The sequence below is a fragment of the Rhinoderma darwinii genome, chromosome 1, assembly GCF_050947455.1.
Source record: "Rhinoderma darwinii isolate aRhiDar2 chromosome 1, aRhiDar2.hap1, whole genome shotgun sequence".
NCBI lineage: Eukaryota > Metazoa > Chordata > Amphibia > Anura > Rhinodermatidae > Rhinoderma > Rhinoderma darwinii.
This window is the reverse complement of record NC_134687.1, coordinates 42344068-42843743: the sequence shown is the minus strand read 5'-3', so window position 1 is coordinate 42843743 and position 499676 is coordinate 42344068. Positions and strand designations below refer to the sequence as shown.

Here is a 499676-nt window from a genome sequence, read left to right as displayed (position 1 = left end):
CCCCCTGTCCGAACCACAACAAAATCTCCGGCAACTATTTCCCCTACGTGTGTCCCAGACCCCCCTATGGAAATCTCTGTCAGCTTTCTCTTTATGTGCAACTCCCCCGAGGAAATTTCTGTCTGTTCCCTCTTTTATATGCTCCCCTCCCCCAAGCTGGTGTTCAGTTGCCGTGGTCTCTCCTATGTCCACCCCCTCCCCTAATCTGATGTAACGGCTGCCGCGCCGTTCCCCGCCATTCCCACGGCCTCTGCTCCGGTTCCGGCGCCCTCCCTCATCAGCTGCTCGTCCCGAGCTCCACTTACCCGGTCCGGACGCTCTGCTGGCCCCGGACGGCGTTAGGTGAGTGCAGCTATTACCTCCTTCCGCGGTCCAGCATCCTCGATGTGCGGCTGCAGTCACTAGAGGGCACGCACGCTGACTCGTCCTGCCTTAAAGGGCCAGCTCGCGCCTTAATTCCCAGAACTTCCTATTTAAGGTTACTCCTCCCTTCCATCCCTGCTTGTTCAACCAAGTTCCCCATGAGTTCCCTGTGCCATAGTTCCCTGTATCCGCTCCTTCTGCCTTTTGTCTGGATTTCCCGTTACTGACCTCTGCTTGAACTTGACTATTCTTGTCTGCCGCCTGCCTTGACCTATTGCTGCCATACCCATTACGACGGGAGTTGGAGCTATTCTGTCCCAAAAGACTTGTAGAGGGAGACTGGTGGCCTGCGTTTTTTTCTCCAAATCGTTCACATCCGCTGAAAAAAATTATGGAATTGGAGATAAAGAACTTTTAGCTATTAAATTGGCCCTGGAGGAATGGAGACATCTGCTTGAGGGTGCACGGCACCCTATCATCATTTACACAGACCATAAAAACCTCCTATACTTACAAACTGCTCAACGCCTAAACTCTCGTCAAGCTCGGTGGGCATTATTCTTCTCCAGATTCAATTTTCAGCTTCATTACAGACCTGCTGGAAAGAATACCAAGGCTGACACCTTATCTCGCTGTTTTGACCCCACAGACCAAGAGCCCAGCCCCCAGTTCATTATAGATCTGAAACGTATCGTGATCGCTGCTCCTTCTGAAGTGGTACACATTCCCGAGGAAAGACCTACGTACCCCAGAAACAAAGGGATTGTGTTCTGCGTTGGGGTCATGCCTCCAGGGTTTCTGGGCACCCTGGCATCAAAAGGACTCTCGATTTGATTGGTCGTCAGTACTGGTGGCCTTCCATGTCCCAAGACACTAAAGACTTTGTTTCTGCCTGCTCCACTTGTTCTCAAAATAAAGTCTCCCATTCAAGACCTGCTGGCCTTCTGCACCCCCTGCCTGTGCCTGACCCTCCCTGGTCGCACATTGCCATGGACTTCATCACCGATCTGCCTAATTCTGCTGGGTGTACCGTAATCTGGGTTGTGGTGGATCGCTTTTCCAAGATGGAGCACTTCGTACCTCTCTCAGGCCTTCCGTCATCTTCCCGACTGGCAACGCTGTTTGTTGAGCACATCTTTCGCCTGCATGGTCTTCCTAAGCACATTGTTTCTGACAGAGGAGTTCAGTTCACATCCAAGTTCTCGAGAGCCTTGTGCAAACTGCTGGAGGTCAAACTAGACTTCTCTTCCGCGTACCATCCCCAATCCAATGGTCAAGTAGAGCCGATAGACCAAATACTTGAAGGTTTCCTCAGGAATTTTGTGTCTTCGAGACAAGACAACTGGGCAGGTCTGCTTCCATGGGCCGAATTTTCCTACAACAACCATACGGGGGAATCTACCCTCTCTTCTCCCTTCTTCTTGGTGTACGGCCAGCAAGCACCCAGGAATTCCCCTACCAGTCTCTGTGCCTTCTGAGATTCCAGCTGCTAACACGGTCCACCGCTACTTTCTACGGATTTGGCAGACGGCCAAGGACTCCATCCACAGAGCCGTAGCCAGGTTTAAAAGAGACGCGGATAAAAGACACAGGATACCACCGCGGCTCCTTCCTGGGGATAAAGTCTGGCTATCCACCCGGTACATACGTCTGAAGACCCCTTGTTACAAGCTAGCTCCTCGCTTTCTGGATCCCTATGAAATAACGAAACAAATTTATCCAGTAACTTTCAGACTTCGCCTTCCTCAGTCCCTAAAAATCTCTAATTCCTTCCACATTTCTCTGCTGAAACCCACCATACTCAACCGATTTTCTAAGAAAATTCCGGTCCATCCTGTACCAGTGGCTGATGCCGAATTTGAAATTCAAGAGATCCTGGATGTCAAACGATCACGGGGGAGATTATGGTACCTAGTGGACTGGAGAGATTATGGTCCTGAGGAGAGATCATGGGAGCCTGTGGAGAATATCAACGCCCCAGCTCTCATCAAGTACTTTGAGCGAAGGTTTCCAAGCAAGCCTAAAAAGAGGGGGAGTAAAGGGGGAGGTACTGTAACGGCTGCCGCGCCGTTCCCATGGCCTCTGCTCCGGTTCCGGCGCCCTCCCTCATCAGCTGCTCGTCCCGAGCTCCACTTACCCGGTCTGGATGCTCTGCTGGCCCTGGACGGTGTTAGGTGAGTGCAGCCATTACCTCCTTCCGCGGTCGGGGCATCCTCTATGTGCGGCTGCAGTCACTAGAGGGCACGCGCGCTTACTCGTCCTGCCTTAAAGGGCCAGCGCGCGCCTTCATTCCCAGAACTTCCTATTTAAGGTTCCTCCTCCCTTCCATCTCTGCTTGTTCAACCAAGTTCCCCGTGAGTTCCCTGTGCCCTGTTTCCGTTCCTTCTGCCTTTTGTCTGGATTTCCCGTTACTGACCTGGTCTGCCGCCTGCCTTGACCTATTGCTGCCATACACATTACGACGTCTGCTGCCTGTCCTGACTTCTGCCTATCCATCCGAATGCTTCTACCCGCTGTGCCAAGCGTTGCCTGGGTTCCACGCACCATCTCCCAGACGACAACGAGGATCCACGAACAAACCGGTGAGAACCGTTATAGCTGATGTCCAGTAGTCAGGGATTCTCACATGTGAACCCCCTCCCCTAAGCTGATGTTCAGTACTCTCGGCCTCTCCTATGTGCACCCCCTCCCCCAAGGTGGTATTCAGTAGTCGCGGTCTTTCCTGTGTGCACCCCCTCCCTTAAACTGGTGTTCAGTAGCCGATCTCAGTATATTTACTGAATGTAAATTTAATTAACTTATAGGTTTATGTCACATACATAGTAACAGTTTGTGTTCTATGACTTTCAAGTTTGCGTGGCACACTGGGAACTTCATCTCGGTTTTTTTTAACGGAACGCCTAACAAAAAAGTTTGCCTACCCCTGGTGTAAAATGTGTGGTGAAAACTGTATCTGAGGTGACAAAATAGTCAGTTCTGACCTAAATAAGGTAATGCAAATGACAGAGCCTTTAGGACTTCGGGTATGTTCACACGGTATCGTCCGTAACGGCTGAAATTACGGGGCTGTTTTCAGGAGAAGACAGCACCGTAATTTCAGCCGTAATGGCATGTTGAGGCGCTTTTTCGCTGCGTCTATTACGGACGTAAATGGAGCTGTTTATCCATGGAGTCCATGGAAAACGGCTCCATTTACGTCTGAAGAAGTGACATGCACTTCTTTGACGCGGGCGTCTTTTTTACGCCCCGCATTTTGACAGCGGGGCGTAAAAAAAAAAAAGACCGTCTGAACAGAACAACGTAAGACCCATTCAAATGAATGGGCAGATGTTTGCCGACGCTAACGCGCTGCATTTTCGGACGTAATTCGGGGGTTAAAACGCCCGAATTACGTCCGTAAATAGGCCGTGTGAACATACCCTGAATGTTCTGCCATTTAGGGTGACCTATGTTGGAAATATTCTGCATTAGAAGTAATGCTTCTAGGGAGGAATAGCTCTGTAATACAGCATCCGATGGAGCATTTTTTTTTTTTGTCAGATTCATAGAGTAGTGTCCTATAGAAGTCAATCGGTGTCCTATTAAGGCTCCATACAACTTTGCCATGTTAAGGCTCCATACAACTTTGATGTTGCACAGAGCAGTAATAGAAGCCCTAAGGCTAGGATCACACAGAGTAGCCTCACCTTAATCTAACACTTTTTTTCATATTTCAGCTGAGTGCCTTCTTTGCAGCAAAAATCACTTTATTCAATATATGCAAATTAAGTTTTTGGAGCAATGAGGGCGTCACCGTTGCTCCAAACCGCTCTGGCTTCTACCTACAGGCCATCCCTCTGTCACGTTGTGTTCGTGGACCCACTGGGCCGTACCGCCTTGGCAGCTGGCCAACAGGGTACAGCTTACAGTCTATAGCTCATATAGGGTACCTGTGGCAGCTCAGACAGTAGCAAGGCAGGCTCGGCTGGGACTAGGCAGCAGGTAGACGTCAGGTGTCATGTAGCAGGACAGGCATGGTATACAGCACAGCATGACTCCAGCTCAGCACGGCACTTGACCAGGATAGCACGGGATACAGGTAACAGGATACAGGAACAGGGAACACTGGGAACTGGGAAACACTAGGAGACCATTTGCATAGACAAACATAGGGTACGACAACAACGCTCAGCCGTGGGAGGAAGGGGCTGGCCCCTTCTTATAGTCCAGGGTGCTATGGGCTAATTAAACATAAAAGTCTACGAGACCCGGCCGAGGTGAGCGAAAGTGAGCCCTGGCATCTCCTGAGGAGGAGACTGGGGCCAGCGTTCGCAGATCCATGGCTGCGGGCATCAGGATGTGAGTGAGCCTGACGGCCCGCGGCCATGGGCATGACAGTATCCCCCCTCTTATGCCCCCTCTTCTTGGGACCAGAGCAAGAGAGAAACTTCTTCAGAAGGGTTCTCCTCTGGCTCTCAGGACCTCTCTTCAGGACCAAACCCCCTCCAATCCACCAAGTCTTTGCTCTTACTCTCTTGGTGTCCAAGATCTCCTTAACTTCGAAGGTGTCTGAAGGACAGCTGGAGGCAACCGCAGGGCTAGGAGTCTTGGTAAAGCGGTTCAGAACCACCAGTTTCAGGAGGGAGACATGGAAGGAGTTGGGAATCTTGAGGGTAGGAGGCAGCCGAAGCTTGTAGGCGACAGGGTTTGATCTGCTGCAGGATCACAAAGGGTCTGAGGAACCTGGGAGCAAATTTGTAAGATGGCACCCTCAGTCGGATATTCCTGGAGGACAGTCAGACCTTCGTTCCAGGGAGAAACTGAGGGGGTTCTCTTCTCCTTGTGTCCGCCTTCCGTTTCATGTGGTCGACCGCCAGCAGGATGGAGGATTGAGTCTGCTGCCAGATCTGCAAAAAGTCCCTATAAGCAGTGTCAGTAGCTGGTACCTCGGACGTATCAGGCACCAGGAGAGGAATTCGTGGGTGTTGTCCATAGACAATAAGGAACGGTGTATTCCTTGTGGACACGCTGGTGTGATTATTGTAAGAAAATTCAGCCCAAGGGAGCAACTGCACCCAGTCATCATGCTGCTTGGAGATGAAATGGCGTAGGTAGTTCTCCAAGATCTGATTGATCCTCTCGACCTGACCATTGGACTGAGGATGGTAGGCTGAGGAAAAGTTCAACTTTACACTTAGGAGTCCGCAGAGGACTCTCCAGAACTTCGAGGTGAACTGAACCCCCCGAACAGACACAATATGCTGAGACAAGCCGTGCAGGCGGAAGATGTGTTGGATGAAAAGCTTAGCCAGTTGAGGAGCAGAAGGTCCGGTCCGTAAAAATTAGGATAGGTTGAGCTGCGCCCTCTAGTAGATGTCTCCACTCCTCCAGAGCCAATTTGATGGCCAGTAGCTCCCGATCCCCAATCGAGTAGTTGCGTTCTGCGGAAGAGGAGAGCTTAGAGAAATATCCACATACCATTGACTTGCTCTTGGAACCTCTCTGGAACAGGAGTGCACTAGCACCGACAGAGGAGGCGTCCACCTCCAATGAGAACTGTAGGGAAACATCGGGATGATGGAGGATAGAGGCTGACGTGAAGGCACTCTTCAGGCTATTGAATGCGGACTCTGCCTCAGGAGTCCACACCTTGGCGTTCATGGCCGTTTTGGTGAGGTTAGAGATAGGAGTAGTCAGTGAGACGTTTGGGATGAACTGTCTGTAAAAATTGGCGAATCCCAGAAAGCGCTGTATGGCCCTCAAGCCTTGAGGGCGTCGCCATTCCAGGATGGACTTTACCTTTTCAGGATCCGTCTCGAGACCTCGATTCGAGACGATGTAGCCCAGGAAGGGTAGAGCATCTTTCTCAAACACGCACTTCTCCAACTTAGCATACAGACGATTCTCCATGAACCGCAGCAAAACTTGATGGACATGTCTCTGATGAGTCATAGGATCTGGAGAAAAAAATCAAGATGTCATCAAGATAGACCACAACACAAACATAGAGGAGGTCATGGAAGATGTCATTAACAAACTCCTGGAAGACGCGTGAGCATTACACAGACTAAAGGGCATTACTAGATATTCATAGTGTCCATCACGGGTGTTAAATGCAGTATTCCATTCATCACCCTGGTGAGCGGAAGTGAGCGCTGGCGTCTCCTGAGGAGGAGAAGTGGCAGTGCTCGCAGATCCATGGATGCGGGCGTCAGGAGGTGAGTGAGCCTGATGGCCCGCGGCCATGGCCATGGGCATGACCCCCTCACTCTCTCACTTCCTTCTTTGATTGACAGGGACCAGGCAGTATAAAAGCCGTGTTCACGTCTGACCCCGTATTCTCCTGAGCGTGCCTGTGCCTTTGCTTCCGAATCGGCACATGCGCACTACATCCCTGAAATTTCACGGTCTAACTGGCTGTACTGTGCATGCGCCAATTACGTCACACTATACATGGAAGAAAAAGGCCTCGGTATCGCAGAGTAGAAGAGGGAGTAGCTGCCAGAACTGAACCATCTTCTGCTCTGCCATGCCGAGGTCCGTCTCTTCCGAGTGTAGTGTGACGTAATCGGTGCATGCACAGTACAGCCGATTAGACCGGGAAGTCTATGGGTACTTTCACAATTGCAGATGGCTATGTATGTGTATCCATAGCTATCAGATCCATATTTACGAACAGTAAAAACTCTTACGGTCATGTGCATGAGGCCTAAAATGTCAGAAATAAATCTTATGTGTGCGAATGAGGCATAATGCTCTCTCTCAGCTATGAGAAATATTAGGGCTTTGCATATAAACAAAAATGTTCCCATTTTTAGCATCAGTAATTTTGAAAATTATGACAAATTAAAATTTAAAGAGATTGTACAGGAAAAAGAAAACACAGATCAAGAGGGGAAATAGCATAAAATAATAAAAGAAGAATTACTTACCTTTTAAATAGCCTGAAAGGCTTCCTACCTATCCTTGTTTGCATAGCTGCATCGATGACGTCAAGTCAACACACGTGACTACTGCAGCCAATCACTGGCCTTAGTGGTGATGTGTGTCGATATGATGTAATCGCTGCAGCTCAGTAAACAACGACCGACAGAAAGCACGGGAGCGGCGGTGCTGGAAATGCAGGGGATTTAGAAAGTAATTTTTTTTAAATTATTATTTCATGCCCCCCCCCCCCGGTTGGTCTGTTTTTTTTGTTGATCCCGACAACCCCTTTAAAATAGGAAGAGAAATGGGATGAGAAATATTATACTAGATATATTGAGTCATAAAAGTATTGTATTGTCGTGGAAGTCAATGGCTCAAAATATATTAGACTTAAATTCAGATGAGTGTCCAACAGACACTCACGCCAGGAACTTTATCCATCATCCTAATAAGGAGATTTCATACCGATATATATAGAGAGAGGAGAAATAACACACAGACGCTGCTGATATGCTCAAAATACTCCTCTGGGAGTTTATTGCCAAACTCAATTACAATAATATCATTCAAAAGGGGTGTAGGCTTGAGGTTAACCAATCAGAGGCAATGTGACAATATTTCTTATTTTGCCAATAGCAGACCATAAGAATATTTCAGGTACATAATTATAATTCTTCATTCTTTAAAATGCTGACATCAGGTAACACCTGGAGACAAACATACAATGGGGTGTTGTTAACTGTTCATTCCCATGAGGGAGTTTGTTGCGATAATGAGAAACAGTTGCATTTTATGTCTAGGTGTTCAGCCAACCTGCTAGCATAGATGTATGAAGACCACACGTGGAACATATAAAGATAACACATTTCTTTGAGACTCAAGCAGAACTATGTAGAGGAAAGGTCATTAAAATAATGGAGAATACGTATCTTAGTAAGTCGGCCTGCTTGATAATTTATAATGTAATTTAATACAGAGAATATAAGCAAATAAACCATCCTTCATAGTATTCATGACAGTTATTGTAGATCTGAAAAGTTCTTACGGTACATAGTTACTCCCATTGTGGAGCATTTTTATTATATGGGCAGAAGCAGAGCTGAATGTTGCACAACCTTTGATATTAAAAGTATAAAAGCTCCTTCAGACGAACGATTACTACGTCTGTTTCAGTGTAGAAGGGACAGCACCCGGACTAAACGCTGACACATTGCAGTTAGTGGGGCAATTCAGCAGTCAGGTTTTTTTCACAGGCAATCCGTTCGTAAAAAACTAAATTGCAGCATGCTCTATCTTTGTCCGTTTATCATGGATTGTATTTTATGTAAAGTTATTTATGGAAAAGTTATTTAGGAGAATTTTTGTTAATAAATATGGCTGCTATGGCCTTACACCATAACGACAGTTGAGTCTTTATTGGAGGGAAAGGTGGGGCCATGGTTGAGACGGGTGTCAATCTTCTGTCCTGAAAGTCAAGAAAGGAGACGTATCAGTCGTTTCTTTATACCTTTCCTTCCCTTTGGATCCACTTCTGGCTTTGGTTAAAAAATCTGAGCCAAGAACTGCAATACAAATGTGTGTGTGATCCTGGTGTAATGGTCTTTGTCCATGCGGCTGTGTCTTGTGCTGTAAATTAGGTGCCGTACCATTCGAAGCCACACACCGTTAAATAGAAAAAAATATATGTCCATCAAGTTCAGCCACTGAACCATTGATTTCAGTACTGCAGTGAAGTTTATTCTGTTTATTAGTAGGAGTTCCAGTGTCGGACCCCCACCTATCAAACATTAATGCCTATCTTTAGGGGCATATGGACAAGGGTTGTCTTGATGATACATCATCTTCAAAGCCCACATGCGGCAAAAAAGTGTCAGGAATTAGCTACAGTTCTTTATACATTAGCATTAATTTCAATTGTCCCATTTTTTGCCAATTGTCCTGCAAAATGGGTATTAAAAGTAGTAGTTGTTATGCAAATGTACCTCAAAATTGGTGGTTTTAGGAGGCTTCTTGGGGGGATGGGGTGGTGCTTAAATGTCTCGCAAATAGGGATTCCAATGTTGGGATGTATGTGTTAGGGAATATAATTCAGCGGGTGAACCTCCAAACTAAAGGTATATTTTAAGATTTACAGATATTATTGCATTAATTCTTAGTTTCTGCAGTTTCATAATTATTCACATATGTATACTTAGCATTTCAATTATTCATCATTTTAAAAGATGTATGTTTGTTGTCAGTGAATGGAAACCTTCTTGTTTAGTTCCAGAGGCTTTAACCCCTTAATGACCAGCCTATTTTGGACCTTAATGACCAGGCTATTTTTTACGTTTTTCAATCGTCGCATTCCAAGAGCTATAACGTTTTTATTTTTGCATCAACAGAGCTGTATAAGGTCTTGTTTTTTGCGGGACGAGTTGTATTTTTTAATAGCACCATTTTGGGGGACATATTATTTATTGATTAACTTTTATTAACTTTTTTTGGGGTAGGAATAGAAAAAAATCTGAAATTTCGCCACTCTTTTTTGCGTCCTAAATCTACGCCGTTTACCGCGTGGTATAAATAACACAATAACTTTATTCAGCGGGTTGTTACGATTGCAACGATACCAAATGTGTATCGTTTTTGTATGTTTTACTTCTTTTACACAGTAAAAACACTTTTTTTTCTAAATGATTTGTTTTTGTGTCTCCATATTTGAAGAGCCGTAACGTTTTAAATTTTTTTTGCGGGACGACTTGTAGTTTTTATTTGTACCATTTTGGAGTAGATGCGACTTTTTGATCACTTTTTATCACATTTTTTTAAAGTTAGTATTCACAGAAAACAGCAATTTTTCCATAGTTTTTTATAAAAAAATTTACGCCGTTCACCGCGCGGGTTAAATAATGTCATAGATTTATAGTCGGGGTCGTTACGGACGCGGCGATACCAAATATGTGAAACTTTTTAACTTTATTTTGTTTTTTTAATAGTAAAGCAGTTTGTAAGCATTTTTTTCACATTTTTTTTTAAATTAACTTTATTAAACTTTTTTTTCACTTTTTTACTAGTCCCATTTGGGGACTATATTATGCGATTCTGCGATCGCTATTATAATACACTGCAATCCTTTTGTATTGCAGTGTATTACTGCCTGGCCGTTTAACACGGACAGGCATCTGCTAGGTCATGCCTGCGGCATGATCTAGCAGGCATTCACTCCAGGCAGACCTGGGGGCCTTTATTAGAACCCCGGCTGCCATTAGAGACACAGACTCCCTCTCTCCAAAACCACTCAGATGTGGTGCTCGCTATTGTGCACCGCATCTGAGGGGTTAAACGGGTGAGATCGATACTAATATCGATCTCACACGGCAGAGCAGGGACGCTCCCAGCCCTCAGCTGCCTCTAGCAGCCGAGAGCAGGGAGATTTGACAGTTCCCTGCTCTGTTTACTTATTCCGATGCCGCAACGTAAAAAGTCTATGGCATCGGAATAAGGCCCGTTAGTGACCGATGTAGAAACACGATGGGCCGGTCACTAACGGGTTAATCTTATCTGACATCTGACACAGGTGGACAACAAGTGTCACTGTATCAGAGATAACCTTTTGTACCTGCATCTGATTCAGGTGTACATGACAAGGACAGATTTCCAGCCTCCTGATGTAAACAGAAATGTGTCCACTCACTGACAGCAAGCAGACATCTTGAATACAACGAGGAATTAAAACGCACAGTACATTATAATTTTTTATTAACTTTCATTATCCAGAAAACCCCCCAAGGGTGTCTTTATGTGAGTTGTTTTTTGACTGAATCCCTGCAAAACCGCACAATTTTTGTAAAAACTTAAAGTGTAGCTAAACGTTCGACAAACTTCTGACATGTCATAGAGATGTGTCAGAAGTTTGGATTGGTGGAGGACCGAGCACTGAGACCCCCATCAATCTCTAGAACGAAGTAGCTGAAGTGCTCGTGTTAGCGCTCAGCTGCTTAGTTTCTGTTCGTTTTTTTCTGGAAAGCCGATGTATCGGTTTACGGGCTCATAGACTTTGTATGTCATGTCAGAAGTTTGTTGAACGTTTAGCTACACTTTAAAACAAAAACAACTGATGTAAGGACAACCTAAATGAAAAGAAGGTACCATTTGAGGCCAATGTTACCATGATCCATAGATTAACCAATGACTGGTAAATATTCTGGCAGCAGATCCACCATTTAGCACAAAGCTCCAGAGGGCTCGGATGAAAGGAAAAGGTATTGGCCATTAGCAAGTGACTGAAACATCAAGACCCCGGGGTTTGACGATAGAATTACATTTGCTCTTTTTAACTTGGCCTTATAAACATGTATCTCAAAGTGGTAAAACAACAATTATCCAGAACTAATGCAGAAACCAACACGGTCCTATGTTCCCTTTAAGAAGACTATTATAAATCCACATCAAGCATTATGAGCTGTGAATAATGAGGGCTGGAAGCCGCGTCATACGTAACAAATGATCAGTATTCAGCCTCAGTCAAAATGACTCTTTGAGGCTGCTGTTGTACAGCGTTCTGGAAAATAAGGGGTTGGGAAAATAACATAGGAGCAGATTTACTAAGACTGGTGTTTTATAAGCAAGTCTTAGCTTAAAACCTGCCGGTGTAAGATGCAACATTTTATTAAGAGCTGTGGTAGATTTGCTCTATAGTTTCTGGCGTAAATTATAGTAAATGCAACGGGCCAAGGGTGACCCCGCCCTTGCTACTTAGCTCCACCCACTTTTTAGGAAAGTTCTGTGAGCGGCAGAAGCGCCACAAAAGTTGTAACAGAAAACTGGCGTAGAAAAGTTGACAGCTTCCCCCATAATGATTTCAATCAACTGAAAGAAAGGATGAGATGGATCGAGGTCAAAGACTTTGAAAAGAAAGCTACACAAGAAAAAGGACACTCGATTGGCCATTGTCAGGCTAATGGAGTCCTATGGAAATGTTTAGCGTGTATATCGTGAGCTTTTCCGACGTGAACACCAAACGTACGGCATAAATACGAAGTGAATGAGGCCTTATAATAGTCCCATGTAGAGATAATTCCATCGCCATTGTGGATCTTTGGAACTCCTTCAGCATAACTCCCAACTTTCAAGTATCACAAAGAGAGAAAACCGATGCGGTGCACGTAGCCTAATTTTTTTAATTTTAAGCCACACCTCTAATCCCACCAAATCTCCGCCCATACAGCCCTGGTTCAGCCCACACAGCATAATGCTCCCATAGTGCCTCCCACACAGTATAACACCCTCTAGCTGCCACCATACAGTATAATGCCCTCATAGATACACCCATACAGTATATAGTCAACACAGATGCCCCCATACAGTATAATGCCCACACAGATTCTCCCATGGAGTATAATGCCCACACAGATGCCCCCATACAGTATAATCCCCACACAAATGCCCCCAGGCAGTATAATGCCCAAACAAACTCCCCCATACACCATAATGCCCCATAGCTGCCCCATGCAGCATAATTCCCCCATTGCCACCCCATACTGTATAATGCCCCTATACAGTATAATGCCCACACAGATGCCCCATACAGTATAATGCCCCATACAGTATAATGCCCCATAGCTGCCCCATACAGTTTAATGCCCCCATACAGCATAATGCCCCCATAGCTGCCCTTATACAGTATAATGCCCTCAAAGTTGCCCCTAGTGCCGGTGCCCACATATAAAGTGCCTGTGCCCTTGTAGATAGTGCCACAGTGTCCATGATGATAGTGCCACACTCCCTTGAAGATAGCACCACCCCCCATGTAGATAGCGCTGCCTCCATTTACATAGTGCCATTGGGACTCCCTCTAAGAGCGGAATCCCCAGCCAGATCGGAGGCCGGGGATTCCGCTCCTAGGTTCCTAGAGAGAAGCCTTGAAGTCACTATCCATATATGGACAGTGACGTCAGTGGCTACTCCTTGAGCGAAATCCCTGTTGCCGACTCTTGCGGGCGATTCCGCTCCAGGAGGAGCCCCTGACGTCAATGTCCATATATGGACAGTGACCTCAGGGGTTTCCTCTAGGAGCAGAATCCCCAGCTAGATCATCGGCAACGGGGATTCCGCTCAATTAGTAGCCACTGACGTCACTGCCCATATATGGACAGTGATGTCAAGGGCTTCCCCGGGCACATCGCTTAAAGTAGCGCTGTGCCCGGGGAGTTCTTGGCGAGCAGAGTAGCTCCCTCTGCTCCTCCGCTCTGAACTAATGCTGAAGCAGGGAGCTGACGGTTCCTTGCTTCAGTATTGGGTTCAACTGTATCTGCGTCCTAAGGACGCAGATACAGTTAACAGCGGAACATACCCCCGGCAGCCCGGGACAGCGGGACAACACCTGGAATCCGTGACTGTCCCACTGAATCTGGAACGGTTGGGAGGTATGCCTTCAGTGTTATTGTTGGAGTCTTTGTTGAATCTCGGATTAATTCCCTCCTTGCCCGGTCTGTGAGTTTTGGTAGGCAGCCTTCTCTTGTCAGGTTTGTATTTGTGCCATATTCGTTCCATTTTGTTATAATGGATGTCATGGTGTTCTGTGAGATGTTTAAAGTTTTGGATATTTTTTTTATAACCCAACCCTGATCTATACTTCTCCACAACTTTGTCTCTGACCTGTTTGGAGAGATCCCTGGTCTTCATGTTGCTTAGTGGTGTTGTAGACTCCGGGGTCTTTCAGAACAGGTGTATTTATACTCACATCATGTGACCGTCATATGAAACTTTGATTGCACACAGGACGACCTTATACAACTAGTTATATGACTTCTGAAGTTTGGTTTGATCAGATCTCATTTATGGGTTTCATAGGAAAGGGGGTAAATACATACAGTATGCAGTCACATCTTTTCAGTTTTTTTTATCAAGGTATTTTTCATTCCACTGTAATTATTTGGATTATTTTGTTAGGTCCATTACCTAAAATCAAATTTAAAATCCATTTAAATTCCAAGTTGCAATGCAACAAAACAGGAAAACATCAAGAGGGTGAATAGTTTTGTAAGCACTGTAATGGCTAGAATTATAGTGAGTTATATAGGGTGGTTGTGTTTGGTAAAATTTAGTGAATATTATTTTTTTTTTAATGTGTATATAAATCAACTCGACCCACGCCATATTTCAGTTTAAATAGATCCTTAGATTAAATAAGAAATATTATTTTTATGACTTCGCTATAGTTGTCACCTAAATTGTTTTAACACTGTAAATTGGAATAATAACTGGTAATTACAGTCCTGTTGCACAATAAAATATATGTATATTTCATCTATATAGCAAAATTCTAAAGCTGTGTTGATTTCAATAGGGAAAAGAAAATGAAAAAATGGACAAACCCATAAATATCAAAGACAAAAAGTCTAAGAAGGTAAGTGATCATTAGTACTTAAAGAGGCTCTGTCACCAGATTTTGCAACCCCTATCTGCTATTGCAGCAGATAGGCGCTGCAATGTAGATTACAGTAACGTTTTTATTTTAAAAAAACGAGCATTTTTGGCCAAGTTATGACCATTTTTGTAGTTATGCAAATGAGGCTTGCAAAAGTCCAAGTGGGTGTGTTTAAAAGTACAAGTCCAAGTGGGTGTGTATTATGTGCGTACATCGGGGCGTTTTTAATACTTTCACTAGCTGGGCGCTCTGATGAGAAGTAACATCCTCTTCTCTTCAGAACGCCCAGCTTGTGACAGTGCAGATCTGTGACGTCACTCACAGGTCCTGCATCGTGACGGCCACATCGGCACCAGAGGCTACAGCTGATTCTGCAGCAGCATCAGCGTTTGCAGGTAAGTCGATCTTACCTGCAAACGCTGATGCTGCTGCAGAATCAACTGTAGCCTCTGGTGCCGATGTGGCCGTCACGATGCAGGACCTGTGAGTGACGTCACAGGTCTGCACTGTCAGAAGCTGGGCGTTCTGAAGAGAAGAGGATGTTACTTCTCTTCACAGCGCCCAGCTAGTACAAGTATTAAAAACGCCCCGATGTACGCACATAATACACACCCACTTGGACTTGTACTTTTAAACACACCCACTTGGACTTTTGCAAGCCTCATTTGCATAACTACAAAAATGGTCATAACTTGGCCAAAAATGCTCGTTTTTTAAAAATAAAAACGTTACTGTAATCTACATTGCAGCGCCTATCTGCTGCAATAGCAGATAGGGGTTGCAAAATCTGGTGACAGAGCCTCTTTAATAGAGTCAAACTTTACATAAAGCATTAACTTGTCATGTCTAATGGCTTCGCCCTGTTCCAAAAGCTTAATGGGAATGTGTCGCTAGAAAAATATTATAATTTTTTTGTTAAACTGTTAGTATATAAATGATTACACATTGTTCTACTTTGTTTAATTTTTTCACAAGTCAGGAAATATTATAAATTAGATTCTAATTTATAACATTTCCATGTGCTGGTCACTAGAGGGAGCAATTCCCAAATTGCAGCATTGGCATATGGTAAAGCAACCTCATTGCTTTATGCTGCAAAATTGGAGAAGACACACTCGCTCTAGTGTCCTCAAACAATCCCCCCTCCTTTATCCTGGCTAGTGCCAGGAGAAAGGAGGGGGTTGAATGTTCAAACCTCCTACACTGTGTGCCGTCATTTTTTGAGCAAATGCACAGTGTAGGAGGATTAGATACAGTGGTAATCACACAGTATAACACGAACATACACACACACACACACAAAGAAGTAGTCATCTTACTGTCCGGCCACGGCTTCCGGTTCACATGAAAATGGCGCTGGATGTCGCTCTTCCGAAGACCTTCCTTTTGGATTGTGTGGGAGCGGCGCATGCGCTGTTGCCACACAGATGGCATACGCTATAGTTACATAGTTACATAGTACATAGTTACATAGTTAGTACGGCTGAAAAAAGACACATGTCCATCAAGTTCAACCAAGGGAAGGGAAAAGGGAAGGAAAAATTTCTACACATAGGAGCTAATATTTTTTTGTTCTAGGAAATTATCTAACCCTTTTTTAAAGCCATCTACTGTCCCTGCTGTGACCAGCTCCTGCGGTAGGCTATTCCATAAATTCACAGTTCTCACTGTAAAGAAGCCTTGTCGCCTCTGCAGCTTGAACCTTTTTTTCTCCAGACGGAGGGAGTGCCCCCTTGTTTTTTGAGGGGGTTTTACAAGGAACAGGATTTCACCATATTTTTTGTATGTGCCATTAATATATTTATATAAGTTAATCATGTCCCCCCTTAGTCTTCTTTTTTCAAGGCTAAATAGGTTTAATTCTTTTAATCTTTCCTCATAACTTAAATTCTCCATGCCCCTTATTAGCTTCGTTGCTCTTCTTTGTATTTTTTTCCAACTCCAGGGCATCCTTTCTATGAACTGGAGCCCAGAACTGAACTGCATATTCTAGATGAGGCCTCACTAATGCTTTGTAAAGTGGCATTATTACATCCCTGTCCCGCGAGTCCATGCCTCTTTTAATACACGACAATATCCTGCTGGCCTTTGAAGCAGCTGATTGACACTGCATGCTGTTATTGAGTTTATGATTTACAAGTACACCCAGATCCTTCTCAACAAGTGAATCCGCCAGTGTAGCGCCCCCTAGGACATATGATGCATGCAGGTTGTTGGTACCAAGATGCATAACTTTACATTTATCTACATTAAACTTCATTTGCCAAGTGGACGCCCAAACACTTAGTTTGTTTAAATCTGCCTGTAATTCATGAACATCTTCCATAGTCTGAACTATATTACATAGCTTGGTGTCATCTGCAAAAATAGAAATAGTGCTATTAATCCCTTCCTCTATATCATTAATAAATAAGTTGAATAATAGTGGTCCCAGCACTGAACCCTGGGGTACACCACTTATAACCGGGGACCATTCAGAGAAGGAATCATTGACCACAACCCTCTGGATACGGTCCTTGAGCCAATTCTCAATCCAATTACAAACTATATTTTCTAAACCTATAGTCCTTAATTTACCCATTAGGCGTCTATGGGGGACAGTGTCAAATGCCTTTGCAAAGTCCAAAAACACTAAATCCACAGCGGCCCCTCTGTCTAGACTTCTGCTCACCTCTTCATAAAAACAGATTAGGTTAGTTTGACAACTTCTGTCCTTAGTAAAACCGTGCTGGCTGTCACTTATAATGCTATTTATTGTCACATAATCCTGTATATAGTCCCTCAATAGCCCCTCAAACATTTTCCCCACGATGGATGTTAAGCTTACTGGTCTATAATTACCCGGGGAAGACCTAGAGCCCTTTTTGAAAATAGGCACCACATTTGCCCTGCGCCAGTCCCTTGGCACTATACCAGTCACTAGAGATTCTCTGAATATTATGAAAAGGGGGACAGAAATAACTGAACTAAGCTCTTTAAGAATTCTAGGGTGTAACCCATCTGGTCCCGGAGCCTTGTGCACATTTATTTTATTTAATTTAGCTTGGACCATCTCTACATTCATCCAATTCAGTATATCAACTGATATATTAACAGCACTGGCACCGGCTACATCAGCTGCTCTTTCTTCTGTTGTATATACAGAGCTAAAGAACCCATTTAGTAACTCTGCCTTCTCTTGATCCCCTGTGATCAACTCCCCATTACCATTATCTAGGGGTCCTACATGTTCAGACCTTGGCTTTTTTGCATTTATATGCTTGAAGAATTTTTTAGGATTTGTTTTACTATCCTTGGCCACCTGCCTTTCATTTTGTATTTTTGCTAATTTTATTACATTTTTACAGATTTTATTAAGCTCTTTATATTTTACAAAGGCTACAGCTGTACCCTCAGATTTGGATTTTTTAAATGCCCTTTTTTTGTCATGTATTGCCCCTTTCACAGAAGGTGTAAGCCATGTGGGGTTTAATTTGAGTCGTTTATACTTATTACCTGTAGGAATAAATTTTGCACTATAATAACTCAAAGTAGATTTGAAAATCTCCCATTTATCATTTGTTCCATTATTTGACATTAGTTCTTCCCAGTCTATATCCTGAATTGCAGCCCTCATCCTGGGGAAATTGGCTTTCTTAAAATTAAATGTTTTTGCCCTCCCAGCCTGCGTTTGTTTTTTACAGTATAGGTAAAATGTAACTATATTATGATCACTGTTACCGAGGTTTTCACGAACATTGACATTCCCAACAAGATCTGCATTATTAGAAATGACCAGATCCAACAGAGCTTCACCTCTAGTCGGGTCTTCCACAAACTGGCCCATAAAATTTTCCTGCAACAGGTTGAGGAAATGTCTCCCCTTTGCAGTTGAAGCCGAACCATGACACCAATTAATATCCCGGAAATTAAAATCTCCCATTATCACTACAGTACCCGCCTGTGCAGCCCGCTCCATCTGTTTATATATCTGACCTTCCATCTCCTCAGTTATATTGGGGGGTCTATAGATTACACCAAAAGTAATTTTTTCAGTGTTTACCTCCCTTTCTAGTTCCACCCACAATGTTTCAACCTCCTCACAGTCTTCACCCACTATTGTCTCTTTCACACTCGCCTTCATATCACTTCTCACATACAGACATACACCACCACCTTTCCTATTTGTCCTGTCTTTACGAAAAAGTGTAAAACCCTGTAGATTTACAGCCCAGTCATGTGAAGAGTCCAGCCATGTTTCAGCAACACCAACTATATCTATATTTTCTTCCAGTATCAAGGCCTCCAGCTCCCCCATTTTGCTTGCTAGACTTCTGGCATTTGTGAACATACACTTTAACTTGCCTGTCAGTTTTTCACTTTTATTATCAGAAATGTGATTTGACATTAATCGGTCCTTTTTATTTACACTGATGTTTTGTAACGAAAGGATCTCCTTATCTTGTTGTCTAGTCCTCTCCCCACATTCTGTTTCTCCCCCCACCAATATAGTCTGACCCCTCTCTAACCTGGCTACCCCTTTTTTTTCTACATTGACCTCCCTCCTCAGCCCTAGTTTAAATACTCCGCCACCCCAGCTAGAATTCTCTCCCCCAGCACAGCGGACCCCCTTCCATTTAGGTGCAAATCATCTGCAGAATACAGTTTGTACCCCAATGAAAAGTCAGCCCAGTGCTCTAGGAACCCAAATCCTTCTCCTCTACACCAAGACTTCAGCCATGCATTTAACTCCCTAAGCTCCCGCTGTCTTTCCTGTGATGCGCATGGCACAGGCAGTATTCCTGAGAATACAACCTTGGAGGTCCTTCCCTTCAGCTTGTAGCCTAGTTCTTTAAAATTATTCTTAAGGCTCCTCCACCTACCATTTATTCTGTCGTTGGTACCGACATGGACCACGACAGCTGGATCATCACCAGCCCCTCCCAGCAATTTGTCCACCCGTTCCACCACATGCCGAACCCTGGCACCAGGGAGACAGCAAACCATTCGGAACGGCTCCCGTTCGCATTCTCTATGGGGATGTATGTGCCGTATTCCATCTCTGTATTTGTCGTTAATCGACACATACAGAGATGAAAAAAAAATGGCAGCCCCCATAGAGAAGTAAAAGAAAGAAAAAAGAAAAAAGTACAACACAAAAACACAAATAAATAAAATGTATTTTAATGACATACTAAAAGCAATAACATATAAAATAGTTTTTTTTTTCGTGACACCTTCCCTTTAAAAAACACACATTTCCTAGGTAGTGAGAGGAGCAGACAGCCAGGAAAACACTCTCAAGTTTTCCTTAAATCTATTTCAAATAGTTTATTAGTAAAATGTATATACATTTGTTACATTTTTCTGGTCTAAGTTGCTCATCCCTAATCCAAGTACAATCCTTCATGGCATCGGTATTCCCTCATGGCAGTGTCCTCTTTCAGCAGGATAATGTGACCTGCCACACTGCAAAAATTGTGCAGGAATAGTTTGAGGAACATGACAAAATGTTCAAGGTGTTGCCCTCCAAATTCCCCAGATTTCAATCTGATCATCTGCGGGATGTGCTGGAAGAACAAGTACGATACGTGGAGGCCACACCTTGCAACTAACAGGACTTAAAGTGGTATTGCCACATTACGGTTAGTGGGGCAATTCAGAAGTCAGTTTTTATTCCTGGGCAATCCGTCAGTAAAAAAAACAATTGCAGCATGCTCTATCTTTGTTCGTTTATCATGCAGGAATGGCCCATAGAACTCAATGGGTCTGTCTGAAAAACAGAGGCAACTCGAATGTCATCAGCTCCATTCCATTTTTCACAGATAGTTGCCTGGAGACATTTGAGAAGTGAAACCAGAAAGTAAAGCCAGAGCAGCGTGGTCCTTAACCCTTAAGGACGCAGCCTAGTTTTGGCCTTAAGGCTCAGAGACCATTTTTCAAATCTGACGCCTCACTTTATGTGGTAATAACTCTGGAACGCTTATACCTATCCAAGCGATTCTGAGATTGTTTTCTCATGAGACATTGGGCTTTATGTTAGTGGTAAAATTTGGTCGATATATGACTGATAAGGGAAAGGACTGTCCTGATAAGGGAAAAAGGGGAATTTTTACTTTCTTTACGTTAAGGGCGTATTTACACGAGCGTGTGCGTTTTGCGCACCCAAAAAATGCGGAGTTTTGCGTGCGCAAAAGGCACTTAACAGCTCCGTGTGTCATGATCATATGGTGCGCGGCTGCGTGCTTTTCGCGCAGCTGCAATCATTATGACACTGTTTGGATGTTTGTAAACAGAAAAACACGTGGTGCTTTTCTGTTTGCAATCATAGTTTGCCTGCTGTTGCGCGAATCACGCAGGTGCCACGGAGGTGCCTCCGTGTGACATGAGTGATTTTCACGCACCCATTGATATCAATCGGTGCGTGATGCGCGAAAAACGCAGAAATATAGGACCTGACGTGAGTTTTACGCAGTGGACTCACCCTGCGCAAAAATCACTGACAGTCTGCACTGCCCCATAGACTAGCATAGGTCCGTGCAATGCATGTGAAAATCACACGCGTTGCACAGACGTATATCCTGTTTGTGTTAATCCGCCCTTAAACTTTTTTATTTTTTTATTTTTACACAACTTTTTTTTAACTTTTTTATTTTGTCCCACTAGGGGACTTGAAGGCAGGAGGCCCTGATCGCAATTCTAATACAATGCACTACATGCATAGTGCAGTGTATTAGAGCCGTCAGCTACTCGCTGACAGCAAGCATAGTGGGTCCTGACTTTGGCCTTGAGGGTGTAGCCATTCCAGGACAATGTAGACCAGCAAGTGTAGAGTATCTTTTTCTGTTTCAATATGTCTTTATTAAACAGTTGAGACATCAGAAAATATATGTGAACAGTTCTACTTGCAGGTAGAAGAAAATAGTTAAAGTCTCAAATAATAATTAAATTTAATTCCTATAAGTTTTTTTACATTTTGAGAAAATGAGATTAAAAATAATATGGATAATAAAAGAAAGGTAAATAAAATAAATGTTGTGAAGAACGTATACAGGTCATCGTAAAGAAAAAATAAAATGTATACAACAGACAACGTATGAGCTCCCACTAGAAAGGGAGAGGTACGGCATATACAGAATTATTCCAACAGATCCAATCTCTACAGAATCGGTCATGTCTTTGTATGCTACAGGCATAAATATATTCATATTGATAGTTTGTATTTACTTTTTTAATGATGTCTGTGATGGTCGGGATGTTACATGTTATCCATCTGAACGCTACAGCTGATGTGGCAGATATTAAATTATGACATATTACAATTTGGAATTGTTTGGGAATAAGATCAATTCCAAGCCGTAGTAACCCAAGTTCCGGCGTGAGGTTAATATTTTGAGTTGTAATCTCATTTAGTAGTGCACTAATAGATTGCCAAAAGGTTAATAATAAAGGACATTCCCAAAATATGTGAAGTATGGATCCCAAATGGTTACAACCTCTCCAACATTGGGGCGATGCATCACTATATATTCTGGAAAGTTTATACGGAGTGAGATACCATCTATAGAATATTTTATAGTATAATTCTTGATGATTAGTACAGGAAGATGGAGAACGCTCTTAACCACTGGTCTCTTGAAAATTGGCCGTTCAGATCTCTATGCCATTTAGATATATGTGTTTGATTTTCAAAGGTAAGTGATTGGGAACCAATCTGCTAAAACGTGTGAATACCTTTAATTGTTTTTAATTGGTTATTTAAGTACGTAGAAGCCGGCATAGGTAGGGAGAGTAATGGATATGGAATTTCTCTCATAATCGTTCTTATCTGCAGAAATTTGTAGAATTGAGTTTTATCTAGTTTGTATCTGAATGATAAGTCAGAGAAGCAACAGAGATTATTTTCCACATATAGATCATCTATATATGTTAAGCCTGCGTTTATCCAGCTGTTTATGTCTAGATCTGGAAGAAAGTCATTTCTAGATTTGAAATGGGATTTTCTCTATTCTGGTAGGCATATCAAGATGTTTATTTTTAGTAAAATTGATCCAAATTTGTAAAGTAGCGCGTACTGTAGATGTGGAGCCGTGTTCTGGCCTATATTTAATGGCTTTTAAGTACAATATATTTTTTAAGTTATCTACTCCTAGGGAAGCTTTTTCTATGTCTACGCATTTCTTATCAGAATGAGGGAGCCACCATTCTTTGAGTTGGTCTAGTATGGATGGCAGCATGGTGATATAACTTCAGATTCGGAACACTAAAACCTCCATCAGATTTATGTTGTGACATCGTTTTTAAAGCTATCCTTGGTTTTTTGCCCGACCAGATAAAGTTAGACATTTGTTTATGTAGTTGGTTTATTATATGGAGGGGGATAAGAATGGGAATTGTTCGTAATTTATATAGTATAACAGGTAAGGTCATCATTTTATATAACGCAATTCTACCACACCAGGATGGTTCAGATTTACTCATATGATCTAAATCTTTCTGAAGTTGAACAATTAGAGGCTTAAAGTTCTTATCAATCAAGGCCTTGATTGACGAGGTTAGTTCTATACCTAGATATGGGATAGATTGATCGTGCCATTTAAATGGAAAGGAATGGGTTATAATGTCCTTCATTTGCGGTTGTATGTTTAAACCTAGAAGTAATGATTTATTATCATTGACTTTGTAGTAAGAGATGGAGTTAAATATCTTGATTGTTTCTGATACAGTTTGGAGGGAAGATAATATTATAATGTCATCTGCAAATAAGCCAATTTTATGAGTAGAATTATTAATTTGTACACCTTGTATTTGAGTGTGTGATCTTATGAGTTCTGCAAAGGGTTCAATTACTAATACAAATATTAAAGGGGAAAGAGGACATCCTTGTCTTGTGCCAATGGATATGTCAAATGGTTTGGATAACATTCCATTTGTGAGTACCCTCGCTGAGGGGTTAGAGTATAGTGCTTTGATTGCTTGTAAGATCAGGCCATGAAACCCAAACCTTTCTAGAGTCTGAAAAGTATATGTCCAGTTTATTCTATCAAACGCCTTCTCTGCATCTAAAGATAAGAGCAGAGAGGGCGTTCCATTCCTCTCCACCCAATCTATTATGTCAATAAATCGCCTTGTAGCATCAGAGGCTTGTCTGTTTTTAATGAAGTTTACTTTGTCTGGGTTTATCAGACCAGGCAGTATAGTTTCCAATCTATGTGATAGAATTTTTGCATAGAGTTTAATGTCTCCATTTAGCAGAGAGATTGGTCTATAATTGGTGGTTAAAGTTGGGTCTTTATTAGGTTTAGGTTTAGGTATGGTTGTAATTGTAGCTAAAAGCATTTCTTTAGGAAATGATCCTAACTGCATTGCTTCATTAAACAAGGTTTCCATGTGAGGGGAAAGTGTGTCTTTGAAGGTCGTATAGTATTCATTTGTATAGCCATCGGGGCCTGGGGCTTTAGATCTTTTGAGTGTTGTGACAGCTCTAAGAATTTCTACGTTTGTGATTGGTTTGTTTAGGTTATTCAGTTGATCGTTGGGAAGATTGACTTTGTCAAGAAATTTTTTAATATTTTCAGTAGTTGTGGAATTGTAGGGTCAGATTTAAAGTTATATAATGATGAGTAATACTCTCCAAAATTATCTGCTATTTCTTTTGGATTAAGAATTTTCTTAGATGTGGTTGGTGAGATCAGATAGGCAATTTTATTTTTCATCTGTATATTTTTAACTCTTTTGGCCATGAAAGCATTGGCTTTATTGTTTAGGCTATAGTATTTCATACGGAGTTTAGTTAAGTTATGTTCATATTTGTATAGTAGTAAGGATCTGAGTTTGTCTCTGGTATGAGTTAATTTTTGGTGGGTAAGAAATGATGGGTTATATTTTTGTTGTGTGTCTAGACTTCTCAGTTCTGTGGTAATGTCATCCAATAGTTTTTTCCTCTTTTTATTGTGGAATGCTGATATTTTAATAAAAATACCTCGTATGTACGCCTTATGAGCGTTCCAGAGAGTAAATACACTGATATCAGGTGTGGCATTGAGTTCGAAGTAGTCCTCGATCTCTTGATGAATGAGTTTCTGGGTTTCGGTATGTACTAGTAGAAAGTTGTTTAGTCTCCATACATTCTCTATTTGTGGAATATGAGGTTCATTCATTTTTATAACTAAAGGTGAATGATCAGACCAAGTTATGTCACCTATTTTGACCTCAGCACATAGCTGCAGAGAATTTTTATCTGTGAGACAATAGTCTATTCTTGTGTATGTTCTATGTGGAGAAGAATAATATGTGTAGTCCTTTTCGTTGGCATGAAGACATCGCCAAGTATCATGCAAGTCGTTACTATGTAACCATGACAATAATGTTGAGGGCGGTCTCTTGTGCTTAGCTGTTGTATCCATTAATGGATCTGAAATTAGATTTAAATCACCGCATAGAATTAAACTGCCTTTTTGTATTTTTTTAATTTTCCTAAGTACTTTATTAAGAAAATTGATTTGCTTGCTGTTAGGAGCATATGCATTACAAATTGTGTATATTCTGTTATTTAGTTTGCATACCAGCACAAGGAACCTCCCTTTTGGGTCAGTTAATACATTTAATTCTTCAAATATTAAAGTACGTTTAAAAGCAATCAATACTCCTGCCTTTTTCTGTGTGGTATGGGCATGGTATATATGTGGGAAATTGATATGTTTGATTCTGTGGGCATCTGCTTCTAAAAGATGAGTCTCTTGAGCGCATATAATGTCAACATTTTCTAACTTGCTTTCAGACCAAAGCGAGGATCTTTTGAAGGGGTGATTAAGACCCTTCGTGTTGAGTGATAAGATTTTAATAAATTTGTTTTGGAATACTTGACAGCTTTGTGTAGTGTAATATACTTGCAGTTTAGAGGAGTCTGCATCGGATTTGACCAATAGGATTTCATGGTGTATTGAGATGTGATGTTTGATTGATAGTTGGATGGAATATTACGTTCTGTTTTCCTGTGGTGTTCTTGTAGTATGGTGACCTGTTGAAAATAATCAAAACAACAAAAATAAAGAACATAGAACATCTTTTCAAACATGCACTTCTCCAACTTGGCGTACAGACTATTCTCCATTAACCGCAGCAAAACTTGACGGACATGTCTCTGATGCGTCATAGGATCTGGAGAAAAAAATCAAGATGTCATCAACATAGACCACAACACAAACATAGAGGAGATCACGGATAATGTCATTAACAAACTCCTGGAAGACCACGGGAGCATTACACAGGCCGAAGGGCATTACTAGATATTCATAGTGTCCATCACGGGTGTTAAATGCAGTCTTCCATTCATCACCCCGGCGAATCCAGGTTAGGTTGTAAGCCCCACGCAGGTCTAGTTTGGAAAAAATCTTGGCACCACGTATACAACCGAACAATTCAGAGATCAGTGGCAACGGATACTTTTTTTTCACAGTTGAAATGGTTCACATTTTTCTGGTTGAGACCCCGGTAGTCGATACGGGGACGTAGAGAACCATCCTTTTTCTTGACGAAGAAGAACCTGGCTACTGCTGTAGAGGAAGATTTCCGTATGAAGCCCCTCTCCAAGTTCTGTTTAACATAGGCGGACATGGACAGAGTCTCAGGCAAGGAGAGAGGATATAGCCAACCACGGGGAAGGGATGCACCAGGAATCAGCTCGATACGACAGTCATACGCTTGGTGTGGGGGCAGTGTCTCCGCCTCCCTTTTGCTGAAGATGTCCGAAAATGCAGCACAATGACCAGGCAATCCTGCCAATGACCGAGGCAGAGGAGGCTGAGCCAAACGAATCTGTACCAGGCATCAGCTGTGACATTCAGGGCCCCACTGGAGAACCTCTCCAGAGTTCCAGTCCAAGACTGGGGCATGTAGTCGGAGCCAAGGCAGGCACAGCAGCACGGGGTTAACGGCCTTGGATAGGATATAGAACGATAGAAGTTCGGAGTGGAGAGCCCCTACTTGGAGCCTCAGCGGCTTGGTCACAGCTATAACTGGGTCTTGCAGAGGTAAATGAAAATATATGCAAGAGTGGGAAAAAGATCTTAAATCCAAATTTTCGATGGCTCAGTGGGAAAAGGAAATAAAATGGCCTTTGGAACACTCATCCTGTATAAATCAGGTGGAGGTTGCTAAGAAAATACAGCTGAGGCTACAATTCCATCCAGCAAAGATAGCAAAATTTGATCCCCGGAACATAAATCATTGTTGGAGAGGATGTGGTGAGGTGGGGGATCTGCTCCACATGTGGTGGAAGTGTGACAGACTTAACCAATTCTGAGCAGAGGTCTTTGATCTGATACAGATGGCTACATCACAGTTGATAACTCCGAGCCCCGAAACTGCCTTGTTGAATTTAAATTTGGAAAAGGTGAATAAGGAGGCCAGATGGGTGATCTCCCGAATCTTAGATGCTGCTCGAAGCTTAATCTTATATGGTTGGAAATCCCCTAATATCCCAAAAATGATGGAAGTCAGAGATAAAGTGAATATATACCTGAGATATGAGTATGGAATTGGGATCGAAAACTAAACTAAAAAGGAAACCTTCCACCAGAGATGGGGCACATGGGTGACAGACCCAAATCTATTTAGGGGACATGCTCTATGGTTGTCCATGGGATGGGCTGAGAGGAGGTTTTTGAGGGTTGTGAGAGGGAGGAATATCTACTCTTTATTCTCTCCGGGGGTTTTTTTTTTTTGTATTTATTTACTTTCTCTCCTCTATGTTTTCTTTTTTTTCTTTTTCTTTTATTTATTTTTTCTTTTTGGTTGAGTTGTTTGGGTGTGAGACATGCCGACAAAGGGTAGGTCTGTTTGTGGATGCCTGCTACAGATATGTTGATGTCCTCGAGTGTTACCTTTTTGGATTGTTTGTTTTTGTAAAAGAATAAAAGAGAAGATAAAATAGCCTGGAACAAAAATTACTTTCTCCTAACAAAACTAGATTTTATCTTTTAAATAACTTACAACCATTTACCTTTAAAACATCATACATTCTCAAAAATGACATTTAGGCAGTACTATAGCACTTGTCTGCATGTGTAAAAAAAACGAAAACAAAACAATTGTAATTATTTATCCAATAAAACAGAAAATAATATATCTGCTAATATTAATTACTGCAAACCAATAAACTATATGTAGGGAACAGTAGGGGTACATACATTTTCAAGACCCCGTGTCTTACAATATCTGTATTTTAATTAATTTGAATTAACTTCAAAACATTACAACATTAAATCTTATCACATCATAACACATAAATATGCAACGTAACTTTTATCTTTTTGCAGACAAATTCAGCCGGCTGTAATATTTTTCTCACTTGGTACTTATGGTCAACAGCGCAAGCGCAGAGATAAGAAACATTACTTTACACGGAGGAGAGGAACGGATTTTAACCCCATACACAAGACACTAAAATTTTTTAGACAGTACTGCTGTTAAAAATAAGAGCATACAATATAGATCTGCTATATTGTAGTCACTAGTTTGAAACTTCACACATGTTACATAACACACGTCTCACACATCACACAGATGTCACATCACACCCGTTCACATTACACTCCCCCCGTTCTGACCCACATTAGTCACTGCAATGTACCTGGCTACTCCGTTTTCTTCAATTTACACCTGTATTCAAATTGTTCTTTCTCACATCAACTTACTTGTAACCACCTGTACTCACTCACTTTGTCATTTTAACTTATGCCTTGTCAACAGTGTTTAACTCTTGGCCATCCACCATCCCTTATTCAACATTCCACAAACCATTCTATTTATCACATGCAAACAACCATCTTACCGCTGCCAGCCTGTTCAACAATTTTTTTTTACAGTGTGTTATTTTGTCTTCACATTCTTCCAGCATCACAAGATCCAACTCCCATCACTCTTTAACATTCTTTCAATATAAGGACTTACCAGGTTAGGTAAAGAGTTAGGCGCCACAAACAAGTATCCAGTGCGCCCCGCTAAATGTAAGTAACACAGCAAAACTTCATATAATCATAAAAAACTGAGAGAAAAAGAAGTCATATCGCCACAAAATAGGATATAAAAATAGCAAGATTTTATTAGGACATACAATACAAAAATATTACAGATAAAATTCAAAGATGGATCCGAATAAAAGAAGGGAAGAGCAGTGCGGTGGCTTCAAAGATATTGAAGATTGGGATATAAAGCCCACTATGGATACACAAAATCTGGTACAAAAACACTTCCTAGTGTGAATCACACGTGACAGCGTCTAGCTAATATATTATCTGCACATATAATAGACTAGTAATGACGAGCAGCGGAATTTAGGGATTGATCATAACACCAAGTCGGTACAAATAGCCCTAATGCTTGTAACATTACTAGTAGATAGTGTTTAGGTGTCTATATTTGATTTGCACTTGGCAGAGGTAGGTGAAAAAGATCTGAACCAAGGTGCCAAAGTAAGAATGGAACTATCAGAGACGCAGTCCAGTGTATTTGGTCCGTGTGAAATCACATTAAGTCAGGTGTGGAAAATATGGTAGTGGGCTTACCCATAAAGATGAATGTAGTGGAGTCCCGCACTGCAGCCTGAAAGATGTTGCGCCCCAACTCCCATCACTCTTTAACATTCTGTACAATTACAGCCCCAGCACCTTTCGCTCATTCTACTATAATGATGGCCGGGACCCATGCCTCAAGGCTGTCCCGCATTTTTTTCTCACTTTCTCCTGACCCCATGGTCGGAGAGCAGTAGGGGTCTGCGGTAAATCCCCCACCTCCAGGAAAACTGGCCACATCTGCTGACAGATATCTCAGACCAGTCTATCTCCTAGACTGTCTTACCAATACGATATCAAAAGCCGTTCCTCCAGACATTCTAGAAGTAGGGTATCCTTTCCACTGATCCCTCACTGCTTTGAACATCAAGAACAGACAAAATACTGCCAATCAAGAATTGCAAGAGCAAATTCTTCAACACAATCGACATTCGTGAACCTCCATTGAATCAAGCAGGAGTTGGTCACATTCATTTCAAACATCTACAAACCCCTCACTGCCAGGGTATAGATTTTGGTTCATACAGCCTGTGATGTATTTTGGTGATAATTTCTTTAGGGGCCCTGGGTGTGAGCTAATACCAATGTCTTTCACTGTAAGTTGTGTAGGTAGTTATACTACTACGACACAGATGGCAATTGGGGTAAGTGTCAGGGTCATTCATTGAATACAGGATGTTATTTTAAAACTGTATTCAAGCCGGTGGTCAGATTTTATATTAACACAGACATACTAACTGACTTTGGATGTTATACTACAGCAAAAGTCCATGCCGGATTATCGAATGCATGCTAGAAATCAGTTTGTACTGATTCCCACCTTATGCCAGTTTGATAACGCATATAACTGGTGGTTTTTAAGGACCCTTACACACAGTATTACAAGCTGGCAGTGTGTGCTAAAAGTGTATCAATGATTATTCAAAACAACATTAAAATTTTTCTTATTGCACTGGATGGATTCTCCATTATCAGGACTTAAAGAGGCTCTGTCACCAGATTTTGCAACCCCTATCTCCTATTGCAGCAGATCGGCGCTGCAATGTAGATAAGAGTAACGTTTTTTTTTTTTTAAAAACGAGCATTTTTGGCCATGTTATGACCATTTTTATATTTATGCAAATGAGGCTTTCTAAAGTACAACTGGGCGTGTTTAAAGTTATGTACAAGTGGGCGTGTATTGTGTATGTACATCTGGGCGTTTTTACTTCTTTTACTAGCTGGGCGTTGTGACTAGGAGTGTATGATGCTGACGAATCAGCATCATCCACTTCTCTTCGTTAACACCCAGCTTCTGACGAGGACACATCGGCACCAGAGGCTACATTTGATTCTGCAGCAGCATCGGCGTTTGCAGGTAAGTCGATGTAGCTACTTACCTGCAAACGCTGATGCTGCTGCAGAATCAACTGTAGCCTCTGGTGCCGATGTGTCCTCGCTCGTCCGACACGATGCAGAACCTGTGGAAGTGACGTCACAGCGTGATCTCTCGAGAACACGCTGTGTCTGTGCACTGCCAGAAGCTGGGTGTTAACGAAGAGAAGTGGATGATGCTGATTCGTCAGCATCATACACTCCTAGTCACAACGCCCAGCTAGTAAAAGAAGTAAAAACGCCCAGATGTACATACACAATACACGCCCACTTGTACATAACTTTAAACACGCCCAGTTGTACTTTAGAAAGCCTCATTTGCATAAATATAAAAATGGTCATAACTTGGCCAAAAATGCTCGTTTAAAAAAAAACCAAAACGTTACTCTTATCTACATTGCAGCGCCGATCTGCTGCAATAGGAGATAGAGGTTGCAAAATCTGGTGACAGAGCCTCTTTAACCATTGAAGCCCTTGCGGTACTATAGGATATTACTTTACAAATATCCAACTTTTCTGTCACCTACAGACAGTCAGTATCTCGCCAGACACTATTTTAGAGCTAATAGGCAACAGGATAACTATTAATCCTTAACGATTTTACACAACAACTAAATAACAAATGACACACTACAACAGAGCAGCACAAGTTTTTTCCTCACTGTCCAAACTACAATCCTTTAATTTCAAAAACTTCACATGTGAGTTACAACTTCTCTCAACCATGAGCTACGTCACCGCATTCCAAAGGGGGAGGTCATCACTTCTCACAACTTTTTCTGGTTAACAATCTAATTGGCGGCAAAAATTTTCTCATGTCTTTCATATCAACAGTTGAAGATTACGTACGCACCTGCAATCTTTCATCACACAAAAAGTTTCAACATACCTTTTTGGATCCATCCTTTCATACCATTACTATGAAGGATTAGCCTGACACAGCTTCTGTGTCGACGCCGTGGTTAATCAGCCTGCATCTGTTCCTAGGTCTGCTAGTGTGACTTGATCTGCTACCACTCAGGCTGGTAGGCTGAGGAGTGGGAGAGCCTATCGCAGCCTGGAGAGACGCTTCTAGCTCCCACCCTTGGTCCACTTATACCTTCATTTGCTGCTTGTCCTTTGCCTGTGATTCTCCTGTTTCCTGGCTCTGCTGTTCCTGCTGTTACTATTGACCTCTGCTTCATATTGACCCTGGCTTGACTGACTATTCTCCTGCTCTGCATTTGTTACCACGTACTCTCCTGGTTTGACTCGGCTCGTCCATTACTCTGTTGCTCACGGTGTTGCCGTGGGAAACTGCCCCACATTCCTTTGCTTTTGTGTTCCCTTGTCTTGTTTGTCTATCGTGCACATATTGAGAGTAGGGACCGTCGCCTAGGACGGGCTGTGCAAGTAGACAGGGACTGAGTGGCGGGTAGATTAGGGCTCATCTGTCTGTCTCCCTATCCTGACATTACATAATCACAGGCCCATTGTAAAGGATCTGCCAGACACAGCTTCTGTGTCGACGCCCGTGGTTAGTCAGTCTGCAACTGCTCCTAAGTCTGATCGAGTGACCCCTCCTTCTACCAATCAGGCTGGGAGGCTGAGGAGTGGGAGAGCCTATCACAGCCTGGCCAGACGGAGCTAGCTCCCGCCCTCTGTCTATTTATACCTTCACTTCCTGCTTCTCCTTTGCCTGTGATTCTGTCGGTTTCCTGGCTCTGCTGCTGCTGCTTGTACTTTTGTCCTCTGCTCCATATAGACCCTGGCTTACTGACTACTCTCCTGCTCTGCGTTTGGTACCTCGTACACTCCTGGTTTGACTCGGCTCGTTCACTTCTCTTGTTGCTCACGGTGTTGCCGTGGGCAACTGCCCCGTTCCCCTAGCTTCTTTGTACCCCTGTCTGTTTGTCTGTCGTGCACATAGTGAGCGTAGGGACCGTCGCCCAGTTGTACGCCGTCGCCTAGGATGGGCCGTTGCAAGTAGGCAGGGACTGAGTGGCGGGTAGATTAGGGCTCACCTGTCTGTCTCCCTACCCCGGCATTACATAATCACAGGCCCATATACCTTTTCTACCCTGGTCCCTGACGCAACTATGGAGCCCCTTGAGACCCTGGCTCAGCAAATGCAGGGCCTCTCCCTACAGGTCCAAGCCCTGGCTCAGAGGGGCGACCAGCATGATGCTACCCTGGTAGTGCCCCCCCACCTCACCTCTTGAACCCCACCTCAAGTTGCCTGACCAGTTCTCAGGGAACCGGAAGACCTTTTTCTCCTTTCGGGAAAGTGGTAAGCTCTATTTTCGTCTAAAGCCCCACTCCTCAGGTTCTGAGAGCCAGCGAGTGGGTATAATTATGTCCCGGCTCCAGGACGGGCCCCAAGAATGGGCCTTCTCCTTGGCTCCCGACGCCCCTGAACTTTCCTCTGTTGACCTTTTTTTTCTGCTCTCGGGCTCATATATGACGAGACTGACAAGACTGCGTTTGCCGAGAGTCAGCTGGTGACCTTACGTCAGGGTAAGAGACCCGTTGACGAGTATTGTTCGGACTTTAGGAAGTGGTGTGTAGCTTCTCGGTGGAATGACCCTGCCTTGAGGTGCCAGTTTAGATTGGGTCTGTCGAATGCCCTGAAGGTCCTGTTAGTTAACTATCCCTCTTCTGACTCTCTAGATCAGGTTATGGCTTTAGCGGTACGTCTTGACCGACGTCTCAGGGAACGAGAACTTGAACGTTTTTGTGCCTCCTCCTCTGGCTCCCCCATAATAGCTCCCAAGGTTCCGTTGCTTTGTTCTTCCACGGAAAACTCGGATGAACCTATGCAACTCGGGCCTCCGTGTCTCCCCAACAACGTAGAGAGTTCCGCAGGAAGAATGGTCTCTGCTTCTACTGTGGGGACGGCAAGCATCAAGTGAACAACTGTCCTAGGCGTAAGAATAAGCAGCCGGAAAACTTCCGCGCCTAAGTGACCATCGGGGAGGTCACTTGGGCGCACAGGTATTCCCCGTGAATATGAAACCTAATAAGATCTTGCTTCCCTTTCAGGTCTCTTTTGGTGGTAGGTCTGCTACCGGCAGTGCCTTCGTGGATTCAGGGTCTTCTGCTAATATTATGTCTGTGGAATTTGCTATGTCTCTAGCTATGCCATTGATTGATTTGCCTAAACCTGTCCCGGTAGTGGGTATCGACTCCACTCCTCTTGCTAATGGTTATTTTAGTGTTACCTCCTCATAGAGAATACGATTGCGCTATCGATTTGGTACCAGGAGCTAAGCTCCCTAAGGGTAGGATATTTAATCTCTCTTGTCCCGAACGTGAAGCCATGAGAGAGTATATCCAGGAATGCCTGGCCAAGGGTTACATTCGCACCTCTACTTCTCCGGTAGGTGCTGGCTTCTTCTTCGCAGGGAAGAAGGATGGTGGTCTTAGGCCGTGCATCGATTACCAAAACTTGAATAAGGTCACTGTAAGGAACCAGTATCCCCTTCCTTTGATTCCTGATCTCTTCAATCAGGTTCAGGGGGCCCAATGGTTCTCTAAGTTTGATCTACGGGGGGCTTATAAACTTATCCGCATCAAAGAGGGGGATGAGTGGAAGACTGCGTTTAACACGCCCGAAGGCCATTTCGAATACCTCGTCATGCCCTTTGGGTTGTGTAATGCTCCCGCGGTCTTCCAGAATTTCATAAATGAGATCTTAAGAGACTACCTAGGGGTATTTCTTGTAGTGTACCTTGAAGACATACTTGTGTTTTCCAAGGACTGGTCCTCCCACATTGAGCATGTCAGGAAGGTGCTCCAGGCCCTTCAGGAAAATAAACTCTTTGCTAAAACAAAAAAATGTGTGTTTGGGGTGCAGGAGATACCATTTTTGGGTCAAATCCTCACTCCTCATGAATTCCGCATGGACCCTGCCAAGGTTCAGGCTGTGGCTGAATGGGTCCAACCTGCCTCCCTGAAGGCGTTACAGTGCTTCCTGGGGTTTGCTAATTATTACAGGAGATTTATTGCTAACTTCTCGGTCATCGCTAAGCCTCTTACGGATCTCACACGCTAAGGTGCTGATCTCCTCCACTGGCCTCCTGAGGCGGTCCAGGCTTTTAAGGTCCTTAAGAAGTGATTTATCTCAGCCCCAGTGCTGATTCAGCCTAACCAAATGGAACCATTCATCGTGGAGGTTGACGCCTCCGAGGTGGGAGTAGGTGCTGTCTTGTCCCAGGGTACCAGGTCCCTCACCAATCTCCGTCCCTGTGCCTACTTCTCCAGGAAGTTCTCACCCACTGAGAGTAACTATGACATTGGCAACCGCAAACTCTTAGCCATTAAATGGGCATTTGAAGAGTGGCGCCACTTACTGGAGGGGGCTAGGCACCAGGTTACGGTCCTTACCGACCACAAGAATCTGGTTTTCCTAGAATCTGCCCGGAGGCTAAACCCGAGACAAGCTCGATGGGCGTTATTTTTTACTAGATTCAACTTTTTGGTCACCTAGAGGGCTGGGTCTAAAAATATTAAAGCTGATGCACTGTCGCGTAGCCTCATGGCCAGCCCTACTGCGGAGGAAGATCCTGCTTGTGTTTTGCCCCCAGGTATAATCATTTCCTCTGTTGATTCTGACTTAGTCTCCGAAATTGCGGCTGATCAAGGTTCAGCTCCCGGGAACCTTCCTGAGAACAAACGGTTTGTTCCCCTGCAATTCCGGCTAAGGGTACTCAGGGAGAATCATGACTCTGCACTATCTGGCCATCCAGGCATCCTGGGTACCAAGCACCTCATTGGCAGAAACTATTGGTGGCCTGGGTTGCTTAAAGACGTTAAGGCCTACGTCGCCGCTTGTGAAATTTGTGCTAGGTCCAAGACTCCCAGGTCCCGACCAGTGGTCTTACTATGTTCTTTGCCCATTCCCCAGAGACCTTGGACCCACATCTCCATGGATTTCATCACCGATCTGCCTCCATCTCAAGGCAAGTCGGTGGTGTGGGTTGTAGTGGACCGCTTCAGTAAGATGTGCCACTTTGCACCCCTCAAGAAACGACCCAATGCTAAGACGTTAGCTACCTTGTTTGTCAAACACATCCTGCGTCTCCATGGGGTTCCTGTCAATATTGTTTCTGACAGAGGGGTACAATTTGTTTCATTGTTTTGGAGAGCCTTCTGTAAAAAGTTGGAGATTGATCTGTCCTTCTCCTCGGCCTTCCATCCTGAAACTAATTGCCAAACCGAGAGGACAAATCAGTCTCTAGAACAATATTTAAGGTGTTTTATCTCTGACTGTCAATATGATTGGGTCTCCTTCATTTCCCTCGCTGAATTTTCCCTTAATAACCGGGTCAGTAACTCGTCAGGGGTCTCCCCCTTTTTCTGTAATTTTGGGTTTAATCCACGGCTCTCCTCCGTTTCACCTGGTGGTTCCAACAATCCTGAGGTAGATGTCGTTCAGCGGGAACTGTGCACAGTCTGGGCCCAGGTTCAGAAGAACCTAGAGGCGTCCCAGAGCATACAAAAGACTCAAGCAGATAGAAGACGTTCTGCTAACCCCTTGTTTGTGGTCGGGGATCTGGTGTGGCTGTCTTCAAAGAATTTGCGCCTTAAAGTCCCGTCCAAAAAGTTTGCTCCCCGGTATATAGGGCCGTACAAGGTCATTGAAGTCCTTAACCATGTCTCCTTCCGACTGGAGTTACCCCTGTCTTTTCGAATACACAACGTGTTTCATGCCTCTCTCCTCAAACGCTGCTCCACGTCCTTGGCTCCCTCGAGGATACCTCCGGTCTCTGTTCTTTCCCCCGAAGGGGTAGAATTCGAGGTGGCCAAGATTGTGGACAGCAGGATGGTCCAAGGCTCTCTCCAGTACCTGGTCCATTGGAGAGGATAGGGGCCTGAGGAGAGGACTTGGGTACCCGCCCGGGATGTTCATGTTGCAGTATTGCTCAGGAGGTTCCATCTTCGGTTCCCCAATAAGCCAGGTCCACCTAGAAAGGGTCCAGTGGCCCCTCATAAAAGGGGGGGTACTGTAAAGGATCTGCCAGACACCGCTTCTGTGTCGACGCCCGTGGTTAATCAGTCTGCACCTGCTCCTAAGTCTGATCGACTGACCCCTCCTTCTACCAATCAGACTGGGACGCTGAGGAGTGGGAGAGCCTATCGCAGCCTTGCTAGACGGAGCTAGCTCCCGCCCTCTGTCTATTTATACCTTCTCTTCCTGCTTCTCCTTTGTCTGTGATTCTGTCGGTTTCCTGGCTCTGCTACTGCTGCTTGTACTTTTGTCCTCTGCTCCATATAGACCCTGGCTTACTGACTACTCTCCTGCTCTGCGTTTGGTACCTCGTACACTCCTGGTTTGACTCGGCTCGTTCACTACTCTCCTGCTCTGCGTTTGGTACCTCGTACACTCCTGGTTTGAGTCGGATCGTTCACTACTCTCCTGCTCTGCGTTTGGTACCTCGTACACTCCTGGTTTGACTCGGCTCGTTCACTTCTCTCCTGCTCTGCGTTTGGTACCTCGTATACTCCTGGTTTGACTCGGCGCGTTCACTTCTCGTGTTGCTCATGGTGTTGCCGTGGGCAACTGCCCCGTTCCCCTAGCTTCTGTGTACCCCTGTCTGTTTGTCTGTCGTGCACATAGTGAGCGTAGGGACCGTCGCCCAGTTGTACGCCGTTGCCTAGTATGGGCCGTTGCAAGCAGGCAGGGACTGAGTGGCAGGTAGATTAGGGCTCACCTGTATGTCTCCCTACCCCGGCATTACACCCATATACCTTTTCTACCCCGGTCCCTGACACACTATGGACCCCCTTGAGGCCCTGGCTCAGCAAATGCAGGGTCTCTCCCTACAGGTCCAAGATCTGGTTTAGAGTTGCAACCTGCGTGATGCTACCCAGGTAGTGCCCTCCACCCCACCTCTGGAACCCAACCTCAAGTTGCCTGACCGGTTCTCAAAGGACCGGAAGACTTTTCTCTCCTTTCGGGAAAGTTGTAGGCTCTATTTCCGTTTAAGGCCCCACTCCTCAGGTTCTGAGAGCCAGCGAGTGGGTATAATTATGTCCCGGCTCCAGGACGGCCCCCAGGAATGTGCCTTCTCCTTGGCCCCTGATTCCCCTGACCTCTCTTCTGTTGACCTTTTTTTTTCCGACTCTCGGACTCATCTATGACGAGACTGACAAGACTGCCTTTGCCGAGAGTCAGCTGGTGACCTTACATCAGGGTAAGAGAACCGTTGAGGAGTACTGTTCTGACTTTAGGAAGTGGTGTGTAGCTTCTCGGTGGAATGACCCTGCCTTGAGGTGCCAGTTTAGATTGGGTCTGTCGAACGCTCTGAAAGACCTGTTAGTTAGTTATCTTTCTTCTGACTCTCTAGATCAGGTTATGGATTTAGCGGTACGTCTTGACCGACATTTCAGGGAACGACGACTTGAAAGTTTTTGTGCATTCTCCCCTGGCTCCCCTATGATGGCCCCCGAGGCTCCGTTGCTTCGTTCTTCCATGGAAAACTCAGATGAACCGATGCAACTCGGGGCCTCCGTGTCTCCCCAACAACGTAGAGAGTTCCGCAGGAAGAATGGTCTCTGCTTCTCCTGTGGGGATGGCAAGCATCAAGTGAACAACTGTCCTAATCGTAGGAATAAGCAGCCGATAAACTTCCGCGCCTAAGTGACCATCGGGGAGGTCGCTTGGGCGCACAGGTATTTCCTGTATACATGAAACCTAATAAGATCTTGCTTCCCTTTCAGGACTCTTTTTACGCTAGGTCTGCCACCGTCAGTGCCTTTGTGGATTCAGGGTCTTCTGCTAATATTATGTCTGTGGAATTTGCTATGTCTCTAGCCATGCCATTGATTTATTTGCCTAAACCTGTCCCGGTAGTGGGTATCGAATCCACCCCACTTGCTAATGGTTATTTTACGCAGCATACCCCTGTTTTGAACTCTTTGTGGGCTCCATTCATTCGGAGCAGTGTTCGGTGTTGGTGATACAGGGATTATCGTCAGATTTGGTTTTAGGCCTTCCTTGGTTGCAGATGCATAATCCCACGTTTAACTGGAATACCGGGGATCTTACTAAATGGGGTAAGGAATGCATGACGTCCTGTTTTTCAATTAATTTGGTTTCTCTCGTTGAGGAGGTGAACACTATCTGAGTTTATTCAGGATTTCGCTGATGTTTTTTCTAAAAAAGCTTCCGAAGAGTTACCTCCTCATAGAGAGTACGATTGCGCTATCGATTTGGTACCAGGAGCTAAGGTCCCTAAAGGTAGGATATTCAATCTCTCTTGTCCCGAACGTGAAGCCATGAGAGAATATATCCAGGAAAGCCTGGCCAAGGGTTACATTCGTCCCTCTACTTCTCCGGTAGTTTGCTGGCTTCTTCTTCGTAGAGAAGAAGGGTAGTGGTCTTAGGCCGTGCATCGATTACTGTAACTTGAATAAGGTCACTGTAAGGAAACAATATCCCCTTCCTCTGATTCCTGATCTCTTCAATCAGGTTCAGGGGGCCCAGTGGTTCTCTAAGTTTGATCTTCGGGGGGTTTACAACCTTATCCGAATCAGAGAAGGGGATGAGTGGAAGACTGCGTTTAACACGCCCGAAGGTCATTTAGAATACCATGCCCTTTGGGTTGTGCAATGTTGTGTTTTCCAAGGACTGGTACTCCCACATTGTGCATGTCAGGAAGGTGCTCCAGGCCTTTCGGGAAAACAAACTCTTTGCTAAAACCGAAAAGTGTGTGTTTGGGGTGCAGGAGATACCATTTTTGTGTCAAATCCTCACTCCTAACGAATTCCGCATGGACCCTGCCAAGGTTCAGGCTGTGGCTGAATGGGTCCGACCTGCCTCCCTGAAGGCTTTACAGTGCTTCCTGGGGTTTGCTAATTATTATAGGAGATTTATTGCTAACTTCTCGGTCATCGCTAAGCCTCTTATGGACCTTACTCACAAAGGTGCCGATCTCCTCCACTGGCCTCCGGAGGCGGTCCAGGCTTTTGAGGTCCTTATGAGGTGCTTTATCTCTGTCCCAGTGCTGATTCAGCCTAACCAGATGGAGCCATTCATCATGGAGGTTGACGCCTCTGAGGTGGGACTGGATGCTGTCTTGTCCCAGGGTACTAGGTCTCTCACCCATCTCCGTCCCTGTGCCTACTTCTCCAGGAAGTTCTCCCCCACTGAGAGTAACTACGATGTTGGCAATCTCGAACTCTTAGCCATTAAATGGGCATTTGAAGAGTGGCGCCACTTCATGGAGGGGGCTAGGCACCAGGTAACGGTCCTTACCGACCATTGAATCTGTATTTTCTAGAATCTGCCCAGAGGTTAAACCCGAGATAAGCTCGATGGGCGTTGTTTTTTACTAGATTCAACTTTGTGGTCACCTATAGGGCTGGGTCTAAAAATATTAAAGCTGATGCGCTGTGGCGTAGCTTCATGGCCAGCCCTCATCCGGAGGAGGATCCTCCTTGTGTTTTGCCCCCAGGTATAATCATATCCTCTATTGATTCTGACTTAGTCTCCGAAATTGCGGCTGATCAAGGTTCAGCTCCCGAGAACCTTCCTGAGAACAAGCTGTTTGTTCCCCTGCAATTCCGGCTAAGGGTACTCAGGGAGAATCATGACTCTGCACTATTTGGCCATCCAGGCATCCTGGGTACCAAGCACCTAATTTCTAGAACCTATTGGTGGCCTGGGTTGCTTAAAGACGTTAGGGCCTACGTCGCCGCTTGTGAAATTTGTGCTAGGTCCAAGACTCCAAGGTCCCGACCAGTGGGTTTACTATGTTCTTTGCCCATTCTCCAGAGACCTTGGACCCATATCTCCATGGATTTTATCACCGATCTGCCTCCATCCCAAGGCAAGTCGGTGGTGTGGGTTGTAGTAGACTGCTTCAGTAATATGTGCCACTTTGTGCCCCTCAAGAAACTACCCAATGCCAAGACGTTAGCTACCTTGTTTGTCAAACACATCCTGCGTCTCCATGGGGTTCCTGTCAATATTTTTTCTGACAGAGGGGTACAGTTTGTTTCATTGTTTTGGAGGGCTTTCTGTAAGAAGTTGGAGATTGATCTGTCCTTCTCCTCGACCTTCCATCTTGAAACTAATGGCCAAAACAAGAGGACTAATCAGTCTGTAGAACAATATTTAAGGTGTTTTATCTCTGACTGCCAAGATGATTGGGTCTCCTTCATTCACCTCGCTGAATTTTCCCTTAATAACCGGGTCAGTAACTCGTCAGGGGTCTCCCCCTTTTTCTGTAATTTTGTTTTTAATTCACGGTTCTCCTCCGTTTCACCTGGTGGTTCCAACAATCCCAAGGTAGATGTCGTTCATCGGGAACTGTGCACAGTCTGGGCCCAGGTTCAGAAGAACCTAGAGGCGTCCCAGAGCATACAAAAGACCCAAGCAGATAGAAGACATTCTGCTAACCCCTTGTTTGTGGTCAGGGATCGGGTATGGCTGTCTTAAAAAAATTTGCGCCTTAAAGTTCTGTCCAAAAAATTTGCTCCCCGGTATATAGGGCCGTACAAGGTCATTGAGGTCATTAACCCTGTCTCCTTCCGGCAGGAGTTACCCCCGTCTTTTCAAATACACAACGTGTTCCATGCCTCCCTCCTGAAACGCTGCTCCCCATCCTTGGCTACCTCAAGGAAACCTCCGGTCCCTGTTCTTACCCCTGAAGGGGGAAAATTCGAGGTGGCCAAGATTGTGGACAGCAGGATGGTCCAAGGCTCCCTCCAGTACCTGGTCCATTGGAGAGGATACGAGCCTGAGGAGAGGACTTGGGTACCCGTCCGGGATGTTCACGCCGGGTTATTACTCAGGAAGTTCCATCTTCGGTTCCCCAACAAGCCAGGTCCACCTAGAAAGGGTCCAGTGGCCTCTCATAACAGGGGGGGGGGGTACTGTAAAGGATTTGCATGACACAGCTTCTGTGTCGACGCCCGTGGTTAATCAGCCTGCATCTGTTCCTAGATCTGCTAGAGTGACTCGATCTGCTACCACTCAGGCTGGTAGGCTGAGGAGTGGGAGAGCCTATAGCAGCCTGGCCAGATGGTTCTAGCTCCCGCCCTTGGTCCACTTATACCTTCATTTGCTGCTTATCCTTTGCCTGTGATTCTCCTGTTTCCTGGCTCTGCTGTTCCTGCTGTTACTATTGACCTCTGCTTTATATTGACCCTGGCTTGACTGACTATTCTCCTGCTCTGCATTTGTTACCACGTACTCTCCTGGTTTGACTCGGCTCGTCCACTACTCTGTTGCTCACGGTGTTGCTATGGGAAACTGCCCCACATTCCTTTGCTTTTGTGTTCCCTTGTCTTGTTTGTCTGTCGTGCACATATTGAGCATAGGGACCGTCGCCCAGTTGTACGCCATCGCCTGGGACGGGCTTTTCAAGTAGGCAGAGACTGAGTGGCGGGTATATTAGGGCTCACCTGTCTGTCTCCCTATCCTGACATTACAATTACTGGATAAAGTGCCCTGTCCAGAAGAAGATGTGACATCATGACAGCTAAATTCCGAGGCTCACGCAATAGATGTGTGAATGGTGTAAGATCAAGCTCCTTACCTGCCGCGATTTTTTGTAATTCACAGATGTAAAGCCAGACCTTTCTAGCGACAGCTATCAGACGAGCAATCTCCCGGATTATTTCGGCACCATTACGGTCGTGGAAGTCAATGGCTCCAAATATATTAGATTGAAATTTAGACGAGTGTTTCAACAGACACTCACGCCAGGAAATTTATCCTGCATCCTAATCAGGAGATTTCATACTGATATATATCGAGAGAGGAGAAAAAAACACACAGACGCTGCTGGTATGCTAAAAATACACCTCTGGGAGTTTATTGCCAAACTCCATTACAATAATATCATTCAAAAGGGATGTAGGCTTGAGATTAACCAATCAAAGGCAATGTGACAATATTTCTTATTCAGCCAATAGCAAACCATAAGAATATTTCAAGCACATAATTATAATTCTTCATTAAAATGCTGACATCAGGTAACACCTGGAGACAAACATATAATGGGGTGCTGTTAACTGTTCTTTCCCGTGAGGGAGTCTGTTGCGATAAACAGTTGCATTTTATGTCTGGGTGTTCAGCCAACCTTGTTCGACACTCCCTGAGGAAGCAGCTAACGGCGAAACGCGCGTTGGGGTCCCTGTGGTTAAGCCAACACAGATCTGCAAACATCTTCAGTACACATAATGGGTAAGATTGCATGCTTTACAGCCTACGACTGTTACTGTTTACTCCCTCTGCCTCCCCCCACCTTCATTAGATGTTTACATATAGGGGCTTTGGAGGATATTAGGGTGTTTCAGTTTTTTGAACCCAGTGTGGCTAAGATAATCTACATACTCTTGATAGGCAGTCTGTGAGGTCTGCAGTCTATCCATTTCCGTTTTTACTAAGCATTTTCTGTGTTGTGCTCTTCAATACCGCAGTGTGTTTACTAGGGTCCCAATTTCTTTTAAATGTATGTTATACTTGTGTAATAAAACTATTATATTTTTGTATATATTCTGACTACGAGCTCTAATTCTTCGGTATGATTCTAAGTGTTATGGAGCAGTCTTTATGCTAATTATGGGGGGAAGTCGGTTGTCCTTACTTTACCCAGCCTATAATCATAATTTGCTTGGAGCCTATGTATTCATCACTGCTAGCATAGATGTATGAAGACCACACGTGGAACATTTAAAGATGACACATTTCTTCGAGACTCGAGCAGAACTATCTAGAGGAAAGGTCATTAAAATATTGGAGAATACGTATCTTAGTAATTCGGCCTGCTTGATAATTTATAATGTAATTTAATACAGAGAATATAAGCAAATAAACCATCCTTCATAGTATTCATGACAGTTATTGTAGATCTGAAAAGTACTTACGGTACATAGTTACTCCCATTGTGGAGCATTTTTATTATATGGGCAGAAGCAGAGCTGAATGTTGCACAACCTTTGATATTAAAAGTATAAAAGCTCCTTCAGTCGAACTATTACTATGTCTGTTTCGGTGTAGAAGGGACAGCACCCTGTAAATTAGGTGCCGTACCATTCGAAGCCACACACAGTTAAATAGAAAAAAAATATATGTCCATCAAAAATATATGTCCATCAAGTTCACCATGTAAATGGACAGATTGGGTACGGATTGATTAAAAGTATAAAAGCTCCTTCAGACGAACGATTACTACGTCTGGTTCAGTGTAGAAGGGACAGCACCCGGACTAAACGCTGACACATTGCTGAATTGCCCCACTAACTGTAGTCAGGTTTTTTTCACAGGCAATCCGTTCGTAAAAAGAAATTGCAGCATGCTCTATCTTTGTCCGTTTATCCTGGATTGTATTTTATGTAAAGTTATTTATGGAAAAGTTATTTATGAGAATTTTTGTTAATAAATATGGCTGCTATGGCCTTACACCATAACGGTAGTTTAGTCTTTATTTGAGGGAAAGGTGGGACCATGGTTGAGACGGGTGTCAATCTTCTGTCCTGAAAGTCAAGAAAGGAGACGTATCAGTCGTTTCTTTATACCTTTCCTTCCCTTTGGATCCACTTCTGGCTTTGGTTAAAAAATCTGAGCCAAGAACTGCAATACAAATGTGTGTGTGATCCTGGTGTAATGGTCTTTGTCCATGCGGCTGTGTCTTGTGCTGTAAATTAGGTGCCGTACCATTCGAAGCCACACACAGTTAAATAGAAAAAATATATATGTCCATCAAGTTCAGCCAGGGCAGGGGGTCCATGTAAATGGACAGATTGGGTACGGATTGATTTCAGTACTGCAGTGAAGTTTACTATGTTTATTAGTAGGAGTTCCACTTTCGGACCCCCACCTATCAAACATTAATGCCTATCTTTAGGGGCATATGGACAAGGGTTGTCTTGATGATACATCATCTTCAAAGCCCACATGCGGCAAAGAAGTGGCAGGAATTAGCTACAGTTGTTTATACATTAGCATTAATTTCAACTGTCCCATTTTTTGCCAATTGTCCTGCAAAATGGGTATTAAAAGTAGTAGTTGTTATGCAAATGTACCTCAAAATTGGCGGTTTTAGGAGGCTTCTTGGGGGGATGGGGTGGTGCTTAAATGTCTCGCAAATAGGGATTCCAATGTTGGGATGTATGTGTTAGGGAATATAATTCAGCGGGTGAAGCTCCAAAGTAAAGGTATATTTTAAGATTTACAGATCTTATTGCATTAATTCTTAGTTTCTGCAGTTTCATAATTATTCACATATGTATACTTAGCATTTCAATTATTCATCATTTTAAAAGATCTATGTTTGTTGTCAGTGAATGGAAACCTTCTTGTTTAGTTCCAGAGGCTTTAATCTTATCTGACATCTGACACAGGTGGACAACAAGTGTCACTGTATCAGAGATAACCTTTTGTACCTGCATCTGATTCAGGTGTACATGACAAGGACAGATTTCCAGCTTCCTGATATAAACAGAAATGTGTCCACTCACTGACAGCAAGCAGACATCTTGAATACAGCGAGGAATTAAAACGCACAGTACATTATAATTTTTTATTAACTTTCATTATCCAGAAAACCCCCCAAGGGTGTCTTTATGTGAGTTGTTTTTTGACTGAATCGCTGCAAAACCGCACAATTTTTGTAAAAACTTAAAGTGTAGCTAAACGTTCGACAAACTTCTGACATGTCATAGAGATGTGTCAGAAGTTTGGATTGGTGGAGGACCGAGCACTGAGACCCCCACCAATCGCTAGAACGAAGCAGCTGAAGTGCTCGTGTTAGCGCTCAGCTGCTTAGTTTCTGTTCGTTTTTTTCTGGAAAGCCGATGTATCGGTGTACGGGCTCATAGACTTTGTATTGAGTCCTTACACCGATACATTTATTTCCGGAAATAGCCGAAAGAAAACACAAATCGGCTGAGCGCTCACACGAGCACTTCAGCTGCTTCGTTCTAGAGATTGGTGGGGGTCTCCGTGCTCGGACCCCCACCAATCCAAACTTCTGACATGTCACTATGACATGTCAGAAGTTTGTCGAACGTTTAGCTACACTTTAAAACGAAAACAGCTGATGTGAGGTCAACCTAAATGAAAAGAAGGTACCATTTGAGGCCAATGTTACCATGATCCATATATTAACCAATGACTGGTAAATATTCTGGCAGCAGATCCACCATTTAGCACAAAGCTCCAGAGGGCTCGGATGAAAGGAAAAGGTATTGGCCATTAGCAATTGACTGAAACATAAAGACCCCAGTGTTTGATGATAGAATTACATTTGCTCTTTTAACTTGGCCTTGTAAACATGTATCTCAAAGTGGTAAAACAACAATTATCCAGAACTAATGCATAAACCAACACGGTCCTATGTTCCCTTTAAAAAGACGATTATAAATCCACATCAAGCATTATGAGCTGTGAATAATGAGGGCTGGAAGCCGCGTCATACGTAACAAATGATCAGTATTCAGCCTCAGTCAAAATGACTCTTTGAGGCTGCTGTTGTACAGCGTTCTGGAAAATAAGGGGTTGGGAAAATAACATAGGAGCAGATTTACTAAGACTGGTGTTTTATAAGCCAGTCTTAGCTTAAAACCTGCCGGTGTAAGATGCAACTGATTTATTAAGAGCTGTGGTAGATTTGCTCTATAGTTTCTGGTGTAAATTATAGTAAATGCAACGCCCTTGCTACTTAGCTCCACCCACTTTTTATGAAAGTTCTATGAGCGGCAGAAGCGCCACAAAAGTTGCAACAGAAAACTGGCGTAGAAAAGTTAATAGCTTCCCCCATAGTGATTTCAATCAACTGAAAGAAAGGATGAGATGGATCGAGGTCAAAGACTTTGAAAAGAAAGCTACACAAGAAAAAGGACACTCGATTGGCCATTGTTAGTCTAATGGAGTCCTATGGAAATGTTTAGCGTGTATATCGTGAGCTTTTCCGACATGCACACTAAACGTACGGCATAAATACGAAGTGGATGAGGCCTTATAATAGTCCCATGTAGAGATAATTCCATCGCCATTGTGGATCTTTGGAACTTCTTCGGCATAACTTCGAACTTTCAAGTATCACAAAGAGAGACAACTGATGCGGTGCGCGTTGCCTATTTTTTTTAATTTTAAGCCACGCTTCTAATCCCACCCAATCTCCGCCCATACACCCCTGGTTCAGCCCACACAGTATCATGCTCCCATAGTGACTCCCACACAGTATAACACCCTCTAGCTGCCACCATACAGTATAATGCCCCCATAGATACACCCATACAGTATAAAGCCAACACAGATGCCCCCATACAGTATAATGCCCACACAGATTCTCCCATGGAGTATAATGCCCACACAGATGCCCCCATACAGTATAATTCCCACACAAATGCCCCCAGACAGTATAATGCCCAAACAAACTCCCCCATACACCATAATGCCCCATAGCTGCCCCATGCAGCATAATTCCCCCATTGCCGCCCCATACTGTATAATGCCCCTATACAGAATAATGCCCACACAGATGCCCCCATACAGTAGAATGCCCCATAGCTGCCCCATACAGCTTAATGCCCCCATACAGCATAATGCCCCCATAGCTGCCCTTATACAGTATAATGTCCTCAATGTTGCCCCTAGTGCCGGTGCCCGCATATAAAGTGCCCTTGTAGATAGTGCCACAGTGCCCATGTAGATAGTGCCCATGTAGATAGTGCACCTATATAGTGCCACAGTGTCCATGATGATAGGGCCACACCCCCTTGAAGATAGCACCACCCCCCATGTAGATAGCGCTGCCCCCCTTTACATAGTGCCATTGGGACTCCCTCTAAGAGCGGAATTTCCAGCCAGATCAGAGGCCGGGGATTCCGCTCCTAGGTTCCTAGAGAGAAGCCCTGATGTCACTATCCATATATGGCCAGTGACGTCAGTGGCTACTCTTTGAGCGAAATCCCTGTTGCCGACTCTTGCCGGGGATTCCGCTCCAGGAGGAGCCCCTGACGTCAATGTCCATATATGGACAGTGACCTCAGGGGTTTCCTCTAGGAGCAGAATCCCCAGCTAGATCATCGGCAATGGGGATTCCGCTCAATTAGTAGCCACTGACGTCACTGCCCATATATGGACAGTGAATTCAAGGGCTTCTCCGGGCACAACGCTTCAGTATTGGGTTCAACTGTATCTGCATCCTGAGGACGCAGATACAGTTAACAGCGGAACATACTCCTGGCAGCCCGGGACAGCACCTGGAATCCGGGACAGTCCCGCTGAATCCGGAACGGTTGGGAGGTATGCCTTCAGTGTTATTGTTGGAGTCTTTGTTGAATCTCGCATTAATTCCCTCCTTGCCCGGTCTGTGAGTTTTGGTAGGCAGCCTTCTCTTGTCAGGTTTGTATTTGTGCCATATTCATTCCATTTTGTTATAATGGATGTCATGGTGCTCTGTGAGATGTTTGAAGTTTTGGATATTTTTTTTATAACCCAACCCTGATCTATGCTTCTCCACAACTTTGTCTCTGACTTGTTTGGAGAGATCCCTGGTCTTCATGTTGCTTAGTGGTGTTGTAGACTCCGGGGTCTTTCAGAACAGGTGTATTTATACTCACATCATGTGACCGTCATATGAAACTTTGATTGCACACAGGACGACCTTATACAACTAGTTATATGACTTCTGAAGTTTGGTTTGATCAGATCACATTTATGAGTTTCATAGGAAAGGGGGTAAATACATACAGTATGCAGTCACATCTTTTCAGTTTTTTTTATCAAGGTATTTTTCATTCCACTGTAATTATTTGGATTATTTTGTCAGGTCCATTACCTAAAATCAAATTTAAAATCCATTTAAATTCCAAGTTGCAATGCAACAAAACAGGAAAACATCAAGAGGGTGAATAGTTTTGTAAGCACTGTAATGGCTAGAATTATAGTGAGTTATATAGGGTGGTTGTGTTTGGTAAAATTGAGTGAATATTTTTTTTTTTTTAATGAGTATATAAATCAACTCGACCCACGCCATATTTCAGTTTAAATAGATCCTTAGATTAAATAAGAAATATTATTTTTATGACTTCGCTATAGTTGTCACCTAAATTGTTTTAACACTGTAAATTGGAATAATAAATGGTAATTACAGTCCTGTTGCACAATAAAATATATGTATATTTCATCTATATAGCAAAATTCTAAAGCTGTGTTGATTTCAATAGGGAAAAGAAAACGAAAAAATGGACAAACCCATAAATATCAAAGACAAAAAGTCTAAGAAGGTAAGTGATCATTAGTACTTAATAGAGTCAAACTTTACATAAAGCATTAACTTGTCATGTCCAATGGGTTCGCCCTGTTCTAAAAGCTTAAAGGGAATGTGTCGCTAGAAAAATATATATTTTTTTTAGGTAAACTGTTAGTATATAAATGATTACACATTGTTCTAATTTTTTCACAAGTCAGGAAATATTATAAATTAGATTCTAATTTATAACATTTCCATGTGCTGGTCACTAGAGGGAGCAATTCCCAAAATTGCAGTATTGGCATGTGGTAAAGCAACCTCATTGCTTTATGCTGCAAAATTGTAGAAGACACACTCGCTCTAGTGTCCTCAAACAATCCCCCCTCCTTTATCCTGGCTAGTGCCAGGAGAAAGGAGGGGGTTGAATGTTCAAACCTCCTACACTGTGTGCCGCCATTTTTTGAGCGAATGTGTAGGAGTGTAGGAGGATTAGATACAGTGGTAATCACACAGTATAACACGAACATACACACACACAAACATAACTTACCTGCTCCTGCCGCCGCCGATGCCGCTGCCGCCGCTCCCTCCGCTCCTAGTCCTTGCTTGTGAACATATGGACGGAAGCCGCGACCAGAAGTAGTCATCTTACTGTCCGGCCGCGGCTTCCGGTCTACATGAAAATGGTGCCAGATGTCGCTCTGCCGAAGACCTTCCTTTTGGACTGTGTGAGAGTGGCGCCTGCTCCATTCCCACACAGACGGCGTACGCTATAGTGAATGGAACGGCTCCCGTTCGCATTCTCTTTGGGGATGTATGTGCCGTATTCCATCTCTGTATGTGTCGTTAATCGACACATACAGAAATGAAAAATAAAATGGCAGCCCCCATAGAGAAGTAAAAGAAGGAAAAAAGAAAAAAGTACAACACAAGAACACAAATAAATAAAATTTATTTTAATGACATACTAAAAGCAATAACATATAAAAAAAAAAATGTTTTCATGACACCTTCCCTTTAAAAAACACACATTTCCTAGGTAGTGAGAGGAGCAGACAGCCAGGAAAACACTCTCAAGTTTTCCTTAAATCTATTTCATATAGTTTATTAGTAAAATGTATATACATTTGTTACATTTTTCTGGTCTAAGTTGCTCATCCCTAATCCAAGTACAATCCTTCATGGCATCGGTATTCCCTCATGGCAGTGTCCTCTTTCAGCAGGACAATTAAGACGTCAGTTTTTTTTCACGGGCAATCCGTCAGTAAAAAAAACAATTGCAGCATGCTCTATCTTTGTACGTTTATCATGCAGGAATGGCCCATAGAACTCAATGGGTCTGTCTTAAAAACAGAGGCAACTCGAATGTCATCCGCTCCATTCCATTTTTCACAGATAGTTGCCTGGAGACATTTGAGAAGTGAAACCAGAAAGTAAAGCCAGAGCAGCGTGGTCCTTAACCCCTTAAGGACGCAGCCTAGTTTTGGCCTTAAGGCTCAGAGACCATTTTTCAAATCTGACATGTCTCACTTTATGTGATAATAACACTGGTACGCTTATACCTATCCAAGCGATTCTGAGAATGTTTTCTCATGAGACATTGGGCTTTATGTTAGTGGTAAAATTTGGTCGATATAGAACTGATAAGGGAAAGGACTGTCCTGATAAGGGAAAAAGGAGAATTTTTACTTTCATTACTTTAAGGGCGGATTTACACGAGCGTGTGCATTTTGTGCACGCAAAAAACGTGGCGTTTTGCGTGCGCAATAAGCACTTAACAGCTCCGTGTGTCATGATCATATGGTGCGCGGCTGTGTGCTTTTCGCGCAGCCGCCATCATTATGACACTCTGTTTGGATGTGTGTAAACAGAAAAGCATGTGGTGCTTTTCTGTTTGCAATCATAGTTTGCCTGCTGTTGCGCGAATCACGCACGTCCCACGGAGGTGTCTCCGTGTGGCATGCGTGATTTTCATGCACCCATTGACATCAATGGGTGCGTGATGCGTGAAAAACGCAGAAATATAGGACCTGCCGTGAGTTTTACACAGCGGACTCACTGCCCCATAGACTAGCATAGGTCCGTGCGATGCGCGTGAAAATCACACGCGTTGCACGGATGTATATCCCGATTGTGTAAATCCGCCCTTAAACTTTTATTTTTACACAACTTTTTTTTAACTTTGTTATTTTGTCCCACTAGGGGACTTGAGGGCAGGAGGCCCTGATCACAATTCTAATACACTGCACTACTTGCGTAGTGCAGTGTATTAGAGCCGTCAGCTACTCGCTGACAGCAAGCATAGTGGGTCCTGAATTTGGCCTTGAGGGTGTAGCATTCCAGGACAATGTAGCCCAGCAAGGGTAGAGTATCTTTTTCAAACATGCACTTCTCCAACTTGGCATACAGACTATTCTCCTATAACCGCAGCAAAACTTGACGGACATGTCTTTGATGCGTCATAGGATCTGGAGAAAAAAATCAAGATGTCATCAAGATAGACCACAACACAAACATAGAGGAGGTCACGGAAAATGTCATTAACAAACTCCTCGAAGACCGTGGGAGCATTACACAGGCCGAAGGGCATTACTAGATATTCATAGTGTCCATCACGGGTGTTAAATGCAGTCTTCCATTCATCACCCCGGCGAATCCAGATTAGATTGTAAGCCCCACGCAGGTCTAGTTTGGAAAAAATCTTTGCACCACGTGTAGGACCGAACAATTCAGAGATCAGTGGCAACGGATACTTATTTTTCACAGTGATCTGGTTGAGACCCCGGTAGTCGATACGGGGACAAAGAGAACCATCCTTTTTCTTGACGAAGAAGAACCCGGCTCCTGCTGGAGAGGAAGATTTCCGTATGAAGCCCCTCTCGAAGTTCTGTTTAACATAGGCGGACATGGACAGAGTCTCTGGCAAGGAGAGAGGATATATCCTACCATGGGGAAGGGATGCACCAGGAAACAGCTCGATACAAAAGTCATACGCCCGGTGTGGGGACAGTGTCTCCGCCTCCCTTTTGCTGAAGATGTCCGAAAATGCAGCACAATGACCAGGCAATCCTGCCAATGACCGAGGCAGAGGAGGCTGAGCCAAACGAATCTGTACCAGGCATCAGCTGTGACATTCAGGGCCCCACTGCAGAACCTCTCCAGAGTTCCAGTCCAAGACTGGGGCATGTAGTCGGAGCCAAGGCAGGCCCAGCATCACTGGATTAATGGCCTTGGATAAGACATAGAACGATAGAAGTTCGGAGTGGAGAGCCCCTACTTGGAGCCTCAGCGGCTTGGTCACAGCTATAACTGGGTCTTGCAGAGGTAGTACATATACCGATGCAACCATCAACGGTCTCTCCAGTGGGGTATTGGGTAATTGAAGAAGGTCCACCAGATCTCTACAAATGAAATTAGCAGCGGATCCAGAGTCCAGATACGTAGAGACCTGATGCGTTTTCCCACCAGACACTATGGTTACGGGTATGGACAATTTAGACGGGAGTCCTTCTTTGACCAAGGTTGTCTTTCCTACCAACCCTAGGCTTTGGGGCTTTTGGGGACACAGACGCACAAGATGGCCTCTGAGGCCGCAATAAAGACAGAGTCCCAAAGTGCATCTGAGTTGTCTCTCCTTGGTAGATAGCTTTCATTGGTCCATCCTCACAGACTCCTTAGGAGGATCGGCAGCTGAAGACGGCAGGGGTTTCTGCAAGGTAGGGACCAGACTAGGAAGAGCTCCCTCCCGACGAACCTCTTAGAGCCGTTCCCAGAGCCTTCTATCAATCCGGCCAGCCAGAAGGATGAGGTCATCCAGGGTAGATGGCAGGTCTCGAGTGGCAAGTTCGTCCTTAATTTTAGGGGACAGTCCCTGCCAGAATGTAGCCACCAGGGCCTCTGTTAGGGATCTGCCAGGTACTACGTCTAGGTATACTCCTGGGATTAATCAATCCACACCTGAGGCCAGACCTCTTAGACTGACACCGGCTCCCACCAACCAGGGTGGCAGGCTCAGGAGTGGGAGAGCCTATCGCGGCCTGGTCAGTCGGAGTTAGCTCCGCCCCCTGTCCATTATTACCTGCCGTGTTCTCTTCCTCAGTGCTTGTAATTCTTCTGGATTCCTGGCCCCACTGCTGCTTGCTCCAGCCTGCTTCTGCCGTGCTTCTGCCTTGCTGCAGTTCCGCTTAACCTGCTTCGCTTTGCCCCTGGCTTGCTTCCTTCTCCGTGCTCACATTGGTATACTCCACTTCATCCTGGTCCTGACTACTCATTCACCGCTCCGTTTCCTCGCGGCGTTCCGTGGGCTACTGCCCCTTCCCTTGCGTGTTCCCTGTTTGTTCTCCCGTGCACTTAGACAGCGTAGGGACCGCCGCCCAGTTGTACCCCGTCGCCTAGGGCGGGTCGATGCAAGTAGGCAGGGACAGGGCGGTGGGTAGATTAGGGCTCACTTTCCCTTCACCTCCTTCCTGCCATTACAGCCTCATTGTTCCACAACAGTTCTCCCACCAGGGTGCAGAGGTGGATGGCGTACTCACCCACAGAGATGTCTCCGTGACGTAGGTTCAGCAAGGAAGCCGCTGCAAAGGAGACTCGTCCAGGCTCCTCAAACACCATGCGAAATGTCCGGAGGAACCCCTGGAAGTCACGGGTCTCTGGTCCTTGTCTCTCCCAGATAGGGTTCGCCCATGTAAGGGCCTTGCCAGTAAGAAGAGAGCTGATAAAAGCGACCCTTGCGCCATCAGACGAAAATGCACTAGGATACAGGCTGAAGCGGATCTGGCACTGGTTCAAATATCCACGACCGGTACCTGCGTCTCCATCATAGCGGTCAGGAAGTGGCAAAGAAAAACGAGGATCAACATTGCCAGGAGGTGTTGTCTGAGGATCAGTACTGCCAGGAGGTGTAGTAGAAGGAACGACAGCTCGTGCTTCCTGCCGACGTGCGAGAATGTTCAAGGCCTGGAGGAGTTGGTCCTGTCGAGACCGGAGGTCTAGCACATCCGTCCACATCTCTTGTGACGTCATCTTGGTCTTGGATCGACCAGCGGGGTCCATGGCCTGAACGTACTATCACATAGGATTCCTGGACCGACTGGGCCATACCGCCTTGGCAGTATGGCAGCTGGCCAACAGGGCGCTGGTCAAAGTCTATAGTTCGTATATGGTACCTGTGGCAGCTCGGACAGTAGCAAGGCAGGCTCGGCTCGGACTAGGCAGTGAGTAGACGTCAGGCGTGGAGTAGCAGGACAGGCGTAGATACAATACAGTACGACTACAGCACAGCACGGCACTTGACTAAGATAGCGCGGGATACTGAATACAGGATACACTGGATACACTGGAAAACACTGGGAGACCATTTGCTTAGACTAGACTAGACTTAATCTAGGATACGACAAACATCACTGCAGGAAAGGGCTGGGCCCTTCTTATAGTCCAGGGTGCTTATGGGTTAATTTAACATTAAAGTCTGGTGCGCGCGCTGCCCCTTTACTTTGTGTGTGTGTGTGTGTGTGTGTGTGTGTGCGCGCACACGCGCGTGTGTGTACACAGTCCCTGGTAAGGACCCCGGGGTACGTCATTCCCCCGGTTTTTAATGACTCCAAACCCTCTCTGCGCTGTGTGTGTTGTCCGGTCAACCAAAGTAAGAACAAAGACATGTATTATGTGTATTAGTACAAACATAACAATTACTGCATTAAATCAAATGTTCGAACTGATGTCCTTCAACAACTTGACAGTTTCCTAAGTGAACGTAAAACGTGTCGATAAAGTTATTTATAACATCTGGTGTGATTGAATTAGAAATGTTCACTATTCTTTCCCGCAGCTCGTCTAACTTTGCGATCCTAGTCTCATAGACTTTACTTTTTAAATACCCCCTGTAAAAAAAAGTCTAATGGGGTCAGATCTGGTGATCTCGGTGGCCATTCTATCAGGAAGATTTCGAGCTCGCAGAGAAAAATGAGCCGGAGCTCCATCCTGCTGATACCAAACATTGCGAAAAGCTTCTCCAGCAATATTTTAAATAGCCGGTATCACTTGGTTTCTTAGCAAATTGCAGTTATTTTCTGCATTTATGTTTCCTTCAATGAAAAACAGTCCTACAATATGATTGAGCAATATGCTGGCCCAAACGTTAACCATCTGAGGCTACTGGGTATGTGTAATGACAGGGTAGGAAGACAGACCGGTGAGCCCTAATCTACCCGCCACTCAGTCTCTGCCTACTTGCAACGACCCGTCCTTAGCGACGGGGTACAACTGGGCGACGGTCCCTACGCTCAGTAAGTGCCAGACAGACAAAACAGACAGGGGTACACAGAAGCTAGGGAAACGGGGCAGCTGCCCACGGAGACACCGTGAGCAACAAGAGTGGTGAACGAGCCGAGTCAAACCAGGAGAGAGCGAGGTACAAAATGCTGAGCAGGAGAGTGGTCAGAAAGCCAAGGTCAATAACAAGCAGAGGATCAGTAGTACAAGCAGCAGCAGCAAGCCAGGTAACAAGCATAGAAGAATCACAGGCAAAGGAGGAACAGGAAAGGCAGGTATACATAGACAGTGGGCGGGAACTAGCTCCGTCTGGCCAGGCTGTGATAGGCTCTCCCACTCCTAAGCCTGCCATCCTGAGTGGTGGAAGATGGAGTCAGTCTCACAGACATAGGAGCAGGTGCAGACTGATTGCCCACGGGCGTCGACACAGAACCTGTGTCTGGCAAATCCTTTACAGTATGACTGTCTCTCATCCAATGTGGATTTTCATCTGCCCAATACCTCATGTACTGTCGATTTACAGAACCGTTTAGTTCAAACGTAGCTTCATCCGAGAAACAGGTCCAATTGAAAATCAGATGATTATCATCAAATCGTGTCATCATTGTTTCGTAAATTCCACTCGTCTGTCATAATCATCTTCGGATAGCTCCTGAATTTTATAAGGATGATAATGATGCCTCTTCAAAATTAGATGCACTGATGTGGCGCTGATATCATTTTGTTGTGCTCCACTCGAGACAGATGTATGAGGATTATCATGTACAGTGAGCAGAACATCTAAAGGTTTTTCATCATTACTAGTATGTTTGGGTCTTCCAGATCTTGGTGCGTCCTTAATTGAACCAGTTATCTCGAAACGATGAACAGTTCTTTTAACAGTTGACAATGAAATTGGATCATGGATAGGATAAGTGGCATTGAATAAAGCCGGTACTTCTCGATAGGATCTTTTTTTTTCTTCGCCATACCCTCTCATCATCAATAAAGTGATCCTTTCCGTTTCGGTCAAATGCATTTTGTGATATGACAATAGAAATGTACAAAAATGAAAATTACTCTCCGAATTAGCGCTCTCTGAAATTCACAAGCGACTACAGAAATGTGTACACATGAAATCATGTTACAATTGTAGACCAGGTCCATTTTGTATCGCCGAGGCCGATTGTAATAATACGTAATTTAAAGTCACCTTGATGTGACATTCCCAAGCTCACACACACACACGCACACGTGCCCACGCACATTTAGGATTTTACCCGCGTGGTACATTTTGGGTGATGCTAACACCAGCGGTAGCCGATAATGAAGATGATAACTTTAAAGTTAAATATCTCAGCGAAAAAAAATCTAAAAATTGATTGCGCCATTGTTTTCGTATATTGAAAAGAGCTTTCAAATGAGCCCCCACTCGAACCTCGTGCCATTTAAGATCTTGCTGCCCCCGGGGGTGGGGGTGTTCTTTTTTTTGGCGGTAACTGGTAGATTTTATGACCCCATTAAATCCCACCAAATTTCAACCCTCCACCTCGAGCCGTTCAAAAGTTATGTGGGTGTTCTGGAACTTTTGGTGGGCACTGTATAGGGTGGCTGTGTTTGGTAAAATTTAGTGAATATGCTTTATTTGTGACCTGAATTACTAATGTTTTAACTTTCTTTTTTATTGATTATATAAATCAACTCGACCCACACCATATTTCAGTTTAAATAGATCCTTAGATTAAATAAGAAATATTATTTTTATGACTTCCCTTTAGCAGATAACCGTTATGAAAATTATAAAGTGGACTAACAGTTGAATAGAGATTGCAGACACAATTGATATTAATAAAAATTAAATTAAAGGGTAATTATTTATTTTTTTATTCTGAAAACCTTTCCTGCCAGTAACATACTAGCCATAGAAGCATACTATGCAACTGCTATGGGGCCAGTGGGAAGAGCGGGCCTGGCACTTAACTGTTACCATTTCTTTCCCTCTCACGGTCAATAAGTGAAATGATAAAATTATATTTACTTACAGCAGCCACTAGGGGGAGCTCACTGCATACAGATTTGTACAGCTTTTAATTACTTGAATTGGAGCTGTATAAATCCATATACAGTGAGCTCCCCCTAGTGATAGCAGCATGCAGTCAGAATTTATCATTTAAACAGTCAGAAAAAGGCAGCTGCAAATTTTTTACATTCACATTCCTTTAACCATGTGAAGTCTTGTTTGCTCAAAATTGCCCACTGCTGAGTAATGCGATTTTTATGACTTGCCATGAGAAGTAAAGCCATGGAAATTACTGCTGTTATGAACATATTTCTGGCTCAAAAAAGGTGGATGACATCTTGAAGACCTTTCAACTCTTGGCCTGACAAACAGATAAAGCTGAAGATTCATATTATTTCGCCAGGCCCTATAATACTGCCACCTATGGAGAAAAATGTGGATCTGAAAAAGTAGGAAAACTTTTATACCCAACTGGATTGATCTTAAAATCATATGATATAGAAAGCTCTCTTTATGCAATTTCCTTAAGCTGCTTGCCACCAACCCTCTTATTCACTCTCCCCATAGTTGTGACCTAAAAAAAAATTTCCACTCTAAATTTGAGTAACTGGTAATTACATTCCTGTTGCACAATAAAATATATGTATATTTCAACTATATAACAAAATTCTAAAGCAGTGTTGATTTCAATAGGGAAAAGAGAATGAAAAAATGGACAAACCTATAAATGTCAAAGACGAAAGGTCTAAGAAGGTAAGTAATCATTAGTACTTAATTAGTGCCAGCGTTTTCCCGCTCTCAAGTTTTCCTTAAATTAAATTTATTAAAATGTATATACATTTGTTACATTTTTCAGGTCGAAGTTTTTCATCCCTAATCCATGTACACTCCTTCATGGCATTGGTATTCCCTCATGCCAGTGTCCCCTTTCAGCACGATAATATGATCTGCCACACTGCAAAAATTGTTCAGGAATAGTTTGAGGAACATGACAAAAAGTTTAAGGTGTTGACCTCCAAATTCCCCAGATTTCAATCCGATCATCTGTGGGATCTGCTGGAAGAACAATTCCGATCCCTGGTTGCCCCACCTTGCAACTAACAGGACTTAAAGTGGTATTCCCATCTTGGACATTTATGACATATCCACAAAATTTGCCTTAAATGCCCGATAGTTGTGGGTCTCATCTCCAGGTTTCACACCTATCTTTGGAATGGGGCCCCTAACTTTTGCTGCTGTTGCTGGGCTCCTGCCACTGATATATGAGGTAGCCGGGATTTTCTGAAAAATTTGAGCGCCTTTTGCTATGCTGTTTCCGGAAGTCAAATAGAAGTGAATGGAAGTAACGGAAACAGCATAGCACATCAAGCTATTCTGCTTCCAAAGCTCCCAAGTTCTGCAACCAACATGCTCTGGAACCCACATCTAAGGGAGATTAATGGCATATCACCCTATTCTGGGCCTGAGCCTTCAGTATAGGCTTGGCGAAGGCAGGAACCAGTTTTAAATCCTAGGGCAGAATGGGAGGAGTGCAAGATCAAAAATGGAGGCAATCACTACCCCCACATATATATAATACACAAGAAAGTTTGATCAGCACATTCCAGTAAAATGAAAAGAACTTGTACAGCTGCATGTACGCCTGTGACTGCAAAACAATACACAAGAATATGGCGACAGCACTCTGCGAACATATATATATATATATATATATATATACACACATACATATATACGTATATATATATATATATATATATATATATGTATTTATGTATATATATATATATATATATATATATATATATATATACACACAGTATATAGCAAAAAAATTAGGCAGCACTCCAAAGCAGTGTGAAAAAGGTAGGGTTTTTTTTATTGCCCCAGTAGCAACGTTTCAATCCATCTCTATGGGATCTTTGTCAAGCAACAGATGGACTGAAACGTTGATACTGGGGCAATGAAAAAAAACACTACTTTTTTCACACTTTTTTGAGTGCTGCCTCATTTTTTTTGCTATTTGGAACTTCTTTGGACTCTTAGCTTGGGTCTGGGAGGACTGTTTGCACCCGACTACTGAAGCTGTGCTGCTTTCTTTTTCTGTTTTTATATATATATATATATATATATCTCAGATGATTCTACGATATTTACTCCAACGACACAAATACAAAAACAAACCCTGTATGCTCTGATTTGTCAATCATACCTCCTTCCATTTCTTCCCTACATTGTACTACATACATTTGGTAGATTATCAAGACGTAAAGAACAGATAGAATAGAGTATAGCTGTTAGGGATCTGCCAGGTACTTCATCTAGGTATACTCCTGGGATTAATCAATCCACACCTGAGGCCAGACCTGTTCGACTGACACCATCTCCCACCAACCAGGGTGGCAGGCTCAGGAGTGGGAGAGCCTATCGCGGCCTGGTCTGTCGGAGTTAGCTCCGCCCCCTGTCCTTTATTACCTGCCCTGTTCTCTCCCTCAGTGCTTGTAATTCTTTTGGATTCCTGGCCCCACTGCTGCTTGCTCCAGCCTGCTTCTGCCGTGCTTCTGCCTTGCTGCAGTTCTGCTTGACCTGCTTTGCTTTGCCCCTGGCTTGCTTCTGTCTCCGTGCCCGCTCGGGTGTACTCACTTCGTCCTGGTGCTGACTGTTCGTTCGCCGCTCCGTTTCCTCGTGGCGTTCCTTGGCTACTGCCCCTTCCCTTGCGTGTTCCCTGTTTGTTTTCCTGTGCACTTAGACAGCGTAGGGACCGCCGCCCAGTTGTACCTCGTCGCCTAGGGCGGGTCGTTGCAAGTAGGCAGGGACAGGGCGGTGGGTAGATTAGGGCTCACTTTCCCTTCACCTCCTTCCTGCCATTACATAATTACAAGCCCTTACCTAGTCTACCATTTCTCCTACGCTGACGCTATCATGGACCCCCTTGAGACCCTGACCCAGCAGATGCAGGGCCTCTCCCTACAGGTCCAGGCCCTGGCCCAAAGGGTCAACCAGGGTGACGCTGCTTTAGTAGTACCCCTCACCTCACCTCTAGAACCCGACCTCAAGTTACCTGACCGGTTCTCAGGGGACCGTAAGACGTTTCTCTCCTTCCGGGAGAGTTGAAGACTGTATTTCCGCCTAAAGCCCCACTCCTCAGGTTCCGAGAACCAGCGGGTGGGTATCATCATATCCCGACTCCAGGAAGGGCCCCAAGAGTGGGCCTTCTCCTTGGCTCCTGACGCCCCTGAACTTTCCTCTGTTGATCGTTTTTTCTCTGCCCTCGGACTCATTTACGACGAGACTGACAGGACTGCTTTAGCCGAGAGTCAGCTGGTGACCTTACGTCAGGGTAGGAGACCGGTTGAGGAATACTGTTCTGATTTTAGGAAGTGGTGCGTAGCTTCTCAGTGGAACGATCCGGCCCTAAGGTGCCAGTTTAGGTTAGGATTATCTGACGCCCTGAAGGATCTGCTGGTTAGCTACCCCTCGTCTGACTCCCTTGACCAGGTTATGGCCCTAGCAGTACGACTTGACCGACGTCTCAGGGAACGTCAGCTAGAACGCTTCAGTGTGCTCCCCTCTGACTTTTCTGCGATCCCCCCCGAGGTCCCGTCTCCTCGCCCCTCCACGGAGGACTCGGAGGTACCTATGCAACTCGGGGCCTCCATGTCCCCTCGACAACGTAGGGAGTTTCGCAGAATGAATGGTCTCTGCTTCTACTGTGGGGACGACAAGCATCTACTGAACACCTGTCCCAGGCGCAAGAATAAGAAGCCGGAAAACTTCCGCGCCTAAGTGATCATCGGGGAGGTCACTTGGGCGCACAGGTATTTCCCGTTAATGTGAAACGCAATAAAATTTTGCTTCCCTTTCAGGTCTCGTTTGCTGGCCGGTCTGCCACGGGCAGTGCTTTCGTGGATTCTGGCTCATCTGCTAATATCATGTCTGTGAAATTTGCTATGTCTCTAAAGATGCCTTGTATTGATTTACCTTATCCTATCCCTGTAGTAGGAATCGACTCAACTCCCCTTGCTAATGGTTATTTTACTCAGCATACTCCTGTTTTTGAACTCCTGGTTGGCTCCATGCATGTGGAGCAGTGCTCTGTACTGGTGATGCAGGGATTATCGTCTGATCTGGTTTTAGGCCTTCCCTGGTTGCAGTTGCATAATCCCACGTTTGATTGGAATACTGGGGATCTCACCAAATGGGGTAATGAATGTCTTATGTCATGTCTTTCTGTTAACTCTATTTCTCCCCGGGAGGAGGTAAACACGCTTCCTGAGTTTGTTCAGGACTTCGCCGATGTGTTTTCTAAGGAGGCCTCCGAGGTGTTGCCCCCCCATAGAGATTACGATTGCGCTATCGATTTGGTGCCTGGTGCCAAGCTTCCTAAGGGTAGGATATTTAATCTTTCATGTCCTGAACGTGAAGCTATGAGGGTGTATATCCAAGAATGCCTGGCCAAGGGTTTCATTCGCCCCTCGACTTCTCCTGTAGGTGCTGGCTTCTTCTTCGTGGGGAAGAAGGATGGTGGTCTTAGGCCGTGCATTGATTATCGTAACCTGAATAAGGTCACCGTAAGGAACCAGTACCCACTTCCTTTGATTCCGGATCTTTTTAATCAGGTTCAGGGAGCCCAATGGTTTTCTAAGTTCGATCTACGGGGGGCATATAACCTTATCCGCATCAAAGAGGGGGATGAGTGGAAAACTGCGTTCAACACACCCGAGGGTCATTTCGAATACCTGGTCATGCCCTTTGGGTTGTGTAATGCCCCTGCTGTCTTCCAGAATTTTATTAATGAAATCCTGAGAGAGTACCTGGGTAATTTTCTTGTTGTGTACCTTGATGACATACTGGTGTTTTCCAAGGACTGGTCCTCCCACGTGGAGCATGTCAGGAAGGTGCTCCAGGTCCTTCGGGAGAATAATCTGTTTGCTAAGACTGAAAAATGTGTCTTTGGGGTACAGGAGATACCATTTTTAGGGCAAATCCTCACTCCTCATGAATTCCGCATGGACCCTGCCAAGGTTCAGGCTGTGGCGGAATGGGTCCAACCGGCCTCCCTTAAGGCGTTACAGTGTTTTTTAGGGTTCGCCAACTATTACAGGAGATTTATTGCCAACTTCTCGGTCGTCGCTAAGCCTCTTACGGACCTTACCCGCAAGGGTGCTGATGTCCTCCATTGGCCCCCTGAGGCCGTCCAGGCCTTTGAGACTCTCAAGAAGTGCTTTATCTTGGCCCCCGTGCTGATTCAGCCCAACCAAGAGGAGCCATTTATTGTGGAGGTTGACGCTTCCGAGGTGGGAGTGGGGGCCGTCTTGTCCCAGGGTACCAGCTCCCTCACCCATCTCCGCCCCTGTGCTTACTTCTCTAGGAAGTTTTCGCCCACGGAGAGTAACTATGATATTGGCAACCGCGAACTTCTAGCCATTAAATGGGCTTTTGAGGAGTGGCGGCACTTCCTGGAGGGGGCCAGACACCAGGTAACGGTCCTTACGGATCACAAGAATCTGGTTTTCCTAGAATCGGCCCGGAGGCTTAATCCTAGACAAGCTCGGTGGGCACTATTCTTTACCAGATTTAATTTCTTGGTTACCTATAGGGCTGGGTCCAAGAATATTAAGGCTGATGCTCTGTCACGTAGTTTCATGGCCAATCCTCCTTCCGAGAAGGATCCTGCTTGTATTTTACCCCCTGGTATAATCGTCTCTGCCACGGATTCTGATTTAGCTTCTGATATCGCGGCTGATCAGGGTGCAGCCCCCGGGAACGTCCCTGGGGACAAACTGTTTGTTCCCCTGCAATACCGGCTGAGGGTACTCAGGGAAAACCATGACTCCGCTCTATCTGGTCATCCTGGCATCTTGGGCACCAAACACCTCATTACCAGAAACTATTGGTGGCCTGGGTTGCCTAAAGACGTTAGGGCTTACGTCGCCGCTTGTGAGGTTTGCGCTAGGTCCAAAACCCCTAGGTCCCGACCTGCGGGCCTACTACGTTCCTTGCCCATTCCCCAGAGACCTTGGACCCATATCTCCATGGATTTTATCACCGATTTGCCTCCATCTCAGGGCAAGTCGGTGGTGTGGGTGGTAGTCGACCGCTTCAGCAAGATGTGCCACTTTGTGCCCCTTAAGAAGCTACCTAACGCCAAGACGTTAGCTTCTTTGTTTGTGAAACACATCCTGCGTCTCCATGGGGCCCCAGTCAATATCGTTTCTGACAGAGGGGTACAATTTGTTTCCTTATTTTGGAGAGCTTTTTGTAAAAAGTTGGAGATTGATCTGTCCTTCTCCTCCGCCTTCCATCCCGAAACTAATGGCCAAACGGAAAGGACCAACCAATCCCTGGAACAATATTTAAGGTGTTTCATCTCTGACTGTCAATTCGATTGGGTCTCATTCCTTCCCCTTGCTGAATTTTCCCTGAATAACCAGGTCAGTAACTCGTCAGGGGTCTCCCCGTTTTTCTGTAATTTCGGGTTTAACCCAAGGTTCTCCTCCGTCTCCCCTGGTTGTTCCAATAATCCTGAGGTAGAGGATGTTCATCGGGAACTGTGCACTGTCTGGGCCCAGGTTCAGAAGAACCTAGAGGCGTCCCAGAGCGCACAAAAGATTCAGGCGGATAGTAGACGTTCTGCTAACCCCCTGTTTGTCGTCGGGGATTTGGTCTGGTTGTCGTCCAGGAACTTGCGCCTTAAGGTCCCGTCCAGGAAGTTTGCTCCCCGATTTATTGGACCTTATAAGATCATTGAAGTCCTCAACCCTGTATCCTTCCGTCTGGAGCTCCCCCCATCCTTTCGCATACATGACGTCTTCTATGCCTCCCTCCTTAAACGCTGCTCCCCGTCCTGGTCCCCCTCGAGGATACCTCCTGTTCCCGTTCTCACCCCTGAGGGGGTGGAATTCGAGGTGGCCAAGATTATGGACAGTAGGATGGTCCAGGGCTCCCTCCAGTACCTGGTCCATTGGAGAGGATACGGGCCGGAGGAGAGGACTTGGGTACCTGCCCGTGATGTTCATGCTGGGGTATTGATCAGGAGGTTCCACCTTCTCTTCCCCACTAAACCGGGTCCCCTTAGTAAGGGTCCGGTGGCCCCTCATAAAAGGGGGAGTACTGTTAGGGATCTGCCAGGTACTTCATCTAGGTATACTCCTGGGATTAATCAATCCACACCTGAGGCCAGACCTGTTCGACTGACACCATCTCCCACCAACCAGGGTGGCAGGCTCAGGAGTGGGAGAGCCTATCGCGGCCTGGTCTGTCGGAGTTAGCTCCGCCCCCTGTCCTTTATTACCTGCCCTGTTCTCTCCCTCAGTGCTTGTAATTCTTTTGGATTCCTGGCCCCACTGCTGCTTGCTCCAGCCTGCTTCTGCCGTGCTTCTGCCTTGCTGCAGTTCTGCTTGACCTGCTTTGCTTTGCCCCTGGCTTGCTTCTGTCTCCGTGCCCGCTCGGGTGTACTCACTTCGTCCTGGTGCTGACTGTTCGTTCGCCGCTCCGTTTCCTCGTGGCGTTCCGTGGCTACTGCCCCTTCCCTTGCGTGTTCCCTGTTTGTTTTCCTGTGCACTTAGACAGCGTAGGGACCGCCGCCCAGTTGTACCTCGTCGCCTAGGGCGGGTCGTTGCAAGTAGGCAGGGACAGGGCGGTGGGTAGATTAGGGCTCACTTTCCCTTCACCTCCTTCCTGCCATTACAATAGCTTGTCATGGTGGGTGTGTGGACCCACTGGGCCGTACTGCCGTAGCGGTATAGCCGCTTGCCAACAGGATACCAAGTCAATGTCTGTAGTTCGAATAAGGGTACCTGTGGTATTTCAGACAGTAGCAATGGTTTGGCTCGGCTGGGACCTTGGCAGCAGGCAGACACCAGGCGCGGTGTAACACAGCAGGCATAGTATACGGCACAGCACGACTAACACGGCTCTAACTCTCTATGGCACAGGAACAAGGTACCACGGGATACAGGTAGCAGGTACGGGAACACCAGGAACTGGAAAACACTAAAGGGACCATTTGCAAAGACTAACACGGGTAAACACAACAACGCTCAGGCAATAATGGAAGGGGCAGGGCCCTTCTTATAGTCCAGGATGATCATGGGCTAATTTGACATACTTCGTGCGTGCTGGCCCTCTAAGGCCGGGCATGAGCTTGCGTGCGCACCCTACAGGACACAACATAGTGAAGCGGAAGTGAGTGACCCATCGCTGTGGCCTCGAGGGGTGAGTAATCCCGATGTTCCATGGCCACACGGTCCCCACTGTAGATAGTGTCACACAGTCTTCCCTGTAGATAGCGTCACACACAGTTCCCCTGAAGATAATGCCACACACAGTGCCCCCTGTAGATAATTGCAAACACAGTGTCCACTGTAGATAGTGCCACACACTGTGTCCCCTGTGGATAGTGCCACACACAGAGCCCCTGTAGATAGTGTCGCCTACAGTGTCCCCTGTAGGTAGTGTTACAGACAGTCCCCATTGTAGACAGTGTCACACAAAGTCCCCTCTGTATAATGTCACATACAGTCCACTCTGTATTGTGTCACCCACCCCCTGTAGATAGTGTCACCAGCCTGTAGATCATGCCACACAGTCCCCCATCTATAGTGTCACACAAAGTCGCCCCTGTATGGTGTAACACACTCTCCTCTGTATAGTGCCACACACACCTTGGAGATAGTTTTACCTTCCCTGTGCCACACTTCCCCTTGGAGATAGTGTCACCTTCCTTAGATAGTGTCACACACAGTCCCCCCTGTATATTGTTATACACAGTCCCCCCTGTATATTGTTATACACAGTCTCCCCTGTAGATAGTGTCACACACAGTCCCCTTTTAATTAGTGCCACACCACCCACTGTAGTTAGTATCACACCCTCCTGTAAATAGTGCCCCCTGTAGAAAGTGCCCCAGAAGCCCAGTGCTAGCAATGCCACTGGCCCTATAAACATTTAATTGATTCCACTGAATGGGGGTTTCGGTCTTTTATCTATGGACTGCTGAACACCTGAGAGAGGGAAATATCTCCCCAACAAGTTGGGGGTTGGATATATTAAATATGTATAAACTTTGCTATGGAAGTCATAAAAGGTTACATAGACAGCAAGTGGGTTTTTGAACCCCTAGACAGCAAGTAGGATTTTGTAGGAAGAGTATTTCCTACTGACTCTCACAATGCCTTGAGTGTATGTGGTTATAACTGCAAAACAATCAAATAAGGGTAAACATAATATAATATTAAAAATAAGGTATGCTCTATTCCATATTGTTAGAATTATATGCAAACAGTCTTTTAGGTGTTATTTAGGATTTATTTTTATGGTGATATTTCATTTATCTTTTTGTGACATTTACAAAGCAATTCTATTTATATCTAGGAGTTCACATGGAAGCTGATAATGGCGGCTATTGTTGGTGCTTTGGGATCATCCTTCCTATATGGTTATAATTTATCTGTTGTGAACGCACCTGCATCAGTAAGTGCTCTAAATTTATTACAGCGGCTATAATGACTAGACTAAATGTGGTTGATAAGCGTGTAGAGAATAATTTTCTTTCTAACAAACAGACAGAATAATTATGTGTTATTATCACAAAAGCCATATTTTATTTGCTGAACTTCAGTGATTTAAATGTAGATTTTTTTGAATTTTTTTTTACTTAACAAATAAGAAATTGTCAATTTTTAACAAACCTTTTTACTTAAAAGGGTCTTCCCAAAATAGGCTAATCTCAGAATTTTCCACTGCTGGAACCCTCAGTGATCAGCTGTAATCTGTGGTAAAAGCTGTCAATAAGTATTTTGTTTCTCTGCAGCGCCAACACAAGAAAAATTAAGTATTACATGGTGCTCAATGAAATTAGTGAGCTGTCTTTGTAACGCATGGACAAGCTGTGTCTTACAAAAAAACAGACACCTTTTAAAGGCTAAGTCCACCTCTGAACTCAATTTTTAATTAATAAAACAATGTTTGAGCTGATTTTAAGTAACGTTTAAATTATTTTTAATTAAAATATATATTCCATCATCATCTACACCGATTCCAAGAATCTTATGTATTTACAGTCTGCACAACGACTGAACCCTCGTCAAGCCAGATGGTCACTGTTCTTTGCCAGATCCCAGTCCCTTCTTTACTTCTGCCCTGCAGATAAAATTCTAAGGGTATGTGCACACACACTAATTACGTCCGTAATTGACGGACGTATTTCGGCCGCAAGTCCCGGACCGAACTCAGTGCAGGGAGCCGGGCTCCTAGCATCATACATATGTACGATGCTAGGAGCCCCTGCCTCTCCGTGGAACTACTGTCCCGTACTGAAAACATGATTACAGTACGGGACAGTTATCCTGCAGAGAGGCAGGGACTCCTAGCATCGTATATAACTATGATGCTAGGAGCCCGGCTCCCTGCACTATGTTCGGTCCGGTACTTGCGGCCGAAATACGTCCGTAAACTACGGACGTAATTAGTGTGTGTGCACATACCCTAAGGCTGATGCCCTGTCTCAGTCGTTTGAAACTGATGACTCTGAAGAGGACCCTCAACATATCATTGATCCCTCTAGGATTATTTCTGTTAACCCTCCACAGCCTAAAGACATTCCTCCTGGAAAAGTTTTTGTTCGTCCTGCTGACAGAAAAAATTCTCATCTGGGGACATAATTCCAACCTGGCTGAGCACTCTGGTGTCCGTAAGCGTCATGACTTTATTTATCGTCACTACTGGTGGCCCACGCTGCCTAAAGATGTTGTGGACTATGTCTCTTCTTGTACCAATTGTGCCCAAAACAAGGTTACCCATTCCAAGCCTGCAGGTCTTCTCCAACCTCTGCCTGTTCCGGATGGTTCCTGGCAACACATTGCCATGTGTTTTATTACCGACCTTCCTCCTTCTGCTGGATGTACCACTGTCTGGGTCGTGGTGGATCACTTTTCTAAAATGGCAGATTTCGTCCCTCTGTCTGGTCTTCCCTCAGCTCCGCGTCTGGCAAATTTGTTTGTTCAGCATATCTTTCGTCTGCACGGACTACCCCTCCATATCGTGTCTGATCGGGGTGTACAATTTGCATCAAAATTCTGGAGAAACCTGTGTAAACTTTTGGATGTGAAATTGGACTTTTCCTCTGCGTACCACCCACACTCTAATGGTTAGGTTAAGAGAATTAATCAAGTGCTAGAGAATTATCTTCGTCATTTTGTATCTGGTCAACACGACAATTGGGTACATCTTCTGCCATGGGCCGAATTCTCTTATAATAATCACACGAGTGAGGCTACTGCCTCTTCTACATTCTTCATTGTGAACAACCAACATCCACGTGTCCCTCTTCCTGTACTGGCTACATTTCAAGTGCAACGAGTGTGTGCAACGACTTCACCATCTGTGTCCAGTCCCTGTGCCAAACCGAGTGTTCGAGGTGACTTCACCATATGTGTCTGGTGCCCGTGCCAAGTCCAGTGTCTGAGATGACTACACTACTCCAGTCCGGTGTCCTAGCCAAGTCCAGTGTCTGAGACTACTGCCCTACTCCAGTCCGGTGTCCTAGCCAAGTCCAGTGTCCGAGATGACTGCACTACTCCAGCCCGGTGTTCTGGCCAAGTCCAGTGTCCGAGATGACTGCACTACTCCAGTCTGGTGTCCTAGCCAAGTCCAGTGTCCGAGACGACTGCACTACATCAGTCCGGTGTCCTAGCGAAGTTCAGTGTCCGAGACGACTGCACTATTCCAGTCCGGTGTCCTAGCCAAACTCCATTATCCTGCACAGGCCTGCTTCCCACTGACTGTTTGGCATTTACCCACTCCTGACCTCCCAGATACTTTATCATTGCTGACTCTCACAGACTCTGATGATCAGCACCTGTTCCGTTACGGCGGAGTGGCCTAGTGGGTCCACATACCTACCAGTTGTTACAGCTTCTATGTATTCTACATACATAGAAGCTATATCTTGCATCAAAGCCGGTTCTGTCAGGTCAGCTACACTGTCAGCTTGGCTGAGTAGATGTGATCATTATTATATGGATTCTGCTTGTCAGAGACACGCAGGACCAGCATTAACCCGAGCCGTCTGTCCAGCTGACATAACGGAATTGGCTTTGACGGCAAGGTACAGCTTCTATGTATACAGGATACATAGAAGCTGTATCTCAAAAAGTAAAACAATTTTTCAAAATTAAAGTTTAAAAGTTTCTTAAAATCACCTCAAACATTGTTTAGGGTTTTTTTTTAAAAAAAGAAAAGAAAAAAAAAATTTGTTGAAAAGTGTACATAGCCTTTAAAGCTGCTCTCTGCTCCCACTAATTAATGGAGGTCACGATTAAGAGAATTCAGAACTTCTAACAACACAACTCCTTTAATTTAAATTTAGGAAGGCATGCAAACTTTTCCTGTTTGCCCTTGAACCCATGTGAACAAAAGTATATTTTATGGTCTCCTTAGGCCTAAGGCCTCATGCCCACTTCAGTTTTTTTTGTTAGGGTGCTATCCATTGCTTTAACTGATAGCACCCTGACACATTCATTTCAATGGGGCCATGCACACTTCCGTTGTTTTAACGGAACCGTGCGACCGTTTAATCAAAAATAGGGCAGGTCCTACTCCTGCCCGTTTTTGACGGAACAGCCTCGACCTTTTCATTGAATTTGGTTTGTGAAACAACAGACTGCACACGGAAGCCATCTGTGTGCGGCCCGGGTTTGACGGAACCGTTATTAGCGGGTGTTCAACGGCTGACGGAAGTGTGCATGAGGCCTTAGAATATGTCATAATGAAGGTGTTTGTGTACTTCAATGTTCATCTTTTTGTAGATACCTTTCGATTACAAATACTGTACATTTTAAAACATTTTTAATTCAGCTCAACATTTTTCGAAGTTTATTGTTCTCTACATATGGGACTATATCAATGTTCAAGGTGTATGGAGGTACTTGTGAGTGCATGTATGAATACCTGCATAGCTTCACCTCTATATTCCCCTATGGAGATTTCCTGATGAGTACCTATGTATTCTAACAAGTCTAGTTAGTTAAACCTGAGCTGTGTGAACAGAAGAGCGCATGATGTACAGGTATAAGAGCATCTGTCTCTCTAGACGGACATCTTTAGAGGCAACCTATAATTTTTGCCTGATTAATTGTTTCATTATTTTTTTAAACCTATTTTTATTAATAATTTGTCAGTACTTTATATAATTTCTCATGTCCCTATATACATACAGAAAAAAAAAATCCTGAAATATTGCAGTTTTCACACTGGCCACTGAGCCACACAATAGCAAACAGTGCCAGGCAGCTACAGCCAAGACAAATAAAATCATGGGATGCATTAAAAGAGGCATAGATGCTTATGAAAGGAACATAGTTTTGCCTCTATACAAATCATTAGTCAGACAATCACACATGGAATATTTTGTACAATTTTGGGCCACCTGTGTATAAGAAGGACAAACACTATAAGGACAAGAACACCCACACATTACACCACAGATATTAATATGGAGTTGATTCCCCCTTTGCATCTAAAACAGCTTTCACTCTTCTGGGAAGGCTTTGTCTGTGGGAATTTTTGTCCATTCATCCAGAAGAGCATTTGTGAGGCCAGACACTGATGTTGGACAAGAGGGCCTGGCTCCCAATCTCCGTTCTAGTTCATCCCAAAGGTGTTGGATGGGGTTGAGGTCATGCTGGAACAGAAAAGGGCCGAACCCCAAACTGTTCCCACAAAGTTGGAAACAATTGTCCAAAATGTCCCGGTATGTTGAAGCATTAAGATTTCCCTTCACTGGAACTAAGTTACCTAGGCCAACCACTGAATAACAACCCCATAGAATTATCCCTCCTCCACCAAAACTTTACAGTTGGCACAATGCAGTCAGGCGGGTAACGTTCTTCTAGAATTAGCCAAACCCGGACTCATCCATTTGTCTGCCGGATAGAGAAGCGTGATTCATCAGTCCACAGAACACGTTTCCACTGCTCCAGAGTCCAGTGGCGACGTGCTTTACACCACTTCTTCCGACGCTTGGCATTGTGCCTGGGATGTAAGGCTGGCATTCAGCTGCTCACCATGGAAACCCATGCCATGAAGATCCTGGCGCACAGTCTTTGTGTGGATCTCAATGCAGGAGGAGGTTTGGAGGCCAGCAGTTATGGAGTCAGCAGAGCGTTGGAGATTTTTATGCATTATGCGCCTCAGCCCTCAACGACTACACTCTGTAACTTTACGTGGTCTGCACTGTGTGGCTGAGTTGCTGTGGTTTCTAAACGCTTCCATCTTGCAATAATTTCACTCACAATTGATCTTGGAAATTTTGTGAGGGAAGAAATTTCAGGAACTGACTTGTTGCAACAGTGGCATTCTATTACAGGACTACGCTTGAATTCAGTGACCTCTTTCGAACAACTCATTTTTTTCCCAAATGTGTGTAAAGGCGACTACATGGCTAGGTGCTGGATATTATAAACCTGTGGCATTAGGACTGAATGAAACAGCTAGATTCAATGATTAAGAGGCGTGTCCCAATACTTTTGTGCAAATAGTGTAGATGAACTAGAGCGGGTGCAGAGGAGGCCGACCAGGGTAATTAAGGGAATGGGTGAATTGCAGTACCAAGAAAGGTTATCAAACTTATTTGGGTTATTTAGTTTAGAAAAACCGGGCATTTAGGGGCGACCTAATTACAATGTACAAGTATATGAATGGACAGCCAAGAGATCTTTGTAATGATCTTTTTATACCTAGGCCTGTAACCATGACAAGGAGGCATCCTCTACGTCTAGAGGAAAAAAAAAATTCGACATCAGCATATATGGGAATTCTTTACTGTAAGAGCAGTGTGACCATGGAACTCTCTACTACAGGACGTTGTGATGGCTGACTTTTTGAGCAAGTTACCTCTCCTCTTCCATAGACATGAAAAGGTTGTTCTCTGACCCTTAAAGAGGCTCTGTCACCAGATTTTGCAACCCCTATCTGCTATTGCAGCAGATAGGCGCTGCAATGTAGATTACAGTAACGTTTTTATTTTTAAAAAACGAGCATTTTTGGCCAAGTTATGACCATTTTCGTATTTATGCAAATGAGGCTTGCAAAAGTACAACTGGGCGTGTTGAAAAGTATCTCACTCTGTATAAACTTTCCAGAATATATAGTGATGCATCGCCCCAATGTTGGAGAGGTTGTAACCATTTGGGATCCATACTTCACATATTTTGGGAATGTCCTTTATTATTAACCTTTTGGCAATCTATTAGTGCACTACTAAATGAGATTACAACTCAAAATATCAACCTCACGCCGGAACTTGGGTTACTATGGCTTGGAATTGATGTTATTCCCAAACAATTCCAAATTGTAATATGTCATATATTAATATCTGCCACATCAGCTGTAGCGTTCAGATGGAAAACATGTAACGTCCCGACCATCACAGACATCATTAAAAAAGTCAATACAAACTATCAATATGAATATATTTATGCCCGTAGTATACAAAGACATGACCGGTTCTGTAGAGATTGGATCTGTTGGAATAATTCTGTATATGCCGTACCTCTCCCTTTCTAGTGGGATCTCATACGTTGTCTGTTGTATACATTTTATTTTTTCTTTATGATGACCTGTATACGTTCTTCACAACATTTATTTTATTTACCTTTGTTTTATTATCCATATTATTTTGAATCCCATTTTCTCAAAATGTTAAAACTTATAGGTTAATTATTATTTGAGACTAACTATTTACTTCTACCTGCGAGTAGAACTATTATACACATATATTTTCTGATGTCTCAACTGTTTAATAAAGACATATTGAAACAGAAAAGTAAAAGTACAACTGGGCGTGTATTATGTGCGTACATCGGGGCGTGTTTACTACTTTTACTAGCTGGGCGTTCTGATGAGAAGTATCATCCACTTCTCTTCAGAACGCCCAGCTTCTGGCAGTGCAGATCTGTGACGTCACTCACAGGTCCTGCATCGTGTCGGCACCAGAGGCTACAGTTGATTCTGCAGCAGCATCAGCAGGTAAGTAGCTACATCGACTTACCTGCAAACGCCGATGCTGCTGCAGAATCATCTGTAGCCTCTGGTGCCGATGTGTCCTCGCTCGTCTGACACGATGCAGGACCTGTGAGTGACGACACAGCGTGATCTCTGGAGAACACGGCTGTGTCTGCACTGCCAGAAGCTGGGCGTTGTGAAGAGAAGTGGATGATACTTCTCGTCAGAACGCCCAGCTAGTAAAAGTAGTAAACACGCCCCGATGTACGCACACAATACACGCCCACTTGTACTTTTACTTTTCAACACGCCCAGTTGTACTTTTGCAAGCCTCATTTGCATAAATACGAAAATGGTCATAACTTGGCCAAAAATGCTCGTTTTTTAAAAATAAAAACGTTACTGTAATCTACATTGCAGCGCCGATCTGCTGCAATAGCAGATAGGGGTTGCAAAATCTGGTGACAGAGCCTCTTTAAGGTGGTTTCACATGAGCAGATATCACCTGTGCTTACCACTTTTAAAATGATCGCTAATCAGCAATACAGCTTGTCAATCGGCGCTCGTTGCTCCCTTTAAACAGAGCAATGACCGTTAAGTATGGTGACGAATGATCGTTACTATGATCACTTGTCTCCATACATCTACACAGGGAGATGTGTTGCCGACAACGATGATATTTTGTGCTGCATAAAAGATGCGTTCAGCCAATGAATAAGCGTTTGCTCGTTGATTGGCTGATTTTTGCCCTGTTTACACTTGTTCACCCTAACATTGGTTTGTGTAAAAGGGCTTTTAGTTTTCTTCCAAACAGGTACCTGTAGCTATTATGGTAATGGCTCAGGCAATATGCTCCCATAATCATGTAAAGAAAATTGAATAATTAAAAAATAATAAACGATTAGAAAAAATATTTATATTCCTAATTATAAAAAAAAAATATTTTTTATTTAAAATGTTTTTAACTGGTTGCCGACACGGGACGAGTATGCTCGTCCTGAGCGGTGAGTACTTTGCGCATTAGGACGAGCATTCTCGTCCTGTGTGACAGCCGTCTGTGCGCGCGATTGAGATTGGGGCAACGGCTGTAATTACCGATGTAATACTCCGGCTGCACCGCTCCCACACAGTCCAAAAGGAAGGTCTTCGGCCGAGCGACATCCTGCGCCATTTTCTTGTGGACCGGAAGCCGCGGCCGGACGGTAAGATGACTACTTCCGGTCGCGGCTTCCGGACATGTGTTCAGAAGCAAGAACTAGGAGCGGAGGGAGCGGACAGAGCGGAGGGAGCGGCGGCAGCGGTGGCGGCAGGATCAGGTAAGTTATGTTTGTGTATGTTCGTGTTTTACTGTGTGATTACCATTGTATGTAAGCCTACTACACTGTGCATTTGCTCAAAAAATGGCGGCACACAGTATAGGAGGTTTGAACATTCAACCCCCTCCTTTCTCCTGGCACTAGCCAGGATAAAGGAGAGGGAATAATTGAGCACACTAGAGCGAGTGTGTCTTCTCCAATTTTGCAGCATAAAGCAATGAGGTTGCTTTACCACATGCAAATGCTGCAATTTTGGGAATTGCTCCCTCTAGTGACCAGCACATGGAAATATTATAAATTAGAATCTAATTTATAATATATCCTGACTTGTGAAAAAATTAGAACAATGTCTAATCATGTATATACTAACTGGGCTTAATAGAAGCCTGTCAGAATCACGATATACTGCAATACATTAGTATTGCAGTATATCGTGCAAGCGATCTAACGATCACTGGTTGAAGTCCCCTAGGGGGACTAATAAAAAAAAGTAAAAATGAGTTACGTTTTTTTTTTATGTAAAAGTAATATTAAAAGTAAAAAAAACAAACCTTTTTCCCATTTTCCCCCTAGAGAATAGTAAAAAAATAAACATAATTGGTATCGCCATGTCCGTTAAAGTCTGAACTATTACAATACATCATTATTTAAACCGCACGATGAACGCCGTAAAAAAAAATTGTAAACGCCAGAATCTCTATTTTTTGGTCACCTAATCTCTCACAAAAAATAAAATAAAAAATAAAATAAAAAGTGATCAAAACATTGTATGTACACCAAAATGGTATTATTAAAAACTACCGCAAAAAATAAGCCCTCATACCACTTAATCGACGGAAAAATAAAAAAGTTATGGCTCTCGGAATTTGGCGACACAAAATTAATTTTCTTTTTTACACTTAGGTTTTTACTTGTAAAAGTAGTAAAATATAGAAAAAACTATATATATTTTGTATTGCCGTAATTGTATTGACCCAGAAAATAAAGTTATCATGTTGTTTTAATTGCACAGTGAATTCCGTAAAAACGGAGCGCAAAAAACCATCAAGAAATAGCTGTTTTTTTCATTTTCTACCCCACAAATATTTTTTTTTCCTGTTTCCTAGTACATTATATAGCAAAATAAATGGTGCTACGAAAAACTACAACTCGTCCCGCAAAAATCAAGCCCTCATAGTAATATATAGACGGAAAAATAAAGACGTTATGGCTTTTGGAAGGTGGGGAGGAAAAAACGAAAATGAAAATCTGAAAAAGGGCTGCGGCGGGAAGGGGTTAATGTTAACAGATGCCTTCATTTCAAGAGTTTGTGAGAACTATAGAATTAAGTTTGCATGCTACCCCGTCTAGTGATATGACTTTATAGATTATTTTTCCTCCTGTGCACATAAAATATAGGCATATAACACAACGAACAGCTCCAGCGAATGGATCCTTCATTGTTGCATCTGCTGAAACTCTAAGCAATAAGCAAAAAAACTATTTTGTACTCAATCTAAAAATGAGAATCACATTTTACAACATGTTATCTAATTGTATCTATGAAGAGAGCAACGCCCATGCCTATTATTACTCCAAACAGTTGATCAATATTGTTCTCAGTAGACTATTGTGAACTAAATCATATATAGATAGAGCACACAAGGATTATTTGGCGTGAAAGACCTTTGAAATAGGGTTTAAAAAAATATATATTTTTTTTATTCAGTAAGCTTTTTTATTTTCTTTATTTTCATTTAACAAATCCAATGTGGACGATATTTGAGTCACTAGACCATTCTATTCCCATAATCCTTATGCTTTTAGAACAAGATAATACCCTTTATAACACTGACTCTATTCAAGCTGCTCTCTGCTTTTACGGGAGCCTCTTTTATTCTGATACTGCATGTAAGACCGCTATTATAGTGGATGCTACTGGTATAAAAAAAAGCTTCATTCTGTTGAAGTCAGTTTTTAAAGCAGCTCTGTCAGGTGTCCTATGTTTTCCTATATAGAGGGGGAGACACTGAGCTCGGGGATATATAGATTGCTGATTTGATTCAGTATTTTCATATAAAAAGCTGTTTCAATGCTGCCAGGGATCATATGGGAAGCCTGTGAGTCCTGCTCCCCCCGCCCACACACCGTGATTGACAGCTCTAACTGTATACAAACATACAGGAGAAGTTGTCAAAAACTGTGTGAGTGGGGGGAGCAGGACTCACAGGCTTTTGCATTTAAAAAACTTTTTACATGATAATACTGAAACAAATCCTAAAAATCTATGTAGCACCAAGCTCAGAATTTCCTCTTCTATCATATTCTACCATTACATAGGAAACAGAGCCTCTTTATGCTAGTATATTAGGGATGTGTACTTACAATAGCTCCATCATTTCTAAATATTACTGAAATTCGTCAGTGTATGAGGAGATGCGTTCTGGAAATAGAACATGGTAGAAGTAGAGAAATTAAATACTTGTCATTGCCAGTTCGCAGCAGACACAGGATGCCATAAAACAGCGCTAATGGGTTGCAGGACAGGAAAATGCCAATGGCTTCCCAATGAGCTTATATGTGCTGTGTGGAGGCTCAACACAAGCAGTGATAACATCACACGCTCATAAGAGCTCCTGAACGGCTTAAAGGCTATGTACACTATTGAACTCATTTCTTTTTTACTAAAACAAAGTATTAGGTGATTTTAATACATTTTCGTTTGTATTTTTTCAAAAATGTTTTTACTTTTTGAGATACAGATTCTACGCATCCTGTTTACATAGAAGCTGTATCTTGCAGGATCCATTAACAGTTTCTATGTTAAAAGGATTCATAGAAGCTGTATCTCAAAAAGTAAAACATTTTATTTTATATAAAAAAAAGACCATTTAAAAGTTGGTTAAAATCACCTGAAATATTGTTTTATTAAAAAAAATGAGTTAAAAAATGCAAATAGCCTTTAATAACACATGTGAGTCATTGATGGGTTATTTAGCAGATAGGGTAATTTATCTCTCCTACAGCTATACTCTCCTCCTCCTTTACTATTCCATATTCATCTGTGGAGTGTCCTGAAAGAGTGAGGATGCAGAACAATATACACTTCAGGTTTTTTTTGTGTTGGTATTGATATTAGATCACCAGGCCCCACAGAAGAGGGAAAATGAGCTGGCGTGGGTCTGGCAAACAACTTGACAGCTAAAGCACACTCCTGGGCTCATGCACGCGGCCGTTGTTTTCTTCAGTGTCCTATCCTTTTTTTTAGCGGATAGCTTACTGAACCATTCATTTCTATGCGGCCATGCACACATCCGTTTTTGTTGCGGATCCTGGCATGTCTGTACCGCAAATTATAGAACAGGTCCTATTTTTGTCCGTGTTTGCAGACCGTCTCACTAATTCTAGCGTAAGGGTTAAAAAAACGTACAGCACACAGAAGCCACTAGGATCTGTGTTTTGCGGTCCGCAAAACGGAAATGGTCATGTGCATAATGCCTAACAGAGAGCAGGACAGAGTGGAGTAACAACATGGTCATGTATGAAGATGGCATGGCTGTGGAGCAAGTTCAATAAGTAACTGCAGTTATCACTATGATAGGGGGCACTGGGGCATCTAAAAAAAGTGCCAGGCAAATATATGCAGCAATGTCCTCCAAGCACCTCATGTACCTATGCCGGTCTCCTGGTGAATCAGCTAACTCCTCCACAAAAAAATATATCCCATAGTGAAAAAGTTTGGCCACTCCAGATATACATTGTGTATACATGCAGTTTGATTGGCATCAGTACATAGATAATAATCTTCTAGTAGTTATAGAATAGACTACGAGGCACAATATTCCATTATTTTCTCAGTATTATCTTGTGAGCTACAACAGATTTGATCTTTTACTTTGAAGGTTTCCCTTGTCTGTTCAGATTTTCTTCTTTGTTGCTGTTATGACAATGGATCTTTTATGTTGGAATTTAAAGTAGATCTTAGCAATGAAATTGGAAGGTAGTTGTGATATATTTTTCTGCAAACTAAAAGCAATACTGGGTTTTAAGAGCCTGTTGATGCAATTTTCCAGCCTACTCACATATACAGAAGGTATACGTATACATATACACTCCACAACATTGAAATTGCAACACCAAGAGGGAAAAGTTTTAGAATTGTGGACATCACAGGGTCGATAGACATTTTCATGATATGCAAATAAGAAAAAATGGAAACAAAATATTCCAAACATCTTGATTTATTCTGTATTGAGTATGAGTGCCACGGGTAGGAATACACGCACTTACACGCCTCGGCATGCGATCAATGAGGTTATTAATTGTTGTCTGAATGTTATGCCACGATGAATGCACTTGGAAACGCAAATCATCAAGATTGGCTGCTGGCAGCTCCCTTTGCAATTGCCGACCAATGACGTCCGAGATGTGCTTGACGGGAGGCAAGTCCGGAGACGCTGCAGGCCATGGTAGCACGTTTAGGGCATGAATGCTGCTCACAGTAGCACGAGCAACATTCAGCCTGGCGTTGTCCTCTTGAAAAACAGCTTCTGGGACACTGGAGAAAGGGCCGTACCACTGGTTCCACGGCCAAATCAATGTAACACCGAGCTGAAAAAAAGATTACCTTGACCGTGCATTATGCCACCCAAGACCATAATCCCCGGAGTATGACTGGTATGACGTTCCCTTGTGAAGGCCTCTTCATGGCGTTGGTCACATGGTCTTCAGATCAATCTCCAGCTATCATTGCGTCCGAGACAAAAGTGGGACTTATCGCTGAAGAGAATAGGCCTCCAATCCAACCTCCATTGCCGTCTTGCTGTGCACCATGATAGCCTTTGAGAGCGGTGGCATGTGGTCAATGGAACACCTGTAGCTGGACGTCTGGCTCGTAGCCCAATGTCGTACAAGCGCCTTCTGATGGTTTTTGTTGACACTGGTTGCCGCCCTTGGCTTGGGATATGATGTCCAATTTCACTTGCAGTACAGAATGGATCACGACGCACCATTCTTCAAATCAGACGATTCGTCCGTGCAGAGATTCGCTTCTGCACACCTCTTTCTGTCATTCCTGTTCGTTGTTGTTCACCCAAACTCTGGGACACGCAACATTGAACAGTACTAACATCTCGGCCTAAGCGCGTAGCGATTTTGTCCCTCTCAGTTTGCAACAAGTGGCGATAACTGGCACAGCCACGAACAGGAGGCATTGCACAATCATCCAACACAACTTGATGTGATTTTTGAGGTGTCATGTGGCTAAAAAAACGTTGCTTTCAATCTGGCTTTTATGCCCCGACATGCCACAGATTGGAGCTAGGTGCTTGAAAATTTGATCATTTGCAGATTTTAGAGACACCTGCTACTTCCTCGATTTGCCTAACCTCACGGCTTGTTCTTCTTGGTATTGCAATTTTAATGTTGAGGAGTATAAATATAATAATATAATTTTTTTCCATGGCTAGAAATATTTGTTTAACCCCTTCCTGACATTTGACGTATCCACAAGCCAAAGTCGGGTAGGGGAAGTATGGAGCGGGCTCACGGAGTGAACCCGCTCCATACGATGCCGATGTCAGCTGTATGTTACAGCCGACACTTCAGAGTAACGAGCGGGATCGCGCTCGATCTCGATTCCGCTCGTTTAACTTGTTAAATGCCGTTGTAAATGGCAACCGTGGCATTTAAATTGGGGGCGACACCCTCTAACAGCTTATCGCGCCCCCCGCAATGCAATCGCAGGGGGGGGCGATGGTTGCTATGGCTGCCTGAGGTCCTAAGGAAGGCCCCCAGGTCCGCCATCTTTGCACGCCTGTTAAGCGCTGCATCTAGCAGGGCTTAATAGAAGCCTGTCAAAATCACGATATACTGCAATACATTGGTATTGCAGTATATAGTGCAAGCGAAAGTTAATGAAAAAAAACAAAAAAAATTAAAAGTTAAAAAAAAAAAACCTTTTCCCATTTTCCCCCTAGAGCAGGGGTCAGGAACCTTTTTGGCTAAGAGAGCCGTAAACGCCACATATTTTGAAATATAATTCCGCGAGAGCCGTACAATATGTTTAAAGGGCCATTGACAGATCAATCGCTCCAATGTTCACTTAGTACAGCAAGGAATGCTCCTCCCTGCTGTATAAAGCCACAACTGGACTGAAACAATGGTAATTAGCAGTAAAAAAATTAAATAAATAACTTACATTGTGAGCTTGCGATGCATGACATCAGTCCAGCAGTCTGGCTTCTTCTTTTTCCTGCGCATGACTGGAAGCTGGCATTCTTCCCACCTGATGTTGAGAGAATGCCAGCTTTGAGGCATTCACAGAAGAAAGAAGCTGGAATGTTGGACATGTCACACAACGCATTGTCAGTTATGTCAATTATCTATTTTATTATTTTACAGCGAATTATTGTTTAGGTCCAGCGGTGGCTTAGTGCAGCAGAGAGGAACACTCCTTTGTGTACTAAGTGACCGCTGGAGCAATTGTATCTGTCAGTGGCCCTTTTAAAAGTGTTGGTCTTACAGAAAATGAACAAAAAAGAGAGGCTCAGACCCATAGGGAACTAAAGCATTTACTACTTAAAGTGGTACATACAAGCAGGCACACCCAGCGTAATAAATAATTGAACTTTATTAAATAGTCTCACTGTACATAAAGTGCACACATTGACTTGTATTTAATTTTAAAGAACAACAAATCTCCGAACTCTTTTTTTTATAACATAATAACGTTTTAATGCTGTTGCTAACCAACGACGAATAGAATACTTCCTACCGTTAACGTCCAAGGGAGACACAAGGGAGGAGGCAGATGCCGCTTCACTAGGGGACGCAGGTGCGTGCTTGCAGACGGCGCGGCTATGCAGGGAGTTATGGGAAATGTAGTCCATGCTCCCTGCCGCTCACCACTGCCGCCAATGCTTATCAGGCCATCAAAGAACTACCAATATCAGCGTGCACCGCGGCCTGATGGAGCGCGGTGCACGGGCTGATGGAGCGCGGTGCATGCATCCTTCCCATAGACAGGTAGGAGCAGTGGCGGATTAAGAAGACCATGGGCCCTGGGCTGTTACCCAAACTTGGGCCCCCCTTCTCCACCACCACCCTGCCGCGCCGTAACTATTGCTAACACTACCTAAACACTAGTACACAAAGTAGGCACATTATGCACAAAGTACACACAGTACGCACATTATGCACAAAGTACGCACATTATGCACAAAGTACGCACATTATGCACAAAGTACACACAGTACACAAAGTAGGCACATTATGCACAAAGTACGCACATTATGCACATTATGCACAAAGTACGCACAGTACACAAAGTACCACATTATGCACAAAGTACACAAAGTAGGCACATTATGCACAAAGTACGCACAGTACACAAAGTACCACATTATGCACAAAGTACGCAAATTATGCACAAAGTACGCACATTATGCACAAAGTACGCACATTATGCACATTATGCACAAAGTACGCACATTATGCACAAAGTACACAAAGTAGGCACATTATGCACAAAGTACGCACATTATGCACAAAGTACACAAAGTACCACATTATGCACAAAGTACACAAAGTAGGCACATTATGCACAAAGTACGCACAGTACACAAAGTACCATATTATGCACAAAGTACGCACATTATGCACAAAGTAAGGACATTATGCACAAAGTACGCACATTATGCACAAAGTACACAAAGTATGCACATTATGCACAAAGTACGCACATTATGCACAAAGTACGCACATTATGCACAAAGTAGGCACATTATGCACAAAGTATGCACAGTACACAAAGTACCACATTATGCACAAAGTACGCACATTATGCACAAAGTACGCACAGTACACAAAGTACACACATTATGCACAAAGTACACAAAGTAGGCACATTATACACAAAGTATGCATAGTACACAAAGTACACACGAGTATGCACATTATACACTAAGTAGGCACATTATACACGAGTATGCACATTATACACTAAGTAGGCACATTATACACGAGTATGCACATTATACACTAAGTAGGCACATTATACACGAGTATGCACATTATACACAAAGTACACCTTGTAAACACATGAATATGGACATTAAACATACATGAATATGGACATTAAACATACATGAATATGGACATTAAACATACATGAATATGGACATTAAACACACATGAATATGGATATTAAACACACATGCACTTACCTTTTATGTCTTCACTGCAGCTCTTCTCCTGCTCACAGCACAGAGCCCGCCGACAGTCTCCCCTCCCCCATGTCCCGACAGCTAGCAGCAGAGATGTTTAGAGCAGGGAAGGGGGGCTGGAGGGGGAGCTTCTAAAGCAGCACAGACCACGGCTGCTAAGTAGAAGCAAAGCTCCCCTCGCCTGACAGGTGCGGTCCTGGCACCGGGGCTCCCTCCGGTGCTAGCGACGCCACTGGGCATGAGGGGGTTCGGGCGGTCATAGGCTCCTTGGGCCCCCTGGCAGTCTTGGGCCCCGGGCGACCGCCCGAAACGCCCTAATGATAATCCGCCACTGGGTAGGAGCCCTGTCTGCGAGCCAGATACGGCCATCAAAAGAGCCATATCTGGCTCGCGAGCCATAGGTTCCCGACCCCTGCCCTAGAGCATAGTAAAAAAATAAATAAATAAACATAATTGGTATCGCCGCATCCGTAAGTCTGAACTTTTACAATATATCATTATTTAACCCGCACGGTGAACGGCGTAAAAAAAAAAATGTAGACGCCAGAATCTCTATTTTTTTTGGTCAACTCACATCCCAAAAAAAAGTGAAATAAAAAGTGATCAAAACTTTGCATGCACCCCAAAATGGTATCATTAAAAACTACAGCTTATCCCGCAAAAAATAAGGCCTCATACCACTTAATCGACAGAAAAATAAAAAAGTTATGGCTCTCGGAATTTGGCGACACAAAGTTAATTGAATTTTTTACACTTAGGTTTTTGCTTGTAAAAGTAGTAAAATATATGAAAAAACTATATATATTTGGTATCGCCGTAATCATATTGACCCACAGAATAAAGTTAACATGTTGTTTTAATTGCACAGTGAATTCCGTAAAAACGAAGCACAAAAAACTATGGAGGAATCGCTGTTTTTTTCATTTTCTACCCCACAAATAATTTTTTTCCCGTTTCCTAGTACATTCTATGGCACAATGAATGGTGCGACGAAAAACTACAACTCATCCCACAAAAATCAAGCCCTCATATGACTATATCGACGGAAAAATAAAAAAAAGTTATGGCTTTTGGAAGTTGGGGAGGAAAAAACGAAAATGAAAATCTGAAAAATGGCTGCGGCGGGAAGGGGTTAAACATCACATTCTGATCTCAGAACCTGATGATTATACAGAGATACTGCAGCAGAAATCTGTCAATGATTACTTCCGTGGGACGTTCCTTCTCCTATGCCAATCACTGATTGACCAACATTTATGGCTCCCTTTTATTTAGGAGGTCTTCAGCAGCTGCAGTGTGTATTATACAGTACTGTGTCCCAGCTCCTGCAGACCTTCTATAAACAATATTAGGCATCACCTTAGAGTTAACCCCTTCCCGACATTTGTCGTAAGTATACGTCATGGAAAGCTAGTACTTCCCGCAATTTGTCGTATACTTATGACAAATGGATGGTACAGGCTCAGAAGCTGAGTCCGTGCCGTCAGCCACGGTTGTCAGCTGTATGTTACAACTGACACCCTGTTGTAATGGTGGGGACCGAAGTTAGCTCCAATCCCCACCATTAACCCCTTAAATGCAGCGGTCAAAAGCAACCACTGTATTTAAGGTGTTTGTAGCTAATAGGGAAACATGGTGACGAGATTGCCGGGGTGCCGCTGACCGCAATGGAAACCAGAGGCCTTTCAGTGGCCTCCCGGTCTGCTGAGCACAGAATCCTCCTACAGCTGACACTCTGCTGTAACAGAAGGGACCGGAGCTAGTTCCAGTCCTTGCCATTAACCCCTTAGATGCAGCAATCAAAAGCAGGGGTCCCAACGGCTGCTGTGGCGACAGGAAACCTAACAATGGCCTCCTGGTTTGCCAATTACGGAAGCCTATTAGGCCACGCATAATCGACTTGCTCTTAGTGAATGACTGACAGCGCTAATACATTGCACTACATAGGAGTAAAAAAAAAGTGTAAAAAAAGTTGTAAAAAAATAAAATAAAAGTTTTAAGTAATAAAATAGAACGCAATCACCATTTTCCCCTTATTAAGTCCTTTATTATTGAAAAAAATAAATAAACCATACATATTTGGTATCCCTGTGTCCATAACAGCATGAACTATAAAAATATTATGTAATTTATCCTGCACGGTCAACGGCAAAAAAAAACCTCACAATACAATGCCAGAAGTGCTGTTTTTTGGTCACCTTGCCTTCCAAAAATTGGAATAAAAAGTGATCATAAAGTCGCATGTATCTAAAAATGGCACCAATAAAAACTATAGCTCATCTTTCAAAAAACAAGCCCTCATACAGATCCGTCGACAAAAAAATGCAAGCGTTATGGTTCTCACAACATGGCGGCTGTAAGAATACATTCTTTTTGCAGAACTAATTTTATTGAGCAAAAAGTTGTAAAACATAAAAAAGTGCTATAAATTTGTTATCAGCGGAATCGTACTGACCCGCAGAATAAAGTTAAAATATAATTTATAATGCATGGTAAGCGGTGTATAAGAAAAAACTATGCCAGAACTGCTGTTTCTTGGTCACCTGGCCTCCCAAAAAATAGGATAAAAAGGTGATCAAAATGTACCCCAAAATGGTACCAATAAAAACAACAGCTCGTCCCGCAAAAAAACAGCCCTCATACTGCTACGTCTATGAAAAAAATAAAATTAATTAAGGCTCCAATACGTCAGGAAAGAAAGAATATGCAGTTGTGCAGGCCCGAGGGGAACATTTCTTTCGTTTCAAGAGGCGATTTATCAAGAGCCTAAAGTTAGGGAACCAGGAAGGGGAGGGACCCAAACATATCTGCTGGAAGCGCCGGTGCCCGTATTATACCAGGACAACACTTCCCAGCAAAATTCTCCAAACTGCAAACGTGCAGAGTGTGGGCCAAAAGGGGGATAAGTAAGGACACCGTTTATCAGTGCGACACCGGCCTGTGCAGAAAGGATTGCTTCACAACATCATTCAGGAGAAGGCAGAAAAATTGTGCAGCATTCTGGTCACGGCACCTGGCACGTAAGTATTCAAAACTATGTCTTTTTCATTTGGTATTTTTTTTTGTAATGCGGTACTAAGCGTTTCAGGACCAGACAGGTCCCTTCATCAGGTTTATCCTGATGAAGAGTCCTGTTCGGCCCTGAACCTGCCTTCTCCTGAATGACTTGTCTTCCCTGGGAGCAAAGGATCCTATCCACCTCAGGGATAGCAGTGGGTGGCAGCCGGCATCCAGACTAACATTCCGACTCATAGACATCAAGCAGTAGCGTTGTGCCTATACTCGCACAACCTTACTAGGTGAGTCTAACTAGCCAATTATTTTTTACGGAGTCAATGAAAAACGGCTCCAAAAACATCCCAACAAGTGACATGCACTTCTTTTTCGCGGGCGCCTTCTTACGCGCCGTATTTTGACAGCGACGCGTAAAAAATTACACCTCGTGGGAACAGAGCACCGTAAAACCCATTGCAAGCAATGGGCAGATGTTTGTAGGCGTATTAGGGGCGTTTTTTCAGGCGTAATTCGAGGCATAAAATGCCCAAATTACGTCTGAAAACACTGCATGTGAACATATCCTAAGAAACCAATCCAGCAAAATCTGCGCTCCAAAAGTCACATGGTGTTCCTTCCCTTCTGAGCTCTGCCGTGTGCCCAAACAGCAGTTTATGACCACATATGTGGTATTTACATACTCTGGAGAAGTTACTTTACAAATGTTGGGCGGCTTTTCTCCTTTATGCCTTGTGGATTTTTATTTATTTTTTTAGCTAAAACGACATCTTATTGTAAAATTCTAATAAAATCATGGAACACCTGTGGAGTCAAAATGCTCATACACCCCTAGATGAATTCCTTGTGGGCTGTAATTTCCAAAATGGGGTCTTTTTTGGGGTGTTTCCTTTGTTTTGGCCCCACAAGACCGCTTCAAACCTGACATGGTGCCATAGATATAATCTGGTTTAAAAAGTAGAAGATTTGTGTTTAGGACTGGCCAAGTCAGATCCTGACCTAAACCGTATTGAAATGTTGTGGCATGATGTGAAGAGGACTGTGCATACAAGGCATCCCAAAAATATTGATGAACTGAAACACATTTGCAAGGAGGAATGGTCCAAAATTCCTCCTCAATAATGTGCAAATGTTATTTGAAGCAACAGGAAACATTTGGTGAAGGTAATTGCTGCTTAAAGGGAATCTACAGGATTAAATGCAAGGGTTTACTTACTTTTTATCCCTGCACTGTGGATGTTTATTCAATGTGCTCAATAAAAGACATGAACAGTACAACAGTTTGTGTGTTGATAGTTTAGTTACATTGTGTTTGTCTATAATTGTAACATAGATAATAATCAGACCACATTCTATTAGCAATCAATGTAGAAATCCAGGTCTTTCCAAAGGGTTCACTTACTTTTTCTTGCAACTGTAGAGCAACTGTAGCTAGACATGAGAAAGATAGATAGACAGAGATTTGATTTTTATTGTTATATATTTTTATTTTTGCACATACCTTGTCTATCATTGTAACCTTAAAATCTTTTTTGTTATGGAAACTTTTGACATTTTCGATATAGTATTACCGGGATAAGATAAATGAGTTTGTTCTTTTGTTTGCACTGATATTTAAAAAGACAGCTAAATATTTGCTTTGTTGCTGTTTGATGTGGCTAAAAACAATTTCAGCGAGAAATGCTAAAAAACATCACCTGTAACCTAAACTTTGGGGCACAAAATAGAGTTTACCTGAATACTCAGGGGCTTGGAACAATGGGTTTGTCAGTATCTCAACATGATTGATTATCAACATTAGACTGCAAATGAACTGTATAAGGGCAGGTTACACGCATGGAAAATTTGAGCCGCTGCAAATACTAATAATAGACATATAAATTAGAGAAAATGACTCACCATAGCTTGAGAGGCTTTCAGTGGCATTTTCTGAATTGCCACAGCTTAAATCACTGATACCGCTGAGGGTCAAACATGCAACAATTACATTATATAGAGGGGTTTGGGTCAACATTTCTCCACCAGCATGAAACATTAAAGGGGCTGTCCACTTGGAAACAATTTCTACTCGGTAGATGGTCTCTTGGTTTTAAGAAGATCAGTTTCGTAATCGGTGGGGAAACATGGTAGTAAGTGTTTGGTTTCCCTGCGGCACCAACACGGGGGGGGGGGGGACGAAGAATTACATAGCATTATTCATATCAATAGGTTGTCAGTGTAATGCAGGACAGGTTATATAGAGCGGGAGTTGATATCATTGTTTGCCATGTTACAGATACGGTGGAGCTGCAACCCAAACCCAGTCACTGCATCTACAGTAAAAGCCTGATAACTCACATTACACTTGCTGCCCCTCTACCTCCCCTCATTCCTCTCAGAGACTGCCTATTTGAGTAGGTTGTCCAAAAAAATAAATAATTACTTACTTTCATGAGACTTAGTTATGTCCGAATATCTGAAAAAAATATTTGGGATTGGATTAACCATTTATAATATATTATACTATTTTGTTTTGTTTTATTTACAGTACATAAGACAACTATATAATGAGAGCTGGTCATCAAGGTACAATCAAACCATAAGCAGCAATGTAATATCCATAATGTGGTCTGTTACTGTATCAATCTTTGCTATTGGAGGTCTTGCAGGGGCTCTGATTGTTAAACCAATGGTGAATTCCTTAGGAAGGTAAGTGAATTTTTAAAATATATATATAGAAAATATATATATTGAATATTTAGAGTCCCCCACATAGACTTTGGAACACAAGGGAGTCATAACCACCACGTATGGAGGTGTTTGTATGTTTGGTGATAAATATTCAGCATTTTGAGCATTCATAACCCCATATAAGTGAAATTCAGGTAAGCAATAATATATACCATAAATCATATTTGTTATTAAAATACAAAATGACTGCATTGAATACATAGTTTACATTATAAGTTATGATCATTTCCATAAGCTAGTAAACCATGGCACCTACAGATAACTGTTCGTCTATCATGAAATTCATAAGATAATTTCAAAGTTCATCCATCTATTACATTTCTCAGTCAAGGTTTGGTAAGCGTAAAAGAAGAGATTTCATTCTCAATTCAGAGATATAGGAATTCTTCGTAAGATTCTTTACTCACGGATCATTGAGCATCCCACGCGGTGACGCATTCTGGTATAAGTAGAAGGCATACTTGGCATCCCATTTGTTGATAGAGTATTCTGCTTATACTGTATGTCTGTCTCCTGAGTGCAGGAGGAACTAACCAAAAGAAATGTCAAGCTTTGAGGACAATGAGTATGAGTAGCCTGAAAGTGATTCTGGAAGTGTATGTATCTGATAGCTAAATCATAAATGGTATGTACTCTTTTGCAACCAATTGAGCAACTTTGCAAATCAACTGGATTACAAATCTCCTACCATTTTGTGTATACAGCTCCTATGCTGACCCATGTGTTTCCATGGTTACAGACTACAAACAAATCTTGTGTAGTTTGATCCTGCAGTCATACTCCCTTCCACCTGTCTCCTACTTCTTGCTAACCTACCAAATGTAGATTAACAGGAAGTAGAGGGCAGTTGTAAAAAAGGATCGCTGCAGTATCAGACTACACAGAGTTTATTTGTAGTCTGTAACCACGGAGACCCATAGATCCCCATATTCCTAGGATTTTATAAAAAATCGTTTACTAGATTGTAATAAATTCATATAGATCACATAGATTCAAATCAATACATTGTTGTAAAACATATACAAAATTATACAAATACAATGAGAACTCTCAAAAAGATCAGCCCTTTCCAAAGGCCAGATTTTTCTGTGATTTTCAATTAGGTTGTAACCGTTATATGAATATTTATTGTTGCTCATTGAAGTTTGGAGTGTTCATGTCAAATAAGTTTTGCTGTACATACGTTTTTTATTTAAAAAATAATTAAAATATTGTATAGATGATATGGAAATATTTAATGGATGCTTACTAGTGTCTCTATAGCAAAATCTGCAGCTGAGCTGACATATCTTAGCTTGATATGCATTATATATGTACTGATTAATTTTTTAATATACAGTATCTCTATAGAGGTCAGAGCTCCATTTTTCTGATACTGAGTGCAAAATCCCCTTCATAGACATGGAGGTGAATGATAGTTTAGGATGCCTTAAACTCCCACTAGGGGGAGCTAAGGAGTTTATTGCATACTATTTTATTATTTAGTTTGATGTATAACAGTATACAGTAAGCTCCTAAGTCCCTCCAAAAACCATCAAAAAGCAAAATGGTGGTTGGACATTCACTTTACGTAAATAAGCTAACAGATGACCTTTTGCCATCACTAGTGCGAGCTAAAGAACTTACTGCGTACTGTTTATAGACATCCATCCGAGGAAAGTACTGTTTCAGAATTTTTTCTCCTTTCCAGTACAGGGTAGAGTGTAATTGGTTGCATGAGATGCCACGTGAACAGCCTTATGAAGGGTATAGATTCTCCAGAAATTGTGGAGATCCAGCTAAGAGCATGTTCAGACGCGGGTGAAATTTTTTGCTGCAATTACGTAACGAATCTGCAGCAAAATTTGCATATTTCACAGTTTGTTCAGATGTGGCAGAATTTGCAGCAGACTTGCTGCAGATTTAAGCCTTTGCATTGCAAAGACTGAAATCCGCAGTGAAAATCCTCTGCTTCTTTGCAATAGACTGTGCATGCTGCGGAAATGTAAATTCCGCAGCGCAAGCTAATTTCCAAACTGTTATTCTTTGCAACGTTTGCACTAAGTTACCTATAAAGCAACAGAAACTAAATAAAAAAAAAGTCTGGTGCGGATTTCCACTCTGGCCTTTCAGCAGCGGAATTCCGCAGCAAATCCACCCCGTCTGGACGTGCCCTAAATGCAAGAATTCTTTACCCTTTCCCGCTACCTACGCTTCAGGTTTTCATCACAACTTACACGCTGCTCTAAGGGGCAGGAACAGCGCGATTGCTAGTTAAATGCAGCGGTCAATAGTGACCACGGCATTTAAACTGTTAGGAGGAAGGCACCCCCCCTCTGACAGCTCAACAGCCCCCCCACGCAACACAATCGAGGGGTTGTCATGGCAGCTTGGGGGCCTAATGAAGGCCCCCAGGTCTGCCTTCTGTCTGCCTCTGCTAAGCCATGCCTCTGGCATTTGTATTTCAGTATATTGTACCAGCGAAAGTAAAATAAATTTTTCAGAAGTGTTAAAAGTTAAAAAAATTCACATTTTTCCCCAAGCACAATGTCAAAAATAAACAAAATTTGTATCGCCACATCCGTAAAAGTCTGAACTATTACAATATACCATTATTTAACTCGCATGGTGAACGGCGTAAATTTTTTTTTAAAACACCAGAATTTTTCTTTTTTGGTCACCTTAGCGCTAATTTTTTTTTAATAAAAAGTGATACAAAAATCGTATGTAACAAAAAATAGTATCAATAAAAGCTACAGCTCATCCTGCCACAGAAAATAAGCCCTAATACCGCTCAATCGACCAAAAAATTAAAATGTTGTGGCTCTCAGAATGTAGTGAAACCGAACAATTATTTTTCAACAAATAGTTTTTTCTTTGTAGAAGTAGTTATATAAATTTGGTAGCACCGTAATTGTATTGAGCTGCAGAATAAAGTGAAGTTGTCACTTTTACTGCACTGTGAAAGCTGCAAAAACAAAACGGAAAAAACAATTCCTGAATTAAGTTTTTTTTCCAATTGCACCACACAAATATTTTTTTACATTTCACAGTACATAATATAATACTTTAAATGGTGCCAATTGAAACTACAACCCCCCCCCCTCACAAATAATCCCTCACACCACTCTATTGACGGAAAAATAAAAAAGTTATAGCCCTTGGAAGGCGGGGAGTGAAAAACTAAAACGTAAAGATGAAAAATGTCTGGGTTTTTAAAGGGTTAAGGCCATGCCCCCTGGGAAAAGAAGGACAAATATCGCCCCCTGAAATATCAATAAAATGTACTAACGTTTTATATTTGTTTATGTGTTGCAGGAAAAAAACACTGCTTATCAACAACCTGTTTGCACTTATAGCAGCATTATTGATGTCATTAGCGGATCTAGCGGGGGTCCCGGAAATGGTCATTCTTGGCCGCTTTATAATGGGATTTCATGGAGGTATATTATTAGTCCTGTCATCTATTTTTATATTGTATTGTTATCAATAGGTGATTATCATAAACTGAAACGCATGGACACCTAGAGCTCTGTTCACAACACGCTTGTGGACTACGTTCCGCATATCCATAGTGGCCCATTCATCTGGCGTCTGCCAAATGCAAGAGTATTGCATTTGGTCATTTCTGACATATCACAAAATACCTAAAGTCTGTCTATACCTGCTGGGTCTCCTCCAGTGCACATACAGCACACAATATACAATCTTTCTTGTTCTGGCCCGGGGATCTAGAAAGGACCTTAGGACTGCCCGTTCTATAAGCATGTTGTTAGGGCACACTATGTGGTGTCCTAACAGCAACATGTGTCATAGTGACACAGTATAATGGACTATGCTAATACATAAAAAAATCAAGTTGTTAAAAAGTTATCCCTTCATGGGATGAAAGAAAAAGTAACAAACCAAATAATAAAGAAATGTCCAAAAAAAAAAAGGCATTATTTAGCATAAAATATATTTTATCGCCCATACATTACATAAAAGCAAAAAACGTACACTTATTAGGTATCTCCACAACCGTAATAACCTGTTGAATTAAAGGGTAACTAAACTTTCAAAAATCTTCTCGCATGTCATAGTGAGGTTTTGATCAGTGGAGTCTGAGCACTGAGACCCCCACCGATCGCTAAAACGAAGCCGCAGAAGCGCCCGAGTGAGCGCTGAGCCACTTCATTTCTAAATGACTTTTCTCAGAAAGACGAGCAATTGATGTGCGGGCTCAATAGAAATATACCAAAGATGATGGTATATATTTTGTCATAATGCAGGCAATATATATATATTTTTTTTCAGCTCCTAAAAAATTATTACTGTCCGATATGACTTGGTGTGTGATGACTACTATATTCTTTGGTTGGGCTCAATAGAAAATCTGTGAGCCTGTACACCAATTGTTCGGCTTTCCTAGAAAAGCCGGTTAGAAACGTAGCAGCTCAACGCCCACCTGAGCGCTTCTGCCGCTTTTTATTTTAGCGATCGGTGGAGGTCTCAGTTCTCTGACCCACGCCGATCAAAACTTCTGACATATCCCTATGATGTGTCAGAAGTTTTTTGAACATTTAGTTACCCTTTAATTTAATAGGTTATTTAGCATAAAATCATGAATGGAATAAAAAATAATCAAAAAAAATACAATTTCTCCCGCATAAAACAAGCCACATCAATGAATAAAAAAAAGAGTTATGGCTGCTGCTGTCTTAGCTTACTGACCACTTGGAGTTGGGACCTGCCGTTCTTTTATTGAGCCGTCATCTTAGGGTATGTTCACACGTGGGCGTCCGTAATGTCTGAAATTACGGGGATGTTTCAGCCTGAAAACATCCCCGTATTTTCAGCCGTACCGGCATGTGCAGGCGCTTGAATGCCGCATCAATTACGGGCGTAATTGGCGCTGCTATTCATTGGAGTCAATGAATAACGCCTCCAATTACGGCCAAAGAAGTGACAGGTCACTTCTTTGACGCGGGCGTCTATTTACGCGCCGTCATTTGACAGCGGTGCGCATATTACGCCTCGTGTGAACAGACAAACGTCTGCCCATTGCTTTCAATGCGCAGATGTTTGTCAGCGCTATTGAGGCGCTATTTTTGGACGTAATTCGGGGCAAAAACGCCCGAATTACGTCCGTAATTAGTGCGTGTGAACATACCCTAAGTCTAAAACTGACGAAAGCAGAGTGCTTTGACTTGATCAGAACGGAGCTTAGAAGAACACTCAGGAGCACATAGGAGCCGCTGCAGAACGAGATGTCAGTGCAGCTTACTGACGGATTTGGCTTAGAACGGTTTTCTACAGCTTCTATGTACTGTGATATTTAAATGCTGCAGAAGTCAACCAGTGTTATATATATATATATATATATATATATATATATATATATATAAGTCAATTACAAAAGTAACTTCAAATGTGTCCATAGTCTTTAAATAATGATATGCCTTATTGTTATATCACTTTGTTCCGAAACCGCACTTCGCAACTTCTCTTGTTCTATTGTTTGTCAAGTAGAATCCTTGAAATATTTCCAACTGTGCATAAAAAGAACCTTAATAGTCAACTTAACCTAAAGTACATACTTGGCTGTATGCTATTAATATGTGCGTGAAAAGATTCAAAAACCAAGTTTCTCAGACCTAGATATATTTGTGATGGTGTGGAGAGATATTTCATATTCTTACCATGCCTCCTCTAGGTGAATCTCGTAGATTGGATTGAATGATAACCATGATTATTATTATTAAAGCGCCATCAAGTTGGATTTACCTCCTGACAAGCAAATGGTGTGTTCCTCCAGAACTTCATTTTAGGTCAGGTGGTGCCAGCCCATATAATGCATTGCTGTCTGGCGACAAACATCAAAATGTAGCAGCATACTGCGGGCGCTATGATATATACAAACATTAAAACATTCGGGTAACTTTAACCCCTTAATGAGCAGGCCTGAAAAGACCTTATTGACCAGCTATATTTTTTTCATCAGCCAGAACTTTTTTATTTTTTCATTGATGTGGCTGTATGTTTTATGAGGGAGAATTTTATTTTTTACTGTGCTTTTAGGGGTACAAATGAATTATTGTGTAATGCATGTAATTTTTTTTGCGACGTGAATATACAAAAAAGTGTTTTTTTTGGTTTATTTTTATACCGTTCACATTTTGCACTAAATAACCTGTTAAATTCATTTTTTAGGTTATAACGGTCGTGTAGATACCTAATGTGTTTTGGTTTATTTTGTTTTTATGTAAAGTATGGGTAATAAAATATATTATCAAAATAATGCATTTTTTTGTCGACATTTCTTTATGATTGTTTTTTTGTTACATTTTAATTTATTAATCCCATAAATGAATAATTGTTTAACAACCTTATTTTAAACATATAATTTATCTTCATACTCTTGCATGCTAATTCATTGTACTGTGTCACTATAACACAGGACGCCTTTAGGGCAACACATAGTGTGCCCTAAACGCTGGCTAACAGAGCAGACAGCCCTGTGGTCCTTTCTAGGCCCCCAGGACTGACTGCATTGGGTTCACCATCTCCAATCGCGTCACCAGGTTTCTGGTGATGCGATTGTAGAGGGGTGTCCCCTTTGATTATGCTGAGGTCACGGATTGCGGGATCAAAAGGGTTAAACTACCTGGAACGGAGGTTCCTCTGATCCCAGCCATATTCAGGAGGCTTTTCTAAGTACAGGAGCTGTTAGTAATGGTTCTTACTTAGACCATGATCGCTCACTGGTGCGCTTATAAACCTTTTCTACAGCGTAGACTAGGGACCTGCACTGCCCGCCGTCAAAGGACAGTGGGTGGTTGGGAAGGGGTTAAATTGCATTACTGCTATATTTATTATACTTTAAATGTGAGGTTTTGTATGAGCCCACCTCCCACAACAAGGCAGCCTCATTCCGATTGGTCCTTAAACTAACATGAGACTCACCTCTCCCTAGATCTATCACTGCGGTGACATAAACTCCAGCATTGTGCTGTATATTCTAAGCAGAGATCTCGAAAACTGAGAGGAATTGATACAGAAAGTATAAGAGAAAATTATGTTATGAACAAAACTATACATAACAAGAAAGTGGATTTTGTACAAATATACTGTAAATCAAATACCTGTATCTTTGTACTTCTTACTATAGTATAAATTTAGACAAACATATTTACTAAAAAACAAGAAGTTAGACAAAATCTGAATGCAAGCTGCAAAGAACGCAAAGTGATGTGAATTTTGCCTATATATATATATATATATATATATAAAGATAATCTATATTCATTATCTCTATTAATCACCAACACTAGGGGTATGGTCCCATGTTAAGGCATCCACATGTGGCTAAAACCATGTTCACTTGCTGTGGACAATGGCCGCATAATTCAGCCAGGAAAAAATTGTGCAGCCATTGGCCACCGCAAGTGAGCGGGGTTTCTGCCGCATGCGGACACCGCAATGTGGGACCGTACCCTAATATTGGTAAATAACATAATAGAGAACCTTCATGAGCAAATCTTAATTGTTATTTCAGGTATAGCACTCAGCACGCTGCCAATGTATCTGAATGAAATATCACCAAAGAGAATCCGTGGGTCACTGGGTCAGGTCACTGCAATATTGATCTGTGTGGGAGTATTCACCGGGCAAGTCTTGAGTTTGCCAGAAATACTTGGGCGGGTAAGTAATATGTTATTATTATGACCTAAAAGTGGTTTGACTACACGTTTCTAAAATAATCACATATGGTCTATATATTACTGGGTGGGCTCTTCCAAGGCTCTCTGTCTTGAAGAAGGGTTAATAAAGCAAGAAATGACAAACATTAAGTTATCCTAATTGTATATTTATGCCTGGATACTTTGCTGAGAATATAATTAAACATACAGCAACATACTTTTAACTGGACTAAATAATTTATCTTATCTGAGAACTGGTCTGATCTTATAATATGCCGTCCTAGTTATAGGATATGTTCACTTTCGCAACCATTTATTTTTTTGCTCCAATGCACCAAAAAGGAAAAATGAAGCAACTTTGCCAATAGTCTTGACTAATAATTTCCTATCGTTTTGTATCTGCTGCTCTAATGCAGACCTAAGCATCTCCATGGTTACAGACTACAAACAAACTATGTAGTCTGATCCTACAGTGACACTGCCTTTCATCTGTCTCACACTTTTTGTTAACCTACCGAATGTAAGAGTAGGAGACAAGTGAGGTAGTATTTTGATGAGACTACACAAGTTTGTTAGAATGGAAAAAGATAGGAGCTGTAGACACAAAACGATAGGACATTTTTAATCAAAACTATTTGCAAAGTTGCTTGAGTTCTCATTTCAGATGCATTGCGGCAATGAAATACAATGGTTGCAAAGGTTTACATAGCCTTTAACCAGTTCATGACCAGGCTACTTTACCCCATTAATGACCAGCATCATGATGTAGAGCGTGGGCTGTTTTGGAGCAGAGGCAGGGCGGTACTACAGCAACTAGGATCAGTCTATAGACAGGAGGCGTTTCCTTCCACATGGGGGATCAGGTAGTGGAGAGTGGGTATGATTGAGACATAGACTGGGAGGTAGTGTATTACCCCAGATCAGCCTCCCTGAAGTGTATGGAAAGGAGGCATCCCCTTCCACATAAAGGGATGGATCATAGGTGGGCCACCCAGTTTTGTCAGACGTTGAATATATCCGCTAAAGTGGCGGACAGAAAAGGAGATTGACATCAAGTAATGTATTAAAGAGGATGCTGAGTCAGCCGTGAGTGCCATTACTGTTTGTCAGTTCACCCCTGATGATGCCGCTTTCATTGGTGAAACATGTTGGGAAGCTAATGGCATTGCATTTTTCATTACCTGAATTAAATAGTAACTGGGGAGTGTGTTGGCATCAAGATATCACGTATTGGAGGAAGGCAGGAGCGAGTTTGAGCTCAGCTTGTCTCCTGTCCTTAAATATTTGAGTGAAAGTTTCAGTCCATTGTACTATTAGGCGGAATTGCTGTGGAATTTCGCTGTGGACAGTCCGCAGTGAAACACTGCAGCAGCCGTTTTTTACATTTGTTTCTATACATTTTTAGGAAACTTAGTTCAGACATTGCGGAAAATAACTGTGCAGAATTTAGGCTGCGGTGCAGAATTTCCCTTCCGCAGCATGCTCATTATGTTGTGGAGAAGAAGCGGAATTTCATTGCAGATTTCATCCTTTGCAAAGCAAAAACTGAAATCTGTAGCAAGTCCGCTGTGATATCTGCAACATCTGAATTACCTGTCAAATATGCAAATGTTGGGGAAGATTTGTTGCTATTTGCCCCGAATCTGCACCAACATTTGCAGCGGAAAAATTCTGCCACGTCTGACATGGCCTTAAAGTCTTTCAAACAATAAATATATTGTTTACAATAATAAACTATTCAGCTGGTCTAGACTTACTGCTCCTTACCTTTGGTTCAATTTGGTCAAGAACTCAAATTTTTCATGAAACAAATTCAATACAATATCGCGACATATAGGCAAAACCCTCCACAGGCTGCAGCACACATCAAAACCACTGGGTGGCCACACAAGACATATATAGAATAGACATCCCGTGACAGAGTATCGTGAAATCATGTTTTTTTTTTTTTTTTTTTCCAAGCTGGTCATCTCGCGCCACACATCTCAGGATATGTTGAGATAAGAGGAAAATTAAGGAAGGAAATATCCCTATACAATGATCAGGAAGGCAGAGACTGTAATAAACTGGCTCTACCTTTTCTATGTGGAGTCTGGCTGTTTCTGACAGCGGCACTCCTCTCTAGCAGCAGCACAGTTTCAGTTCAGCCGCAGGCTCGCAGAGATGTTTTGAAAAATATCTGCAATGGCGTATGTGGAGCAGCCCGATGTCTAAAGATGTTGGGTAGTCCACAAGCAGTTAAGGTTCGCTATGTGCCGGGAAAAAAAATGCTTTGTTTGCATCAAACCAGAGTATTTCCATTAGTACAATTTTGCTTGTAATCAATGCAAAAAATTATCAACTACTTTCAAGCAATGTTCATTAACATTAACTTTAATATAGACAGGGAATTTTTTTTGGGAGTGGAGAAATACTCAGTAAGTATACTGGTCACGTTGTCCAATAGTAGATGCAGAACATAACAAATGAACCTCTAAGATTCCTTACTGTTAGTCATTAAGAGTTATTAACACCAGGCAAATGTGAAAACACATAACCATCAATCCGATATCAATCCCTACGCTGTCAAACATGTCCTAGATTGGTCCAGCTAATTGCTGATTGTTGCTTTTACCTAATCCACCAGTGCAACTGAGTACTTATTAATTGCTATTTTCATCATACCCAAAAGTGAACGATTCTTATATTCTTGCTACATGCTGGGGACTATCACTTAAAACCAATAAGCCGCTTCACTAACAACCTGCCCCATTAAATAATATGGTGCATCTACCAGTAAAGTGCTATAAAATTTAGCTGATATCAGTCTGAAGGTGGTCATGCACATTGGCTGACAGCAAAATCTCCTGACTCCCCCATAAACATGCAGGCTTGTATTATACAAGAAAATGTCAGGACGTGTAAGCTGTGAGGGTATGTTCACACGGCCGTTTTTCGGGCCGTTATTTCGCGCGGCTGTTTTGAAAAAATGGCCACGTAAAAGAAGTGCAGGACACTTCTTGAGACGTTTTTGGAGCTGTTTTTCATAGACTATGGAAAAAAGCTCCAAAAATGGCCGTGAAAATCGCGAGTTGCTTAAAAAAGTCTGAAAATCAGGAGCTGTTTTCCCTTAAAAACAGCTCCGTATTTTCAGACGTTTTTGACTCAGCGTGTGAACATACCCTTAGGGTATGTTCACACGTAGTGACCAAAAACTTCTGAAAATATGGAGCTGTTTTCAGGCGAAAACAGCTCCTGATTTTCAGACGTTTTTTTTAACATTTCGCGTTTTTCGCTGCGTTTTTCATGGCCGTTTTTGGAGCTGTTTTTCAATGGAGTCAATGAAAAAACGTCCCAAGAAGTGTCCTGCACTTCTTTTGACGAGCCGCCATTTTACGCGCCGTATTTTGACAGTGACGCGTAAAATAAAGGCTCGTGGGAACAGAACATCATAATTCCCATTGAAAGCAATGGGCAGATGTTTGTAGGCGTATTAGGGGCGTTTTATCAGGCGTAATTCGAGGCGTAAAACGGCCGAATTATGTCTGAAACCACTGCGTGTGAACATACCCTCATTGGGTGTCCAATTTGGACACCTTATCCCTATTTAGACACGGGAAGAGTGGTCTCTTTGAGTCCTGTAATGGTAAGGGTCTGTTCACACGCAGTAGCAAAATACGTCTGAAATTACAAAGCTGTTTTCAGGCGAAAACAGCTCCTGAATTTCAGACGTTTTTGCAAGTACTCGCGTTTTTCGCGCCATCTTTTACGGAAGTTATTGGAGCTGTTTTTCAATGGAGTCAATGAAAAACATGCACTTCTTTGACGCGGGCGTAATTTTACACGCCGTCTTTTGACAGCGATGCTTAAAATTACACCTCGTCTGAACAGAACATCGTAAAACCCATTGCAAGCAATGGGCAGATGTTTGCAGATGTAATGGAGCCGTCTTTTCAGGCGTAATTTGAGGCGTAAAACGCCCGAATTACGTCTGAAAATAGGCCGTGTGAACATACACTAACACTCATGATGGTAGAAATAGATGCCAGTGACATCATCACTGAGATTTCCTGCATAAGGCAGAGGATCTGGAAGAATGAACACCAAAGAGTTACCTTATATAATACCCCATCGTCGAAGAGCATATATATTACATGATCTACCATTAAACACTACCATCTAGGTCAGGGGTCTCAAGCACGTGGGCTGCGGGCCGCATGCGGCCCCTGGGGCTGTCATCTGCGGCCCGCGGGACACTGAGCCGCTAGTATAGGCTCTAGTCCGAGACTCTGGAATTCCCTGACATCGCTGTCCACATGTGAACAGCGATGTCTGGGGCTTCCCCAGAGCCGGGGTCCCGTGCAGAGCGCTAGTATAGGCTCTTCTCCGGGACTCGGTGGAATTCCCTGACATCCCTGTCCATTGATGGTCATTTTACTGTGAGTGGTGGGCTGATGCTCACTTTACTTGGGACTTATGGTCATTTTACTGTGAGTGGGGGGCTGATGGTCATTTTACTGGTGGGGGCTGATGCTCACTTTACTGGGGAGCTGCTGGTCATTTTACTGTGAGTGGGGGCTGATGGTCATTATACTGTGAGGGGGGGGGGCTGATGGTCACTTTACTCTGGGGGGGCTGATGGTCATTTTACTGTGAGTGGGGGGCTGATGGTCATTATACTGTGAGTGGGGGCTGATGGTCATTATACTGTGAGTGGGGGCTGATGGTCATAATACTGTGAGGGGGGGCTGATGGTCATTTTACTGGAGGGGGCTGATGGTAATTTTACTGTGAATGGAGGGCTCGATGGTCATTTTACTGTGAGTGGGGGGCTGATGGTCATTTTACTGTGAGTGGGGGGCTGGTGGTCATTATACTGTGAGTGACGGGCTGATGGTCACTTTACTGGAGGGGCTGATCGTAATTTTACTGTGAGTGGGGGGCTGATGGTAATTTTACTGTGAGTGGGGGGCTGATGGTCATTTTACTGCTGTGAGTGGTGGGCTGATGGTCACTTTACTGGGGGGCTGATGGTCACTATAAAGGGGTGCTGATGGACATTTTACGGGGGGGGGGGGGGCTGATGGTTATTTTACTGTGAGTGGTGGGCTGATGGTCACTTTACTGGGGGGGGGCTGATGGTCATTTTACTGTGACTGGGGGACTGATGGTCACTATACTGGAGGGGGCTGATGGTCATTTTACTGTGATTCGGGGGCTGATGGTCACTTTACTGGAGGGGGCTGATGGTCATTTTACTGTGAGTGGGGGGGCTTATGGTCATTAAACTGTGAGTGGGGGGCTCATGGTTATTTTACCGTAAGTGGGAGACTCATGGTCATTTTACTGTGAGTGGGGGGCTGATGGTCATTTTACTGTGAGTGGGGGCGGATGGTCATTACTGTGAGTGGGGGCTGATGGTCATTTTACTGGAGGGGGCTGATGGTCATTTTACTGTGAGTTGGGGGCTGATGGTCATTTTACTGTGAGTGGGGGGCTGATGATCATTTTACTGTGAGTGGGGGCTGATGGTCATTTTACTGCTGTGAGTGGTGGGCTGATGGCACTTTACTGGGGGGCTGATGGTCACTATAAAGGGGTGCTGATGGACACTTTACTGGGGGGGGGGCTGATGGTTATTTTACTGTGGGTGGTGGGCTGATGGTCACTTTACTGGGGGGGGGGGCTGATGGTCATTTTACTGTGACTGGGGGACTGATGTTCACTATACTGGAGGGGGCTGATGGTCATTTTACTGTGATTCGGGGGCTGATGGTCACTTTACTGGAGGGGGCTGATGGTCATTTTACTGTGAGTTGGGGGGCTTATGGTCATTAAACTGTGAGCGGGGGGCTTATGGTCATTAAACTGTGAGTGGGGGGCTGATGATTATTTTACTGTGAGTGGGGGGCTGATGGTCATACTGTGAGTGGCGGGCTGATGATTATTTTACTGTGAGTGGGGGGCTGATGGTCATACTGTGAGTGGCGGGCTGATGGTCACTTTACTGGAGGGACTGATGATAATTTTACTGTGAGTGGGGGGCTGATTGTCATTTTACTGTGAGTGGGGGGCTGATGGTCATTTTACTGTGAGTGGGAGGCTGATGGTCATTTTATTGCTGTGAGTGGTGGGCTGATGGTCATTTTACTGGAGGGGGCTGATGGTCATTTTACTGTGAGTTGGGGGCTGATGGTCATTTTACTGTGAGTGGGGGGGCTGATGGTCATTTTACTGTGAGTGGGGGGCTGATGATCATTTTACTGTGAGTGGGGGCTGATGGTCATTTTACTGCTGTGAGTGGTGGGCTGATGGCACTTTACTGGAGGGCTGATGGTCACTATAAAGGGGTGCTGATGGAGACTTTACTGGGGGGGGCTGATGGTTATTTTACTGTGGGTGGTGGGCTGATGGTCACTTTACTGGGGGGGGCTGATGGTCATTTTACTGTGACTGGGGGACTGATGTTCACTATACTGGAGGGGGCTGATGGTCATTTTACTGTGATTCGGGGGCTGATGGTCATTTTATTGCTGTGAGTGGTGGGCTGATGGTCACTTTACTGTGAGTGGGGGCTGATGGTCATTTTACTGCTGTGAGTGGTGGGCTGATGGTCATTTTACTGCTGTGAGTGGTGGGCTGATGGTCACTTTACTGGGGGGGGCTGATGGTCACTATACAGGGGGGCTGATGGTCACTATACAGGGGGGCTGATGGTCATTTTACTGGGGGGGGGGCTGATGGTCATTTTACTGTGAGTGGTGGGCTGATGGTCACTTTACTAGGGGGGGGGGGCTGATGGTAATTTTACTGTGAGTGGGGGGCTGATGGTCACTTTACTGGAGGGGGTTGATGGTCATTTTACTGTGAGTTGGGGGCTGATGGTCAATTTACTGGAGTGCGCTGATGGTCATTTTACTGTGACTGGGGGGCTTATGGTCATTTTACTGTGACTGGGGGGCTGATGGTCATTATGCTGTGAGTGGGGGCTGATGGTCATTTTACTGGAGGGGCTGATGGTCATTTTACTGTGAGTGGGGGGCTGATGGTAATTTTACTGTGAGTGGGGGCGGATGATCATTATACTGTGAGTGGAGGCTGATGATCATTATACTGTGAGTGGGGGCTGATGGTCATTATACTGTGAGTGGGGGGCTGATGATCATTTTACTGTGAGTGGGGCCTGATGGTCTTTGAGTGGTTTCTGCCTCTGATCTCCCATTGAAATTAATAGGAGGGAGAAAAATTTGCAGTGCTCGTTTGTTACTTTTTTTAATGCAGTTTTTGCATTAGCTTCAACGGCTTAAAAAAATTGTGGGCAAAAAACACAGCGAAAAAAAAAAAAGCGTCAAATAACGCTGTGAATTCAAAATATGCCTCAAAATTCCTCAAGGCATTTTGAGGCACATTTTTTTTCTGGCTTACAAAAAAACGCCTTGTGAACATACACTAAGAGTGTAGTGCTTGTTTTTAGCCATTTTTTTGTCGTTTTGTAAACATTTTTTGATAGGGGTGCCCTGAGGAATTTTTTTTTCCCAGGGGTGCCGCGAGCCTGAAAAGGTTGGGAAACTCTGCTATAAGGGATCTGTGATAACGCATCCCGCACGGGTGCATCTCGGACGTGAAAAATGTCAGTTTTTCATGTCCTAGGTTGCACACGCTCGTCTGAATGTAGCTTTAGTGTATGCACATAAGACTAGTAATACGACAGCTCTCTGCACTTTTAGGTAATTGTCTCTGCTTTCTGGTACAAATGCAGGAAGAAGCCACCAAAATAATGAGGAGAGCGCTCAGTAGTATCAGTGTTATGTGCAGAGTGACGGGCAGGGGACGGGCAGAGCAGAAGTCTGTGAGGTGCAACTTCAGACAACGGCTACAGAGCGAGAAGTGATGCCAAAGAGGATTCATTTTGTCAATACAGCTTTGTAATACGCAGCCATTTTGCTATTTTCTGTGGTGTTAAGAACCTATAGTGTACAGAGCTCCTTGAAACTTACATTTGAGGAATGAGAGTGAAAGAATTAATGGCCCTGGTATGTTACATAACTCTAGTAGAACCATTTTGGTAATAATAAAAATATTCCTGGAGTTTCACTTTAAATGTTAAAATAAAAAAATATATAATTAGATAAAAATATATGTATATATATATATATAAACCATAGAACAGAGAAACGGCACCAGGACTTCAGAGTAGATGAAACAGGGTGAATTTATTCACCTCAAGTGAGCGACGCCATTTGCCTTTGGACTGATATATATAAATATATATATATATATATGTGTATGTATATATATATATATATATATATATATATATATATCCAAAAAAGATAACGTGAAGCAGCACACAAATAAAGTGAATTTATTCATACAACATGGGACCACAAGGTGTCACCTCCTCTATGAAGTCATTTTCAAGGGGCTCCAATCAAGCGCTGTCCACAGGGTATGGCATGGCGTTGCATAATGGAGTGATAGCCTTCCTTATTCAAAATCCCTTTTACCTTGTACAAATCTCCCACTTTACTAGCAGCAAATCAACCCCAGACCATCACATTACCTCCACCATGCTTGACAGATGGCGTCAGGCACTCTTCCAGCATCTTTTCAGTTGTTCTGCGTCTCACAAATGTTCTTCTGTGTGATCCAAACACCTCAAACTTCGATTCGTCTGTCCATAACACTTTTTTCCAATCTTCCTCTGTCCAATGTCTGTGTGCTTTTGCCCAAATTAATCTTTTCCTTTTATTAGCCAGTCTCAGATATGGCTTTTTCTTTGCCACTCTGCCCTGAAGGCCAGCATCCCGGAGTCGCCTCTTCACTGTAGACGTTGACACTGGCGTTTTGCCGGTACTATTTAATGAAGCTGCCCGTTGAGGACCTGTGAGGCGTCTATTTCTCAAACTAGAGACTCTAATGTACTTGTCTTGTTGCTCAGTTGTGCAGCGGGGCCTCCCACTTCTCTCTCTACTCTGGTTAGAGCCTGTGTGTGCTGTCCTCTGAAGGGAGTAGTACACACCGTTGTAGGAAATCTTCAGTTTCTTGGCAATTTCTCACATGGAATAGCCTTCATTTCTAAGAACAAGAATAGACTGTCGAGTTTCACATGAAAGCTCTCTTTTTCTAGCCATTTTGAGAGTTTAATTGAACCCACAAATGTACAAATGTAATGCTCCAGATTCTCAACTAGCTCAAAGGAAGGTCAGTTTTATAGCTCCTCTAAACAGCAAAACTGTTTACAGCGGTGCTAACATAATTGCACAAGGGTTTTCAAGTGTTTTCTAATCATCCATTAGCCTTCTAACACAGTTAGCAAACACAATGTACCATTAGAACACTGGAGTGATGGTTGCTGGAAATGGGCCTCTATACACCTATGTAGATATTGCATTAAAAAACAGACGTTTGCAGCTAGAATAGTCATTTAGCACATTAACATAATGTATAGAGTGTATTTCTGATTAATTTAATGTTATCTTCATTGAAAAAAACTGTGCTTTTCTTTCAAAAATAAGGAAATTTCTAAGTGACCCTAAACTTTTGAACGGTAGTATATATATATATATATATATATATATATATATATATATATATATGTATATGTATATACACATAGTTTGTGTGGGTAGAAAAAAAAAGAAACATGTTCCATGTAGTAGAGGCACTCAGTTTGCCCCAATGTATGACAGCAAAAGGGTTAAATTGGCCCGTCTGTTTGACAATCCACAGTTTGTAAACATGTTTCCCTCTGTGATGAGGGTCTGAAGCTGATGGGGACATAATAGAGTAATCTAGGAAATGACAGATCCAGATATGTGTTTGTCAGCTACACAGAATAGAGTGGGAGAGATTTGTCAAACTATGTGAAAGGTTAATTCATCCATTCTGACAATAATTTTTTAGAGTGGAATATGTCACCCTCGCATCTCATTACAATGTGCCATAATTCACTTCATGTCAGTGACTTGAGTGGCGCGTTCTAGCTGAGACATGAAATCAAACAATTTAACAAATAAAAAAATGCTAATACAGTGAGATCTAGCCACCCCCAGGCAGTAAATACATCCACAACAAAGGCTGGTGACAGGCCGCTGTTTTTTTGTAACTACTGATAGTATAGAGTGTAAATCATATCTAAGTAGTTTATGGATGGTAAAAAAAGGAAAGCGTGCGGGGGGGGGGGGGGGGGGGCTCATAACAAAAAATCTAAATTAATAGCCTTCCTTGTGCTGGTCCAGGGGAATAGATATAGGGGGTAAAGAGGTAGCAGTCACAACCGGGCCTACAAAGGCCCCTCCGCCAGATAAGAAGACACCAGTATTATAAATGGCGCATGGTATCTTGGGGCCTGTTACATATTTAGCATTGGGACTCAGGTGATTAAAGTTACACCTCTGTGCTAGTTCCTGCCACCGTCACGTATAGCATTAATCTCAGGCTAGTTTCCTCCTTTTGTTTGCTACGCTTGCCTCTGGAGTAGGGGAGTGCTGTAGTTGTTACTGGTAAACATCTGAGCTGGGGCCTCCCATTTCCATAGGCCCCATAGCAGCTATATTGTTTACATAGTTGCCAACATGTCAAGATTTTTCAGCGACACTTTGGTTATGGAGACAGATTGGGGCACAGCATATGCGGTGGGTGTGTTTTATGGGCTTGGCTAATCTGGTCGGTGTGGCTAATGGGCCGTGGATTTCTTAACAAAATTTCTGTGTACAAATAAACGAACAAAAAGTTCTGCACTAGTTTCGCTGACAACTACTATGGTGGCCAGTATCTCTCTCTGGTTATCTGGTTGTTTACAGGCAGGTGATGTCTCACTTTATCGCTATGGTCTGGGAAAAGTTTGTGACATCCTCTATGGGAGCTTAGTGGCGGCCAAATTAGCTGTCACTCAACTTTCCAAAAAACTGATATAACTGGGCAAAGGTTGAAAAGAACTTGAAAGAAGTTTTCATCTTAAGTTCTTATAATTAAAGTCATATCTTCCATAAATATAACCCATCTTTACCTGCAACTCGGCTGCTACAATTTCCCTATACTGTAGGCCGGAAATACAGGTTTGATAGAATACGGCCAAGGATAAAAAAAGTAATAAATAGGAAGAAATACGAATTACTAGTTATGACTTGAACGACAGATCCCATCTGTGAGGAGACACATAATTCACAGCATTTCTCACAATTACCACACAGCAAGAAGGACACTGCTTGGAGGCGGTAAATAAGTCAATATCGTTAAATTTACTCGTCGGTATATCGCGGGGACTTTCGCACCTCCATATTGTCCTCTGCTGTTTCCTTTCAGGCGGCAGACTGTACACCGGTAAACGCAGCGGTCTATTTTAACGTAGGTTATGCCCCACCCCCGAGCGGCTGTTACGCTGTAAGACTTGTCACTCTAGTCTGCCCTAGAAACTATATAGCTTATAAAAGCTGCAGTAGTCACATGTGATGAAACGTCAACCCAGGAGGCCAGCCTGGACGTAGAACAGAGGGATGTCTCGCCATGACTACGAACAACGGGGTAAGTATAAGCTTTAATTTTGTTTAGTTGCGATTTATGCGGCAGAATCACATCTTTTCCACCGCAAAAATGGCAACATTTGCTATTTATTGCAGGTTTTACCACCCCATTGAATTCAATGGGGAAAACCCGCAGCAAAAAAGCAGCGATTTCGAAGCTTAAATTGACATGCTGCAGATTAAAAAACTGCACCGCAGTTAAATTTATGAATGTTTTTTTCTGCAGATTTTTTCTGCAGCGTATGGATACGAATTGTTCAAAACACTCTGCTGCTACTGGATTACGCTGCGGATTTTCCAAAATGAAATTTGTTGCGGAAAATCCACAGTGTTTACTCTACGTGTGGACATACCCTTACATGTCTGTTTGCCTGCACAAGTCTAAAAATCCTCCGCTCAATTAGAGTATCCAATAGCCATTAACCAGTCTATGGTACAGTGTTTAATTTGTCTTTTTTCTATTGCTTCAAATTGTTACAGTTTCACCCATCATCCCTTATTAACGGTCAATGAGATCATCTTGCTCACCCATTATGTCCTGTACGAAACACTCAGCGATATCTGTTTGATGAACACTTTACATAAAAAGTTCTACTGGTCTGGTCATAATAAATTGGCCAATAAGTATATACCAATTATCATGTATTTAATGAGTAGTGAAATGTATAGTGTCAAGTGTGACATTTCCTGAAATAATAAAGACTAGTCTCATATTGTGCTTAGGCTATCCCTGCTGTTCCAATAATTACATCAAGTATTTCTTGTATATTTTTTCAATATGAACATTTCTGAGGAATGTATTACCATTGCTTCTGCTTGACTCCGTAATGAAGAAGATCAAAGATGAAAGAAAATAGCCTATGCAGATCTACGCCACGCACAGGGAGATGTATATGTTTAACATCATTTCATGTTATCCCGAGCAAGATTCATCATTAGGCAGAGAAAACCAGTATGTTATGTTGACATAGGCTGAGAGGCATTCAAATCAGAAATACCTGTAGATTTGTATTTTTCGGAAATGGAAATGAATAAAAAAAATGGGAATATATAATATATACACAGTGATTGATGGATAGCTGCTATATAGGCATACACAGAAGCCCGATAATTACTGTGAGATGGGGGCAGGGAGAGGCAGGGTAGCGCTATCCTCTTGAATACACTGGACTCAGAATTATAAATTCTGTATCTTCTTTGATCACTCCTATTAGCCAAACGGCACAATCATATTTTTTGGGCTAATAGGAGAATGGACCTCTCCCTGTAATTTTCTGTTTTTTAAAAGCCATAACAAGGATACTTTTATATAGTCATCTATATAAGACAAATAGCGTCAATGTAGAGTAAGTGCCTTTGTAATAAACTATTTTGCTTTGGATGTAATCTCTGGTTTGAGAGCTGGTCTTAGATCTATTACTTATCTGATTAATTATAGTTGACAAAAGCTAGAAAATCCTATCAAATATTGTTGAAGGACAGAGCAGAAACAATTAGATAATTGAAGACTACATAAGTAGGCACAGCACTTAGAGCAAACTTTGCATAAATCAATTGTATAAGCGAATATAAGAAACTTTGTTAGGCCTCATAAGCACAACCGTTGTTTCGTCAGTGTGGTATCCGTTTTTTTTAACAGATAGCACACTGACCCATTTATTTCTACGGCTCTATGCACAAGACTGTGCTTTTCATGAACCGCAGAACTCAGAGCAGGTCCTATTCCTGTCTATGCTCGCGGCTCAGTCTCACCTATTCAAGTGCATGGCAACGTGAAAACCACGGACGCTACACAAATGCCATCTGTGTCCTGTCCGTGGTTCGCAGATCCGTTGTTTACAGACCACAAAATACAAACGGTCATGTTCATATAGCCTAATATATCTTATTTTTAAATAAGGCCTTTTTTTCTCTACTTATCAGACTACTTCACCGCCCCCCTCCCTCCTAAACTGTTCACTCACTCTGAATTTACTTGTTTTCCGTCTTGTCTTAGACAAGACATGCTCTCAGCTCATTGAGGATTATGTTACAGCTGCCCATAGAAGTCTATAGAGAGGGGGAACAGAAGCTGAGTGATAGAGAGGAGAAAGACGTAGACAGATATGCTGCAGATGCTCATAATAAGATTTATATCTAACCCTAGTGCTGGATTCTCAGCTACCCTGCTCATTACTGCTGTATATTGTCCTCCATGCTGCTGCAGCGTCTATATATATGGCATACTTTCAGTACTCTATGTGCACCTCAAATAATCTATTTGTGATAGATAGAGGTTGGTTAGCAGATCTCCTCTCTGTGTGCAGTGTATAGAAGACATGACAGCAGTTAGGCTCTGCCTATTAGCTCAGAGAGAACTGAGAATTAGAGATAAAGCCTGCAGAGGGGAAAACGGCTAAATAATGCAGAATACAAGTCATATAATGGACAGAAAAATTGTTAGTCCTCATGTGCACGCATATGACCGGTTATTCTGAAAAGTCATTTAAAAGTGTAGGTATGCGTTAATAATATGTGTTGGATACTGAAGAAAGCCAAATATTAGCCAACAAAATCAACATTCCTTTGTTCACACATCTGGTATTCTTTGCAGAAGAGATACAGTGTGTGTGGGGGGGGGGGGGGGATTTATTAATATCACCAAACCATATGCCAGTTTCCTCTCCAGTGCAGCATGGAGCCAGCTAAAGAAAATGGGACTTCAGAAATTTGGATTTTGGAATACCAGAATGCTGGCGTAAATTCATTGATAAATCTGCCTACTTGATCCTAAAATTACAGCTTTTGACTTTACTAAGGTCAACACAGTGTAATGATTCCCTACCGATCCCCGGATCTTCTGCGCTACTATTGTACTGAACTAAGATCACCATAGAGTTGTATTATCACTTTTCAAAGACATAATAAAAAGCCATGATCCTATTCTATCCTTTAAGTCATGTACAGGTAGACTAATTCTAGATGTGAATTTTGCTTTATTGATTGCTATACTATTGATATTTTTATATCATTAAATTATTGTAGAAAATTACTGAGTTATAAATTTGGAAAACTTATGTAGTATAGTGACTTGCTGCAGAATCAGTATAGTGATAAGTAATTACTTTCAGCAGTGGAAGAACTATTCAAGTCAAGGAAAAGTATTATTCTCGGCTCCATTTCTTGTCATTCGTCTTCTGCCTATATATTGAACACCTAATAAGCAGAGCAGGACTGATGCATTTGGAAATAGAACAGAGAATTATAGGTTAAGTAATCTATAATCTCACATACTGTATAATGATGACAGCACAGTGACTGCCGAAAGAACTGAAAAAACTCATCATGAAGGTCATAACAGAGAAAACACATATTGCTAAAACTAAACAGAAGTGAAGACTGAGATTATTTCAAATAGGCTGACCAATAAAATAGTATTTTATAATGAATAAATATAAACTGCAATGGATTTCATATTCCTCTGCTTATGGTGCGAAAATAGGTGTTGCTGTGCAAATCAGTAGCCGTGGCGATAATGAAAAAAAAAAATAACAGGTCTATAGAAAGTAATATGACATAAAAATGAAAAATGATAGCTTTCGCCAATAAAATACTCTTGGTTAGTGTATACGTAATAGCAATACTTTTGACTATTGAAAATGCAGGTGAAAAGACTTGTACAGGAAGCACAGCCATTTTTTTTTTTTTAAGAACATGTAGTCAGTCCCTTGCATGGACTACTGTTAAATGTTATAATTCTTCATTTGGTGTATAATTCTTCTGATTGTGAGATGATAGTAGGCACTGTTTTTCCTTCTTTGTTTCCTATGACATACTTTTAGTACTCTGTGCACTTCATATAATCTTTTTCATCAATGTCCTTCCTTCTTTTGTATATATTCCATTCTATTTGTTATGTCTATGACTAGATTATTCTCACAGCTCTTCTCCTGGTATACTTCTCAACCTCCACCCCTTTGTACCCCAAGCGCTGTACATAACATTATTTACTTCTTGCATAGCCTCACTTGTCTTTCATGCTGCATCAGCTAATCCTAGTGCAGCTGAAGAAGGGTCTGTTACAGTACCCCTCACACTTGGTCCCTGAAGTTTAGCATGAAAGCTGTCATATAGGCAGAGGCGTAGCTAGCAGGGTGCAGGTGGCCCCGGGCCCACTGAGATGGTGGGGCCCAGCCGCCCAGGGACGGGCTGAGCAGCAGGGGCATGTCTCTGTGTCAACTATATAAGCGTCCTCAGAAAGAAGATACAGTTGAATACAATGCTGTCAGCTCCCTGCTTCAGCATTCACTATGTAACGCTGGCCGTGAGAAGCTTGGCACCGTGATGCAGTGACGTCATCGCGCCTCTGATTTCAGCCACTCATAGCACATACTGGAGGAGCAGAGGAATCTCCGTGGGAACAGGGATGGGTGAGTAATATTTTTTTTTATTAGGCACTGTGGGGGCAGCTATAAGGGCAATATACTGGATATGGGGGCAGTTATAGGGGCATTATACTGTATGGGAGCAGCTATAGGGGCATTACACTGTAATGGAGCAGCTATGGGGGCATTATACTGTGTGGGGGCAGCTATAGGGGCATTATACTGTGTGGGGGCAGCTTTGGGGGCATTATACTGTATAGGGGCAGCTATAGAGGCATTATTCTGTGTGGGGGCAGATGTGGGGACCACTATAGGGGCATTATACTGTATTGGGGCAGATATGGGGGCATTATACTGTGTGGGGGCATTATGGAGTAATATACTGTGTGTCGGGTAGTTATAGGAACAAAATACTCTGTGGGGGACACTATAGGGCCATTATACTGTGTGTGGGGTAGCTATTGGGGTATTATACTGTGTGTGGACACTATAGGGCCATTATACTATGTGGGGAGGTACTATAGGGGCATTATACTGTGTGGGGAGTCACTATATGGGCATTATACTGTGCAGGGCAGCTATGACGGCATTATACTGTAGGGGCAGCTAAAGGGGCATTATACTGTGTGGGGGCAGCTATAGGGACATTATCCTGTGTGGGGGAAGCTATATGGGCATTATCCTGTGTGGGGGCAGCTATGCGGATATTATACTGTGTGGAGAGGCACTATACTGTGAATGATAGTTACATAAACAGTGATAGCTCTTTGTCCTACGCGGTTTCTGTAACACCCACTCACTTCAGTGGAAGTTTACAGAAACAAAGTAACACAGCAAACTACGCTGCTTACGTAAGTCTGACCCCACCAGATGCAGCTCTGCAGTTACAAACATGCATTGGGAGGCCCACTGTGTTGGGGCCCACTCACATGTGTTACACCCCCCCCCATGCCAAGCCCCTAGCTACGCCTGACACACCTTTCCCTACCAATCTCTAGTGTTGTTATATATACAGGGAAACACTGATTGGTAAAAGTTTAAAGGCATTGTTTCTTTTAAACATTGCTTTTTTTAAATCCCTTATTTGTTCTACCCCATGTTACAACCACCTACCCCATCAGTCCCCGTCCCGTCATAATCTAAGTTTCCTATCTGGGATACAAACACTTTCATAGGAAGCCAGTTAACCTATCAGTATGTTTTGAGGTTAATTATCCTGTAAACAATTAGAGATAGGCAGACAAGCAAGCTGACCCTCCCACAGGCTGAGAAAAGCAGCTGCAGTTTTTAGGCTAAAAGAACCTGTAACATGCCACAGAAAATTGCTGCAAATATAAATAAATGCAGTAATAACTTTTTGGGGATGACATACCTAACTGTGCAAATGTATGCTATTGTTGTCATATGAACTCATTGAAAGAAATGTGGAGGGTTTAGGTGAATTATTTTTTTTTTGCACCAAGCCCAGTAAGTTATAGCGATGCTTCTGACCACAGGAACATGATGCCATCTGGTACAGGGCCAAATTCACACAGAAAAAACATTGTACACCATATATAATATGTCAAACAAAACAGTTCAGCTAATAACAAATCATTGGCACATTGTTGGACACAGATCTGTCTTTCAACAATTTGCCCACATCCACCAAAATTATTAGCGCCAGTAAAGCACCTCATAATAAATGCAGCCGTCTTACATACTGTAGTTATATAGTTACATAGGTTGAAAAAAGACACATGTCTATCAAGTTCATCCATTCTCGACTTATTATACATCATTAATTGCTAGATTAGTTATAACCTTCTGTCACGGAGCCCGTCGAATTAATTGTCACTAGGCCAGCAAAGGGCGGTGTGAACCCACCTTGTCACCAAGGGATTTGACTTGGGCCACTCCAGTGAGCGAAGTCTAAGGGAACCCCTGGTCTTCACCCTTAAACCCCTGTACAGGTATCTGAACTTCGCTGCAGGGAACCCCAGGTCGCTGAGTAGTCTCCCTTGGTGAGGGATGATGTAACAGGTGTTGCATGGTCTGACATAGCAAAAGGTCAGGACAGACGGCTAGATTCGTCACGGATGTGGTAGCAAATGGTGAGGGCAAGCGGCACAGGTTTGTCACATGTAACGTAGAAAATGGTTAGGGCAGGCGGCAGAGGTTCATCACAGGCAACGTAGCAAATGGTATGGGCTGGCGGCAGAGGTTCGTCATAGGTGATGTAGCAAATGTTCAGGGCAGGCAGCATACACATATGGTCAGGAAACAAGCAGAGGTCAATACAAGGGTATCCATTAATGAGATAGCAGAGATACACTAGCGACACTAAGGAAAAATAGGGAACCAAATTACTCTGACAATGAGTCCAGAGAGCTAGGGCTTTTTATAACAGGGACAGGTGAGAGAATACAATTTTGGTGCATTTTGGCCCTTTAATAACCCCTTCCCGCAGCAGCCATTTTTCAGATTTTCATTTTAGTTTTTTCCTCCCCACCTTCCAAAAGCCATAACTTTTTTTATTTTTCTGTCGATATAGTCCTATGAGGGCTTGACTTTTGCGGGACGAGTTGTAGATTTTTGTAGCACCATTTATTGTGCCATATTATGTACTAGGAAACAGAAAAAAAAATATTTGTGGGGTGGAAAATGAAATAAATAGCGATTCCTCCATTGTTTTTTGCGCTTAGTTTTTACGGAATTCACTGTGTAATTAAAACAACATGTTAACTTTATTCTGTGGGTCAATACGATTACGGCGATACCAAATATATATAGTTTTTTCTATATTTTACTACTTTTACAAGTAAAAACCTAAGTGTAAGAAAGAAAATGTATTTTGTGTCGCCAAATTCCAAGAGCCATAACTTTTTTATTTTTCCATCGATTAAGTAGTGTGAGGGCTTATTTTTTGCAGGATAAGCTGTCGTTTTTAATAATACCATTTTGGTGTACATGCAATGGTTTGATCACTTTTTATTTCATTTTTTGTGGTAGATTAGGTGACCAAAAAATAGAGTTTCTGGCGTTTACAATTTTTATTTTCACGGCGTTCACCGTGCGGGTTAAATAATGATATATTGTAATAGTTCAGACTTTTACGGACGCGGTGATACCAATTATGTTTATTTATTTATTTTTTTACTATGTTCTAGGGGGAAAATGGGAAAAGGGTTTTTTTTTGAACTTTTGATTTTTAATAATTTTTTTTTACACAAAAAAACAACTTTATTAAACTCATTTTTACTTTTTTTATTAGTCCCCCTAGGGGACTTCAACCAGTGATCGTTAGATCACTTGCACTATATACTGCAATATATCGTGATTCTGACAGGCAACTATTAAGCCCTGCCGGAGGCAGTTGCACAAAGATGGCGGACCTGGGGGCCTTCATTAGGCCCCCAGGCAGCCATAGCAACCATTGCCCCCCCGCGATTGCGTTGTGGGGGGCGCGATGGGCTGTTAGAGGGGGTCGCCACCTCTTTCTAACGATTTAAATACTGCGGTCGCTATTGACCGCAGCATTTAACGAGTTAAACGCGCGGGATCGCGGTCGAGTTTGATGCCGCTCGTTACTCTGAAGTGTCGGCTGTAACATACAGCCGACACTGGCATCGTAAGGAGCGGGTTCACTCCGTGAGCACGTTCCATACTTCCCCTACCCGACTTTGGCGTATGGATACGTCAAATGTCGGGAAGGGGTTAATGCGGCCTAAATGCATCACTTTACGTTTATCAACATTAAAATTAATTTGACATGTTTTTGCCCATGCTGCTAGCTTATCTATGTATTTCTGTAATATTTTAGAATCCAAGCTATGTTTTAAGTATCCTACAAAGTTTTGTATCATCAGCAATAAACTGACATTTTACTGGATTAAAAGGATTAAAAAGATTTGGGCCTAACACCGATCCTTGTGGTACCCCACTTTTGACATCAGCCCATTTTTAGTACAGTATACAGTGGCGTAACTACAGCTGTAGCAGCCGTAGCGGCTGCTACGGGGCCCGCGGATTGAGGGGGCCCATGCCGCCCGTCGACACGCCCCCCCTCATATGCCCGGTGGCGCCGCTAGCAGCCGTTATGGCTGCTACAGCTGGAGAGATACTACTACAGGGCCTGCGCCGCCGAGCCACTAACATTTATGGGCCAAGCGGCACAGGCCCTCTCTAATTGTACCTGTGTCTATATTACGCAGGTACAAATACATGTATTAGCACTGAATGACCGGGCCCGACCATTCAGCGCCTTACAATGACGCTGATTGCGGGGCAAAATGACTTGCCCCGCCAATCAGCGCCTTTCAACGACGCTAGCGGCGCGATTATGTCATCACGCCGCTTCCGTACTTGAAAGGTGCTGATTGACGGGTAACCCAGGGGTGGGTTACCTGTGGGGCACTATCCACAGGGGGGGTTATATATAGGGCACTATCTACAGGGGTGGGCTATGTGTGGGACTCTATATACAGAGGGAGCTACATGTGAGGTACTATCTACAGGTGTGGGCTATATGTGGGACACTATATACAGGGGTGGGTTACTATATACAGCTGGGCTATGTGTAGGGCACTGTCTACAGGGGTGGGCTATATGTGAGGCACTATCTACAGAGGTGGGCTATATATAGAGCTCTAGCTATAGGGGAAGCTATATGTAGGGCAGCACGTTGGCTCAGTGGTTAGCACTATTGACTTGCTGCTCTGGAGTCCATATGTGGGCACTATCTACAGAGGACTGTATGTGGGGCACTATCTACAGGGGCTTGTATGTAGGGCACTATATACAGAGGCTCTATGGTGGTCACTATCTACAGGGGGCTATGGGGGCACTATCTACAGGGGGCAAAGTGTGCGTGTGTGTGTGTGTGTGTGTGCGTGCGCGTGTGTGTGTGTGTGTGTGTGTGTGTGTGACACAGTGTATGGTACTATTATAATCAGGGACACAGTGTATGGTGCTATTATAGTTAGTGGAGCAGTGTATGGCACTTTAGTATATTTAGAGTGTTGAGAATTTTATCTTCGTTTATAGGTGCAGAAATGTTTTAAAAGTGAGAAGCTGAAGACATCTGAGCGGAAAACTGCAGAAATGGGTCGTGGCCGGGAGAAATCCATCATAGAGGACTGGACCAGATATAGAAGAAAAGAGAAGATGCACTAGAATCTGAGACGTCACCGGTGAGTCACTTAGTGTAAATGTTTATTCCGCGAGATGGAGGGTGGTATGATTTTTTTGTGAAACAGCATCTCCCAGCATATCCTTACCATTGTTCGGGCTATGCTCGGAGCTGTAGTTTTACGCCGTATAAACCTATACGGCAGGGGTTGGACTAAATTGAGCTGTATTTGTAATTTCTGGTGTTGTATATATGTACTGAGCTTGCTTCTAGTGCTGTATTTATGTACTGAGGTTGGTTCTAGTGCTGTATATATGTATTGAGCTTGGTTGTGGTATATATGTACACTACCGTTCAAAAGTTTGGGGTCACCCAGACAATTTTGTGTTTTCCATGAAAACTCACACTTATATTTATCAAATGAGTTGCAAAGTGACTAGAAAATATAGTCAAGACATTGACAAGGTTAGAAATAATGATTTTTATTTGAAATAATAATTTTCTCCTTCAAACTTTGCTTTGGTCTTGGAATGCTCCATTTGCAGCAATTACAGCATTGCAGACCTTTGGCATTCTAGCTGTTAATTTGCTGAGGTAATCCGGAGAAATTTCACCCCATGCTTCCAGAAGCCCCTCCCACAAGTTGGATTGGCTTAATGGGCACTTCTTGCGTACCATACGGTCAAGCTGCTCCCACAACAGCTCTATGGGGTTGAGATCTGGTGACTGCGCTGGCCACTCAATTACAGATAGAATACCAGCTGCCTGCTTCTTCCTTAAATAGTTCTTGCATAATTTGGAGGTGTGCTTTGGGTCATTGTCCTGTTGTAGGATGAAATTGGCTCCAATCAAGCGCTGTCCACAGGGTATGGCATGGCGTTGCAAAATGGAGTGATAGCCTTCCTTATTCAAAATCCCTTTTACCTTGTACAAATCTCCCACTTTACTAGCACCAAAGCAACCCCAGACCATCACATTACCTCCACCATGCTTGACAGATGGCGTCAGGCACTCTTCCAGCATCTTTTCAGTTGATCTGCGTCTCACAAATGTTCTTCTGTGTGATCCAAACACCTCAAACTTCGATTCGTCTGTCCATAACACTTTTTTCCAATCTTCCTCTGTCCAATGTCTGTGTGCTTTTGCCCATATTAATCTTTTCCTTTTATTAGCCAGTCTCAGATATGGCTTTTTCTTTGCCACTCTGCCCTGAAGGCCAGCATCCCGGCGTCGCCTCTTCACTGTAGACCAGTGGTTCTTAACCTTATTGGAGGTACTGAACCCCACCAGTTTCATATGTGCATTCACCGAACCCTTCTTAATTGGAAAAATAAAATATGATTTTTTTCAAATTCAAAACATAGTGATGTTGATGCACTGTTCATTTTGTGCACCAGTAAAATATATACCTGTGTTCAAAGAACAAAAACATAATAATGAATCTTTACTGCAAATCAGTGTGACTTCTGCTGTTGCCTTTCAGAGATCAGTTCAGAAATGCGTGGCTTCACCTTGGCAAGTGCCACTCTGTCATTTTCGCAACAAAGTCTATTCCTTTTCTTCGTTTTTATGTCCAGCATCCTCGAAAAGGATTGCTCGCAAAGATATGTTGTAACAAACGGTATGAAAATCTCCAGAGCTTTCTTAGCAATAACAGAGTACGTTACCATTTGTTGCGTTGAGAGCGTTGTTGTTCTGAAGAGTTGCTGTTGAACCTGGCTCTGCTGAATTTCAATGATTTCATCAAGGTATTCATCATTGACTAAACGTGAACGGCTCTCACACCCATGCTGGATATGACTCTCTTTGCAAGCTCATCTAAGTGCGTGGCAATTGCTTGCTTCAGTTCCGCAGGGAACAGAAATGTCTTCGATTCCAGATACATCTTTGATCTTACTTACATAGTCGTCCAGCGGGGGAAAGTTTGCGAAGTTATCGTTCTCAGTTCGTCGTTTCCATAACGGTAGCTTTTTTTGAAAAGCCTTCAGGTTTTCTTTCGCTTCGATGATGTTGACTCCACCGCCCTGCATCTGTTGATTGAGGTGATTGAGAGCTGCGAAGATATCAGCCATGTACGCTAAAATGAGAATGAACTCAGAATTTTTTAAGCAATCTGCATGACAATGTTGGTGCTCTTGCAAAAACAGGGCTAATTCCACACGCACGGCAAAAACACCCTGGGATAACCACCGAATGTTAGAATGGTACAGAAGTACCTCGAATTCAGAGCCCATTTCTTTACACAGCTCACTGAAGATGCGGTGCCTCAGAGCACTATTTCGCACATAGTTCACGCATTCCACTACAATTTTTAATACTTCAGCCAGTTTTGAAGGCAAGGTTTTTGTTGCCAACGCATGCCTGTGCAGAATACAATGCGTAACAATGATGTGTGGTGCATCGTCTTTCACTAGCGCACCAAAACCAGACTTTCTTCTGCAGAAACCATATCCCACGAAAGATTGTGGTCTTTGAAAAAAGTCATCCACAAGTTTCTTCACATCGGCTGCTTTAGTTGTTATTGTAAGAGGCTTACAAAATAAAAAAAAATCTTCCTTCATCACGTCGTCTTTCACATAGCGCACGAATACAGCAAGCTGGCTTAGATTGGAAACGTCTGTGGTCTCGTCGAGTTGAAGGCTGAATTTTGCCGGGCTTGAAATCAGATATGCAACTACTTGAGTCAAGATATCTTTGCTCATGTCCTCTATTCTGTCGCTGATGGTGTCATTTGAAAGAGGAATTTTGGGATAACTTAACTTCAGCATCTTTTCCCAGCATGATATTCGCCATCTTCAACACAGCTGGTTTTATGAGTGTTTCACCAATGGTGTGTGGTTTGCCCTGCTTTGCGATCAGGTAAGCAACTTCGTACGATGCTGTGAGGATCGGTTTGTTGATGGGTACAAAGCCAAGAACATGCAGAGTAGCCTTTTCATCGACTCGGGCTCTCTTCACCTTGAATTCAGCGAGCGTTGTATTCTTGTATTTTCCATCTCCATGCAGCTTAAGGAAGTGTTCTCTTAGTTTTGCCGGTGCTAGACTAAAATTGCTCAACTTGGCATTGCAAATCATGCAGTTAGGACGCTGACTCCCATCACGTTCTGTTATACATGTGAATCCATATTGTACATATTCGTCCGACCGCTATTTTTTTGCTTGACATCGTTAGTATGAGGGGATTAAAATATTAAGAAAGAAATCACATGACGTACCATCACGACAGTCACAAGTCGACTGCTGAGAGCACCAAATTCCCTGCAGCACAGATAGGCCAAGCGACGTAGCGTTATCACCTGCAGCCAATGATGGCCAAGCGGGGCGTGTCATCACAAATCATATGAGTCGGATGTGTGTCTTGACCTCCACCGAACCCCTGAAGCTGACTCACCGAACCCTTGGGGTTCAATCGAACCCAGGTTAAGAACCACTGCTGTAGACGTTGACACTGGCATTTTGCGGGTACTATTTAATGAAGCTGCCAGTTGAGGACCTGTGAGGCGTCTATTTCTCAAACTAGAGACTCTAATGTACTTGACTTGTTGCTCAGTTGTGCAGCGGGGCCTCCCACTTCTCTTTCTACTCTGGTTAGAGCCTGTGTGTGCTGTCCTCTGAAAGGAGTAGTACACACCGTTGTAGGAAATCTTCAGTTTCTTGGCAATTTCTCGCATGTAATAGTCTTCATTTCTAAGAACAAGAATAGACTGTCGAGTTTCACATGAAAGCTCTCTTTTTCTAGCCATTTTGAGAGTTTAATCGAACCCACAAATGTAATGCTCCAGATTCTCAACTAGCTCAAAGGAAGGTCAGTTTTATAGCTCCTCTAAATGGGTCTCTATACACCTATGTAGATATTGCATTAAAAACCGGACGTTTGCAGCTAGAATAGTCATTTAGCACACTAACAATGTATAGAGTGTATTTCTGATTCATTTAATGTTATCCTCATTGAAAAAAACTGTGCTTCTCTTTCAAAAATAAGGAAATTTCTAAGTGACCCTAAACTTTTGAACGGTAGTGTGTATATATATATATATATATATATATATATAAAAGTATGTACTGAAGTTGGTTCTAGTGTATATATGTACTGAGCTTGGTTGTGGTACTGTACATATGTATGAGCTTGGTTCTGGATCTGTAGTTATATAGGATATATTTATAATAACAAAATTGCAGGGCAGATGGAATTGTTCTCAATTCATTGTATATTTAATGGGAATCTGTCAGGTAGTTTTAATTCCCTGAACCACCACCATGCGGTGATATATGACCTGACAATATTTCCAAACATTCCCTTGTATGTTTTTTTCAGATGCAGCAAAATCCTTATAATCCACTTTTAAAACGGCACACACTATATGCTACTTACTCATTAAAGGGTCATGGGGCGGTGCCGCTATGCTGAAGAGTCAGATAGTCCTGCCTCCAAACCCACCTTTCCATGTTTGAGTGACATCTCCCCGGCTGATACAACTTTCTCGGATGCGCCATTGCCTTGTGGCACTATACACAATGGGGGGCTGTGTGGCACTATACACAAGGGGGAGCTGTGTGGCACTATACACAAGGGGGAGCTGTGTGGCACTATACACAAGGGGGAGCTGTGTGGCACTATACACAAGGGGGAGCTTTGTGGCACTATACACATGGGGGAACTGTATGGCACTATTTAAAAGGGGAGGGCTGTGGCGCAATCTACAGGGGCCTGTGTGTGGCACTTTCTACTAAGGGGGGGGGGGGCTGTGTGGCACTATATACAGTGGGAACTGTATAGCGCTATATACAGTGGGGGCTGTATGGCACTATCTACAAGGGGGAGGTGGGGGCTCTATCTACAAATGGGGTGTGACACTGTCTATAGGTGGGGCTATATAGCACTGTCTACAGGGGGGCTGTGTGTCACATTTTACAGGGGGCACTATTTATAAGGGGGGCTGTTTGTGGAACCCGGGGTGGGCCCCGGTCAAGAGTTTGCTATGGGGCCCAGTCTTTCCTAGTTACGCCCCTGCCCTGACGGTGTACACTGCTTACAGTGACTCTTCATTTTCTGTCCGATGACTATTTCTTTACCCATGTGCATATATTGTCCCTCTGTCCCTACATCTGTAGCTTAAGTACAAGGCTTTTGTGTGGTACAGTATCAAATGCTCTTTCAAAATCCAAATATATCACATCTTTTATGGTTAAAAACAAACCTACACAAGGAACCAGTAGAACTAGGAACCTTTATTAGCAATAATGGAAGCATCTATGTGAAAATGGGATATTATTGTATTTACTGAGGTCCATGTGTTCTCTACAGTGCCAACTGAATTGTCCATTGTGCATTGTACAGGTTTAGTGCAGAAATTATATTTATAGAAAGCATATTGAGGCAGACCATAGGTAATGAAGATGAATGAGAATATTATCAGATGACTACCGTAAAATACTATTAAATGTAATATGTACTGTATGTGTATATAATGTATGATTTGTCTTCTGAAAGTTTTCCATACGGGTTCAGATATAAAACAAAACCTTTATTTTTCATTCTCAAAAGCTCTTTCCGACAGAAAGTAATTATCCTTGTTCTCAAATTATTTTATATTTTTTCTTTAAAGGGAATCTGTCAGCAGATTTGAACCAAACTCTTGACATCATTAAGGCCCTGTTCACACTGAGTTTTTTTTACAAGGTTTTTGACACAGAAACCGAGTTGTAAAGCGCGCCAAAAAACGTCCGAAAATGCCTTTCATTGATTTCAATTGGAGGCAGAGGCGATTTTTTTCCCCGCGAGTGGTAAGAAGCGCTGGCGGGAAAAAGAAGCGACATGGCCTATCTTCGGGCGTTTACTTCTCTGACCTCCCATTGGCATCAATGGGAGGCAAAGAAAGCGTATCTGGCTGCGTTTTTGCCCGTGGAGTTTAATGGGCGCGAGCGAAAACTGCCGCAAAAAAACATGGCAAACGGCATGCAGGCAGATCAAAATCTGACTCAAAATTCCAAACAGAATTTTGAGGCAGAATTTTCTGCCAGCAAAAAACTCTGTGTGAACATACCCTAAGTAGGTGCAGGGGAAACAAGTTCAAACATCCCCATGTTTACTCTCATAAACCAAGTATACTGCAGGAAATCATCTTTTATTCATTCACGCTCAGTATGCTAATGAATCATTAAGTGTCCCCTGGGAGTTCTTTCATCTGTGAAGTGTCCTAAGATATCGGCGGCAATCCCTTCCAAACCTCTCGCCTCGGCACTTGATTGACGTCCACTGCCTTATCCGCCATCCTTGCCAGGAGACACGTTTTGGTTTCAAAACACATTTAAAAAACTTTATAACGTTTCTAGTTTTTCATGATGTTTTCTACATTGATTTTTGGTAACATTTAGTGTAAATTTTGTATATGCGTTTTTGAAGCCATATTGAGAAGCCTGTGGAAAAAATGACAGAAAAAATGCCATACCTAGAGCAAGGTCAGTGACCATAGCCGGCCTTGGATACGTTTGACCAGTGCGGTCGCACAGGGCGCCAGCCACCACACTGCAAGAAGGGTGCCATCGGGTGTGTGTTTTCCTGCACCGTTACAACTACCAGCGGGGATACACACACTAACTGCAGTCGCCTTTCCGCCCGGGCGCTTCTTAACTTAGTGGCCGTCACTACCGCTGTATCAGACATAGCGGCTGCTAGCGGCGACGCCGGGCATGAGGGCGGTGGCGCCGCTAGCAGCTGCTGCGGCTGCTATAGCGGTAGCGATGGCACTATAGCAGAGCAGTGAGGTATCTCCCTGCTCTGCTATCTACTAGCGCCACTGTAGCTCCCTGAAGGGGCGGAATCCCCATGTGGCCGGGGATTCCGTTCCTGGAGCGCTGCTTGGTGTCTCTGTCCATATATGGACAGTGACATCAGGGAAACTCCTGAAGCGGAATCCCCGGTCACAGCATTGCAGACGCTATGACCAGGGATTCCACTCCAGGAGAAGCCAATGACGTCATGGATACAGACGACAGGAGCTTCTCCTGGAGACATCCCCTGATGTCACTGTCCATATATGGACAGAGACATCAAGCAGCGCTCCAGGAGCAGAATCCCCGGCCACATGGGGTTTCCGCTCCTTCAGGGAGCTACAGTGGCGCTATCTATACTGGAAGGGGGGGTGCTATCTACAAGGGGGCTGTGGGCTGTGTGGCACTACCTACAAAAAAGCCAAACACAGAAAAACAAGGGGACATCTACACAAAAACACAGAAAGAAGGCCATACTTACAAATGGACACAGACAGGTCAGAAACGCTGATGGAGGAGAGTGAACAGGTGCATTAAATAATAATAGCCACTCCCACTAGTCTTGAGGGGAGTGGCGTGTAGTGCATGTGATGTGTAGTAAAAAATAAATGAATGGTGTATGTGCAAGTGATAATAATGTGAAATACAGGGGGCAGTAATGAGTAAAGTGCCTAAACTAAAAATAAATGAATAATGGGGTGCAAGTGTGTGAAACATGGAGGGATAGTGTGTAAGTAATTTATTTTTTACTACACATCACATGCACTACACGCCACTCCCCTCAAGACTAGTGGGAGTGGCTATTATTATTTAATGCACCTGTTCACTCTCCTTCATCAGCGTTTCTGACCTGTCTGTGTGCATTTGTAGTATGGCCTTCTTTCGGTTTTACCTACAAAAAAGGACAACTGTGCAGGAGCACACAAAATACCCAGCTTTCCCGGCTATCAAATAAATGTGTGGAAATAAACTAAGATATAACTTTTATTTAATCTAGCTAAAAGGATTAAAAACTAGTAGGTAGTGCCACACAGCCCACTGGTTGGTACTGCCACACAGCCCACAGCCCCCTGGTTGGTAGTGCCACACAGCCCACAGCCCCCTGGTAGGTAGTGCCACACTGCCCACAGCCCCTTGTAGGTAGTGCAAGGACTACGAAATGACCGATAGCTGGCGGACAATAGACATTCAAAAAAGGACAACTGTGCAGGAGCACACAAAATACCCAGCTTTCCCAGCTATCAAATAAATGTGTGGAAATAAACTAAGTTATAACTTTTATTTAGTCTGAGTAAAGGATTAATCCTTTTAGCTAGATTAAATAAAAGTTATATCTTGGTTTATTTCCACACATTTATTTGATAGCTGGGAAAGCTGGGTATTTTGTGTGCTCCTGCACAGTTGTCCTTTTTTGAATGTCTATTGACCGCCAGCTATCAAGGTCATTTCGTAGTCCTTGCACTACAAGGGGGCTGTGGGCAGTGTGGCACTAACAACCAGGGGGCTGTGGGCTGTGTGGCACTACCAACCAAGGGGCTGTGGGCTGCGTGGCACTACCAACCGGGGGGCTATGGGCTGTGTATCACTACCAACCAGGGGGCTGTGGGCTGTGTGGCACTACCAACCAGGGGGCTGTGGGCTGTGTGGCACTACCAACCAGAGGGCTGTGGGCTGTGTGCCACTACCAATCAGGGAGCTGTGGGCTGTGTGGCACTACCAACCAGGGGGCTGTGGGCAGTGTGGCACTACCTACCAGGGGGCTGTGGGCTGTGTGGCATTACCAACCAGGGGGCTGTGGGGCACTACCAACCAGGGGGCTGTGTGGCACTCCCTACCAGGGAGCTGTGGGCTGTGTGGCACTCCCTACCAGGGGTCTTTTCGGCACTCCTTACCAGGGGGCTGTGTGGCACTCCCTACCAGGGAGCTGTGGGCTGTGTGGCACTCCCTACCAGGGGTCTTTGCGGCACTCCTTACCAGGGGTCTGCGTGGAACTCCCTACCAGGGGGCTGTGCGGCACTCCATAGCAGGGGGCTGTGCAGCACTTCCTACCAGGGGGCTGTGTTGCACTCCTTACATGGGGCTGTGTGGCGCACTCTACAGGGGGCTGTGTGGCGCACTCTACAGGGGGCTGTGTGGCGCTCTTTACAGGGGGCTGTGTGGCGCTATCTACAAGGGGGCTGTCTGGCGTTACCTACAAGGGGGCTGTCTGGCGCTACCTACAAGGTGGCTGTGTGGCACTACCTACAAGGGGGCTGTGTGGTGCTACCCACAAGGGGGATGTGTGGCGCTACCCACAAGGAGCTGTGTGGTGCTACCTACAAGAGGCTGTGTGGCGCTACCTACAGGGGGAAACTGTGAGTGGTGGGCTGATGGTCATTTTACTGTGAGCGGGGGGCTGATGGTCATTTTACTGTGAGTGGGGGGCTGATGGTCTTCAAGGGGTTTCCGCCTCTGACCTCCAATTGAAATTAATAAGAGGCAGAAAATATCTGCGGCGCTCGTTTGGAGCTTTTTTTCCTGCGTCTTTTGCATTCGCTTCAACAGCTTAAGAAAAAACACAAAAAAAAGGTCACACAACGCTGTCAGTTGCTGAAGGAATTTAGAGGCAGATTTTTTTTGCCTTACAAAAAACGTTTGTGAACATACCCTACGAGTGTAGTGCTTGTTCTTAGCCATTTTCTGTCTTTCTAGAAAAAAAATTTGGTAGGGGGGCCTTGAGGAAATTTTATTTTTCCAGTGCTGCCTCGAGTCTGAAAAGGTTGGGAAACTCTGTACTAGGCTACAGGATCCCATCATGGTGCAGCTCAGTTCGTCATGGGAACAGGGCCTAGGTGAGTACAATTTTTGTTTTTGTTTGGGGGCACTGTCTACAAGGGGGAGGTGGGAGACTGTATGGCACTGTCTACAAGGGGGAGGTGGGGGACTGTATGGCACTGTCTACAACGGGGAGGTGGGGTGGCTGTATGGCACGATCTACAAAAAGGAGGTGGGGGATTATTGCACTGTCTACAGGGAGGCTATATGGCAAAATCTACAGGGGGCACTATACTGTGTGGGGGCCACTAAGCAGACATTATACTGTGTAGGGGTACTACAGGTGGCATAATAGTGTGGGCACAATTAGAGGACAAAATACTGTGTCCTTGAAGGGGTTGAAATATATTATTAAATATTATTATTATACTGTATGGGGGCACTAAAGGGGCATTATAATTCTTTTATGGGGCATTTTTTTTTAATGATGGGCTGGGCCGTCGAAAGATCGTTTCGCACAGGGCGCCATCTATCCTAGGGCCGTCCCTGTCAGTGACCCCAAAAATTCAACAAAAACAGCACAAACCAAAATGCTGTGTATATAGACATTTCAATATTTTACTATAGACTTTAAAGTAACAACTGGCATTTTTAATTAAAGTATTAGTTAAACTTCCAAAACAAACTGGAAAAGAATTTGTCATAAAAAAAATTCTTACGAGATACAACTAAGTGCTAACAACTGGAAGAGAAGACAGTGGCATGTTACAGAATGTGAAGAATCCTAGGAAGGGGTGCCATGTGTGCTAATCTACAATTCAGGTAGAAAGACACGAAAACTCAATTATTGTATCAAAAGCTTTTACATGTTAAAAATGCAAAAAACTTGTAAACCACATCTTAAAAGCGGAGGCTAAGACCAGACTAGCACAGAGAAGTACTGTACTAACTGTACCCACCATAACTGCTAGCTCAACACATGGTAGAAATCAATAGGTTAGCCGGCCGATTAAATACAAAATTACCTTAAAAGAAATGTTGCTGTTTCTTGCTAAAATACCTGGCCCGTAGTGAATTTTTGAGCCGGAACAGATTCATTTTAGGAGCTTGCAGTCATTATAGAAAATAATTTATTTTGAAGCAACTATGCAACTAATGGAAAAAAGATGGAAGAAATGTTTTCTCTACAGCTACCAAATGATTTACTGATGATTGTTAACAGTGGATACTATTTTACTTTATCACCACAGGCAACCACTTTAAACCCTTAACAACTTTTTAACTATTTTAGCCTTAAAGCATACCTAACTTTTCAGGGGACTTTTTAGAATAAGCTGTCATACGTGTGTAGATGAAGAATAACACTATTACTGGCCATTATATGACCTGTATGCTGCATTGTTTAGAAGTTATCCCCTCTGCATACTGCTTCTGTAATTTTCAGTTGTCTCTAAAATAGTGGGTAAAGCCTAAATGCTATCATGTTTTCTATACAGTGCACACATAGACGAGGAGAATCATGCTCTCCTATCTCTATCTATCACACATACATATATATATATACATATATATATATATATATATATATATATATATATATATATATATATATATATATATATATATATATATATATATACATATTTAAGCTGCAGCAGCATGGAGGACATTATGCAGTGGTAATTAGCAGTGCGGATGAGAATCCAGGACTTGGATGATATAGAAATCTTACCAGGAAACTGCAGCATCTCTGCATCTTTCTTACTCCGCTTCTGATTTTTCTTCCTGCTTCCTCCTCCTGCTCCCCCTCCCCTCTACATAGGTTTGTTTGTAGCGTTTCTGTATTTCTTTCTCTCCCTGTTTCCTCCTTCTGCTCCCCCCCTTTCCTCTCCATAGACTTGTATGGACAGACAGTGAAGAGACACACCACCACTTTCTGCAGTCCGTCAATTCTGCTCTATAACCAGGAATAGATTTTGCTTGACAACAGGGGGTGGAGAGCAGATTACAGGAAGGGAGATGCCTAGTGGCAGTAACGTCACACAGAATTTGCAACATTCCCGACACATACAGGAGCTGTCACAGCTCCTACAGCGGGGACCGATCGCTGTGTCCCCGCTGATTAACCCCTTAAAAGCCGCGTTCAATAGAGATCGCAGCTTTTTAGGGGTTAAGCTGCCATCGCTACACGATAGCGGCCGGCAATGGTGACTATGGCAACCGGACACCAAACAATGGCGTCCGGCTATGCCATCGACGGAAGCCTAGTGGGTCCTGACAAAGTCAGGACCCACTATGCTTGCTGTCAGTGAGTAGCTGACAGTTCTAATACACTGCACTACGCATGTAGTGCAGTGTATTAGAATAGCGATCAGGGCCTCCTGCCCTCAAGTCCCCTAATGGGACAAAGTAATAAAGTAAAAAAAAAGTAAAAAAAAGATGTGTAAAAATAAGAAAATAAAAGTTTTAAAAGTGTTAAAAGTAAAAATCCCCCTTTTTACCTTATCAGTCCTTTATTATTAATAAAAATATATGTACAAACAAATAAACGATACATAATTGGTATCGCCGTATCCGTAACGGCCTGAACGAAAAAAATATTTCGTTATTTATCCCGCACGGTGAACGCCGTAAAAGAAAATAATAATAAACCGTACCACAATCACAATTGTTTGGTCACTTCAACTCCCAAAAAATGGAATAAAAAGAGATCAAAAAGTCGCATGTGCCTAAAAATGGTACTGATCGAAACTACAGTTCATTACGCAAAAAATAAGTCCTCGCACGGCTTTATTGATGGAAAAATAAAAAAGTTCTGGCTCTTAGAATAAGGTAACACAAAAAGTGAATGATTTTTTACAAAACTTATTTTATTGTGCAAACGCCATAAAGACATAAAAAAAACTCTCTAAACATATGGTATTGCCGTAATCGTATCGCCCCGCAGAATAAAGTGAATATGTCATTTATAGCGCACCGTGAACGCTGTAAAAAAAATAGAATAAAAAAATAATAGTAGAATTGCTGTTTTTTAGTCACCACGCCACCTCAAAATAGAATAAAAACTGATCAAAAAGCCGCAAGAAAACTACAATGAATTCCTCAAGGGGTCTAGTTTCCAAAATGGGGTCACTTTTGGGGGTTTCCACTGTTTTGGCACCATAAGACCTCTTCAAACCGGACATGGTGCCTAATAAAAAAGAGGCCTCAAAATCCACTGGGTGCTCCTTTGCTTCGGAGGCCGGTGCTTCAGTCCATTACCACACTAGGGTCACATGTGGGATATTTCTCAAAACTACAGAATCTGGGCAATACGTATTAAGTTGTGTTTCTCTGATAAAACCTCTTGTGTTATAAAAATAATTGACAAATCTCAAAGGATGGGCAATCTGCCAACTCAAAATGGGTATAAGAGGAGGCAACCTAGATGAAGCTCTTTTAAAAAGGGAAAGTCAGTGGATATTTCAGATGAACTCAGTTAGTCCAAATGGCCTAAATGAGAGTTTTAATTTTGGTTGTTTTCTGTGAATACAAACTTTACATCAAAGGAGACACCCTAAAAATTGCTATAAATTTATAATAAAAAAGAAAAATCTTTGTGGCCCATAACCTAGAATAATTGATCCTATCTGGCATTCCAGCACAAGCACGTGAGGAATAAAAAACGCAATAATTTAATATGATAAATAATTAGCCTCTAACTCTCCTTTCCTCTAAATAATTTCAACTATTTGAATACTACTTATGAAAGTCACTCTAGTACAAAAATAAAAACATAAAACAACAGACAGTCTATAATTGGAAAAACAATTTAAAGTGGAGAATAAAATTGGGGATATGTATGTGAACATGTATCAATATATATACTTCAGACATTAAAATAAATATAAATTAGATAGGGAGTGATGAGTATGATCAATCTATTATTCATGTATTTATTATTTGATAATAATATAAAAATTCTTTTCTTTTCACTTTATCTGATCAGGCATGGTGCAAAACAAAAACAAAAATCTAACATTTCAAAGATTCACATATGTATAAGCAACTTATTAATTAAAACAAATATAAGAAACTATGAGTAATACTTAATATCAAATTAAAACTCTTCTAGGAATTGATCTTTCTGTAAATAAATAATACTGAGCCTTTTGACAGATACTTGGAAATTAATCCACCTGTCATCCACACACTGTAAGGGTATGTACACACGAGGGCGTCCGAAACGGCTGAAATTACGGGGATGTTTCAGCCTGAAAACATCCCCGTAATTTCAGCCGTAACGGCATGTGCAGGCGCTTGAACGCCGCGTCCATTACAGACGTAATTGGCGCTGCTATTCATTGGAGTCAATGAATAACGGCTCCAATTACGGCCAAAGAAGTGACAGGTCACTTCTTTGACGCGGGTGTCTATTTACGCGCCGTCATTTGACAGCGGTGAGTAAATATACGCCTCGTGTGAACAGACAAACGTCTGCCCATTGCTTTCAATGGGCAGATGTTTGTCAGCGCTATTGAGGCGCTATTTTCGGACGTAATTCGGGGCAAAAACGCACGAATTACGTCCGTAATTAGTGCGTGTGAACATACCCTAATACTTAAAACAACCTCATTGGCCCCCTTAGCTGTCAATCAGCACTTACCATATATAAGGGCGTCAGAACCGGCGGGTTACACCCCAAGAGGAAGCCGGAATGCCGGCGAAACGCGCGTCGGGTGTTTAGTCCAAATTTAGCAACCAATGTTTAAGGTCCTAACTCTACCTAATGCTACCTATAACATTAATCAATAGTCGGCAACGACTTGTATGTATAAACGCTGCTCCCTGGAAGAGAGCGGTGCCTGCATTTTGTCATACGCTGCTGGGTTGAATCCCTGACAGCGTTCTCTGAATTAGCAAATCGATACATACAGGCTGTTCAGCCACTTTATTACACCACGCTGCTGGGTTGAATCCCTGACAGCGTTCTCTGAATCAGCAAATCGATATATACAGGCTGTTCAGCCACTTTATTACACCACGCTGCTATTCACTGTTTCTTCCGTGATGACGGTGAGAACAGACAGCAAGCACCTAATTAATAGGGCACCTTACATAGTGCACTGCCATCTTCAAATAGACGAGCTGCATCGCTGCTGATCCTATTTGCGAGGATCAGCGTTGTATGCCATTCACACTGCTGCTGCTGACGGTCTCCCACATACTACGGTGGTAACTGACAGCAAGCACCTAAGAATCAGGGCTTTCAGTAGTGCTTATTTCACATAAGTCACTACATCGCTGTTTAAACAACCAAAAATTCCAGCACGACAATTACAACGCTGCTGACCCCAATAGTGAGGATTATAGGTGTGCTCCATCTATAAAGGTGGAACACACAGGCTATCTAGCCAAAATACCTTAATGTGCTGCTGCCTACGACTTCCCACGAACACAAGGTGAAAACTGACAGCAAGCACTTAAGAATTGGGGCATTTTTTGTGGCGCTTATTCATACAGGTTACCGCATCACTGTTCAGCAACTACAATTTAAATGCTCAAACTCTAGCACAATATCCTATCGTGCTTCTGCCTATTATATTTGGTATTTATACCAAAAAATCTTGAGACGCTGCAATAGTGTTTATTGATTAACAATTAATGCTGATATATTCAGTATATACAAGAGAACCTCAACAAATAGATACAATGCCTATTAACTAACATTGAATGCTGATACACTCAGTGCATTCATGAGAATCTCAAGAAATTGATACAATGTTTACTAACTGACAACATTTATGATACACTCGGTGCACATAAGAGAATTTTAAGAAACTGATACAGTGTCCACTGACTAGCAGCAAATGCTGATTTATTCAGTGCACACAATATTGCACACTTGGAATAAAGATCATTATACTACTGTTATCAGATGTCTACTCAGCCCATCACAGAGCACAATTCAAAATAATTAATTTATCAATTTCAGCAAAAGATCTGAATATGGTTTTTGTATGACAATAGCATTGGATGGTTAACTATTAATAGGCAAATTTTGCTCTCATAGTGCAGGATAAGGGGTCACCTGCATTGCAATTTATTCTGACCTACATTGGACATTTGTAAAAATTTTAATAATTTTAAAACTAATTAGTCAATAAAGTTTATTATTTTTATTATTCTCAATTTCACATAGGAACCACAACTCTTTCCCTTTCTCCCTACTTCCTAAATAAAATCAGTATAAATTGGTGATATACATCTTTGTGGTTCCCAAAACTCACTTTATATAAAATTAAAAAAAGTGAGGGTATTTGCAAAATCCCTATTTTTGACTAATAAAAAAGAGGCCTCAAAATCCACTAGGTGCTCCTTTGATTCGGAGGCCGGTGCTTCAGTCCATTACCGCACTAGGGCCACATGTGGGATATTTCTCAAAACTGCAGAATCTGGGCAATACGTATTAAGTTGCGTTTCTCTGATAAAACCTCTTGTGTTATAAAAAAAATGGTATAAAGAGGATTTTCTGAGAAAAAAAAAATGTAAATTTCACCTCTACTTTGCTCTAAATTTCTGTGAAACACCTAAAGGGTTCATAAACTTTCTAAATGCTGTTGTGAATACTTTGAGGGGTCTAGTTTCTAAAATGGGGTGTTTGATAGGGGTTTCTAATATATGGGCCCCTCAAAGCAACTTCAGAACTGAACTAGAACCTAAAAAAATAAATAAATTAGGCAATACTTCGCTTCTTACATTATACTGATAATGAGCCGTGCCCACCCAGAGATGACCCCAGTTTTGACCGTTTGTATAAACGGAGACCCCTATTAGACTTTTTCAGTGCCCGGTTTTCCCAAGCATACACCCCCGAGAATTGTATTTCTCTTGATGAGTCCTTGGTACATTTTAAAGGGAGGGTTCAATTCCGCGAGTACCTGCCGGGTAAGAGGGCAAGGTATGGCGTGAAGATATATAAGCTGTGTGAGAGTGCATCAGGGTATACCTACAAATTTGGGATATATGAAGGGAAGGACACCGGTGCTCAGTCCCCAGAATGCCCCCCCCCTTACTGGGAGTTAATGCAAAAATTGCGTGGGATTTGGTGCACCCACTGCTGGACCAGGGTCACCACCTCTACCTGGATAATTTTTATACCAGCGTCCCACTCTTCAACTGCCTCGCTTCCAAAAGTCCTGCGGCATGCGGCACTGCTAGAAGAAATCTGAGAGGCTTCCCTAAGACTCTGCTTGGGCAAACACTCAGAAGGGGTGAGAGCAGGGCAAAATCTAGCAGCAACATATTGTGTGTCAAGTACAAGGACAAGAGAGATGTCACACCAGTACCCATGTACCAATACGAGGTACCAGTACAGAGACGCCCAAAACAGACTGCATCCTGGACTACAATAGGTACATGGGAGGGGTGGACTTGTCAGATCAAGTCCTGAAGCCCTGCAGCGCCATGCGGTGTGGTATAAGAAGCTGGCCGTGCACATCATACTTATGGCTTTGTACAATGTGTACGTGCTACGTCGATGTGCAGGCCAGAGGGGAACTTTCCTGGAATTTCAAGAGGTGATTATCAAGAACCTAATCTTTAGGGACCAAGAAGGGGGGGGGGGGCACCCAGTACTTCTGGAAGCGAGGCCACACGCATCGTACCAGGGCAACACTTTCCAGGAGAAGTTCCCCAAACTGGCAAGAAGGGAAAAAGTCAAAAGAGGTGCAAAGTCTGATATAAGAGCGGGATAAGGGAGGACACAATATATCAATGTGACACATGTCCCGAAAAGCCAGAGCTCTGTATGAAAGAGTGTTTTCAAATTTATCATACATCCCTTGGTTTATAATTTACCCCAATTTTACTTACCCTGATGCACTCCGCACAGCTTATCCCCCCTCGTCTTTCCCCTCTGGGCCCTGCTGTGTGCCCAGGCAGCTGATAACAGCCACATGTAGGGTATTGCCGTACCCAGTTGAACCCACATTACAGTTTATGGGGTGTATGTCTCCGGTCAAAATGCTCACTACACCTCTAGATGAATGCCTTAAGGGTGTCGTTTTTAAAACGGGGTCACTTCTTGCGGGTTTCAACTGTACTGGTACCTCAGGGGCTTCTGCATACATGACTTCGCACCAGAAAATCCCCAGTAGGCCAAATGGTGGTCCTTTCCTTCTGAGCCCTCCTATGGGCCCAAACCGCAGTTTATCACCACAAATGGGGTATTGCGGCACTCAGAACAAATTGCGCAACAGAATGGGGTATTTTGTTTCTTGCGAAAATAAGAAATTTTCAGCCAAAACGACATATTATTGTAAAACATTAATTTTGTTTTAATTCCCAGCCCAATTCAAATAAGTTCTGTGAAAAAACTATGGGGTCAAAATGGTCACAACACCCATAAATGAATTCCTTGAGGGGTGTAGTTTCCAAAATGGGGTCACTTCTGGTGGGTTTCCAGTGCTTTGATACCTCTGGGGCTCTGCAAATGCGACATGGCACCTGAAAACCAAACCAGCAAAATCTGCACTCCAAAGAACACACAGCACTCCTTCCCTTCTGAGGCCTCACATGGGCCCAAACGGCATTTTATCGCCACAAATAGGGTATTGCTGCACTCAGGACAAATTGGGCAACAAAATGGAGTATTTTGTTCCCTGTGAAAATAAGAAATTTTGATAAAAAATGACATCTTATTGGAAAAAATGAAATTTTTTTCATTTCACAGCCCAATTCAAATCGGTGCTGTGAAAAAACTGTGCAGTCAAAATTGTAACAACAACAATATTTGAATTCCTTGAGGGGTGCAGTTTCCAAAATGGGGTCACATATGGTGGGTTTCCTTTGCTTTGATACCTCTGGGGCTCTGCAAATGCGACATGGCACCCGAAAACCAATCCATCTAATCTGGACTCCAACAAACACATAGCGCTCCCTTCCTTCTGAGCCCTCCTATGGGCCCAAACGGCAGTTTATCACCACAAATGGGGTATTGCCGCATTTTGTTCCCTGTGAAAATAAGAAATTTTGATCACAAATTACATTTTATTGGAAAAAATGACATTTTTTTAATTTCACAGCCCAATTCAAATAGGTGCTGTGAAAAAACTGTGCGGTCAAAATGGTAACAACAACCATAAATTAATTCCTTGAGGGGTGTAGTTTCCAAAATGGGGTCACTATTGGGGGATTCCTACTGTTTTGGCACCTCAACACCTTTTCAAACCTGGCATGCTGCCTAAAATATATTCTAATAAAAAAGAGGCCTCAAAATGCACTAGGTGCTTCTTTGCTTCTGGGGCTTGTGTTTTATTCCACGAGCGCAGTAGGGCCACATGTGGGACATTTCTAAAAACTGCAGAATCTGGACAATACATATTTAGCAGTGTTTCTCTGGTAAAACCTTCTCTGTTACAGAAAAAAAATTGAATAAAATGTAAATTCAGCAAGAAAAATGAAATTTGCAAATTTCACCTCCACTTAGCTTTAATTCCTGTGAAATGCCTGAAGGGTTAAAAAACTTTCTAAATGCTGTTTTAAATACTTTGAGGGGTCTAGTTTTTAAAATGGGGTGTTTTATCAGGGTTTCTAATACATAGGCCTCTCAAAGCCACTTCAGAACTGAAGAGGTACCTTAAAAAAAAGGCTTTTGAAGTTTTCTTAAAAATATGAGAAATTGCTGTGTATGTTCTAAGCATTGTAACATCCAAGAAAAATAAAAGAATGTTCAAAAAACGATGCCAATCTAAAGTAGACATATGGGAACTAGTAACTATTTTGGGTGGTATAACCGTCTGTTTTACAAGCAGATGCATTTAAATTCTGAAAAATGCTATTTTTTCTAAATTTTCCCTAAATTTTGCAATTTTTCACCAATAAACACTGAATATATCGACCAAATTTTACCATGAACATGAAGCCCAATGTGTCACAAGAAAACAATTTCAGAATCGCTTGGATAGGTTTAAGCAGTCCGACGTTATTACCACATAAAGTGAAATATGTCAGATTTGAAAAATGGGCTCTGAGCCTTAAGGCCAAAACTAGGCTGCGTCCTTAAGGGGTTAAAGCCCAAGGGGCGTGTTTTTACTTTAGACCAAGTGGGCATAGTACAGAGGAGTGTATGATGCTGACCAATCAGCGTCATGCACTCCTCTCCGTTCATTTAGACAGCGCATAGGGATCCTTTTAGATCAGTATGTGCTGTCTTATACTAACACATTATCAATACCAAAGTGTTTAGACAGTGAATAGACATTCCACGGGATGTCTATTCACAATCTCTGCACTTCGTTACTGTTTCTATGGTAGTTACAGCAGAGGAAGCGTAATCTCGCGAGATTACGCTGTAGATGACAGGTTACAACGAGATTACGCTTCCTCTGCTGTAACTACCACAGACAGAGTAACGAAGTGCAGAGATTGTGAATAAAATTGGAATGTCTATTCACCGTCTAAACACTTCAGTATCGTTATATAGTATAAGACAGCACATAGCGATCTAAAAGGATCCCTATGCGCTGTGTAAATGAATGGAGAGGAGTGCATGACGCTGATTGGTCACTGATTGGTCAGCGTCATACACTCCCCTGTACAACGCCCACTTGGTCTAAAGTAAATTAGATTTTTTTCAGTTTAAAAACACAAGTATTTTTTTATGTTGCCGCATTCCAAGAGCCATAACTTTTTTCAGCTGTATGTGGGATTTTTTTTTTTATGCAGGATGAAATGTAGTTTTCATTTGTACTATTTTTGGGTTCCTGGGACTTATCGGTTAACTATTTTTTGGGTGAATAGCATGCCCTAACAGCAGGCCTACAGAACAGACAGCCTTGGGGTCCATTCTAGGTCCCCAGGACTGACTTCCACCAGTCTCCAATAGCATCACCAGGATTTCAGTGACGCGATCAAAGAGAGGTGTCCCCGTTGAGCATGCCACGGTCACAGACCGATCAAAAGTTTTAAACAGATCCCAGCCTATTCAAAGGGTTTCTCGATCCCAGCCATATTCAGGAGGCTGCTCTAAGTACAGGAACTTTTAGTAACAGCTCCGGCTTAGAAAATAAGCGCTCATTGGAGTGCTCATAAACCTTTCCTACACCAATGCCAAAAGACGTCACTGAACACACAAGACCTGCACCGCCCATCATCAAAAGACAGTAGGCGGTCGGGAAAGGGTTAATTCCCAGGCAGTCATTGGGCATAATTGTGTTTGCCCAAATAAGCAGGGGTCATTTAATGGATCCTGAACTGTCTATTCATATACAATATGGGCAATGGCTCAGGCTATGTTCACACCTGGGCTATGATATTCTCTTGGGGTTTCCGGCAGTGGCGTAGCTATAGGGTTCGCAACTGTCGCAGTTGCCACACAGCACTGACATCAGGATGCAAATACAGTTCAATTTAATGCTGGAGCCTTGCTCCAACATTCACTGTGCCGCGAGCGGCTCGGCGCAGGCAGGCGCGATATAGTGACGTCATCACACCTGTCTGCGCCGAGTCACTCACAGCACAGTGTAGAGGAGGAGAAGGATCCTCCATCCGTCATGGGAATGGGGATAGGTATGTAATTATGTTAATGTTTTTCTATTAAGTACGTACATATGAGGGCATTATACTGGGTATGGGAGGGGGGGCATTATACTGGGTATGGGAGGGGGGCTCATATGGTAGCTGCTGAGTGGGCATTATGCTATATGGGGGCATTATACTGTATAGGACAGCTAAGAAGAGCATTATACTGTATGGGACAGCTATAGGGGGCATTATACTGTATGGACAGCTATAGGGGGCATTATAATGTATGGGGCATTATTCTATATGGGGGCATTATACGGTGTGGGGCAGCTTTAGGGGGCATTATACTGTATGGGGCATTATACTGTATGGGGGCATTATACTGTATGTGGCAGCTATGGAGGGCATTATACTGTATGGTGGGTATTATACTGTATGGGGCAGCTATGGGGGCATTATACTGTGTGGGTGGCATTATATTGTATGGGACAGCTATGGGGGGCTTTATACTGTATGGGGGAATTATACTGTATGTTGTAGCTATGGGGGCACTATACTGTATGGGGGTATTATACTGTATGTGGCAGCTATGGAGAGCATTATACTGTATGGCTGGCTTTATACTGTATGGGACAGCTATGGGGGGCATTATACTGTATGGGACAGCTATGGGGGCATTATACTGTATGAGGGCATTATACTGTATGTGGCAGCTATGGGGGGCATTATACTGTATGGGACATTATAGTGTATGGGGCAGCTATGGGAGCATTATACTGTATGGGACATTATAGTGTATGGCGCAGCTATCACAGCTATGGGGGGTATGGGGGCATTATAATGTATGGTGGCATTATACTGTATAGGGGCATTATATTGTATGGAGTGCATTATACTGTATGGGGCAGCTATGGGTGGCAATATACTGTGGGGCAGCTATGGGGGGCATTATACTGTGGGGGCAGCTCTGGGGGGGCATTATACTGTTTGGGAGCATCTATGTGGGCATTATACTGTGTGGGGGCAGCTATGGGGGGCATTATACTGTGTGTGGGCAGCTATGGAGGGCATTATACTGTGTGGGGGCAGCTATGGGGCATTATACTGTTGGGTCAGCTATGGGGAGTATTATACTGTGGAGGCATTCATGGGGTCTGTCGGGTAAGGCGGCTGGGCATAGCTGTGCGGCAGGGGTCTGGTGATGGGGAGGGGTAGGGGGCCCAAGCTGAATTTTTGTACCAGGGCCCATGGTAAAATGGAAGCTCTGATGTAAGTTTGAGCAAAGCCAAGTTCTCTCGCACCCGTTCTTCTCTCCAGTGTACATCACAATCAATATTGATAATGCCGTACAAGAGCTAAGGGTGAGAATCAGAATACTTTTCTTTGAGCATTTTAAAATCTAGAAAATTTGATAATTCGCACTGGTCAGGTCTCGTTAATGGTGTGACTATTATAAATATGTGTGACATGTTAGGACTAGTATCATGCAGACTGATCTATAATTGTTTGTACTATGCATTTACTACAAGCAGTTAACTAATGCAATAAATCCTTTTATTTTTCTCTATTTTGTTTTAAAGTTTCCCTCCTGCTGCTGTGGAAAGATTAATTTAATCCACATTGTATCTATAGAGATGACCATTTCTGCTTTAAATGTTCCTTTGTTAGACTGCTTTACTTATAAATGACTATTACAGAGAGAGTAACAGAAAAATCTGCGGTATTCAGGATTGTAGTACTGGATGAAATTAGTTTTCATTCTACATTTAGTGTGGGTTCACATCGGTTGGCGGTTGGTAGTGTGCCGCGCGGTCAAAAACTGCACACGTTTTTCCATGAACTGCCACGATTTTGCGACGCAGTTATTAACCACATAATTTATACAGGTGAAGAACATATTTTTAACATGTTTACATAGACTCAAGAAAAGTTGCAAATTTGCACTTCAGTTGTGCTACAGTTTTAGGGCTTACTCACATGAACGTGGGGAAACGGCCGTTTTCACGTCCAAGTTTCACCCGTGCGGGTTCCATTTTCCCGGATCCCCATAGACTTGAGTCTACGGAGGATCCGTGAAAACAGAAGATAATAGGACATGTTCTATTTTTCAACGGACCCTTCACACGGTCCGTTGGAACAACGGCTGTGTGAACGGCCCCATTGAAATACATGCATCCGTGTGCTGTCCGTCGTTTTAATGGCCGTCACATGCATGTATTCAACGTTCATGTGAATAAGCCCTTATTGTGTGACTCGTACTGCACAACTCTCTTAGGTCTGTCTGTAGATCGCAGTATGGTAGTGTATATTCTCCAGTTATATTAGTCTATAGGGGCACAATAAATTGCTGATGCTCCCTCTAAATATTGGTTTTGTCAAACTATACACAGTATTTCAGCAATAATAAATGTAATAAATTGTTCTTCTGAATAATCCTCCCTTTTCCATGTTTTAGGAATCCCTGTGGCCCTGTTTGTTTGGGTTTATCCTGATTCCTGCAGCAATACAAGTTGTGACTTTGCCATTTTTTCCAGAAAGTCCACGATACCTTTTACTAGAAAAGCAAGATACGAAGAAAGCTGAAAAAGGTACGTCACCGAAAGATATAGTGCTAATGTGATGTTTCAGAGACATGTAGATACGTAGGATTTATCTACTTGTGCTGTCATGGAAACTGTTTTTAGAAGTAACAAGTACACGTTATTTTTCACTTCACAATCAAAATGCACAAAAACTTAAAGGGGTAGCCCTGGATCAAAAAAATACAGGTCAAATGGCATTAAATAATAACAGTCTTTACCTTTTAATTTCCCTGCTTGTTTGACCACTGGCCTCAGTGGTGGCTGTAGCGGTCATGTGTATTGACATGACATCATCGCTATAGCTCAGTACGTAAACAACAATGAGGAGCAGCAGCACTGGAGTAGCAGGGAATTTAAAAGGCTAGTAATGCTTCTTTTTACATTTTATGTCATTTACCCCTCCTTGGCCTGTTTTTCTTGATCCCGGACAACCCCTTTAAATTGTATCATTTTCAAAAACTTTGGAGGCAACATCACAATGGATTCCTCTTATCCTAACCATGAATAGAGCCATTTCTTGGACTTCCTCTTGTCTATGGTAAAAAGGTGTGAAATTAAAATGGTTTTCCGGGAGTAAAACATTGATGACCTATGTTTTGGATAGTCTATTATCGCTTGATTAGAAGGGGTCTGACATCTGGTGCTTGAATGGGGCTAAGCTGCAATACCACACGTGTACAAGTGATGATCACAGTATCAGACCCTGATCGTACATTGATGGCCTACCCTGGAAAAACCCCTTTAAGGGGAATGTATCATCAAAAAATTTCATATTGTATAAATCATGTTTTATTACACAGTTACATAGGTTGAAAAAAAGTCACAGGTCCATCAATTTCAGTCTCGATCAATTCCATGATACCTTTCTAAACCTTTTTTATTTTTTGGTTGTGTTATTTAAAAAATGTCTTGAAATATTCCAATATTTTATACTGGCCACTAGAGCATACAAAATAAGCTGACACTTCTTGTTTTCTGCAGTTCACTTGTCAGCTTTGCCGCGTAGACTGTGACAGGGTCAGCAGAGGGAGAAGGATTTCATGACAGCACTATTGTACTGCTGGAGGCCTAGATAAGAGAGGATAGCAACACTATACACTATATATATACAACTCATGTACTTTATATAACATGTAATTGTTGCTACAGGGATTCTCCCTAGTACAATCAGCAGAATACAGACGCTGTCAATTGAAAGAGAAGAGGGCTCTTGCACAACTGCCATCCCAATAACCCAACTGCTTTCTACAGAACACCGTAAATAGTGAATGTTAGCGGATGAAAAACTGTATGTGCAACCTGTGCCGCTGGCCAGGGGCTCTGCAGGCAGAGGAGCCACTGCTGCCTTAATAAAATAATAGTGCTCCCTACTGCTACCCTAAAAAATAAAATAGTACTCCCTACTGTCTTTTAGATCACATGTAAGGGATTACGCTCATTTCCATCTATGCCTCACAATCACTAGTGGACTCGCACGACAGTGAGGACTTTTCTGGAGAGCTATGAATATGGTAGACTACGGCCAGCAACTGTTGTCATCAAGGGCTCCATGTACTCTTGCACAGAGGCCCTGTGTTGACGATGTATGTCTGCCGCCGGTGACTGTAAACTGCTGACAGCAACTAACACAGAAGATAAAAGTTATCTTTTTCCCCCATGGGAGTTCTCCCCTTATTGGTTGAAGCAACATTATGTGACTATTTTTTCTTGCTAAACTACACAAGATTCTCGTCACTCCAAGAAACGGTATAATTAATCATTCTGTTGTGGATGAGGGAGCTAATAAGAAATGTTTAGAAATGATACATGCCCAACCAACACACTGTAAGACAGGCACATGTATCCTCACTGGCTTTCATTCATCTTCTGTCCATTAGAAGTTTAGAACATTTTAAATGCTTATAGAGAGGAAGTAAAAATTTATGATAATAACAAATTAAACAGCAACACAGAGGTTCACTCTGCTCATCTGATGAAAAATAGAGAAGCACTTTCTCCTAATCTATAACAAAAGCCTTTCCCTTCAAAGCTCAGTCATTTGTACTGTAGACCTCTCCTTCCTAATTCGCTAACAGACAGTTGTTATTATTGTCTGCCATGTTACAGATACAGTGGAGCTGCAGCCCAGTCATGGTCACTGTTTCTACAAGCCTGTTAGCTCACATTACACTTGCAACTTGGAGCAGAGAGAACAGACATATACAGGAGCAGTGTGCTTTTGGTTCTCTGTCAGAAACAACAGGACAACCAGCTAGGTCTAGTGTTACGCCAGCAGTGGGTTCCGCTCCTGTCGGCGGTCCCTGGCACCAGGTCTCATACCTTTCCTGCCGGTGGCCCGGTCCTGCTGGCCGCTAGCGTCTGCTGTCTTCCCCTGCTTGCAACTGTATAACTCCTAGTGCACACGTGCTCCAACCGTCTCCTAAAAGGCCAGCGTGCACAATTAAAAAACTCATCAACTAATCCCTATTTGTTCTTGGACTATTTAAGGCACCTCCACAATCCACCTGGTGCCTCAGCAACATTGGAGCAATCTAGTTGTGTCCTGCAAAGGTTCCCGTTTACATCTGATTCCAGTCCGCTACCAGCCTGTATTCAGCTATCCACTACCAGCCTGTATCCAGCTCTCTGTTATCAGCCTGTATCCAGCTATCCGCTACCAGCCTGTATCTAGCTCTCTGTTATTAGCCTGTATCCGGCTATCCACTAGCAGCCTGCATCCAGCTACTTGCTACTGTCTGTGTCTGGTTATATCCTGCCAGCCGCTACACTCAGCGGTGAAATAGCCCAGTGGTCCATAACCCGTTGGTCGTAACATGAAGGAGTTACTTTTAGAAAGTTGCTTATTTTTGCTTTCAGGAAGCAAATGAACAATAAAAAAAAAAGTCAGTGCAAAAGTGTTCACAGCCTTACAAGTCTGAAACTATATGGATACTCATGGAATTTAGCTTGCCAGTCTAAAGAGTGTGTATCCTTCCTGATTTATGGTGCCTACTGCAATCTCCATCTGTCATTTCTACCAACCTCACTGATAATTTGCATTGTAGGACTCTCTCTCTCTCTATGATTGATGAAACCAAAACCATTTGTCTTCTCTTCTCTTTCACTTGACATTGATAAGCAGATAAAGTAAAAAAAAAAGCCATACTTGGGAAGCCATATTTTTGATTAAGAATACGTTTTGACAAGGATTAATATGGCCCTTGGCTTTCTCATCTGCTGGAAGTAGTGCAATTATTTCTGTAATTACTAACTCCGAACAGATATCTCCTTTAGGTAAATGTACTTTTTTTTTTCAGGATCTTTGTGGTTTTTGCCCTGTGTTATTCATGTTTTGCAATTATTTACATGTCATTCATATGTTTACATAATGTTTTCTTAATGAATGTTTTTTTGTGTATTTGCATAGATTAATATAGTTTATGATGTGCACATTTGCTCGATTGTCTGTGTAATTAGTCTTCTATATAGCTGTAAATGATCTTGAGGTCTATAAAACAAATAGCCAGAAGTTTACAGTCTTAGATTGGATAGAGTTGTGTTGTCTGAGGGCTGCAGGTTTTGATTGAGCAACATTATTCTCGATAAATGGGTTTAGCAGTAAAGTCAGACTGCGGTTGTATTATTAATACATCTGATCTTGGCATTTTCTGATATAAGGCTCTATGAGTTTTCATTAAGCCCCAGCATAAGCCTGTGTCCCAACATGGGAGAATTAACATTGAAACCCAGGACTCGGTGGTCATCTACTCTTTAAAGAAAAGGAATATTCTTGAAGATAACAAAGACCAAATTTTGGTCAGCGCTTATAAAAATTGGAAGGTAGGTACTGGGGCCCGGGGGACGAGAGTTTGTTCCTCTTACAGTGTTCAGGACATTTCAGGAGGGAGGAGAAAGCAATGTGTGAGCAGCCAAACTCTGAACAAGCGTGACGGTGCTAAAATGATTATAGCGGTTAGCATTGAGTTGGGGAAAGCAGGCACAGTACAAGGGGAAAACAAAGAGAGTTAGGCTTCGTTCACATCTGCGTCAGGGCTCCTTTCGTGGGTTCTATTGGAGCTTTCAGTCAGGGGAACCCATGAACGGAATCCAAACTGAAACAAAAGGAAACCATAGGTTATATATATACTTAAACACACACTTTATGCTTATTATGTATTTCTATTATTTTAATTGCAGTACTGCTATAGTTATGTTAATAAATGTAAGGTTCTTAATGCTCAGTTTGATCAAATTGGGCAAGCCCACATGCCACAACAAGGTGACCTCAAACACTGAACATTATATCCCTATTTTGGAGACTTTCCTCTCTTGGGACTGAGCCCACAATGAGCTTAGGATAGGTAGGAACCAAATATATTCGGTTTTATTTAAAAACAGCCCGGGACAGGTGGAAGGAGAGCATGACCAAGATGGAGGCATTCACCGCCCCCCATAAAAATACTACAAACAGAGAGAGTTAGTCAGCTCCGCCTAAAACATGAAACGCATACGCAGGTGCTAATCTGCCGTGACTTTTGTATTACCAGTAACAAGAGGATGCAGATGCACATCACAGGCGCTAAGATATATATATATATATATATATATATATATATATATATACACATTTATTTTTTTATATATTTTTGTTATGGGGGGATTTGACTTCTGGTATGGGGCCCAGTAATTTCACATCTTCAGTCTTGTAACTTGATCCATTTTCTTACTTTAGTCAAAGCTCCCCTGCTTATAAAACTTTTGAGTGGCAGTAGAAGTAAGTAGTTATGTGGGAGCATGATAAATACTTCTCATCTTGTTTTTCTATGTAATCTCACAAATTACGAAATAGAACGACAATGTAAAACTAAATCTTTACACTTAAGACATAGAAAAAGTGTTTCATAAAAAAAAAGTGACAGGACCTGTTAAGGCAGTTTCCGGCAGTAAAAAATAAAATCATTCAGTTCTATTACATTTCTTACTTTGAAGTATATTAGGACAAACATTCACTACTTGTATACTGCAGCACTGTAGCCTCAGGCATGGTAGACTTTCTTCTGATACAAACTTATATTTTCAGTGCATGATCCCAATTTCTAGAGTCACAAGGCGCTTTTATTCCCTCATGAAAGATAAATGTCAGGTGTCTTGTCTCTTCCTCTTTGATCTTGCTGCTAAGGATAATGAATAAAACATCAGCTTCACGCTCACTAGCTGATATGCTCCGTTCACTTCTCGCATCAAATAACAGAACCAAAAAGTGATCATGATTTATGGTAACATTACTATACAATTTTGTTTTAATACCTGAATTTTCTTTTTCAGTGCTAATCCCTAGTCTTTTCTGATGACAATACAATACATTTTGGCACACCTGTTCTTGCTGTCTCAAGTTCCGTAGTCTTCAACTAAGCATAAAAGTCTGTAAATAAGACTCGGCAAAATGGCACAGTTTTGACGCGAAATGTAAACACACCCTAAAAGACTCCCCCGGCTTTTTTTTTTTTTTTGCACTCCCCGTTTGCAAAAGTGATGTAGTGCAATGTAGTCATGTGTATTGGCTTGCCTGGTACTGTATTTCATGGGACGCAGCTCCATTCTGAGCCATCTTAGGGTCACATGATCTGTACCCTGACAACTCAAATCCTACAGCGTCTACTGTAGAAATCAGAGTTCAGTCTCTCAGTGCAAGTCTATGATACTCACATCGAGGTTCTCTTAGACTTGTATTGAGAGATTGATTTTCGATCCCTACAGCAGGCACTGTAGAATACAGGAAATTAGACCGAAGATCACGTGATCCAATGGCGGCCCGGATTGAAGCGGCTAACCATGAAACACAGCACTTCATAACGTTTTCAAATGGGGGGGGGGGGGAGGACGACGACAAAAACAGCCAAAGTGCTTCTTTATTATAATAGGGTGTTAATTTTTTTGTTCTGGTCTCCAAATGCAACTATGCCCTAGACAAAAACTACCAAAACTATGCCCCAACTCTCTGACATCATTATTGGCTAAAGCTGCACCTCACAGACTTCCTGCTATTTTCGCCCCCTGCATGCATTCTGTATAGTAACGATAAAAGCTCACTCCTCCTGTATTTTGACCAGAAAGCAAAGTGAATTACCCAAAAGGTAGCCAAGCTCTCAGTATTATGTGCAGAGTTCATGCAGGGGAAAGAACAGCAGGAAGTCTGTCAGGTGAAGCTTCAGCCAATAGCTGCAGAGCACTTTATAAATAAAAAAAGATGCCCTGGATTTGAAAACCATATAATGAATAGCAAAAATACTGATAAGAGACAAGGAGATACCTCAATTTTTATTACTCCCCTCACCTCTCCCCAGCGTCTCCCTCCTCGACTCTGCCCCACCCTTTCCATCTGCCATATATATATATGGCATATATATATATAACGTGACGAATACTGATTACTTCATCAAAACCTATATATACTACTTCCAGGTTCCTTCCCTATTGCCTGTCTGTTAACATGTTTCTGTCTGTAGCATTCTTGGGACTTAAAGTTATACTCTGGTTAACACTTTGTCTCTGTTTCTGTTTATGCTCCTGGTTCTTCCCTGATTCCTCTGGTTCATCTCATGGTTCAACTCCTTGGCTTTGTTTACAGACTCTGATTACCGTATGATCCTCCAGTATTGTTTCTGATTGCAATCCTGACTAAGTACATTTGCTCCGTCCTGACTACTGCAGCAAAGTCAAAACCGCAGGGGGTCAAGGTTGAAGATCAGTATGAATCAATCTGATCATGGTATAGATGGTTCACCTGTCTGTTATGTGACAGTGCCCTCAGGCAATAGACCCCGCTGATGCTCTACTTCCTGATCATATGCAAGATCTTGTCCATCGGGTCGTACAGCAAGGCTGAAAGCAGGATAGTTCAGGCTCTCCAGAACCCCTTATCTCACGGCTTTGCAGGTCAGGACTTCTTCCTATGGCCGTTTCAGCAACCACTCTACCGGCTCCATAATGTTACATCCCTGCATTTGCCTCTACCTTCTCGATTCATTGGGGACCCAATTGCATGTCGTGGATACGGTGTATTCATCAATCTGTGTATTACACAGTTTGAACTTCAATATCAGCAATTCTTGTCTGACTGCTCTAAAGTTGCTTACATAGTATCCCTACTGTCTCATGAAGTTTTAGCCAGGACTCTCCTCTTTGGGACTGGAGGGATCCTATTATGTCGGACATCTTGGTTTTCTTAGAAGCCTTCAAAAAAGTATTTGGCGAAAGCGGCCAAGCCTCATCTGCCCCCCTCTGCCCTTCTGCATCTGTAGCAGCGATCTGCCACAATTGGACAGTATGCCATCCACTTCCGGATCTTAGTCTCAGTACTGGCCTGGAATAATGAGGCTTTATCTGCTACCTTTTGGGAAGAGCTGTCTCCAAATATTGAGAATGACCTGGCTGGATGTGATTTATCCACCTTGCTACCCAGGTGAATATTTAGTTTCAAAAACATTCTTGAACGTCGGTACCATTATTTAGCGTCTACCTTCCAGTACCCTCCAGTACCAGCATTGAAGGAGCCTATGCAGTTATGACAGGCTGGTTTATCCCCTGAAGAACGTTCCCATTGCATCAGATTGGGCCTCTACCTATATTGTGGAGTAAAGGGGCATCTTTGTGGTGTATGTTCAATTAGGCCCGCTAAGCCAAGAAACGTCCAGAATTAGGCCCGCTAAGCCAAGACACTACCAGGCCTAAATGATTATCAGGATGTCATATTAGGCCTGACCTGCTGTTCCCCAAAATCTAGTCTTCTCCCACCTGCTGGTATTATGGTGTGTGTGTGTGTGCGTATTTATATAAAAAAAAAAACAAGGCCAGACTCCATTAGTCAGTATCCTAATTAGGATATTTCACCGATATATATCGAGAGAGGAGAAGAAAACACACAGACACACTGAAATGTTCAAAATGCTCCTCTGAAGGATTTATTACCAAACTCAAACTGTTAAACTGAAATTCAGAAGGGGTGTAAGCTTGAGGTAAACCAATCAGAGACAATGTAACAATATTTGTTATTCAGTAAAAAGCATACAATAAAATACATCCCAGATACATCATTATAATTCTTCACACATTATGTTTACAGGTTTCTTATCTCTCTTTTGGACAGAATGTCCTCGTGGAGATGGGGGAGACCTTTCTTCACGCATACTTGCCATCCTCCCATCTCCCTCCCATCTCCAACTTCGCATGGGAACCAAGGTCAAAGATAAAACATACGAAATCAACATTACTTGTATTAAAGGAACTATGACTTTCCTATTCACTACAATAAAACCAAAATGGGAACTCCAGACAAGATGGCTGCTGCACGAAACTAAATCATTTACACATTATCATCACTTTCACATATTACATATCTTAGTAATTCGGCCTCCTGCTTGATAATTCACAATTTAATTTCATACAGAGAATATAAGCAAATAAATCATCCTTCACATAAGGGTGGGGAACAAAAGTAATAACCACCCACTTTATTGAAGATAAAGACTCCAAAATATAAGTATATAAACAAGAGAAACAATGAGTCCATAGATATCAAAAGAAAGTTGGAAATAGAAAATCTTTATTACAAATCAAAAAACATGAGAATCTAAAACAGGTCTTTATAACTGGATCACAGTATGACACAATATGTCACAGATATAGGTAAATAAAATAAAGTATATCAAAAGACACATCTATCTTTAATCCTAAACTAGCAAGGTATGCACATATAGAGAGTTTGTGTCAGGTGAAACAGGCAGTAAAGTTAGAGTCTACACCTAATGAGCGTAAACAGTGTAAATAGAGTATAAATGACCTAACATAACCTCCTTATTATGCTTACCCATATTTCCGTAGTGTAGTGGTATGACCCAGTGGATAAGGTAGCGCCCCGACGCGCGTTCCGCGTGTAGCTTTCTCAAGGCTTTCATAATATGGAGGTTATGTTAGGTTATTTCTCTGTGCACAATGCAAATAAATATATATAATTTTGACTTTCTGGATTTTCTGTTTTTTTTTTTTTCTATAATCTATCTCTCACTGGTAAAATTAACCTAGCCTAAAAATTCTAGAATGTTCATGTCTTTGACAGTGGGCAAACTTACAAAATAAGCAAGGGATCAAGTACTTATTTCCTTTACTGTATATATATATATATATATATATATATATACACACACTCACACACACATTATATGCTCCATCCATTACATTTGTGGGTTCGATTAAACTCTCCAAATGGCTCGAAAAAGAGAGCTTTCATGTGAAACTCGACAGTCTATTCTTGTTCTTAGAAATGAAGGCTAGTCCATGCGAGAAATTGCCAAGAAACGGAAGATTTCCTACAACGGTGTGTACTACTCCCTTCAGAGGACAGCACAAACAGGCTCTAACCAGAGTAGAAAGAGAAGTGGGAGGACCCGCTGCACAACTGAGCAACAAGACAAGTACATTAGAGTCTCTAGTTTGAGAAATAGACGCCTCACAGGTCCTCAACTGGCAGCTTCATTAAATAGTACCCGCAAAACGCCAGTCTCAACGTCTACAGTGAAGAGGCGACTCCGGGATGCTGGCCTTCAGGGCAGAGTGGCAAAGAAAAAGCCATATCTGAGACTGGCTAATAAAAGGAAAAGATTAATATGGGCAAAAGCACACAGACATTGGACAGAGGAAGATTGGAAAAAAGTGTTATGGACAGACGAATCGAAGTTTGAGGTGTTTGGATCACACAGAAGAACATTTGTGAGACGCAGAACAACTGAAAAGATGCTGGAAGAGTGCCTGACGCCATCTGTCAAGCATGGTGGAGGTAATGTGATGGTCTGGGGTTGCTTTGGTGCTGGTAAAGTGGGAGATTTGTACAAGGTAAAAGGGATTTTGAATAAGGAAGGCCATCACTCCATTTTGCAATGCCATGCTATACCCTGTGGACAGCGCTTGATTGGAGCCAATTTCATCCTACAACAGGACAATGACTCAAAGCACACCTCCAAATTATGCAAGAACTATTTAGGGAAGAAGCAGGCAGCTGGTATTCTATCTGTAATGGAGTGGCCAGCGCAGTCACCAGATCTCAACCCCATAGAGCTGTTGTGGGAGCAGCTTGACCGTATGGTACGCAAATAGTGCCCATCAAGCCAATCCAACTTGTGGTAGGGGCTTCTGGAAGCATGGGGTGAAATTTCTCCCGATTACCTCAGCAAATTAACAGCTAGAATGCCAAAGGTCTGCAATGCTGTAATTGCTGCAAATGGAGCATTCTCTGACGAAAGCAAAGTTTGAAGGAGAACATTATTATTTCAAATAAAAATCATATATATATATATATATATATATATATATATATATATATATATATATATATATATATATATATATATATATCCCCTCCATCCATGGTGGTGTAACATAAGAACAATTCATGAACTGGAGTGAGCAGCCATGGTTTGTAATGGTAAAACTATATTAAACATTAATATAACTCTAAAAACTTAAATCACGAGTAAAAGATTATTTATTTTATTTTACATATTGAGCCTCTAAAATAATTGCATACTACAAATTGTTGCAGAATCTTTAATATGCATAAGTATTAACGTCATTTAAACTTGAATATTCTTTAATATTTCTGCTATGAAAAATGATATTTGCTTTGTGTGTTGGAGAAAATATGAAATTAAGAATATACGTTATCCAATGCGTGGGATGTGGCTTTGCCCACTGTACGCCAGAGCGCGTAGCGTAATGTAATTAGGTGGAACATATGCTGGTGATATATTGGAAGCTGTACAGTGATTTTAAACAATCAAATCTGATTTTAATGTTGTTGTACTTTTTGTTTGTTTGTTTATCCAGTCATAAAGTTTGAAGTTGCATCAACGTCAACTCTATCAATCATATTGTCTTGCGGGGGAACATTAATGTTAACCTGTTAACGCTGAAGGATGGATATATCCGTCCTCTGCAGATGCTAGTTCGCGCAGGAGGACGGATATATCCGTCCTGTGATCGCGCGGGTACTGACAGTGTACACACGCGATCAGCGGCAGGAGCACGGCTGTTATACACAGCCTGGCTCCTGCTGCAACTGCCGGAATTGAAGCGCACTCCGATTCCGGCAGTTTAACCCATTAAATGCCACTGTCAATAGCGACAGAGACATCTAATGTGTTTGACGGAGGGAGCTCCCTCTATCACCCCATCGACGCCCCCGCAAAGAAATTACGGGTCGCCGTCGGGTTTCCATGGCAGCCGGGGGCCTAACCAAGACCCCCAGGTCTGTCTTCAGCAAATGCCTGTTAGGCCATGCCGGAGGCATGACCTAATATATTGGCTGTCAGTTTTACACTGACAGGCAATAATGCTTTTGTATACTAAGTATATCAAAGCATTATATATGCGATCAGCAGATCGCATAGTGAAGTCCCCTGGTGGAACTAAAAATAATAATGTAAAGCAGTTAAATAAAGTTTGTGAAAAAAATAAATAATAATTTACAGTCAAAATCAAATAAAACTAGTTTTAGTTAGTAAAAGTGCAAAAAAAAAACAACACATACAGATATATGGTATCCCTGCGATGGTAACAACTTGAAAAATAAAATGAACACATTAATTAAACCTCCGGATGAACGGCGTCCAAAAAAACGCAAAAAACAACGGCAAAATTCTCTCTTTTCTCCCATTCCCCCCATAAAAAATTAAATAAAAGTTAATCTATAAGTCCTATGTACCCCAAAATAGAACTAATGAGAACTACACATTGGCCCGCAAAAATCAAGCTCACATACGGCCACATTGACGGAAAAATAAAAAAATTACGTCTCTTGGAATGCGGCGATGCAAAAACAAGTAATTTTTTTCTAAAAGGGTTTTTTATTGTGCAAACGTAGAAAAACATATAAAACCTTTACATATTTGATATCCCTTTAATCGTGCCGACCCATAGAATAAAGTGAACATGTTATTTACGCTGCATAGTAAACGGCGTAAATTTATAACGTGAAAATCAATGCTGGAATAGCTGCTTATTTTCAATTCTCTCCTAAAATAAAGTTAATAAAAGTTAATCGATATATTATAAGCATTTAAAAATGGTAGAATTATAAAGTACAACTCGTCCCGCAAAAAACAAGCCCTTATACGGCTATGTCGACGGAATAAAAAAAAAGTTACGACTCTTGGAATGCGACCGTGAAACAACAAAAAATAAATTGGTCATTAACGTGCAAAATGGCCTGGTCATTAAGGGGTTAAGTGCAATGCTGTATTTATTGTTAAATACCCTACAAAATGTAACACACTTTTAGTTTATAACGCACCAACAGACTCAATTGACTTCTAATTTTTTTTAGCTGTTTCCACCAAGGTCTTTGTAGTTTTGAAGGGAAAAATAGCACTGCATGCAGCAGTATTTTTATTGCTAAAAACTTTATGTAGATATGAACAGGGTCTAACTTGTGGAGCTTCACTAATATTTGCGTTGGAGGCTGTCATGTCCGTGGCCGCGGGCTGTCAGCTCCGTTCTCCTCCTGATAGCCGCAGTCACGAGTCAGCAAGCGCTGGCCTCAGCTTCCTCCTCAGGAGAAGCCAGTGCTCGCGTCTACTCACCACTGCTGGATCCCGTAGTTCATTACTGAACTTTGACCCGTGAGTACTCTGGACTATAAGGGGGGGTCCAGCCCCCTAGTTCTATGCCTGAACTTTGTTGTTGTATTCCTAGTCTGTCTTGCAAATGGCCCCCTAGTGTTTCCTGCTCCCAGTGTTTCCTGTTCCTGTAACCTGTATCCTGATCTAGTGCCCTGCTTGCTGTAGCTGTGCTGTGCTGTATTCTACGCCTGACCTGCTTCTTCACACCTCACGTTCACCTGCTGCCAAGTTCCTGCCTAGCCTGCCTTGCTACTGTCCGAGCTGCCACAGGTACCCTATGCGAACTATAGACTTTGACCTGCGTCCTGTTGGCCAGCTGCCTTACCGCCAAGACAGTACGGCCCAGTGTGTCCATGAACCCTTCGTGACAGAGGCTCTTTTATGCCAGAGAAAATAGTGCAGCAATATTTTTTACCCTAAAATGACAGACACCATGACGCAAACCCGACAGAACCCATTAAAGTCAATAGGGTTTGTCGGATGCCGTTGGTGTTTGACATATGACGGATCTGACACTAAGGTTATTTTCGATTTTTTGTTGCTATAACGGAACAAAAAAGCAGAAATTAGAACGCAGATGTGAATTCAGCCTAAGTCAATCTGGGGAAAAATAAGTAAATTTTAGTTCATTGTCGAATGTTGAAATATTGAAGGATATTTTCTGTATGTCAGTTACAAGATGAAACAAAGTAGAACTGTATTTAAGTGAATGATATGGTCACTATGGTGGCCTGGGCCTGCAGGCAATAACAATTATGGGCCCCTTACCAACCATCATAGTCACGATGCATACAAGCTGGGCTAGTACATTGCATTTCAGAAACAGTTTTTAACTTGCTTTGTTTTGTTTTCTCGTATTTACAGGCCGCACATCTATACTGTAATCAGTTCTATCTTTAACGGAAGGGGATATTAGTCCCTTCTAGTCTTGGTTCCTCAGGCACTGTCCTAATACCCAAATAATCAGTCCAGCCCTTTATGGAGAGTAGTCTCTTGTAAAATAAAACATTCTCTGCAGCTTACTGAAGATGTTCCATAAGAACATATTATTTAGTCTTGTATACTGTGGAATAAGCAACATACTGAGACCAAGGGTAGGGTGACGCGGTATTACGGGCCTATTGGCACTCTGTGTGATGCCATATTATTCCTCCATAGGGCACCATAGTCTACCAAGAAGCAATGCCTCTAGGAGAGATTAGTTCCGTAATACAGCATGATGCCCTATTTTTGAGAGGTCTGTCTCTATGACAGATCCTCTTTAATGGTAAATAGAGCAGTTCATGAGTGGTGCATTTAATTATCTTTCATATTCTTTTAGTAAAGCTCAAAGATTATGGACACTTTTGTGGTTTTTATTTTATTTCTTAATTAAATTAATGTATTTTGACATAAAATGACTGGTCTGTCCGCTCGTTCTACAGCAGTTCCGGCCTTCCCCTAAACAATCATATAAGCTCATTTCTAAATAAGTCAAGTTGAACAAGTTGATGAGCCGCTGTAAAACGAGCCAGATCTAAGTCTGATTTGGCTGAGAACGAGATTCTGCAGCTTGCTACCTACAATTACATAAGTCATTTTTTTATGTCAAAATACATGCATATCATTGACAATTTTAAAAAAGCCCACAATGGTGTCCATTAAAGCGTATGTTCATTAACAACTTAGGCTTTAATGTACACTTATCAGATACAAAACGCCATATAACATGACTGCAGTAATTTTCCTGTGTGATGCCCCAAGTGATGTCCTTCTGCCTGAATCTTTCAAGTAAATGACATCACTTCCTGTCTCCGTGAGTACAGAGTCTAAGCTCTTTACAGGCCCAACTGTGGTGGTCACAGAAAATAATTCAAATAGGGGCCTCGAAGAGAGCAGTGCAGGAGAGGTCCTAAAATAAAGCCAGAAGCAGTTATGGAAGATTAGTCCCACTCTTTGGCTAAGTTTGTGAGGGAATTAAGCTTTAAAAGAGGTCCCTGAGACTTATACATTGATGGCCTATTCATAGGAGGTTGGAACTCCACCGATTATCACAGTGAAGGGGGAATGAATGGGACTGACGTGCAGTACCAGGGGCAGCTGTCTGTACAGACAAGCCTATGTAAATAATGAAGGGAAAGCAATGCTGCCTCTTTATTGTGTTGATCGGCAGGAATTCCTGGAGGTCAGATCCACACCAATCAAATATTGATGGCCTATCTTAAAGGCTATGGACACCTTTGAAAGGCAGTTTTTTTTTTGTTTTTTTTTTCTAAAAAGGTGTACCAGTGTGTTTGGTGCAACTTTACAAATGCTTTTTATTAAAAATTAGTTTTACTTTTTTAGATACAGCTGCTCTGTATTCTCTATACACATCTCTATACACAAACTATCACATTTATGTTCATAACCTATATGTGATAGTTTACAGGTGGATCCTGCGTGTCAGAAACACCCAGAACCCGCTGTCACTGAACCTGTCAGATACAGCTGCTCTGTATAGAGAAGAAAAGGCATTTGTGTAAAGGATCTGCCAGACACAGCTTCTGTGTCGACAGTGGCGTAGCTATAAGGGTCGCAGCGGTCGCAGTTGCGACCGGGCCCCTAAGCCTGGGGGGCCCACGGGCCCCCCGTTGCCATACAGCAAGCTTCCTAAATAATCTTCTGTGCCAAGCCGGCACTTCCTGGTTACTTAGTGTACCATGTCACCGTGTTCTCACATGACATGTCTTCCAGACAGTGGAGTGGAAGAGTCGGTTCGGAGGACTCCAGGTAAGCTGCAGTCTGTAATGTAATGTATTGTGTGGTGTTGTAATGTGATGTAATGTCTTGTAATGTATTGTGTTGTATTGTGCTGTTTGCGGTGGAGAGGGGGGGGGGGCGTTAAATCACAGCCCCCCTCCTCTCTCCACCGCAAACTGCACAATCCAACACAATACAGTATAGTACACATGACTGTATGAGAGCGGGGCTGCGTCTGTGTAATACAGCCACTGCCCCGCTCCTGAGTCCTGACATGTGCGTGCAGTCAGGATGATGTGATTCGGCCGGCGCTGCACTAATGATCTGCGGCACTGAAGACAGAACATGGCGGGTGCACTACAAAACACCCCCATGTTCTGTCTTCAGTGCCTGAACCGCCGCTCATTAGTGCAGCGCCGGCCGCATCTCCTCATGCTGATCGCGCGCGCACTTACTGTCAGGAGCGGGGAAATGGCTGTATTACACAGCCGCAGCCCCGCTCTATAACAGCGGAGATCAGAGAAACCTCTCCTCTCCGCCGCTATTCTCCTGAATGCTGCGATCACATCTGACTGCAGCATTCAGGGGAGAATGAGAAGGGGGATGCCCCTGGATCGCGTCACAGGGAATTTCTGTGACGCGATTGAGGGACATACCATATATGGGCAGACAGCCCAGGGTCCATTGAAGGACCCCAGTGCTGTCTGACCGTATTTCCTGTTGTTGGGGCATACTGAGGTCTTTCCTAACAACAGCCTATGTACTATCTGTACACAGGCTAATGTACTGTAATATAGATATATACCAGTACATTACTATCAGTATATAGATATATACCGTACATTACTATCAGTATATAGATATATACCGTACATTACTATCAGTATATAGATATATACCGTACATTACTATCAGTATATAGATATATACCGTACATTACTATCAGTATATAGATATATACCGTACATTACTATCAGTATATAGATATATACCGGTACATTACTATCAGTGTATAGATATATACCGGTACATTACTATCAGTATATAGCTATATACCGGTACATTACTATCAGTGTATAGATATATACAGTACATTACTATCAGTATATAGATATATGCCAGTACATTAAAATTTAAAAAATAAAGTAAAAACAAAGTAATGTTAAATAAAAAAAATACACATACACCTTTTTTACAATAAACTTTAAAATAAGTCTCAATACATAAAATATACATATAATCGGTAAACTGCTTTCTATCACTTATTGTGAGGCACGAGGTGCGATGATGAATTTAACCTCCATGTGCCTCACATTAAGGGCTCATTTACACGAGCGTGTGCGTTTTGCACACGCAAAAGCTGCAGCGTTTTGCGTGCGCAAAAGGCACCTAACAGCTCCGTGTGTCAGCCCTGTATGAAGCGCAGCTGCGTGCTTTTTCGCGCAGCCGCGATCATGATGACACTCCGTTTGAATGTTTGTCAACAGAAAAGCACGTGGTGCTTTTCTGTTTGCAAACATACTTTTGACTGCTGTTGCACGAATCACGCGCGTCCCACGGAAGTGCTTCCGTGTGGTGCGCGTGATTTTCACGCAGCCATTGTCTTCAATGGGTGCGCGATGCGTGAACAGCGCACAAAGATAGGACATGTCGTGAGTTTTTTTCAGCGGACTCCCGCTGAGCAAAGCTCACGGACTGTCTGCATGCCCCCATAGACTAATATAGGTGCGTACGACACGCGTGAAAAGCACGCGCGTCCCAGGCACGTATATCACGCTCGTGTAAACGAGCCCTAACAGTAATTAACTCCATGATGTACCTTACACATTAACCCATTATGACTGAGAAACATGATGGGGTTAATTGATATTAATGTGAGGCACATTCAAAATTCATCATCACACCTCGTGCCTCACATCAGAAAACGAAATAACTTTTTTTATTACTGTTGGCAAAGTAAACAAAGTATCGGTATCGTAGTGCAAATTTTGGTATTGTGACATCCCTACACTGTGGGTCGCGTCCCCCTGGGGGTTCGTGTGAAGACATCCGGGGGTTCGCGACTCACTCACCGAGGTCCCGGTTCCATTCAATGCTGGAGCAAGGAGCTGACATCTCCTTGATCCAGCATTCACTGTGCCCTGAGCGGCTCGACACAGGCAGGCGGGATGTAGCGACATCATCACGTCTGCCTGCGCTGAGTCACTCATAGCACACACCGGAAGAGGCGAAGGATCCTCCACCCGACGTGGGAACGGGGATAGGTAAGTAATTATGTTATTTTTCTATTATGCACATATGGGGGCATTATACTGTATAAGGGCTGATATTGCGGGGGGGGGGGGCATTATACTGTATGGGGGCTGATATTGCGGGGAAGGCATTATACTGTATGGGGGCTGATAAGATAGGGGGCATTATACTGTATGGGGAGCATACGGTATGGGGCTGTTATGGGGGGGCATTATAGTGTATGCGGGCTGATATTGCGGGGGGGAGGCATTATACTGCATGGGGGCTGATAAGATGGGGGGCATTATACTGCATGGGGGCTGATATGGGGGAATCATACTGTATGGGGGGCTGATGTGGTGAGCATTATACGGTATGGGGCTGTTATGGGGGGCATTATAAGTTATGGGGCATTATACGGTGTGGGGGCAGCTATGGGAGCATTATACTGTGTGGGGGCATTATACTATGGGGGCTGTTGGGCAAGGCGTCTGGGCATAGGTGCGCGCAGGGGTCTGATGATGATGGTGATGGTGGTGTTGGGGAGTAGTAGGGGGGCCCAAGCTGAATTCTTGCACCTGGGCCCATGAGCTTTTAGCTACGCCCCTGTGTGTCGACGCCCGTGGGTAATCAGTCTGCACCTGCTCCTAAGTCTGAGAGAGTGACACGATCTTCTACCAGTCAGGCTGGGAGGCTGAGGAGTGGGAGAGCCTATCACAGCCTGGCCAGACGGAGCTAGCTCCCGCCATCTGTCTATTTATACCTGCATTTCCTACTCCTCCTTTGCCTGTTCTTCTTTTCTGTTTCCTGGCTCTGCTGCTCCTGCTATGATTATTGACCTTGCTTCATTTTTGACCCTGGCTTTACTGACTATGCTCCTGCTCTGCGATTGGCTGGGTCTAAAAATATTAAGGCTGATGCACTGTCGCGTAGCTTCATGGCTAGTCCTCCTTCGGAGGAAGATCCTGCATGTGTTTTGCCTCCAGGTATAATAATTTCCTCTGTTGATTCTGACTTAGTCTCCGAAATTGTGGCTGATCAAGGTTCAGCCCCCGGGAACCTTCCTGAGAACAAGCTGTTTGTTCCCCTGCAATTCCGGCTAAGGGTACTCAGGGAAAATCATGACTCTGCACTATCTGGCCATCCAGGCATCCTGGGTACCAAACATCTCATTGCCAGAAACTATTAGTGGCCTGGGTTGCCTAAAGACGTTAAGGCCTACGTCGCCGCTTGTGAAATTTGTGCTAGGTCCAAGACTCCCAGGTCCCGACCAGTGGGCTTACTATGTTCTTTGCCCATTCCCCAGAGACCTTGGACCCATATCTCCATGGATTTTATCACCGATTTGCCTCCATCTCACGGCAAGTCGGTGGTGTGGGTTGTAGTAGACCGTTTCAGTAAGATGTGCCACTTTGTGCCCCTCAAGAAACTACCCAATGCTAAGACGTTAGCTACCTTGTTTGTCAAAAACATCCTGCGTCTCCATGGGGTTCCTGTCAATATTGTTTCTGACAGAGGGGGTACAATTTTTTCATTGTTTTGGAGAGCCTTCTGTAAAAAGTTGGAGATTGATCTGTCCTTCTCCTCGGCCTTCGATCCTGAAACTAATGGCCAAACTGAGAGGACTAATCAGTCTCTAGAACAATATTTAAGGTGTTTTATCTCTGACTATCAATATGATTGGGTCTCCTTCATTCCCCTCGCCGAATTTTCCCTTAATAACCGGGTCAGTAACTCGTCAGGGGTCTCCCCCTTTTTCTGTAATTTTGGGTTTAATCCACGGTTCTCCTCCATTTCACCTGGTAGTTCCAACAATCCCTAGGTAGATGTCGTTCATCAGGAACTGTACACAGTCTGGGCCCAGGTTCAGAAGAACCTAGAGGCGTCCCAGAGCATACAAAGACTCAGGCAGATAGAAGACGTTCTGCTAACCCCTTGTTTGTGGTCGGGGATCTGGTGTGGCTATCATTAAAAATTTGCGCCTTAAAGTCCTGTCCAAAAAATTTGCTCCCCGATATATAGGGCCGTACAAGGTCATTGAAGTCCTTAACCCTATCTCCTTCCGACTGGAGTTACCCCTGTCTTTTCGAGTACACGACGTGTTTCATGCCTCCCTCCTTAAACGCTGCTCCCCGTCCTTGGCTCCCTCGAGGAAACCTCCGGTCCCTGTTCTCACCCCTGAAGGGGTAGAATTCGAGGTGGCCAAGATTGTGGACAGCAGGATGGTCCAAGGCTCTCTCCAGTACCTGTACCTGGTCCATTGGAGAGGATACGGGCCTGAGGAGAGGACTTGGGTACCCGCCCGGGATGTTCACGCTGGGGTATTGCTCAGGAGGTTCCATCTTCGCTTCCCCAATATGCTAGGTCCACCTAGAAAGGGTCCAGTGGCCCCTCTTAAAAGGGGGGGTACTGTAAAGGATCTGCCAGACACAGCTTCTGTGTCGACGCCCGTGGGTAATCAGTCTGCACCTGCTCCTAAGTCTGAGAGAGTGACACGATCTTCTACCAGTCAGGCTGGGAGGCTGAGGAGTGGGAGAGCCTATCACAGCCTGGCCAGACGGAGCTAGCTCCCGCCCTCTGTCTATTTATACCTGCATTTCCTGCTCCTCCTTTGCCTGTGATTCTTTTCTGTTAACTGGCTCTGCAGCTCTTGCTATGATTATTGACCTTGCTTCATTTTTGACCTTGGCTTTACTGACTACGCTCCTACTCTGCGATTTGTACCTCGTGCACTCCTGGTTTGACTCGGCTCATTCACTACTCTTGTTGCTCACTGTGTTGCCGTGGGCAACTGCCCCATTTCCCTTGGCTTCTGTGCACCCGTGTCTGTTTGTCTGTCGTGCATTTATTGAGCGTAGGGACCGTCGCCCAGTTGTACCCCGTCGCCTAGGATGGGCCGTTGCAAGTAGGCAGGGACTGAGTGGCGGGAAGATTAGGGCACACCTGTCTGTCTCCCTACCCCGTCATTACAATTTGTAAAGTTGCACCAAACACACTGATACATCTTTTTATTAAAAAAAAAAAAAATGGCCTTTCAAAGGTGTCCATAGCCTTTAAAGAGGCTCTGTCACTAGATTATCAAATCCCTATCTCCTATTGCATGTGATCGGCGCTGCAATGTAGATAACAGCAACATTTTTGTTTTTTTTAAAACGATCATTTTTGGCCAAGTTATGAGCCTTTCTAATGGACAACTGGGCGTGTTTTCTCTTATTTCCAACTGGGCGTGTATTTTGTTTGTAACATCTGGGCGTGTTTACTTGTTTTACTAGCTGGGCGTTGTGAATAGAAGTTTATGTCAGCATCATATGTCGCATCATACACTTCTATTCACAACGCCCAGCTAGTAAAACATGCAAATACACCCAGATGTTACAAACACAATACACGCCCAGTTGGAAATAAGAGAAAACACACCCAGTTCTCCATTAGAAAGGCTCATTTGCATAAATATAAAATTGCTCATAACTTGGCCAAAAATGATCGTTTTAAAAAAAATAAAAAAACGTTACTGTTATCTACATTGTAGCGCCGATCACATGCAATAGGAGATAGGGATTTGATAATCTGGTGACAGAGCCTCTTTAAGGATATATATATTACAATCCTTGCATACATATAGATGTAGTCTATTTTGTTTAGGCTGTAGCGGGGGATGCAGTATTAAAATATTTGCTATGTTATTTTATTTCCATGTTTATGCATGTGAAATTTCTTTTTTTATTTGAACACCTTCTAAATAGAGTTATCTATTTTTGTAAATTCATCAAATCTATACAGACAAGTTCTACCAAGACCGGCTTTTTCTTTAGACTCTGTGGCAGAGTTTTTATTAGCTATTGCGCATTCAGCTTTGCTCAATTCCAGGGAGGTTAGGAATAAAAGTAGGACAGTACTTTGTAGTCCACTTTTCCAAGTGACTTCACCTATGCATCTGGATGTCAAATTCGGTTAGTGAAATGTCATTTTGTCTAGACATATTCTAACATTGTCTTGTTCTTGATGTTTAGTGTTTATCCCTTTATCTCGATTTTTGAGTGCTGTATATACTGTTGACTGTTAACTGCTTTATATACACCAGGGCCGTACACAGACAGCAAATCGCTCCTGTGCAAGTACAATATATTAGATCAGCTTAGAATACCCCCTTATGTCTCTCTAACAATTCTCCAGTATTTGTGAGCTATGAAATGTATTAGCTCAGTCCCTTACATGTCATTTAATAGACAGTAGGAATCTGTTTTTAAACTCTTCCCGCGCTGCGCCGCAACAATACGTTCTTGTGAGGGATTGCTTCCCGCCCCAGGACATACAGGGAACCGGGGTCAGCTGACCTTGAAACTCCAGTCTTGCCGGCCAGTGGACCACCGCCTCTGATTTTGGCAACTAACACCTTAAATGTGGCGACCGATTGCGATCGCCGCATTTAAGGGGTTTGAAGCAGATCGGCAGCCCCCACTAAGTGATTGTGGGGGCCGCCGATGGTTGCCATGTACGGATGCCTAGGAGAACCATCCTCTTCATGTCAAAGAGACTGTCACGTCACAATGACAGTTACAATACATTACACTACATAGGTAGTGTAATGTATTATAGCAGCGATCAGAGCTGCAAGTCTTCAAGTCGCCTAGTGGGATAAAATAAAAAAGTAAAAAAAATTTGTAAAAAAGTGTAAAAATAAAAGTTATGTTAAAAAAAACAAGAACTACTTTGTTTTCCCTATAATAAGACTTGTGTTATTGGAAAAAAATGAAAACGCTAAAAAAAGTACACATATTTCGTATCACCGCGTTCGTAACGACCCAAACTATAATGTTATTTTTCAATAAAAAAGAATGTCAGAATCGCTATTTTTTGGTCACCACCCCCCCAAAATATAGAATAAAAAGTGATCAAAAAATAGCATGTACCCCAAAATAGTACCAATAAAAACTACAACCCGTCCCGCAAAAAACAAGCCCTAAGGGTAGGAACGCACACAGCGTAAACACTGCGGATTTTCCGCAACTGATTAGTTGCGGAAAATCCGCAGCGTAATACAGTAGCAGTAGTGTGGCTGAGATTCCAACAAATCTCGTCGCCACACTGCAGAAAAATGCTGCCGTAAAAACCACACATGAATTGACCGATGCGGTTAAAACCACAGCATTTCAATTAATGCTGCGGACACACAGTTCTTCTGTTGCAGGTTTACCCATTGAATTCAATGAGGTGCTTAAACACACAACATCACAGTGTGTGTTGCGATATTTGCGGCGGAATGCCAGTGATGCGCCGCAAAAATCGCAAGTAAGAAAAAATAAAAATAAAGTTATACTTACCCAGAGTTCCCTGCTTCTTCTCCAGTCCGGCCTCCCTGGATGATGTTGCAGGCCATGTGACCGCTGCAGCCAATCACAGGCTGCAGCATCACATGGGCCTACAACGTCATCCAGGGAGGCCGGAGCAGACATCAGAGGAGGGAGGGGGTAAGTATTTGCGATCATTTACGCAGTGGAATGTACGTCCGAAATAACGCACCAGTGTGGTGCGGGATTTCGGACGGCAATCCCTGCGGTGTTCAGCGCGGATACGCTGTGCAGCTTAACGCAGTGTATCCGCCCTGAATACGCGGTGTCCGTTCATACCCTAACACAGCTTTTTTGACTGAACAATAAAAAAGTTATGGCTCTCAGAATATGGTGACACAGAAAAAAAAATATTTTATAAAAAAGTGATGTTATTGTGCAAATGCTGCAAAACATAGAAAAAAAAAATATACGTATGGTATCGACGTAATCGTACCGACCCACAGAATAAAGTAAAATGTAATTTATAATGCACGGTGAACACTGTGAAAAAAACCAAAAAACAAAATATCAGAATCAGACATGCTGGTTTTTGGTCACCTTGCTTGCAAAAACATAAAAAGTGATAAAAAAAAAATCGCATATACCCCAAAATGGTGCCAATGAAAACTACGGATTGTAGCCCTCACACAGCTCCAGTGGAGAAAAAATAAAAAAGTTCTGTCTCAGAATATAGCGACACAAAATGTGCAGAGTGTTCCATAAGCGGATAAGATCCGGCGCCATTTATCAGTGCGACACCGGCCACATATCTATGAATTATTATTTATTTACCCAATTATTATACCCTGATTTACTCTGCACAGCTTACATATACTTCTGATGTACTCCGCACAGCTTACATATACCCTGATGTACTCCACACAGCTTACATATACCCAGATATACTCCGCTCAGCTTACATATGCCCCCACATTATAAACTGAAATACCAGTAAAACCCCAAACAGAACTACTACCAAGCTAAATCTGCGCTCCAAAAGCAAAATGGCGCTCCCTCCATTCTGAACCATACTGTGTGCCCAAACAGCAGTTTACATCCTAAGATATGCCATCGCAATTACCGGGAGAACCCGCTTAACATTTTGTGAGGTATTTGTCTTCAGTGGCACAAACGGGGCACCACATATTATGCACTAAAATGGCATACCAGTGGAAAATTGCAATTTTCACTTTGCACCATCCGCTGCGCATTAACCCCTTTGCGCACTATGACTTAATAGCACTTCATGGCGAGGGAGTTGATGTATGGAGCCGGCTCACGTGCTGAGCCTGATCCATACGCTGCGGGTGTCAGCTGTGTATTACAGCTGACACCCGGGACTAACAGACGGCAACAGCGATCGCGCTATTACAGATGCCTGTAAAAATACCAATATATTGCAATACATTAGTATTGCAGTTTATTGCACCAGCGATCTATTGATCGCTGGTTCAAGTCCCCTAAGGGGACTAATAAAATGTGTAAAAAAATTAAATAACGTTATTAATAGTGAAAAAAAAAATTAAAAGTTAAAAAAAAAAACTTTTCCTATTTTTCCTCTAAAGTAATGTAAAGAAAAGAACCAAAATTGGTATCACTATGTCCGTAAAAGTCAGAACTATTACAATATACCATTATTTAACTCACACGTTGAACACCGTTAAAAATAAAATACATTTAAAACGCCAAAATCACAGGTTTTTTTGTCACCTTAGCTCTCCAAAAAGTTTTTTTAATATAAAGTGGTCAAAAAGTTGTACATACCAAAAAAATGGTATCAATAAAAACTACAGCTCGTCCCGCAAAAAAAAAGCCCTCATACCACTCAATTGACCGAAAAATAAAATGTTACGGCTCTCAGAATGTGGTGAAACAAATAGATTTTTCTTTGTAAAAGTAGTAAAATATAAAAAAAAAATATAGATTTGGTATCACCGTAATTGTATTGAGCCGCAGAATAAAGTAACGTTTTTGTTTTTACCATACAGTGAAAGCCGTAAAAATGAAACTCCCAAAAAATTCTGGAATCACAGTTTTTTCCAATTTCAGATTTTTCAAAGATTTTTCTTTCAGTTTCCCAGTACATTTTATAGTACTTTAAATGGTGTCAATATAAACCACAATTCCTCACGCAATAAATAAGTCCTCACACCGCTCTATTGACGTAAATATAAAAAGTGGATCAGTCCTGAAGGGGTTAATTCATTTCTAATGAAAAACATTTATGACCACATGTGGGGCATTGCCGTACTCGGGAGAAATTACTTTACAAATGTTGGGGTGCTTTTTCTCTTATCCCTTGTGAAAATGAAAAAATTCAACATTTTAGTGGAAAAAAAAGTTGATATTCATTTTCACGTCCTAATTCTAATAAATTCTGCAAAAGACCTGTGGGGTCTAAATGCTCACTATACCCCTAGAAAAATTCCTTGAGGGGTGTTGTTTCCAAAATAGCGTCACTTTTGGGGGGTTTCCACTGTTTTGGTCCCTCTAGGGCGTTGCAAACGCGACATGGCACCGAAAACCAATCCAGCAGAATCTGTGCTCCAAAATCCAAATGGCGCTCCTTCCCTTCGGAGCACTGCTGTGGGTCCAATCAGCAGTTTATTACCACATGTCATGTATTGCCGTAATCAGGAGAAATTGCTTTACAAATGCTGTGGTTCTTTTTTTCCTTTATTCCTTGTAAAAATTAAAAATGTCTAGGTTTTTCAGAAAAAAAGTAGATTTTCATTTTCACTGCCTAATTCCACTACATTCTGCAAACAACCTGTGGGGTCAAAATGCTAACTAAACCCGTTGAAAAATTCCTTGAGTGGTGTAGTTTCTAAAATGGAGTCACTTTTGGGGGTTGCCACTGTTTTGGTCCCCCCAGGGTGTTGCAAACGCGACATGGCACTGAAAACCATTCCAGCTAAATCTGTGCTCCATAATCCAAATGGGGGGTTTCCACTGTTTTGGCATAAGACCTCTTCAAACCTGACATGGTGCCTAAAATATATTCTAATAAAATGGTGGCCCCAAAATCCACTAGGTGCTCCTTTGATTCTGAGGTCTGTGTTTCAGTCCATTAGCACACTAGGGCCACCTGTGGGATATTTCTAAAAACTGCAGAACCTGGGCAATAAATATTGAGTTGCATTTCTTGGGTAAAACCTTCAAAACAAATGTATTAGAAATTAATTTTGTAAAAAAAAAAATTTTCACGTCTATTTTGCTTTCATTCCTGTGAAACACCTAAAGGGTTAAAACACTTTCTGAATGCTGTTTCGAATACTTTGAGGGGTGCAGTTTTCAAAATGGGGTGATTTATGGGGACTTTCTAATATACAAGGCCCTCAAAGCCACTTCAGAACTGAACTGGTCCCTGAAAAAAGAACCTTTTGAAATTTTCTTTAAAATATGAGAAATTGCTGCTAAAGTTCTAAGCCTCGTAACGTCCTAGAAAAATAAAAGGACTTTCAAAAAAAATGATGCAAACATAAAGTAGACATAGGGGAATTGTTAACTAGTAACTATTTTGTGTGGTATTACTATCTGTTTTACAAGCAGATACGTTTAAATTTAGAAAAATGCTAATTTTTGCTAATTTTCTCGTTTTTCAGATATAAAATACTGAATTTATCGACCATATTTTTTTTACTAACATAAAATACAATATGTCATGAGAAAACAATCTCAGAATCGCTTGGATAGGTAAAAGCATTCCAAAGTTATTACCACATAAAGTAACACATGTCAGATTTGAAAAAATAGCTGTGTCCTGAAGGCCAAAAGAGGCTGGGTCCTGAAGGGGTTAAGGTAGCAGTAAGACCTCTTATTTACTGGGCCCATGTACAACTGCGCAGTTTGCACATATGTCCACCCCTTTTACAAGCCTCCAAAACCCCACCTCCCTACCTGCTTAGGCTTCGTTCACAACTGCGTCAGGGTTCCGTTCCGATGTTCCGACTGAGCTTTCCGTCGGAACGGAGCCCTGACTGACACAAACTGAAACCATAGGTTTCCGTTTCCATCACCATTGATTTCAATGGTAACGGATCCGGTGCCAGTGGTTTCAGTTTGTCTCCGTAATGCAAGGGTTCCGTCGTTTTGACGGGATGAATACCATAGTCGCCATTGAAATCAATGGTGATGGAAACGGAAACCTATGGTTTCAGTTTGTGTCAGTCAGGGCTTCGTTCCGACGGAAAGCTCAGTCGGAACGTCGGAACGGAGCCCTGGCGCAGATGTGAACAAAGCCTAAGAGGGATGCAATACAATAAGCAAATGTGAACAGTTATGTGGCCTTTTTTTGCAGCTCTTTTGAGCATCTCTGAGTGGGGTGACTTGTTGGGCACATGCTTGATAGTGTTAAGAGGGCAGGTAATCTTGTATAGTGAAAATAATGTGTAACCATTAGAGCCATTATAGTGGTATTATAAGAATCTTCCATTATGCATACAGTTCTGCATGGAATTTCATCTTTGTGGTTTGCCTGCAAATACTTCAGATTGTATTCTGTTCACAAAACAGCCTGAACTTTGCTGCCACAAATTTGAAGCTCCGGGCAACCCTGCTAAAAATCCAATGCAAATAATGCACTTCCATAATACATTATTTTACCCTTTAAAGAGGCTCTGTCACCAGATTTTCAAATCCCTATCTCCTATTGCATGTGATCGGCGCTGCAATGTAGATAACAGTAACGTTTTTCTTTTTAAAAAACGAGCATTTTTGGCCAAGTTATGAGCATTTTTATATTTATGCAAATGAGCCTTTCTTATGGACAACTGGGCGTTTTTAATCTTATCTCAAACTGGGCGTGTATTGTGTGTGTACATCTGGGTGTGTTTACTTGTTTTACTAGCTGGGCATTGTGAATGGAAGTGTATGATGCTGACGAATCAGCATCATCCACTTCTCTTCGTTACCACCCAGCTTCTGGCAGTGCACAGACACACAGCGTGTCCTCGCTCGTCCGACGGGATGAAGTTCCTGTGGGAGGAAGTGAGTGACGTCACAGTGTGATCTCGCGAGGACACGCTGTGTGTCTGTGCACTGCCAGAAGCTGGGTGGTAACGAAGAGAAGTGGATGATGCTGATTCGTCAACATCATACACTTCCATTCACAACGCCCAGTTAGTAAAACAAGTAAACACACCCAGATGTTACAAACACAATACACGCCCAGTTGGAAATAAGAGAAAACACGCCCAGTTGTCCATAAGAAAGGCTCATTTGCATAAATATAAAAATGCTCATAACTTGGCCAAAAATGATCGTTTGACAGAGTCTCTTAAAGGACCCAGCCTGTTTTGGCCTTAAAGGGAATGTATTACCTAATATATATTTTTCAACTAATTAAAACCAGATAGTGAAACATATTATTTATTTCTAATCTGTTTTTATATTTATATTTTAGTTTTTGTTTTATTATTCTATTCTTTGTACATTACTATGGGGCAGCCATCTTGCCTGAGTTGCTGTTAACAGCATTTAGAGATATGCTTTACAGCAGCCACATGAACCATAGAAAAGAGTAGTCTGGAGCTGACTTATTGACTTCTATAGGAGAGTTTTCTAGGCATGCTCTGTGACCTGTGAAGAGGTCATTGTGCATGGAGGAGGAGGAGGGGAGCTGTGTCCATCACCTAATGTCAATGTTGGATCCTTTGTTATCTATATATAGGTGTTACCTGTCATATGTTTTTTTAACATATATAATGACAGAATAAAAAAATCACCACATATTTTTCTAAAAATAAAAATGTTTATCATTTTTAAATTTTATTCAAACAATAGGTCATTTTCTCATGACACATTCCCTTTAAGGACCAAGCATTTTATTTATTTTTTCGTTTTTCTTGTTCTCACATTCACAGAGCGATAACTTTTTTTTATTTTCCATTTATTAATGGCACTATTTTAGGGTAAATATTATTTATTGATTAACTTTTATTAAGATTTTTTTTTGAAGGGAGAGACAAATACAGCAATTCCGTCATGGTTTTTAGCTTTTTAACTCTACGCTGTTCATCATGCGTCATAAATAACATTCCACTCTAAAACTCGTTTTATTTGCTGCTATTTTTATAATTTCAGGAACAGATTATTCATTTATACAAGGGTCTCTCAAACTTATGTTACTAGGGCCTCACCAACCAGAAAGTGGTGATTTTTATGTGGGGCAAGCTGTAGTTTTTACTAATACCTTTTTGGGGTAAATGCAACTTTTTGATTAACTTTTTATAAAAAATTTTGGGAGAGCTAATGTGACCAAAAAACAGCAATTTGCGTGTTTTATATTTTATTTTTTATGCCGTTCACCGACCATGTTAAACATTGCTAAATTGTGATAGTTTGGATTTTTACAGACGAAGCGATGTCTGTTATGATAACTTTTATTTTTTTAACATTTCTTTAGGGAAAAAATGGGAAAAGGGAGTTTTTTTGAACTTTTAATATAATTTTTTTTTACAACATTAAAAAAAGTGTTATTTAACCGCTTTTTTATTATTCTCCCTAGGGGACTTGAACCAGCAATCGTTTGCATGGTATACTGCAATACTAAGGTATTGCAGTATATCGCTACACCGACAGTTTCCTTTGTCCACAGTCATCAGCGGCCAGCCGTATCCGTAATCACAGACAGTGATTATGGGCACGGTCGTGTGCAGGGGGCCTTAATAGTTCATATATTGGAAACAGAAAGTAGAATAATCTTCTAAAGTTCCTGCTCACATAACCAAAATGAATGTCTCTGAATTTGCGCATTTCATAAATGTTCCCATTATACAGCAATAGAAAATATTCCGCCAAGTAGAAGAATGGTATAAAGTTGTCTTCTTTTGTAGTGGATACAGATATTTGCTGAGTTTATTAACTGACGGTAAATTATATGAATTTAATGCTCATTGACACTGAAAATAAATTTCTTTTTATACTTAGCTTTCCGCACATTCCTTGGAAGCAATGATGTTTCTCAAGATATTGAAGATGTGCTGGCAGAGACCAGGTTACAGAAAAACGTTCGTTTGGTGTCTGTAATTGAGCTTCTCAAGACGCATTCAGTTAGGTGGCAGATCATAACCGTCATAGTAACAATGGCTTGTTACCAGCTATGTGGCCTGAATGCTGTAAGTAACTACAGTACATGACTTTTACAATTTTCATATCATTGCTTCCCATCTTTTCCCCAGTAGTCACAACAGAGCCCTCCTTTCTCCAGTAGTCACAGCAGGACCCCCCCCCCCTCCCCAGTAGTTAAAAAAGGACCTCTTTCTCCTGAATATACTGCATAAATAAAGCTCTAATCTCGGCTAACAGAGATCAATGCAGGAAGAACACACTCATTATCTTTACTAGTGCCCTTGAAGCCCGCTCATAGGCATGTGCCTAATGTAAAATCTACCATTCCCCTTGGTAGTGTCCCTATACAGTCTGACATGGTCAGAACTGATTGAGCAGTGTCAGGGTGTGTAGGGACACACCCTAATGACAAAGAAAATGGTAACACCCAGCTGTGAATTTAGTCATATATTTCCAGGAGGAATTATAGAGGCACACTGCAACGCAGAGTTCTAAGAAAAAAATGCTTCAGCATTGTTATTTAAAGGGAAATACAAGTATTTATTAAAACAGACATGTCTGGAAAGCTGACCGGTCCTCAACTTCTGCAGTATAATTTATTTATTTATTTCACTTTTTTTACAGGATGGTTGTTTATTAAACTTTTATATTTTTTTTGCATTGATCCAATACAGATTTGGTTTTATACGAACAATATATTTAAGGAAGCCGGTATACAAACTCATGCTATCCCATACATCACCTTATCCACAGGTGGCGTTGAAGTTTTGGCCTCTGTTGTATCTGTAAGTTGTTTTTTTACTTGATATTATATAACTATGGTACTTTCTGTAATATGCCTGCCATAGAACAATGTAAAATGTAAAAACTTATTATAAGTGAGATGTTTCTCTGCTGACATACACCAAGGTAACTTTAAATTGGTCATATACGCAAGATCGAGCAGTTATAGATCACAACTAAGTTCATAACTTAGATGTGATTGATAACAGGTGGATCCTACATGTCAGAGACACACAGGACCGGCTGGCACTGAACCCATGAGTGCCTCTGCCCTGTCAGATTCAGGTCTCAGTGCAGGATACAGCTGCTCTGTATACAGGATACAAAGCAGCTGTATCTCAAAAAGTTAAATAATAAAAATAATTTTTAGGAAAAAGTATTTAGAAAGTTGCACCAAACACACATTTTTTTTTTTAAGATGCCTAGCGAGTTGCAGAAAATTTTTCATGCCATGTGGGTCATTTTATAAATTTGTCCTAAATTTACACAATTTTTGCTGCCTCCTAAACACATGGTGGCAGATTTCCTACACTCGTCTTAGACTGAAGCCTCTTAATAAATTTTTCACATCTTGAGCTGTCCGGGCACTAAAATGTGAAGTCAACGCCAGCTGTTAGTTGTCAAAGATTTCTGCTATAATTGACGCCAATCTCTGGCATAAATTATAGTAAATTTGTCGGGTCGCAGGTGGCCACATGCCCTTTTGCAAAGCCCTGTGCTGCCGAACAGACTCCATGCACACGACAAAGCTAGATATTTGTGTAATAGAAATTACATTGCATTGAAATGGCATAATATGGTATATAATATTCGGTTTTCTTAAATATAAGAGAACATCTTGATATTTTACAATACCCTGTAGATGACACTCTAAATTTTAATAAAATCAAGTTCAAAAGCAAATTCTACATGATTATAGACCATGCACTGCATCTGCTCCCGATGAACTGCACGTTATGTCTGTGTGCTAGTGCAGTCCCAACAAGCATCATGCTCTCTGAAAAGCATCCCTATTATTTGCCCCTTAGATGTCTCATTATGACTTAATGGGCTGTGTACTTTATGCTCACAGGGTACGCCATTTCTTCTTTTCAGAATCCCACCAAGGACTCCTAAGGACAACTCATAGTGGTAACAGTGGTAGATTGCACTAGGCTGATTTAGGCATAGTCCAGGGCTACAGGGGGCTCCAGGATACACTATTATGTCATGGTAACTGCATCGTTCGCGCTCCATGACATAATAGTATGTCATAAATGAAACACGGCGGCGTTTGCGCGGGGCGCGTTCATGAGCTGTGATAGCTGCTGTTTCCGACAGCAGGCTATCACAGCTCAGTGTGCAGGGACCGATCGCGGTGGTCCCCGCCGATTAACCCCTCAGAAGCCGCGTTCAATAGCGATCGCGTCTCCTTTCGGGTTAAACCGTCTTCGACGGGCCGCTACATGAGGGTTGCGATGGCTACTATGGCAACTAGAGTCCTAATAATGGACTCCGGCTACGCCATCTACGGAAGCCTAGTGGGTCCTGACAGAGTCAGGACCCACTATGCTTTCTGTCAGCGAGTAGCGGACAGCTCTAATACACTGTACTATGCATGTAGTGCAGTGTATTAGAATATCGATCAGGGCCTCCTGCCCTCAAGTCCCCTAGTGGGACAAAGTAATAAAGTAAAAAAAAAGTTGTGTAAAAATAAGAAAATAAAAGTTTTAAAAGTAATAGAAGTAAAAATCCCCCTTTTTCTCTTATCAGTCTTTATTATTAAAAATAAATAAACTATACATAATTGGTATCGCTGCGTCCGTAACGGCCTGAACTACAATTTTGTTATTTATCCCGCGTGGTGAACGCCATAAAAGAAAATAATAATAAACCATACCAGAATCACAATTTTTTGGTCACTTCACCTCGCTAAAAATGGAATAAAAGAGATCAAAAATTAGCATGTGCCTAAATATAGTACTGATCGAAACTGCAGTTCGTTACGCAAATAACAAGTCCTCGCACAGCTTTCTTGATGGGAAAAATAAAAAAGTTATGGCTCTTAGAATATGGCGACTCCAAATGTAAATAATTTTTTATAAAAAGTATTTTATCGTGCAAACGTCGTAAGACATAAAAAAAAACCGATAAACATATGGTATAACGTAATCGTATCTCCCCGCAGAATCAAGTGAATATGTCACGTATAGTGCACGGTGAATGCTGTTTAAAAAAAAAGGAATAAAAAACAATAGTAGAATTGCTCGTTTTTAGTCGCTGTGCCTCTTAAAAAATAGAATAAAAACTGATCAAAAAGTCGCACGCACCCCATGAAAACTATAATGAATTCCTCAAGGGATCTAGTTTCCAAAATAGGGTCATTTTTTAGGGGTTTCCCCTGTACTGATACCTCAGAAGCTTTGCAAATGCGACATAGCGCCTAGAAACCAATCCAGCAAAATCTACACGTCAAATAGCGCTCCTTCCTTTCTCAGCTCTGCCGTTTGTCCAACCAGAAGTTTATGACCACATATGGGGTATTGCCATAATCGGAAGAAATTGCTTTACAAATGTTGGGGAGCTTTTTCTCCTTTATTCCTTGTCAAAATTAAACATTTGTACCTTTTATCGGAAAAATTAGATTTTCAATTGCACAGCCTAATTCCACAAATTGCAGCAAAAAACCTGTGGGATCTAAATGCACACCATACCCCTCGATAAGTTTCTTGAGGGGTGTAGTTTGCCAAATAGGGTAACTTTTGGGGGGTTTCCACAGTTTTGGCAACACACGACCTCTTCAAACCGGACATGGTGCCTAATAAAAAGGAGGCTTCAAAATGCACTGGGTGCTCCTTTGCTTCGAAGGCCGGTGGTTCAGTCCATTACCGCACTGGGGCCACATGTGAGAAATTTCTAAAAACTGCAGAATCTGGGCAATAAATATTGAGTTGCGTTTTTCTGGTAAAACCTTCTGTTTTACAGAAAAAAAAATGGAATAAGGATTTTCTGACAAAAAATGAAATTTGTAAACTTCCCCTCTACTTTGCTTTAAATTCCTGTGAACACCTAAAGGGTTAATAAACATTATAAATGCTGTTTTAAATATGTTGAGGGGTCTAGTTTTTAAAATGGGGTATTTTATGGGGGTCTCTAATATATAAGCCCCTCAGAAAAATAAAAGAATGTTCAAAGAATGATGCCAACATATAGTAGACATATGGGAAATGTGAACTAGTAATTATTTTGGGTGGTATAACCGTCTGTTTTACAAGCAGATGCATTTGAAATGTCTTAAAATTTTGCAATTAACACTGAATATATCGACCAAATTTTACCACTATCATAAAGCCCAGTGTCTCATGAGAAAACAATCTCAGAATCGCTTGGATAGGTATAAGCATTCCGACGTTATTACCACATAAATTGAAATATGTCAAATTTCAAAAATGGGCTCTGAGCCTTAAGGCCCAAACTAGGCTGCGTCCTTAAGGGGTTAATCATATGCTTTTGTGTAGGAGAGGAGAAGTTGTGAGAAAACACAAATTATATTTCTAGAATATATTCAACTTAACAGCAAATAACGAGAAAATATATTAACCCCTAGGCGCACCAGGACGAAACTGTACGTCCCTGCTGCCAGTGTCTTAGCGCACAAGGACGTACAGTTACTGAGTGGGTCCCGGTGCACACTGTCGGCGACAGTGTGCATCGGGAACCGGGAGGTCAGCTGTCGCCGACAGCTGACACCCCACTTTTGCCGACTAGCGGTCCTTTGCCGCTGATTTTGGCGAATTAACCCCTTAAATTCGGCGATCGGGTGGAATCGCCGAATTTTGGGGGTTTCTAACATATCAAAAGATCACGGTCCGAAATCGCGGGGTTTGCCGATAGTTAGTATGGCAAACGGAAGCCAAACAATGGCTTCTGTGTCTGCCATGAACGGAAGCCCATCAGGACCAACCTTCGGCTGGTCCTGATAGGCTTCCTGTCAGAGTGACAGGAAGTCACTGTGTTGTTCCCGATGCACACTGTCGGCGACAGTGTGCATCGGGAACTTGGAGATCAGCTGTCCCCGACAGCTGACACTCCAGTGTTGCCGATCAGCGGCTCATCGCCGCTGATTTCGGCAATTAACCCGTTACATGCAGGGCTCGATTGCGATCTCCGCATGTAGGGGGTTTGTAGCACATCAGCAGCCCCCATTCAATCGTGGGGGCTGCTGATGCTTGTGATGGCACCCGGAGGCCAGGCAACGGCCTCCAGGGCTGCCATGTATGGAAGCCTATGAGGACCAGCCTCTGCTGATCCTCGTAGACTAAGGCTGGGTTCACACGACCTATTTTCAGACGTAAACGAGGCGTATTATGCCTCGTTTTACGTCTGAAAATAGGGCTACAATACGTCGGCAAACATCTGCCCATTCATTTGAATGGGTTTGCCGACATACTGTGCAGACAACCTGTCATTTATGCGTCGTCGTTTGACAGCTGTCAAACGACGACGCGTAAAAATACAGCCTCGTCAAAAGAAGTGCAGGACACTTCTTTCAGACGTAATTTGAGCCGTTCTTCATTGAACTCAATGAAGCACAGCTCAAAATTTACGGCTGTCAGAGAAGCCTCGCAAAATGCGAGGAGGAGCATTTACGTCTGAAACGAGGCAGCTGTTTTCTCCGGAAAACAGTCTGTTTTTTCAGACGTAAAAGCCTCTCATCGTGTGCACATACCCTAACTGTCAGAGTGACTGTGACGTCACACTGACAGTTGGAATACATTACACTACCTAGGTAGTGTAATGTATTCTAGCAGCGATCAGAGCTGCAGGTCAAAAAAAGAAAGTGTAAAAAGTAAAAGAAAAGTTAATAAACAAAAAAAGAAAGTGTAAAAAGTAAAAAAAAGTTAGTAAAAATGTTTTATAAAAGTGTAAAAATAAGTTTTTGTTTTCCTATAATAAGTCATTTATTATAGGGAAAAAATGAAAACGTTAAAAAAAAGTACACATATTTAGTATTACCGTGTTCGTAACGACCCAAACTATGAAACTATAATGTTTATTTTTCCGCACGGTGAACGCCGCAAACAAAATAAATGGAAAACTATGTCAGCATCGCTATTTTTTGGTCACCACCCCTCCCAAGATATAGAATAAAAACTGATCAAAAAGTCGCATTTACCCCAAAATAGTACCAATAAAAACTACAACCCGTCCCGCAAAAAACAAGACCTCCCACAGCTTTTTTGACGAAAAAATAAAAAAGTTACGGCTCAGAATACTGTGTCTCAGAAAATATATTATTTTATAGAAACGTCATTTTATTGCGCAAACGCTGCAAAACTTAAAAAAAACTATACACATATGGTATCGGCGTAATCGTACCGACCGGCAGAATAAAGTAAAACGTAATTTATTGCGCACGGTGAACACTGTAAGAAATAAAGAATTGAAAGCGGCAAAATCGTTGTTTTTTGGTCACCTTATCTCTAAAAAAGATCCTGTGGGGTCAAAATGCTCACTATACGCCTAGAAAAATTCCTTGAGGGGTGTAGTTTCCAAAATAGGGTCACTTTTGGGGGGTTTCCACTGTTTTGGTCCCTCCGGGGCGTTGCAAACCCGACATGGCACTGAAAACCAATCCAGCAAAATCTGCGCTCCAAAATCCAAAAGGCGCTCCTTCCCTCCTGAGCCCTACTTTGGGTCCAAACATCAGTTTACGACCACATATGGGCTATTGCCGTAATCGGGAGAAATTGCTTTACAAATGTTGGGGTGCTTTTTCTCCTTTATTCCTTGTAAAAATGAAAAGAGGTGATTTTTATCTTCACAGACTAATTCCACTAAATTCTGCAAAAAAAAACTGTTGGGTCAAAATGCTAACTATACCCCTAGAAAAATGCCTTGAGGGGTGTAGTTTCCAAAATGGGGTCACTTTTGCGGGGTTTCGACTGTTTAGGTACCACAAGACCTCGTCAAACCTGACATGGTGCCTAAAATATATTCCTAAAAAAAGGAGGCCCCAAAATCCACTAGGTGCTCCTTTGCTTCTGAGGCCTGTGTTTCAGTCCTTTACCGCACTAGGGCCACATGTGGGATATTTCTAAAATCTGCAGAATCTGGGCAATAAATATTGAGTCGCGTTTCTCTGGTAAAACCTTCTGTGTTACAGATTTTTTATTACAAATGAATTGCGGCAAAAAGAATGAAAATTAATGCCTTAATTCCTGTGAAACGCCTAAAGGTTTAAAATACTTTCTGAATGTGGTTTAGAATACTTTGAGGGGTGCAGTTTTCAAAATGGGGTGATTTATGGGGACTTTCTAATATATAATGCCCTCAAAACCACTTCAGAACTGAACTGGTCCCTGAAAAAATGGCCTATTGACATTTTCTTGAAAATATGAGAAATTGCTGCTAAAGTTCTAAGCCTTGTAACGTCCTAGAAAAATAAAAGTACGTGAAAAAAAATGATGCAAACATAAAGTAGACATATGGGGGATGTTAACTAGTAACTATTTTGTGTGGTATTACGATCTGTTTTACAAGCAAACACATTTAAATTTAGGAAAATGTTAATTTTTGCAAATTTTTGCTAAAATTTGAAGTTTTTCACAAATAAATATTGACTTTATCGACCACATTTTTTCACTAACATAAAGTACAATATGTCACGAGAAAACTATCTCAGAATCGCTTGGATAGGTAAAAGCGTTACGGAGTTATTACCATATAAAGTGACACATGTCAGATTTGAAAAAATCATCTGTGTCCACAAGGCCAAAACAGGCTGTGTCCTAAAGGGGTTAAAGGGGTTTTATCATAATGATTATTTATCAACCATTCACTTTCTATGGGACTGCTGAGCTCTGGACTCGACAATCTCCATAAGCCCCTTATAACGTGAATGGGGCTGTGACAGAGAATGCGCAGTCCTGCTCCATTCACATAAGGCACTTGGGGACCCCGATTCTCGGGATCGGTTAGGATCCAAGCAGTTGGACCACCAACGATCAGACATTTTTCTGTAGGTGATAAATTATCATTATAGGAAAACCCCTTTAACTGTTACCTTCTCTTTAGGCAGCTCCTTTTAAAACTCATAGATGAATAAGGCCTCATGTACAAGTTATAACAGAATAGATTCCTTCCCTGTTGGCAAAGTTATCATGAATAGGGTGCGCCATTGTCATGGAACATTTTCATACCCTCCACTATTTTAAGGATGGAAAATAAGTAAACCTCTACCCTCCACCCACTGTGCTTATAAGGACTTAATAATGTGGGCTCTTAGTGATTGACAAGCATTAGCTAACCAGAAACATCCTTCTGTGGACAGATCTCTTTTGGTCTTTTGAACCTTATCAGTACAGAACAGGAATCTAGAGCAAGACACTGATGTAAATGTTATGGCAAATCGCTAGCTTATGCTATAACATTATGATATATGAAGGTCTGACGTCTAGAACCCCCACTGATCTCAAGAATAAAGGGGCCGATGTACTTTCAGCATTACTCCAGCACAGCGACGCTCCTGACTATCTAATGTGTAGAGAACTGCAACACAGCCCCATTCAAGTGAATGCTATAGTTTCTTCATTCTGAGGATCAGTAGTGGTTCGTGCAGTCAAATAGTTACTATTTAGAAAGTGATGACATATCCTTGCAATTTTTTATCACTTTCTGTTTTGGGAAAACCGGCCATACACGTCAGATAATTATGGTCAACCCCGCCAACGATCTAAAAGGGGGCTGCTCAACTGCCTGATCCTTTTTTCCATCCGGAGATAAGCAATGCCAGATATGTCTGGCAGCAGCGTTTCCCCCTCTTCTCATTGAAATATCTGTGCACAATCCAAGCATGTATATTTATGGTGGAGTCAAGGGATATAGCCATCTGTCGGGTATCTTATTCCAAGGTCTTCATGTAAATGGTACTTTAGAGGCAGTTTTCTTCTTCATATCGTTCCATTGGAGGATTGCCTAAACTCTCTACATTTTTGCTGGTTCTCCCTAAATAGATTACATTTCGGGCTCGTTTACACGAGCGTGTTATTCGTCCGTGCGACGCGCGTGATTTTCACGAGTGTCGTACGGACCTATAATAGTCTATGGGGCCGTGCAGACAGTTGCAAAAAACTCACGACATGTTCTATATTTGTGCGCTGTTCGCGCATCACGCACCCATTGAAGTCAATGGGTGCGTGAAAACCATTTATGTCACACGGAAGCACCTCCGTGCGAACAGCGTTATTCGCGCAACAGCAGTGAAAAGGATGAATGAAAACAGAAAAGCACCACGTGCTTTTCTGTTTACAAACATCCAAACGGAGTGTCATAATGATGGCGGCTGCGCGAAAAGCACGCAGCCGTGCATCATATGCTGAGGCCACACAGAGCTGTTAAGTGCCTTCTGTGCACGCAAGACGCCGCGTTTCTTGCATGCGCAAAACGCACACGCTCATGTAAACCCGGCCTTCCAGTGAGACGGGAACTATAAAAACCATCACTTAAGGCCGGATTCACACGATCGTGTGCGTTTTGCGCGCGCAAAAGGTCCTTAAAAGCTCCGTGTGTCAGCTGCGTATGATGCGTGGCTGCGTGATTTTCGCGCATCCGCCATCATTATGACACTGTTTTTATGTTTGTAAACAGAAAAGCTTGTGGTGCTTTTCTGTTTTCATTCATAGTTTTGACTACTGTAGCGCGCATCACACGCGGCACACGGAAGTGCGTCCCTGTTCCGTGCGCTGTTTTCACGCACCCATTGACTTCAAAGGGTGCGTGATGAGCAAAAAACAGGCAAATATAGGACATGTCGTGAGTTTTACGCTGCATGAAAATCACGGGCAGTCTGAACGGCACCATTGACTAACATAGGTCCGCGCTATTCGTCTGAATAAGCCCTAAGTCTGTTTTCTGCTATCATTGTTTATATATACTGTATATATATATATGTGTATATATATATATATATATATATATATATACATACATAGAAATTAAGGGATGTCAAGTATTTATAGAATAGCAAAAACAACATCTACAGAGTGAGGGGAGATACAGACGGACGTTGCGTTTTTGCGCGTGCAAACAACGCAGCGTTTTGCGCGCGCAAAAAACATTTGACAGCTGCGTGTGTCATCCGTGTATGATGCGCGGCTGCGTGATTTTCACACAGCCGCCATCATAGAGATGAGGCTAGTCGACGCCCGTCACTGTCCAAGGTGCTGAAAGAGCTAACTCTTTCAGCACCCTCGACAGTGAATGCCGAACACAATATCGAAAAACCTGTTGAAAAAAAAGAAAAAGTTCGTACTTACCGAGAACTTCCCGGCCGTTGCCTTGGTGAAGCGTCCTTGGTGACGCGACTCTCGACATCGGGCCCCACCTCCCTGGATGACGCGCCAGTCCATGTGACCGCTGCAGCCTGTGCTTGGCCTGTGATTGGCTGGAGCTGTCACTTGGACTGAATTGTCATCCCGGGAGGTCAGACTGGAGGAAGACGCCGGGAGTTATCGGTAAGTCAGAACTTCATTTTTTTTTCTACAGGTTCATGTATATTGGGATCGGAAGTCACTGTCCATGGTGCTGAAACAGTTTAACTATCTCCTGACGTCGCGTACCGATAATTTCGGTTCGGTTCGCTTGTCCGGCTTCGCTCATCGCAAAGACACTCCGTTTGGATGTTCGGAAACAGAAAAGCACGTGGTGCTTTTCTGTTTACATTCATCCTTTTGACAGCTGGTGCGCTGTTTCAGTCGGTTCGCACGGAAGTGCTTCCGTGCAACCTGCGTGGTTTCCACGCACCCATTGACTTCAATGGGTGCGTGATGCGCGAAATACGCAGAGTTATTGAACCTGTCGCGCTTTTTGCGCAGCAGACAAACGCTGCGCAAAAAGCACGGACTGTCTGTACTGCCCCATAGACTTGTATTGGTCCATGCGTGCCGCGTGAAAACCACGCTTCCCGCACGGACCGAATACACGCTCGTGTGAATCCCCCCTGAGTCACATGAAAAAAAACATATTGCCTCACCTGGGTTGGACTTCTCTGTAAGAAGAGACTTTGTCCAATTATTCACTTATGAGTCTTTATCATTTTTAACCTGGACTGGTTTATTTTGCCTATTTGATTCTCAGAAGTTCTTTGCTCCAACAATGCTGAAGTTCATGGAAGTCATTCTTTATTTACTCTTGTGTACAACTTTACAAAATTGTAAGAAGAACATTGCGCTGTGTGTGAACTTTTACTTGTCTCTGTGGACTACAATATTTATATATTTTCTCATAAAGACCTTGCGCTCCTTTGATAAAGATCAGTTAGAGTAGTCATTGTTAATGCTTTGTGTTGTTACATGTGAGCTGGATCTGAAGGAAGAAATGGGATTACAGTCCCTGAGTAATTGATGCTGTGGGTCTTGGTAGTTGGTAAATAAATTACCATCTTGGATTATGGGTCTAGAGATCACATACTATAGATGTCTAGCTGATGATGGGAATGATCAAAAACAGACTCCTGTATTGCCTCCTTTAATTACCTCATGACTGGAGTATTTTTGGACCATAATGAGCCGACTTGGACATATTTATCGAATAAAATCTGTCATAAAGTGGCATAAGGTGAATTGCAGTGCAGCATATTTATCAAATACATGGACCATTTTTCCTCTCGCATTCAAAGAGCTATAACTTTTTTATTTTTCCTTCGACATAGCTGTATGAGGACTTGTTTTTTGCGGGATTAGTTGTACTTTTTAATGGCACCATTTTGGGGTACATATCATTTTTTGATTAACTTTTATTAACTTTTTTTTGGGGGGGAATAGAAAAAAACCCTGAAATTCTGCAATTGTTCTATGCGTTTTAAATTGATGCCGTTCACTGTGGGGTGTAAATAACACATTACCTTTAGGGCTTATTCAGACGAACGGGATATACGCCCATGCAACGCGCGTGATTTTCATGCGCGTCGCACGGACCTATATTAGTCTATGGGGCTGTGCAGGCAGTTGCGTGATTTTTACGCAGCGTGAGTCCGCTGCGAAAAACTCACGACATGTCCGTTCTTTGTGTGTATTTCGCGCATCACGCACCCATTGAAGTCAATGGGTGTGTGAAAATTACGCATGCCACACGGAAGCACTTCCGTGGGACGCGCGTGCTTCGCGCAACAGCAGTAAAAGAATGAATGAAAACAGAAAAGCACCACGTGCTTTTCTGTTTACAAACATCCAAATGGAGTGTCATAATGATGGCGGCTGCGCGAAAACCACGCAGCCGCGCATCATATGGGGATGACACACGGAGCTGTTAAGTACCTTTTGCGCACGCAAAACGCTGCGTTTTTTGCGTGCGCAAAACGCACACGCTCGTGTGAATCCGGCTTCAGTCTTTGGGTCGGTACGATTACGATGATATTACATATCTAGAGGTTTTTTATGTTTTACGACTTTTGCACAATAGAAACACTGTTGAACTAAAATTATATATTTTTGCATCGTCGCTTTCCAAGAGCCGTCATTTTTTTTATTTTTCTGTCAATGTACTCATATAAGGGCTTGTTTTTTGCAGGACAAGACGTAGGCTTGATTGGCACAGTTTTGGGGTACATGGAACTTATTTATTAACTTTTATTCTGACTTTTTTGGGGGGCAATAGAAAAAAATAGCAATTTCGCAATTGTTTTTTGCGTGTTTTTTTTTTACTGTGTTCACCTTGCGGTTTAAAATACATATTAACTTTATAATTTAGGTTATTATGGTCGCGAAGATACCATAATATGTGTACTTTTATTTATTTTTTTACACTTTTACTAAATCAAACAACTTTTTATGAAAAAAAAGGTTTTTTAGTTTTTTTTTACTGTAATTTTTATTAATAATTTTTATTTCACATTACTTACTTATTTTTTTAGTCCCACTAGGGGACATTACTATGCGATCTTTAGATCGCTTCTATAATGCTTTGGTATACTCAGTATACCAAAACATTATCGCCTGTCAGTGTAAATATGGCAGGCAATCTATTAGAACGTGCCTAATAGGCATATGCCCAGGGCAGACCTGGGGGCTTTTATCAGGCTTCCGGCTGCCATGGCACCCCATCGGAAGACCGCGATTGCATTTGCGGGCCGCCGATGGGTGAGAGAGGGAGCTCCCTCCCTCTGTAAATGATTTACATGTTGTGGTCGCTATTGACAGCAACATTTAACGGGTTAAACGGCCGCAATCTATGTAAACTTTGATCGCGGTCGTTGGAGCAGGAGCCCGACTGTCATCATACAGCCGAGCCCCGGCTTCAGCCTGCACGGGACAGTCGTGCAGGACTTAGACTAGGCCGCCGTGACAGAGCGACGGCCTAGCCTAAGGCTCCTTAGTGACTGCTGTGAAAGGCATATTGGTGGTCACTAAGGGGTTAAAGGTCCATCCCATTTGGATCCAATGACTTTCCACTAGGGTCTATTACTTATGGGATGATTCACAAATAACCTATTAGGCCTTATTGATGATATATCCTGTGTGTACAATGATAACAATAAGGACTATGATGAAATGAAAAGTGGACATGTAAATGTATATAGATGGAGGGTGGGCCCTCAGAATCATCTCCTCCGGTGGGCCCAAGGAACCCCAGTCTGACGCTGGCAGACGGAGTCGCTATGGTACAGAAAGGTATAATTTGGGCCTGTGCAATTTATGGGCACAGTATTACAATTTTTTTTTTGTTATTTGGCTATCCAGGAGAATTTGTGTTTTTTGTGATAGATAGGACATTACTAGATTTGCCTCTTTAAAAGTTTGCGAGTAGTATTGTGCACAGTTTTGGGCACCAGTCTACACGATGACATAGCAGAGCTGGAGTGGGTTCTGAGGCAGATGACCAAGTTTCTTGATTGAATGAGAAGATGGCAATACCAAGAAAGATGATCAAACTTTAGTTATTTAGTTGTGAAGAGAGACGACTTAAGGTCAATCTAAGAATAAGTATATTCATGTACAATACAGAGATCTACAGCATTTAATGATCTTTTCATACCTAGGCCTTAAGACGTAGGTTTATGCATGAACACAAGAGGGTTTTGTTCTTTGTAAGAGCAGTGAAACTATGGAACATTCTGCCTATGACATACTTGTTATTCATTGTCACTAGTCACTTGTGACTTTTTAATTTATAGGAAAGGATTGAGATCATGAGAAAGTTGCGGTAAATCCGTGATTCTATCGTGACTATTGATCGACCAAAAGTCGCAGTGGAGCTCTAGCCTCAAATGTCCAATGTTCATGCACTGCTTACACGATTTCTTTGGCAGTACAGTAGACATACCTCCCAAGCTGCCTATTTTGAGCAGGAAGGTCCGAGACTAAAGCATATTGGCTACTCACATAATACTTCCAGCTAGAGGATTAAATGATCTCTGGTGGGGGAGTACTGTATGTTCTGGCCCGGCTATGTGGACATTATGATAGATCTACTGCACTGGCACTGTTATGGAGACACTGACTAGCTCTGTTATGCCAACATTATGGGGACATTTTGGTTAGATTTTTTTTATGAAGCCACTATAATGGTAGTACTTGTCCTGGCTTTGTTGAGGGGGCACTTTGGCTGGTACTCATAAGGGGGCCCTTAGCTGTATATGAGAATATTGTGGCTGGCTCTTATAGGACTCTAAGGCTAGCATTGTTGTATAGCCCTGTGCCTGGCAATTTCCTCTATAATATATATCGATGTCAGTTACATATTTGCTCATCTTATGGCTGGAGCAAGGGACTTCTGTTTTAACAACCTGTACTACTGTATTAATAGCATACAATTGAACAGTGTCGGGCTTGGGTATATTGGTCGCACCAGAGGAAATTATTTAATAAGTTATTTGTGAATCCACCCTAGACACTAGTGGCAAATAAATGGCTCTAGGGTCAGCTCAAAAGGCGGTATCTTCTGCCGGACCTCTGGGGTCCAATAATGAGTCACAGCCCGGGCCCACCTGAGGATCTTCAGGAACACCAGTGACCCTGTCTATGAATAACATATTTGTTGACAAGGAGTTCTGTTAAATTTGTATAGTCTGTTTTTTACTGTGAGTTAGTATAGCTTGTATGGTATACATTAACAGATTACTGATGATCATCACGTTTTATTTAAAAAATATATATTCATCTTAAAATTTAAATTCAATTTGGCCACCCACAATTCAATGCAATACAGCACAGTTTAAAACATTAACTTCTCTGTAGGACCTATAGTGCTATTTATCCTTATCGCCCCAGATCACGATTAGAATTCCAGAACTGCAGTGAAGAATGGCACATAAATCCAGCACTAGGAGACAAAGGGTAGTGGCTGTAACGCTGCATTTCAATCATTGTTTTTTCTTTTAAAGGAAAATAATTAGTCAGTATACTGCACTAAGGTTTTATTACTGACATTTTCTGGAGGAATCAGTGAATTATGCATTTGTTTTAAAGTGGCGTACAAGCATATGTCTGCTGTGATAACATGAAACCTCCCAGAATGACAGCAGATTACCTTGTCGGTCACATCCACCACTTTCACATTTCTTTCAGGTGTTCTGACACTTTAATGTTTCAATATTGAGAAGAAAACTTTTACATCTTGTTCTACATCGTTTCAGATACAGAGATAAAATACGCTCTAAAATGGGGTTATAGAGCAGCGCTTATGTAGATAAATATGAGCCAATAAGAGTGTTGTAAAGACTGAGCTGGGATGTAGTGCCATCATCTATTTCAATTCTATCATTTATGTAAATGCAGTATATACTAGAGCCCCGTGTTTTGGTTCACATTTTTCGTCCGTTTTTAGGTTTGCCTATTTTTATTTATAGAGTATTTTAATAGACATAATAATAAAGGCTTTACATAGTACATCAGGTCCTCCTATACCTATTTTATCTAATTAATAAGTAAAAATAAGGTTATGTTGGGAGATGTTGTTTCATAGACTGAAATCCCACCACCTATCATCTCACCGCAGATCTTACAAGTGTTAGAGTATCCTCCTTTTAGGTGATAGGCAACGGCTATAGAAGTCCGGGTCAGTCAGAGATTCCAAATTGTTCAGCACACTGGAGAGTTTTAACTCAGAGACCAGTTGATAATTTGTCAAAGTGCTTGCTCTGAAGAGCCGAAGCCGTGTAACTTTATTTATACCCATTGTATGTTTCCTCATTAACATAGCAGGACTCAAACATTAACCTATTACAACAACACATTCTAAATTTCTATTGGCTATTAGGAATTAACCAATAAGCATTACACAGCGGCTGAAGCAGGACCGGCCTTACCATAGATGGTGCCCCGTGAAAAATTATCTTTCGGCGCCCCACCCCATCATAAAAAAAATGCCACATAAAAAAGTATAATGCCCCCCCCACAGTATAATGCCCTATAGTGTCCCAGCACAGTATAATGCCCCTTTAGTGCCCATCATACAGTATAATAATATTTAATAATATAATATATTATAACCCCTTCAAGGACACAGTATTTTGTCCTCTAATTGTGCCCACATAGTATTATGACCCCTAAGTGCCACACACAATATATTGCCCCTTGTGGGGCCCCTACACAGTATAATGTCCGCTTAGTGGCCTCCACACAGTACAATGCCCCCTCCCCTGGCTGCCACACACAGCCCCCCCTTGTAGATAGTGCCCCCCTGTAAATTGTGCCATACAGTCTCCCTGTAGACAGTGCCATAATCCTCCACCTCCTTCTTGTAGAGAGTGCATACAGACCCCCACCTCACCCTTGTAGACAGTACCCCCAAACAAAACATTTTTCACTCACCTAGGCCCCGTTCTGACGACAAACTGAGCTGCTCCATGATGGGATTCTTGCGTAGGCCTGCGTGATTCTGTAGCCTAGTACAGAGTTTTCCAAACTTTTCTAACTCGAGGCACCACTGGGAAATTTTTTTTTCGTCAGGGCACCCCTTTAAAAAATTCTGTAGAGAAAGACAGAAAACGGCTAAAAACAATTTCAGGAATTTTTTATGCAGATTTTGAAGTGACAGCGCTCTCATGCCCGGTGCCGCCGCCAGCAGCTGCTATGGCTGCTACAGCAGTAGCGACGCTACTGAGAGTAGCGCCCGGGCGGAAAGGCAGCTGCTGGGCCTGGGCGCTTCTGAAACACAAGCAGGGGAAAGGAGCCAGCGCAACTCCCCCTTCCTCCTGCTAGAGTGAAGCGCTCTGTGCAATGGCACAGGTTGCACACCCCTAAGGCCGGCCCTGGGCTGAAGTCCCCTATAGAAAGGAAATGCCTATATGTTTGGGGCATGAGCTAGAACTAGTCTAAAACCGGTTTTAGGGACTTTGGTCTAACTCAATAAACATGTTTACTTTAACTGATGTAACCCTGTATATGTGATGACATGAACACATTAACTCTACTATTACATTTCCCCCAGACATCATCATAAGGGTGTTCTCTAGGTTTAACCACCCTTATTACTTTTGAAGCCCCTTTCTTTAAGTATTTAAGCATATGTGGAGTGTATACAAGTACACATTTTACTAATACATAGACAGCATGGCAGAGAAGCAATTTTTGAAACACAGACTGTACTATACCCATTATCCAGACTGCAAGGTCCTTAAACCAATTAGCTGGATTGAGGAAGGAAAAGGTGTTTTCCCTCTATGAATCCTGGCTATTCTTCCTTTCCATATTTTGATCTACGAATATGGAACAGGAATTACTTACAAGCACATGGAATGAGACTGGTATGGCTAAATTTGGCATAGATTTAGCTGCAATGGGTGCATGAGTGCATATCCAACAGTTTGTCACGTTGTCCACTAAATCCTTATGGAGAGTCTGATGGTGTTTGATGAACTTGTTGTCCCAGTCTTCCTACAATACGTAATTCAGCGTTCCCACCATGGGTAACACCAACACCAACCCTGTCACTGGCAACATCAACATGAGAAACATAATCCAATGCTTCTGGGTTCAAAATCTTTTTGCAGTGACTGACGTGTACCCAGTTATATTTTTCTTGTAATTTGACTGACATTGCAGTGGTCAGTTGGACCTGGTATGGTCCGTCAAAATGGCGCTCAATACTTTTTCTCACGTGTCTTTTAAGTACTACCGAATCTCCAGGTAGCAACTTCTGACTCCCTTCTCTAGAATCTGGGTCTGGAATTGAAGAAAATACAAATTTATGTGTCTTAGTCAACTGTTGATGTAAAGCGCCGACATAAGATGGGAGATCTGCATGGTTAGCCTGCATCTGCTGTAGGAAATACAGTCTGGTTTGCGGGGCCCTCCAAAGAGTTTCTCATAAGGTGACAAATTTGTCTTTCGGTTTGGGGTGTTGCTGATAGTATATGGGGCTATTGAAAAGCATTCAGTCCATAGATTCTTAATTTCTATCATAGCTTTCTGGATTTTTTAATTCAACTTGCCATTTAGCCTCCCTACCTTCCCACTACTCTAGGGGTGGTAGGGTGTCTGGAACACCTGCAAAATTCATAGGGACTGAAGTATTTCCTGCAATATCTGTCCTGTGAAAATGGGTCCTCTATCACTTTCAATGACTTCTGGGACCCCATATCTACACTACTTCACTAAGAAGCTTTTTTGTTGTGGTTTTAGCATTTGCATTCTATACCGGCCAGGCTTTTGGCCAATCAGAAAACAGGTCTACACATACCAGCACATATTCATACATTCCTATCTTTAGCAGTTGCATGTAGTCAATCTGCAGTTGCTGAAACGGGCAGTCTGGTAGAACGGGTACATTGAGGGAACATATCATCCACCCTTGCACAAACCTTGTTGCTGCATTGTTGAACCCTCTGGCCAACCAAGTAGTAGAGACTAAGTTGCACATCATTTCCTTAGACTGGTGAGTAGGCCCATGAGCCAGATAAGTCATTATAGAGTATAAAACCCTTGGGAGACAGGTTAGCTTACCACAGCGCCAGACACCTTCCTTATCTGGTTCTACTCCCTACTTTCCCCTTGTTTCTGTAAATTAAACAATAAAGAGAGTTCCACCCCATGGCTGGGGGTATTGGCAGTGCGCAGGTTCACCATTACCTCTATCAGAGGCAGCAGTGCCGCCGCCTTAGCTGCAGCGTCTGCTCTCCTGTTACCTACCGCCTCAGGAGTAGTTTCTTTAGTATGGGCTTTTACTTTGAGCATTGCTTCCTTTGTTGGGATCTCTAAAGACTTGAACAAAAGGGCTACTGCTTCTGCATTCTTGATTGACTTACCCGAGGATCCAACAAAATTTCTGCTATGCCAGATAGGCACAAAGTCATGGGCGATCCCAAAGGCATACCTACGGTCAGTGTAGACATTAGCAGTCTTACCTTGTGCCAGTCCACATGCTTGAGGAAGCGCCATCGGCTCCGCCTCCTGAGCAGATTTGCCTGGAGAGAGTGGTTTCTGCACAATTAGTAGTTACAGCGTATCCTGTATTTGCATCTCTATTCTGGTGGTATCTAGATCCATCTACAAAAAAAACTCAAAGTCTGCATTAGAAATGGGTATTTCAACAACATTTTCAAGTCCCTTGGTTTCACTTTCCATTATCTCTAAGCAGTCATGTGAGTCAAATAATTCTGTCGCCCCACACCCCCCCCCCCCCATGTTCAAAATTTGCTGTTTTTGCTCCTCTGTCTCTATACCCTCTTTTGAGAGAAAGGAGGAAGTGTTGCTGGATTTAGAACCGAGCATCCTTTGATTGTGAGATGAGAGGGGGAGAGAAGAGCAGACTCATACTTGGTGAGTCTTGCAGCAGAAAGGTGTTTTGTTTGAGCCCTGTGTAATATCTCGGTTGCAGCATGTGGGGTCATAAGTGTCAAAGGGTGATCTAACACATTGTCTGTGGATTTATCAAGCACTGCACAAACACAGGAAGGTGAGCCTCGAGCAACTAAATTAAGACGGGAGGAGTAATATGGAAGAGGTCTTTGTTTACCTCTATGAGTTTGTGTGAGGACAACTTGCGAATGTCCTTGAGTCTCAGGAACAGACAGTGTAAAGGGTAGGTGGTAACTGGGGAGACCTAGTGCAGGAACCGAGGTTATAGCAATTTTAAGGTCATGGAAAGCCTGAATGGCTTGAGTATCGAGATGGAAAGAGTCTGTATTTATACAGTCATATAGAGGCTTTAAAAGTTTGGACGCATGGGGTATCCACTCTCTAGAGTATCCTATCAATCCAAGGAACACTCTTAGATTTAGTTGCTGAAAAACCTGCTGAACTGCTTTTGTATGCTAGCTGGTAATATGTTGTGTACCGTGTGAGATACAATGTCCGAGAAATACTATGGTATCAAGACACAACTGCGGCTTAGATTTGGATGGTTTACAACCTTTTTTTGAAAAAAAATTAATCTGTAAAAGACTGAAAGAGTCAATAAGACATTGCTGGGTGGTTTCGCTAAAGATCAACAAGTCATCTATGTACTGCAGGAGTACTATGGTGTAGTGTAGTGGAGTCCAGTTTTGTAGTACTGACTGTAATGCCATTGAATACTGATGGGGGGGTTGCTGCTCCCTGTGGTAGGACACACCAACAGTACTATCCGTAGCGTCCATGGCCACGGGCCGTTGGATTTACTCACCTCCCGACGCCCGCAGCCATGGATCCGTGAGCGCTGGTCCCCATCTCCTTCCTAGGAGACGCCAGTGCTCACTTCCGCTCCGGTCTGCTGTGTCCCGTAGGGTGCGCACGCAAGCTCGTTCCCGGCCTTAAAGGGCCAGCGCGCGCACAAAGGAAATCGTCATCATCATCAACTGCCATGATTTCCTGGTCTATAAGAAGGCCCCAGGCCTTCTGTTCCTTGCCTGAGCGTTGTTAGTTTTCCCAGTCTGTCTTGGTCCCTTAGTGTTTCCCGTTCCAGTTGTTACCCGTGCCTTGTTACCTGTTCCTGTATCCCGAGCTGTTCTTGTCCCTGTGCCTATTAGTGTCGGAGTCGTGTCACGTCCTGTGTCATATGCCACGTCCGGAGGAATCCGCCACGTCCTGTGTCATCTGCCACGTCCGGAGGAATTCGCCACGTCTGGCGCAACCTGTGGCTTCTGTGTCATCTGCTATGACCTGTGTCATCTGCCACGTCCAGAGGAACTTGCCACGTCTGGCACAACCTGTGGCACCTGTATCATTGTTTAGAGTTACCTGCTGCACCCTTCTCCATCTATACCAGAGCTGCGGCCACTGTCTGGACTATCCAGGTAGCCTTGTGCGGGACATTGTATTGTTGGGGTTTCCTGTTTGGCCAGCTGCCTCCCCGCTACGGCGGTACAGCCTAGTGGGTCCACAAACCCGCTATGTGACACCTATCCTGCTGGGTCTGCCATGGCTTTGCCTACACTCCCCGGTTCTTGGCTGGAGTTCCGGAGAAGTTCTTCAATGGAAATGCCCTGTCCAGATCGTTTGAGACGTAAGACACGGTGGAGTCTCTTCAGACTATCATAGACCCGTCCTGCATTGTCACTGCTAATTCTCTGCAGGTTAGAGACAGCCCTCCGAGGAGGACTTTTGTTCGGTTGGCAGATAGGAGAAGAATTCTCCGCTGGGGACACAGTTCTAAACTGGCTGGGCACGCTGGTGTCCGCAAAACCCGAGACCTGATTGCTCGTCACTTCTGTTGGCCCACGCTACCTAAAGATGTTCTGGACTTTGTCTCTTCTTGCACAGTGTGTGCTTCTAACAAAGTTACTCACTCCAACCTCTGCCTGTACAAAATACCCCCTGGCAGCACATTGCAATGGACTTTGTCACAGACCTTCCCCCCTCAGCAGGATGCAACACTGTCTGCGTGGTGGTGGACTGGTTCTCTAAGATGGCACATTTTATCCCGCTGACCGGCCTACCTTCTGCTCCCCGACTGGCGAGTCTCTTCATTCAACACATCTTTCGCTTGCGTGGCTTGCCTCTTTACTTTGTGTCTGACCGGGAGGTTCAGTTTACCTCAAAGTTCTGGAGAGCTCTCTGTAAACTCCTGGATGTGAGATTGGACTTTTCCTCAGCCTATCACCCCCAGACCAATGGGCAAGTTGAGAGGATCAACCAGATCATGGAGAATTATCTCCGCCACTTCATCTCTTTACAGCACGGGAACTCAGTACAACTTCTTCAATGTGCTGAGTTCTCGTACAACAACCACACAAGTGAATCCACCACTCCACTCCATTTCACATTCTGTACAGTCAACATCCTAGACTCCCTCTTCCAGTGTCGACTACATCTCAGGTACCCGCTGCTGACTCTGCATATGGGGACTTTCTGCAAATCTGGCAACAGACCCGGTCCTCTATTTTGCTGGCAGTCGATCGCATGAAGCGAAAGGTAGATGCAAAGAGAAAAGAGCTGCCTCAGTATCTTCCGGGTACCAAAGTCTGACTATCCTCTCGGAACATTAGTTTGAAGGTGCCTTCATACAAGTTTGCTCCCAGGTTCCTTGGTCCTTTCGAAATTCTGCAACAGATAAACCTTGTCTCCTATAAGCTGCGCGTGCCTCCTACCCACAGAATCCCCAACTCCCTGTCCCTCCTGAAACCAGTGGTCCTGAACCGCTACAGCAAGACTTCTAGTTCCACAGTTGCTCCCAGCGGTTCTTCTGATGTGTTCGAGGTGAGGGAGATCCTGGACTGCAAAAGGGTAGGAGGAAGGACTTTCTATTTGGTGGACTGGAGAGGGTTTTGTCCTCAGGAGAGGTCCTGCGAGCCTGAAGAGAACCTCAGTGCTCCTGCTCTCATTAAGAAATTCCTCTCTTGCTCTGGCCCCAAGAAGAGGGGGCGTAAGAGGGGGGATACAGTAGCGTCCATGGCCACGGGCCATCAGGTATACTCACCTCCCGACGCCCGCAGCCATGGATCCGTGAGTGCTGGTCCCCATCTCCTTCCTAGGAGACGCCAGCGCTCACTTCCGCTCCAGTCTGCTGTGTCCCATAGACCTTTTTGGAACTTTTAATATTTTTTTTCTTTCTTTTACACCATGTTTTTTCACTGTAGCTGGAGCTGCACAGCAGCCCCAGTTACAGGGGAAATCAGCCCTCTCATAGTGACGATTGTCACTAATAGGGCTGTGCTGGGTCTAGTTAGACCCAGCAGCAGTCTGTCACTAACGGCACCCGGCGATCATGTGACCAGTCACATGAACAACGGGAGGAATAGAGACAGCGCCGCTGCTGCTGTCTCTATTCCTATACACAGCGTTCATTGAGCGCTGTGTACAAGTAATCAGAGAAACAACCTAACCAAAACCTCACACCAAAAAATGGCGTATACTGGGGTCCCTTATAGCATATAGAAATAGAAACGAACCGTAATGGGACATAACCCTTAGAAAATTTATGTACTCGAATAATAAAAGTACAAAAAATCTTTATTAAATATAATGACAAAATAACAAATAATGAAAAAAGAGATATGATACGACATACACGGAGACATATACAACAGGGTCAGATGAAATAGACCATGACCAACAGAATCAACCGTCCACTAATGAACAAAAACACGCTCAAATACTAATAAAACAGTTTATAAGCTCAGGGGTGTGGGGAGGTAAATCCCACACATAGTGTAGTGCTATCAGCTAAAGATGATGATATACAAAAATATATAAATATAATCATAGCCTACACAATGTATAGTAATTAAGTATACATGAGATAGTATATAGTAGTGCATAGAAAGTGCATCTGATGACGTGCATAGATAATATAACGGCTCGAGTAGCCAAGAAAAGTATAACTACCGCAACTTAAACACAGAAGCACAATAATATGGAAGCTACAAGGGCTGAAAGGACATGCACATACCCTGAGACATGGTGGAGAGCGTGAATGATCAGAAGGATGGATGGGTGAACAAGCGCCTCGACGCGCGTTTCGCCCTGTAGACCGGCTTCAGGTCTGCCATGGTGTATAAAGAGAAATAAAAGCTGACTGCCCTCCTGGAGTGGCACACTGAGAAAGGCATTAGCAAGGTCCACTACGGTGAAGCAAGTAGATGTTGGGTATACATGTGACAAAAGGGTATGTGGGTTGGGGACTAAGGGAGTGTTGATAATGATGACAGCATTAATAGCTCGTAGGTCAAGGACCATACGGTATACTTGGGGCTTTCCTTTTTCCCCCTTTTTTTTTTTTACTGGGAACAAAGGCGTGTTGTAAGGTGAGTTACAGAGGCGTATAATACCTTTGGTTAGGTATTCTGTAAACTGTTTGTCAATACTATCTTCCTGTGCCATGCTAAAGGCATATTGGCTCACCCGGGGTGCATGAGAGCCAGGTTTAACGTGAACCACCGCAGGCGGCACTTGAAGTTTTCCTACATCTGTACCACCTTGTGCCGATAAACACTGAGGGACTTGTGACAAGGTCGTGTCATGTAAAGTAATTTTGGGGATGTGTTCAGCCATATACAATACAGAACAGACAGATGAAAGTTGTTTGTTAGACAGGAGGCTAGAAAATGTAACACCATTCGGAGTATATTCAATGACCGCTTGGATGGCAGACAAAATGTCAGAGCCCAACAAATTGACAGGGCATTTATCAGAGACTAAAATTTTCCAACTATTTGCTGCGTGTCATGTAAAGTGGCCATTATTGGTTTATTTACCAGAAGAGGCATATCAACTCCTCCAAGTCCCACACTGCTAATTGAATGTTCAGAAAGCAAATAGGATGGCACCTCACTATCCCTGAAAATTGTTCTGGCTGCCCCGTTGTCCACTAAGCAAAGGATAGGCTCACCTCCTGGTAAAGTGAGTGTGGTGGAGATGGGGCTATCTTCCTCCTGGAGAAGGATGGCTAAAAGAGGGTGGGGCTGGACATCCTGGTTGCCTATCTGCTATCGCGGGTTAGGTGGTTTCTGAACTCAGCTAGGGCGGGGCTGGATGCATGTTTTCTGGTAATGCCCCTTCTGACCACAGTTGTGGCACTTAATTTGACTGAGGTCATGTCCCTTATTGTAGTTGTTCCCATTGTACCCCCTATTTCTTTTCCCCTGCTCTCTAAAATTTGGTCTACCTCCATTTGTACTTTGGGCTACTAAGATAGTTGCTGCTGCTTTCCTATCGTTTTCTGTTTCAATATCTCTACATACTGTCATGAGATCTTCAGACCTCATTGATCTGTATTCTGAACGAATTTTTAACAATTTGTTTTTGGTGTTCTTAATTGATCCCTCACCCAGCCTGACCCAGCCTGACCCAGCACATATCCCATGTCCTGCCAAGTAATAACCAAACATGCATAATAGGTGGTCACCTCTTCATCCTTTTTCTGGACTACATCCGGAAGTCTATCCTGGCTAAGTTCTCTCTTGGCTATCGCACATCGTTCAATTATGGCCATAAAGTCCACTCCTGACTTTAAAGTGGTTATGTCGGGTGGGACTTCTTGCCCTGCTGGTATCTAAGCGTGGATTTGATTAGACAATGGTTCTCCTCCCACTGATCGGACTAGGGAATCTAAGTCCTCTAAGTGTCACTGATATGCATTATGTACCCTATCTTGAAAAGGGGACTGGATCTTTGTAAGGATTAGGCATTCCCTTTATTATGGACAACTGGTCTTTGGGACTTCAGGGTTGATTATTGGCGACCTGTCGTTCCACAAAAGTTGGTTGACCCCCTGCATCATCAGCCTCGCGGACCACATGGGTGCGAGTTATGATGGGCTACTAAGCAAGTTTCCCTGGCCCATCTGGCCGGGAATCATGGCAACTAATGCAAAAAGTCTGCGGTAGGTGGGTTCTGATGTCCACAGCGAGGACATGTCCATCCTTGCAGACCCTCAGGTTAGACTGGATACAATGCAGGTTTTGGGTATGAAGGAGGAGTCGACACTGCACCTGTAATTATGCCATCTACTCCTGTCACACCACTGTACATATGCATTCATTTTCTTTCAATATCCTTGTATCCCCCTTCACATATCTTTTTAGACACTCTACAACATTCATTTACCATATCTTCACATTAATTATCTTTTATCCACCCATTACATTCAGTGCAAAATGTATCCCTCCTGTGCTTGACAAAGACATCCTGTCTTAGGCATGCAAGCTTTCTTAAAATTTTTCCAGTGATTCCGCAAAGCTCATTTGCCTGAGTAGTTTTGAACCACTTGAACAGCAGTCACTTCATCAGCAGTTGCACTCCTGACTGTTTGTTGCCCATTATGGCCAGTAATAGGCAATTTTATTTAGACTCCCATCACACAGACACCGTCTAATCTAAACTGGTTCACAACTGCTACTCAGATCAATCTAGCAGTCGGATATCCCTTTCTTTGGTCTCTGACTACACGATACATCAACCAGGCAGCGATTCATCCAGATGAAAACTATTATCCGGATTAAAACCCTCTGTGCAGTGTGGGTCCATCCACCTCCAACTGGTGTTGCAATAATCAACCATGGATTTATTCCCAATAACCTTCTTCTAAATCAACAATATTACGTGTACAAATTGGGTCTTCTGTTCAACAGAGAGCGTAAGATCTTCCTGCGGTTAAATAACTAAAGGGCATTTCTACTGCAATAGGTAAAGATACAATATGGAGATTTATCCTCATGTAACTTTTATTTCCTAGCGTATGAATCTGTCCATTTGGATAACACGGTGAATCATATACTCTTTTCAATATCCAATATTTACCCCGTATACATTTAAACAAAACACTACACATACAATCCCGACACCAGGTGATACATCTCTGTTGCACATATACTCCAACCAAGACGGTGGGCAGGTGGTTGTAGTCACTAGTACCGTACTTACATCGGTCATCAGACAAAGTGCAATAACCCATAAGAAACAACGGTTTTTACTTAGGGTATGTTCACACGGCCTATTTACGGACGTAATTCGGGCGTTTTACGCCTCGAATTACATCCGAAAATGCGCCTCGATAGCGTTGACAAACATCTGCCCATTGAAAGCAATGGGCTGACGTTTGTCTGTTCACACGAGGCGTATATTTACGCGTCGCTGTCAAAAGACGCCGCGTAAATAGAGGCCCGCGCCAAAGAAGTGTCATGTCACTTCTTCAGACATAAATGGAGCCGTTTTCCATGGACTCTATGGAAAACCAGCTCCAGTTACGTTCGTAAGGTACGCGGCCTTTAAGCGCATGCCGTTATGGCTGAAATGACGGGGCTGTTTTCTCCTGAAAACAGCCCCGTAATTTCGGCCGTTACGGACGCTGCCGTGTGAACATACCCTTACCGTGATCTTGTGTATTGTTCAGTGTCGGCCGTTCAGTCGCTTTTTGACGGTATTTAGGAGGTCAAACCTGACCGCATTCTCCACCAATTTTGTTAGAGTATCCTTCTTTTAAGTGATAGGCAACGACTATCGAAGTACGGGTCGGTAAAGGATTCCAAATTGTTCAGCACATGTTTTAACACAGAGACAAGTTGATAGTTTGTAAAAAAAAAAGACATATACTGTGTCCATAGCCATTATAGTGCCATCACTACTGTGCCCCAGAGAGTTATAGTGCCACCAATACTTTGCCCAGAGTTATATACCATGCGCTAGAGAGTTACAGTGCCACCAATACTTTGCCAAGAGATATATACTGTAATGCCATGGCCAAGGGCTGCCAGGTTTGCTTATCTCCTGATAGCCGCAGTCATGGATCAGTGAGCGCTGGTCCCCATCTCCTCCTCAGGATACGCCAGTGCTCACTTCTGCTTTGCTCTGCTGTGTCCCGTAGGGTGCGCGTGCACGCTCGTGCCCGATCTTAAAGGACCAGCTTGTGAACGTGAATTAAGACCAAATTAGCCCATGAGCACCCTGGATTATAAGAAGGGCTCTGCTCCTTCCCGCATTGCCTGAGCATTGTTGTCATTACCCTAGTTTGCCTCTGCAAATGGTCTCCTAAGTGTCTTCCAGTTTCCAGTGTTTCCTGTCTCTGCTACCTGTAACCTGTATCCTATGCTATCCTGGTCAAGTGCCGTATTGAGTTGGAGTCGTGCGGCACTTTGTACCACGCCTGTCCTGCTACACCACACCTGGTGCCTGCCTGCTGCCTAGTCCCATCCGAGCCTGTCTTGCTATTGTCTGAAGCTATCACAGGTACACCTATATGAACTATAGACTTTGTCCTGTGTCCAGTTGGCCAGCTGCCATACTGTTAAGGCTGTACGGCACAATGGGTTCACGCACCCTACGTGACATATACCATGCCCCAGAGAGTTATTGGGCCACGAATATTGTGTCCCAGAGATATGTGACCCCAGAGATATATGTGCCCCAGAGATCTACTGTGCCACCATATGTGCCTTTTGAGATATACTGTTCCACTATATGTGCTCCTAGAGATATGTTGTGTTGCCATATGTGCATCTGGAGCTATGAGTACCAGACCCCTAAATAAATACATACCCTAGATGAGCTACAAATAAATTCACACACCAGACCCCAAAATTAATTGGGACCCCCAGACCGGACTTCACAATAAATTCAGACCCCAGACCAGACCCCTAAATAAAATCAAACCCCAGATAAGACACCTAAATAAATTCAGACACCAGAGCCTAAAAATTAATTCAGACCCCAAACAAACCATAGAATTCAGATATCAGACCCATAAATAAATACAAACCCCAAAACTATTTTAGACACCAGTCCAGACCCCACAAATAATGCAGAACCCAGATCAGACGCCTAAATAATAAATGCTGATGAAAAAAAATAAACAAATGTAATAATGAGAAAAATAAATTAATACTGGGTTGGACTGGTCAAGAAGATTACCAGAGGGTCCTCTGGGACTGTGACACAATAATGGGTCCCAAAGGTCCAGTCAAAGACAACACTTTTTGAAGCTGACTATGGAACCAATGACTTACCACTAGGGCCTATTTCTTATGTGATGATTCTGAAATAACCTACGGTCGAGTCACATGGTTATGACCACCTCCTACTTTTGACGTCAGCAGCGCGTAGCCCATGAAGGAAGTGATGTGTAAAAAGAGTTATAAAAAGGGATGATTATTGGCTTTCGGACCAATGATGGCAGTATTTCTCAAACAGCGCAGTTTGTGAACTGTTCCCATGCTGTTGTAGTGAAAGTGTATCGTGAGTGGACAAATAGCATGACTGGGGATAACCGATGTGGAAACTGCGGAGCACCACGTGCCATTGATGTGGGAGGTGAACGCTCGGCTACAATGGTGCGTGAGGGCCGAATGTCACAAAACAGTTGAGCAGCTCACTGGGAAAATCAACCAGGCGGCTACCAAACGTGTGTCTAAAACAACAGTTCAGCGAACCCTACTGTGTATGGGGCTCCGAACCAGACGGATGGTCACTGCTCCTATGCTAACAAAGGTGCATCTGAAAAAAAGGCTTTCATTTGCACTGCAGTATCAGATTTGGACCACCGATGATTGGCAAAGGGTTGCCTTCTCCGATGAGTCATGTTTTCTGCTTCATCGAACGGATGGACATTGGCGTGTCAGGCGAGAAACACGAGAGAACAAATACCCTGCAGCCATTGCTGGAAGAACACAAGTTGGTAGCGGCAGTGTTTTGGTCTGGGGAATTTTTTCATGGTATTCTCTGGGCCCACTCATCCATTTGGAGGGCACTCTGAACTGATTTGGGTATGAATCCATAATTGCAGATCACATCTATCCATACATGCTGTTTGTCTTCCCTGGGGCAGATGGAATCTTCTAGCAAGACAATGCGACATGTCACACGGCTAGAAATTTCCGGCAGTGGTTTGAAAAACACGACCAAGACTTCCAAGTACTTCCCTGCCCCCCTAATTTGCTTGACTTGAACCCGATTGAACATCTGTGGGACCACTTCAATTGTCTTGTTCGCTATATGGATCCTCCCCATGCACCCTCCAGCATATGTGGGATGCACTGCAGTCAGCATGGCTCCAGATACCTGAGACAACTTACCAGCACCTTATTGATTCACTTCCAGCCTGTCTAGCTACAGTCTGTGCTGTACACAGTGGTTACTCTGAATATTAGCTGGTGGTCATAATAATGTGACTTGACTGTGTATTAGATCTTATTGATGATATGTCCTTTGTGTGTACAATGATAACAACAAAGATTACAATGTGATTATAAGTGGATGTGTGTATTGTTAAAGAAATCATGGCTCAAAATATATTAGACTGAAATTTAGACGACCAACACTCCTCCGAGAATTTATCCATATCCAAATCATAGGTTGTATCGATATATAGGAGAGAAGTAAGAGACACAGACATTGCTTGTATGCTCAAAATTACTCCTCTGAGGTTTTTTTTGCCAAAAACAATTACAATAATATCTTTCAAAAGGGGAATAGGCTTGATTTCAGTCAATCATTTACAATATGACAATAACTCTGATTCAGTCAATAGTATACAATGGGAATTTCATATTGAGCCAATCATAGACATATAAAACATTTCAAATGTAATATCATTTTTCATTGGATGCTTACGTCAAACTTAACACCTGCACATTTTGGCCTCTAAATGGAGGAGTGTGGGAGTAATTTGCAAATATGTATGTGAATGATGGGATATAGACAAATAATTAGGACTGTGATAACTTCATGTCCGGGCGTTCTGCCAGACTGCTAACTACTAACATATCAAGGTTACAGAAGAACATACAGAGATTATATATTTCTTGAAAACAAAGCAGAAATAGGGGGTGGGGTGTCATTGCAGATCTCTGCATAATCCGGCATCCTGCTCGATAATTCATAATCTAATATAATACAGAGAATATAAGAAAATGACCCATCCATCACAGCATGTTCGGTATAGTTGTAGCGTGGTTCTTTATTAATCATTTCCATTAGTGGGACAAAGGATCCCGAGTCCGACACTATGAGTAAATCTGTAAATCAGTGGTTAACATTTCTGGGGCTACAGGTTCAAATTTGACCAGGGTAACATCCACATGCAGTTTGCATAGGTATCCTCTGGGTACTTAAAACTTTTAAATTCCAAAAACATCCTGCTAGGTCATTTGACTTCATATGACCTTTGTCCCTAGTGTATGTGTCTGAAACCTGCTGTGTATACTGTGAGTGGAAAAGACTCCTGAATCCTGCAATAATACCACCGGTTTCAGCATTATACATTAGCAGTGTGGCTAATTGGGTATAGGAGAGGTGTGGAAACAAGGTGATTGGTACTTCATCTCATAAATAGACGGTTAGCTAATGATAAGATAAGATAAGTCTGTGTGCTTACAAAATGTCATAGAATCTCCAATGTCATAGAATCTCATAGAATCTGATGGTTGGGGGCCCCCACCGATGGAAACTCGCCAATCACGAGAACAGGGGTCCCATGTCCCTGGTTTAAATAAAGCAGTGGTAGAGAATGCACACTGATGCTTAATTCAACTCTATGGGACTAACAGAGATAGCTGAGTACAGTACTCTGCTATCTCAATCAGTCCCATAGAGTTGAAGGAGCGGCAACGTGCATGCCCGGCTGCCACTCCAATCAAACGGGGGACCCAGTGCTCCCGTTTTTCTGATTGTTGGGGGTCCCAGCAGTGGGGCCTCCAGCGATCAGACATTTATCACTAGGGATGAATGAATCGATTCTACATGAATCGAATTCTGACCGAATTTCCAAAAAGTTTTGGTTTCTGCGAATTCCCAAACTTTTAAGGTTTGGAGCACTCAAATCACTGCAAAATGGCGCCTGTGACAAGTGCTGGTGCCATTTTACAGATTAGAAAAAGGATCACGTGAAATCGGGTGGGCTCCCTCATAATGGCTTGCAGGCAGCCTTCCAAAAAGGCTTATGATAATCATTGCCTTTACCCATGTTACTGTGACTTTGACATTACAAATATTGGCTTGGCATTAAAGAGTTCGAAAAGGGGTTGGATACAGTCCTTGAAGACACAATAGTCAGACACGAGTTTTCAGGGCAATCGGAGCACTTGCGATTCACGCCAAATTTATTCGGACTGAAAAGAACGGCCGATTCGACCGAATCAGACTCGAAACTAATTTTGAGAAATTCGCTCATCTGTACTTATCACCTATCTTGTGGATAAGTGTCGTTCATGGAAAACTCCTGTAATACTACTACTTTATAAGATCTCTCAATACTATACATGTTTTTGTATTCTTATTCTCCAAAATTTGTTTTCATACGACCGTAACACATAATAGCTTCTGGATTATTGCCTTAACACCTAGATCCCCCAAGGTTCTACTGAACTAAAATTATGTTAACATAGGCTTCTAATTTCGGTCCAGTAGAACAACAGGTGTCCACGGGTTGCAGCTATAATACAAGGAATAAAATATGGCTGTACTGTTTTACGGCTGTGTAAAACTTTTTAAAAACATAGAACTATTTGTTAGTGAAGACTGTGCTCCAGAATATATATAGTTTACATAGTTACTTGTCAGATCAGGTACAAGCTAAATTGTAGATTATTGGTATAACGGAGGCCATATCCCGAAAGCATATTACACAGTTCAATGTGTGGATGTCAAGCTTTATCAATCGTAGCTCATGTTTTTAGGACAACTCACAACCCCCTTGTTTTCTTAAATATAAACCTGCAAAGATGATGTAATGGGTTCTACATGCAGACTATACATCTTATATCACTGTTGGCTGAAGACTTCTTTATAATGCTGAATCATTGAGGACCAGGACACATATGAAGGGACATTTCTTTTCACCCTTGTAACCTAATCCTGGGCACATTACAGAAGTGGAAATCTTTAAAAATTGCAAATCACCCTCACTTGCTTGTCATCTCAAACCTGGCGAATCCGCTCTACCTTTTATTGTGCGCAGACATATGTACATTGTATTATATAGGTAGCATGGCTGCTATGTTTATAACACAAGTAACACAGGAAATATTGTACATACTGTGATTATCAAACACTACATATGATATAAATGTACAATGATCTTAACCCCTTACTGGCCACCGATACAGATGTAGCCACATTTATCTTGACTCTGATAACTTGCTGCAGCGTGATATCACACAAGAAAAGCCATTGAAAAGCCATTGAAAAAGTCACGTTAACGTTTCCTGACACTGTGTATTTAATGCGTTAAAAGTCAAGATACAGATGGCTATAGCTGTACACCTTTTACGGCTGCCAGTAAGGTTACTTATGCCACAACGCTGCCTTTTCACAATGCTCTGTCATAAGATTGGCACAGGTGTTCTGTGCTGGGTAGGGCAGGTGCCAAAACTATTTAATGACAGCCAAACTCCTGCTCTAATGGTTGGGATCAGCGTTACCTCCGATCCAGGCTGTTTAACCCCTTAGATGTCATGGTCAATAGTGATTGCGGGGTGCCAATGGTTTCCATGGCAGCCAATAGTTTCTGTGGCAGCCAGGGCCTAACAAAGGCCCCCAGATCTGCCAACAGCCTATACCTCTTAAAGAGGCTCTGTCACCACATTATAAGTGCCCTATCTCCTACATAATCTGATCGGCACTGTAATGTAGATAACAGTGGTTTTTATTTTCAAAAACTATCATTTTTGTTCAAGTTATGAACAATTTTCGATTTATGCTAATTCATTTCTTAGACAACTGAGCGGTTTTTACCTTTTGACCAAGTGGGCGGTGTAAAGAGAAGTGTATGACGCTGACCAATCCATGTCATACACCTCTCCATTCATGTCCATTTGTACTCAGCACAGCGTGATCTCGCGAGATCATGCTGTGCTGTCACATACACCCACATTAACTTTTCTGAAGTGTCTTGAGAGTGAATAGACATCACCTCCAGCCAGGACGCGATGTCTATTCACACTCCCGACACTTCGGTAAAGATTGTGTGAGACTTAATTACAGCACAGCGTGATATCGCGAGATCACGCTGTGAATGACAGCACGGTGCGATCTCACGAGATTACGCTGTGCTGTGTAAGTAAGTCCCACAAAAACTTTACTGAAGTGTCGGCAGTGTGAATAGACATTGCGTCCTGGCTGGAGGTGATGTCTATTCACTCTCAAGACACATCAGTAAAGTTAATGTTGGTGTATTTGACAGCACAGCGTGAACTCGCGAGATCACACAGTGCTGAGTACAAATGGACATTAATGGAGAGAAGTGTATGACGCTGATTGGTCAGCGTCATACACTTCACTTTACAACGTCCACTTGGTAAAAAGGTAAAAAACGCCCAGTTGTCTATTAAGAAAGTAATTAGCATAAATCTAAAATTGCTCATAACTTGCTAAAAAATTATCATTTTTCAAAATAAAAACCACTTATCTACATTACAGAGCCGATCAGATTATGTAGGAGATAGGGAACTTATAAAGGCTGGGCCTAATAGAAGGATTGTAGTGTATTATAAAAAATAAAACAATCCCATAGTGAAGTGCCATTGTGGGACTAAAAAAAAAAGTAAGAAATACAGTACATCAATAAAGTTTATAGTACACAAAGTTAAAATCCCACGAAAAAAACAATTTTAGAGCCATTTTTTCCCCAAAATGCTTTTTTCCCCAAAGTGAAAAACAAATAATAAAAAAAAAGCTCCACATAATTATTATTATTATTAGGTCCGTATTGACCCTAAGGCCTTATGCACATGACTGTAAGGGTTTTTACTGTTCGCAAATAAGGATCCGCAAATACGGATGCACTTCCGTAGCCATCCGCAATTGCGGTAGCGCCTATAGACTTCTATGGGCGAGTCTGTTCTGCAATTGCGTACAAGAATAATACATATTCTATATTTTGCGGATCATTTCTACGGCCCGGACACACATCCGTAAATATACTGAAAGGTGTCCGGGGCCTATAGAACTTAATGGGTCCGCAATTTCATCCATAATTATGGATTCCGTAATTACGGATGAAAGCTACGGTCGTATGCATGGGGCCTAATTATAAAATTATCACATTATTTAACCTGCATGGTGAACTTATTTATGCCATAAGATAAATCTTGTAAATTTAAGATGCAAAAAAACATGGCAGAATTGCTGTTTTTCCTTCCATTTCCTCACAATAAAAGTTGATCAATAAGTTATATGTACCTTTAAAATTATGTAATTAAAAATACAACCCGTCCCTCAAAAACAAGCCCTCACACAACTATGTTTACAGAAAAATCTAAACGTTATGGCTCTTGGAATGTGACAATGAAAAATCTGAAAAAAATCACTGAGTCATTAAGGCCCAAAATAGAGGGGTTCTACGAGTGTTTAAAAAGCTTCTGCTCACCTCTTCATAAAAACAAATCAGGTTAGATTGACAACTTCTGTCCTTAGTAAAACCGTGCTGGCTGTCACTTATAATACTTTTCTTTGTCACAAAATTCTAGATATAGTCCCTCAATAGCCCCTCAAACATTTTTCCCACAATTGATGTTAAGCTTACTGGTCTACTACTACCCGGGTAAGACCTAGAGCCCTTTTTGAAAATAGGCACCACATTTGCACTGCGCCAGTCCCTTGGCCCTATACCAGTCACTGGAGAATCTCTATATATTATTAAGAGGGGGACAGAAACAACTGTACTAAGCTCTTTAAGAACTCTAGGGTGTAACCCATCTGGTCCCGGGGCATTGTGCACATTTATTTTATTTAACTTAGCTTGGACCATATCTACATTCAGCCAATTCAGTATATTAATTAATGTAGTAACAGAACTAGCACTGGCTGAAGAATTTTTTGAGATTTGTTTTACTATCCTTGGCCACCTGCCTTTCATTTTGTATTTATGCTGATTTTATAACTTTTTTGCAGATTTTATTAAGCTCTTTATAATTTGCAAAGGCTACAACTGTACCCTCAGATTTGTATTTTTCAAATGCCCTTTTTTTGTCATGCAGTGCCCTTTTTACAGAAGGTGTAAGCCATGTGGGGTTTCATTTTAGTCATTTATACTGGTTACCTATAGGAATAAATCTTGCACTATAATTATATAAGTAGATTTTAAGATCTCCCATTTATCATTTGTCCCATTATTTGACATTAGTTCTTCCCAGTCTATGTCCTGACATGCAGCCCAAATCCTGGGGAAATTGGCATTCTTAAAATTAAGTGTTTTTGACCTCCCAGCCTGTGTTTGTTTTTTACAGTAGAGGTAAAATATAACTATATTGTGATCATTGTTACCGAGGTTTTCACGAACATTGACATTCCCAACAAGCTCGGCATTATTAGAAATGACCAGATCCAACAGAGTGTCACCTCTAGTCGGGTCTTCCACAAACTGGCCCATAAAATTTTCCTGCAACAGGTTAAGGAAATTTCTCCCCTTCGCAGTTGAAGCTGAACCATGACACCAATTAATATCCCGGTAATTAAAATCTCCCATTATCACACAGTACCCCCCTGTGCTGCCCACACCATCTGTTTATATAGCTGATCTTCCATCTCCTCAGTTATATTGGGGGGGGGGTCCATAGATTGCTCCAAAATAATTTTTTCAGTGTTTACCTCCCTTTGTAATTTCACCCACAAGATTTCAACCTCCTCACAATCTTCACCCACTATGGTCTCTTTCACACTCGCCTTCATATCACTTCTCACATACAGACATACACCACCGCCTTCATATCACTTCTCACATACAGACATACACCTCCGCCTTTCCTATTTGCCCTGTCTTTCCGAAACAGTGTAAAACCCTGTAGATTTACAGCCCAGTCATGAGAAGATCCCGGCCATGTTTCAGCAACACCAACTAGACCAGTACCAAGGTCTCAAATTCCCCCATTTTGCTTGCTAGACTTCTGGCATTTGTGAACATACACTTTAACTTGCATTTCAAATTGCCACGTTTGGTATCAGAAATGTGATTATTTGACATTATTTGGGCATTTTTATTTTCATTGCTGTTTTGTAACAAAATGATCTCCTTATCCTGTTGTCTAGTCCTCTCCCCACAGTCTATTTCTCAACCCACCAATATAGTCTGACCCCTCTCTAACCTAACTACCCCTTTATTTTCTGCATTGACCTCCCTCCTTCCATTTAGGTGCAAATCATCTGCAGACATGGATGTAGCGGCGATTAAAAGTATTACAGCCGCCTTCTCCCATTCGTTTCAATGAGAGAAGGCTACAATACTGTGATTTCCACTACATCCATGTCAGCGATTCACGAAGAGCAAGTAGAAATGAACGGGAAGCAGCACTCGTACGGCGCTTCGGCCCCTTCAAAACTGCTGATCGGTGGGGATCCCGGGAGTGGGACCTCGACCCATCAGCTATTAATGGCCTGTCCTGAGTATAGGCCATCAATTTTTAGAGACTGGGCAACTATATGGTCACTATATGGTGGTAATATTGGTCTTTGTATAGTGGTTTTATTCAGTAACTGTATGGGGGTATTATTCAGTCACTATGTGGTTATGGTGTGGAGGTATTATTCAGTAACAGTATGGGGGTATTAGTCAGTATCTGTGGTTATAGTATGGCAGTATTATTCAGTCTCTATATGGTTATGGTTTAGCGGTATTATTCAATAACAGTATGGGGGTATTTTTCAGTCATTATGTGGTTATGGTGTGGAGGTATTATTCAGTAACAGTATGGGGGTATTATTCAGTCACTATTTGATTATGGTATGGTGGTATTATTCAGTAACAGTATGGGGGTATTATTCAGTCACTGTGGTTATGGTGTGGAGGTAATATTCAGTAACAGTATGGCGGTATTATTTAGTCACTATGTGGTTATGGTGTGGTGGTATTATTCAGTAACAGTATTGTGGTATTATCAGTTACTCTGTGGTTATGTTGTGGCGGTATCATTCAGTCACTATGTGGTCATGATGTGGCGGAATTATCCAGTAACAGTATGGGGGTATTATTCAGTCACTATGTGGTTATGATGTGGTGGTATTATATGTGGTTATGGTGTGGCAGTATTATTCAGTCACTATGTGGTTATGGTCTGGCGGTATTATTTAGTCACTATGTGGTTATGGTGTGGCGGTACTATTTGGACCTTATAATGTATTATTATTGGTCTTATTATAGTGAGTTGTGTTCAGTAACAGTATAGGGGTATTAGTCAGTCACTATATGGTTATGTTGTGGCGGTATTATTCAGTAACAGTATGTATGTAATATTTCATCTGGTATAATGGTATGATTTAATAACTGGACGCGCTAGAAGTCAGTGATCAGTTCTCTGCACATTGCCTTCTGAATTGACTGCATTATTGATACAGTAAGATGGTGAGGGTCCTGACTGACATTTATCCATGTATTCATGCGTTGATATGACTCCCAAATAAATACAGCTTCATCATTCATATTTAAATAGTGATGCACTTGGAATCACCACCTTTGTGGTATCTGCCAGGATGGTGTCATCGACAGAGTTGCAGAAAAGAGTGAAGTCCTGCGAAACCTTCTCATTCCTTAAAAAATAGTTCTGCCCAGGTGTTTTGCAGGAATGACATCTTGGCCCTACTGTTGTATATTCCTGTTTTGCTTCAAAGCAGTTTCCTTTTGAGTGTGTGACTTTGCAAGTAGAAAGTAGCCATGATTGGTGGGAAAAGTTTTAATTCTTCTTTGTTTTGGAATGTGTTTCATTTTTTTTTTTAAATAAACGGACGTAAATATGGAGTTAAAATATACCTGTGTGAAATCACTCTAAGGGTTTTGTTTTCATTGCACTAAATATTAAATTTTTGGGAGTTTTTTTGTAATGCTTATGCTTTTCATGTTAATTATTTTTTTTTTTAAATGCCCAATATTATTCAAAGATAACAGATGATGTCATTTAGCTCAATAGAGAATAATAACCTATAACGAAACAAATTCTATGACACTCAAATAAATATAAAAGTATAAAACTTATTAAATCCAAATATTTAAAAACACATATCTCAGTATAAAATTCAGAGATTACTAACCACAGTGAGGTAATGGACATCAAATAGCAACAATCATTAATACACAAAGGTGAAAAACCTAAATATATCACAACATGGGTGGGAAAAATAATTTTTGCCTTAATTAAACATGTACAAAGGCAGAGAGAGAGATAATGTTGTCTCAATCTACATGCACACTCCTACATCCAACTGGTAATTGTTAGGTGAGGCTTAGGGTATGTGTACACACACTAATTACGTCCGTAATTGACGGACGTATTTCGGCCGCAAGTCCCGGACCGAACACAGTGCAGGGAGCCGGGCTCCTAGCATCATAGTTATGTACGATGCTAGGAGTCCCTGCCTCGCTGCAGGACAACTGTCCCGTACTGTAATCATGTTTTCAGTACGGGACAGTTGTCCTGCAGCGAGGCAGGGACTCCTAGCATCGTACATAACTATGATGCTAGGAGCCCGGCTCCCTGCACTGTGTTCGGTCCGGTACTTGCGGCCGAAATACGTCCGTCAATTACGGACGTAATTAGTGTGTGTGCACATACCCTTAGATGTCATTTAAATGGCATTTTAATAAACGATACCAATGTATAGATGGCTTGTATGGTTATATAATAGTACCTTACCCATAAGAGTAGTGATGGCTACCTGGTGTGACACCCCGACGTGCGTTTCGGCTCCAGGCTTTCGTCTGGGGGTGGTGCCAGAGGGTCACGAGAAACTATTTAAAGGTCCGTAGATCAATCAAGAGTGGTTGGCTTACCAAGTAGTAGCTGGAGAGTATAATGAGCAGGTAGCCAGTATAAGACGCATTTCATCCCCGCCGGCCCCAGAAGCGCGATATCCGGCTGACACCGATGACGTCAAACGCAACGACACTAAGCATTATGCGTTAGACGTATCCATGGCAACAGAGGCTACCGCCGGTAGTCAACGAGTACGCATGCATCAACCCCACCTCCTAGAGAAACATACACAAAGAAATTGAGCCAGTCTCTCCAGCATGGGGAGCAACCATATAGCGGTCACATGACCCCATGGTTAAATCTGCATCTGCCAAAAACTGACCAGTCTGTGGAAGAGCAATATTATGCAGATGTATCTCTATTTGCCAGCCCAAGATCAGTACAGTTGTATACAAATCAATAAGAGTGACAATACACGCGTCACACTTCCAAAAACATACATGATGTAACCTGTCCCTAAACGTTCCCTCTCTATACAATACATGAACACACATTATGGAAATACATATTTCAAAAAATCATACCATATTAGAACAAAGAGTTCGGTTGAGGCGGTCTTGGCGAAATATTATTCTATCCGTCTTCCTGATTATAGAATCCCCTACAACTACCAATTGTCTTTCCTTACCTGCATTACTATCCTGCCGACTACTAGCTGGGATGTTCTCCTGGCTGTTAGGGAGATCAGTATCCAGTAGGGCTGCCATTTCTGAGACCGAAACCCTTGCATCATCACCCAACTTGTGAATTTTGCTTGTAATATGAGAAACAGGATTGGCCTTCCTTTTCGTTGACCCCTTTCTACTGCCCCTAACTACATTAACCCAGCTACTTGCCTGATCCTGTTAACCCATGTCTTCACCCTCCAGGTCTAGGCCACTAACTGCATGCTCCCTGAGCAGCAAGCTCCACTTAAGATTGTCTATCACCCTCAGTGTTGCATTTTGCTCTTCCAGATCTCTAATGCAAGCTTCCAGGTGAACAACATGCTCACATCTGCGGCTCCAGTCGCACATACATATGGCAAACTGTGCACTGAAGAAAACCTCCAATCTTGCTATCCATTATCTCAGTTACAAAAAAAACAGTGAATAATCCGATTTAATAACTCCACTTGATATACAAGCCACTTAGTCCAGCAAGCCCAAATGAGAGCAAGCTCAACTTGAGTCCTGCAGGCTAATATATATCACCTGAGAGCAATTCACCCCTCCCCCAGTTAGCTCCATAGCAGACAAGCTGAGAAGAATAAAAGGTTTTTAAACTGTGACAGTTTTTCTAGCTTCTATTTGCAAGCACTCAATTCATTTATTACACATAGTATCACATACAGGAACATCGCAACCTAATCCGGTTTAATAACTCCACTTGATATACAAGCCACTTAATTCAGCAAGCCCAAAAGAGAGCAACTTAAATTACTGCAGCTCTTTACTTTCTCCCTGCTGAGAGAAGGATGATAGATTGATAGATCTACCTTACCCTCAGATTCAGTGCAGCAGATCCGCATGAGGGTTAACCATATTATCTTTTAATGGGTTTTAGTTTTTTAAAACCTTATCTTTTCTGTGCGGAATCCACATAAATGAGTGGCATGCCATGGCTGATTTTTGCTTTTACGTGGTCTGTACAAAGATCTTCATTGAAAGTTTCCGTAGCACGTGATTGGGTTTGTGGAAATTCTTTTCACATACATGGGATTGGGAATTGACATCAGATCTGACACGGATTTGGGCATGGAATGCGCACTGAAAACTCAAATCCGAAACGTGTGAACAGAGTTTTAAGCCGCTCTGCTGTGTAGGTGATGGAAGCACAGCAGTCTTTTAACAAGAGAGAGGGGAGAGGGTGGTGAAAAGTGTAATATGAGCAAGCTTGTAGTTGCAGTGACTGGGACCGGTCTGCAGCTCCACTGTGTCTATAATATGGCAAACAATGAAAACAAAGAGCGTTGTGCAGCAAAAACGGCTGAGCTTTTAAGGGAAAGGCTACTCAAAAGGTACACTACAAGAGGATCCAAGAGCAATTTGAAGTTTTTCATTTTCCCTGGAGGTACGCTTTAAATCAAGTTGTTATGAATAAATTCTTGTGTTGCTTAACTTTCTGAAGTTTTATAAATGGGTATGTGTAATAATGTGCGCTTAAAAAATGTTAATATTTCTATTCTATTTTGTGAACCGGTGAACTGTGTGATAGATTTTATACAATATAGGTGTCTAATGTTAAGAGTCAAATTTTCTGACATTATCAATGTGTTTCATAGCCCTCTGCCATCCTATTGCATTCAGAATGAACTTATCAGTCACGATACCTGAGCACTATACAATATTCCTCTCTTATCTGTCTTGAAGATACAAACGTCAGTGGAGCTCATTACAGATTCAGCCGTCATTTCTTCTTTTATTTTCTTGCATTATACATGTCTGAGTTACTAGTTCAAATGAAATTTTCCCGTCAGCATGGAGCGCCCATGGATTCAACTGGGATCAGAAAGTAATAAACTTTTAATCATATGAGAGATTAAAGTACAGGATTCATCAGTAGAATGTATATCAATCATTGATTAATAATAGGACATGGAAGCATGATACCTAGTTATTGAAGAACAATTGCTCATCCCTGATTGAGAACAGTAATAAACTATATGGTTAACAGAAGTCTATTGCCCTTTGATTATTTTTGGTCATCTCCGTACTAAGTGCACTTTTGTCTACATTCATAGCTATCATAGGGATACCTGCTAAATAATCTGAATCCGAAATCTGAAATTAATTTCTTGGTATATTTTTTATAGCGATCCAAGATCTGTTTTTCTAATGCAGACTTCCACATCACCTTCATGATTAAATAATACGATTCTGGCTGCTAACTGATCGGATACTCCTCGTTTGCCAGACTTCCCTGCCCTCGGAAACTTGGCAAGCCTCAGGACTAGATATAGTGTGAGATTGGCGCTGGTGGAAGAATGCAGCGTGCAACGCAGTAGAGAGCCAGAGACCCTCACACTCAGTAGCTGGACACTTGCACACTACTAGCCTTCAAAAGTTAATACCGGGGGTCAGAGAGGGATAATGATACATACTAAGTTTGGGTGAATTCAAAGATGGCAAATTTGTTGCAGAAATTTCTGTGACTGTCTCATACACCAGAATGGAGCATGCAGTAATCCATGCAACTGCTGCAAAAACAACCCCATTCAGATGAATGGGATGGCAAATTTAAAATTCCCCCTTATATTGCACTGTTGTCTGAGGCTTCCAGACATAAGAGGGAAATCGTACTCAGTGTGAAGTCATCCCCCCCCCCTCCAAACCACCCTCTTTACCCATGTTAGGGTGCATATTCATGTGCCGGTTTTATGGTATTTTTTGTTGCGATTTGCACAGAATTGATTTTACAAATGGCACAAATACGGCATGTGCAAACATACCCTGAATCTGGCCAGTACTTTGGGGTGGGAAAAGGTGGCAACCATATACTATTTTTATTTATGTACATCTTCTTATACCGTCGCACATCAAACACCAAGGCCTGGGTGCGATTGCTATCTTTGCAACCCCTGTAGCTACCCTTTGGTGAAAACTTTTTAAAGGGGATGTCACTTGAACAGGTTGGTTAAATGTGAGCAACTTTCAGATCTACTTAATAGGCTATATTCTCCAGTGATAGTGGTGCCAGAGGTGCCAGAGGTGCCAGAGGTGCCAGCTGCACTCGTTCCACCTCCATAGAAATTAACAGGTGCGTTCCGTCAACTTGAAGCTAAATATAAATGGGAAATCAAATTAGAAACAACATTTGACCGGCTTTATGTATTAGGAAATGGGTTATTAATAAGAAAGACAATGTACTGTTAAATTGCTGTATGAACAGAAGAGGCACTGATGTAATTAATTACCTTGTTTACAGAAAATCAACAAAGTTATTTTTCTGCCTTATACTTCACTTTAGGGCTATTAAATTTCCCAATTAGGGTGACACAGTCGAGAAAATGGCATCTATCAAATTAAAACAATGGAAAAATTTGGAAAATCATCAGAGCAGAATGTTGAAGCCTAAATATAGCTCTCCTACTACTTCAACAGACTGACAGGGGAAATAGAAAAGATAATGTATGTAGTATAGAAAGGAGAGCAAATCCACTGGGATTGTGCTTACTGGATATCTGCATATCATTTTGTTCTAATTTTAAAGTTGATTAAGAGTTTTTAGATCCTATATAGAAGCTGTAGCTTTTGTTTTTTTACAGGCAAATTTTTTACTAGTAGTCAAAATGTTGTCAATTTGGGTTCAACTTCTACCAACAAAATTTTACTTCCCTAGGATCCTGCAATGGATTATCAAGATCAGAAATATAACTTAAAGCTCCTTGGCCAGAATGCAAAATCAGTATCAGACCCCACTCGCCACTCCCAACCATCATGTGCCCTTTATAGTTTTGTGGTCATTCATTTTAAGTGGCAACGGGACTAAGGACCATCAGACACCAGGGTTCATATGTAAACGGAACCTCTGCGCCCCACTCAGCTGTGACAATGGCATACACAGAAATCCTAGGGCTTCATGGGAAAACTCAGAATGGGCCAAATGTACTAAACCTTTAGGTTAATGTCCACCATTAAATTTTTACATCTTTAATTCTGTGTTGATTAATTTCATAATATATCTGTATAGAGAAGCTCTGCTTTTCTGACTTGAATAATGATATTATTCTGGCTGCATGGGGTCACCACTAGGTAATCTAACTGCATATGGACAAAGACACCTGCGTGTGTCGAAACATAGTGCTAGCTTTTTTTTTCCACCTGATTGGATTCTGTCTGCTACCTTTTTTTGGATATTATTCTTATTTATTGTGACTAAGTAGTACCTTTAAATTCTGGTAACTGCAGTCCCTGGCATATTAATGACGTTACTATATTTGGCTGTTTTTTTAGTTTTAGTTCTCCTAGTTAGAAGGAAGAGATTTCTAACTTTTCGAGAATTTATCGGAATACTTGCATTGCATAAACAGCAATTCCAAACTTTGTATAGTGTTATTATCAGAACACTCTCATTCGCAGCATAAGCACACTCCTATTACTAGTACCATGTAGGGCAGCTAGAATTATTCAAATTTCCCATAGCTATACTGCCAGCTTCTCCTTCAAATGTCTCTGTATCTTGCATCCCATTTACAGCTCTGGATGCATATACTAAAAGGCGTTGTCCACTTTAGTTAATCCCTTATTATAAGAAAGGTCCCCAACTATAGGCTGATCTCAGGGTGTCCTGCTGCTGTGATCTTTTGCGATCATCTGTAATCCGTAGCAGCAACTGTAGAATTTCCCTGCAGCACCGCCAGAGGTGAAATGAAGCATTACATGGTGCCCTTTCAAATCAACCAGCTATCTGTCTAATGCATGGAAATGCCAGGTCCTCCAAAGGGAATCGCTCTTTGTAGTGACTCTCCTCATATATGAGGGTCCTGAATGAGGAACCCCCTTGTATTAAATCACTCCCTTAATATATATGAACCCCATTAAGCCATCCATAGCTAAACAAAATGTTTTGGATTGTAACACTCTATGAAGAAATTGGTAACATAATTGCAATAATACCAATCCCGGTGACTTACTCTGGTGTGATATATGTGCTACATCTATCTAGTCATAGAGGTGGCATCTACTTATATATTCTCACAACAAGCATATACATACATGAGTCTGCATTTAACTATTGGTTCTACCGAATATAAGACCATAACATTATAGTAACTGGTCCTTTACAAGAAGGAAGCCGAGCGTGACTAGATTTGGGTATTTGGAAATAACACACGAAAAAGCAGTCTTGAGACTAATACCCTCTGAAGCCCACAGTCATATCTATGCTCTCTATCTGCTATGTCATACATTGCCCTGTACCATATTTCTTTCTAATTTTCTTTCTATTAAATACATTTCTCCAATAATTTCCTTTTCTGCTGTTTTCTAGTATGCTGTCAATGAATTCATTCCAGCCTCAGTAATTTTCTACAGATTCAGGATTCCAGTTATTTTTCATTTCTTTACATGATTCAGTTGTATATTTCAGAAAGAAAACCTTTATCATTAGATACTCATCCTAACTGGATTCAAATGGCTTTAATAGTATCCATTCTTTCTTTGGCTGCATTGATAGTAATGCATTATGGTCGTAGCTCTAGGGGTGTAGCTGTAGGAGGTATCAGTCCAATCAGTGCCCTGGTGCTGGAGGAGGCCCAAAAGCCCATCTGCCACATGAGAAGCCACCAGTATTATAAATGGTCCATGTTAAGTGGGGGGTCACTAGTTAGTCATAAAAAACACAGTAGTTGACTTGAGTGCATGGTATTGTTCACAGTTCCTGAGAACTTATATATTGATAGGACGATGCTTTATGTAATCTGAAAGCTATAGTATCTGGTTTTGATGATGTCAATAAGAGTGGGTGAAATTCAGGTAATTGTTGACATCATAAATGTGCCCACCATACATTGAATAACACTGGCTTCAAAACTAACGTTCCTGATAGACTCTCAGGTCCATTGATCATCTGAACATCTTGAACGAATGAGTATCAAGATTAGTGCTATCCAGACTTACATTTTATTTGATGATTATATGGTATAGATTGTAATATTAAATAACATGTAACCACATTCATATTTTTGTGCATCTGTTCTGTTTATCTCCAGGGCCTGACGATTGAAAAACTTGGAAGAAGGGTTCTTCTTATTGGTGGTTTTGGATTGATGGCAGTCTTTTTCGGAATACTGACTATATTACTGAATTTCCAGGTAAAAACCTTCTGTGTATTAGTTTAGGTAACATAAGATGCTATAGGATTTATTGTTCACAATATTTTTGGCAATATTCCAGAATTACAACATTTTGCTAGAACTATACTTTAAGCTGCATTGTATACAAGGGTAATTATATATTGAACTATATAGAAGTCAAGCTTTTCCCGAACATTCTTTATCATGTTCAGATATAGCAGATTTGTTTGCAGATTTTCATTGCCGACTCTGCACTTACAAGAAAGCCATTAACACATGGTTAAAAAAAAATTGGTATGGATTTTTGGGCATGCCTTAAAGGGCTTGTCCAGGCATGGGGTGGTTTTTCATACTAATGATCTGTCCACAGTATAGGTCATCAGTATATGATCGGTGGGGGTCCGACACCCAGACCCTGCACCGATCAGCTGGTCCATCTGCCTCCGGCACCGTAAGCTATGCAGGTGGTCGGTAGCAGAAAGCTCCGTACACTGTATAGCGTCCGTGTTGCAGTATTCACTTGAATAGGAGCAGAGCTGCAGTAACCCAGCACTGCCGCTATACAGTGACCGGAGTCATCTGCTTCCGGCATCAACCACTGCATAGCTTAAGGTGCCGGAGGCAGCCGATCAGTGCAGGGTCCGGGTGTCAGACTCCCACCGATCATATACTGATGACCTATCCTGTGGACAGGTCATCAGAATGAAAAATTGCCCCTTTAATGAAAGCCAACTGGAGAGTCTCATAGAGTTCAATGGCGTGTCAGTACACATGCTTGATCACTACTCCATTTAAATAGGGGACACTGTACCTCCATTCTCGTGAACAGGGAGGGTCCCAGAGGTCGGACCTCCACCAATCTAACAGTTATCATATATCCAGTGGATAGGGGATAATTTGTTAGAACCGGAAAACCCCTTTCACCCCGCAAGGGGATATGGACTTTACAACAGGGAATCCAGAGATTGCTACCCCTGGATTAGATTACTGACACGTACACAAGCTAAAGAACCACGATTTGATACCAAGGCAGTGGGCAGGAATCGAAGACAGACAGAGCATGATCAAGTCAGCTAGAGTCTAGTTGTTATCAGATATCAGGAAGAAGTAGACAAGTGAACAAGGTCAAAAAAACAAGCCGACTAAAAACGGTAAGAAGCAGTAACAAGCACACGTTAGGGGAGAAGACATCCAAATGAACCTTATCACTCAGGCCCAGAGTGAAGTGGGAACGACCATTTTTGAAACTTAGAACACTTAGACATATACTAGAATCATGGGCTTTTGGTGTACACTGGCCCGCAGTCTCATGACGCACTTGCAGAGCGGCACAAGGCAGGAGAATAGTGAGGGCTAGGAAGACCTGGAGAGAATTTGCTATGCATGCAGTTCGTTTGGTTGAGATTTACAGCAAAATATGCAGCAGAAATCTTCCACCCTATTTGAACCTAATCTTACAGCCTGAGACCGTGTTCGGGTCCCTGGCAACAGTTGTATGAAGTTAGCGGATCATGACAACTGGTGCCCAGGAACTGAGGACGCCCACAGGCTCTACAGAACACAGAATAGTATTTTGTGACTAAATGTAAATCTGTGATACAGAATACTATTTTGTCAGACAGAAAATATCTCAATTTGGTAGAAAATTACATTTTTTTAAAAACAGATTACTATTTGGTAGCACAGAGAAATGTCTGTCATATAAATGTTTAATTGTATTCAATTGGGTTTAATTTTAATCCATTAGTGTATTTTTTGTTGTGTTTCCAAAATGTTCTTTGTTTACTAGAAAATATTTTGTTTGCCCCATTCTTAAAAGTTACGTTCCTATATGCAGCTTAAAATCTTCAGACCCTGTATATGTAAATTCTATGCCAGAATTTTCTGCAGGTGCTACTGTAAAGAATTTGAGTAAACTTCCTATTTGTGGTTTATTGTTTTTTTTTTTTGTGTTTTAATCTTTTTTTAAATTCTACTTGCTTTATTAATAGGACCAGGCATCGTGGATCCCTTACATGAGCATTGTTTGCATTCTGGGTGTAATTGCATCATTTTGCATTGGACCAGGTAACTCATTTCTGCTGATACAAGCATATTATTTATTATGTGAAGTATGACAGTTCATTGCACTTGGCACGTGTTTCCTTTGACAGCATTTAATTTTGCAAAGCTGAAAAAACAGCTTTGCTAATGTCATTTAATTTTGTTGGCAGGAATCTAGAACATATTTTAATTAAGATAATTAGATTAATTTAAACGATGTTCACAAAGTAGTTGTTAAAGAAATTATGCTATTTTAAAACTGACTTCGTTTATAATAGAATTATGGAGAAAATAGATATTTTTGTGCTGGAAAAAATGTTAATTGTCAAAGGGGTTGTCTCATAAACACGCAAACACACAATACAGCCCAGTAGGCGGTGGGTGGAACTCAACTACACAAAACACAATAGTCAGAAGGCAAAACTTTTTTTACCCTATTTCCGCACTACTAATCCATAGTAACAGTAGGAACCATGGAATTATTCTAAAACATAACTTTTATTTAGTAGATCTAGTAACCGAACACATATTTTTTAAAGTGTAGCTAAACGTTTAACAAACTTCTGACATGTTATAGTGACAATGTGACTATATGAAGTTTCCAATGAAGTTTTCATTGGTGGGCATCCAAGCACTGAGACCCCCACCAATCGCTAAAACGAAGCAGCGGAAGTGCTCGTGTGAGCGCTCAGCCGCTTCGTTTCTGTTTGTTTTTTTTAGGAAATCAATGTAGCGGAGTACAGGCTCAATAGAAAGTCTATGAGCCTGTACTCCAATACATCAGCTTTCAGGGAAAAGCCGAACAGAAACGAAGAGCCTGAGCGCTCACACGAGCACATCAGCTGCTTTGTTTTAGCGATTGGTGGGGTCTCCGTGTTCGGACTCCCACCAATCAAAACTTCTGACATGTCACTATAACATGTCAGAAGTTTGTTAAACGTTTAGCTACACTTTAAAAAATATATGTGTTAGGTTACTAGATATACTAAATAAAAGTTATGTTTTAGAATCATTCCATAGTTCCTACTGTTACTATGGATTAGTAGTGCGGAAATAGGGTAACATTTTTTACCTTCTGGTAATTGTGCTTTGTCTCATAAACACAACCCTTGTCCATATGCCTGATTAGGTGGTATGGACATCATAGAGGGGGGACCCCACCAGGGACCCTCCTCTACGAGCCAGAGTGGGGAGCCGATGGCGGATCTGGCCTATCCATGTATTACATGGTTGGCCATTCATATAAATAGCCATCATGTAATACTACATTTCCCCAGCAGCAGCCTTTGCAGATGAAATGGATGGTCAGCCAGGGATTTCTGTGGTGGCTATCTTTAGAGAAGGGGTTGTATAACTGGATAAATATAATTTCAACTATTTATAATGTCTGTTTATTGTGATGCAATAACTATAACAATGCCACTATAGGAATTTTAGTTGATCATCGTAAAATGCTTGAAAATGTGAAAAACTAATAACTAATAAGATAACTAAGACACTGTAGCTCGATCTATGTAGCCTCATTACACTCCTCTGCAGATCTATGTGTCTCCATGGAAACAGGCTACAAACAAACCATGTGTAGTCTGATCGTGCATCACCTTCTATCTGTCCACTATTTCTTGTTAACCTAACGAATGTATGTAAACAAGAAGTAGGAGAGAAATGGAAGGGAATGTGATTGCAGGATTTAAAGACACAGAATTTGTTTGTAGTCCGTAATCATGGAGACACCTAGGTCTGCATAGGAGCTGTGGACACAAAATGGTAGTATATTTTTAACCCTTAAAGAGGCTCTGTCACCAGATTATAAGTGCCCTATCTCCTACATAATCTGATCGGCGCTGTAATGTAGATAACAGCAGTGGTTTTTATTTTGAAAAACTATAATTTTTGAGCAAGTTATGAGCAATTTTAGATTTTTTCTAATTAGTTTCTTAATAGACAACTGGGCGTGTTTTTACTTATTACCAACTGGGCGTCGTACAGAGGAGTGTATAACGCTGACCAATCAGTGACCAATCAGCATTATACACTTCTCATTGTTCCATCCCAGCTTCTTTCCCTGCACAATCACGCTGTGCAGTGAAAGAAGCCGGGCTGGAACAATGAGAAGTGTAGGACACTGATTGGTCACTGATTGGTCACTGATTGGTCAGCGTCACACACTTCTCTTTACAACACCCAGTTGGTAAAAAGTTAAAACACGCCCAATTGTCTATTAAGAAACTAATTAGCATAAATCTAAAATTGCTCATAACTTGCTAAAAAATGATAGTTTTTCAAAATAAAAACCACTGTTGTTTTCTACATTACAGCGCCAATCAGATTATGTAGGAGATAAAGCACTCATAATCTGGTGACAGAGCCTCTTTAATAACTGCCTACACACCAATTTCTAGCAGTCTTTTGGGGTCTTTTTATGGTGCTGTAGAATAAGTTCTGCACGGGTGTCCCGTGCTTCCTTGGAGTAGGTGCACAATAATGACAGCAATGCTCTCGCTCTAACCCGTTGATCGGTGCAGTAAATAGTGACTGCGGCATGATCCCAGGGGTCTTCTCCCCTTTGATCGGGTCACTAGGCTTCCTGGTGATGCGATTGGGGTATGGGGATTCCCTGAACAGTCAGCCCTGGGGACCTAGAAAGGACTCTAGGGCTATCTTTACACAAAGCATGCTGTTCGGGCACAGTAATGTTGCCCTAGAAACTGCCTGTATTATAATGACAGAACATTATGTATTAGCATATAACGATATCCAGTAAAAAGACATACCGTGCGGTATATGTTTTTACAATCAGACAGACCCTAGGGGTGTGGTTTCCCACTGCAGCCTCTACCAAGAGATCCTCCTGACGCATAAATAAGATGTTCACTGCAAACACGCTGTTACAAGAGTCTAAAGTATCACCACGACCGCAATAACCTGAAGTATAAATTTAACAGGTTATTCCATGAACCATATAAAAAATAAACAAAATTACGTAATCAATGTTTTCTATATTAGCCCGGAAAAATAATTATACAAATTACACAGTAATGTATATAACCACGCCCCCAATGCTGTCTAAAAAAAATAAAATTCCTCCATTATAAAACAAGGCCTTATAGAGTCACATGAATGAAAAAAATAAAAAAAAATATTTTAGACGCATTGGAACAATAAAATAATGGTTTAAAATGTTTACATATCCTTTAAAAGGAGTCTTAGATTAAAGAGTATTTTGAGACAAAATGTATATGGGGATGTGTGTCTGAATTTTGTACCATACACCATTTATTGTTTCAGGAATTTGCCTTTTCAGATCAATACTTTATATCACAATGCAATAAAGCTCGCTACACAAACTGTATATATTTACAATTATGTAAGCAATTGTATGTCCCATTAAGTTCCAATACAGTTTCAAATAATAACACTTTTGCTGCCACCACTAGGAAGAGCTTACAGGGGTTTTCCACAGGATATTCTCATAAATGTCAGATAGATGCTGGTCCCACCTCTGGGACCCGCACCTATCTCTAGAACGGGGCCCCCTAAACCCTGTTCTAGCTTTTTGTGCTCACGCTGCCTCCCGGCCACTTACTGATTACATGGTCAGGAGTTACGGAAACAGCGTAACTCGCTGAGCTACGCTGTTTCCGTAAATCCCATAGTAGTGAATGGCAGTTGTGGAAGCGGTGTAGCATGCGAGCTACGCTGTTTCCGTAACTACTATTCAGTTCTATGGGAGTTATGGAAACAGCGTAGCTCAGTGAGTTACGCTGTTTCCGTAACTCCCGACCATGTAATCAGTAAGTGGCCGGGAGGCAACGTGAGAACAAAAAGCTAGAACGGGCTTTAGGATATGTCATAAATATCCCTGATTGGAAAACCTCTTTAAAGGCTATGTACACCTTTGAACTGAATTTTATTTTTTTATTATTAAAACGTTTTATGTGATTTTGAGCAGCTTTTCAATTGACTGTAATAAATTTTTTTTTTTACTTTTTAAGATACATCTTCCACGTATGCTGTGTACATAGAAGCTGTATCTTGCCATCAAAGCCAATTCCGTCAGGTCAGCCTGACTTACGGCTTGGCTAAAAGCTGGTCCTGCTTGTCTCTTAAACTCAGGATCCAGCTAATAATGATCACATCTTGTTATTAGCTGGATCCTGCGTGTTCAAATATATACTTACTGAAGACAGATGTTTCAAGTACAATGTGGGCTGTAAAGAGCAGCATGCAATGACCCCCCCCCCTCCCTCCCATAATTGTATTATGTAACTTTATGGATGTATGGAGGGTAGCAGGGGTTATGGAGCTCTGTACAGAAAAACCGAGCTCCGACTGCTAAAAAAAATATAATATACAATAGAATCAGCACAGCATTTTAAACCTAAAAATGTATTGATATTCTAAGTTGGATATGACCTTTAAGTCTGAAGCCCAGATTTCTAGTTGTCCAAAAAAATTGGGTCATCATTACCATAGACACAAATATATTCACGTAGTATTCAAGTAGTATGAATAAGAATTTTATGTTAAAAACACGTCAGAGCTATATAAAACTACTTGTAAGATTGGATAAGTGTTTTATTTTTAGAAATTTAATACATTTGATTCCAAGTGAATTTACCGGTAGTGAGAGTTTTCAAAGAGCAGCCTCCGGGGATTGAAGAGTTAAGGAGTTCTATGTTTTTCCAGTAATAATTCGGTGGATTAGTCCGAGTCTGGCGGGACTGCTTTATACAGCAGATTAAAATACTGCCTGTGTTATTTTTATCTCGGTGGTTCAGCAGTCATAGCATAAGATTAGGACAAAGATTAACATATTTTTGAATAAGGAGCCCTGTGGCCTGATGAATAGTCACAGGGTGGAAATATTCAGTGCAATGAGTAGTCAATGTATGGAAAGCCAGGGTAACTTATCAGCGGATGGGTAATATGTCTACTGTACAACACATTACTGTACTTATAAGAAAGGGTTTTTTATTTGAGATATTGAACATAATTTTTTGTACATATTCTGCTGCATTTTATTTATATACAATATAATTATGTTTCATGGCAATAAACAGCTATTCTATTGAACTGCAGATTGATATATTATTATTATTATTATTATTATTATTATTATTGGAGGTTTAAAATGCACGCTAAAATGCGGCCGCATAAAGCCGTCTGAAAATAGCCTAACTCAGAGAGTTCCCTCATGTACAAGCAATGATGTCCTAAAGAGTTAAAGGACAAATTCCTCTCTGCTATTTCTCTTTCACCCCCCCCCCCCCTAATTTAACTACAGAAAGGAGGAGATTAATACAATAAGGACTTTTGCTACATACAGTTATGGGAAAGGACATATTTCTTTTTCCCCACCCAGTTCCTGTATGTTGGTTTACTTTTTGAAAATAATGATTACACTTTTTTACCTGCACGTACAGTGGGAAAGTGCAAAAAAGACTCGTTTTTGCCTAGACACTTTTGCTTGTTTGCCAGCCGCTATAGGGATCACAATAGCAGTTGGTGAACAAAGGGTCAGTTGTGCACTTTCACCCGTCTTTCATGTTGATCAGTCCCCCTCAATCTATTGTGGCACTGGAGGGGGGGGGGGCTGACAGCAGGGGGAGCTGGAGACAACGGCATTCTGTTATCTGCTGTAATTGCATATCCTGGAGATTGCCCTTCAAGACACAGGCCAATGAACCGTTCCAACCAGGGGAGTAGCTAAAGGCTCATGGGCCCTGGTGCAAGAATTCAGTTTAGGCACCCCTACCCTTCCCCAACACCGCCAGACCCCTGTGCACGCCTATGCCCAGCCGCCTTGCCCGACAAACCCCATGAATGCCTCCACAGTATAATGCTCCCCATAGCTGACCCAACAGTGTAATGTCCCTCACAGCTGCCCCCACAATATAATGCCCCCATAGCTGTCCACACACATTATAATGCCCCGAATAGCTGCCCCATACAGTATATTGCCCCCATAGCTGACCCATACAGTATAATGCACCCATAGTTGCCCCATACACTATAATGCCCCATGCAGTATAATGCCCCCCATAGCTGCCCCATGCAGTATAATGCCCCCATATAGTATATTGCACCCCATAGCTGCCCCATACACTATAATACCCATTACAGTATAATACCCCATAGCTGCTCCATGCAGTATAATGCCCCACATAGCTGCCCTATACAGTATAATGTCCCCCATACCTGCCCCATACACTATAATTCCCCATACAGTATAATGCCTGCCATAGCTGCCCCATACAGTATAATACCCTCTATAGTTGCCACCTACAGTATAATGCCACCATAGCTGCCACATACAGTATAATGCCCCCATAGCTGACCCATACAGTATAATGCCCTCCATACAGTATAATGCCCTCCATAGCTGTCACCTACATGATAATGCCCCCATAGCTGCCACATACAGTATAATGCCCCAATACAGTATAGTTCCCCCATAGCTGCCCCATACAGTATAATGTACTCCATAGCTGCTCCATACAGTATAATGCCCTCCAGAGCTGCCCCATACAGTATAATGCCCCATATAGGTGCCCCATACAGTATAATGCCCCCATACAGTATAATGCCCCCATAAGGTATAATGCCCCCTCCCATACCCAGTATAATGCCCCCATATGTACCTAATAGGAAAATAATAACATAATTACTTACCTATCCCGTTCCCAAGAAAGGTGGAGGATCCTTCTTCTTCTCTGCACTGTGCTGTGTGACTCGAAGCAGACAGGCGCGATGACGTAACTACATTGCACCTGCCTGCGCAGACTTAGGGGCCCGGTCGCAACTGCGACCGTTGCGACCCCTATAGCAATGCCACTGGTTCCAACCCTGCAGTACTGAACGCAGTTTGTCTCATTTATCCTATCCTGTGTCACCAATGAGATGCCATGTCCTGCTCCACCACCCGCTGTCACCATGGCAGGTCTTAGGGGTGTGTCCCATGCGTTTGCTTGTGACCACCAGAAATCTCAATATTGTTTGTATAACAGTATAATTTACGCAATATATTTCACTAGTACATTACATTATGTATGGAGCTGTTATTTGGTCACTGTAGGTTGGCATTTTCTGGCACTATACAGTATATTATTTTTGCAGTGTACGGTGGTGTAGAAGTAATACATAAAATAATATATATTCGTTAAGAAAATAGCTGCATTAAACCATTTAAGAGATATGCTTTAAGTTGTATATGCAAGAAATTACATCCCCCAGTGTTTAAATTCTGTATGAAAGGATTTATTGAGAAGCATACATTCCCCCATTACCCAGAGACAGTATGTAGGTGATGTCATGAGACATTCCAGAAAGATGTTTTTAAGATGTTCTTGTAAAGTTTCAGCTAGGAAGGAAAGCGTTACCATGTATAAAAGTAATTTTGGACATATGTATTGTATACTTGGCATCATCTCATTGGTTAACACCTTCCCGTTCCTTGACGTATTATTCCATCATGATGAGCGCATCGTTCGCGCTCAGTGACGGAATAGTACGTCATGGGAGGAATCTCCTTTTTTCCCTTATCAGACCTTTATTATTAAAAATAAATAAATAATAAACTATACATAATAGGTATCACCGTGTCCGTAACGGCAAGACCAACAAAAGTACTTTGTTATTTATCCCACGCGTAGAAGGCCGTAAAAGAACCATACCAGAATCACAATTATTCGGTCACTTCACCTCCAAAAAATGATAAAAAAAGAGATAAAAAAGACGCATGTACCCAAATGGTACTGATTGAAACTACAGTTCGTTTCCTAAAAAACAAGTTCTCACACGGCTTTCTTGATGGAAAAATAAAAAAGTCATGGCTCTTAGAATAAGGCAACACAAAAAGTAAATGATTTAAAAAAAAAAAAAAAAGTATTTTATTGTGCAAATGCCATAAGACATAAAAAAAACAATAAACATATGGTATTGCCGTAATCGTATCGCCCCTGCAGAATAAAGTAAATATATAATTTATAGTGCACGGTGAACGCTGTAAAAAAAAAGGAATAAATAACAATAGTAGAATTGCTGTTTTTCAGTTACCACGCCTCTTAAAAATGGAATAAAAACTGATCAAAAAGTCGCATTGCACCCCATGAAAACTACAATGAATTCCTCAAGGGGTCTAGTTTCCAAAATGGGGTTACTTTTAAGGCATTTCCCCTGTACTGGTACCTCAGAAGCTCTGCAAATGCGACATGGCACCCAGAAACCAATCCAGCAAAATCTACATGCCAAATAGTGCTCCTTCTTTTCTGAGCTCTGCCGTTTGTCCAACCAGCAGTTTATTACCACATGTGGGGTATTACCTTAATTGGGAGAAATTGCTTTTCAAATGTTGGGGTACTTCTCCATTATTCTTAGTAAAAATTTGCACGTTTTATAAGAAAATGTGATTTTTAATTTCACAGCCTAATTCCACAAAATTCAGCAAAAAACCTGTGGGGTCTAAATGCACACTATACCCCATTTGGTGTAGTTTTCCAAATGGGGTCACTTCTGGGGGGTTTCTACTGTTTTGGCACCACAAGACCTCTTTATACCTGACATGGTGCTTAAAATATATTCTAATAAAAACGAAGCTTCAAAATCCTCTAGGTGCTCCTTTGCTTCAGAGGCCGGTATTTCAGTCCATTAGTACACTAGGGCCACATGTGGGATATTTTGAAAAACTGCAGAATCTGGGCAATACATTTTGAGTTGTGTTTCTCTGGTAAAACCTTCTGTTTTACAGAAGAAAATGGAATAAAAAGGATTTTCTACATAAAAAATGCAATTTGTAAATTTCACCTCTACTTTGCTATAAATTCCTGTGAAACTCCTATTGGGTTAAGAAACTTTATAAATGCTGTTTTGAATACTTTGAGGGGTCTAGTTTTTAAAATGGGGTCATTTATGGGGTTTGTATTGTATGGGCCCCTCAAAGCCACTTCAGAACTGAACTGGTACCTAAAAAAAAGACTTTTGAAATTTTCTTCAAAATATGATAATGTTAGGGATCTGCCACTTACTTCATCTAGGTATACTCCTGGGATTAATCAATCCACACCTGAGGCCAGACCTGTTCGACTGACACCATCTCCCACCAACCAGGGTGGCAGGCTCAGGAGTGGGAGAGCCTATCGCGGCCTGATCTGTCGGAGTTAGCTCCGCCCCCTGTCCTTTATTACCTGCCCTGTTCTCTCCCTCAGTGCTTGTAATTCTTTTGGATTCCTGGCCCCACTGCTGCTTGCTCCAGCCTGCTTCTGCCGTGCTTCTGCCTTGCTGCAGTTCTGCTTGACCTGCTTTGCTTTGCCCCTGGCTTACTTCTGTCTCTTTGCCCGCTTGGGTGTACTCACTTCGTCCTGGTCCTGACTGTCCGTTCGCCGCTCCGTTTCCTCGTGGCGTTCCGTGGCTACTGCCCCTTCCCTTGCATGTTCCCTGTTTGTTTTCCTGTGCACTTAGACAGCGTAGGGACCGCCGCCCAGTTGTACCTCGTCGCCTAGGGCGGGTCGTTGCAAGTAGGCAGGGACAGGGCGGTGGGTAGATTAGGGCTCACTTTCCCTTCACCTCCTTCCGGCCATTACAGATAAATTGCTGTTTATGTTCTAAGCCTTGTAACGTCCTAGAAAAATAAAAGAATGTTCAAAAAATGATGCCAATCTAAAGTAGACATATGGGAAATGTGAACTAGTCACTATTATGTGTGGAATTACTATCTGTCTTATAAGCAGACACATTTAAAATCAGAAAAATGCACATTTTTAAAAATGGTCACTAAATTTTGCTATTTTTCACATATAAACACTGAATGTATCAACCAAATTTTAAAAATAGCATAAAGTCTAATGTGGCATGAAAAAAAACAACCCCAGAATCGCTTGGATAGGTATAAGCATTCCAGAGTTATTACCACATAAAGTGACATGTCAGATTTGAAAAATGGGTTCTGAGCCTTAAGGCCCATACTAGGCTGCGTCATTAAGGGGTTAATGTGTGTTACTCTAACCGGGATTTAAATACAAAAAGATTCTGAAGCCATTCAGAGTCTTCTTGTACACCATTATGGTCTTGTCATATCTCTCTTGGCCGGACAGCTTATTTGTCAATTTCTGTGGTCCTGGACAACTTCTGTTATCGAGAAAAAAAAACTCAGAGTGATCAATGGCAGAGGCGTAGCTAGGTTCTCCAGCACCCGGGGCAAAGATTCAGCTTGGCGCCCCCCCAACCTCTTTCCCAACATCTCCTTCCCCCTCGCCATGTTTGTTTTCTCTACCAGTCAATGACGTGTCATTTCTTATCCACATTTCTTTTTATGTAACTCGAGCATAAAAATATTTGTACATTTTACAAGCAATATAGTTCTATACACATCACCAGAACCAAGCTCAGTACATAAATACATCACCAGAACCAAGCTCAGTACATAAATACATCACCAGAACAAAGCTCAGTACATAAATACAACACCAGCACAAATACAGCTCAATTTAGTGCAACCCCTGCCGTATAGGTTTGCACTAATTTTTTTCCAGCTCCCAGCATGGCCCGAACAATGGTAAGGATATGCTGGGAGATGCTGTTTCACAAAAAACTACATTACTGATTAGAGGCAGAATAAACATTTACATTAAGTGACTCACTGGTGACATCTCAGATTCTAGTTATTTTTCTCCATCCGGTCCAGACCTCTATGATGACTTCTCCCGATCACAGCCCATTTCTGCAGTTTGTCGCTCAGATGTCTTCAGCTTCTCACTTTTCCAACATTTCTACACCTATAAACAAAGATAAAGTTCTCATTATACCACACACTACGTCCCTAAATATAATAGCGAACCATACACCATACACTGCGTCCCACACACACACACACACACACACACACACACACCGTGCCCCCTCTAGATAGTGCCTGCCATAGAGCCCCCTGTAGATAGTGCCCCCATATAGCCCACCCCTGTATATAGTGTCCCACAAATAGCTCCCCCTATAGTGCTCCACAGATAGCCCACCCCTGTATATAGTGCTCCACATATAGTCCACCCCTGTATATAGTGCTCCACAGATAGCCCACCCCTGTATATAGCCCCCCCTGTAGATATAGCCCACCCCTGTATATAGTGCTCCATAGAAAGCCCACCCCTGTATATAGCCCCCCTGTAGATATAGCCCACCCCAGTATATAGCCCCCCTGTAGATAGAGCCCTTCATAAATAAAGCCCACCCTTATATTAAGCCCCCCTTAGATTAAGCCACCCCTGTAGATAAAGCCCACTCCCTGTAGATAAAACCACCCCCGTAGATAAAGCCACACACTTTTTTTATTACAATAAAACTATTCAAACTCACCTTAATCCCGTTCCCACACCGTCCGGCAGCAATGGAGACCTGCTGTCTTCTGTGTAGGTCTCCTGGGGTTGAACGAAGCGTCTATGAAAGGCGCTGATGGCAGGGCAGAGTGACTTTCTGTGTCATTCAGCGCCTTTCAATGACGCAAGTGGTGCAAAGTATCGCGCCGCTTCACTCGTAGAAAGGCGCTGAATGGCTGGGCATGGAACGTATCCGGCAATTCATTGCTTCTTATTGTACATGTGTCCTAAAGACGCAGGTACAATTATAGTGCAGGAGGGGGTGGCGCTGGCGCTCCCTCTAAGTTGCGCCTGGGGCACATGCCCCGCCTGCCCCCCATAGCTACGCCCCTGTCAATGGTGATGATTACTCTCACAGTGGTGAAGGCCCTGTATAGCATTGATATTTAGACAACTGTATGGAAGTGTTATTTGGCTGTTTGGTACTATTTTTTTATACATCATCCAGTATGACGCTGATATTACGTAACTGTAAGGTAATTCATACCTACCAACTTTCGAGGAGGAACATGAAAGAGATTCTATAAAAAGTTGGGCAGAACGGTGCACGCAGCGTGCCGCACAACATTTTATCCTTATGCCTGCCTTATTTAAACAGGACATGCACTCAAACTAAAGCATTTTAATCACAAATAATGCATATACAGTAACTCCCTAAATCACACCCCAAAATGACTACAGACCCCTAAACAAATGCAGAACCCAGATTGCCCAAACAAATACAGACCCCTAAACTAATACAGAGCTTCTAAATAAATACAGAACCTAAACCAGACCCGCTAAATATATAGACACCAGACCCCCTTTATACAGAACCCAGACTAACTAAATAAATACGGAGCCCAGACCAGACTCATAGATACAGACCCCCTAAAAGAATACAGACATAGACCCCAGAAGAAACTCACTAAATAAATACAGATCCCCTAAATACAAAACTCAAGACCAAACCAACTAAATAAATTAAGACCTCAGACCCGTAAACACACTGGTGTCAGGATGTAGACTGTAGCGGTGCCAGAGAGTGATGAGGATTGAAAGAACAAGGAGGGAGAGGTGAGTATGTTGTAAAAACGTGGGGCACCCAGGAGATTTTCCTGCGTTTACAGGATTCTGGAATCCCCTTTTTTCCCAAGGAGTCTCCCAGACATTCTGGAGAATTGGTAAGTATGTGGTAATATGTACACTGTATGACAGCACACGATATAGGGGGAGGAGTGCCAGCAGAAGGTAATAAACAAGTAAAATGACAAATAATGAGACAAAGGGAGAGAGGTCCCTCCCCTAAAAACTTACAATCTAATGGAAAAGGAGGATTGACACAATATGTACTTGGAGCTAATTTTGGCCAGTGGACCAGCCCCTTGTGTAGGCAAGGGCAATATAAATAAAGCTGCATGAACCAGTCACACAGCCAGTGTTTTGAGCCAACAGAGGTCTAAGTCCAGAGTTATGATACAAGGGTAGCTAGTTGAGAAAAAAGTGAAGTGGAGATATGGGTGACCAAGTCAGGTTGTATATGAGCCATGGACTATGGTTATGTCACGTAAGCCTCTTTGAAGAAATTCGTTTTCGAGGCATGCTTAAAATTGGGAATGTTAAAAGTCTGATGGTCCAGGCAGTGAGTCCAACAGAATGGATGCAGCACGGGAAAAGTCCTGCAGACCGTAGTGAGAGGATGCAATAAGGGAGGAGTAAAAAGCATTAGTGGGTTGATAGAAGGAGATGAGAGTGGCGATGTAGGACAGCAATGTGGAGAGCTTTGAGGACTACAAGAAACAGGTAACCAGTATAATGCGCAACAGAGTGCAGAGGTATTAGAATAACTGCTAGACAGAAAGATCAACGTTCACGAAGGATTGAAGCTAGTTAGTTTCGTGAAATGGCAATTAGTAGTGAGTTGCGGCAGTCTGGATGAGAAATGTCTAAAGCCTGATTTGATGTTTTAACATTGTTCTTAGTAACATAGGGACAACATTTTTTGTTAATTTTTTTTTTTAAGTGAAGGCGACAGGATTTGGCAATAAATTGAATGCGAAGAAGAAAATACAGATCAGAGTCAATTAAAAACTTCAAGACATCAGGCCTGATCTCTAGGAATTTAATTTCTAGGAAATGTGCAAAGGAGTTAACATTAATTGCTACATTGTAGAAACCATACTGCAACAGTCTATAAAGAGCATAAAGCTGGTGACAAAGTGACTGGTCAATAGAAAATATCATGGTTAAAAGACATGGAGGGAGAGACGCACGGCAATGAAAGTCATGGAATAGAAAGTTTACATTTTAGTTTATCATTTTGATAATTAAAATGACTTCTCTAAAATTTACGTCAAGGTTCCCCAATTTAAACAAAGATTAGAAACATGTAAACATAGGACCTACGCGTCCCACCAGTCTGCCCCTCTTTTGCATGTATATTGTTGTACAGTACATATACTGTATGCATCATTATTATTTTTTTTATAAAAATGATATATTTTTCCTCCATTTCTTAACATTTTTGACAATTGTCATTTATCTGCCTCAAGCATTCTTGAATGAGTCCCCACAGTAGCTGCAGGAAGACTGTTCCATGGATCTATCACTTTCTGAAAATATATTTTTCCTTGTGTGACATTTGTTAAACAGCCCTCTGATTTTTTTTATATTTTATTGATGTCTTTCTTGACAAAGAGTCTCCAGAACTAGACACAGTACTCAAGGTGAGGTCTTACTAGTGACCTGTAAAATTGGCAATATAACCTCCTTCTTCCTGCTACCTCACTGTAGAAGTGTTCTTGTCATCAATATCGTCTTTTACATTAAAATTACATCGTCCTTGGGTTTATTTCAGTTGAATTACTGCAAGAGAGAGCATTTATCTGTGCCAAGAAATCAAGATACAAGAGCTTTCTCAATCCACATCTACCGCTAATAATAAATCTCCCTCTGATGCACACAGATTTTGTGTCAGAGGTGAGTGCACAGCAACCTTTCATCCTCTACAATTAAACTTATACTTATCTGTGTTATCTTAATCAGAGTAGGGGATGAATACGGATGTGATATCCATGCCTTATAGTGTTCAGCTTCCTTGAAGCAGAAGCGGAAGGAGGTAAATTATACCTCGTATTAGCAATAGGGCCCGCTAAACCAGGACAAGTCGATGTACAATATATGACTGAATAGGCTATTAAACCTAAAAGTTGGCCCTGGTAAAGAGGTCAACAATACTTTTATCTATTAATCAATTTAGGTATTATATTGTAACTTCTGTAATCCTTTTGTTCATTACACCCCATTCAGAAGAAGAACTGTAACGATTCTGGTTCTCGGGTCTGGAATTCAATGGGCGAGGGGACGACACATATTAGAATAATAGTCAGTGGTAATGCAGAGTTCATAGCACTTCAAGGAGCTGTACTTCAAGGAGTTGTTGTCCAGCAAGCTGGAATAAGGAATAGCCATAATTGGGTTGGCACAAGCTAACCTGTGGTGCACAGTATAAGGAATCCTCTAATCCTCACCATGAATTCCCACAAGAGTGTATGGACTTTGATCAAAGGGGATTCCCATCTTGCAGTCTCATTGCAACCTGGATTACTGGTAATACAGATTAATTAGGCACAAGAAGCATGCCTCCCAACAGTTCTGGATCCAGCAGAACGGTCCCGGATTTCGGACGATGTCACGCTGTCCCAGGTGGCCGGCAACATGTCCTGATTTGAACTTTATCTGCGTCCTCAGGACACAGATACAGATGAATATAATGGTGGATCAGAGCGCTGTCAGCTCACTGCTCCATGCCACAATTGAGACTGTGTATGGAGGCATTATGGGAGCATCACACTGTGGGGGGCATTGTAGGGGCATTATACTGAGTATGAGAGGCAATATGGGGTCATTATGCTGTGTGAGAAGGCACTATGCGGGCATTATACTATGTAGGGGCACTATGGGGGCAGTTTACTGTTTGTGAGGGGCACTATAGGAACATTGTACTGTGTGGGAGGCACTATGGAGCATTATATTGCGTGGGGAGGCACTATGGGGCCATTATACTGTGCATTAGGGCACTATTGTGGCATTACACTCTATGGGGCATTATCAGGGCATTATACTGTGGGGGCAATATGGAGGCATTACACTGTGTGTGAGGGTCCCTATGAGGGCATTATACTGTGTAGGGAGCACTAAAGGGACATTTTACTGTGTGATGAGGCACTATGGGGGCATTATACTATGTGTGTGAGGGGCACTCTGGGGGCATTATACTGTATGGGGAGGCACCATGGTTCATTATACTGTGCGTCGGGGCACTATGGGCGCATTATAATGTATGTGAGGGGCACTATGGGGCATTATACTATAGAAGGGCACTATGGGGGACAGAATATTGTGAGGGGCACTATGGGGGTCTGATACTGTGTGGAGGGCACTATGGGGGCATTATACTGTGTAAAAAGGCACTATGGGGCATAGTACTGAGTAGAGCCACTTTTAGAGCATGGTACTGTGTGATCGGACACTATGGGGCAAGATACTGTGTGGAGGGGCACTTTGGGGCCTGATACTGTGTGGGGCACTATGGTGGCATGATACTGGGTCGGAAGCAACATGGGGCATCATACTGTGTAAGGGAACTTTTATGGAATTTCAATTTGAGCGATTTCCCAAAGGTTGCTGGAGAGTGCTGGGAGAGAGCATGCACATGAAACTGCAACCTCAAATCCGTCACAACTCTGATCGACAGTGTCTAAGGTGACCCTAAGGCATTCGCCAGAGTCCACTGCAAGGTGGGATACACTTTGCTGCTTAGGACCCAGGTTGTCTTACCAGAGTTCAGCGTTGGATAGGAGGTGCAATCCAGACTAACCTGAGCAGTAAACCGGACAGCTAGGGGTTAAATAGAAAGTCCAAATCAGAGGGCAAGCGGATATCAAGAATAGCAGAGGTCAAAACCGTCCGGGAGCAGATTATCCAAAATCAGCAAACAAGGGAAGGCGTTAATGAGAGACAAGCCGAGGCCAGTTTCCAAAAGGTCCAGAAGTCAGGAGTGTAGGGAATGTAGGAAGCTTGATCAGACACCATAAAACAGGAAAATTCACAAGCACTGACAGGTGGAGGAGGCTGGGTATAAATACTGATTCTACACCTAAAGGCAGAAAGACAGACAAAAGGGATAGGCTCAAGGTAAAACAGACACACCCAGAAGCCAGAACCATAGTCATCGTAACCTTAAGGGAACAGGTGTTTTCCTGACAGTAACTTTTGGAGCTTCATATTGTGTGAAGGCACTAAAAGGGCATAACAGTTTGGGGGGCATTACTGGGATATTATTATGTGTGGGGGCACTATAGGGAAATGATACTCTGTGGGGCGCTATGGGTGCATTATACTTTGTTGCGGCATTAAGGGAGCATCATTACTGTGAGGGGGTACAAAGGGGTATCCTCATTGTGTGGGACACTGTTATTGTGTGCCATACAAAGAGGGCACTATGAAAGTGTGTGTGGCCCAAAGAGCACTTTTACTGTTTGTTACCCAAAGGAGGACACTATTACTGTGTGAGGGCACAAAGAAAACTGGGTGTGTGGGGACAGGAATTTGGCGAGGTTAGATGCATAGCTTAACATGGAACAAAATGTACCATAGTGAGCTGCGTGCACCACCTGAGTTGACCCTCTATCTATTCTTTGAAAGTTAAGAGGTATACAGATGCTGTATAGAATTAGCTCCTCCTGAGGGGGCTTACTGTGTACTGTTTTATTATTGAGTTCTATGTATAACACTATGTAGTAAGCTCCTAAACTCCCTCTAGCGGTGACCTCAGCTAACCAGCGTGTTCTGTTGTAAATCTTTGTCTATGTAGGGGATTTGGAACTTTGTATCAGAAAACAAATTTTCGAACTCTATAAATATATACTAAAGCAGATCTGTCATATAGTTATACTGCCCTGTCTGAGGACAGCATAAAAGTGACAGACACGCTGATTTCAGCGGTCTGTCACTTATTAGGCAATGTGCAATAGTTTTGGAATATGTAGTAATGATACTTGCGGCATGCGGCCAGCGCTGCAATCTTGAGTATAAGTATACTTATATATTCATTATTTACTCCGCCTCCTCCCCACCCTCCAGTCGCGAGGCGGGGGTAGCATGAATATATGAATACACTCTGACCCAAGCTTGCAGCACAAGTACTACAAGTACTATATATCTACTATATACTCGGAAACTGCGCCACATTAAATACCAAGTTACAGACTGCTGAAATCAGAGGGTCTGTCATTTCTTCATGCTGCCCTGTTTTTAAAAAATGTATCAGCACAGAAATTTGGAACTAAAAAAACAACATAAAGATAAAAAGCAGAGATTCATTTTAAAGCAATGGCCCACATGCAATAGAAACGTGCAGGAAATATCAAATTTATTGCAGTCTGTGGTTTGTAAGTGGACTGCAAACATGGGCCAATGATTCCCCAGAGTAACCATAGAGAATTTAAAATTCCCTAACTGGGGCATATGCAGGATTTTTTCAAGGGTAGGTTAAAAAAAATGCATTATAAACTTTAACCAGACTCGGAGTATTGTCCACCAGGCACTCCACCCCATCCTCATAGCTCCTACTACAACTGGCTGAGCAGAGGATGTGACTACCGGTTATCGGGGAGAAAGATTCATGGCCTCCACTTATGGAGGGGAACCTGGAATCCTTCCCCTCCAAATACCGGCAGTAACAACCTCTGCTCAGCAATGTCTGCTTTACCGCCTGCCCTGCCTATCCTAGTGCCACTGTCCTGGGAGAGAACACTTACTAGCAGAAGTAATAGTCAGATATTGTTCCCTTCCAGTACTGGGACAGGCAGGCTGTATATTACAGCAAATTATACAAGGGACAAATAATATCTCCGCACCATGACCACCAGTGTAGAGTGACTGAATAATACCACCATACTGTTAGGGCATGTTCACATGGCCTATTTTCAGCTGTTTTTCAGGCCGTAAACGCCCCAAAAAATGACTAAAAATACTGGGGCTGAACGCCTCCAAACATCTGCCCATTGATTTCAATGGGAAAAACGGCGTTTCGTACCCACAGGCGTTTTTTACGTGGGCGTTTTTAAAAACGGAGCGTAAAAAAAGCCCAATAAAAAAGAAGTGCATGTCACTTCTTGAGCCATTTTTGCAGCCGTTTTTCATTGGGTCAATAGAAAAACAGCTCCAAAAATGGCCGTAAAAAAACGCATAAAAATACGCTTGATGCTTTAAAAACGGCTGAAAATCAGGGCTGTTTTCCCTTTAAAACAGCTCCGTATTTACAGCCGTGTTTTGTTTAGCGTGTTAACATACCCTTACTGAATAAAATTCACAATACAAAGACCAATATTACACGCAAACAGTGACCATATAGTGGTAGATACAAGTCCTACACAGGTGCTCTGCAGACTATATAAGTGAGAACAGTACAATAACATTCAGTGACTCACAGGTGACATCTTCTCTGATTAAAGTCTGTCACCTTCCCTTTACTTCTCCATCTGGCCCAGTTCGCTATGACATCTCCCAGACATGGCTCTGTAGAGTTTGCTGCACAGACATCTTTGGTTCCTAGCTTTTTCAGCACACTCCTCACCTATTCCCCACCTTTACACAAACTGGCCACCCTCTTGCTCGTGCCCCCATTACTATAGTTACCCCATGATGTCACACAGATGCCGAGATATAATAGTACTCCACACAACAATAGCACTCCCTTTGTGCCCAACATAGTAATAATAGCTCCCTTTGTGACCCACCAATAATAGTGCCCACTTTGTGCCTTACAAAGTTATAGTGCCTACTTTATTCCCCCCACAGTAATAGTGTCGCCTTTGTCCCCCACACTGTAATAGTGCTCCCTTTGTGGCATCAACACAGTAATAGTGTTACCTTAGTGCTTCCACACAGTAATATTTCCCCTTTAATGTCCGCCTCACAATAATAGTGTATGCCTAGTGCCCCCCCACATAGTAAAAATGCCTCCTTAGTGCCTCCTACACAGTAATAGTGCCGCTTCAGTGCCCTTCTCATAGTAATATTGTTCTCTTACTGCCCCTACGCAGTAATAGTGCCCTCCATATAGCAAAATTGACCCCTTAGTACCTCTCACCTAGTTTAATTGCCTCCTTAGTGCTCCCACACAGTAAAGAATCCCCCAAAAATAATAAAACTAATACTCAACTAACCCCATTCCATTGAATTTCATTCAATCCTCTTCTAGCCTGTACTGTCTGTGGCTGGCCAAAGACGGGTGCGATAACATGATTGCATCGCACCAATCTGTCTCGAATTGTCATGGCCTCTACGAGAATGTATGGCGGGGAAGGGAGCAGATGGCTCCCTGCCCCATCATTGAATTTAACTCTAAAACCACACCCCTTGCATCCACAGTTCCCTGCTATCCTTCATTATTCTAAAACTTACTGGTAAGTTTCCATATTTAACTTATATGACTTGTCCTTCAGTCGATACCTACTTTGACAAGTTCCTATTCCGGCTTGCAACTGTCATCTCTTCATTAAAATAAATGAAAGTGCCGGAAATGTTGCAGGTCAGGTCACTAATTTCTAAAAATTACCATTGATTATAATGGAGAAGGGATTATTATAAGCAGGAAGAGAGACCCACTCATTCTCAATGGCAGAGGAGGTTCCAAATGTATAATTGACATTCCATAAAAGCAATTTTTGAAACCCCTTATAATAGAATAATATCAGCTATTAATGTTTTTTTAAATTATATTCTTCAAAGTGGCTCTAAATCTGTACTGGATCTTTAGAATGTGAGCCTTCTATTGTGACATCATAGTAGTCACTGTACATGATGAATCCAATTTATATTTTGCATGCATTTTTATCCTTAATTTGATAGATGTAGATGTATACTATGGTTGGTTATCATTTCTACTGTTCGATATCATATCAGTGCTTGTGATTTGTGTATGTATGTCACAGTGCAAAATCTAAAGCAGCATCTCCACAAGAAAAAGGGTTTAGCTAAAACCAACACATTGACCTAGTTTGACATTCAAATTATTTATCTGGTGGATTTGCTTTTTCTCTTTTCCAAACTTTTTTTTCTGACAGTTGTTGGACAATATGATGTTCTGGTTAAAGAAAATAAAATGGTATTTCATGCCAGAAGCTCAGAAACACTCATTACATTGAATGTAGGCTCATATATAGACAAATCACAAAAATAAAATGGTATAGAGTAAAGGAATTCATATCAAAATAAAACCAGGATTGAATAGACTTTGCTGTATCCAACTGGTGGCCATACACATTAGATAAATGTTGGCCGAACCCACCGATTTCAAATTGGCCAATCAGCAATTTGAAAATTGACTAGTTATATTTTTTTAGTAGTATAATAATTGTCAAAACACAGAGGTTTTTGGTGATAACAATGCAGGGCCTGTTGACGTAAGTATTGTTATACCTGGAATGGCTCTTGGAACTGCTCTGTTGCTTTTAAAGTAATGCATCCTCTGTGCATATACCGTGGCTATATACATGTGCTCTAGTGTAGTGTCATCATTTTATGCTTTATTCCCATTAAGGTTTCCAACAGGATTGTGAATGGACAAATGTAAATTCTAACTAACTGGTATTTAGTTAGAGTAAGACATAGACTTAAAAGATAATTTGCTGGCTGCATGCATCGGCCACTAGGGGAAGCCTGGGAGCTTGTTACCCCATACTGTGTTATTACTGTGTTATTATTGAGCTCATGTCACGTACCACGAGGCTGTGGATCCTTGTGGCTGCAAACAGTTTGGCACTAGCAGCCGGACGCAGCAATGATAAATGAGCTGGCTTGGACCGGAGAGTAGAGATGAGGTGGAAGCTAGACGCAGGAATAGAGGAGTATCACAGGTAACAGACGACAGAAGGAAGGCAGGAGCTAATATAGTAGCTGAAGAAAAAACACTTTGGCTAGATTCAAATGAGCCTTTCCGTTTTGTGTCCGCAAAAAACGGACACGTTTTTCATGCATTGCAGTTCTGTGTGCCATCAGTGTTTGTTCCGTGTGGCATCAGTTGTTGATGTCAGTGTTAACCCCTTCCCTCTTTAGCCACTTTTGACCTTCCTGACAGAGCCTCATTTTTCAAATCTGACATGTTTCACTGTATGTGGTAATAACTTCAGAATGCTTTTACCTATCCAAGCGATTCTGAGATTTTTTTCTCGTGACACATTGGACTTTATGTAACTTGCAAAATTTGCTTGATACATTCAGTATTTAAATGTGAAAAACACCAAAATTTAGCATTTTTCTAAACTTAAATGTATTTGCTTGTAAGACAGGCAGTTATATCACACAAAATAGTTGCTAATTAACATCCCCCATATGTCTACATTAGATTGACATCGTTTTTTGAACATCCTTTTATTTTTCTAGGACGTTACAAGGCTTAGAACTTTAGCAGCAATTTATCGCATTTTCAAGAAAATTTCAAAAGGCTATTTTTACATGGGCCAGTTCAGTTGTGAAGTGGTTTTGAGGGCCTTATATATCAGAAACCTCCAAAAAGTCACCCCATTTTAAAAACTTCACCACTCAAAGTATTCAAAACAGCATTTAGAAAGTTTCTTAACCCTTTAGACGTTTCACAGGAATTAAACCAAAGTAGTGGTGAAAGAAAGTGTTGCAGAAATTCATTTTAATCAATTTTTTTTGTAACACAAAGTTTTACCAGAGAAACGCAACTCAATATTTATTGCATGGGTTCTGCAGTTTTAGGAAATCCACCTAGTGGATTTTGGACACTCCTTTCTATTAGAATATATTTTAGGCACCATGTCAGCTTTGAAGAGCTCTTGTGGTACCAAAACAGTGGAAAACCCCACAAGTGGCCCCATTTTGGAAACTGCACCCCTTGAGGAAATTATCTAGGGGTATAGTTAGCAACAGGTTTTTTGCAGAAATTATTGGAAGTAGGCCGTGAAAATGAAAATCAACATTCTTTCAAAGAAAATGTAGGTTTAGCTAACATTTCCACAAGGACTAAAGGAGAAAAAGCACTGCAAAATGTGTAAATCAATTTCTCCCGAGTAAAATAAATACCCCACATGTGGTAATAAACGGCTGTTTGGACACACGGCAGGGCTGAGAAGGGAAAGAGCGCCATTTGTCTTTTGGAGCTCAAATTTAGCAGGAATGGTTTGTGGAGGCCATGTCACATTTGCAGAGCCCCTGAGGGGACAAAACAATGAAAACCCCCATTTAGGTAACTACACCCCTTGAAGAATTCATCTATGGGTGTAGTGATCATTTTGACCCCACAGGTGTTTCATAGAATTTATTAGAATTGGGCAGTGAAAATAAAAACAATCCCTTTTCTTCAATAAGATGTAGATTTAGCTCAAAATTTTTCATTTTCTCAACAAATAAAGGAAAAAAAGAACCACAACATTTGTAAAGGAACTTCTCTGGAGTACGGAAATACCCCACATGTGGTCATAAACTGCTGTTTGGGCACACGGCAAGGAACAGAAGGGAAGGAGCGCCATTTCGCTTTTGGAGCACAGATTTTGCTGGATTGGTTTCTTGACACCATGTCTCTTTTGCAAAGCCCCTACAGTGGAAACTGCCCAAAAGGGACTCCATTTGTGATACTACACCCCTTGAGGAATTAATCTAGGGGTGTAGTGAGCATTTTGACCCCACAGCTGTTTCATAGAATTTATTTGAATTGGGCAGTGAAAATAAAAATGTAATTTTTTTTTCCAATAAGACGTAGATTTAGCGCAAAAATTTTCATTTTCTCAAAAAATAAAGCAGAAAAAGAACCCCAAAATTTGTTAAGCAATTTCTTCCGAGCATGGCAATACCCCATATGTGGCTATGAACCCATTTTTGGGCCACGGCAGGGCTCAGAAGGGAAGGAGTGCCATTTGGCTTTCGGAGTACAAATTTTGCTGGATTGGTTTCTGGTCGCTATGTAGCATTTGCAAAACCCCTGTGGGACCCAAACAGTGGAAACCCCCCAAAAGTGACCCCCATTTTGAAAACGACACTCCTCAAGGTATTCACCTAGGGGTGTAGTGAGCATGTTAACCCTGCAGGTGTTTTGCATAAATTAGTGTGCACTCGATATTGCAGAGTGAAAATGGGATTTTGCCAATATGTGGTGCCCAGCTTGTGCCACCATAACACGACAGCTCTCTAATGATTATGCTGTGTTTCCCGGTTTTAGAATCACCCTACATCGGGCACTAATCTTTTGCCTAGACATTTGACAGGGCTTAGGAGTGGGAGAGTACCATGCGAAATTGAGGCCTAATTTGGCGATTTACACAGAATTGGTTCACAATTGCAGAGGCTCAGATGGGAAATAATAAAAGAAACCCCCCAGAAGTGACACCATTTTAGAAACTACACCCCTCAAGGCACTTTTTAAGGGGTGTAGTGAGCATTTTCACCCCATAAGTCTTTTCCATAAATAAATGCGCTGCGTATGGTGCAAAGTAAAAAAAAAAATTTTTTCCCCAGAATTGCCAATTCAGTGGCAAGTATGTCGTGCCCAGCTTATGCCACTGTAGACACACACCCCAAAAATTGTTAAAAGGGTTCTCCCAGGTATGGCAGTGCCATATATGTGGAAGTAAACTGCTGTTTGGGCACACTGTAAAGCTCAGATGGGTGGGAGCGCCATTTGGCTTTTGAAGCGTAGATTTTGCTTGGTAGTAGTTTTGTTTGAGTATTATTGGTGTTTCCGTTTTATAATGTGGGGGCATATGTAAGCTGGGCAGAGTATATCAGGGGCATAGTCAGGGGGTATAATAATGGGGTAAACAATAAAATAATCCATAGATGTGTGTTACACTGTGAAGCAATCCTTTTTCCAACTTTTTTTCCCAAAAAATTTTCACTTTTTTTACACTTTACTTTAGTCCCACTAGGGACTTGAAGGTCCAACTGTCAGATTTTTTTTCACTGACAGCAAGCCGATTAGGCCTGGCCTCCGAGCGGGGCCTAATTGGCTTCCGTAATGGCAAACAGAAGGCCATTGTTAGGTCTCCTGGTGTCATAATAGCAGTCGGCAGTCGTACGATTGCAGGGCACAGCTGGCAATCTGTTAGCAACCACAAAGATGCAGCGATCGTATCCAATCGCTGCATCTGAGGGGTTAGTGGCAGGGATCGGAGCTAGCTGCGGTTCCTGCTGTTACAAGTGCATGTCAGCTGTAACATACAGCTGATATCCACCGCTGATGACGCCGGATCATCTCCTGAGCTGGCGCCATCTTGCCGGTGGCTACAGAAGCCTTTCATGCCCCGCCTCAGGGTGGGGGCTGGAAGTTTTCCATGTTAGGCACACTGGGAGGCCACTATTAGGCCTCCGGTTGCCATTGCAGCCACCGACACTCCGGCGGTTTCATTGCTGGGGTGTCGATGAGCTGCAAACACCTTAAGTGTAGTGATCGCTTTTGACGGCTGCATTTAAGGGGTTAATGGCAGGGATCGAAGCTAACTTCGGTCCCCGCCGTTACAGCAGGATGTCAGCTGTCAGATACAGCTGACATCCGGGGATGATGGCACCGACTCAGTTTCTGAGCTGGTGCCAAGCATTTGGCGTAAGTATACGACATTTTGCGGGAAGCACTGGCTTTCCATGTCGTATACTTACAACAATGTCGGGAAGGGGTTAAGGTACGTTTCTTTATTTTTTTTTATTTTTCTCTGCATTTCAAGGAACTGGTGCGTCAATCACGGACAGTACACGGATGTGTTTCCATGTGCTGTTCGTGATTTTCATGCACCCTTTGACTTTAATGGGTGCATGATCCACAAAAAACGCACAAGAATAGGACATGCAGTGAGTTTGTAGAAAAGTCCAAAAATAGGACCTACAAACGGTACTGCTATAACAAAATTGGAGAGGTCGATGAAATGTAGATGATTGTTTAATGGGCTACGCGTTACGACATCGTACTGATGTCTTCATCAGCCCATTGCGTTTCCTTGTACGTTTTTCTCCAAAAGCAAATCGCTACCTACCAAATGCATCTGGGCTTCCAGCAATCCAAGGCTCCGCCATTTGTTCCTAATAAAACATTGTGACAGATGGGAACAGAGCTGCCAGACCTACATCTACGCTCACAGTCTGAACCCCGGTTTTAGATTTATGTCACCATCAAATCTCTACAAACTTGGCAAAATTAGAATGTCAACTACTTTACAACCCTCCGCCTTTACCCTGGATACCCCCAAAGGCTCGTCCTCCTGCCATAGATCTACCCTATTTGTCTAGAGTATTATTGCCGGGATGGGATTTTGTTTTTGAAAAATTAGGTCTCTCTCCTCTCCAAAGGGGCCTTTGACTCCTCTCTATGACAACCCACCATTTCCTATTAGACTTGAAAGGTCCAATATTTTCTGATTTTCACACAAAGACTCCTTTTGAGGCAGATTCTCTCAGATGCTTAATTAAAATCACTTTTAGACCTATCTGAATCAACTCCAGGAGACTTTTTTTTATAAAGACAACTATTTTATTTCTCCCTTACCTTGAGAATCCCTGAAAGGGTCCCTTCCGCCATTTGAAACCCTAAACCTTGCCTCCCTCCCACACAATCTTCTCAGTCCATGGGTTACTTAGAGAAACAGGGAGACTGCCCATGAGAAACCAGCCTTTATTTTCAAATGAGAACAAAACCTCAATAGAACTTTTACAGAGGTTGAGCTCCATAAAATATTTCAACTTGCTAGCCGATCCTTGACTTCATGCAGAATAGGAGAGCAAAACTTCAATATCCTTTCTAGGTGGAACAGGTGCCTGGAGCAAATCCATAAAAATCTTCCCCTCATCCACCACTATTTGTTGGAGATGAGGACAAGCGGAAGGTTCCTACGTACATACCTGGTGGGATTGTCCACTGGGATTCTGTATTTAATCCCTACAATTAGGTAAGATCCAGCAGCGTTCCAGTAGCACCTACAATTGCTCTTTTATCCCTGATACCAGGCTCGCTTTCGAAAGCAAAGAGGGGCATTTTGAGGCATTTTATGGGAGCAGCAAGGGGTGTAATTCTGAGATACCTGAAGTGAACCAGTGCTCCACCCAAGAATAAATTTGTTGAAACCTTAAACCGCATTCACAGAATGGAGGAGATGGAAGCAGCAGATAATGACAAGTTTGCCGCTTTTTGGAGACAGATATTATTTGGATATAATTAGGGACTATCTGGGTGTGAAATCCTGGGTATCAAGAGGATCCTGATTGTTTCTGTCTGAGGTAGGCAGATAAAGTAGGCAGATAAAGCCCCACTTCACCTCTTTTCCTCCTCCTTTCCTTCTCCTTTACGTGTCCCCTGCTGTTAGTTGGCACCGAGTATCTTACAGTCTGTACTCTGACATTTTTTGACAAGTTTTTTTGTTTCTTTGGACATTGTCATATGTGAAATAAGGACAATGCTGCAAATTTTCTGTTTAATGTTTCTTTATTTCTGAAAATTCTATAAAAATGTATTCACTATAAAAATGCATTTGCATACAAGAGTTTGACGGTGAGTAATTGCCTTTCAGTATACAGGATACTTGATCGATAGCATTCGTCTTATTGCCAACTTTCCCTTAGAGGTTCATCTATACGTTCGCCAGTTGCAGCCTTGTCCACATTTGGAAGCATTATCAAATAACAAAGCAATCATGTATCCATTTAGTTATTTTTACTGTTTTTGTGCTGTATATGTATTCCCATAGAACCCTTTTAATAAGCCCTGCCTGCTTTAGCACTACACAGAGTATTTAAGGTAAATTTACCCTCCAGAATTTACATTTTACCCCTTCGTGACCAGCCTATTTTAGGCCCCAATGACAAAGTTATTTTGTTTCGTTTTTCTATAGTCTGATTCAAAGAGCTCTAACTTTTTTCTTTTTTCGTCGACATAGCTGTATGAGGACTTGTTTTTTGCGGGATTAGTTGTACTTTTTAATGGCACCATTTTGGGGTACATATCATATTTTGATTAACTTTTATTAACTTTTTTGGGGGGAATAGAGAAAAACCCTCAAATTCCACCATTGTTCTATGCGTTTTAAATTCACGCTGTTCACTATGCGTTTAAATAACATGTTACCTTTATCCTATGGATCGGCACGATTCCGACTATATTACATATGTAGAGGTGTTTTATGTTTTATGACTTTTGCACAATAAAAACACTTTTGAACTAAAATTATTTGTTTTTGCATCGTCGCTTTCCAAGAGCCGTAATTTTTTTTATCTTTCCGTGAATGTAGTGATATGAGGGCTTGTTTTTTACCGGACAAGACTTAGTTTTGATTAGTACTGTATTGGGGTACATGGGACTTATTGATTAACTTTTATTATGAATTATTTGGGGGGCAATGGAAAAAAAAAACAATTTCGCCATTGTGTTTTGCGTTTTGTTTTTTATTGTTTTCCCCTTGTGGTTTAAATTACATATTAAATTTATTGTTTGGGTCATTACGGTCGCGGCGATACCATATATGTGTACTTTTATTTATTTTTTTACACTTTTACAAAATAAAACCACTTTTTATGGAAAAAAAAATGGATTTATTTATTTTTTACTGTCATTTTTTAAAAAAATTATTTCACATTTATTACTTATTTTATTAATTCCAATAGGTGACTTCACTATGCGATCTTTAGATCGTTGCTATAATGCTTTGGTATACTTAGTATACAAAAGCATTATTGCCTATCAGTGTAAATCTGACAGGCAATCTATTAGGACGTGCCTGGGGGCTTTTGACAGGCCCCCGGCTGCCATGACACCTCTTCGGAGGCCCGCTATTGCAATTGCGGCCCGCCTATGGGTGACAGAGGGAGCTCACTCGGGTTAAACGGCCGCGATCTACGTAAACTTCGATCGCTACCGTTGGAGCAGGAGCCCGGCTGCCATCAGACAGCCCCCCGGCTCCAGCCTGCACGGGACACCCGTGCAGGGCTTAGACTGGGCTGCCGTGCAAAGGCGGCGGCCTAGCCTAAAGCCCCTTAGTGACCGCTAAGGCGTATTGGTGGTCACTAAGGGGTTAAGTGACTTCTGTGCTATAGAATGAACCACTACGCCACACATAGCATTCTGCATTATAGAGACAGATTCATAGAGAATAAGTTAGGAAATGTGCTTGAAAATATTTCCATTCGTAGAGGACCTTGGAAAGATCTGTTCTGAAGAATGCAAAGGGTCAATGAAAACACATCAGAAAAATGTTACTTTACTATTTACTGAATAAATGTCAATTGCTGTAAATGTTTTTCAAAAACAATTAAACATGAACTACATATTCTTTTGTCTGCTGTGAATTGAAAAAGTGCAAGAACCATTATGACATGAACTATGTATCTGTATAGAATCTTCCCACCAAGTACTGATGAGGCGGCAAACGTGTGTTTGCAGTATAGAAAGTGTTTTATGGTCATGGACAGGAGCATCGCTATAGGAGGTGCATATCTAGCTTTCGCACCCGGGGCCTGGTTTCTGACCCCTCTGGCATATAAGAACACACCAGTATTATAATTGGCACAAAGTAGGTGGGGGCCTGTTACAGATTTTGCATTGGGGCCCAGGAGCTCCAAGTTACACCTCTGGTCGTGAAAACTTTGGGTAGACTTCACATCTACTGACATGTCACTGAGACATGTTAACATATCAAAAGATGGCATTGGTAGAGGTTTTTACCCTTTGACACCAAATGGGCCACGGTGCGCTTCTTGTAACATTTTAGCAGATGTTCTAAGATGGCTCCCTCCCTTTAAGGCCTTATGCCCACTGCCGTACTACAGATCTGTATTGTATGGAGCTATAGCCCACTTGGAGATGCGGGAGATGTGCTTTAGGGAGCCCCATGACCCCTTAGTTGTATCGATCAATGGGGGTCACAAAGCACAGACTACCACTGATGACATCTTCTGACATCTCTCAGTGACATGTGAGAAGATGTTTAATAGGGAACTTTACTATAAAGGCCTCATTCACCCTGCTGTATCATGGATCTATGTTAGACTGCTATGACTGCGTACTGTAACTGCAGAAGCACATGGAGCAAAATAAATGGTGGTCTGCTTCATTTCATGCCATATTTTTAGACATCCTCCCCAGAAGAAATAGTCCATAGCTTCTTCATCAGGTCACCATTGACTGTTCAGTATTCATAATATGTTTTGGTGAGGACTTCTGGTGTTGTGGAGGGGACAGTATACTTTCTGTATCCATTTCTCACAGTTTATAGGATCTCTGCTTGCTGTAATTTTTTAGGAATCTTCCTTCTTTACTTTCAGTGGATAAAAATCTGTCTTGGCCATCACACACATCGCTCAGCTTAGTACAAGACACAGGCAGGGGCATAACTAGGAAAAACTGGGCACCGTAGCAAACTCTTGACCGGGGCCCCCCCGGGTGCCACAAGCAGCCCTCCTTATAAATAGTGCCCCCTGTAGAATGTGCCATACAGCCCCCTTGTAGACAGTGCTATATATCCCTGCCTATAGACAGTGTCACAACCCATTTTTAGATAGCGTCCCCCACCTCCCCCTTGTAGATAGTGCCATACAGCCCCCTGTAGATATCGCCATAAAGCCCCCACTGTATATAGCGCTATACAGCTTATACAGCTCCCACTGTATATAGTGCCACACAGCCCCCTCCCTTGTATATAGTGCCACACAGCCCCCCTTAGTAGATAGTGCCACACACAGACCCCTGTAGATTGCACCACACTCAGCCCCCTGTAGATAGAGCCACAGCCGTCCCCCTTGTAAATAGTGCCATACAATTTCCCCATGTGTATAGTGCAACACAGCTCCCCCTTGTGTATAGTACCACACAGCTCCCCCTTGTGTATAGTGCCACAAGCCCCCCTTGTATATAGTGCCACACACCCCCCCCCCTTGTGTATAGTGCCAAAAGGCAATAGGGCATCCTAGAAAGCTGTATCAGCCAGGGAGATGTCACTCAAACATGGAAACATGGGTTTGGAGGCAGGATTATGTGACTCTTTAGGATAGCGGCACCGCCCCATGACCCTCTAATGAGTAATTAGCATATAGTTTGCACCGTTTTAAAAGTGGCGGTTCAAGGGGTTAAAACTACCTGACATTCCCATTAAATATACAATGAATTGAGAACAATTCCATCTGCCCTGCAATTTTGTTATTATAAATATATCCTATATAATTACAGATCCAGAACCAAGCTCTGACATATATACAGTACCACAACAAAGCTCAGTACATAAATACAGCACTAGAACCAAGCTCAGTACATTAAGACAATACCAGAACAAAGCTCAGTACATATATACAGCACTAGAACAAAGCTCAGTACATATATACAGCACCAGAACAAAGCTCAGTACATAAATACAGCACTAGAACAAAGCCCATAAATATATAAATACAGCACCAGAACCAACCTCTGTACATAAATACAGCACTAGAACCAACCTCCGTACATATATACAGCACCAGAACCATGCACAGTACATATATACAGCTCCAGAACAAAGCTCAGTACATATATACAGCACCAGAACAAAGCTCAGTACATATATACAGCACTAGAACCAAGTTTAGTATATATATATATATATATATATATATATATACAACACTAGAACCAAGCTCAGTACATAAATACAGCCCAGAACAAAACTCATTACATATATACAGCACCAAAACCAATTTCATAGTATATACAGCCCCAGAACAAAGCTCAGTATTTACATACAGCATCAGAACCAAGATCAGTACATATATACAACACCAGAACAAATACAGCTCAATTTAGTCAACCCCTGCCGTATAGGTTTGTATGGCGTAAAACTACAGCTCCCAGCATTGCCTGAACAATAGTAAGGATATGCTGGGAGATACTGTTTCACAAAAAAAATCATACCATCAATCATCTCGCTGCAGATCATACAGTGACTACAGTGCTGATTAGAGGCAGAATAAACATTTACATTAAGTGACTCACCGGTGACATCTCAGATTCTAGTTCTTTTCTTCTCCCTCCGGTCCAGACATCTATGATCGATTTCTACCGGCCATGACCCATTTCTGCAGTTTTCCGCTCAGATGTGTTCAACTTCTCACTTTTAAAACATTTCTGGACCTATAAACGAAGTTAAAATTCTCAACACCTCTAAATATAATAATGCGCCATACACTGCACCTCTAACTATAATTGCGCCATACACTGTGTCCATGATTATAATAGTACCATACACTGTCACACACACTGTGCCCCCTGTAGATAGTCCCCCCATAGCCCCCTGTAGATAGTGGCCCACATCCCCACATATAGACCCCCCCGTAGATTGTGCCCCACATCCCCACATATAGACCACCGCTGTAGATAGTGCCCCACATATAGACCCCCCTGTATATAGTGGCCCACATATAGACGACACCCCCTGTAGATAGAGCCCCCACTATAGATAATGCCACTCACAGTTTTATGAGAAAAAAACAAAAAACTTTACAAACTCACATGATCCCGTTCCCGCGCAGTCCGATGGCAATGCAGACCTACTCTCTTCTGAGCAGGTCTGCTGGAGCTGAACGACGCGTCGTTCAATGACGCTGATTGACGGGTCAGAATGACTTGCCCCATCAATCAGCGCCTTTCAAGCACGGAAGCGGTGCGATGACGTCATCACGCCGCTAGCATCGTTGAAAAGCGCTGATTGGCGGGGCAAGTAATTTTGTCTCGCCAATCAGCATCATTGTAATGCGCTAAATAATCGGGCACGAAACATGCCCGGCCATTCAGCGCTAATGCATGTTTTTGGCTGTCGCTAGCACCGGGGCCCCCTCCGGTGCTAGCGACGCCTACGGGCATGAGAGGGTCTGTGTCGCCCGGACCATACTTGTTGGAGGCTCGGCGGTGCGGGCCCCGTAGTAGCGGCGCTACCGCTGTAGCAGCCATAATGGCTGCTAGCGGCGCCACCGGGCATATGGGGGGAGGCGTGTCGGCACAGATTTTTATCCGCTGGAAGTAAAGAATTAAAGGCAATGTAAACCTTTTGAAAGAGATTTTTTTTTTTAAATAAAAATGTCTATCAGTGTGTTTTATGCAACTCCAAATTAGTCTTTGTATTTTTTATAACTTTTACTTTTTGAGATACAGCTGCTTTGTCTTCTCCATACAGAGCAGCTGGATTGTTAGCTGAATCCTGTACCCATCAGGTCTGCGGGTCTGACGGGTTCAGTCAGGGCCGGCGTCAGCACTCGGCAAACCCGGGCAAGTGCCGGGGCCCACTGCTCTTGTAGGGGCCCACTCGACCACCGGGTAATTTACGCCGCCCACCTGCTTAAATTAACTATATTCGTCCATGTTACGCAGCAGCAGATTGCAGAGATGAGCAGATTAAAATAATTTAAAAAAACCTAACCTAACACATTCCCACGACGAGCTGAACGGTCCCGTCACTGTCTTCTCACTGGTACTTGGCGCCGCTCGCATCCACATTAACAATGCATTGCGGCGCAGATGACATAATCATGTCACGCTGACATGATTACTGCGAGCGGCGCCAAGTACTAGTAAGAAGGCAGTGACGGGAGCGTTCAGCTCGTCGTGGGAACGTGTTAGGAGAGGTTTTTTAAATTATTTTTATTGGAGCAAAGGCGCCAAACTGGGGGATATAGGGTATTAGCTTCTATATGGGAGCACAGGCAACGGACTAACTTGGGGCATGTATGTATGGCCATGTATGATACTGTCTGATGGGCGCTGTATCTAAGCCTAAGACATGTTAGGCTTAGATACAGGGCCCCAGCAGACAGTAATCTCATACAGTATAAGATTACTATCTGCTGGGGCCCTGTATCTAAACCTACCTTGTGGTAGGCTTAGATACATGGTGTAACAGACAGTATCACACATGGGCCCTGTATCTAAGCCTACCCCATTTGTTACAAAAAAAAATTGTGTTTGTTTTTTACACGTTCGGTCGTTGGACTACGTCGGATTCGAGGACTACTTCGATGACGGCTTTTTTTATTTTCAATAAAATGGTTAATGAGGGTTGTGTAGGGGGTTTTATTTCAATAAAATATTTTTTCTATGTCTTTGTATTTTCTTTTAAACTCTTATTACCACCGCCTTAGTAATGGCCGCTGGCTGATTGACAGCATCCATCACAAAGGCTGGGCTTAATGTTAGCCAGTAAAAAGGCTAACACTAACCCCCATTATTACCCCGGTACCCACCACGGTCGGGAAGACTCAGGTACGATCCAGTATTCGACCATCTGCAGCAATGGACGTGCACTGGTGCGGCCGCAGGCTGGTATTATTAGGCTAGGGAAGCACAAAAACAGTGGCACTTCCCATCCTGGTAATGCTAGTTTGCTGCTGTGTTGTATCTGGCTGCTTGTGAAAAATGGGGGGGGCCCCACGTCATTTTTTTTCTATTTTTTTTTTTTATTTTTTTAAATAATTGGAAAAAAAGACTTGGGGTCCCCCCAATTTTTCATAACCTGCCAGATACAACACTGCAGCAGCTTAGCATTACCAGGGTGGGAAGGGTCCACTGTTTTTGGCTTTTCCCAGTCTAATAACACTAGCCAGCGGGTGCTGTAGTTCCCACCCGCTACAGCTGGTCGGGTACTGGATCGTACTCGGCTCTTCCCAGCAACCCTGGTGGGTACCGGGGTAATAATTGGAGTTAGTGTTAAGCGTCTAACGCTAAGCCCACCTTAGTAATGGACGCTGTCAATCAGCCAGCGGCCATTACTAAGGCGGTAGTAATAAAGTTTAAAAAAATACTAGGGCATGGAAGAAATATTTCATTGAAATAAAACCCCCCACACAACCATCGTTAACTTTTAATGAGAATAAAAAAACTTCGTCATCGAAGTAGACCTCGAATCTGAACCTGTAAAAAAAAAAACACAAAAAAAATTAGTAATGCATAAAAAAAGCAAAACAATTCTTATACTTACCTTTCCTGGGTCCAGCGCAGGAGCCGCAATGTCAGCGAGCTGAGCCCTATGTCTAAGCCTATCATGTGTGATACTGTCTGCTGTATCTAATCCTATCCATAGCTATAGGGTCAGAGTGCTATAGATATGCTATCTCATATATATATATATATATATATATATATATATATATATACATATATACACACACACACACACACACACACACACATACACACTTTTTTTGGGGGGTGGACATATGTTTGTACAAGGATACCAACTGCTGGGGCCCTGTATATAAGTCTGTCATGTGTGATACTATCTGCTGGGGCCATGTATCTGAGTCTATCATGTATGATACTGTCTGCTGAGACAATGCATCCAATTATATCCAGCGGTGTAGCTATAGGAGCCTTAGTCTTATAGATATGCTATCTCCGATATCTATGTAAAAGTTTATTTATTTTTTGGGGGGTTAATATATGTCTCAGGGTTTTTGCCCCTGATCTTTTTAGACCCTAGCAGCGCCCCTGGGCCTAACTAATATATTGAGGCACAAATGAGACCTAAAAAAGATATAGGGACACAAAGGGCGCCTTACTAATATACAGGGACACAATTAATATATGGGGGCACGAAAGAGAACAACTATTCTTTAGGGGCAAAAATGGGACATTACTACTGTGTTGGAGCACATAGGGAGGTATTACTGTAGGGAGTAGAAATGTGGCACTAAAACGGAACCATAACTATTTTCTTAAAGGTCGCCTTTTTTGGGTGGTTGGTGCCCTGTAAGGGACAGTATAGGTGGTATTGTTAGGGGCAGTTTATCAACATCACGTTTACCTCCAATTCCTCCAGGTACTGAAATACTCAAGCCTACAGATACCAGGTCTTCCGGAAATCACAACCTCCATGTAACAGGTACATCAAGATTCACACATCGCAGAAACGGAACTATCTGCATTCATTGGCCCATGACTTCCATGTGAATGGTAAGTGATCCGTGGTTACATCCTTCTGGCATTATGTTTCTGCCTTTATACTGCCGCCGCTCGAGTTGCACTGCATTCGGCCCACTAAGGTTCTGTCGCCCAAGGGCCCACATGAACCTGGAGCCGGCCCTCGGTTCAGTGACAGCGGTTTCTGCGTGTCCCTGACTTGCTGGATCTGCCTGTTATCCATCACATCTAAGTTCATAACTATAGCTGATGGGTCGGGGTCCGACTTTCAGGACCCCGCCGATCAGCTGTTTTAAAGGTGCTGAAGCGCTCGTACGAGCGCTGCTTCCCCTTCATTTCTTCTTGATCACTGTGAGTCGTCCACACGCATTTAGCGGTAATTCACAGGTATTGCAGCCTTTTCTCCCATTCACTTCAATGGGAGAAGAGGCTGCAATTTGACCTGTGAATCGCCGTTACATCCGTGTCGATGACTCACAGTGATCAAGAAGAAATGAGGGGGAACCAGCGGTCCCTTCAAAAACAGCTGACCTGCGGGGACAGGCCATCAATTTTTAGTGCATGGAAAACCCCTTTAAGGTTATTATTGAATGAAAGCAAGCAGAGATCTTAGAAACCATGAGGATTGGATGCAGAAAAAATATTGAAAAATGTTATAATTTTTCATTACACAATCAATAACCTTTATTTTCCGATGCCAGAATACCCTTTTAAGTCAGTCCCACCTAAAGGTAATAGTGGAACAATCTCACCTGACTAGGTGAGTGAAATGGATCAATAATGAATGAATAAATATTGAGATACGGGTAGATCTATATTCCATTCAAGGATTTACAGTGAAAAATTTGGTCAGAACTTTTATAGAGTCTACCAGATGTCCAACCCATGGACCTGCTGTAGTTTGCACCGATCATACTTGGAAAGATAATGTTAGCAAGAGTACCTGAAAATGTTGGGAGGGCATTTTGAGATTAAAATAAATAAATAATGAAAAATAAATATACGGTACTGTGCAAAAGTTTTCGGCAGTTGTGGAAAAAGGCTGCAAAGTAAGAATGCTTTAAAAAAATAGAAGTGTTAATAACATTTTTTTTATCAATTAACAACAGAAGATAAATCTAAATCAAATCAATATTTGGTGTGACCACCATTTACCTTCAAAACAGCATCAATTCTTCTAGGTGCACTTGCACATAGTTTTTGAAGGAACTCGGCAGGGAGTTTGTTCCAAACACCTTGGAGAACTAACTACAGATCTTGTGTAGATGTAGGCTCCCTCAAATTTTTTCGTCTTCTCATGTAATTCTAGACGGACTCGATGATATTGAGATCAGGGCTCTGTGAGGGCCATATAATCACTTCCAGGGCTCCTTGTTTTTCTTTTTGCTAAATATAGTTCTTAACCCCTTCCCGCTCCTTGACGTACTATTACGTCATGGCAGCTGTATCGTTCGCGCTCCATGCCGTAATAGTACGTCTCGGGAGTAACGGCCGTTTCGGCCGTCCTCCCGACACATACAGGAGCTGTGACGCTGCTGTCTTGTTCAGCAGCTGTCACAGCTCCTACAGCGGGGACCGATCGCTGTGTCCCCGCTGATTAACCCCTTAAAAGCCGCGTTCTATAGAGATCGCGGCTTTTTAGGGGTTAAGCTGCCATCGCCGGCCTGCTACGCGATAGCGGCCGGCGATGGTGACTATGGCAACCGGACACCAAACAATGGCGTCCGGCGATGCCATAGACGGAAGCCTAGTGGGTCCTGACAACGTCAGGACCCACTATGCTTGCTGTCAGTGAGTAGCTGACAGTTCTAATACACTGCACTACGCATGTAGTGCAGTGTATTAGAATAGCGATCAGGGCCTCCTGCCCTCATGTCCCCTAGTGGGACAAAGTAATAAAGTAAAAAAAAAGTTAAAAAAAGTTGTGTAAAAATAAGAAAATAAAAGTTTTAAAAGTATTAAAAGTAAAAATCCCCCTTTTTCCCTTATCAGTCCTTTATTATTAATAAAAATATATAAACAAACAAATAAACTATATATAATTGGTATCGCCGCGTCCGTAACGGCCTGAACTACAAAATTATTTCATTATTTATCCCGCATGGTGAACGCCGTAAAAAAAATAAATAATAAACCGAACCACAATCACAATTCTTTGGTCACTTCACCTCCCAAAAAATGGAATAAAAAGAGATCAAAAAGTCGCATGTACCGAAAAATGGTCCTGATCGAAACTACAGTTCGTTACGCAAAAAATAAGTCCTCGCACGGCTTTATTGATTGAAAAATAAAAACGTTATGGCTCTTAGAATAAGGTAACACAAAAAGTGAATGATTTTTTACAAAACGTATTTTATTGTGCAAACGCCATAAGACATTAAAAAAAACTATAAACATCTGGTATCGCCGTAATCGTATCGCCCCGCAGAATAAAGTGAATATGTCATTTATAGCGCACGGTGAACGCTGTAAAAAAAAACGAAAAAAAAAACAATCGTACAATTGCTGTTTTTTAGTCACCACGCCACCTAAAAATAGAATAAAAACTGATCAAAAAGCCGCATGCACCCCAAGAAAACTACAATGGATTCCTCAAGGGGTCTAGTTTCCAAATTGGGGTCACTTTTGGGGGTTTCCAATGTTTTGGCACCACAAGACCTCTTCAAACCGGACATGGTGCCTAATAAAAAAGATGCTTCAAAATCCACTAGGTGCTCCTTTGCTTCGGAGGCCGGTGCTTCAGTCCATTACCGCACTAGGGCCACATGTGGGATATTTCTCAAAACTGCAGAATCTGGGCAATACGTATTAAGTTGCGTTTCTCTGATAAATCCTTTTGTGTTATAAAAAAAATGGTATAAAGAGGATTTTCTGACAAAAAAAAAATTTAAATTTCACCTCTACTTTGCTCTAAATTCCCGTGAAACACCTAAAGGGTTCATAAACTTTCTACATGCTGTTGTGGATACTTTGAGGGGTCTAGTTTCTAAAATGGGGTGTTTGATAGGGGTTTCTAATATATGGGCCCCTCAAAGCAACTTCAGAACTGAACTGGAACCTAAAAAAATAAATAAATGAGGCAATACTTCGCTTCTTACATTATACTGATAATGAGCCGTGCCCACCCCGAGATGACCCCAGTTTTGACCGTTTGTATAAACGGAGACCCCTATTAGACCGTTCCAGTGCCCGGTTTTCCCCAGCATACACCCCTGAGAAGTGTATTTCTATTGATGAGTCCCTGGTACATTTTAAAGGGAGGGTTCAATTCCGCCAGTACCTGCCGGGTAAGAGGGCAAGGTATGGCGTGAAGATGTATAAGCTGTGAGAGTGCATCAGGGTATACCTACAGGTTTAGGATATATGAAAGAAAGGCCACCCCCAAACCAGACTGCATCCTGGACTACAATAGGTACATGGGAGGGATGGACTTGTAAGATCAAGCCCTGAAGCCCTACAGCGCCATGCGGTGTGGTATAAGAAGCTGGCCGGGCACATCATACAGATGGCATTGTACAATGCGTACATGCTACGTCGATGTGCAGGCCAGACGGGAACTTTCCTGGAATTTCAAGAGGTGATTATCAAGAACCTAATCTTTAGGGACCAAGAAGGGGGGGCACCCAGTACTTCTGGAAGCGAGCCCACACGCATCGTACCAGGGCAACACTTTCCAGGAGAAGTTCCCCAAACTGGCAAGAAGGGAAAAAGTCAAAAGAGGTGCAAAGTCTGCTATAAGAGGGGGTAAGGGAGGACACAATATATCAATGTGACACGTGTCCCGAATAACCAGAGCTCTGTATGAAAGTGTTTTAAAATTTATCATACATCCCTTGGTTTATAATTTACCCCAATTTTACTTACCCTGATGCACTCCACACAGCTTATCCCCCCTCGTCTTTCCCCTCTGGGCCCTGCTGTGTGTCCAGGCAGCTGATAACAGCCACATGTAGGGTATTGCCATATCCGGGAGAACCCACATTACAGTTTATGGGGTGTAGGTCTCCGGTCAAAATGCTCACTACACATGTAGATGAATGCCTTAAGGGTGTAGTTTTTAAAACGGGGTCACTTCTTGGGGGTTTCAACTGTTCTGGTACCTCAGGGGCTTCTGCATACATGACTTCGCACTAGAAAATCCCCAGTAGGGCAAATGGTGGTCCTTTCCTTCTGAGCCCTCCCATGGGCCCAAATGGCAGTTTATCACAACAAATGGGGTATTGCGGCCCTCAGAACAAATTGCGCAACAGAATGGGGTATTTTGTTTCTTGTGAAAATAAGAAATTTTCAGCCAAAACTACATATTATTTGAAAAAAATAATTTTGTTTTCATTCCCAGCCCAATTCAAATAAGTTCTGTGAAAAAACTATGGGGTCAAAATGGTCACAACACCCATAATTGAAGTCCTTGAGGGGTGTAGTTTCCAAAATGGGGTCATTTGTGGTTGGTTTCTATTGCTTTGATACCTCTGGGGCTCTGCAAATGCGACATGGCACCCGAAAACCAATCCAGCAAAATCTGGACTCCAAAGAACACACAGCGCTCCTTTCCTTCTGAGCCCTCCCATGGGCCCAAACGGCAGTTTATCACCACAAATGGGGTATTGCCGCACTCAGGACAAATTGGGCAACAGAATGGAGTATTTTATTTCTTGTGAAAATAAGAATTTTTGAGCTAAAATGACATATTATTGGAAAAAATATATATTTTTTTAATTCCCAGCCCAATTCAAATTAGTTCTGTGAAGAAACTATGGAGTCTAAATGGTCACATTACCCATAAATGAATTCCTTGAGGGGTGTAGTTTCCAAAATGGGGTCACTTCTGGTGGGTTTCCATTGCTTTGATACCTCTGGGGCTCTGCAAATGCGACATGGCACCCGAAAACCAAACCAGCAAAATCTGTACTCCAAAGAACACACAGCGCTCCTTCCCTTCTGAGGCCTCCCATGGGCCCAAACGGCAGTTTATTGCCACAAATGGGGTATTGATGCACTCAGGAGAAATTGGGCAACAAAATTGAGTATTTTGTTCCCTGTGAAAATAAGAAATTTTGGTAAAAAATTACATCTTATTGGAAAAAATGTAATTTTTTTAATGTCACAGCCCAATTGAAATAGGTGCTGTGAAAAAACTGTGTGGTCAAAATGCTAACAACAACCATAAATGAATTCCTTGAGGGGTGTAGTTTCCAAAATGGGGTCACTTTTGGTGGGTTTCCATTGCTTTGATACCTCTGAGGCTCTGCAAATGCGACATGGCACCCGAAAACCAATCCAACAAAATCTGGACTCCAACAAACATATAGCGCTCCTTTCCTTCTGAGCCCTCCCATGGGCCCAAACGGCAGTTTATCACCACAAATGGGGTATTGCCACACTAAGGACAAATTGGGCAACAAAATGGGGTATTTTGTTTCTTGTGAAAATAAGAAATTTTGATCACAAATGACATTTTATTGGAAAAAATGACATTTTTTTCATTTCAGAGCCCAATTCAAATACGTGCTGTGAAAAAACTGTGCGGTCAAAATGGTAACAACAACCCTAAATGAATTCCTTGAGGGGTGTAGTTTCCAAAATGGGGTCACTATTGGGGGATTCCTACTGTTTTGACACCTCAACACCTCTTCAAACCTGGCATGCTGCCTAAAATATATTCTAATAAAAAAGAGGACTCAAAATCCACTAGGTGCTTCTTTGCTTCTAGGGCTTGTGTTTTAGTCCACGAGCGCAGTAGGGCCACATGTGGGACATTTCTAAAAACTGCAGAATCTGGACAATACATATTTAGTAGTGTTTCTCTGGTAAAACCTTCTGTGTTACAGAAAAAAAAAATGAATAAAATTGAAATTCAGCAAGAAAAATGAAATTTGCAAATTTCACCTCCACTTTGCTTTAATTCCTGTGAAATGCCTGAAGGGTTAAAAAACTTTCTAACTGCTGTTTTGAATACTTTGAGGGGTCTAGTTTTTAAAATGGGGTGTTTTATCAGGGTTTCTAATACATAGGCCCCACAAAGCCACTTCAGAACTCAAGAGGTACCTTAAAAAAAAGGCTTTTGAAATTTTCTTAAAAATATGAGAAATTGCTGTTTATGTTCTAAGCCTTGTAACGTCCAAGAAAAATAAAAAAATGTTCAAAAAACGATGCCAATCTAAAGTAGACATATGGGAAATGTGAACTAGTAACTATTTTGGGTGGTATAACCGTCTGTTTTACAAGCAGATGCATTTAAATTCTGAAAAATGCAATTTTTTCAAAATTTTCTCTACATTGTGCAATTTTTCACCAATAAACACTGAATATATCGACCAAATTTTACCACGAACATGAAGCCCAATGTGTCACGAGAAAACAATCTCAGAATCGCTTGGGTAGGTTTAAGCATTCCGACGTTATTACCACATAAAGTGAAATATGTCAGATTTGAAAAATGGGCTCTGAGCCTTAAGGCCAAAACTAGGCTGCGTCCTTAAGGGGTTAATCACTTTGGCTGTATGTTAAATAAATTTGGAGCCAATCAGATGCCCAGGGCCGCCATGAAGAATTTCTGGGCCCCATACAGCCAAGTTGTCTGGGCCCCCGTCCATTATCGGGGTTGGGCAACGGAAAGTGTGGCACTCACATTTGTACATTATACGCATTAACTGATTTTGGTGCTGATGTCAATTACAGTGAATAAAATAATGAAGCAGGCAGTGACCGGCTAATGCCCTGGATTTTGTTCTATTTTGCCAAAACGTATCTCACTGTACAGCATAAAGTGGGATACGTCGCTCGGGGAATGGCCCTTGGGAAAATCCTGAAGTCACTGTCCATAAATGGGATTCCGGCCCTGGAGAATCCCCTGACATCACTTTACATATATGGACAGTGATGTCAGGAGCTTTCCCAGGGACAAAGTCCACGGGCAGAGTGTTTTTGATGCTCTGCCTGGGAACTCCGGCATTGGGAAGCGCCTGACGTCACTACCCATATATTAATGTGAGGAGCGGTATACGGTTTTTTGTGGGATCTCTCAGGATGGAATAACAAAGTCTACTACACTATTCCATCCTTCAAAAATAAGGTATACCAACGTCTACCAGCCCGACGTAGGTAAAAGTACATAATGGAGCCCTGTGAATTTTTCTTTACGTTGTTTATAGTGTACGCTAGGAGATTTTCTCTACGATAAACGTAGGGCAATAACATGATGTGAAGGGGGCGTTAAGAGAGGGGGGAGGGCTTGTGAGGATATAAGGAGCACTAACTTTCTTACATTACCATTAAAGTTCAATGTGTTTTTACCCAGCAAAAATCTGAGGTTTACCCTGGGATTTCTGCAGTAAATGTGCCACAAGTGTGTGGCATATCCGCACGAGAACTAGTCCCATTGTCACTCAAAGTTGCTTATCCTCTGCTTTTCCGTGCCAAATAAGTAGCATGCTACTTATTGCTGTGCTGGATTTCTTTTCATGGTGCGGAGAAAAATACACGTGGAACATTTTTTGTTGCATGTGAACTGGGTTGCGGAAACCTCATATGCATGGGATGCAGATTGTCATCGAAATCCGTATCAAATCCAACATTTCTGAACGGGGCCTTAGGGTGAGTTAAAAAAAAACTCTGTTAGGCCAAATGCACACGATGCGTACTACGTGCGGATTTGCCGCATGTATTTTCGTGCGGCAAATCCGCAGAGTAATACAGTACCATCAAAGTAAATGAGATGTCAAGAAATTTAATCGACACGTCACAGATTTTTTTCTACATATAAATTGACCTGCGGTGCGTATTTTAAGATCCACAGCATGTCAATTTATCTTGCGTTTCCGCTTGCAAATTGTATCTTACCACCTACTGGTGGCCAAATACACGGACCGTGGCAACCACGGTTGTGTGCATGGGCCCGTAGAAATGAATGGGTCCGTAATTCATCCACATTTTTGCAGATGATTTGCGGATGCAAAAACACGTTCGTGTGCATGAGGCCCTAGGGCTTATTCAGACAAACGAGTTAACCGTTCTTTTAATGGCCATCACATGATTGCATGTATTTCTATGGGGCTGTTCACACGACCGTTATTTTAACAGACCGTGTGAAGGGCCTTGAAAAAATAGGACATGTCCTATTTATGTCCGTTTTTACAGGTCCCTCAATAGTCTCAACTCTATGAGAGATCCGTTAAAACGGGTCCCACAGGGGTGCAAATTGTCAGTGAGTACGCCCAAGTGGGCGTACTTTTACTTTCGACCAAGTGGGCGTTGTACAGAGGAGTGCATGACGCTGACCAATCGGCATCATGCACTCCTCTCCATTCATTTACACTGCACTAGCGATATAGTTATATCACTATGTGCAGCTACATACACAAGCCCTAACATTACTACAGTGTCCTGATAATGAATACACATGACCATCCAGCCTGGAGGTCATGTGTACTCAGAATCCTGACACTTCTGAATCTTTTCTGTGAGATTCCAGCAACGGATACGAAATCTCGCGAGATTACGAGGTAAACGAGATTTCGTATCCGTTGCTGTAAATCTCACAGAAAAGAGTCAGAAGTGTCAGGATTGTGAGTACACATGACGTCCAGGTTGGATGATCATGTGTATTCATTATCAGGACACTGTAGTAATGTTAGGGCTTGTGTATGAGGCTGCACATAGTGGTATAACTATATCGCTAGTGCAGTGTAAATGAATGGAGAGGAGTGCATGATGCCGATTGGTCAGCGTCATGCACTCCTCTGTACAACGCCCACTTGGTCGAAAGTAAAAGTACGCCCACTTGGGCATTAAGAAAGCTCATTAGCATAAACTAAAATCGCTCCTAACGTTGTGAAAAAAGATCAGTTTTTTTAAATAAAAAGCACTGCTGTCACCTACATTACAGCGCCCATCTCCTTATGTAGGAGACAGGGCACTTATAATGTGGTGACAGAGCCTCTTTAAATGTCATTTATAGACCACGGTGAACACTATAAAAAAAAAAAAAGTGCAGTGTGTTCCAAAAGCGGATAAGATTGTGCACCATTTATCTGTGCGACACTGGCCACCTACAGTATCTGCAGATTATTATTTCTTTACCGTATTATTATACCTTCTTATTATGCCCTGATGTTCTCCGCACAGATTACATATTCCCTGATGTTCTCCGCACAGATTACATATTCCCTGATGTACCCCGCACAGATTTACATATGCCCCACAGTATAAACTGAAATGTCAGTAAAAACCCAAACAGAACAACTACCAAGCTAAATCTGCTCTCCAAAAGCCAAATGCAGCTCCCTCCCTTCTGAACCCTACAGCGTGCCCAATCAGCAGTTTACGTCCACTTATATGGCATCGTCATACCCGGGTGAACCCGCTAACAGTTTATCAGGTATTTGTCTTCAGTGGCACAAACTGGGCACAACATATTATGCACTAAATTGGCATATCTGTGGAAAATTGCAATTTTCACTTGGCACCATCCGCTGCGCATTAACCCCTTCGCACACCATGTTGTAATAGCACATTGTGGTGCAGTGGGTAATGTATGGAGCTGGCTCACTTGCTGAGCCGCTTCATATGCTGCGGGTGTCAGCTGTGTATTACAGCTGACACCCAGGACTAAATGACAGGAACAGCGATCACGCTGTTACAGAAGCCTATAAAAATGACAATATACTGCAATAAATTAGCATTGCAGTGTATTTTATCAGCAATCTAACGATCCCTAGTTCAAGTCCCCATACTAATAATGTGTAAAACAAGAGTTAAATCAAGTTATTAGTAGTGAAAAAAATAAATAAAATTAAAAGTTCAAAAAACTCCACTTTTTTTCTAAAGAAATGTAAAAATTAAAAAAATAAACAAAATTGGTATCGTTGCATCCGTAAAAGTCCGAACTATTGCAATGTATCATTATTTAACTTGCACGGTGAACGGCGTAAAAAAATAAAGAATTTAAAACGCCAAAATCACAGATTTTTGGTAATAAAATGTGATCAAAAAGTTGTATGTACCAAAAATAGGTACTAATAAAAACGAAGCACTTACACCCCTAAATCGACCATATGGCTCTCGGAATGTGGTGAAACAAAACAATTTTTTTTTTAACAAATAGTTTTTTCTTTGTAAAGGCAGAAAATTATTTAAAAAATCTATATAAATTTGGTATCACTGTAATCACTGTAAAGTTGTCGTTTTTACTGCACGGTGAAAGCCGGAAGAACAAAACCCCAAAAAAACAATGGAGGAATCGTAGTTTTTTACAATTTCAGCCAACAAATAATTATTTTTCAATTTACCAGTACACTATATGGTACTTTAAATGGTGTTAATGGAAACTACAACTCATAAGCCTTCATACCACTCTTTTGACGGAAAAATAAATAAGTTATGGCTCTTGGAAGGCGGGAAGTGAAAAATTAAAAGTAAAAATAAAAAAAATGATCAGTCCTGGAAGGGTTAATATATATTTTTTTTAATTCTTTATTTTGTGATCTGAAAGGTACATTTTACAAAACATGAGGAATACAAAGTATATATTAAAAAAAAAGTACAGTACAAGGCAATATACAGAATGAACAAAGCAATGGCATTTTCACGTAGGGAGTATGAGAGGATATACCAATAACAATTAGAAATTGGAATCAAAAGATCAAAAGACAGCGCAATTAGAAGAACTAAGAGAGAAGGGGGAAGAAGAGAGGAAGGAGAAGAGAAGGTCAGAAGAAGAGAAAGAGAGAGAAAAAAAAGGGTGCAACATCCCATCCACGTGAAAGTACCTTTCGTCCATCTAGTTCAGTCCGATTTTATGTCTGCAAGGAGAGGAGAGAAATTTAATTTGAAAAGATCTTTCAGGTCAGCTGGGATATGAACCCTGAGATATTTAAGGGCTACCGTGTTCCATTTAAAGCTAACGGAATGGTCCAAGGTAAATATTAGAGGGGAGGGGAGGAAAATGTTCATAGCTTCTGATTTAGAAAAATTTATTTTAAAATTAGGAAGTTTAGAATAAAGTTGGAATTCTTGCATTAGGTTTGGTAGGGATATGGATGGGTTGGTCAAGAAAAATAGAAGGTCATCTGCATAGGCTGCAACTTTATTTTCTGTCGCGTTCACTGTTAGACCTTAAATGTCAGGATTCGCTCGAATATTACAGAGAAAAGGTTCTAGGGTCAAAATGAAAATTAAAGGGGATACGCTGCAATCCTGTCTGGTCCCGTTGTGATTTGAAAACTCGTCTGAGAGGATGCCATTCACACGGACCCTTGCAGAAGGACAAGAGTACAAGGACAGTATCCATCCCATCATATGGGATTTGAGGCCGAGTCGGAGAAGAGTTTCTTCCATGTATGCCCAATTGACTCTGTCAAAAGCTTTTTCAGCATCGGTGGATAGAAACATGAGTGGTATATTAGATATCTTAGCCTTATAAATGAGATTAATGGTTTTCGTCGTATTGTCACGTCTCCGTGCCTGACATAAATCCAGCTTGGTCCGTGTAAACGACATCTCCCAGCAACGGTGCCAAACGTACAGAAAGAATCTTTGCAAAGAGCTTAATATCTGCATTGAGGAGGGAAATCGGTCTGTAACTTGCACATTAGGAAGGGGTCTTTACCGGGTTTAGGAATCACAGCTTTGTGTGCTCTGAGTGCATCAGGGAGGACGGTAGAAGAGGTGGAAAAAGAATTTATGGAAATGCAGAGAAATGCGGACTCAAAGTATCAAAGAATCTTTTATAGTACGGTAGCGTAAATCCATCAGGACCGGGAGCTTTACCGGACTGAGAATGTTTGAGGGCAGAAGACAACTCTTGAAAGGAAATCTGGGTTTCCAAGGCGCCGATTGTTGACCTCAGAAAGGGAGGGCAGTCCAGAGTCTGCAATATAGGCTTTAATGCTTGAAGTTTCTAGAGAGCGTGGCTGGATTAGTGAAATCAGTGTTATATAAAGAGGTGTAGAATTCGTGAAAGGTTGATTCTATATCTGACGGAAGAGGGTTAATATATTTCTAATCATAAAAAAACATTTATGACCACATGTGGGGTATTGCCGTACTCTGGAGAAGTTGCTTTTCAAATGTTGGGGTGCTTTTTCTCCTTTATTTCAGAAAACAATTGATTTTCAGTTTCACGGCGTAATTCCACTAAACTCAGCAAAAATTCTATGGGGTCAAAATGTGAACTATACCCCTAGAAAAATTCCTTGAGAGGTGTAATTTTTAAAATGGGGTCACCTTTGTGGGTTCCCCCTTTTTTGGCACCACGAGACATCTTCAAACCGGACATGGTGCCTAATATATATTCTAAAAAAAAAGGAGAGCCCAAAATCTACTACGTGCTCCTTTGCTTCTGAGGCCTGTGTTTCAGTCCATTAGGACACTAGGGCCATATGTGGGATATTTCTAAAAGCTGTCGAATCAGGGCGATACATATTTATTTGCATTTCTCAGGTAAAACCTTCTGTGGTAAAAAAAAACAAAAAACATTGTATTAAAAATGTATTTAAATTTCGGCACAATTTTTTTTATTTCTCTACCCTGCTTTAATTCCTGTGAAATGCCTAAAGGGCGAAGAAACTTTCTGAATGCTGTTTTGAATACTTTGAGGAATGCAGTTTTTAAAATGGGGTGATTTATGAGGACTTTCTAATATATAAGGCCCTCAAAGCCACTTCAGAACTGAACTGGTCCATAAAAAAATAGGTTTTGTACATTTTTTGAAAATGTGAGAAGTTGCTGCTAAAGTTCTAAGCAGTGTAACGTCCCAGAAAAATAAAGCCTTGTTCACACTGTTAAAAAAAAAAAGACGTGTAAATGTGTCAAAAACGCTAGCGTTTTTGTAAAGTGCTTTTTAAAATACAGGCGTGTTTGACATGTTTTGTGCATGTTTTTGGCGCATTATTAGGACACTTATTGGCTATGGGAATTTGGCGCAATTTCGGTGTGTTTTATGCTCCTACAATTGACGTGACGCTTCTTTTTTTAAACAACGCAGTTTCTAAACACGAGCGCGTAAAAAAATACGTTGAATGCACTAGAATGCGATTTTCCCATTTATGTCAATGGGAAGCTTAAAGCATAAATTTGTGGACCCTTTGAAGCCTTTTAAAGGCTTAGGAAACCTTTGCAGGTGTTTTGTGTTGATTAGCTGATTAGAGTGTGACACCATGAGTCTACAATCTTCAACTATTACCCAATATTCCAATTTTCTGAGACAAATTTTGGGGTTTTCATTAACTGTTAGCCATAAACATCAAAATGAAAAGAAAAAAATGCTGGAAATAGATCACTCTGTGTGTAATGAGTCTATATAATATATGAGTTTCACTTTTTGAATTGAATTACTGAAATGGATACACTTTTTGATGATATTCTAATTCATTGAGAAGGACTAGTATATATAATAAATCAAGAAAGCAGCAGCACTCAAGTAGAGAAAAAAGAAAGAGCCGGTGCCAGCGAGTAATCCAGATCCAATGGTTGTTCCAATAATTAAATCATATATCTCACAGGACTCCAGGTGAAATGGTAAAAAAAAATACAGTGATTTGTTCAAACATCATGGTGCAACATTTCAATCCCACATTGGGACCTTTTTCAAGCATAGAGATACATAGGGATTGGAGGTATATATACCATGTGTCTCATTACAATATTTATCCTCATTATAAAAATGTACATATAAATAATTTGTGTTACATTATATAAATCGGTGCATTTAAAACAACACATTAATGTACACATGACAGTGATACATTGCATCTATCAGCATTGTCAATACATAAGTGCAACATATATGAAAAACTAAAATTCATCGTAATCAAAAATTCCACAGATGTCTATGGGGGTGTGGTCGTGGTTATGGACACTGTAACATACATCAATGAAGCCTATAGACAGTTGCATGACCCAGAGGTTTACTGTGTTTTGGGTGGTGATCCTAGATCGGATATTGAGAGGAAAGTTAAACAGTTATTTTGTCAGGCGCATGATTGTGGCCTCATTTGATCAAGCACTAAAAAAATGTTTTATTATTGAAGATCCAAACACTCCACTATTATAACTATTACCTAAAAGAGTTTAGGGAATCCCCCTGGTCGCCCACTTGTGTCCGTTAGGGGTTCCTTACTAAGCAATATTTCCATCTTTATTGACAGGACCCTAAGACAATTTGCAATCAATGCCAAATTATATATTAGTGACACAACTGAGTTTTTGAACAAATTGAAACAAGTGACACCACCCCAGGGATCCTTTCTAGTATCCTTTGACGTGGTGTCATTATATACTTCTATTGATCATACAAGGGACATTAATGCAGTAAAATACATTTTGGAAAGATCAGAATACAAACCCTCTTGTTGTGCGTTTATCATTCCTTTGTTGGAATTGGTCTTGACTTCAAATTACTTTGTGTTTGCTGACAGGTTATATATCCAACAAAGGGGTACAGCTATGGGGTCAAACATGGCCCCTACCTATGCTAATATTTTTGTGACCATGATGGTGGAGATGTTCGTTGATGTGTCCCACAACTTCTCTCAAGTATTGAGGTGGTGGTGATACATAGACAACATCTTTCTCATATGGACAGGCACTGAATCTTCATTGAGGGCTTTCCATGATTATTTAAATGTGATAGATCCTGATATACATTTCACTATAGTGTACTCTAAGGAGAACATTTGATTTATTGATGTAACTATTAAATTATCCAATGGCATTTTACAAACCGACTTATACACAAGATATATAAGACAAAGAAAGTTGATCCAGCGCTGCTATTGTGTTTAAAAAGGAATCATGTTCCTATATTTATTGGGTATGAAAATTTAAAATTGGACGGACAAACAGACGTGGTAACAAGGCAATTTCAGGTAGGTATTCGGAGTATTGGCTCCGAATACCTACCTGAAATTGCCTTGTTACCACGTCTGTTTGTCCGTCCGATTTTAAATTTTCATACCCAATAAATATAGGAACATGATTCCTTTTTAAACACAATAGCAGCGCTGGATCAACTTTCTTTGTCTTCTATTGTTACCTACCGTGGACCGTCGCGGAGAACCGAGCGAAGCTGGAGTGTCAGGCGTTGGACTGGTGAGCTGGAGGTTTCCTCCCCCTGCTTCTTTGTTATACACAAGATACACATCGTAATAGGTTACTCCACTTTGAGTGTTGTCATCCCAAGAATATGGTTTGTTCACTTCCATATAGCCAAATGCTAAGGGTGAAACAAATCGTTGATGATGAGAAAATTCTTGAAAGTACTTTAGATGCTATGGTGTTTAATTTCTTTGAAAGGGGTTATCCGAAAAGACTAATGAGAGTACAATGAGAGAGCCTTAATGACATCCCTAGGGAAGGAATACTCAAGAAGGTTAAACAGAGTAATCAGCAGAAGCTGATAAACATTGGCCGATAATTAAAAATAGTTATCAGCATATTGAGGGATCACATCAAATGCCTCTAATGTCCTATAGACGTCCACAGAACTGGAGAGATAGGCTTTGAAAAACAGAAGTCCAAAGACGTCCTAGACAAGGACAACAAGGATTTATCAGACCTAGAAAACTGGGCAATTTCCCATGTTTAAACTGCACTAATTGCCCCTTGATGTGCAAAGGCAACATCTTTTTACACCCCATTACTCATAAAGGAATATAAAATGAAACATTTTTTGAAATGTGTTTCGGACTGGGTAATCTACGTACTATGGTGCCTCTGTTCTGTATTGTATGTAGGGGAAACTACATGTGACTTTAAAACTCTTCATAACAACTATAGATACACGATCCATAAAAAGAAACGCAATCTGCCAGTCTCCAAACATTTCTTACACTTGGGACACACAGGTTCATGATTTTGGACCATATTCCCTCATCTAAAAGAGGTGGAGATAGACATGCGTTATTAAACAAATGTGAGTTGAAATGGATCTTTCTTTTGGTCACCTTGAAACCAAAAGGGTTAAATGTAGAATTTAATGTGTCTAGGGGCACCTCGAGATAATACTTCGCCTTTTGTTGAGATTCTTGCAATGTCCTCATCAGAATTATTGTTAGTGATAAGGTAACATTTTTTCTTCTTTTCTCCATAGATTATATGAACAATGGGACTTCAGAACCACACACCACCAAGATGAGTTCTTAATGTAATTTTGAGATTTTTTTAGTTGTCACATTGAGGAAGCAATCGAGTGAATAAAATATTGGGAATCTAGATATAAAAGCACAGTAGAGCTGTTATGTAGCTAACTCCTTTACCTTCTGTCCGATACACGATTGTTGGTCTTCACTTGATGGTCTGCTGACACGAAAGTGGGCTGTAGACCACCATGTGGACCCGGAGCAGATATACCACTAACCACGGAAGTGTGGGAAGGGGATTCATGCTCCACATGTGGATAAAATTGCAATCTTTGAAGGTATTCATTTACAATATATAATCCCTTTATGAGTTAATGTTCCCTGAGTCTTGCTTCCTTTATGTGTAAAATAAATATCAGACTGTTTGTCTCTTAAGATCTCAAATGGTCAAACTAGAGTGGCTTTTACATAATTAAACACACATACATTTCCCTCTGAGTAGCAATGAGGAATGGAGTGTAGCTCTAATGGTGTGTCGGTATTGTTTAGACACGAAATGCAATTCAGTATTGTGTCTCACCCTATGGAGACAGAAGGTTATTTTGAACCTGCACATTGAGAGACGTGAGGACGTCCAAACTGCTTATTAACAATGTATTTCAGTCAGCTGATGTAGCAGTGCTGACACGCGCAGTAGTTACACATGCAGGACAGACATGATGAACATGTTCTGAGATTACTAACCTTTTGAATATTCATAGACACTTTACCCGTGATTGGTGCGTGCTCCTGGAGTCCCAACCTTCTTAACATCTGTGGAATTTTTGATTAGGATGAATTTTAGTTTTTCATATATGTTGCACTTATGTATTGACAATGCTGATAGATGCAATGTATCACTGTCACTTGTACATCGCTGTGTTGTTTTACATGCACTGATTTATATATTGTAACACAAATTATTTATATGTTAATTTCTATAATGATGTTAAATATTGCAATGAGACACATGGTATATATACCTCCAATCACTATGTATCACTATGCTTGAAAAAGGTCCCAATGTGGGATTGAAATGTTGTACCATGTTGAATAAATCACTGGATTGTTTTACCTTTCCACCTGGAATGCTGTGAGATATATATATATATACAGTGGAGGAAATAAGTATTTGATCCCTTGCTGATTTTGTAAGCTTGCCCACTGTCAAAGTCATGAACAGTCTAGAATTTTTAGGCTAGGTTAATTTTACCAGTGAGAGATAGATTATATTTAAAAAAAATAAGAAAATCACATTGTCAAAATTATATATATTTATTTGCATTGTGCACAGAGAAATAAGTATTTGATCCCCTACCAACCATTAAGAGTTCAGCCTCCTCCAGACCAGTTACACGCTCCAAATCAACTTGGTGCCTGCATTAAAGACAGCTGTCTTACATGGTCACCTGTATAAGAGACTCCTGTCCACAGACTCAATTAATCAGTCTGACTCTAACCTCTAGAACATGGGCAAGACCAAAGAGCTTTCTAAGGATGTCCGGGACAAGATCATAGACCTGCACAAGGCTGGAATGGGCTACAAAACCATAAGTAAGACGCTGGGTGAGAAGGAGACAACTGTTGGTGCAATAGTAAGAAAATGGAAGACATACAAAATGACTGTCAATCGACATCGATCTGGGGCTCCATGCAAAATCTCACCTCGTGGGGTATCCTTGATCCTGAGGAAGGTGAGAGCTCAGCCGAAAACTACACGGGGGGAACTTGTTAATGATCTCAAGGCAGCTGGGACCACCGTCACCAAGAAAACCATTGGTAACACATTACGCCGTAATGGATTCAAATCCTGCAGTGCCCGCAAGGTCCCCCTGCTCAAGAAGGCACATGTACAGGCCCGTCTGAAGTTTGCAAATGAACATCTGGATGATTCTGAGAGTGATTGGGAGAAGGTGCTGTGGTCAGATGAAACTAAAATTGAGCTCTTTGGCATTAACTCAACTCGCCGTTTTTGGAGGAAGAGAAATGCTGCCTATGACCCAAAGAACACCGTACCCACTGTCAAGCATGGAGGTGGAAACATTATGTTTTGGGGGTGTTTCTCTGCTAAGGGCACAGGACTACTTCACCGCATCAATGGGAGAATGGATGGAGCCATGTACAGTCAAATCCTGAGTGACAACCTCCTTCCCTCCATCAGGACATTAAAAATGGCTCGTGGCTGGGTCTTCCAGCACGACAATGACCCGAAACATACCGCCAAGGCAACAACGGAGTGGCTCAAAAAGAAGCACATTAAGGTCATGGAGTGGTCTAGCCAGTCTCCAGACCTTAATCCCATCGAAAACTTATGGAGGGAGCTGAAGATCCGAGTTGCCAAGCGACAGCCTCGAAATCTTAATGATTTACAGATGATCTGCAAAGAGGAGTGGTCCAAAATTTCATCTAACATGTGTGCAAATCTCATCATCAACTACTAAAAATGTTTGACTGCTGTGCGTGCCAACAAGGGTTTTGCCACCAAGTATTAAGTCTTGTTTGCCAAAGGGATCAAATACTTATTTCTCTGTGCACAATGCAAATAAATATATATAATTTTGACAATGTGATTTATTTTTGTTTTTTTTATATATATAATCTATCTCTCACTGGTAAAATTAACCTAGCCTAAAAATTCTAGACTGTTCATGTCTTTGACAGTGGGCAAACTTACAAAATCAGCAAGGGATCAAATACTTATTTCCTCCACTGTATATATACACAGCATATATATATATATATATATATATATATATATATATATATATATATATATATATATATATAGATATATATATATTTATATATGCATACATACACACAGTATATACTACAGGGTGGGCCATTTATATGGATACACCTAAATAAAATGGGAATGGTTGGTGATATTAACTTCCTGTTTGTGGCACATTAGTATATGGGAGGGGGGAAACTTTTCAAGCTGGGTGTTGACCATGGCGGCCATTTTGAAGTCGGCCATTTTGTATCCAACTTTAGTTTTTTCAATGGGAAGAGGGTCATGTGACACATCAAACTTATCGATAATTTCACAAGAAAAACAATGGTGTGCTTGGTTTTAACGTTACTTTATTCTTTCATGAGTTATTTACAAGTTTCTGATAAAGATAGTGGGGCCATTCTTCATCAATGGAAACCTCAAGGCCACGGGATATCTGAAATTGCTACATGATGATGTGTTTCCCTCTTTATGCACTGAAGCTGGCACGTTCCCTGAGTTTTTCCAGCAAGATGGTGCACCACCACATTATGGGTGTCAGGTCTGAGCATTCCTAGATGAACAGTTTCCTGGAAAGTGGATTGGTCGTCGTGGGCCAGTTGAATGACCCCCTTAGACTTTTATCTTTGGGGTCATCTGAAGGCAATTGTCTATACTGTGAAGATACGAGATGTGCAGCAACTGAAACTACGGATACTGGAAGCCTGTGCTAGCATTTCTTCTGCGGTGTAGCTATCAGTGTGTGAAGAGTGGGAGAAGAGGGTTGCATTGACAATCCAACACAATGGGCAGCACTTTGAACACATTTTATAAGTGGTCAGAAACTTGTAAATAACTCATGAAAGAATAAAGTAACGTTAAAACCAAGCACACCATTGTTTTTCTTGAAATTCTCGATAATTGATGTGTCACATGACCCTCTTCCCATTGAAAAAACTAAAGTTGGATACAAAATGGCCGACTTCAAAATTGCCGCCATGGTCAACACCCAGCTTGAAAAGTTTCCCCCCTCCCATATACTAATGTGCCACAAACAGGAAGTTAATATCACCAACCATTCCCATTTTATTTAGGTGTATCCATATAAATGGCCCACCCTGTAGTCCTTCTCAATGAATTAGAATATCATTAAGAAGTTAATTTATTTCAGTAATTCAATTCAAAAAGTGAAACTCATATTATATAGATTCATCACACAGAGAGTGATCTTTTTCCAGTATTTTTTTTATTTTAATGTTGATGATTATTTATGACTAACAGTTAATGAAAACACAAAATTTAGTATCTCAGAAAATTGGAATATTAGGTAAAAGTTGAAGATTGTTGACTCTGTGTGGCACACGCTAATCAGATAACCAACACAAAACACCTGCAAAGGTTTCCTAAGCCTTTAAAAGGACTGGTCTGTTGCTCAGTGGTCCATAGTAATTATCCCCATCATGTACCTCACACATTAACCCAAGTGTTGTCCATTATGACTGAGGAACATGATTGGGTTAATTACTATTAATGTGAGGCACATGGAGGTTCAAAATCCATCACACCACGTGCCTCACATCAGAAAATGGAAGACATTTTTTTATTATTGTTGGCAAAGTATCGTTTTGGTATCGAGTATTGTAATACTACACAAAGTATCGGTATCAAAGTCCAAATTCTGGAATCGTGACTACCCTGATATATATATATATATGTGTGTGTGTATATATATATATATATATATATATATACCTAAACAAGGTGACTATTCTATATTGACATCTCTCTAATGGCTCTAGACTCTGACTGTTGATGACAATTGGGACTAGACATCGCATAACCCTGTGACTTCATAAGCGATCAAAATGTTTTATTTTAAGGCATGAAAAACATCAAAGCATAATGACATTTCATAACAACCCAGAGATTTATTTATTGATCATCTAAATATTGAGCCAAAGTCATTTAGAGAGTCCTTTTGGAATATCATTGAAAAGAGCACAGGACTTGCTCAAAGTTTGTAATGTGTGTCACAATTTAGTCCCCGAGCTCTAATCTAGGAATATGGATTTCAGGTGTCACTGCATTTGTTTATATGCAGCACAATATATTTATACAGAAACATAGCTATAGGGGTTGCAGAGATGGTAGTTACTCCCAGGCCCTGGTACTTAAGGAGGCCCAAAGACCCCTCTGCCATATAAGGAGACACCAATATCATACATGGCACATAGGAGGTGGAGGGTTACAGAATTTGCATTGGGGCCCAGGAGCCTAAAGTTTCTATACTGGGAGACCTGTCAATCACTGTGTGTAGATGGGGAAAGCAGCACCCCAGAAAGCATTTAAACAACTTTTTGCATGAAAATACTGACTAAAATGGAAGAGTATATATCCCTCTGCTTCCCGTCATACTATACTGACCTCATATAGAAGACCTGATAATGACAATAATCAGGGGCGTAGCTAAAGCCTCATGGGCCCTAATGCAAACGTTTTTCTCGGGCCCCCACCCAACTTCTCCATGTCCGATGGCCCGCAGCTTTCAGCTGCATCGCTGGGTATCCTAAGTTACCCACCGATGCAACACTAGCAGCCTGGGGCATTTGTAAGGTCTTAAGACATCAGGGGCAATATATTCCATACATATATTTCCCCCCCCCCAAAAAAAAATTTGTGTTATATATGTATATACACTACCATTCAAAAGTTTAGGGTCCCTTAGAAATTTCCTGATTTTTGAAAGAAAAGCACAGTTTTTTTCAATGAAGATAACATTAAATTAATCAGAAATACACTCTATACATTGCTAATGTGTTAAATGACTATTCTAGCTGCAAACGTCTGGTTTTTAATGCAATATCTACATAGGTGTATAGAGGCCCATTTCCAGCAACAATCACTCCAGTGTTCTAATGCTACATTGTGTTTGCTAACTGTGTTAGAAGGCTAATGGATGATTAGAAAACACTTGAAAACCCTTGTGCAATTATGTTAGCACAGCTGTAAACAGTTTTGCTGTTTAGAGGAGCTATAAAACTGACCTTCCTTTGAGCTAGTTGAGAATCTGGAGCATTACATTTGTGGGTTCGATTAACCTCTCAAAATGGCTAGAAAAAGAGAGCGTTCATGTGAAACTCGACAGTCTATTCTTGTTCTTAGAAATTAAGGCTATTCCATGCGAGAAATTGCCAAGAAACTGAAGATTTCCTACAACGGTGTGTACTACTCCCTCCAGAGGACAGCACAAACAGGCTCTAACCAGAGTAGAAAGAGAAGTGGGAGGCCCCGCTGCAGAACTGAGCAACAAGACAAGTACATTAGAGTCTCTAGTTTGAGAAATAGAAGCCTCACAGGTCCTCAACTGGCAGCTTCATTAAATAGTACCCGCAAAACGCCAGTGTCAACGTCTACAGTGAAGAGGCGACTCCGGGATGCTGGCCTTCAGGGCAGAGTGGCAAAGAAAAAGCCATATCTGAGACTGGCTAATAAAAGGAAAAGATTAATATGGGCAAAAGCACACAGACATTGGACAGAGGAAGATTGGAAAAAAGTGTTATGGACAGACGAATCGAAGTTTGAGGTGTTTGGATCACACAGAAGAACATTTGTGACGCAGAACAACTGAAAAGATGCTGGAAGAGTGCCTGACGCCATCTGTCAAGCATGGTGGAGGTAATGTGATGGTCCGGGGTTGCTTTGGTGCTGGTAAAGTGGGAGATTTGTACAAGGTAAAAGGGATTTTGAATAAGGAAGGCTATCACTCCATTTTGCAACGCCATGCCATACCGTGTGGACAGCGCTTGATTGGAGCCAATTTTATCATACAACAGGACAATGACCCAAAGCACACCTCCAAATTATGCAAGAACTATTTAGGGAAGAAGCAGGCAGCTGGTATTCTATCTGTAATGGAGTGGCCAACGCAGTCACCAGATCTCAACCCCATAGAGCTGTTGTGGGAGCAGCTTGACCGTATGGTACGCAAGAAGTGCCCATCTAGCCAATCCAACTTGTGGGAGGGCCTTCTGGAAGCATGGGGTGAAATTTCTCCCGATTACCTCAGCAAATTAACAGCTAGAATGCCAAAGGTCTGCAATGCTGTAATTGCTGCAAATGGAGCATTCTTTGACGAAAGCAAAGTTTGAAGGAGAAAATTATTATTTCAAATAAAAATCATTATTTCTAACCTTGTCAATGTCTTGACTATATTTTCTAGTCATTTTGCAACTCATTTGATAAATATAAGTGTGAGTTTTCATGGAAAACACAAAATTGTCTGGGTGACCCCAAACTTTTGAACGGTAGTGTATGTATACAGTAATAATATGCTTACCCACCTCGCTCCTGAGTTGAGTCCGGGTGCAGCACGGGTCCTGACACCATTCAGTATCACGGCGTTGTGTGCAGCGCACATAATGTCATGCCGCTGATAGGCATCAGGACTCAATGCTGCGCCTGGACCCAACTCAGGAGTGAGGTGGGTAAGTATACTGTTACTGTAGCAAATAGGGCCCGTATAGTTTACTGCATTGGCCCTAGTTATTAAAGTAACACTGGATAAACATGGTGCAAAGTACCATAGGTTCCCCTGGCTTTGGATCTCGATCGCAATTGCAACCACGGTGACCCCTATAGCTACACCACTTGCACTACTGCCAATAAAGCATCAACCCCGATTTATAGTGGTAGTCATAGTGACAGATGCTGCCATAACTTCAGACTACCACTTCTCCTTATTGTACATAGTAAGAATTATAGTAGTAGAATACTCTAAATCCAGTCCGAAGACTGTACTAACACAAATCTTTTCTATAAAGTGAGTTGGCACAGGCTGCTGGTCACGGTCTCTCTGGCCACTTAAGGCCTTGTTCACATGGAGTTTTTTTGCAGGCAGAAAATATCTGCCTCAGAATTCCATCAGGAATTTGGAGGCAAATTTTGAACTGCCTGCACTTATTTTTCTGCGTTTTTCGCCTGCGGCCATTGAAACTAATGCAAGGGCCACGGGCAAAAAACACGACGGAAAAACAGTCAGAAACGAGCCGCAGGTTTTTTCTGCCTCCTAAAGGATATGCCGCATATTTTTTCCATGCACGGCCAAAAGCCGCCCAGGAAAAAAGGTCCTCTTCTTCCCAATGAAATGAGGGGTGATTTCGGACATTTTTTGGCCCGGATTCCGACGCGGTTTTCACGTCAAAATAAGCCCCAAAAAACTCAGTGTGAACTAACCCTAACTCTACAGCAATGGGATAAATAAGAGCGTTGATTTACCTTTAAGGTTAACTGATGAAATATATTTATGGTGTAGCTCTAGGATATACCATAAATGTGTGATACGTGTTTGTAATTGAAATATTTCTTTAAATCTAATGTAGAACATGAAATTCTTTTCAGTACATTTAATGTAAGTATAATCTCTTGGTTTATAGATAATTTTTTTTATACTTTTAGCGTAGTTTTATCTTGTATAAAAATGTGTAGCCTGCGGTGCAGTCTTAATGACCCACTCTCCCCATGTATGCTTTGTTAATTTGTATTTCTGGTTGATGAATGACTGTAGCACTTTATCATGTAGGCAACATAATCCTGCTTATTAGGAAAATGTATTCTATGTTACATTGTTCCGTTGCCTTTATATTACTACTTATATTAGGTTTTAGAAACAAGTACTATAATCAAGTGCAGCCTATGTCCTTTGTATTAGATTGGGCACTGCCCTGTGCTGCCCCCACAATGTAGGTGTCCTGTGGTTGTACTCAGAACAAATCTATGAATGTGTCTGATCTCTACCTTTCGCTTTTCTAATTTTGGCATATGCTGTGTATTGATTAAGATGTCATTTTGTTTGCAGTTTTCCTGAGCCTAGGACATTTCATCAGAAAATATTGGTAGATCAAGAAATGCAGAGTTCATTGTGAAATAGTCACTGTGGTATGGGGGCACAGGGGACGTTTTCTCAGAAATTCTTGGTGCAGAACAGCACAATAGTCATGGAAACAGCCAATTGTTAGAGTTACATATTACTCCCAACCTAATAAATAGATGTTTGACATAAACCACACTATAAACATCTTATAAGACTGATAACAGCCTTCAGTATTAAAATAAGAAGGCGGCACTATCATTATGGAGTTGCCTGGTATAGCTATTGATCGTTCTATCTAATTAATATCTAACTATATATTTATGCAATATCTACAGGTCCTTCTAAATTAATTAGAATATCATCAAAAACGTAATTTATTTCAGTAATTCAATTCAAAAGTGAAACTCATATATTCTATAGATTCATTACACACACAGTGATCTATTTCCAGCATTTTATTCTTTTATTGTTGATGATTATGGTAACAGTTAATGAAAACCCAAAATTCTGTATCTCAGAAAATTAGAATATTATATAAGCCCAATTTCAAAAATGATTTTTAGTACCAAAATGTTGGCTTACTGAAAAGTATGTACAGTATATGCCCTCAATACTTGGTCGTGGCTCCTTTTGCATGAATTACTGCATCAATGCGGCGTGGCATGGAGGCGATCAGCCTGTGGCACTGTTGAGGTGTTATGGAAGCCCAGGTTGCTTTGATATCTTCCTTCAGCTCGTCTGCATTGTTGGGTCTGGTGTCTCTCATCTTCCTCTTGACAATACCCCATAGATTCTCTATGGTGTTTAGGTCAGGTGAGTTTGCTGGGCAATCAAGCTCAGTGATACCATGGTTATTAAACCAGGTGTTGGTACTTTTGGCAGTGTGGGCAGGTGCCAAGTCCTGCTGGAAAATGAAATCAGCTTCTCCATAAAGCTTGTCAGCAGAGGGAAGCATGAAGTGCTCTAAACTTTTCTGGTAGACGCTGCGCTGACTCTGGACTTGATATAACACAGTGGACCAACACCAGCAGATGACATGGCCCCTAAACCATCACTGACTGTGGAAACTTCACACAAGCAACTTGGATTGATGCCTCTCTACTTTTCCTCCAGACTCTGGAACCTTGATTTCCAAATGAAATGCAAAATTGACTTTCATCTGAAAACAGGACTTTACCACTGAAGCAACAGACCAGTCCTTTTTCTCCCTAGCCCAGGTAAGACGCTTCTGACGTTGTCTCTGGGTCATGAGTGGCTTGACACAAGGAATGTGACAGTTGTAGCCCATGTCCTAGATACGTCTGTGTGTGGTGTGTCTTGAAGCACTTACTCCAGCCGCAGTCCACTCTTTGTGAATCACCCCCAGATTCTTGAATGGCCTTTTCTTGACCATCCTTTCAAGGCTGCGGTTATCCCTGTTGCTCGTGCACCTTTTTCTACCACACTTTTTCCTTCATCTCAACTTTCCATTAATATGCTTGGATACAGCACTCTGTGAACAGCCAGCTTCTTTAGCAATGTCATTTTGTGGCTTCCCCTCCTTGTGGAGGGTGTCAATGACTGTCTTCTGGACAACTGTCAAGTCAGCAGTGTTCCCCATGATTGTGTAGCCTACTGAAACAGACTGTTGGACCATTTAAAGGCTTAGGAAACCTTTGCAGGTGTTTTATGTTGATTCACTGATTAGAGTGTGACACCATGAGTCTACAATCTTCAACTTTTACCCAATATTCAAATTTTCTGAGATAATAAATTTTGTGTTTTTATTAACTGTTAGTCATAATCATAAACATTAAAAGAAAAAAATGCTGGAAATAGATCACTCTCTGTGTAATGAATCTATATAATATATGAGTTTCACTTTTTGAATTGAATTACTGAAATAAATTAACTTTTTGATGATATTCTAATTAATTTAGAAGGACCGGAATTTCATCTCAATCTTTTGTTTTCTTATCATTTCTATCTCAAATTCAAATGATGCATCTAATATCTTCTAATGTTACATCTATCTATATCAATCTTTAATTAAAGTATTTGTAAAATATATATGAATGAATATAAATATACATATATATATATATATATATATATATATATATATATATATATATATATATATATATATATATATATATATATATAGTAAATCCTTTCAAAATACGAGACAGCACACCTTGATAGTGAAAAAAGTGGATTTATTCACCACATGCGACGTTTCAGCCCTACTCCATGGGGCCTTTCTCAAGCATGTATATATATATATATATATACATATATATATATATATATATATATATAAAACATGTAGTAAAGCATTTCAATGGCAAAACGCAGTTGCATGCGATGACACTACAGGGGAATTGAATGCTTGATGCACAGATTACAGCTAGTCTCTGGGTGTCCAGGAACCAAAAAGGTGAGACTTTTTTCTCCGAGACGCAGTGAAGTGAAGCTGCTGCCCAGTATCACATGTCAAGTAATACCTGTTCGGAATAAAATTAGAGCACACATTACATGTATAAATACTGAATCCTGGGCGGCCACTTTCCATATAATAGCAGTGGCTTCTTTCTAGAGAGGCAGCAATATGTTCAAAGCAAATGCTCCCTTCAGGCCGTGTTCATTATACAAAATAACAAATGGAAAATATTTAAAATTGAGCTGACAGATTTCCTTTAAGTCTAGGTAATTAAAGCTGTATGTACCATGAGAAAATGCCATTATTCACAAATTATTATTTCAATCAGATTTTCAGTATTTTCAGTATTTTTTTTTGTATGTGACTGTCAATAAAAATTTGAAATATTCCAGTTTTCACATTGACTAATAGATCCTTTACAATAATTGACAGTTTTCTTTAACTCACTTGTCAGCTTTGCTTTATAGACTGGGATAGGATGAGAACAGTCATCTCATTATCATTAGAGGGTGGGGGAGTTAATGACAACTCTGTTGTCCTGCTAGAGTCCTATATAAAGCAGGATAGTAAAACTATGCAGTATACACAGATAAGGCTCTGTATGCAGCTAACCTGCCACTCCCTGGTCTCTGGTGAGGGGTCTGTACTCCATCACTTCCTAAGACTAATAATCTAGGAAATTTCTCTCAATTGACTCCCATTTAATGCAGTTGCCATAAATCACACACCCTGCAGCACTGTCTATACAATCAATACAGGAAGGGTGTGTTTCCAAAATGTCCACCCCCAGGGAAGATTTAAAAAAATTAAAAATATCTACATTGTTTAACAAAAGAAGCACATTATTTCTCTACTTATCTAATTAATGAAACTGAAATGAAATACATGAGACATTCCCTTTAAGAATAAGAGCTCTAAGAATTAGCAGCTTTATAATTGCAAAATAAAAAATCTTTTGTTAGACTGAGCCGCAAAAACATAGACATCAATTCAAAAATGATTAGTCTTTCTTCATCCTTTAAATGGTTAATACTTCTAGAAAAAACAATGTATTGCAAAATCTTGGAAGTGGCCCAGTTACAGTTAGAATAAAGAATAATGTCTAACTAATAGACGTTTTATAAAGGATTTTGCACACAGAGAATAGTAATGGTCTATTTTTAACACAGGGAGTACAAATGCATTCTAATATTTAGAATGGCACATAGCAGTAAATTTGTTTTACGTCTAAGAATCACTAAAAAGGAAAGAATTGTTTCATGTTTATAATGTCTCCTTTTTTTTTTTTAAATAGCACTCAATGCCAGGCAGATGCTGCAAAAGCAAATACAATTTTAAATATAGGATGCAGTTTTGGGAACTACACTAAAAAGAATAAAGGTGAACTGCCTAGACATGCAACTGGTTAAAAAAAATTATGGAAGCTTATAAAACTGAGCTGTTCAGACTAGACAAATTATGACTTCTTTGTATAACTATTGTGAGACAGTGACAGGTAAAGTAATTGAGGGAAGGTACATTTCCCCTAGAATCCTGTCATATGTATCCTAGGCTCCAGGGAATGAGTATTTTTTGCCATAGAAAACTCTAGCTTACCAATCTCGGCTTAAGGAAAAGCCGGAAAAAGTGCCTGGAGTTGGATTGGGGAAAAGCAGGGCGGGTTCCCCAATCCCTAGTCCATCTCTGTTTGTAGGACAAGGCTGCTGCTCAATTAGCTGTACCTGCAGCCTGTGTATAAAAAGGTGCAGACACAGTGTGTGTCAGTCTCACCCCTGACTCAGACCGGAGACTACTAAGTCTGGAGTAGCCTGTATTCTATGTGAGTAAAGACCTGTGTTACTTTGTGTCCAGTGCCTGGTAGGAAGGCACTTGGTATAGTTAGATAATATCTTGTTTAGTTAGTGCTCAGACGAGCAGGATTTATTTTGTATTTTGCCTTGTTGTACAAGTGGCTGTTTCTTTGACAAGAATAAAACACAGGCAAAGCCCTGTTATGAACTTTAATGCACGGTGTCCCTGTCTCTGGCTACTAAGAAACCGCTGTACCAACTTCTCCTGATGCTAAACCCCCACACTATCTACAAAGTTAATAAAAAGAACTGTCACAGAAATGACCCATTCAAAGTACTGTTCAACAAACTATGGGACATATGTTAGGTGTGGATCGAAAGTGGTTGCATCATCAGTATAGTAAGGGATTCTTAACAATTAATAGCAGTCAATTTTTTAAATGCTTAACCATAAGAGGAAGAAATGGCAAAAACAATGACATCATTTAAAAAGGATGAGACATTTATTTCAATAGGTGTAATGACGGGGGGTAGGGAAACGGACAAGTGAGCCCTAGTCTACCCGCCGCCTACTTGCAACGAGCCGCCCTAGGCAACGGGGTACAACTGGGCGGCGGTCCCTGCGCTCAGTAAGTGCACGACAAACACGACAAACATACAAGGGAATACAAGCAAGGGAAAGGGGCAGTTGCCCACGGCAACACCGTGAGCAACCAGAGTGGTGAACGAGCCGAGTCAAGCCAGGATTGTGCGAGGTACCAAACGAAGAGCAGAAGAGTAGTCAGTAAGCCAGGGTCTGTATGGAGCAGGATCAAAATAGAAGGAGCTGTAGCTGGGCCAGGAAACCACACGAAAAGAATCACAAGCACCGAGGGACAGGAAGGCCAGGCTTAAATAGACCGAGGGCGGGAGCTAGCTGAGTCTGGCCAGGTTGCGATAGGCTCTCCCACTCCTAAGCCTGCCAGCCTGAGTGGTGGAAGCTGGAGTCAGTCTCAGGGATGTAGATTCAGGTGCTGACTGATTAATTATGGGAGTTAACCCCGAAGCTGTGGCAGATCCTTTACAGTACCCCCCCTTTTATGAGGGGCCACCGGACCCTTTCTAAGTGGACCTGGCTTACTGGGGAAACGCAGGTGGAACCTCCTGACCAATACCCCAGCGTGAACATCCCGGGCGGGTACCCAAGTCCTCTCCTCGGGCCCGTATCCTCTCCAATGGACCAGGTACTGGAGGGAGCCTTGGACCATCTTGCTGTCCACAATCTTGGCCACCTCGAATTCCACCCCCTCAGGGGTGAGGACGGGAACAGGAGGTCTCCTCGAGGGAGCCAAGGACGGGGAGCAGCGTTTAAGGAGGGAGGCATGAAACACGTCGTGTATACGAAAAGACGGGGGTAACTCCAGCCGGAAGGAGACAGGATTGAGGATCTCAATGACCTTATACGGCCCAATAAACCGGGGAGCAAACTTCTTGGACGGAACCTTGAGACGCAAGTTCCTAGACGACAACCACACCAGATCCCCGACCATAAACAGGGGGTTAGCAGAACGTTTTCTATCAGCCTGAGTTTTTTGTACGCTCTGGGACGCCTCTATGTTCTTCTGAACCTGGGCCCAGACTGTGCACAGTTCCCGATGAACGACCTCTACCTCGGGATTGTTGGAACTACCAGGTGAAACGGAGGAGAACCGTGGAGTAAACCCAAAATTACAGAAAAAGGGGGAGACCCCTGACGAGTTACTGACCCGGTTATTAAGGGAAAATTCGGCGAGGGGAATGAATGAGACCCAATCATATTGACAGTCAGAGACAAAACACCTTAAATATTGTTCTAGAGATTGATTAGTCCTCTCAGTTTGGCCATTGGTTTCAGGATGGAAGGCAGAGGAGAAGGACAGATCAATCTCCAACTTCATACAGAAGGCTCTCCAAAACAATGAAACAAATTGTACCCCTCTGTCCGAAACAATATTGACAGGGACCCCATGGAGACGCAGGATGTGTTTGACAAACAAGGTAGCCAACGTCTTGGCGTTGGGTAGTTTCTTGAGGGGCACAAAGTGGCACATCTTACTGAAGCGGTCTACTACCACCCACACCACCGACTTGCCTTGGGATGGAGGCAAATCGGTGATAAAATCCATGGAGATATGTGTCCAAGGTCTCTGGGGAATGGGCAACGAACGCAGTAAGCCCGCTGGTCGGGACCTGGGAGTCTTGGACCTAGCACAAACCTCACAAGCGGCGACGTAGGCCTTAACGTCTTTAGGCAACCCAGGCCACCAATAGTTTCTAGTAATGAGGTGTTTGGTACCCAGGATGCCTGGATGACCAGATAGTGCGGAGTCATGATTTTCCCTAAGTACCCTTAGCCGGAATTGCAGGGGAACAAACAGCTTGTTCTCAGGAAGGTTCCCGGGAGCTGAACCTTGATCAGCAGCAATTTCAGAGACTAAATCAGAATCGATCGAGGAAATGATTATACCTGGAGGCAAAATACAAGCAGGATCTTCCTCTGAAGGAGGGCTGGCCATGAAGCTACGCGACAGTGCATCAGCCTTAATATTTTTAGACCCAGCCCTATAGGTAACCAAAAAATTGAATCTGGTAAAAAATAACGCCCATCGAGCTTGTCTCGGGTTTAGCCTCCGGGCAGATTCTAGGAAAACCAGATTCTTGTGGTCGGTAAGGACCGTTACCTGGTGCGTAGCCCCCTCCAGGAAGTGGCGCCACTCTTCAAATGCCCATTTAATGGCTAAGAGTTCGCGGTTGCCAATATCATAGTTACTCTCAGTTGGCGAAAACTTCCTGGAGAAGTAGGCACAGGGGCGGAGATGGGTGAGGGACCTGGTACCCTGGGACAAGACAGCCCCCACTCCCACCTCAGATGCGTCAACTTCCACGATAAATGGCTCCATTTGGTTGGGATGAACCAGCACCGGGGCCGAGATAAAGCACTTCTTAAGGACCTCAAAAGCCTGGACAGCCTCAGGAGGCCAGTGGAGGAGATCAGCTCCTTTGCGAGTGAGGTCCGTAAGAGGCTTAGCGATGACCGAGAAGTTAGCAATAAATCTCCTGTAAAAATTAGCGAACCCCAAAAAACACTGTAACACTTTCAGGGAGGCAGGTTGGACCCATTTCGCCACAGCCTGAACCTTGGCGGGGTCCATGCGGAATTCATGAGGAGTGAGGATTTGACCCAAAAATGGTATTTCCTGTACCCCAAACACACATTTTTCGGTTTTGGCAAACAGTTTGTTTTCCCGAAGGACCTGGAGCACCTTCCTGACATGCTCAATGTGGGAGGACCAGTCCTTGGAAAACACCAGTATGTCATCAAGGTACTCTACAATAAATATCCCCAGGTAATTTCTCAAAATCTCATTTATGAAATTCTGGAAGACCGCAGGGGCATTACACAACCCAAAGGGCATGACGAGGTATTCGAAATGGCCTTCGGGCGTGTTAAATGCAGTCTTCCACTCATCCCCCTCTTTGATGCGGATAAGGTTATACGCCCCCCGTAGATCCAACTTAGAGAACCATTGGGCCCCCTGAACCTGATTGAAGAGATCAGGAATCAAAGGAAGGGGATACTGGTTCCTTACCGTGACCTTATTCAGGCTACGGTAGTCAATGCATGGCCTAAGACCACCATCCTTCTTCCCTACGAAGAAGAAGCCAGCACCTACCGGAGAAGTAGAGGGACGAATGTAACCCTTGGCCAGGCATTCCTGGATATACTCTCTCATGGCTTCACGTTCGGGACAAGAAAGATTAAATATCCTACCCTTAGGAAGCTTAGCTCCTGGTACCAATTCGATAGCGCAATCGTATTCTCTATGAGGAGGTAACACTTCGGAGGCCTCCTTAGAGAAAACATCAGCAAAGTCCTGAACAAACTCGGGTAGCGTGTTCGCCTCCTCAGGGGGAGAAATGGAATTAACAGAAAAACATGACGTAAAACATTCATTACCCCATTTGGTTAGCTCCCCAGTATTCCAGTCAAACGTGGGATTATGCAACTGCAATCAGGGAAGGCCTAGAACCAAATCGTACGATAATCCCTGCATCAACAGTACAGAGCACTGTCCAAATGCATGGAGCCAACAAGGAGTTCAAAAACAGGGGTATGCTGTGTAAAATAACCATTAGCAAGAGGAGTGGAGTCGATACCCACTACCGGGACAGGTTTAGGCACATCAATCAGAGGCATAGCAAGAGACATAGCAAATTCCACAGACATGATATTAGTAGAGGACCCTGAATCCACGAAGGCACTGCCGGTAGCAGACCTACCACCAAAAGAGACCTGAAAGGGAAGCAAGATCTTAGTACGTTTCCTATTTACGGGAAATACCTGTGTGCCCAAGTGACCTCCCCGATGATCACTTAGGCGCGGAAGTTCTCTGGCTGCATTCTTACGCTTAGGACAGTTGTTCACTTGATGCTTGTCATCCCCACAGTAGAAGCAGAGACCATTCTTCCTGCGGAATTCTCTACGTTGTTGGGGGGACACGGAGGCCCCGAGTTGCATAGGTATCTCTGAGTCTTTTGGGGAGGAACGAAGCAACGGAACTTCGGGAGGCATCATGGGGGAGTCGGAGGAGAAAACACATATAAACGTTCACGTTGTCGTTCCCTTAGACGTCGGTCAAGTCGTACCGCTAAAGCCATAACCTGGTCTAGGGAGTCAGAAGAGGGATAGCTAACTAGCAGGTCTTTCAGGGCATTCGACAGACCCAACCTAAACTGGCACCTTAAGGCAAGGTCATTCCACCGAGAAGCTACACACCACTTCCTAAAGTCAGAACAATACTCCTCAACAGGTCTCTTACCCTTACGTAAGGTCACCAGCTGACTCTCGGCAAAGGCAGTCCTGTCAGTCTCGTCATAAATAAGTCCGAGAGCAGAAAAGAAACAATCAACGGAGGAAAGTTCAGGGGCGTCAGGAGCCAAGGAGAAGGCCCACTCTTGGGGCCCTTCCTGGAGCCGGGACATAATTATACCCACCCGCTGGCTCTCAGAACCTGAGGAATGAGGCTTTAAACAAAAGTAAAGCCTACAACTCTCCCGAAAGGAGAGAAAAGCCCTCCGGTCCCCTGAGAACCGGTCGGGCAACTTGAGGTGGGGTTCAAGAGGTGAGGTGAGGGGAACTACCAAGGTAGCATCAGGCTGGTTGACCCTCTGAGCCAGGGCCTGGACCTGTAGGGAGAGACCCTGCATTTGCTGAGCCAGGGTCTCACGGGGGTCCATAGTGGTGTCAGGGACCAGGGTAGACTAGGTATGGGCTTGTGATTATGTAGTGACGGGGGGTAGGGAAACGGACAAGTGAGCCCTAGTCTACCCGCCACTCTGTCCCTGCCTACTTGCAACGACCCGCCCTAGGTGACGGGGTACAACTGGGCGGCGGTCCCTGCGCTCAGTAAGTGCACGACAAACACGACAAACATACAAGGGAATACAAGCAAGGGAAAGGGGCAGTTGCCCACGGCAACACCGTGAGCAACCAGAGTGGTGAACGAGCCAAGTCAAGCCAGGAGTGTGCGAGGTACCAAACGAAGAGCAGAAGAGTAGTCAGTAAGCCAGGGTCTGTATGGAGCAGGATCAAAATAGAAGGAGCTGTAGCTGGGCCAGGAAACCACACGAAAAGAATCACAAGCACCGAGGGACAGGAAGGGCAGGCTTAAATAGACCGAGGGCGGGAGCTAGCTGAGTCTGGCCAGGTTGCGATAGGCTCTCCCACTCCTAAGCCTGCCAGCCTGAGTGGTGGAAGCTGGAGTCAGTCTCAGGGATGTAGATTCAGGTGCTGACTGATTAATTATGGGAGTTAACCCCGAAGCTGTGCCTGGCAGATCCTTTACAATAGGTATTTACAATGTGGAATGTATGAAGTAAACTTTTTCCAGTGAAATTGTTTGAATCCAATCCTTATGTTAAACATATATTTTTTGAAAAATTTGGTGCTGTTTTGTTTTTTTCAAATTTTCTACGTCGTTATCTATTTTTAAAAAAAAACACCTGACATCTAGCAGTTTTCAGGAGCGTATAAGTCTCACAATAGGCTGACATTTTAGAATTCACCTTTCAGCAGCTATGTTAGTGTCATCAGAGGGGGTTACAATGAAAGGTAACACCTCTATTAAAAAGCTAAATAAAATTGGGGGTTTGATTATGGGGCACAATTGATATGTGGGGCCACTAAAGGGACTCTTTTATTGTGTTGAGGCTTACATAGGGTGCACAACTATGTGGGGGCACTTTTACTGTGTAAGAACTTACTTAAGGAGCACTATTACTATATGAAGGCAATAAAGGGGCACTATTACTGTATTTAGGGCACTAAGGGGCACTTTACTAAGTAGGGGACACTATTCTTGTGTGGCAGGCACTAAGGGGGCACTTTTACTAAGTAGGGTGCATTTTCGCTAATTGGGGACACTTAGGGCATTATTGCTGCATAGGGGCAGTAAGGAGGCATTAGGCTATATTCACACGACAGTGAAAAATGGCAACGTGGCGGCAGTTTTATCTAACAGCCGTTACACGGCCGTTTTCAGGACAGTGAAGTTCTATGGGTGTATTCACACGACCGTTAAAAACTGATCGTGGCCTTCATAAGGCGACTCCACGGGCACAGCGCTTCATATATGGACAGTGATGTCAAGACTTTCAACTATGGAGTCCCCTGCCTAAGCATCCCAAGCTCTCTAGCCGGGGACTCCTGTCTTGGGAAAGCCCTTGACGTCACTGTCCATATATAGACAATGACGTTAGGGTCTTTGTAATGCCAGAATATCTATTTAATGGGGGGTGATGCTATCTACAGGGAGTGTGGTGCTATCTACAGTAGATGTGTGGCATTATATGGGCACTATCTACAGGTGACACTGTGGCGCTCTCTACATGGGCGCTCTGTGTGGTGCTATGTGGCACTGGCACTTTATATGTGGGCACTATCTACAGTTGGCACTGTGGCATTATGTGGGCACCGTGGCACTATCTATGTGGGCACTATATACATTGGGCACTGTGGCACTATCTACAGGTGCATTGCGGCACTATCTACATGGGCACTGTGGTATTTTCAGGGGGTTGGGACAAAAAAAATACATTACGACAGAATAAATGTTAGGTGGAGGAGCCTTAAGAATAATTTTAAAGAACTAGGCTACAAGCTGAAGGGAAGGACCTCCAAGGTAGTATTCTCAGGAATACTGTCTGTGCCATGTGCATCACAGGAAGGACAGCGGGAGCTCAGGGAGTTAAATGCATGGCTTAAGTCTTGGTGTAGAGGAGAAGGCTTTGAGTTCCTAGAGCACCGGGCTGACTTTTCATTGGGGTAAAAACTGTATTTTGCAGATGATTTGCACATAAATGGAAGGGGCGGAGTGGCAGAGTATTTAAACTAAGGCTGAAGAGTGCGGTCAAAGTAGAAAATAAAGAGGTAGTCAGGTTAGAGAGGGGTCAGACTATATTGGTGGAGGGAGAAATAGACTGTGGGGAGAGGACTAGACAACAGGATAAGGAGATCCTTTTGTTACAAAACAGCAATAAAAATAATAATGCCCAAATAATGTAAAATAATCACATTTCTGATACCAAACGTGGCAATTTGAAATGTAAGTTAAGGTGTATGTTCAAAAATACCTGAAGTCTAGCAATCAAAATTGGGGAGCTGGAGGCCTTGGTACTAGAGGAACGTATATATGTAGTTGGTGTTGCTGAAACATGGCTGGACTCTTCACATGACTGGGCTGTAAATGTACAGGGGTTTACACTGTTTCGGAAAGACAGGGCAGATAAAAAAAGGTGGTGGTGTATGTCTGTATGTGAGAAGTGATATGGAGGTGGTGGTGTATGCCTGTATGTTGGAAGTGATATGAAGGCGAGTGTGAAAGAGACAACAGTGGGTGAAGATTGTGAGGAGGTTGAAACCTTGTGGGTGGAATTACAAAGGGAGGTAGAGACTGAAAAAATTACTTTGGTGTAATCTATAGACCCCCCAATATAACTGCGGAGATGGAAGGTCAAATATATAAACAGATGGAGCGGGCTGCACAGGGGGGTACGGTAGTGATAATGGGAGATTTAAATTACCGGGATATTAATTGGTGTCATGGTTCGGCTTCAACTCCGAAGGGGAGACATTGCCTCAACCTGTTCCAGGAAAATGTTATGGGCCAGTTTGTGGAAGACCCGACTAGTGGTGAAGCTCTGTTGGATCAGGTAATTTCTAATAATGCAGAGGTTGTTGGGAATGTCAATGTTCATGAAAACCTCAGTAACATTGATCACAATATAGTTATATTTTACCTATACTGTAAGGCTGGGTTCACACGACCTATTTTCAGACGTAAACGAGGCGTATTATGCCTCGTTTTACGTCTGAAAATAGGGCTGCAATACGTCGGCAAACATCTGCCCATTCATTTGAATGGGTTTTCCGACGTACTGTGCAGACAACCTGTAATTTACGCGTCGTCGTTTGGCAGCTGTCAAACGACGACGCGTAAATGGACTGCCTCGGCAAAGAAGTGCAGGGCACTTCTTTGCCACGTAATTTGAGCTGTTCTTCATTGAACTCAATGAAGCACAGCTCAAGATTTACGAGCGTCTCAGAGCGTCTCAGACGCCTCGTAAATTACGAGGAGGAGCATTTACGTGTGAAACCAGGCAGCTGTTAACAGTCTGTCTTTTCACACGTAAATGCCTCTCATCGTGTGAACATACCCTTAAAAACAAACAAAGGCTGGGAGGGCAAAAGCACTTAATTTTAAGACGGCCAATTTCCCCATGATGAGGGCTGCAATTCAGGACAGACTGGGAAAAACTCATGTCAAATAATGGTACAAATGATAAATGGGACATTTTAAAATCTACTTTGTATAATTATAGTGCAAAATTTATTCCTATAGGTAACAATTATAAACTACTAAAATTAAACCCCACATGGCTTACACCTTCTGTAAAAAGGGCAATACATGACAAAAAAAATGGCATTTGAAAAATAAAAATCTGGGGGTACAGCTCTAGCCTTTGTAAATTGTAAAGAGCTTAATAAAATCTGTAAAAAAAAGTATTCAAATCAGCAAAAATACTAAATGAAAGGCAGGCGGCCAAGGATAGTAAAACAAATCCTCAAAAATTATTTAAGTATGTAAATGCAAAAAAAAGTCTGAACATGTAGGACCCCTAGATAGTGGAAAATGGGAGTTGGTGGCAGGGGATCAAGAGAAGGCAGAGTTACTAAATGGGTTCTTTAGCTCTATATATACATCAGAAGAAAGAGCAGCTGATGTAGCCGGTGTCAGTGCTGTTAATATATCAGTTTATATACTGAATTGGCTGAATGTAGATATGGTCCAAGCTGAGTTAAATAAAATAAATGTGCACAATGCCCCGGGACCAGATGTGTTACACCCTAGAGTTCTTAAAGAGCTTAGTTCTGTTATTTCTGTCCACCTCTTCATAATATTCAAAGATTCTCTAGTGACTGGTATAGTGCCAAGGGACTGGCACAGGGCAAATATGGTGCCTATTATTAAAAAGGGCTCTATGTCTTCCCCGGGTAATTTCAGACCAATAAGCTTACCATCCATCGTGGGAAAAATGTTTGAGGGACTATTGAGGGACTATAAACAGGATTATGTGACAAAGAATAGTATTATAAGTGACAGCCAGCACGGTTTTACTAAGGACAGAAGTTGTCAGACCAACCTGATTTGGTTTTATGAAGATGTGAGTAGAAGCCTAGACAGAGGGGCCACTGTCGATATAGTGTTTTTGGACTTTGCAAAAGCATTTGACACTGTCCCTCATAGACTTCTAATGGGTAAATTAAGGACTATAGGTGTAGAAAGTCTAGTTTGTAATTGGATTGAGAATTGGCTCAAGGACCGTATCCAGAGAGTTGTAGTAAAATGCTTCCTACTCTGAATGATCCCCGGTTATAAGTGGTGTACCCCAGGGTTCAGTGCTGGGGCCACTATTATTCAACTTATTTATTAATGATATAGAGGATGGGACTAATAGCACTATTTCTATTTTTGCAGTTGACACCAAGCTATGTAGTATTGTTCAGACTATGGAAGATGTTCATAAATTGAAAGCTGATTTGGACACACTAAGTTTTTGGGCATCCAGTTGGCAAATGAGGTTTAATGTAGATAAATATAAAGTTATGCATCTGGGTACCAACAATCTGCATGCATCATATGTCCTAGGGGGAGCTATACTGGGAGAGTCACTTGTTGAGAAGGATCTGGGTGTACTTGTAGATCATAGACTAAATAACAGCATGCAATGTGTGAGCGCAATTTAGCAACCCACTACGCCTTGAGTTCCATCCAGCTCCAAATTGGCTTTTAAAAATCAATTTATGAATACGAGCAGCTCGGAGGAGCAAATACACACAGACACGTTACTGTATGGAAATCCTAGTTTATTCTTATCAGCAGCGGATATTTATAGTCAGACAATAACAAATGAGTCAGAAAGTTTAGATATAGTTCCACAACTTAATTGGTTCTTAGAGGGGCCGTTCCCTCGTGCAATCCCTCGTGATTCCCCATGTTACCTATTATTGCTGCGTAGTGTTTTGCACACGGCACTATGATTCACCATGTTACCTATTATTGCTGCGTAGTGTTTTGCACATGGCACTACTGCCTTAAAGACCCAGCGCACCTACCTTCTAATATAACTAACTTGTACAAGCATATAAGGATATGAGTATATAAGGTATACAGTAGGTATAAAACACTTTGGAAAATACATTTCCTTTCACATTTCCCACCTTTTGTGATTTTATAGTTCTGGTAATCATTACCTGCCTCTAATTTCACAACAACCTGTCACTTCTTTCCAGAGGCCTCGCTGTGAAAGCTCTCCGTATCTTATAAAACACATAAAAATTAAAACAAGTCATAATGACAAAGACAATCATAATACATATTAGTGGATGGAATAAGTAGCTTAATACTGAAATGGCAGTCGGTGAAAAACCTGTAAATATGTGATACCAGTGATGAGCCGTGTCATCCTTATTCTGGGATCCTAAATGTCGCAGCGTTTTCCCACTTACAACAGCATTCATTTTGACTGTTTGTAGTGTAACATTATGTCTCCTAACCATGTCTTTTACTTCTTCTGCGTCTTTTAGAACTTTATTCAACTCATCTAAGGGGAGACTAATATTAGGTGTTGGCAATGGGTCCAGTACCCATACTGTGCTTACAATCTCATCCAAATCCGGGAGAAATACAATAGTCTGGTTCTTCCATTCTATATGACTAACATTAAATACACATCCGGAAAAGGGTACCTGTACCAAAAAACGGTTTTAGTGTGTTGGGGTCATCCGTAACCATACATACACTCTGGTTTTATCTCTATATACATTGAAAAAATTTCTGCTGGTATTACTGAGAAAGGGCATATGTTATCCGCATATTCCATCAAGCAAGGTTCGTAACTCTCTGATTGTTTGTTACATACATATCCTTTTTTGGTCAAAGTACACAAACCCTATATCAATGGTTTTGTTTCTGTCAGTTATGTGTGGGTGTCTAAATTCGGGCCACCTGTATTAGCTATTCTGGGTAAATTCATCAGTCATGACAATAGGTAACACTACATATTTACATATCATCCCAACATTAGCAACCTTATATATCATCAATTTTCCTGAACACCATTCTTCTGTACATTCTAGTCAATCAGCTGCTTCTAAGGCCAGCAAGATATTGTTGTGTATTAACCCCTTAAGGACGCAGCCTAGTTTTGGCCTTAAGGCTCAGAGCCCATTTTTCAAATCTGACATATTTCACTTTATGTGGTAATAACGTCGGAATGCTTAAACCTATCCAAGCGATTCTGAGATTGTTTTTTCTCGTGACACATTGAGCTTCATGTTCGTAGTAAAATTTGGTCGATATATTCAGTGTTTATTGGTGAAAAATTGCTAAATTTAGAGAACATTTAGAAAAAATAGCATTTTTCAGAATTTAAATGCATCTGCTTGTAAAACAGACGGTTATACCACCCAAAATAGTACTAGTTCACATTTCCCATATGTCTACTTTAGATTGGCATCATTTTTTGAACATTCTTTTATTTTTCTTGGACGTTACAAGGCTTAGAACATAAACAGCAATTTCTCATTTTTTAAGAAAATTTCAAAAGCCTTTTTTTAAGGTACCTGTTCAGTTCTGAAGTGGCTTTGAGGGGCCTATGTATTAGAAACCCGAAAAAAAAAAAACATTTTAAAAACTAGACCCCTCAAAGTATTCAAAACAGCATTTATAACGTTTTTTAAACCTTCAGGTATTTCACAGCAAAGTGGAGGTGAGATTTGCACACTTCATTTTTCTTGCTGAATTTCAATTTTATTCCATTTTTTTTCTGTAACACAGAAGGTTTTACCAGAGAAATACTACTAAATATGTATTGGCCAGATTCTGCAGTTTTTAGAAATGTCCCACATGTGTCTCTAGTGCGCTCGTGGACTAAAACACAAGCCCCAGAAGCAAAGAAGCACCTAGTACATTTTGAGGCCTCTTTTTTATTATAATATATTTTAGGCAGCATGACAGGTTTGAAGAGGCGTTGAGGTGCCAAAACAGTAGAAATCCCCCAATAGTGACCCCATTTTGGAAACTACACCTCTCAAGGAATTAATTTATGGTTGTTGTTATCATTTTGACCGCACAGTTTTGTCACAGCATCTATTTGAATTGGTCTGTGAAATTAAAAAATACATTTTTTCCAATAAGATGTCATTTGTGATCAAAATTTCTTATTTTCACAGGGAAAAAAATAACCCATTTTGTTGCCCAATTTCTCCTGAGTGCAGCAATACCCCGTTTGTGGCAATAAACTGGCGTTTGGGCCCATGGGGGGCCTCAGAAGGGAAGGAGCGCTGTGTGTTCTTTGGAGTGCAGATTTTGCTGGATTGGTTTTCGGGTGCCATGTCGCATTTGTAGAGCCCCAGAGGTTTCAAAGCAATAGAAACCCAACAGAAGTGACACCATTTTGGAAACTACACCCCTCAAGGAATTCATTTATGGGTAATGTGACCATTTAGACCCCATAGTTTCTTCACAGAACTTATTTGAATTGGGCTGGGAATTAAAACAAAATAATTTTTTTCCAATAATATGTAGTTTTGGCTGAAAATGTCTTAATTTCACAATAAATAAAATACCCCATTCTGTTGCCCAATTTGTCCTGAGTGCGGTAATACCCCATTTGTGGTGATAAACTGCCGATTGGGCCCATGGGAGGGCTCCGAAGGAAAGTACCACCATTTGGCCTTCTGAGGATTTTCTGGTGCAAAGTCATGTATGCAGAAGTCTCTGAGGCACCAGTAAAGTTGAAACCCCCTAAGAAGTGACCCCGTTTTAAAAACTACAAGGCATTCATCTAGAGGTGTAGTGAGCATTTTGACCGGAGACATACACCCCATAAACTGTAATGTGGGTTCTCACGGGTATGGCAATACCCTAAATGTGGCTGTTATCAGCTGCTTGGGCACACAGCAGGGCTCAGAAGGGAAAGACAATGGGGGATAAGCTGTGCGGAGTGCAGCAGGGTAAGTAAAACTGGGGTAGATTAAAAATCAAGTAATGTATGATACATTTTAAAACACTCTTTCATACAGAGCCTTCGTTTTTCAGGATACGTGTCACATTGATATATTGTGTCCTCCCTTATCCCCCTCTCATAGCAGACTTTGCACCTCTTTTGACTTATGCCCTTCTTGCCAGTTTTAGGAACTTCTCCTGGAAAGTGTTGCCCTGGTACGATGCATGTGGCGTCGCTTCCAGAAGTACTGGGTGCCCCCCCCTTCTTGGTCCCTAAAAATTAGTTTCTTGATAACCACCTCTTCAAATTCCAGGAAAGTTCCCGTCTGGCCTGCACATCGGCGTAGCACGTACGTATTGTACAATGCCATCTGTATGAGGTGCCCGGCCAGCTTCTTATACCACACCGCATGGCGCTGTAGGGTTTCAGGACTTGATCTGACAAGTCCACCCCTCCCATGTACCTATCGTAGTCCAGGACGCAGTCTGGTTTAGGGGTCTCTGTACTGGTACCTTGTACAGGTACATGGGTGCTGGTGTGGCCATGTATTGTTGTCAATACAAGGACATCTCTCTTGTCCTTGTACTTGACACACAATATGTTGCTGCTAGATTGTGCCCTGTTCTCAACCCTTCTGAGTGTTTGCCCAAGCAGAGTCTTAGGGAGGCCTCTCAGATTTCTTCTAGCAGTGCCGCATGCCGCAGTACTTCTGGATTCGAGGCAGTTGAAGAGTGGGACGCTGGTATAAAAATTATCCAGGTAGAGGTGGTAACCCTGGTCCAGCAGTGGGTGCACCAAATCCCACACAATTTTTGCATTAACTCCCAGTAAGGTGGGGCATTCTGGGGGCTGGTGTCCTTTCCTTCATATATCCTAAATTTGTATGTATACCCTGATGCACTCTCGCACAGCTTATACACCTTTACGCCATACCTTGCCCTCTTACCCGGCAGGTACTGGCAGAATTGAAGCCTCCCTTTAAAATGTACCAAAGACTCATCAATAGAAATACACTTCTCGGGGGTGTATGCTTGGGAAAACCGGGCACTGAAACGGTCTAATAGGGGTCTCCGTTTATACAAACGGTCTTAACTGGGGTCATCTCGGGGTGGGCACGGCTCATTATCAGTATAATGTAAGAAGCGAAGTATTGCCTAATTTATTTATTTTTTTAGGTTCCAGTTCAGTTCTGAAGTTGCTTTGAGGGGCCTATATATTAGAAACCCCTATCAAACACCCCATTTTAGAAACTAGACCCCTCAAAGTATTCACAACAGCATTTAGAAAGTTTATGAACCCTTTAGGTGTTTCACAGGAATTTAGAGCAAAGTAGAGGTGAAATGTACATTTTTTTTTGTTGTCAGAAAGTCCTTTTTATACCATTTTTTTTTTATAACACAAAAGGATTTATCAGAGAAACGCAACTTAATACTTATTGCCCAGATTGTGCAGTTTTGAGAAATATCCCACATGTGGCCCTAGTGCGGTAATGGACTGAAGCACCGGCCTCCGAAGCAAAGGAGCGTCTAGTGGATTTTGAGGCCTCCTTTTTATTAGGCACCATGTCCGGTTTGAAGAGGTCTTGTGGTGCCAAAACAGTGGACACCCCCCAAAAGTGACCCCGTTTTGGAAACTAGACCACTTGAGGAATTCATTGCAGTTTTCTTGGGGTGCATGCAACTTTTTGATCAGTTTTTATTCTATTTTTAAGTGGCGTGGTGACTAAAAAACAGCAATTCTGCTATTGTTTTTTTATTCTATTTTTTTTACAGCGTTCACCGTACGCTATAAATGACAAATTGACTTTATTCTGCGGGGCGATACGATTACGGCGATACCAGATGTTTATAGTTTTTTTTATGTCTTATGGCGTTTGCACAATAAAATACTTTTTGTAAAAAATCATTAACTTTTTGTGTTAGCTTATTCTAAGAGCAATAACTTTATTATTTTTCCATCAAGAAAGTCGTGCGAGGACTTATTTTTTGCGTAACGAACCGTAGTTTCGATCAGTACCATTTTTCGGTACATGCGACTTTTTTATCTCTTTTTATTCCATTTTTTGGGAGGTGAAGTGACCAAACAATTGTGATTTTGGTACAGTTTATTATTAGTTTCTTTTACGGCGTTCACGGCGCGGGATACATAATAAAATTATTTTGTAGTTCAGGCTGTTACGGACGCGGCGATACCAATTATGTATAGTTTATTTGTTTGTTTATATATTTTTATTAATAATAAAGGACTGATAAGGGAAAAAGGGGGATTTTTACTTTTATTACTTTGTTCCACTAGGGGACTTGAGGGCAGGAGGCCCTGATCGCAATTCTAATACACTGCACTACATGCGTAGTGCAGTGTATTAGAGCTGTCAGCTACTCACTGACAGCAAGCATAGTGGGTCCTGACTTTGTCAGGACCCACTAGGCTTCCATCTATGGCATAGCCGGACGCCATTGTTTGGTGTCCGGTTGCTATAGTCACCATCGCCGGCCGCTATCGTTTAGCAGGCCGGCGATGGTAGCTTAACCCCTAAAAAGCCGCAATCTCTATTGAACGCGGCTATTAAGGGGTTAATCAGCGGGGACACCGCGATCGGTCCGAGCTGTAGGAGCTGCGGCAACTGCTGTACGAGACAGCAGCTGTCAAAGCTCCTGCATGTGTCAGGTAGACGGCCGAAATGGCCGTTACTCCCGTGACGTACTATTACGTCACTGAGCGCATATGGGACGGTCAGCACGACGGAATAGTACGTCGCTGAACGTTAAGGGGTTAAAAGAGGAATGGACTCACGGTACAGGGATATAATATTGCCACTTTACAAAGCATTAGTGAGGCCTCCTCTAGAATATGCAGTTCAGTTCTGGGCTCCAGTTCATAGAAAGGATGCCCTGGAGTTGGAAAAAATACAAAGAAGAGCAACGAAGCTAATAAGGGGCATGGAGAATCTAAGTTATGAGGAATGAGTAACCCCTTTAGGATGCAGCCTAGTTTGGGCATTAAGGCTCAGAGCCCATCAGTGTTTATTGGTGAAGAATTGCAAAATGTAGAGAAAATTTTGAAAAAATAGAATTTTTCTGAATTTAAATGCATCTGCTTTTAAAACAGATGGTTATACCACCCAAAATAGTTACTAGTTCACATTTCCCATATGTCTACTTTAGATTGGCATCATTTTTTGAACATTCTTTTATTTTTCTTGGACGTTACAAGGCTTAGAACATAAACAGCAATTTCTCATTTTTTAAGAAAATTTCAAAAGCCTTTTTTTAAGGTACCTGTTCAGTTCTGAAGTGGCTTTGAGGGGCCTATGTATTAGAAACCCTGATAAAACACCCCATTTTAAAACTAGACCCCTCAAAGTATTCAAAACAGCATTTAGAAAGTTTTTTAACCCTTCAGGCATTTCACAAGATGTAAAGCAAAGTGGAGGTGACATTTGCAAATTTCATTTTTCTTGATGAATTTCAATTTTATTACATTTTTTTTTCTGTAACACAGAAGATTTTACCAGAGAAATACTACTAAATATGTATTGGCCAGATTCTGCAGTTTTTAGAAATGTCCCACAATTGTCTCTAGTGCGCTCGTGGACTAAAACCCAAGCCCCAGAAGCAAAGAAGCACCTAGTGCAGTTTGAGGCCTCTTTTTTTATTAGAATATATTTTAGGCAGCATGTCAGGTTTGAAGAGGTGTTGAGGTGCCAAAACAGTAGGAATCCCCCAATAGTGACCCCATTATGGAAACTGCACCCCTCAAGGAATTAATTTATGGTTGTTGTTACCATTTTGACCGCACAGTTTTTTCACAGCACCTATTTAAATTGGGCTCTGAAATTAAAAAAATGAAATTTTTTCCAATAAGATGTCATTTGTGATCAAAATTTCTTAGTTTCACAGGGAACAAAATACCCCATTTTGTTGCCCAATTTGTCCTTAGTGCGGCAATACCCCATTTGTGGTGATAAACTGCCGTTTGGGCCCATGGGAGGGCTCAGAAGGAAAGGAGCGCTATTTGTTCTTTGGAGTCCAGATTTTGCCGGATTGGTTTTCGGGTGCCATGTCGCATTTGCAGAGCCCCAGAGGTATCAAAGCAATGGAAACCCACCAGAAATGACCTCATTTTGGAAATTACACCCCTCAAGGAATTTATTTATGGGTGTTGTGACCATTTTGACCCCATAGTTTTTCCACAGAACTTATTTGAATTGGGCTGGGAATTAAAACAAAATTAATTTTTTCCAATAATATGTAGTTTTGGCTGAAAATTTCTTATTTTCACAAGAAATAAAATACCCCATTCTGTTGCGCAATTTGTCCAGAGTGCAGTAATGCCCCATTTGTGGTGATAAACTGCCGTTTGGGCCCATGGGAGGGCTCAGAACGAAAGGACCACCATTTGGCCTACTGGGGATTTTCTGGTGCAAAGTCATGTATGCCGGATCCCCTGAGGTACCAGTACAGTTGAAACCCGCAAGAAGTGACCCGGTTTTAAAAACTACACCCTTGAGGCATTCATCTAGAGGTGTAGTGAGCATTTTGACCGGAGACATACAACCCATAAACTGTAATGTTGGTTCTCACGGGTACGGGAATACCCTCAATGTGGCTGTTATCAGCTGCCTGGGCACACAGCAGGGCCCAGAGGGGAAAGATGAGGGGGATAAGCTGTGCGGAGTGCATCAGGGTAAGTAAAATTGGGGTAAATTATAAACCAAGGGATGTATGATACATTTTAAAACACTCTATCATACAGAGCTCTGGTTTTTTGGGACACGCGTCACATTGATTTATTGTGTCCTTCCTTATCCTCCTCTTATAGCAGACTTTGCACCTCTTTTGACTTTATCCCTTCTTGCCAGTTTGGGGAACTTCTCCTGGAAAGTGTTGCCCTGGTACGATATGTGTGGCCCCTCTTCCAGAAGTACTGGGTCCACACCTTCCTCGTCCCTAAAGATTAGGTTCTTGATAACCACCTCTTGAAATTCCAGGAAAGTTCCCCTCTGGCCTGTACATCGACGTAGCACGTACACATTGTACAATGCCATCTGTATGATGTACATGGCCAGCTTCTTATACCACACCGCATGGCACTGTAGGGCTTCAGGACTTGATCTGACAAGTCCACCCCTCCCATGTACCTATTGTAGTCCAGGATGCAGTCTGGTTTGGGGGTCTCTGTACTGGTACCTCGTACAGGTACATGGGTACTGGTGTGGCATCTCTCTTGTCTTGTACTTGACACACAATATGTTGCTGCTGGATTGTGCCCTGCTCTCACCCCTTCTGAGTGTTTGCCCAAGCAGAGTCTTAGGGAGGCCTCTCAGATTTCTTCTAGCAGTGCCGCATGCCGCAGGACTTCTGGAAGCGAGGCAGTTGAAGAGTGGGATGCTGGTATAAAAATTATCCAGGTAGAGGTGGTAACCCTGGTCCAGCAGTGGGTGCACCACATCCCACACAATTTTTGCATTAACTCCCAGTAAGGGGGGGGGGCATTATGGGGGTTGACTACTTGTGTCCTTCCCTTATATATCCTAAATTTGTAGGTATACCCTGATGCACTCTCACACAGCTTATACATCTTCACGCCATACCTTCCCTTCTTACCCGGCAGGTACTCGCGGAATTGAACACTCCCTTTAAAATCTACCAAGGACTCATCAATAGAAATACACTTCTCAGGGGTGTATGCTTGGGAAAACCGGGCATTGAAACGGTCTAATAGGGGTCTCCGTTTATACAAACGGTCAAAACTGGGATCATCTCGGTGTAGGCACGGCTCATTATCAGTATAATGTAAGAAGCGAAGTATTGCCTAATTTTATTAATTTTTTTAGGTTCCAGTTCAGTTCTGAAGTTGCTTTGAGGGACCTATATATTAGAAACCCCTATGAAACACCCCATTTTAGAAACTAGACCCCTCAAAGTATTCACAACAACATTTAGAAAGTTTATGAACCCTTTTGGTGTTTCACGGGAATTTAGAGCAAAGTAGAGGTGAAATTTACATATTTTATTTTTGTCAGAAAATCCTCTTTATACCATTTTTTTTATAACACAAAAGGTTTTATCAGAGAAACGCAACTCAATACTTATTGCCCAGATCCTGTAGTTTTGAGAAATATCACACATGTGGCCCTAGTGCGGTAATGGACTGAAGCACCGGCCTCCGAAGCAAAGGAGCACATAGTGGATTTTGAGCCCTCCTTTTTATTAGGCACCATGTCCGGTTTGAAGAGGTCTTGTGGTGCCAAAACAGTGGAAACCCCCCAAAAGTGACCCCAATTTGGAAACTAGACCCCTTGAGGAATTCATTGTAGTTTTTTATGGGGCGCATGCGACTTTGTGATCCATTTTTATTCTATTTTTAAGTGGCGTGGTGACTAAAAAACAGCAATTCTACTATTGTTCTTTTATTCTATTTTTTTTACAGCGTTCACCGTGCGCTATAAATGACATATTCACTTTATTCTGCGGGGCGATACGATTACGGCGATACCAGATGTTTATAGTTTTTTTTATGTCTTATGGCGTTTGCACAATAAAATACTTTTTGTAAAAAATCATTTACTTTTTGTGTTACCTTATTCTAAGAGCCAGAACTTTTTTATTTTTCCATCAAGAAAGCCGTGCGAGGACTTATTTTTTACGTAACGAACTGTAGTTTCGATCAGTACCATTTTTCGGTACATGCAACTTTTTGATCTCTTTTTATTCCATTTTTTGGGAGGTGAAGTGACCAAACAATTGTGATTCTGGTACGGTTTATTATTAGTTTCTTTTACGGCGTTCACTGCGCGGAATAAATAATGAAATAATTTTGTAGTTCAGGCCGTTACGGATGCGGCGATACCAATTATGTATAGTTTATTTGTTTGTTTATATATTTTTATTAATAATAAAGGACTGATAAGGGAAAAAGGGGGATTTTGACTTTTATTACTTTTAAAACTTTTATTTTCTTATTTTTACACATCTTTTTTTAACTTTTTTTTAACTTTATTACTTTGTCCCACTAGGGGACTTGAGGGCAGGAGGCCCTGATCGCTATTCTAATACACTGCACTACATGCGTAGTGCAGTGTATTAGAGCTGTCAGCTACTCACTGACAGCAAGCATAGTGGGTCCTGACTTTGTCAGGACCCACTAGGCTTCCGTCGATGGCATAGCCGGATGCCATTGTTTGGTGTCCGGTTGCCATAGTCACCATCGCCAGCCGCTATCGTGTAGCAGGCTGGCGATTGTAGCTTAACCCCTAAAAAGCCGTGATCACTATTGAACACGGCTTTTAAGGGGTTAATCAGCAGGGACACAGCGATCGGTCCCCGCTGTAGGAGCTGCGGCAGCTGCTGAACAAGACAGCAGCTGTCACAGCTCCTGTATGTGTCGGGAGGACGGCCGAAATGGCCGTTACTCCCGCGACGTAATAGTCCGTCGCTGAGCACTAACGATACAGTTAGGACGACGGATTATTACGCTGCTGAGCGTTAAGGGGTTAAAAGAATTAAACCTATTTAGCCTTGAAAAGAGACGACTAAGGGGGGACATGATTAACTTATATAAATATATTAATGGCACATACAAAAAATATGGTGAAATCCTGTTCCTTGTAAAACCCCCTCAAAAAACAAGGGGGCACTCCCTCCGTCTTGAAAAAAAAGGTTCAACCTGCAGAGGGACAAGCCTTCTTAACTGTGAGAACTGTGAATCTATGGAATAGTCACCGCAGGAACCGGTCACTGCAGGGACAGTAGATGGCTTAGATAATTTCCTAGAACGAAAAAACATCAGCTCCTATGTCAATGTACCGTATATGTCGGCGTATAAGACGACTGGGCATATAAGACGACCCCACACTTTTGACATTTTTTTAAGGGTGTAGAAAGTCGTCTTGTACGCCGATATATACGGTATATAATTTTTCCCTTCCCTTTTCCCATCCCTTGGTTAAACTTGATGGACATGTGTCTATTTTCAACCGTACTAACTATAAAAAAAAAACAGTTTTTTTAACAACTTTGTCATCCGTTTGCCATCCATATTTCAAACGGCCATTAAAAACGGTCAGACAGCCAGGAAATGGATGAAAATCTGGAGACACGCTGTTGCAAAATTTGATACATTTTTAACCGACATTTTTTTCACTGTTGTGTGAATATGGCCTCACTGTAAAGGAAATATAAGGGGGCGTTATTACTGTGTTGGGGGGAAATTATTATGTAGTTGAGACACTAAGGAGCCTTAATTAATTTTTTAATGTGTCTATGAGGGCACTGATGCTGTTTGGGGAATAAAGACACCATAATGTGTGGGGCACTATTAAGTTTAAGGTAACTATAGATATGATGCCATTCTTTCTAAAGTACAGTACTTAAAGGCACTTTGCTACACAGCAGGTATAGTAATGTGGGCACCTGGGCAAAGCAGCAGGAACAGTAATGGGGCAAGCAGCAGGATGGTACTGTTAAAGGGTAATCAGGATGGAAAGGTTGTTTAGAGAGCAGGGATTGAGACAACGATGTCTGTGCAGAAAAGTCTGCAGAGATGAGGCATGGTCGGGAGAAGTTTTCATGGCAGTCTTGGCCGGATGGAGAAGAAAACAAAAGTGAACGACTTCAATCTGAGAAGACGTCACCTGTGAGTCACTGGATGTAACTGTAGTGTATTCACTTATATGGTCTGCAGGAGAAATGGTATATATCACTATAGGGTCACTGTTGGTGGTAATATTGGTCTTTGTAGAGTGTTTTTTTATTTAGTAACAGTATGGTGGTATTATTCAGACACTATGTGGTGGTAATATGTGATGATGATGTGGCAACATCATTTAGCTCTTGTTTAGTGGTATTCATGGTAATTGTATTACTGTACTATTTAGAAGTATACTATTAGTATCAGCTGAGCCGATGTATCTCAGCCTATCATGTGTTGTAACATTTGTTTTTCTTAAAAAACAATATTTTGGGGGATGGGCAAAATGTGCCTAGGGGCTTGTGCCCCTGAACTTTTAAGTCCCTAGTAACATCACTGGAACACACAATTCATAGTTGATATCTATTACTGACCAGTCACATTGAAGCATAATACTTTCTCAGGCCTGGGGTAAATGGAACATAAAATATGTTTTTATAGCAATCTAGTATTATTTGCTAATAACCTGCTTAAACCTATTTGCAATCAGCACCTCAATGTCCGTAACTTTACAGTTAGCACGGAAAACGTGGAAAATCGTGGAAAAAATGGTTCAAACATTTTTTTTCAGTGTCATTTTCGGCCGCATGGCAAAGCCACACCGCGTCAATAAAGCCATATATGCAAAACGACACCCTTTATTTGCATGACCACACCCAAAAACGTTGCACAAACCGGACAGTTTCGCTGCTTAGTACCTCTTTCAGACATTATAGCCCGGGCACTTTTTTTTATTAGGATTACATCCCTGCCCCGTACCATTTCTCGATGTATACCAGTATCTGGATTGGAGAGATTTTTGGTCTTTTCCATTCTGATGATTTTGTAACGATATGTGCATGAAGACTTGGACATAAGTGGCATGTATGAAATCTGCACATCTTAAATGTCTATGTTTTAGAGGTAGTGTGTGTCTCAGACTCTTGGGTTGGACTGTAAGGCTATGTTCACACAGAGTTTTTTGCAGGCAGAAAATTCTGCCTCAAAATTCCATCTGGAATTTTGAGGCAGATTTCGATCTGCCTGTACGCCATTTGCCGTGGTTTTTGCTGCATTTTTCGCAGCTTTTTCGCCCGCGGCCATTGAGCACAGTGGGCAAAAAACGCACCGAAATATTCTTTCTCTGCCTCCCATTGATGTCAATGGGAGGTCAGAGACTTAAATGCCCGAAGATAGGGCATGTCGCTTCATTTTCATGCGAGGCGGCTTTTCCGCTCGCGGGAAAAAAACTCCTCCCCCTCCCATTCAAATCAATGTAATGCATTTTCGGCCGGTTTTTTGGCGTGTTTTCCGACGCGGTTTCCGCTTTAAAAAAACGTGTAAAAAAACTCCATGTGGACTGGCCCTTAGGCTATGTTCACACCCAAAAGTAAAAATGACTGTAAAATACAGAGCTGTTTTCAAGATGAAACAGCCTCTGATTTTCAGATGTTTTAAAAGCATCAAACTTTTTTTTATGCGTTTTGGGAGCCGTTTTTCTATTAGCACAATGAAAAACGGCTACAAAAACAGCTCAGGAAGTGACATGCATTTCTTTTTATAGGGCTTTTTTCAAACAGCCACGTAAAAAAAACACAGCGTCTGAACGAAGCAAAGTTTTTACCAATGAAATCAATGGGCAGATATTTGGAGGCATTCAGCTTCCGTTTTTTCAGGCATTTTTCGAGGCGTTTACACCCCGAAAAACACCTGAAAACACTGCGTGTGAAAATGCCCTTAGGGTATGTTTACACAGCTTTTTTTCAGCCGTAAACACCCAAAAAAACTTCTGAAAATCGTCCAAACATCTGCTCATTGATTTCAATGGGAAAAACATTGTTTCGTCCCGATGGGGCGCTTTTTTTTACGCGTCCGTTTGTAAAAACGGCGCGTAAAAAAACACCCTGTAAAAAGAAGTACATGTCACTTGTTGAGCCGTTTTTGGAGCCGCTTTTCATTGTCTCAATAGAAAAAAAGCTCCAAAAACATCTGTAAAAAAACGGCTGAAAATCAGGGGCTGTTTTCCCTTGAAAATAGCTCCATATTTTATGGCCATTTTTAGTTTGCCGTGTGAACAAACCCTTAGCCATAAACATAAATTTTGAAGCATTTAAAAAAAACAACAAAAATAACAAAAAATTTTGCTTTAATGCAGAATTGTATGAAGGTGCTCATGAATGGAACGTGTTGGGTGGCCTTTTTACTATATGTAAGGTGTTTACTTTCAGAAAATATATGGATATATTTTTTTATTTTATAATTCAGGTTTTATTTGTGTAAAAAGTGAGAAAATGGTCTCGACGTGAAATGGTCATTCAAGAGTATTGACAACATTTTTCCATTTATTTTTTTTAAAGATGCAATGTAGCAATAAGAAAATAGGTAGCAAAAGGGCACGTACCCCTCTCTTTTGGGCTGCCTCATTAGTGGTAACTCTGTAGGTTTAGCTACAATCTTGTCAAAAGTTATCATGGAGATGTCACCATGAGTTGTGCTAAATAACCCATTCACCTCTGCTACTGAAGCATAACAGAGGAAGATTGACTTTATAAAATCCAAAGTTTCTGCTGCATTTCAAATCAGTATAAAAAACTTTGATGCTTTATATAAACTAGTGCACAACGTTAATAGGATACATACTATCTGACTCTAACCATGACAGATACATTGCAAACACTAATGATAAATGAATGATGGAGATATGCGTGAGGATCAGAAGCATATTTCAGCGTGAAGTTGATTATACTGTCTGCAGGCAATATCAAATGCAAAAATGGTTATACGGCTCCGCAAGCAAGGACAAGCCGAGCGTCCTTGTCAAACGCACCCATTAAAAAAATCTCAAAGTACAACTGCCCATTCTGATGCCTGAAGAAACTATAGGGAACAGTATAATTTGATGGGAAGCAATTAAGAGAATATCAGATTCAGCATCCACTCTACAAACAGGAGAGTCAGGCTATTCCAGCATTAACTTACATCAGCTCCTGCATACATCATAGGATTCGAAAGATAGATGTTGAAAATTATTTAATCCAGCACAGAAAACCTTACCATACAATTTTTTTTGTATTTCTAGTCTGGACTTGAATAGGCACTCATTAATTTCAATAGAAAAGTTTAAAAAGCGAAAACATAGGAAACTTATATAAAGTCGAATTACAGATGTAGCCAAGTTTATCTTGACTCTGATAACTTGCTGCAGCGTGATATCACACAATAAAAACCATTGAACAGTTATTGAAAAACTCAAGTTAATGGTTTTTGCCACTGTGTATTTAAGGGTATGTGCACACGAGAACTGTCTTTTACGTCTGAAATGACAGACACCTTACATATAGTAAAAAGGCCACCCAACACGTTCCATTCATGAGCACCTTCATACAATTCTGCATTAAAGCAAAATGTGTTGTTTTTTTTTTGTTGTTTTTTTAAAATGCTTCAAAATTTATGTTTATGGCTAAGGGTTTGTTCACACGGCAAACGAAAAATGGCCATAAAATATGGAGCTATTTTCAAGGGAAAACAGCCCCTGATTTTCAGCCCTACCCACCCTGGTAATGCTAGCCTCCTTCCAATCCTCTGCTTTTTTCTACAAGGTAGGCTTAGATACAGGGCCCCAGCAGACAGTAACCTTATACTGTATAAGATTATGGTCTGCTGGGGCCCTGTATCTAAGCCTACTATGTGGTAAGCTTAGATACAGGGCCCATCAGACAGGATCAAACATGGGTCATGTATCGAAGAATACCATGTGGTAGGCTTAGATACAGGGTCCATGTGTGACACGGTCTGTTAGACCCTGCATCTAAGCCTACCACAAGGCAGGCTTAGATTCAGGATTCCAGCAGACCGTAACGTTACACTTACCCTCTTCTTTGGCTCCGGGTGCAGCGGATATCCCAACACATCTAGCGTTGTGACGTCATCCTCAGCGCAGAGTCGTGATGTGGGAAGACGTCAGGACTTCCGCTGCGCTTGGGAAGGAAGATGGGTAAGTATGTGTCGCTACTATAGTAACAGGGGCCCATGTATTTTATTACATAGGCCCCAGTTACCATAGTAACTTCTAAAGATGCGGTGCGGGCGACCGCTTTGACCAGAATGTGGCAATCGTCAGGGATCCAGGGCACCGGGCCAAAGATCCAGGGCTTGGGCCTCGAAGGCCCGACGCTAGCGATGCTCCTGAATACAGCTATCGATCTGTGTGCTTAGTTTTACTATTATACTGGGTTCAGGAGAAAAATAAAAATTTAATTGACGATTATTGAAGTGTGGCATGGATTACATCCATTGGTGAGGTCCAGGTGTCACCATGTTCAGACTGGTGAGGCTCTGGTGCGACTCTATGTCTTATTCATGTGAAGATGTTTATTAACTGCATCAAACCTAACCTACATTTGAGCTTTTCAACATTGAGTGTACAAATAGGTCTGGCTTATAGGAAGAGCACATGACCCCTGAGACCCAGCGCAACAAAACCCTTTCCACTTTCCTATCAGCCACTAATAAGGCTGTGGAGGGATAACAGCTCAAAAGGGGATATTGATTTATAGGAGATTCCGAACTAGTGGTAAAGGTGGGAAAAAATGCAAAAATCGTAAAAACATAACAGATAATAATGATGGGGCTATATTGCCAAGTAACAAGAAAATGCAAGTGTCCTCTTTCTTAAAAGAAAGAGGCAAAGTCAACAATGGTCTTTAATTGTATCCAGCCAGATTCTTATGTTCTTGGCATTCATAACAATTACCCATAAGTTTCTTCATCTACATAATAATTCTGTGTACTTTAAAACATCACCATTGGTGATTGGTGATGCCATTAGAACAGATTCGATCAGGCAATGCGGCCAGCCAATAAACACAGGTGAAATTTGTGATTACTGAACTGGTTGTCCAGCACATTGAGCTCATTGGGAACAAACAGATTCTGACAATTTATCCATTTAAAGCAGCTGAACAATCTTATTTTGTTAGAAAAGTCCCATGACGATAAATTATTTACAGGTTCTCTCCTGCGATCAGCTCTAATCTGTTTGGGAAACTGGCAGCAAGTGTTCAATTTCCCAGCAGTGCCACCACAGGTGAAATAAAATATTACACAGTTCCCATTATTAAACAATGGGCCATCTGTGTAATTCACAGACAGGCCCGGTCCTCCAGTGACAGAGAGAGAGACGTTCTTTGTACCTGCTCCCCGATCTGGCAAATACATAAGTGCCCTGAACAGGGGGATCCCATTTATCTCACAAATACGGCATTTAAAATTGGATACTCCTTTAAGTTCCTAAAACATAGCAACTAAAAACAAGTTGGAACTTTCGTAGAACAGTTTTTATGCATGACACCCTTTATGTATAAGTACTTCCATTCTGAAAAAAATAATTCTAGGGACATGTTCAGCCTTTGGGGCGTAGCTATAGGGTATGCACTGGGGCCCTTGTGCCACATAAGAAGGCACCAGTATTATAAATGGAGCATAGCAGGTAGGGGCCCTAGTACAGATTTTGGACTAGGGTCCAGTAGATTCAAGTTACGCCTCTGTGGGGATCATAGAGTACATTATAACATTTACACACATGAATCTTAATTATAGACAAGCTGAGAATCCATGTAGAACTGTATTACATTATATAATAAATTTCGTAATGCTGCGACGACAAAACTGCATGTAGTGGTAACGCAATGAAAATGATACAGAACTAAATAGAAAATGGTTGTTTTCACTACCTACCTTAACTGCTGTTCCTTCCTAGAAGCAATACTTACACATAGGAAATAATTACACTGTTTGATTCTCATAGCCCCAAACTGCATTACATGGCCGACCGTCACCCTAGACTCAGCGTAAAAAGAAATAGATTGTTTTGTGCTATATAATGAAGTAGGAGACTTTAACCCCCCCATAGCGATTCTCTTCGTGTACTCATAATTAGACATCAGGAAATCCGCTCATATAGCACTTATTGCTGGTAATTATTTTTCTTACAATATTATTTCAATACATTCTAAATGTAGTTCAAAGACGGAAAGAAAACACAAGTTTATGGGATGTCAGTGTTACGCAACAAAATAAATTATTTCCGAGGACACTGTTCAAAGACCAGATAGCTAGGAGCTGTGAAAGAATATATTTTCTTAGGAACACTTCAAAGTGGGCACCATGCAATGAGATCTGGAACATTTGCTTTTATGATGAGCTCACCCTGCAGTCTTAAGCATTTTTCTTGTGTCCCTTCTCCATTGCCGCTCTGGTTATATGGATTTTTACAACTTAAAGACATCACCGTATTGAATCCTTTATAACATCAATGTTTTTCAAAGTTTCTAATTGACTGTAGCGCTTGATACTCTAAGCAGCTGGAACTTCTGTTTAAAGGGATAGTAAGTATTTGAAATAGGGACTTGCATTGGTTTTGGTAATTGAAGGACTAATTTTGAAGTTACTTTTTGATCCTTTTACAAGATTTGGATTATTACGTAAAGGGGTTGTCCAGGATTACAAAAAAAAAGGTCTATTTTTTTAAAGAAAAAACAGCGCCGCTCTTGTCCATTGGGCGCTGCTTGGTATTGCAGCTCAGCCCCATTTACTTGAATGGAAAGGTGCTGCAAGCCAGACATAGCACATGGATAAGAATGGCACTGCTTCTGGAAAAAAAGCAGAACCTTTTTCCTAATGCTGGACAGCCCCATTTAGAATACTTAGTTCTCATGCACACGGATCTGTGTTGTCTGCTATGGACCCATACTACACCTCCATCTGTCCCCGTATACAAACGGGAGCAAAAATAATCAAGGCATGCTCCATCACATGCTGTATGGAGATCTTCAGATGTAAGGAACGTTACATTGCTTCTAGGGTAGAATACAGTGCCTCACAAATGGAGGGTCTACAGGCCCTTACAGAATGGGTCTTTAGGGTTTGACCGACCATTTATAATTCTGGATTTTGTTTCACTCGTTTGTCACCTGAGGTATCCTTTAGAATAAAATAATTGTCATAACACTATGAATTGGTAGATAGTATTCTTGTGGTCTGTAAATCAAGCCCTAGGGATAGATTTTATGTCTTGCCTGTCCTTATGACCTTGGTGGTGTTCAGCACTCCCATGTTATGACAGCAAGGTGTAGAAATGGTGTATAAAATGTATTAGTTTGGGAAACACAATGATGTTCATGGCAATTACATTAGGACTTGTGTGGCAGAATCACATATTTGTGCGCAACAAAATGGCTCAATGAACTTACCGTGTCGCGAGGACAAAACATAGAATTCTAAGAAAAGATGTTTCAGAATTGTTATTAAATGAGAAATCCAAGTATAGGCTAACATAGACATGTCAGATGAGGTAACAGGTCTTCTTTAAGCTCATTATGAATGCTTGCGCTGCAATACCAAACTCAGCCAATGAACAAAAGTAGCGCTGTTTCTGGAAAAACAACAGATCCTTTTCGATTTTTTTCATATAACCCCTTTAAATATATAGAACTATAAAAATAATTGCATAAAAAATAAATTTGTGATAAAGCCAGCTCTGCTACATCTGTAATATGGTAGGATATAGTTCAGCATTGGCGTTTATCCAAATTCATGTAGTAAGTGAAGCATCAACTGTTGCTGTAAAGCTTATACCTAGGATATATTGCAAGTTTGAGAAATGATTACATGGTGCTACCAGTTTTCACTCATTGGGGGTGGTTTTACAGACAAAGCCCCACCCAGAATAACCTCCAAATCACACCTGGGGAAGCCCTAAAGCAGGGACGTAACAAGGGACCCCATAACAAACCCTAGAATAACCACCTTCAGCAGCATGTACAGAACACGAAAAGCTTATGATTATTTTGTACTTCACTCAGTGCTACATATGTGTTTATCCCTGATGCTCAGGGATAATGCAAAAGGTGACATCACAGTAAAGGTGTAATGCACAATGTGATGTCACAGCATATATATAATACACATGGTAATGTTACAGTGAAGGTATAATGGCCTCAATGAAGTTACAACACAAATCATGCACACGGTGATATCACAGTACAGAGATAACGCAGGGGCGTAGCTAGGGGGACAGGCGGGTTATGTGCCCCGGGCGCAACTAGGTGGTAGGGAAGGGGGGGCACCGTGGCAGAGCAGCTGATCGCTGCTGATAGGCGCCCTGTATGTCGGACACCAGCAGCAGCGATCAGCATTAGGAAGAGCCAGGAGTTCATGCGGCGGCGTTCTGACTGGGGTCTGTGACGGCCCGGGAGTGGATCAGTCCAGTCACCTGACCTGTCACCTGACCTCACTGGTCCACTTCCTAGTCAGAAGGAACTCCGCCGCTGCCTTGGCCGCATGACCTCGGCTCATCCTGTGAGTCACGTCAGGCAGAGCGGGGAGTGATAGAGGTAGGCTACCAATCTCAGCTCTATTTCCAAGGGGTGGGGAGTGTGGCGCTATTGACAAGGGGGATAGCAGGCTGTGTGTGGCATGATCTACAAGGGGGGAGTGTGGCGCTATTTACAAGGGGAGGGAGTGTGCCGCTATCTACAAGTGGGGCAGCGAGCTGTGTGTGGCACTATCTACAAGGAGGGCTCTGTTGGTGCTGTTTACAAGGGAGGCTGTGTGTGGCGCTATCTACAAGGGGGGCTGTGTTTGGCACTACTTACAAGGGGGGCTGTGTGGCGCTGTTTACAAGGGGGGCAGTGTGGCGCTATTTACAAGGGGGTCAGTTTGGCACTGTTTACAAGGGGTCAGTGTGGCGCTATTTACAAGGAGGGGCAGTGTGGCGCTATATACAAGCGGGGCTGTGTGGCATTATCTACAAGGGGGAGCTGTGTGGCACTATCTACAAGGGGGGACTGTGTGTGGCACTATCTACAAGGGGGCTGTGTGGCGTTATCTACAACAGGGGGCTGTGTGGCGCTATCATCAACAACAGGGCTGTGTGGCGTTAACTACAAGGGGGGCTGTGTGTGGAGATATCTACAGGGGGCTTTGTGGCGTTATATACAAGAGGGGGGCTGTGCGTGGCACTATCTACAGGCAGCTGTGCGTGGCGCTATCTACAGGGGTCTGTGTGGCATTATATACAAGAGGGGGCTGTGTGTGGCGCTATCTACAGGGGGCTTTGTGTGATGCTATCTACAAGGGGTCTGTGTATGGCACTATCTACAGGCAGCTGTGTGTGGCATTATCTACAAGGGGCTGTGTGTGGCCTCTTTAATTTATTTTCTTCTAATTTATTGTTATGGTAAAAACCTTATAGAACTATATCGCTTGTAAAATGTACAAATAGTTTTATGATCGTTTTACATTAAAAAAAATTAGGGGAAAAAAATTACACCTCAATGATTGGTAGAGCAAGCAAACATGGCGAGGGGGAAGGAGATGTCGGGAAAGAAGTTGGGGGGCCGCCAATCTGAATCTTTGCCCCGGGTGCAGGAGTACCTAGCTATGCCTCTGGATAACGTCTAGATTTATCTGTAAAAGTACAGTGATATGCGCACAGTGATGTCACAGTAAAGAAATAATGACCTCAGAGAAGTTACAGCACATGAATCAAGCACTCAGTAATGTCACAGTACAGAAATAATGTACACTGTGATATGACAGTACAGTATTATCACAGCACAGGAAACATGTACACAGTAATGTCACAGTACAGTGATAATGATAAAAGTGATGTCACATCACAAGTATAATGCACATGAAAATAGCGTGAATATATGAATATACTTGGACTTATATTTGCGACGCTGGCTTCGGGCTGCAAGTATAAGTTCTAAATACTCCTAAAAAGTACCGTACTTAACATTAACTTAAATCAGCGTGCCGGTCACTTCTTTATTCTTGCAGCATAAATATCTGACACATCAGGATTAAACTAAAAAAATTAAAACCGTATACAATGAGCTCCCTTTAGTAGTAAGGAAGGAAGAAGGTAGGATCCAGCGCTGAATGCTATTAAAACGGAATCTTTGTTCCAAGTTTAATGGTGATGGATTAAAAGGAAGTCCAGTTGCATGTAGTCCAGGGTGAGTGAGAAGTGAAAGTGCTTGTCCTCGGGGCCTACGCGTTTCGGACGACTGCCGCGTCCTTAAACTTGGCTGTAGTGATTTTTGAAATGAGCGCGCTGTCAGTTTTATAGAAGGTCAGCTGATTAGTGCGTGTCATCATTTATGATGCTTTGGAACGCAAACCGGAACTGATTTGGTTAGTACTCAGTCAGCTGTTTAATGATGCGTGTCATTGTCTAGTTTGCGGTGGAACGCATACCGGAGATAGTCATGAAGTCCTGTGTTTTTTGTCGGATTACATCTGTAAGTAATAGAAATTTTTCTCAGGATTTATCTGTCTGGACGGATAGCGTTGTGTAATATGTTATTACTGATTATGATGAGTACCATATGTTGATGGTAATTATGTTTTAATTTGACTGCTACGTTTCAGAATTTTGAGTGGACATGTGAAACTTACGATGTCCTGCTTGAATATATATCCAGGTCTGAACAGTCTCCAAGAAAACATCAAGAAAATTCGTATTTTCGTATTGGCCGTACGTGATATCCAATCATGGGTTCTATTCATGTACCCAATAGATTAAGTAAAATGTGGTTGTAATATTAGTTGGTTGTGGTGAAAACTGGGGGTTAGAAACAGCTGGTCATGATGGATTATCGTATCATACAAGGGTGGCCATGGAAGTTAAATACTGACTGGTATTAGTACGTGACTACTGTTATTGCTTAATGATAAAGTGTTCATGATGACCTGTTGACATGAGGCGGCGCGTTCTTGTGAGGAGGATGAGGATAATGTGGGAAATGTGTGGGAGGGACACAACTGGATCTCTATGGGGATTGGGAACAAGCAAACTTGTAATAAACTGGGTGATGTGAATGAAGGAAAATTGATTGAAATTAAAAAAGTGTGCATGACAAAAAGCATATGTTATGCATGCATCGCTTGGTGGACTTATACCTTGAGTAATTTTAGATAGTTAGTTCTATTTTGTTTTTTGTGAGTTGTTAATTCTATCCTGAAGTTATGCCTATGTATGACTGATGATGTTTATGTAAATACTAATTGTATTAGTCACTGGTGATATTTTGGATACATGATGACTACTTAGTATAGATACATTAGTTCTTTTCTTAGGTTTAAACCTTTAGGGTACCTTGTATTGAGTCTATATATCCAGTATGCTTCCCTGAGGTGGGTTTTGTGTTTTATATCACCTCCTCGTTTGCAGGGATGGATTTTTTCAAAAAAATCCATCCCTGCAAACGAGGAGGTGATATAAAACACAAAACCCACCTCAGGGAAGCATACTGGATATATAGACTCAATACAAGGTACCCTAAAGGTTTAAACCTAAGAAAAGAACTAATGTATCTATACTAAGTAGTCATCATGTATCCAAAATATCACCAGTGACTAATACAATTAGTATTTACATAAACATCATCAGTCATACATAGGCATAACTTCAGGATAGAATTAACAACTCACAAAAAACAAAATAGAACTAACTATCTAAAATTACTCAAGGTATAAGTCCACCAAGCGATGCATGCATAACATATGCTTTTTGTCATGCACACTTTTTTAATTTCAATCAATTTTCCTTCATTCACATCACCCAGTTTATTACAAGTTTGCTTGTTCCCAATCCCCATAGAGATCCAGTTGTGTCCCTCCCACACATTTCCCATATTATCCTCATCCTCCTCACAAGAACGCGCCGCCTCATGTCAACAGGTCATCATGAACACTTTATCATTAAGCAATAACAGTAGTCACGTACTAATACCAGTCAGTATTTAACTTCCATGGCCACCCTTGTATGATACGATAATCCATCATGACCAGCTGTTTCTAACCCCCAGTTTTCACCACAACCAACTAATATTACAACCACATTTTACTTAATCTATTGGGTACATGAATAGAACCCATGATTGGATATCACGTACGGCCAATACGAAAATACGAATTTTCTTGATGTTTTCTTGGAGACTGTTCAGACCTGGATATATATTCAAGCAGGACATCGTAAGTTTCACATGTCCACTCAAAATTCTGAAACGTAGCAGTCAAATTAAAACATAATTACCATCAACATATGGTACTCATCATAATCAGTAATAACATATTACACAACGCTATCCGTCCAGACAGATAAATCCTGAGAAAAATTTCTATTACTTACAGATGTAATCCGACAAAAAACACAGGACTTCATGACTATCTCCGGTATGCGTTCCACCGCAAACTAGACAATGACACGCATCATTAAACAGCTGACTGAGTACTAACCAAATCAGTTCCGGTTTGCGTTCCAAAGCATCATAAATGATGACACGCACTAATCAGCTGACCTTCTATAAAACTGACAGCGCGCTCATTTCAAAAATCACTACAGCCAAGTTTAAGGACGCGGCAGTCGTCCGAAACGCGTAGGCCCCGAGGACAAGCACTTTCACTTCTCACTCACCCTGGACTACATGCAACTGGACTTCCTTTTAATCCATCACCATTAAACTTGGAACAAAGATTCCGTTTTAATAGCATTCAGCGCTGGATCCTACCTTCTTCCTTCCTTGCTAGCCTGCCGTGTGCCGACACGAGGATCCGAGCGCCATCCATTATCCACACCACACTGGAGTGTCAAGGTGAGCTGGAGGTCTCCTCCCCAGTCTTCTTTTTGTCTCCCTTTAGTAGTGTCAGAAACTATTTCATTATTAAAATTAGCTTCTCATAAACAGCTCAAATTGTGGTTTCTGGTTCCCCACCCTCACAAGTGTGCCACGATAATATATATATATATATATATATATATATATATATATATACATATATATACCAGTAGAAAAACGGCAGCACTCTGTTTCAACGTACAGATTCCAGTAGTGAAGGGTGCCAGCTGATAGTCCCGATCCAAAGACCATACGCATATCCAAGAAGAAAATTCAGCAGCACTCCAACGATCAAGGTGAAAAAAAGTTAAATTTATTGTGCCAACATGGCAATGCAACGTTTCCGTCCCACCTTGGGACCTTTCTCAAGCATAGTGATACATACACATTCAGTGGTTTATATAGTGTGTATCCAATCAGTATCGTCAATCTCATTAAAATAATGAGGTTGATATATACATCTCAAAACAACGTGATACAAACAATGAAAGAGTATCGAAGTGACATAAATCGATACATATTGTGAAAACAATAAGTTGATATTAAAAGCAACATAAAACATACATTTTTCATGCAAGAAAAGACATAATTACATGAATCGCAATATTCAACAGCTGGGTTGAAAATCGGAGACTGCACGACCACTTAGCCAATCAGAGAGCACGTATTATTGTTTAACATATGACGCCTGTCATTCACAGCCCGTATCTGTCCGGCTCCAGTGCGCATGCGTCGGATCAGTCCGGACCGGATATGACGTCTCGCTTTAGTAACTAGGATACCGATCGTTTAGTAAACAGAGTCCTCTCAGCATTCAGTTGTACGTGATCGATCAGTATATCCCGGAGATGACATGTCGCTCCGAGAATTTAAAATATCGATCACCAAAAACGATTGTATGCAATATAGATAGGAAATATAAATCAGATTAGAAAATTGCTCATACTGTCTGTACACAGCACCTAGAGGGTAAATATACCCAAATGTTATAAATGCATGGAAATAGGCAGTTTACAGCACATCATAATTAAAAGGTCAAAAGATTATTTATGATAATATATAAATATATATATATATATATATATATATATATATATATATATATATATATATATACATAAATATATTCAATTTCGAGTAATGTTATTAGAAGCAGAATACCCAGGGGTCTATACTGGGACCATTACTGTAAAATATATATAGTGATGCAGAAGATGGACTAGACAATATTTAATCTAACATGAGGTCTCTTCTTGGGGTTTTGTATTTATAGTGATTGATAGTATATCACTGTGACCACCATTAATCACCAGCACGAAGTGGACCCATTGTTCTTGTATCGGGCCGGCTTCATCTTGATGGAGCATTACTTGTTAAATCTTTATATCCAAGTCACAGCTCAGCTACGCATTTTAGACCAGAGTTACATTTCACCTTGCTCAATTGAGTCAACATTCCGTCAACCGGTACTAAAAATGAGCCAGGAGGTGGATACATTATATAACATTTACTACAAACATTCAGACGGACTATGCAATTATGAAGATGTTATTAGAAGTCACATAAGTGTAACTAATGATGTATAATAATGAGATCAGCCAACCGGAAATAACACAACCTTCATTGCAATAGCTCATAGCAGCTGTTTAGATCTCCATTATTACATTGGAAACTTCGGAGCAAGCACACACACAAACATACAGTCCGGGTGATGATGTTCTATTATCATTCTGCAATCTTCTTCATGTTGTATGTTTCATAGAAAAGGTGCAAGAAAAGAACCCAAAAAAATGTCTAGCAATAAAATTATTCAGTATTTATCATAGATTTCTCATTATTTCAAGGACATTCCCCACATTATAATGGGAACCAGTCGCTGCGCTTACCTGTAGCTCTGCTACATCTTAAAACGACAGGTTTATGTCAGCTGGTCAGTGCTCAGCTTCTGCTCAGAACTGCCTGAACAGGGTAAATCCTGAAAAGATATTAAAGTAAAACATACAAAACCTTCTCCAGACTAGATCTGGCTTTGGGAAATTGTGAAGCCGTCAATCTGGTTCAGAATATTAAATTTAGTCCCAGAAATTTTTCCGACCATTGGATGCTAATTATGGAAATTCCAGGGGGAAGGGAGGTGTGACTAGGAAAACTAATATTAATCCATACTGACTTCCAATGTTTGAAGTTCATAATTCAATAATGAACAATGATCTCTTTATAAATTCTGTGCATTTTAGGCTATCTGTGCACCAGAAATACAAATCTACACCTGTTAAAAGCGGGTATAAATTGGTGATATAAGTTCTGTATATTTCTAGCGTAAATTATGGTAAATCTGCCAGTCTGGAAAGTGTTGAGAGGTGTAAAAAGACGCAAATTATAGCACAAAGATGGGGTGCACCATAATTTGCGACTTTTCTACATCACTCAAGTGGCGTAAAGGCTTTGATAAATTCTCCCTACAAAGTGTACAAATCCTGGAGAAACCTGAGTGACAATTGCAGATGTTTGTCACCAGAAGACTCATGAATAGACAAGATCTTCATGTTTGCTGCAAACTATAATTTACTATGACATTAGATGAGGAAAACACAGGGTAGTAAAGGTTACACCAGCGCACTATCAAATCCTCTGCTTGAAGTGAGTGGGAACCTATGTCGGGTGTTTGTTAAATAACACGTTACATTTAGTCTGTGTTCCCTGGAGAGAATCCACATAGAATAATAACAATTCTGGAAGTGAGAAATGTATGTTAATTTTGAAGGCATTGTTCTCTTTTACCTGAAACTTGCCTAGACAGCCACAAAGATGATAGATAGATAGATAGATAGATAGATAGATAGATAGATAGATAGATAGATAGATAGATAGATAGATAGATAGATAGATAGATAGATAGATAGAGTGAAGGAAATAAGTATTTGATCCCTTGCTGATTTTGTAAGTTTGAATAACTGTCAAAGACATGAACAGTCTAGAATTTTTAGGCTAGGTTAATTTTACCAGTGAGAGATAGATTATATAAAAAAAAAAATAATCACATTGTCAAAATTATATATATATTTATATGCATTGTGCACAGAGAAATAAGTATTTGATCCCTTTGGCAAACAAGACTTAATACTTGGTGGCAAAACCCTTGTTGGCAAGCACAGCAGTCAGACATTTTTAGTAGTTGATGATGAGGTTTGCACACGTTAGATGGAATTTTGGCCCACTCCTCTTTGCAGATCATCTGTAAATCATTAAGATTTCGAGGCTGTCGCTTGGCAACTCGGATCTTCAGCTCCCTCCATAAGTTTTCGATGGGATTAAGGTCTGGAGACTGGCTAGGCTACTCCATGACCTTAATGTGCTTCTTTTTGAGCCACTCCGTTGTTGCCTTGGCGGTATGTTTCGGGTCATTGTCGTGCTGGAAGACCCAGCCACGAGCCATTTTTAATGTCCTGGTGGAGGGAAGGAGGTTGTCACTCAGGATTTGACGGTACATGGCTCCATCCATTCTCCCATTGATGCAGTGAAGTAGTCCTGTGCCCTTAGCAGAGAAACACCCCCAAAACATAATGTTTCCACCTCCATGCTTGACAGTGGGGACGGTGTTCTTTGGGTCATAGGCAGCATTTCTCTTCCTCCAAACACGGCGAGTTGAGTTAATGCCAAAGAGCTCAATTTTAGTCTCATCTGACCACAGCACCTTCTCCCAATCCCTCTCAGAATCATCCAGATGTTCATTTGCAAACTTCAGACGGGTCTGTACATGTGCCTTCTTGAGCAGGGGGACCTTGCGGGCACTGCAGGATTTTAATCCATTACGGCGTAATGTGTTACCAATGGTTTTCTTGGTGACTGTGGTCCCAGCTGCCTTGAGATCATTAACAAGTTCCCCCCGTGTAGTTTTCGGCTGAGCTCTCACCTTCCTCAGGATCAAGGATACCCCACGAAGTGAGATTTTGCATGGAGCCCCAGATCGATGTCGATTGACAGTCATTTTGTATGTCTTCCATTTTCTTACTATTGCACCATCAGTTGTCTCCTTCTCACCCAGCGTCTTACCTATGGTTTTGTAGCCCATTCCAGCCTTGTGCAGGTCTATGATCTTGTCCCTGACATCCTTAGAAAGCTCTTTGGTCTTGCCCATGTTGTAGAGGTTAGAGTCAGACTGATTAATTGAGTCTGTGGACAGGAGTCTTTTATACAGGTGACTATTTAAGACAGCTGTCTTTAATGCAGGCACCAAGTTGATTTGGAGCGTGTAACTGGTCTGGAGGTGGCTGAACTCTTAATGGTTGGTAGGGGATCAAATACTTATTTCTCTGTGCACAATGCAAATAAATATATATAATTTTGACAATGTGATTTTCTTTTTTTTTTTTTTTCTTTTTTTTATATAATCTATCTCTCACTGGTAAAATTAACCTAGCCTAAAAATTCTAGACTGTTCATGACTTTGACCGTGGGCAAACTTACAAAATCAGCAAGGGATCAAATACTTATTTCCTCCACGATAGATAGATAGATAGATAGATAGATAGATAGATAGATAGATAGATAGATAGATAGATAGATAGATAGGGCATTCTGCCCTAGGTGATTTTAATTATTTTATAACTGGTTCCTGCTTTCCCCATGTATATTCTGAAGGCTTAGATCCAGAATAGGGTGTGTGAGCAGCGTAGGGACCCACCTTATAAGTGAGGTTGTCTTGTTGTGGCAGGTGGGCTCACACAATTTGATTAAAATGTGCGCTAAAAACCTCTTTATTGTAAGTAGATTCAACAATAATGCATATTTATTTTTATATAGTGTTTTAGGTGGCATTGGTGTTTGCAGTGTGCTGTTGCCATTTTCTTGTGTTGATAGATAGATAGATCTACATCACATTTTATAGAAAGGAGTTTCATATAAAGACACCAGAACCTTCTCTAATGAGGACCGTAGTGATAGTCCTGGAAAAGAGACTTTTCGGTGAAGGAAGAATTCCCTACTAAGCCACATAAAAGACAATGGAGGCTAATATATGGATACTGATTTCAGCCACCGTTGTCTTATAAGTGGCAAATACAACTCTGTAATAGGAAATTCACCTGTTGACGAAATGACAGCAAAGGGAATTTACTGATTTTTGCTCATTTAAAAGGATCCTTTTAAATGAGTACGACACATTTTTGCACGACAAATAATACAATATATCTTTTTTCCATGATCTCTATTTCCCCTTTAAATTCACCATTTGCCATCGCTTTCTGATCAATGAGGTTCCGACTGCTGGGACCCCCACCAATCCTAACACTAAGGGGGTTGCAGTGCTGCTTTAGATCTGCGGCCCCTTTACAGTATTTTCCTGCACAGGGGTGCTCCCGGGCCTCTTCACTTCATTGGAGCTGTGTTGCAGTTTACAGCATAGCGGACAGCTAGGTGCATCACTGTGCAAGGAAACACTGTAAAGGGTTTGCTGTACTAAATTATCGTTGCGGCACCTTTCATTCTCAGGATCGGGTTGGGTTTTTTTATTAGTTAGACTCACATCTATCGTAAAGTGATGGCATATCCTAGCGATCACTTTCTGCGATAGGAATACCCCCTTTAATGATCAAACCTTTCATCACAGTTATTTTTAAATGCTACAAATTGAACCTCATGAGACGCTGTCTTTAGCTTAGAGTGTACAGTGTTCTTGTATATTATGATGTGTTATAATGAGAGATTTCTCCTTGCAAAAAACAGGCACATTGCAAGGGATTATGGGTAATGCCACTTTTCAAGTCTATAATGAAAAGAGCTGATTTTTGATCGCTCCACTAGTTCGTTCTCTACATTTAATTTCACACTCCTTAGACACTAATCACATGGACATATATTGATTCAAATAGTTTATCACCCCAATGGCACCTCATGGAGCTGTCCATAATCAGAAATCCTCTTCTTTCCAAAAAATAGAGTTGATTTACGTTGTTTTGATATTTAGTGTCAGACTGCAGGTTCTTGGACCCAGAGGGCATTATTCTGAGGGCACATCCCCCATCTATACAGAACATATATTTTGTTGTTATTATACACAAAGAACATGTCATCAGAAAGATCATCACCACATAAAAAATAGACCCTAGTGGTAAGTGATTCTGTCCAAAGTCATCTCCAAACAATTTTTTTCTTGACCATTTGGGCACTGTTGTATTAGAGGTTAATGATTGTGTCAGAGCCTGTGCCCATGGGAACATCCAGACAGGGGCACACTTCCAAGTGTCTGAGCAGTTCATGGAAAATAATTCCAGTTAAAAGCTGAAATTCCATCTACCACCATGAGGGGGAGCTCACAGCATATGAATTTATTATTTTTAAAATCCCCACACAGTGAGCTCCCCCTAGAGGCAGCTGCAGGATGACAGAATTTGATCATGTTATACTATGGGTCTGTGAAGGGAACCAGGGGATTTGGAGCTTTTTATAAAAACACGGAGCCCCAACCTTGGTAAGATAACTGGACCGTTCTTTTTTAAATATCATTAAATTATAGGTACACTTTCCTGTCCGAGAACAGCACTAAACCTCTAAACAATATATTATAAAATATATTTACAATAAATGATTAAGTGTTAACCACTAAAACACCATAGATCTGCAGGGATATTAGATATTAACCCCCATATATAATGTATATCAATCCCCATTCTTCACCTAAGGCCAACAGAGACATATGGTATTCAATGCTAAACTACTCTAGACCACCAGGAGTATGACAGATATACTATCCATAACCCCAAAACCATCCCATGTATAAAGTATAATGTAATTTATGTAGAAAGTTTTCCCCTGCCATAGCTTAAAGTATCTTGAGCCTAATGCAAAATCTGTAACAGTATTCTCCCACCTACCATGCGCCATTTTTAATACTCATGTCTGCACCAGTGTGTCCATCACATGACCATGAAAAACTTCTATGCACTGGAAGTAATCCATGAAAGTTCTGACTAATTAACAACAAGCAGAGATCTTGGAAACCGTAAGGAATTTATACAGAAAGTATATTGGATAATTGTATAACTTTTAATTATATAAAAAAAATAACATTAATTTACTGATAGTGGAGAACCCCTTTAAGATCTGCACTTAATGCTCTCTTAATAGCTATGTCTATTAATATGTGCTTGACAACTTAAGCTCACATGTTAAATTAAATTCACTTTCTCGTATTATGTAATATGCCAAGTCCATCAACCAGACATCATTCCATTAGTCTAATAATCAGGGCTGTAAGTTATGAGAATGAATGGAATCCTCTGTCCTTATCAGTCATCATCTTGTTACATTTATGAAGTCCTTTTGAATCATGCAGTAAAACATATTTAATGTCATAATGACAGGCAGAGAATGGATGATCGAGTAGGTATGAAAGTGTATAATGTGCTTTGTAGGTTTCTATAGCACAGGCAGGTAAAAAAGAGCTAATTAAATGGGTATTCTGGTTTCAGAACATTAATCTCAATTATTGTGTATTGGAAAGTTATGCAATTGTGTAGTATACTTTCTGTATCAATTCTTCACAGTTTTCAAGATCTCTGCTAGCTGACATTCAATAGGAACATTCATTGGTTACTACTGATTGGATAAAAATCAGTCATGTGTTGGATACACAGGTGCATGGCTCGTTACAGTACGGTTATCTGAGCATCTGTTTGCCTTTGAACAATATTTTAATATTTATATGTATATAGTCATTTTATGTAAAAATGTTATAAATAATATTGCATCATTTCTGTTGTACCGATCCTGAGTTGCATCCTATGTTATAGTCCAGAGCTGCATTCACAGTTTGCTAGGAAAAACTACTCGCTATGTGAAGCCTCATACACACACTATAACGCTAATCATGTCTCCTGACAATGAATATACATTACCTCCAGCCAGGACGTCATGTGTATTCATTCTCCTGACCACTTCTGTAGCGTCTGAAGTCAATTCCTTTCCACACACACTCAGCTCTGCTACACACAGACACACACACTACGCCTGCTATGCTGTAAATCACACAGACACTACTGAAGTGGTCAGGAGAATGAATACACATGATGTCCTGGTTGGAGGTAATGTATATTCATTGTCATGACACATGAGTAGCGTTATAGTGTGTGTATGAGGCTGCACATAGCGATATAGCTATATCGCTATCTGCAGTGTAAATGAATGGAGAGAAGTGTATGACGCTGATTGGTCAGCGTCAGACACTCCTCTGTACAACGCCCACTTGGAAATATAGTAAAACACACCCAGTTGTCCATTGAGAAACTCATTAGCATAAAGCGAATATAGGTCATAACTCCGTAAAAAATTATTGTTTTTCTAAATAAAAAACACTGCTGTAATCTACATTACAGTGCCGATCACATCATGTACAAGATAGGGCACATATAATGTGGTGACAGAGCCTCTTGAAATATTTATTCTCTCAGAATTTACTCATAGATTTCTTAGAGCAGATGAGACGGATTCTCAGCTTTTACTGAGTGATCAGTTTACAACTACCCAAAAAAGTTTATGGAGAGGGGAGGGGGAGGAAGAGAGATTTACTGGAGGAATATAGAGGAGAGATACACAGATGCTTCTTGTAAGTTTTTTTTTTACCAGAGCTCAGTACTGATGTATAATGTTCTCCAGGATAAAATGTTTCTGATGTTTCTATATGTGTGATAGATAGAGATAGGGAAGGAGAAGTCTCCTCTTCTCTCTAGCTGCTATGATGTCTCCCATACACAGCACAGTTCTCTCTCTCTCTCTCTCTCCTTCTCTCTCTCTCTCCTTCTCTCTCTCCTTCTCTCTCTCTCTCCTTCTCTCTCTCCTTCTCTCTCTCCTTCTCTCTCTCCTTCTCTCTCTCTCTCCTTCTCTCTCTCTCTCTCTCCTTCTCTCTCTCTCTCTCTCCTTCTCTCTCTCTCTCTCTCCCCCCCCGGGAAAATTTACCATTAAAAATAGAGCGTACAAAAGGGGAAAACTGCTGAAAAATGCAGAATACATGTAATTTCTTGTGTACACAAACATGGCTGCTTATTCAGAAAAGTCACCTAAAAGGTATAGGTATACTTTAAGCCCTTAACGTCCCTACCACCTATGACTACTGACAAGACTTAAAGGGATTGTTTGCTTAAGATAATCTTTTTTTCTTCTAGAATTGCTTTAGATGACAAGCTGATCACAGGGTGTCCTGCTGCTGGGACCATCAATGATTAATTGTAATCTGTGGGGGAACCTGACATCAAATGTTCAATTACCATGCAGTGCCCCCAGAGGAGAAAGGAATCATTGCACAGTCAATATTTAAATGAACGAGCTGTCTGTGTAACACGCGGATGTGCTAGGTCCTCAAAAGCAAGACAACCCAACACAAGAGTTAAACTCATTTTAACCCCTTAACGCACCATGACGTAACTGTACGTCATGGTGAGCAGTAAGTTCGCGCACCTTGACGTACAGTTACGTCAGTGCTTTGACAGTTAACCGCCGCGCGGCGCTACACCGCAGCGGCGGTTAACTGTGCAGGGTGTCAGCCCTGCTCTCCCCGTTGCCGATCAGCGGCCTGTCGCCGCTGATTTCGGCAGTTAACCCCTTAATTGCGGCGCTCGATTTTGAACGCCACAATTAAGGTCTTTAGCGCCGATCGGCAGCCCCCATGTGAAATCACGGGGGCTGGCGATGGTACCCATGGCAACCGGACGCCAGACAATGGCTTCCGGGTTGCCATGTACAGAAGCCTATGAGGACCACCCCGAGGGTGGTCGTCGTAGGCTTCCCGTCAGTGTGACTGTCACGTCACAATGACAGTTGGAATGCATTACACTACGTGTGTAGTGTAATGTATTCCAGCAGCGATCAGAGCTGCAAGTCTAAGTGTCCCCTAGTGGGACAAGTGAAAAAAGTAAAAAAAAGAATAAAAATGTTTTAAAAAAAGTGTAAAAATAAAAGTTATAAGTGATATAAACAAGAACTGCTTTTTTTCCTATTATAAGTCTTTTATTATAGGAAAAAAAATGAATACGTAAAAAAAAAAGCACACATATTTGGTATCACCGCGTTCGTAACGACCCCAACTATAAAACTATAATATTATTTTTCCCGCACAGTGAATGCCGCAAAAAAAATAAACGAAAAACAATGCCAGAATCACTATTTTTTGGTCACCACCCCTCACAAAATATGTAATAAAAAGTGATCAAAAAGTCGCATGTACGCCAAAATAGTACCGATACAAACTACAACCCGTCCCGCAAAAAACAAGCCCTTACACAGCTTTTTTGACTGAAAAATAAAAAAGTTATGGCTCTCAGAATACGGTGACACAGAAAATACATTATTTTCTAAATAAGTTATTTTATTGCTCAAACGCTGCAAAACATAAAAAAACGTATATACAAATGGTATCGCCGTAATCGTACCGACCCGCAGAATAAAGTATAATAGTCATTTATAGCCCAGGATAAACGCCGTCAAAAATAAATAAAAATCATTGTCAGAATTTATGGTTTTTGGTCACCTGGCTTGCCGAAAAATTGAATAAAAAGTGATCAACAAAATCGCATGTACCCCAAAATGGTACCAATTAAAATTACAGATTGTCCCGCAACAAATAAGCCCTCACACGGCTCCGGTGGTGAAAAAATAAAAAAAGTTCCGGCTCCCAGATTATGGCGATGCAAAATGTGCAGAGTGTTCCAAAAGTGGATAAGATCGGGCACCATTTATCAGTGCGACACCGGCCACATATCTGTGGATTATTATTTATTTACCCCATTATTATACCCTCTTATTATGCCCCTGATGTACTCTGCCCAGCCTACATGTGCCCCAACATTATAAACTGAAATACCAGCAAAACGCCAGAGCTACTACCAAGCAAAATATGCGCTCCAAAAGCCAAATGGCGTCCCTCCCTTCTGAGCCCTACAGCGTGCCCAAACAGCCGTTTATGTCCACCCATATGGCATCGTACCAAAAAATGGTACCAATAAAAACTACAGCTCATCCCGCAAAAATAAGCCCCCACACCGCTCTATTGACAGAAAAATAAAAAAGTAGTGGCTCTTGGAAAGTGGGGAGGAAAAAACGAAAAAGCAAAACATGAATCAGTTCGTAAAGGGTTAATTACTTTCTAATGAAAAAACATTTATGACCACATGTGGGGTATTGCCGTACTCGGGAGAAATTGCTTTACAAACGTTGGGGTGCATTTTCTCCTTTATCCTTTGTGAAATTGAAAAAATTCAACATTTTAGTGGAAATAATGTTGATATTAATTTTCACGGCCTAATTCTAATAAATTCTGCAAAAGACGTGTGGGGCCTAAATGCTCACTATACACCAAGATAGATTCCTTAAGTGGTGTAGTTTCCCAAATGGGGTTACTTTTGGGGGGCTTCCACTGTTTCGGTCTCTCAGGGGCTTTGCAAATTCGACATGACACCCAAAAACTATTCCAGCTAAATTTGAGCTCCAAAAGCCAAATAGCGCTCCTTCCCTTCTAAGCCCCGGTGTGGGTCCAAACAGTAGTTTATTACCACATATGGGGTATTTACGTAATCAGGAGAAATTGTTTTACAAATGTTGGGGCGCTTTTTCTCCTTTATTCCTTGTAAAAATTAAAAATGGCTACCTTTTTTTCAGAAAAAAAAGTAGATTTTCATCTTCACATACTAATTCAAATAAATTTAGCAAAAAAACTGTGGTTTCAAAATGCTAACTATACCCATAGATAAATTCCTTGAGGGGTATAGTTTCCAAAATGGGGTCACTATCGGGGGGTTTCCACGGTTTTCATCCCTCCAGTGCATTGCAAACGCGACATGGCACTGAAAACTATTCCAGCAAAATCAGAAATCCAAAATCCAAATGGTGCTCCTTCTCTTCTGAGGCCTGCTGTGGGTCCAAACAGCAATTTATTACCACATATGGGGTATTGCTATAATCGGAAGACATTGCTTTACATATGTTGGGGTGTTTTTTCTACTTTATTCCTTGTAAAAATTTAAATTTCCTAATTTTTTCACAAAAAAAGTAGATTTTCACCTTCACATACTAATTCAAATAAATTTAGCAAAAAAACTGTGGGTTCAAAATGCTAACTATAGCCATAGATAAATTCCTTGAGGGGTATAGTTTCCAAAATGGGGTCACTTTTGGGGTGTTTCCACTGTTTTGGCAGCACAAGGCCTCCTCACACCTGACATGGTACCTAAAATATATTCTAATAAAATAGAGGCCCAAAATCCACTAGGTGCTCCTTTGCTTCTGAGGCCTGTGTGTCAGTCCATGACCGCGCTAGGGCCACATGTGGGGTATTTCTAAAAACTGCAGAATCTGGGCAATAAATATTGAGTTGCATTTCTTGGGTAAAACCTTCTGTGGTACAGAAAAAATGTATTACAAATGAATTTTTGAAGAAAAAAAATGAAATTTGTAAATTTCACCTCTACTTTGCTTTAATTCCTGTGAAACGCCTAAAGGGCTAAAATACTTTGTGAATGCTGTTTTGATTACTTTGAGGGGTGCAGTTTTCAAAATGGGGTGATTTATGGTGACTTTCTAATATATAAGGCCCTCAAAGCCACTTCAGAACTGAACTGGTCCCTGAAAAAATAGCCTTTTGAAATTTTCTTGAAAATATGAGAAATTGCTGCTAAAGTTCTAAGCGTTGTAACGTCCTAGAAAAATAAAAGAATGTTCAAAAAATGACGCAAACATAAAGTAGACCTATGGGAAATATAAACTAGTATGTATTTTGTGTTGTATTACTATCTGTTTTACAAGTAAATACATTAAAATTTAGAAAAATGCTAATTTTTGCTAATTTTCTCTAAATCTTGGCGTTTCTTACAAATAAATATTGAATTTAACGACAAAATTTTTTCAGTATCATAAAGTACAACATGTCACGAGAAAACAATCCCAGAATCGCTTGGATAGGTAAAAGCATTCTGGAGTTATTACCACATAAACTGACACATGTCAGATTTGCAAAAATGGGGCTGGTCCTGAAGGCCAAAACAGGCTTAGACACTAAGGGGTTAAACCATGATATATTTTTGCATATAGATATTACAAGATAGGTTAGAGGAAGAGTGAATCATGAAGTTTTCATTATATACAATATTTTCTTCCTGCTGCAACTTTATCTATGCATTGCTTACAAGATCAAACCTTGTCAATAAACCTTAATATTAATTGTATAGATTTTTAAGTGTTTTGTAAAGTCTCGAACCCTAAACTGTAGATCATGCTATACAGCCTGTGAGGGTAAATATCAATTTACTTCCTATTATAACACCAAAGGAGCTTCTCTGTTACTTGGTTTTTTTAACCTGTGTTCTCTTTTAAATTCAAAGTCGTTTGACATAAGGATGCATGGCCTGCGGCCTTCGGATTTCACACACTTTTTAAAGTCTTAGTTTCCTAGAATGCAAATATGTACAGTATAAAGGAGAAAAGGAATGACATGTTACAGCTGCTGTATTTCACATCTAGAAAAGCATTGAGGGATATTGTCTTTCTAAAACTTAAAGGGAATGTGTCGCAAATTAAACCTTTTTTTTTTTAAGTAAGTTACTTATTTCTATTACATTTTTTACGTTTTTTGCTGTATTTTTTTTTTTCTTCCACATGGTGGAAAGTATTAAACATTAAATAATAATTTGACATGTTTTCCTATGTTGGCCACCAGAGGGAGCACTTGCCAGAATCACAGCAATGTCAATAAGGCAAAGCAACCTGACTCACAGCTGCCGTAAATGTGGGAGGGAATCTCACCCCCCCTCCTACAAGCCAGGAAAAGGTGTCTTCAAATTGCTAAGCAGTGTCCGGCTGCCATTTTTTGGAGTGATTGTACAAATGGCAGCTGGCAGAAGCTATAGGACACACCAAAAGGCTAAGGGTATGTTCACACACTTACTAAAAAAAGGGAAAACAGCTCCTGATTTTCAGCCATTTTTTATCAAACTCGCGTTTTTGGCCGCATTTTTTACAGCCATTTTTGGAGCTGTTTTTCTATAGAGTAAATGAAAAACTACTCCAAAAACGGCCCAAGAAGTGGCATGCACTTTTTGGAAACCGGTCGCGTAAAAAACGCCACCTCGGAACATAACGCCGTATTTCCCATTGAAACCCATGGGCAGATGTTTGTAGGCGCTCTGTTTCCGATTTTTCAGCCGTTTTTCGGGACGTTTACAGCCCGAAAAATGGCTGAAAACACTGCGTGTGAACATACCCTTAGAATGATGAAAGTAAAGTGAATGGCTAAAAACGTGTTGTGTAAATAAAGGAATGTTGAGTCAATTCCTTTCCACACACACTCAGCTCTGCTACACACACACACGCACACGCACATGCACACAGCACTAATACACACAGGCACACACACTCAGCACTGCTACACAGACACACACACCTCACTGCTATACACAGACACACTCAGCTCCGCTACACACAGACTCGTCTCTGCTACACAGACACACACACATCACTACTACACACAGACACTCAGCTCTCCTACACACAGACGCACACTCAGCTCTGCTACACAGACACACACACACAGCACTGCTACACAGACACACTCAGCTCTACTACACACAGACACACACACACACACACACTCAGCTCTGCTACACAGACACATACACAGCATTAATACACATAAACACACTCAGCTTTGCTACACACAGACACACACACTCAGCTCTGCCACACACACACACACACACACACACACACACACACACACACACACACAGCACTGCTACAAAGATACACTCAGCTCTGCACACAGCAATGTGGCAATAAACCAAACAAACATATTTAGACAGGGTGGTGTGCCGGGGGGAGCGCGTCGTGAGGCGGTGCGCTGGGGGGGGGGGCCTCACGAGGGGGGTCCCGAGGGGGGGTCACCAGAGTGGGGGTCTATGAGAGAGAGGGACAGACAGAGACACACACACACCTTACCTGCAGTTTATTCGGTCTTCATAATGGCGCCTGCTATCTCCCTACAAACCATCTTCTCTGCTGTGTGGCTCTGAACTACACCTATGCAGTAAGGAGCCAGCTGTCAGATGCAATGAACGGCTCACGTTCATTGTGTCCTATGCTCTGTGCTGCCGTATTCCATCTGTGTATGTGTCGTTAAGAGACACATATACAGATGAAATAAAACATGGCAGCCCCCAGTAAAGTAAGAAAGTGTTAATAAAAAACCTTTGTGTGTGACAAATTAAATAAAGTCAATATAATATTTTATTAAATAAAAACACAAATTAATTAAAAAATAATCATGACACTGTCCCTTTAAGAGCCTCATTTACACTATAAATGGTAAATATCATTAAAAATATTCCAATGATGATCAAGCTGCTCCCAACGCCTAGCACATTGTCAAAAGGGCACTTAGCACAGACTCCACAGATCCTCCTCCCCTCCCTGTATGCTTGCAGCTTGTTTTCTGCTGCACCCCCTCTGCTCCTCTACACAAGCTGAAGAGGAGCTGCAAAACCATAAAGCTCCAACTTCAGCCCACTCTAGCTGCAAACTTTGTCTTGTTCTAAAGCCAAGAATCTAGCCTGTGCTAGTAAGGACATGTCAGATACACTCCTTCCCTGGCAGGGCATATGAGATTTGTCCGTGGTAGGGAAAAGGTTAATGGAGAAAAACATAGCAGCTTCCTATTACCACATCTTTAAAGGGACAGTAATGTAAAATATATCAATAAATCAATGATTTGTTTCACTCCAAATGGTTTAAAATATAAATAAACTTTCTATATGTATCCCAGAAGGCAATAGTTTTGACTTCCTGTCCTTCTCACATACATCAAATATGTCCAACCTTTGGCTGATAGACCACTTACTACAGCAGGAAAAACTATGCCACACCCCTTTAGTTAAGCACCGCCTCCTTATCGTGAACCTAGACAAAATGAAGCAGATTAGATGCCTGTTATCTTTGCAAAACACAAATCTTTATATTTCTAGCATGAAATAGAGTAGATTATAAATGCATTTTTATTCTAATGTATATTGAGCCAGGAATACTGGGCACACGTTTACACTTGATGTACGGCTAAAGTGACAAGCCAGGCCGATGATATTCAGCTCGTGGGAGATAGCAATTTGATTAATGTGAATTAATTTTTTGTGGTAACTGAAACCTTACGTTACTGACCTTGTCCATGTTTTTAAAAAATCGCGCCATCTAACGTATAATTTCTTTATGTCAATGGACTACAGAACTATCCAGAAATAAATTTTCACCAATGAGGACACCTAAAAACATAAAAATGTGAAAATCACAAAACAAACCATACACTGATATTTCACACGTTTATGGAAAAGTTAAAGACGATCATATTGTAGACTAATAAGCAGGGTCCTCCCGCCCTTTTTGAGCTGTTCATGTTGTATTATATGTTTTTTGCTTTCCATCTGTGAAATTACTGTGAAATGTGGTGGTGCTATATAAAGAAAGGACACAGTTTTTAATTTTTTTATTATCCATTACTGATAAACTCTACAATTGTAGTATTTAAAGGGATTGTCCCACAACAACCCCTTTTTTTGTACTTTATGGCCTTCAATTAGACAATCATAAAAGTCAGTCGGGTGGGAGTCTGATGTCTGTGATTCCCCCCTGTTGCCAAGAAAAAGAGGTTTCAAACCCTGTTCTCGACCAGAGAGAAGGAGGTGCGTCATTGTCGCTCTCCATAGACACGAATGGCAGCATTGGCAACAACCAAAGAATCCCAGCCTAGAGAATGGGAGAAATGGAAACACCTGAGTTAACGCTAGAAATTTTATTTGGCCTTTTTCTGAATGACTTGTTATTTACGGATGGTCTGTGAAGTTTGTTATTCTGGATGACAATGCCATAAGTTAAAATGATAAATTGGTGGTTAATCTCTGTGACCTGGACTGACCTTGGCTTGGCTTCTACTGATAAGCTGTTCTTGTTTGGTTGTTGTTTGGCATAAACTTTATAGGTTTTGCCAACAACAGCACTCAACAACGACTGAAAAAAAAAACAAAAAAACGTCAGAACGTTCTTTGCCAAAGATACAGTATCTGCCTTTTTTTCCCCTCTACTTGCATTGTGTTACAGTATCTGACTTCAGTTGCAGGCACAAAAATTCAAACAGTTGGCATAAAGTGGCTTAAATCGACCTTTTCAATCATCTAAAATCTCTAGCCTATCGCCAATTTAAAGAAGCACCCTCCATCTGGTTGTCTATGCAGCTCTGGATTTCTAATATGTATATTATACTCACTTCCCTGCCTCCTCTCTACATGTGATTAGACTCCATTTAATTTTTTTTATTTAATCTAACCACTATACTATACTATCAATCCCATGATTCCTTAGTACAGCATCACATGAGCAGCTAGAGCCAGTAGCATCGCTGCCTTCTGGGGAGGTCAGTGTCATTATTCTTCTCTTAATATTCTCCTAAATAAGGTAAGAGATTATAGGTATGGAGCCAGGGAGGCTGACCTGTGATCTTTTCCATTATAATTGTGTGACAATTTCTATTCATCAGCAGTAACTGCAATAGTTTTTGTTTGTGAAGACCCTATATAGAACAGTCCATGCAATTTCATCATACAGGAAGTTCTGGTGCCTGAGATGGTGACTCCTGGACTAAACAGAAAGACAAGTAATGCACAGGGGGGCCCTATGAGATGACATGTCCAGCAGAAGAGAATGATTCAATTAATTTTCAGATATAAAGTGTAACGTCCACAGCCGCGTACCGTCGTTCTTACCTGCCCCCCAACGGCCGCAGCCATGGACGAGTGAGTTCCCATAGGGTGTGCGCCCACTTGTGTCCAGCCTCAAAGGGCCAGTGCATACTCATGAGTAAGGTCGATAATTAGCCCATGATCACCCTGGACTATAAAAAGGGCCCTGCCCTTTCACTCATTGCCTGAGCGTTGTTGTGTTTACCCATATTAGTCTTAGCAAATGGTCCCTTAGTGTTATCCTGTTCCCGTGCCCTCCTACCTGTATCCTGTATCCCGTGCTATATCTGTTCCTGTGCCTTAACCTGTTGGAGTCATTTTGTGCCACCGGTCACGTCTGCTGATATACACCACGTCTGGTGTCTATAAGTTCATCTGTGCCGAGCTTCCATTACTGTGTGGACTATTAAAGGTACTATTGTACTAGGACTGTTGTTTGGCCAGCTGCTATTCCACTATGGCAGTGCCCACCTAGTGGGTCCACATAAACACGTATCGTGACATAAAGTAATAACTAAATAAGGTAATACTAGCTAATTTATAAATATTTTTTACCGTGGTGCTTCTTTGAGCACACTCAGTTTTTTTCTGACATTCCCATTCATTTCTATGGAGTGATGTTGCATGCTCGCCCTGATGTCTGGCCCAGACCAGGGATTTGGAGTTCCCCCTTCTCGGCAACAGGGGAGGTGGGGGGGGTGATTACAGAGGTCGGACCTCCCCCTAACCTATTATAGTGTCATAAAAGTGAAAAAAGTGAACAACACCTTCAGACAACTACTATATGAGAAAATGTTCAGCAATGTCTATGATCAATATTAGCAACAGTAGGAATCATTTCCACATCAAAAATCATTCTCATCATTACAGATAACTTTGAATGCATGTTTTGCTGACCTGTGCCAGTCAGGGCTGATCATAATGAATCTTCCCATCATGGGCTTTAGAGCCTTCTAGTTCACATCTTCATCCTCTCTTTCTTTATAAATAGGGTTGTAATTATCATGGGGTGAAATATTGGCATTATATAGTCAAAAATCAGAAACTATTACATTTGCAAAATTGTTAAATATTACATAGTATTTTGTAAATTGTATTAGAACTAATGCTGGGGTAGTGTTCCTTATGGAATCATTCATGCTTTAATGGCAACATCTGCAATGTTATATAGCATACAGTTTGCTATATCATCTAACTTTTGTACCTTGTGCAGTAGAGTGTTCAGTTTTTGCACTTTACTCATATTTTCATCTCTTTTCTCATTGAAGGTGGCATCCCTTTCGTCCTGGTAGCAGAGTTTTTTCAGCAGTCCCAGCGTCCGGCAGCCTTTATGATAGCTGGTACAATCAACTGGATCAGCAACTTTGCAGTTGGACTACTCTTTCCTTTAATCCAGGTGAATATTAGTCCATGACTACAGAGATACTGTGAGCTCTGATTTTGTTACATGTTGCGTTTTGAGAAAAACAGGAAAAATACGTCTTTATCTCAATTGTAAAGCACTGGACTGGTCATGACTACAGATCAGATACAAAGCTCCAAATCCCATGTACAGACTCTGGCTACCTACAATCACCACTAAGGGGAGCTTAGGAGTGTATTGCATACAATCCTGGCCAAAAGTTTTGAGACTGTCACAAATTTTGATTTCCACATAGTTTGCTGCGCCAATTTTTATAGTGCCAATTTGCATTAACTTTAGATGTTATGAAGAGTGATCAGATGAATTGCGATTAATTGCAAAGTCATTCCTTGCCATGAGAATTAACTTAATCACCAAAAACCCATTTCCACTGCATTTCAGCACTGCCACAAAATGACCTAACAGAATTCCAGTGATCTTTTCATTAGCTGAAGAGAAAGTGTTAACGAGGACAAATCAGCTGATATCACTGGTTGCTTTAAAAGGGGGATTCTGCTTGAAATCATTGTATTTTTCTGTTAACCATGGTTACCTCCAAGGAAACACGTGCAGTGATCATTGCTTTGCATCAAAACAGCTTTACAGGCAAGGACATTGCTGCTTGTAAGATTGCCCCTAAATCAACCATTTCTCGAATCATCAAGAACTTCAAGGAGAAAGGTTCAATTGCTGCGAAGAAGGCTTCAGGGTGCCAAAGAATGTCCAGCAAGGGCCAGGACTGTCTCCTAAAGAGGATTCTGCTATGGGATCGGTTCAACACCAGTGTAAAGATTGCTCAGGAATGGCAGCAGGCAGGTGACTGTGTATCTGCACGCACAGTGAGGCGAAGGCTTTTGGATGCTGGCCTGGTGTCAAGAAGGGCAACAATGAAGCCACTTCTCTCCAAGAAAAATATTAAGGACAGACTGACATTCTGTAGTAAGTACAGGGATTAGACAGCAGAGATCTGGAGTAAAGTCATTTTTTCTGATGAAGCTCCCTTTAAACTGTTTGGGACATCTGGAAGAATGATTGTCCGGAGAAGAAAAGGTGAGCACTACCATGAGTCCTGTGTCATGCCAACAGTAAAGCATCCGGAGACCATTCATGTGTGGGGTCGCTTTTCATTCAAGGGAGTGGGTTCACTCACAATTTTGCCTAAAAACACTTCCATGAATAAAGAATGGTATCTAAACTTCCCCCAAGAGCAACTTCTCCCAACGATCCAGGAGTAATTTGGTGATGAACAATGCTTTTTCCAGCATGATGGAGCACCATGTCAAGAGGCAAAAGTGCTAACTAAGTGACTCGGTGAACCAAACATTGACATTTTGGGTCCATGGCCAGGAAACTCCCCAGATCTCAATCCCATTGAGAACCTGTAGTCAATCCTCAAAAAGCAGGTGGACAAACAAAAACACAGAAATTGTAAAAAGCTCCAAGCACCGATTAGGCAAGAATGGGTTGACATCAGTCAGGATTTGGCCCAGAAGCTGATATCCAGCATGCCAGGGCGAATTGCAGAAGTCTTGAAAAAGAACAGTCAACACTGTAAATATTGAGTCTTTGCATAAACTTGATGTTTTTGTCAATAAAAGTTTAAGAACTTATGAAATGCTTATAATTGTACTTCAGTATACCATAGAAATATCTGACTAAAAGCTCTAAAAACACTGAAGAAGCAAACATTGTGAAAACCAAAGTTTGTGTCAGTCTCAAATTTTTTGGCCAGGACTGTACTGTGTTATTATTGAGTTCAACAAATAACAGTCTGCAGTAAGCTCCCTCTAGTGGTGGTGGCTACAGTCAGCCAGAATTTTATTTAAACTTTATGACTACACAGGGGATGTGAACCTCTGACTTTTGGACCTTAAAGTGACAAAGTGTCTTCTTCATGCTTTATTTCTTGATCACAGAAAGAGCAGACAAGGGCAGCAAAATGCAGATTTAGGAGGTTGCCTGTAGCAATAGAACAGGGTTCATAGATCGTCCAATTCTTCAACAAGAATGATGACTTTGCACGTAGATATTTGCCGGTAGTCATAAGATAGACACATGCTCATCAGTTAAGAAAGTTTAGTGGTACTCAGCAGGTCATCAGGTCAAAGTCAGTGGTAGCATGGGAAAGATATCCCGTGGAAAGAATTAGAAAGTCATAAGGTACAAAAGGAGAAAAGGTCAAGTTATCAAATTTTATTTAATGCTTTTAAGAGTTTTTGTGAGATAATAATTTTGGCATATTAGTAATAGTAGTAAAACATGTCACTAGTAAATGTTGCTACTGCACAGGATACACTGAAGATACAAATATTGTTTTGTTGTTTCCTATATTACAGACGAGCCGCAGGCAACTATAATTTCTTTAGCGCTAAAGTCCTGCCTGACCTCTGTTTAATGCCAGAAGTGTCCTCTGCTGATACTGTACTTAGCAACGACATTACTGAGCCCAATATCTATTATTTGATAAAATCCTCTAAAACTCATTTTGTATAACCCAAAGGTCTCTCTTCACATTTATAATGTCTGTTAGTGAGCTGCAGTTCAGACAAAATGGATCATTTAATTAAAAAAAAGATGAAATTAAACATTTTTATGTCCATCTCATATGTCCGGTACAATTGAGACATGTTTGTTTAAAAACCTATATATTAGCTCAATTTATAGAAAATTACATTACAAAAATTATGCTGGAGCAGTTCTAAATTTCGAATAATGTATATGTGTCACTAGATGTTAGTGGGTGCATCTGTATCAACACCATGGCCTCCCCGATCCTTATATTAAATGGTTGAAAATGTACATTATGCTAATGAAGGAGCCCTAGACCCTCGGCCAATCAGAAGCTCCTCCCTTCATTCAAAGATGAGTAAATCTGAGATTCAGAGGGCCAATGGTTGGGTGCTGGGGTTGTTATTGCTTTGCCCAAATGTAAATACGCAATAGAGGCAAATTACATACAACCAATATTGAACTGGGGTACCTTGGGTCCATCAGGGTAAATTATTTTAAGGCCCACCCTCCAGCTATGTAGATGTCTACTTCTAATATTTGTCATCTCTGCTATTATTTTTGCACACACTGGCCATGTTATTAATGTAGAAAAAATGGTTGTTTATGAAATAACCTCTAAAAAAATAAAAAATAAATTATTTTGTTAATTATGATGTTAGAGTCGACTCACCCGACGATCCTATGGGGGTCCTGTTCGGATCAGCACCGCACTGTGTAAGGGTACGCCTCTGATTATGTCCATGAAGGGAGGGTTAGTCCAGGAAGTGCTTTGATTGGGGTCATATACCCTCATCGTAGCTGTTGTAGGCCTTTCTGCTTACTGTTTTCTATTCCTGGTACCCCCTTGGAGTATAATTTAGATGTAGTTCTTGAATTTTGAGGTTTAAGGTTATGTCTTTGCTCTTAATAAGCCACATCAGAGGCGTAGCTAGGTTCTCCAGCACCTGGGGCAAAGATTCAGTTTGGCGCCCCCCCCCCCAAACCTCTTTCCCGATATCTCTTTCCCCCTCGCCATATTTGTTTTCTCTACCAATCAATGAGTTGTAATTTTTTTTAAATAATTTTTCTTGGGTGTAACTAAATATAGTTCTATATACAATACCAGAACCGAGCTCATTACATATATGCAGCACCAGAACAAAGCTCAGTACATATATACAGCGCCAGAACTATGCTCAGTACATATATACAGCACCAGAACAAAGCTCAATATATATATATATATATATACATAAATAAATATACATACACACACAGTACCAGAACCAAGCTCAGTACATAAATACAACACCAGCACAAATACAGCTCAATTTAGTGCAACCCCTACCGTATAGGTTTGCAATAAATTGTATACAGCGTCCAGCATGGCCCGAACAATGGTAAGGATATGCTGGGAGATACTGTTTCAGAAAAAAAAATCATACCACCCATCATCTCGCTGCAGATCATACAGTGACTACAGTACAGATTAGAGGCAGAATAAACATTACATTAAGTAACTACAGGTGACGTCAGATTCTAGTTGTCCTTTTTCTCTTTTCTTCTCCTTCCGGTCCAGACCTCTATGACAAATTTTCCCGGCCACAGCCCATTTCTGTAGTTTGCCGCTCAGATGTCTTCAGCTTCTCACTTTTCAAACATTTTTGCATCTATAAATGAAGATAAAGTGCTCATGGTGGCAGACACTGTGCCCCTAAATATAATAGCAGCATACACTGTGCCCCCCCCCCCCCCACACACACACACACACACACCCACCATGCTCCCTGTAAATAGTGCCCTACATAGATCCCCCTGTAGATAGTGACCTCCATAGAGCCCCTGTAGATAGTACCCCACATATAGCCACCCTTGTAGATAGTGTCCACATATAGCCCCCCTGTAGGTAGTGCCCACATATAGCCCCCTGTAGATAGTGCCCTACATATAGCCCCCTCTGTAGATAGTGCCCCACATGTAGCCCCCCTGTAGTTAGTGCCCCACATGTAGCCCCCCTGTAGATAGTACCCCACATGTAGCCCCCCTGTAGATAGTGCCCCACATGTAGCCCACCCATGTATATAGTGCCTCACATATAGCTCCCCCTATATTGCTCCACATATAGCCCCCCTGTAGATAGAGCCGATCCCTGTAGAGGAAGTTCCCCCTGTAGATAATGGCCCTCACATTTTTATTAGGATATAAAAAAGGTAACATACTCACCTTAATCCCATTCCCACGCTGTCCGGTGGCAATGCAGATCTGCTCTCTTCCGAGCAAGTCTGCTGGGGTTGAACGACGCAAGCGGCGCAATAACATTGTCGCGCTGCTTGCGTCGTAGAAAGGCGCTGATTGGCAGGGCAGAATGACTTGCCCTGTCAATCAGCGCCTTTCAACGACGCAATCGGCTCAAAGAAGTAATCACGCTGCTTGCATTGTTGAAGGACGCAGGTATAATTAAAGTGCAGAAGGGGGTGGTGGTGGCTGGTTTCAGTGGCGCCACCGCTCTCTTAAGAGAGGCAGCAGGCCGCCGTCATGGATGGTGTGGCCCTGGCACCCCCCCACATTCCCTCTTAGTTGTGCCCGGGGCACATGCCCCGCCTGCCTCCCCCCTAGCTACGCTCCTGAGTCAAATAATAGATATAATAGTATAATAGATGTAGTAGAATGGACCACCGGGTGTTTACATATTACCGGTAACCAGTTTCCGGTCCATCCTCAAGATTGTAAGGGTAAATCCACACGTAGTGTAAATACTCTGGATTTTCTGCAACATATTTGACTGCGGAAAATCAACAGCATAATACAATATTTGAAAAAATCGCACCCACACGCTGCGTTAAAAAACAGCCAAAAAAATGTTTCGAAATTGACCTGCGGTGCAGTGTTTTAATCTGCAGCATGTCAATTTATGCTGCGGTATCGATGGTTTCCTGTTGCTAGTTTTCCCCTTTGAATTGAATGGGGAGGTAAAACCTACAACAAAAAGCAAAAATTGCAACTCAACAAAAAAATAACCTATACTTACCCAGATCTCTATGTTCCTGTGTCAGCCCGGCCTCCAGGGATGACGCTTCATCCCATGTGACTGCTGCAGTGGTCACATGGGATGAAACGTCATTCCAGGAGGTCGGGCTGGAAGACGTTGGAGGGATGCGCCACCATGACTACAGGTAAGTATGGCCTTTTTTTTACCTGCTATTTTCCGCAGCGGACATTCCGGCCAAAAAACTGCACCACATTTTGGTGCGGTTTTTCGGACAGAATTCCCTGTGGGGACCAGGGCGGTTATGATGTGTACTTTTACGCAGCATATCCGCCCTGTGTAAACATAGCCTAACATTGCCATTTATTTATTTATTTACTTAAATAAAGCAATTGTGGCCAACCCCACCTAAAAAAATAGGTACAATGCTGTCTGGGGTTTTATGGGTTTTAGCAGACATGGTAAAATTCAGTCTTACATTGAGTTCTATGCTTATCCATGCAAAGAGGAATTACAACTGTCGCATATTGTATGTCTTCATATACAGTTGTTGGGGTTGTCTGTATTAGGGTATATAGGCTACTTAGGGGCAGGTCCCCTGCTCAGAAAAAATGTACAGACAACACACAAATTATGCAGCCCCAAATAGATAAATGAAAAAAATTTGCTTTGCTACATGCAATGCTTTGGTTAGACACACTACCCATCAAACTGCATATTACATAATATACACAGCACAGAAATAACCAGTTGCATAGACATAGTAAACGCTACTTCACAGGATAGGACATAAAAGTCTGTAGGTGAGGGACGGCCAATATGGAGTACGGGGGTCCCCCATTCCAGCAGATGAGGCAGCCACATCTAGACAAGCTTGCTCAGCTTTTTCAATGACTCCTTAGCGGCCACCCCTCCATTCATTCTTCCACTGGATGCCTATGGGTGTATTTACATGAGTAATTTTTGTTTAAATTGTGGCAAAAACATAAAATTTTTGAAAAAACTGCTATAGTTTTGGCGTAACTACAAGAATTGTGGCAACAAACGTATCAGAAAACTACAATAAAATGACTCATGTAATTATCAACAAAAAAATCTTATTAAAATGTAAACATAGCAGAATAGGTAAAGGAAGGACAAACAATGTCTTAAAGGAGGTGTATAAGATAAAATAAAAGGTTTCTTCAAAAATAGCGCCACTCTTCACATTGGGCTGTGCCTAATATTGCATCGTATCCCCATTCAAGCAAATACCACATAACACCCATGAACAAGGGTGGTGCTATTTTACAGAGAATAAGCAGAACGTATTCTCTAAAATACCAAAAAATTTCATTAGGAATGATTACTACAAACTATTTTTTCCCAGCGTAATTTTCACATAATTTACAATTCTAAAATAAGTCATAAAATATAATTTGTCATAACAACAAAATAGAAAATAACCTGGGGCAAACCATTAAAAAATAAGTGTCAGTGCATTTGCTCTTTAATAAATGGGATCAGCTTTATGTTACGTTTTTCTGTTTACAGCTTTGAAGCCATTACACTGGGATTTTTCTCCATCTCCACTCAACCTGAGATAATTATCTGGTAGAGAAGTATGTAATTAATCACGACAAATAATGAGGCCACCTGCACATCTAGTCATTGTTATTTACCTAGTGCAGAAAAATGACCTGTGTGCTCTACAGAGCTATTTATTGGATGCGCTTTTATCTACATTTTATTTTGATGCCTATTCCTAGGCGGTGGGGATCTCCTCTGTTTATGTATTTTATCATTAAGGTTCATATAACTGCTTCTAGTAAAGGGTTAAACATTTCCTGAATATATCAGCTATTTGAGTTAAAAACAAAGCATACATTTTAAGACCAATCTGGAAATGTAACTGTATGTATGGGATGCTATAATTTATGTAAAGAGAGATGACAGCTACGGTAAAATAAAAAATGGAAAAGGAAAAATAGAGAGAAATTACCATAAAGACACTTGCACGCAACCGTTTTATGGCTCTGTTTTGTGCACAGCCATAATAAGGTTCCTATAGAGGTACGTGAGGCCTCTACTGTACCTCGGTATGCCTCCTTTGATACAGAGATATACAGATTTTTTTTTCTGTCTGATTCCATAAGAATCGAACAAAAAAATTGTGGCACGTTCCATCGTATCGTATGCCGTATGGTCAAGTCTTTTTCCTGGCAGCATGGCTTATAGGACAGAATATTTCCATACACACAGTCTAACAGCCTTTTTACACCGGCCAATTATCAGGCAAACGAGTGTTCCCAATAATTGCCCTGTGTAAACAGGGCAATGATCAGCCGATGAATGAGCAAATGCTCATTCATTGGCTGATTGTATAGTGTTAAGTGCCGAAACTATTATCGTTGTCGGCAGCACATCTTCCTGTGTAAATAGGGGGATGTGCTGCCGACATAATCGAACTGTATGGTGACGAGCGATCGTAGTAACGAGCACTTGTCCCCATACCAGCTCCTTGTGAAAGAAGCAAAGGAGCGCCGATCAAAGAGCTGTCTCATTGATCGGCGCTCGTTGACACGACCCACATCGGGCTGTGTAATACCACCTTAACGGAGCCTGTATGGAAGTTTACTCAGGAGTCATACAGGCGCTACGCACATAACATACTGTTTAGATGAGCTCTAAGGGGAATGGGAAAATAGGCAAAGGAAATAAGGAGAAAATAGTGATAGGGGAGACGTGAGGAAAACAGAAGTGGAGTGGGGAAGGGAGAGGAAATGAGAGGAAGCAAGTACAGGTGATGGGAGAAGAAGGAAGACGAGGATAAGGGTATAGAATGAAGGAGAGAGGAGCAGTGGGAAGGGAAATTAGAGAGGACAGGAGAAGATGGTAGAAAAAGGGGGAGGAGAGAGTGAGAAAAGGAGAGGAGATGGTAGGAGAAGGTAAGGGAGGAGAAAAGAGGGTAATAAATTGACAACTGAGTGTTACTATTCCCTTTTTTATTAGCGGATTGGACAGTATCAAATTGTGTAGGGACACACCTCTTTAAAGAGGTGAATGGCAATGCACACTTGTCAATTTATTCATTCATTTACAGGAGGAATAACAGAGGAACGGCACAATGTATAGTTCTAAGAAAAGATGCTCCAGAATTATTATTTTGGGGGATGCAAGTATTTACTAAAACAGGGATGTCAGGAGAGATGACTGGTATTCTTTAAGATCTATGTCCTCTTTCAGTTTCCCACTGTCTGTCAAAATGTATATAGCATGATGTTACATGTAATGTAATGAATTTGCAATGTATATAATGACATTGGTACTGTACATGTTGAAGTCAGTTCACATGGAGCTGAATGCATTTTTCGTGCACATACAATTACCTGACCATCACACACTTTGCTTTTTAAAGTGAGTGCCCGAAGATCATTTCCAGCTTTGTAACAGATTGCAAACATTGACTTTTTTTCTCTCCAATATTCTGATATTTACAGCATTGGAGCATCAGTAATGTCTTAATTCAGTTCATAGAAAAAGGCATATTTTTGCTATTTCTTTTTAAAATAATTTTGTCTTGGGTATCTTAAGGTAAAGCCTACATTTTTGAGTTTAGTAAAGGAATTTTTTAGAAAAAGGTCTAAGCGGTAAATGACTAATATCATGTTTTAAATGTGATTTTATGCTTTTAAAGGTAAGCTTACTATTAAGGGGAAAAAGAAAACATTTTAGAGGAAATGCTCAGCTGTATAATAATGGACTTTATTAGCGGGTTAGCAGGCATAATATCTGATATAGGGCCCAGCAGTAAAAACACCTGCAGAGGTGACGGGACGTTAGTCATCACAACATTGCTGGAAGGGAAGATTAAATATTTAGCGTGCAGTAGACTGAGAAAAAGGCATGAGGGACAGAGTAAAGACCATAATAATTCTATGAACCTTTCCATTTCCTGAACTCACTTCTGTAGTGGAATGAGCCTCATACTAAGTTTAGCTATAGGGCCCCTAAGGCTTTTGAGACATGACCATCTTTTGAAGAAGTCCCTTTGACTCAAATCCCTCTATCCCTTCAATATCCATTTAAAAAAAATAAAAAATAATAATAATCTTTATTAATGAATTTACTATATAGCTTCAGAAAGTGTCTGTCTGCTTCCTAACTGCATGTCTTGTTATACTATTTTATGATTCGATGCAATTTGGATCTTTAAAATTACTCTATTCAGATGTTTTTTGTTATGTTGATATCTAGTTGAAGAACTGGTCAAGCTATAGGGATTTATGAAAAGTGAATCTTTCACACAGTGAACACCTGGAACCTGCACCAATCAGCTGTTCTGGCTGCTCCCGGGTGCCGGAGACTATGCAGAGGTTGGTACCGGAAGAAGAAGGCTCCGGTCACAGTATAGCGGCCGTCCTGCAATACTGCAGCTCTACTCCTATTGAAGTGAATAGGAGCAGAGATGGAGTAACCCAGTATGGCTGCTATACAGTGTACGGTGCCTTCTGCTTCCGGCACCAACCACTGCATAGTCTCCGGCACCCGGAGGCAGCTGGAAGAGCTGATTGGTCTGGGGTCCAGGTGTCAGACTAATCATATACCGATAACCTATCCTGTAGATAGGTCATCAGTATGAAAAATCAGCCCTTGCATGGACAACCCCTTTAAGTGTTGTTCCCGTATAACCACCCAAGAAGTTAAGGGCCTGTCACCACTCCGGACATATCTAATTTATTTAATACTTGTATTCCCCATTAAATAACAATTACGGAGTATGTTTTCTCAGAACTCTACGTTGTGCCGTTCCTCTGTTATTCCTTCTAGAAATGTATGAATAAATTGACAACTGGGTGTTACCATTCCCCTTGACGAAGGGGCGTGTCCCTACATAGTCTGATGCTGATTGGATAATGTCAGTCTGTATAGGAACACACCCCAAACTGGTAACACCCAGTTGTCAATTTATTCATAATTTTTCTAAGTAGAAGACGTTTATCTTTGCAGAATTGGGAAAATCCTGACATTAATAATTTACTCCCTAGCAATCACTGCTGTCCCAGGGGTTCTACGTGACAATCTTCAATAATGGAACAAATGTAAAGTTAGGCTGGCTTCACACGACCTATTTTCAGACGTAAACGAGGCGTATTATGCCTCGTTTTACGTCTGAAAATAGGGCTCCAATACGTCGGCAAACATCTGCCCATTCATTTGAATGGGTTTGCCGACGTACTGTGCAGACGACCAGTAATTTACGCGTCGTCGTTTGACAGCTGTAAATTGACGCGTAAATTGACTGCCTCGGCAAAGAAGTGCAGGGCACTTCTTTGCAACGTAATTTGAGCCGTTCTTCATTGAAGTCAATGAAGAGCAGCTCAAGATTTACGAGCGTCACAGACGCCTCGCATAATGCGAGGAGGAGCTTTTACGTCTGAAACGACGCAGCTGTTTTCTCCAGAAAACAGTCTGTCTTTTCAGACGTAAAAGGCACTTCTCGTGTGCACATACCCTAATAGTCATGGGATCAGAAAATAGGAAGAAATACAAATTATTTTTCAGCATGTCCTTTGTTGCTGACCTTTTCTGAGCAGGAGAACTGACTTCATGACACTAAATCTATACAATATATTCCTGAAAGGGTTGTTTCCTAAATGATTGCAACATTTAGAATCCAAATACTTCTATTATTTGTCATTGCATGCCATAGCTCGGAGAGTACACTTTGAGCCCTTGGCAATAAATATGGATGTCCTTTCATAACCTCCCGGTATTACTTGTGACCCTTTGAACAAGTATAATTTATTGGATATTTTTGTTTTGCACAGAAAGGTTTGCAAAACTCCTCCAGGCGCTGTCATATTAATTATTGTCTGGAGATACTGTGCTAATGACCTCCATGAATACTTAATCTAATGTTTTCTATTCTCTAGAGAAAATACTTTTATTTTGGAGAATTTTTGGTGACGGGGTCAAAAAGCTCCTCATCTTGTGAATATTATTATTGTTATTGTATATACTTTAGAGGTATTGTGAAGAAATCGCATTGATTTATTGTATTTTGAAATCTTAGTCCCAGGGTATGGCATGACCCCAGAGAGCTACAAGTATGACACTCCACAGATATAATAAACAATTGGAAAAAACATAATAAAGCTGAAACAATGGACCTTATTTATCAAAAGTGTGTAATAAAAAAAAAAACTTGCCTTGTTGCGCAACTTTTATTTATTGACCACACTTTAAGAAATTATAGCTAAGCTCTGGTTGGTTGCGATGGACTGTGTTTGACAGGTTTGATAAATTAGACTGTTTCATAAAAAAAAATTATAATTACAATTTTGAGGGCGATTTATCAGCAGTCTGATAGAATGCATACATTACGGATCAGTAAAAAATGGTCCAAATTGTGCCAAATTTCTAACTTCTCTTCGCGGCTTGTGTACAGTGTTGGAAAACTTTGGTGGACGCTTTCATACTTATACTGTATGTGTCAGCAAAAGTGGCGCAGGTGCTTTATAAATGTAACATTCAACCTGTATGCCATATTGCAAATAATTTTTATTAATCTGCCCATAATATGTTTAGCGCACGCCATGTCATCCGTTATGTTGTGCCATTTGCGTCAGAATTCTATTGCTGTATGTATTGCTTAGGCTAATTCTCTCTATGATCTGTGATCTTTATCAAATAAATCTGAATAAATTGATATCTATCTTGTATATTAGAAAGACAGTATATTAGATTCCTCTATTCATCTATATATCTATTCATTAATAAAATGCTGCGTACTATAAAAAGTAGATAGTTACATAATAACATAGTTGATAAGGTTGAAAAAAGACATATGTCCATCAAGTTCAACCTATAATCCTGCCGTGTTAATCCAGAGGGAAGGCAAAACCCTCCATGAGGTTGATGCCAATTTCCTTATTAGGGGAAAAAGTCCTCCCTGACTCAAATATGTCATTCAGAATAAATCCCTGAAACAATGTCCCATCTCCACAGTCTAGTACTCATAACTTGTAATATTATATTTTTAAAGAAAGGTATCAAGGCCCTCCTTGAACTTGTTTTTTTACATCCTTTTTTTGGCAAAAAAAAATATCTTGTTTTAAGTCCTATGGAGAAGCCTATGGAAAAAAAATGTAGTAAAAATGCCATAATAGAGCATGCTGCATTTAGAATTACACTGACCGCAAAAATGCTACAAAAACACCACAAACAAAAACACTGTGTACGTAAGCCTTTTAAAATAGAATAACATCTGATAGCAGCATTTTTGGACCAAAAAAAAACCACACAAAAAATGCTCCAAAAATTCCACCAAAAGTGCAAGTTAACGCTGTGTGTGTGTGAATCCAGCCTAAGGCTAGAATTACAGATGTAGATTTTATGCCGTTTTTTTTAACCAAAGTCAGAAGATCCAAATGGAAGGAAAAGTATAACGGAAAGACTTATAGATCTCCTTTATTTTAAATATAATACTGTTTGGCTCAAAAAACTGCATCAAAAACTGCATTGAAAAAGACATGTGTGATTCCAGACTAAAGGGGTCATTCTACTATAGACATTTCTGTTATATCAATTGGTTATACCATAAATGTATGATCAGTGGAGGCCCAATCACTGGGACCCTCATAGTTATAAGAAGGTGACCATACACATTCATTATAGTGAAGGAAAGAAATGGAAACAGCTAAGTCTTCTAAGGCTAGGACTGCATTTACACTTTTTGTAGTAAAAACTTTTCTCTTTAAACTAATCAAAATCTTAACAGGAAATTTCCAAATGATTTTCATCTTACTCTATGAAGGAAAATAAAGTAGCTACTACTTCTTAAAACCTCTATGAAATCCCAGCATGTAACAATTAAAAAAGAAATTGCTAGAAAATCTCCTGACTGGAGCGATACTGAAGAGATTTTCAGATACTCAATGCATTTCTATGGACAGTGATTTTAGGGTGTGTTTTTTTGTAGTAAGCAATAATAAGTTCATAAGTAGCCCTAACCTTTCCTGTAAGCCATATGCACTATGATAGAGAACGACCTCACGTGCAGGCACCTCCATTCTCCAGATTGCAATGTTTTTGTCCATTGGAACCCCACAGATCAGACATTTATGGTATATTAAATAGCTATGCTATAAATGTCTATAGTGGGATAGCCCCTTTAAGCAATTCTATCATTTCAGTGCCGTTTTAACAAATTTAACTTTTAACACTTCGTTATTTTAAATCTAAAATTCTGTGCTATATAATTCCTAATATTTCTTTATAGTGGTAAGATTTATGTTTTAAGTTATGGGCGAATGATAAAATTCAGGCTTCCTGCATTCACCACTAGAGGGAGCTTACTGCATACGTTTTTGTTTTTTAATTCACAAATAAAGTTTATTGTAAAACATCAGAAGTAGATACAGAGCAGTGAGATGTATAGACAACATGTCCATTGCAAGTACAAAGGAAATCAGCAATTCAATATAGCGATGTATCAGAGGAATCACCAGTACAGTCGAGTAGGACATTGCAAAACATAGAGTAATGAAATGTCATACAAAACAATATAAAGCGAGCAAGGGTATCCGAAAAGTATACACTTCTTGAATATTCATGAACCAGCGTGTAAAGCCGATCACTGCCTAAAGCATAGTACAAAGAAGTAACTAGTTAACTATAAACTCAAACAGTTTCCACATGTAGAGATGCATAAAAGTATAAACATGTCAGGTACCATGCAGCAGAAAATCAGGACCTACTCTACACCATATTAAAAGTAGAGGTCCATAATGTATAATGTATACATGGAATGCAAGAGGGACCAACTGGACGTGGGCCAAATATGAGCCACGTCCATGGCAGCAAACAGATTAAGGGCTCGGAGGCGAGTCAGAAATCCTGTTTTGGGGGGAGCAGGCAGTAGCAGTTGACTGCAGCCATCTATCCCAAATTTTGGTGAATTTGAGAGGACAGTTTCTATGCTGGAATAACCATTTCTTATGAGGTAACATACAACCAACCAGGGACAGCCATTCTGCAAACGTAGGGGCCTGACAGGACAACCAAGTCTTGGCTAATAGCTTTTTGGCATAATATAATGTCTCTACGATAAATGTATGGATATGACGGGAGTCATAATCTTCCGGGGCAGGAGTAAATAGACAGCTCTTAGGGCACAATTGGACAGGAGACCCTATCACATCGTTCAGAAATTTGATAACCTGATCCCTGAACCCGGCTACCTTAGGGCAAGACCACACCATATTATAAAAAGAACTCGAGGTGATTCCACATTTAGGACATTCGTCAGGGTAGTCAGGATGAAAACTATGTAATGTAGAGGTGGTATAATACACCCTATGCAGGATGTAAAATAGTGTGAGCCGCCCATTATAATTGGATGATACAGTTTTAGGAGAGGAGCGGACTCTGTCCCACTCATCATCAGTCAGCAGACATACATCACCTTCCCATTTTAATTTCAGCGGGACAAGCATGGATTCTCTAGACTTTCCGGATAATAAGCCATAAAGACAAGGAATCAGGTGTTTAACAGGGGGAGAAAGCAGAAAGTTAGGAAGTGGGAAGCTTTGGTACGTTATTACCCTGTGGCCCAGCTGAGTCTCAAGTGCATGTTTGACTCTCACACGCTCGGCCGCTCCCCATCTCGCCAGATGAGACAACTGACCAGCTATATAGTACCATTTAACACTGGGGAAAGATACACATCCCTCATCCCATGGGGCGCATAGACGCCAGCTAGCCACCCGAGACCTACCATTATTCCATACAAAGGAGGTCAGTATACTTTCAATACGCTGTAATAAACGGGCCCGGAGGTATATGGGAGATTGCTGGAGAATATAAAGGATTTAGGCATTAGGGTCATTTTAACTAAACTCACTCTCACAGCTGTAGATAGGAGCAATTGGTTCCATCTGGCAATCTTGGTACGTAAAAAGGAAATCAAAGGGGTGATATTTAATGCTTCGAAATCAAAAACTAAACTGGAGATCTGTATATCAAGATACGTAATAGAAGTATAGAAGTTGACCAGAGGAGTGGGGTAGAGATCGCCGAGGCAACAGGAGCCAACATATCTAATGGCATAATATGGGACCAATTAATGGATAAACCAGACATTGAACCAAAACGTGTGATTATAAAGAGTACTATATGCAGGGACACCCCAGGGTCAGCGAGACACAACAGGGTGTCATTAGCATACATGCTGACCTTTTCTTGTACAGGGGGAGGTTAAAACTTATAATACGAGGTTCTTGTCTGAGTATTTCAGCGAGAGGTTTCACTGCCAGCACAAATAATAGAGGGGAAAGAGGGCAACCTTGTCGGCTACCTCTATACAAAAGGGAAGGGTCCGAAGTCCAACCATTTACTGCCACTCATGAAGATGGTGCAGAATTTAATAATTTAATACATTTTATAAACTCGGGTCCGAATCCAAATTTCACAAGTGTGAAAAATAGGAAATCCCATTTTATTGAGTCAAAGGCCTTAGCGGCATCTAGGGAGACTATGACCCGGGCACCGACATCCTCATGAGTGGACTGCAAATTAGTGAACAGTCGGCGAAGATTGAGGGCTGTGGCTTTGCCAGGCATAAAGCCCATCTGATCCGGGTGTATCAGAGACCGTATAAATGTATTAAGTCGTCTAGCCAAAAGTTTTGCATGATTTTAATATCAGTCTGGAGGAGCGAGATGGGGCGATAGGATTCGCATAGTGTAGGTTTTTTACCCAGTTTAGGCAGTACTACCTTCGTCGCTTCCCTCATTGAACGGGGCAGTTCTCCATAGTCCAAAGCTGACTGGTAAACATCCAAGAGACAGGCAGACAAAAAATCAGCATGGACCCCGTAAAATTCAATAGGCAGGCCATCACTACCGGGTGATTTAGATGTCTGGAAGGAGGCCATGGACTCCAGAATCTTCTGTGCAGTAATGGGGCCATCTAAATACTCTGTGTGGTCAGTCGATAGTGAGGGGAGGGTTATCTGCTCTAGATATTCAGCAATTTCTGTGAAGGAGGCGGATATGTGTGAGGAATATAATGTTTCATAATATGAGCCAAAGGTGGATAAAATTACCTGTGGATCAGAGGACTGGACACCATCTGAAACCTCGAGCAGTGATATCACAGGGGGTTCCCTATCACCCATGGCTATACAGGCTAAAAGTTTACCACATTGTTTACCATGTTCATAGTATTATTGCTTGGAAAATAATGCTTTTTTCTGAGCCTTATTATTCAAAGAGGTGTGGTACAAACGAACTTTGCAAAGCCATTCCGATTTATGATCCCCAGTCGGATTATTGATATACTGAAGTTCGGCCACCAAGGCATCATTAGCCAGCTGTGCCAAACCTCTCTTTAAATCATTAATTGCCACAGAAAGTGCCCCACGGGCATATGCCTTGAAGGAGTCCCACACAACTAAAGGGGAAGCGCTCCTGTCATTGTCAAGAAAAAACTGATGCCACTTAGTCTGGAAATAGTCAGATGGGGGGAGAATTTTTAGCCAAAAGGGGTTCAATCGCCAGCGATTTTGTTGGGGGTATATTTGGGAGTTTAATACGTAAACGGCCAGGGGAGTGATTCGAAACAGACCTGAAGAAAATATGAAATTCTAAAAGGAGAGAATGGAGGCAGGTCGGAGCCAGAGATACAGGATCTTGGCCAGAACGAAGGCTCTTGTCAAAATGCTTATCCCAGGTAGAATTAAAGTCACCCAGCCAGATACTAGGCACGGACGGGTAACTGGTTACAAATAATAAGATGATATTAATTATGGCAAGGGAAAGGGAGGAGGAACATAAACCTCTATCAGGAGAAATTGTTTATAATAAAGAAGGCAATGTATCAGGACAAATTTACCACTCGGGTACAAGGACATATCCATCAAGTGAAAGTGGATAGAGGGTTTTATCAATAGTGAGACACCCCTAACCAAACTAGTGAATATGGAATGGTATGGCCAACCAATCCAGGGTCTATTTAGAAGATGGAGCTTGTCAGCCGTCACGTGCATCTCCTGAAGGCATATTATATCACAGTCATGCTTTTGTAAATACCGAAATACATGGGCCCTCTTAATGTGGTCATCAAGACCCCTTACATTCCACGTTAAAAAGGATACTATGTCAGAAGACATGGTAAAGGGTAAAAGTGCAAACCTAGGCCCAACCGATCTGGACAGACCAGTATATGAGCAGCATAATCTACCCGAGACCTGGAAAAATTAGAAGCGTGATATGCATTTTTGAAAAAAACATGTATAAAAAACAGGTGGAAACGAATCCCCCCCCCCCCCCACCCCCCCACCCAACTATCATGCAGGCATGAAGTCTTGGATCTCTAAAACCAAAGTAGTCGTAACAACAGTAGTACCAATTACAAATAATAACTATCAAATAGCATGTGAAAGAAGGGTGCAAGAGCGCAACCCCCCCCCCCCCAGCAGAAAATGGATACTGAAGGATGAAGGTGTCCATACGGTGAACAAATGATCACAGTTCCTTCACAGAATATCAGAGACTAGAAGTATTCTAGAAGCTTGGAACTGCGGGACAGTATAGATACACAGCTACAAACGTCAGTTATTAGACAACCGGCAGACGAGGAGAATCGGCTTGACCACGTGGACGAGTTTCTAGCCAGTCGAGGACTTCCTGGGGAGGGGTGAAGCAATGCGATCTGCCATCCACAAGAACTTTCAGCCATGCAGGGTACATCATTGTGTACTTGAGATTGAGTTCTTTGAGCTTTTTCTTAGCACTGAGGAACAAAGCTCTCTTCTTCTGTACCTCAATGGAAAAGTCAGGGTAAACATAGATCCGTGAGTTGGCATACGGAATTGATCCTTGCTCTCTTGTAAGTTTAAGGATAGTGTCCCTGTCCCAGTAGTTAAGGAGTTTAGCAATAAACGTGTGTGGTGGAGCTCCCAGAGGTGGAAGTTTGGACAGAAGACAGTGCACCCTCACCACTGCAAACATAACTACTGCATACATTTTTATTATTATCAAGTTCAAAATATAAACAGTATGCAGTAAGCTCCTAAGGTCCCCCTATTGGTGACTTTAGAAAGCCTGAGTTTTATCATTCAACTCCATATAGAGGGGAGCTCCGTATCAGATAAATGAGACTGTGAAAATATATTAAAGAGTAACTAAACTTTTAAATAAATTTTGACATTATAGTTACATGTCAGAAGCTTTGATCGGTGGGGGGCAGAGCACTGAGACCCCCACTGATCGCAAAAACAAAGCTGCAGAAGCATTTGGGTGAGCGAAGTGCAGCTTAGTTTCTGACCGGCTTTCCTCAGAAGCTGTGTTCGGAATCATAGTCTTTCTATAGAGCCCTACACTGCTCTGAGGAAAGCTGATCAGAATTGAAGCAGCACAGCGCTTACCCGAGCGCTTCTACTGCTTCGTTTTTGCAATCAGTGGGGATCTCAGTGCTCGGACCCCCACTGATCAAAACTTCTGACACTTCAATATTACATGTCAAAAGATTTTTAAAAGTTTAGTTACCCTTTAAGAAATTAATCAGTACAGATTCTCGGACTTATTTAGAATAATTATTTCATTTCATGGTATTTTTTTTATATCACCAAAGAAAATAACTAATCATCTCTTCAGGCACTTGAGTGGGTTTGAGTTCTTGATGAATCTACAAACATTTCTTTCATGCATACACCTCTATTATGGGGCCTAGATTCTTGAGAATGGAACCTGCCTTCTGCCTCAGTCTCAACATCTATAGCTCAGCAGCTTTAAGGATGGAATAGTTGAGGTTGGAGCCACAGAAAACAGCATTAGGAAGCATTAACCTATTTTGTTTTTGCTTGTGTAAAATAAATAAAAATGCTTAAAAATGCAAAATAATCATAATGATTCGGTGCTTATATTTCTGCAAAAAGTGTTAATATAGTTTAGTTGTACTCTATCTCTGCAAATGTCAAACTCCTTTTAAATGTGCAACCTATTGCTGCTCTAGTAGGACATTGCTCTGACAGTCAATAAGAATTATTGTACCAAACCAATCAATATAATCAGGCAGGGTATTAAGTTTGCTTTGTTTGTTCAATACCAGTGAAGGCAGAATGGGCTATTGGAAGAATATATAGCTTCATCAGAGACCGGATAACAAAAATCTACCATTTAAAATGATGCTGTAAAAGTATATGCAATTATTATATCCCCAAGGAAAACAAAAAAGTGCTGCTATTCATGCTGCCAAAATGGTAATATATTTAAAGGATGAGTCCACTATCATATCCTAAAAAAGAAACGGTTTCATCTGAATTTTCAGAATCAGCCATCATGTGTGTGTACATGAGAAATAACAATTTACCCGACCATTATATGACTTGTATCTGCAGTTTTCATCAGTTTTCACCTGTGGAAGTTTCCTTATAATTGTAAGTTTTCACTGAGCTCTGATTCAGAAGGGGCAGAGACTAACTTCTATAATGTCTCCCATTCACAGCACAGAGAGAAAAGGAGATCCTGCTTCCCTTTCTCTCTCACACAATCAAAAGCAGCAGCATGGAAGACATTATACATGATTAGTGAGCAATGTTGCTGAGAATCTAGCACTGGGGAAGATAGAACACTTACTAGCAGTAGCAGAGTCTGTGTCTCTCTGCCTCTGTCTCTCTGCAGCAGCTCCCTCCTTCTCCTCTCTGCACAGAGATTTATTGGCAGCAGCTGTAACCTGATCTATCAGTGAGGCTGAAAATACATCTTCATCTCTGCCTCACTTAAAGAGGCTCTGTCACCACATTATAAGTGCCCTATCTCCTATATAAGAAGATCGGCGCTGTAATGTAGGTTACAGTAATGCTTTTTATTTCAAAAAACGATCTATTTTAAACCACTTTATGAATGATTTTTAGCTTTATGCTAATGTGTTTCTTAATGCCCAAGTGGGCGTGTTTTACTTTAGACCAAGTGGGCGTTGTACAGAGGAGTGTATGACGCTGACCAATCAGCATCATGCACTTCTCTCCATTCATTTACACTGCACTAGCGATATAGTTATATCGTTATGTGCAGCTACATACACAAACACTAACATTACTGCAGTGTCCTGATAATGAATATACATCACTACCAGCCTGGACGTGATGTTTATTCAGAATCCTGACCACTTCTGAATCTTTTCTGTGAGATTCCAGCAAGGCAAGCGTAATCTCGCGAGATTACGATGTAACCTGTCATTTCAAACGAGATTACGCTTGCCTTGCTGGAATCTCACAGAAAAGATTCAGAAGTGTCAGGATTCTGAATAAACATCACGTCCGGGCTGGTAGTGATTTATATTCATTATCAGGACACTGCAGTAATGTTAGTGTTTGTGTATGTGGCTGCACATAGTGATATAACTATATCGCTAGTGCAGTGTAAATGAATGGAGAGAAGTGCATGACGCTGATTGGTCAGCGTCATACACTCCTCTGTACAACGCCCACTTGGTCTAAAGTAAAACACGCCCACTTGGGCATTAAGAAACTCATTAGCATAAAGCTAAAAATTGCTCATAAAGTTGTTTCAAATAGATAGTTTTTCTAAATAAAAAGCACTGCTGTCACCTACATTACAGCGCCCATCTCCTTATGTAGGAGATAGGGCACTTCTAATGTGGTGGCAGAGCCTCTTTAAGACAGATTTGTGATCAGTGCATTAGGCAAGGAAGGGGGAAGAGATGTCCGTTAAGTAAAAAAGGAGGCATTTTCTGTTATAAAAGATTCCTATCTAGCCATGTACTATTGATTTATGCAGGGAGAATGAAACAATGGTTACTCTTTAAATTATTTTGTCCGGTAATGGAAAACCCTTTTAATTTTGACATTTCACTCGTCCAGGCCAGGGGCGCAGTGAGAATTGTCAGGGCCTTTGGACAATAGGGGTTATAGCAGTCTAACTTCCCCATAAAGGGTAATATTTTTTCTTCTAATTTAAAATTCAATTTCATTACTTTTTTCATTTTCTGATTTCATTGAAAGCAGTTTTGCTGGACTTCGTTCAGAATTACAAAAGCTGAGCTAACCAACCTGCAAAATCTAGAAAACAGTAGCTTGTAATATTCACATTTTTAAAATTCCTTTCCTGTCCCCTGCTGCCAGTCTATCGTGTCTTGGTGCGACAACTACTTGGAACATTACATCCCTGTGGACAATGGAATGGACACATTACTGTGGTGAACATTACCAGCACATTACAGCACATGATAGCCAGAGAGTTAAAGAAGCGCTCTGGAGAAATCTTTTTCCCCCCTCCGTTTGTAAACTCAGTTAGGTGAAAGGTAGTAAGATTAATTCTCTTACTGGTGGCTTTATTTTAAAATGATCTGCTCCCCTCTGGCACACTGTTTGCTCACATGACCCGCACTCCCGGAATCCTACAGTGTCTGCAGTGTGGACCAGAGGTCAGTGTCCTATTGCAAACCTATTAAACTCACATTGAGGCTCTCATAGGCTTGCATAGAGAAACTGACTTCCGGCCGAACGCAGCAAACTCCGTAGGATTCAGGGAGTCAGTGTGTGGGTCACATAACCGAAAATTGTCCCAAAGGGGATCGGCTAACCCAGGGGCGTAAATAGGAAAGATTGGGCCTCATAGCAAACTTTTGACTTGGCTCCCCCTGCCCTTTGTGAAATACACAGCCCCACCCTGTACATAGTGCCTCCTGTAGATAGTGCCCCCATGTAGATTGTGCTATATGCCCCCCTGTAGATTGTGCCATACTGTCCCCCTGTAGACAGTGCCATACAGATACCCTGTAGATAGTGTCACACCCCCATGTAGCTAGTGCAACCCTTACCCCTCTGTAGATAGTGCCCCCTCCCCCTTGTAGACAGTCCTATACAGCCCCCTTGTAGATACTGCCCCCGACTACCACCTTGTATATAGTGCCATACAGCTGCCCCTGTAGATAGTGCAACCACCTTTTCCTTCTACATAGTGCCATACAGCCCTATGTAGATTGTGCCCCCACCTTCCCCTTGTAAATAGTGCCATACAGCCCCCCTTGTAGATGGTGCCCCCATCGTGACCTGTGAGAAATTGCTAGGGGTAATAACAAAGGTTTTACTGCCGTTCCAGAAGGAGTTATTTAGCTTTTTTTTTTTCAGATTCTCAAATTACATAAAATGTATTAAAAACTGCAATTGTCTTTACCCGTTTGAACTAAAGATGTTCTCTGGTTTTGACACTCCTGCTTCCCCCTTCTTAAACTGCATGTCCTGCAAGCAGCTGATTATGGGGGATCCCACCACTAGATCCCTGTCACTACCAGGTGAACTGCATGTGAAATGCCAATTTTCCCTAGAGAAGTGTGCAATGGATGCCCACATTTCTCCCGTACTGCAAGTTATAGGGAATATGACATTTTAAGGGTGGTTATCTAAATCAGAAAATTGGGTTCCAAGGCCATACAAAAAATAACACTTCAACTTGAAGAACTTTTGGACTTTTGTTACAGTAGACGTGATCATTTCTGTTACATAAAACATTTACATAGTAATACATTATGCAATTTGTTTAGGAGTTCTGACTTTTTTGCAGACATCTGTAATCCAAATCACTGGACGAATATCAATGTCTCCATTTATTTGACTTCTTTCCTTTGTCTTGATAGGATGGCTTGGGCAACTACTGTTTCCTGGTTTTTGCTGCAGTCTGCCTGGCAGGCGCCCTCTACCTCTTCTTCATGTTGCCAGAGACGAAAAACAAGACATTCAATGAAATCGAACAAGAATTTGCAAAGAAAAATAAAATCCCTAATTCAGCGAAGGAACCTGAGAAGAATTTACCTGAAGAGAAGACTGTGGAACAGTTAGGGCAGAAGGACTTTCACTCACCCTGCAGTGACAACCACAATCTGCAGATGGGACACATGGGTCAGGCATAAAACATGTAGCGTTAGTAGATATAAGATGGATTACAACTCCAATCATCTGAACCAAGTCTGACTGATGGTTCTTGTAAGGATAGTGGAGAGCAAAAAAAGTCTACCAGGTGTGTAGGGCCTTACAGTTACTGTATGTGACGTCTTATATTGCATTATTTCAATGCACTTCTTGTTATGTAAACATCATGCATTTGACATATGGACTATGCTATAAAAATTCTGTTTCTCGTAAATGGTGACAATTGTTTTTTTGTGATATTTTGGCCATAAGCAAAAATATTCTGTCTCCCATAACTTAGTCTAAGGACTGGAAGAGTTGCTCAAATTTGGGGATATATGTATCCAGTCTATACAAATCCAAACATTTGGTAATATGGTAGATTATTAAGGAATGCAAAGAATTATCCATACACTAAAGCTGCCCAACATAAACGCCAAAGATAGCTCAAATCCTCATCCAATGAATGGACATCGTAGACAACATGGATCAGTGGAGAAACCTTGTCCATGAGGTAACATATGAATCATTTCATTTGTTGGACAGTCCCTTAGAGCGTGAGAATATGATATTAAATAGTGGTATACGTTATCTATTTGGTATCATGCTCATTTAAAGGGGTTGGTCATTTTCGGGCATCCAATATACAATGGGTAAGCTGATGTGGCTAGATTGTACACTTACAGTACAGTTATCAGGTGCACGGCTCGTTGTAAGACACAGCTCTTTGTGATCATCACTTGATAAAGGTTTCTATTGAATAACAGCATGCAGAGATCTTGAAAACCATGAGAAATTGAAACAGAAGTAGATTAGAAAATTGTATAACTTTTCATTATACAATGTATAATCTTTCTTTGCGGAGACTGGTAACCACTAGAGACAAGCGAATTTCCCCAAACTAGTTTCGGGTCTGATTCTGTCTGAATAAATTTGACGCAAGTCGCAAATGCCTCGATTGACCTGAACACTCCTGTCTGACTCTGAAGTTTTCTAGGACTGTAGCCAACCCCTTTAACGCCAAGCCAGTTTTAGTAATTTCATCCACCTATACCCCTCATGATTGGCTGTGCTAGAGGAAGCAATAACTGCAGTGCATATTGGGAAGGCTGCCTGCGGGGCATTATGGTGAAGTCTGCTCAAGGTCATGGGATCCCTTTTCTAATCTGTAAAATGGCGGCCGTCATTCTCCACGCACCACAAAAGTTTTGGATTTTGCCGAATCCAAAACTTTTGGGAAATACGGACCAAATTAGATTTGTGTCAAATCAATTCTCTAATCTCTATGAAAAATATGAATCTCTTAAAAAATGATTGTGTAACATTGTTACATCTGGCAAACTGTATTACTGGCCATTCCCAGAAGATCCTATTATCTCCTTGAGTAGACACCGTAATACAGGACGAACATGTTCCTATTATGTCAGAAGAAAATCAGATCAGAAAAACATCATAGGGGACATGTACAATCGGAAACTAAGTGCCTCTTGTCAATTTGAGAATTGAAGAGTCAGCTATAAATCTCCTTATCCTTTCTTTATTGAATATCAGTTGTTTAGAGAAAAAATATCAATTTATATAAATATAAAAAAAGATCTTCCTACTCAATACAGAAATATGATGCACTTTAATATTGCCATATCTCTTAATATATCAAGATTTTAGTGAGTGAACATCCGGCTCTAAATAATGTCATCCCTAAAAGAGTAAGGGGTGACATTATTTAGACACTATTCCGCGGTTTTACGGACCCATTCGGTTCTATTGGTTGCGGACACCTTTCAGTAGTGTTATGAATGGGTGTCCGTGCCGTAGGACCGTGCCGAGAATTATGGAGCATGTCCGTTTTTTTCGTGTTTTATGGGCCGTGCTCCTATACTTTGTATAGGAGCGCAGCCGGAAAATGCGGGTGTCCGTCAGCGGCCAGCCGTGCCCACAATCGCGTGCTGTGATTACGGGCACGGTCGTGTGCATGGGGCCTAAAACATGCTTATATTGTTGCGCAATATAAGAGAAAGCAAGATGTTAATTAATCACTTAACCAATTTAACTTACTGAATCAAATGTAAAAGGTTGGATAAAACAGAAACAATGGTACCGCACATCAGATTTGTGGGGATGGCATCTGGTGGTGTCCCTTTAATTTTACACAAGTAGAAAGGAGAGACAGCACTCCAGTTGAAAATTAAGTCTCATGGAGTCAAAATGAAGCATTGCCGAATAATTAACCCCTTCCCTCCGCCACCATTTTTCATATTTTCACTTTCGTTTTTTCCACCCCACCTTCCAAAAGGCATAACTTTTTAATTTTTTTTGTCAACGTAGTCGTTTGAGGGCTTGCTTTTTACGGCACCATTTATTGTACCACATAATGTACTACCAAACTGGAAAAAAACTTATTTGAGGGGTGGAATGGCAAAAAAACTGTGATTCCTCCATTTTTGGGGGTTTCGTTTTTACGGCGTTCACCGTGTGGCAAAAATTACATATTAACTTTATTCAACCAATTAATATGATTACGGCAATGCCAAATTTATATAGTTTTTTTTATGTTTTACTACTTTTACAAGGAAAAAGCTAATTGTTATAAATAAAAGTTGTTTTAGGTCGCCACATTCTGAGAGCCATAACTTTTATCTTTCCGTCGATTGAGCGGTGTGAGGGCTTATTTTTTGCGGGGCGAGCTGTAGTTTGTATTAGTACCATTTTGGACTACATAAGACTTGTAATTTAAATTTTTTGGTTTACGACGTTCACTGTGGGGGTTAAATAATGTTATATTGTAATAGTTCAGACTTTTACGGTGATACGAGTTATGTTAATTGGAAAAATTTAACTTTTAATATATATATATATATATATATATATTTTTTTTTTTTCAAATGAAAAAAATGAACTTTATTGTTTCTAACCACTTAGATGCCACGGTCACTGTTGGCTGCAGCATCTAAGGTGTCACACTGAAGTGTTGGCTGTAAGATACAGCCGACACGTTCATTCTATGAGTAGGCTCATCCAGTGAACCGCTCTATACTCCCCCACCCGACCTCCACTATATATATATATATATATATATATATATATATATATATATGTGTATCTATATATATATATATATATATATATATATATATATATATACATATACATATATACATACATACATATATATACATACACACACATACATACACATACATACTAGTATATATATACACTGTGTTCCAAATTATTATGCACATTGGATTTAAGTGTCATAAACATTTAATTATTAGTTTTTCAATGAAACTCATGGATGGTATTGTGTCTTAGGGCTCTTTGGATCATTGTAATTAATCTCAGACACCTGTGATAATTAGTTTGCCAGGTGTGCCCAATCAAAGGAAAACTACTTAAGAAGGAAGTTCCACATTATTAAGCAGGCCACAGGTTTCAAGCAATATGGGAAAGAAAAAGGATCTCTCTGCTGCCCGAAAGCGTGAAATAGTGCAATACCTTGGACAAGGTATGAAAACATTGGATATTTCAAGAAAACTTAGGCGTGATCATCGTACTGTGAAAAGATTTGTGGCTGATTCAGAGCACAGACGGGTTCCTTCAGATAAAGGCATAATGAGGAAATTTCTGCCAGACAAATTAATAGGATTAGGAGAGCAGCTGCTAAAATGCCATTGCAAAGCAGCAAACATGTATTTGAAGCCGCTGGTGCCTCTGGAGTCCCGCGAAACCTCAAGGTGTAGGATCCTCCAGAGGTTTGCAAGTGTGCATAAAGCTATTATTCGGCCACCCCTAAACAATGCTCACAAGCAGAAACGGTTGCAGTGGGCTCAGAAATACATGAAGACTAATTTTCAAACCGTGTTGTTTACTGATGAGTGCCGTGCAACCCTGGATGGTCCAGATGGATGGAGTAGTGGATGGTTGGTGAATGGCCACCATGTCCAAACAAGGCTGCGACGTCAGCAAGGAGGTGGCAGAGTCATGTTTTGGGCTGGAATCATGGGGAGAGAGCTGGTAGGCCCCTTTAGGGTCCCTGACGGTGTGAAAATGACCTCTGCAAAGTACATAGAGTTTATGACTGACCACTTTCTTCCGTGGTACAAAAAGAAGAACCGTGCCTTCCGTAGCAAAATTATCTTCATGCATGACAATGCACCATCTCATGCTGCAAAGAATACCTCTGTGTCATTGGCTGCTATGGGCATAAAAGGAGAGAGACTCATGGTGTGGCCCCCATGTTCCCCTGACCTCAACCCTATTGAGAACCTTTGGAGCATCCTCAAGCAAAATATCTATGAGGGTCGGAGGCAGTTCACATCAAAACAGAAGCTCTGGGAGGCTATTCTGACATCCTGCAAAGATATTCAAGCAGAAACTGTCCAAATACTCACAAATTCAATGGATGCAAGAATTGTGAAGGTGATATCAAAGAAGGGGTCCTATGTTAACATGTAACTTGGCCTGTTAAGTTTTTTTTATTGAAAGAGCTTTTGATTTCTGTAAATATGACCTCCTGATGCTGCAAATTCAACATATTACCATTTTAGTTCTCTTTACAACCTTTAAAATGTTTTGATCTCTGTTGTGCTTAATAATTTGAGTTTTTTACTTCTAAAAAAAACCTGTTATCATTAGGAGATTTGTTCAATAAAATTCGCATTATACTCCAACGGTTGATGGTTTGAAGATTATACTGACTGTCATTTGCATCGACTATTTTGGAAAATCAGTGAAAAATAACATTTGCATAATAATTTGGAACGCGCTGTATATATATAAGTTTAATTTTTTTATTTATTTTTTTGCAATTGATGGAGAGCTGCTTTTCCTTTTACTTCAAGTATGGACTAATAAAAGTACACCCTAAGCTAAGTGAAGGGGGGACTATGAATATGTTAGTCAGTGTATGCAGCGGGTGCTTTCCCAGTGCATACGTGGAATGTAGTTTACAAGCGCTATGTGAACAGAGCCTTACTGAGGCCCCCATCACCATCAATACACTTATTAATGAAGCTACATGTTATATTATTATACATAAACTGACTGAGGGCCCCTCCATTAGCACCCATACATGACTTAAGTGAGCTCCCCATCAACCATTTGCTAACTGAGGGCTTACTTTCCCACCAGTGGTGTGGAGGGGACCCTCAATCAGCTTATGGGTGATGGGGAGCTCACTTACAAGTCGTGTATGGTTGCTAATGGTGGGGGTCTTCAGTTGGTTTGTGGATGATAATATGGAACTCCCTCAGATAATATGGAGTCCCTCAGATAATATCCTGTAGAAAATCAGTGTATGAAGGTGGTTGTTATGTTGGGAGGGGTGTTTGTGGTGGGCTGGGGGGGAAATGTTTGTGGGGGTTTGTGTTGGGCCCATACACTTCTGAAGGCCAACCCTTTCAAAGCAGGTCACTGTGCAGGCATTTATAGTAAAAATATGCTCTAGCAAACTAGAAATGATAAATCACCTTGAAAGGAAATGGAGTCTGCACCAGACTGTACTGGCTTGAGCAGTTGAACCAGGGGGCAGAGCTAAAACAAGCATAGCAATAATTGGCTGAAGATCAGCCAACCAGTGCTATGCTTAAAAGCAGTGTTTGTAGCTGGACGTGGCGGCACGCAGCAGGGACGCTTCTCATGCTATACTCTAGCATGTCCTGGCCCAGCCAACCACCACCAGGGGGCAACCATTTCATTGGTCGGAGCCCAGACCCACCGAAGGATCCTCCGATCGAATCCGACCCTGAATGTGGCGGGGAAAGAGGGTATGAAGACAGGACATAGTTTCAAAACTTCAAACTTTATTTCAGACCGGTGCCAATGATGCACATAAACACAAGAATATGCAAATCTTTCCACTATGGGAGGCACAATATTTAGTTGCGGCTCAGACGGCCACAAAATGGCTGCTGCTTGCTGTCTCTATTCAGGCCTCTTAGATGAGCAAGATGGAGCAGCCATTTTTTGACCTATCTGGCCCAGTAAGCCACTGGATTAGACACTCTTACTGGCTTCTCTGCACTTACTGTTCTGGGTGACTTCTGCCACACACGCACCTCAACACCGATCACATTCTTGGACACCAGTCAATCGGTAGACCTCTGTCTACCACATCAACTTCCACCCGAGAATAAACACCGTTTGGGGGGCTCACCACCGTTCCACCCCTGATGTTAAGCTCCTCTCCCAGCATAATGAGGCGGTGCACATACTTGCGTGCATCATCACTTTGCTAAGGAGCGATAGTTACAGCCAAAATGGTGCCTGGTTCCGGCACCAAACTATTTACAAGTAAGCCAATCATTTTCACCTCATCTGAAAAAAAAAGCATTGAATAACATGTCATCATGCCCAATATATACCCAGTAGCTGGACTGGCCACTCCTCCTCCAATGCTGTCATCACAGTGGCCAGACTGACTACTCCTACTTCAATGCTGTCATCATAGTGGCCAGACTGACCACTCCTCCTCCAATGCTGTCATCACAGTGGCCGGACTGACCACTCCTACTCCAATGCTGTCATTACAGTGGCCAGACTGACCACTCCAACTCCAATGCTGTCATCACAGAGGCCAGACTGACCACTCCTCCTCCAATGCTGTCATCACAGTGGCCGGACTGACCACTCCTACTCCAATGCTGTCATCACAGTGGCCAGACTGACCACTCCAACTCCAATGCTGTCATCACAGAGGCCAGACTGACCACTCCTACTCCAATGCTGTCATCACAGTGGCCAGACTGACCACTCCTACTCCAATGCTGTCATCTGATGTCTAGCATATACAAAGGATTTGAAAATCTAAGGATAACTGTAGACTTTAATAAAGAGTCTTCCCGGGGAGGAAAAAAGTTGTCAATCACTTAAATGTATTGAATATTATTGTAGAAGGAAATAAACAGAATTAAATATTCCTAGTGTTATCAGATGAAAAAAAAATCTGTAATCAATGTTCTCTGCAGATATAGAGAAAAATGAAAACATTATTAAAAGGATGGGCTAATTAACACCTGCTTGCAGGCAGGTATGTTATCTTTTAAATCTACAACAGTGCAGAAGATTTGGAGCTCTGTATCAGAAAAACAAAGCTCCGATCGCAATAAAAATCTATTAAAAAATTATTAATATTTACACACGGCAATGATCGGCAACGAGCGTTCATATGAAGGCTCGTTTGCTCGATTATTGGGCCATTCTCCTTAATAATTCTTCTGAGCACTAATTGTTTTCACTTCTCGCAGGAAGCCTGATAAGGTGAACAACTATGGTGGCATAATCAAATGTCATTATAGTTGCTCACCTTATAAGGATGCCTGCCATTTTCTTACTATAAGTTTACTTGCATTACATTACACTCTTATTATGTGACCTACTGTATACTGTACTACAATACCTGTTTTACCACTATGGTGATATGCCCTCTGACCTACAGATGTGTCCACCTTTACCTCTGCTTAAAATTAGTTAAGGACTCCAATTTCTCATTAAATCATTTCAATACAATATTGCGACATGGTGGCAAAACCCATTGCAGGCAGCAATCCACATGACAACCACTGGGTGGCCACTATCATGCCCATGGCCGCGGTCCTTCAGGCTCACTCATCTCCTGATGCCTGCAGCCATAGAACTGTGAGCGCTGGTCCCCATCTCCTCCTCAGGAGACGCCAGCGCTCACTTCCGCTTCTCCCGGCCGGGTCCCACTCTTAGCGAGCACACCTGAAAATGATACTAAAATTAGCCCATGAGCACCCTGGACTATAAGAAGGGCCCAGCCCCTTACTGCTATGCCTGAGCATTGTTGTCATTGCCCTAGTATGTCTAAGCAAATGGTCTCCTAAGTGGTTTCCAGTTCCCAGTGTTTCCCGTTCCTGCTACCTGTAACCTGTATCCCGTGCTATCCTGGTCAAGTGCCGTGTTGAGCCGAAGCCGTGCTGTGCTGAGTACCACGCCTGTCTTGCTGTATTACGACTGTCCTGCTAAACCATGCCTGGCGCCTGCCTGCTGTCCAGTCCCAGCCGAGCTTGTCTTGCTACTGTCTGAGCTACCACAGGTACACTATACGAACTATAGATTGTGTCTTGTTGGCCATCTGCCATACCGTCAAGGCTGTACGGCCCAGTGGGTCCGCGTATCCAACGTGACAGCCACACACAGACACATAACATAAACATTGCAAAATCATGTTGTATTGGAACAAAGCTGGTCATCTCGCGCCACACATCTCAGGATATGTTGAGATATGAAAAAAGGTAAGGAAAGACACATCTGTTTACTTATGTACCTGTTCCCATTATTTTCTTGGTGGTCTATTCATTATTAATGCCCTAAACACTATCATAGGTGTAATATATACATTTATTCAACATCGCTTTGCATTCTGAATAGATGTATATGGTTTTATATTCTAACCATACCAAGCACACATATATTGCCCTGTATTCTCAGCCATGAACTATGTTAATTTAATAACCACAAAGAACCATTTGATATTATGTAAATTGTGAGCATAATTAGGGTATGTTCATACGCGAAAGTAAAAATAGCTGTAAAATACGGAGCTGTTTTCAAAGGAATTCAGTTATTGACCATGATCTATTGTGAATCATATTATATAACGCACATAGTTTAAGTACACAAGAAAACAAAACGCTATGTCAGAGCAAGTGACCATCATACAGATATTTATCATTTTAAAAGTATTAGGTAAAATTTACTTAATAACAGAGGCATAGCTATAGACGTTAGAGGTGTAGCACCCAGACTCAGATGCCCGAGGGGGCTTAAAGTTTTTGTCACACAAGGACTGGTAGAGTTTGCATGGACCCATGGACCCATGTTGTCCCTTATGGACACATGGGTACAGGAGTCAGCAAAAACAGAAGGGGGACCTGGTGTAAGAACAGAATGTGTGTCCCACCTCCAAGGGTGAACATTTGCAAAATAAAATAAGTGAGCTCTTTGGATTGACCTGGATTTCTGCATTGATAACTAATAGAATGTGGTCTGATTGTTATCTAAGGCTAAGTTCGCACCACTATTACTTTCCGTTTACCTCTGCTGCGTCAGAGGAAGAGAGGATTGAAAGATTAAATGGTAGCAACGGTTCCGTTAGAATTACTATTGATTTCAATGGTAATTTTTTTTTTCATTTGCTTTCCGTTTGTCTCCGTTCACTAGGTTTCTGTTTTTTTTTTTACGGAAACAAAAGTTTTGCAGATTGCACTTTTGTTCAGTAAAAAAAAAACAATTAAACCTAGCTAACAGAATCAAACAGAAAGCAACTAAATCATAATTACCTTTGAAATCAATAGTAATTCTAACGGAACCGTTGCTTTCCGTTTAATCTTTCGATCCTCTGTTCCTCTGGCGGAAGAGAGGTAAACGTATATTAACGCAAGTGTGAACTTAGCCTAAGTCACAATTATAGACAAACATAATGTAACTAAACTAATAACATGCACAGTTGTACTGTTCATGTCTTTTATTGAGCACATTGAGGAAACATCCACATTTCAGGGATAAAAACTAAGTGAACCCTTGAATTTAACCCTGTAGATCCCCTTTAGCAGCAATCACCTCCACCAAAGGATTCCTGTAACTGCAAATAAGATTTACACAACAAAGAGAATTAATATTCCTCCCTGCAAATGTGTTTCAGTTCATCGATATTTCTGGGATGACATTCGTGCACGGTCCTCTTCAGGTCATACCACAGCATCTCAATAGGGTTGAGGTTAGGTCTTTGACTTGGCCATTCCAAAAAACAAATCTTCTTCTGGCGGGCTGGTCTATACGAAATGATGGGGGTTATATACCGGGATGATGGCGGGTTGGTATATACAGGGATGATGGGGATTACATATACACAGTGATGATGGGGGTTATATTCAGGGATGATGGGGTTTATATACAGGGAAGATGGGTGTTACGGCAGGAAGGAGGGGAAGGGGACAAGTGATCCCTAATCTACCCACCGCCCTGTCCCTGCCTACTTGCAACGACCCGCCCTAGGCGACGGGGTACAACTTGGCGGCGGTCCCTACGCTGACTAAATGCAAGGGAATACAAACAGGGAACAAGCAAGGGAAGGGGCAGTAGCCCACGGAACACCGTGAGGAAACCAGAGTGGTGAACGAGCCAGTCAGAATCAGGATGTCACGAAGTATACGAACGCAGAGCAAGGAGCAGGAAGCAAGCCGGGGGCAGAGCGAAGCAGGATAAGCGGAAGCTGTAGCAAGGCTGAAGCAAGGCAGAAGCAGGCTGGAGCAAGGCTGTAGCAGGGCCAGGAAACCAGGAAGAATCACAAGCAATGAGGAAGAGAAAACGGCAGGTATAAATGGACAGGGGGCGGAGCTAACTCCGACTGACCAGGCCGCGATAGGCTCTCCCACTCCTGAGCCTGCCACCCTGATTGGTGGGAGCCGGAGTCAGTCTAAGAGGTCCGGCCTCAGGTGTCGATTGATTAATCCTGGGAGTATCCACAGACGTAGTGCCTGGCAGATCCTTTACAGTGGGGTTTATATACAGGGATGATGGGGGATTTATACAGGGATGATGGGGTTTATATACAGGGATGATTGGGGTTATATATAGGGATGATGGAGGACTGGTAGATACAGGTATGATGGGGGTTATATGCAGGGATGATGGCGGGCTGGTATATACAGGGATAATAGAGATTACATATATACAGTAACAATGGGGGTTATACAGAGGGATAATGGGTGTTATATACAGGGATGATGGCGGGCCGGTATAATCCTCATCATCCCTGTATAAAACTGCCATCATCCCTGTATATAACCTCCATCATCCTTGTATATACCTAATCCCCATCATCCCTGTATATATGTAATCCCCATCATCCCTGTATATATGTAATCCTCATCATCCCTGTATATACCATCGGGGCGGGCGGCGCGCAGCCATTGAGGAATAACATGAACTTGAAGTAAATGGGGCGGACATTGAGGCGCAAATAAAAAGTGAACGGGGCAAGCACTGACCAGGCTGTGGACCAATAGGATGCCTAGAAACTCAGAGAAAGAAGGAGGACGAGGGAACGTCAAAGACCAGAGCATAGTTGCCAACATTTGAATTTTCTTTCCAGGGACCCTTAGGGTGTGGCTTCTTTGTTGGGTGTATCTTGTGGGGCATGTTTTTTCTGGTGGGTGTGGCTAATGCGGCGTTGCTTTCTTCCCAGAATTTCTGCATACAAATAAACAAACAAAAATTTCTGCACTAGTTTGTCTGACAACTGCTATAAATGTCAGTACTTTATCTCTTTGGTTATCTTTTTGTACACAGGCAGTTGATGTCTCACTTTATCACAAGGGCTAGGTGATATGTGCTGACCACTACTGGTAGTGTAAAAACCAGCATAGATAGTGCCACACTGAGTAGATAGTGCCCCAAAATGTCCCCAGTAGATAGTGCCACAGTGCCCTCTGTAGATAATGCCACAGTGACCTCTGTAGATAGTGCCACACTGACCTCTGTAGATAATGCCACAGTGACCTCTGTAGATAATGTCAGTGACCTCTGTAGATAATGCCACACAGCCGCCCTGTCGATAGAGCCACACAGCCCTCTATAGATAATGCCACAGTGCCCTCTGTAGATAATGCCACAGTGCCCTCTGTAGATAATTCCATACCCCCTGTAGATAATGACACAGTGTCCCCTGTAGATAATGCCACACACCCCTGTGGGACCACATTAACCACCCTGTAGATAATGCCACAGTGCCCTCGGTAAATAGTGCGACAATGACTTATGTAGATAATACCACAGTGCAATCTTAAAACCGTGCCACAGTGCCCTCTGTAAACAGTACCAGAGTGCCCTTTGTAAATAGTACCACATTGCCCCCTGTAGATAGTGCCACAGTGACCTCTGTAGATAGTGCTGCACACACCCCTGTAGATAGGGCCACACAGCCGCCCTGAAGATAGTGCCACACAGCCGCCCTATAGATAGAGCAACACAGCCACCTTGTAAATAGAGCCACACAGCCCTCTGTAGATAATGCCACAGTGCCCTCTGCAGATAATGTCAAAGTGCCCTCAGCAGATAATGCCACACACTCTTCTAGATAACGCCAGTGTCCCCTGTAGATAATGACACAGTGTCCCCTGTAGACAATGCCACAGTGCCCTCTGTATATAGTGCCATAGTGCCACACACCGCTGTTGATAGTGCCACAGTGCCATCTGTAGATATTGCCATACAGTATCCCCTGTAGTGCCACATAGCCCCCTTTTAGATAGTGCCACATAGCCCCCCTCTAGATAGTGCCACATAGCCCCACCCTAGATAGTGCCACACAGCCCACCTCTAGATAGTGCCACACACACCCCCTCTAGATAGTGCCACCCCCCCCCCCTCTGGATACTGTCTTACCTCTAAGAGCGGGGATTTCGCTCCTAGAGGTAGCCTCTGACGTCACTATCCATATATGAACAGTAAGAGGAAGAGAAAGAGGCAGCACTCTAAGTTGAAAATATCAAATAGATGGATATATTCTCCTATATGTGCAATGAAGTAGTGCAACGTTTCAGTTGCTCAATGCAGCCTTTGCCAAGATTGACAAAGGCTGCATTGAGCAGCTGAAACATTGCACTACTTCATTGCTCATATGGGAGAATAAATCTATCTATTTGATATTTTCAACTTTGAGTTCTGCCTCATCAGAGCTCTTCCTGGGAGCGGAATCCCCGGCCAGAGCGTTGCCGACGCTCTCGCTGCGGATTCCTCTCCTGGAGGAGCCCCTGATACCCCTGTCCAAATATGGACAGTGAAGTCAGGGACTCTTTCAGGAGAGGAACCCCCAGCCAGAGCGTCAGCAATGCACTGACCGAGGATTCCACTGCAGAATGAGCCCCTGACATCACTGTCAATATTTCGATAGTGATGTCAGGGGCTACCCATAGGAGTGGAATCCCCGCTCCCAGAGGCGTGCCACTATCTAGAGGGTGGCGTGTACTAGGAGAGACGACGTTCCGTGTCTTTGCTCAGCCAGAACTTTCTGCTGAGCATAGGCACTGGGCGTCATCAACTACATTTACAGGCAGGGGGCCGGGCAGATGTTTCTTGAGCTCTTCAGTGCTCCGCCTCTGGTCCCACTACCTGTAAACACAGTTGATGACGTGCCATGCCTCTACTCGGCCGGAAGTGCTGGCTGAGCAAAGACACGGAACGCCTTAAGGAAATAAGAAATTGAGTCTAGATGCGGTCATGCAATGTAGAAATAAGGAACGCTCACACATATAAACACACTTTATATTAGAGAATTAATTGTAAATGCCACATTAAAGGGAATGTGTTGCTAGAAAAAAATTTTTTTTTTTTTTTAGTTAAACAATTAGTGTATAGGTGATTAAACTTTGTTCTAATTTTTTTTATTTTTTTCACGAGTCAGGAAATATTATAAATTAGATTCTAATTTATAATATTTCCCAGTGCTGGTTACTAGATGGAGCAATTCCCAAAATTGCAGCATTGCATGTGGTAAAGCAACCACATTGCTTTATGCTGCAAAATTTGGGAAAACTCACTCGCTCTAGAGAGCTCTCAGAATCCCCCCCTCCTTTATCCTGGCTAGTGCCGGGAGAAACGAGGGGATTGAACGGTCAAACCTCCTACACTGTGTGTCGCCATTTTTTGAGCTAACACACAGTGTAGTAGGTTTACATACACTAGTAAACACACAGTAAAACACTTACATACACAGAAATAACTTACCTGCTCCAGTCGCCGCCGCTCCCTCCGGTCCGTCCGCTCCGTCTGCTACCGCCGCTACAAGTGCACAAGTCCGGAAGCGGCGACCGGAAGTAGTAATCTTACTGTCCGGCCGCGACTTCCGGTCCACAGGAAAATGGCGCCGGACGGCGCACAGTTCAACTTGGACTGTGTGGGAGCGGCGCATGCACCGTTCCCACACAGACGGCGTACACCATAGTGGATGGAACGGGCCCCGTTCGCATTCACTATGGGACTGTAGCTGCCGTACTCCATGTCTGTATGTGTCGTTAATCGACACATAAAGAAATGGAGAAAAAAATGGCAGCCCCCATAGGGAAGAAAAAGTGTAAAAATAAAAAAAAGTAAAACACAAACACACAAATAAATATAAAAGTTTTTAATAAAGCACTAAAATCAAACTGATGTAAAAAATTTTTTTTCGTGACACTGTTCCTTTAAGTCAAAATAGCAGTGAAATGTATTCCTGGCCAACCCCTTTAATCTTTTTCTCCCTTAGTTGTCTCTTTTCAAGGCTAAAGAGGTTTAATTCTTTTAGTCTTTCCTCATAACGTAGATTGTCCATGCCCCTTATTAAATTAGTTGCTCTACTATGTATTTTTCCAACTCCAGGGCATCCTTTCCATGAACTGGAGCCCAGAACTGAACTGCATATTCTAGATGAGGCCTCTAATGCTTTGTGAAGTGGTAATATTACATCCCGGTCCCGCGAGTCCATGCCTCTTTTAATATATGACAATATCTTGCTGGCCTTTGAAGCAGCTGATTGACATTGCATGCTGTTATGTAGTCTATGAACTACAAGTACACCCAGATCCCTCTCAACAAGTGACTCCCCCAGCATAGCTCCCCCTAGGACATATGATGCATGCAGCTTGTTGGTACCCAGATGCATAACTTTACATTTATCTACATTAAACCTCATTTGCCAAGTGGACGCTTAACCACTCAGTGTGTCCAAATCGTCTTTTATTTCATGAACATCTTTGATAGACTGAACGATACTACAGATGTAGACATCTTTATCTTGACTCTGATTAGTTGCGGCAGTGTGATATCACACAACAAAAGCCATTTAAAAGTCATCGAAAAAGTAAAGATAAAGGATCTTGCCACTGTGTATTTAATGCGTTAAAAGTCAAGATAAAGATTGCTATATCTGTAAATCAATTCATATTCTATAATAAATAAATTATGTGCATATATACAAATTATTTAATATATTGGAATGGATACATATTAAACAAATATACGTACAATACAAATGAATATAAATATTACAAAAAATGAATAAAAAAAAATAAAAATCATAAAGAATAAAAAATTCAGAAAATGTAAAAAAAACACCAAAAAATAAACTAAATAAATATAAATTAACATAAAACTGTAAAAATATTAGAAATTATGTCAGTGAAACATGCATATCAATTGCAGTATTAATCCTAAAACAGTGCAACTTGAAAAATCTTGCTTATACAAGGAAAATACTGGTGATCATTGTGTTTTAGGGCATTACCACACGTGGCGGATTTCCTCCGCAACTGTCCGCATCAATGCCGCACAGAATCTGCGTTGCAGATTCTGCTGCGGATCTGCACAAAATGTGCAGTAAATTGATGCGGACTAGCTGCTGCGGACTGCAGTAAAAGTACTTCCCTTCTCCCTATCAGTGCAGGATAGAGAGAAGGGACAGCACTTTCCCTTGTGAAAGTCAAAGAATTTCATACTTACCGGCCGTTGTCTTGGTGACGCGTCCCTCCTTCGGCATCCAGCCCGACCTCCCTGGATGACGCGGCAGTCCATGTGACCGCTGCAGCCTGTTATTAGCCTGTGATTGGCTGCAGCCGTCACTTAGACTGAAACGTCATCCTGGGAGGCCGGACTGGAGACAGAAGCAGGGAGTTCTCGGTAAGTATGAACTTCATTTTTTTTTACAGGTTGCTGTATATTGGGATCGGTAGTCACTGTCCAGGGTGCAGAAACAGTTACTGCCGATCGCTTAACTCTTTCAGCACCCTGGACAGTGACTATTTACTGACGTCTCCTAGCAACGCCCCATTGACTTCCTCAGTCTGGCTGTAGACCTAGAAATACATAGGTCCAGCCAGAATGAAGAAATGTCAAGTTAAAAAAGCAAGACGGATCCGCAGCACACATAACATGTGCATGACAGCTGCGGACTTCATTGCGGAAATTAGAATCTCCATTGAAGTCAATGGAGAAATTCCGCCATGAGTCCGCCACTGCTCCGCAACAGACAGAGCATGCTGCGGACACCAAATTCCGCTCCGCAGCCTATGCTCCGCAGCGGAATTTTACGCCTCGTCTAAACGAACACTGCTAAATTAAAGTGTAAGTCAATGGACAAACGGCTCCGCTGCGGATTAACGCTGCGGAGTGTCCGCAGCGGAATTTAAGTGAAATTCCGCCACGTGTGAACCCAGCCTAACTTGATAATTTACACCAATCTGTTTGACCCATAGACAGGGAGGAACGTAGCCCCTCTGCTGCCTGAGGCGAACTATAAAAAGACGACCCCCCCAAAAAAAAATCTAGCCGAGTTTTTGGTCATTACTAGCTTTACACAAGAAATACGCAATATATACATTTTTTTAAATAGGAAAACATTTGTTGTTTATTTGTAAAGTGCTGTTTAATGTATAGAGAAGATTTAAAGAACTCTACTTACTGTATTGCTTTAGTATCATAGATCAGCAATGCAGCATTAACACTGAAAATTGTTTAACACATCTTCGATACCCCCTTTTTATTACCTAATTGACTTATGATTTTTAACTGAGTTCAGTGGCCTGGCATGGACGGCATGATGCAGTGACGTCATCGTGCTGGGCAGCTGACCTCATCAGCGTGCTCCCGATCTCTTGTAGGCCTCAGGCCTAAACCAGGCTGTGGCCTACAAGAGCAAATGGCGGAGCAGGGCATCAATGGGCAGTGGTTGGCTGGCAAATTTTTGTCTGGGGGGCAAGCACACAGCCCTGGCCCAAGAGTAGCGGCCCATTCTGAGGGCACTGGGCAATTGGCGAGTTTGCCCCCTAATACCGCTACGGAAGAACTCTGCTACCTGTCAACTGAAAAATCATCCGCCAGGATGAAATATGTTTCTTGATGGCGGAATACAAGAAAGCTTTACCTGGGAATTAGACTTTCTTGTACTCCCCCATGGGGAAACATTTTTCCCTCTGGTGGATGACTTTTCAGTTGACAGGTAGCAGAGTTACATGAAGGGGAATTATTTTTCCTTGACCTCTAGTTTCTATTGTGGCAATGTAATTTTTTTTCATTTTTATACTGCTAACTTTTTTTTGGTAGGTTCCACTGGACCGTTTGGACTACGTCGTAGATTCATTGGACTACTTCGATGATCTACTTTAAAAATAAAAAATCAAAGCAGCAGCCTAGCATTACCAGTGTGGGAAGGGCCACGGTTTTTGGCCCTTCCTAGCCTGATAGTACCAGCCTGCGGCCACCCCAGTACCCTTCACTTCAGATGGTCAGGTACTGGATCGTACCCGGCTCTTCCCGGTACTCCAGGTGGCGGTGGGTACCTGGGTAATAATAGGGGTTAGTGATAGCCTTTTTACTGGCTAACACTAAGCCCCTTCTTAGTAATGGACACTCTCAATCAGACAGCTGCCATTACTAAGGCGGTAATGAAGTATTTAAAAATAGAGACATAAAAATTTATTTTATTGAAATAACTCTTCCATAACATCCACTTTAACCATTTTATTAAAAAAAAGAAAAAAAACCTTAAATCAGCGAAGTAGTCCAACGAATCTACGACGTAGTGCAAATGGTCCAGTAGGACCTGCAAATCAAAAATTAGCAGTATGAAAAATAAAAGTAAAGATGGCTGCCCCCACCCACAGAAGTACAAACATATGATTAAATAGTTACTTTGGGGAACATATTAAAATAATTAGAAAAAATAGGCCCATAAAGTAAAACATATAAAAATTTAAAAAAATGAAAAAAAATCTAAAACCTTTCGTTTAGGCCCCATGCACACGACAGTAAAAACGGCCATAATTACGGGCCCATAGACTTCTATTGGCGAAGGGTACCTTCCCGTTTGCTTACGGGAAGGTGCCCGGGCCATTGAAAAATATAGAACATTTCCTATTTCAGGTCGTAATTATGGCACGGGCAGGCCCATAGAAGTCTATGGGACTCCCGTAATTAAGGGTGGCTACTTGTGTGTACCCATAATTACAGGAGCGTTGCAAGGCGATGTCAGGGGATAGTCACTGTCCAGGGTGCTGAAAGAGTTAAACGATCAGTGCAGGATAGAGAGAAGGGGCTGCACTAATCGGCAGTAACTCTTTCAGCAGCCTGGACAGTGACTAGCGCTGGACAGTGAGTAAAAACCCGCAACAAAAAAAGTTTATACTTACCCAGAACTCCTTGCATCTTCCTCCAGTCCGACCTCCTGGGATAACGTTTCATCCTATGTGACCGCTGCAGCCAAAAACAGGCTGTAGAGGTCACATGGACTTCCGCGTCATCCAGGGAGGTCAGACTGGATTTCAAAAGAGGGACGCGTCACCAAGACAACGGCCGGGCTACGTATGAACTTCTTTTTAGTTTTATCACTGCGTTCCACTGCGGAAACTCTGCCCAAAAGGGCTGCCCCTTCTCTCTATCCAGCACTGATAGAGAGAAGATGCTGTCGATCAGAGCTGGATAGAGAGAAGAGGCTGGCGATCAGCGCTGGATAGAGAGAAGGGGCTGCCCCTTCTCTCTATCCAGCACTGATCAGCAGCCTCTTCTCTCTATCAGTGCTGGATAGAGAGAAGGGGCTGCCGATTAGTGCAGTGCAATATAGCAGAGAAAACGGATCCGTAAATACGGGTGGAATAAGGTGACAACAAACCCGTGTTTACGGGCATGGGTCCGTAAATATGGGTGGAATACGGGTGACAAAGGACCCGTATTTATGCCAGTATTTACGGTAGGGAAAAAAACCTGTTGTGTGCATGGGGCCTTAAAGAGAACCTTTCACCTGCCCATACGTGTGCAGCATGTAATAGGCAGGGCTGCACAAACTCTGGGGCACTTTAAAAAATAAATTCTATCCTCCTTCGTTTTTTAGATATCAGTGCCGTAATATTTGGCGCCTGATATTTAAATAACCCCCTGAACTGTCAATGGGGAGGTAATTGGCAAGGGGGTGTATAACATTGCTGTGACACTGTCCAATCAGCTACGGATAGTGTCACTGCAAGAGCTGGAGAGAGGAGAGCTTGTCCGCCACCACTACGGAACAGAAGAGGAGAAGAAGAGTGTGAACTCTTCTTCTGTTCCATGGCATCGGAGCTGTGCGCGCACGCACGCTCTCACTCTTTAGCTCTCGGCAGACAAGGACGACAAGACTGATCTCTCGCGAGAGATCACACAGTCTTGTACTTGCCTGCCGAGAGCTGAAGAGTGAGAGCGTGTACGCGCACATGCTCTCCTCTCTCCAGCTCTTGCTGTTGACACTGTCCGTAGCTGATTGGACAGTGTCACAGTGATGTTACACGCCTCATTGCCAATTACCGCCCCATTGACAGTTCATGGGGTTATTTAAATATTGAACGCCAAATATTATGGCACCGATATCTAAATAAGGAAGGAGGGTAGGATTTTTTTTTTAAAGTGCCCCAGAGTTTGTGCAGCCCTCCCCATTACACGCTGCACTCAAATGCACATCTATGGGCAAGTGAAAGGTTCTCTTTAAAGTGTAACAACTTGTTTAAAAACTTTTGACATGTCAGAAGTTTTGATCAGTGGGGTCCGAACACTGAGACCACCCACTAGTCGCTAAAACAAAGCAGCAGAAGTGCTCGGGTGAGCGGTGTGCTGCTTCAATTCTGTTTGGCTTTCCTTGGAGCAGTGTACAGGCTCAATAGAATGTCTATGAGTCCATACACCGCTCACTCGGCTGAAAGTCGATCATAAATGAAGCGGCACAGCGCTCACCCGAGCACTTCTGCTGCTTCGTTTTAGCGATCGGTGGGGGTCTCAGTGCTCGGTCCCCCACCGATAAAAACTTCTGACGTGTCACTATGACATGATAAAAGTTTAGTTACAGTTTAAAGGCTATGTACACCTTTAAAAACTTATATATAAAGATATCTGTCAATGCGATTGGTGCAAGTTTTAATTACTTTTTATTAAAACTTATGGTTACTTTTTGAGATACAGCTGCTTTGTATCCTGTATACAGAGCAGCTGTATACAGCGCTGAGACCTGAATACATTAGGTCGCCTATTATCAATCACATCTAAGTTATGAACTTAGATATGATCGGTAACAGCTCAATCCTGCAGTACCCGCTGACACTGAATCAGTCAGTCCCGCTGACCTGATGGATACAGGATTCAGCGCTATATACAGCTGCTCTGTACACAGGATACAAAGCAGCTGTATCTCAAAAAGTAAAAATAATTTTTAATAAAAATTAATTCGAAAGTTGCACTAATCATACTGAAACCACCCCCCCCCCCCTTGCAGTATAATAACTACTGAGGGTGCTATGGGGGGAATTATACTGCAAGGAGGGTACTGACTCTGACTGCTGTGGGGGAGTGCTGTGGGGGGAGCTATACTGCGCTCAGCTTGCTGCCCCACTAATTTAAGTGATGGGGGGGTTGTCTGAGCATCTTACTGACAGCTGAGGGCTGAATAATCCCCCCATAGAGCCCTCACTAATTACTATACTGCAAGGTGGGCTCTAAGGGGGCGGATTCCCCTTAGAGTCCTCAGCAGTCAGTCAGACGCTCAGACCCCGCTAACCTTGCAGTATGGTAGCTAGTGAGGACTCTATGGGGAAGATTATTCCCCCCTATAGAGCCGTCGGCTGTCAGTAAGATGCTAAGACCGCCCCTTGTAGAATCCTCCGCCCTTCAGCGTCGGCCGATCACTTTTGAATTAGCGGGGGCAGGTATATGGGGAAGGATTATGCTGCGCTCAGCTTCCTGCCCCATCTAATTTAAAATGGGTTGGCCAACGCTGGGGGGCCAGGAGTATACCGCAAGGGGGGTTCTGGGCGTTTTACTGACAGCAGAGGGCTCTATAGGGGAGAATTATCCCCCCCCCCACAGAGCCCTGACTAGTTACTATACTGCAAGGTTAGGGGGGTCTGAGCATCTGACTGACCCCTATAGAGCCCTCTTCAGTAAGTCAAATGACAGAAAAAACAGCAAAGAGCACAATAGTGAATGAAACGGTGTATATTAGGGTGTGCACTGGGTTCAAGTTATGCTCACCTAGTGCGGTTATGCTGGGAGCATAACATCCAGTGGAGCAGAATCCAGGATACCTCAAGGGTATAATGGTGATTTGGTTCGGTTGTAGCCTGAGACCCGATTTGAGAGCTTGGAAGGAAGCCTCAATGCTGAAATGGAGAAGATAGGAAAAAAGGACGGGTATTTCTCTGGCGCTGCCGATCGTAGTGTCATCCGCAATAAGAGAGATCCATTTGTCTCATAGATGAAGACAAGGTGAGTAATTAAAGGTTTATTTGATAAAAGTACACGGAACAACAGCAGACTGTTTCGAAACCGGACCGGTTTCTTCCTCAGGTAGCGTACAAATGAATAGATGGGTGGGGTGTAGGTTAAAGGGAACCTGTCACCAGCATTTCACCTATTAAACCGACTATACCTGGTGGTAGTGGGTGAAAAATCATTTCTATATAACCTATAATTATCTTCTTAGTCGGCTCTGTAGCTTTAGTATTCAGCTTTTTAGTGTTCCCACACCGTATGCTAATGAGCAGAAAAAAGTCAGATCTTCATTTGAAAAGAGTCAAATCTTCATTCCTCAAGTCTTTCCGAGTTTACCCCGCCTCCTTACTTTTGATTGACAGCTCCTCGCCTTCCCCCAGCACACAACATCCCACGCTTGTGCATTGATGTCCTCTTCTGGTGTGTGCGCACAAAGGGACACCGGATTATTACGATAAAAGGTGCAAAACGTTTGCAGACCGTTATTTACAGTCGGAGGAGGAGTTTAGGAGAGGGGATAACGCCAATGAACTTTTTATAGCAGCAGGTAGTGAGGGAGAAGTAAAGTTCCATAGGTGAAATGCTGGTGACAGGTTCCCTTTAAATAACCGAACAAAAGGTCGGTTTGAGGTGAAAATAGCCTTAAGACTGGATTCATACAAAGTTGAAATTCACATTTTTGTACATTTTTCATGGGGTTTTTAATGGTGTATTTTGCAGGATTTTCTGTTGCGTTTTTTATTGCAGCCAGAAGTTTCATTAAAGTTTATAGTAAAATATACTGAGAAAGGCTCGTACTGAGCTGAAATGTTGCGTGTGGAATAAACAGGATCACTATTTTTTCATTGAACTGGTCGTGCTGCCTCTCTTCCTATTTTTCTCCTTTGGCAGTGATAACAGCCTCCGGTCTACTTGGGCGTGATGCCACAGGGCTTGCACACCTGGATTTGAGAATTTTCTGCCATTCTTCTCTGCGGATTCTCTCAAGCTCTGATGGGGATCGAAGGTGGACAGCTATTTTCAGGCGTTTCTAGAGATGTTTGTTCGGGTTCAAGTCTGGGCTCTGGCTGGGCCACTCAAGAACATTCACAGAGTTGTCCCTAAGTCACTCCTGTGTTGTCTTGGCTGTGTGTGTAGAGTCATTGTCTTGTTGGAAGGTGAACCTTCGGCCCAGTTTGAGATCCAGAGTACTCTGGATCAGGTTCTCATTAGGAATATCTTTGTACCATTCATCTTTTCCTCAAACCTGACCAGTCTTCCTGTCCCAGTCACTGAAAAACACCCACACAGTACGATGCTGCCACCACCATGCTTCACTGTAGGGATGGTATTGGGCAGGTGATTAGCATTGCCTTGTTTTCCTACAGACATGATGCTGAGAATTGAGCCCAAAAAGTTCAATCTTGGTTTCATCAGACCACAAAATCTTGTTTCTCACAGTCTGAGAGCCCTTTAGGTGCTTTTTTTGTGCAAACTCCAGGCAGCTTTTATGTGTCTCTTACTGAGGAGAGGCTTCTCTCTGGCCACTCTGCCATAAAGCCCACATTGGTGGAGTGCTGCAGTGATGGTTGACCTTCTGGAAGTTTCTCCCATCTGGTCACAGGATCTTTGGAGCTCAGCCAGAGTGACCATTGGGTTCTTGGTCACCTCTTTCAGTGCAGCATAATTTTTTTTTGTACCCTTCTCCAGATACAGTGAAGGAAATAAGTATTTGATCCCTTGCTGATTTTGTAAGTTTGCCCACTGTCAAAGACATGAACAGTCTAGAATTTTTAGGCTAGGTTAATTTTACCAGTGAGAGATAGATTATATATATAAAAAAAAAAAAGAAAATCACATAGTCAAAATTATATATATTTTTTTGCATTGTGCACAGAGAAATAAGTATTTGATCCCTTTGGCAAACAAGACTTAATACTTGGTGGCAAAACCCTTGTTGGCAAGCACAGCAGTCAGACGTTTTTTGTAGTTGATGATGAGGTTTGCACACATGTTAGATGGAATTTTGGCCCACTCCTCTTTGCAGATCATCTGTAAATCATTAAGATTTCGAGGCTGTCACTTGGCAACTCGGATCTTCAGCTCCCTCCATAAGTGTTCGATGGGATTAAGGTCTGGAGACTGGCTAGGCCACTCCATGACCTTAATGTGCTTCTTTTTGAGCCACTCCTTTGTTGCCTTGGCTGCATGTTTCGGGTCATTGTTGTGCTGGAAGACCCAGCCACGAGCCATTTTTAATGTCCTGGTGGAGGGAAGGAGGTTGTCACTCAGGATTTGACGGTACATGGCTCCATTCATTCTCCCATTGATGCGGTGAAGTAGTCCTGTGCCCTTAGCAGAGAAACACCCCCAAAACATAATGTTTCCACCTCCATGCTTGACAGTGGGGACGGTGTTCTTTGGGTCATAGGCAGCATTTCTCTTCCTCCAAACACGGTGAGTTGAGTTAATGCCAAAGAGCTCAATTTTAGTCTCATCTGACCACAGCACCTTCTCCCAATCACTCTCAGAATCATCCAGATGTTCATTTGCAAACTTCAGACGGGCCTGTACATGTGCCTTCTTGAGCAGGGGGACCTTGCGGGTACTGCAGGATTTTAATCCATTACGGCGTAGTGTGTTACCAATGGTTTTCTTGGTGACTGTGGTCCCAGCTGCCTTGAGATCATTAACAAGTTCCCCCGTGTAGTTTTCGGCTGAGCTCTCACCTTCCTCAGGATCAGGGATACCCCACGAGGTGAGATTTTGCATGGAGCCCCAGATCGATGTCGATTGACAGTCATTTTGTATGTCTTCCATTTTCTTACTATTGCACCAACAGTTGTCTCCTTCTCACCCAGCGTCTTACTTATGGTTTTGTAGCCCATTCCAGCCTTGTGCAGGTCTATGATCTTGTCCCTGACATCCTTGGAAAGCTCTTTGGTCTTGCCCATGTTGTAGAGGTTAGAGTCAGACTGATTAATTGAGTCTGTGGACAGGAGTCTTTTATACAGGTGACCATTTAAGACAGCTGTCTTTAATGCAGGCACCAAGTTGATTTGGAGCGTGTAACTGGTCTGGAGGAGGCTGAACTCTTAATGGTTGGTAGGGGATCAAATACTTATTTCTCTGTGCACAATGCAAATAAATATATATAATTTTTACTATGTGATTTTCTGTTTGTTTTTTATATAATCTATCTCTCACTGGTAAAATTAACCTAGCCTAAAAATTCTAGACTGTTCATGTCTTTGAAAGTGGGCAAACTTACAAAATCAGCAAGGGATCAAATACTTATTTCCTTCACTGTATGTGCCTTCACAGACAGGGGTGTGTCTTTCCAAATCATGTCCAATCAAATGAATTTACAAAAGTTGGACTCCAATCAAGTAGAAACATTTCACAAATTATCTAGAGAAATAGAGGCCCCCAGAGCTAAATTTTAAGTGTCCTTGTGAAATTTGAGTTTCTTTAGCAAAAATTGCTAACATTCTGTTTTCACTTTGTCATTATGGGGTATTGAGTGCAGAATGATGGGGAAAAAACGTAATTTTTTTTTATTTTAGCAAAAGGCCTCAACATAACAAAATATGAAAAAAGTGAAAGGGTCTGAAAACTTTCCGAATGCACACTATATATATATATATATATGCAACACAAAGGAGAGTAATTCCTGTGTATGACTTTAAATTGCTCCCTTTGCTTTGCTGAGATGATGTATATATTACCCTATAAATGACAAATTAACATTTACAGGACTTAACAGATGCTGCTGCCAGGCTTTACCATCTAATAGAAACAGGCAGAATAAATTGAATTCCTTATATTTATTTCATCTCTTCTCAAGATAAGACCCGAAGTGTTTCCCTTCTGACTGGCTGCCGCAGGGTAAAGATTGCATGTCTGTCTCATCATTTTAAGGATTTTAAACCTTTGCTTCATAGAAGTAGCTTGCAGCCCCTTTTCGTTGGCTGGGGCTATGATTTTGAGCAAATTTATCTGGGGGATATAATTTACAAGGGACACACCTTTAGGTGTGTGACTCCATGGGCTACAGGCTGCCGACTAAAATATCTTGTCCAAATTGTACATATTACAATTACTCTGTTTCAAACTAAAACAATTATAATTTAAGTACATTTCTCCCGTTTTTAAGGGCCATTTTCAGAAAAAAATTCAACATGGTTTCCTATTAAAGGAATTGTCAATTTTCTTATAAATAAAGTTTATTCGAACAGGCACATGATGTGATAATTTTTTTTTAATATATGTTCCATGGTAAATTAGTCCCTGAGAGATCTATCAGCTTTCAAGGACTGAATTATTAATGAAAATCTAACAAAGTATGAACGAGTGGCTGCCAGACAATTCTCAGCTGGATATCTGATGTCGTGGGACAGTTAGGAGCCACATTACAATTTAGATAATTGTCCGACATTAAAGTATATCTCCAATGTTATAAAAAAAATAAACCGTAGTGCAGGATTTAGCTAAATAATAATTTGTACTGGCTGGCCCACCACTGCTCACACAACTCTTGCACACAATGCATGGGGAGGCTCATGTCCGTCACCTGCAACTCGCTCCAAAGCCCCCAGGCTCAGGCCCAATGACAGTACCGTCGCTTCTCCAGTGGCTCCACACTCCTCACATGGCTCTCTGCAGCCGCTCTGCTCATCAACTCTCTCTCTACTTGCATTGACCCCACCTGCTGCCAATTTGGAACCATATAAAGTTAGAGGAAAAAGGAAAGTATGTGGTCTTGTTAATATATAACATTTATTAGTTTGGTTAAAATGAGCAAAATGTGATAAAAAATGGCAATGGTGCAATTGGGTATGTGTGAGTGACCCCCCAAACTCACATACCCTAAAGGCCAGTTGAACAGTGTAGCAATGGTATGTCACTGTTATTGTAACCACAATTGAATACATTTTTGTACTGCCGTGCGGTTTGCAAGCAGCACTCTCTGAATAGACTCCAGACAGTTAATCTCCCACATGGCGCTCCCTTGGTTGTGGAGCTACAATGTGGTGGATACCGTATGGGGCTGATTATGCAGTGAACTGGGACTGATTAGATGCTGCAGCGGCGCCTCAGCAAGGATAGCTGAAGCAGCGATGCAGGACAATCGTCCGAGTTGGTAGGCTATGGTCCGGACAAAGCGGGACCCCGCAACGGTGCTCCGCCTGGAGTTAGCAGAGCGGCAGTGCGGTTGGCTCCGTCCGGATAGTGAGTTGGAGGAGCGAGATATTCTCGCAAGAGTAAGCCTGGCTGGTTTCCTCACGGACAGGTGAACGGCTGCAGCGGCGCCCCAGCAGGCTGGTGGGGCAGCGGTGCATGAGAGACCATCCGGTGGAGGAAACCAGGGATAAGCGTTCCACAGGCGGTATTGCAGGTGAGCGCTGTTTTACGCTCTGCTGCTGGAGTGAAACACAGCGAGGTTGCATGCCAGTCTCGCGAGACTCGCTAGTGCACTCGTAGGACAGCTGATAGCTTGTCCGATTGTGGGATGAGGTTAGCTGCGTACAGACTGATACTGTACTGGATAGCTGAAGGCCATGTTATTGCACCTTGGATTATTAAAAGTACTAAGCACCCGATGCGCGTTTCACCAGCTTTCTGGCTTCTTCTAGGGGTCGGGGGTGGCCTCCATTACACTGCCCTATAAATAGGGTTAGAATTGATTGACAGCCAAATCGCCCAATCACAAGCCTGGAGTACATGTTAATGTGTAATTCATGTCAAAATAATAAATGACTGAGTTGAATGGAAGAATGTTTAATTATAGAATACCATGATTAAATCAAGGATCAATAATGACATTTTATGCATTTATTAGGAGCTTTTCAAAACCATCAAAGGATGCATGGGGGAAGAAAGGGGGAGATAGAAAGGGAAAATGAATCCAGAATGACAAAGGCATAAAAATTCCCTATATTCAAAATTAAAGGAAGCAGCCAAACCCAAAATTTTCATTGAGTCCAAATGGACTTTTGAGAAGTGCCAAGTCTAAATTTCCCCTTCTTGATGCCCAGGTGTATTTGGCACAAAGCCCAGCCTTTCAGGGTAGTCCAGTTTAGGTCATGTTTAACTTTAAAATGTCTGGCTATTGGAGTCGGGCAAAATGGTTTGTTTTTTGACTGACAGTCACTTTGGTTTTTGTCGTAATTTACAATAGAGTTGATGTGTTCTCTTATACGAACACGCAGTTCCCTCACCGTTTTGCCAATATATTTGAGGCCACAAGGGCATTCAAGACAATAGACCACACCAGGTGTGGAGCATCTGATATGGTCTCTGATGCGGTGATTAATTCCATAAGCATCTACAATTTGTCTTTTCTCTATCAAAATTCTGCGGGCTGTGCACATTTTGCAGGGATAGAAACCAGGATTCAAGGTTGAGTTGCTCCTGTTAGCTCGTTAAAAATTGCTTCGTATTAAGATATTCGAAATGGTTCTGCCCTTCCTATAGCCTAGGGATACTCTATCACCTAGGATGTTATTGAGGACTGGGTCACTGAGTAGGGTCTTCCAATGACGATTCAGGATGAGATTCATTTCGTCCCAATTTTCGTGGAAGTCCGTAATGAATTGCGGTTGTTCTCGTCCTTTGTGGACTTTCACCTTTGGGGTTAACAGAGTCTCACGTTCCATTCTTAGAGCCCAATTGTATGCCTTTTTGATCCTTGTTTTGGAATAATGTCTTGCTGACAGTCTGCTTTTTAATTCTGCTACCCTGATTTTAAACATTTGGAAAGTAGAGCAATTGTGTCTAAGGCGCAGAAATTCGCACTTAGGGATCCCTTTGATAGTGTTCACTGAATGTGCACTGGTGGAATCTAGGAGGCTATTTGTGGCTGTTTCTTTACTGAATAAATCCATCTCAATTATGCCATGTTCGTTCGTGAAGAACCTCACATCTAAGAAGGGAATTGATTGCGGATCAATTCAGTCTTAAATTGAAATCATTATTATTCAAAATCCCAATAAATTCTTCAAGTTCTGTGGAGGAGCCATTCCAAATAAGCAGAATGTCATCAATAACGACGCCAGGTATTAATCTTGGTGGTAAATTTATCCATTGCGGAGCAGAAAACGAATTTCTCTTCCCACCAACCCAGATAGAGATTGGCAAAGGTTGGTGCCACTGCCGCTCCCATTGCTGTGGCGTGTGTTTGTAGATAGAACCGTCCATCAAAAAGAAAATAGTTATGCTTAACCAGTTCAGGATCGGGCTATTTTGAGCCTTCAGGACCAGACAACGTTTAGCCCTTTTTAGCATTCGTTAGTTAAATGGCTATAACTTTTTTATTTGTTGGGCTAGCGACTTGATTTTTGCGATTATTTTTTCCATAGACAATGCAGTTTTTTTAAATAATTTTTATACACATCCTTTTTGCTATTTTAGAATTCTTAGGCTTAAAGTTTGAAAATAATAGTAAAAAAAATAAGCTTTTTTAAGTTTCAGCTATTGGGGGTAATAACATAGTTTTACCCTAAAATAGACCTTTTATTTGTGATTGTCATTGTCTACCGTAAAATGTAATATATAACATGTCTATATTAGGATAATTGGCTCAGGGCTAGCGTTACGACAATGATTGGCGGGGGGAACGTTTTTTTGGGGTGGGTATTTTATGTTTATTTATTATTAGTTTTTTTGCACTTTACTTTACTTTTATTTTTTTATTACTACGGTCTGTCCCTCAAAGGTCAAAAAAGACCTTTGAGGAACTTTATATATATTTTTTTCTTTCTTTTACACCATGCTCTTTCCACTGTAACTGGGGCTGCACAGCAGCCCCAGTTACAGGGGGAATCAGCCCTCTCATAGTGACGATTATCACTAATAGGGCTGTGCTGGGTCTAGTTAGACCCAGCAGCAGTCTGCCACTAGCAGCATCCCGGCGATCATGTGACCAGTCACATGAATACCGGGACCAATAGAGAGAGCGGCGCGGCCGCTGCCTCTATTCCTATACACAGCGTTCATTGAGCGCTGTGTAAAAGAGATTGGAGAAGACAGAAGCAGCGAAAGCTGCTTCTATCCTCTCATCAGGGTCCCCGGCAGTCACTGACAGCCAGAGACCCGACATTCAGCTGCCCGATCGCTCGGGCAGCAAATTGAAACCCACGTTGTATATAGTCTATGGCGCGGGTTTTAAGGACCCTGACCACTGGCCGTAAAAACACAGCCAGCGGTCAGGAACAAGTTATGAATTTATTTAAGTGCACGTAGGACAAAGGTCCTGCGGATTGGATTGTAATTATCTTTCCTTAATAAGAAGAATTCAACTGCTGTGCAGCCTACATTGTGGTCAATGCTGGTGTAGAGGGACTCTACATCACATGTAGTTAACCATTCATTCTCCTCCAGGGAGCTACCATCTAGGATTTGCATAGTATCCCTGGTGTTGGAAGGTAACTGATATACAAATTCACGCAATTCTTGATCAAGCCAGTGGTTACATTTTTCTGTCAGGATTCCCTCACCAGAGACAATAGGCCTCCCTGGGGTGTTGGTGGAGTTTTTATGTACTTTAGGCAGAAGATAGAATGTCGCATTTCTTGGACCCTGCACTTTGAGAAAATCCCTCTCATTGGCAGTAATTGCCCCCCCCCCCCTTCAAAACCAACTTGAACCATGTCGTTATATTCTATAAGAAATTGTGCTGTAGGGTCACCCCACAGTGGTCGGTAACATGCTTTGTCCATTAGTTATCTCTTCGCCTCCTGTAAGTATTTATCTTTGGACCATATAACCACATTACCCCCCTTATCGGAGTTCTTAAAAACGACATCATCCCATTGTTTCATATCTTGTAGAGTCCTCTATTCATCTGGACTAAGATTGTTGAATAAACGTTGGCCAGATAATGACGATAGGTCATTTGACACCAGGTCAATGAACATCCAAATCGCCGGACAGTTGTCAAGTGGGGGCATGACAGAGGTTTTAGATTTAAAGGGAATGTGTTGCCAGCAAAACATGTATTTTTTTTTTTAGTTAAACATTTAGTGTGTAGGTGATTAAACATTGTTCAAATTTTTTTTATTTTTTTCACGAGTCAGGAAATATTATAAATTCGATTCTAATTTATAATATTTCCCAGTGCTGGTCACTAGATGGAGCTATTCCCAAAATTGCAGCATTGCATGTGGTAAAGCAACCACATTGCTTTTTGCTGCAAAATTTGGAAAAAAGCACTCGCTCTAGTGAGCTCTGAGAATCCCCCCCTCCTTTATCCTGGCTAGTGCCGGGATAAACGAGGGGATTGAACGGTCTAACCTCCTACACTGTGTGTCGCCATTTTTTGAGCTAACACACAGTGTAGTAGGTTTACATACAGTAGTAAACACACACAAACACGAACATACATAGAAATCTCTTACCTGCTCCTGCCGCCGCGGCTCCCTCCGGCCCGTCCGCTCCGTCTGCTGCCGCTGGTCCAAGTGCACAAGTCCAGAAGCCGCGACCGGAAGTAGTAATCTTACTGTCCGGCCGCGACTTCCGGTCCACAGGAAAATGGCGCCAGACGGCGCGCATTTCAAATTGGACTGTTCCCACACAGACGGCGTACACAGAAGTGGATGGGACGGGACCCGTTTGCAGTCCCTATGGGACTGTGGCTGCCGTATTCCATGTCTGTATGTGTCGTTAATCGACACATACAGAAATGGAAAAAAAAATGGCAGCCCCCATAGGGAAGAAAAAGTGTAAAAATAAGAAAAAGTAACACACAAACACACAAATTAATCCAAACGTTTTTAATAAAGCACTAACATCTTTAACATATTTAAAAAAAAATTGTGATGACACTGTTCCTTTAATTTTAATTTTGTTGTTATTGATTTTATGAGATCCAGATTAATTCCCTTCGTTTAAGGGGGAGTTCTCGAGGAGTAGTTCCTCCAAGTCTCCCAGTGTGTTTAATTCTAATTCTGAAAGGGAATCTAAGTTCCATGTGTCAGTTTGATCGTTACAAGGAACAGTAATTTGTTTATTATATAATTTTTGATAGTACATTTTGCGTCCAAATAAATGGAGGTCCTTCATGACTGTAAATTTATTCAGTCTGGTAGTTAGACAGTAGTTCAAGCCTTTTTTAAGGACTGAGATTTGAGAATTAGTGAGTGCACGCTTTGAGAGATTAATGACTCTGTGGCAGTCCTCAGGTGTGTCATTCTTGCTGCTGTTTATTACTTGTGAGTTCTCTGATGACCTCTTCTCCCTTGCTGGGAACCCCTAAAACCCCACCACCCTCTGTCCCGATAAAAAGGGACTTGAGTATGGTTGTCTGATTTCTTGGATAGATTTTTGTGTTTTCCAGGGTGTCTGCCCTGGGGTTGTTGCAAGTCTGCATCAGAGTTTGAGAGGTCTGTACCATCAATTCCAGTATCTGAAAAGTCATGCGGTTTGCCAGATTCCTTATTATTCTGCACCGTGTTATGCTGACTATTGTTTAGAACCTGGGGATCTCTTCTTACCCCAGTCATAAATCTCACCCCTGGAGTAGTCTGCCTTATCACGGGAATATTTCTTCCTCTTTCTGTTTTTTATTTTTGTTTCTACCAGGTCAATATGGTCCATTGTTTTTTTTAAAGGCCTCTGTGAATTGTGCTGAGACCTCATGGTTTTCTAGATTGGGTCTGAGGGCTTCAAGGTCCTCCTCCACTATATTGAGGATGTGGGTCTCATCCTCTAGAAAAATGCCCATACGTATTTTTGGAGCACTCTGACAGGGCTGTCTCCCATCTATCCTTCAACCCAGGTTTAGATAATTCATATGATCATATGAGGGAAAGAGTGGAATACGGAGACCCCTGGATATAAGGCCTTGTTCCAAGTATTGTTCAAGTGTTGATTTGGTCCATGTTCATTGTATCTGTCTAATTTGTAGGCTTGTAAATTTCCTAAGGAGATCATCCATATGTAATTCAACCTGTTGTGTCTCATGGTTGCTTTCCTGACCACCTGAGAAAACACTAGTGAAATCTTTTTGACGTATCAGTCTATGTTTGAGTTGATCCGTGATTTTAGTCATGGCCATGGTATCCACAAAATTGAAGACATGGACACGGTGGCCAGAGAGTGTCCAAGCAGGACACAATAATATGTAGGTAATATATGAGAGACCACCTATCACACATATAGTATGTGAAAGATAGACCACATTGGTAGGAATTTGGAACCATCAACAACATGAGGTCACTTTTTAATTTTTTTTTCCAGGGCCACTTTAAATTCCCAATGTGCCCCTGACTGTAGGATCACATTACATTCTACAGTGCCTTGTACTAGGGGACATAGAACGATGCTCTGTCTCCTACTGCAGAGTTATGAGTAGCCTGCAACCCGTACTGTGGCCCGGTCCGTGCTGTTCGTTACAAGCAAAATCCTTTAAACTAGTTAAACAGAATTTAGTTTTTTTGTTTTTTTTGCAAAATCCGGATCTATAAATCAATTTTCTATATAATTGAAGGTTTACTTTAATCTAATATGTATGGACAGCTTTACACATGTTTTCAAACTTTACCCCTTTAGATGGGATCAAGTGATTTTGTTATCGAGAGAACCAAATGCATCCGTAGAGATGAGCAAACAATTCCACTGATACCTTATTTCACCCAATCCAACAGATTACCGGTTTATAGAATTCAATGGGCAAATCAATTTACCAATAACTTGTTTCAATTCACTGAAAGCAAATGTCCAACATCAAATCAATTTTCCTAGATTATCCTAACGGTAGCTGATCCTGAACCGACAATATTTGAGTCAGGAGAACGAACTGACTCTTTTCTAATAAATAGTAAACTCCAACTTGGCTCTCGACTCCTCCGGTGATATAAGTTAGTCACTGCACAGGACGCTACATAACTTCATAAGATAGAGCCCCCAGTGCAAATATAGGTACTCGCTTCTTTTGGACACAGCCAGGTCTTTGATGCTGGGAGAGCATGGTGTGTTGTTGTTTGGCCTAGCAAGCAGGGTAGCCCGCTCTATGAATTATCAAGGCGTCACAAATAGGCTTCTACCTGGCTAGACACGTTGCGCCTCATGACTTACACACTATCCCTCCATGTTTCACACACTTGCATCCCATTATTCATTTATTTTTTAGGCACTTTACTCATTACTGCCCCCTATATTTCACTTACATTATTACACTTGCACATACACTATTCATTTATTATTTCTTACTACACATCCCATGCACCACATACCACTCCCCTCAAGACTAGTGGGAGTGGCTATTATTATTTAAAGCACCTGCTCACTCGCCTTCATCAGCGTTTCTGACCTGGCTGTGTCCATTTGTAAGTATGGCCTTTTTCGGTGTTTTTTGCATAAATGTCCTTGTTTTTATCTGTTTTGTCTGTACATCAGGAGCTTTTCGCTCCAGTTAGGGACTCGCAAGTCTGGGGATCCTTGTCGTGGATTGCGAGCTTGCGTCCTTTTGGCCAAAATGATCACTAATACCTCAGGTATTTTTCATTATTACTTATATTCGCTTCTTTTGGACACAGCCAGGTCTTTGATGCTGGGAGAGCATGGTGTGTTGTTGTTTGGCCTAGCAAGCAGGGTAGCCCGCTCTATGAATTATCAAGGCGTCACAAATAGGCTTCTACCTGGCTAGACACGTTGCGCCTCATGACTTACACACTATCCCTCCATGTTTCACACACTTGCATCCCATTATTCATTTATTTTTTAGGCACTTTACTCATTACTGCCCCCTATATTTCACTTACATTATTACACTTGCACATACACTATTCATTTATTATTTCTTACTACACATCCCATGCACCACATACCACTCCCCTCAAGACTAGTGGGAGTGGCTATTATTATTTAAAGCACCTGCTCACTCGCCTTCATCAGCGTTTCTGACCTGGCTGTGTCCATTTGTAAGTATGGCCTTTTTCGGTGTTTTTTGCATAAATGTCCTTGTTTTTATCTGTTTTGTCTGTACATCAGGAGCTTTTCGCTCCAGTTAGGGACTCGCAAGTCTGGGGATCCTTGTCGTGAATTGCGAGCTTGCGTCCTTTTGGCCAAAATGATCACTAATACCTCAGGTATTTTTCATTATTACTTATATTCGCTTCTTTTGGACACAGCCAGGTCTTTGATGCTGGGAGAGCATGGTGTGTTGTTGTTTGGCCTAGCAAGCAGGGTAGCCCGCTCTATGAATTATCAAGGCGTCACAAATAGGCTTCTACCTGGCTAGACACGTTGCGCCTCATGACTTACACACTATCCCTCCATGTTTCACACACTTGCATCCCATTATTCATTTATTTTTTAGGCACTTTACTCATTACTGCCCCCTATATTTCACTTACATTATTACACTTGCACATACACTATTCATTTATTATTTCTTACTACACATCCCATGCACCACATACCACTCCCCTCAAGACTAGTGGGAGTGGCTATTATTATTTAAAGCACCTGCTCACTCGCCTTCATCAGCGTTTCTGACCTGGCTGTGTCCATTTGTAAGTATGGCCTTTTTCGGTGTTTTTTGCATAAATATAGGTACTAGTCTAGAGTAACGTCAAGCCTTGTTAAGCTACTTGGGTGCAATTTGGTTTATAAGAATACTTATAATTTATGGTTCTGTAACCCTATTTTAGGCTGCAGCCCCATTTTTGAAAAATTCCAAATTAGCTGGAAAGAAGTTGGTTAGTTCACATCGCCAACTCTAGGGATTTAATAACCATTACTGGTAACAAAGTGGTTTCCCTTTGAACACTCATGATACACTATACATTGCTATTAGTGTTTAGTAATAATAACGGGTGATCTAATAGTTTAGAAGCCATCACTGGTGACCCAGTGTCCATCCTTCACTGTTTTAGTGTGCATGGTCTGATATTATGATGGTGCATTTTCATCCCTGGTGATCCAGTGTTTATTTACTTGCTATAATACTCATGGGTGTATCTACCGGGTATCAAGCATGGCAGCTGCGGTGGTGCCAAGCAAATAGGGAGGGGTGATATCAATTCTGGGGTGAGATGAAGTTATCGATGAGTATGAATGATAGGAGCATTGAAATGAAATATAAATCACTAGGAGAACCAAGGAAAAACACATATCCCTGTAATATGATATAGCCTTATGCATCATCCTTGTACTGTGGTATTACTTTTTGCATTATTTTTGCTCTGTGACATCACTACAGTATGTGCATTATCCTAGTACTGTGACATCACTATGTGCATAATTCCTGCATTGTGTGCATTATCCCTGACATCACGTTGTGCATTTTGCCTCTGCTGTGACATCATTGTATGCATTAGCTTTGTACTATTGTAAGGTGGAGGCCTGTGTGGTGTACGGCCCTTGCAAGTGTGTCATGGCAAAGATGGTTTGAAGCAGGAGATTGGTTGCAAACTTAAACTCAGCACATCTGGCCACAGCAGGAAAACATACAAAATTCACTTCATGTCAATATGAGAGGCTCAGTCTTGAAAATGATTAAGGCAGGCAGATGTTGCTTGTTATTGCAAACAGGGCCAACTTAGAGTGGGGCGCCAGCGCCACCTCCTCCTGCACTATGATTGTTCCTGTGTCTATAGGACACAGGTACTATTAGAAGCAATGAATGGCCGGGTACGTTCCGTGCCCGGCTATTCAGCTCTTTTGTACCAGTGAAGCTTCCGTCGATGAAAGGCGCTGACTGACAGGAAAGTCATCCTGCCCAGCCAGTCATCGCCTTTCATTCGTTCAACCCCCAGGAGACCTGCGCAGAAGAGAGCAGGTTTCCATTGCTGCCGGCCGGCGTGGGAACAGGATTAAGGTGAGTTTAAATAGTTTATTTTATTGTAATAAAAAGTGTGTGGCTTTATCTACAAGGGGGGCTTTATCTACGGGGGGGGGGGGCTTTATCTAAAGGGGGGCTTTATCTACAGCGGGGGGTTTATCTACAGGGGGTCTTTATCTACAGGGGGGGCTTTATCTATGGGGGGCTTTATCTATGGGGGGCTTTATCTACAGGGGGCTTTATCTACGGAGGGCTTTATCTACGGGCGGCTCTATCTACAGGGGGCAATATACAGGGGTGGGCTATCTATGGAGCACTATATACAGGGTTGGGCTATATCTACAGGGGTGCTATATACAGGGGTGGGCTATCTATGGAGCACCATATACAGGGGTGGGCTATATCTACAGGGGGGCTATATACAGGGGTGGGCTATCTATGGAGCACTATATACAGGTGTGGACTATATGTGGAGCACTATATACAGGGGTGCGCTATATCTACAGGGGGCTATATACAGGGGTGGGCTATCTGTGGATCACTATAGGGGGAGCTATTTGTGGGACACTATATACAGTGGTGGGCTATATGGGGGCACTATCTATTGGGGGCACTATCTACAGGGGGCTCTATGGCAGGCATTATCTACAGGGGGCTATATACAGGGGTGGGCTATCTGTGGAGCACTATATACAGGGGTGGATTATATGTTGAGCACTATATACAGGGGTGGGCTATATCTACAGGGGGCTATATACAGGGCTATATATGTGGAGCACTATAGGGGGAGCTATTTGTGGGACACTATATACAGGGGTGATATAAAAGTGAGAAGCTGAAGACATCTGAGCGGCAAACTGCAGAAATGGTCTGTGACCGGGAGAAGTCATCATAGAGGTCTGGACCGGATGGAGAAAAAGAACTAGAATCTGAGACGTCACCGGTGAGTCACTTAATGTAAATGTTTATTCTGCCTCTAATCAGCACTGTAGTTACTGTATGATCTTAAGCGAGATGATGGGTGGTATGATTAGGATATGATTTATTTTTTTGTGAAACAGCATCTCCCAGCATATCCTTACCATTGTTCGGGCCATGCTGGGAGCTGTAGCTTTACGCCGTACATACCTATACGGCAGGGGTTGCACTAAATTGAGCTGTATTTGTGCTGGTGTTGTATTTATGTACTGAGCTTGGTTCTAGGGCTGTATATATGTAATGAGCTTGGTTCTGGTGTTGTGTATAGAACTATATTGCTTGTAAAATGTTTTTATGCTCGAGTTACATAAAAAGAAATGTGGAAAAGAGATGACACGTCATTGATTGGTAGAGAAAACAAACACGGCGAGGGGGAAGGATATGTCGGGAAAGAGGTTGGGGGGGCACCAAACTGAATCTTTGCCCCGGGTGCTGGAGAACCTAGCTACGCCTCTGGGGAGGCTCCTGCCCCTCAGCCGCAACTCACTCCAAGACCCACAGGCTCAGGCTCAACAACAGTGTAGCAGCTCCCGCTCTTCGTCACACGGCCCAGTTTCTCCCCAATTTTTCACCCGAACACTTAACACTCAACACTCACTGGCAAGCACAACACCGTTTTATAGAGCAACTGTTGCCTCCACTCTCAGAACGCAGCTCAGCAATGCAGACAAAATGGCATCTGGACCATACATCCCATTGCCTACAATTTAGTAACCTGCAAAGTCAGCCATCCTCATACTTGTGCAAATTAAACACAACCTTACAGTGCAACAATATTAAACAGCAACACAACATAATATACACAGGCCTGACTGGTCATATAAGTGCAGCAGGCCGGATAGGCTTCCCCTACTGTAGAACACCACCTTGAGGAAACAAAAACAGCACAATAGCACAAATATGCATCCCTAACTTGCAGCACTTAAGAGCACAATGCACCAAAGATATATACATGTAACATATCTACAAATATGCAAATTAAATACCAAAGTCCCCTTCAAGGGTGGGAATTCTCCCTTATGCCTTTATCCTATGACATTACTATGCATTATCCCACGACTGGGACGTCACGGTATGCATGGTTTATTAGCCGTAACCTTGCTAGGTGGAGTATCCCTGTGTGTAGTGTGCCATTACTGTGTACATTATCCCTGTGTATTACAAAAAGACTGATATTGCAGGCCAAAATATATAGCTTCTCATGTTCTCATATCACTTACTGCAGAATGTATTCATAGTGGAATTAGACTCAATTCCAAATTTTGCTATGGGGCCCCATGATTATCGAGACAAATTCACTGCAGCTTTGTTTCTAAGGGTGTAAGTATCATATAGGTAATCAAAGCAGCTGCTACTGGTGAAAGGGGCACCACAATATTGGCATATAAGGGAGGCAAGGACAGGCCCAATGGTCACACTGGTCATTCACCTTGAATGGAAGGAATGGGGTAAACAAGCACTGTCTGGATATAAGGGTAAGGGGAGTAAACAACCTCATGCAAATGGCCGTGTTTTGATTATTGTTATAAGGTCTCCTCACCGCAGATTATAGGATTATTACATTCCTGAACTAATCTCCGCAATTATATAGAGATCTGTACAGATAACAGTCATTCTGTGTGATGCATGAATGTATCTTACTGTTGGTGTACACTATCCAATGCTCCACACCATGGGACTGGATGCAATCCCCCTCCCCAATCATCTAGAATACTTGAATTTACTGACTCATTAAGACCTAAAAACATTATAAACTGGATGAAACAGGTTTTACACATAAAGAAGACAGCAAGTGGCTTTCTTCCTTTGTGAGATACTAAAGCAGCGGTAGACAAACTTAGAGAGGGTCTTGTGACCTACCTGGTATCGAGTTGCGACATGACCATCGGGGATTGCTGTGAAAGTTTCCGCAGGTTGCTTCATGAAGGTACAAACAACATGAAGGTCTGTTTCGATCTCCGAATCCAATTTTGAAAGAAAAACCTCAAGCGAGTTACTTGTGGCTCCACTTCTTGTGGCGGTTGAAAATTATAAGATGGTGGTTATGGGATACTTACATGCCTCTGGGTTACCTGCTCTGGGCATATGATGCTGGTGGCAGTTACATTTGGTTTAACACCTAATGATGGATAATAAAATAAGACTGTGCCCAACCGCCACCTATTAAAGAAATTACGGTAACTTTCTGTATTGCCTATCTTTTGTTGTGGGCCTAGTTTAGGGTAATTGGTAGGATGATGGCTGCTCCCTACAGTCTGATAGGTGCCACACCATTTAGGCGGAGGGTTTCTCTAGCTGCAGGGACAGGGTTATTTCAGGGCAAAGGGTAGGCCCACCTGGGATTGGTTGTTTGGTTCAATGGTCCCTTTCCATAGCTTTTAATTGACACCACCCAGGTGGGCTCTCCTCTATCCTTGGGTACCCTGTCTGAAGGGAAGCAGTTTTCCCATCAGTCCCTGATGTTGATGATTTATCGTAAAGCAAAATACGGTATGTATTTTCTTGCATGAACCATTTTACTATGAAAAAGAAGATGATTTGGGGACAAGAAAGTCTTGTTACTCTTTGTCGAATACTTTCTTATGTTGTTAAGTCACAGATGGCGGTTGATAGTTATAAGGTGATGGTTTGGGCCCACCGGGCACTAAATGCCACTGGGTTTCTAGTTATGGGCATACGACGCAAACGGTGGCAGTTATATTTGGTTAGCAACAGTTGTTAGATTAAAGAAATAAAGCTGCAGCCGACCCCCACCCATTAAAGGAACTAACTGTGTCTGCGTCTTTATTGTCAGGGCTATGTGGTGGACCTGGTTGAGAGTAATGTGTAGGATTGTGGCTATTTCCTGCAGTCTAAAAGAAAAAATACACTTTTGCACATTCATACACTTGAAATAAATTTAAGAGTGCCTCATTCCCTTCCTTACGGCACTAAAATATTTATAGCTATAAACTGATGTACATTTGACCTAAAGATATTGAGATTTTCTCAGCAATTTGCTGTCCTAAATACATGAGGCAGGTTTCTTTCAGTTTTGTAAATTGCTTTCAGGATTCATTTGGTTTTGGATGTGCAGCATTAGATTTATATTAAGGCATTTAGAATTTTATGTTTTTGATTTGTTTTTGCATCTCTGGAGACTTTTAACTGCTTATTTCTCTTTCTACAGTCACTTATAAAATCTGGCTGCATATTGTGTGTAGGCGAAGGTAACCTTCAACTTCAGGCTTGTACAATAAATAGCACTATATACAGTAGTGGTTGATTATGTTGTATTACCTCGCAAATCACAAAAATAAAGCATATGTATATAGTCCTTTTCTGGACTGGGGGTGTTTTGAGCATTGATGCCCACAGCAAAATTTCACGTTTTTGAAATTCTTATTATTTAAATTATTATTAGTTGGGGGTTTTTTTTGCGGGACACATAGAACTTCCTTATTATTTAAATTTGAAGATGATACAATTTTGTAGGTCTTATTTAGAGAAAAATGGGCAAAAAACAAGTTTCTACATTTTTATGTTTAAATGTAGGTTGTTCAATCAGTAATATTTACCCTACACATTAATCCCCTTGCACTAAAAATTCATAACAGTATATGTGTAAATTGTGTAATGTATGATGTCGCTATAGCATTGAGAACACAGAAACGTTTTTAGTTTTATATGTGTCACTCCCTTAACTTTAGGCGCATTATCTGTACATGCATGAAAATCAACCCGGTACACAAGGCGCAAAAAGCAGATAGAACAGGCAAAAAAAGGTAGCTTGGTGTAATTGTTATATGTTTGGGGTTTGACAGAAACGTGACTTTTCAATGCCTGAGCACCTGATGCCATGCAAAATGCATTTACGTCATGAAGGATATCTAATTTTTTGCATGTGGGTTCTTAGAGATATGTAATTTTTTTGGTGGTGTTCAAGGGCTTTTTTTATTTTTTTCAAAATGTTTTTATTATTATTTAACATTTTACTATATTTTTTTGTTAACAGGTCATTTGTCCAGGTCTTAGTTATCCTATAGCAGCGTTCCAGCAGCATAAGGGTGTGCAGGTCTGACAGTAATTAATAGCTTCTGGTCCAGGTGCCATTTATTTTAGCCATATCTGGACACTCCATGCAGTAGAAACTATGCGAACGTCAGGGTAAGGGGGACCGTAAATAAATGGCAGCTCTGCAGACTGGCACACTGCTAGCTGCTGTATATTTACATGAAGCGGTTGGGATGGGGTAGGGTAATTACAAACATTCAGTAGTTCTGGCAATATGAATAGACATGTTGTCATATGCTGCAGGAAGGAATGGGATCCTACGCTGGCTCTGAAGAACGGAGTGCCGCGCAGTCTTCAAGAAATATTTGATCCTTTTACACAGGCACCTGGGCTGAGATATCTAGCAAAGTGATTTTCTACAAATTCTTCCAATCGAGTTTTGTGTTTAAGATTATGGGTCAAGACGCTTACTGCGAGTGCAGCAACTTCCGTACCATGGGGACTTTGAGTCGTCCGCCATCCTACAATCTTCAAAGACGATGTGAAAGTGATTAAAATGTGTTTAAAGAGGCTCTGTCACCAGATTTTGCAACCCCTATCTGCTATTGCAGCAGATCGGCGCTGCAATGTAGATTACAGTAACGTTTTTATTTTTAAAAAATGAGCATTTTTGGCCAAGTTATGACCATTTTTGTATTTATGCAAATGAGGCTTGCAAAAGTCCAAGTGGGTGTGTTTAAAGTAAAAGTCCAACTGGGCGTGTATTATGTGCGTACATCGGGGCGTTTTTACTACTTTTACTAGCTGGGCGTTCTGACGAGAAGTATTATCGACTTCTCTTCAGAACGCCCAGCTTCTGGCAGTGCAGACACACAGCGTGTTCTCGAGAGATCACGCTGTGACGTCACTCACTTCCTGCCCCAGGTCCTGCATCGTGTCGGACGAGCGAGGACACATCGGCACCAGAGGCTACAGTTGATTCTGCAGCAGCATCGGCGTTTGCAGGTAAGTCGATGTAGCTACTTACCTGCAAACGCTGATGCTGCTGCAGAATCAACTGTAGCCTCTGGTGCCAATGTGTCCTCGCTCGTCCGACACGATGCAGGACCTGTGAGTGACGTCACAGCGTGATCTCTCGAGAACACGCTGTGTGTCTGCACTGCCAGAAGCTGGGCGTTCTGAAGAGAAGTCGATAATACTTCTCGTCAGAACGCCCAGCTAGTAAAAGTAGTAAACGCACACAATACACGCCCAGTTGGACTTTTACTTTAAACACGCCCACTTGGACTTTTGCAAGCCTCATTTGCATAAATACAAAAATGGTCATAACTTGGCCAAAAATGCTCGTTTTTTAAAAATAAAAACGTTACTGTAATCTGCATTGCAGCGCCGATCTGCTGCAATAGCAGATAGGGGTTGGAAAATCTGGTGACAGAGCCTCTTTAAGTAATTCCATATTGTGTAAACTCCATTTTGTATATCTTGCATCCATATTGTATCCTAAAGAATCTATTTTGTGATTAAGAAGTCAACTGTTGCTTTAAGACAGTATATTTACGCTGGGATTGTCGGTTTCTCAGCTATGTGCTTCTCTGTTCCTTATCTGAGTCCGTTACAATAAATGTGTATTGACCTTGTAACTGAAGTCGTTATGCAGTGCTGATAATAGCTTATGAGAAAGGCCTTTCATTGCAATGAACGGCCAGGAGATAAGAATTCATTCTTGCCTGAGAACATGGTTATGGTTTACTGCAGGTGCTGACTTTCAGTCGGGATGACGCAGCATTTCATGGGAATTATAGTTTTAAATTGAAAAAGTCTTTCATGATCGTGATTGGTTCAGGACGAACATTTCTTCATTTTATGCTATTGGCTGAACCAGAGTCAACGTCACATTGTAAACGATTGGCTGAAGTCAAGCCTGCACCCTTTTTGAAAGATATTATTGTAACACATTTTGTCAATGAACCTCAGAGAAGTATTTTTGTGTATACAAGCATTGTCTCTGGGTATCTTACTTCTCTCCAATATATCTATATAACTTATGGATTTGGATCAGGATAAGTTTACTGGGAGGGTGTCAGTTGACACACCCATCTAAAACTTAAATCTAATATATTTTGGCCAGGATTGTGTCAACAGACGATTAGGCCTCATTTACACGAGCGTGTGCGTTTTGCGCGCGTTTGTATGGCGTATGCACTGCGTATACGCAGCCTTGTTGCGTTTTAAACGCGCAAAAGGCATTTGACAGCTCCGTGTGTCATGATGCGCGGCTGCGTGATTTTCACGCAGCCGCCATCATAGAGATGAGGTAGTCGAGGCCCGTCACTGTCCAAGGTGCTGAAAGAGCTAACTGATCGGCAGTAACTCTTTCAGCACCCTCGACAGTGAATGCCGATCACAATATACACCAACCTGTGAATAAAAAAAGACTTTCATACTTACCAAGAACTTCCTGCTTCCCCCAGTCCGGGCTCCCGGCCGTTGCCTTGGTGACGCGTCCCTCTCTTGCCATCCGGCCCCACCTCCCAGGATGACGCCGCAGTCCATGAGACCGCTGCAGCCTGTGATTGGCTGCAGCCTGTGCTTGGCCTGTGATTGGCTGCAGCTGTCATTTGGACTGAACTGTCATCCCGGGAGGTCGGACCGGAGTTATCGGTAAGTCAGAACGTCTTTTTTTTTTTACAGGTTCATGGATTTTCGGAGCGGAAGTCACTGTCCATGGTGCTGAACCAGTTTAACGCTTTCAGCACCGTGGACAGTGACTGTCTCCTGACGTCGCGTACCCGAACATTTTTTACCGGTTTCGGTCAAAACGAGTTTGGCCGAACCCGGTGAAGTTCGGTGCGCTCATCTCGAATTTGACACTCCGTTTGGATGTTTGTAAACAGAAAAGCACGTGGTGCTTTTCTGTTTACATTCAGGAGTTTGACAGCTCTTGCGCGAATCACGCAGTTCGCACGGAAGTGCTTCCGTGCGGCATGCGTGGGTTTCACGCACCCATTGACTTCAATGGGTGCGTGAGTGCGCGAAAAACGCACGATTATAGAACATGTCGTGAGTTTTTTTCTGCGCACACGCGCTGAGCGCAATTCACGCATCGTCTAAACAGCCCCATTGACTAATATAGGTGCGTACGACATGCGTGCAAAGCACGCGCGTCGCACGCGCGTATAATACGTTCGTGTAAACGAGGCCTAAAGAATATGGTCAGGTATTTCAGCATGTGGATTATCTTTATCAGTCAATAGTTACTTCTAATGAGAAAGTTACATCCATTGAATCACAACTGGCCTCGACACTCCCGGTTAAGGAGTTTCCCCCAATAAATGAAAAAGTCTGAACTAACCTTGGAAATTATGGGAAAGAATCGGAGAGTATAGAGTATATAGTATAGAAATGGCAAGCTACATGCGCTTTACAAAAAGGTCATTACAGGGGACATGATTTCACCAGACTCTTTGAAATCTGCGAGGAATTAATATAGAGAGTAATTCACTTTATTAAAAATTTTTATTCCATTTGGGCAATAGCTATTTGAGGAATAATCAATTTGTTTTAAATATATGCTCAATTGGACATCATGTAAGCAATTTTTTTCGATTTCTAGTAAAAGGTTATATGAAAAAGGTCTATGTATATGATCAAAACACTATACTGTATATGAATACTGTGGATTGCTTTCAATAATTGAAGTCTTATTTGCAATTTAAATGAGATCCAAGTTTCTTTACTATTGCTTTCAGGATTCATTTGTTTTAGATTTATATTAAGGCATCTTTCATTTTATGATTTTGACTTGTAGTTGCATCTTTTAACTGCTTATTTCTCTTTCTAAAGACAGTCATTTATAATATCTAGCCCGATACTGTGTGTAGGCGAAAGTAACCTTAATCTTCAGGCTTGCCCAATAAATATCAGTTTATAAAAGTTGAATATGTTACATTACCTCGAAAATCACAAGAATAAAAAGCATATGTGGCCTTGACTTCAGGGGCAAGCTGTTAATCTCAGCTGTGTTTCGAGACTCCTGTCCTGTTTAATGGAAATCTGCAGAAGATCTGGCAATATAAATAGACAGGTTTTCATGTGCTGTATGCTCTTGATGTAGTTACGGTTATTTAATGCTCTTCAGTGATACTTCATTGCCACAACTTTGCTTTGATTTTCTTATATGTAAATGAAGGCATTGCAGAAGACATCACTTCACCTACAGCTTTATGCAGTGATTTCCATGTCTCAGAAACTCCTTCCATTACGAGGGTCCCCCTGGTCTTGTTTGGAGATTTCCATATCTCAGAAACTCTATCACGTTTAATGGTACTTCCTCCAATGGACTTTCCAAGAAGTAAAAAGCCAGAGAGATTGAGATGAGAGCTCAGTAAAGCTCCTCAGGACCCTTAGGCGATAAGTATGGGTCTGCTAGCTAGCATCCCCAGTGGTTCATGGCATGTCAATGATCCGTCAATATCCCAATGACACTTCAGAAGTTAGATACATGATCGGATGATCAGACTTCAGACACCCTTCAGCTTGTCAGAGGAGAATCATTAAAATGAGACGTGAGATAGAGATATATATATATCGATACACACACACACACACACACACACACATTTTTGTTTTTGGAGGGTGGGTCTTATTTAATATTTTTACATATTCGAATTGCATACAATGCATTCATCCAAGGCTCTGTTTTAGACGAACATCTAAAAATATGACGCTGGCATTGGATGATCTTTTTTCTTTGTAGGTAATTTTATACCTGCTTCATTAACCATAATAATGATGCATTTGCTAAACACTGGAGGAAAGTCAGTCGTGATGTCATTGGCTATGGTGCAATGTGATCTTTATCGCTTGTGGATTTTGACTACTTGGGCCAAACAAACATAACATAGAATTATTCAACTATATTATATGTATTTTTGAAAACTGATCTAATTTCTAATTTAATTCATTTTATTATTGTGTCACATTGTTCAAAATAAAGCAATTGAATATTTCTAAACTAAAACATTCTTGAACAGTGGGTTTATATTTGTAATTTATTTTTTTTATTGATGTTTTTGTGCTTGAACAACAAAACAACAAAATCAGACAAAACAGAAAATGTTGGTTACATACGGAGCATGTGTGGTCTAAACTCATGTATAAATAGTAGTACACGACATCATTAGTATCAAACATCAAGGCACTTTCTTCAAATCTTAAGGGGGAGAGAACAGGGAGAGAAAAAAAAAGTGAGAATAAAAAGTTTCCCCCACTATATGTAGATATGCTCCAGCAAACAACTAATTAAACACATAAAACATTATATACATGAGTAGTTTTAACTTCATTAAAGGGTTTGTTTCACAAAGACATCCCGATTTTGAATAGAAGCCGGCCCAGCGATCAACTGATAACTTTGGGTCCAGTTTCTCTAACCCTGGGGATCATCAGTTAGGGCCAGAGGAATCCAGGGTCTGTAGCATTACATGCTGACTATGTAAATGAAAGGCTGACCATGTATTGCATGGATAACAGAGGACAGCACCACTAGTCCATAAGCTGTAACTGCTGTTGCAATTCCTCCTTATTAATTTGAATGGAAATGAGCTACAAAACCAGACACAGCCATCTATTATATATTTTCGAAAGTTTGTTTGAAGTCCGATTTTTCATTGGTTTAAAATGAAGTGACGTCACGCTCCATCCTCCACAGCGTAGCCACGCCTTGGCGTCAGAGGAACGCCACACACAAAATGGCGCTAGGTCAGAGGATACTTGGAGCGCAGTGTCGGGCGCTGGCTCTTTGTCTGCTCACAGCATCCCCAGGACGGACGGCCAGACATGGACATGATGGTGAGTATCACTGGCGGAGGGGGCTGAATCTGTGCTTTGAGGGCACGGTGGAGAGCGAGCTCCGTGAGGTTACGTGTGCTGTATGACAGGCCTAGGCTACACTGCGTCCATACTGACCTTCCCAACATGGCGGAATGTTCCCGACAACAAGACACCAAGCTGGTGGGCCGCCTCGCTTTCCGGCTTCTCCGCTGTCCGGTGTGAGACCCCCGCGCCCAACCGACTACTGTCACCCACAACAGCCTCCCCGGGATGGACGGGCAGAGACACTCTATTTATACCATAAGTCAACCTCCCGAGCAACGCCGGGTATAACACCTAGTATCCTATGTATATGCCTCTCAATCCACCACTAGAAATGCAAGCTGTGCTGACCTGTATCAAATTTTATGGTTTCCCATTGTTGGATCTATGGAAAAGCCTTTATTAGTCTCTGACTTGATTTGCACCCACTCTAGGGCTGAGGTATCTTCTGTAAGATGCACTTGTACAGTAGCCCCAGACCTCCCCTTTTTTTTTGTAGTGTAGTTGGATTTAAAATGTCACATTTTTAAAATAAACAAAAATAACTTTAAATATAATTTTGGTAGTTCTTTAAATTAAAGAATTTACTTTGCTTGCCTAAATATATTTTCTTCCAGGAATAGTAAGTAATTGGGTTAAAAAGACGTGACTGGAATGATGAGCATCCACTCCTATAGGATCACATTGTGGTTAATGTTTACTAGAGAATATATAATAAATAAATATGAATAATTAATTCACCAATTTCACACCTCGCCATTTGTAAGCTTGGTATACTACAAAATTCAGGAGTTATTTAAATCCAGGGTGAAATGTCACTTATCACTATATGTCAAGGAAAATGTATGCCGAAGCTCAAATCTTGTTCTCCACTTATGATAATACCCTGAATATGTAAGACCGAGTACCGGCAAGGACCACAGGGTTAGTCACAAAGATGAAACAAAAGGCTCAGGTATTGCAAAATAATAGCTCCTTACTGACCAGTAGTATATACAATTGGCCACAAGGAGTATAAACACTTTTCAGCTGCGAGGCAGTGTGTTTCTAACAACGTTATACAGTAAAATGGCGGCAATGTGGGCAATGGTGGCTCACCAGCTAAACTTGGCTTTTCAGACAGAGCTTCAACCTATCCCTGATGCAAGGGTACGTCCACTTTAAATCCAGGCCCTTTATCTCCCTTTGGCCTCTGACATTCTTTGTCACTATAGTAGGGAGACCCCAGGCAACTTCCACCCACTCCCTCAGCAACATACTCGCGTGAAGATCCCTGATAACTTCAAGCGGCTTTATCTCTACTTGTGGAGGGGCTCCCTGGCAACTCCACAGGCCTATTCCAGACCCACTCTAGCTTCAGGGTCTTCCATCAATGTCTTGCTTACCATCCCCATGCAGCACTCTACTACTTCCAAGGCCTCATCTCACAAACTGAACCCTGTTAAGAGGGAAAAGCCTTATTTTATCAAATTAGCACCATCCCCAGCGTAAGGAAAACAATGCTGGATGCGTCCTCACCATTTAAGGTGTAGTAGCATACCATTACAAATGGCATCCAGGTCGTTTCTCCTTCAGTATGGAGAGTGAGCCACAATTTCCTTTAACAGTAGAAACTAGCAGTCAGCTTTAAAGACCTGAACGACAGACAATGTGACCACAGGTCCTGTGCACATAAAACCACATAATGCAGTCCGGCCACTAGGTAACTGCATAGCAATACAAATATATACACTTAATAAAGAAATACCACAGCACATATAGCAATATTTCTTCTACAGGATCTGGAGCTGTGAATAAAGAGCAGTTAGAACAACATAAATGAATACACTTAAAACAGTGAAAGGGGGAGACCCCCTTCCATATCTTACAAATACACGTGATTGGTAGCAGTAACAAATAAGAGAACATGTCTATTATCAGAGCTACCAGGGGAGTAACTATAGGGGGTGTATAAGTTGCCTGATGAGGCCCAAATTTCCCTCTATCACATAGAAAGATAGCAGTACTATAAATGGTACATGTTGGTTGGGGGCCCTGGCAGATATTTAGCATCAAGGATAGGGAGCTTAAGTTATGCCCCTAGTCACAAAAGCAAAAAGGACAGTATCCTTCTGGCCCATCCCTTTACTAAGACATCTCTAAAGAATGACAAAATCAGAGGAAGTTACATGGTACAGTCATTAGCGTCGTGCTACGCAGAGCATGGAACAGATACGTTTTTTTGTGCTTTACTTTGAAGCTGGCATTATGGTCACTGCAATGTTCTGTACTGATACGAAGAGGACTGACATGAGGATGGCACTATGGACACTATTGCAAAGCTGGAACTAAGAGGACAATTACAAGCATGGCCAGTATCCTTTTGTTGGTATGACCAGCATTGGTTTACAGATATATGACCAGTGTACTTGAGGATGAAATCTCTTCCTGCATTTGCTTGTCACATCATGCAACGTTAGCCACATGTGCCCCATTTGGGGAAAGGGGTCTACGTTTCACAAATTATCCCTGTGTTTTGCTTTATCATGGCTACAGCAGATAAATTGAAGATTTTTATGCCAGATACCAAATTAAACTCATTTCACTGGTCGTAAATGTAATTTTCTACAAATTATAGAGATAATCATAGGGCAGAAACATAAAAATACCACAAAGCGTATATTGAGCCTTGATGTAACTGAAAGATAGACAAAGGCCACATAGACTGAACTGAAACATTGCTTGTTACATGGGTGAAATTGGCCTTCACTTTACTGCAAAAGTTACACCTTCTTCAAACAAGCTATTCTACCTACTGTATTATATAATATAACAGGGTATCAATTTATTGACTGTAATGTTCGGTCACCTCTGCTGTTCAGAACATTTGCGCTGGCCTAGCAGCTTGAGGCTTTTGTGTTACATAATAACGAATCACAAACCTACACTATTATAACTGAAAACTATTATCCAGTCAAAATGATCCGATACGTCATAGATACATGATAGAAGATCATATTAGTCACATAATTCCCAAAATAAAAAGCCTTCATGTCAAACTCTCTTGACACTGCTCAGACATTTCTGTTACTGGAAATCTGACACAGTCTAAGTACAATGTCTTTGATAAGAAAGGACTTTAGTGCATAATCATTTTGTATTCGAAAGTGTCCTTCTTTGTAGACCTGCGAGTCCTACGATGTTGCTATGCAGTTTTCATTTAATCAACAATGACTAAAAAGAGATTTGCCAAAACATAGTTATATTATAATATTATGATGGGCCCCTACCAGATTATTTGACCTGTGACCTCTACTAGCTTTCAAGGCTATACACACCTTTGAAAATGTTTTTTTCTTTTTTAATTAAAATGTGTATCAGTGTGATTGGTGCAACTTTGTAATTACATTTTATGAAAAATTATTCTTACTTTTTGAGATACAGCTGCTTTGTGTCCTACATACAGAGCAGCTGTATCTAGCGCTGAAACCTGTATCAGTCAGGTCAGCAGGACTGACGGGTTTAGTGACAGCGATAACAGGAGGATCCTGCGTGTCAGAAACACGCAGGACCCGCTGACACTGAACCCATCAGTGCCGCTGACCCCAGTACAAGATATAGCTGCTCTGTATAAAAGGATAGAAAGCAGCTGTATCTCAAATTTTTCTCTTAATTTTTAATACAATATTTTTACAAAGATGCACATCACATTGATACAAATTTTTATTTAAAAAAAACCCCCACAAAAAGCGTTTTCAAAGGTGTGTATATCTGGTGCTGACTAAGGTCTCATGTACACGACCATAGATTTCTATGGCCAACGGACACCTTCCCGTACATTTAGGGGAAGGTGTCCATGACGTAGAAAGGCTACGTAAAAGATACGACATGTACTATTTTTTGCTTTTTATGGCCCGTGCTATATGGGAGCAAATATGGGTAGCTGTCCGTGGCCATCCGTGACCTTAATCATGGACTGTGATTATGTGCACGGTTGCAAGCATATGGCCTAAGGGGGCACTTTTACTGTGTTGATGCCACTATAGGAGCACCATTATTGTATGGGTACGCAAAACAGGCACAATTACTGTGTAGGGAACAAAGGGGGACACTATTATTGTGTGGGGCACAATTACCATCTGTGGCACATATACACACACATACACAAACAAAAATATGCACACAGATACATATATACAACACAACAGAACATATATTCAACATACAGGCACATACGGTGTATGTGTGTGTGTATATATATATATATATATATATATATATATATATATATACACACACACACACACACACACACTGTCACGAAGGGTCTGTGGACCCACTGGGCCATACGCCTTAGCGGTAAGAAAGCTGGCCAACAGGGCGCAGGTCAAGGTCTATAGCTAGTATAGGACCTGTGGCAGCTCGGACAGCAGCAAGGCAGGCTCGGCTGGGACTAGGCAGCAGGTGGATGTCAGGCGAGGTGAAGCAGGTCAGGCGTGGAATACAGCACGACACGACTTTGGCACAGCACAGTACTCGACCAGGATAGTACGGAATGCAGGGAATAGGAACAGAAACACACTAGGAGGCCATCACATAGACAAGCAGGGGGCTGGACCCCTCTTATAGTCCAGGGTTCTCACGGGTTCAAAGTTCATCAAAAGTCTGGTGCGCTCGCTGCCTCTTTAAGAGCGGGCACGAGCGTGTGCGCACACCCTACGGAATCTGGCTGAGGGAAGTGGAAGCGAGCGCTGGTACCTCCTGACGAGGAGGCTGGGGCCATCGTTTGCCGACTCGTGGCTGCGGCTGTCAGGGGGAGGTCGGAGCTGACGGCCCACAGCCACGAACATTACACACACACACACACACACACACACATATATACACACACACACACAGCTTAGGCACCTAGCTGTGCCCTTTCTGTATAGGCTTCCACGTTTCTTGCAGGGGCGGGCTGTGGGCAGCGCTTCCCACCTCACTGGCTGATTTTGTTTAATCACTTCTGTCCCCTGCATGTGTGGACCAGAGCACAGACTATAGGAACAGTGGTAAAAGGGAAACTGAGTGATGAACCGCCCATGAAGGATGTGATAAAGATTGGGGATTTACAAATTAATTAAGAAATGTATAGCTGCAGCAGCACTCACTCATATCAATGGCTGCCTGAGCCTGCCTATCACACTGACACTGACTGACTTCTATCCCTCTCTAAAATGTATCTTTATATCAAATTTATGTAAATCAAACTATCTATTCTCTTCTCCTCACTATGAAACACACTCACTGACACGAATCCACTATCTATCTGAAGCAGCATTTTCTGTTTATAGTGGCTATGACTCATATGACTGTCATCCACCACATGATTGGCTGTGCTAGAGGGAGGGCTGCCTAAAGTCATTATGGGGAAGTCCTCCAGGCTGCCTCCTGAGTTCATGTGATCTTTCTTCTTTGTCTTCTTCTGAGCTGTAAAATGGCATTTTGAGGGATTTGTGCGGGACAAATTCCAAAAGTGTCGGATTCGCGTAAATCCGAAACTATTGTGAAATTCGTAACCAATTCAATTTGTGTAGAAGCGATTTGCTCATCTCTTCACTTTTTTAACTTTGCTTTCTATTTGCCCAGACATGACATCATGATTTATAATATGCTATAAATTGTAGGTAAACCATAGGCAAACTGGATTATACAAAAAATGTATTTATTATTCGAGACAGACCAATGGATATAAAGATCATACTTCCCAACTGCCTTGTTTTTTTGTGGGATTTTCTCACAAAACAGTCCTAAAAGGTTTATGCAAATGTGCCCCAACCTGGGTGTTTCTGGAAGAAGGTTTGTGGCCGTTTCTGGGTGGGGCTGGGTTTATAATGTCCAATGAATGAGGATTCAAATGTTGGGAGGTATGATAGATGAATGAATAGATAAATAGATCCTAAAAGAGGACGGATCTTTTGCAAATGTGCCCCAAAATAGGCGTTTCGGCGGTTTTGTAGATTTCCTGGGCAGATGGAGCTTAAAAATGTCCCACGAATGTAGGTTAGAATGTGAAGAGGTATGATAAAATTGATAGATAGATAGATAGATAGATAGATAGATAGATAGATAGATAGATAGATAGATAGATAGATAGATAGATAGATAGATATGCAAATAGGTTTGTACAAAAAAGTATTATTATTCCCTCTATTAGATACATAATAATAAGAAAATAAAGGTATACATCTTATGAAACCCTATAAATCTACACAGATAAAAGAACAATTGGGAAAACAACCAATTGTTATACTGTAACAGAAATATAATACATGTATGGGAACTGCTCTTATTATAGTAATATCACAGTGCGCTGGAAACATTACAAATTGAGAGTCTTTGTGTTTTAGACGCATTTTTTCATGAATTCTATTAAAATAATCTTCCATTTCCAGAATGATACCGGGGAACACTCTGCACTCCGGGCCTAGTTATATTCACTTGAGTAGATCACTGCATCTTTCTGCCATAAAAAAGCAACATTAAAGCATACTGTATTAAGCATTTGTCAATGCAAGTCATAAAACTGCCATATTAAAAAAGAAAATGTGTCCGCCACGACGTTACTACAAATATATCACATTAAAGAGAATAGAGGCCTCTGAGTATAAATCTATTAACTTGAAATCTAAAAAGGTAACCTTGTAAGATTCCATAGTTTACAGCAGTTTAGAGGTTTTCCTTCTCTCATATCTATCTATCTATCTATCTATCTATCTATCTATCTATCTATCTATCTATCTATCTATCTATCTATCTAGAATTTCCACCATCCAGCAGCACCAGTCAGGAATACAGGTGGGTGCACGTCCCAGGAGCCCGATCACTGCTCCCAGATCCTCAATATTCGTCCAATAAGAGACAGCAGTCCAATTCGTGATAGAAAAAACGGCTTTTTATTAGCCCCGGTGCGACGTTTCGGCTCTTTACATGGAGCCTTTCTCTATCTATCTATCTATCTATCTATCTATCTATCTATCTATCTATCTATCTATCTATCTATCTATCTATCTATCTATCTATCTAATCTATACAGGCAAAAGTATGTGGATACCTACTAACCATCACACCTATATAGGGGAGCTTTATTATTGGAAAAAACACCTTTTGCACTTTGATACTACTGGAAGTTCTGCAATGTGTTCTCATATTGTATATATCTGGACCCTGGATCAAGGTCAAGTTCGCATAGCACGTTTTTACAATTGACTTGGAATTGCTGCTAGGTCCTTCCTATTTATAGGAGATTGTTGGACATCCAATTCCAAAATCATGGAGGTTAATATGGAGTTGGCTCGCAATCTGCGTTCCAATTCATCACAAAGATGTTGGATAGGGTTGAAGTAAGGCCTCTGTGCAGCCACTAGAGTTCCTCCACATCAAATTCGTCACACCATGTGTTTATGGACCTCGCCTTGTGCACTGGGGCACAGTCATGCTGGAACAGGAAGGGGCCTTCCCCAAACTGTTACCACAGAGTTTGAAGCATTCAGTTGTCCAAAATGTCTTGATATGCTGTATCATTAACATTATCCCTTCACTGGAATTTAGGGGCCCCAGACCAATATCCCTGCTCTACCAAATTTTACATTGGACACTATTTTTGTAGGTAGCACCGAGATTTGCCCATCAGACTTAAAGAGGCTCTGTCACCAGATTTTGCAGCCCCTATCTGCTATTGCAGCAGATAGGCGCTGCAATGTAGATTACAGTAACGTTTTTATTTTTTAAAAACGAGCATTTTTGGCCAAGTTATGACCATTTTTGTAGTTATGCAAATGAGGCTTGCAAAAGTCCAAGTGGGTGTGTTTAAAAGTAAAAGTCCAAGTGGGCGTGTATTATGTGCGTACATCGGGGCGTTTTTAATACTTTTACTAGCGGGGCGCTCTGACGAGAAGTATCATCCACTTCTCTTCAGAACGCCCAGCTTCTGGCAGTGCAGATCTGTGACGTCACTCACAGGTCCTGCATCGTGTCGGACACATCGGCACCAGAGGCTTCAGTTGATTCTGCAGCAGCATCGGCGTTAGCAGGTAAGTCGATGTAGCTACTTACCTGCAAACGCCGATGCTGCTGCAGAATCATCTGTAGCCTCTGGTGCCGGTGTCCTCGCTCGTCTGACACGATGCAGGACCTGTGAGTGACGTCACAGCGTGATCTCTCGAGAACACGTTGTGTCTGCACTGCCAGAAGCTGGGCGTTCTGAAGAGAAGTGGATGATACTTCTCATCAGAACGCCCAGCTAGTAAAAGTATTAAAAACGCCTCGATGTACGCACATAATACACGCCCAGTTGGACTTTTACTTTTAAACACACCCACTTGGACTTTTGCAAGCCTCATTTGCATAACTACAAAAATGGTCATAACTTGGCCAAAAATGCTCGTTTTTTAAAAATAAAAACGTTACTGTAATCTACATTGCAGCGCCGATCTGCTGCAATAGCAGATAGGGGTTGCAAAATCTGGTGACAGAGCCTCTTTAAGGATAGTGAAACATGATTCAGCACTCCAGAGTCCAGTGGCGGTGTGCTTTACACCACCCCAGCCGATGTTTTCAATTGTGCATGGTGATCTTGTGCCTGTGTGCAACTTCTCGACCATGGATATCCATTTTATGAAGCTCTGCACGCTCCATCCTTGTGCTAATGTCACTTCCAGAGCCAAATTTGGATCTCTGCAGTGAGTGATACAACAGAGGATAGGCGATTTTTATGCACCACGCACTTAAGTACTTGGCCACCCCGCTCTGTACATTTGTGGTCTTGTGCTCCGTGGCTTAGCTCTTGTTGCTTCTCAATGCTTCCACTTCACAATAGTAGCACGTACAGATGACTTCTTTTCTGATAGGTCTTACGATACCCTTTTCTTTTTCATGTCTCCTGATGACTGCAGAGTTTTCTTCCCAGACATCTTTGGTACAGACCCCATTACATATTCAGACCCCAGATTAGATCTCTAAAATAAAGTCAGACCTCAAACCGAACCTCTTGAACCTCGGGCGGATGGTCTTCCCGATATAAAAGAGACTACGGGGACACATAATGACATAAACAACAAATTTAGTTCTGCATGTAATCACACGATCAACCTCCAGAATGCTGCACAAAACGTCATTTAACAAGAATGTCTCCAAGGTTGGTGCACCGTCTGAACTAAACAATCGGTTTTCTAACCGCAATCTCAGAAAGTAGAGGATCATTTTCAATCATGTACCAATTTCATTTTATAATTACTGAGCTTACGACATTGCCCATTGAGCCATGCCGCAATGAGAAAACAAATCTTTTATTTCTTTGTTTATTTTTATTATCCCCAACACTTTTATGTCCATATATCTCTAAGGGTATGTGCACATGACCTCTTTTCAGACGTAATGGAGGTGTTTTACGCCTCGAATTACGCCTGAAAAAACGGCTCCAATACGTCGGCAAACATCAGCCCATTGCTTGCAATGGGTCTTATGATGTTCTGTGCAGACGAGCTGTCATTTTACGCGTCGCTGTCAAAATACGGCGCGTAAAATGACGGCTCGTCAAAAGAAGTGCAGGACACTCCTTGGGACGTTTTTGGAGCCGTTTTCTCATAGACTCTATTGAAAACAGCTCCAAAAACAGCCGTAAAAGACGCAGCGAAAAACGCAAGTTGCTCAAAAAACAACTGAAAATCAGGAGCTGTTTTCCCTTGAAAACAGCTCCGTATTTTCAGACGTATTTTGTTAATCGTGTGAACATACCCTAACAATTGTTCTCTGCTTTGACCTCTTGCCTTGTCCCATACATTATAAAATCACATCTGGATATCCTCTTATTTAAGCTTCTCAAATAACTCTTCAGCCTGTAATTCAAATGTCATCTCATCACTGTTTATTCTTCTAAGGCTCAGATTGGACGGATAAGCTGCGTAAAAACCATGCAGTGTATCCGACCTGAAACCCGCAGGACTTTCCGTCCGAAAAATTGCACCACATTGTGGTGCGATTTTTCGGACAGACATTACACTGCATAATTAAGTGCACATAGTTACCCCATCTCTCCACGGATGTTCACTCCGGCCTCCCTGGATGACGTTTCAGGCCATGTGACACTGCAGCCTGTAATTGGCTGCACCGGTCACATGGGATACAATGTCATCCCAGGAGGCCAGACTGCACGAAGAAGGAGGGGATTCTGGGTAAGTATGTTTGAATTTTTGCGGCGTTGCGATTTGTGTGGCGTAAATGCTGCGAATACGCCGCAAAAGTCGTAACATATGGCTTTCTGTTGCAGGTTTTGCATGCCCATTGAATTCAATGGGGAAAACCCGCAGCAGAAAATGAATGAAGATGCAGAATAAATTGACATGCAGCGGAATTAATTTATTAACGTTTACGCTGCAATTTTTTTCCGCAGCGTGGGCATGAGATTTACTAAATCTCACCAACTTTGCTGCTACTGTAAATGCTACGGAATTTCCATACACAATTCCGTTGTGGAAACTCTGCAGCGTTTAGGCTACGTGCGAACCCAGCCTTAGTTTTAGAAATTGACCATAAGGTAAGTCCTTTTTTAATATGGAATGGGTGGTAACAAACAAGCAATTAAAAAGTTGCCTAAAACACCATGACACATTGTTTTATTTATTTTTTTTTTTTAAACGGGATAAATTGTTTGCATAGCCTTTACATGGAAAGAGCAGCACACATGCTCAACCTGATCTCTCATTCTTCTCCCTTTCCCCACCCTGGTCAGCTATTTTGTCATAGAAGCCCTGTTCTCATGATAGGTGGGGTCTCAGGGGTACATCCTACCAAGTACCATAAAGATTAATGGTCAGAATACCCCTTTAACTTTAGTTGACAAATAATATAAAGTCAATATATATGTATGAAGTAGCATATGTTGCATCTGGGCCGTTGTATACTGTTGGGGTTGGGAAGTCAAGCGAAAGTTGAAGGCTAATCATGGTAGGCTTATCACAAGCAACCTTTTATCTGTTCCCCACCTCTTGTTAGCCTACCGAATGTATGTACGGAAGAATAGGGTACAGATGAAACAGTATGAATGCAGGATCAGACTACACAGGGTTTGCTTGTAGTCTGTTACTACTGAACACATAGGAGCTTAAAAAACAAAAACGACAGGAAATTTTTAATCAAGACAAATTGTAAAGTTGCTTTATTTTTATTTTAAATGCATTAGAGCAATAATTTAAAGGCATGGTTGTGATTATCACTGAAATCAATATGTGGGTTCCTCAAACAAACAAGTAGTATCACAGAGTGGGAACTCTTCGTAAAACATAACCTTTATTCGTTATTAAGATTAAAATATCCCTAGATAATTCTTTTGAATGCAAATAACCCTGACACAACCAGAGTTGAATCAAATAAACAATACACAATAATCACCTGCAGTATCCAGAAAATATCTAGATGGCGTGGTACCATACATCATCTATGGACAAACTCCAGGGATAAAGAAAAAATTCTATCACACACAATTAGTGTAATTTCTAAGCACCAAATATTGCATAAAATAATCACAATGTCACGGTCACAGGGTATGTGGACCCACTAGGCCGATCCGCCGTAGCGGGGAGGCACCTGACCAGGTCACAGTCTACATGAAAGTCAATAGCAGATAGCAACGCTTGGGTACCTGAACTAGTCCAAACGGTGGCTGTGGCTTCAGCAAAGATGGAGGCCGGTGCGGCAGGTAGCGCCAGACGTGGCGGGCAGTATCTGATGTGGCAGAAGACGCTGGATGTGGCAAACGACACTGGACGTGGCAAACAACAGCAGGTGCAGTAGACACGACTCCAACACTGGTAGGCACAGGAAAAAGAACAATACAGGATACAGGAACGGGTAACAGGGCACGGGTAACAACTGGAACGGGGAACACTAAGGCACCATTTGCAAGACAGACTGGGATAAACTAACAACGCTCAGGCAAGGATCAGAAGGCCTGGGGACTTCTTATAGACCAGGAAATCATGGCAGTTGATGATGATGCCGATTTCCTTTGTGCGCGCGCTGGCCTTTAAGGCAGGGCACGAGCGTGCGCACGCACCCTACGGGATACAGCAGAACGGAGCGCATGTGAGCATTGGCGTCTCCTAGGAAGGAGATGGGGACCAGCGCTCACGGATCCATGGCTGCGGGCGTCGGGAGGTGAGTAAACCCGACGGCCCGCGCCGATTGACGCTACACACAACACTGACACTTCATAACCGTCCCAACGCGTGTCCCAAACCTAGTTGGTTCATCCGGGGACAATACTGGGCAATGTGCGTGTAAATGGAGACCTACAATGGTATAGATAAGTATACAATAAATATTTGCCTCTATCGGCACATTTGTGCCAGATTACAACTCACGACTCCTGGGAGTAAGGATGATAATTGGTTGAGGAATGAACAGGTGGATGAAGATAATCCATTTTACAAAAAATGCTGGTTTGTAGAAGCTGGAGATGGAGGCTTGGCATGGTCTGTGATAACTTCCTGGGCTGGCGTGGTGCAAACAGTGCTGGACTGCTGTGGTTTAAATAAGCAGTCCAGAAATGCCCCCAGGTGAATCAGATGATGGGAGTACCAGCTGTCCAAATTAACAGCAACAGAGTAGGATGTAAAACTACAATTAGCCATTGCATTACAGAAAAATAAAAGGTACCTACCATAGTACACACAAAGAAAACTGGTCTATAAACGACTATATAAGATCTAGAATCCATATCTCAATGTCAAAGCATGCTCTATGGAACACTATATTTAATTAACTCCTTCCCGCTTTGGCCAGTTTTGACCTTCCTGACGGAGCCTCATTTTTCAAATCTGACATGCTTCCCTTTATGTGGTAATAACGTCAGAATGCTTTTACCTATTAAAGCGATTCTGAGATTGTTTTCTTGTGACACATTGGACTTTAAGTTACTGGTAAAATTTGGTCGATAAATTCAGTATTTAATTGTGAAAAACACCAAACTGTAGCGCAAAATTGTAAAAATTAGCATTTTTCTAAATTTAAATGTATCTGCTTGTAAGGCAGTTTATACCACACTAAATTGTTGCCAATTAGCATCCCCCATATGTCTACTTTATGTTTGCATCGTTTTTTGAACATCATTTTATTTTTCTAGGACGTTACAAGGCTCAGAACTTTAGCAGCAATTTCTCACATTTTCAAGAAAATTTCAAATGGCTATTTTTACAGGGACAAGTTCAGATGTGAAGTGGCTTTGAGGGCCTTATATATTAGAAACCCCCAATAAGTCACCCCATTTTAAAAACGTCACCCCTCAAAGTATTCAAAACAGCATTTAGAAAGTTTCTTAAGCCTTTAGACCAGGGGTCTCAAACTCGGCCGGGTAAGTGGGCCGCATATAGAAAAAATGGGAAGTTGACGGGCCGCATTACTTTCAAATTTGATACAATACAAAATTATTGTTAATCAATTAGTTATTTGAACTACTATAACACTATATTACTATAATAATACTACATTACTATAATAATACCGCTAGGTTTAAAATTTGAAAAATAGATATTGGGATGCACTCCTCAGTCTATTGGCGCGGTGCTAGTAAGGTAGGGACGAGAATCCCACAATATTGGAAATATATAACCCCAGCACACACAGAGGTACCCAAAAGATCCAGAAGCAAACAAATGTAAGTTTTATTGCAACAAAAGTTGGTAAAGTTGAGGTAGAAAGCGACTTGGTAAAGACGTTTCGGCCGAACCTCAGCCTTTGTCACGGTCGCTGTAAGACGATAGCACTAGTATGGGATGTCGGTCGAAACGTCTTTACCAAGTCGCTTTCTACCTCAACTTTACCAACTTTTGTTGCAATAAAACTTAAATTTGTTTGCATCTGGATCTTTTGCGTACCTCTGTGTGTGCTGGGGTTACATATTTCCAGGTTTAAAACTTGAGATATTTCTCCACGTGCTTATTTCAACAATCCAGCTTTCCAGTTTAAGTGTCGCTAAATGCAGATGCTGCCGCAGAGCCCTCCGCAGATGCTGCCGCAGAGCCCTCCGCAGATGCTGCCGCAGAGCCCTCCGCAGATGCTGCCGCAGAGCCCTCCGCAGATGCTGCCGCAGAGCCCTCCGCAGATGCTGCCGCAGAGTCCTCCGCAGATGCTGCCGCAGTGTGCCCTCCGCAGATGCTGCCGCAGTGTGCCCTCCGTAGATGCTGCCGCAGTGTGCCCTCCGTAGATGCTGCCGCAGTGTGCCCTCCGTAGATGCTGCCGCAGTGTGCCCTCCGTAGATGCTGCCGCAGTGTGCCCTCCGTAGATGCTGCCGCAGTGTGCCCTCCGTAGATGCTGCCGCAGTGTGCCCTCCGTTGATGCTGCCGCAGTGTGCCCTCAGTTGATGCTGCCGCAGTGTGCCCTCCGTTGATGCTGCCGCAGTGCCCTCCGCAGATGCTGCCCCAGTGCCGTCAGGGGCTTGCATAGAGCTGGCGTCCCGGAGCAGAGCCGCTTCTGGCACTCTGCCTGGGATTCCAGCTCTGCTCCTGACATCACTGTCCATATATAGACAGAGATGTCAGGGGCAACCCCAGAGCTGGAGTCCCAGGCAGAGCGCTAGTAGCTCTTCCTGGGACTCCAGCTGGGCTCCTGACATCACTGGGACTCCTGTCTGGGGAAGCCCCTGACATCGTTGTCGATGTATGGACAGCGATGTCAGAGGCTTCCCCAGAGTCCCGGAGCAGAGCCGATAATAGAGCTCTGCCCGGGACTCCGCTCTGGGGAAGACCCTGACACACTGTCCACATATGGGCAGCGATGTCAGGGAATTCCACAGGGTCCCGGACCAAAGCCGACACCAGCGCTCTGCTCGGGACTCCGGCTCTGGGGAAGCCCCAGACATCGCTGTTCATATGTGGACAGCGATGTCAGGGAATTCCACAGAGTCCCGGAGCAGAGCCGACACCAGTGCTCTGCTCCGCTCTGGGGAAGACCCTGACACACTGTCCACATATGGGCAGCGATGTCAGGGAATTCCACAGAGTCCCGGAGCAGAGCCGACACCAGCGCTCTGCTTGGGACTCCGGCTCTGGGGAAGCCCCAGACATCGCTGTTCATATGTGGACAGCGATGTCAGGGAATTCCACAGAGTCCCGGAGCAGAGCCGACACCAGCGCTCTGCTCGGGACTCCGGCTCTGGGGAAGCCCCAGACATCACTGTTCATATGTGGACAGCGATGTCAGGGAATTCCACAGAGTCCAGGAGCAGAGCCGACACCAGCGCTCTGCTCCGCTCTGGGGAAGACCCTGACACACTGTCTATATATGGGCAGCGATGTCAGGGAATTCCACAGAGTCCCGGAGCAGAGCCTGTACTAGCGCTCTGCCCGGGACTCCAGCTCTGGGGAAGCCCCAGACATCGCTGTTCATATGTGGACAGCGATGTCAAGGAATTCCAGAGTCTCGGAGCAGAGCTGATACTAGCGGCTCTGTGTCCCGCGGGCCGCAGATGACAGCCCCAGGGGCCGCATGCGGCCCGCGGGCCGCGTGCTTGAGACCCCTGCTTTAGACGTTTCACAGGAATTAAAGCAATATAGAGGTGAAATTTACAAATGTAATTTTTTTTTGCAGAAATGTATTTAATCAATTTTTTTTAACACAGAAAGTTTTACCAGAGAAAAGCAACTCAATATTTATTGCCCAGGTTCTGCAGTTTTAGAAAATATCTCACATGTGGCCCTAGTGTGTTTATGGACTGAAGCACAGGCCTCAAAAGCAAAGGAGCACTTAAAGAATTTTGGAGCCTCCTTTTTATTAGAATATATTTTAGGCACAATGTCAGGTTTAAAGGGCTCTTGCGGTGCCAAAACAGTGGAAATACTCCAAAAGTGACCCAATTTTGGAAACTACACCCCTCAAGGAAATTATCTAGGGGTATAGTGAGCATTTTGACCCCACAGGTTTTTTACAAAACTTATTGGAAGTAGGCCGTGAAAATGAAAATCTAAATTTTTTTCCACAGAAAATGTAGGTTTAGCTAATTTTTTCTCTTTTCCACAAAGACTAAAAGAGAAAAAGCAGCACAACATTTGTAAAAAAAATTCTCCAGAGTAAAACAATACCCCACATGTGGTCATAAACGGTTGTTTGGAGACACGGCAGGGCTTAGAAGGGAAAGAGTGCCATTTGACTTTTGGAGCTTAAATTTAGCAGGAATGGTTTGCGGAGGACATGTCTCATTTGCAAAGACTCTGAGGGGACAAAACAGTGGAAACCTCCCACAAGTGACCCCATTTTGGAAACTACACCCCTTGATGAAATTATCTAGGGGTATAGTGAGCATTTTGACCCCACAGGTTTTTTGCAGAAATGATTGGAAGTAGACTGTGAATGAAAATCTACATTTTTTTCAAAGAAAATGTAGGTTTAGCTAATTTTTTCTCATTTCTACAAGGACTAAAATAGAAAAAGCACCACAACATTTGTAAAGCAATTTCTCCTGAATAAAACAATACCCTACATGTGGTCATAAATGGCTGTTTGGACACACGGCAGGGCTCAGGAGGGAAAGAGGAGCCATTAGGAGCTCAAATTTAACAGGAATGGTTTGGGGAGGCCATGTCACACGTGCAAAGAACCTGAAGGGCCAAAACAGAGGAAACCTTCCAAAAGTGACCCCATTTTGAAAACTACACCCCTTGAGGAAATTATCTAGGGGTTTAGTGAGCATTTTGACCCCACAGGTTTTTTGCAGAAAAGATTGGAAATAGGCTGTGAAATTAAAAATCGACATTTTTTAAAAGAAAATGTAGGTTTAGCTATTTTTTTTCTCATTTCCACAAGGACTAAAGGGTAAAAAGCACCCCAACATTTATAAAGCAATTTCTCCAGAGTAAAGAAATACCTCATATGTGGTAATAAATGGCTGTTTGGACACACGACAGGGCTCAGAAGTGCCATTTGACTTTTGGAACTAGGATTTAGCTGGATGTGTGTGTGGACGCAATGTTGGTTTTGGTATAATAAAGGGATAAATGAAGCATGAAATTACTAATTTATGGATGTATGGTAAGCAATCCTTGATACACAGGCATGATTTTTTGCCTCTGAGCGGGGCATAGGAGGTTTCTGTTGCTAGAAGACCGGGATGCCAGTATTAGACCTCCGGTTGCCATTGCAGCCACCGGCAACCAAGCAATCACGTTGCTGGGGTGCCGGTGGCTAAAACCCCTCAGATGCTGTGATCTCTATTGAACGCAGAATCTGAGGGGTTAATCGGCCGGATCGGAGGCTAGTAACATACAGCTGGCACCCGATGGTGATAGTGCGGGCTCAGCTCCTGAGCCCGCACTATCACTGCGACTTAATGGTACTGCGCTTTGCGGGAACCCCTGCCCGACAGTGCCGTGTATATATATGGCGGATGTCGGGAAGTGGTTACGTTTGTGTACAAGTAGATGATCCCTGTTTTGGATTAGGGCATTATGATATGCTGAATGAATTGTCTGTCTAGGGTACCCCTTTGCCTCAAATCTATCGCTCAATAGTGATTATGTTCAAATTAAACTTGTTCACCGTAGATAAAAATATTTTTTAGTTGCGCTTATTTGAACCCCTTCCTGCACCGTACATATATGGCACTCCTATCCACGACACCTAAGGGGTTTTACAACGTTAGGGGGCCTGATATGTTCCCATGGCAGACGGGGGGGCCTATAAAGGCATTAGTGATTGCAATATAGAATTTTTACAATGTATTATATAAGCGGTGAGAACATAGTGGGATTAATATAAATAATAAAAAGCTCAGTAAAGTTAACAGAAAGTTTGTTTTTTTATTTAAAAAAATACTTTTTTCTCTTACAATATCCTTTATTATCAAAAAACATAATAATAATAATAAAAAAAAATACAAAAGCAATGCATAATAGGTATCACCGCAACTGTAACAACCCGTGCTATATAGTTAACAGACTTGGTATTGTGAACGTCTTTTTAGCCAATGTAGGATACATTTTTTTGGTGCATTTCCCCTTCCAAAAAAATCTACCAATAAGTTCTATGTACAGCAAAACAGACATGCAATGGGGGGCATTTGTAAAGCTTCTCCTAGAGTGGGTGCAGGGGCAGTGAAACTGAACGATCTGCCTATACAAGTTATGACAGAGAGGAGGAGGAGGAGCTGCCCCTTGAGCTGTAACAGCCCGACTGCATATTTGTGTCCTACTCTGGGTATGTTCTAATCTGCAGCTAGAAAGGACAGTCCCGGGGACCAGGGGAGTCAGAGATCATGACACCCGTTTGATCAGCACCGCAACCAGTATTGATCATTGCACTCAAAATAATAAATGGGGGAGATAAGAGTTATTTATGACCTCCAACATTGGAATTTCTGTTCCAGTAGGTCCAAATGCCCTAACATTTTAAGCATTTGGACGTACATATATATGCAAATGCATTAAGGGATTACGTAATAAGGATTATAATAGGGCTGAAATAATAACTGGATTATGTGATGATTTTATGACTATTCAAATTATAATCTTACTAAGGGCTCTTGCACACGACCATTGTGCCACTCGGGCCATTTTTGATGACATCCGAGTGGCACCCGATAGTCTTCACGGACCCATTCACTTTAGTGGGTGAATCGGGTCCGTGAAAAATGGTCCGAGTCTCCGATCCGAGGAAAGATAGAATATGTCCTATCTTTCCTCGGATCACTGATGTGACTCGGACGGCAGACTCGGTCGTGTGCATGAGGCGTAAAAGTACTTCAGTTGACCGCGTTATGATTCATAGTCTCCATTTACCATACAATACAGATATATTGGATACTATACGGACATTATCATATATTTAATTGTAACAATGTCAATGTACAGAATAATTGAGTTTATTTTTTATTACTTTCACCAAGTAACCTAGTGAAAAAAAATCCACCAGATTAACAGTAACTAAAAGAACTTCAGGGATATAAATGGATTATATAGAAAATGAAGATTAATGGCTTTCCAATAATGAATAGTGACCTTGAGGGTACAGGCCTAGCAGAAAAGACCTGAAGGAATAATGAGACAGTTAAGAACAGTTTTATATGGTCTGTCAAGTGCTGGACTCATTGATACAAAGCAGTCCTACAATTTATGCAGTAACTGCATAGTGTACTTCAGCGATGGCGGGCGTAATGAATGATGATAATTAAAACTGTGCTTGTGAATTTCTGCTGGAAGAAAAGGGCATGAATTGTCTTTGTCTCTCGTGTACCAATCTATATACCAATTCAATCTGAAGGAAAATGTAGGAGAACAGTAAATGAAAATGAAGAGTACAGTAGATGAATTGCGAAGCTCATCAATCCACATGACGTTATCACTTCCTTACAAACCATAATTGTACTGTAGAAGAGAAATAATGTGTTTGGTTTTTTAAAACTGTAGCTTTACATGTTGTATATTTTTACATCTTTACTGGGGTGGCCATATAAGGCTTTGTTCACATATCCGTTCGGGCTCTATTCTGACGTTCCCTCTGAGGTTTCCGTCAGAATAGAGCTCCGACTTATGGTTTCCGTTTGTGTCAGTCGGGGCTTTATTCTGACGGAAACCACCGACGGAACATCAGAATAGAGCCCGAATGGATATATGTGAACGAAGCCTTAGGGATAAGCACTTCCTTCCTATGTTGTCTGCAGAAGTTAAGGGTGGAAAAGTACTTTGCTTGATCCAGTCCTGCCAAGCAGCAAGGTTGTGTACTTTATGGCTGCCGCAAATAATGGGAGTCAATTGACAGAAATATGTCACAGTCTACAGTCTATTACAGTCTTCAGCAAGTGATGGAAGTACTCCCTCCCCAGAGAACAGGGAAAGACAGGGGAGCTGCATACAGTACAGAGCCTTATCTATGTGTATAGTGTTAGGGTCCTTTAACACGGGCGGATATTGACAGTGAAAACGAGCACCGATTGACGATACAACTTGTTAATCAGCGCTCGTTTTCTCCTTTCACAAGGGGCTATGATCGGTCATGTATGGGGATAAACGATCGTTATTATGAGTAATCGTCCTTATACATTTACATCATGTCAGATGTGCTGTTGACTAGCGATCATTTTATTGGCCACATAAACGAGCCGATCAGCCAATGAACAAGCATTTTAACAGGGCAATGATTGGGAACGAGTGGTCATATGAACGCTAGTTTGCCCAATCATTGGCCCATCTAAAAGGGCCTTTGCTATCCTGTCCTGTCTAGGCTTCCAGCAGTACAGAAGAGCTGTCAATTTTGCCCATCCTGTCTCACTATACAGCAAAGCTGACAAGTCAGCTACAGAAACCAGGAGATCCCTTGGGAGACTCAAGTTGTCTTAAGAGGTACTACTAGGTCGTGCAATGGTGAGAAGGGAGAACCAAGAATCCGAAAGGTATGTACTCAGATAGGCTCCTAACCTTCAATCCTAATATATTTCTTGCAGCAAAAGAAGACAGGTGCCCAGAGGGGGGGGGGGGATTCATTGTTATTGTTCATGATCCTGCATGTACCATGTGAACAGTTTCGTATTGACTACATAATTCTGAAGAACACTTAACCCCTTCTCGCATTTTCAAGTACATGCTCGTCATGGTAAGGACATGCACGTTACGCTTTTGGATGTGTATGTACGTGATGGTGATCGCGTTGGCACAGAATCAGGGACCCCGGCTGTGACTGACGGCTGGGCTCCCGCTGCAATGGCTGAAATTGAAGAAACCTTCAGTCGCAGCCATTTAACCCCATAAATGCGACAGTCAAAAGTGACTGCAGCATTTCAATCTTTTGACAGAAGGAGGGAGCACCCTCTGTCACCCATCGGCGGCCCGCAAATGCGATCGCCGGTCACTGAAGTGTTGCCATGGCAGCCGGGCCCTAACAAAGGCCCCCAGGCCAGACCTGGCTATATGCCTATTTGTCCGTTCCTGAGGCATGGCCTAATAGATTGCCTGTCAGTTTTACACTGACAGGCAATAATGATTTGGTATACCAAGTATACTAGGTATACAAGGTATATAAAAATACTAAGTATACCAAAGCATTTAATAGTGTAAAAAAACCATGAAAAGTACATAAGTATGGTATTCTAAGTATTATTTTTGTTTTAAAGGATTTTTTTGTGCAAATGTAGTAAAACATAATAAAACATATACATATGTGGCATCGCCGTAATCGTGCCGACAGCATCTGAGGCATTATAGAGAGGGTGCAGCCGACAGCTCATTGGCGCCCCCATAACATGATTGTGGAGTGCCGATGGTTGTCATGGCAGCCCAGGGTCCTAATGAAGGCCCCCAGGACTTCCTTCACTCTGCCTCTGTGGCAGGGCTTGACAGAAGCCGGTAAAAATTAATATACACTGCAATACATTAGTATTGCAGTGTATTGTACCAACTATCTAAGTATTTTTTACATTACTTCAGAGAAAAAATGCAAAAAGCTTTTTTTTTTACTTTGAATTTTAAAATAATAAAAAAAATTCACTACTAAAAACTTAATTTAACTTTTTTTGCACATTTTAATAGGGGGACTATTAAAATGTGCAAAAAAAAATAAGTTGAATAAAGTTTTTAGTGGTGAAAAAAAATGTTAAAAAATTTTGTTAAAAAAAAACAACCATTTCCCATGTAAAAAAATTACACAAAATTGGTATCACTGCGTCCGTAAAAGTCTGAACTATTACAATATAGCATTATTTAATGCGCACGGTGAATGCAGAAAAAAAGAAAAAATACAAAGCGCCAGAATCGCTATATTTTGGTCAACTTAGCAGTGAAAAAAATGTAATAAAAAGTGATCAAAATGTTGTATGTACCAAAAAATTATGCCAATAAAAAACACAGCTCGTGCCACATATAATAAGCCCTCACGAAGTTAGTTCTTTCAGAATATGGAAAAAATTTAAATCTCTAACAAATAGTTTTTCCTTTGAAAAAGGAGTAAAACATTAAAAAAAAACTATATAAATTTGATATCGCCGTAATCGTATTGACCAGCAGAATAAAGTAAATTTGTCATTTTTACCGCAAGGTGAAAGATGTAAAAATGAAACCCAACAGAAAATGGAGGAATCACCGTTTTTTCCAATTCCACCCCAAATAGAATTTTTTTTCCGTTTCCCAGCACATTATATGGTACTTTAAATGGTGCCAATAGAAACTATAGAATAATAGAATAATCGACAATAGAAACGACCTCCTGCAAATAACAAGCCTTCACACCACTTCACTGATGGACAAATAAAAATGTTATGGCTCATAGAAGGTTCGTATTGTAAAATTAAAATGAAAAACAAATAAAAAATAGCTTGGACTGTAAGGGGTTAAACATATTTGATGACTGCTATAGTATAAACTGGATTGTTGAAAGAAAAAATTCTGTGGATAGTCACATAAAATAAAATAAAAAAATACCACCAATAAAATTTTGCTTTTATAATAAAAACCTGATTTATATCATGTAAAAGGAAGAAAGCAGCACTGCTGAATAAGGCCCCATGCACACGACCGTGCCCGCAATCGCGGCCCGCGATTGCGGGCACGGCCGGCCGCTGACTGACAGCCGCATTTTCGGGCCGTGCTCCCATACAAAGTATGGGAGCACGGCCCGCAAAATGCGAAAGAACGGACATGTTCCATAATTCCCGGAACATTTCCATGGCACTGACACCCTTCCGTAGTGCTACGGAAAGGTGTCAGTGTTCAATGAAAGTGAATGGCTCCGTTTTTGCGGACCGCAATTGCGGTCCGAAAAAACGGAGGTTTTTTACGGTCGTGTGCATGGGGTCTAAGTTGAAGGATGCAAATTTTCTCAGGACAACCGACTGCGTGTCCCCAAATATTTAATAGTCCGGGACTCATTTGCAGTCTGAATAAACTTAGGAGTCTAATTTATTTAGGGGTCTCCTCTGGAGTCTGATAAATTTAGGGGTCTGGGGTATGATAAATGTAGGGTTCTGGTCTGGAGTCTGTGTTAATTTTGGAATCCGATCTCGGGTCTGTATTAATTTTAGGGGCTTGTCTTTTGTTTTATAAATGTAGTGGTCGAATTGTTGGAGGTGGACACAATTTGCCTAGTGTTCCAGAATACCTTGTCTAGGCCCTGCTGGGAGCCATCTTCTATAACTGCTTCATGGGTGCAGCCTCCTAGCCTTATCTCTCCTATATGAGTTATTGTCTGTGACCACCACAGTTACGTCTGTTAGAAGATGAGATTCTGTGGTCACTGAGACAGGAAGTGATGTCATTTGATTGACATATGCAGACAATAGGACATCATTTGGAGCTGTAGGGGGAATCACATAGGAAAATAACTGCAGTCATGTTCCTTGGCAGGCTGTATCGGTTACATAAATCACATCTTGTTTTGTATCTGAACTTAGTTCTTAAAGGGGTTGTCTGGGTATTGGGTGGTTTTTCATATTGATGACCTATCCTATCACTTGAATAGGAGCAGAGGTGCAGTGTTGCAGCTTGGCCGCTATACAGTGGTCTGACCCATCTGCTTCCGCCACTGCACAACTTTTGATGCTAGAAGGGAGACGTAACAGCTGATCGGTGCAGGGTCCGGCTGTTGAACCCCCACTGATCATTTACTGATTACCTATCCTGTGAATAAGTAATCAGTATGAAAAAACTGCCCCATGCCCAAACAACCCCTTTAAGCAACTCTTAGATTCCTATTTCGCTGTCCTTGTATGCTTTTAATAATGCTATTGAGTTCTCAGGTCAGCTCAGAAACCTCAGCACACAGTAAGGCCATGTTCAAACGTGGTGGATATGTCAGGAACTTTTACAGTATAATGTATTTTCAAAACCCCATCCACACGTAGTGGCAAAAAAAAGGATTTGTGGAGGATTTGCAGCAAAATCTGCAGCAGAAAAACTCAGCTACACCTTAACCCATCCTAAATTCAGAATCCAGCACTCCAAAAACCATAAATTGACGTCATCACAGTTAAAGGGGTTGTCTCACTACATCATGCTTCATACCTGAAAATATGAAACTTCTCAAACATAAAAAGTATTTTTAACTTTAATCCGGTCGTTATTATACTTTTTTGCATCAAGACGTGAGTGCTGTCTTTTACTTTGCTGGTGGATATTGTAAGAATGCTTAAGTTTGAAATGTTTTAACTGTGATGTCAATAAACTGCTCATTTTCTTATGCCATTTGGAGCGGGATGTTAATAGAGGGGAGGATGCCTTATAACAAGATTAAATTGGGCCCCTTTTCTTTTGCTGTTTTATACCGCCACGTGCCTTTTAACCTAGGACAGTAGGTCTAGCTGCTGGTTGGCCTGTAGTTGAGGCCCTCTAAAATTTCTTACATTTTCATTTGGCCAATTCCCCACTGTTTGATAATTCAAATATTTTAATATTCACCAATAAGGTCGGATTAAACAGTAAACGCTGTTTATATTATTTGTTTGGCTCAGAGATTAGCTTTCTGCCTTGTAGCACTGGGATACCAGGTTCAAAACTGACCAAGGGCAACATAAGTATCGAGTTTGCATACTTTCTAAATTCCCAAGAACATACTGATAGGTTACCAGTCTTTCTTTGAAATTGGCCCTAATGTGTGTGTGTGTGTGTGTGTGTGTGTGTGTGTGTGTCTGATATAGGAAAATTAGCCTGTGAGCCGCTTGGGACTGGCACTGATGTGTGCGGTGACAATATCTGTACAGTGCTATTGAATATGTTAGCGCTATATGAGCAACGAGAGCAGGAGAATATTGATGGAAATTTGAATCTCCTCTGCAAGTTTTTTAGTTTTTCCAAATCACCGCTGTAGCTAAGGTGGGTGATTTCAGTAATATAAGATGAGTGACAAATTTATCCTCCTGTAGTACTCGTCTCTTCTCTAATCATGGACTATATAATGACTGTTGTTGAATACTGAAGTCTGTGATGCATGAAAATTAAAGAGGTCCAGAAAGGTCATGGGTTACTCATCAGATGAAGATTAAAGATTCCTTTTATATCGAGCAGTAAAACATCTTAATGAGCATACATTTTACACATGTACTGATTTAATGACTATAACTATCTTATTTCTTAGGATATTTCCGTATCTTCCATGGACAGTCTCTGCTCAGAAGCACAACAAGAAACTTCTGGGCTGCAATGCAAAATTTGTAACATGTCTCCCACCTACTATGTGCATTTATAATACTGATGTATTTTTAGGAGTATTTTGCCCCCCCCCCCCCCCACAGGCCTCAGGGCCCAGGTGCTATTTTTGCACACCCTATAGCTATGTCCCTGCAAACATGGGGCCAACATTAAGGTCTTCTCTTCCTTTTTTCCTCTCTGTTATAATCTCTATAACAGGGGACTCCAGACCTCCATTCTTGTTGGGACCTAACATAAAAACATTTAATGGATATTCTATGGTTATGCATAAATATTTAAATGTGGATAAAACATTCCTGTAAGGATAATCTCGATATTAAAGAGGACCTGTCGCTAGGTCATATAAGTTCTACTGGTTTACTGACCTGAAAAGCACTGTCTCCATGATTCAAGCGCTGTTTCTCTTATTTTACTGGATCCCTCCGCTCCAAAGATATGGCCCACTGTTGTGTTGGCTCCCTAAATGCTAATTTGCTGTAGTTAGCCAATGGGGTGGAGCTAGCTTCCCTGCCTCTGATGGTGACCAATCAGCACAGGAAGCTTAAGGGTAGTTCACGCCCTGTTGGCTAACTGCAGCAAAATAGCATAGAGAGAGTCAACACAACAGTGGCCCATATCTCTGGAATGGAGGGGTCCAGTAAAAAAAAAAAGAGCTGGAATCAGGGAGACAGCACTATTCAGGTCAGTAAATCTATTTAAAATAATAATAATCATGAAATATAAAAAATAATAATAATAAAAATAGTAATAATGCAGGATGGTAAATGGATTGGATTGTAGGGGTATTCCCATTTTAGCCATTTATGGAATATCCACTGGATACACCATAGATCCATGAAACAGTAAGATGTGGGTCTTACTGTGTTCAGCCCATGGGTGAAGGAAAATGACTCTGACATAAAGTTTTTGACCCATTTGGACAACATCTTCTCTAAATGAGGACCCTTTGGCAATCAGCTAAAACTCCCTGAGAACTATTGTATTACATGGCATTCATTCAAATAAATGACAATATAATACATGATCACAGTAAGTCCTCTAAAGTTAACCCCTTAACTACTGCCCATCGTCTTTTAATGGCAGGCGGTGCAGGTGCTTTGTCTACAGCGACGTCTTTTGCCATCGCTATAGAAGAGGCTGATGAGCGTTCATCCTCAAAGCAGGAGCTGTAACTTACAGCTCCTGTACTTAGAGCAGCCTTCTGAACACAGCTGGGATCGGAAAACATTTAGACCCCTGCTGCTTAACCCTCTGATTGCTGTGGTCCATGATCGGGGCATGGTCAAAGGGAACTCTCCTCTTTGATCGTGTCACTGAAAACCTGGTGACACGATTAAAGACCAGGGAATCCCTCTGCAGTCAGCCCTGGGGACCTAGAAAGGACCCCAGGGTTGTCTGTTCAATTTGCCTGCTGTTAGGGCACACTATATGCTGCCCTAACAGCAGCCCGTGTCAGAGAAGAGTATGCTAATACATTAAAAGTAAAAAATAAAGTTGTAAATAAAGTCATCCCTTAAAGTGGTTAAACACTACCGGACAACTGATGACCTATCCACCAGATAGGTCATCAGTATTTGATTGGTGACTGGAGTCACGGAATAGTGGCCGAGCTGCAGTACTGCAGCTCTGCTCCTATTGAAGTGAATAGGAGCAGAGCTGCAGTTCGGCAGCGCGGCCACTATGCAATGTACGGAACCAACTGCTTCCGGCTCCAGACATTGCATACTGTGCAATGACATCCGGTGCCCGCAGCCTGCCGGGGAAGCTGATTGGTGCAGGGGTCCGGGTATAGGGCCCGCACCTATGATATACTGATGACCTATCCGGTGGATATTTTATCAGTTTTCCAGTAGTAGACAACCCCTTTAACTCCTTAATGACCGCCCACCGTATTTTGACGGCAGGGGGTGCAGGTCCACAGCCTACAACGATGTCTTTTGGCGTCGCTGTAGATGAGGCTGATGAGTGCTTGCGTGAGCGCTCATCCTCTAAGCAGGAGCTGTAACAAACAGCACCTGATCTCAGAGAAGCCTACTGAATACAGCTGGGGTCGGAAAACATTCGGACCCCAGCTGTTTAACCCTTTGATTGCTGCGGTCTGTGACTGCGGCATGATCAAAAAGAATTCCCCTCTTTGATTCCATCACTGGCATTCCGGTGGTGCGATCAAACACCGGGGAATCCCTCTGCAGTCAGCCCTGGGGACCTAGAAAGGACTCCAGGGCTGTCTATTCCGTTTGCCTGCTGTTCGGGCACACTATGTGCTGCCCGTCCAGCAGCCTGTGTCATAGTGACACAGTGTAATGTATTAGCATACAGGAGTATGCTAATACATTACAAATAAAAAATAAAGTTATAAATAAAGTTATCCCTTAATGGGATTAAAAAAAAAAGTAACAAAAATAAATAAATAAAAAAAGTCCCCAAAAAAAGTCATTATTTTGAATAAAATACATTTTATTGCCCCTACACTAAATAAAAACAAAAAACCTACACATATTAGGTATCTACACGACCATAATAACCTGAAGAATTAATCGAACTGGTTATTTAGCATGACACGTGAACGGGATAAAAAATAAACAAGAAAAACAATGCCGAGAATCGCCTTTTCCTATATTCACGCCGTAAAAAAATATATTTTACCCCCAAACTGTGGGGAAAAAAATACTTTTTCTCTCGCATAAAAGAAAGCCTTATACAGCCACATCAATGAAAAAATAAAAAAGTTATGGCTGCTGAAAGGCAGAGAGGCAAAAACAGAAAAATGTAGCTCGTCATTAAGGTCTTTTCAGGCACGGTCACTAAGGGGTTAATGGGATTAAAAAAAATGTAAACAAAAAATTTATAAATAAAAAAATGTCCCAAAAAAAGTTATTATTTTGAATAAAATATATTTTATTGCCCATATAGTACATAAAAACAAAAAACCTACACATATTGGGTATCTACATGACCAAAATAACCTGAAGAATTAATTTAACAACTTATTTAGCATGACACGTGAACAGGATTAAAAACAAAACAAAACAATGCAGAGAATCGCTTTTTCCTATATTCACGCCGTAAAAATAAATTAAATAACTTACACAGTGAATTATTTCTACTTCCAAACAGCACAAAAATAAAATAGAATTTATCCTGCATAAGACAAGGCCTCATACAGCCACGTTAATGAAAACATAAAAAAGATATGGCTGCTGAAAGGCAGAGAGGCAAAAATAGAATAATGTAGCTAGTCATTAAGGGGTAAATGTCACAAATAACACTTCCAGAATGCCACAATTTCTACATAACACCATATCTTATCCCTGCAACAGTATTGATATATCAGTCTGGGTAGCTCTTTTTCCTCACCTATAAGAATAAATTATTTTGTCACTGTCAATAATTTATCTAACAATTGATTTTTGTACAGCGAGAATCAATAAAATGACCGCAGACATTATACATGGTAATCAAATAAGGAAAGAGTATTGACAGCAAAAATAACAAATGGTCCATTCATAAGCAGGTATAGCGATTCCTATAAGTCAGTCTTTCCCTAACTGTGGGTCGCGACCCCCTGTGGGGTCATGGGAAGACCTCCGGGAGGTCACAAGCCACTCACTGATGTCCCAGTTTCAACTGCATCTGCGTTCTCAAGATGCAGATACAGTTGAATTCAATGCTGGAGCAAGGAGCTGACGGCTCCCTGCTCTAGCATTTACTATGCCAGGAGTGGCTCAGCACAGACAGGTGCGACTTAGTGACATCATCGCATCTGTCTGCGCTGAGCCACACACTGCTGGAAGAATAGAGTGATCTCCTCCACATGTCGTGGGAACAGTATAGGTGAGCATGTATTTTTTTACCATCAATATTTTTATTGAAATTTTTTTCAAGATGACAAATATAATACACAATAACCACAAACACATGGTTGTACAAAAACGCATTATAGCACATAATATACTTAGTACATAGAACTAGCATAGTGTCGTAAATTGGCAACTCAGAATCATTCTAAGCACCCACACATTTATACAAAGTACTAACAATGCGGAGAGAGAAAATACATTAAAACATGTTGCATGTGGTCAACACACACAAAAAGGCCCTGAAAATAGGGCAAAAGAATATGTACAAAAAAACAAAAATAGAGAGTTTCAGGTTTAAATATATCGGTTTCAAACATGTATTATGGGGATATACAATTTTGAGAAAAAAGATGCCAATTCTTCCAGGTCTCCACATACTGCGGGTATTTGTGGTCTTTATATGCCATCAATTTTTCGTAAGCACATGTAGTATTTAGCATGTCATATATTTCCCCAACAGAGGGAAGGTTCACACTCTTCCAATACCTAGTTATCCCTAATTTAGTAGCCAAAAGGATATGTGCCACAAGTACCCTATTTTCTATAGGTACCTCATTTATTCCGAGAAAAAGAAGTGCTAAAGATGGTGATAGCGGAATGACCCTATTGCACAACCCGGAAAGCAGTTGAAAGATCGATGACCATAGAGGAGCAAGACAAGGGCAAGACCATATTATATGTATGAGAGTACCTCTGTGTCCACAACCCCTCCAGCAAAGATCAGAAGAACCCGGGTACATACGGCTCAATTTATCGGGTGTATAATACCATCTGAGGGCTGTTTTGATAGCGGCTTCATAATGAGATACACATTTAAAAGTAGAAACAAGGAATTTCAAGGAGTATGTCCATTGGGATGCAGCGAAGGTCTGGCCTAGGTCCCTCTCCCAAGCAAGGAGGGGGGAGGTTTTAACAAACGAGGATTTAGAGCCAATTACAGAATAAAGGGGTTTAAGGCGGACCGGGGTATCTGATGGAGCTAACCATATTTGGAATATGTCCGCATTGGCTAAAAGTACGCTCAAATCCATAGTAGGTAAGAAATGTCTAATTCGTAAGTACTTATAAAAATCTCTATGTGAAATACCATATTTATGTGTCAGTTCCGAATACGGGACTAACTTCCCGCCATCCAATAGATCCGTTAAGTATACTATACCTCTCTCTTTCCAAGAGTCCAGTTTCATGTCTAGAAGAGCAATGTGAAATATCTCAATAGGCGTTACATGCTGTAAAGAAATTTGGGAAGATTCGCTACCAGAGTGAAATTGTTTCCAGTAAAACAGAGAAGTAGACAAAAAATAGGGAAGACGGGCTGGTAAAGCTATTATAGTCAGAGCCGCTATCAATAAAGCCCTCAGATTTTGACCCGGAGCTAAAAAGGTCTCTATGTGTATCCAATGTTGAGACACATCCCCAATCCACCAATTCCTTAATAACGATACTTGAGTTGCGTAATAATAGTCTGAAATGTTAGGCAAACTTAAGCCGCCAAACTTTTTATCTCTGTTAAGGATTGAAGAGGCAATTCTAGGTTTGCCCGGTTTCCAAATGAAGTTGTTTAACATTTTCTGTATTTTATTAAAAAAGGAAGCTGGTAGACGAATAGGGACGGTTCTGAAGATATACACAATTTTGGGCAGAATTAACATTTTGAAGGCTGCTATACGACCCACCCATGAGATTTCAGATTTATTATACAATTGCATATCTTGTTCTATAGTTTTCAACAAAGGGATGTAATTATATTTATATAAATCCTGTACCGAGGTAGTGACCTCTATACCAAGATACCTCACATGTTGTGACTGCCAATCCATCGGGAATTTACATTTTAGCGAAGCCAGTGCTTCCGCCTGGATATTAAAAGGCAAGATTTGGGATTTATGCTCATTAATTTTGTATAGGGAGAGAGATCCAAATTCCTTAATTACCGCCATTGCTACCTCCAAGGATGTCTCCGGCTGCTCCAGTGTCAGCAAGATATCATCAGCAAATAGCGAAATACAATGCTGTCTATCACCTATCCGGACCCCTCTAATTTCTGAGTGTGACCTAAGCGCTTGGGCCAATGGTTCTATAGACAATACAAATATAAAAGGGGACAAGGGGCACCCCTGTCTGATTCCATTCGTTATATTAAAACTCTCAGATAGTGCTCCATTCACAAAAACCTTCGCAGAGGGTGTAGAGTATAGTGCCCTTATAGCTCTTAATATTCCATCCTGTATTCCTATTTTTTCCAACACCAAGAAGACAAACGACCATCGCACCCGGTCGAATGCCTTCTCCGCATCAAGAGTCACCATTACCGACGCCCTACCTGAACTTTGTACAAAGTCCATAATGTTAAGAACCCTCCTGGTGTTTTCCGTGATTTGTCGGCCCTTCACAAAGCCCACCTGATCTCCTCCTATCAATGAGGGTAATAAAGGTGCCATACGATTAGCTAAAATTTTCGCATAAATTTTTACATCCGTATTTAACAACGAGATCGGTCTAAAATTTTGCGGGGCATCAGTAGAATTCCCAGGTTTCTGGAGTGTAACAATCATTGCTGAAAGCATTTCCCTTGGAAATGACCCTTCATTAAAAGCATGTACTAAAGTAGAATGCAAATGTGGGAGCAAAATATCCAGGAAGGTTCTATAATAGATATTTGTTAGTCCATCTGGACCAGGAGCTTTCTGCATAGGTAGGGCCTTAATTACATCCTTTATTTCTAGCTTTGTAATGGGAGAACTCAGGGTCTCCCGTTGTTGTTGGGAGAGAGTAGGGAGGCTTAGGTTACTCAGAAAGTGGGCACTAGAAGGTGCAGGGTCTCTTAGAGAACCATTCTGTTCTAAATTATATAGGTCGGAATAGAATTCCATAAATTCCTTAGCTATATCCTGGGGGTCATATATTTTTGACTGGGAAAATTGACGAAAAAGATACGGAATCCTAGTTTTGCACTCCTTCATTTTTAAATGTCTAGCCAACAACTTGCCTGCTTTATTATTTTGCGAATAGTATTGGGCCTTAACCTTGGTCAAGGATTTTTCATAATCATATAACAAGCAATCTTTCAACTGAATACGAAGGTCTCTAAGCTGTGACGATTGAGCAGGTAAGACAGAAGCTTTATTTAACGTTTCCAGAGATCTTATTCTCTGGAGGAGATCTCGCATTTTTTTCTCCCTTTCAACTTTAGCCCTATGCCCTAATTTAATCAAAACCCCCCTAATGAAGGCTTTGTGAGCATTCCACAGTGTAAAGGGGCTAGTGACAGAATCCACATTCAGTTGAAAATACTAATTCAAAGCTGATTCCAATTCCTCTTTATAGGTGAGCATGTATTTTATTATTTTCATTAGGCACTATTGGGACAGTGTGGAGGCAGCTATGGGGGTATTATATAACATGGGGGCAGCTGTGGGGCATTATACTGTGAGGTGGCATATATGAGGGGCTTTATTCTGTGGAGTGGTCATCTATAGGAGCATTATACTGTGTGAGGGCAGCTATAGGGGCCTTATCATGTGTGGGGGCAGCTATAGGGGAATTATACTTTGTGGGGGCAGCTATAGGGGCATTATACTTTGTGGGAGCAGCTATAGGGGCATTATACTGTGGGGCGCAGCTATGGGGGCAGTTATAGGGGCATTATACTGTGTGGGGCCGTATCCTGTGGGGGAAGCTATAGGGGCATTATACTGTGTGGGGGCAGCAATAGGGGCATTATACTGTGTGGGGGCAGCTATGGGGGAATTATACTGTGCAAGGGCAGCTACAGGGGCATTATACTGTGTGGTGGTAGCAGCTACAGGGGTATTATACAATGTTGGGGAAGTTATGGGAGAATTATTCTGTGTGGTGGAAGCTTTACAGGCATTATACTGTGTGGGGGCAGCTATTGGGACATTATACTGTGTGGGGGCAGCTATGGGGCATTATATGGTGGGAGGGCAGTTATGGGAGCATTATTCTCTGTGGGGGCAGCTTTATGGGCATTATACTGTGTGGGGCAGCTATAGGGGCATTATACTGTGTGGGAGCAGCTATGTGAGCATTATTGCGTGTGGAGGAGCTATAGGGGCATTATACTGTGTGGGGGCAGCTATGGGAGCATTATTCTTGTGTATGGGCAGCTATAAGCCTTATATTGTAATTTGTAGTGCGCAATCCGCGCCAAAAATAGGAGACAAGTGGCCTTATTCAAACGTCCATGTTCGGTCTGTGACATACAGACCGTGTATCGGCCGAATTTCCCGAACCGACCACAGTTTATGGAGCCGGACTACTAGCATCACAGTTATCTATAATCATAGGACTCCCTACCTCCACGTGAGAATACTGTCTCTGGTCCCGTACTGAAAACATGATTACAGTACAGGACAGTATTCCCGTGGAGAGTCAGGGACTCCTATGATTATAGATAACTATGATGCTGGAAGTCGGGCTCCATGAACTGTGGTCGGTCCGGGAAATACGGACGATACACAGTCCGTATATCACGGACTGAACACGGCTGTCTGAATAAAGCCTTAGTCTAGTTACACAGTGCGGTCAAATCCCATTTTCTTGCCACCATTTTTGGTAAAATCACAGCAAAAACATGATTTGACTGCACTATGATAACATAGCCCAAGAGCACTATGTAAAAACAGCGATTTTTATAGAATCACAAATAAACTGCGCCATTTTTGCCTCGATTACAAAAATTGCGGCAAAAAACAATGGGGAAACTAAAAAAACAAACATTTTAACATACTTTAAATATTCTGCAAGTGGGGTCAGGAGGAATGGGAAGCAGGATGGAGAGGAGGGGACACTCACCAGCCTGCAGGTCCAGTCGGCTGTGTAGAGAAGGACGTGTCTGGGGGGCGGCTCTCTCGACATGGAGCTTCTGCTTCTCATGCAGCATCTTCCCCTTCTGTAAGTCCTCTCAGGGCCCCAGTGTTAGTTAATTCAACATAAGGAACAGGCCCTATTATATTGCAGGGTCCGTTCCTTTCTCCAAGTGACTAACGCTGGGACCCTCATTCAAATGTTTAAAGCAGCTGAGAAGCGGGCAGGCCCATCATTGTGGCCGGGCCCCTGACGGCAGTACTAGTAGTACTGCCCTGATGGCGGCCATGTAGATAGATATATAGATGATAGATAGATAGATAGATAGATAGATAGATAGATAGATAGATAGATAGATAGATAGATAGATAGATAGATAGATAGATAGATAGATAGATAGATAGATATGAGATAAACACATATGTAATCTTTAATATGTAGCTGCCTCTTTTTCAAGGGACCAAAGGTAATTGGACAATTATCTCAAAAGCTATTTAATGGGCTGCATGGACTATTCCCTCGTTAATCCATCAATTAAGCAGGTAAAAGTTCTGGTGTTGATTCCAGGCGTGGCATTTGCATTTGGAAGCTGTTGGTGTGAACCCACAACATGAGGTCAAAGAAGGTCTCAATGCAAGAGAAACAGACCATCGTTAGGCTGAAAAAAAAAAAAGAAATCCATCAGAGACAGAGCACAAATGTTAGTGGTGGCCAAATCAACAGTTTGCTACATTCTTGAAAAAAAAACAGCGCACTGGTGATCTCGTGAACTCCAAAAGGCCTGGACGTCTACAGAAGATAACAGTGGTGGATGATCGCAGAATCCTTTCCATGGTGAAGAAAAACCCCTTCACAACATCTACCCAAGTGAAGAACCCTCTCCTGGAAGTAGGTGTATCAGTATCTAAGTCTACCATAATGAGAAGACTTCATGAGGGCAAATACAGAGGGTTCACCACAAGGTGCAAACCATTAATCAGCCTCAAAAATAGAAAGGCCAGATTCTACATTGCCAAACACCATGTAAAGAAGCCAGCCCAGTTCTGGGACAGCATGAAACTAAGCTCAACCTGTCCCAGAATGATGGGAGGATGAAAGTATGGAGAAGGCTTGGAACGGCTCATGATCCAAAGCACACCACATCCTCTGTAAAACATGGTGGAGGCAGTGTGATGGCATGGGCATGCATGGCTGCCAAAGGCACTGGGTCACTAGTGTTTATTGATGAAGTGACTGAAGACAGAAGCAGCCGGATGAATTCTGAAGTGTTCAGGGATATACGTTCTGCCCAGATTCAACCAAGTGCAGCAAGGTTGATTGGACGTCGCTTCACAGTACAGATGGACAATGACCCAAAACATACTGCGAAAGCAACCCAGGAGTTTTTTTTAAGGCAAAGAAGTGGAAAATTCTGCAATGGCACAGTCAATCACCAGATCTCAACCCGGTCGAGCTGCATTTCACTTGCTTAAGACAAAACTTAAGGCAGAAAGACCCAGAAACAAGCAACAACTGAAGACAGCGGCAGTAAAGGCCGGGCAATGCACAACAAAGGGGGAAACCCAGCGTTTGGGGATGTCCATGGGTTCCAGACTTCAGGCAGTCATTGCCTGCAAAGGATTCTCTACAAAGTATTAAAAAAAAAACATTTTATTTATGGTAATGTTAATTTGTCCAATTACTTTTGAGCCCCTGAAATGAGGCGGCTGTGTAGAGAAATGATTGCAGTTCCTAAACGTTTCACAGGATATTTTTGTTCAACCCCTTGAATTAAACCTGAAAGTCTACACTTCAATTGCATCTCAGTTGATTAATTTCAAATCCAATGTGGTGGCATGCAGACCCCAAATCATGAAGATTGTGTCACTGTCCAAATATGTCTGGACCTAACTGTATTAGGCCTATAGAAGCCTGTGAATCAGCAACCAGCGACTATCTCAAGGGCCACTAGGCCTGAAGTGAAGAAACCAGCAGCCACAATTTTGTGGCCAAATAAATCTGAATTGCCAGAACAGCCCCTGTACCAGGGAGGGGTGCCGGTGACCGTGTCTGGAACAAGTATACAGCAAGCAGCATTTATCTGCCTGCCTCAACCGTTGCATATAAGTCTGCCTCTCAATGGCTCTTGAGAAGAATTGTTGTAATTGCTGTGGCCGGGTGTGTAACGTTTAGTCTGAAAGTAAACACATGTTTTGCCATCACTCCTGTCGTCGTACCATCTATTCTGCGCCACAACCTACATGGGCCCTACACCATCTGGGTCCCCGCAGACCTCACAGTTCTATATATTTTAAGGAATTGCAGTAATTTAAAAAAGATTTATTACCTCCTTACAAATTTTACCTTTAAAAGGAGGTGCACTTTTTTAATGCTTGAGACTGGTGGATGGATGGAAATCTCTGTACAGTATTTTGTAAGTCACTCTAGTATAGGACCATTGCTTTATATTCATGTATATTTTGATTTGTTGTGCAGGAATAAGCTGTTCTTTTTTTTTTTTTTTTTTAAATGTAGGGCATCATTTATAGGATTTATGAAGTTCAGAGATTAATCCAATCAGGATCACTGGAGCAAGGGCGCAGAATTTAGGTCTCAAACAGGATCAGCAACCAAAAATCCAGATATAATTGGAATAAACAAGACAAAACATTTCTGACTTGTGAGCTAAAAATGTAATGAAAGTATTTGTGCTTTCCAGCATGGATCAGTTGGTATTGACAGGATTGAAATTTTTTCTGCCTAATGTTAACAAAGCCTATGCCGAGTCTTTTAACTTCAATGCAGGCAGATAGTAACATTGCCTGCTTTACAGGGTTAAAGGCTATGGAAATCTTTAGTGACATTTTATCAATGTAATATATGTATATATTTGGTAACAATAAGCACTTTTCCAATGTAAATTTATTACAAAGTTTCCTTTTTTTTAGGTCTGCAGGCAGCTTCTATGTAGCAACTTAAAATAGAAGCTGCAGAACATCGTTGTAAGCCAAATACGTCAATGAGCTGGTTTGACGGCTCGGCTGACAATGGCTCGTCTGATCCTCTGACATCTTATCTCACCCTAAGGCTATGTTCACACGCAAAATCTAAAACACATGAAAAAGACCATGCTATATACAAGGGTAAATAGGCTCTGATTTTCAGCCGTTTTTGTAGCCGAAAACGTTATTTTGAGGCGTTTTTTTGAGCTGTTTCTCCATTGACACAATGAAAAACAGCGTCAAAATTAATATTTCATGGGTAATGCATTTATTTACTATAACAGACATGTCAGGAGAGGTGACAGGTCCTCTTTAAGCTTTGAAGCCGTTAGTTAAAGAGGCTCTGTCACCAGATTTTGCAACCCCTATCTGCTATTGCAGCAGATAGGCGCTGCAATGTAGATTACAGTAACGTTTTTATTTTTAAAAAACGAGCATTTTTGGCCAAGTTATGACCATTTTTGTAGTTATGCAAATGAGGCCTGCAAAAGTCCAAGTGGGTGTGTTTAAAAGTAAAAGTCCAAGTGGGCGTGTATTATGTGCGTACATCGGGGCGTTTTTAATACTTTTACTAGCTGGGCGCTCTGACGAGAAGTATCATCCACTTCTCTTCAGAACGCCCAGCTTCTGCCAGATCACGCTGTGACGTCACTCACAGGCCCTGCATCGTGTCAGACGAGCGAGGACACATCGGCACCAGGGGCTTCAGTTGATTCTGCAGCAGCATCGGCGTTAGCAGGTAAGTCGATGTAGCTACTTACCTGCAAACGCCGATGCTGCTGCAGAATCAACTGTAGCCTCTGGTGCCGATGTGTCCTCGCTCGTCTGACACGATGCAGGACCTGTGAGTGACGTCACAGCGTGATCTGGCAGAAGCTGGGCGTTCTGAAGAGAAGTGGATGATACTTCTCGTCAGAGCGCCCAGCTAGTAAAAGTATTAAAAACGCCCCGATGTACGCACATAATACACGCCCACTTGGACTTTTACTTTTAAACACACCCACTTGGACTTTTGCAGGCCTCATTTGCATAACTACAAAAATGGTCATAACTTGGCCAAAAATGCTCGTTTTTTAAAAATAAAAACGTTACTGTAATCTACATTGCAGCGCCTATCTGATGCAATAGCAGATAGGGGTTGCAAAATTTGGTGACAGAGCCTCTTTAACAGTTTTAAATGCAAAAAAAGCAATAAAAATGTAATAATGAGAATATTAGGTTGCCTGACACTAGGTAATAAAGGCAAATACTAAATGAAATAATTAGGATATTGCTTACTTTGGGGAACAGATAGTCTTATATGAGACACAACATAAAGATAATTCTTCACTACTCAATGCAGAGACAATGTAAGCCTCAGACTAGATCAGTCTAATGTCCGCGGTCGCAGACCGCAGACTGCTATCATCCTGCAAACGTCTTCCTCCCCAGAGATGCCAGCACATGCGGCCATCCTGTCCTGCAGTGTCCACTAGGGTGCGTGCTCGAGCTCATTCCCGGCCTTAATAGGCCAGAGCACACACATGTTTTAGATTGACTGATTGCTCCCATGATCACCCTGGACTATAAGAAGGGCCCTGCCCCTTCCTTCATTGCCTGAGCTTTGTTGTGTTTACCCATGTTAGTCTTTGTAAATGGTCCCTTAGTGCTTTCCAGTTCCCAGTGTTCCCGTTCCTGCTACCTGTATCCTGTATTCCGTGCTACCTTGTTCCTGTGCCATAGAGAGTTGGAGTCGTATTGTGCCGTATACTACGCCTGCTGTATTTCACCGCGCCTGGTGTCTGCCTGCTGCCAAGGTCCCATCCGAGCCTGCCATTGCTACTGTCTGTATTGCCACAGCTACCCTTATTCGAACTATTGACTTTGCCTTGGTATCCTGTTTGGCCAGATGCTATCCTGCTACGGTGATATGGCCCAGTGGGTCCACACAACCATTGTGACAGTAGACAGTAAGCTCAGGCCATGGACGTCACAAGTGATGCGAGCGGATATGCTAAACCTCCGGTCTCGACAGGACCAACTCCTGGATTGCACATCGGCTGGATATGCAAGCTGCATTTCCCCCAGCACCTGCTCCTATTGCCTCTGCTGTTCCTCCTACTTCAACTCCTGGCAGTACGGACCCTCCGTCTACACTCCCTGGCAGTGCTAACCCCCGATTTTTTCTGCCACTACCTCATCACTATGATGGAGACGCGGGGACCTGCAGGAGATTTCTGAACCAGTGCCAGATCCACTTGAGTGTGTATGCCAGAGCATTTTCTACGGATGGTGCAAGTGTCGCTTTCATCATCTCTCTCCTCACTGGCAGGGTCCTAGCATGGGCGAACCCTATCTAGGAACGACAAGGACCAGAGACCCGTGACTTACAGAGGTTCCTACGGACATTTCACATGGTGTTTGAGGAGCCTGCACGAGTCTCATCGGCAGCTGCCTCCCTTCTGAACCTTCACCAGGGAGACACTTCTGTGGGCGAGTACGCCATTCACTTCCGCACCCTGGCGGGAGAGTTGTTATGGAACAATGAGGCCTTGGTGGCTACATTCTGGCAGGGACTGTCCCCTAAGATTAAGGACGAGCTTGCCGCCCAAGATCTGCCATCTACCCTGGATTAACTCATCCTTCTAGCCACCCGGATTGACATAAGAATCCGAGAACGGTTCCAAGAGGCTCGTCGGGAAGGAGGACTCCTTAGTCCGACTCCTACATTGCAGCAACCCCTGCTGCCCTTATCAGCTGTTCCTCCAAAAGGAGTCTTTGAAGACTGACCATCTCAAGCTGTCTACCCAGGAGAGAAAATGCAGACGCACCTCAGGAATCTGTCTGTATTGTGGCCTCAGACGCCATCTTGTGTGTCTGTACCCCCCAAAAGCCCCAGAGGATAGGGTTGGTTGGAGAGACCACTCTGGGTGAAGAGGGACTTTCTTTTAAATTGTCCATCCCCGTGACCATAGTGTCTGATGAAAAGACGCACTGGATCTCTGCTAATCTGGACTCTGGCTCCGTAGCTAACTTCATTCAGAGAGACCTGGTGAATCTTCTCCAGCTGCCTCGGTGAATGGACTGCCTCTGCCAGACCCGATTGTAGCTGTGACCCAATCACTGAAGCTCCAAGTGGGAGCCCTTGATTCCGAGCTCATCTAGTTTTTTTGTCCTGTCCAAGGCCGTCAACCCTGTGCAGCTGGGCCTGCCCTGGGTCTGACTACAGGCCCCAGTTCTGGACTGGGATTCTGGAGAGGTTCTCCAGTGGGGTTCCAAGTGCCTCAACCGCTGCCTAGGGCAGATCCATCTGGCCCAGCCTCCCCAGTCTCAGTCATTGGCAGGATTGCCTTCTCACTATTCACAGTTTGCAAATGTTTTCAGCAAGAAGGAGGCGGAGACGCTGCCCCACACACCGGGTGTATGACTGCCCTATTAAACTGGTTCCAGACGCATCCCTTCCCCGTGGAAGGGTATAACCTCTCTACTTGCCAGAGACTCAGTCTATGTCCGCCTATAATAAGGAGAATTTGGAGAGGGGCTTCATACGAAAATCCTCCTCCCATCAAGGGGCCGGGTTCTTCTTCGACAAAAAGGACGGATCTCTTCAACCCTGCATTGACAACCAGGGTCTCAACCAGATCACGGTCAAAAATAGATATCCGTTGCCACTGATTTCGGAACTTTTTGACCACATACGAGGAGCCAAGATGATTGCTAAGCTAGACCTGTGTGGGGCTTACAACCTAATCCGGATTCGCCGGGGTGACGAATGGAAGACGTCATTTAACACCCAAGATGGGCACTATGAATACCTGGTGATGCCCTTCGGTCTGTGTAATGCTCCCGTGGTCTTCCAAGTGTTTGTTAATGACATCTTCCATGACCTCCTCTATGTCTGTGTTGTGGTCTATCTCGATGACATCTTAATTTTTTCTCCAGACCCGACGACTCATCAGAGACATGTCCGTCATGTTTTGCTGAGATTAAGGGAGAATCGCCTGTATGCTAAGCTGGAGAAGCGTGTGTTTGAGAGAAATACTCTACCCTTCCTAGGCTACATCATCACGGATCAAGGCCTGAATATGGATCCTGAGAAGGTAAAGGTCGTTCTGCAATGGCCACGTCCTCAAGGCTTAAGGTCCATACAGCGTTTCCTGGGATTCACCAATTTCTACCGGCAGTTCATCCCAAACTTCTCCTCACTGACAGCTCCTATCACCACCTTCAACAAGAAAGGCACGAACGCCAAGGTGTTAACTCCAGAAGCGGAATCCACATTTAATAGCCTGAAGAGTGCCTTCACATCAGCCTCTACCCTCTATCATCCTGATGTATCTCAACAGTTTTCGATGGAGGTGGACGCCTCTTCTGTTGGTGCTGGCACACTTCTGATCTAGAGAGGTCCCAAGGGCAAGGCAGTGTTATAAGGCTATTACTCTAAACTTTTCTCTTCCGCAGAGCGCAACTACTCGATTTTGGATCAGGAGTTACTGGCCATCAAATTGGCCCTGGAGGAGTGGAGACATCTACTGGAAGGCGCAGTTCATCCCATCCTGATAATTACTGACCACAAGTACCTCACCTATCTCCAGACGGCCCAACGACTGAACCCCCGTCAAGCCAGGTGGTCGCTGTTCTTTGCCCGGTTCCAGTTTGAGCTCCACTACCGCCCTGCAGACAAGAATGTGAAGGCCGATGCCTTCCTTGTCCAGGTCGTTCGAGACAGAGGACACCATAGAGTCTCCACAAAATATCATTGATCCATCCTGCATTATCTCTGTCAATTCTCTGCAAGTAACAGACATCCCTCTGGGGAGGACTTTTGTGCGCTTGGCAGACAGAAGGAGAATCCTTCGCTGGGGGCACAGCTCCAGACTGGCAGGTCACGCGGGTACCCGTAAAACCTGAGACCTGATTGCCCGTCATTTCTGGTGGCCCACGCTGCCCAAAGACATCATGGACTTTGTCTCGTCCTGCACGGTGTGCGTAGCTAACAAGATTGCTCACTCCAAGCCTGCTAGCCTGCTCCAGCCGCTGCCTGTGCCCAATGCTCCCTGGCAGCATATAGCAATGGGCTTTGTTACAGACCTGCCTCCCTCTGCTGGATGCAGTGCGGTCTGGGTGGTGGTGGATTGATTCTCGAAGATGGCTCATTTAGTTCCCCTGACGGGCCTACCTTCTGCTTCACGACTGGCCGACCTCTTCATCCAACACATCTTCCGCCCGCACGACTTAGCTCTGCATATCGTGTCGGATCGGGGGTTCAGGTCACCTTGAAAATTTGGAGAGCCCTATGCAAACTCCTTGATGTAAAGTTGGACTTTTCCTCAGCCTGCCATCCCCAGTGCAATGGCCAAGTTGAGAGGATCAACCAAATAATGGTAATGGAGAACTATCTACGACACTTCATCTCCAGGCAGCATGATGACTGGGTGCAGCTTCTTCCTTGGGCCAAATTCTCCTATAACAACCACACAAGTGAGTCCACTGCTTCTACACCGTTCTTTATTGTCTACGGCCAACATCCACGAATTCCTCTCCCTGGGTCCGCTATGTCCCAGGTGCCCGCAGCTGACTCTGCATTCAGGGACTTCCTACACATCTGGCAGCAAACCCGATCCTCTACTCTGCTGGAGGTCGACCACATGAAGCGAAAAGCAGACACAAGAAAAAGAGAGCCTCCCCAGTTTCTTCTGGGTACCAAGGTCTGGCTGCCCTAAAGGAATATCCAGCTGAGGGAGCCGTCATGCAAATTCGCTGCCAGGTTCCTCGGACCCTCTGAGATCCTCCAGCGGATCAACTCGGTCTCTTATAAGCTTCGGCTGCCCGCTACCCTCAGAATCCCCAACTCCTTTCACGTGTCTCTTCTGAAGCCTGTGGTCCTGAACCGCTGGTCTAAGATTCTTAGCCCTGCGGTTTCCCCCAGCGGTTCTGCCGATGTATTCGAGGTCAAGGATATCTTGGACTTCAAGAGGATAAGAAAAAAAGCCTTTTACTTGGTGGATTGGAAGGGGTTTGGTTCAGAAGAGAGGTCCTGGGAGCCAGAGAAGAACGTCCAGGCTACTTCCCTCATTGAAAAGTTCCTCTCTCGTTCTGGCCCCAAGAAGTGGGGGGATACTGTAAGTTCCGCGGTTGCAGACTGCTATCATCCTGCAGACGTCTGCCTCCCCAGAGATGCCAGCACATGCAGCCATCCTGTCCTGCAGTGACCACTAGGGTGCGCCCTCGAGCTCATTCCTGGCCTTAATGGGCCAGAGCACACATATGTTTTAGATTGACCGATTGCTCACATGATCACCCTGGACTATAAGAAGGGCCCTTCCCCTTCCTTCATTGCCTGAGCTTTGTTGTTCTTACCCGTGTTAGTCTTTGTAAATGGTCCCTTAGTGTTTTCCAGTTCCCAGTGTTCCCGTTCCTGCTACCTGTATCCCGTGCTACCTTGTTCCTGTGCCGTAGAGAGTTGGAGTCGTGTTGTGTCGTATATTACGCCTGCTGTATTTCACCACGCCTAGTGTCTGCCTGCTGCCAAGGTCCCATCCGAGCCTGCCATCGCTACTGTCTGTATTGCCACAGGTACCCTTATTCGAACTATTGACTTTGCCTTGGTATCCTGTTTGGCCAGCTGCTATCCCGCTTACGCAGTGGGTCCACACACCCATCGTGACAATCAGGTTTCAAATGATCAATGACAACTTTTGAGTTTCTTGACAAGTTTGACCATCTTTTAATGGAACTCACAATCATTTGTTTCTATGGCAATTAAAAAAAGCTCCATTTCCCACCTGGGGAGAATTTCTAAATTTTGTCACAATATTCCTAATTGGGCCCTGTACATATGAAGTCTGTTTGCCTACGTTTAACGTATATGTTAGAAAAAAGCTCCTGATGCAAAAGTTAAATGTAGGCTGTGATGGATGCCTATCTGTGGCATCCGTCACCCATAGGCTATAATGGTATCCTTTTAATGGATATGTTATGAATTATCATGACCCTGTTAATGAGGTATCTGTTAAATGGATACCATTATAGCCTATAGGTGATAGATGCCACATTAAGGCATCCGTCACTGGCCTCCGTTTGATGGGTTTGTCGGGAAGCTACAGAGAAATAACTGTCCATATATGTACAGATACTCTGGAGCTTTCCGACACAACAGGCCACCCTGCCCGTAAACTCTCACCACCCCGTTTCCTCATGATGTAAGGCAATGTCAGGTCTGTTGGAACTTCTGATATCCATGCAGAGAAACCCCCACCAGCACTGCAGCCCTGTTGCACCTTTTAAGCAGTCGGAGTCCTGGGAAAGCTACAGCACTGGAGCTCCCTTGGGGTAGCCCCAGTGACATTACTGACCAGTTAGCTTGTACTGTCACTAATATCTGTCACCCATAGGCCCCCATGTAAAGGATACATTTTTTGGTTACTTGAAAAGCATAGTCTACTACGCTATTCCATCCTTATATATCCAAATATATAATTATATATCCAAATATATACAGGCTTATATCAGTCTGACGGAGGCCTGAAGGACACTCTTTTTTCCCCCGTAGGGCTAATTTAATGCATACGTCAGGAGCTTTTACGGCATACACATTAAATGTAATGTGCATAGTGACTTGTAGGGCTTGTCCACACGTAACGGAATTGCAGCAGGATTTCCGCTGCAGAAAAACAGCAGCATTTCCTGCGTTTTTTGACTGCAGAAAATGGTGCGGATTCTGCTGCGTTTCTCTCAATGCTGGGAGATGGTGACATCTCCTCTGAAAAACGCAGAAATTCAATCCACTTTCCGCAGCAGGAATTGACAAGCTGCGGTACGAAAAATACGCATGCAGGTCAATTTTCGGGTCGGAAATTTTACGCAGCGTGTGTATGAGATTTGTTAAATCTCATCCACTTCACTGCTACTGTATTCTGCCACATATTTTCCATCCGCAATTCCGGACCGAAAATAAGCAGCAATTCCGCTACGTGTGGACAAGCCCATAGACCATCATATAAATTGCTTTTACAATTTGCTTTTATACTTTACAATTTACAATTTGCAAAGTATTTTACAAACACCAACATTCTCTGTGACAGCATATTTGGTATTGTATGTACTAAAAAATACAACAGATGTCTGAAACTCATTGGGGAAGTCAGATAAAGGTCATCCCTCAACTGAATCTTACAACAAATGCGATGGAAATATAAATGTTTGTGCTGGAATGACCTTGAAAATAATAACATCCATTGTAATGTAAATGAGTCATGCAACATATACATCTCTGCCTTCAAGAGGAGAATCCAAAAACTGGGTGCTTAGTCACTTTTTAAACAATTCTATGTTAGGTCACAGTACTCTCTCTGCAACATAGTTATCCAGCTCGCCTCCACGTATATCACCACTCTGTGTCCTCTCCCTCCCTGCTCCTTACTTACACCCTGTCAGTGGTAATTCCTGAGACACAGCCGAGCTGTCACTACCGCCTTGATATAATTCTCAGAGCGGTTTCCCAACTTATGTGTCCTTCTCCTGCTCTCCACACTCATCCTGATTGCAGGACTCGTGTAGCAACAGCTGAGCGCAAGCGGCCGCTCGGACACAATACTCAGAGCGGCTCGTCCGGCTTACGCTCTCCATCTCGCTGCCCTCTTTGTTCTTCAGGACACAGACGGCGTTGCTGCTGTTCACACACTGAATTGCTTCTATGTGCGGGGCCGCTCCACCATTGGGCTCCAATCTTATAGCCCGGTGGAGAGAATCCGCTTATATGCAAGCACTAGTAGGGCAATTTCCCATCTGGCCCACAATTTCTCTAGCGCCAGTATAAACACTGGTGAGTTCATTGTATCTCAGAGTATCAATCACACCGAGTGTCAATACTTAAAGAGGCTCTGTCACCAGATTTTGCAACCCCTATCTGCTATTGCAGCAGATAGGCGCTGCAATGTAGATTACAGTAACGTTTTTATTTTTAAAAAACGAGCATTTTTGGCCAAGTTATGACCATTTTTGTAGTTATGCAAATGAGGCTTGCAAAAGTCCAAGTGGGTTGATTCTGCAGCAGCATCAGCGTTTGCAGGTAAGTAGCTACATCGATTTACCTGCTAACGCCGATGCTGCTGCAGAATCAACTGAAGCCTCTGGTGCCGATGTGGCCGACACGATGCAGGACCTGTGAGTGACGTCACAGATCTGCACTGCCAGAAGCTGGGCGTTCTGAAGAGAAGTGGATGATACTTCTCATCAGAACGCCCAGCTAGTAAAAGTATTAAAAACGCCCCGATGTACGCACATAATACACGCCCACTTGGACTTTTACTTTTAAACACACCCACTTGGACTTTTGCAAGCCTCATTTGCATAACTGCAAAAATGGTCATAACTTGGCCAAAAATGCTCGTTTTTTAAAAATAAAAACGTTACTGTAATCTACATTACATAGTTAGTACGGCTGAAAAAAGACACATGTCCATCAAGTTCAACCAAGGGAAGGGAAAAGGGAAGGAAAAATTTCTACACATAGGAGCTAATAGCAGATAGGGGTTGCAAAATCTGTTGACAGAGCCTCTTTAATACTGGGGTACACAAGGGGTAACTTTTCTCCTTAGTCTAGCACACAATCTGCTCAAATTATATGTAGTAGCTGTGATTCTTGGAGACAATGACCTTTGGACTATACAGCATGTGCACAGAGAGCACATAGAGAGTAACAATATAATTTAGTCAATTCTCAATTGTTACCCTATGAATACATAATTATTTCACTAGTGCCCAGGGCACTGCATGTACATAAGAATCGTCACATACTGTATGATGTGCTCAGACTCAGGGCCATATATAGTTGAATAGACACATACAGTGAACAGACTCACCAGTTCCAACCTATATTCTATACAGTAGGGCTATCTGCTACTATGTGCCCTAGCAATTTTAATTAGGGGCTAAATCTGGATGACCCCTTTGAGGTACTGGGAGATTGATGTAAGCCATGCCTCCTAGTGTCAAGCAGCAAATTAAAATTATGCAAATGTATCCATACATTTGCTTTACTTCCATAGCCAGTCACATTATCTCCTGTAGCTTGGCTTATTATTGTGTGCGGTTATTAGTGGGGGCTCAGGACAGTAGAAGGAGGAGGCGGTGTTGACAAGGCTGGGGAATATTTGTCGGAGGTGAAAGGGTTGAAGGAAATCTCCATTTTGAGTTCCTAGGTATGTTCACGGATCCAGACTCTGATTACATTGTGAAGAAGTGGAAGTATCCTTTCCTCTCTCAAGATTTCTTATGGCATCCCATTGTTTGACAGTCAGCAGCAACTGCAAGCACAATTCAGCCATGCAAATTGTACTGTAGCTAAAGTGATATGGCAGACAGCTTGCCTGAGGGTTTGTTATCTTTCTGCTCAACGCTGTGCTTTGAAACACTAGATAGAAAGTTGAGTTATTTTGACTTGCATTACCTGCCACAAGAGCACATATATATCTAATGAACATTAGTCACTGCATACAGGTATGGGTACATATGATAAGGAGGATATATATATATATATATATATATTGCTAGTGTCAGGTCCGTATTTCACACCGAATAATCACCTCTGTAAATTTAAAGCTGAAGGCATGCCTGGAAAGAAGTACACCACACAGAGTAATGTTGGTAGACATTCCCTCCCTCAGCCAGGAGGAAGACTGAAAACTTTTTATTCAGAACAAAGAAACACAGAAAGAGACACATGCCTCCTCCCCAGAGATGTGGGAGTGCCCAAGCCCCCACCGGTTTCTCAGCTGTAACTTCTCAGACTCACTCTTCTTGCATTCCAGGGGGCGGTGTCTTCCATAGGTGTGTCCGACATGAACAAAGAACTTGTTATATATATCAGTATATTACACAAAGAACTGAAATGTATATACATATGTATGAGGATAATATTTTTCAAACAATATAAATAGTAATGATCCCTGACACTAGCAGCACAGAGTGGTCAACAGAGTCACAGGCAGAGGAGAGATCAAGAAGGAGAAGCAGGGAAAGTGACCTTTTGATTTAGCTCCAAGGAGAGCTGATAAGGTCATAAATAATTCATAGAGGGCAATGATTTGTTTATTCGACAAAGTGAGCAGATGGGAAATTGTCACTGTCACATGGCGGGATATATGAGGAAACAGAGAGATGCTTACACAGAGTTGACATGAAAATTCCCCCTAAGTGACTATTTTTTGGTCTTTAAGAAAGATCAATATAGCTGTTTAGAACAGTGAAGCTCTCCTTTCCTTCCAGTGGCTCTGCGATGATGCAGTGAGCACGCATGTAGGAGATCCACGTCGTTATGCCTCTCTATGCCGGCCGGTTGATGCTGCCACTCCAACTTTCCCCTGCCTCCGACTGCTCCTGCCTACTTGCCAATCCTCTTCTGGGGTCCCTGATCTGACTTCAAGTCATCTGGCCCCTTCCCTCAGTCTTCAGTCCTCCAGACGATGCCTGCAAAACGTAGAGGAGAAAAAAACGGATGCAAAACGGGTCAAAATCGGCCGTTAAAAATGGAAACATGGCCCAAAAAGTAAACGGAACGGATACAAAATAGATGCAAAACGGCTGAGAAAAACGGACCAAAACGGTCGTTTTTATTGGCAGACACTTGGTCCCTGTCGTGTGAATAGAGCCTAAGGTTAGCCCTTATTCACACGACAGGGTTTCCCGGCCGGGTGACGGCCGTTCATAAAACGGCCGTCACACGTCTGCAGTAGGAACAATAGACCGCTAATGGGGCTATTCACACGACCGATTTTTTGACGGCCCGGGAAACCTGGCCGTCAAAAAATGGGACATGCCCTATTTTCGTCCGTTTACCCAGCCGCCCGGCTCCCACAGAAGTCTATGGGGCCGGGTAATACACGGCCATCACCGGACTGTGTCCCGAGTGGCGGCCGTGTCTTCGTCGCTCGCGCTCTCTTTCCTCCTCCTCCTCACAGTGCAGAGGAGGGTCTTTTTTTGCTCCCTGTAGGAGTCGGAATCCCCAATCTCCGGCCGGGGATTGGGGATTCCGCTACAGGAGAAGTGAGTGACTACACTGTCCATATATGGACACAGTGACGTCACTGACTTCTGAAGCGGAATCACCGACCCTGTGGCCGGGGATTCCAGATGAAGTGAGTGACCAAACTGTCCATATATGGACACAGTGACGCCACTCACTTCTGAAGCGGAATTCCCGAACCTGTGGCCGGGAATTCCTCTCCAGGAGAAGTCAGTGGACATTGAAGTCAGTGACTTCTCCTGGAAGGGGGGGGGGGTGGGTGCAACCTACAGGGGGCTGTGTGGCATTACCTACAGAGGACTTGGTGGCATTACATACAGGGAGCTGTGTGGCATTACCTACAAGGGGCTGGGTGGAATTACCTGCAGCGGGCTGGGTGGCATTACATACAGGGGGCTGGGTGGCATTACCTGCCGGGGGCTGGATGGCATTACCTGAAGAGGGCTGGGTGGCATTACCTGTAGAGGGCTGGGTGGCATTACCTGTAGAGGGCTGGGTGGCATTACATACAGGGGCTGGGTGGCATTACCTGCCGGGGCTGGGTGGCATTACCTGTATAGGGCTGGGTGGCATTACATAGAGGGGGCTGGGTGGCATTGCCTGCAGGGGGCTGGGTGGCATTACATACAGGGGGCTGGGAGGCATTACCTGCAGGGGGCTGGGTGGCATTACCTGCACGGGGCTGGGTGGCAATACATACAGGGGGCAGGGTGGCATTACCTGCAGGGGGCTGGGTGGCATTACCTGCAGGGGCTGGGTGGCATTACCTACAGGGGCTGTGTGGCACTACCTACCAGGGGGGCTGTGGCATTATCTACAGAGGGCTGTGTGTGGCAACAAATTTAAATGAAATTCATCCGATTTTAAAACGGACAGGGAAAAAAATGGATGCAAAACGGGTCAAAATTGGACGTTAAAAACGGCAACACGGCCCGGAACAGAATCGGAACGGATGCAAACCGGCCGGGAAAACGGCCCAAAACTGACATTTTTATTGGCCGACACTCGGACCCTGTCGTGTGAATGAGGCCTAAGCCCTTATTCACACGACAGGGTTTCCCGGCCGGGTGACGGCCGTTCATAAATCGGCCGTCACCCGGCTGCATTAGGAACAATAGACCACTAATGGGGCTATTCACATGACCGATTTTTTGACGGCCCGGGAATCCTGGCCGTCAAAAAATGGGACATGCCCTATTTTCGGCCATTTATCCGGCCGCCCGGCCCCCATAGAAGTCTATTGGGCCGGGTAATACACGGCCATCACTGGAATGTGTCCCGAGTGACGGCCATGTATTCCGTCGCTCGCGCGCTCTCTCTCCTCCTCCTCCTCCTCACAGTGCAGAGTGCATGTGAGGAGGAGGAGGAGGGTCTTTTTTTGCTCCCTGAAGGAGTCGGAATCCCCAATCCCCGGTCGGGGATTGGTTATTTCGCTACAGGAGAAGTGACTGACTACACTGTCCATATATGGACACAGCGATGTCACTCACTTCTGCAGCGGAATTCCCGACTCTATGGCCGGGGATTCCACTACAGGAGAAGTGAGTGACTACACTGTCCATATATGGACACAGCGATGTCACTCACTTCTGCAGCGGAATCCCCGACTCTATGGCCGGGAATTCCGCTACAGGAGAAGTGAGTGACCAAACTGTCCATATATGGACACAATGACGTCACTCACTTCTGAAGCGGAATTCAGACCTGTGGCAGGGAATTCCTCTCCAGGAGAAGTCAGTGACTACACTGTCCATATATGGACATTGAAGTCAGTGACTTCTCCTGGAATGTGGGGGGGGGATGGGTGCAACCTACAGGGGGCTGTGTGGCATCACCTACAGGGGACTTGGTGGCATCACCTACAGGGGACTTGGTGGCATCACCTACAGGGGGCTGGGTGGCATCACCTACAGGGGGCTGGGTGGCATCACCTACAGGGGGCTGGGTGGCATCACCTACAGAGGGCTGGGTGGCATTACCTGCAGGGGGCTGGGTGGCATTACCTGAAGGGGGCTGGGTGGCATTACCAACAGGGAGCTGGGTGGCATTACAAACAGGGAGCTCGGTGGCATTAGCTACAAGGGGCAGGGTGGCATTACCTACAAGGGGCAGGGTGGCATTACCTACAGGGGGCTGGGTGGCATTACATGCAGGGGGCAGGGAGGCATTACATACAAGGGGGCTGGGTGACATTACCTGCAGGGGGCTGGGTAGCATTACCTGCAGGGGGCTGGGTAGCATTACCTGCAGGGGCTGGGTGGCATTACCTGCAGGGGGCTGGGTGGCATTATCTGGAGGGTGATGGGTGGCATTACCTGCAGGGTGCTGGGTGGCATTACCTTCAGGGGGCAGGGTGGCATTACCTGCAGGGGGCTGAGTGGCATTACCTGCAGGGGGCTGGGTGGCATTACCAACAGGGAGCTGGGTGGCATTACCAACAGGGAGCTGGGTGGCATTACCTACAAGGGGCAGGGTGGCATTACCTATAGGGGGCTGGGTGACATTACCTGCAGGGGACTGGGTGGCATTACCTACAGGGGGCGGTGTGGCATTATCTACAAAGGGCTGTGTGTCGCAACAAATTTAAATTAAATTCATCCGATTTTAAAACGGACAGGGAAAAAAACGGATGCAAAACGGGTCAAAATCGGCCGTTAAAAACGGCAACACGGCCCGGAACGGAATCCGTACGGATGCAAACCGGCCGGGAAAAACGGCCCAAAACGGCCGATTTTATCGGCCGACACTCGGACCCTGTCGTGTGAATGAGGCGTAAGGCTATTAATCTCATTTAAAGGGCGAAGGCCTCTAAGGCTGCAGACAAAGCCTTCAATAGAGTAAATTGGGTATTTATGGAGGAAACCTTGAGTCATCTTGGACTCAAAGATACAAAGATAATATGCTTAGTTGTATAATGTCCTTATATACCAATCCGTCAGCTAGAGTCTGGGTGAATGGCATCCTCTCAAACCCCTTTTCTATATATAACGAAACTAGGCAGGGATGTCCACTTCTTCAATCCATATTTTAACTCTCCAACCCTTCCTTAGGCCTCATGCACACGAACGTATTTTTTCCTGTCCATAAATACTGGCGTAAATACGGGTCCTTGGTCACACGTACTCGACCCGTATTCCACCAGTATTTACGGACCCGTGCCCGTAAATACGGGTCCGGTGTCACCAGTATTCCAGCCATATTTACGGACCCGTTTTCTCTGCACTAATCGGCAACCCCTTCTCTATCAGGATAGAGAGAAGGGGCAGCCCTTTCGGGCAGAGTTTCCGCAGCGTTTGAAAGTAAAACAAAGTTCATACGTACCCCGGCCGTTGTCTTGGTGACACGTCCCTCTTCTGACATCCAGTCCGACATGATGCAGGACCTGGGGCAGGAAGTGAGTGACGTCACAGCGTGATCTCTCGAGAACACGCTGTGTCTGCACTGCCAGAAGCTGGGTGTTGTGAAGAGAAGTGGATGATACTTCTATACACAACGACCAGCTAGTAAAAGAAGTAAAAACGGCCAGATGTAACGAACACAATACACGCCCACTTGGACTTTTACTTTAAACACGCCCAGTTGTACTTTAGAAAGCCTCATTTACATAAATATAAAAATGGTCATAACTTGGCCAAAAATGCTCGTTTTTAAAAAACAAACAAACGTTACTCTTATCTCCATTGCAGCGCCGATCTGCTGCAATAGGAGATAGGGGTTGCAAAATCTGGTGACAGAGCCTCTTTAACTCCAGCGGTAGTCACTGTCCCGGGTGCTGAAAGAGTTACTGCCGATCTGTTAACTCTTTCAGCACCCTGGACAGTGATGACATCCTGATATATAAGGTATTTGGGTAGGGTCACAGTAAGAGACGGTAGCTGCATATGAAGATGACCTTCTGTACGTTGTGAAAAACCCTGTTCTTTCTACACCGCGTTCCAAATTATTATGCAAATGTTATTTTTCACTGATTTTCCTAAATAGTCGATGCAAATGACAGTCAGTATAATCTTCAAGCCATCAACCGCTGGAGTATAATGCAAATTTTATTGAACAAATCTTATAATGATAACAGATTTTTTTTTAGAAGTAAAAAACTCAAAATGCACTGTTTCAAATTATTATGCACAACAGAGATCAAAATATTTTAAAGGTTGTAAAGAGAACTAAAATGGTAATTTGTTGAATTTGCAGCATCAGGAGGTCATATTTACAGAAATCAAAAGCTCTTTCATTCAAAAAAAACTTAAAGAGGCTCTGTCACCAGATTTTCAAACCCTTATCTCCTATTGCAGCTGATCGGCGCTGCAATGTAGATAACAGTAACGTTTTGTTTTTTTTAAAAAACGAGCATTTTTGGCCAAGTTATGACCATTTTTATATTTATGCAAATGAGCCTTTCTTAAGTACAACTGGGCGTGTTTAAAGTTAAGTCCAAGTGGGCGTGTATTGTGTGTGTACATCTGGGTGTGTTTACTTGTTTTACTAGCTGGGCGTTGTGAATAGAAGAGTATGATGCTGACGAATCAGCATCATCCACTTCTCTTCGTTAACATCCAGCTTCTGGCAGTTCACAGACACACAGCGTGTCCTCGCTCATCCGACGCGATGAAGTTCCTGTGGGAGGAAGTGAGTGACGTCACAGCGTGATCTCGCGAGGACACGCTGTGTGTCTGTGAACTGCCAGGAGCTGGGTTGTAATGAAGAGAAGTGGATGATGCTGATTCGTCAGCATCATACACTTCCATTCACAACGCCCAGCTAGTAAAACAAGTAAACACACCCAGATGTACACACACAATACACGCCCACTTGGACTTAAAACGTTACTGTTATCTACATTGCAGCGCTGATCTGCTGCAATAGTAGATAGGGGTTTGAAAATCTGGTGACAAAGCCTCTTTAACAGGCCAAGTTACATGTTAACATAGGACCCCTTCTTTGATATCACCTTCACAATTCTTGCATCCATTGAATTTGTGAGTATTTACAGTTTCTGCTTGAATATCTTTGCAGGATGTCAGAATAGCCTCCCAGAGCTTCTGTTTTGATGTGAACTGCCTCCCACCCTCATAGATATTTTGCTTGAGGATGCTCCAAAGGTTCTCAATATGGTTGAGGTCAGGGGAACATGGGGGCCACACCATGAGTTTCTCTCCTTTTATGCCCATAGCAGCCAATGACACAGAGGTATTCTTTGCAGCATGAGATGGTGCAATGTCATGTATGAAGATAATTTTGCTACGGAAGGCACGGTTCTTCTTTTTGTACCACAGAAGAAAGTGGTCAGTCATAGACTCTACGTACTTTGCAGAGGTCATTTTCACACTGTCAGGGACCCTAAAGGGGCCTACCAGCTCTCTCCCCATGATTCCAGCCCAAAACATGACTCCGCCACCTCCTTGCTGACGTCACAGCCTTGTTGGGACATGGTGGCCATTCACCAACCATCCACTACTCCATCCATCTGGAGTATCCAGGGTTGCACGGCACTCATCAGTAAACAACACGGTTTGAAAATTAGTCTTCATGTATTTCTGAGCCCACTGCAACCGTTTCTGCTTGTGAGTATTGTTTAGGGGGGGCCGAATAATAGCTTTATGCACACTTGCAAACCTCTTGAGGATCCTACACCTTGGGGTTCGTGGGACTCCAGAGGCACCAGCGGCTTCAAATACCTGTTTGCTTCTTTGCAATAGCATTTTAGCAGCTGCTCTCCTAATCCTATTAATTTGTCTGCCAGAAACCTTCCTCATTATGCCTTTATCTGAGCGTACCGGTCTGTGCTCTGAATCAGCCACAAATCTGTTCACAGTACGATGATCACGCTTCCATTTTCTTGAAATATCCAATGTTTTCATACCTTGTCCAAGGTATTGCACTATTTCACGCTTTTCGGCAGCAGAGAGATCCTTTTTCTTTCCCATATTGCTTGAAACCTGTGGCCTGCTTAATAATGTGGAACGTCCTAGTTTTCCTTTGATTGGGCAAACTAATTATCACCAGTGTCTGAGATTGATTACAATGATTCAAAGAGCCCTAAGACACAATACCATCCATGAGTTTAATTGAAAAACTAATAATTAAATGTTTATGACACTTAAAACCAATGAGCATAATAATTTGGAACACAGTGTAGCGGTTTAGCAATAGAGACCGACCCCTCATGTATTGATAGGGGCTGATTATAATGAGGGCAATCTGGGCCCGTGGCTGGAAGGGAGCCCAGTTCGCCCCGGTTCTCCCATATCGGCTGTTAATTTTACAGCCGGTTCAGAGAACCGGAGTGAAGCAGGACCTCACCCAATTATATCTGCATCCTTAGGATGCGGATACAATTGCTTAGTGTAGCGCTGGCAAGACAGGGAACTATCCGTTCCCTTCCTCCCATTCGGCGCTTTACTAATGAGATAGTCGGTAGATGATGTCATCACGCCGACTGCGCCATTACGCTGGATGACGCCCTCTGGTCTCTGACCAGTCCTGCGTCGCTGGAGGAAGAAGCTGGAACAGGGACAGGTGAGAATGTTTTTTTTTGTTCTGTGCAGCGTTGGGGGTAAAAGATGCAGGGGGCATTATCTGCAGACATTGTAAGTGGCGCTATCTACAGGGGTCATTATCTACTTAGGGCATTGTAACTGGCACAATCTACAGGGGACATTATCTACATAGGGCATTGTAACTGGCACAATCTACAAGGGACATTATCTACAGAGGGCATTGTAACTGGCGCTATCTACAGGGGGCATTTTCTACAGAGGGCATTGTAACTGGCACTATCTACAGGGGTCATTGTTAGTGTGTGTGGTGTTTTACTTTAAAGTGTTTGACACAATTTAATTAAGGGGAGCAGTGTATTGTACTATTATATTCAGGGGCGCAGTGTATGGTAAAATATTCAGGGGTGCAGTGTATGGTAGTATATTCAGGAGTACAGTGTATAGTATTATTATATTCAGGAGCACAGTGTATAGTACTATTATATTCAGGAGTACAGTGTATAGTAAGTACTATTATATTCAGGAGTACAGTGTATAGTACTATTATATTCAGGAGCACAGTGTATAGTACTATTATATTCAGGAGTACAGTGCATAGTACTATTATATTCAGGAGTACAGTGTATAGTACTATTATATTCAGGAGTACAGTGTATAGTACTATTATATTCAGGAGTACAGTATATTGTGCTATTATATTCAGGAGTACAGTGTATAGTACTATTATATTCAGTATCACAGTGTATAGTACTATTATATTCAGGAGCACAGTGTATAGTACTATTATATTCAGTAGTACAGTGTATAGCACTATTATATTCAGGAGCGCAGTGTATAGTACTATTATATTCAGGGGCACAGTGTATGGTACTATTATATTCAGGGGCACAGTGTATAGTACTATTATATTCAGGGGCACAGTGTATGGTACTATTATATACAGGAGCACAGTGTATAGTACTATTATATTCAGGAGCACAGTGTATAGTACTATTATATTCAGGAGCACAGTGTATAGTACTATTATATTCAGGAGCACAGTGTATAGTACTATTATATTCAGGAGCACAGTGTATAGTACTATTATATTCAGGAGTACAGTGTATAGTACTATTATATTCAGGAGTACAGTGTATAGTACTATTATATTCAGGAGTACAGTGTATAGTACTATTATATTCAGGAGTACAGTATATTGTGCTATTATATTCAGGAGTACAGTGTATAGTACTATTATATTCAGGATCACAGTGTATAGTACTATTATATTCAGGAGCACAGTGTATAGTACTATTATATTCAGTAGTACAGTGTATAGTACTATTATATTCAGGAGCGCAGTGTATAGTACTATTATATTCAGGGGCACAGTGTATGGTACTATTATATTCAGGGGCACAGTGTATAGTACTATTATGTTCAGGAGCACAGTGTATAGTACTATTATATTCAGGAGTACAGTGTATAGTGCTATTATATTCAGGGGCACAGTGTATAGTACTATTATATTCAGGAGCGCAGTGTATAGTACTATTATATTCAGGGGCACAGTATATTGTACTATTATATTCAGGAGCACAGTGTATAGTACTATTATATTCAGGAGTACAGTGCATAGTACTATTATATTCAGGAGTACAGTGTATAGTACTATTATATTCAGGAGTACAGTGTATAGTACTATTATATTCAGGAGTACAGTATATTGTGCTATTATATTCAGGAGTACAGTGTTTAGTACTATTATATTCAGGATCACAGTGTATAGTACTATTATATTCAGGAGCACAGTGTATAGTACTATTATATTCAGGAGCACAGTGTATAGTACTATTATATTCAGGAGCACAGTGTATAGTACTATTATATTCAGTAGTACAGTGTATAGTACTATTATATTCAGGAGCGCAGTGTATAGTACTATTATATTCAGGGGCACAGTGTATGGTACTATTATATTCAGGAGTACAGTGTATAATACTATTATATTCAGGAGTACAGTGTATAGTACTATTATATTCAGGGGCACAGTGTATGGTACTATTATATTCAGGAGTACAGTGTATAATACTATTATATTCAGGAGTACAGTGTATAGTACTATTATATTCAGGGGCACAGTGTATAGTACTATTATATTCAGGAGTGTAGTGTATAGTACTATTATATTCAGGAGTACAGTGTATAATACTATTATATTCAGGAGTACAGTGTATAGTAATATTATATTCAGGATTACAGTGTATAGTGCTATTATATTCAGGAGTACAGTGTATAGTACTATTATATTCAGGAGCACAGTGTATAGTAATATTATATTCAGGAGTACAGTGTATAGTTCTATTATATTCAGGAGTACAGTGTATAGTACTATTATATTCAGGAGTACAGTGTATAGTACTATTATATTCAGGAGTACAGTATATTGTGCTATTATATTCAGGAGTACAGTGTATAGTACTATTATATTCAGGAGTGCAGTGTATAGTACTATTATATTCAGGGGGCACAGTGTATAGTACTATTATATTCAGGAGTACAGTGTATAGTACTATTATATTCAGGAGTACAGTATATTGTGCTATTATATTCAGGAGTACAGTGTATAGTACTATTATATTCAGGATCACAGTGTATAGTACTATTATATTCAGGAGCACAGTGTATAGTACTATTATATTCAGGAGCACAGTGTATAGTACTATTATATTCAGGAGCACAGTGTATAGTACTATTATATTCAGTAGTACAGTGTATAGTACTATTATATTCAGGAGCACAGTGTATAGTACTAGTATATTCAGGAGTACAGTGTATAATACTATTATATTCAGGAGTACAGTGTATAGTACTATTATATTCAGTAGTACAGTGTATAGTACTATTATATTCAGGAGCGCAGTGTATAGTACTATTATATTCAGGAGTACAGTGTATAGTACTATTATATTCAGGAGTGCAGTGTATAGTACTATTATATTCAGGAGTGCAGTGTATAGTACTATTATATTCAGGGGGCACAGTGTATAGTACTAGTATATTCAGGAGTACAGTGTATAATACTATTATATTCAGGAGCACAGTGTATAGTACTATTATATTCAGTAGTACAGTGTATAGTACTATTATATTCAGGAGCACAGTGTATAGTACTAGTATATTCAGGAGTACAGTGTATAATACTATTATATTCAGGAGTACAGTGTATAGTACTATTATATTCAGGAGCACAGTGTATAGTACTATTATATTCAGGGGCACAGTGTATAGTACTATTATATTCAGGAGTGTAGTGTATAGTACTATTATATTCAGGAGTACAGTGTATAATACTATTATATTCAGGAGTACAGTGTATAGTAATATTATATTCAGGAGTACAGTGTATAGTTCTATTATATTCAGGAGTACAGTGTATAGTACTATTATATTCAGGAGTGCAGCGTATAATACTATTATATTCAGGGGGCACAGTGTATAGTACTATTATATTCAGTAGTACAGTGTATAGTAATATTATATTCAGGAGCGCAGTGTATAGTACTATTATATTCAGGGGCACAGTGTATGGTACTATTATATTCAGGGGCACAGTGTATAGTACTATTATGTTCAGGAGCACAGTGTATAGTACTATTATATTCAGGAGTACAGTGTATAGTACTATTATATTCAGGAGTGCAGCGTATAGTACTATTATATTCAGGGGGCACAGTGTATAGTACTAGTATATTCAGGAGTACAGTGTATAATACTATTATATTCAGGAGTACAGTGTATAGTACTATTATATTCAGGAGTACAGTGTATAGTACTATTATATTCAGGAGTACAGTATATTGTGCTATTATATTCAGGAGTACAGTGTATAGTACTATTATATTCAGGATCACAGTGTATTGTACTATTATATTCAGGAGCACAGTGTATAGTACTATTATATTCAGGAGCACAGTGTATAGTACTATTATATTCAGGAGCACAGTGTATAGTGCTATTATATTCAGGAGTACAGTATATTGTGCTATTATATTCAGGAGTACAGTGTATAGTACTATTATATTCAGTAGTACAGTGTATAGTACTATTATATTCAGGAGTACAGTGTATAGTACTATTATATTCAGGAGTACAGTATATTGTGCTATTATATTCAGGAGTACAGTGTATAGTGCTATTATATTCAGGGGCACAGTGTATAGTACTATTATATTCAGGAGCGCAGTGTATAGTACTATTATATTCAGGGGCACAGAATATTGTACTATTATATTCAGGAGCACAGTGTATAGTACTATTATATTCAGGAGTACAGTGCATAGTACTATTATATTCAGGAGTACAGTGTATAGTACTATTATATTCAGGAGTACAGTGTATAGTACTATTATATTCAGGAGTACAGTATATTGTGCTATTATATTCAGGAGTACAGTGTATAGTACTATTATATTCAGGAGTGCAGCGTATAGTACTATTATATTCAGGGGCACAGTGTATAGTACTATTATATTCAGGAGTACAGTGTATAATACTATTATATTCAGGAGCGCAGTGTATAGTACTATTATATTCAGTAGTACAGTGTATAGTAATATTATATTCAGGAGCGCAGTGTATAGTACTATTATATTATGGGGCACAGTGTATGGTACTATTATATTCAGGGGCACAGTGTATAGTACTATTATGTTCAGGAGCACAGTGTATAGTACTATTATATTCAGGAGTACAGTGTATAGTACTATTATATTCAGGAGTGCAGCGTATAGTACTATTATATTCAGGAGCGCAGTGTATAGTACTATTATATTCAGGGGCACAGAATATTGTACTATTATATTCAGGAGCACAGTGTATAGTACTATTATATTCAGGAGTACAGTGCATAGTACTATTATATTCAGGAGTACAGTGTATAGTACTATTATATTCAGGAGTACAGTGTATAGTACTATTATATTCAGGAGTACAGTATATTGTGCTATTATATTCAGGAGTACAGTGTATAGTACTATTATATTCAGGATCACAGTGTATAGTACTATTATATTCAGGAGCACAGTGTATAGTAAGTACTATTATATTCAGTAGTACAGTGTATAGTACTATTATATTCAGGAGCGCAGTGTATAGTACTATTATATTCAGGAGTACAGTGTATAGTACTATTATATTCAGGAGTGCAGTGTATAGTACTATTATATTCAGGAGTGCAGTGTATAGTACTATTATATTCAGGAGTGCAGTGTATAGTACTATTATATTCAGGGGGCACAGTGTATAGTACTAGTATATTCAGGAGTACAGTGTATAATACTATTATATTCAGGAGTACAGTGTATAGTACTATTATATTCAGGAGTACAGTGTATAGTACTATTATATTCAGGAGTACAGTATATTGTGCTATTATATTCAGGAGTACAGTGTTTAGTACTATTATATTCAGGATCACAGTGTATAGTACTATTATATTCAGGAGCACAGTGTATAGTACTATTATATTCAGGAGCACAGTGTATAGTACTATTATATTCAGGAGCACAGTGTATAGTACTATTATATTCAGTAGTACAGTGTATAGTACTATTATATTCAGGAGCGCAGTGTATAGTACTATTATATTCAGGGGCACAGTGTATGGTACTATTATATTCAGGAGTACAGTGTATAATACTATTATATTCAGGAGTACAGTGTATAGTACTATTATATTCAGGGGCACAGTGTATGGTACTATTATATTCAGGAGTACAGTGTATAATACTATTATATTCAGGAGTACAGTGTATAGTACTATTATATTCAGGGGCACAGTGTATAGTACTATTATATTCAGGAGTGTAGTGTATAGTACTATTATATTCAGGAGTACAGTGTATAATACTATTATATTCAGGAGTACAGTGTATAGTAATATTATATTCAGAATTACAGTGTATAGTGCTATTATATTCAGGAGTACAGTGTATAGTACTATTATATTCAGGAGCACAGTGTATAGTAATATTATATTCAGGAGTACAGTGTATAGTTCTATTATATTCAGGAGTACAGTGTATAGTACTATTATATTCAGGAGTGCAGCGTATAGTACTATTATATTCAGGGGCACAGTGTATAGTACTATTATATTCAGTAGTACAGTGTATAGTAATATTATATTCAGGAGCGCAGTGTATAGTACTATTATATTATGGGGCACAGTGTATGGTACTATTATATTCAGGGGCACAGTGTATAGTACTATTATGTTCAGGAGCACAGTGTATAGTACTATTATATTCAGGAGTACAGTGTATAGTACTATTATATTCAGGAGTGCAGCGTATAGTACTATTATATTCAGGGGGCACAGTGTATAGTACTAGTATATTCAGGAGTACAGTGTATAATACTATTATATTCAGGAGTACAGTGTATAGTACTATTATATTCAGGAGTACAGTGTATAGTACTATTATATTCAGGATCACAGTGTATTGTACTATTATATTCAGGAGCACAGTGTATAGTACTATTATATTCAGGAGCACAGTGTATAGTACTATTATATTCAGGAGCACAGTGTATAGTGCTATTATATTCAGGAGTACAGTATATTGTGCTATTATATTCAGGAGTACAGTGTATAGTACTATTATATTCAGTAGTACAGTGTATAGTACTATTATATTCAGGAGTACAGTGCATAGTACTATTATATTCAGGAGTACAGTGTATAGTACTATTATATTCAGGAGCACAGTTTATAGTACTATTATATTCAGTAGTACAGTGTATAGTACTATTATATTCAGGAGTACAGTGCATAGTACTATTATATTCAGGAGTACAGTGTATAGTACTATTATATTCAGGAGTACAGTGTATAGTACTATTATATTCAGGAGTACAGTATATTGTGCTATTATATTCAGGAGTACAGTGTATAGTACTATTATATTCAGGATCACAGTGTATAGTACCTATTATATTCAGGAGCACAGTGTATAGTAAGTACTATTATATTCAGTAGTACAGTGTATAGTACTATTATATTCAGGAGCGCAGTGTATAGTACTATTATATTCAGGAGTACAGTGTGTAGTACTATTATATTCAGGAGTGCAGTGTATAGTACTATTATATTCAGGAGTACAGTGTATAGTACTATTATATTCAGGAGTACAGTATATTGTGCTATTATATTCAGGAGTACAGTGTATAGTACTATTATATTCAGGAGTGCAGTGTATAGTACTATTATATTCAGGGGGCACAGTGTATAGTACTATTATATTCAGGAGTACAGTGTATAATACTATTATATTCAGGAGTACAGTGTATAGTACTATTATATTCAGGAGTACAGTGTATAGTACTATTATATTCAGGAGTACAGTATATTGTGCTATTATATTCAGGAGTACAGTGTATAGTACTATTATATTCAGGATCACAGTGTATAGTACTATTATATTCAGGAGCACAGTGTATAGTACTATTATATTCAGGAGCACAGTGTATAGTACTATTATATTCAGGAGCACAGTGTATAGTACTATTATATTCAGTAGTACAGTGTATAGTACTATTATATTCAGGAGCACAGTGTATAGTACTAGTATATTCAGGAGTACAGTGTATAATACTATTATATTCAGGAGTACAGTGTATAGTACTATTATATTCAGAAGTACAGTATATTGTGCTATTATATTCAGGAGTACAGTGTATAGTACTATTATATTCAGGAGTACAGTGTATAGTACTATTATATTCAGAAGTACAGTATATTGTGCTATTATATTCAGGAGTACAGTGTACAGTACTATTATATTCAGGATCACAGTGTATAGTACTATTATATTCAGGAGCACAGTGTATAGTACTATTATATTCAGGAGTACAGTGCATAGTACTATTATATTCAGGAGCACAGTGTATAGTACTATTATATTCAGGAGCACAGTGTATAGTACTATTATATTCAGGAGCACAGTGTATAGTACTATTATATTCAGTAGTACAGTGTATAGTACTATTATATTCAGGAGCACAGTGTATAGTACTATTATATTCAGTAGTACAGTGTATAGTACTATTATATTCAGGAGCACAGTGTATAGTACTAGTATATTCAGGAGTACAGTGTATAATACTATTATATTTAGGAGTACAGTGTATAGTACTATTATATTCAGGAGCACAGTGTATAGTACTATTATATTCAGGGGCACAGTGTATAGTACTATTATATTCAGGAGTGTAGTGTATAGTACTATTATATTCAGGAGTACAGTGTATAATACTATTATATTCAGGAGTACAGTGTATAGTAATATTATATTCAGGATTACAGTGTATAGTACTATTATATTCAGGAGCACAGTGTATAGTACTATTATATTCAAGAGTACAGTGTATAGTACTATTATATTAAGGAGTGCAGTGTATAGTACTATTATATTCAGGGGCGCTGTGTATAGTACTATTATATTCAGGAGTACAGTGTATAGTACTATTATATTCAGGAGCACAGTGTATAGTACTATTATATTCAAGAGTACAGTGTATAGTACTATTATATTAAGGAGTGCAGTGTATACTGCTATTATATTCAGGAGCACAGTGTATAGTACTATTATATTCAGGGGCGCTGTGTATAGTACTATTATATTCAGGAGTACAGTGTATAGTACTATTATATTCAGGGGTACAGTGTATAGTACTATTATATTTAGGGGTACAGTGTATAGTACTATTGTATTCAGGAGTACAGTGTATAATACTATTATATTCAGGAGCACAGTGTATGGTACTATTATATGCAGGAGTGCAGTGTATAGTACTATTATATACATTAGTACAGTGTATAATACTATTATATTCATGAGTACAGTGTATAGTACTATTATATTCAGGAGTACTGTGTATAGTACTATTATATTCAGGAATACAGTGTATAGTACTATTAAATTCAGGGGCGCAGTGTATGATAGTATTATATTCAGGGCACAGTGTATAGTACTATTATATTCAGGAGCACAGTGTATAGTACTATTATATTCAGGAGTACAGTGTATAGTGCTATTATATTCAGGAGCACAGTTTATGATACTATTATATTTAGAAGTATAGAGTGTGACATCATGAGAAATTTAATCTTCATCTATAGGTGCGAAAATGTTGGAAAAGTGGGGAGTTGAAGAAATCTGAACTGCAAACAGCAGAAATGGGCCGTGCCCGGAAGAAGTCTAGACCGGATGGAGAAAAAAAGAGAAAAAGAACGAAAAATAATCTGAGACATCACCTGTGGGTCACTCAATGTAAATGTTTATTCTCCCTGTGACTGATCAGTACTGTAGTCACTGTATGATCTGCAGCGAGATGACGGATGGTAGCATTATTTTCTGTTAAATAGCAACTCGCAGCATAACCTAACCATTGTTCAGGCTATACTGGGAGCTGTTGTTTTATGTCGTACATATTTATACAGCAGGGGTTAAACTGAATTTGCAAATGATATCTGTACTGAACTGTATTTGTTCTGGTGCTGTATATATGTACTGAGCTCGGTTCTGTTGCTACATATATGCACTGAGCTTGGTCCTGGGTCTGTATATTTGTACTGAGCTTGGTTCTTGGGCTCTATATATGTACTGAGCTTGGTTCTGGTGTGGTATATATATACTGAGCTTGGTTCTGGTGTGGTATATATGTACTGAGCTTTGTTCTGGTGTGGCATATATGTACTGAGCTCGGTTCTGTTGCTGCATTTATGTACTGAGCTTTGTTCTGGGTCTGTATATATGTACTGAGCTTGGTTCTGGTGCTGTATATATGTACTGAGCTTGGTTTTGGGACTGTATATTTGTACTGAGCTTGGTTCTGCGGCTGTATATATTTACATTCTCTTAAGGTAAAAGTAGATGTTAAAATCTACTTTTAACTTAAGAGAAGGTACATATATACAGTAAATCTAAACCCAAAAAACCATGGAGAAATCTCAGTTTTTTCCAATTCACCCATTATATGATACTTTAAATGCTGCCAATAAAAACTACAACTCCTCCCGAGAAAAAATATTCCTTCACACACCACTCCATTGATGCAAAAATAAAAAAAGTTATAAAGCTCCTGACCACTTTAGTGTCTCAAAATATTCTGCTTTTTCTCTTCTGTATGGCTCATTTTGCTTTTACAGGTAATTCAAAACCAGATCTCTGGCCGCCTAAACAGAAATCTGCAAATATATACGGTACAGCGTCTTCAAAGTTCTGTCTTCAGAGTTCAGGGGGGGCCCAGACTTGAAAAAGTGCCCGGGGCCCATGGTACGCATAATCCGCCCCTGTGTATTGATACGGTCTTCAAGAAGAAATGCCTTCGTTACCCGTAGCAACCATTTATGTGACCACTTTTCATCTTTCCAGTTCAATTTAGAAAATGAAAGCAGAAGTCTAAATGGTTGCTATGGTCACCAAGTCACTTTTTTCTATAGACTGTTCTAATATATTAGGTCTGGTAGATCTGTGGGCTCAGAAATCTGGTCTTTATATCAGCCCCGGCTTCTGCAGTCTTTAAGAAAATTTTCTCGAAAACTTTCCAAGCCTTTGGCTATTTCCCATTGGTTCTTTGTAATTATCCAAAATATGCCATTGCAGCCATGGCAGCCATTCTGAACCTGAGGTTTTTAGGGATTTTCTTTCTCCTATGTCCTTGTTCCGCCCTCAAAATGGCTGCCTGTCGCAGTCATTTAACTCTTCATGAGCTTTGACGTTACTTACTAAGTCACAGGATTTTCAGCTATTCACAATATACAGTAAAAAACAGTGGTATTCATCATGTTTGGTCATGAGCTTTGAGATATATATGTACATATATATATATATATATATATATATATATACAGTCCAAAAGCAAATGAACGCAGCACTCCAACATACCTATATATATATATATATATATATATATATATATATATATATATATATATATATATATATATTAGGCAATGTGCTCCTTAATAGAGGATGAATCACAGTTCCCCAGCATAAATGTAGAAAAAACATAGAACAGAGTGACAGCACCAGGACTTCAGAGTAGATGAAACAGGGTGGATTTATTCACCTCAAGTGAGCGACGTTTCGGTTCATCACAGAACCTTTCTCAAGCTACTCAGTAGCTACCCAGTAGCTTGGTCAGTTAAATAAAAAATCTGGTTTGATGCTCAATCTAATGAGGTTGTTTCAGGTGTTAATTTGCATGATATTTGTCTAAATAGTTTTGATTTGCATAAATAAGAGCAACTTTCAACCGCCTATAATATCACATTCTGTTGAAACTTTTGTGGAATCATTTAAAAGGGATAAAGAGATCTGTCTGCGTTAAGATCTTTGACACAGGAAAACAACATTAATCATCCGAATATTACCACGTCTGAAATGCCGGCTTTGGATGAACTGGTCCATAACCACGACCTCACTATTAAACCCGCTGACAAGGGTGGTGCGGTCGTGGTTATGGACACTATTTTGTATATTAACTTGTTCCTGACGGCTGGCTGTGTTTTTTACGAATAGCAGTCAGGGTCCTTAAAACCTTAAAAACTATTATATTCAAGAGTACAGTGTATAGTACTATTATATTCAGGGCACAGTGTATAGTACTATTATATTCAGTAGTACAGTGTATAGTACTATTATATTCTGGAGCACAGTATATAGTACTATTATATTCAGGAGCACAGTGTATAGTACTATTATATTCAGGAGTACAGTATATTGTGCTATTATATTCAGGAGTACAGTGTATAGTACTATTATATTCAGTAGTACAGTGTATAGTACTATTATATTCAGGAGTACAGTGCATAGTACTATTATATTCAGGAGTACAGTGTATAGTACTATTATATTCAGGGGCGCAGTGTATAGTACTATTATATTCAGGAGTACAGTGCATAGTACTATTATATTCAGGGGCACAGTGTATAGTACTATTATATTCAGGAGCACAGTATATAGTACTATTATATTCAGGAGCACAGTGTATAGTACTATTATATTCAGGAGTACAGTATATTGTGCTATTATATTCAGGAGTACAGTGTATAGTACTATTATATTCAGTAGTACAGTGTATAGTACTATTATATTCAGGAGTACAGTGCATAGTACTATTATATTCAGGAGTACAGTGTATAGTACTATTATATTCAGGGGCGCAGTGTATAGTACTATTATATTCAGGAGTACAGTGCATAGTACTATTATATTCAGGGGCACAGTGTATAGTACTATTATATTCAGGAGCACAGTGTATAGTACTATTATATTCAGGAGTACAGTGTATAGTACTATTATATTCAGGAGCACAGTGTATAGTACTATTATATTCAGTAGTACAGTGTATAGTACTATTATATTCAGGAGTACAGTGCATAGTACTATTATATTCAGGAGTACAGTGTATAGTACTATTATATTCAGGAGTACAGTGTATAGTACTATTATATTCAGGAGTACAGTGCATAGTACTATTATATTCAGGAGTACAGTGCATAGTACTATTATATTCAGGAGTACAGTGTATAGTACTATTATATTCAGGAGCACAGTGTATAGTACTATTATATTCAGGAGTACAGTATATTGTGCTATTATATTCAGGAGTACAGTTTATAGTACTATTATATTTAGGAGTACAGTGTATAGTACTATTATATTTAGGAGTACAGTGCATAGTACTATTATATTCAGGAGTACAGTGTATAGTACTATTATATTCAGGAGCACAGTGTATAGTACTATTATATTCAGTAGTACAGTGTATAGTACTATTATATTCAGGAGTACAGTGCATAGTACTATTATATTCAGTAGTACAGTGTATAGTACTATTATATTTAGGAGTACAGTGTATAGTACTATTATATTCAGGAGTACAGTATATTGTGCTATTATATTCAGGAGTACAGTGTATAGTACTATTATATTCAGGATCACAGTGTATAGTACTATTATATTCAGGAGCACAGTGTATAGTAAGTACTATTATATTCAGTAGTACAGTGTATAGTACTATTATATTCAGGAGCGCAGTGTATAGTACTATTATATTCAGGAGTACAGTGTATAATACTATTATATTCAGGAGTAAAGTGTATAGTACTATTATATTCAGGGGCACAGTGTATAGTACTATTATACGGCTCGGGTTATAACAGTTCGGGTTTTAACTTGCTGCCCGCGCGATCGGGCAGCTGAATGTCGGGTCTCCGGCTCTCAGTGACTGCCGGGGACCCTGAGGAGAGGATAGAAGCAGCTTTCACTGTTTCTGTCTCCTCCGATATCTTTTACACAGCACTCAATGAACGCTGTGTACAGGAATAGAGGCAGCGGCCACGCCACTGTCTCTTTTGCTCCCGGTGATCATGTGACTGATAACATGATCGCTGGGTGCCGTTAGTGACAGACTGCTGCTGGGTCTTACTAGACCCAGCACAGCCCTATTAGTGACAATAGTCACTATGAGAGGTCTAATTTCCCCTGTAACTGGGGCTGCTGTGCAAGAACGAAAAAATATATAGAGTTCCCCAAATGTATTTTTTGACCTTTGAGGGACAGACCATAGTAATAAAAAAAATAGTAAAGTAAAGTGCAATTTAAAAAAAAATAATAAATGCACATAAAATACCCACCCCCCAAAAAAATGCCCCCCCACCAATCATTGTTGTAACGCTAGCGCTGACCCAATTACCCTAATATAGACATGTAATATATTAAAATTTACGGTAGACAATGACGATCACAAATAAAAGGTCTATTTTAGGTTAAAACTATGTTATTACGAAAAACAAATAGCTGAAACGTAAAAAAGCTTATTTTTTTACTATTATTTTCAAACTTTAAGAATAAAAATTCTAAAATAGCAAAAAGGATGTGTAAAAAAAAGAAACCTGCATTGTCTACGGAAAAAACATTGCAAAAATCACGTCGTTAGTCCAACAAATAAAAAAGTTATAGCCATTTAACTAACGCGTGCTAAAAATGGCTAAACGGTGTCTGGTCCTGAAGGCTCAAAATAGCCCGATCCTGAACTGGATAAAAAGGCCAATAGGCAACTACATGATACTAGTGTCTATAGGATGTTGAAGAGCGATTCCACATGTGACAGAATGCAAAATTAAAATACTAATTACTCAAGCACATGAGGAGGGTATCATTGATCAGACTTTGATGAATTTCCTGATTGTTGAACACCCCACTACTCCCTGTTTGTACCTACTTCCCAAAATACACAAAAGTTTAATAAATCCCCCTTGTTGCCCTATCGTGTCTGGGAGGGTTTTTTACTTAATAATATTTCCATTTTTGTTGATAAGGTCTTGAGGGCTTTTGCTATAGACACAAAATCGTATATAAAGGATACTTCAGATTTTGTACTTAAATTGAAACATGTGACACCGCCTCGGGGTTCCTTTCTAGTGTCCTTTGATGTCGTGTCCTTATACACGTCCATTAGCCACAGCAAAGGTATGGAAGAAGTCAGACTTAGATTATGTACTGCATCAGCATGTGAGTTCATTATGTCACTTGTGGAACTAATCTTGACATCAAATTATTTTATCTTCCAAGATAGATATTAAACACAACTTATTGGGCTGAACATGGGGTCGAACATGGTGCCGTCCTACATTAATATATTTATGGATATGATGGAGGAGATGTCGATCTATGTGTCCCACTATTTCACTCATGTTTTGAGGTGGTGGCGATACATAGACGACATCTTCTTCATCTGGACAGATACTGAGATCTCCCTAATTTTTTTTTCATCAACATCTAAACACATTAGATGATGATATACATACAGTTCACCATGGTTCATTCCATGGAGTCTATCCAATTCTTGGATTTCACAGTTATAGTCGAGGATGATAAACTTAGAACAAGATTGTACACAAAGGAAACAGATAAAAATACACTTTTAAGATTTTTAAGTTGCCACCCAAAAAATACAATATGTTCATTGCCTTTTCGCCAAATGATCAGGGTGAAGCGTATAGTCGATAATCAATCCAATTTGGATCAATCGCTAGAGACGATGACCTCTTACTTTATGCAAAGTGGTTATCCCAAGCGATTACTGCAGTCACAAAGGAATAAGGTTCTCATCTTTTTGATAAATCGAAATGTTCTATATCAAGAAGAATCCCTTTTGTCTCTACATACAATGATTTCAGTGGAGATATATCCAAAATTCTTACTAAACATTGGTCTATTATTAAAAACAGCTATAGTCATATAGATTAATTGAATAATGCTCCTCTTATGTCCTATAGACGATCACAGAACTTACCAGATAAACGGGTCAGTTCTCGGTTGAAAGGGTCACCCAGAGGTGTAAAACAGGCCTTACTTAAACCACTCAAACCAGGTAACTTTCCCAGTTACAACTGTGTTAACTGCCCGCTGATGTGTAAAGGTAGAATTTTTACACATCCCGGGACTGGTAGCCAATATGACATCAAATATACGTTGACTTGTGACTCTAATTGGGTCATTTATGTACTTTGGTGCCCCTGTCGATTACTGCATGTGGGAGAAACCACGTGTGAATTAAAAACACGTTTGAATAACCATCGTTTCTCTATTAGGAAGAAGAAACTTGATTTGCCCATGTCTAAACATTTTTCCGAACAGTGTCATACTGAGAAAGATTTAAAATTTATGATCTTAGATCATGTCCCATCATCTCAACAAGTGTAATAAATAGTAGTGCTGTTAAGGATCTGCCAGGCACAGCTTCTGTATCCACGCCCATAGGTAATCAGTCTGCACCTGCTTCTATGTCTGTGAGACTGACTTCATCTTCCACCACTCAGGATGGCAGGCTTAGGAGTGGGAGAGCCTATCACAGCCTGGCCAGACGGAGCTAGCTCCCGCCCTCTGTCTATTTATACCTGCCTTTCCTGTTCCTCCTTGCTTGTGATTCTTCTCTGTTGATTTCCTGGCCCTGCTGCAGCTTCTTGAACTACTTGTCCCTGCTTCGTATTGACCCTGGCTTACTGACTACTCTTCTGCTCTGCGTTTGGTACCTCGTACACTCCTGGTTTGACTCGGTTTGTTCACTACTCTCCTGCTCTGCTTTTGGCACCTCGTACTCTCCTGGTTGTACTCGGCTCGTTTACTTCTCTTGTTGCTCACGGTGTTGCCGTGGGCAACTGCCTCGTTTCCCTTTGTTCTGTGTTTCCTTGTCTGGTTGTCTGTCGTGCACTTACTGAGTGTAGGGACCGTAGCCCAGTTGTACCCCGTCGCCTAGGGCGGGTCGTTGCAAGTAGGCAGGGACTGAGTGGCGGGTAGATTAGGGCTCACTTGTCTGTTTCCCTATCCCTGTCATTACATAATCACAAGCCTATATACCTACTCTACCCTGGTCCCTCACACCACTATGGACCCCCTTGAGACCCTGGCTCAGCAAATGCAGGGTCTCTCCCTACAGGTCCAGGCCCTGGCTCAGAGGGTCAACCAGCCTGATGCTACCATGGTAGTGCCCCTCACCTCACCTCTTGAACCCCACCTCAAGTTGCCTGACCGGTTCTCAGGGGACCGGAAGACTTTTCTCTCCTTTCGGGAGAGTTGTAGGCTCTATTTTCATTTAAAGCTCCACTCCTCAGGTTCTGAGAGCCAGCGGGTGGGTATAATTATGTCCCGGCTCCAGGAAGGGCCCCAAGAATGGGACTTCTCCTTGGCTCCTGACGCCCCTGAACTTTCCTCCGTTGATCTTTTCTTTTCTGCTCTCGGACTCATTTATGACGAGACTGACAGGACTGCCTTTGCCGAGAGTCAGCTGGTGACCTTACTCCTGTTGAGGAGTATTGCTCTGACTTTAGGAAGTGGTGCGTAGCTTCTCGGTGGAATGACCCTGCCTTAAGGTACCAGTTTAGGTTGGGTCTGTCGAATGCCCTGAAAGACCTGCTAGTTAGCTATCCCTCTTCTGACTCCCTAGACCAGGTTATGGCTTTAGCGGTACGACTTGACCGACGTCTCAGGGAACGACAACGTGAACGTTTATGTGTTTTCTCCTCTGACTCCCCCATGATGCCTCCCGAGGTTCCGTTGCTTTGTTCTTCCACGGAAGACTCGGAGGTACCTATGCAACTCGGGGCCTCCGTGTCCCCCCAACAACGTAGAGAGTTCCGCAGGAAGAATGGTCTCTGCTTCTCTTGTGGGGATGACAAGCATCAAGTGAACACCTGTCCTAGGCGTAAGAATAAGCAGCCGGAAAACTTCCACGCCTAAGTGATCATCGGGGAGGTCACTTGGGCGCACAGGTATTTCCCGTAAATATGAAACGTAATAAAATCTTGCTTCCCTTTCAGGTCTCTTTTGGTGGTAGGTCTGCTACCGGCAGTGCCTTCGTGGATTCAGGGTCGACTGCTAATATCATGTCTGTGGAATTTGCTATGTCTCTAGCTATGCCTCTGATTGATTTGCCTAAACCTGTCCCGGTAGTGGGTATCGACTCCACTCCTCTTGCTAATGGTTATTTTACACAGCATACCCCTGTTTTTAAACTCCTTGTTGGCTCCATGCATTTGGAGCAGTGCTCTGTACTGTTGATGCAGGGATTATCGTACGATTTGGTTTTAGGCCTTCCCTGCTTGCAGTTGCAAAATCCCACGTTTGACTGGAATACTGGGGAGCTTACCAAATGGGGTAATGAATGCTTGACGTCATATTTTTCTGTTAATTCTATTTCTCCCCCTGAGGAGGTGAACACGCTACCTGAGTTTGTTCAGGACTTCACTGATTTTTTCTCTAAGGAAGCCTCCGAAGTGTTACCTCCTCATAGAGAATACGATTGCGCTATCGATTTGGTACCAGGAGCTAAGCTCCCTAAGGGTAGGATATTTAATCTCTCTTGTTCCGAACGTGAAGCCATGAGAGAGTATATCCAGGAATGCCTGGCCAAGGGTTACATTCGCCCCTCTACTTATCCGGTAGGTGCTGGCTTCTTCTTCGTAGGGAAGAAGGATGGTGGTCTTAGGCCATGCATTGACTACCGTAACTTGAATAAGGTCACTGTAAGGAACCAGTATCCCCTTCCTTTGATTCCTGATCTCTTTAATCAGGTTCAGGAGGCCCAATGGTTCTCTAAGTTTGATCTACGGGGGGCGTATAACCTTATCCGCATCAAAGAGGGGGATGATTGGAAGACTGCGTTTAACACGCCCGAAGGTCATTTCGAATACCTCGTCATGCCCTTTGGGTTGTGTAATGCTCCCGCGGTCTTCCAGAATTTCATAAATGAGATTTTAAGAGATTACCTGGGGGTATTTCTTGTAGTGTACCTTGATGACATACTTGTGTTTTCCAGGGACTGGTCCTCCCACATTGAGCATGTCAGGAAGGTGCTCCAGGTCCTTCGGGAAAACAAACTGTTTGCGAAGACCGAGAAATGTGTGTTTGGGGTGCAGGAGATACCATTTTTGGGTCAAATCCTCACTCCTCATGAATTCCGCATGGACCCCGCCAAGGTCCAGGCTGTGGCGGAATGGGTCCAACCTGCCTCCCTGAAGGCGTTACAGTGCTTCTTGGGGTTCGCTAATTATTACAGGAGATTTATTGCTAACTTCTCGGTCATCGCTAAGCCTCTTACGGACCTCACACGCAAGGGTGCTGATCTCCTCCACTGGCCTCCTGAGGCTGTCCAGGCTTTTGAGGCCCTTAAGAAGTGCTTTATCTCGGCCCCGGTGTTGCTTCAGCGCAACCAAATGGAGCCATTTAAAGTGGAGGTTGACGCGTCCGAGGTGGGAGTGGGGGCTGTCTTGTCCCAGGGTACCAGGTCCCTCATCCATCTCCGTCCCTGTGCCTACTTCTCCAGGAAGTTTTCGCCCACTGAGAGTAACTATGATATTGGCAACCGCGAACTCTTAGCCATTAAATGGGCATTTGAAGAGTGGGGCCACTTCCTGGAGGGGGCTAGGCACCAGGTAATGGTCCTTACCGACCACAAGAATCTGGTTTTCCTAGAATCGGCCCGGAGGCTAAACCCGAGACAAGCTCGATGGGCGTTATTTTTACCAGATTCAATTTTTTGGTTACCTATAGGGCTGGGTCTAAAAATATTAAGGCTGATGCACTATCGCGTAGCTTCATGGCCAGCCCTCCTTCGGAGGAAGATCCTGCTTGTATTTTGCCTCCAGGTATAATCATTTCCTCTATTGATTCTGATTTAGTCTCTGAAATTGCTGCTGATCAAGGTTCAGCTCCCGGGAACCTTCCTGAGAACAAGCTGTTTGTTCCCCTGCAATTCCGGCTAAGGGTACTTAGGGAAAATCATGACTCCGCACTATCTGGTCATCCAGGCATCCTGGGTACCAAGCACCTCATTGCCAGAAACTATTGGTGGCCTGGGTTGCCTAAAGACGTTAAGGCCTACGTCGCCGCTTGTGAGGTTTGTGCTAGGTCCAAGACTCCCAGGTCCCGACCAGCGGGCTTACTACGTTCTTTGCCCATTCCCCAGAGACCTAGGACCCATATCTCCATGGATTTTATCACCGATTTGCCTCCATCTCAAGGCAAGTCGGTGGTGTGGGTTGTAGTAGACCGCTTCAGTAAGATGTGCCACTTTGTGCCCCTCAAAAAACTACCCAATGCTAAGACGTTAGCTACCTTGTTTGTCAAACACATCCTGCGTCTCCATGGGGTCCCTGTCAATATTGTTTCTGACAGAGGGGTACAATTTGTTTCTTTGTTTTGGAGAGCCTTCTGTAAGAAGTTGGAGATTGATCTGTCCTTCTCCTCTGCCTTCCATCCTGAAACTAATGGCCAAACCGAGAGGACTAATCAGTCTCTAGAACAATATTTAAGGTGTTTTATCTCTGACTGTCAATATGATTTGGTCTCATTCATTCCCTTCGCCGAATTTTCCCTTAATAACCGGGTCAGTAACTCATCAGGGGTCTCCCCCTTTTTCTGTAATTTTGGGTTTAATCCACGGTTCTCCTCCGTTTCACCTGGTAGTTCCAACAATCCCGAGGTAGAGGTCGTTCATCGGGAACTGTGCACAGTCTGGGCCCAGGTTCAGAAGAACCTAGAGGCGTCCCAGAGCATACAAAAAACTCAGGCAGATAGAAGGCGTTCTGCTAACCCCTTGTTTATGGTCGGGGATCTGGTGTGGCTATCGTCAAAGAACTTGCGCCTTAAAGTCCCGTCCAAGAAGTTTGCTCCCCGGTTTATAGGGCCGTACAAGGTCATTGAAGTCCTCAATCCTGTCTCCTTCCGACTGGAGTTGCCCCCATCTTTTCGAGTACACGACGTGTTTCATGCCTCCCTCCTAAAACGCTGCTTCCCGTCCTTGGCTCACTCGAGGAAACCTCCTGTCCCCGTTCTCACCCCTGAGGGGGTAGAATTCGAGGTGGCCAAGATTTTGGACAGCAAGATGGTCCAAGGCTCCCTCCAGTACCTGGTCCATTGGAGAGGATACGGGCCTGAGGAGAGGACTCGGGTACCCGCCCGGGATGTTCACGCTGGGGTATTGGTCAGGAGGTTCCACCTTCGTTTCCCCAATAAACCAGGTCCATCTAGAAAGGGTCCGGTGGCCCCTCATAAAAGGGGGGGTACTGTTAAGGATCTGCCAGGCACAGCTTCTGTATCCACGCCCATAGGTAATCAGTCTGCACCTGCTTCTATGTCTGTGAGACTGACTCCATCTTCCACCACTCAGGATGGCAGGCTTTGGAGTGGGAGAGCCTATCACAGCCTGGCCAGACGGAGCTAGCTCCCGCCCTCTGTCTATTTATACCTGCCTTTCCTGTTCCTCCTTGCTTGTGATTCTTCTCTGTTGGTTTACTGGCCCTGCTGCAGCTTCTTGAACTACTTGTCCCTGCTTCGTATTGACCCTGGCTTACTGACTACTCTTCTGCTCTGTGTTTGGTACCTCGTACACTCCTGGTTTGACTCGGCTTGTTCACTTCTCTCCTGCTCTGCTTTTGGCACCTCGTACTCTCCTGGTTTTACTCGGCTCGTTTACTTCTCTTGTTGCTCACGGTGTTGCCGTGGGCAACTGCCCCATTTCCCTTTGTTCTGTGTTTCCTTGTCTGGTTGTCTGTCGTGCACTTACTGAGTGTAGGGACCGTCGCCCAGTTGTACCCCGTCGCCTAGGGCGGGTCGTTGCAAGTAGGCAGGGACTTAGTGGCGGGTAGATTAGGGCTCACTTGTCTGTTTCCCTATCCCTGTCATTACAAGTGCGTTAAATGTATTCCAGACATTGTATTCCTTTAAACAAATATCAAAAATTGTCTTCCATTCACTGCATATATTTTATAAAGTGCTAAGTGCAAATCAATAAAGTGCAGGTGTTTAAGATTACAATCGTAATAATATTTATATCCAAATAGACTCACCAATTCCGGATACCCTCCCAGACTTTACATGCTGTATTTGTCCTCAATAAATGCGCGGACTCAAAAATTCTGTGCACATCTGTCAACTCCACTGTATAACTGAGTCGTGGAACACACATCGTGGCCCGCGCGTCCATTGTTCAATATTCATCAGGCGCATGCTCAGCTGAGCATTTTTACAGCCATACGACACCACGCGACACCACGCCTGGTGTCTGCCTGCTGCCTAAGTCCCATCCGAGCCTGTCTTGCTGCTGCCTGAAACTACCACAGGTACATCTATACGAACTATAGACTTTGACCTGTGTCCTGTTGGCCAGCTGCCATACCGTTAAGGCGGTATGGCCTAGTGGGTCCACGCACCCAATGTGAAAATGTGTATGTATATCTTTATAAATAAAAACACCCAGAGTTTAGAAAATGGTCCTAAATATCACGGTAGCATTCCGCCTAAGTCGGGGACAATAGAGTCCCACAATCTGAAATAACCGACTCATCATCCTCCTGCAGGAATTAAAAGACACTCATACAAGGGGAACATCAGCTGCAGCGCTTACAATAAACAACTAATTGCAACTTCATATTTATGACAAAATTATTTCGTTTGGTTTAATTTCAACATTGTTTCACATAATAGAATACACTCCTATACAAATAGCCATTATCCGACTCAGGTACACATCTGGACAAAAGGTGTGTTAATCTCACAATGTGTTGATTTATATACAGTAATAATCTAAGATATATGTTGAGGGGATCTGTATCAGGTGAGTCTTTGTGTCTTGAGAATTAAACAGTTTCAATCTGTAATAAAAAATATCTAATCCACCCCAACACAGACATGAAAAGGAACTCCCCGGTGTTAGGCCAACCGTCCCCTATACAATCCGGTTCAACTTGAAGTCGACATTTAACCCCTTAGTGACCAGCCCATTTCAGGCCCTAATGACCAAGCTATTTTATTCGTTTTTCTATAGTCGCATTCAAAGAGCTATAACGTTTTTATTTTTTCGTCTACATAGCTGTATGAGGACTTGTTTTTTGCGGGATTAGTTGTGCTTTTTAATAGCACCATTTTTGGGTACATATAATTTTTATATTAACTTTTATTAACCTTTTTGAGGGGGATTATAAAAAAAACCTGAAATTCCGCCATTGTTCTATGCGTTTTTAAATTGACGCCGTTCACTATGCAACTTAAATAACATGTTACCTTTATTCTCTGGGTCGGTACGATTACGGCGATACCACATATGTAGAGGTTTTTTTATGTTTTACGACTTTTGCACAATAAAAACACTTTTGAACTAAAATTATTTGCTTTTGCATCGTCGCTTTCCAAGAGCCGTAATTTTTTTATTTTTCCATCAATCTAGTGATTTTTTGGGCTTGTTTTCTGCGGGACAAGACGTAGTTTTGAATGGTACTGTTTTGGGGTGCATGGGACTTATTGATTCATTTTTATTATGACTTTTTTGGGGGGCAATGGAAAAAAATTGCAATTTCGCCATGGTTTTTTGCGTTTTTTTTTACGGTGTTCACTTTGCGGTTTAAATTACATATTAACTTTATTAATGGAGTCATTACGGTCGCGGCGATACCACATATGTGTACTTTTTTTTTTTTTTTACACTTTTACTAAATAAAACCACTTTTTATGGAAAAAAATGGTTTTATTTATTTTTTTACTGTACTTTTTATTAATAATCTTTATTTCACTTTGATGACTTATTTTATTAGTCCCACTAGGGGACTTTACTATGCGATATTCCGATCGCTGCTATAATGCTCTGGTATACTTCGTATACCAGAGCATTATTGCCTGTCAGTGTAAATCTGACAGGCAATCTGTTAGGACGTGCCTCCGGCGCGTCCTAACAGGAATATGTCCAGGGCAGACCTGGGGGCTTTTATCAAGCCCCCGGCTGCCATGACACCCCATCGGAGACCCGCGATTTCATTCGCGGGCCGCCGATGGGTGACAGAGGGAGCGCACTCCCTCTGTAAACAAAGTTAAATGCCGCGGTCGCTATTGACGGCGGCATTTAACGGGTTAAACGGCCGCGATCGAAGTAAACTTCGATCGCGGGCGTTGGAGCAGGAGCTCAGCTGTCATCAGACAGCAGAGCCCCGGCTCCTGCCTGCACGGGAGACCCGTGCAGGACTTAGACTAGGCTGACGTGAAAAGGCGTCAGCCTAGCCTAAAGCCCATTAGTGACCGACGTAAAAAGGCGTATTAGTGGTCACTAAGGGGTTAAGCTATATGGACGTAATGTATTTAATTAAAAAATCCCTTCTAACTCCCGCCTCTTCAGTTGAGATCCTCTTTCGCCCCCACGACTGGGTTTTACAATGTGATCAATAATCCTAAACCGCAGATCTTTTTCTGTGTGATTAGCCTCAGTAAAATGTTTAGATACTGGCAGATCTAATCTTTTGTTGCAGATTGTAAATCTGTGATTATTGATCCGTGTTTTAAAATCAAGTGTTGTCTCTCCTATGTAAAACAGATTGCAAGGGCATTGTAGTAAATAAATGACATGGTCCGATGTGCAGGTCAGATAATGTTTGATCCGAAACTCTTTTCCAGTAAATGAGTGAACATCTTCCCTTTCAACATATACCAACAGTTGATACAATTTAAACACGGGAAGCAACCACATTTTATAGTTCCGAAGAATTTCTCTCTAGTCTCCCTGGTGCTACCAACATCTGCTCTTACCAAATTGTCCTTTAGATTATGTGATCGTTTATATGACATTAATGGTGGTAAATCGAACTCTGGGACATGTTTTAGATTACTTTTAAGTGTTGGCCAATGTTTATGAATTATTATTGCTATGTCGTTGCTCGATTCCGCATATGTGGATATGAATGGTATCCGTCTTCATATTTCCTTTTTTTTTTTTTTTTTTTTTTTAAATCAATAAATTTTTAATAAGATTTTTCAAACTAACATCAATCAAAACAAGACAAAATAGTCGTACAATGTACAAAGGCTGAAGAAAATAGAACAGTCTGAGATGTAACAACAGTGCATGACCCATAAAATTGGGACACATATTACAGATACAAGACCAAGAAAGTAATCAGGAATTACCGTAATGCATAAATCGTTCCAAATCAAGCAAACCTCCAAAAGACAGACCTCCGCACCCCATACGAGGACCACCAGCCCACCAGCAGACCTGAAGGATAAACGGGACACATCAACTATTGAAATAAGAACTTTGGGACGAACACTCCCATTTGTTCTTGAATTTGGATTGTTGCAGGTCTTTATTAGCCAGCAAGGGTTCATACATATAAGTAGTATTGACCAAAGTCACCACTTCTTGGAGGAGGGGAGAGGACAGTTTCTTCCAATGTCTTGTAATCACCAATTTAGTGGCCATAAGTACATGGGCGGCTACTGTGATATAGGGAGGTGGGAACTTATCTAGGCCAATAAACAACAGAGCTAGTTCCGGAGTCAAGGAGAACTCCATATCGGTAATGCTCTGACTTATATTGTAGGCATCTTTCCATAAGGATTGGATTTTAGGACAACTCCATAAGATATGTAGAAGGGTACCTGTGGACCTACAAATTCTCCAGCATAAGGGTGAAGATGTAGGAAACATTAAGTGCAGTCTAGAAGAGTAAAAGTACCATCTCAAGCTAGTTTTTTAAACTTCTTCCTGATATGAGGTGCTTCGGAAATTCTTATATACAAGGTGAAATGCAGTTTGCAGGTAAGTCGATGTAGCTACTTACCTGCAAACGCTGATGCTGCTGCAGAATCAACTGTAGCCTCTGGTGCCGATGTGGCCGACACGATGCAGGACCTGTGAGTGACGTCACAGATCTGCACTGCCAGAAGCTGGGCGTTCTGAAGAGAAGTGGATGATACTTCTCATCAGAGCGCCCAGCTAGTGAAAGTATTAAAAACGCCCCGATGTACGCACATAATACACGCCCACTTGGACTTTTACTTTTAAACACACCCACTTGGACTTTTGCAAGCCTCATTTGCATAACTACAAAAATGGTCATAACTTGGCCAAAAATGCTCGTTTTTTAAAAATAAAAACGTTACTGTAATCTACATTGCAGCGCCTATCTGCTGCAATAGCAGATAGGGGTTGCAAAATCTGGTGACAGAGCCTCTTTAAGTACACAGGACGACTATGGAGTTGCCATATCAAGTTTATAAGGTCTGTTTGTAGCGTCTTATTTCCACTCAAATGAGTTTCGATATCAACCCAATGTTTATGTCTATTGTTTTGCCACCAGTGGGTTAGTTGATCTAAAACGCATGCTCTGTAATAGTCTCGAATATTAGGGATTCCTATGCCTCCCAGCCCTCTGCGTCTAGTGAGAATTGAAGCGGATATACGGGGATGTTTATTGTTCCACACAAAGTTCATTAATATCTTATGGCCAGCCGAAAAAAAAAGAGTTGGGCAAGTGAATTGGTAGAGTCCGAAACAGGTATAAAAGTTTTTGGAGAATCATCATTTTGGAGAAATGTGTAATGTCCTTCCTTAGAATATCAAGGATAGGAGGGAAATTGCGCTCATAGGTTTTAGTGGACGGGAATGTTAGTTTAATCCCTAGATAGGATATCTCCCCTGATTGCCAATCCAGGAGATATCGTTGTTTCAAAAACTGCAAGTCAGTGGGAGGTATATTCAGGGGGAGGATTTAGGACTTATCTCTGTTTAATTTATAAAAAGAGACCTGAATAAATCTCTTGAGGACTTCAAAGGTGTTTGAATTTGGTTGTTTTAGAATTCTCCCTCAGGCTATTAACGTCTAGCTTAACGGCTGTCATAAAGGTTTCAATGGCTAACACATTACCAAAGGGGACAAAATCGCTTTTCAAGGAGAAGTCAAAATCACTAAGTCTTAATTCTCTAGGCAATTCAACTCTAGGCTCATGGTTTTGTTCTGCGAACCAGGTTTTTAACTTAATGGTACGAAAAAAAATCTATGCAAATCCAATTCTAGTTTATATATATATATGTATTCGTTTTTATTATATGTTTCCTATATATAAAGCAGCTATAAGTAGGCTTTGACCTGAATACATCAAGATCACGTCTCAGTTATGAATTTAGGCTTTGTTCAGATCTGCGTCAGGGTTCCATGGGTTCCGTCAGATATTTCCGTGAGGGGAACCCATGAATGGAAACCGAAAGGAAACCATAGCTTTCCGTTTGCATTAAATTGATTTCAATCGACTATGCTATTGATTCCGCTGAAAAAATGGAAACCTTATGAAATGCAGAAAAACGGAGACCATTAGCAATGAAAGCATTACTATTGAAATCAATGGTAATGCAAACGGAAAGCTATGGTTTCTGTCTGGTTTCCGTTCGGAGTTCTGTTCATGGGTTCCCCCGACGGAAATATCTGATGGAACCCATGATCGGAATCCTGATGCAGATGTGAACGAAGCCATGTGATCGGTAACAGCTCGATCCTGCGTGTTACATGTGTTGGGGGGGCCAACTGGGTTGAGGCCCACTCAGATGTGTTTTCCCCCACCCCTGTGCTAAACACCTAGCTATGCCTCTGCTCCCAAGTACTTCCCTGTCCCCCTAATTCACCAGACTTGAACCCAATGGGACTCGACTGTGTACATAAAGCTGGGGAACCTCTTTAAGTTGCTATTTAATAAAACACAATTTAAGTTTTTTCATTTTTGTTTTATAGATATTAGGATAAGAATAGAGTTAGGTAATAATCCTGCAGAGATATAATGCTGCAGGTAAGGGGTGATATGGTGGTGTCCTCCTCTTTTTTCTGAACATCTTGGTGCGCCGCCTATGACCGGTGATAAAGGTCATATCCAGGCCTGAGGGTTCCCACTGTGACCCTGCAGTGTTGGTTCTGCTGCAGGTTAGATGTAAATGGGTGTTTTCCTCCTCTTGTTCCTGAATATTATTTCCGGGTCACTTTGGGGCACTCAACAATGACCAATGATAAGGGTCTTGTCCAGACTTGAGGGGCTCCCACTTTGCCTCTTTAACATTTTTTTTTTTTTTTTGGAGGGATAGGGTTTGGGTTAGGTTGAGGTAATAATCCTGCATGGATATTATGCTGCAGGTTTTGGTACTTGGGTGTTGTTCTTCTCCTCACTTTCCTGAACATTTCTATGTCCCTTCAGAGTGCGCAGCTTTGACCGGTGATAAAGGTCTTGTCCAGGTTCGAGGGGTTCCCACTGTGCTTCGGCAGCAATGGTTTTGCTGCAGGTTAGATTTAATTAGGTGGTGACCTCCTTATCTTCATCCTGAACATTATTCACGGTCTCTTATGGGTGCGCTGCTTTGATGATAGGGTTCGTGTCCAGGATTGAGGAATACCCATGATGTTTCTTGAGAGTCTGATGTTGTTGACTCCAGATGTTTTTGACTCCATAAGATAATGCACTGATGGGACGACGGTTCTTGATGTTTTTGTATTTATTTTTTTTAGTCCACACTGAGGGCATAATGCCACAGGGCTCCAACCAATAATGTCACTATCAGGCAGCAGACTCCGGCATAGATGGCATAGAGGATGTAGCTCTGGAAGAATGTTTGGATTTTCTCCAGGGTGGAGGGAATATGTTTAATAATTTCCTCCTCCTCCTCAGCTGGTATTTTTGTTGATTCCAGAGCATGATGGAAGTATCGCTCTACTTCGGAGGCTTCCCTTGTATCAGTCGGTGTCACTGAAATACAGTAGAGAAATAGAAGTAAATAATGAGAATGTCGTTTTTTATATAAGCAGCACTAGATCATAGACAGACATAGATTATCAGAAAGAATCTTTACTGTAAGAGCAGTGCAGAGGCAGGAGGAGTCGCTGATCTAGTATATACACATTTAAGTGACAGATCAGAATATTCTAGAAAATAAAATATTTGAGAGACTTTAAACTTTCAGAAGTCTTACCATCTAGATAGTAGAATTTGCGGAGTATGATGTCATCATCCTCATCCGTGACCTCGCAGGCATAAGTCCCTGTGTGGCTGGCTCGTGTAGGATCAATCATCACAAATAGGTCTTCCCCACTATAGATGTCTTTGAAAAAACCTAAATCAGTCGCCTTCATCTATAAATGAAAACGTTGATGACATCAGAGAAGACATTCCTCATATGTGGAGTAGGAACGAGGGGGGGTTACAGGTTTGCCTTTGTACTGTAATATAATGGTTATAAATGTAACCTGAATACTTACGTTTTTGGCGTACTTCCAGACGACTGTTGCATAGTCCGGAAGGGGAAAGGACGCCCCGCAGTGGATGATGGTCTTTTCCAGCTCTATCACATGCATTTCCTCAACTGAAAAGACAGAGAAGGGAAACAATGGTCTAACACAACTCTAAACTAATAGTTTTACATAAGATTTATAAATTGATGATAGAAACTTACTGGGACAGGTCACGGGGAGTTGGCAATCCTCCTCGGCACATCGGCTGCATTTAAAAACTCGGGCCTCTTTCTGAAGGCCTGGGGAAAAAACACAGAGAGAGAGGGGGGTCACATGTCTGATGTAAATGAAGACCCCCCCATGTATATAACGGAGGTCACACGTATCATCATGTCTAATGACATTACTCACCACATGGAGGTTTGCATTCTGCCGCTGTATGACCTAATGGAAGGAATAGATATGGTTAAGGCTGAATTATGTTGTGTGGGGGAGGGGGAAACAGACAGGAGATGATGGAGAATATATAAAACACATGTACTGTCTGTATCTGAGGATCTTTAGCTACTTACTTGCGGCACGGTCTTTTACGCCATTAACAAATTCAGCAATTTTAATTTCAAATTGTTCCACCCAAGATGGCGGAAAGTCTAGAAGGAATTAGAGAAAAATTAAAGAGATAGACATTGAATTTTGACGATTTGAAAGAAATTCGAGAAAAATTTGAGACTTAATGAACTTACATAATTCGCTGATTTTGCTGACTTCTTTTTCGAAGCCCTTCAGATACGATCTGATCTTTTGTATCTGGGAAAAGGCTGTAAAGAGAAGACACATGAGATTAATGCCGGGTCCTGCCGACTTTGTATGAAGTGATCTATGATGGACATGGGGTTCCTGAGTGAATATTATGTACAAGAGATTTCCTGCTCTGACTGCTGTTAATGCTACAAGTGACGCTTCAGTCTAGCAGGACAATAGCTTAATACTGAGATGACATGTTCTATGTATAAGATGAAGGAGTGATGAGAAATAGAAGCAGATAATAGTTACCTATCACGGTGTCAGTCAGGGGCTCAAAACCCCTGTGAAGCCTCTGGAGACAGTCTACGGCCTCCATCTTCTTCAGCGAGACAGGATAGTGGCAGATACTGGCTCTGTCTGCTGGAGTAGTGAAGCAGTTGAGGCAAGATGTCACTACCTCCGCTCCACATAGAAGAATTACTATCTGCAGCCGCAGATAGTAAAAAGTTATGAATCGCATGACGTTTCGTCACAAAATTACTTCAGCTTGCGAACCTGAGAAAACAGAGAAATGTGATGATGAGATTTTTTCTTCAGGGGAATAGGATCCATTGTCCGTGGCCTGTTCCTTCCATCTATTCACTATATACAGGTTGTGGCCAATAGGGTGACATTATATAAAGACATATATATCATAGCCCCTGGGGTCCTTAAATTGCAGAATGCAGACTGCTGTATATGCCGCCTGATATTCCTCATAGTTCTGCAGGTTATTATAGGATCCCTCCTGGTTATAAAGGAAATGTTACCAATAATAACTTCATATTAGAGAATTGCCGATAATGTAATTCTATAATATATTTTTTTCTAGTGACTTCAAGGCATCCAGTACTCACGTGTCACATCCAGCTGACGAGTGACTGATCTGTGCCAGCGCCATATTGTTTACTGCAGTGACATCACAATAGTATTTTAGTGGGTTTATAGTAAGGCTTCACATTTGATAAACCTATACTAGAATATTCTGGAACCATATGAACATCAGTATAATAATATATACTTATCATTGGCATAGCCATAGGGGTACATAGGTTTTCGTTATACCTGGGCTCTAGTGCCAAAGTGGGGCATATAAGGTGACAGCAGAGCTATACATGACACCAGATGGGGGTGGGGCCTTTGGTGCAGATGTTTTGCATTTGGCCTCGGACCATCAAGCTCTGCCTCTAGTGGTTTTTACTGGAACTGCTCCTCTACAAGTGCACATGTTAACAGTCCATCCATTCAATATAAGAGCTGACTGACATCTATAAGAGTAGTGACAGATCCTAAAACTCCTCACACATGGAAAATGATCAATGCTCCTTCTAATTTCAATGACCTCAGTGTATATAGAACAATTACGTGGAAATTATTTTATTTTTTGTGTGGGCGACTCCATAGCCTTAGAGTGACCATATCAACAATCTAGTTATAAGCTATGATTTCTTTATACTGGGAATTCCTTCTAAACCAGCAATAATGGCCAAATGATCAAATATCTAGATAATCTTAGTACAGGAATTATAATGTACACACAGCTGAATCATCCACAAACATAGTAAAAATCCAGTACTCACGTGTCACATCCAGCTGATGAGTGACTGATCTGTGCAGAGCGCCACATTCTATACCCCAGTGACATCACAACAGACTTGACCTGACATGACTTTACCCATCAGAACTGCCAGACCTTACATGTCTTATTATTGTATTTTAATAGGATTAACCCCTTTAGGACACAGCCTGTTTTGGCCTTGTGGACACAGATGATTTTTTCAAATCTGACATGTGTCACTTTATGTGCTAATAACTCCGGAATGCTTTTACCTATCCAAGCGATTCTGAGATTGTTTTCTCGTGACATATTGTACTTTATGTTAGTGAAAAAATTTGGTCGATAAATTCAATATTTATTTGTGAAAAACTTCAAATTTTAGCAAAAATTTGCAAAAATTTGCATTTTTCTAAATTTAAATGTATTTGCTTGTGAAACAGATAGTAATACCACACAAAATAGTTACTAGTTAACATTCCCCATATGTCTACTTTGTGTTTGCATCATTTTTTTTCACGTACTTTTATTTTTCTAGGACGTTACGAGGCTTAGAACTTTAGCAGCAATTTCTCATATTTTCAATAAAATTTCAAAAGGCTATTTTTTCAGGGCCAGTTCAGTTCTGAAGTGTCTTTGAGGGCCTTATATATTAGAAAGTCCCCATAAATCACCCCATTTTGAAAACTGTACCCCTCAAGGTATTCAAAACCGCATTCAGAAAATATTTTGACCCTTTAGGCGTTTCACAGGAATTAAGGCAAAGTAGAGGTAAAATTTACAAACTTCATTTTTTTTGCCGAAATTCATTTGTAATAAAAAAAAATCTGTAACACAGAAGGTTTTACCAGGGAAACGCAACTCAATATTTATTGCCCATATTCTGCAGATTTTAGAAATATCCAACATGTGGCCCTAGTGTCCTAATGGACTGAAGCACCGGCCTCAGAAGCAAAGGAGCACCTAGTGGATTTTGGGGCCTCCTTTTTTTAGGAATATATTTTAGGCACCATGTCAGGTTTGAGGAGGTCTTGTGGTACCTAAACAGTCGAAACCCCCCCAAAGTGACCGCATTTTGGAAACTACACCCCTCAAGGCATTTTTCTAGGGGTATAGTTAGCATATTGACCCCAAAGTTTTTTTGCAGAATTTAGTGGAATTAGTCTGTGAAGATGAAAATCACCTATTTTTCTGTGGAAACATAGAATTTTTTCATTTTTACAAGGAATAAAGGAGAAAAAGAACCCCAAAATTTGTAAAGCAATTTCTCCCGATTACTGCAATACCCCATATGTGGTTCGTAAACTGATGTTTGGACCCACAGCAAGGCTCAGAAGGGAGGGAGCGCCTTTTGGATTTTGGAGCGCAGATTTTGCTGGATTGGTTTTCAGTGCCATGTCGGGTTTGCAACGCCCCGGAGGGACCAAAACAGTGGAAACCGCCCAAAAGTGACCCCATTTTGGAATCTACACCCCTCAAGGCATTTTTCTAGGGGTATAGTGAGCATTTTGGCCCCTCAGGATCTTTTTTAGAGCTAAGGTGACCAAAAAACAGACTCTAGTCTATGGGGGATCCGTGACAACACGTTCCACACTGGTGCAACTCGGATGTGAAGGACTTCAGCCTTACTGTACTAGTGACAGGGACATAAGACCCACATCAAACACCCTCACCTCTGGTATGAAAAAAAAACATCATATGTAAAATTCCACAATGGCACAAGTATCAAAAAGTCGGTGCGCAAAAAAAATACAACGAAGCAAAAGTCAACCAATCAGATTGAAATAGAAATTTTACTTGTGGAAAGGCATCTGACCAGTCACAATAGCACTGGTTTACTGCATGTTATGGTGGTCACAGATGGTCGGAAGTGCGGGTGACATTCAGTGAGACATCTGCCCATCCCCCAGCAACCTATACTCCGCTGCCATGAAGGGCGCCAATCCTTCACTGTTAATGGGAATAAACAGAGATTTTGCAATATGTCCAAAAATCTCTTGCTCTACCAATCTCCATCACTCCACCCGCAAGAATTGAGTTTTACAATTCTTGCATCAAAGTTGCAGTGCGTCGCAACTGTATGGGAGGTGGCAGCGACGTGTAACTTTGCATCGTTTATTCTGTTAAAAAAATTGTTTCTGGATTTGTTTTTTTTTATGTATTATCGAAAACATATAAATATACATGACAATGGTTTGTTTCTTATTTACATCTGTCTTTTTTCACAAAAATTGACGTGGTAAAGCCTACAAACACTCGAGAGGCAGCCATTTTGTGAGCAGGAATAAAACTCAACATAATGTGACCAAGAACCAAGTGACATCCCCAAAACATAAGCCACAAAGGATCTCTAGCCACCAGTTTCAAGTGGGTGGCAAGGCAGCCATTTTGTAATCTTAATTTACTCCACAAAATGGCTGCTATTAGTGCCTCAGAGATATCACTAGGTTCAAGTTGCTCATTAGGCAGCCTTGTATATTGGTAACAGGTAGGCGTGAAATCCTATACAAAATGTCAAATTTTTCATGTCACAACAGATCAAATGGCGACTAGTCTCAAGCATATTCAATGGCAGACATGATAGGCCTCAATATCAAAACAGCCCTTCTTGCCATAACAGCCAATCAGAATCAGTGTTTCATTTTTTTCAACACAATGTAGAACATAACAGCTGAATTCTGATTGGTTGCTATGGGCGACAGGGTTACCTGAGGCCCAATGTGAACTGTTCAACTTTATTTATAAATGTGTTTTTGCAGCAAAATTGGATCAAAAACATTGCATCACATGGAAATTTCATTCATTCTTACTTTGGGCCCCCGGGGGTCTCTATGCCCTGCTTGCTACATTATATTATATATGCACGTTCATAAATCACATGACCAGCAACAGCTTAAATTTTGTCCATACACAATCCAAAACCATCAATACGTTTTTAGTAGAGAGCTCAATGACTACTTAAGCCACAAGGAGGGTAGCGGCTTCTGCCATCTTTCTAATACCACATCCAATATGCGCTAACTACGAGCATGGTGCCTGTCGACCATTACTGCAATAGTTGCACCCCATTGAATTCAATGGATATGGAGGGATAGGGGTTGTATGAGGTAAATAAAATGGCATGCAATTCATATTGGCAACCCTCTTGTTCCGGGCGTCATGCAACGCAAATAGCGATTTAGCAATAGAGACCTTCCCCCCATGTATTGATACGGTCTCCAAGAAGAAATGTCTTTGTTACCCATAGCAACCATTTATGTGACCACTTTTCATCTTTCCAGTGCAATTTAGAAAATTAAATCAGAAGTCTAATTGGTTGCTATGGTCACCAAGCCACTTTTTTCTATAGACAGTTCTAATATATTAGGTCCTGTAGATCTGCGTTCTCAGAAATCTGGCCTTCATATCACCTTGGTTTCTGCCATCTTTAGAATTTTTTTTCTAAAACTTCCCAAGCCTTTGGCTATTTCCCACTGGTTCTTGGTAATTATCCGAAATATGCCATTGCAGTCAGGGCAGCAATTCTGAACCTGAGGTTCTTAGGAATCTTTTTTCCCTATGTCCTTGTTCCACCCTCAAAATGGCTGCCTGTCGCAGTCATTTAACCCTTCATGAGGTTTGAAGTTACTTACTAAGTCACATGATTTTCAGCTATTCACAATATACAGTAAAAAAACCAGTGGTATTCATCATGTTTGGTCATGAGCTTTGATTGAGATATATATATATATATATATATATACAGTGAAGGAAATAAGTATTTGATCCCTTGCTGATTTTGTAAGTTTGCCCACTGTCAAAGACATGAACAGTCTAGAATTTTTAGGCTAGGTTAATTTTACCAGTGAGAGATAGATTATATAAAAAAAAATTAAAAAAAATCACATTGTCAAAATTATATATATTTATTTGCATTGTGCACAGAGAAATAAGTATTTGATCCCTTTGGCAAACAAGACTTAATACTTGGTGGCAAAACCCTTTTTGGCAAGCACAGCAGTCAGACGTTTTTTGTAGTTGATGATGAGCTTTGCACACATGTTAGATGGAATTTTGGCCCACTCCTCTTTGCAGATTATCTGTAAATCAATAAGATTTCGAGGCTGTCGCTTGGCAACTTGGATCTTCAGCTCCCTCCATAAGTTTTCGATGGGATTAAGGTCTGGAGACTGGCTAGGCCACTCCATGACCTTAATGTGCTTATTTTTGAGCCACTCCTTTGTTGCCTTGGCTGTATGTTTCGGGTCATTGTCGTGCTGGAAGACCCAGCCACGAGCCATTTTTAATGTCCTGGTGGAGGGAAGGAGGTTGTCACTCAGGATTTGACGGTACATGGCTCCATCCATTCTCCCATTGATGCGGTGAAGTAGTCCTGTGCCCTTAGAAACAAACACCCCCAAAACATAATGTTTCCACCTCCATGCTTGACAGTGGGGACGGTGTTCATTGGGTCATAGGCAGCATTTCTCTTCCTCCAAACACAGCGAGTTGAGTTAATGCCAAAGAGCTCAATTTTAGTCTCATCTGACCACAGCACCTTCTCCCAATCACTCTCAGAATCATCCAGATATTCATTTGCAAACTTCAGACGGGCCTGTACATGTGCCTTCTTGAGCAGGGGGACCTTGCGGGCACTGCAGGATTTTAATCCATTACGGCGTAATGTGTTACCAATGGTTTTCTTGGTGACTGTGGTCCCAGCTGCCTTGAGATCATTCACAAGTTCCCCCCGTGTAGTTTTCGGCTGAGCTCTCACCTTCCTCAGGATCAAGGAAACCCCACGAGGTGAGATTTTGCATGGAGCCCCAGATCGATGTCGATTGACAGTCATTTTGTATGTCTTCCATTTTCTTACTATTGCACCAACAGTTGTCTCCTTCTCACCCAGCGTCTTACTTATGGTTTTGTAGCCCATTCCAGCCTTGTGCAGGTCCATGATCTTGTCCCTGACATCCTTAGAAAACTCTTTGGTCTTGCCCATGTTGTAGAGGTTAGAGTCAGACTGATTAATTGAGTCTGTGGACAGGAGTCTTTTATACAGGTGACCATGTAAGAGCTGTCTTTAATGCAGGCACCAAGTTGATTTGGAGCATGTAACTGGTCTGGAGGAGGCTGAACTCTTAGTGGTTGGTAGGGGATCAAATACTTATTTCTCTGTGCACAATGCAAATAAATATATATAATTTTGACTATGTGATTTTCTTTATTTTTTTTTATATAATCTATCTCTCACTGGTAAAATTAGCCTAGCCTAAAAATTCTAGACTGTTCATGACTTTGACAGTGGGCAAACGTACAAAATCAGCAAGGGATCAAATACTTATTTCCTCCACTGTATATATATATATATATATATATATATATATACACACTGCCGTTCAAAAGTTTAGGGTCACTTAGAAATGTCCTTATTTTTGCAAGAAAAGCACAGTTTTTTTCAATGAAGATAACATTAAATTAATCAGAAATACACTCTATACATTGTTAATGTGCTAAATGACTATTCTAGCTGCAAACTATGCTGATAAAAATACGTTTTTAAGATTTAAAAGTTGCCACCCAAGAAATACGATATATTAATTTCCTTTTAGCCGAATGATCAGGGTGAAACGTATAGTTGATAATCAATCCTATTTGGATCAATCGCTAGAGACGATGACCTCTTACTTTATGCAAAGGGGTTATCCCAAGCGATTACTGCAGTCACAAAGGAATAAGGTTCTCATCTTTTTGATAAATCGAAACGTTCTATATCAAGAAGAATCCCTTTTGTCTCTACATACAATGATTTCAGTGGAGATATATCCAAAATTCTTACTAAACACTGGTCTATTATTAAAAACAGCTATAGTCATATAGATTAATTGAATAATGCTCCTCTTATGTCCCATAGACGATCACAGAACTTACCAGATAAACTGGTCAGTTCTCGGGTGAAAGGGTCACCCAGAGGTGTAAAACATGCCTTACTTAAACCATTCAAACCAGGCAACTTTCCCTGTTACAACTGTGTTAACTGCCCGCTGATGAGTAAAGGTAGAATTTTTACACCTCCCGGGACTGTTAGCCAATATGACATCAAATATACGTTGACTCTAATTGGGTCATTTATGTACTTTGGT

General features: G+C 42.0%; 2 protein-coding genes across 2 annotated transcripts; one reads left to right on the top strand and one right to left on the bottom strand.

The window, feature by feature from the left end:
* The first annotated feature begins 48775 nt into the window (after positions 1–48775).
* On the top strand, positions 48776–360647 carry SLC2A9 (solute carrier family 2 member 9). Its single transcript, XM_075849107.1, has 13 exons — positions 48776–48831; positions 57763–57822; positions 66445–66543; positions 88134–88294; positions 91634–91758; positions 95853–95998; positions 140461–140593; positions 170451–170638; positions 171266–171376; positions 216629–216730; positions 218704–218779; positions 336918–337045; positions 360171–360647. Exons 1-13 carry the CDS (start codon positions 48790–48792, stop codon positions 360441–360443), a joined length of 1644 nt encoding a protein of 547 aa, XP_075705222.1. The 5' UTR covers positions 48776–48789; the 3' UTR covers positions 360444–360647.
* Positions 360648–489674: 129027 nt separating this feature from the next.
* On the bottom strand, positions 489675–492762 carry LOC142728379 (sperm acrosome membrane-associated protein 6-like). Its single transcript, XM_075849101.1, has 8 exons — positions 492270–492762; positions 491960–492034; positions 491789–491866; positions 491628–491660; positions 491438–491515; positions 491244–491347; positions 490958–491117; positions 489675–490734 (listed from the first exon to the last, which is right to left on the bottom strand). Exons 1-8 carry the CDS (start codon positions 492478–492480, stop codon positions 490493–490495), a joined length of 981 nt encoding a protein of 326 aa, XP_075705216.1. The 5' UTR covers positions 492481–492762; the 3' UTR covers positions 489675–490492.
* Positions 492763–499676: the final 6914 nt, after the last annotated feature.

What these genes read in the sequence shown, in the direction of transcription:
- LOC142728379 (XM_075849101.1), bottom strand. Translation starts at nt 492,480, where the DNA reads ATGCGATTCATAACTTTTTACTATCTGCGGCTGCAGATAGTAATTCTT. An exon ending in TCTGGAAGTACGCCAAAAAC is followed by an intron (nt 491,118 to 491,243) that starts GTAAGTATTCAG and finishes TTTCATTTATAG; the next exon opens with ATGAAGGCGACTGATTTAGG. An exon ending in CAAATTCTACTATCTAGATG is followed by an intron (nt 490,735 to 490,957) that starts GTAAGACTTCTG and finishes ACTGTATTTCAG; the next exon opens with TGACACCGACTGATACAAGG.
- SLC2A9 (XM_075849107.1), top strand. Translation starts at nt 48,790, where the DNA reads ATGGACAAACCCATAAATATCAAAGACAAAAAGTCTAAGAAG. An exon ending in ATGGTGAATTCCTTAGGAAG is followed by an intron (nt 88,295 to 91,633) that starts GTAAGTGAATTT and finishes TATGTGTTGCAG; the next exon opens with GAAAAAAACACTGCTTATCA. An exon ending in AGCTATGTGGCCTGAATGCT is followed by an intron (nt 170,639 to 171,265) that starts GTAAGTAACTAC and finishes GATCCAATACAG; the next exon opens with ATTTGGTTTTATACGAACAA.